The sequence below is a fragment of the Ursus arctos genome, unplaced genomic scaffold, assembly GCF_023065955.2.
Source record: "Ursus arctos isolate Adak ecotype North America unplaced genomic scaffold, UrsArc2.0 scaffold_7, whole genome shotgun sequence".
Lineage (NCBI taxonomy): Eukaryota > Metazoa > Chordata > Mammalia > Carnivora > Ursidae > Ursus > Ursus arctos.
In genome coordinates, this window is record NW_026623089.1 from 24898302 (window position 1) to 25420750 (window position 522449).

General features: G+C 43.5%; 10 protein-coding genes, 1 long non-coding RNA gene and 1 pseudogene across 40 annotated transcripts in view; 4 read left to right on the plus strand and 8 right to left on the minus strand.

Annotated features, from left to right (window-relative positions):
* Positions 1-2023, minus strand: part of INA (internexin neuronal intermediate filament protein alpha) — a 10768-nt gene extending 8745 nt beyond the window's left edge. The window contains exon 1 of the mRNA XM_026494028.3: positions 958-2023. Coding sequence (XP_026349813.1) covers positions 958-2022 — 1065 coding nt within the window. The 5' untranslated portion in view covers position 2023. The remainder of the gene's footprint in view (positions 1-957) is intronic.
* Positions 2024-51727: 49704 nt separating this feature from the next.
* NT5C2 (5'-nucleotidase, cytosolic II) lies at positions 51728-138087 on the plus strand. Of its 14 annotated transcripts, none has more exons than XM_026494022.4 (19): positions 51751-51820; positions 66140-66264; positions 94844-94917; positions 120891-121008; positions 121774-121869; positions 122201-122224; positions 126024-126115; positions 126253-126310; positions 127355-127448; positions 128293-128346; positions 130522-130605; positions 131617-131658; positions 132722-132829; positions 133105-133171; positions 133998-134168; positions 135481-135532; positions 135641-135701; positions 135830-136006; positions 136662-138087. In XM_026494022.4, exons 2-19 carry the CDS (start codon positions 66164-66166, stop codon positions 136896-136898), a joined length of 1710 nt encoding a protein of 569 aa, XP_026349807.1. In that variant the 5' UTR covers positions 51751-51820; positions 66140-66163; the 3' UTR covers positions 136899-138087. The 14 variants fall into 14 exon arrangements, with proteins under 14 accessions (XP_048074849.1, XP_026349807.1, XP_057164746.1 ...); XM_048218891.2 differs by lacking the exon at positions 51751-51820 and adding an exon at positions 58995-59198; XM_057308764.1 differs by lacking the exons at positions 51751-51820; positions 122201-122224 and adding exons at positions 116551-116609; positions 119540-120724 and having other exon boundaries at positions 66250-66264.
* LOC130543045 (uncharacterized) lies at positions 102097-110571 on the plus strand. The gene is made up of 2 exons (XR_008958066.1): positions 102097-104592; positions 106277-110571. It is a non-coding gene; the product is annotated as an uncharacterized LOC130543045 (long non-coding RNA).
* Positions 138088-142969: 4882 nt separating the features above from the next.
* Positions 142970-290392, minus strand: CNNM2 (cyclin and CBS domain divalent metal cation transport mediator 2). 2 transcript variants are annotated; one of them, XM_026494020.4, is made up of 8 exons: positions 288444-290392; positions 172870-173013; positions 169620-169757; positions 167474-167643; positions 157180-157273; positions 154011-154076; positions 150158-150342; positions 142970-149457 (listed from the first exon to the last, which is right to left on the minus strand). In XM_026494020.4, the coding sequence occupies exons 1-8, from the start codon at positions 290062-290064 to the stop codon at positions 149248-149250; spliced, it is 2628 nt and encodes an 875-aa protein (XP_026349805.1). In that variant the 5' UTR covers positions 290065-290392; the 3' UTR covers positions 142970-149247. The 2 variants fall into 2 exon arrangements, with proteins under 2 accessions (XP_026349805.1, XP_026349806.1); XM_026494021.4 differs by lacking the exon at positions 154011-154076.
* A 1241-nt stretch (positions 290393-291633) lies between these two features.
* AS3MT (arsenite methyltransferase) lies at positions 291634-324752 on the minus strand. Of its 5 annotated transcripts, none has more exons than XM_026494016.4 (12): positions 320410-324752; positions 320163-320251; positions 319742-319869; positions 318661-318811; positions 317893-318029; positions 317151-317220; positions 315908-315989; positions 314271-314402; positions 313799-313941; positions 311823-311957; positions 296095-296164; positions 291634-294278 (listed from the first exon to the last, which is right to left on the minus strand). In XM_026494016.4, the coding sequence occupies exons 1-12, from the start codon at positions 320621-320623 to the stop codon at positions 294214-294216; spliced, it is 1416 nt and encodes a 471-aa protein (XP_026349801.2). In that variant the 5' UTR covers positions 320624-324752; the 3' UTR covers positions 291634-294213. The 5 variants fall into 5 exon arrangements, with proteins under 5 accessions (XP_026349801.2, XP_044238017.1, XP_026349804.2 ...); XM_044382082.3 differs by having other exon boundaries at positions 291634-295377; XM_026494019.4 differs by lacking the exon at positions 296095-296164.
* Positions 324753-326503: 1751 nt separating this feature from the next.
* Positions 326504-337487, minus strand: BORCS7 (BLOC-1 related complex subunit 7). Its single transcript, XM_026494012.4, has 5 exons — positions 337033-337487; positions 329915-329977; positions 329769-329812; positions 328779-328799; positions 326504-327935 (listed from the first exon to the last, which is right to left on the minus strand). Exons 1-5 carry the CDS (start codon positions 337168-337170, stop codon positions 327884-327886), a joined length of 318 nt encoding a protein of 105 aa, XP_026349797.1. The 5' UTR covers positions 337171-337487; the 3' UTR covers positions 326504-327883.
* A 16585-nt stretch (positions 337488-354072) lies between these two features.
* LOC113251880 (steroid 17-alpha-hydroxylase/17,20 lyase) lies at positions 354073-360580 on the plus strand. The gene is made up of 8 exons (XM_026494011.3): positions 354073-355019; positions 356401-356539; positions 356739-356968; positions 357630-357716; positions 358075-358290; positions 358612-358781; positions 359346-359449; positions 359941-360580. Exons 1-8 carry the CDS (start codon positions 354723-354725, stop codon positions 360222-360224), a joined length of 1527 nt encoding a protein of 508 aa, XP_026349796.1. The 5' UTR covers positions 354073-354722; the 3' UTR covers positions 360225-360580.
* Positions 360581-368259: 7679 nt separating this feature from the next.
* On the minus strand, positions 368260-426036 carry WBP1L (WW domain binding protein 1 like). Of its 3 annotated transcripts, XM_026494010.4 has the most exons (5): positions 425830-426030; positions 413615-413669; positions 383935-384037; positions 373252-373413; positions 368260-371959 (listed from the first exon to the last, which is right to left on the minus strand). In XM_026494010.4, exons 2-5 carry the CDS (start codon positions 413627-413629, stop codon positions 371220-371222), a joined length of 1020 nt encoding a protein of 339 aa, XP_026349795.1. In that variant the 5' UTR covers positions 413630-413669; positions 425830-426030; the 3' UTR covers positions 368260-371219. The 3 variants fall into 3 exon arrangements, with proteins under 3 accessions (XP_026349795.1, XP_026349793.1, XP_026349794.1); XM_026494008.4 differs by lacking the exon at positions 413615-413669 and having other exon boundaries at positions 425830-426036; XM_026494009.4 differs by lacking the exons at positions 413615-413669; positions 425830-426030 and adding an exon at positions 405035-413608.
* A 4724-nt stretch (positions 426037-430760) lies between these two features.
* On the minus strand, positions 430761-476939 carry SFXN2 (sideroflexin 2). 10 transcript variants are annotated; one of them, XM_057308766.1, is made up of 14 exons: positions 451883-451977; positions 446725-446798; positions 444046-444086; positions 439659-439843; positions 439314-439484; positions 438926-439024; positions 437913-437988; positions 437526-437611; positions 436150-436210; positions 435715-435781; positions 434897-434946; positions 434512-434561; positions 432843-432890; positions 430761-432026 (listed from the first exon to the last, which is right to left on the minus strand). In XM_057308766.1, exons 3-14 carry the CDS (start codon positions 444073-444075, stop codon positions 431927-431929), a joined length of 1023 nt encoding a protein of 340 aa, XP_057164749.1. In that variant the 5' UTR covers positions 444076-444086; positions 446725-446798; positions 451883-451977; the 3' UTR covers positions 430761-431926. The 10 variants fall into 10 exon arrangements, with proteins under 10 accessions (XP_057164749.1, XP_048074857.1, XP_044238010.1 ...); XM_048218900.2 differs by lacking the exon at positions 451883-451977 and adding an exon at positions 446912-447210; XM_044382075.3 differs by lacking the exon at positions 444046-444086 and having other exon boundaries at positions 439659-439836.
* ARL3 (ADP ribosylation factor like GTPase 3) lies at positions 452127-487252 on the plus strand. The gene is made up of 6 exons (XM_026494001.3): positions 452127-452302; positions 458179-458322; positions 463664-463780; positions 476431-476481; positions 478025-478210; positions 486972-487252. The coding sequence occupies exons 1-6, from the start codon at positions 452300-452302 to the stop codon at positions 487017-487019; spliced, it is 549 nt and encodes a 182-aa protein (XP_026349786.1). The 5' UTR covers positions 452127-452299; the 3' UTR covers positions 487020-487252.
* LOC113251613 (heterogeneous nuclear ribonucleoprotein A1-like) lies at positions 469072-470979 on the minus strand (annotated as a pseudogene).
* A 13774-nt stretch (positions 487253-501026) lies between the features above and the next one.
* Positions 501027-515025, minus strand: TRIM8 (tripartite motif containing 8). Its single transcript, XM_026494000.4, has 6 exons — positions 513665-515025; positions 504427-504522; positions 503843-504076; positions 503013-503044; positions 502763-502878; positions 501027-502411 (listed from the first exon to the last, which is right to left on the minus strand). The coding sequence occupies exons 1-6, from the start codon at positions 514232-514234 to the stop codon at positions 501804-501806; spliced, it is 1656 nt and encodes a 551-aa protein (XP_026349785.1). The 5' UTR covers positions 514235-515025; the 3' UTR covers positions 501027-501803.
* Between the last annotated feature and the right edge of the window lie 7424 nt (positions 515026-522449).

Below are 522449 nucleotides of genomic sequence, written 5' to 3' on the forward strand. Positions count from 1 at the left end.
GCAGATTAAGTGGTTTTTACTAAGTGCTAAGCCATCCATGACAGTGAAAATTGATGCTGTCCATGAGGTGACCTTTGATTGCAGGTAGCCAAGATTGATGTGATAGTGTTGCAGGAGAGAAAAAAAAAAAAAAAAAAAAAACCAAAGCAGTTAATTGCCTAGAGAGTCATAACTAGGACATGAGACGGGAGACACATCATTTCTGAGATGGAAAGAACTCTAGATCAGCACCGAGGACAGCGCCCCGACCATTCTCATTTGCTAAGTGGTGTAAAGCTTTCTTTAGGGAGAAATATCACAAGTAGGTGGACAAGGAAACGCTGCGTGTGTGTGTGTGTGTGTGTGTGTGTGTGTGTGTCGGTGTGTGTGTGTCGGTGTGTGTCGGTGTGTTGGGAGGGGAAGAGGGTAGGGAAGAGCAGTTGTAACTAGCCCAATCATCCAGCTCCTTGGTTCCCAATCTCTACTCTTTTGAAGGCAAAAGTCAAGAAAATGATTGGGCAGAACCCTTCCCAGTTCAGTCCAGAATTCTTTTCTCTAGCGCAGACCATACTCCATAAATACCAATTCCGGGGCCCACAGAAAGCCTTTCAGAGTCAACCAAACAATCCAGACAGCCGAGACAGCACTGCCAACATGAGAGACTGGAACCCAACTGCATTGGGTTCACTCCTACTTTGGGTGGGGGACTGTTCTTCAGGTCACCAGGGTGTTAATGTCCACTTGCGGACACGGAGGCACGAATTAGATTTTTGGATTCTGAAAAACAAGCTTAAGGGTTTTTTCTAAAAGGGCTCGGACAGGGACATGACGGGCAAGGAAAGAGGGTGACCACGACTCTAGAATGAAAAGTGTACACTCCAGGGCTTTTTGTTTGCCAGCGCCTCCAGTTGTGGGAAGGCGCAGGTGGGTGGGGGAGAGGACAGGACGCCCCTCCCTTTGCAGCGTTCCAGCCCTTACCTGGTAGCTAGCCACCTCTGCACTGTGCCGCTCCTCCAGCTCCAGGATCTGCCTCTCCAAGGACTCGTTGGCCCCACGCAGCCCCTCTATCTCGATGGTGCGTGCCTGCAGCTGACGCCGGTACTCATGAATCTCCTCGCGGCTTGCCCGGATGGCCTCGGTGCTGCGCGCTGCCTGCTCGTTCAGGTTGGCAAACTTGGACTTGTACCACTCCTCGGCTGACTGAAGGTTCTTGGCAGCCAGGGACTCATATTGGGCGCGGATCTCCCTCAGCGCCGAACTCAGGTCTGGTTTGGCCACAGCCACGTCCACCTCGGCCGCGGCCTGCGACGATGCCTGCAGCGTGGCCAGCAGCTCGGCCACCTCCTCGTCGTGCACCTGGCGCACGAAGGCCAGCTCGTCCAGCAGCGACTCCACCTTCTTCTCCAGGTCCAGGCGGGCCAGCGTGGCGCCGTCCACGTCGCGCTGCTGCGCTTTCAAGGCGCGCTCGGCACCTTCACGCCCTCGGCTCTCCTCCTCGCAGCGAGCCCGAAGCCGCTGCACCTCCTCGGCTAGCCCGTCGCGCTCCAGCAGGGCCTGCGCGCGCGCCGAGCTCGCCTCCTCCAGCTGCGCGCGCAGGTCGCGCAGCTCGCGCTGGAAGAGCTCGCCGACGCGCGACGGTTCGGCGTGGCGCTGCCGCAGCGCAGCCAGCTCGGCCTCGAGCGCGCGGTTCTGCGTCTCCAGCTGGTGCACCTTCTCGATGAACACCGCGAAGCGGTCGTTGAGGCCCTGCAGCTGCTCCTTCTCGTTGGTGCGGATGATCTTGTACTCGTTGGTGCGCGCCGCCGCCTGACTCAGGTCCAGCCCGTCGGACGCCGGGGGCCGGCGGTAGGCCAGGCCCAGGCCAAGCGACGAGGCCGAGGAGCAGGCGGCCGAGGAGGCCACATTGCAGCGGGACAGCGACTGCGAGCGGAAGCTACCCGCGCCACCGGCGCTGGAGAGGCGTGAGGACAGGCGAGAGCCATCTCCAAACACCTTGCGGTAGGAGGAGGAGGCGCACAGGTAGTGCTCCGAGCCGAAGCTCATGGTGCCGGGACCAGGGCCGGGAGAGCGGCTGCGGCTGAAGATACTGAGCAGAGAAGAGGTGCGCCAGACGGGGCGCGGCTGGGCGGTGTGCACCGGGTTTTAAGGCGCCGGGGCTGGGGCGGCGCGTTGGGGGCGGAGCTCCTGCTCCGGGTCTGGTGGAGAGAGGGAAGGGGGGCATCCAGGAGCGGGGGCGGGGAAGCGCAGTGACAACTGCAGCTGCGCGCGCGGCGGACCTAGGGCGCGGAGACAAAGCGATTTGCGTAGAAGCCGCTCCCTGTCCGCAACGCCCCTCCCCAAGGATTGTCTGGTTGGGAAGTACTTTAGCGGAGGGGTGCCTCAACGCCTGGGGTTTCTCATCAGAGACCACCCGGCTCTGTCGCTTCCCTCGACCCTGTCCTCTTTGCCCCCCTTAAACCCACCCGGAGTCAGGGTTTTCTGGGAGGTGTCCCGAACGCCCGCCCATCCCTCCCCGGGAGCTCCTGAGGGTGAGGCCCTGTTTCTCCCATTAGAGTGGGGACTTTGTATCTTCCCTCAGGCTTTGTCCCTTCCCTCCGCCAGCTAGGGGTTCCCAGGGGATAGAGTGGGTCTACGTCAGAGAGCATCTTATCAGCTGTTCCTCTGCAGCTCTCGGAAGCTCCCAGGGCGGGTGGCTGGGCGGAATGCTCATGACGCCCCCGGGAAAGAGGGGAGATAGATAAAGAACACGGGCCTGAGTTGCAGTTAGTAGAAGGAAGCGCAGGAAAGAGCTGGGATGGCTGCAATCTGCAAAACTAAAATGCCCCTGACGTTTGCGTAAGTAAACGGGTTTCCCATCCGCAGACCACACGGCTTCTTTTGACCCTGTCCTCCTTGCCTTCACCCGTAGTGAGGGTTTTTCTGGGAGGTGGCCCAGGAGCTCCCGATGGGGGTGGGTTCACCACAGTCCCCACCACTCTCCATTGAATAACGCCCACCTTCTTAATTCATTTGCTTTACCTATGTGGCCCTGTAGGTCTTAGAGATTTCAGGGTGTGTAAATCCTCATCTGGTTTAGGAGCACCCCTTCCTGTGAAGATCTCTGAGCAAAAGAGACCTCTGCAAACATTAAACTCCAGGAGTGGGGAAGGGTGCTGGCTACAGCGCAGGCCTCCTACAACACAGGGTAGGGGTGGGGGGTGTTAAAGAACCAGATCTGGAGAGATGAAGGCAGGGAGGAGTCAGTGTAGGATCTGTAGTGTGCACTCACCTTCTAGCTTATAGTATCTCTCAGGATGTGGCTATGGCTTAGGAGAGGGAGTTAGGAAGAACTTTTTAGTAGACTCCAGAATTCCAGACTGAAGTCCTCTTTGATTTGGAATCTTAAGGATGTAGTTCTAGGACAAGTTTTAACTTCACACAGGGAAACAGTAGCTGAGACAGGCCACTAAACGAAGGGAGAGGGGCATCCTATGGGACTTTGGAACATACTTCTTGGCTTTATGCTTGATGTCATGGAAGATGGTCAGGCCATGCCACAGCCTGTTCCCCTGGTTCCTTATCACAGACCAAGACCTGAGCTTAATTCTGCGTTCACTGGGCTCAGAGATACCTGGCGAGGTGAAGGATGGAAGAGTGCTAGCTAACCTACTGAGTGATTACTTTCTGCTAGCCATCATGCCAGAACTTTTGCATAGGTTTACTTCCTTCTGGCCACTCTTCAGGGTGGCCCTTTACCCCCATCTTAGAGATCAGAAACCAGGGCTCGGCTGCAGCGCTCTGCACAAGGTCACTAGCAAGCAAACATACACTGTTTCCTCACTACATAATTCTACTTCTTAGAGCAATGAGGCTCTTGAAATCTCATTAATTTCCATGCAGCCAGCATAAGGCTAATAAGTGGGCTTCCGAAGAGTTTTAGCCAATAACAAAGTAGCAGCCTGGTTTATAATTCAGAGTCAGAGGTGATGGGCTTGAATTGTGGCTTCTGCACTTACCAAGCCTGTAGGAATAACAACACCTACTTCCCAAGGTCGAGAAAGATTGACTTGATGCATGTGAAGGGGCTTTGTAAGCTGTATAGGGATAAGGGGTTCTTGTCATCATTGTCCTCTTTCAAGTAAAGGGACATTGCTTCCCATCTACCATCAACAGGATATGAATTGGGGTTAGTGATGGGATTGGAGGAAACTGTCCACCATTTCCATGTGCAGGCCTTCAGGGTGCCCCTTGGCAAAGAGAATGCAGCCAGCCTTGCCTGGGGTACCTGAGGCCAGCATGAGTGGGGTGAGTAGAAACAGCTGCAGATAACCAGATCTTACTTCTGGGCTCTAGTTCCAGTCTCATTTCAACTGAGAAGAACTCATGAGAAGAACTCAGATTATTCAGGACCAAATAACTAAAAGTCAGCAAAATGTCCTGGTTGGAGTTTTACCTTTCTTTCTCTTTCCATCCTCCAATAGAAGCAGTACTCCAAAGGTAAAACACACACAAAGCAGCAGGGAGGCAAAAGGCCCGGATAATCCAACAAAGGGGTAGTGGCCTGGAAAATCTAGAGTGGGCTGTAGTTTGTAATTTCTAAACAGTGTATCTTAGATTCCAAACTGAGATTCCCCCATGGGATTTGTACCTCCCCTTTCTTGGCATACCACCCCACAGGCCCAGATGTTTGCCTTTAATATTTTTAGCACAAAGCTCTATTACCAAGGAGTGATCTTGGCTGAGCCTCAAACGACAATTTCTTCCAGCTGGCCAGGTTTCTTGAGGGAGTGCCCTGCCTTATGCAAAGGCCGCCTCTTCACCTTCCTGTAATGTCAGATGCAGGCGTTGCAGACACATGGGTTAGTCATCCCCAGGTTCTCGCTCATGCCACATCCTCTGTGGCCCCTCTGTGGCATTTGGCGGTGCTCACTACTCACCTTGGTTTCAAAGATTCAGTTTTTGGCCTTCTGCTCTTCCCTCATAAACTCTTTTTTAGATCTTATGTCTCGCAGAGGCAAGGAGGCTTGTGGTAGAATTCTCTCCCTAAGGGCTCTAGTTTTGCATCATGGCTCTTTCTAGCCATGGGACTTTGAATAAATCACTGCTGAACCTTAGTTTCTTTATCTGTAAAATTTCAGCAAAACTATCCACCTGAGTGGTTTCCACATCGGCTGCTCATTAGAAGTCCCTGCGTACTTAAATTCAGATTCTTGGGCCTTACCCCCAGACCCTCGAATTTAGTTCTGAGAAGCCTTGACCTGCCTCTCATGAGATTTCTGAGAGGTTTAAATGAGATTATATATACAGAATGGGTATACCGTGCCTGCCATGTGCATGCTCAATAAATGGTGGCTGTTAGAACTATCTCTTTATTCATTCAGCAAGTATTTTTGAGTGCAAGGCACTGGACTGGGTGCTAGGTATGGACTCTCTCCATGAGACTGGAATCCTAGCAAGACAGATAGAGATTAAACAGCTAATTATACAGTTCATTATTAATTATAACTGTGACAAGTGCCCTGAAGGAGAGTACAAGTTGCTGTGGAGCGTATAACAAAAGGCCTGACCTATGCCGATGATGCTCGAATCCTTATTTCCAATTTCCAACTTTAATCTCACACCTCCAACTGCCTGTTGGACATCTCCTCATCAATGCTTGCTGGTCTTCAAGTACTTTATATCTAAAAATGAACTTATCTCACCTTTAGCCTCTCCACCCCAGCCCACTTCTTGATGTTGACTTTTCTCTCCTACCCCCGTTCCTCCACTTGTGCAATTCTTTCTTCCTCTGGTATTTCCTCCTCTGCCCCTATTTCAACTGTTGTAATCCTTAAGGCTCAAATGCCACCTCCTCAATGAAGCCTTGTCTGCTATTTCAAATGTAAGGTGATGCCTTTTCAACACTCACATTGACTCATAATTACCTACGATCTTCTACTGTTAAATTATTTGTGTGCTTGTCTAAACTTAACTGAAAGTCCCTTGAGCACAATTCTTCTTCTACATGTGTGAATCTCTCTCAGCATCTATTACAGTATTAAACACATGTAAGGTGAAAAAAATGGTTGAAAACTCTTTTCTGGAGATGCCTGGGTGGCTCAGTTGGTTAAGGCTCTGCCTTTGGCTCATGTCATGATCTCAAGGTCCTGAGGTTGAGCCCTGCATCAGGCTCCCTGCTCAGCGGGGAGTCTGCTTCTTCCCCTTCCTCTCCCTCTGCCCCAACCCTGCTTGTACTCTCTCCCTGCTAAATAAATTAAAAAATCTTTTAAATTATTTTCTGTACAACCACTTGGGATGAGTCTTTGGTGTGACACCAAGGGTGCAACCCATAAAAGAAGTCAATAGATTTGATTTCATCAAAATTAAAAAAATTTTTTTCTGCAAAAGACCTTATTAAGAAAGTAATAATAATAAGATGATGATGATGATGAAAAGACAAACCATAGACTGGGAAAAATGTTTACAAATCATATATCCCACAAAGGATTTGTATCCGTAATATATAAAGAACTCTAAACACAGCAGTAAGAAACATTCCAGTTAGGAAATGGGCAAAAGATTTGAACAGACATTTTACCAAAGGGAATATACAGATGGCAAATAAGTGTATGAAAATGTGTTCAACATCACTGGCCATTAGGGAAATGCAAGTGAAAACCCCAGTGATATCAACTATCTACCTACTAAAGTGGCTGAAACAAAATATTGACAATATGAACTACTTACAGGATTCAGGGCATCTGGATCTCTTATCTGTAGGATTGTAAAATGGTACAGCCACTCTGGAAGACACTTTGGCGGTTTCTTATAAAGTGAAACATATGCTTACCATATGACCCGGCAATCTCACTCCTGAGTATTCAGCCTAGAAAAAAAAAAAGAAAACCGGGGCACCTGGGTGGCTCAGCTGGTTAAGCAGCTGCCTGAGGCTCAGGTCATGTTCTCAGGGTCCTGGGATTGAGCCGCATCCGGCTGGCTCTCTGCTCGGTAGGGAGTCTGCTTCTCCCATTCCCCTCCCCACCCGACTTGTGCTCTCTCTCTTTCTCAAATAAATAAATAAAATCTTTAAAAAAAAAAAGAAGAAGAAGAAAAAGAAAAATGAAAACCTACCAAAAAATCTGTACATGAATATCCATAGCAGCTTTCTTGGTAATAGACAAAAACAGGAAGCAACCCAAATGTCCTTCAACAGGTGAATGGATAAACCAACTATCCAGTGTAATACTACTCAGTAACTATTAAAACAATTAAAATTAAAAAATAAAAAGAATCAACTGCAGATGAATAATTCTCAACAACTTGGATGAATCACAAGGATATTGTGCTGATCTCAAAATGTTACATAATACATGACTCCATTTGTGTAACATTCTCAAAGTGACAAAATTGTAGTGATGGAGAACAGATTAGTGTTTGATGAATTAGGGTTTGAGGGAGGAATTGACTATAAAGGGGTAACAGGAAGGGTTTGGGGTTTTGTGTGTGTGTGTGTGTGTGTGTGTGTGTGTGTGTGTGGTAATGGAGCCATTATGTTACTCAACTCTATACATGTGAAAAATTCATAGAATGAAAGAGAAAGAAACTGAGAAACCTAGTGAAATCCAAATAAGATCCGTAGTTGAATTAATTTGCTGTGTCAGTGTCATTTTCCTGGTTTTGATAATGTACTGGGGTTATATAAGATGTTATCATGAAGAGCAAGCTGGGTGAATGGTACCTGGGAACTTTCTGTACTACTTTTGCAACTTCTTGTGAGTCTTAAACTATTTCAAAGTAAGAAATAGTTCTTTGGGAAAAAAAATATATAAATAGGGAAATGTTCTTTGGCGATACACGCTGAAGTATTTTGGGTTGCAATGTCATGGTTTATATAACTTACTCTCAGATGGTTTAGCAAACACGCGGGCGCGCACACACACACACACACACACACACATAGGAGATAAAGCGAATGTGGCAAAAAGTTAACAGTTAGCCTTGCAACTTTTCTCTAGGTTTGAAATTTTTCAAAATAAAAAGTTAGGAATATTGGTTAATATATAGATGGATAGGTAGATAGATAAAGTAAGCAAAAAAAAAAAAAAATAGGGACACCTGGGTGACTCAGTTGGTTAAGCATCCACCTCTTGATTTTGACTCAGGTCATGATCTCAGGGTTGTGGGATCAAGCCCCACATCTGGTTCTGCAATGGGTGTGGAACCTGCTTAAGATTCTCTTGGGATGCATGGATGGCTCAGTCTGCCTTCAGCTCAGGTCATGATCCCAGGATCCTGGGATTGGTCCCTCATCAGGCTCTTTGCTCAGTGGGAAGCCTGCTTCTCCCTCTGCCTCCTGCTCCCCCTGCTTGTTCTCTCTCTCTCTCTCTGACAAGTAAATACCTAAAATCTTAAAAAGGAAAAAAAAAAAAAAAAGATTTTCTCTCTCCCTCTGCCCTGCCACTCCTCTCAAATAATAAAAAAAAAAAAAAAAAAGAAAGTGTCACCCAAATCTAGGATTGAACCAATGACCTTCAATCTAATGCTTTCCCAATTTCATCTAATTTAAAGTCTTCTCCTCCCTCCTTTTTGCCAAATAGGAAAATCCTGCTTTTTCTAGAGTAACAGAAAAAGGTCAGAATTCACACTTTGTTGGGGGTATTTTAAGTGCTACTCTGAGTTCTTGGTGTTATCCTAGTCATTTAACAAACATTTACTGAACCTTGGCTCTATGCCAGCTGCCAGAATTACAGCAATGAATATAGAAGTGATAAAAAGCGTCACTATTCTCAGATTAAATATTTATAAATATAGAATCATATGCATCTTATATACTGTTCTGCGGCTTTTTAAAATGCCATTCATTGTGACCATTTTCCCACAACAGGTATCTCTGTCTATGTACTTCTTTCTACAATTCAGTGTAGTACGTGAATGTGCCATAATTTGTTTAATCAGTCTTTTGTTGAACTTTTATGTTGTTTTTAGTTTTTCCCTGTTAAAAACACTCTATTTTTTTAAAAAGGAAGAAAAGAAAATATATCACCTGAATGAAATGCAGCTTCCATTTCTACTTTGCCTTAAGCAGTCAACCAACCAACATTTCTTGAACACCTACTGTGTGTCCAGCTGGATGTTTGGTGCTGTTTGTGTCTGTGTAGGAGAAGACATGACACATGGTTGCTACTCTTAAAGAACTTGCTATTAGTTGAAGAGTTAGGCTAACTTAGGTCCTAACTTAAGAACTACCATTAGGCAGTATGTATTCGACTGCAGACCACAGGTGCTAAGACCTCAGAGGGAAACCCATGCCCTCTCTGTGTCCAGTTTTAGACTAGTTATTTATTCAGCAAAGTTTCTTTAGCCTTAATGAAAATATGCTTGCATGAGGATATAATTAAGGCAGGTAAGGAGTATCGTGCTCCAAACTTTCTGGAGAAGGGGGTGTGTTTTTAGCAAAGGTATGTGATATAATGTGACATCAGGCTAAGTCATACTTCCAGTTGTCTTCTGTTCATAAAAATTAGACTATTCCTATCTATATAGAAGATAAACCCTCTCTCGCTGGCTGTCTCCCCTCTCTCGCTGGCTGTCTCTCCCTCTCTCGCTGGCTGTCTCTGTCAAATAAATAAATAAAATCTTAAAAAAAAAAAAAATAACAGAATAGAGAGACCAGAAATGGACCCTCGGCTCTTTGGGCAACTAATATTTGATAAAGCAGGAAAAAACATCCGGTGGGAAAAAGACAGTCTCTTCAATAAATGGTGCTGGGAAAATTGGACAGCTACATGCAAGAGAATGAAACTTGACCACTATCTCACACCATACACAAAAATAAACTCCAAATGGATGAAAGACCTCAATGTGAGACAGGAATCCATCAAAATTCTAGAGGAGAACATAGGCAACAACCTCTACGACATCAGCCAAAGCAACCTTTTTCATGACACATCCCCAAAGGCAAGAGAAACAAAAGATAAAATGAATTTATGGGACTTCATCAAGATTAAAAGTTTCTGCACAGCCAAGGAAACAGTCAAAAAAACTAAGAGGCAGCCCACGGAATGGGAGAATATATTTGCAAATGACACTACAGATAAAGGACTGGTATCCAAGATCTACAAAGAACTTCTCAAACTCAATACACGAGAAACAAATAAACAAATCAAAAAATGGGCAGAAAATATGAACAGACACTTTTCCAATGAAGACATACAAATGGCTAACAGACACATGAAAAAATGTTCAAAATCATTAGCCATCAAGGAAATTCAAATCAAAACCACACTGAGATACCACCTTATGCCAGTTAGAATGGCAAAAATAGACAAGGCAAGAAACAACAATTGTTGGAGAGGATGTGGAGAAAGGGGATCCCTCCTACACTGTTGGTGGGAATGCAAGTTGGTACAGCCACTCTGGAAAACCGTGTGGAGGTCCCTTAAAAAGTTAAAAATTGAGCTACCCTATGATCCAGCCATTGCACTACTGGGTATTTACCCCAAAGATACAGACGTAGTGAAGAGAAGGGCTATATGCACCCCAATGTTCATAGCAGCAATGTCCACAATAGCTAAATCGTGGAAGGAGCCGAGATGCCCTTCAACAGATGACTGGATTAAGAAGTTGTGGTCCATATATACAATGGAATATTACTCAGCTATCAGAAAGAACGAGTTCTCAACATTTGCTGCAACACGGACGGCACTGGAGGAGATAATCCTAAGTGAAATAAGTCAAGCAGAGAAAGACAACTATCATATGATTTCTCTCATCTATGGAACATAAGAACTAGGATGATCGGTAGGGGAAGAAAGGGATAAAGAAAGGGGGGGTAATCAGAAGGGGGAATGAAACATGAGAGACTATGGACTATGAGAAACAAACTGAGGACTTCAGAGGGGAGGGGGGTGGGGGAATGGGATAGACCGGTGATGGGTAGTAAGGAGGGCACGTATTGCATGGTGCACTGGGTGTTATACACAACTAATGAATCATCAAGCCTTACATCGGAAACCGGGGATGTACTGTATGGTGACTAACATAATATAATAAAAAATCATTAAAAAAAATAAATAAAATAAAATGTCCCTCTCTCGCTGGCTGTCTCTGTCAAATAAATAAATAAAATCTTTAAAAAAATAAAATAAAATAAAATGTGGGGCGCCTGGGTAGCGCAGTCGTTAAAGCGTCTGCCTTCGGCTCAGGGCGTGATCCCGGCGTTCCGGGATCGAGTCCCACATCGGGCTTGCTCTGCTGGGAGCCTGCTTCTTCCTCTCCCACTCCACCTGCTTGTGTTCCCTCTCTCGCTGGCTGTCTCTGTCAAATAAATAAATAAAATCTTAAAAAAAATAATAAAATAAAATAAAAAGAAGATAAAAATAAAGAGCTATGAGTCCATTGGTATGGCTCAGTTGATGGTGACACATCAGTCTATGTGGTTGTAGTTTTGCTTATAAATTTGTGTTTATGTGGTTTTGCATTGCATTCTTTGACACACTGGTTTTTTTTTTTCCTTTTCACTTTTACCATATTTTTGCTTAAGGCATTTGGGCTATCTTGGTAACCATTCTTATTTAAAAATAAAATCAAAACAAAGATTTCTGGGTAAAAAAAGTTTTGTGTTTTGGCCTCAGCAGTCTCTCTGTGCTGAAGCCTATCAAAAAGGTTCTGCGTGTTTGTGTAATTCTCTCTCTCTCATCCTTTCCCCTTCCCAGAATTATCTATTCATCCACCTTTTCTAAATCTGAGTTTAGGCTGAACCAGAATTGCCAGGGCCCCAGGAGCATACAAAGAGACTTCCCTGCTCAATTACACTTCAGGACCTTGGACAGCTCTCCAGCCTTCCTGGTGTGGGTGTCCACTTACTACACTTCGCAGAATATCAGAATGGAATCAAATTTGAGAAATCATTTAGTCCACTCTCTGCCTTTTGCTGATGCCCAGAGGAAGGATCCCAGTCAGCAAATATTTCAGGATTATTAACAGCCTGGCTGTGGGAGACACAAATGGCTTGGAGGCCTCTCTTTCCTCCAACATTTCCTATACCTTCATGTCTGCTGATGCCTAAAAAAATTTTCAGTTCAACTCAACAAACTTAAATGGATCAAGCTTTTCCCTCCATGGAAAGAGATATGGTCTAAACACAGGTATACTCTGGGAAGGGAACAAAGGGACTTTAGTTTGAATGAAAAAATAATCCCTCCTAAGGGCTGGTCTCTATAGGGACTAGAGGGAGAGAAAACAGCAGAACATTGGGGACCCAAAAGGGGCTAGAGAGGGAATGACAGAATGAAGTGGAGAAGAGGGACATTCGGTGAAGTCTGGTCTCTGAAGGCAGACGTGGTGAGCTTCACACTGTTCGTAACAGTGTGCTCTGAACACATAAAAGAGAAGGCTCACACTTTCCTAAAATGAGAATACAGAGACCTGCTGTCTTCGCTCCACATATACATAGCAAGAGTCACTAGGCCATTTTCAAAAGATGTTTACGTAATGACTTAATACATTTTTTTCATCATTTTTCCTCACAACAAACTTAGAAAGGGTTTTATTATCTCTGTTTTTCAAATGAATATACTAAGAAGTTGGGTAACTTGCCTAAAGTGACACAGGTAGAAAACGGCAGAGCTGAGTCTTGAACCCAGGTTCTCTGACCCTAAGCTGCTGTTTCTTCCATCATACTGCATCCCCAATGGATTTTTTGGTGTGGTAAAATATGCATAACATTAATTTTACTATTTAAACAATTTTAAAATGTACAATTCAGTGGTGTTAAGTACTTTCATAATGCCGTGTAATCATTGCCACTAGATAGTAGCCACTATTTCTAAAACTTTTTCATCATTCCAAACAGAAACTTTCTAACCATTAAGTAATAACTCCCCAATTCCCCCAGACCCCAGCCCTTGGTAACTGCTGTTCTACATTCTGTCTCTTTGATTTTGATTATTCCACATACCTCATGTCAGTGGAATGATACCATATTTATTCTTTTGTGTCTGAATTCTTCTATTTGGCTTAATGTTTTCAAGATTCATCCACGTTGTAGCATGTATTAGAACTTCATTTCTTTTTATGGCCTAATGGAGGCTTGTGGTTGCAAAGGACAGAGTCACTCAGGCCACCGTAAGTAATAAGGGGTGATTGTAAGCAATCTTAGAGAATTAAGGAAGACAGAAATCTCAGCAACAGGGCTAGAAGTTCAGGAATAGCCATATAACTGGGCTTATTGAGGACTTAAAAGGAGTCTGGAATCTAATCAGCACAACTCTAGGGACCCAAAAATCTCATTGCCCCCTTAATGGCAGGAATTTGCTAATTTTCTGATACTTGGCCATTTTGTCAACTCAGTGATATTCTGCTTCCACAGCTTCTGTATGACCTGGCACTACCAACCACCTACTTCTCACTCTTTGAGAAGCAACACTTAGGTTTTTGTTGACTCCAGATTTCTACTATCTCAAGGACATGCTATCTTTTCTCTGTGCCCTTCATTTCCTGTGCCTTCTGTCAGCTGACCATATCTTCAAAAATCTCTCTTTTCTGCTTGGCCTGGTTAATCTCCAGTCATCTCATATCATACCACCTCATAAGCCACGTGCCCATCTAGAAATTAGCTGCCCTTGAGTCGAGCATCTTCCCCTACTCTGATCAGGTGTGGCCAGGATGTGGGGGGTCCCATGCTATTGAGTACGTCTTTTAATTGTAAAGGTCTTCTTCTCTTGGGAGGAGGTTGGGAGCATGGCAGGCAGATGCCCAGGGAGTCATTGACTTCATCCTTCTAGATCAGCTCTTCTGTGCTCTGCTATGAGGCTGTCCTTTGTACTATAACCCTATGACCTGCCTCTACTTCTGTAACTTCACAAGTCATGGAGCACAGGTGTATATTCTGAGTTGATGTGTACTATGCAGATATTTCTGCACATATTTTTAAAATTATGCAAATAATTGCCATATGGTGATATGGAGTTTGGAGTTGCTTGAAATATCTGCAGCTTATTTCAAGCTGCCTACTTACAGTTTCTGAATGAGGTTGTTTCTCTCAAGACTGAAAATCTGTTTTCAGTTCTCTTGCCAAGTCTACAGTAACAAGAAGATAGAACACAGGTGTGAGCAAATGCACGAAGTGGGTTCCACTTACCATAAACTGTCATAAAAAGGACTGGATTATGGGGATAGGCCGACTCTGTCACAGTCACCAAACAGCACATAAGTATCTCATGCCCACTTTCTTCCCACTACATTTCCCAACCTCACTTGTAGTTAGGCTGGGGCATATGTCTAATTCTGGCCGAAGGGTTGTGAGAGGAAGTGATACATGTTCTCCATACTTTCTCCTCCTGGAAGGTATGAGTTGAGTTGGCAGAACCCGCAAGAGCAGACTGGATCCCTGAATCATTGTTTGGAATGGTGCTGTTCTGGGGAGCCTCCTGGCTCACAGAGGACTTTTTGCAAGTAGGAAATAAATTTTTATGGGTTAGGCTCCGGAGACTCGGGATTGACTGTTACTGCAGCATAGCCTAGAGTCAGCTTGACTAGTAGTCGCTAACTAACCGCGTGAGCTTGGGCAAGTAACAGTGTCCTCAGTTCTCATCTCCCTCTTCTGAAACATAAGAGTTGGCCCATATACTCTCAAAGGTCACCTTCTAAGATTCTCTGATTCCTAATTGACCATGTCCTGCTGCAAGGTTTTCTGTCCACTTCTTTCCATTCCTACTGCCATTGACGTATATTATTTCTCACTTGATCATTCTAAAAGCCGCCTAATTGCCCCCATGTATCCAGGCTCGTGCATGTCATCCCTTCTACTTCCTCAGTGTAGATTACGTCACCTTCTTCCTCAAAAGCCTTCACTAGTTACCCACTGCCTGCTGAACAAAGACTATGTGATGACTGATATTTGAAGTCCTTGATAGGAACGCCTGGGTGGCTCAGCCACTTAAGCATCTGCCTTCAGCTCAGGTCATGATCTCAGGGTCCTGGGATCGAGCCTCGAGTTGGGCTCCCTGCTCAGCAGGGAGCCTCTTTCTCTCTCTGCCTGCCGCTCCCCCCACTTGTGCTCACTCTCTCTCTTTCTCTCTCTGTCTCTCTGACAAATAAATAAATAACATCTTGAAGTCCTTGATAATCGATGGTTGGTTATTTGTGCAGAGCTCTCTTTTGTCACCTGCACTGTGGGTTCCTTGAGGCCCAGTGCCATTTATGTCTGATTCAGTTTATAGCCTCCCTCATGCTAGTTCCTATTGAAGTAGAAAGTCAGATATCTCCAAACTAGGAATGAGGCCCTAATAAAATGATAGAAACCATGAAATGAATTTCATTGATGATGTTTGCCAGTAGTATGCCTATGTTCTGCCTAGTGGTAACATGCAGAACATGTGTATGTTAAAATACAGAATATGTGTGTTAAAATCCACATCCAAAGATGATTGAAGACTACCTGAAAGGGATTGTGCAGTAAGGGAGGTAAGGGAGTTACAAAGATGCAAGGCAAGCTCCCTGCCCTCCAGGGAATGAGAGGTGGGGACATGTGTGCTGGAAGCAGACTGCTTCGAACAGCAAAGGAGTCCTCAAAGTGGCTTCCTAGAGATAGCAGCAGAAGGAAACCGGTTATTTGGGTTGGCCCTAAAAACAGCCCTTCTTCAAAGAAGTGCCATGACTCAGACCCCACTGGTTTCACCCCTGTAGTACCATGGGGGATGTCTGCTTGACCTACAACACTGGCAGAGGAGAAGAAAGGTGGACTCAGAATGGAGGAGAAAAGAGGAAGAGAAGGAAAGTGAAGAAGAAAATAAGAGTAAGGAAAGTTCACTACCAAAGAATCTAACGTCTACATCCTACTTCTTAGTTCAAACAGCATTTTCGTGAGAATCCTGTGAGGTGGCTATTGATACTTTCATTCTGCTGGTGAGAAAAAAGCATGAGAGGTCAAGAGATTTGCTCAAGGGCACAAATCGAAGTTTCTAACTCAGAATTTTGTACTGTGTTCTCATTTGTCTCTCCAACAAGAGAAAGTACTACAGTTCCTGTACCATGAAGTAAATTATGATGTTTACTGTATGTGAACAAAATTATAATATGTAAATATGGTAATGATAGATTATGACCCAAAGAACAAAATAAATATCTATGAGCCCATACTTATTTTTTATTTAAATTCAGTTAAGTAACATACAACGTATTATTAGTTTCACAGGTAGAGTTCAGTGATCAATCAGTGTTACATAATACCCAATTATGAGCCCATACTTAAATAATTAAAAGATCGGATAAATAAATGGGAAAGAAGGGACAAATCTCCCTTATAGAAGGATTTCAATTAATACATGTAAAAGAGATGAGAGAAACAGAAAATCACTATTAGAACAGTAATTTACACTATTACCACAGTAATAATTGCTGCAAGTAAGATCTACTGATGAAGCTAATATTAGTGGACAAAACTTGAAGGAGAAACAGGATATTTGCATAGCTTCAAAATATAGTCCCCCAGATATCTATTATCTTTTTTAAAACATATGTCCAAAAATGCTTTGATATTCTTTTCTCCATAATGTAGACCTTAATTCCCCTCCCCTTATATGTGGGCTAGGTTTAGTGATATGCTTCTAACGAATATAGTTGGAGTCAGCAAAGAGCCAAATAGCAACTGCATTAGTCTCTGTGAGCCATATAGTCTCTTTTGCAACAGTTCACCTCTGCCATTGTAACATGAAAGCAGCCACAGAAAATATGTAAACAAATGAGTGGCTGTGTACCAATAAAACTTTATTTACAAAAACAGTCAGTGGGCTGGCTTTGGCCTTCCAGCCATAGTTTGCTGACCTCTGAAATAGCATATGGAAAGGAAAAAATAGTAACTTTGCAGTGGGGAAACCTTGCAGACACTACCTTAACCAAGTAATCAGGTTAACATTACCAATAATAAGTCATATTGAAGTGATGTCAACAAAACAGTAGAGTGAGGAACTCCAAAAGTTCATCCCTTCATAATAGCAACAAAAAATGTGGCAAAAACTGTCAGAATCAACTTTTTCGAACACTAATAGACCTATAGTAAGTAATGAGGTTAAATCAATAATCAAAAAACTCTCAGCAAAAACAACAAAATCCCAGGACTAGAAGCTTTCACTGGTAAATTCTATCAGATATTTAGAGAAAAATCAGCAGTAAACCTTCTCCAATTCTCACAAAAAAATACAAGAGGAGAGAACACTTAGAAAAAGATTTTATTTATTTATTTGACAGAGAGAAAGAGCACAAGTAGGGGGAGGGGCAGAGGGAGAGGGAGAAGCAGGCTCCCCACTGAGCAAAGAGCCCAATGTGGGACTTGATCCCAGGACCCCAGGATCATGGCCTGAGCCAAAGGCAGACACTCAACCAACTGAACCACCCAGGCACCCCAAGAGAGCACTTCTTAACTTATATGAGGCCAGTATTGTCCTGATACCAAAGCCAGACAAAGATAACACATAAAAAGGAAACTACAGGCCCAATATCCCTTATAAATACAGATGCAAAAATCCTTAATGAAATACTAGCAAATTGATTCAGGCAAGTACATTAAGAGGATTACACCTCATGACTAAGTGAGATTTACCCCAACAATGCAATGGTGGCTCAGCATATGAAAATCAATGCAACACACCATATTAATAGAACAAAGGATGAAAATACACATGGTTTCATTTCAATCAATGCAGAAAAATTGTTCAATAAAATCCGACACCCTTTCATGATAAAAACACCCAACAAACTAGAAACAGAAAGGAGCTTTCTCAGGGTGCCTGCGTGGCTCAGTTGGTTAAGCATGTGACTCTTGATCTCAGCTCAGGTCTTGATTTCAGGGTCATGAGTTTAAGCCCTGTGTTGGGCTCCACGCTGGGTGTGAAGCCCACTTAAAAAAAAGTTTTTTTTTTTAAATAAAAGAAATGAACTTTCTCAACCTGATAAAAAGCATGTACAAAAACCCCATAGTTAACATCCTAATGGTGAAACATGGAAAGCTTTCTTCCTAAGATCAGGAACAAGGCAAAGAGATCCACTCTTTCCGTATCTATCTAACATTGTACTGGAAGTTCTAGCCAAAGAATTAGGCAACAAAAAGAAGTTAAAAAGCCTTCAGATTCGAAAGAAAGAAGTAAAACTATTTCTATTCACAGATGACATGGTTTTATAGAGAGAAAAATCCTAAAAAATCCACAAAAATCTATTCATGTCAAACAAATTCAGCAAGGTTGCAGGATACAACATCAGTGTACTCAAATCAACTGTACTTCTATAAACGAGCAATGAACAATCTGAAAATTAAAATTTGAAAATTCCACTTATGGGGTGCCTGGCTGGCTCAGTCGGTAGAGCATGCAACTCTTGATCTCGGGGTGGTGAGTTCAAGCCCCACACTGGGCATGGAGCCTACATAAAATAAAAATTTAAAAAATAAGTAAAATAGGGGCGCCTGGGTGGCTCAGTCGGTAAGCGTCTGCTTTCGGCTCAGGGCGTGATCCTGGTGTTCTGCGATTGAGCCCCATGTCAGGCTCCTGCACTGCGAGCCTGCTTCTTCCTCTCCCACTCCCCCTGCTTGTGTTCCCTCTCTTGCTTTCTGTCTCTATCTCTGTCGAATAAATAAATAAAATCTTTTAAAAAAATAAGTAAAATAAATTCCATTATAACAGCATTAAAAAGAATAAATACTTAGCAATAAATTTAACAAAATAAATTCAAGACTTATACACTGAAAACTATAAAACACCATAGAAAGAAATTAAAGCTCTAAATAAATGGAAATATGTCCCATGTGAATTCATGTATCAGAAGACTTAATATTATTATGATGGCAGTACTCCCCAAATTGGTCTATAGATTTAGTACAGTACTTACCAAAATCTCAGTGGCTTTTTTTGCAGCTGAACATGGACAAACTAATTCTAAAATTCATATGGAATTGAAGGGACCCTGAGAACAGCCAAACCAATCCTGAAAAAGAAGAACAAAGTTGGAAGACTCACAGCTCTTGATTTCAAAACTTAAGTACAAAATTATGCTAATCAAAACAGTGTTGTGCTGGCATAGGCATAGACCTATACATCAATGGGATAGAATTAAGGGTTCAGAAATAATCCTGTACATTTTAGGTGACTTGATTTTTGACGAGGGTGCCGAGAGCATTCAATGGGGAAAGAGTAGTCTTTTCAACAGATGATTCTGGGATAAGTGGGTAGATGCGTGCAAAAGAATGAAGTTGCCTCTGTATTGATTTGCCAGGGTTGCCATAATACTGTAAACTGGTTGACTTACATGACAGAAGTTAATTTTCTCACCGTTCTGGAGGCCAAACGTCTAAGATCAAGGTGTTGGCAGAGTTGATTTCTTCTGAAGCCTCTGTCCTTTGCTTGTAGGTGGTCATCTTCTCCCTCTGTTTTCACATGGTCTTTCTTCTGTGCATGTCTGTGTCCTGATCTCCTCTTCTTACAAGGAGACCGGCATGGGATGGTGAAGTAGGTGGCAGGCCGGCTTCGGAGTCCAGCTCAGGGCAGCACCAAGATCCAGAGCAGCAAGTTCCCGCAGGGAGGGGCAGGATTTTCAGGCTGTGCGTTGCGGGTTTTCATCAGCTGCACCTGTGGCAGTGAGCGAGGCAGCAGCTCCCCCAAACAGGTTCTCTGGTGAATGGAAATGTGGTTTCAGTTCTCTGTCCTTATAATAATACTGGCCCTTTGGTTTGAGTAAAACTGGGGATGTTGGACAACTTCCCAAACAGGTTCTCTGTTGAATGGAAATGTGGTTTCAGTTCTCTGTCCTTATAATAATACTGGCCCTTTGGTTTGAGTAAAACTGGGGATGTTGGACAACTTCAGGGGGGACACAGATAGATATTGGGCTTCCTACTAATCTGGCACGTAAGGTGATAACCTATTTTCTTTTGAAAAGTAAAAGAGATGTGACCATAGTTGTCCCCTAGGCTAGTAGATTTACGGTTGTTTCTGGTCATGCTGGTCATATAAATCAAAGCTGGGCTTCTGAGAAACAGTTGCTTCATAGCTTGTCATTCATTACAGGTATCCCCTACTTTTCCAAAGTTCGCATTATTACCACTGTGCTTTTATGAAAGACCTACATTAATCCCTGTTTTTCCTAACCAAGAGAAATCCAAAGAAGATTTTAGCTTTTAGGAAAAAAAAAAAAGGCGAGAAGCGAAAATAATGTTCAGGGTTTGTTTTGCAGGGAGCGCTCAGAGAGGCAGTGCACATTCTAGCAGTAGGAGTAGCACAGCCGAGCACCTTCCTGGGGGTCCCCACTCAGCATCTCAGCATCTCAGCATCAAGCTGTCTGTGAGCATCTGTGCTTTATCACAATTCATTTTGTGGGTCATTGGCAAGACGTGTCCTAAGGTATCAGAAAAGCCTAACAGAGGTTATTTTTGGGGTCTGAGAACTCTAAAAAAATTTTCCATATAAATTAATGATAATTGCTTCTTCACTTTATACTATTTTAAAAGGTTTCTGTGTCTTAGTATTCTGTAAAACGGGACCACACCCCCCTCCTGCTCATCACGGATACCTGATTTTCTCATCACTTGAGACAATTTGCTTCTCAGCCTTTCCGTTCTTGTGGCTGCTTCTCAGTCCCCTCTGGTGGAAAAATGCTAGTGTTCTGTAATGGATATTTACTGACCCATCATTGCTCAAGTAAATTCATTCTTTTTAAAGATTTTATTTGTTTGGTTTGTTTGTTTATTTGACACAGTGAGAGAGAGAGCGCGTGTGCAAGCACAAGCAGGGGGAATGGCAGGCAGAGGGAGAGGGAGAAGTAGCCTCCCCTGCAAAGCAGGGAGCCCAGTGTGGGGCTGGAGCCTGACGTGGGGCTGGATCCCAGGACTCTGGGATCATGACCAGAGCCTAAGGCAGATGCTTAACTTACTGAGCCACCCAGGCACCCCAAATAAATTCATTTTTAAGAAATTAACTAGATTGATTATCCATGCTCTAGGAGCTTGTGATTAATGACTGACTTGGCACTTTAAAATGTTTCCTGGACTTGCAGGCAGTGTCAGGACGTAATTCGGTGGCTTTTTTTTTTTTTTTCCTGTTTCCTCATTTAGACGGATATATTCTCTCTCATAAAAATAGATTCAAAGTAATAGGTAGCTTGTAGCAACTCCTTCAGAGATTTTCTCAGAATTAAGGCTCTTGTTAAAAAAAAAAGAATTAAGGCTCTAGTGATAATTAGAGTAATAACTCTTAAAGCTTCTATTCTGCCATGTGAAAAGAACAAAGGTTTATATTTTCCTCCCAATATTTTGTTATAATTCTGTGTTCTGCTTCTTAAAAATTTAACTCTTATCTCGTATTTTTCATGTTAATATAGTCTTCAAATATTTTTCAAATTATTCACAATTTTACTTATTTTATTTGATTTTTTTAGTAATATCTACATTCAACATGGGGCTCAAACTCATGAGCCTGAGATCAAGAGTCACGTGCCTTCCTGACAGCCAGCCAGGCACCTCATCAAAATTTTTTACTTTTTTTTTTTTTTAAGATGTATTTATTTATTTGAGAGAGAGAGAGCTCGTGCACACACACAGTGGGGAGGGGCAGAGGCAGAGGGAGAGTCTGAAGCAGACTCCATGCTGAGCACAGAGACTGAGATGGGGCTCTGTCTCCTGACCCTGAGATCAGGACCTGAGCCTAAACCAAGAGTTAGGCGCATCAATGTTCTATCTAACATATATTCATATTCAAATTTCCCAGTTGTCTCTTGGCTGCTTTTGTTTTTGTTTTTGGATCATACACTGCATTTGATTGTATCTCAGTTCTGTCCTCTACACATTGAAATATGTAATTTGCAGTTAAGTTGCATCACAATTATCATGAAGATTAAAAGTATGTTTGTAAAAGTACCCAGTGCCATTCCCAGCCCGTATATCTGAGCGTGTACCTAGGCTTTCAGAAATGTGTAGCTTTTAAGAAACCTGGTTTACCTCTTCAGTTCATGCTCTGAAGACCATGGGAAACATTAAGAAAACCAGGAAATGATATCAAGGAACCAAAGTTTGGGGAGAACTACACACCGGCATATAATCAAGTACGGGCTGTGAGCTCTGTAGAGGTTTAAAAATAGGATTGGAGGAGGGGCGCCTGGGTGGCTCAGTTCCTTAAGCCCAGATTCTTGATTTTGGCTTGGGTCATGATCTTGGGGTTGTGAGATCCCAGCCCTGTGTGGGGCTCAATGCTGGGTGTGGAGCCTGCTTAAGATTCTCTCTCTGGCCCTCCTCTCTCTTTCTCTCTCTTCCTGCCTCCCCTCTTAAAAAACAAAACAAATCAAAAAAGGATTGGGGAAGAGGGCTCCAGGGAGGCCTCCTGGAGGAGGGTCTGAAGGAGATTTGGGGTTTGGATGAGTCACTGGTGGGGAAGTGTCACAACATGAGCAAAAGCCGTAAGAGAAACTTAGGAGTATGGAAAGGAGACCAGCCCTACTGGAATGGAGAATGGAACCTGGGGAATGTCTGGGGATAATGTGTGTGTTTAGGAGAGAGGGAAAAGCCCCTTGGGCATGGAACCTTGGATTTCCCTTGGGTTCCCAGTCAGCCCCTGATCTTACCCAAGCAGCCCCAAGAGTACCTGGGAGGCCAGAGACGCTGCACCTTTCTTGGGTACCACCAGGGGGCAGTATGACCCAACAACTGGGAACTTCTTGGTTCTTCAGAACTTTTTCTGAGTTCCTTTTTGAGCCGGTTGCTGAGCTAGGAGCTTAAAAGTACCATCTATCCACCAATCTAAAGACCATGTGTTTGTGGAGCACTTTGCACGGAGGTTGCAACATAGTTTTCCCTCAGTGATCTCTTCTGGTTCTAACCACAGCACTGTGTGGTCTCCATGCCTTAGGCTCATCTGCAAGGAGGAACTGGTGTTCAGAGATTTACGTGATATTCAAGTTCAGATAGACAGCGAGGGAACCTGAATTTGAACCCAGGGTTGTAATCTTCCTGTGATTAAGGAGATGGGAGCATGAAAATATTTAGCATAAGAGCTATGTGAGTAGTTATTAAAGACCGATGGCAGGATTTAAGTTTGAGAAGATGAAAAAGTTCTGGAGATGGTTGGTGGTGATGGTTGCAAAACAATGTCAATATGCTTAATGCCACTGAGCTGTACACTCAAAAGTGATTAAAATGGTAAATTTTGTGTATATGTTACACAGTTTAAAAATAGCAACTGCTGGTGTGCCTGGGTGGCTCGGTCGGTGAAGGGTCTGACCCTTGGTTTCAGCTCAGGTCATGATCTCAGGGTTGTGAGATCAAGCCCCACATGGGGCTCCAGACTTAGTGTGGAGTCCGCTTGATATTTTCTGTCTTTCTTCCCCTTCCTCTGCCCCCCCCCACTCTTGCTTACACTCTCTCTCTAAAACAAATAAATAAAATCTTTAAAAATGGCCACTACTAACAACAACAAAAAAAAAAACAAAAAACAAACAACAAAAGAACCAAGACAATGTCAAATTATCTAAACCAAGAGAAACCAGGGGTTAATAAAGGAATAGATAAGAAGAAAAAAAAAATGAAAATGGCAACTACTATATAACATTCCTTCATAACAATAGTGTTATTAGTATCTGTTTTTAAAGCATTTATGAATTTTCTAATTATTTAATTGAATTTTCACAACCACCAGTTGCGGTAGGTACGATTATTATTCCCATTTAACAAGTCATTTCGGGGCGCCTGGGTGGCTCAGTCGATTAAGCGTCTGCCTTCAGATGAGGTCATGATCCCAAGGTCCTGGGATGGAGCCCCACATCGAGCTCCCTGCTCCATGGGGAGCCTGTTTCTCCCTCTCCCTCTGCCTGCCAGTCCCCTGGCTTGTGTTCTCTCTCTCTCTCTGTCAAATAAATAAATAAAGTCTTTTAAAAAAAATAAGAAAAACCCAACACGTCATTTCGTCCTTTGGTCTGTCCTTACTCCCCACTCCCCTGCCCTAACAACTCCAGTATAGGCTGTGATCTGTACCTGACTGGCCCCTGGTTGACTAGCACTATGACGTGCGATGGCTTGGGAGGACCTGGGTCTTTGGAGCTGACTGATCTGGAGCTGACAGGGACTCTGCAGCTTTACCCAGCTGAATGTTCTTGGGCAAGTTACTTAATCTCCCTGAGCCTCAATTTTTTCATTTGTGAAATAAAGATAATAGTACCTACATCATAGGGTTGCTGTGATGAGCGCATTAAGTGCTCAGAGAGTAATAAATTAAACAGATGGTTCTTGAGAGCACCTGAAGCAGCTCCTGGACCTCCTGGGGTGTTGGAGCGTCCCCCAGCCTAGATCCGGCGGAGTCAAGAAGCCGAGGGTATTCAGCCTGGTCAGCTCAGCCCGGGGAATGATAGGACCCGCTGAAGTTCTTTCAGTCCAACGCCATCATTTTGCGGAAGTTGAAACTCAAGAAAGGGAGTAGTTTTGTGTCAGGTCACCCCTTGGCGCCAGTCAACTGGGAAGTTACCCTGAGAAGCCGTGTGGTATGGTGAGAGCCTCCCCAGGAGCCAGGTCTGAGTGGTGAAGGGCGCTTTGAGTCAGCTAGCCAGGGGCCCCTCCCAGGGAAACAGGTTGTCTGCCATCACGCCCCTTCCAGCCTCAGATCTGTCCCAAGAGCTGCTCACCTTTGCCCTTTTGCTGCAGAGTGGCCAAGAGGATTATGAAACTAGGCAATCAGCAGCTTATCCGGCCTTCTAGAGCGAAGAATAAGAGGAAGGAGGCACGGGGAGGGGTCCTGGGCACCTAGCTTGAGAAGTACCTTTGGTTAATAGTTACTTTTTCTCCCTGCTCGGCCTGGAAACCACAGGGAAGCCAAGCAGCAGCTCGTGAAGCAAGATCTCAGGGGCTCTGAGAAACTCTTTCCTGTGAGAGATGACTCAGCCCAAGTCTCAGAGCCCCAGGGAGCGTCCCCCAGCCTGGATCCGGCAGAGGCCCGTGTGCGGTGGCTAACTACTCTCTGCTCAAGGGGGAGTTTTGTCCCCTAGGAGTCTGAGGATGTCCTGGCAGCCCCCTGCTAATGAGTGGGCAGTAGTATCAGGGTCCTGGTTGCGGTTTGATCTCTGAATAATGCACATTCCCGTGTGAAGAAACCCCTCATGTCTTGCCTGGATGTAGCGACCCTCCTCCTCTCCAGGTCCATGTCAGCACTGCCTCCAGGTTGGGCTTTCTAAAACAGATGGCCCCCCGGGCACTCCCAAAGGGTGACTCGCTGCCTATAAAATTGAGTTCCAAGCTCCTTAGTGCAATGTGGTCCTGACCAAAATTTCTGCCTCATCCCAAACCCTTCTCCTTCGTCCCACCATGCACTCTGTACTCTAGCCCAGGATTTCTTGGTGCGATCTATGGACCACGTTCTTCAGAATCATTGAGAATACTTGTTTTAAAATTCACATTCCTAGGACCACCAAATCAGTTGCTCTTGGGGCCTGGGAAGCTGCATTTTAATTATATTGAGGCTGATTCTTGTGTAGCCTACCCTTTAAGAAGTACTGCTCTGCCAAACCAGAGTAGCTTCCTGACTCTGTAGGCTCAGTGCCCTTTCTCACGCTGTTCCTCTTCCTAAATGCCCTTCCTATACTTCCTGGCCTGGGACCCTCTGCTCCTTCTTTAAGGTTCATCTCATATACCAGCTCTTCTGTGCTGCTTCCCCCAAATCTAGGTTCCTTTCTTTGTGTTTACGTAATCCCCCTGCACTTTTCCCTACCTCAGCTCTAGAATTTTCATCTTGGGTCGGGTTGGCGCCTGTACTTGTTTGTAAGCTCCGTGAAGATCACCGGTGACTCATTTTTGCATCCCTGGGGCTTAGCAAGAGTACCTGGCAGAAAGAAGGTGTTGAATGCATTAATGAATGAATGAATAAACAAATCCGTGGGTGGCGACCAGGCCTTAGACTAACTCAGAAAGGTAGGTTTAACCCATTTTGTAGCTGCAGATCCGGGATTGGTCATGCACATTCCTACCTCCAGTTGCAGTCTGTTACTTGGCCTAAATGTTTGGTCTACCCTTGATGAAGCTATTGATTTACATTTTGGCAAGAGGTAGTTAGATGAGCCATAACTTAGGTCTTGGAATTATTTTTTAAAATCCTCACATGTGATTCCATGTCAGGCTGAGGAATTGCTTTCTCTTGATCTCTTTGAGAATGGAACTCACCAGGCTTTTTTTTGTTTGTTTCCCATCTCAGATCTGTTCCTGAGGATAATCCATCTTTAATTCTTGACCTTTTAACTCCAGTGACACAACTGCCACCTCAGCCAGGCACACCCTGGACATTGTCATGACCCCTGCAGCTCAGAAATGCTCACATAGCAGTCTCTGGCCAGAATCCCTTGCCTTCAGTTTACTCCCTTGCCCCACTCCCAGTTCACCTGCTCTCTGACTGACATCATGGTTCCCTGGAACTCTGCTCTCAGCCCCAGCCCATGAGTGGCCTCCCTGCTTCTTTGCCTTTGACAAAGTGGTGCCCCTCCTCCTCCCGTCAGAGAGAGGACACCCTCAGCACCCTTGGCACGGTCAGCATCCCCTGCCTTTCCTCCGCCCTCAGTCTCTCCTCTGGCTCTTTCTTACACGCACAAACACGGTCAGGCTTCTTTCACCTTTATGGCTGCCTTCCTCTAGCTACTAGCCTGTTCAGGTTCGGGACCGATCCAAAGGGAGGGGGTTTCCTCACTCCACCAAGCAATTCTTGGACACCAGCTGGGTATCCTACATTGCAACTCAATTCTGATAGTTTCTACACAGAGACAGCATCAGATGCCAGGTTAAGGGCTCAGCCTCACAAGACTGACCCCCCCACTCCCCAGCTTCAGATGCGACTCCCCAGTCCGGGTGGCTACCCGGGCTTCTGACCAGCTGGCTATAGACCAGAGGTTCCCACAATCCCCTCCTTCCTCGGGTTTGATTAATTTGTTAAAGCGGCACACAGAACTCAGAGAAACGGTTTACTTGCTGGATTACCAGTTTATTATAAAAGGATATAACTTAGGAACAGCCAGATGGAAGAGAGGCGTAGGGCAAAGCATGGAGAAAGGGAGTGAGGAGCTTCTGTGCCCTCTTTGAGGGTGTCCCCATGTTCCGCTTGGGGAGGGACTCCCCAAGTCTCCACATGTTTGCTAACCTGGAAGCTCTCTGAACCCCGTCCTTTTGGGTTTTTATGAAGGTTTAGGTATGTAGGCACAATTGACTCAGTCACTGGAGGTGGGTGATTGATTCAACCTGCAGTCCCCTTCTCCACCCCAGGTCAGTGTGACTGAAAGTTCCACCCTGATAATCGTAAGATTGGTTCCCCTGGCAACCAGCCTCCAGTTGCGTGCGGTCCGAAAGTCACCTCATTAACATAACAAATGACACTTAGGAAATTCCAAGGGTTTTAAGACTTCTGCGCCAAAAGGGGACAAAGACCAAGTACATATTTCTTATGTATCGCAGTATCACACCAGTCCTTCAAGTTGTCTTCACAGCATAGCTTGTCAAAAGTGTAGGCCCCATTTGCTACCCACTCACTCCCAAGCCCATTTTTGTCCCCACCACCCCAGTGGTTCTTCCCAAGGCCACAGCAACCACCTAATTGCAAAACCCAAGGAGGGGTTTCAACTGCTGTTTTGCTTGCTCTGTATGCCATTTGACCCTATGAGCCACGATGTTCTTCTTCAATCTCTATTCTTCCTTGGTTTGCAAAGCATTCTACTTACTATTTCCTTTATGGTGTCCTCGTCCTCTTCTCAACTGTCAATAGTCCATACTTCTTCTTGTTTAGCCCCTAATTTATCTTGCGGGCTTTTGGGGGTCTTTTTAATTGAAGTATAGTGGACACACAGTGTTACATTATTTTCAGGTGTAATTATCTTTCTTTATTTGCTCCCTCTGATATACCTCATATCATCTAAAGCTTACCACTCGTTATGCAAGACATCCGACATCTTTGAGCCTTTAGTAAAATAAGAGTTGCCATGAAAAATACAACTCATACACATAAAGGGCCCAGCAAGGTGCCTAACATGGAGTAGAGGCTCTCTAAATGGTAGTACTTTGTATTATTGATAATAACCAAATAACATCTTTATCTCTACCCCCCCATAGGTTTATATCTGTCTTTATTATTGTTCTGTAAACTTTTTATTATGGTAATTTTGAACAGCCCCTAAAGTGGAATTGCATAATTAATTTCCATGTATCCATGACCCAGCCCCAACAAACATCAACCCATGGCCAACCCTGTCCCATTTGCCCCCATCCTCTATGATGAGGTTGTGGGATATTGGTGAGGTTCAGTGGGGTGAAGTCCGGAGCCAACACCAAGAATGAATTCTTGAGACGTCTTTGGTGCAAAATGGTGGTTTATTATAGCACGGGGACGGGACCCGTGGGCAGAAAGAGCTGCTGCCCCAGGGTTGTGAGAGGTGGCTGTTATATACCATGGGGTTGGGGGAGGTAAGGAAAAAGGGAGGTTGAGAAAATACTTTCATATGTTAAAGATTCACAAGATACGGAGGCCTTGCCATTGTCAAGTTAAGGTTGTTTACCCCTCTAGTAAGGCGTTAACGTGAAGATAGTTGGGAACTGGAGGCTGCAGATTTTAAGGACATTTAATCGTATCTACATTCCCTTCCGGAAGCTACGTTATTGGTAGAAATGCTTCCTTCTTGTAAACTGCTAAGACATTTGCAAACTGAGGGAGACTTAAGGCTTGCAGGACTGTGGTATCTGATGAGGGAACAGAGGCAAGCTGAGGACAAAGCAGAAACTGACACCCCGCAACCCCCCCCCCCCCACCATGGGATGTATGTGACATTCCTCAGGCACTCCTGGCTGCCCTCAAGGACAAAGAAATAGTTAACCTATAGATACAACAATCCTGCAAGACTTAAGTCTCCCCCAGTTTACAGATGTCTTAACAGTTTACAAGAATGAAGCATTTCTATCAATAACCTAGCTTCCGGAAGGGAATGTAGATACAATTAAATGTCCTTGTAATCTGCAGGCTCCAGGAAGTTCCCAAACATCTTCATGTTAATGCCTTACTAGAGGGGTAAACAATCTTAACTTGACAATGGCAAGGCCTCCGTATCTTGTGAGTCTTCTTTAACATATGAAAGTATTTCCTCAACCTCCCTTTACCCTTACCTCCCCCAACCCCATGGAATATAACAGCCACCTCTCACAACCCCGGTGCCGCAGCTCTTTCTGCCCACGGGTCCTGTCCCCGTGCTTTAATAAACCACCAGTTTTGCACCAAAGACGTCTCAAGAATTCTTTCTTGGTCGTTAGCTCCGGACTCCGCCCCACTGAACCTCGGGTATATTCCCCGACCTCATCAGTATCTATAGGTTAACTATTTCTTTGTCCTTTAGGGCGGCCAGGAGTGCCTGAGGAATGTCACCTACATCCCATGGGGGGGGGGTTGTGGGGTGTCAGTTTCTGCTTTGTCCTCAGCCAGCCTTCTGTTCCCTCATCATCCTCATTGAGTCTTTCACCCCCTAATCTATTGCCAATGATTTTTTTTCAATAATATTTTTTTATTGTGGTAAAATGCACATAAAAGTTACCACTTTAACCTGTATAGTTCAGTGGCATCAAGTATATTCACATTGTTGTACAATCATCCATCTCTAGAACGTTTTCATCTTCCCAAACGGAACCTCCATACCCATTAAACAGTAACTTTCCATTCCTCCTCCCCCAGCTCCTGGCAGCCACCGCTCTACTCTCTGTGTCTATGAGCCTGAGTGCTCTAGGTACATCATAGAAGTGGAGTCATACAGTGTTTGTCTTTTTGTGACTGGTTTATTCTGCTTAGCATAATAAGGTGCACGGTTCATCCATATTGTAGCATGTGGCAGAATTTCCTTCCTTTTTAAGGCTGAATAATATTCCCCTATATATATATATATATATATATATATATATATATATATATATATATATATATACCACATTTTGTTTATTCATCTGTCATCTTGGGTTACTTTTACCTTTTGACTATGATGAGTAATGTAGCTATGAACCTGGGTGTGTAGCTATGTCTTCAAGACTCTGCTTTCAATTCTTTTGGAGACATACCCAGAAGTGGAATTGCTGGATCATATAATTCTATTTTTAATGTTTTGAGGAACTGCCATTTTCCACAGCATCTGCAACATTTTACGTTCCTCCTAGCAATACACGACGGTTCCAGATTTTCTAGTCCTTTCCAACACTAGTTTTCTGGGGGTTTTTTGTTTTATTTTGTTCTGTTTTTATTTTAATTACAGCCATCCTACTGGCAGTGAGGTGATATTTCATTGTGCTTTTGATTTGCATTTCCCTACATTTCCCTAATGAGTAATCAAACATTTCCTCATGTACTTACCAGCCATTTTTTTTTTATCTTCTTTGGAGGAATATCCAAGTCCTTTGCCCATTTTTGAATCAGGTTGTTTTTTTGTTGTCAAGTTATAGGCATTCTTTATATATTCTGGATAGTAATGCCTTATCAGATATAGGACTTGCAAATAATTTCTTCCATTTCATGGGTTGTCCTTTTACTCTGTTAATAGTGTACCTTGATACACAACTTTTTTAAAATTGTTTTTTATTTTAATTCCAGTTATATTAATTTCAGGTGTACAACGTTGTGATTTAACAATTCTATTTATTCATTTTGAGAGAGAGAGAGCTTGTGAGCAGAGGGAGGAGCAGAGGGAGAGGGAGAGAATCTCAAGCAGACTCCATGCTGAGTGTGGAGCCCCACATTGGGCTTGATCTCACGACCCTGACATCATGACCTGAGCAGAAACCGAGAATCAGATGCTTAGGGGCGCCTGGGTGGCACAGCGGTTGGGCGTCTGCCTTCGGCTCAGGGCATGATCCCGGCGTTATGGGATCGAGCCCCACATCAGGCTCTTCTGCTGGGAGCCTGCTTCTTCCTCTCCCACTCCCCCTGCTTGTGTTCCCTCTCTCGCTGGCTGTCTCTGTCGAATAAATAAATAAAATCTTTAAAAAAAAAAAAAAAAAGAATCAGATGCTTAACCCACTGAGCCACCAGGTGCCTTGATTCAACAATTCTATACATTACTCAGTGCTCATCGTGATATATATACTCTTGATCTCCATCACCTATTTCACCTATCCCCCCACCCAGCTCCTCTCTGGTAACCATCTGTTTGTTATCTATAGTTAAGGGTCTGTTTCTTGATTTGTCTTTCTGTTTTTTGTTTTGTTTTGTTTTAAATATTTATTTATTTATTTATTTATTTTAGAGAGAGGTGGGAGGAGGAGCAAAGGTAGAGAGAGAATCCTGAAGCAGACTTCCTGCTGAGTGGGGAGCCCGCCGTATGGCTCAATCCTAGGACCGAAATCAAGAGTCAGCCGCTTAACCAACTGAGTCACCCAGGTGTCCCTCTCTGTCTTTTTCTTTTCCTTTGCTCATTTGTTTTGTTTCTTAAATTCCATTTATATGAGTGAAATCATATGGTATTTGTCTTTCTCTGATGACTTATTTTGCTTAGCATAATACTCTGTAGCTCTGTCCATGTCATTGCAAATGGCAAGATTTCATTCTTTATTATGGTTGAATAATATTCCATGTGTATATCTTCTTTATCCAGTCATCAATCAGTGACACTTGGGCTGCTTCCCTAATTTGGCTATTGTAAATAATGCTACAAACATGAGGGTGCATGTATCCCTTTGAATTAGTGTTTTTGTATTCTTTGGGTAAATACCCAGTAGTGCAATTGCTGGATTGTAGGGTAGTTCTATTTTTAACTCTTTCAGGAAGCTCCATACTGTTTTCTACACTGACTACACCAGTTTGTATTGCCACCAAGAGTGCACAAGGGATCCTTTTCCTCCACATCCTCACCAACACCTGTTGCTTCTTGCATTTTTTATTTTAGTCATTCTGACACATGTGAGATGATATCTCATAGTTTTGAATAGCATTTCCCTGGTAATGAGTGATGTCGAGAATCTTTTCATGTGTCGATTGGCCATCTGTTTATCTTCTTTGGAGAAATGTCTGCTCATGTCTTTTGCCCATTTTTAAATTGGATTATTTGTTTTTTGGGTCTTGAGTTGTATCAGTTATTTCTATATTTTGGATACTAACCCTTTATTGGATGTCATTTGCAAATATCTTCTCCTATTCAGTGGGTTGCCTTTTAGTTTTGTTGATTATTTCCTTTACTGTGCAGAAACTTTTTATTTTGGTGTAGTTCCAAAATTTCTTTTTGCTTTCATTTCCCTTGCTTCAGAAGACCTATCTAGAAAAATGTTGCTACAGCCAATGTCAGAAACATTATTGCCTGTTTTCTCTTCTAGGATTTTTTATCGTTGCAGGTACCATATTTAGGTCTTTTTTTCTTTTTTCTTTTTAAGTAAGCTCTGAAGTAAGTTCAGGGCTCGAACTCACAGCCCTGAGATCAAAAGTCGCATGTCCTACCGACTGAGTTAGCCAGGCACCCTACACATTTAGGTCTTTAATCCACTTTGAATTTATTTTTATGTATGGTGTAAGAAAGTAGTCCAGTTCCATTCTTTTGAATGTTGTTGTCCAGTTTTCCCAACACTATTTGTTGAAGACTGTTTTTTTTTCCCATTGCATATTCTTTCCTCCTTTGTCAAAGATTAATTGACCATATAATTGTGGGTTTATTTCTAGGTTTTCTATTCTGTTCCATTGATCTATGTGTCTATTTTTGTGCCAGTACCATACTGTTTTGATTAGTATAGCTTTGTAATATAGCTTGAAGTCAGGAATTGTGGTACCTTCAGTTTTCTTTTGCTTTTTCCAAGATTGCTTTGACTGTTTGGGGTCTTTTGTGGTTCCATACAAATTTTAGGATTGTTCTAGTTCTGTGAAAAATGCTGTTGATATTTGATAGGGATTGCACTAAATCTGTAGATTGCATTAAATCTGTAGTATGGACTTTTTTTTTTTTTAAGATTTTATTTATTTATTTAACAGAGATAGCCAGCGAGAGAGGGAACACAAGCAGGGGGAGTGGGAGAGGAAGAAGCAGGCTCATAGCGGAGGAGCCTGATGTGGGGCTCGATCCCAGAACGCTGGGATCCTGCCCCGAGCCGAAGGCAGGCGCTTAACCGCTGTGCCACCCAGGCGCCCCTGTAGTATGGAGATTTTAACAATATTTGTTCTTCCAATCCATGAGCAGGGAATATCTTTCCATTTCTTTGTGTCATCTTCAATTTCTTTCATCAGTGTTTTATAGTTTTCAGAGTACAGGTTTTCATCTCTTTGCTTAAGTTTATTCCTAGGTATTTTATTATTTTGGGTGCAATTATAAATGGGATTGTTTTCTTAATTTCTCTTCCTGTTGCTTCATTATTAGTGTATAGAAATGCAACAGGGGGCGCCTGGGTGGCTCAGTCGTTAAGCGTATGCCTTCGGTTTAGGGCGTGATCCGGGTGTTCTGGGATCGAGCCCCACATCAGGCTCCTCCGCTGGGAGCCTGCTTCTTCCTCTCCCACTACCCCTGCTTGTGTTCCCTCTCTCGCTGGCTGTCTCTCTCTCTGTCAAATAAATGAATAAAATCTTAAAAAAAAAAGAAAGAAAGAAAGGAAGGAAGGAAGGAAGGAAGGAAGAAATGCAACAGATTTCAGCGTGCCTTTCTGGCTCAGTTGGAGGAGCACCCAGTTCTTGTGAGTCCGAGCCCCATGTTGAAGGTAGAGATTACTTAAAAAAATAAAATCTTAAAAAAAAAATGCAACAGATTTCTATACATTGATTTTGTATCCAAAGACATTACTGAAGGTCATTAATCAGTTCTAATAGTTTTTTGGTGTAGTCCTTCTGGTTTTCTTTTCTTTTTTTTCTTTTAGATTTTATTTATTTATTCATGAGAGACAGAGAGAGAGAGAGGTAGAGGAGGGAGAAGCAGGCTCCCTGCAGAGCAGGGAGCCCAACGCAGGACTCGATCCCAGGACCCTGGGATCATGACTTGAGCTGAAGGCAGACGTTTAATCGACTGAGCCACCCAGGCGCCCGTCCTTCTGATTTTCTATAGATAGTGTTATGTCATTTGCGAATAGTGGGAGTTTTACTTCTTTTTTACCAACTGGGTACCTTTTCTTTCTTTTTGTTGTCTGACTCCTGTGGATAGGACTTCTAGTACAATGTTGAATAAAACTGGTGAGTGTGGACATCCTTGTCTTGTTCCTGACCTTAGGGTAAAGCTTTCAGTTCTTCCACATTCAGGATGATGTTCGCTATGGGTTTTTCATGAAAGGCCTCAATTATGTTGAGGGGTGTTCCCTCTAAACCTACTTTATTGAGCGTTTTTATCATGGATGAATGTTGTACTTTGACAAATGCCTTTTCTCCATCTATTGAAATGATCATATGGTTTTTATCCCTTCTCTTATTGATGCGATGTATCATGTTGATTGATTTGTGAATATTGAGTCACCCTTGCATTCTGAGAATAAATCCCTCTTGATCGTGGTGAATGATTTTTTAAATGTATTGCTGAATTCTGTTTGATAGTATTTTGTGGAGGGTTTTTGCATCTCTGTTCGTCAGAGATATTGGGCTGTAGTTCTCTTTTTTTGTTGTGTCTTTATCTGATTTTGGTATCAGGGTAGTGTTGACCTCATAGAATGAATTTGGAAGTTTTCCTTCCTCTTCTATTTTTTGGAATAGTTTGAGAAGCATGGGTATTAACTCTTCTTCAAATGTTTGGTAGAATTCACCTGTGAAGCCTACTGGTCTCGGACTTTTGTTTGTTGGCAGCTTTTTAAGTACTGATTTAATTTCATTGCTGGTAATTAGTTTGTTCAAATTTTCTATTTCTCCCTGCTTTGGTTTTGGAAGTTTATATGTTTCTAGGAATTTATCCATTTCTTCCAGGTTGTCCAATTTGCTGGCATATAATTTTCCATAATATTCTCTTACAATTGTTTGTAATTCTGTGATGTTGGCTGTTATTTCTCATTCGTTTGTGATTTTGTTTGGGTTCTCTCTCTCTCTCTTTTTGATGAGTCTGGTTAGAGGTTTATCAATTTTGTTGAGCTTTTCAAAGAATCAGCTCCTGGTTTCATTGATCTGTTCTATTGGTGTTTTTAGTTTCTATATCATTAATTTCTGCTCTAATCTTTATTATTTCCTTCCTTCTCCTGGTTTGGGGTTTTGTTTGTTTGTTTGTTTTTACTCTAGCTCCTTTAGGTGTAAGGTTAGGTTGTTTATTTGAGATTTTTCTTGCTTCCTGAGTTAGGCCTGTATTGCTCAAAACTTCTCTCTTAGAACCATTTTTGCTGCATCCCAAAGATTTTGGATCATTTTTATTTGTTTCCATGCAATTTTTTATTTTTTTCTTTGATTTCTTGGTTGACTCAGTCATTGTTTAATAGCATATTATTTAACCTCCATATATCTGTGCTCTTTCCAGATTTTTTCTTGTGGCTAGTTTCTAGTTTCATAGCATTGTGGTCAGAAAAGATCCATGCTATGACTCTGATGTTTTTGAATTTGTTGAGATCTATTTTGTGGCCTAATATGTGATCTATTCTGGAGAATATTCCATGTATACTTGAAAAGAATGTGTATTCTGCTGTTCTAGGAAGGAATGTTCTGAATATATCTGTTAAATCCTTCTGTTCAGTGTGTCATTCAAAGGCACTGCTCCCTTGTTGATTTTCTGTCTGGATGATCTGTCCATTGATGAAGGCGGGGTGTTAAAGTGCCTTACTATTATTGTATTACTACCAATTAGTTCTTTTATTTTTGTTATTAGCTGTTTTATGTATTTAGGTCCTCCCATGTCAGGTACGTAAATATTTACAATTGTTATATCTTCCTCTTTGATTGTCCCCTGTATTATTATTATTATTATTATATTTTAAAAGATTTTATTTATTTGTCAGAGAGAGAGAGACAGAGAGAGCACAAGCAGGGGGAGAGGCAGGCAGGGAGAAGCAGTTTTCCCTGCTGAGCAAGGAGCCTAATGTGGGACTCGATCCCAGGACCCTGGGATCTTGACCTGAGCCAAAGGCAGACACTTAACTGACTGAGACACCCAGGTGTCCCTATTATTATTTTTTTAAAGATTTAATAAATTTTTTTAGAGAGAGAGTGCTTGAGTGTGAGTGTGGGGAGGGTCAGAGGGAGAGGGAGAGAATCCCAAGCAGACTCCCTGCCAAACACAGAGTCCAAAGTGGGGCTTGATCTCATGATCTGAGTTCACAACCTGAGCCAAAATCAAGAGTTGGACACTTAACTGACTGAGCCACCCAGGCTCCCCTGTCCACTTTATTATTATATAGTGTCCTTCTTTTTCTCTTGTTATAGTCTTTGTTTTAAAGTCTCTTTTGTCTTATGTAAGTATTGTTACCCTGGCTTTCTTTTGACGTCTGTTTGTATGATGAATGTTTCTCCATCCCCAATCTGCAGGTGTCTTTAGGTCTGAAACGAGTCTCTTGTAGGCAGCATAGAGATGGTCTTGTTTTTTTATCCACTCTGTCACCCCATGTCTTTTGACTGGAGCAGTAAGTCCATTTACATTCAAAATAATTATTGAGAGCTGTGTGTTTATTGCCATTTTGTTACTTGTTTTGTGGCTGTTTTGTAGTTTTTCTCTGATCCTTTTTTCTCTTGCTCCCTTTCAGGGTTTGCTGGCTTTCTTTAGTGATATACCTGGATTCGTTTTTCTTTATTCTTTGCATATCTATTATTGGTTTTTGATTTGTGGTTACCAGTGGGTTTGTATATAATATCTTATATCTCGTATATATCTTCTGCATATAGCAGTCTATGCTATACGGTTTGAACCTATTCTTTACTTCTCCCCATGTTTTAGGTATATGGTGTCAAATTTTACATTCTTTTATTTTGTGAATCCCTTGACTAATTTTTACAGATATACTTATTTTTACTGCTTTTGTGTTTCTACTTTGTCTGTGTATATGTGTGTTTCCTGTTTTCATACTCTCACTTACGGTCTTTTTTTTTCCTCTCAAAGGGTCCCCTTTAATATTTCTTGTAGGGCTGGTTCAGTGGACATGAACTCTTTTAGTTTTTGTTTGTCTGAGAAACTCTTTATCTCTTCTTCTATTCTAAATGATAGCTTTGCTGGATAGAGTATTCTTCACTGCAGAGTTTTCCCTTTCAGCACTTTGAATATATCATGCCACTTTCTTCTGGACTGCAAAATTTCTGCTAAAAAAATCTGCTGATAGCCTTATGGGATTGCCCCTTGTGTGTAACTGCCTTCTTTTCTCTTGCTGCTTTTAAGCTTTTTAAAAAATTTTAATTTTAATTATATTACTTTTTAAGATTTTATTTATTTATTCATGAGAGACAGAGAGAGAGAGAGGCAGAGGCAGAGGGAGAAGCAGACTCCCTGATGTGGGACTCGTTCCCAGGACCCTTTGCGATCATGACCTGAGCCAAAGGCAGATGCTTAACCTACCAAGCCACTCAGGTGCCCTAAATTCTTTTTTAAAAGTAATCTCTACACCCGGAGTGCCTTGGTGGCTCAGTTGGTTGAGTATCTGACTCTTGATTTTGGCTCAGGTCATCATCTCAGGGTCCTGGGATTGAGTCCTGCATCAGGCTTCATGCTCAGTGGGGAGTCTGCTTAGGGATTCTCTCTCTCCCTTCCCCTTTGTCCCTCCCCCATCTGCACTCTTTTTCCCTCTCTCCCCCCCATCTCTTTCCAAAATAAATAAATAAATCTTAAAAAACAAAGTAATCTCTACACCCAACATGGGGCTTGAACTCATGACCCTGAGATCAAGAATTGGATTCTCCACCAACTAAGCATCCAGGTACACCTCTTTTTTTGTTTTTTTTTTTGTTTTTTTTTTTAAGTAATATCTATATCCATCATGGGGCTTGAACTCATGACCCCGAGTTCAAAAGTCACATGCAGCATCAACTGGGCCAGCCAGGTGCCCCTCTCTTGTTGCTTTTAACATTTTTTCTTTATCATTACTTTTTGCCATTTTAATTACTTTGTGTCTTGGTGTGGACCTCCTTGGGCTGATTTTGTTGGCAGATCCCTGTGCCTCCTAGATTTGGATATCTGTTTTCTTCCTCAGAGTAGGAAGTTTTCAGCTATTATTTCTTCACATAAATTTTCTGTTCCCATTTCTCTCTTCTTCTTCTTCTGGGATCTCTGTTATTATATTTGATGGAATCACTGAATCCCACAAGTCTCTTCTCATTTTGCATAATTATTTTCCTCTCTTTTTTCCAGCTTGATTACTTTCTATAACTCTGTCTTCCAGGTCATGAATTCATTCTGCTGCCTCCTCTAGCCTGCTATTTATTCCATCAAGTGTATTTTTAATTTCAATTATTGTGTTCTTCATCTCTGATTAGTCCTTTTTTATCTCTGTGTTAAGGGTTTCACTGATGTCCTCCTCTTCAGTCCAATGAATATTTTTATGATCATTATTTTAAATTTTCTATCAGGCATATTATCTCTGTTTTGCTTAGGTATCTTGCTGTGACTTTTGTTCTGTGCTTTCATTTGGGACATATTCCTTTGTCTCCTCATTTTGCCTAACTCTCTGTGTCCGTTTCTCTGTGTTAGGATAGTCAGTCGCTTTCTTGCTCTTGAAGGCATTGGGTGGGGTGCATACTTTTAACAAGGTGGCATTGGTTTTCTTCTACAGAGGACATGTAGCAGCTGCTGTGGACACTGGTCCAGCCGGGGCTGCTCTGCAAAGCACACACTGGTAGGGGTGTACAGTTTTAACAAGGTACGTGTCTCCTCCACAGGAGGTTGGGAGATGCAGTGTTGGCAATGTTTGCATCATTCTTCTGGGGGAGGCACGCACAGTGCCGGGACTGAGGTAGGCCCAGCTGGAGGAGGAGGGGTATGGTGTAAGCAAGTTAGGAAGTCAATGCCATGTGCTATACTGGTTCCGGCAGGTGGCCATGAGATGATGCTGGGGCCAGGGGGAGGAGGAGGGAAATGGCACCTGCTAGCTTTTTTGTTCTTGGAGAAGTCCCTCAGGGAACTCTGAGATTAGTAACTAACTCTCCCTCCCATATGCTCCAGGCATTTTTTAAACTTGTTTCTAAACTATATCTCTAGACTGTTGTGCTATCTTTTTAAGGACAGGGATTCAGCTTCTAAAGTTCAGGCTTTAACATCTCCAGTCCTGAGGTTGTGGGCTCAGGGAGACACATTCTTGCACATAAACCTGGGTAGGTGCAGCCCAGGAAGACCAGGTCTGGAGTTCAACACGGAGTCTGCACGCACTTGCTCTGCAGTCTGTGCCAAGATCCCCCACTTTGTACGGTAGGGAGGAGGACGATATCCTGCTTCACAGAAGGGTGAGGAGATACAAATCTATTTCAAGAAGTGATTTTTTTTTAAAGGATTTTATTTATTTATTTGATAGAGAGAGCTTGAGTGGGGGTAGGGTGGGAGAGAAGCAGAGGGAAAGAGAGACTCTTTTTTTTTTTTTTTTTTTTTTTAAGATTTTACTTGTTTATTTGAGAGAAAGAGAGCACAAGCAGGGGTAGGGGCAGAGGGAGAGGGAGAAGCAGGCTCCCTGCTGAGTAGGACCGTGGGACCATGACCCAAGCTGAAGGCGGATGCCTAACCGACTGAGGCATCCAGGAGCCCCGAAGAAAGGTTTTTTTAAAATCAAGTTCACTTTTTTCCTAGAATTTCATTTTGTTTAATTAAAAAATTTTATTTTATTTTTTCCCGAAAACTTCTAATATTAGAAATGAGACATGTTTGGGGCTCCTGGATGGCTCAGTTGGTTAAGCATCTGCCTTTGGCTCGGGTCATGATCTCAGGGTCCTGGGATTGAGCCCAACATCAGGCTCCCTGCTCAGTGGGGATCCTGCTTCTCCCTCTCCCTCTGACGCTCCCCCTGCTTGTGCTTGCTCTCTCTATCTCTGTATCAAAAAAGTAAGTAAAATCTTTTTAAAAAAATGAAACATGTTCGTTAAAAAAGGTTTGTAAAATTTGGAAGGGGTAATAAGGAAAATAAAAGTTACCTATAGTATCATAAAGTGTTAAATTTTGTATGGCAAAAAATTGAACTATGTTACTTCTTTATTTTTTTTTTATTAAAGATTTTATTTATTTATTTGACAGAGATAGAGACAGCCAGCGAGAGAGGGAACACAAGCAGGCGGAGTGGGAGAGGAAGAAGCAGGGTCCCAGCGGAGGAGCCTGATGTGGGGCTCGATCCCAGAACGCTGGGATCATGCCCTGAGCCGAAGGCAGACGCTCAACGACTGTGCCACCCAGGCGCCCCTACTTCTTTATTTTTTAAGATTTTATTTATTTATTTGAGAGAGAGCGAGTGAGAGAGAGAGAGCATGAGCTGGGGGAAGAGAGGCAGAGGGAGAAGCAAACTCTCTGCTGAGTAGGGAACCTGATGAGGGTCTCAATCCCAGGATGCTGAGATCATGACCTGAGCTAAAGGCAGATGCTTAATGACTGAGCCACCCAGGCACCCCTGAACTATATTGCCTCTTGAGAGATTAAGTAATCTTTTATTCTTCCTCTATTTTCATGTTTCTGGCTGAACACAATGGGGTATTACTGAATGACTATAAAAATAATAGTAATAGTTTTGCCTTTTTTTTTTTTTTTTAAGTAAGCTCCACAACCAGCATGGAGCCCAGTTCGGGGCTTGAACTCAAGACTGAGTTGAGATCAAGACCTGAGCTGAGATCAAGAGTTGGACACTTATTTTTTTTTTTTAAGATTTTATTTATTTATTTGACAGAGATAGAGACAGCCAGCGAGAGGGGGAACACAAGCAGGGGAGTGGGAGAGGAAGAAGCAGGCTCCCAGCAGAAGAGCCTGACGTGGGACTCGATCCCAGAACTCCAGGACTCGATCCCAGAACTCCGGAATCACACCCTGAGCCGAAGGCAGACGCTTAACGACTGAGCCACCCAGGCGCCCCAAGAGTTGGACGCTTAAAACCAACTGAGCCACCCAGGCAACCCCCCTCCCCCACCCCAAATAATAATGAAAATTTCAGGCTTTAAGTCCTACTGGTTGTGAGAACTCACAAAATTCAGCACCTCTGATTTTCAAAGCCAAATGCTGTGGGCATTCATCTTCCCCATGCAGACTTCTGGGTACTGTAGTCTGTTTCTTAGTCTTCTCAGTGCCCAGTGACTCCCTCTTCCGGCAGCCAGGCCTCCTGGGTTTAGCTCCCCACTGTGTCTCTGCCCTTCCTATCCTCTTCAGTGTGGCCTCATTGCTACATTTATTTTTTTTTAAGTTTATTTATCTATTTTTTTTTTTTAGTAATCTCTACACCCAGTGTGAGGCTCGAACTCAACCCCAAGATCAAGAGTCCTATGCTCTACTGACTGAGTCAGCCAGGCACCCGTTGTCTCTACATGAGTGGTAGAATTTGTTCTGCCAGTCTTCGGGTTGTTTTCTGGGTTATTTGCCCTTATGTGAGTGTTATCTGGTCGTATCCATGGGATGGGGTGCGTTTGGGGACCTCCTACTTGCCATCTTCCCACAGAAGTTTTTAGTTTTGATAATAGGCCGCTTTTTTTCTTTTGTTGCCTGGGCTTTTGATGTCTTATCCTCAGTAATCTTTTAAACAAATTTATACCCTTTCCTTGTCTAGTTTATAATCGTTTGATGGTTCCCTTTTTCAGACTTAATGATCTGGTCTCTGTTCATCTTCAATCTCACCGCTTACTAACATCGCTACCCAAACGGACTTACGGGTCGTTCTGAATTCCTACAGAGCTCTGAGCACCGTGCTCTCTCACAGGTCATGTCTTCGCACTTGTTAGTCCCACTTCGTCTTCTTTCTTTTCACTAAACTACTTTTCATTCACCTTTTACGACTTCTGCAAGCAACTCCTCTTCTGAGACTTCTTTGACTTTTCCCAGAGTTAGGTGACTTCCTTGGCCTCCCGTTGTTTACTGTCACTGTCATGCTTAGCAAACTGTTTTAAGTGTTGGCTCACCTGTTCCCTGTCCCCCCAGATAGACCACAAGCTCCTTAAAGGCAGAGGTCCTGTCTTGTCATCCGCTCTCAGATTTGGTTGAACAGCTGAACAGGGATCTCCGCCACTTCAGTTGCTTTGACCTTGAGCAAACTCAACCTCTGGGCTTCAGTTTTCTCCGAAGACTATTGTGATGACTAACTGAGATTATGCTTGTCAAGTGGAGGTTGCTTGCCAGTACATGCTCCACAAAAATTAGCTGTTATTACCATCAACTTATTGGATTGATAGTTCAAAGTCTAATCTGTTGGACTTTGGACAAAATTCTTAAATGCCCAGGGCACTTTTTTTTTTTTTTCTGTAAAATGAGCTGTTCGACCTGGATCATCAATAGCAGTGGTTTGCAAACTAGGCTGCACATTTCAGTGATCTGGGGAGATTTAGAACTACTGATGTCTAGGTCCCTCCCTGAAAGTTTCTGATTCAATTGGTGTGAGGTACGGCCTGGCATGGGTATTTTTAAAAATCTCCCCCGGTGATTCTAATGTTCAGCCAGAATAGAGAACCACCCATCTAAAGTTTCTTCCAGATATAACACACTAGAAAGTCCAGCTGCCAGGATTCCTTGGAGGCGGGGAATGGAATGTCTCCCGGCATTCTCCTGCTATTACCCTTTGTTGGTTTAGCAGGAAGCATTCTTGGACAGGCTCGCTAAGCTGGAACTCCAAGAGTATTTGTGGACTCCTGAGTGTTTAATACTTAGGAGCTCGCTCCCTCTTGGGGAGAGCTGCGAGACCAGGGCTCTGAGAAAGAGAACAAATCAGCTCTTCCCTATCACACTGCTCTAACCCAAGGCCTAGGAGTCTCCCCTGGAGTGTTGTGCTGTGGAGTCCTCGTCAGACCAAAGGAGAGGGTGGGGGGGAGAATCCTTGGTATACACTTAGTAGGGAATCTCGAGGAGCTGGCCAGAAGGGGGTGGGGGCTGAGAGTTGACAAATACCCTTTCCTTTACAATGCTTTAACACCACATTCGTAGCCATTACTTATTTGATTCACAAAACAACCTTGAGGAATGCAGAGCAGGTGTTACTGCCTCCATTTTGTAGAAGAGTGAATTAGGTCTGTGAATGGTTGAGGGCCTCACCAAAATTACACAGTAAATTTGCAGCAGAGTCAGCATAACAGCCTCTGTACCCTGACTCTCCTTCCAGGAATCTCTCATTATGTCTGGGGAGAAAAACTGCACACTCAGCATGAGATGGTAGAAAATAGACATTGGTCTCTTTCTGTGGTTCCTGGTACGAACTCCTGAAACCCTTGTCACTCCCTGGGTGATAGGCATGTCTTTTGTTCTAATGAGGTAACTCTCCTCAGAGTCATAGATGGCTCCTGGATGAGGGCTGGTCACTACAAAGAACGTGCGGTGATTAGAAGCTCAAAATTTTCAGCCCCTCCCTTCATTCTCTTAAGAAGGGCAAGGGGCTGGAAATGGAGTTAATGATCAATCATGCCTGTGCAATGAAGTCTCCATAAAAATGTGTGGGGTGGGGCGCCTGGGTGGCTCAGTTGGTTAAGTGTCTCTCTTCGGCTCAGGTCATGATCCTGGAGTCTTGGGATCAAGCCCCACATTGGGCTCCCTGCTTGGTGGGGTGTCTACCTCTCCCCTGCCCTTCACCCCACTCATGCTCTCTCTCTCTCTCAAATAAATAAGTAAAATCTTAAAAAAAAAAATGTGTGGGGTTCAGAGAGCTTCCAGGTTGGTGAACACATCCACATCCTGGGAGGGTGCCCCTCTAACTCCATGGGGACAAAACTCCTGTGCTTGGGACCCTCCCAGACCTCAGCCTCTGTATCTCTTCGTCAGGCTGTTCACTTTGATCATAGCCTTTAATGAGCCGGTAAATGCAAGCAGGTGTTTCCCTGAGTTCTGTGAGTGGCTGTTAACAAATGATCAAATCCAAGGGGGAGGAGGTCATGGGAACCTCTGATTTGCAGCCGAGTCAGAAGTTGTGGATAACCTGGGGACTTGTTACTTGTGACTGGATCTGAAGTGGGGGGCAGTCTTGTGGGACTGAGCCCTTACCCTGGGGGATCTGACACTGTCTCCAGGCAGACACTCCGTTGTCCCAGAGAATTGCTTGGTGTGGGAAAACTCTCACGCATCTGGTTTCAGAAGTGTTGTGAGTGTGGGAGTGCTATGAGAGTAAAGGAGACACAGGAGGATGGGGAGGTTTTTTCTAAAACACCCGGGTAGCTCAGAGTCCTTCTTGACTCCTTGAAATTAGGGCCAAGGTTCTAAATGGCCTCATTAAGTGCTACAGGGAACAACTAAAGTAACTCTTTCCAAGACCTGGGAGCATGGCAGTACTTTCTGGGATTATTAGCAAATGCCTTCAGTTTTGTAAAGTGTGGGGTGTTCAGTACTGGCTTTGAGGTGTGGACATTCAGAGAGGTGGAGAGGTGTTTAATTATAATGTCCAGTGTGTCCAGGATCACTCAGAAGGGCCAGGTAGAGCAGTGTTAGCCAAATGCTGGGTCTTAGACAGGGGTCGGCTCTTGGCTGCTGGCTCAAGATGAAACGGAAAAAAGCAGAAAAGGGTATCAATTTTTTACTAAGCTCAATTTAGTTTAAGGCCCTGCCTTTTATTCTCAAATTATGTTTTTTCTACTTTTTTGGTGTTAAAATTGCTTTTCAAGAAATAGTAATGACAGTAGATGGCAGTTTATTTTATTATTTTATTATTTTTAATTTCTTGAAGATTTTATTTTTTTGAGAAAGAGAGCATGAGTGAGCGCACAAGTGGGGGGAGGGGCAGAGGAGATGGACAAGCAGACCCCCACCAAGCAGGGAGCCCAATGCGGGGCGATCCCCAGACCCCCAGGATCATGACCTGAGCCAAAGGCAGACCCCAACCAGCTGAGCCACGCAGGTGTCCCATTGGCAGTTTATTTTAATGTCTTGAATGGCACTGTCCAAAGATGGCTACCCTACATGAATCCTCAGAAGTGCTTTTGAAATATTACTGAGTGAAGGAATCCTGAATCTGGTAACCACTCACCGTTTCAGAGGGCCATGTGACCCCAATTCCTCAGAGGTGTGGGAGGCCACAGAGAAAGCCTCACCTTGACAGCAGTGTAGAAGACTTAAAATGCCTGGATTTGGGCATTGCCACCCATAAATTCATACAGAAAGAAACGTACTATTGCCACTTTGGTTTTATTTAACAAATGTATTTATGTAGTGCTCACTGGATGCTCAGCCCTACCTCAAATGCTGTACAAATGTGATCTCATTTGATCCTCGTCAAGCCTATGAGGTAGACACTATTATTATCCTCACCTCCATTTTAAAGATGGGGAAACTAAGACATGAGGGCATTGAGAAACCTGCCCAGGTCACAGCTAGTTAGCTGCGGAGCCAGAAGTTGAAGCCAGAGAGTCTGACTCTGGAATCCATTTTCTTAATCCCTACAGCATGCTGCCTGGTTAGAAGCAATTTAAGACTTTTATGGCATGTAATGATCTATTTTCAGCCTCTGATTCCATAGACAGAAGCTGCCTGTGGACTAAGCTGCCTGATCTGTACTGAGCTGCTGTCAATGATCTCTTTTGAGACCTTTCCACAACACCACTGGGAGAATCAGAGTGGGCAGATGGCCCTTTGGCAGAGCCTGGCAAGACAACAGCGGCAAAATCAATGAACTTTGGTTAAGATCAGCAAGCCCTTGTAGCTTGGAACCTGAGTCCATGCAAAGGCCTTCTGAGAGGTGCTCCAGAGCCTACACTGATAGTTTTCAAACACACTTAAAAAAAAAAAAAGATTTATTTATTTATTTGTGAGAGAGAGAAAGAGAGAGAGAGAGAGAGCACACACACACCAGCTCAGGGAGGGGTAGAGGGATAGGGAGAGAAGCAGACTCCTTGCTGAGCTGATGCGGGGCTCAATCTCATGACACCAAGACCATGACCTGAGCCAAAATGAAGAGTCAGACGCTTAACCAACTGAGCCACCCAAGCACCCCTCAAACACATTTTTTAAAAGCAACCAAGCCCTTTTTTCAAACATAGACATGTGGGCAGTTACACACACACACATCCCTATATGGAATCTCTTTTTAAAAAAAATTATTTATTTATTTATTTATTTATTCATTTATTTATTTTATTTATTTATTAGAGAGAGAGAGAGAGCACAAACAGGGGGAGTGGCAGGCAGAGGGAGAGGGAAAGGGAGAAGCAAGCTCCCCGCTGAGCTGGACCAGGACCCTGGGATCATGACCTGAGCCGAAGGCAGATGCCTGACCAACTGAGCCACGCAGGCACCCCATTTATTTATTTATTTATTTATTTATTTATTTATTTATTTATATTTTTTGGAATCTCTTTTTAAAACAGATAAAAGTGGAGTTGCATTGAAGCAGAAGTGGGGATCCAGCTGACCTTATTCTTATCCTTCATGCAGTGTTGAGTCACTATCAGGTAGTGACTCATTTCTGGCCTTTGTACCTCCTGGTCCCTCTTTCAGGAATCCTCCAACCATCCAAGCCAAGCCCCTCTCTTTAGCTTAGGTCCTACTCATCCTTCAGGGCTCAGCTGAGATGTTATTTCCTTAGGGAAATGTTCCCTGAGCCTCTCCCTGCCCCAAAACCTAGCCCCTATTTTGTTTTCCCTCATAGCATCTTTTACTTTTCCTGCATTGCACTTCCCTAAAATTGTAGGAAAATAATTGTTTGTTTATTTAAAGCTTATCTTCCCAAGCAGTTGGCAACCTCCAAGAGAGCAAAACCCATGTCTCTATTGATGAGTGTTAGGCACAAGGTAGGAACTCACTGCATATTTTTGAAGAAATGTCGGTGCTCTGGAGTCTTACATGGATATCCTGTCCCTGAAGTTGGACTGGACATTTCTAGCTAGACTAAACATTTTCTGATTGTCTCCTTGCATAGTGGCTGTGCTGGCACGAATCATGGTAAGTGCTGACCCTATGCTATTAGAGAAAGAAGGATGAAAAACAGGAGACATCTGAGAAGGCTGTTTGGATCTAAGACTGAACACTTCCTGGGAGAAAAATTTTGGGCAGCAGGAGGCTGTTTCTAGGCCCCAGGCCAGGGTGTTGAGCAATGTTTGCATTTCTCTGAGAGCTTCTGCCAAGGAGCAGAAAACTGATGAGTGACCTGTGAACGCTGCTTATATTCTGGGTGACTCACAGTTTATGGTATTCTGGGGGGAAATCGTGTTAATCAAAGGGGTAGGACAGCCATGTGGGTACTGGGCAGGATGTTTGGTGAGAGGCCTTCCAAAGCCACAGTAAGATGGCCTCTCTTGCTGAGCACTCACTGCCCAGGCCTTTCAGCCAATGCCAAGTTAGAGACCCTAAGCAAGCCACTTAAGGCTCTTCATTGCTTCCTCAGACTCCCCGGTCTTCTGTTAGAAGGTTCTTTCATAGTTGGTATGGCTTGTCTTTCTCCAGAAAGTCATAAAACCAAATGTCCTGCCCTTTTCCTTTCTTTTGCAATTAAAACATTAATTCCTGGTTACAAAAACAATACATGAATACATTTATCTTCAGAAACAATAAAACTAGGGACATCTGGGTGGCTCAGTTGGTTAAGCATCCGACTCTTTGATTTCGGCTCAGGTCATGATCTCAGGAGGGTTGTGAGATCAAGCTGAGGAGCCCCGGTACTGGGCGTGGAGCCTGCTTAAGGTTCTCTCCCTCCCTCTTCCTCTGCCTCCCCACCCCACCCCCATGCGCATGCTCTCTCTTTCTCTTAAAAAAAAAGAACAAAAAAATCCAGTAAAACTAAGCTAAACTCCCTTTCACCCCCAATTTTGGCCCTTTACCCCATCTTCAGAGACAGGTGTTTTGTTTTTTTTTTTTCCCCCGGATAACTTCTGATAGCCTTATATCTGTTTTAAAAATCTTTTACAAACTTAATGTATGATTGTCTTAGTTTGGGTAGCTATACCCATATACCAGAGACTTGGTAGCCTATAAGAAATTTCTCACAGTTCCAGAGCTGGGAAGTCCAAGGGAAAGGCACCAGCAGATTTGGTTCAGAGACAGCTATCTTCTTGCTGTGTCCTTACAGGGCGGAAGGGGTAGGAAGCTTTCTGGGGTCTCTTTTATAAGGGCACTCATTCCATTTATGAGGGCTCTGCCCTCATGACCTAATTACCTTTCAAAGGCCCTACCTACACATACCATAATGTTGGGCATTAGGTTTCAGCATATGATTTAGAATTTATCTATAGCAGTGTTGATAAGAAATAATAGTATTTATGTCTGCGTTTTAACATTTTATTTTGAAAATAATTTTAGATTTACAGAAGAGTTGCAAAGTGTTTTAACATTTTATTTTTAAGTAAAAGATAGTACCAAAGATAGTAACAGAAAGTTCAGTATACCTTCACTCAGCCTCTCCTAATGTTAATGGGTTCTGTAACTCTGGTTCAATGAATGATCAAAACTAAGAAATGAACACGGGTACAAGGTACTGTTAATTAAGCTATAAACTTTGTTAGAATTTTACCAGTTTTTCCACTAATGTGCTTTTACTGTTCCAGGATCCCATCCAGGATCCTCCGTTGCATTTAGTTGTCCTGTCTCTTTAATCTCCTGCACTGTGTAACAGTTCTCGGTCTTTCCTTGGCTTTCATGACCTTAACACTTTTTTTTTTAAAGGATTCCAGTTCTGTTTTGTTTTTATTTAATAGTCTGTTTATTTATTTATTTTTAAGCAGTCTCTACACCCAACATGGAACTCAAACTCATGACCCCAAGATCAAGAGTCACATGTTCTTCCAACTGAGCCAGCTAGGCACCCCGACTGTAACACTTTTGAAGAGTCCAAGTCAGGTATTTTTTAGAATAGCCCTTAATTTGGGTTTGTCTGATGATTTTTCATGCTTAGACCGAAGTTAAGCATTTTGAGGAACATTTTTTTAAAGTATCAATTATATATATAACTTACATATTATATATCATACTGCAACTTGCTTTTTACATTCAACTATATTATCTATTTATTTTTTTTTAGAGAGAGAGAGAGGGAGCAAGTGAGGGGGAAGGGGCAGAGAGAGTGGGGGAGAGAGAGAATCTTAAGCTCCGTGCTGGGCATGGAGTCTAAGGCAGGGCTCAAGCTTAGGACCCTGAGATCATGACCTGAGCTGAAATCAAGAGTCAGACACCTAACCGACTGAGCCACCCAAGTGCCCCTCAACTATATGATTTTGAGATAGATCTATATTAACACATAGATCACGGTCACTTCCTTTAAATTCTCTACAAAATTGCATTATGAGTAATGTGCATTTTATTTAGCCATTCCCCTGTTGGTGGGCACTTAGGCTGATTCCAAAGTTTCTTTATTAACAATATCACTGGGGCGCCTGGGTGTCTTAGTCATTAAGCATCTGCCTTCGGCTCAGGGCGTGATCCTGGAGTTCTGGGATCGAGCCCCACGTCAGGCTCTTCCGCTGGGAGCCTGCTTCTTTCTCTCCCACTCCTCCTGCTTGTGTTCCCTCTCTCACTGGCTGTCTCTCTCTCTGTCAAATGAATAAATAAAATCTTAAAAAAAAAATTTAAAAGGAAAAAAAATATAGTAATTCTCCTTATACACACCTCCATATGTACATGGAGTATGGTAGATAACTAGAAGTGGCATTGCTGAGACACAGATTTAATAGATGTTCTCCTACTGCCCTCTAAAGTGGCTGTGCCAATTTATATTCTTTTGATATTATGAAGATTGAAAATTGTTTCCAATCTCAGTTTTAATTTCCATTTCCCTGGTTACTACTGAGATTGCATTTTGTGTGTGCTTATTAACAATTTATATTTCCTTTCTGTGAATTGCCGATTTATATTATTTGCCCATTTTTCTAGTAGATTTTTTTCTTATTGATTTGTTAAGAGTCCTTTGTATGTTCCAGATACAAATCTTTATTTTATGTATTACAAATGTTTTCTCTTAGTCTGTTATATCTTAAGTTTATATCCCAATTTTTTAAAAAGGTTTTATTTATTCATTTGAGACAGAGAGAGAGAGGGCACAAATAAGGAGGAGGGTCAGAGGGAGAAGGAAAAGCAGACTCCCCGCTGGGCAGGGAGCCGACATGGGGCTCGATTCATGGGGCTCGATTCCACAACTCTGTGATCATGACCTGAGCCGAAGGCAGATGCCCAAGCCACTGAGCCACCCAGGTGCCCCTTATTCCCCAATTTTAAAAGTTATTACATGTCCCTGATTTTTAAAGTTATTTTTACTCATTTTTTTGGAAACAAAGTCCTTGATTATACAAGTAGTATAAATGATGTAGAAAATCTGGGAAATTTATGGGAAAATATAAAGAAGAAAAGAAACTACCCTGAATCTTATTACTGAGAAAAAAACCACTACTAACATATTAAATTACATAGTTCCTTTTAGTCTTTCATGTATGCATGTATTTTTTTTGCTCAGTTGAGATTTTGCTCAGTTGAGATATAATATATATCTATCTATATATCTATATATCTATATATCTATATATCTATATAAAATGTTATTTGTTCAGTGGCATGGTCTTTAGACACAAACCATGAACTTTTTCCAAAAGCACTTGGTTGAAACGTGGAGTTAGACGAACTTCCAACTCCTATTCTTTTTCCTCACATATCCTGAAAGAGCTAGTAGGTGAGAGGCCCAAGGCCTGTCCTCAGATGACCTGAACTGAAGTTGGCTCAAAAATCGCAAGAGAGGTAGAAATGCTCCAGCAGAGCACTTATTTAAAAGTCTTGGAGGTTTTGTTGATGGCAAGCTCAATGAGTCAATAGTGTGGATGCCATGAACTTTATTGCCTGAATGGAACTCCTACAAAGGAGGAAGTTAGGGTACTGCTTTGCTCTGATGGTACTGCAAACATTTAGTTCTGTTTTGGGTGATATACTCTAACGGAGCCATATTCAAACCTACTAGGTGCATGAGGAGAACGAGGACAAAGATCTTCCCTTCCCCAGTAATGGAAGATATTGGTCTCCAATAACACAAGACCTGGGGCAGAAATCTTCAAATATCTATAAGTAGAAGGACAAAGAGAAATTAGACCTGTTTGTTCTCTGAGGCTCCCAAGGATAGGACTTGGGCCAGAGAGTGGATGTTTCAGAAACACTTTCTAACCGGTGTCAAAGCTGCTGAGAGCAAGGAATGCCTTGCTCTGGAAATAGTGGGCTTTCTGTCACTGGGGAATCTTTGGGTTTGTTGAGGTCGATGTAACTAACATTTATTGAGTGCTGTGTGCCAGGACTGTGCTGAGGACCTTCCCTCTATTATTTCATCTTGTGACACCCAATGAGGTGTAGCTACTATTGTTATCTGTTCCTGTATTATAGATGAGGGAACTTGGTACAGTAAGGTCAGGTAACTTGCCCAAGGTCTCATGATTTTTAGTGGTGGAACTGGAATTCCAACCTGTTCTGACAAACTCCAAAGCTGGTGCTTTTAACCATCAATGGGATTCAAGCGTGGTATGGGGGTCTGGAAGGGCTCAGGGGTCCGTTCGACCAGAAGATTCGGTGACTGGGAAAAAGGATGCCCCGTCCCCTTAAGGAAAAGCGTCCGTGTGTACACCAAGGCAAGGTGGTCCGGGGCCTTGGTGAGGGACCGGGCACAAGGCCAAGGGATGGAGACCTAAAAGACATGTAAGGGTTGTCAACGTGCCTTATCCCACAGCTCGTCAACAACTGCTGTTCTGTTTTTGGTGGATCTCGAAAACCCGCGCTAGGGCCGGAGGCGCACGCCCGAAGGCAGGGCTGCTAGGGAGCGTCGCGGCGGCCCGGTTCTGCGGCGGAGCTGGGGAAAGAACAGCACGCCGGTCCCTGGCCGGGCGCGAGCTGGGGGCGGTGCCGGGGCGGCGGGGGCGGGGAAGGAGCTCGCCGAAGCGGCTGCGGCAGTTGCGCGCTGGCATTGCTGCCGTGCGGCGGGCTGGTGAGTGCGGCGGGAGTCGCGGAACCGCGGGGAGGGAGCGGCCGAGCGAGAGAACGGGAAGGGAAGGCAAGGGAGGGAGGGTGCGCGGGAGAGCGCGCGACTTAGGACCGGGGGCCGCCTCCTGCCCCTGCCCCACCCGGGCCTCTGCGCCCCTCGGGCCCCTCTCCTCCATCCCAGCGCTCGCCTGCGCGCCTGCAGATTCGGCAGCCGCCTCCCGGCTCGGCGCCCTCCGCATCCCCAGCGGGCCCCCGCCTCAGAGCGGCCCCCACCTCCGCGCCGCGGCGACGCCCCCAGCCCCACGTCACGCTCGCGCCATTGTTTCCCTGCCGTCGGCTCGCCGGGACCCGCCTTACCCTCGGAGCGCGGCCCTTCGTCTCCTCAGAGCCAGCCTCGCCGTGTCCTGCCCCCCCTGCTTCTCTCACGCGGGTGGCAGCCCCCATCCCGCCTCAGGCGGGCCCCTCTTCACTCAGTCCTGCTTATTTTTTCCGGCCGACGCCGGCTTCCGTCGGCACCAGAGGCCAGCCTTTCCGCCCCTCTTCATGGGCCTCATCCCCTGCGCGTTCCGGGTGGCCCCCAAGGAACTAGCGGACCGTCGTGGTAGGAGGCGAGGTTGACAGCGTTTTCGCCAGAGCCGCAGGAAATTGCCAGTTTTTGTTAGCCCACATGCCAGTTTTGTCGTTTGCAACACTTCCTGGAAAGCTCACATCGAATCGCAAGCCGCCACAAAAACCATTATTTCCAAACGGCTCCCAAGTCAGGCGTCAGCTGTCTGGTGGCGGCCCACTCCCCCTTTTTTTTTTTTTTTTTTAAGATTTTATTTATTTATGTGACACAGAGACAGCCAGCGAGAGAGGGAACACAGCAGGGGAGTGGGAGAGGAAGAAGCAGGCTCCCAGCGGAGGAGCCCGATGTGGGGCTCGATCCCCCAACGCTGGGATCACGCCCTGAGCCGAAGGCACACACTTAACGACTTCGCCCCCACCCAGGCGCCCCCCACTCCCTTTTTTTTTTTTTCCTGGGGACCCCTGAAGCTGGTGAAAGCCGAGGGGGAGATGCAGAGCTGAGGCCCGAACCATTAGTTGTAAGCATAACGTTTGGATATTTTGACGTCAGTAGGCCTCAGCTTTTAAAAGCAGTGGGTAGAACGTGGTGTCATTTGTTGTTTTCCCATGCCGTGGTCTTTAGGGCCGTTACGTTTGAGGGATGTATTGTAAAGTACTGTGCTCTGCAGTGACTAGTCACCTTTATAGGGTTGTGTGGGTGCGTCTGTGCGTGTCCGATGCAGACAGGTTCTTGATTGAACTGTATTTGTTTTGTAATGCCTGCACACTGTTCATCTTTCCTCTTAAGACAGCGGATGCAAATTCTAACTGTAACCTGAAAGGAAGAATGTTGAAACAGTACCGTTTACCATGGAAACTTAATGTGATTGAGGTCTTTTTAGGTATTTACCACGACACCTTTTTTTTTCTTCATTTAATTTTATTTAAGTAGGCTTCACGCCCAACGTGGGGCTCCAACTCACAACTCGGAGATCAAGAGTCGCATGCTGTACACTGAGCCAGCTAGGAGCCCCTACTGGGACAGTTTTCAACAATGGTTAGAATTTATCCAGATGAAGACATCCAGGCCTGTAGAAGTTAAGTTCAATAAGACATAGCTAGTTAGTAATTAAAATCAGAGGTCTACGTGAAGGGCTGATGCTAGCACACACAGACTTTATTTCTGAAATGCATTTCTTTTGCAATATAAGCCACTATAGTTTCAGCTCTTATAGGTTGTTGCTGCATTTACTCTTATTAACCTAGAATTTAGATTTTAGAATTTAGTAAACAGTCCGTAAAATGAGAGGGCTGGAGGAGATGTTCTGTAAGGTTTCTTTCAGGTTTTTTGGTTTGGTTTGGTTTGGTTTTTGGTTTTTGGGGAAGATTTTATTTATTTGTCAGAGAGCACGTGAGCAGGGGGAGGGGCAGGCAGAGAGAGAGAGAGAAACAGGCTCCCCACTGAGCAAGCCCGAAGTGGGACTCGATTCCAGGACTCAATTCCAGGACACTGGGATCATGACCTGAGCCAGAGGCATACATTTAAGGGCCTGAGCCACCCAGCTGCCCCGGCCCCGGTTTCTTTCAGTTCTAATATTTGATTCCGTTGTATGAAAATTTACAATTAGCTACACGTTTCCAAAAGTTTATAATTGTAGGAAGATTTACAGAGAGAGAGATTTACTTATAGTATCTGCAAGCCTTACTACTGACATCAGGTGTATCTTCCTAAAGAAAGCCAAGTTACGGTGGAATGTTAAGAGGAGGGATGTTCATTCATCTGTCTCTAGGCTGTTCTTGCTGTTTTATGGGAGAAAGAAAGCACTTAAGATGTGTGGTTTTATTCTTAAATACGTCTTTTCATTGCTTAGCTTTCTTAACAAAAAACTTAATTCAATGAAATAGCAGAAGAACAAAAAACAAACCCCAACTTTATCATACTATTTATGACTATGTTCTTTTCCAATTCCTATTTAAACATAGTTTTTATGTAGTTTCAGTTGGTATGTACATATTTTTAATTTTCATTTACCCACATTTCTGGGATGTCCATGTATCTGAAGAATTCATCTACTTTTTGTTTGTAGAGGCTCTGTAACATGCTTTTAGACCAGATAGTCAGCAATGCCTGGCATACAGACTCTCAGTAAATTTTTGTTGAAGAAATGTAGCATTTTGAGCCACTTAGACGACATCTATGAACACAAAATGTTAAATATCACAGGGCATATGTTCAGTGACATTTGAGCAGTAAAGGCAGTCAATACTTTGAGCCATGAGATAGCATCACATATGTTTGAGGGTGTGGTTTTTGGAGTCTGGGTTTGAGACCTGGCTTGCAGCTTACCATCCATGCAACCTTGGAGAACATGGAGGGCCTCACTTAGTTTCTCTAACCACGAAAAAGGGGAAAATAGAACAAATTTCACAGGGTCTTGTGGATTAAATGGGATAATTCCATTGAAGCAGTACTGGCATACCTTAAATTCTCTATAAATGTTAACTCTTGCGTTTTTTGTTCAAAGTGGGGGACGTTACTGCATGTTGGTGGAATCAGAAAAACAAGATGGTGACATGAGAGTAAGAAGATGCAAAAGTGGATATAATGAGGGTTTAATGAATAGGTTCTCACTAAAAGTATGTGGTAGAGTAATAGTATGAGATAAAGCTAGAGACAGAATTTCTGGTAAGCTGTTTACAAGATAGGCTATGTGGATTTCTTGAAGATAGAGCACAATTAATGAAGTAAGATAAGCTTTTTTTTTTTTAAGGTTTTGTTTATTTATTTGAGAGAGCGAGAGAAAGCACGAGTGAGAGTTGGGGAGCGGGAAAAGCAGGCTCCCTGCTGAGCTGAGAGCCTGACATGGGGCTCTGTCCCAGGACCCCAGGATCATGACCTGAGTTGAAGGCAGATGCTTAACCCACTGAGCCACCAAGGTGCCCCAGGATAACCTTTTTTAATGACTGATTGGTGTTTGTTTTGTTTTTTAGGTTCAGATGTAAGAAAGTTCTTTGCTTTAAAGATTCGTTTATTCTAGAGAGAGAAAATGTATGAGTGGTTGAATGGGGGGAGGGGCAGAGGGCGAGGGCTTGAGAGAGACTCCTGAGCAGACTCCCTGCTGAGTGGGTAGCCCAGTGCAGGGCTCAATCTCATGACCCTGAGATCATGACCTGAAACCAAGAGTCAGATGCTCAATGGACTGAGCCATCCACATGCCCTTCAAAGTTCTTTGCTTTAAGGAAGTTGATTGCAAATTATTATGGATCACTAAATTTCTTATCATTTGACACAGTAAATCTTATATGACTTTTTATTATTTGAAATTTGATTGTGTTCTATGATTGGTTACCAGAGTTTCACAGTGCTGTTCATTTTTTTCTTTTTAAGGTTTTATTTATTTATTTGACACAGAGAGCATGCCCACGCATAAGCAGGGGGGAGGGGCAGAGGGAGACGTGGACTTCCCTGTGAAGGGGGACCCCGATGTGGGACTTGATCCCAGGACCCTGGGATCATGACCTGAGCAGAAAGCAGATGTTTAACTGACTGAGCTACTCAGGTGTCTTTTGTTCTTTCTTAAATGGAAAACAGCTTTAGCAACAAGCCAATAAAAATCAATAAAAATAGCAAAATTGCCAGCAGAGCAGCAAAACTGCCCTCTTTTTAGGTGGATTACAGAATGAGAAGGATTGGGGCACCTGGGTGGCTCAGTCATTAAGCATCTGCCTTCGTCTCCGGTCATGATTCTGGCATCCTGGGATCGAGCCCCGCATCAAGCCCTGCATCGGGCTCCCTCTGCTCCCACTCCCCCAGCTTGTGTTCCCTCTCTCTCTCTCTCTGTCAAATAAACAAAATATTAAAAAAAAAAAACACCAGAATCAGAAGGGTTAGGATTAAAGGATTAAATTGACTTGGAGAGTGTTGAACTATTTGTTCCTACCTTTTGTGTGTATCTTTTTTTTTTTTTTTTTTAAAGATTTTATTGATTTATTTGAGAGAGTGAGCATAAGCTGGGGAAGTGGCAGGCAGAGGCTGGCTTCCGGTTGAGCGTGGAGCCTGATCCAGGGCTTGATCCCAGGACCCTGGGATTATGACCTGAGTCAAAGGCAGATGCTTAACCAACTGAGCCACCCAGCCTCCCCACTTTTTTTTTTTTTTTTTTTTATGTAGGCTCCAAGCCCATCCTGGACCCCAGTGCGGGGCTTGCACTCACAACCCTGAGATCAAGACCTGAGCTGAGATCAAGTCGGATGCTTAACCAACTAAGCTACCCAGGTGTCCCCAGTACATACAGCTTTTTTTTTTTAAGATTTTATTTATTTATTTGACAGAGAGAGACAGCCAGTGAGAGAGGGAACACAGGGGGAGTGGGAGAGGAAGAAGCAGGCTCCCAGTAGAGGAGCCTGATGTGGGGCTCGATCCCAGCCTAAGCCGAAGGCAGACGCTTAACAACTGAGCCACCCAGGCACCCCAGTACATACACTCTTATTTAATACATTATACATATGATTTTGCAACATTTTTTTTGTTGTTAAACATTTTTTAAAAAATTTATTAATTTGTTAGAGAACAAGCAAGCAATAGAGAGCATGGAGGGGGAGGGACAGAGGGAGATGCAGACTCCCTGCTGAGCAGGGAGCCTAATGCAGGGCTTAATCTCAGGACTCTGAGATCCTGACCTGAGCCAAAGGCAGATGCTTAATTGACTGAGCCACCCAGGCACCCCTACATCATTTTTTAAAGATTTATTTATTTGAGAGAAAGTGGGAGAGTGGGGGGAGGGGCAGAGGGAGAGAGAATCCTCAAGCACACTCCTGGATGAGTGCAAAGCCCAACTCAGGGCTCAATTCCAGGATCCTGAGATCATGACCTGAGCTGAAATCAAGAGTCAGGTGTTTGAGACACCTAGGCACCCCAACATTGTTTATAGTATGTGTCTATGTTGATTGATAAGTCTTTAGTTCATTTCCATTGCTCTATAGTGTTGTATTATATGAATAAACCAGTCTGTGGATTTTTAGGTGTTTCTGATTTTTTTTTTTTTTTGCTATTGAAGCATAAACATTCTTGGATTGTCATGTTGTTTACATGTGTGAGAGAATTCTTAGCTAAAGAAAATTTTAGATTGTAGAGTATGAAGATCTTCCAACTTTATTAGATAATGCCAAATTATTTTCCAAAATACTAAATAATCAACAGCAGGTTGTGAGAGTTCCCATTTTGCAATATCCTCACAAACACTGTCTAGACTTTAAAATTTTTAAACGAAACCAAATTTCATTTTAATTTGCTTTTCCCTGATCATAAGTGAGGTTGAGCTTCTTTACATCTGTTTATTATAAGATTTCCTTTTCTGTAAGTTGTATTTATAGACTTCTATTGGCTTGTTTGGTTTTCCATCATTAGTCCATAGCTCTCTTTATTTACTAATCCTCTCAGTTATGGTGTAGCAAATATCTTCTCAGTGTTTAGTCTCTCATTGTGCAGAACTTTTACATTTTTATTTCAACTATTGGCAAAATTTCAATACAAAAAAAGTGCAATCATAGTTCAGTGAATTTACCTTTCATCTGGATTCACCAGTTAACATTGCTACATTTATCTTTCATTTATATGTTTTTTTCCTGAATCATTTAAAAGTAAGTTGCAAGTGGAATACTGTGCAGCCATCAAAAAGGAAATCTTGCCATTTGCAACAACGTGGATGGAACTAGAAGGTATTATGCTAAGCAGAATAAGTAATCAGAGAAAGACAGTTATCATGTGATCTCACTCACATGTGGAATTTGAGAAACAAGGCAGAGGATCACGGGGTGGGGGGGGTGAGGAATGAAACAAGAAGAAACCAAAGAGGGAGACAAACTATAAGAGACTCCTAATCTCAGGAAACAAACTGAGGGTTGCTGGAGTGGAGGGGTGTGGGAGAGATGGGGTAACTGGGTGATAGACATTGGGGAGGGCATGTGTTGTGAGCACTGTGTATTGTGTAAGACTGATGAATCACAGACCTGTACCCCTGAAACAAATACTACATTATGTGTTAACAGTAAAAAAAAAAAAAAAGTTCTAAAAAAGATGCGTATATCTAATCAGTATAACAGTTTTAAACCTTTCACCTAAAAAAAAAAAAAAGTAAATTGCAGACATCATGACACTTCATTCCTCAAAAGATCTTGAATATCCTAAAAACAAAGATGTCCTACAAAACTACATGTTTAACATGGACGTAACATTGTTATCTAATATCTGGTACATATTAAAAGTTTCACAGTTGCCCCCAGTAATGACCTTTTTTTTTTTTTTTTTTTTTTTTTAAGTAGCCTGGGTGTGGAGCTCAGTGCAGGGCTTGAACTTGCCAACCTGAGATCAAGACTCAGATGCTTAACCAACTGAGCCACCCAGGCACTGCCACTCTCCCCAAGAAAGAACTTTATAGTTTTTCTCCAATCTAATCCTTGGTCCTGGATCTAGTCAAAGATCATAAATTGCATTTAGTTGCCATGTCCCTGTAATTACTTTTAATCCACAGTACGTCCAGCTTTTTGTTTGTTTTCATAATATATATTTGAAGAGCCCAGGCCAGTTGTTTTGTGGAACAAAACTATAATAAAGTCCTATGAATGTAGTCTCTTTCAGATTATCTTCTTGTACTGTCCTCACCCTTCTTGTAATGACATGAGATGATAAAATGTCTATGTGATGAAGTGAAGTGAATGACATAGGCATGGTGACGTAACCTTGAGCTACTATCCACCTTCTGACTATACCCTTCTGACTATACTCTTCTGACTATGCAGCAGAAGGAAGATCATCTGCTTCTGGAAGTTGACCATGGGTAACTGAAGCCATGCAAAGGGAAACCACGGATTGGGGGGGGGGCTACTGTTCTACATGGTGCAGAGGCTGCAAATGTTAAACAATGTAAGCTCTAGCATTATAAGTAATTTATTAAGCACTGTGTATCAGCCATTGTTCTTAGCACCTTGCACTTAACTAATGTATTGAATCTTTGTTCCAACTCTGACCATTTTGGAGTGAAAGAAACTGAAGCAAGTGTGTAATTTGCTCAGTCATAGAGATAATTAGTTGGAGGCAGGTTTTGAACCCAGGAAGTGTGACTCTAGAATCTACGCTCTTCATCACAAGTATAATTCTATGACCTTAGTCAAATTATTGAACTTCAGTATGCTGTTTTCTTCTTTGTATGACAACTCACATGGTTGTGAGAAGTCAGATAAAATATGTATAGTGCTTAAAATAATAAATGAAAAAGGTGAACACTTAGTAAATGTTAGCTGTTAAATTAGTGTTATTAGGGCATTGAACTTACACATATGTCTGAATTTTTACCGAATAAGTAGACTAATCCATAAATGTGAATTTATAAACCAAAAAGTGGAAATACTGTGGTGAATATTTCTGACTTTCTGATTTTTATTATTATTTTTTATTTTGTGAGAGGAAAGATAATAGGTAAAGCAAAGTTGAATAGTACACCAGGAACTCATCAGTAAAATAATTAGTTCATTTTGAAATCAGACAGATTTTTTTTTACCTCCTTTTTTAAAGAATATGCAAGAATCATTACTGAAGGTGCAAAGTATTTTATATTGGCTGAATGTAAAAACTGTTAGGCTTCGTTACCTTTATGCTTTTGAAAGACCGTAGTTAATTATAGTAATATACCGAAGAAATAGATGGCATACTACATATCCTCAAGCCCATTCATTTAAAATGTTTTCTTTACATGCTTGTTCTTTGTGTCAATGACCACGTTATTGTTGAAGGTCTTGTATTACTTAAAACATTCAGTTAGAAGCAACCTTCATATGCTGATATAGAGCAGATATATAGCATTCTGTGTGATAGGGCTGAGGTAACAGAATTCTAGGAGTAGCAGCAGTAGAATGTTGAGGAGAACTAACAAAATTCAGGTCTTTTTTGTATGTTTAGGAACTTTAGGGACATATGAAATAAAATTGTATTTTCCAATTAGTTTCAGACTAGAGATTAGAGCATGTTATTGCTTGAAGAAAAACAAATTGTCAAGGCAACAGGTACTGCATTTCTCACTTGACAAGATCTCTTCTCAGTTTTGTTATTTTCCATCAGAGAACAAGGAACCTTTTGTTCCAAGGCCTGATGTCGAAATGTTAGCAAAATATTACGTTAATCAAGCCAAGAATCTTGTGTTTCTGAACCAAAAGTAAGATTTCACAAAGACTCATTTAGAGCATTAAAAGGAACTTGTGCAATATTCTTGAATTTTCAGGCTTACAAGAATTAGCTTCTAAAAAGCAAAGACCTCCAAGTGTAGAGGTTTAGGAGTTCCGTTTGTTTCTGCCTGTCTGTACCAAGTCTGCTGTTAAAGGAGCTGGGGTTACAGCAGCAAACAAAACAAGTCTCGCCCTTATGGAGCTTACATTTTAGAGAAAGGGTCTGACTCTAACTGTCAAAATATATCATGTCTGGAAGAGTTAATGTGCAAAAAAAAGAAAAACAGGGATGCCTGGGTGGCTCAGTTGGTTAAAGCGTCTGCCTTCGGCTCAGGTCATGATCCCAGGGTCCTGGGATTGAGTCCTGTGTCAGGCTCCTTTCTCAGCAGGGAGCCTGTTTCTCCCTCTGCCTGCCAATCCCCCTGCTTGTGTGCGCTCTCCCTCTCTGTCAAATAAATAAAATCTTAAAAAAAAAAAAAAAAAGCAGGTTAAGAGGATAGCAAATAGTATGCATGAGTTTATTAGTTGGAATTTGTTAGCTGTATCACTTGGTGTGCAAAGTATGAATGCTGGCCTTTTACAGGAATGTATAGTGCAACTGAGGGCAAATGATAGAACTGAATGAAACTAATGGAATAAAAAATGACCAAAAAACTGTCATGAACTATTCAAAAGGCAAGAGGGTAATGAAACATTTAACACTGTTTACATAACAGTTTTAAAGAGTCTCCCTCTTGGGGAAAAATTGACTACTACATCTTAAAATGCTTTATGTGATTATTTTCTTCTATGTATTACTTTTATGATTAGAAGGAACAAAAGCTACAAAGATACTTTCAGAGCTATAGTTTGTTACAAAGCGCTGTCCTTTGAATTGGAGATGACACTGTTGTCGGGAAGGAGGAATTTTCTCTGCCCTTCAAAGTCCTAGCTGGACTAAGAATCAAATTGACATGAGACAGATTAGCAGGAGAAAATCAAATTTAATAGCATACATAGGAGGAATCTGCAGAGATATGGAAATTCCAGAGACAGGCAACATGATTCTTGTGTGAGCTGAGGAAAAGGGGTAAGGGCCTGAGGATACAAAGGGCAGAAAGACCATTAGCAGGAAGATGAGAGGAAATGGTTGGAAAACAAAGATTGCCTTATGTATATAAGTGTCTTAGGTAGGGGAATCTCTGTTAATAGCTCTCTTCTTGGTACAAGCAGGCAGTTGAGGGGGAGGTAAAGAGCTTTTCCTGAATCTGCTGGGTTTTGACTGCTTTTAACTCAAAACAGTGTTCATACCAAAGTGGCCCATCTTGGGGCAGCCAGCCCTTGGCCCCTTGTATTATTAACAATAGATACTATGATTTAGATTTTCAGCAGTATTGTTACAGGAATTAATCTAAACCTGGATCTGACTTCCCTTGTTTTCTAGGGAATGTATTTGTAAGTTTGTTTGTGGTTATGTTACAAAGGGGACCCTAAGCCACACATACTGTTAAAAGTAACTGACCACTATATTTTCTTGGTTTTACTTGCTCATTGGTCAAGGAATAGGGTTATCAAGGGCTATGTGTAAAATGTTCCCACTTATCAAACAGATACCTCTTCCTTACTGTCTGCATCAGCTGGTAAAGGTGACTGTACATATGTGCATTTTCCTTTTGGGAGAAATGGTCCACAGCTCTAACTGGTAAGGCTTATTGTATAGTCCATACTGTCAGTATTCTTTTGGTTCAACATACCTGATAGTTCATATATAACCTGTGTTAATTATATGGATTGTACATTTAAAGCTGCTACCGAGTTGTTAGAACGCAAGAGTGAAAACAAGGTCATATGAATTATTTTGTAAGTTTCCTTTGTATCATAACAAAGGAAATTTTTTTTAAAGATTATTTGAGAGCGAGCTAGAGAGTGCTCTTAAGCGGGAGGAGGGGCAGTGGGAGAGGGAGAAGCAGACTCCCGCTGAGCAGGGAGCCCCATGTGGGGCTCCATCCCAGGACCTTGGGATTATGACCAGAGCCAAAGGCAGACACTTAACCGACTGAGCTACCCAGGTACCCCACAAAGGAAATTTTATTTATTTTATTAAAAAAAAATTTTTTAGGATTTTTTTTTTTTTTTTTTGAGAGATTGGGAGATAGAGAGCGAGATTCCAATGAGAAGCAGACTCCTTACGGAGCAGGTCCCTGGGATCATGAGCCGAAGGCAAACACTTAACCCGACTGAACCACCCAGGCACCTGGAAATGTTTTTAAAAAGTCAACTATAATAAAGTAATTTTATTACTTTACACACATGTGCACACACATACACAAACATAATGTGTCTACTTAGTTCAGTACCAGACCCTACAAATGGAAGATGTAGCTTTAACTCTTCTTTTTCTGTAAACTAGTTTAATATGTGTAATATGCAACGAAGGTTGTATTTATGAGGATTAAAATAAATTTCACACTGGTGAGAAGATTTGAAGAAACCAGTCAAAATTATCCTTTTCATTCAAGTTTCAGGGCAGTGTTCTTAGAATGGTTGATTATAAAACTTAACGATGTCAAGTTTTCTATTTCAAACAATAAATTCCGGTGAAGTTTAGTAAAACACTGAGAGTTCATATTTACATACTATTATCATTACCCCATTATCTATATTGACATACTCTGTTGAAAAATGAGTATTTGATTCAATATACAGTATAAAACACTTTGCCAGATAGACTTGTGCTACATAATGTGTTTAAGTGCTATTCCCTTTTTTGTTGTTAAAGATTGTATTTATTTGAGAGAGAGTGCACGCGGCGCGGGAGCTCGCCCCGGGGCAGGGGTGGGGCGGGGGACAAAGGAGGGGGAGAAGCATACTCCCGGCTGAGCAGGGAGCCCAAAGCCGGGCTTGATCCCAGGACTCTGGGATCATGACCTGAGCTGAAGGCACATGATTAACTGACTGAGCCACCCAGGTGCCCCTTAAGCGCTGCTCCTTTCCAAGTGAATTACTGATGTGACCTGAAACGTTTAAAATGGTTTTGCTAACCAGGTTTATCCTGCAGTTTCAGTTATTCTTTGCTTCCTGTTTTTAGCAGTTGCCTGGAGCTGTTGGGGCAGCTCGTTTCCCTTTTTGAGGTGGGGGGAGGGTGACATTAGTGGTGAAAGGAACCGAGTATGTTTTGCCTATGAAATATTTTTTAAGTGTGAAATTACAGTTTTTCAAATGCTTGAACGCTCATTTCACTTGTAACTTTTCAGGCTGTATATTTTCTGTTGAAACAAAGAATTTTCTAACTGTACCATATTGTTTGAAAGGAGTTAAAATTGAGTGTTTATTCAGTATTAGTCATTGCTGTACCTTACTGAAAGAAACTCCTCTTAAGCTTGACACTTAAACAGATGACAAATGAAATATTTACCTACTTAATAGAAATCTGTCTCTTCTTTTGGCCAGATGATAAAGCATCTTCAATTTTTTTTTTTTTTAAGATTTTATTTATCTATTCATAAGAGACAGAGAGAGAGGCAGAGGGAGAAGCTCCCCAAGGAGCAGGGAGCCCGATGTGGGACTCGATCCCAGGATCCTGTGATCACGACCCAAGCCAAAGCGAGATGCTCAAGCAACTGAGCCACCCAGGCGCCCATCTTCATCTTTACTTTTAATATTACTATGAAAAATAGTTAAACATTAGATTAATCCTGTGGATAGAGTTCAAAAGTCTGTCATACAGGGTTAAAATGTGTTAGATAAGATCATAGTAAAATTGTCATACGAGGAATTGTTTGAAGATGATGATTTAAGAAAATCTTACCCCTTACCTTCACATAACTATATAGACTTCATGGCACATTTTATCCCATGTTAGTGGTAATCATTTATGTTTACATTTTAGTTTGATTTTTTTTTTTTTAAAGATTTTATTTGTTAGAGAGGGTGCATGTACAAGCAGGGGGAGGAGCAGACGGAGAGGGAGAAGCAGACTCCCTTTTGAGCAGGTAAGCCCAACATGGGGCTCCATCCCAGGACCCTGAGATCATGACCTGAGCTGAAGGTAGAGGCTTAACAGACTGAGCCACCCAGACGCCCCTAAAGTTTTATGGTGTCTTTGCTGAGAGTGTGCAACTTGAATTTTCAAAATAAAATATATTTTGTTTAGTCCATGAATGACCCAAGAAAGTGCTTTGAATTTTTCCTACAAATAATTTGTAAGAAGTAATAAAAAGTAATAAAAAAGTTAAAATACATGGGGGAAATCTTTCTTAGGGTAATTACTACCTCTAATTTTTAAGGAAAGAAAAAGTCTGACTTTCAAAAAAGTTTCACTGAGGTATAAATACATACGATAAACTACACAAATTTAGAGTGTACAATAAGTTTTGACATGTACACACTTGTGAAACAATCACCATAATTAAGATAATGAACATATCCCTCCCAAAAGTTTCCTGGGTCCCTCTTTGCCTTACTGCTTCCCCCTCCGCAACCACCGATCTTATTTCTGTCACTATAGGTTAGTTTGCACTAATAGAATTTTATGTAAACAGGATTATATAGTATGCAATCTTGTATGCTTTCACTCAGCATAATTTTGAGATTTATTCGTGTTATGAGTAGTTCATTCCTTTTTATTGCAAAGAAGTATTCCATTGTATGGACGTACTACAGTTTATCCATTCACCTGTTCATAGACATTTGGGTTGTTTTTAGTTTATGGCTGTCACAAACAAAGCTGCTACGAATATTTGTGTATGTCTTTACGTGAATATATGCTCCCATTTCTCTTGGATAATTACTTAGGAGTAGAATGGTTGGGATATAAAGTTAGATATATGTTTAACTTTTAAAGAAATAGTAAACTTTTCCAAAGTGCTTGTACCATTTTTATAGTCTTCCCAATGGTGTATTAGAGGTCTCATTGCTCTATTTCCTCACCAAGTTTGTCATGGTCAGTCTTCTTAAAATTAAACATTCTAACAGGCATGTAGTGGAATCTTTTTTTTTTTTTTAAGATTTTATTTATATATTTGACAGAGCACAAGTAGGGGAGCAGCAGGCAGAGGGAGAAGCAGACTCCCTGTTGAGCAGGGAGCCCGAAGTGGGGCTCCAGATACCAGGACCATGGGATCATGACCTGAACCAAAGGCAGACACTTAACAACTGAGTCACCCAGGCACCCCCATGTAGTAGAATCTTATTGTGGTGGTAATTTGCATTTCCGGATGATAAATGATGTTGAGCATCATTTCATGTACTTATTTGCCCTCTGTGTATCTTTATTGATGAAACATTAGATCTTTTGTGCGCGCACGCGTGTGTGTTTGTGTTTGAGAGAATGTGCAAGTGTGAGGGAGTGGGTACTGAGGTAGGAGAGAGAGAATCTGAAGCAGGCTCCTCGCTCAGCACAGAGCCTGATGCCGGGCTCGATTTCATAACCCTGAAATCATGACCTGAGCTGAAATCAAGAGTCAGACGCTTAACCAACTGAGCCACCCTGGCGCCCCTAGAGTTTCTAATTAAAAAAAAAAATCATAACAGTAAATAGATACCAATATTAAGCCACTAAATTACTGATTTTCTTTTCTAGAATTCATCATACAATTGAAATAAAATGACAACCTCCTGGAGTGATCGGTTACAGAATGCAGCGGATATGCCTGCTAACATGGATAAACATGCCCTGAAAAAGTATCGGCGAGAAGCCTATCATCGGTAAGTATTTTGTCTATTTAATCCTCAAAACATCTCTATAAAGTGGGCACATATTATCTTTATTTTACAGATGATGAAATTAATTGACATTTGCCACAAACTGATTATAGTTTTGTTTTTAATTTACCATACTGCCGCCACTGCATTTTATTTATTTATTTATTTATTTATTTTTAAAGATTTTATTTATTTATTCGGCAAAGATAGAGACAGCCAGCGAGAGAGGGAACACAAGCAGGGGGAGTGGGAGAGGAAGAAGCAGGCTCATAGCGGAAGAGCCTGATGTGGGACTCGATCCCGGAACGTGAAGGCAGACGCTTAACCGCTGTGCCACCCAGGCGCCCCCGCCACTGCATTTTAAAAGGAAATTTCTTGTTTCTTACATCTACGAATAAAAGTCCTTAACTGAAGAAAGTCTTAGATGCTAGAAAATTGTACCTTAGTTAATAAGAATTAAATTTTTTTTTAAGAATGAACTCTAAATTGACATTTGCCACAAACTGATTATAGTTTTGTTTTTAAGATTTTATTTATTTATTTGACAGAGAAAGAGCACAAGCAGGGGGAGCTGCAGAGGGAGAGGGAGAAACAGAGTCCCTACTGAGCAGGGAGCCTGACTTGGGGGCTTGGTACCAGGACCCTGGGATCGTGACCTGAGCCGAAGGCAGACACTTAACTGACTGAGTGACCCAGGCACCCCCCGATTATAGGTTTTAAATTGATTTTTTAAATTGTGTCTACTGGCTACTTTATTATATTGAATGTGGGTAACTCTAGGTATTAGCAATATTGTCTTGTATTAAGATTTTAACATTTTCTCTGAATCATTTTTCCTTAAAAGTTGAAAATGTAGGGCAGCTGGGTGGCTCAGTCAGTTAAGCACCCAACTCTTGGTTTTGGCTCAAGTCATGATCTCATGGATGGTGAGATCAAGCCCCATGTTGGGCTCCATGCTCAGCAGGGAGTCTGCTTAAAGATTCTCTCCTTCTGCCCCTCCCCCTACTCACACTCACTCTCAAATAAATAAATCTTTAAAAAGTTTAAAATATAAATATTTTAAATTTATCACTTTTTTAAAAGATTTTATTTTATTTTATTTATTTTTTTTTAAAGATTTTATTTATTTATTCGACAGAGATAGAGACAGCCAGCGAGAGAGGGAACACAAGCAGGGGGAGTGGGAGAGGAAGAAGCAGGCTCCTAGTGGAGGAGCCTGATGTGGGGCTCGATCCCATAACGCCGGGATCACGCCCTGAGCTGAAGGCAGACGCTTAACCGCTGCGCCACCCAGGCGCCCCAAGATTTTATTTTTTTGAGAGAGTGAGCACAAGAGGAGGGAGTATCACAGGGAGAAGCAGACTCCCTGCTGAGCAGGGAGCCAGATGCGGGACTCGATTCTGGGACTCCCTGATCATGATCTGAGCCAAAGGCAGTCTCTTAACCAGCTGAGCCACCCAGGTGCCCCTATTTGTCACTTCTTAAAAATTTATTTATTTATTTATTTATTTATTTATTTATTTATTTAAGAGAGAGAGAAAACACAAGCAGGCAGAGGGGCAGAGGGAGAGAGAGAAGCAGACTCCCCGCCGAGCGGGGAGCCTGATGCAGGACTTGATCCCAGGACCCTGGGATCACGACCTGAACCAAAGGCATGTGCCCAACTGACTGAGCCATGAGGTGCCCTTATTTGTCACTTTTTTTTTTTTTTTAAAGATTTTATTTATTTATTTGACAGAGAGAGAGACAGCCAGCAAGAGAGGGAACACAAGCATGGGGAGTGGGAGAGGAAGAAGCAGGCTCCCAGCAGAGCAGGGAGCCTGATGTGGGGCTCGATCCCAGAACCCGGTGATCACACCCTGGGCTGAAGGCAGACGCTTAACGACTGAGCCACCCAGCCGCCCCTATTTGTCACTCTTTAAAAAAGGTTTATTTGTTCATTTTTTAGAGAGAAGAGAGTGTGAGCTGTGGGGGAGGGGCAGAGAAAGAGGGGGAAGCAGACTCCCTGATGAGCATCTTAAGGCAGGTGCTTAACCGACTGAGCCACTCAGGTGCCCCTTATTTGTCACTTTTAATAGATTGAATTAAATGGCTGTTTCTGCCTAATGTTTAGTAGCTAAGATATGTGGAAGTAGGTACTGCATTTAGAAATCACTTGTTTTTAGACAGAAATTAGAGGTTTACACTTTCCATAAATTAATAGGATGGGAAGTCCTGGGCCCTATTAGAACTATCTCTACCTGCCATGATGGGAAAGCAAGGCGTATGTAGAAATGCTGGTGTACTGGTAGTGCTAAAAAGTTGCATGGAAACTCCAGGAATCTACAGCAACTCATAATTACTCATTTGTTTCTAAGCTAGAGGAAAGAGGAAATATTGGGTGATTTATACTTATCCAATTGTTTGCTTGTCCTTACGCTACATACATTTGGCTATGATGTAACGTATTTATCAGTGGAAACAAGGGCTAGAATTATGCAATGAGGAGAGGTCATCTAGTACACATCAAGTGTCCTAATTGTATTTAATATGTCATAGCCTGAGTGCTTCTGACTCATTTAGAATGATATTTCCTGGAAGATTTTAGACTGGCTCTGCACCCTACATTTTTCATATGGTAGAGTGCAGTCTGAAATAATAGAAATAGTAGGAAAAACACCTTCAAGGATTTAAATTTTTAGATCATTTAAAACTTTTTTTTCCTTTTTTCTTGTTGTGGTAAAGTATACATAACATAAATTTGCCACCATTTAAGTGTATATTGAGTGGTATTAAGTATATTCACACTGTTGTGCAGCCATCACCAGTATCCATCCCCATAACTTCATTTTGTACAATTGATACTGTATCTATTAAACAGTAAGTCCCCGTTCTCCCCTCCCCCAGCCCCTGGCAACCAACCACCATGATACTGTTTGTCTTTATAATTTTGAGTACTCTAAGTACTTCATATAAGTGGAATCATACAGTATTTGTCTTTTTGTGACAGACTTATATCAGCATAATGTTCTCAAGGTTCATCCATGTTGTAGCATATTGCAGAATTTCCTTTTAAGGTAAAATTTGGGTTCTTGAATTATTGCAGGTATTTGCTTTTGTTAATTAAAAAATTTTAATAGAAACCATTTAAAAGGAATTTTTTTTTTTTTTAAAGATTTTATTTATTTATTTGACAGAGACAGAGACAGCCAGAGAGAGAGGGAACACAAGCAGGGGGAGTGGGAGAGGAAGAAGCAGGCTCATAGCAGAGGAGCCTGATGTGGGGCTCGATCCCAGAACGCTGGGATCACGCCCTGAGCCGAAGGCAGACGCTTAACCGCTGTGCCACCCAGGCGCCCCAGAAACCATTTAAAAGGAATTTATCTTGGTTTTATAGTTAAGTCAATTTGTAGAATATTCTGTTTCTGGGTTTTTTTTATTACAGACATTTATTGGAGTTGGTAATTTATCATTGGTTAAATTAGGCAGACTGATGATCATTTATCATAAACTACATTGTATGTGATGCTTTAGAATTCCCTTTTTAGAAGAAGCTAAATATTTTTAGTTAAGTAAATAAATATCTAACTTCCGGCTTTTTTCTTGCTAATATTAGTCTTTTAAAAATGATGGTCATGAGTCATTATTAAGAAACTGGTCTTCAGAAGGTATGACTGTTGATCTTCTTCCATTTCCTTATTATGGTTGTTGAGTCTTCTAGGCTGAGGATAATCATCAGGCCAAACCCTTCATTTGAATAGTTTTGCTTTATGGTCAGAAGATAGGCTGAGCTGCTCATATGTTGCAGTGGCTTCAAGGAGGCACGTTAGACAATTATCTCTTAAATAGTTTTTTGTTTAACACTTAGACTCTGACAGTGATCAAAATAGATCAGAATTTGTATCTACCATATCCAACAATGGAACAATTAGATTTTTCATCGGCTCTCCACATTTGTGCCCAGGATGCTGAAGTCAGGTATTTGTTATTTTCCTTTAAAATTTTGATTATAGTATAGAAGAATTTCTGTAAGTGAATTGGTTCTTTCTTTATGAATGCAGCTTATTAATCCAGCAGTGGTTTTTATCATGTTGAACTGAAATTTGGTAAGTAATTGGGCTTGTGAATTTTTGGTTAAGCAGTCTTTTGCCTTATTTTAAAAGACATTGCAATCACTTTGTCTTTAAAGTTCTTTATATGTTTACCCCCCCAAAATTTTTAATTGAAATCTACACTTCCAAAGCCATACCGGTGGTTATATAAACTTGCTGAATAATAGTTTCTTCTCTAATCAAAGCTTTAAATTATACTATATGTTTACAAAATAAAAAGGAATTTGTGTCATGTATAAAATTATTTTGTAGTACCTGTTGCTTGGCACACTGATAGAATTAGAAGTGGTTATGATTTTTTTTTTTAAACTTCAAATAAAAAACAGGTATTAGGTTTTATACAGAGAGAGACTGCCAGGTTGATAAATTTTAATTTCTTTCTCACTTAACCACTTAATGGATATCACATGAATGTCATTCGGCTTTTCAGTTGTGTCATTAATTAAGCTGAATTAACCTGTCATTTTAGTTTGGGTTCTAATATTCAAATGGATAAGTTAAGATTTCAGTAGCCATCTTATGAATTCAAAATCGCATGGAAAATATAGGTCCTTGGGAATGTCAAGGAGCTGTGTTGCTTAAATAATGTACAGATGGCATATATCTTGTCAGGATAAGAAGAGTGAGGTAGAGTTATCAGAACTGTGTTAAACTTTTTTTGCTATTATATCATTCTAATGTTTTGATTAATATTTCACATTCCTAAGGAATGACAAATGAAGATTCAGGGGCTGGTAAGGGTCTTTTTTAGCCTATTTATTTTGCCTAGAACATTGGATCTATAGAATACTATTCAACAATAAAAAGGATTGAACTATCGATACACGCAACTTTGCTATATCAAGAAAATTATGCTTAGTTAAGTAAAGCCAATCTCAAAAGGTTACCTAATATATGATTCCATCTCTATAACATTCTTGAAATGAGAAAATTCTGGAGATTGAGAGCAGAGTAATGGTGGCAAGAATTTAAGGATTGGGGTGGGTGGAGGGTGGTGGGCATAGCTATAAAACAATGGCACAAGGAATCCTTGTGATTCGAACTGTTTTGTGTCTTAACTCTGGTGATGATTACACAACGGCTACACACACATGAGTGCATGTAAAACTGGTGAATCTGAATAAAGTTGCTGAACTGTATTAATGTCATTTCCCTGGTTGTGATATTATACTATATTTATGCAGGATATTTTCATTGGGGGAAACTAGGTGAACGGTAAGGGGGGATCTTTCTGTATTATTTCTTACTACAGCATATGAATCTGTAATTATTTCAGTATAAAAAGTTTAAAAATTCAGTGACATGCCTTTTTTTTTTTTTTTTTTTTTTTTACATCATAGGTATTCCTTGTGTCTTCTAGGTATAAGTACTTTTCATAATGCCTGATGATACTACTTTATTGAATATAAATTCTCTGAACTTTATTGTTCAGAAGAAGATACTGGATCCTAAAACATTCTCAGTTTGTTTCTCTGCCACCATTCCCTGTATGCTTCTTCCGAAAGCCTGCCTTAAAGTAAAATAGAAAAGGGGTGGTGGTGACAAGGGAGAGAGAGAGGAGATCGCAGATCTTTGATTTAATGAAATCCTATAATAAGAAACTCAGTTTGAGGAAATGTTACTCATATTTAAATAGCATATTTCACCTTCAAAGACTCTTGTGTATAGCTTCTTTTATTCAAAGTAATGTCTGAGAGATAGAGTAATCCATATTTTTGTGTATATCAGTAATTTCTTTTTTATTACTATGTGTCATTCCATGGTATCAGCATACCACAATTTAGTCATCTATTTTCTGTTTATGAACCTTTGGGCTTTTTTTTCAGTTTTTAGCTATTAAGTATAAGGCTGCTACAGACTGAGAAAATATTTGTAAGTCACCCGTCTGATAAAAGATTTGTATATAGAATGTATAAAGAAGTTTAAAATTCAGCCCAAGGAAGAAATGGGCAAAAGACAGATTCTTCACTACAGAGAGTATATGGATGGCATAAAAACACATGGGTAACATCAGTAGCCATTAGAGAAATGCATTACAACTCCAGCGTATATGCCTATTACAGTGGTTAAAATAAAACAATACTTGATATTATCAAGGATATAGAGCAACTAGAACTCTCATACATTGCTCGTAGAAGGACAAAATGGTATAGCCATTCTGCAAAACAGGTTGGTAGTTTATTATGAAGTCAGAGACACTTAGCATATGACCCAGAAATCTTACTCCTCGATGTTTGCCCTAGAGAAATGAAAACTTAAGTTCACACAAAAAACTACATGAATAATGTTTATAGTATCTCTATTTATAATTGCCTCAAACTAGAAACAACCCAAATATCCTTCAATGGGTGAATATATAATTAAAATGCAGTATATCTACAGTGAAATGTAACTCAGGAAAAAGGAACAGACTATTGATGACACATCAACTTGGATGACTCTCAAGGACATAATGCTGAGTCTAAGAAGCCAGTGTTGGGACACCTGGGCGGCTCAGTCGGTTAAGCATCTGCCTTTGGCCCAGGTCATGATCCCAGGGTCCTGGGATCAACTCCCATACTGGGCTCCTTGCTCAGTGCGGAGCCTGTTTCTCCCTCTCCCTCTGCCCCTCCCTCTGCTTGTGCACTCTGTCTCTAACAAATAAATAAATTCTTAAAAAAAAAAGAAAAAAAAGGGGCGCCTGGGTGGCACAGCGGTTGAGCGTCTGCCTTCGGCTCAGGGCGTGGTCCCGGCGTTATGGGATCGAGCCCCACATCAGGCTCCTCTGCTATGAGCCTGCTTCTTCCTCTCCCACTCCCCCTGCTTGTGTTCCCTCTCTCGCTGGCTGTCTCTATCTCTGTCAAATAAATAAATAAAATCTTTAAAAAAAAAGAAAAAAAGAAGCCAGTCTCAAAAGGTTGCGTACTGTAGGAGTATATGACATTCTCAAAGACAAAACTGTATAGTGATGGAGAACTGATCAGTGGGTTCTAGCAGTTGCCAGTGGAGGGGAAGTGTGTTTTTTGGGGTGATGGAACTGTTTTGATTTCAGATTGTGGTGCTTCTTACATGAATCTGTAAATGTATTAGACTTCATAGACACATGTACCCCAAAAGTTCAATTTTATTGTATTTTAATTTTGGGTAAATAAGAATAATGCTGCTGTATACATTCTTGAACATGTCTTTGGTGGGTATATGCACTCTTTGCTCTTGGTTTCCACCAAGAATGGAATTGCTAGGCCATGGGGTAAGCATATGTTTAGTTTTAGTAGATACTGAAAAATAATTTTCCCAAGTGGTTGCTCTGATTTACAGTTCTACCTGTAATGCATGAGAGCAGTGTCACCAATGCTGTAATATTACTGTTTTGGATTGTATGTTTAATTTATAAGTTACTCCGGTGGATATGTAATGCATCTTATTTTGATTTTAATGTGTATTTTTCTGTTGAATATTCTGGCACTATTTATTGAAAAGACTTTTCTTTCCACATTAAATGATCTTGATATCGTTGTCACAATCAGTTGCTCATAGTTGTGTATGTTTATTTCTGGACTCCCAGTTGTATTCCATTGATCTATTTGTCTATCCTCAGGTCAGTACTACACAGTCTTTATTGTTGTGTCTTTTTGTTAAGTTTTGAAATGATGATGTGAGTCCTTCAGTTTTGTTCTTCCTTTTCAAGATTGTTTTGGCTATTCTGTGGCCCACCTGTGTACATAAGAATTTTAAGATTACCTTGTTAATTTCTATAAAAAAGCCAGCTGGGATTTTGATAGGGATTATATTGAATCTGTATATCAATTTGAGGAGTATTTCCATCTTAACAATATTAAGTCTTCTGATTGATGAATATGGGATATGTTTCCATTTATTTAGATCTTCTTTAATCACTTTCTACAGTATTTTGTTGTTTTCAGTGCATAAGTCTTATATTTCTTTTATTACATTTATTCCTAAATATTCTATGGTTTCAGATGCTATAGTAAATGGAACTGTTTTCGTAATTTCATTTTTTGATTATTCTTTGCTACTTTATGGAAATATGATTGGTTTCTGTATATGGATTTTGTGTTCTTCATCTTGGTTTATTGCCTCTAATAGGTTTGTGGATTCTTTAGTGATTCTATACATAAGATCATGTCATCTGCAAATAAGGATAGTTTTACTTCTTTACCAGTTTGAAGGCCTTTTTTCTTGCCTAATTTTCGCTAGAATGTCCAGTACAGTGCTGAATAGAACTAGTGAGAGTAGACATCCTTTTTTCTTTTCTTTTCTTTTCTTTTCTTTTCTTTTCTTTTCTTTTCTTTTCTTTCTTTCTTTCTTTCTTTCTTTCTTCTTTTTTAATATTTTGCATATTTTATTTTTTTAAATTTAAGTTCAATTAATTAACATATAATGTATTATTTGTTTCAGGGGTACGGGTCTGTGATTCATCAGTCTTATATAATACCCAGTGCTCATTATAACACATACCCTCCCCAGTGTCCCTCACCCAGTTACCCTATCCCCCCATCCTCCGTCCCCTCCAGCAACCCTCAGTTTGTTTCCTAAGGATTAGGAGTCTCTTATGGTTTGTCTCCCTCTCTGGTTTTGTCTTGTTTCATTTTTTCCTCTCTTCGCCTATGATCCTTGCTTGTTTCTTAAATTCCACATATGAGGGAGATAATATGATAATTGTCTTTCTCTGGTTGACTTATTTCGCTTAGCTAATACCCTCTAGTTCCATCCAGGTCATTGCAAATGGCAAGATTTCTTTTTTTTTTTTTTAAGATTTTATTTATTCATTCAACAGAGAGAGAGACAGCCAGTGAGAGAGGGAACACAAGCAGGGGGAGTGGGAGAGGAAGAAGCAGGCTCCCAGAGGAGGAGCCTGATGCAGAGCTCGATCCCAGAACGTCGGGATCACGCCCTGAGCTGAAGGCAGAAGCTTAACGACTGAGCCACCCAGGCGCCCCAAGATTTCATTTTTCTGATGGCTGCATAATAATATTCCATTGTATAAATGAACCACATCTGCTTTATCCATTCATCTGTCTGTGGACATCTAGGCTCTTTCTATAGTTTGGCTATTTTGGACATTGCTGCTATAAACACTGGGGTGAAGGGCTTCAGATCACTACATTTGTATCTTTGGGGTAAATACCCAGTAGAGTAATTGCTGGGTCATAGACATCCTTTTCTTTTGCCTCACCTTAGGAAGAAATCTTAGTCTTTCATCATTAGGTTGCAGGTTTTCATAGCTGTCCTTTATCAGGTTGTGGAAGTTCCTTTTTATTGTTAGTTTGAGATTTCTTTCTATTCCTAGTTTGTTCAATGTCTTTATCATGAAAAGGTGTTGGATTTTGTCAAATGCCTTTTTGTGTCTATCGAAATGATCATGTAGTTTTACACTTTGTTGGATTTGGTTTGCTAGTATTTTGTAAAGGATTTTTTGTATCTGCATAAGGGATATTGTTCTGTATTTTTCTTTTCTTGTAATGTTCTATCTGGCTTTGGTATCAACATGTAATACTGTCTTGGGGTTCCTGGGTGACTCAGTCGGTTGAGCATTTGACTCTTGGTCTCAGCTCAGGTCTTGATCTCGGGGTCATGGAGCCTACTTTAAGAAAAAAAAGACTTGTAATACTGGCTTCATAGAATGATCTGGAAAGTGCTCCCTCTTCCATTTTTGGGAAGAGTTTGATAAGGATTGGTGTTAATTCTTTAAACATTTGATAGAGTTCACCAGTGAAGTTGTCAGTTTTCATATTTGTTGGAAGATTTTTTTTTGTGTGAAGATTTTATTTATTCATTTGACAGAGATAGAGACAGCCAGCAAGAGAGGGAACACAGCAAGGGGAGTGGGAGATGAAGAAGCAGGCTTCCAGCGGGGGAACCTGATGTGGGGCTCGATCCCAGAACGCCGGGATCATGCCCTGAGCCAAAGGCAGATACTTAACAACTGAGCCACCCAGGCGCCCCAGAACATTTTTTTTATTACCGACTAAATCTCTTTGCTTATTATTGGTCTATTCAGATTTTCTATTTCTTCTCAAGTCAGTGTTGGTAGTCTGTGTGTTTCTAGGTAATTGTCCATTTCATTTCTGTTTCCTATGTTGGCATACAATTGTTTATAGTATTCCATTATATTTGTTGTTATTTCTTTAAGGTTAGTAGTAATGTCTCTGCTTTCATTTCCAATTTTAGTAATTTGAGTCTTTTTTTTCTTCATTGTAATAGCTAATTGTTGTTATGTTCTTGAACCAACCTTTGTTTCACTAATTTTTTCGCCAGTGTTTTTCAGTTTTTTGTTGTTGTTGTTGATCTCTGCTCTGATCTTTATTGTTCCTTCTGCTTGTTTTGAATTTAATTTGCTCTTTTCTAATTTCTTAAGGCTTAAGATTAGGTCATTGCTTTGAGATGTTTCTTCCTCTTTTTCTCCTTTTTTAAAAAGATTTATTTATTTGTTTTAGAGAGCATGTGTGAGCAGGGGAATGGGCAGAGGGAGAGAGAGAATCCTCAAGCAGACTCCCCTTTGAGTGCAGAGCCTGATGTAGGACTCAGTCCCAGGGCCCTGAGATCATGACCTGAGCTGAAATCAAGAGCTGGCTGCTTAACTGACTGAGTCACCCAGGTGCCCCTCTTTTTTAATAAATGCATTTTAAAGCTATAAATTTACCTATCAGTACAGCTTTTGCTATATCCCCTAAATTTTGATTTTTTTTTGTTGTTGTTGTTTTGAGTGATCTCTAAGTATTTTCTATTTCCTCTGGTGATTTCTTTTTGACCCATTGGCTGTTTAGAAATGGGTTGTTGAGTTTCCACCTATTTGTGAATGTCCTAGAAGCTTTTTGCTGTTGATTTGTACCTAATTCCATTATAGTTGGAGAACATATTTTGTATGATTCAGTCCTCTCAAATTTATTGAAGTTTGGTTTATGGGCTAACATATGGCCTATCTTGTATAATCTATATGTACTTGACAAGAAAGTATGTTTTGCTTATTTTGTGTGGAGTTTCAAGTATCATAGAGATGTCTTTTTTTTTTTTTTTTTTTTTAGATTTTATTTACTTATTTCCAGGGAGGGAGAGAGAGGGAGAGCGGGCACAGGCACGGGGAGCCACAGGCAGAGGGAGAAGCAGTCTCCCCACTGAACAGGGAGCCCAATGTGGGACTCAATCCCAGGACCCTGGAATCATGACCTGAGCCAAAGGCAAACACTTAACTGATTGAGCCACCCAGGTCCCCATAGAGATGTCTTTACCTTTATTTGTCAGTGATTTTCACTGAGTACACAGTCTTACACATATTTTTGAAATCATGAGTTCACACTATTGCTTCTAATTCCAGTTTATCCCAAGAAGGTTCTTTCTTGTTTACTTTCATTCCATGAAATTATCTGTTCTGTAGCAAGAACTCTGGCTCTTCACATCAACATATTTACTCATTTGTTCAATCTAATAATACATCTACAGTAGTTCCACAATTCCTTTGCTCATACCATAACAAACTTCTAAATAGTTCAGGATTTGTTTGTAGTACTTCTCCTTTCTTACTTACCCTGCCAGTGACTAATGGTATCTAACCAAATGCTGGGGATTTTGTCTTTTTTGTTGTTGTTACTTGGGTTAGTTATTTCTTGCTGTTTTGCTATACATTGTGGTTAGGGTAGTTGTATGCAGTGTAATTAGGTTCATTTGTTGGTTTGCTTTTTAGTTGTGTGGTTTTTTTTTTTTCCATTCTTGCTGATTTAATTGTATTATCTTTTAATATAATATTACGTAATACATCCTGTTTCATCACATTATATATGTTATTAAATATACTAGTAGTGAGCTTTCAAAGTTAAAATTATGCAAAAGGCATATCAAAAGTGTCACTCTCATGCATATTCCTTCTCAAGTTGGAGACTAATAAACTTTGGATTTATTTATCTTGCTTGGGACTCATTTGAGTTCTTGATTCTATGCTTGTCTTTAATTGGTTTTCTAACTTCTCAGTCATTATCTTTTCATATATTGTCCCTACTCTGTTGTCCTTATCATCTCTTTCTGAACTCTAATAAACATATGTTAGATGTGAGCACTATGTCTCCTCTTCTCTCATTCTTTCTCTTGTATTTTCCATCCTTTTTCTCTCCATGTTACATTCTGGAAGGTATTTCAGACCTACCTTTTAGTTCACTAACTCTCTTTTTAGTTGGGTCTGACCTGAATCTATCACATTTTAAATTTGGTTTTTATAATTTTTTTGTTTCAGAGTTTCATTTTGAAATCTTTTATCAAATATGCTGTGTTACTTTTTATAGTCTTCAGTTATATAGTAAACATTTAAATTTTAAAGAACTTTAGTTTAAGAGTCAAAAGATCTGAAGTACATCCTGGCTCTATTTCCAACCCCCTCCTTTCAAGGCTTTTTAAAAGAGAATTTTAATTGTTAATACATCTGTTCAGAAGTTAAACCATTTCAGTTCAGTATGATAATCCCAAATTTTAATCTCTCAATTACTTTTTAACAGTGTTTAAAAATATTTAGGTGACATCCGAGTAAATTCTTACTGTATGAGATTCGGGAGTACAGAAATACAGACTGAAATGTGGAAGTTCCCCTTCACTTACTCTTTCACCCTCACTCCTCTCTCATAGGTGAATACCATTAGTAGTTTGGAGACCGTCTTTGTACTCCCTTCGCAATACTTTATTTATTTAGATTTTATTTATTTGAGAGAGAGCAAGAGCATGCGCCCTGTAAGACTGATTCTTTCCACTTTCATTTTGAGCAGTTCCCTTCCTCAACTCTGTATTTCATTAACTCTGAACTGAGTCTGCGTCATACATCATAATGTCTACTATGCTGCTTTTCATTTATAGTTACTCTTCTGTTGAAATGTTCTCCACCTACTTTTTTCCTTTTAGCCTGATTAACACCTGCTAATCCTTTAGCATGGTGGTTAAGAGCCTGGGCCTTAGTTTAGCATTTTGCATTATTCCATTTAATTTCTTTTTCTTCTTCTTCTTCTTCTTCCTTTCTTTTTTTAAATTTATTTGTCTGAGAGACAGCGGGAGAGAGAGAGCACGGGGAGGGAGAGGGAGAAGCAGACTTCCTGCTGAGCAGGGAGATAGATGGTCGTGATTCTCCATCCGGGGACCCTGGGATCATGACCTGAGCTGAAGGCAGACATTTAACTGACTGAGCCACCCAGGTGCCCTACACAATGTCAGTTTAAAAAAAACAACTTGGTCATTTTGTCCTTCAGTAAGACTCAGCCGAGAGAATATAGGTGCATCTCTGCTGTGCATATCTCTAATACTATAATTACATGCTACTTTTGAGCTTTGTAAGTGGGTCTCCTCCATTAGACTTTGAACTCCTTAAAATCAAGGACTGCCATGTTCATCTTTGTATTATAGGTATCAGGCAAGAGATTCAGTGAATATATCTTGACTATATGAATGGAGTTTGAAAGATCTAATCATCTCAGACAGTGCATTATCATTTGCATGGGAAGCTTGTGTAAATGTGTATATCCGTTGTTCAAGTGAGAATTGTTGTTTTCCTTTCTCTTTGTAAGTAGTAAAGCCTTAAACTAGTCATTACATTTATTTCCACCACATTGAGCCACATACTGAAAATCCCAGGAAGCCATGGGAAATTGGCAGTTTTAACGATTATGTTATTTTTCCATATTATTTGTATTCTTGTAGTTATGGAATTTTGGTTGAGGAGAGTCTTCATGAACAATTTGAGAATGGGATTTTTTAAAAAAAAGTATTTCCCAAGAGATATTTTGGTGAGATAATGCTTGACAAGCAACCCAGTTGCTTACCTGTACCCCCATACCTGAAGTTATAATATGTTCTTTGAGTGCTCAAAAATGACAGACAACAACCCCAACAGATGTTACCTGTCTTCTATAAATAAAAAATCTGAGGTTTAGGGTAAGTAACTTATTGAAGTTTCCAGAGCCAGAAAGTGGGGAAGCTAGAATTTAAACCTAGTTGCTCCAGTGCTCATTCTCCTTCCATTATACCATACTGCTTTTCTAAATAAACTGAAAATAATTCTGGCTTGAAATTCATAGTATTTAATAGTGCTTTATTTAAAAAAAATTTTTATTCAAATATATTTAACATACAGTATTATTTTAGTTTCAGATATACTGCTTTTAGTTATTGGTGACAACACATTTTAATAACTAATAGAAACCTTAGTAAGATATTTAGGTAATAAGGAGATAATTTTTTTTAAATTTAAGGTTTTAATTCATGTAGTATTTGTTTAAGGTATGTATATTTTTAATTTGAATCACTAGTAGGAGGATTTACTTGTCATTTCATTGTTCTTAGACTTTAGCATGCTTGTTCGTTTCTCTGCTTGTTGCAGAATCCCTGTACAGTATATTGGTCGGGAGGTAGGAATGTTGCAGATGGTTTTTTTTTTTTCCCCAAACTTCCAACTTGCTCTGAGATTTGAAGTTAACCTTTAGAATGTTCTGGCTTTATCGCGCATATGCCAGAGATCTGTAAAGTTTCAGGCAATTGAGTAAAATATTTGTGAACACAGATGTTTTCCTTAAAAGCAGTTAATGATCAGAAAAAAAGACCTCAGTGTGGAAATACTTCATGTTCCTCCTGTAATATGATCAGTATATAAATACTGCCTTCTGTAGTTCACATTGTTCATTTTCTAAGGGAGGAAATAACTAAATTGAGAATTAAAACATAGTATTATTTATCCTGTTGATTTTTTTTTTTTCCTCTTCCAGAGTAAACTAAAAATGATTTGGACTGACTAGGGCCGCTCCATTCTGTGAAACTCACATTGTTTGCGTACTATTGGCAGGCCTCATTAGGGGGTAAATTTGCTTTTTCTGTGTGTTTGCCAGTAACGATTCCTGTCTCTTAGGGGAACTTGCCATTTGGATAGTCGCCTTTCTAAACTGGCCAGTCTTAAACATTTCAGACCATTAGTTATTTTTTCTACCCTCCAGTTTTTTTCTGTTATTCTTAGGTTTTCAAGTATTTAAAGCTGAGGTTGTTGGTCACTGAGATATTGCTTGGTTAGGGTTCGGCATTGTGCCCGAATTTGTTGGGCCTCTCAGGGCCTGAGTTCTCTGTGCTTTAACAAATGAGCTACAGTTCTCAAGAGATCAGTGAAGCTTGTTTGTTGATCCTGTATTCTCATCCAGAGGAAGTAGATCGTTGAGAATGTCTAAGGAAGGGTAAGTGAATTTGTTATTCTTTTTCCTTCATTTTTCTCAGCGAAGAGATGTTCTGATCATCTGTGAACTGGAAGAATAAGCAGTGTTACCAGTTCGACAGGAAAGGTAGAGGGAGAGATTAAAAGAAATTTAGCCGAAAGCTTACATTGTTAATGTTTTACACGTAATCTACGGTAAAGTTACTATTGCTGTTTTCAAAGACGGCATTGAGGATGGATACTCTTCGTAGGAATTTAGTGAGCTTTAAGCACCCTGTTTATTCTGTGGTAAACTCATTTTGTTTTTCTGTAGAAAGTGTTTTTGAAGATTGGAAACAAACAGTGGTGTCTTACTGAAGAATTTTACATAGAAATGAGTGAAATTAAAAACTCAAAGGCATTTTCAAATAATTTATATCTTTGGAGAGTGGTGTGAAAGATTGAGTGAAAAGCAGCTTGTAATTTTGTTTCTTTCTGGGAAGTGTAAGCAAAAAGTAATTTTGAGTAGAATCCTCTATTCTTTCTACTTTGCAATATAAAATAGTTTTGTGTTAAGGTTTTTATTGTTTCTATATTATCGTCTCTCTCTTTTTTAAATTATTGTCTCTTATGCCTGAGTCTGAATTGTTACGGAAATTCTTTTTGTTACCACTATAATAGGTGACATATAAGTTAATGATTACATACTGTTTCATTCCTAACCTGCAAACATAACTAGACCCGGTTAATTTCAGAGAGGCATTCCCTTTGATTAAGTAGGACATAGACCTCAAAAAAGTTTTTCAAAAATCAGTAAAATTTTAATTTTGATTTTCTGGAAGCTCTTAATTCTTTTTCTAGCTCTTCGTTTATTAGAAATTTTGAAGTAGTTTCAGAGCCCCATTTTTATAATTTATTTTAATCTAATGTATTGATTGTGAGCAAAACAAAATTGGCCCATTTTCCTGCTATTTTAAACCGCATTATTGAATAAAGAGAGCAACCATGGACATAATAATTCTGTATTATTTTTAGACCTCTCATGATATCACTAGAATTTTGAGCTTTCTTTAAATGTAAAAATTATGAAAGGACTGCCTCTTTAGGGCTTGTATGTTTTCTTTCCTTCTAGCACTGGCTATAAACCTGTAGTTGTTAAATAATTTTTATGATAAAGATTATCACACATGCTGGTAGTATTTGTCAGTCTTGTACACGTGGCTGTGTTTATTATTATTAAAGATTTTATTTATTTATTTGACAGAGATCGAGAGAGCACGAGCAGGGGGAGTGGCAGAGGGAGAGAGAGAAGCAGGTGCTGAGTAGGGAGCCCGATGCGTGGCTCGATCCCAGGACCCTGGGATCATGACCTGAGCTGAAGGCAGCCGCTTAACCGGCTGAGCCACTCAGGCGCCCCCACATGATTGTTTATAAAGCTGGTTTGTAGATTTAAGAACTGTTATTTCTAGATGCAGTCAAAATTCTTAGAAAGTAATCAGTACTAATTTTTCCCCTATGGTAAAGTATGTGTTAGAATTGGTTAGTTAGAAAGAGATCTATATAAACCAAAGGATACCATAAGGGCTAAGATACTCTTTTAGCTTTATTTCTAGGAGCCACTGGGGCAATTCCCATGCTGTTTGAATAGATAAATGAGCAAGTTCATTTTTTTTTAAGATTTGCTTTTATAATTGCCCATGTATTTATTTATTTTTTGAAAGTAAGTTCTACCCTCATTGTGGGGCTTGAACTCAACAACCCTGAGATCAAGAGTTCCACACTCCACTGACTAAGCCAGACAGGCACCCTTGAGCAAGTTCATTTGAGATGCATGGATCATATAAATGAAATCAGTTAGATTTTATTCTCCTTTGCTATCTTTAGAAATAAGTGGATAAATTTTGTACTTTGTATGTAAAGAGTTCTAATAGTCACAATTTTTGTATGTGTGATATTTGGACACGTGGTACAGTTTTTCATTTGATGTCTATGAAATATTTTCCTAATAGTAATAGGAAAAAGATTCTTATTACAGTTAAATCACCAGAAATTATACTTGAGTCTTATGTAAATGTATGGTACTGGAGACAGTATGGTATTAGTGTAAGGATAGACGTCTACAGATCATGAAACCTAATAGCGAATTCATAGACCCACGCATATATAGTCAATTGATTTTCAGCAGTGAGGCCAAGGTAATTCAATGGCTGGAACAGTTGAACGTTCATATAGAAAAAAAATTGAACCTCAACCTTTACCTCAAACCGTATGTAAAAAAATAACACGAAATGGATCCTAGACCTAAATACAAGGGTAAAAAGTAAAGTGTAGATGAAAATCTTTGTGACCTTGAATTAGCTAAAAATTTCTTAGGTAAAATACATAACATGAAAGTCAAAATTGTTCACTCGTGTTTCATCAAAACAACAATAACAACAAAAGCAAAACAACTCTGCTATTTGAAAGGCACCATTAAGAAAATGAAAAGGCAATCTACAGACTGAAAAAGATATTCTCAATACATATATATCTGATAAGGGGCTTACATCCAAAATGTATGAAGAATTTTCACAGCATAATAACAAGATAAACAAACCCATTTAAAAATGGGCGAAAAGGGACACCTGGGTGGCTCAGTCAGGTAAGTGTCTGCCTTTAGCTCAGGGATCCCAGGGTCCTGGGATTGGTCCCGCATGGGGCTCCTTGCTCAGTGGGGAGGCTGCTTCTCCCTCTGCCTGCTGATCCCTCTGCTTGTGCTTTCTCTCTCTCTCTCTCTCTCTCACACACACAAATAAATAAATAAAATCTTTAAAAAAAAAAAAGGGCAAAAGATTTGAATGGATATTTCACACAGAAAAAGATAACGGCCAATAAGCACTTGAAAAGATGCTCTACATCAGTCATTAGGGAAATATGGATTAAAACCACAATAAGATACCATTGCAGACCCACTAGAATGACTAAAATTAAAAACACAGACAATATGGGGCATCTGGGTGGCTCAGTGGGTTAAGCACCTGCCTTCCCCTCAGGTCATGATCTCAGGGTACTGGTATTGAGCCCCACATTGGGCTTCCTGCTCAGCAGGGAGCCTGCTTCTCTCCCTCCTCCTGGCTTGTACTCCCTCTGGCTATCTGTCTTCTTGCTCTCAGATTAAATAAATAAATAAAATCTTTTAAAAGAAGATATTAATTAAAAAAAGAAAAAACCCAGACAGTATGGAGCACCTTGTACTCAAATGTATTGCTGATGAGAATGCAAAGGGAAAAGAGTTGGGTAGTGCTGCTTCTTTTTTTTTTTTTTAAGATTTTATTTATTTGAGAGAGAGAGTTGGGGGGGGAGGAGCAGAGGGATAGAGAGAATCTTAAGCAGGTTCCACGCCCAGTGTGGAGCCCCAGACAGGGCCCAATCTCAGGACACTGAGATCCTGACCTGAGCTGAAATCAAGAGTCTGAGGCTTAACCAACTGTGCCACCCAGGTTTCCATGTTATTGTTTATCCTTATTCAAGGGAATGTACTTAGGGAAATACAGATGCTTTAGGATATGAGTTTTATCGTTTGCTTTTATTTTAAATTCTAGATTTTTTTTTTTTTTTTTAAGATTTCTTTATTTTAGGGGCGCCTGAGTGGCTCAGTTGGTTAAGCATCTGCCTTCAGCTCTGGTTGTGATTCCAGGGTTCTTGGATCCAAGCCCCACGTTGGGCTCCCTGCTCAGTGGGGAGCCTGCTTCTTCCTCTGCCTCTGCTGCTCCTCCTGCTTGTGCACTCACTCTCTCTGTCAAATAAATAAAATCTTTAAAAAAAGGATTTCTTTATTTTAAATATATATAGAGAGAGCGCACACAAGCGGGTGGGGAGTGGCAGAGGGAGAAGGAAAGAGAGGCACAGAAGCTGACTCCCTGCTGAGTGCAGAGCCTGTCTATCTTGGGGCTGGATCCCAGGATCCCAGGGATCATGACCTGAGCTGAAACCAAGAGATAGAGGCTTAACCAACTGAGCCATCCAGGCTTCCCTAAATTTTAGATTTCGACCTCTCTTTTTTCCATTATAGGCACAGTCAGTACAATTGTTAAGTTGGCCTAAAATGATAACATTGGATAATCATATTTTCTTCTCATTTTTATCCCACAAAATTCAACTTTTGTATTTTGCTGCAGTTTGTAAATTATCCTCTATACACTGGTACATTGGTCTTTACTTTAAAAACTTGAGGAGAAGGGGTGCCTGGGTGGCTCAGTTGGTTAAGCCTCCAACTCTTGGTTTTGGCTCAGGTCATGGCTCAAGATCCTGAGATCTAGCCACGCATTGCATAGGGCTTGGTGCTTAGCAGGGAGTCTGCTTCTTGCCCCATCCCGTCCCCCCCACCTCGAATAAATAAATACAATCTTTCAAAGAAATTGTGGAGAAAAAATGAAAAAGAACTTAGAGGAAAATAGGAAAAAAGGGATTGGAAAAACCTGTATTTAATTAGACTAAGGTTCTGGAACAGTAAATTTATATTCAGAGTACTGATATTGTCTTCAGTTTCTCCCTTAATTTGTGTATTCTTCATTTGCTAGTCTTTTCTTTTATTCCTTGCCATCCTGCTCTCATTACTGTGGTTCCTTCATTTGGGAAAGAAGGTGAAAGGAATTTTAATGTTTCTTCCTTAAAGTATGCTTTGAAAGCTTGAGTGGAAAGATAGTGTGATCAATACTCTTAGTATTTTATACACATTTTTTAACATTTAAACATCTCTGAAATTGGGTTGCATTCAGGAGTATATCACCTAGAATTAAGTCAGGTTCTTCCAGATAATTGTATTTTAGTCACCTAGTGGCAATATTAACCATCCTAGTAGTGTAAATTCAGACCACAAACCTACTACATGACTCTTCAGATTCTCAAGGGGAGGTTTTTCCCCGTGCCCTGGACTATGTCAGGGCTGAGATGTACACATTTTGTGTGTTTCTTCTATGTTGCAGATTTATTTCTTCTTTTTCTTCATGTTATGGGTAGCCCTGTGATGTCCTAGCTTTATGAGGCCCTACATTTTCTTGGGCATTCCCCCCCCCCCCATTTTTAGTGGCATATAATATGGGTGAGTTTTACACTTGATGGCATCTTAAATTTTAATCCTCTTTTATTTTGTTCTGTGTATGCCACCATAGTCACTTCTTTTCACCAAAACGTTTTTATATTGAATATTTGAGTGAGAAAAGTGAATATTATAATTAATTCATGTTTTACTTTAGAAATGATATGTTTGTTCAGACTTATTTATTTATTAAAAAGATTTTATTTGAGAGAGAGAAATCACGAGCGGGGGGAGGGTCAGGGGGAGAGGGAAAAGCAAATTCCCCACTGAGCATGGAGCCTGACACCAAGCTCCATGCAGAGTAGGATCCCAGGACCCCAAGATATGACCTGAGTCGGAAGGCTGACGTTTAACGGACTGAGCCACCCAGGCGCCCCTGTTGTTCAGGCTTTTAAAGCACAGGCTGCTGTTCTCTTGGCACAATGTGATAAAATGTATCCCTCCTGAGGGTGTTCCTCAGAGAAAATATTCAGACATATTAGTAAATTATTGGCTGAAGTTTATGAAAACAAAAACTAATGCTACTTAAATCTTTTTTTTCTTTTATAAAATCTAATCCAGAGTGTTTTGTTGTGTCTGTATATCTATGGTATTTGAATTTCAATTTTTAGGAATCCATTGCATAAATTAGAAAGTTCTTACCTATATATTTTTACATTGCCAAGCATACTTTTTCCTGAAGGATAGGGACATAAAGGTAGAATGAGGTCTTGCAATTATGTTTCTTTTTTTAAATAACAACTTTATAGAAATATAGTTCACATACCATCCAATTCACTCTTTTAAAGTGTACAATTCAGTCGTTTTAATATATTCACAGGGTCATGCAACGAATATCACTGTCTAATTTTAGAGCATTTTTACGACCCCCAAAAGAAACCCAGTAATCAGTTAAAAATTGTATCTGCTCTTTACAAGGCTCTATGCTAGGTTTTGGGAAGGCAGTAAATCCTGGTCTCAAAGTTTATAACCCAGTAAAGAATAAGAGAACTACCTGTATATTTTATGTATGTGACAAAATATACCACAAGCCAGAATGAAGGATTTTGAATATTCAGACCTCTCACATGGATCACAGCTCTATAATCTCTTTCATTAAGTAGTAAAGTAATCTGAGACCCAGAGGCGTCACTGCCAGTAGTTCTGTGGCACAGCCAGAATAGTTTCTTGAAGAAATCACTTGAGATTGCTGTGTCTTGAAAAATTAGAGATGACTGAGGAGGACATTTCAGGTAGAGGGAACAGCATAAACAAAGCCTCAGGACACCTTTAGGAAATAGCGAGTAGTTCATTTTGATTATTAGAGCAAAAGGTGCGTGATGTGGAGCAATATGAGGTAAAACGGATTTTGGAGAGATGGTGAAAAGCTTTGAACTCCTTGAAGATACAAAAACTTGTATAGTTTGGGCAGGTAGTGAGGAATGTCTAAAGGTTATTAAGTAGGAGAGTGACATAGTTGGAGCTGGGGACAGTGCTTCTCAAACTATCAGAGATGCGGAATCCATTTTGTTGTTGTTGTTTTCATCCCAGTCTTTTCAAATTGATGCATTTATAAAATATAGTAAAAATGAATTACTAGGAAAATGAAGAGACATGTAAGTTTATTTATTTTTTTAAGTTTAAGTAATCTCTACACCCAACATGGGGCTCAAACTCATGACCCCGAGATCAAGAGTTGCACGCTCCTTGGACTGAGCCATCCAGGCACCCCTGCGTTTTTTATTATTACATTCAACAAATGTAAAATTTCACAATTGCTGTAAAGGTTTCTAAATACTTGCAATTTCTGTATGTATCATGTCATGGATTAGTAATGACTATTCACAGAGGAGCATTGGTCTGTAGACCACACACCACACTTTGAGTAGCAATACTTCGAAACAATCAATTTGGCTGTTAGTGTTCAGGCAGAACAATTGGAAGGTGATTGCCAAAGAGTTAATGAGTTAGCAAGGACCTGGACAAGTTGTTAGCAGTATGAAATGAATGGAAGATTTGGTTTCCGTAGAAATTTGGAAATGTATTTATTTTTATTTATTTTTTAAAGATTTTATTATTTGAGAGTGTGAAAGAAAGCATGAGCAGGGAGAGGGGCAAAGGGAGAAGCAGGCTCCCTGCTAAGGGAGGATCCCAGGACCCTTGGATCATGCATGACTTGAGCTGAAGGCAGCCACTTAACCAACTGAGCCACCCAGGCGCCCCCAACATTTGGAAATTTAAATGAAGGCAGATGAGATGATGTGGATTTGAGGGAGAGGAAACAATATTAACTAGATTTTAGGGTCAAGTGGTAAAATGAGAGTGCCAAAAGCAGAAATAGAAACTAGTTTGGGGAGAAAGATGCTAAATTAGAAAAGAAATCCACATTATAGCATATTTTTATTAAGTAAGCACACATATACACTCACAAAGAGACATTGATTGGTTCGTAATCTAAATTTTACTTTTGATCTCAGAAAAAACACTTGTAACTTTTCTTTGATTGCAACAAGCTTTGAGTATATTATTACACAAACCCATAACCAAAACATGCCCGGGAAGATTTTATACTTGTATCTTTCGTCTCACTTGTTGTTGCAGTAACCGTTGTTGGGCCCTTGGCCAGGAAATTGTGACTCTAGGCAGGGGGAGGAGCTAGGGATAAAGTTCACCATCGCCAAAGAGACTCTATTCCAAAAGGATTTTTGTGGAGCAACAGTGATATCCAATGACAAGTTAAATTAGACACAGAGGTGTTTTCTCCAACAGTCTCAGAAGATACATGCTGTTGAGCGGCTTGGTTCAGACTAAAACAGTCTTTTTGAAGTTAGGTTAAAGTTACACAGAAATAAATTATACTAGGGACTCGAAGAAGACTTCTGTTATGTGACTTCAAGAACTCATTGATTCAGATAGTTTCACACATTGCAGAACGGCATCCAGTGACAGATGAGGTAATGCTGCGTTGAATTGTGAGTTAAATCGCAAAACCACTAAGAGTGTGCTGTTTACAAAATTCCAAATTTAGTAAGTTACATGTTCATGTTCCTTAAGGATGATGATATTAGATCCCTATTCTTAAAGCACATAGTCTTATTTCTTATGGTTAATATCTGTATTTACTTGGATAGAATTTCTTTAAATTTCGTGCCTTACTGTGGTGGGATATGATAGTAAAAGCTGTTACATTTATTTCTGTCTAAATCTGTGCCTGGTTTTATAGTGCCAGGTTTTATACGTGTTGTTTCCTAAAGATTGTTTCACTTGTTAATGCTCAAATCTGTATCTTGCAAATGCCTTAATATGTAGGAATTTCTTGCTGATCATTGCATTTTAAGGTTGGATGCTTACGTCAGTCATGCTTTATGGAAACTTTGTGCTTTATTTAAAGTAAGCTTTGGAAAGTTAATTTCACAAATGTATTCACATTCTTGAGGTGAAGCTCTACAGTGGAGTGTGTTCCACTGGTTAATAATTTAGAAAAGTGACACAAGTAAATTGGCATTGGCAAAGAGAGTCAAGGCCCTGGAACCAATAGAAATTTTTGAATTCTCCAAGCAGATATGATCTTTTGTTTTAAATGTATGGTGGGACAGTGAGCCAGTCTTTCAACTGATACAGTGCCTAATACTCTCTTTTGTTCTAACAGTAAAGAATAGTGATTAGTTTGAGGCCAAGGGATTGTTTCTCTTGAAGACTGTATCCTAGAGACATGATATTTCTGGCCCCGGGCTGCCTGTCTTCTGAAGTCAGTGCATACTTTCAGCATTTGGATGTTTATTATCTTTGTAAATCTTAGAGTACGTATTATTGCAGTTCTCTATGATCCAGCTATTCCCTTTTATCATTACAGCTTTACTTAATACACTTTAGGTATTCCCACACAAATTAGATTTAATTCCCTAGTGCCCTTTCCTCCCATTTTTATAGCATAAATTAGGAAAAGGAGATGAAAACACATGTGAGATTTTTCTTTTTATTTCATAATAGGAATGAGAAGGGGAGACAGGAAAGATTGTTTCTTTCTTAAATTCAGGAGTTGCTTCTGTGAATGAGATTACTTATTTTGAATGAAAATGAAAAGATAAAGGATATTTAGTGGAAGGCCTTCATAAGACAACATCTTATTTCCTAAAGTCAGGTATCTAAAAAGTCTTTCCTCACTCAGTCTACTCCCTGAAACAAAGTGGTACCGGCTTTGTAGTAGGCTTTCAGCAAATGTGCTGATGGAATAAGGTGACAAGTTAATTAAAGGGGAAAGAGTGTGATTTGATGGATATTTAGCAGTGATAATTTTGGCAAAAACAATAGATTTTCATATTCCCAACATATGCGATTCCAAGAGTTTGTATGGATAGTGTACCTAGGGTGCATTATAATCTTCATATCCTTAATGTGATAAAGGAGTACAGGCTTAATCTTTCTTCTGACCAATAAAGAAACTGGTAAGCTATCTTGCTGGGTCTGTTGACAGTTTCTTTCTACCTTTAGCACTGATCGATATTAGCAAAGTGTGTTTTTTAACCTTGTGATTTGAGCTGTACCTGAAACCAGCTCACATCACTCTATCAGAAACAAACCTGTTTCTTTTATCACATGGTCCCAACATATACCCCTCCTGGATGGTATCACAAGAATCTTCCCGGTCTTTCCTGCCTGAATTCCCATAGAATATTTTAGGCATGTCAGCTGTTTGGGCTCTGATCAAGGATTTGATCCTGTTGGCCTCTAGCCTGAATTGAGAGTGTGTTTGAAAAACCTAATCTTCAGTGGCAACATTTGTTTTCCAGAGTTAGAACCATTGCTTTATGTCTTACCCTTCTTGTGCCTTCAGAAGGATTTATGTAACTGAGAAAAGGTGATAATAAGTAAATGCTTTTTATCAGTAAAAGCACGGTGAAATTTGATAAAGTGGTACAAGGATCATGGTGATATATTTGGATTTGCGGGTGTTTAAAAAAAAGATTTGGGTGGGTGTCATTTACTTGTAGCTCCTTGTATCTTTCAGCTATCCATTAAGCTTCTATCCCCCCTCCCATCCATTAGAGAGGGCCTATATTAGGGAAACTTAAAATAGGAGACCACAGCACCCATCAGGTCTAATTAAGGAATAGGAAGCCCCAGGAAAAAGAAAAGAAAAACACCTATCTGCAGAGGAAGCCAAAAATGCAAAGGACCATTGCTACAGTATTTTGGGATATGAAGAATTATAAATAGGCCTTTTAGGTACTTGTTGTATAAAACAAAGTCCACTATTGGGGCACGTGGGTGGCTCAGTCATTAAGCGTCTGCCTTTGGCTCAGGTGGTGATCCCAGGATCGAGCCCCACATCAGGCTCCCTGCTCAGCGGGAAGCCTGCTTCTCCCTCTCCCGCTCCACCTGCTTGTATTCCCTCTCTCGCTGTCTTTCTCTCTGTCAAATAAATACAATCTTGGGAAAAAAAGCAAAAACATAGTCCACTATTGGTCAGTGGCGAAGCTAATATACAAGACTCAGTGTTATCTAGATTCTAAACATTGACTTTCATATGTAACTCATCAGTACTTAGTAGATAAACTGGTTAAAGCAGAATATAATAAATACATAATCCCATTAGAAAAATAAAGTGTTAATCTACAGTATTACAGAGATAAGGAGCTAAATACCAATACTGGCATTAATTCTCAGGATTTAGTTCTCAGGAACTAAGGGTTTTATAGAGTTAATCTAGTGTGCATAAGACACTAAGATAAGTAATGATTTTCATATTTTTCAGAAGATTAATAGTTCTTAATTCAAGGGCCTATTGATTTTAAGTCCTTGATTAAAATATTTCTAAGCAAATACTTGGTTTTTTTGGTCTGCATTTTAAAATTGGTACATACATTCTGATGAGAGGAAAAGCTTTCTGCTAAAATTTGAAATACTAATATATGAGTTGGTGAAGAGTCATTACCTAGATTAGTGGTTCCCAAACTCTTCAGTATTGCATCAGTTAAAATGTAGAACATTCATCCCTTCGTGTACTGATGTCCTTATTTATATATAGTAGAAAACATATACAAATTAGACATATTGAAATGATGAAATAAGTGTCCGTAGAAGATCTGATATCTTGTTTTTGTACTCAGTGGTGTCTTCTGCATCCCCTGGTACAGTCACTCCTCTTTGGAGATTATTGACCTGCATCATGAATAGGAGCCCAGTCCAGGCATCTTTATTTTTTAACAAGGTTTCTAGGTGATTTGTAGCATTGTCATTTCTCACAGTTACTTCTAAAATGAAGGCAAAGAAAAGGTTTGGTAATAAGAGAATAAACTATTCAGTAATTTTGGCTATCAAGCTGGGGATGAGATGGAAAGGGAGGGTGTGTGTGTGTGTGTGTGTGTGTGTGTGTGTGTGTTTTAAGAGAGGGGTGGGGGGTTAGAGGGAGAAGGAGGAGGGAGAGAGAGAATCCCAAGCATGCTCCATGCCCAGCACGGACCCTGACATGGGACTTGATCTCATGACCCTGAGATCATGACCTGAGACGAAATCAAGAGTCGGACAGTTAACTGACTGAGACACCTAGGTGCCCCAAAGGGATACTTTTGTTTTCAGAGATGAGTAAAACTTACCCCCAAACAGCATCATGGTGATGATTTACCATTTTATTATATGTTTAGTTTTCCCTGTGTCTTCAAAAGTGATCTTTCTAAAATTTGAATCTGATTATTTCATTTATTCAAAATCTGGTAATTTGTCCTTGCTTGCACGATCAAGTCCAAACTCTAATGTGACATACAAAGTCTTCATGATTTTGACTCCTGCTAAACCTTTTTAGCTTCATTTTTAGCTAGCTTTTATTGCCCCTTCTCCCTACTCCTGCTCTTCTGGAAAACCTCCTTTTGCAAAAACAAACAGAAAAGCAAAACCAAAGAAAACTCCTCAGCTCCGGCCATACTAAATGTTTTATAGTCACTATAAACCTTGTCCATGCTTGGTTATTCTGCCTGGATTGCTTTCGTTGCTTTGTTCATTTGGAAAACTTCTACTGATTGCTTAAGATTAAGCTCAGACATCTCTTCTGGTCTCTAAAGAAGTGGTATTCTTGCCTCTGTCTTATTTTATAACATTTATTGAATTGCTAAAATTATTATGTATAACTGTCTCTCCTGCTAGGCTGAATTCCTCAAGGATAGAGATCATAAATTAAAATAGAAGTCCAGGGGCAGGTACTCTTGTTCATTTACTGCTGTATCATGTACCTTGTTTGGGATATAGTAAGCACTCAGTGTTTGAATGAATCTATTTATGTTTATGTCCTTATTTATTTATTTATTTATTTTTTAAAGATTTTATTTATTTACTCAACAGAGATAGAGACAGCCAGCGAGAGAGGGAACACAAGCAGGGGGAGTGGGAGAGGAAGAAGCAGGCTCACAGCGGAGGAGCCTGATGTGGGGCTCGATCCCATAACGCCGGGATCACGCCCTGAGCCGAAGGCAGACGCTTAATCGCTGTGCCACCCAGGCGCCCCTATGTTTATGTCTTTAGTATCTGGCATGTGGTAGATTTTAAATGAACCTCTGTTTATTAAATAATTTATAAATGAATGACTAAATGTATTATAAAATCTCAAAAATAAGCTTATCTTGGGGTCAAACTTAGAAAAGGAGAGCTGATTCTCTGAAGTCTTTAGCACATGGCATTGTTAATACCAAGAACAGTAAGAAAATACACATATTTTCATATAATATCTGATTTCATTTATGGTATAAGAAGGACTTTGAATAATTTTTGTTATGAATCTTTTTTTTTTAAGTTTTTTAAAGATTTTATTTATTTATTTATTTGTCAGAGAGAGAGAGCGCACAAGCAGGGGAAACAGCAGGGGGACAGCATGCAGAGCAGGCAGAGGGAGAAGCAGACTCCCGGCTGAGCAAGGAGCCTGATGCAGGACTTGCTGCCGCTTAATGACTGAGCCACCCACGCATCCCTTTTTTTAAGATTTTATTTATTTGAGAAAGTGGGGGGGGGCACAAGCAAGGGGAGGAGCAAAGGGAGAGGGAGAAGCAGACTCCCTGCTGAGCAGGGAGCCAGAGCCCTGATGCGGGAGTGGGGTTCAATCCCAGGATCCTGAGATCATCACCTGAGCCGAAGGCAGATGCTTAACCAACTGAGCCACCCAGGTGCCCCTGTTATGAATCTTAATATTGGTATTTAAATGAAAAAATCTAGAAAGATAACCAAATAATTACATTAAACTTAGGAATTTTGGGGGGTGTTTGCTTCAGTGTTAATTGAGAGAACATTTTTTGCTTCTTTTTTTAGGGTGTTTGTGAACCGAAGTTTAGCCATGGAAAAAATAAAGTGTTTTGGTTTTGATATGGATTATACACTTGCTGGTGAGTAGCACTTTTCAATTGCTTAAAAACTGTTTTAGATAAAACACAGTGGGTCTGCAGGAGGCAATTTGCTAAACACTTGTTGGTTTAATCATATATTTAGCTACTAGAAGCTCTTATTATCAAAGCTCCTTCCATTGATATTTATGAATATTGAAATTACCAAATATCCTTGAGATTTACATAATATAGATATGTAGAACAAGTGCTAAATTATTTTAGAGTTCCTGGTAAGAAATAGTATGGTGAAATTATACATTAATGTGTATATCAGGGCACTTTTGGCTTTTACTCTGTAAACTATTCTTCAACATGGAATTTTGTATCTCTCGTTCTATGCAAGGAAAACTTATATCAGTTAAAAATTTTAATGTTATTCTTAAGACAAATGGAAAATGTGTTTATTTCCATTAAAATGATTGCAAATACACTATGTAAGGACTTTTTAAAAATTAGAGCTATTGCTTTGTTCATTATCAGATAGACTTTAAACACAGCACTGTGCTGTTTTTCCCTTCCTGTCTCTGAGATATATTTGAAATAATCAGTGGATTAGTTAACAGTTGCAAGATATTTTCAGAACTTACGAAGTTTTTATTAAAAATTCATTTGATTTTGATGTGAAAATGTCATTTAGCTTAAGTAGTGGAGATGAAGGACTGAGTCGAGTGCCTGGTATATATGTATGTGCATGCATGTGTGTATTGCTATGACACTTGAAAAAGAATCTTTCAGAAATTTTCTATAAAAAATACAGTCTTTACACAAAAATCTTAAAATGTATAAATTCACATCTTCAGAAACCTCTTGTAACAGTATTAGAAAACTAAGTTCCATCTCAAATTAGATCTCAATTTGATGTTCAATTTAGGCTAGTATAATAATATGCATTATAACATATAAGTGTATTATAAATGTATGTAATATGTATTGCAATATAATAATGCAAAAATGAACACATACAGTTTATAGGTAGTTGCCACATAGATGTGGCTATGCTTTGTACCAAACAAGTTACATATTAAAAATATACACTGACTTGGTTTGAATTTCCCTTTCTTCCCTCCATACTCTTTGTTGTTTATTTCATTTTCTATTGCCTTAAAGTTGTTTTTGCTGCATATTTATTCTTATATATTTTTCTAATTGGACACAGACACTTTTAGGACCACTTCTTGGAAAGCAGGTTGGAAGTACTGTACTTTCTCAGGGTAGATCTTTCCAAATTCTGAGGGTAGAATTAGTAAATTCTCCTTCCTAGAATTTTACCTCTCCAGGGAAAGGAATGGTGAGTTAATTCAGCTGAAAGAGATACTATCTAAAACAGAAATAGAAGTTAGTAGGAAAAAAAGTGACAGACGTTTCCCCCCTTGGTTATTAAGACAATATCATTGTATTGAAATAGTCGTTAGTATTTATTGAAAACCTGTAGTGTTCAGGCACATTTTGTTACTGAGCATTGAGATAACTACATGTTCCCACAGAATAATGAAAAAATGAATTCTCTTGTTTAATGAAAGTCACTGAAAAAAGCCTAAACTTTAGAGATACCTTATGATTTCTTCCTTTTGCTTTTTTGTTTTTTTAATCCCACTTCATGTTTTAATGCTTACTCTTAGTGAAGGCACTAATATACTTCACTTATATATAAAATAATTATTAACATTTATTAAGTGCTTACTATGTGCTAAGTAAGCCCTGTTCTAATAATAGATTATTTTATATAATACATGGATTATCTCATTCACGTCACTTATTTAATATTTACAGAAACTCTATGAGGCAGATACTGTTGTCTTCATTTTACAAATGATGCTAGGACATTAAGGACTCTGTCCAAGGGTGTTTAGCTATGATAGAGCTGAACTGAGATTCAAACCTTAGTATACATTTATACATGTGTGTGAGTATACACACACACACATATATATGTATTATGATAAGTTTATCATTTTGAACAATGACAATTTATAGTGAGGTATAATTTTAAAGTACTAATAAGTTCCCTCCCTTAAACAAACAAGCCAGGACTTAAGCACTCAAAAAAGCAATGCCCTTTAAAGGAGTCTCCTTTGAGATACTGTACATTATTTCAACAACTCAGTGTTGGATGAAAACATTGTTAGTCTTCTTATGATACTACCTTCATTTCATAAAGCACGTAGGAAAACAAGTTTATTGGCTTATACTTTCTCCTGTTTTCCAGAATAGTATTCATTAAATTTGTCTGAGAGTAACTTTTGTTATATAAAAAACTAACAAACCACACCCGTGAAGTGCTAAGGACTTTCATCAGAAAAATGTGTCATAAAGTATAGAGACAATATTAAAAGAAGTGGTTTTTGAAAGCTCTGAGTATTTGGAATAAACATCCCTGGAATAAGTGTAATAGCTTCACAGGATAAGTTCTTGGAAAGGGTCTGTATTTGTTCTGAAGCCTTGTCTGAGACACTGTCTCCTCTGCAGTCCTGACACCTTGGTACCTCATTTCCTAAGAGCAATTTATATATCATTTGCGACTTTTGTTTGCTTGCCTGTCTCCCCATTGGCCTGTGAGTTCTTCAAGGGCAAGGGCTTTCTTTTTCGCTTTTTTATCCTATGTGTTGCCTAAAGCCTGGCATATAGTAGGTGCTCAGTAAGTATATTGAACGAACAGTTTGGGTACATAAGTTTTAATAAATCAGTTTAAGAATCGCTATATTTTATTAAAATAAAAACTTAAATAAATTAAAAGCTGTGTTTTTTTTAATAATAATTTTTTATGATGTTATGTCACTATACAGTACATCCTTAGTTTTTGATGTAGTGTTCCATGATTCATTATTTGCGTATAACACCCAGTGCTCCATGCAATACGTGCCCTCCTTAATACCCATCACTGGCCTATCCCAGTCCCCTACCCCCCTCCCGTCTGAAGCCCTCAGTTTGTTTCCCAGAGCCCATAATCTCTCGTGATTCATTCCCCCTTCTGTTTACCCCCCCCCCCTTCATTCTTCCCTTCCTTCTCCTACTGATCTTCCTGCCGAAATGCCCTCAGCAACAATCCTGGAAAAAATAAAATAAAAATAAAATAAAATAAAATCTGTAAGAAAAATAAAGACTTTAATGTGAGACCTGAAACCATAAAAATCTTAGAAGAGAGCAGAGGCAGTAGTTTCTCTGACATCGGCTGTAGCAACTTTTTTCTAGATAGGTCCCCTGAGGCAAGGGAAACAAAAGCAAATAAACTATGGAAACTACATTAAAATAAAAAGATTACGCACAGCGAAGAAAGAAGTCAACAAAACTAAAAGACAACCTACTGAATGGGGGCAGATAGTTGCAAATGACATCTGAGAAAGGGTTAATATCCAAAATACATAAAGAACTTCTAAAACTCAATAATCTATTTAAAAATGGGGAGAAGAACAGCCCTTTCTCCAAAGAAGACAAACAGATGGCCAACAGACACATGAAAAGATGCTCAGCATCACTCACCATCAGGGAAATGGAAATCAAAACTACAGTGAGGTATCACCTCACATATGTCAGAATGGCTAAAATCAAAAACACAGACACAACAGGTATTGGCGAGGATGTGGAGAAAAAGGATCTTTTGTGCACTGTTGGTGGCAATGCACACTTGTGCAGCCAGTATACAAAACAATATGGAGCTTCCTCAAAAAATTAAAAATAAAACTACCCTATGATCCAGGAATTGCACTACTGGGTATTTACCCAAAGAATACAAAAACACTAATTCAAAGGGATACATAGGCAGCTGTGTTTATAGCAGCACTATTTATGATGGCCAAATCAGGGAAGCAGCCCAAGTGTCTGTTGATTGATGACTGGTTAAAGAAGATGTGGTATATATATATATACACACTCAATACACATACATACACACAATGGGATATTATTCAGTCGTAAAAAAGAATGAAATCTTGCCATTTGTAACAAAAGGATGGAGCTTGAGAGTATAATGTTAAGTGAAATAAGTCAGAAAAAGAAAAATGCCATATGATTTCACTTATATGTGGAATTTAAAAAAGAAAACAAGCAAAGGGGGGAAAAGAGAGAAAGAGAGAGAAACCAAGAAATAGACCCTTAACTACAGAGAACAAACTACTGGTTACCAGAGGGGAGGTAGGTGAAGGAATGTAAAATAGGAGGTGGGGATTAAGGACTATACTTGTTGTGATGAGCATCAGGTGATTAAAAACTTAAAAATTAGGGGCGCCTGGGTGGCACAGCAGTTAAGCGTCTGCCTTCGGCTCAGGGCGTGATCCCGGCGTTATGGGATCGAGCGCCACATCAGGCTCCTCCGCTATGAGCCTGCTTCTTCCTCTCCCAGTCCCCCTGTTTGTGTTCCCTCTCTCGCGGGCTGTCTCTATCTCTGTCGAATAAAATAAATAAAATCTTTAAAAAAAAAACTTAAAAATTAATAAAAAACTGTAAAAAAAAAAAAAAAGAATCACTATATTTGAGTTTACCCAGTATAAAATATGCACTATTCAAGTGAAATACTTTTAAATATGAACTTATTTTTTAAATTTTAATCAACTTTATTGAGGAATAAGTTACATACAATAAAACATGCATTTTAAGTATATAAATTTAGTTCAACAAAATGTATACACATGGGTAACTACCACCACAATTAAGATAAAGAATATTTCCATCACTCCAAAAAGGTCCCTCATTGCCTCTTTGAAGTCAGTTCTCCCTCTTACCCTGCCCTTTGCCTCAGGGCTTTTTGTCACTATAGATTAATTTTGCCCTTCTCAGAATTTCATATAATCATGCAGTATGTACTCTTGTGTCTGGCCTCTTTTGCTCAGCTTAATGTTTTTGTGATTCATTGATACTGTGTCTGTCAGTAAATAGTTCATTTTTTTTTTACCCCTTACATCTTTAAACTATAAAAAGTTTGAAATAATTTTAGACCTATGGAAGAGCTGCAGAAATAATAGTTGGTCTCTGTTCTCTTCTAATGGTGACTTCTTACTGACTGTAGTTGACCACAGTACAGTTATAAGAAATAAGAAATTAACATTAGTATAGTACTACTAACTGAACTACAGATGTTACTCAGTTTTTACAGATTTTCCCGCTAAGATTCTTTATTCCAATCTAGGATCCCACATTACATTTAGTTGTCATATTTCCTTAGTGTCTTCTGTGGCAGTCCTGTCTTTCATTGCTTTGACACTTTTGAAGAGTACTGGTTAGATATTTTTGTAGAATCTTCCACAATTTGGGTTTGTCTGATGTTTTTTCACATGATTGAAGTATTATGCATATTTGTGAAGAACACTACAGAGATGGTGTACCCTTCTCAGAGTATAATATCGGGTGCATAACGTTGGTAAGTCTTATTACTAGTGATGTTAACCAGTCAGCATTATACAATTATCATGTTTTTCTTTATACTTTTTTGGAGAGAGGAGTCAAGTAGTAGTCCATTGTGTGGGTACAGGTTTTCCCCCCACTATCTGAAAGTAGAGAGTTCCTATGAAATTGTTGGTAAGCTGAAATGTCATAAAGCAAAGAAATAGTTACCATTAATTTATATGGAAAAAATTTTGAGGATTTCTAGCCCTCCCCCCCAACATAACCTATCTTAGGCTTTTCTGATACCTTAAAACACATCTTGCTAATGGATACACAAAGTAAGTTGAGGTAAAGCACAGACGTAATTCAAAGCTATGGTGGCTTGATGCTGAGATGTTGAGTGTAAGTCCCAGGGAAGGAGTGTGGCAGAGCCACTCTTGCTGCTTGTGGTGCGTACCGCCTTTGTAAGCGCTGCTTGCAAAACAAGTGCTGAACGCCATTTTTGCTTTTCACCTTTTTTCATAAAAGCGAAAACCCTCTTCAGATTTATTTCAGTTAGCAAAAACAAGTACAAATGTAGGTCTTTCATCAAAGTTAAGTGGCATAACTTTTTGAACTTTCAAAAAGCAGGGGATGCGTCTATATCACAATTTGTTTATCCATTTATCTGTTGATGGACGTTTGAGTTGTTTCCCTTTGGGGCTATTATGAATAACACTGCTATGAACATTGGTTCTACACATACTACAAGTCATTTTGTGGATGTATATTTTTATTTCTCTTGGGTAAATACCTAGGAATATAATTGCCAGATTATATGTTTACCTTATAGGAAATAGACAAATGGTTTTTAAAAGTAGTGATACCATTTTAAAGTCCCACCCAGCAAACATAAAATTCTATTTGATCCAATCCTCACCTATGCTTGATATTATCAATCCTTTGAATTTTAGCCATTTTAATAAATGTGTTGTGTTATTGTGATTTTATTTGTATTTCCCTCTTAACTAGCAATGTTGAATATCTTCATGTGGTTATTGGCTATTTATATTTCTTTTGTGAAGTGCCTATTCAAATGTCCGTGTTTATTGGGATGTCTTTTTATTGTTGAGTTATAGAAGTTTTTTATGTATTCTGAGTAGTGGTCCTTTGTCAGATACATGTCCTGTGAATATATTGATCAATATGTGTTGGTCTGAATGTTGACATTCTATTTCATTGATCGAAGTGAATATCACATTGTCGTCTTGATTGATTATGTAGTTTTTTTTGTTAGTCTTTAAGCTACGTAGTGTAAGTCCTTTATTCTGTTTTGTAATTGTTTTAATATTCTGTGTCCTTTACATTTCTATATAAATTTTAAAATCAACTTATCAAATTTTCAAAAATGCCTGCTGGGATTTTGATTAGGATTGCTTTGATTTCTAGGTCAGTTTGTAGAGAATTGACGTCTTAACTACATTGAGTCTTCCAGTCTGGGAACATGATACGTTGGGCCATTTACCTAATCTTCTTTAGAATTTCTTAGCAGTGTTTTGTCATTTTTGGTGTAAAGGTCTTACATATATTTTGTTACATTTATCTGTTACATATTTCCTATTTTTTTTATGTACTTGTAAATGCTATTTGATATTTTATTTTCTATTTTATTGCTAACATTTAGAAATAACAGCTGATTTTTGTATATTCTTGAATCCTGTGACTTTCTAAATTCAAGTATTCATTCTAGTAGCTCTTTTATAGACTTATTAGAATTTTGTATGTACATAATCAGATCATCTGCAAGTCCCTTTTTTCTTTCAATCTCTATATCCTTTTTTTTTCAATCTGTATATCTTTATATTTTGTTAGAAAAAGCTTTTTTTTTTTTTTTTTTTTTTTTTTTTGCCTTATTGCAGTAAAACCTTAGTACTTTGTTGAATAGAGGTGTTGAGAATGGACCTCTGCTGTGTTCTTGATCTTAGGGAGAGAATGTTCAGTTTTCACTATTGAGTATGATGTTGTAGGGTTTTTATAAATGCTTTTTATCAGATTGGAAGGTTCCCTTTTATTTTTAGTTTTCTGGGAGTTTTCTTTTTAACATGAGTGCTAAATTTCATTGAATGTTTTCCTGCCTCTATTGAGATGATCCATATGGTTTTTCTTTTTTAGCTTATTAAAAGGATGAGTTACATTGATTGATTTCTGAATGTTAAACCAACTTTGCAGTCCTGAAGTAAATCTCACTTGGTTATATAGTATTCGTTTTATATATTGGCAAATTTGATTTGCCGGTATTTTGTTGAGGGTTTTTGCATTATGTTCATCAGGTTTGTCGTTGTCGTACGTCTGTTGAATTTTGATTTTAGGGTAATGCTGACCTCATATAATGAGTTGGAAACTGTTCCCCTTTCCTATTTTCTGAAAGTTTGGGTAGAATTGGTATTATTTTTTCCTAAGTATTTGATAGAATTAACTAGTGAGGCTATGTGGGTCAGGAATTATTTTTGTAGAAAGGTTTTAAGCTATGCATTCAACTGTTAAATATAGGGCTAGTCAGAGTTTGTTTCTTCTTGTTTTGATAATTTGTGTCCATTTCACTGAGTTTTAAATTTATTGGCATAATTTTCATAATACTTTTATTATTCTTTTGATGTCTGTAAGATCTGTAGTACGTTCTCTTTTTCATTCCTGAAATTGGTAATTGGTGTCTTTTTTTCCCTTCATCAGTCTAGCAAGAGGTTTATCAGTTTTCTTGATTTTTTTCCCCCTGCTAAGAGGCAGCTTTTGGTTTCAGTGAATGTATGAGAATAAGGGGGATTTAAATTTAAAGGTGATTTTAAAGTAATTATATATAAGCATGAAGTTACAACCTGCTTTTATGATAATTGCTGACTATAATTTCTTCTAAAATTAATATAATAAAGAGCTATTCAAATACTCCGGGCACCATTATCTTTATTTGCTTTATATTTTTTAATACAGGCAGTGGCAGTAACTACTTTTATTTCTAATTATAATTTTTAAGTTTGTTTTCCTTCTGTGTTCTAACTCTTAGCATCAGTAACATTATGTTGTTGATCTACTTTCTTGCTTCAGGTGTTTATGGAAAATGCCAAATTTCTGTGCAGAATGAAATGTGGCACCATGTACTTTCTTTCATTTTTTTCCTCCCTGTATATATTGACTTCAGAATTTAGAGGATACAGTGAAGACTTGGTTTCTTAATTTCTTTCAGAATTAGCTTGTTATATGTTAGGTGTTAATAAGTAGCAGCTATTTAAATAGCTGTCTTCTTTGTATATTACTATTTTCAATGTAGAGAAGATACTTAATAAGCATTTGATTTTTTTATTGAGGGAAGGAATAACCCAATACATGTTAATTTTATCTGAAATGAAATTATTAGTTGTGCTGTAAAACTGCGTATCTACCATAATCTGTGAATTGGCTATTCTGGCAAACAGTATTTTGAATGATATGGAGTTAACCACTTACAGCATAGATGGATTACTAGTTTTCATAGAATGTAGTGAAATTGATAGTGAAGCTAGGATTGATGCTTCTGAAGTATCTGGATAGGACATCACATCTCAAGTGGTAGTCATGTTTTGGAGTGGTTGAGAGAATGTGGTTATTGGCTTAGGGCCTACCTTATCACACTGTAAATTTTGCCAAAATTTGTTCTGAGAAAACAGCTGCCTAGGTGAAGTTGGTTTGGTGTTTTTTTTTTAATCCCTTGTTTTCAAATGTGGGAAATGTATATGACTTTTTCATGGAGAGTGTGGAGGATGGGATTTAATTCTGTCTTTGGTTTTCTAGAAAATGGCTGTAGCAGAACTACTTTGGTGAGACGGGTGTCATGGCTTTGTTTGGTTTTGATTATTAACCCTTTTTTATAGTTCGTTTTGATAAGAACATTCGTTTCAAATCTTCGTGTCAGATGTTGGGTTTGATAGACTTAGTGGTAAATAATTAAGATTTTGATTTGTCACTAATAAGGAAGAGGATAATTAAGGCAAAAATACATACATGGACTCTAAGAATATTAAGCTGTATTTATAGCAGTTCTAAACTTGTAATTTCCCAAAACTAAACGACATAGATCTTTGGTAGAATGAAGTTAAGTTGAGGGATTGTTGGGGTTTTTTGTTTGTTTGCTTGTTAAAAGAGAAATTACTGGCATGACTTGTATTACTTTTATAAAGAATTTTATGATTTTGTGTACAGTTTGGTACATTCATTCCTCTGAATGAAGTGTGTCACAGTGTTCAGTAACATCCATTCTGATGGGAACCTCATTATCTTCATCTCATCTGAATGCCAGCCTCATTTTTTCAGAGAAGATCCTCTTTATCATCAGCTATTCCTATAATTAAAGTAAGCTATGTATTTTTTATGTTTTTATTAGTTTATTTGCAGGATTTCTATGTAAGATTGACGGTTTTATATAAAATTTTTAAAATTCCAAAATAAAGAACTTTCCTGTTGGCATAAACTAATTTTTCCTGATTGTCTTGGACCTAAATAAATTTTAATCCTCAAATCTGCCTGTAAGATGTGTATCAGTTTTGGTATTTAGCCCCTTTCTCTGTAATACTGTAGATTAACATTTTATTTCTCTAATGGGAGTATGTACATTAATTATGCTTTAACTAGTTTGTCTGCCAAGTATAGATGAGTTATATACATGAAAGTCAATGTTTAGATTCTAGGTAATACTGAGCCACTGATGAGCAGTGGACTGTTTTATATAAAAAATGCACATGGAAAAACATGCACATGATATGTTATCAGAAAGTGGCCCTTTGCATTTTTGTCTTCCTCTGCAGATATGTGTTTCTCTTTTCCCTTCTCCTGAGGCTTCTTTTTCCTTAATTAGTCCTGTTGGGTGCTCTGGTTTTCTATTTTATTAAGTTGCCCTAATGTAGGTGCTTTCTAAACAACAAATTTGAGTTTGTGGGTCTTTATTTGAGAGCACTATTTAGCCTTTTTTTGCTTACATGGGACAGACAGATGGATCAGAATAAGTGCATTTCCCAGGACAACTCAAGCCAAAAAAATCTTGAAAGTCCACCTAAGATTAGGTCTTTGGACTTGTGAAAGAGCAAGAAGGTTGTTTTTAACCCAGCTACTTCCTCTCCGCGGAGTGAAGGGAATAATCTGTACTGTTTATTAATTTTTTCTCTTTGGTTTTGTTTGTATAGAGGACTGCTAAAAATGTTATGTTGCTGAATTTATTGTTACAGTGGACAGTAGAGTGAAAATGGAAAACAAAGGGAGGATTAATATTTTTTAGGTTGTTTAGTGCTCGTTCATTTTTTAAGTGTCAAATAGGCGTAAAAAGACCCGTGGTTTCCATTACTCTTCATATTCTGTTACTTAGTTTTATTATATCCAGAAATTTATTGCTGAGGTTTCAAATGAGAAATTCTTTTCTGATCCAGTGAGTGGCATAAAGTACTTAAATCACCTCATGATTGTAGTTCACGATCTGTCTACTAATCTGTAAAATGTGGTTTCTTTAACAAGCGAATGTTAGCCAATATCTATTAAGTCAGAGTAATCTGAATGTAAAATGTGATTTAAGAGGAAAAAAGCCAGAACAACCTATTTCTGTTTTGAAGGTTAAGTCCCATACACTCTGAGTTTAGGCCCAGTCTTATTTTTATCTGTACCTTAAAGGCTGTGAGGTTGTAGAAAAAGCAGAACCCTTTGAGAGTGATTGACCTTGGTTTGGATCCCAGCTCTACCTTGTACTAGCACTTAGCTACCAGCATGTTACTTAACCTCTCTGAGTCTCAGTTTCTTCATTTAATAACAAAGGGCGGGGGGGGGGGTGGAGATGTGTATGTCAGAAGGGTGGGATGGGCAATAAACTATTGGTATAAGGCTTAAATGAAATAATGTATATAGAATGATGAATGCCATGAAAGTAGTTCTCTTCCTCTAACTGGTGATACCAAGTATTGATGTACTGGACTAGAGTTGTAAGGGAAAATCTAAGGAACAAGGAAAAAAAAAATAACAATTTTAAACTCATTTAGGTTCTTATATATTTTAGAAAAACTGGAATGCTGGACAGATGGCAGTGGAATTTTTCATCACTCTTTTGTTTTTGAATTTTCTTTTTAAGTGTTGCAGATGATCATGAACTTAATAGAAAGGTGACCTTCTTTTCTGAATAGATTTCTAATGTCAAGGTATTTGGCATCAGATTATGTTTCCATAGAAATTACTGTTTTTAGTGAAGGGTTATTTCTTAGCAGGATCATGGTAAAGAATGGGTTTCTGAGAAAGTGTCCTTATTTAAATTTAAAATTTTTTCTTTATGATAAAGATATCACTGATAGGCTTCTAATAAGTGCAAGGAGAACTATTTTTTGAGGGGCGCCTGGGTGGCACAGCGGTTAATCGTCTGCCTTCGGCTCAGGGCGTGATCCCGGCGTTACGGGATCGAGTCCCACATCAGGCTCTTCCGCTATGAGCCTGCTTCTTCCTCTCCCACTCCCCCTGCTTGTGTTCCCTCTCTCGCTGGCTGTCTCTCTCTGTCGAATAAATAAATAAAATCTTTAAAAAAAAAAAAAAAAAGAACTATTTTTTGAAACAACAAAGAAGTAGTTGATCTTTGAAGTTGCATGAAAGACCTAAACATGAAGTAAGTTCCATGGAATTAGCATCAAAATTATATATGTATAATTGTTAAATTTTCAGAAGTCTTTACCCCAAGGGAGAGTGGGGTGAAGAGAGGGTTTGTTAATATTTACTTAATGCCCTTCACAGATACAGAGTGACTCTTGGTTTAGGATTATGAAAATGTATTATTTCTAAATTGGTTCATTTGTTGTTTTTGTTTTATTTTGTTTTGTAAGTAAGCTCCACACCAATGTGGGGCTCGAACTCACAATCCTGAGATCATATGCTCTATGGACTGAGCCAGCCAGGTGCCCCTATAAATTGGTTCGTATAAATCACCTTGACTTTTCTTTTTCCAATCAAGAAGTCTGCCTTTTTCTTTCTTTTTATTGCCCCTCTTAAGCTTAAAGATCCAGAAAGAGACACATTCGAATTTTTTTCTGGCTCTAACACCTTTAAGGTTCTGAGCCATTTTGGTAAGTGCAACAGTAAGTTCCTTTTTTCCGTTACCATTTAATACTAGTGGGTGTCATGGTCAGTGTCCAGTCCTTCCCATTTTTCTGAGAAATTGTCGGGAGGAAAAGAACATTTATTAAGCATGTACTATATGTACTAGAAAATATATTTTATGTACAGTGTACCTTTTAATCCTCACAACAGCTCACTGAGGTGGAAATTACTACCTCCATTTTACAAATAGTTCACCAAGTCAAGAGGTAAAAAAACATAGCTGGAACGTAAACCCAGATCAGTTCCATTTCTTATGCTGTTCCTAGCTGTTACAGGATCAGAAATTATTTATTAACCTCTCAATGAGAAATCAGGGAAAAAGCTCATAAACAAGCAGAATCATCCTTTGTTGTTGTTTTTTCCAAAAATTGAAATCCTCTCTATGGCAAATGCATCTTTGTCTTGCATTTGAATATAATCCTTATCCTTAGAATATAGAAAGTTTGACCAGTTTTTCTTTTGTTTAATTTTTAGGTGTAATAGTAAGGGAATGAAGCTTCAAGAGTACTGTGTAAATACTCTATTGCAGATGTTGTTAGAATTCTAAAATTGTACTTTTTTACTTTTTTTTTAATCTTGGGAGAAATTGAAAATATATATTAGACTCCCCTTTTGAATTTTTCTGCCCTCCTCTCCTTTCCAGGCCATATCACTAGCCACCAGGGATGAAATCCAATTATCTCAAACCTAAGCATTTTGTATTAATAAGCCTAAAGTGGAGAGAGAAGATAGAATAAAGCTATTAAAATAGTACCAGGGAAGAAATTAAGAGAAACTAGTTCTTCCTAAATCAGAGGATTATGCTGCTACTATCAGGAGTATCTTGGGACCTTTGGTTTGTCATCTTATCCTGTCATGCCTAGTAGATGCACTGGATGATGTTGTTTTATTGTTTTTGGAATGGAGTCAACTCGACATTTAAATGAACGCTTTTTTGCATGGTGTATTGACTTGCACTAAAGTCCCGGGCACTCAGATCATGTTGCTGTCAGCTATTGTATATGCTCACAAAACTTATTGACATTAACAGCATTTAAAGGAGAAAACACAATCTAAAGGAAGAAGTATTATGTATTCTTGTTATGCTGTCACCAAAGACCTCTCAAACCAGGTAGAGCACCTTTTCACCTCCCTTTTTTAAAATTGTGGTAAATATACATAAAATTTACTATTTTATCTATTTAAATATGTAATTAGTGGCATTAAATACATCTACAATGTTGTACAACCCTCACCACTGTCCATTTCCACAACTTTTTCATCATCCCAAATAGAAACTACCCATTCAGCAGTAACTGCCCAATCACCCCTTTACCTCAGCCTCTATGACTTCTAATTACTTTTTTCTGCGAATTTACCTATTCTAGATATTTCATATGAGTGAAATCATAATATTTGTCCTTTTGGGTCTGGCTTCTATCTCTTAGTAGAATGTTTTCAAGTTTTGTCTATGTTGTAGCATATATCAGAATTTCATTCCTTATTATGGCTGAATAATATTCCATTATATGTAATATCACATTTTGTATATTCATCATCCACCAGTGGATATTTGGGTTGCTTCCACCTTTTGGCTATTTTGAATAATGCTACTGGGAACATTGGTATACCAGTATCTTTTTGAGTCTTTGCTTTTTTCTTCTGGGTATATAACCTGGAGTGGAACTGATGAATCATATAGTAATTATATGTTTAACTTTTTGAGAAAGTCCCAAACTGTTTTCCATAGTGGCTGCACCATTTTACATTTCCACTAGCAGTGAGTACATGAAGGTTCCAATTTGTCTACATCCTTGACAACACTTGTTATTTTCAGGTTTTTGTTGTTCTGATAATAGTCATTTTAATGGGTGTGAGGTTGTATCTCATTGTGGTTTTGATTTCCATTTCCCTAATGGCTGGTGATGTTGAGTACCTTTCATATGCTTAGTAGCCATTTGTATGGTATATCTCATTTGGAGAAATATCTATCTTAGTCCTTTGTCCGTTTCTTAATTGGATTGTTCAGTTTGTTGAGTTATAGGAACTCTTTAAATATTTTGGATATTAATCTTTTATCAAGTATATAATTTGCAGGTATTGTTTATCATTCTGTGGGTTGCCTCTTCGTTCTTGATAGTGTCTTTTGATGCAGAAAAGTGTTTACTTTTTATGAAGTCCAGTCCATCTATTTTTTCTTTTGTTGCCTGTGATTTTGCTGTTGCAAGAAATCAACATAACAGAGATTTTCCTCTATGTTTTCTTCTAAGAGTTTTATAATTTTAGACCTTATGTTTAGGTCTTTGATCCATTTTGAGTTAATTTTTGTATGTGGGGTAAGGTAGGGATTCAACTTCATTCTCTTGCATGTGGATATCTCTCAACACCATTGACAAGACTGTCCTTCTCTCCCTGAATGGTCTTGGCATCCTTGTAAAAAATCATTTGACTGTATATGCACCAGGTGGCGCTTTTTAAAAATAAAATATATGACAATGTAAGCATTTGTGTTGTGCTTCAGCATTTCTTCTGAAAGAAAGATCAGGCTCCTTGTAATAGTAATGAATTAAATTAATATGGACCACTAGCTGAGTGGAACTTAACTGTGGCTGGTGTGTAAACTGGATATATCTGTTGAAGTTCTTAGTGTGACAACAATGTCTATTAAAGTTTCCTGAAAAGTGTTTGGTATAAACTAAGGAAGGTAACCTATGTCAGAAAAGCCAAAGAAATTCTCATTGTCCCAAATCATGAATACTCAGGGCATCCTTCTTACAACTTGAAAAACGTAGAACTTGTACATTACTTTACTCCACATTCTCCCAAGCAGATTGTCTCTATACAAGAGATTTTTGTGTTAGGGAAGGAGCACCTTTAAGTCATTGAAAGTTATTAACCTATTTATATCTTCTGACTTATTCGTGAGGGATTTATTACTTTGTGAATGAATCAAATGTATATAGTAGAAGATTAAAAGAATATAAAAATAGTTGTCATTTGATAAGTAAAATGTGTTCATTATCCCTCTTAGTGATCTATTTTTTTTCTAAAAGGACTTTTAAACTGGGTTTTCGTTTGTTTTTCTGAAACAATAGGAAAAAGGAATAAACTGAGTGTTTGAACAGAGAAACTAGGGTGTTTGATAAAAAGAAGAAAAACCTCCCAAAGCAAATGATCCCTTTCCAAAAAGAAAAAACTGGGATTGTGGTTGATAAAATTATTAATAAAAATAAATTAGAAAACACCCACAAACAAAATAAAAGTCTCATCAGTATGTATTGTGCAAGGCATATGCCTCAGGGAGTGGTTAGTTTGAATGGGAGAAGGCTCGTTTGGATGAGTAAGTTCCATTATGTTTGTCCTCAACTCAGAAAAAAGAGTTGTGAAGATGCAAACTGATAATTTAGTACTAGAGAACAATCAGTGATTAGTATCAAGTATGCATTCAAAATAAGCTGAATTCTATAGAGCCTATGGTTGAATGGGTTTGCATAACTGGAGGGTTCTTTATTTATAGTATTGACTGTAAAGCAAATAAAATATACTTTATGTAAATCTCCAAAAGGGATTTGAGGTGACTTGCAAAATTAAACACATATAACATGGGTCAGAAGACTACTTTTTTTTTTTTTTTTTTTAAAGATTGTATTTATTTATTCAACAGAGATAGAGACAGCCAGCGAGAGAGGGAACACAAGCAGGGGGAGTGGGAGAGGAAGAAGCAGGCTCATAGCGGAGGAGCCTGATGTGGGGCTCGATCCCATAACGCCGGGATCACGCCCTGAGCCGAAGGCAGACGCTTAACCGCTGTGCCACCCAGGCGCCCCAGAAGACTACTTTTTATAAAAGAAAGCCTGTAATAAAATATGCTTCCAAATAGATATCCTTTGTATAGTCACCTTATTAGGGAAAACTTACTCCAGTATCACTGTCATCTATCTTTCTTTTCTTTCTCTTCTTTCTCTTTCTTCTCTTTCTTTTCTAGATTTTATTTTTAAGTAATCTTTACACCCAGCGTGGGGCTTGAACTCACAACCCTGAGATACAGAGTTCTCACACTCTACCGACTGAGCTAGCCAGGCACCCTTTTGCTGTCATTTCTTGAACATTTTAGGAATTCTTTTTGGAATTGTTTTCATAGCCAGTTTTAAAGACAAGAAAACCTGCTTCATCACTTCATTAAATAGTCACCTGTTTTTTAATCCACTTTGATTTGCCCTTTTATTCACTCGTTGCTCTGAAGAACTTTTCCCCCCTTTATTTTGGAATGACTTTTTTTTTTTTTTTTAAAGTAGGCTCCATGCACAGTGTGGGATTAAAACTCAAAACCCTAAGATCAAGAATTGCATGCTCTACTGACTGAGCCAGCCAGGTGCCCCACTTTTCCTCCCTTTAAATTAAATTCATCCTCTGTTGACAAAAAATGTGCTGCTAGGGAGGATATCTAGAACAATGTGCTATAGACTCTGAAAGTAATTTTGAAAGAATTTTGAACTTGTTCTGAGTAATGGTTGCATTATTGGAATAAATATATATTGACTTGGGGAGTGATTATTTTGAATGGGAGAAGGCTCATTTGGCTGAGTAAGTTCTATTATGTTTGTTTTTAAAAGACATTATTTGGGGAGGGGATGGGGAAAATAAAAGGCATTATTTTATGTCACATCTCATAATGTAGTTTATTTTCATTTCACAGTTTTTTTTTTTTTCCTGTTTTGGTGTAGGTGTCTTTTAGAGAGAGAGAACTTAGAACTTATTTTGGAATAAATCTGATCTTTAGGTAAAAATATTTGCCTTCTTTATTAGTATGTTTTCTTTAACTGAACTAAGCTATTTTTTTATAATTTATTTATTTATTTATTTTTTAAAAAGATTTTATTTATTTATTTGACAGAGAGAGACAGCCAGCGAGAGAGGGAACACAAGCAGGGGGAGTGGGAGAGGAAGAAGCAGGCTCCCAGCGGAGAAGCTTGATGTGGGGCTCGATCCTAGAACGCTGGGATCACACCCTGAGCGGAAGGCAGACGCTTAACGACTGAGCCACCCAGGCGCCCCTAAGCTATTTTTTTTAAAGCTATTGTTGATGGCATCTCCAGTTTAAAATTTTTCTCCCATGTTTACACTTCTGTTTTCTTTGGCCCAACATATGATACACCTAATGTGTTAACTTTGACTTCCTAAGAGTATAAATTTATGAGAATACTAATCAGTACTCTCATACCAAAAGAGCAGTGCTTTTGGTAGAACAGGTGCTTTTGGTAGAACAGGTTTTCTCATCAAGACTGTAAGATTGGGATATGTGGGTGGCTCAGTCGGTTAAGCACTTGCCTTCAGCTCAGATCATGATCCTGGGGTCCTGGGATCGAGCCTCACATCCGGCTCCCTGCTCAGTGGGGAGCCTGCTTCTCCCTCTCCCCACCCCCCTCCTTGTGCTCTCTCTCTCTCTCTCTCTCTCTCTCTCTCTCAAATAAATAAAAATTAAAAAAAAAAAAAAGGCTGTAAAATTGACAGCCTTAGTATAGCTAAAAGATTTCTGAACAATCCTTAGTTTGGAAGGCTCTTATTATAACTTATTGCTGACAAAAGACTGTTCTAGTATGGCACTGGTCTGTAAGTGAGAAGGATATTTAAGCAGTAATTAGAAGAGTTTGGGTGCAAACTAGTTAATAATTTTGTATGTGCATGTATATGATAACTTGTGTATAATTGTGGTATTTCAATATTCTATGAAAGATCAGTTTGAAAACTTTTGATCTGATAAAAGTTATTAAATTGGAAGAGAAAAGATTAGGGAAGATAAGTGAAACCAGAACCCAAAATACTGGGGCACCTGGGTGGCTCAGTCGGTTAAGTGTCTGCCTTCTGCTCAGATCATGGGGATCGAGCCCTGCATCAGGCTCCTTGCTCAGCGGGGAGCCTGCTTCTCCCTCTCCCTCTGCCTCCCGCTCCCTCCCCCCCCAGCGTGTGCTCTCTCTCTCAAATAAATAAATAAAATCTTAAAAAAAAAGTCCAAAATACTGATACTTGTTAAAGCTTGGGTGGTAGTTTTAAAGTACCTTCTCTAATATTCTCTGTATTTTTGTGTATGATTAAAAAATATTCTTAATAAAGTTAAGTTAAAAAACTAGATAGAGAAGGTTCCTGACTGGCTCAGTTGGTAGAGTCTGCAACTCTCTCTCTCTCTCTCTCAAATAATAAATAAATCTTTAATTTTTTTTTTAATTTAAAAAGAGTCTTAACATAATAGTTATTTTGATCCATCATCTCTTTTTTTGCATATACATTCTCTGAATGTTTGCTTTATCCTGGGGTTAATGGTCACTGAGAAAAGGACAAAATGATAATGAAGTCAAGCTGTGTAATGAAGATTTAAGGTTCGTGGTTAAAAGCCTGCTGGGTCAGGGAACTCTAATAGTGGAGGTTACCTAGGCGGATCATGAGGTGATTCTGATTCTTTCAATCTTTGGGAACATTGGTTTGGTTTGACAGTCATACGAAGGAATCAAACTCAGGTAATTATTGTTGTTCTGTCATAATTGTTAGGCACTGTGATCGGGGACCACATTAAGTGACTGCATAAAGATTCCTTTATTTCCTAAGGTTTTTTATCCACCCTCTCAATTTTTCTTTGAGATAAATAGAATAACAGGATTATCTAGGATACTCTGTGGTTATTGAAGAGTGAATTTACTTCCATCTGGATTTACAATTCAGTAAGTACCTAAATTCTATTTACTTCAAGACTCTGAGGAGGATAGTCAAAACATTTCGATTAGGTGGGAAAGCTTGTGTGGAAGTATATGACCTAAAGTCTACACTAGACTTTGCACACTGGTGGCCCATGGACCCAGTTCAGACCACAGACTATAGTTGGCTCAAATAGAGATTGTTGGTTTTTAAAATTGAGTCCGTAGTTAAAAAGTGAGAGCTAGAAGTAGAAAATTCAGGCTGGCTGTTATCACACAATTGGCGACATTTGGCTCTAGTTCCCATAGGATAGCTGAGTATGAGTAGCTGAGTAGCTAAGTAGCTATTTCCCCCTTTAGGCAAGATATGCACCAATGCTTATTAGCCCATTTTGCACAATAATTGAACACTGATAGAGATGTTTGGAACATATTACCTGAATCTGAGTCTCAGAAAGTCTGTCTGGTGAACTTTAAAGTACCTTGAGATATTGGCTATAAAAATGAACTATCTGTTTAAAGTTGAATAAATCATGTTTAGTTTTTAAGAAGACTTCCTGAGCTGGGTTAATTGGCCCTTTTTCTGTCCGTCTATACCTCCCTAGTCACATTATGGAATTGATCTTCTAAAATTTGTTATAACTATCTAATCGTATATCCCTGTAATACCGTTTGAGCTCCTTCAAGCCACTGACCATGGGTTGTTTTTTGTTCTTAGCATCTAGTACCTGGTACACAGAAGGGATCCAAATGTTTGTGATAGTACTGTAACTTCAGTACAGGCGTTTCTGTTTTGTTTTCGTAAAAGCATTTGAGTGTGATGATCTGTTCTTATTTTGGTGAAAAGAATTACATAATAGCTGTTTCAATTTTAAAATTATAAGCAGCTCCTTTGGTTAGGGAGGATTTTTAAAGTTATTGTCTCAATTTTTCAGTTTTTCTGTTTTAAATTGAAAGCCATACTTTCTGGATGGAAACTACACTTACTATGGTGAGCACTGCATAATGTATCTGTTGTGCACCTGACACTAATACAACATTGTATGTTTTTTCATTTTATTTTAAAATAGTAATTTTTAAAACAAATCTCTTTCTTACCATTTAATTTTGCTTTTGCAGTGAATTGAAATTGGCAGTTTTCCAAATTCCACTTGTTTATTTACATTCTTAACCATTTGGGAGTTGATTTTATTTTATATTACTAAAAGTGTTGCATGGCATCTAGCTTTTGTATTTTAAGTAAATTAAAATTAAGATCATTTTTAGAAATTTTCAGTTATCTTTTTAGGATCATTTGTGATCTCTTGGATTAGAAATAGAAGTTTTTACTATGTCTGTGTTATTGTGTTACGGTTTTCAAATAGTTTTAAAAAGTGGGAAAAATCCTCTGTTGTTTATATGAGAATTGGAAAGGTTTTATTTAAAATCTCTGTAATGAAAATGTGAATCAATTTGCCTTTTCTAGTTACAGTCTCAGAGAACCAACATTGCATAACCTAAATAGAGAATGTTGATGGTAATCACATTCACGGCGTAAAAGCAAGTAACTATTCTTGGGTGGTTGGGTTGGATATTTGTTTTTCCTAGTGATTGGTGGTGGTGGTTTTTCCTAGTTGTAATGTTTTAGGACTTTTAGACATTATATTTGGTCATTTTTGCTCTTTTATTTAGTACCATCTTTCTTTCACAAGAAAGCTGGAGGAGTCAAACCATATGTTTTAAAAACCCAAACGTCTCTAGGGAAAGTGACTCCCTATAAAGTTAAACATAAAGCGTATCTTAAAAGTGTCAATACCTTATATGTATCTTCAAGTCGGTGATTTTACTAGACTAGGTAGTTTCTCTAACTTTATGAAAGTAGAATAATAAGACCCTGCTTACTGAGGGCAAATACCACTGATAGAATCACAATAAAATTTTCCTTCTATTCCATATTTAGACATCTGATTAGATTTTTAGCAGCGTGATGTTGGTTCTTGTCTGTACCAAGATGACAAATTTAGGTGTTGGAAGGGTAGAAGAGTAGGTAGTTAGGTACAAGTAGACGTACTTTAAATGGGTGCTTAACAGCAAGATGAGACTACTCTGGTTTATTCTTGTATCCTTTTTTAGCCTGTTTCACTTACCGTAGTTCAATTTTAAATTTTGTTTACCAGCTGCATTCAGTTTTTGTCATATAAACCTGAAATGTGCTAGAGAAAATAAACTAAAACAAAATAAATTTCTTTTTCTGCTTATCTTTTAACTTAATATTTCAGGATCAGACTTGGCTTTATTCCAGGCTCAGGGATAAATAAAATTTAAATAACGCACAATACTTAGGCTTATCTTCAACACCCTTGTTTTGTTACGGCCATTTAGATGAACTTTAGTGATGGGCAGAGGCTTCTAATTAGGAGGGCAGTAACTCCTGTAAATACCAGTATCCAAATGGGGTCTCTCTGTTCCAGCCCATCGCAACAGTTTTAAAACCAGTTTTTGTTTTTGTTTTTGTTTTGTTTTGTTGCTTTGTTTTGTTTTTTAACAGGAGAGCCAGTGTAACTCCTTCAAGACTGGAGTGGCACTCTGCATCTGCGTCTGCCTCATGTGAGTTCTCATTTTGGCAGCAGCACTCTGCTAGGCTGGAACCTCTGTAGAGGTTTGCCCTTCCTTTTTCTAAAGTCTGTAAACTACTATACACATTGTGTCTTGGTGGCAAAGGTAACAAGTGCATGAGAATTTTAGACTTCCCGCAGAAAGATTTTGGCTCATTTCAAAGAGATGGTCTCCTCTAACATAGGTTCTATCTTGTATGAACAACATTTCTCAAAACAGAGCCCATAACTTTCATCCCCACAACACATAGTTGATGCTTTTTGGAGAACTGTTTTTTCCTTACAGATTATGGAGTAAAGAATATCTTTAAATGTTCTCAGTAGCTTCAGCTTTCAAAGCTTTGGTTGTTCCCTTTATAGTCTAGTTACATAACCTGAGAACACCGTGTGCTGCTCTGGTGGCTGAAGCACTCCTCTTTTCTGGACTCTGGCCCTTGAAATAACTTCTTCCTTTGTCTTTGAACATTGGGTAAATTAGGTTAGGCTTGAGGACTTTCTTGAGGAAGAAATAAGCAGTGAATGTGTGAGATTATGTTTACTCTGAATTATTGGCTGTTTTGGAAAGTCAGTTGTAAGAATTGAGCTTGAAGTTATGCATCATTTACTCGCCAGTTTTGTAAGAGAAATTGAAATTAGAGCCTTTGCAGCTGTGGAGAGGCATAGAGCTCTATGGTCTGAGGTGATGTATGTGGTTCCCCGCAAGTATTAAGGCTGACTTTGAAGGGCCTGGTAATTAAAAAAAGGAATTTTGCTTTTATTCATTTATTTTTCAAGGAATGGTGATACTTTGTAGGCTTTGGGACAGTCATTTTTGCTACCAGGTCAGAACAAAATGTGATTATTCAGTTCATTCCCAAGGGATACTTAGAACAAACTTGTGATCTGTTCCTGGTTGTACTGTATAGTGCTCTAGCGGATGATTTAATGACCTGGGAATTCGTGTTACTGAAATGATTATCCGGGAAGCTTATGAGAAAATGTCAATAGCTTGTAGGTCTTACTGATTAATATAGAGCTTAGTGAAATAGTGTTGTCAAAGTGGAACTTGAACTCTCTCTGCTAAATCCATTCCCACCTGTGACTAGAGCAGTTTATTTTGGACTAGGTGAAAGAAATTGGAGGGAGGGTAGTGTGTTTCAACACCTAGGCTTAAGTTTTGATGGCCTATGTAATCTAGAAATTCATTTTTAACAGTGGTAGTATATCCCTCCACAAAGAGCTTTGGATGAGACTCAGGGAGACCTAAATTCTGGTTTAAGTTTACATTTGTACTTGCTATGTAACTTCAGGTCAGCAAATGGGGAAAATTCATTGTATTTTTAGGAGGTACCCTAAACTCATTGGTAAAAGGAAATTTAAGGTATTTATTTCTATAGGTGCAACTACTAGAAAGTCACCTCAGTCGAACACTTGGAATAAAGATAAATGTGGCAAGTGTGTAGTGTTTTATTTTCTGCTGTTTTAGGGTTTGTGCTGGCAAATTGGGGATTTGAGTTCTCCTCCCCCCATATTTTTTTTCTTCACTAAAAAATCTGAAAAAATAGATTTGGGTTTCAATCCAGAGTGTCTCCTACAACACGGGCTTTAATCACCATTACTCCATCACTATAATTATCTGATCTCTAACTGGGGAAAATGGCTCATTTAGGGGTCAGCTTGGGTGGGGGTGATTAAGGTTTGTTTGGGTTTTTTTGACTCCCGTTCTTAAGGTGTATCCAGCAAATTATTCTTCTGAAAAAATTAGTAATTGAAAAGATTTTATATGGGCCAAATCCTGTAAGCATGTATGTCAGTGGATTATCCAAATTGCTTAACTAGACTGGAATTTTGTTTCATTAAATATTGTTTGAAATAAGTGGGGCTTTGTTAGGATTGAGAAAGTTTTTTTATGGAAATTTTGTTAAAAGAGATTTACTCTCAGCTGGAATGGAAGCACAGTATTGGGTGAGAGACATTATTTTATATTCTCAGAATAATTCAGATTGACATCAGTCAATACTACTTTCCTGGTTTTAGTATAATACACCAGCTCTTATTCTTTTAGTGTGTAATGAGTATACAAGCACTTTAATACACCAGCTCTTATTCTTTTAGTGTGTAATGAATATACAAGCACCTTAATACACCAGCTCTTATTCTTTTAGTGTGTAATGAGTATACAAGCACTTCCTTTGTCCCAGTGTACATCGTTTAGATTTAAGACACTCATGGATTCCAAAAGGGTTTTTGGGGGTTTTTTTGGTGCGAGAGGATGATGATGGAGATGGAATTAACAGAGAAAATACATGGCCAGTTTTGGGAATATTAGTGTTAGCATTAGCATTAAATTATTTTTACCCCTGAGATGACAAAAGAAATGACAGCTGCTTTTGTCATTAGTCTGAGATGAGACTCAAGGGCCTCCTTCTCCTAAAGGGCCTTAAAAATGTTAGGCTTTTAAGATATAACAGATGTTTATTAAAAGATTTTGAAAGCTCACCCTGCTTTTTTAACATCTCAACCTAATTTAAAAATAACGGATATATACATTAATATGTTACAAGTTGTAAAAGTACAGAAGGTAAAAGTGTACCTCCATCCCCATTTCTTAGCTACTCAGTTCCCTTCTGTGGAAGTGACCAGTATTACTGGTTTCTTTTATGTAGTTCCAGAAATATTCCAAAAGATTGCTTTTGGCTAGGAAAAGTTGAATAGTACTCATTAAGATAATAGCACTGATTTAGGTCGGCAGACTAATTGCAGTGAAAAATCAGTTTGAGCCATAGGCTATATATTAATTGTGGATTGAAGAACAGTAGTAATATAATAATAATAATAACTGCATTATTGGGAGATAAAAATGGATGGATTTTTTTTTTTGCCTCATTTGGCATTTAGCAAGATTGAAGGTCTTTTTATTTTTTATTTTTCTTTTTAATACAGCTTACCCACTCCTAGAGACTGATGGGAAGATGCTTACCTAAATATTGCATTTGGAGGAAGCCTATTTAAAGGAGCAACATTTTCTTTATGCTGAACTGCAGTGATGATTCGAAAAAGTTTTTTCATCGTAGAAGATTTTGGAGATATAGAATAGTAGAGAGAAAGCCCCATATTCAAAAATCCATTTTATTTCACCTGTAACAAACTCAGTAGGCTTCTTTGGCAGAGAAGGATATATATATATATTTTATACATACACTTGCATATACCCATCCTTCCATAATCACATCTCATAAAATGAGTCCTAATTCTTTTTTTAATGTGTATTTCCAATTTTTATTGAGAAATAATTGACATATATCACTGTATAAGTTTAAGGCATACAAAAAAAATAAGGCATACAGCATGTGATGGTTTGATTTACATATAGTGGGAAATGATTACCATAATAGCTTCAGCTAACATCCGTTTTTTGATAAAAAGAAAGGAAAAAAATTTTTTCTCCTTGTGATGAGAACTCTTAGGATTTACTCTCTTAACAACATTCCTGTATATCATACAGTGAGTGGTGTTAGCTAAAGTCCTCATGTGGTCCATTACATCCCTAGTACTTGCTTATCTTATAACTGAAAGTTTGTGCCTTTTGATCACCTTCCTCCAGTTCTCCTTCCCTCTACCCCCAGTGATAATTCTTTAATATCTAATTCCCAGTGCACATCCAGATTTTCCTAATTGTCCCAGACTTGTCTTTTTATGGTTCATATTGCAGCAATAACTTAAAATGCAATTTTGATGGCTTTATATTATTGTTAGTGCTGATAAGAAAACAAGTTAATCCTGATAAATAGAATTATATGCTGATTGGAGAAGGAGTATAAAGCAACTACCAAGCCAAATAGGGATTGTAAAAATAGACTGTTTTTTTTAAAGCTCATTTTAAAGAATTCCTACACCAATTGTACACATCAGTGAAGCCTTCAACATATATAGACCTCTCAACCTGGTTAATATCACAGCCGTGCATATTAGTTCCTTTTTCTGCCTTTTAGATTGTGGGTGTGAAAGAACAGATAAAGGGAAAAATGTTTAGTTTCCTAAGAAATGAAAGAATTTTTCTGAAATGTCTGATAATTCATCTTGTTGCTCTTGCTTCTACGAAATATGACCTGTTTCCACAGACTAACAGTTGAGTTCTGTGATTATTCGGGGCAGTACAAAACATGGAGTTTGAGGAAAGAGAAGAAAATGGCATATTTAGGAAGAGGGAGGAGCTGGGAAAGAGTAGAAATTCACTCATTTGCCCTTTATTTTCATTGACTATTATTATAATGAGAACCTCTTCTTTGTACAGTGTACAAGTCCCCAGAGTATGAGTCCCTTGGCTTTGAACTTACTGTGGAGAGATTAGTTTCTATTGGCTACCCTCAGGAACTGCTCAGCTTTGCTTATGATTCTACATTTCCTACCAGGTAATTTTTCAAGATTTTTTTTGGATTAAAACCCTTCCCTCTATTCCCCAAGTTAATAATTCCAAATGCATCTCTGACCGTGCCCACCCTCAAAGGAACCAAAAAAGATTTTTTGGTTGATGTTGGTTCTAAAATTACCATGGACTTTTCGTGTACACTGTATCTTTTGTGTTCTTGAATTGAGCTTAGTTTATTGTTACTGAAGATCTATTTATGGGAAAGAAGAAAGATGAATAAAACCGATGGGCAGTAATCACTCCGACCTTTTGCTCTTGGAGAGCAGTTACGTGCTTTACTAGTACATTCACTTGGTCATCAGGAGCCTTCTTGGCAGTTTGCGTTTTTGGATTTGATAGGGAAGATTTAAGATTAAGAAAGATGGTGTTTGAGATGCCATCATATATGTCCCATATGTAGCATTTATTAGAGGGAAATATAAACCAGCTCATTTGTCCAAGGAAATTAAAAGATTCTTTTAGAATGGAACCACTGTATTAGGAGGAATTATAGTTCATACCTTGTTTAAGCTCTTATTCCTTACAGAAAACAGTTGTGATTATTTGGACAGAGTAAATAGTTTTTAGTTGCTCTGTGTTTAGTTTTTAAGATTTTATTCACTCACTTCAGCCTCCAGGATTATATTGTTGGGAACATGCTTGAGTTGTCATAAAACTTGAATAAGATGGCATTGGTTTATAAAGATTAATAATACTACATTGCCTCTATTATTTTTATATTACTGATGATGTCTTCGTTTTCACATAGGGGACTTGTTTTTGATACACTATATGGAAATCTTTTGAAAGTTGATGCCTATGGAAACCTTTTGGTCTGTGCACATGGATTTAACTTCATAAGAGGGTGAGTTCATAGAACCTTTAGCCTCTTTCTAGTGTTTTTTATAGTGAAACAATATGAAGATCACCTTGTCTCCCCAGATGTAATATACTTTCCTGTTCCTTCATCATTAAAGAGCAATTCTGTGCATAAGGATACTTAACAGTTATTTATCAGGCAGTTAGGACCCAAACTGACTTATAAATATAGTCAGCAGTTGCATTTTGTGTAAATTAAGTGGTTTCTAATGATATAGCATCCAACAAAGCTAATCTTGAAACTTGCCCAAAAAGAACTGTAGTAGCTTTGACTTATTTGAAATTCTAAGATTTTTATTTTCTCCTTTTTAATACAGTTCTCAGGTAGCTGCTCAGAAGAGGTATGTATATAAAAGTGCTTTGAAAAATTTAAAACTACAACAGTGTAAATGACTAAGATTTTTAAAAGCTAATATATTGTTTTTAATCTAATGAATAGCTTCAGATATTTGGTCATGTGATTAAATTTTTAAAAACATGGGTTAAAAATGAATAAGGGTGATAATATTTAAAACAAAGAAGAGTAAGCTTTAGTAATCAGAATATTACCACTATTCTCACTAATTTGGACTTTCCACCCAAGTAAACAGCAGACAAAATTTAGTGTCTACTGTTTTGGCGAAACATCCCAATTTTTTCTTTAAAAATCGCAATATCACAATTTGACACTTTCTGTCATTGTGGCTGTACAATTGTACATTTTCTCCACTATTATACTACCTAATTTACTACTGACATTGTATTAGGGACAAAGCAACTCTTAAAACCAAAATAGATTATGTGTCAGTCTCTCATAACTCTTCTGTATGTTATTCTCAAAGGCGAAGTAGTAAAAACCACATGGTCTGCATTGAAATTTTTAAAGAGACAATGTCTTTTTGGTAAATACTTTTGTGATAAGCACAAACTAACTGTACCAGAGTGTCCTTTAAATCTGAGGTCATAGCAGTGCCCTATTTGGAAGTGAAGCATCTGATATAAGACTTTCCAGCTTGAAGATTTCCAAGTATACTTAGTGAGAAGAGTGTGAAGTAAACACCCCACCTTGACACGTCTGGGCAGGCCAGTGATTATATCCACCTTTCACTGTTCGTCTCATGAGGGGTTTGTTCAGGATTCATGAGTATCAGGAGACAGGATTTAGAATGTAAAGCAATTGCAAATAATGCTAGCAACCTAAGCTATTTTGTATGTGGATATTGTACCATAATTCAAAATCCCAATGAAAATAAACCAAGGTTCTATTTATTAATGTCTGAAAAGGGGTTTTTGTGTTATGGGGGAGGGGTAGTTCGAGAAGAAAGGGAAGGGAAGTTGTTCTATAAATTAGTACTGCAATTAGATTTACTAACTCAAGATCCACAGACCTTCTTTCTTTCCTCAAATAAACCAATAAAGTTTCCAAATAGCTCCTTTGGAAGTACATTTAGTAGTGTTTCAAAAATAAGTCATTTATGGGTAATGCAGAATCATTCAAACAACACACGCTGTACAGTCTTCAGAGTCAAAGGAAAAGCCTGTGGAAAAGGAGAGGTTGAGGATGGAGGGAGAGGGAAGGTGAACTGTTGAAGCATACTGATGAACAAGGCTGGAAGGGAGGTTAGAGCTGCATCAGGCATAACCTTACATGCCTTGCCAGCGAGTTGGGGCCTCTTTTTTGGACAATGGCCAAAGGCCTTTAAGGTTTTAGAGTAGGATAATATTGAGATCAAATCTTTATTCTGTGAGTCACAGAAAGTTAACAGTATTCTGTACTGTCACTGTTTTCCTCCCAACTTCCAAGTCTAGCATTCCTTCCTTCTTAATTTTTATTTTAAATATATGGTAGCCTGATTTGACACTTAAACAAAATATAATTGCTAATTATATTTATAAGTCAGTTTGGGTTCTAATTGCCTAATAAATAACTGTTAACTGCCCTTATGTAAAGGAATTACTCTTTAACAATGGAGGGAATAGGAAAGTATATCTAAGGAGAAAGTGTCACCTTTAAACCTGACGGAGGAAAGCATATCGTTACTATTCCTGTCCACCTTAATTTTCATTACAGAATATCTTAGAAGGCTAGAAAATGCATATTCTACAAAGTGATTCCTTATTGGGAACTTCTATTTCAGAAGGGTAACTAAGACAGGGAGCTATTGTGATTTTATATTCCTAACTAGAGTTTATGCCATTGGTAGTTAACAGACCCAAGTAGAAATTTACCCAGATTACTCTGATATGAACTTTAAATTTGATGTCCTTTATTTAGATTAGTTATCTCTATATATTCATTGTGAGAACTGTACATTTTTAAAATAAATATTCTATTTTTACACACACTGTACAACCAGTGTGGGGCTTGAACCCACAACCCCCGATCGAGTCCCACGTGCCACTGGCTGAACCAGCCAGGCGCCCTGGGAATTGTGCCTTTTTATATTTTAGTTTTTCTCCTTTTGGGTTTCTCTGTACTATTTTTGTTCTGCCCCATTCCTCTTCTTGGAGTGTTTCATTTCACTCTCCATGGTCCTTGGGTGTATCTAACAACTTTTATCTGTTTTGCTGGTTTTCCTTTTAACCCTGAATGTTCTTCATGGGTTTATTCAGTCGTTTTTCCTCTGCACTGCAAGGGGCCTCACTACTGTGACAGTCTTCATGACTTCATCTGTTACCTGAGTGTAGATGACCCCAGTTCTCTCTGAAGTCTGAATCTCTGTGTTAAGTCTTGACCTTTATTACTAATTGCCTATAAAAATCTGTTTACTTTGAGCTTAATGTATCCAAAATAGAATTCCTCTTACATCTACTTCTTACCCCGTTTTCATATTTCTGTCAAGGGTATCACCACCCTCAGAGACACCTTCGTGTGAGCAGCAGCGTCTTTTGACTCTCATGTCCCTCATCTGCCACAGCCAGCCGGTTGCCTGGTCTTGTTCATTTTACCTTGGCGGTCTCTCATGATTAATGCTTCCCTTTAATATCCTATGCCACCACTCTAAGACCCTACCTGCTCTCCTCTGGATGACTGCAGTAACCACTTACCTGATAACTTTTGCTGCATAATAAATTACTTCAAAACTTAGTGGGTTGAAACAGTGACCATTTTATTTAGCTCAAAATTCTGAGAGTCATCTGGGCAGTTCTGGGGTTGCTCTGCTGGTCTGGCACGGCCTCACTCACATGTCTGGCATTTGGCAGCCTGTGGCTGGGGTGCCTCATTTCTGTGTGTAGCCTTTTATCTCCCAGCAGGTTATGTCACTCCTTCACTCCTAGTCTCAGAGGTGCAAGTGCAGCAAGAGTCGGCAAGGCCCAGTGTGCAAGTGTTTTCCAAGCCTCTGCTTGGATCCCTAGCCGCTGCTGTTCGAGCCTGTGTTTGAGGATGGAGAACTAGACCAAGCCTCTCAATCAGAGGAACTGCAGAGTCACGCATTACAATGCATAGGAAGAATTTGTAGCCATTTTGCAACATAATCACATTACTTTCTCCTTTTTATCCTAAAATTGTTACTAGTTGAATATTTTTATAATTTAGCTCTGATGGTTTTATCCCTTTGCTTAAAAACTGTCAGTGGTAAAAACCAACCAAACAGAAACAAAAAACAAACCCCAAAGTCTACCAGTCGCACTCTGTTGCCCCTGAATGAAGAATAACAATAGCATGATCTGCCTCAGTTCATCTTTCTAGCTTTATTTTTCTCGCTCCCCTCGCTCTTCTCCAGTTGGACTCGTTTTTGAATTGGTCTATTGAGCCTTTAAGGACCAACCTCTATGCCACCTTTTTCATGAATCCTTCCTAGATTTCCCTCTCCTCACATTCACTCTTTTCCTACCCCTTTAGTTGAAGTGGTCCCCTCTTCCTCCATTTTTCATATAGCTGTCTGCACCTTTCCTGTGCCAGTTGTGATATATATATATATTTTTTAACCTGGTGATAACGGTGTATGTGACTCACCTCCCTTACCAGACTAAGAACTTTTTAAGGGCTAGAACCCGAGCTTGTTTATCTTCGTAGCTACTCATGTGTAATATTTAGAACCCTTCCTTGTACGTAGCGTACCAACATATTTGAATGAATTTTTGAATGATGAATATTTCTCATAGCTATTACAATGTTCATTTCTTGAATGTCAGTTAATTTAAAATTTTTTCTTTCAGACCAGAAACTAGAGAGCAGTATCCAAATAAATTTATCCAACGAGATGACACTGAAAGATTTTACATTCTGAACACACTGTTCAACCTACCAGGTAGACTCATTCTGTGCTTATTTATTACGGATGCTTTCCCTTCTTTCCATGATCATTTGTCTTTGCTCAGGGGAGATCATGAAATAAGTTTGAATTATCTCACTTAAGCTTATGAATATCTATTCTTCATTTTTCAGAGACCTACCTGTTGGCCTGCCTTGTAGATTTTTTTACTAATTGTCCTAGATATACCAGGTATGTATATGGTATAATTTTCTTTTTCCGATTGATTTTTTTAAAATTAATGTACAGGGTTTTAGAGAACTGGCCATTGTAGGTCTTTTCTGCTTTTCTGAAGTGAATTTAGTGCTAGTGAGAGATGCCACATTGCCAGCCCGAGAGATGGGACAGCACCGGCAGCTCCATGCAGGCTCTCACCTCCCACACGGCCCCTCTCCTTGCCAGTGTGCTGCAGCCATGTTTGGAAGGGACCACTTCTGATTGGCTTCTCCTGGGAATGAAGACGGCCAGCAGAGGTGCTAATTGTGACAACTGAGTGGGAGGTTTGTGTGATGATTATCTGTCCAAGCAGAATTACACGGAAACCCCCAACTCATTTCACAGCAGCTGCCCAGGAGCCATTCAGGGGTGGTAATTTAGCCTTATTCCCAGGCCCAGTGAGGTTTGACTGAGGAGTAAATATGGTTTATCCTCCCTGAGGTAAAATTGTGTTTAAGTCTTGAACAAGTTATCCTCTCCTTTTTTAGGGGGAATTGTATAACCACTGCTGAAAGTTCAGCCATGTGTGTCAAGAGTTTGCTAACTTCTTATCCTCTCTAGGCCTTATCCACTTCAAGGCACTAAATCTGGTGGAGCACCAAGTCACTAAGCTAAATAGAAAATAGGCCATACCTTTGTACCTAGAGACGACGTCAGAAAAGTCAGGATGGAGAGACCCTAAATTACCAATTTTAAGTTTTAAATGTTTCTTTGATGGGAACCTGTTTTTTAAAAGTGATGAATGAAAGAACATGATACTTTTGGACTGAGTTTTAGCTTCCACTTCAGTATATTATTCTATCACTTTATATTTGTCCACAATTATTGTATTCCATTGAACACTGTAGTCCTCTCCGGTGGTCAAAATGGATTTTCATTAGGGAGTAATTATTTTCCTAATTAGCCACAGCCTGTATCCATGTGATAATGGAACCTTTGGGTCCCCGGGGCAATGTTTGATATTCATCTTATTTACCCTCTTTTTGGATTCCCTGTCATGTTCTTTTCATCTTTGTGTAGCTGTGAAACAGGATTTAAAGATGGGGACCTCTTCATGTCTTACCGAAGTATGTTCCAGGATGTAAGAGATGCTGTCGACTGGGTTCATTACAAGGTACTTAGGAGCTCCTGCTTCACCTGTTCACTCTATGGCATGTGTTTTATGGTCTGACATTAACTTTCCAAGTGCAAATAGAGCAGAATTTTTCCTCCATTTAAAAAAAAAAAAAGGATTTGCCCCCTAGTGACAGTTCTCTCTGGAATACTTTTGTTCTTGTCTTTGGCTGTCCTAGTTTCAGAAGTAATGCTGGTCTTTCCTTAATGATAGTGCTTGGCTTCTAGCTTTTATTTCAGTTTACATTTTCCAAACTTAGAAGAGATTTTAGTGTTAAAATTATACTTAACCCTACTCTTTGAGGATGATTATGGGATGTTTTTTCCCAATACCTCCTGCTTGACTAATAACATTAATTAATATTACATTTACTATAAATTATACTGAATAAAATAGGAAATTCCTTTTGATTTCTAGTTTAAAATAAAAATGGTTTTATATTTTAAATACATTTTGGAGGTAGAGTTGCAAAAAATCATATCTGTTGCTTTAGCGTGGCCCTCTCTAGTTTATCTACTTTTCCATTTTGGTAAATACTTAAGAAATGCATTTGTTTTGTTTGTTGGGTTTTTGTTTTAAAGATTTTATTTATTTATTGGACAGAGACACAGCGAGAGAGGAAACACCAGCAGGGGGAGTGGGAGAGGGAGAAGCAGGCTTGCCGCTGAGCAGGGAGCCCAGTGCGGTGCTCGATCCCAGGACCCTGGGATCATGACCTCAGCCGAAGGCAGACACTTAATGACTGAGCCACCCAGGCGCCCCTAAGAAATGTATTTGGTTGATAGTAGACCTAATTTTTCTTATAACCTGTTAAAAACTGATTTTCTTTTTTTTCTTCCTCTAGGGCTCCCTTAAGGAAAAGACAGTTGAAAATCTTGAGAAGTATGTAGTCAAAGATGTAAGTAATAAAGGGGAAAATAGATTTGCAAATCATGGAAATGAATAACAAGCCAATTTATAATGAAATGGACAAGAGAAGATACTTCTTTGTCTTGATACAATATATGTCAAGTATAATCACCAGGAATTTGCAGCCAGAGCATAGGTCTTAGTACAGTTTTTCCTTTTTGTTCATAGGCAAGAAGACCCAGTATTTCATTTGTCCTTTTAGCTCTAATAATAATAGCAGCTAGAGTAGTTACTGTGTGCACATCACTGTATTAAGTGATTATATGCCATTTAATCTTCAATAGAACCCTGAGGGTAGGTTTTGTTACCTCTGCTTTATAGATAAAGAAACGAGGAACAGAGGTTACATGACTTGCCCAAGTTCATACAGTTAGTAAGAGGTAAGGCCATAGGTCACACCTGAATGTGATCCAGATCATAACCAGAGCACTAGATAATCTCAAAAATGTACATATATGTTACCATTATTTAAATTAAATCAACAGGGAATAATGAATGCTATAAAATACCTTGAAAGATTTTTAAAATATGTAGTTAATAGAATTGTACCAATGTTAATTTCTTAGTTTTGATCTTTTTACTATGGTTGTGTAAGATCTGAATATTAAGAGAAGCTAGATGAAGAATATACTGAATACACTGTAAGTCTGGAATTACTTTATTTTTAAAGCTTTTATTTATTTGTTTGTTTGTTTATTTATTTAGATGAGAGTGTGTGCCCACAGGCTGGGGGGGAGGGGCAGAGGGGTTGGGGGAGAGAGTCTCGAGGAGACTCTGTGCTGAGCATAGAGCCCTATGTGGGGCTCAATCCCACAACCCTGAGATCACAACCTGATGTCTGGAATTTATTTTATTTTATTTTATTTTATTTTATTTTATTTTATTTTATTTTATTTTATTTTATAGTTGTTAAAATATTTGTCAGCGAGAAGGCGCATAGGCAGGGGGCGTGGCAAGCAAGGGGAGAAGCAGGCTCCCCGCTGAGCAAGGAGCCCGATGCAGGACTTGATCCCAGGACTCTGGGATCATGACCTGAGCCAAAGGCAGATGCTTAATGGACTGAGCTACCTAGGAGTCCCTGGAATTATTTTAAAATAAAAAGGAAACATACATAGCTCCAAGATGAGATACGACTTCCTTTTCTCACAGAGTAACAGAATATAGTATTTTTTCGAAGTACTTTGGTACAGATTTCTTATTGTTTTTAGTCTTTGTACCTCCTGTTTCCACCCCCACTTCCACTCTTGTTGTTACGAGAGAATACTGAGGGGTTCAGGAGGTCCAGGAGAATTTGAGTGAAGAACAACCTGTTTACTGTGAGAGAAGGAAAAGCTGCTTTTCCTTCTGGTGACGTCAGGAGTTAGAATTTCCTCATGTATCTGGAGATGGGTCTGGGCATTTCTAGGTTGCATCCTGCATGGTGTTTTATAAAACAAAAGTATATTTGGTGAAGCCATATCTTATACTCTCCATGTAGAGTATTTTGCTGGTGATGTTTAAAATCGTCTCCTCCTGGGGCCCCTGGGTGGCTCAGTTAAGTGCTGACTCTTGAGTTCGGCTCAGGTCATGATCTGGGGTCGTGGGATGGAGCTCGGATGAGCCTGCTTGTCCCTCTCCCTCTGCTCCTGCTTGTGCATGCGTTCTCTACCATAAATAAAATATTTAAAATCAGCTTTTCCTGACCTTTTACGTACCTCATACAGTCTGAGATTACAAAGTAATTTAAACTCTTTCCTGAGGCAGACATGAGGAAGGTAGAGATGTTTTTATTTCTAAAAAATTTTTTAAGGTTTTTGGAGTTTTGTTTGTTTTGGTAATCTCTACACCCAACGTGGGACTCAGACTCACAACCCTGAGATCAAGAGTCTTGTGCTCCACTGTCAACGAGGTATCCCGAGGTGTTTTTAATAAGCATATTGAATAAGCATATCATCTATATGTATAATTTTATAAATAAACCTATCCATTATATATACCATGTATATTATATATATTAATACTTAATTCATGCATAGTGATAATGTGGTCTTTTAAATGTAAAATTCTGAAACTAACCAGCCCTTAGAGGACATCCCCTATTCTTATTCCAGTGGACAAAAGTCCAAGTGTAAATGAGTATATATTTGTGTTTTAGTGTTACATTCATCGTCATATTGCATTGCAGGGAAAACTGCCTTTGCTTTTGAGCCGAATGAAGGAAGTAGGGAAAGTGTTTCTTGCCACCAACAGTGACTATAAATATACAGATGTAAGTGCTTAATATTCATATTTGTCTATACAGAGGAATTATTTTGGCCTAAAGAACTGCGAAGATAATGAAGACTGTATTTTGTTAAGTGAGGGTAGTTTTTTGCCATTTCAGAAATTTGGAGAGCAGAGTGAAAAAAATATCTATGGCATAAGGGCTACATCAGAGTGGTTCTTAGATTTTTCTCAATATTTCATTTGACTATTTTCCCTGATTACAGTTGGCTACTTGAAGGTTTTAATTTGGAGGTTAAAACATTTGTGCTGATTAAAATGGCTTCTATATCTCTTTAGTGCATCATTTATATAAACTTGAGAAGTCACACATTTATTGCACAAGTATAAATGCCCTCCCTGCTGTTGGGAGCCAGACAGCAGTAGATGGTTTGACTCTTAGCCATCAAAATGTACTACCTTATAACTTAGAAATTTTTTTGCCATGATTAAAGTATATAGAAAGCCGATTTAACTCCTTGGCCTCATCTTACTTTTGCTAAGACAGTTACAAGTTTATAGTACTAGCAAGCAGCTCAGCGCTCCCCAATTCTCTTTATGTAAAATCTTGATTTAGAAATGTGATCTGGAGTAAGCAGTCTTACAAGCCAACAAATCTAACGGTTCGTGGGCTTGGTTAATCTAGGAACAGTAGTTGGGAGGCCAAGGTTTATTATTCCCATGTGAATCATTAGTTTTCTAGATGCCCTTACCTCAGACACCATTCCAAATGTATGCTCCAGTCCTCTAGGAGAATTTGGGTAAGGGTATATGGATGAAGGGTGCAAATATGTCCCAGAAGAAGCCTATGTCCTACTGAGAATGTCAGCTTTTATTTGATGAAGCATTAATTTCTGGCTTTAGCAGTCATGATTTCATAAACTTAGAGGAAACAAGAATGTGATGAAACCTATATTGAAAAAGATGTGTCTTATGAAAAACCTGGGTTTGATTTTTTTTTAGGTCTTTTGCAAAAATAGTATATGAACCTTACGTTGGATTTTTTTTTTTTTTCCAGAAAATTATGACTTACCTGTTTGATTTCCCACATGGCCCCAAGGTACCACATGTAACTTAATAGACCATTGCTTTTCGTAATAATGAGTGCATTTAGTCATCCTGGAATATTGAGATAAGGGAATTGTCAGAATTCATCTAGAAATCTTCATTAACATTGGAAGTAATGCAGGAGCTAGTATAGTTTAACATTGCTAGAGTTTTGAAAACTAACTAGACAGAAATAAAAGGTATTTGTGTTTAGTGTGATGGGATCTGGTAAGTTTGTGTGACGAAGATAGGAATTTTCTGGTTGAGGAAGATCTGTGATTAAAAGAAACAGAAAATATATATATTCTTGACAACTTCTGGAATCTGCTTAGTTATTGCTGAGTGCTGTGCCAAGAGAACTGTTAGCTTTGCTATTTAGCAGAGAAGTCTTCATTCCTGCAGTAAGACTACACTTAGATTTAGGGAATACTCATTGCAACTTAGTCACATACTTGTGAGATTTTAGTAGTGGGTTTGAGTAAATATCCATAAGTCTGTTTTGAGATCGCCCAGAAGCACAGCAGGCATTGCTCTCCAGCTTGACTTTACAAGTTGAATACCATGGTTTCAGGATGGAAATAGTGGGCATAACTTCTAGGTTAGCGCTGTGACAAGCCTGCTGTGTGAGCCAAAGGCTGATGTGAACCTAGAGCCATTATTCTGAGAACATAACCAATGAAATTTGCTAGTAATAGTTCCATGTTAGTGTGTATACTTCAGTTCTAATGCTGATCTGCCTCTTTTCTTAATCTGTCTCTTGAGTATTGATTTGCATCTCTCCTTGGCTCCTTTTTGCCTCTGTTAGCCCATTTCAGAGTGTGAGCACACTTTCCTTCATATGTTAAGTTGCTGTGAAATAATTAGACAAAATGATTTAAAATGTGTAAATTTATGTTTTTACCTTGTCTGCTTCCAAAAGAATGTGACTTATAAGACGACACAATGTTTTTAACAAAATAGTGGGATCTTTTGGGTATACTTAATATGTCTACATTCCTTGCATCTGAGTGAGATTAAGCATTAGTGCCTCAAGGTTAGGAGTGATGTTTTGGCTTTTGCTTTCTCATCTTCATCAGCCTGGGAGTTCGCATCGACCATGGCAGTCCTACTTTGACCTGATCTTGGTGGATGCGCGGAAGCCCCTCTTCTTTGGAGAAGGCACAGTGCTGCGTCAGGTGGATACTGTAAGTCGAGAGGATGATCTGTCTGGTAGCTCGTGTTCTTATTTCTCCTTTCCCCACTCTTACTCCTCCCAAGGAAACAGGTATTTTTAACTTACTGGCCATAGCTTTTTTTAAAAAAATTTAATCTAAGTTTTAAACATCTTGAGATAGCCACATAAATCCAAAAGAATATAATTCAAAAGTGCCGTTCATTTAGCTGCCTGTCCAAATCGCATTTTGGTTGGCAATTGCGATTGAACAGTAAATATTACAAAGTCCATCTTCTTTCCTCACAGAAGACTGGCAAGCTGAAAATTGGTACCTACACAGGCCCCTTACAGCATGGCATTGTCTACTCAGGAGGTAAGTCACAGATTTCACCTTGCTTTGGTGTCCTCCTGGCATAGTGCCACTTATACTCTTTATTATTCTGAAGATACTGTCTACTGGAGGTGAACGCTTCCGTCACCTACTAATGCAATAGGAGTCGGGGAGAATGGGTTTGAGAAGTTGTTAGTATGACCTATTGAGTTTTGTGGGTTTCTTTTTTTTTAAGATTTGAGAGAGAAAGCGTGTACACATAGGGCAGGGGCAGAGGGAGAAGCAGATGCCCCGCTGAGCAGGATGCCTGATGGGGGCTCCATCCCAGGACCCTGAGATCATGACCTGAGCCAAAGGCAGACATTTAACCCACTGTACCACTCAAGGCGCCCTGACTTAATGAATCTTTGATTTTCCTAAAAGGATCAGTTTTTCCTCATCCTTTTACCTATTTGAGGCGGTTCTCAAAGGGATCCTCAGGGAGCCTTTATGGACACAGATATGCAGATTATGTTGCAGTGAGAAACAACTGAACAAAGCCACATTGTCAGATCTGTGATGAGAAATGGTGGTGGTACTTTTGGAGGGTTAGATTCACTAATGCTGAGACGTGGTTTTGTTGCTCTTGGATTTGGCCATCAAGAGCTCTGGTTAGCACAGCGGAGCTGAAGGCCTTGCCTTAGAGGCAATAAAAGGAATGATGAAAGGAAAACAGTGGTGGGTCTTTAAGAAAGGTGAGCCCTTTACCTAGTCTGTTCCTTGTGTAAGAATAAAATTAGTACAGTATTTAATGGTGATGGTACCTAGAATGATGGTTTTTTAACAGGGAGACATTTTTGTTTTCCCATTGTTCATTTCACCATTTCAGGTTCATCAGATACAGTCTGTGACCTGTTGGGAGCCAAGGGCAAGGACATTTTGTATATCGGAGATCACATTTTTGGAGACATTTTAAAATCAAAGAAACGGCAAGGGTGGCGAACTTTCTTGGTGATTCCTGAACTTGCACAGGAGCTGCATGTCTGGACCGATAAGAGTGGTAAGGAGCCATTACAATCTTTATATGCTAAGGGCCAGCTAGGAATCAGTCTTCTTTAATGAGCTCATTACTTTGTATGTGCGGAGAAAGGGGCAGAGGTAGTCCCAAGGTATTTGGATACTTCCCTCTAGCCAGGTATGGTATAGAACTCCAGAATTTCAGGAAATAGGGGAGGTTATCTTGTTCGGCCTTCTTGAATTCCTTCCCAGTTAAGCCCAGAATGTTGCTATCTTGAGTTCTATTATTGTAGGAACTAAACTGTGAATTCCACTTTCCTCTGTTGTCCCATATTTTCCAACCACACATACTAGTTCCAGTCTCTCTGCCACGAGCCTGTATCTGTAGTTTGGTGGCATTGATGGCTCAGAGTAGTAATACGTCTTTTTTTTTTTCCTGCTTTTCAGAAAATGAGACCAAATGGTATTCTCTGAACTGTATGCTGAATTGAGCTGTAGTTCTAGTTAGGTAAAGATGTTTGACATGTAAGTTCTCCAGCTAGTCCTTGCTAGCATCAGGCACAGCACGGGGAAAGGTACTGCCTCGGGTACTTACTCCAGCCCTACTACTTAATGCCCTTAGAAGTTACTAGGACACCCTGTGCTTTAGTTTCCTCAGATGTGAAAATGAGGCTAATACCTACTTCACTGAGACTTAACTGAGGTGTAATGTGTGTTTATAGAGGATGCAAGTAACAGCCTTTCTCAGCCACTGTTCTTCATCTGAACCACCAAACAGAGAAATTGATTTGCATGATTTTTCAGTTCTCCCAAAAATGATAAAATTTGTTGTATGTAATAGATCCATTAGGGCTTTATTCTCTTTGGGGAACCAGGTTGAGAAGGACTGGAACACCTCAAAAGCATGCAACAGACACTGCCTGTTGCTTGTCCTTAGTGGGATTTTCTGACTAGCTTTTCATCCCCATTTGCAACTTTCTACCTAGGAAATTCTGTAGACTAGTTGATTCGGCTCTAGTTCCTGGACTTGTGACTCCAGACACCTCACCTACTCTTCATTCTCTGATCTGAAGATGATCTGAAAACAACTGTTAACAGTTGTTTGCTGACCCACCGGAGATGGCACATGAATTAGCACTTTGTAAGCTCAGAGTCCGCATCCATTTGGAAAGGAGAGTTGTAGCCAGCGGTGTTGAAATAGGAGGAAAGGCATAAAGAAGAAATCAAGGCTTTCCTCTGCTGCCAGATCCCGAAGAGGGCAGGAGAGGAAGTCATCTTGAACACGCACCTGTACCCTTACTTGTCAGTCCTGTCTGCAGCCTTTAAAACATTTTTCTTTTCTTTCCAAACTTCAGCACTTTTTGAAGAGCTTCAGAGCTTGGATATTTTCTTGGCTGAACTCTACAAGTAAGTTTCTGCATTTCTTCCCTAAAAGCCCTCTACCGCTTTGGGAATCACCTAGGTGTAGGGATATCTTTTCTAGAGATTTTCAGTGGTGTTTTCTTTCGTCTCCAGGCATCTTGACAGCAGCAGCAACGAGCGCCCAGACATTAGTTCCATCCAGAGGCGTATTAAGGTATCCAAATGGGATTTGGGAGAAAACTTGGAAGATCAAGTTTTGTTTTTTATATTTCTTCTATTATACAGGGCTTGGCACATAGCCAGCACTCAGTAAATATTTGAATTCAATCTTTTCTGTTTTAGAAAGTAACTCATGACATGGACATGTGCTATGGGATGATGGGAAGCCTGTTTCGCAGTGGCTCCCGGCAGACCCTCTTTGCCAGTCAGGTGATGCGATATGCTGATCTCTATGCAGCATCTTTCATCAACCTGCTGTATTATCCGTTCAGCTACCTCTTCAGAGCTGCCCACGTCTTGGTGAGTTAATACAGTCTTAGGCTAGTATTTACAATTAAGATACACTTTTAAGGCTGAGATCTGCAACCAGGTTTGTGGGGTGGCACAGGAGTTTGGGGGTTTTGTTTTTTTAATGTTTTCAGATTTTATTTGTCAGAGCATAAGCAGAGGGAGAAGCAGGACTCTGGGATCAAGACCTGAGCCGAAGGCAGATGCTTAACCCAGCTGAGCCCGGGTCCTTTCTTTGTACTGTGCAAGAGCTCATGAGCAGGTTACATGGTTGCACAAAGGGATCTCTGAGAAAGTAGCATCCAGATCGAATGTTGTAGGGTGGTATAACTTTACTCAGAAGTGTATTAAAAGTTTGAGTAGTGAAGACTTTCCTCTTTTGTTAGCATTTATATAAAAACTGTTTTTCTCTTATTTAGTGCTGATCTATATAGTTCAGGACTTTTTTTTCCTGTGAATCTTTCTCCCCCATCTTTCTAGTTTCCAGCTGTAATGATCTGGACAGTTTTAAGGGTTGAAGAAGAGAGGAAAAATACAGTTCTAGAAGATGTTTTAGTATCTAAATTGGCTGGGCCTCTGCACAGCCAGCTAACAAGCAGGAGAAGGGGTTAGGATTTAGGAAACTATTTGACTCCACCTGCTTTCTGAACCTCTGACCTTGTTCTAGATGCCTCATGAATCCACGGTGGAGCATACACACGTAGATATCAACGAGATGGAATCCCCTCTTGCCACCCGGAATCGCACATCGGTTGACTTCAAAGATACCGACTACAAGCGACACCAGCTGACCCGGTCGATTAGTGAAATTAAACCCCCCAACCTCTTCCCACTGGCCCCCCAGGAAATTACACACTGCCATGATGAAGATGATGATGAAGAGGAGGAAGAGGAAGAAGAATAAGGAGGAAAACCAAAACTGAGCACCCATTACACAAGCCTGGCAGGACTCACAGGAGCAAAGAATGGGTTCTAGTGGTGGGTGGGGGAACCCCGTCAAAGGTATATCTGGAAAGTTTCTGAAGACTTTAAAATATTCTAATCATAGAGAGATACTTTTTAGTTTTGTTTGCACTCTTTGCAGATGGTTCAAATTGTAATGGAGTCTGTACTAAAGAAAAGTAAGGGTGAAGCCGGGCTGACCTGCATGCAGATGGCACCATCGTGGCTGTGACACTGTTTCCTTGTCTTGTTTCATCCTCAGTATGTACTGGAGACACCCGAGGTGGTGAAGAGTCTCAGAGTGGAGTAAGGGTGCTGGGAAGAGGTCCAAAAATGATGTTATGTTACAAATTGTGCTCTTACTCCAAAATCCATCCTGAAATTTTCAGTGCATTACACAGTATTGTATATCAGTGGAGAAATATATTGTTTCCATTATCAAATGTAGTCTTCTGTTAAGGTCAAGATTCCTTTTATAAGCTTTGAAGTGTCCTCCGTGCCTCTGGGCAGACTGGGGGCTTCAGCGGCCTTGCACAAGTATCGGGTTTGCTGTAGGGCTGGAAGGCACTGCAGTGAGTGATTCTGTTTTGAGGTACAAGTTTTCAGCTCTTCTTACATTTTTTTTGATAGCAGAAATGCTTGTTATCAGAAAGTCTTTTTCTCATCTGGGATCAACCTATAGAATTTAGCTGCAAGAGGAAGAAAGCGCAAGCCCCATGAAAAGAAAAGGAGGAACCACCTCCTTCCATTAGAGCATAACTGAGTGAATTCTGTAGTGTGGGCCAGTGTGGCTCGTGCTACCCAGAGTTGCAGTCTTCTCTTTCCACTAGGGTGGACAGCTGGAGTTCAGAGCCAAGCTGTAGAAGATGGGAAGAGGGCTCTGTAAGTCAGAACCGTACTGGAGCAGAGGGCACGATCAGTGTGAGTGAATTCCGAATCCCAAGAGCAGTCACTTGTTTTGAACAGGACTGGACCGTCACTGTGTACTTTCGGGTCTCGGACGGCCTCCCAGGCACAGTCCGAGTGGCCGCGGCAGTTCCTGCAGTAGTGTAGACCTGTACTTTACCCTTCGTCTACTCCTTCCGTTCTCACTGGTGAACACAGAGGGTAGATTAGCGGCTCTAGAATTCAATAAAGTATAATATTTCTAATCCTGACTTGGACCCCTTCCTGTAGCATAACTGTAATAACGGTTGGTCTTCAGGTGGGTGTAGGTTTGGCTAGTGACATCAGTTTGACGTTCTTGTAAAGGAAATGCAGTCTGGCATGACTAATAGTTACAGTACCTAAAGGGCCTCACAACTTTCACGGGAAGTTTGTTGGTACAGGACTATGAGGTAAGGCTTTTTAAAAATGATTTTATAGGAAGGGAACACAGTTCAGTAACATAGCTAAGACCATGTTACCTCATCACTTTCAGTATATATGGGCTTTACATTAAGTTAAACATTCTAACTGGTATCCCTTAGGAATATATTGCTACTTTAATCAGGTTACTGGGGCACCTGGGTGGCTTAGTCAGCCGAGTGGCTGCCTCTTGATTTCGGCTCAGATCACGGTATTGAGCGCCACGCTCAGCAGAGAGTCCTCTTGAGTCTTTCCCTCTGCCCCTCCCTCCCACTTGCATGTGCTCCCTCAAATCCTAAAAATCAGGTTACAAATGCTATTGAAACTAGCACTTAATAAATACTGTCCCCATTTTAAATTTTAGTATGTTTGTCACCCCAGCTATGATTCTCATTCAAGATGGAGATGATGCCCAGTTTGACACAGTCTTAAATTTGCTCACAGCCAAATAATTTTGAAGGGACTTATTACAACTACAGAGCCTAACTTCTAATAGTACATTTATGTATTTTTCCCTTTTAGAGCAAGGACCATCATGAGCACTTTGCTTTCAATTTACCACACTTTTTGTATTGTTAGCCACATAAGATCTTATCTTTGTAAGCATTTCTTTTTAGCCAAATGTCTGACAGTGGATCCTAAGATCGAGCAGTAAAAAGCACACAGTTGGAAGAAGAATTCCACTGCTGGTCAGAGCTTTCTTCGGGACCACCAAAATCTATTTTAAAGAAAGAGCTAGGATTCAATCCGTAAGCATCTGAGACCCAGAACAGAGTGTTGCTTCTCTGCATATTATTGCTGTTAGAAGAGTGTGCTAGGGAATTAGGCGGTCCAGGGGCAGGCACTCAGGGCAGATGGAGTCGGGCTTGCTAAAACATGAAAGTGAGTTTCTCTGTTGCCCACAGTTAAGGAAGCTGAACTTAATGTTTTTGTTTCAAACTGAGGCATGTTAGACTATGAGAACACAGATTTCCCAAAATCTCTTCCCTGGGTATTTGAAAAGCACCAGACACCCCTTCTGGGGTGTTAGACTGAACTCCCAATCTTAGGGACCCTGCCACACCCAGTAGCTGGTCACAGTTGCAGCACACCTGTGACCATTTGTAAGGGGGGTTCCCTTTTTAAGAGGACTTGCCCCATTCATTCATTTCTACAAAGATGGTCAGCAGATTTCGAAAAATTAAAGCCAGGAAAGTTTAGTAATTCTGTTAGACTTTGATTTTCTCCTACCATAAGCATAGCTGTGCTGAGACCTAAAGTAAGAAAGCAAGAACTTTGAGCTACCCTTTCTAAGGTGCTTTTAGAAGTGGGTCTTAATAGAACCAGAATAACTTGGAGCTACAAATCCTTTAGTCATGTTACTGGTTCTAAGCAGCTACTTTAAAAAGCCACTTGCAGTGACATGTCAGACTTAAAAGTACTTTGTTCATGTTTAGATATTTCTAAATCAGATTTATTTATTCAAGAAATATTTTGTCAACAACTTTAAAGCCCGGCAGTTTTTCCAAGGCTGCCAGAGCATTTAAAAATACTCTTATTCACCACAAATAGCCTGAGGCAAGTAAGTGCAGCTCTAAGTCTGCATTAAGGGTGGGAGCCTTGTACATAGTCCGTGTTATGGAAACTATTTAACCTTTCTTTGATGGTGGGAAAAACGGTAACTATGGTGCAGCTATCGCCATATAGTCAATGGCCCATTTCCTCACTTGGTTTAGAAGTTTCTATCTCGATACTCAATACATGAGGTTTCTCATGACATTTTTATCTTGGTGACTACAGCATAGGGCTCTTCTCTAAGTTTTCTCTCAAATGGAACAATTTCAAATGATACACAACTTTGGGAGGCCCTTAGAATGAAATCTCTACCACGGAGCTACCCGAGCAGCCTTACAAACAGAAGAAAAATGACACACTACCCCCAAACAGCAGGGAGAACATGCTCAGCAGCGAGGAAGCAGAGCCGGGTGACTTCCAGTAAAACCCACATCGTCCCAGCCTCCACCTCCACTAACGCGGTTCAGCATTTTCACTGTTCTCTCACTGTTGAGCATATAGAAAGAGAAAGCAAGTTCTTTAAAAAAAAAAAAAAAAAAGCATTTGTTCACAGAATGAACACATCTGTGTTACCTGGCAATCTCACCCGTTTCTCCCTGTCATCAGACACGGCTTCATCCCAAAGCCACAGCAATCTGACTTGTTCCAACAAAGATATGCAATTTCAAAAATAAAGTATATGCAGTATTTTGAAGTTCCTCGGAAGACCTCTAGCACAAAAAAGTACTGCCAGTGAAACATTTTATCTCAAGCTTGCTGACTCTGTTACTGTACGTCTAAGTACTTTCTATTTTCTAACTTAAACCAGTTTTTGGTCTGGTTTATGTTTCTTCCTACAAAGTAAGATCCCTTTGCTTCATTTTATTACTAGAGAAAAGGTGGCTTAGACATTGTATCAGGAATCATATTAAGCACAAATAGGTCCCTGAATGGTCTGCTCTCCCATGAAGCTCTTCCCAAAGCCATGTCTGGCCGGGCTATAGACGAGGCCTGAAGAGTCCGGGCCAAGACAAACCTCACCACAGGCACTGGAGCCCAAGCGGCTGAGTGCACGTTCTTCCCACGAAAACAGCGATAGTCCTTCTGAGTCTCACAAGTTCCTGAGATACTTGGAAGTATTTGCCAAGGAAACCTTTCCAACACTAAAAACAAATTTTATTAAATATCCAGTCTTTTTTTGAGGGCGGGTTCTCACCAGAGGTAATCTTTGACTTGTGGGTATTTTGAAGCAAGTAATTTCATTTTTGGACTCACTGCCCTCAAGTCAATGGTGTAGCAGAATCGTAGTAAGGAAGCCGGCTCACTCTCAACATTCCCGCTCTGTGCTGGCCTCCTGTTTGCGCACTTCACGATCCTGAATCTCCTAGCAGGAAAAGCACTTTGACAAAGAACTCCCACAACTTCCCCTTGTATCCTTTGGCCTTGGAGTCCTCCACCAGGGGAGATGGCTTGCCAGCAGAAGGTCAGAGAAAGGGCCCCATAAAGGTTTAATTCCTTTGTTTGTGGATGTGACAGTATGAGCACAGATGTCAGGATCTTGAAGGGAAAATGATGAAACAGCCTTACCAAAAAACAAACAAACAAACAAAAAAAAACCTGGGAGTTTACTAGCCATCTAATCTAATTCAGTGTTTTGGCTCTACTGAAGAACTGCTGCCATTAAACTACATTATTTTCAAAAAGCATAAAAAGTTTTCAGAATTCAACTCCAGGTTATGAAAAAGGTCATTCATTCAATTCATACCAGTCATTTTCTCTACAAGACCCTCTGGTCGGTCACTCTCTCTGCCCTCAGAAGTGCTGAATTGACAAGAAGTGCTGGGGAGCACAATTTGTTGTATGAAATATAGGAACCCCAGAGCTTTTTTCATGATAAAACTTCGTGACGAATGGACACATGGATACAGAGGGAAAACTTAGGGAAATCTCATCTTAAACAGCAGGAAAAATCACCTCTACTTTTCTTAGGGAATTGCCTGATTTGAACCCAGGACTCATCTAGACAAAGTAGTAAAGCAGGAAAAAGAAATAGCCATCTGGGACTTGATGTGGACAGAGAATTCCTTCCCTGGCCCTACTTGCTTTCTTCTCTGCTTCTAAGGAAAGCCAACAGGCTCCCAAGAAGGTAACACTTCACTGGAATACAGATCTGCCCCATTCTACTTTCAAAAATTGGGGGTAACCATTGGGAGGGGGGTGTGGTGATTAGGACAGGCGCATCTTAAAGCCAGGCCTGCCAGCAGTTCTTCACTGAACTGTCCCCATCCACAGGGCAGGTGTAAGTAAAACACACTGCAGACATCACGGTCAAACCACACAGTGGGGAAAATAAGGGACCAGTCACCAAGAGCATGATCCTCTGTGGAATGTAAGAGAGAGTGGAAGGGAAAAAGGATTCCAGAAAGACGTGATCTAGGGATACATCACAAAGGGGCTGGGAAGCTGCACCAGAAGATTTGCAGGGTCTGGTAGCACGTGAGTGACGCAGGTAAGAAGGAACCAGGAGTTCACCTGAAGAGCAGTGGTGATGTAGAGGATGCGGGCCCCAACCCGGGGTTATCAGGGAAGGCGCGTGCCCACTGCATCCTCAGAGCATCTGAACGCGACTCACCACGCCCAGGCCCGACGTTCTGAACTTGAGAGTGAACCATCTGTGCTGGCTACCACACCTCTCTCCTCGGCTTCGCAGAGCAGAGGACCTACAGAGCCCTTCTCCTCTTCAAGAGCCAGCGGAGAGGCTTGAAGGAGGCCTCTGGTCTTGCCTAGGAAAAAACAGCCTGGACGTTTGCCCAGCTGACCTGTGTGCTGTTAGTGACTGAGTGGCAAATGTGGGGCCGTTTGACTGGATGCCCTCCCGGTCCTTGACTACAGTGCTCTGACGGACTAGAATCCTTGCAAAGGAGAACACCCCTGGAACTGGTGGTGCCCGACTCCAGGGCGGGGGCAGAGGCCGAGGCACGGTGCTGGCATCCCTCTCTTGTAACCTAACACTTTGTGCTGTGTGTCCAAAGAAACGCCCTGCCGTGTTGCCATGCCAACACCCAACCCCAGCTTTCTCACCAGCACAGCCATGCTACCGGGCAGGGGACTGAGGTGGGTGTATAGATGGAAGGGGGAAGGGAACACACATCCGCTGGAAGGGTGAACAGAAAATCATCATTTATCTAAATAGAATAATAGAAATGAACAAAAACCTTTTAAAACAGTCACAAAATTTACAAATAAATTGGTACAAAATAAATAGGAGAGACTGTAAATCTACAACATCATTTGAATTATAAAATGCATTCATTATGACAATCAGCTCACGGAACCTACACACGTCATTTGTGCTGCTTGAGGGTTACGTACACAGCTCTGAACACTGTGCTCGGAAAACTTCTCTGCTGGAAAGCATGAAATGTACACTATGACACAGTAAAGGCTGAGGGGGATGAAAGTCAGACACAAAGCAGGGGCTTGAGGGCCAAGGCAATGCTGGCATTGGGCTTCAAAACCACGAAAAGGCCTGAGAAGCCCAGATGGGGACGCAGCTCCCATGGTCCAGAGGGATGGATTCTGCAATCCAAGGGGGGAATTTAGAGGCCATCACTGTTGTGGGGCCAGTCTGCCAACCTGGCTTGGGAGGGTGGGAGTGAGGAAGGCGGCTCTGGTCTCACAGCCCTGCTGTACCATTACAGAGAAGAGACCCCGTCACCAGGAAACAACCCCTAAGTATTTCCCGGAGGTACTTGAGAGCCCTGCCGTAACATAGGAGACCTGCCTCCATCCGCATCCCAAACACGAGTCCCATCAGGCATAGTGGTAGCCCAGCAAAAGGGCCGGGGATGCTCGGGTTGACGTAAGAGCAGCAACCTCTTTATGACAAACAGAAAGAAACCACTGCCTTCTCACCCACTTCGAGGGACAAGACAGCCCTAGGCTCCATGGATGAGGGGCTCTAGAAAATATCTCAGTCACAATGTACTAACAGTAGAGGCATATGTACATAATAAATAATAATATAAAATAAAGCATATACATTTGTAGATTTAAAAGACTCCAGAAATAAGAGAAGTCAATGGACTGACACACTCCACCTTCACAGCAGACTTCAGACACGGGGAATGACGAATCAGAAGCTAGGCTGGGACTCTCTGGGGAATGAAAGTCCTGAGGCCTTATTCCTTCCCACTCCCTTCTGCTCCGGGAGCCTAAGAGCAGCTGTGGAAACCAAGCGGCCTGGGCCTCCAACAAGAAGGGAAGGCACCCAAGCCCCACCAGGTCTCTGTAATAGTTCTCCCCCAGGTGAACCTGAAGAAGAATCTGGCCCCAAAAGAATCACTTCCCAAGTGAATCCGTGTTGGTCAGATGTGGGCAAATGCCAGAAGATACCCTGCCAGGCGAGGCAAGCCATTCTTCCAGTTCATGTTTACACTCAACATAAGCAGGTATCCAAACTCAAAGACATGGACTAACTCAAGCCTTTCTTACAGTACGTGTTGGAGCTGTGTACATAAAAACCTTGGTATACAAATTCCTAGAACTTTACTCTCTTGCTACTAGAACCTCTGTTTCTATGTTGCTTCAAGTACAGCCTGGTATTTCCCATCAAAAGATATCTACAACACTTCTGGTGAAAGGAGGTCAGTGGCCGCAGCATACACAGACCGAAAGCTTACGTGTGCTGAGCCAACTGCAAAGGTCTAAGAAGCCAGCCCAAGACGGCGGGACGAAAGCTGCTCCAAGCTCTGCAGTTGCTGTGAACTGCCATCACCTCCTTCTGTCCCTTGGGCTGACCAGGGACTCTGGAACCTTCAGACAGGGCAGAAGGAAAACCAGCAAGTAAGCATTCACTGCAGGAAGAATGCCTGCAAGCGTTAGAGGGAAAAGGCCCACTGCCACAGCCTGAGGGACAGGGACATCAGCAAGCGTGGCAAGGGTGCACCACTGACCCTCAACTGGAGGCAAATGAACCTCATCTTAAGAGTCCTCTGAACTCATCTCTCTTGTCAGCCCACTTGAATACAAAAGAACTATGAAAAGATCAAGATCTGTAAATGGCCCTGAGATATAAAAATCCACTGAGTAGGTTGCTCATTGATAAATTTACCTTGGAGAGTTTCTGTATCACCCCAAACCACTTTCATACTTAATTTTCTAAATCCCTAACAACTCTGGATTAATCTACAACTCACGCAGAGGTCCTTCCTTGCTGGACAGAAGCACCACTAGCCCTGAGCCTACAGTGGAACCAAACCCAACCCAGAAACTGTCCTCAGAAACCACACTGGCACCCCAGAAGCCTCCGCACCCTGAACTGCCAGCTCAGTCAACCCCCTGCAAGAAAAACCTATCTCTGGGGTCCAAACCGACACGGGAGTTGTTCCTGTCGCTTAGGCCACCTGAGAACTTGGGTCATGCGGTGTGGGCCAAGCCAACCCTCCCTGGCAGCTGCTGCTTTGTTAAGCACCCTTCTTGTCCAGCCCAGGTGAGTCTTTTGCTGGGGACCACCCCGACAAATCCTGGAGGAATCTTGGGATCCTGGCCCAGGACAGGTGAAGAGGGCCACAGATCGTCGGCTGGTTTTCAGAAGATGAGACGGTTGCGGTTTGCTCTTATTTCTGACCAGCCAGGACAAAGGCTCGATCGGCCAGGGCCTCCTTCGGTCTGCTCCTCAACCTGAGAGAATCTGAGGGCAGAAGTTCACGGTCCCTGCTTAGCCCAAATTCCTATTACTTCCATTCCCAGCGCAAACGCAGTTCTACTTGTATCTACCGCTGTTTTCCTAGACTTGGCAAAGCTGGTCCTTTAGTCAGATGGTACTGGGGACAGCACAGGTAAATCTATTCACAGTTAATGTTCCATATTCATGTGGAGTTTGCAGTCAACCTCTGCACAGAAGTTCCTTAAAATAACATCAGAAAATGGCAAGGTGCCCTACTTCCTCCCACGTGGGGAAGCCAGTCATGTCAGCATGAGCACCGAGGAAAGAACAGAGTTAAGTGGTGTGCCCTCTGAAATGCAAATCATGCAAGAACCAAGACTTAAACTAGTTGACTAGCACCCCAATATCCATGTACATACAAATCTTAACATTCTGTTTTCCTAAAAGTTTAAATATATGATTTTGGACTTGCCTGATGAATACAGAACAGAGAGAAATAAAGGGAAAGAACCTGAATGGTAGTAGGAAAAAAAAAAACAACAACCCAAAAAACCCTCTCATTTATAAAGACAAAGCAGACTGTCCTGCGAACATCTCGATACTGGGGATCCAGCTTCAGGTGGAACCTTTCGGATGCTACCGTGGCCAGAAGCAGGAGGAGGCTCTGTCTGGCTCCGCAGAGCCAGGGCTCGAAGCAGGGGCCACGGAAGCCACTGTAGACAGGCGCTGGGTCTGACCAGGGCTCCAGGAGCATTCAAGACAGCAGCACCTGCGTCTGCTTCACAGCCCCCTCCCCTCTACACTTACAAAGCCAGCAGCCCCAGGACAGGATGGTCCAGCCGTAGTGTAATTCTAAGAATTGGCCACTGCACATGGCGATCTCAAATATTTGATGGTCTTTCTCTGCCGGACTCCCCTTTATATAGACATAGAATTGCATGGAACTCCTAAGCCAAAACCATTGTGCTGCCCAGTGAAGCCATGAGCCAGCGTTTCTCCTTCAACAGCCTGATGGTAGTTTCCAGAGGGAAAGCAGGGCCTGGGAGGAGAATCTGATCACTCAAGGCAGCGAGTGTGATCTGAAGGGTCTTGAGGTTTCCCCGAAGCAGATGTAACTATAGCCAGGAATTATTTTCTACTCCCTGTTGTTATAAGATAGGAGTAATCCAAGCTGATGAGTGGTGTGGAGAAAATAAATACAAACTTGGGAGGCTAAAATTTCATCCTCTAGGAGTAGGAGCCCCCACCGCAAAGCCACCCCCGCCAGCACCTCACAGCGGACGTCTCCCAAGGCCGCCGCACTGCGTGGGTATGATCGTGCTGGGAAGTTCTCGGTTTCACTCTGAGGTCAAGGAGCCAGCAGCTGGAACCCCCGCCTCTCCAGAGCTTTAGGGTCATAAAGGAGCGGTGGGGCTCTGAAAAAGACCCAACACATTAACTCTGATTCCAGAAGCTCCTTCCAGGAGCAAGGCACCCTGAGACAGGCCGCGTGTGGAAAAGCAGATCAGAGGGGAGAGGCTGAGGGGGCAGAGACCCCGCAAGTCAGGAACCACGGCGTGGCAGGCCAGGCTCCACCAAACCACCAGGAAGGCCAGCGCTGTCTGGGCCCGGAGTAGGGGTGTGGTTGCTGGGGGTCACTCCCCTTGCAAGACCCAGGGTTCACTTCCTTAGGGGGAACGCTGGTTTCTGCGCACCCTGGGGACAGTCCCCGTTCCCACGCCACACGGGTGGGCGTGTTAGAATCGGCTAGATGCGTGTTAGAGACTGAGACCTTTGAACTTGGACGGATCTGTTTATAAAAGGGGATACTCGGAGTGCGGGTCCCACCAACGTTAAGCTACAGAGCACACGTTATCTATCCCGTGCACACGGCAGGTTGGGTGCGAGCAGTAGGCACCCCTCAGAGGGCGCCCCCGTGACCCTCCCTAAGGGGCATGGCACGGGTTGAGGAAGACCGTCCAGGACAGACATCCCGGAGGAAATACTGTGGTAAACGGGCCTATGACACCGGAGCCACCCACCCGCTTTCCGGGAGGCAGGCCGTGTGCTGCTGGCCGCTCCCCAGCCACAGCTCCCCTCCACCCCGAGCCCAACCTGGGGGACACAGTCCTACCTTGAGGAGGGAGAAGGAAACCGCTGCTTGGCCCGGGGCTTCCCTTCGTTCAGTGAGACCCAGTGGAGAAAAGGCTATCTTCTTGGCTAGCAACCGGGCCAGCACGGCGGGGCAAGCCTCCCCGCGAGCTCGGTCACTATGGACTCAGCTCAGTAATTCAGTGTACGAACGGACGTTGCCAACAAAATGCACATATCCCTCGGGCTAACACTTAAAACAGATGAGACGGTTAAGGATTCGGTCACTCAAGAAGTACCTCCGGACATTTTCACTACACGTGATGAATTTGGTTATTAAAATAAGGCGGAGACACACACGAAATGGCCACAACACACATTTGGTTTCTGAATCCCTGTTTGGGGCCAAACCGACCCTGGGCTGGACAGGCAGCCTCTCCGGCACCGGCCGCGTTGGAGGCGGGAGGCACAGAGGTCCTTGGACGAGGAACACAGCCACTGCTGGGCCCCAGGAGCCCAGGGACAGAGGGGAAGAGGGACACTGGGCTCCCTGGGAGGAGGGGCAGGGGCCGGCAGTCCCCAGAGTTCCCTCCTTTAAACACCTGGGTGTGGAAACGCCTTCTAGGCACGGAGCACAGAGCACAGCTGGCCGCCCGACTCCTTTTCGGACAATTGTGTCCATCCCGGTGGGGGGGGAGGAGCTTGAAGGCCACACCGCGCCGTTACTCAAAGGCCCTGTGGAAGATTCCATTTGGCATCTGTGTAGCAGCATCCTGGGTCAACACGAGCAAGGACGGGGAGGTGGGCGCGGCACTCTGAGGCGGGGGCGCTGGGCTGGGGAGGAGGCCTGGCTGGGCCGCAGAATCCGGGCTGGAGGACCCGCGGGATGAAGTCACCTTGCCTCTGGCCAATGATAAACCATGGGCTTCAAATTCATTAACATTCATTTTGGTGATAAAAATTCCTTAGAGTAGGAGGAAAAATCACATTCCAAGCAAATGTTAAACCTTTCTGAGGGAAAGGGACACGGTTAAACATTAACTTAAAACAACACTGAGCTCACAGAGGCGACGGCGGGGCCCCAGGCTCCGCCCCACAGTGGGACAGACTTGGCAGGTCTGCAGCCACAGTTTTCTTCATTCATCCTTCAAGTTCCACAGCGACACCCACTGGGCCCAGAGGAGGCGTGCCCCTCCCGAGGAGGGCCCAGGAGGGCCGAGAAGGGCCGAGAAGGGCCACGAAGGGCGGGAGGAGCGAGTCCATTCGATTCGGGTCACATCATGGAGTCACGGCAGAGTTCAGACAGAACAACGTAAAACTCTGCAAAAGACACTGTTTAAAAACATGATCTCTTGGGGGGAGAGGGAGGAACCGCAACAATTTTCAACTTCATGCAAATTGAGGAAGGAGGAGAGTGAATAAAGATAAAAGGTACAACTGAAAAAATAAACATGATTCTATCTGGGTGGAAGTTCATCTCCGAAATCTCGAATGCCATGCCCTAGCCGTTGGTGTCACACCTCCAGCTCCCGCTCCTGCCCTCGCCGTCCTCCGCCGCGGCTTCCGGGAAGGGGACAAAGTCTTTGGTCTCAGGAGGTTGCAGGATGCAGCATGGCACACAAGCTCACACTAATGGGATTCACGGCCAGCCGGCCTGGGGCCCTGGGACTGGGGGTGAGGGTCGGCGGGCGCCCTAGATGGCCCCCTCGCTGTGCAGGCTGTGATTGGCCTTGTTGTGCGTCACACAGTTCTGTTCGTTGAGCAGGTTGGCGGTCTCGTCTGGCAACCCGTCGTGCAGCTCCGTAAGAGTCAATTCAATTTTAGTGTTTTCACTGTCTGAAGACTGAGGGGTTTTGTCCATCCGGGATGCCATCAAGGCATTTTGGTATTGCTGTCTTGAGATCTGGGGCCACAAGACGGTACAGGAGACAAACCAAGAGAACGCTTATTTTTAGGTGTTCTTGTCTCGACAGCACATTACATGTTAGACTCCCCCGCGAGACCCGCATAGTTTTTCTAAGAAAGGATCATCCTTGAAGATAAACTGAGCCACTATCCAAGTTCAAGTGGACTCTGGCGAACAAGTCAGTTTTTACTGATATAAGCCATTTCCAACTTTTCGTCTCAAAATTTCACAGAGACTGGAAAATGGAGATAGGCTTCCATCAGCTGAAGCTGGCTCATTCTTCGGTTCAGAAGACGTCCTTATTCCAGACTAAGAAAGGAACCCTCGCTCGGGACAGAAGAGTAGCAGAGGGTTCTTCCCACCCCATCTCAGGAAGTCTGCAGGGTCTCCGATCTCAGCCCTTCCGGGACCACCCGGACTCACTAGAGTCACAAGCTCATCAGGACTTGCTGGAAAAGGTTTATTCTCTCTCCAGCTCTCCCTCCTTGACAAAGCCGCATCTGACCGGCGGCGGGTCTGACGGAGCCCGGGAGAGGGCTGTCTCCCCGAGCCTGAGTCTCGGCTGGGCACAGGAGCTGGAGGCGGGACACCCAAACGACAAGGGGGAAGCCCAGGGGCAGGGCTGGGGCACCGACAACGTGCTGTGGGGGGTCACCTCCAGTGGCCAGGCCCGGCCAGGCCACGGCTCTTGGCTTACCTTCACAAACTGAAGGTCAGAAAGGGCTCGCACCGAGTAGTCAGGGATGTAGACTTGAAGGAACGAAGAGTTGAGCTGATTACTGCTGCTCCCCAGGGTCGGCGTTACGGCGTCAATCCGGTCACTTCGGCTCAGAGAGTCTGAGTGGTTCAAGCCACAGGGGCGAGGGGGTGACTTGTTTTCACCTAGAAAAGGGGAAAGCAAACCCCAGAACCTTTTATGTGAGGTAGATAGAACCAACAAGTCAGCTCTTAATTATGCAAATAATAAAAAGTAGTCATCAACAGACCAGTTCAATCAACTTATGCCAGATGCCTGAGCGTCGTACAGCTCACCGCCTAGAAGGCCGCCCGTCAGCAAGGGGTCCGGTCCGTTCCCCTGCTCGGCCCCGTGTGTGTGCGTGCGTGCATACACCACACACACACACACACACTCCTTCCTGAGGCTCTGACCGCACCTGTACACATCCCCAGGTGCCGTGACGTGCGCAGGCCGTGGGGAGAGAAGCTCCCGCATAGAAAACGGGGCGTGGGAGGGCAGCATTTTGTTATGTTGCCAGAAGCAAAAGCAAAGTACTCTTGAGAATGTCTGTCAACTAATAAGTGTTTTAAAGGGATCAAAAGAGTTCTGTCTGCTCATACCATACCATGCCCCCTAACTGAACCTATTATCTTTGTCTCTGACCCCAATCACATCCCCATCGGGCAGCCCAAGGGTGTCTCAGCATTTCAGGAACACTAGAAGACACCAAACTCTTAAAAGCCTTAAGGGACCGTAGGTCTTGCAGGAGTCTTCGAGGAGATGGACAGTATTTGTTCGTTAAAACAAAGTGAAAGGAAATTCAGTGAGTCTAGGTTGTCACTCTCAAAGGCAAGGTGACCACAGCTCCTAACATACATTTTGTTGAAAATAATACCCACCCCCACCCTCATCAAGGCTGCCTCCATTTTTGCTTTTCCAATCAAATCTACCGTCACAGGACTAGAGGGGACCGATTCGGACGGAGATCAGGCTGGTCTGTCTTTGCAGTATGCCCCTGACAGACACCCCCACAGAGGAGCTGGCCCTCGCTGGTCATCCCGTCAACTCTCCCCCATCTGCCATCACGCCCATCAAAATCCACCCCCTCAGACCGACAGGGCAGTCTCTCCCTCCACTCCACAGAGCTCCACTGAGGGACCGCCACTCCTCTGCTACTTGAAAGAACCCTGAAAAGTCTGAAGATAGTTGTGTTCTCCTTCGGCCTCTTTTTGTCCACCTAAATACTTCTGACGTCCTTCACGTCACGTTTCACCACCTCTCACCCCGTCCTGACCACCGTCTGAGATTCCTTCCACTCAGCTCTTAAACTATGATCACCAGAACCAAACATGGTAAGTACGCAGTGAACCTCAAATGGCGAGTTCCCTTTCTCCTAAAACTGTCACAGCACAACTTCCCCTACAATTTTGTCAGATTTTCTGTTGTTCAAAATTAAACGCAGAGTAGCATTTCCTCTGGTTGCTTCCACTTATCTTCTAAGAGAACAAGGCAAATGAGTAATTTATCACGTTTCCTCTTCAGCAGGAGGGAACTCTGAGCAGATGACCCCACTCCGCTAAGCCTCAGATTCCTCATCTCTATGTAACAGGTGGGTGGTAGTTCCCGCCTCATAAGGTCCGACGAGGACTCCAAAGGAGGCAGTGTATAAAGTGCTTAGCACAGCATCCGATGCCCACTAACTAGCCCACGGGTAAGCCCGGTTACCACTGTTCCACTCCCCGCTTGCCTCGCCCCAGACCCCGCCGCTAGGCGCCGAGCTCAGTCCGAGCCTCTCTGCGCTCGTGAGAGCATCACTCGGGCTGACGGATCCCACTGTATCCCTGGGCTTTAACCCCAAATCACATCACCATTTCTACAGTGTTTACTTTTGTGTGTCAAAATCGGAAGGTTAAAAACCCGAAACGTTCGAAGGGCACCCTGCTTACTGATCAGACTGTGAATTGGCAGGCAGACGTCAGAGGCCTTAACTCTGGGTCTCCTGTTCTTTCCACCTGAAGACGATGATAGGGCAATCTCTCTGGTTTCCCCCGAGGTATCTAGACTCCCACTCCATTTCCTCTCAACCCACTGCCCTCAGTTTTGTGAGATGAGCCCCTGCCTTTGCCAGGAACCCACTGCCCGACGTCCCGGCCGCAGTCTGGGGAAGCAGACCCCGTTTTCCGGGACCCTTTCTGCAGCAGCAAGTGTGACAGGGACCCAGCACGACCAGCCTTTCATCAACATGCAGTGAGACAGACGAGTATTCACACCAAGGAGAATAAAGACTTTAAGTGGCCAGGTCCCAGTTCAGGTCATGTTTTGTGGCCAAATTTATGTGCCAAATTTTTATAATTATGATAACAAAAACACCTTTCCATTTTAATTCCTCTTATGCCTTCTCAGCACTGTTTTTTTCTGCTTTTTAGTCATCTCACCTAGGAATTCTCTCTTTTTAGGAGTGAGCCAGAAAGATACTCTAAAGAAACATTCCCAGCCTCCTCTAACAGAACCACAAAGCACCTTCTGGAATAGGCTGGAAATCACTGGTTTAGTTCAACCTCCACTTATTCGGTACCCTACTATTGTAATGCCAGCATCCTGAAGGCCTGCACCCACAAAATGGCATTTTGGTTTTTTAAATTATTACAGGACCAGACAGAGTGGACACGGCTAAGAAATCTCTAAGTTGCGTGGGAAAAGTAAAATACAAGTAATGACATTTCAGGAGCTTCACCCAAAAGTCACTCTTGTTCAGCATCTGTGATATTTTAAACACATAGCCAATGCCGGCGAACAAAACAGGGAGAAAAAACATGAACGTATACACATATACACAAATACACAAGTACATGTTTCTGGGCTTACGTATGTATGTTGTGTATCAGGTATCTTCTACCAGCTGGTTTGATTCAAACAGTCCTACAAATAAGATCTTATCCCCACACACCCCAAGCCTTTTCAGAGCAAAGCCGTGAGGCAACACAAGTATTGCCTCTCTGACTAAATGTCAGCATCTGCGAGTTTTGCTGAATCTGGATTAGGAAACGCCAATTTCATCAGATTTTAAAATATAAGCTGTGTGGAACAAAATAAATACAGAAAAATTGTACCACCAAAAGCTCAGCAATTTTAATTAAAGGAAGATTAAACCTTTGCCTTTCTTTTTAGCTGCTGGACGGATCAGGCAGGCACGACCAAGCTCTCCTGCAGGGCAGCACCCGGCAGCCGGTGACGAACGAGCACAGAGCCCGCTCGCAAGACAGAGGGAGACAGAAGCGCGGCCCCGACGCAGGCGGGGACGCGCGGGCCCGTTCACACGGATCCCGGGACAAGGACCAAAGGAACGGAACCAGGAGCGCCGGGGCCTCGGCGGACGGGGTGCTCGTTCACAGTCCTGGAGGCTCTGGACTGAATGTGTTTCTGGAGAAGCACCCCCAGGTTTTGAGGCCCTGGGGCCTCTGCAAGCTCCACACGCCATGACGTTGCTGAGGTCAAAGAACCAGGAGCAGCCCCCCGGTGCCGCCCTGAAAACCCAAGGTCAGCGGCGTGGCGGGGGCCGGGACGAGCCGGGTCGGCACCGTGCTCGCTTTCTGTGGGTCGGCCGTGCGCACGCCCGCAGCCCGCCTGCCAGGCCCCCGGTCCGCCCGACCGCGCAGGGCTTCTCCGTCCCCGGGCAGCTCGCTGCGGTGTCTGCAGGCGCGGAGCTGGAGACCTCGGGGCGAGACGGCAAACGGCCTTGACCACACACAGGGGACAGATCTGGCCGGCCAGGCTTTTGTGGGGTCAAGGGAGGCAACCGGAAGAATTACGGAAAGGAAACATGCAGAGTTACCTGGAGAACCTGCGGCTAGCAACTCTGTTCTGCTGACAACAAAGGTACGAGACAGGGACAGAGGAACTGAAAAATGGAGAAAAACAGGGTGAGACCGCGTCAGAGGGCGAGACAGGAGATCTCTGCACTCAGGGGACAGGAGCGGATGCCTCTTCTACTAATAGGAGCATTCGATCTCAGAAACGCAAAAGCCCGCACGACACTATGGAAACTGAGAAGGAACACACACTGCTTTCCAGGAAGAGGAACACAGGGAGCCTGAAATCAGAAGAAATCCTATTCAAATGCTTCTCTACTAGCCTAAAAATCTCTTAAGCCATTAATACTCTATTGGGGCTTAGAGCTCAAAACGTGCTCTCCTTAAGGATTTAAATCACAATGAGCCACACAAAAGGGGGGCTCAATTTATCAACCGACCCAAGAGCATGACCCAAGCCGTCCGCGCCAGCAGAGCCTACAGCGTCCCTACCTGGGGCAAGCAGTTAGGTATTCGATTCACGGACGTCCTTACTCTCGTTATTTTGACCTGATATTCTGTTGGAATACTTTGAAAGTTCAAAGTATTCGAGGAAAGTAAATAAAAAATGCTCCGCACAGGTCTTCCGGAAATGGCGGACCAAAGTCATCCTCATCCCTGCTACTCAGAGAGTCAGGTCTGTCTGACTGAAAAGTCCAATCAACACTGCCCTCGCCGGCACGAGTGCTATTTCCTAGGCAGGGTTTTTTTTTGTTTCTGCTTTTTAAAAAAATTTTTTTTTAAAGATTTTATTTATTTATCTGACAGAGAGAGACAGACAGCCAGCGAGAGAGGGGACACAGGCAGGGGGAGTGGGAGAGAAAGAAGCAGGCTCCAAGCAGAGGGGCCTGATGTGGGGCCCGATCCCAGGACTCCTGGATCATACCCTGAGCCAAAGGCAGACGCTTAATGACTGAGCCACCCAGGCGCCCCATTTTTTTTTTTTTAAAGATTTATTCGAGATAGAGAGTGAGAGAGAGAGAGCATGAGCAGGGGCGGGGGGCAGAGGGAGAGGGAGAAGCAGACTCCCCGCTGAGCAGGGAGCTGGACGCAGGGCTCGATCCTAGGATTCTGGGATCATGACCTGAGCTGAGGGCAGATGCTTAACCGACTGAGCCACCCAGGCGCCCCTCTGTTTTTGTTTTTAAATTGCAGTATAATTGACACACAATTGGGCAGGTCTTGAAACTGATTATTGTAGGATTTTCCTAGGCAATCAACATTAATAAATGGAAATATTATCTTGAGATTAGGGCACTAATTGTATCTCTCAACGAATATACAAAATCCCTAATCCTACTTGTCAAGTAAAATACTGGGCTTTGTAGTAAGATGCTATTAATGAGATCCCCTTCCTTCCTGGCATTTCCCAAGGAGGCCAGGCTGCAGCCCCATAGGCTTCCTGTATGGGAGACCTGCTCCTCAACTCCTTTTTGAATGGGATTTGCCTTTACATGAACCCACAGTTCACTATAAATTGGGCTAATGTTTAGGTTTCAAGAACCAGTGATCGGTAAGATTGTCTCCCTACTCTTGCAACTTTCTTTTCAAAGCCATCTGACTCTGCTAACCTGGGGCTAATCTGGCTGCCATACAGTGGTCACGAGCTCAAAACCCAGCTCTTCCACCGACATCTCCTCTGTGCTCTCAAGTTTACAAAGCATTCGCACGGATAAACATTATCATATTCTATTCTTCTCACAGTCACACGAGGTCACCTTGTTATGTCCTTTTAGAAAGGAGAAAGCCAAGGACCTTTCTCAAAGGCAGCCACCCATGTGCAGTGAGACTGCAGCTGTGGCCCAGGGCCTCCCAGATTAGTTCGGGACCACCCTGCCTCCTCACGAGCAGTGAGAACAGATCACCTTCAAGTTTACCACACTCGCAGTTAAGTGGCCCATGTTCACACTGGTATGCATCAGCAGCTCACAATGAGGAGGCTGGCGAATGTGGCTGAAAACCCCACAGGAGGGTAGTGAGAAGATGCGTCTGGGGCAGGGGAGGCTGAGGAGAGAATCCTTAACGTTTCCTTGGCTTCCTAACTGTAGTAACATCTTTGGGTGCCCGGGACACTGTGTGGGGCGGCAGATGAAGACTAAGCTCACAAAAAGATGCGTCTGGGGGTATCCCCTCCCCTTTGGAGACTGGTTTCCAGAAGCGCCCAGGTTGTTTTAGGATGGTCTATTTTTAAGTTTGGGGTTTGTAAGTTTCCTAGCGCAGCATGTCATTTGGCATTGTGGCCACAAGGTGGCACTCCAGCACCTCTGTTTACCTGTCGGCACCGGTCCAGCCGGGGGAACTGCAAAGCAAGCAAGAGCCAGAGCTACCCGCGCTCCACGTTCCTACTAGGTACCACCTGCTGGCGTCTGGTGCCCAGAACAATTAGTCGACACCCTAGGGCACACCCCTCCTTAGCTGGCAGACTCACCTGACCAGCTGTCTAGACAAGAGTTGGCTAGAGGCAATAAATACCCATTAACAGCCTCGTTCATCCTCAGGAAAACGCAAATTTAAAAACCTCCAGAACAGCGAACACTTGAAAGACTCAACAACATCTAGCGGTGGGTGGAGAGCAACTGGAACCCGCGTCAGTCCAGGCAGCAGCGCGCACCGCGCTGGGTGCCCCGGCCGGGAGCCCCCGGTGCCACTCGCACGCAGACGCCTGGCACAAACGCGCACACACGCGCCGGAAGACGTGCATGAGGGTCGGCGCAGCCACACAGCGCTGGCCCCCGACAGGACACTACCCCATGTCCAACGGCAACGAACACAGTACACTGTTGTGTATTCACACAATGCACCACTGCACGGCAATGAGAAAAAATAAGGTGTAAGCAACACACAGCAACGGCGACAGATGTGACAAGGACGACTCTGGGTGGGAGGGGCCAGACTCGAGAGAACACATCCCACATCAGTCCTTTTGCACCAAGTTCAAAAACAGGCAAAACTAGTCTACGCTTAGAAGTCAAGTCAAGGCAGCGGTCTGGGGACAGTGACTTCGAGGGTGTGGTGGCAGTGGGGTCCGGATGCAATAAAAAGTTCCAGACGTACATAAACAGGGTTAGCTGGCAGGTACAGAAAGGTGACCGTGGAAGGGCGTTCTGTCCTAAAACCCAGCCCTGCCCCAAGGGGCCGAGGAGGGGCGCTCACCTGGCGAGGCTGTGAGAGCCATCACACCGTAGTAGGAGAAAGCACTGGCTTCGAATTTCATACCTTCCTTCCCAGCTTCTACTTCCACTTTCCCCTGTGAGAAGAAAAGGGGAGCGTTTTCAGTCCAGTTACACCAATCTCTCAGCAAGCTCTGTGCAAGATCTGTCCTCCCTCAGATTTCTGTCTGAATTCCTTTCCCAACCATCCCAGGAGAAAGCCTCACATACTCCTTCCCACTTAGCAGAGAGGGTTAATTCATCTTGAACATGGAAACTGGATGTGGCTGGAGATGCAGAGATGACCATGTGAGGTTTAACTTCTGTGAGCCTGCTTAGTGTTTTTTTCCTAGCATCCCAGGTTCATGCATGGATTCTTCAGGAACCCTCCAGTAATAAAAAGATGGTGCTCTCGCCCCATCAGGGGGACAAACACTGGGGAAGACCTGGTCTTGCAGGAACCCGAGTTGGAACAGCATCAGGATGAAGGGTGAACACCATTAGTGGCCATGGACTAAATGGGCTCCAGGGACAGAACTCACTCTGGTCCTGCTAACACAGCATCCTGTGTCTGCAGGCTGGGCCCCTTGTCGCCCAGACCCCCCACGGGCACTGCAACACCCCCAAACTTCCTCCTCACAGTCTTGCAGAAGCAGCTTAGCAAGTCTCCTTACAGCAGGACAAAACCTCTCCCTTAAGTCTCCCCCCGCCTTCTCTTCCTCTAACTTGTCCACAGCTTCACGCATCCGTTCCCCTGGGACGGCCTGCGGATGCCTCATTCATCCTGCTAGCCTGAGGGCCCACCGTGATCCCCGCATGGAAGGCGCCTAACACGCATTTTCCAGGAGACTGGAATAGCCTACTCAGACACCAAATGGCTCTTGTTCAGAGGTGGCCGCCTCTCCAGTGACGGGTTCCTTTACGGTACATCCCTTATGATTCGAGAATAAAAATGACGGTACCACTTATTGAAGGGGAACTGTGCTAACAAGTCAGTACTTTATCAATTCACTCAAATGCTCATAACTCCATGAGGCAGACAGAATTACCCCCACCGTCTTACAAATCAGGAGGGGGCTCAGAAGGGTTAAGTAAGGGCAGAACAAGCGCTTGACCAACGTGCTCGCTACACTGCCCGCTAACGCCCACAATTATTTTGAACACTCCCTATCGTTACACACTAAATTCCCAGTTAGGGAGACTTTCCTCAAATCGCTTCTTTAGAAAACGATCTACTGTCTCTTTTAGGTTTTCCTTCACTCAAAATACCAGTTTGATCACTCCCCAACCAACTCTCTTGCTGTAAGAAAGGAGCTGACAACGCTATCCATAATGTAAAATCACCCTGCCGACAATCGGGGGCCGGGAACCCAGACCGCACAGCACACGGGGCCCTGGACAGACCGTGGGGTCCTGTGCAGAGACCGTCCTTGCCACTCGAGAGTTTCAACACATGAGACAGACGGGAGCAGTGCAAGACAGATGGCACAAGGCGGTCAACAAAAACTCTCCATGAGGAAAAAGATGGTAAGAATCCAAGGGATTTGGAGAAAAAAATAACTTCCTGTTCTACATATTTCGTACAGGAAGGAAAATCTAAGGAGTAGGATTTGAGCCAAGAGAAGGGAGGGCCGGTCAGAGGTGGGAGACAGCAGACGGCCAGGCTCACTGGGTTTGTGCAGGAAGGTGGGGCAGATGGGGCTGCAAGAACAGTCTGGAAAGCCAGGGAGGCCGTGGAGCTCCTGGGGTGATGGACTAGTAAGGCTGGTGCCTGCACACGGGCTCAGCTCCAGGAGTCCAGGCTCCCACGAGGCTGGGAACCACAGGGCTGGAAGAAGGTGGCTAGGGAGAAGCTATGGGTAAGGGATCCACACAGTTCGGTGAGAGCAGAAGGAAGAAGGAAATGTAAAGGAGAGAGGGGGAGTCACTTATCTTAGCAGAAGTTTGCTCTAAGTGACCGGAAGATGGGCACCATGAGCGCGGATATAAACAGTGGGAAGGGGGGGACAAGACACCGTCCCTTCCAGAAGAGTCCATCGAGAAGGGGTCCACCAAGAAAGGCTGAAGCGGAAGAATGAGTGAAGGTTAAAAGGAAGATCAGGATGGAGATCCAGGACAGGGGAGAGAAGGGAGGCAGGGGAAAGGAGTATAGAGGGAGAAGAGGGGGTCACTAAGGGAGCAAAAGTTGGAAGCTGGCAGGAAAGATCAGATGTGAGGCAGTGACTGGCCGCAGAGGCAGGGTCCCTTAAGAGAGGAGGGAAAGAAGAGGACGGGTAGGGATATAATAGACACTGTGAACAATAAAACTAAGCACGAGATGGTACAGATCTCGGCAGTTACTTATCCATTTCTTCCTTCACTAACCCTTGACCTTGTATCGGGGGTTCACATATACGTCTGTGGCTCTGTTCACATAAAATGCCTGTAGTCATTAGCTCAACAGCGGCTGCAGGACCATCTTGTAACCCGAATTTCTATGCAGAAAATCAAGAGGAGGGGCGCCTGGGTGGCACAGCGGTTAAATGTCTGCCTTCGGCTCAGGGCGTGATCCCAGCGTTATGGGATCGAGCCCCACATCAGGCTCCTCCGCTGTGAGCCTGCTTCTTCCTCTCCCACTCCCCCTGCTTGTGTTCCCTCTCTCGCTGGCTGTCTTTATCTCTGTCAAATGAATAAATAAAATCTTAAAAAAAAAAAAAAGAAAGAAAATCAAGAGGAAGCATCAAACCAACAGAGCCTCATCACGACTTCCATCTTTCTGGGTGTTCAGGGGACCGGCATCATTTGTTTTCCAAGCCACGAGGCCTTGAGGCCTTTTGTATCCTGCGTCCCTGCGGATGGCGGCCATTCACAATTCTTTGTAATTGTCCTCAGAACCAGCGGGGTAACAGCCACTCCCCCAAAAGACTGTAAATAACAATACAGGGTCTGCCTCTGGCAAAGGAGCTTTTCCCGGGGCAGTACACACACCACAGAACCCCTGCCAAGCCAACTCAAAGGCAGAGACTCCCAGCTCTTGCTGGGTACTGGGAACACCTGGGGATTTAAACAACAAAACACCTGATGTCTGGCTCCCACTCCCAGGCACTCTGATTTAACTCCTAGGGGTGCGACCTGGGCAGCAGGATGTTCATAAAGCTCTGCAGCTGATTCTGGCACGCGTGTTTGGGAATCATGGCTATGAGGCTGTTTGTGAACAACGGCCCCAGCTCTGAGCCTCTGCGTACCCCGGCCTCTCAGGAAACTCCCCCGTAGCCATGGTGGCTGTGAGTCCGCGAACTGAACAAGGACAGCCGCACAAAGACTCAAAGCTCTGGATCCTAGCCATCTCAGCTCATCTCTCCTCTGTCCTTCGGGACACGCTCGGTCATCTTCCACGGCCCACCGAGCAGACACTGACCAGGCCACGAGGGGGTCCACGGGGTCCCCGGTTCCTCATGTGCAGATTCCCAGAACTGGTAAAACATCCCTCCAGGCTCAGACACGGCACTGCCGAATTTTCACTTCATATAGATATTTTAAAAAAACACAGCCATCTATTCTAAGCACCATTTCGCATCAGACCAGACATCTTCACCCTCAAAATACAGAAAATATATAATTTCAGAACAGACAGGTCTTTAAACTGAATATATGTAATTTTATGAAGATCTCACTGCAGCTGTCTTTATTCCTCTTTGTCTCAAACTGGTGAAAACTTTGTCAGGCATCAACACGAAGGAACCACCGCGCCAGGCCCATTTTCCTTCATTTATAAAACTGCAAAGGATTAAAAGATCCCATGGTTCTTTTGATTCTAACTTCAGAGGAGTCTACCATCCTACGTTTTGAAAATGGCCCATCCCTGTACTTCTTGCTACTCAAGTAAAGCGTTTCTGGCCGGCAGGTTTTAGAAACATCCGGGAAACATTTTATTCCTGTACGTGTGCCAATGGCTCCTCAAAGTGACCATTTCCAAAGAAACCTACCAGTCTACAAATCGAAGCCGCCCCCATGAGCAAATGGCCTGCATGGCCTCGCGACCAATCAGGTGTCCTTAGGCAAGGACTATTTCCCCTTAAGGAGCTACATACCAGTGTGACGTCTGAAACACCCACAGCTTTACTCTACACTCTAACGTATCACAACACACACAGATCAGCACAGGACATGACGGGCTCCCCAAGGGAGAGCTAGGGCTCCGTGTTCAAGCTGACAGAAGAGAAGGCAGGCCTCCCTGTCTTAGGCAAAGCTGGTTTCCCAAGTAACATTACTGTCACGAGCGCCCTCACCTTTCTTGGAGGAAGGTTATTTGGGAACTCTCTTCAAAGCTCCTAAGCATCCAGAAAGCACCAAAGGCACTCTGGTGCTGTACCTGGCCACAAGGTGGGAGCCTGCGCTAGCCTCGTTGGCGCCAAGATCAAGTGGTCAGCGGATGCAGCGGACCCAGGGAGACCAAAGACTCCCTCGGGCCCCAGATGCTGAGCCCGGACGCAATCTCCTGCTCCCCTTGGAGTTCCTGTTTTGTCTTGGTTTTGGTTTTAATATCACCATCACAAAGTAGTCCATGGGCTTGACACCTGAAAGGAAGTAACTGAATCCCAGGGGCACGAACATCAGGTTAAGTTCACCAGCACTGCCCCGTATGAGGGGAAGCATGACCCAAAGAGGGTCTGTTCTGTGGCTCAAATGTTCCCTAGCAACTGTTTTCCAATCTGAGTCCAGAGATGCAGGCGTGGGACAGCAAGTTCCCTTCGTGAATGTTTAAATTAAAAAACCCAAACTTTTGATGGTCAAAATTAATGTACACATATTTTGGACCATCTGGTTGACCATCTCCTAACCAAATGCCACCACCGGAGGTCAGCGCCAGTGCCTGAGGGCTCACGACTGCATCGTGAAGAAGTTGCTCCTACTACCTGAACCATCAGGGCTAAGCCCTGCTGCTCCATCAACTGGGAGCTTGTTAGGAATAAGCTGCATTTCAGACTCCACCCCAGCCCCACGGCATCCGCAAGTGATTCCTCCACGCGTGTGCAAGTGTGAGGAGCACTGAACGGGAGAGAAAGGGACAGAGGAGGACCAAAAATTAAAAATCCAGTCACACCCAGTGGAGGTCAAATAACAGCACAACATCCTGCACAAATATTCAGAGGAACTCAAACTGAACCAAGGGCTGAAAGGTCAGTCATAGCTGGGCGCGCGGAGACCCAAGTGTGTGCACCAGAGCCCCTGGCCTTACAGGGACCAGTGTCACTTTCCCAGCAGCCAAACAACATCACTGACACGTTTAAAATGTTAATTACTAGTCTGCTTTGGATTATACAAATTCCAACTCAAAGAGCGCAAGAGGAGCTTATGCCTAGTTTTTATTTACACGTATCTAAGTATAATTTGTTAAATATAGGGTCAACACTGGGTAGCCAAGTAATTTTTTTTTCTTTAAAATGGGTGCTATCTGTACTTGAGTCGGTATTAAAGATCTATTATTCACTGGGACACACGGACCCTAAAACTCAAAAATCCTCAAGAAAGGTTTGGTACTGAAGGCTTAAGTCCTCTTCCAATAACACGTAAAATGGTTTTAAGTAATGTCAAGGGATGTGTAAGCTCCAAGATGCTACCAGCCAGCTCCAAAGGGGAACAGATTCACTGTACAGAGAAAACCCCTTCTGAATCCCTGTCAGAGGCCCTGAAGAGCAGGTAGAACAGCTGAACAACAACGAAAATCCGAGGCATGAAATCAAGCAGAAAAATTAACACCAGGAAAAAAAAAGTGTTCCTTTTACTGATTCTGTAATTGGCAAAGAGCTATTTGTTTTCCTAGTATTCTTTATACTTCATATTTTCTCAAAAAAATCAATTTGTTTATGTGATGTAGAGCAATTTATATATACATAAAATTGCAAAAAAAAATATATGTATTTTTGCTTAGACATTTTAACTCCCCAAAGGACCAACAAATCCTTCACTGTAAAATACCAACTCTGTGAATTCGAAAAACGGTTTATAATTCTAATTATTGTGCACACACTTGACATTTTTCTATGTGCTTTCCACTTCTTCACTATATGATGGTCTCACCATATGGAAATGTAAGTGGTTGAGACATATGAACCACTGCTACTTTCTAATTAACAAATTTGCTATAAATATATTTGCATAGATAGCTTTAGCAAATAATTTCTTTAGATTCATGTGTATGAGGGATTGAATGTATGTATTCCCAAAAGGAGGCTGTCCGTTTAAGGACATGATTGGTTTTGCAGCACTGTTTCTTTTTTGTTCACTATTCATAATGGATTTTTACAAAGGTTTTTTTTTTTTTTTTCTAAAATTAAAAAAATGGAGGCTTAATTTTGTCAGTTTCCTTTCTGATATCTATTGATAGGAGCATGAGGATTTTTTTTCTTTACCTAATTAACATGGTGTATTTGGTTTTGCTGTTCTTAAACTAGTCCTGCATTCCTAAATAAACCTAATTTAGTCACAGTGAGTAACTCTTCCGGGGACACTGCTGGTCTTTAACTGCTACCTTTTTAGTTAGGAGAACTGACGCTCATACTATCCTGACCCATTTGTATTATACAGAAAATGAGCACCTCCAAGTTTCAATTTTTTTCCAAGTGATTTCTTTGAATCTAGCTGTTTTAAAGGATAAGAGAGAACTTCTTGTTTTGTTTCTCTTTTATCACGTTTATTACGTCAACAGAATACTGATTTTGTTAGTCTTTTAAAAGAACCAAATCTTGGGGCACCTGGGTGGCACAGCAGTTAAGCATCTGCCTTCGGCTCAGGGCGTGATCCCGGCGTTATGGGATCGAGCCCCACATCAGGCTCCTCCGCTATGAGCCTGCTTCTTCCTCTCCCACTCCCCTGCTGTGTTCCCTCTCTCGCTGGCTCTTTCTCTCTCTGTCGAATAAATAAATAAAATCTTTAAAAAAAATAAAAAATAAAAAAAATAAAAGAACCAAATCTTGATTTTATTTATGGGCTTTAAGGCTTTCTTATTAAATAATAAAGATAGTCATGAAAAAGTTAATTTGTTCTTTTCAATTTGTTGCTTTGCTCTTTTTCTAGATAATTTCAGATTTTTTCCCTTATTTAAGTACTCAGAATAAAATTTCTTTGACATATTGCATATAAGGTATTATTTAATAATGTCTTTAATGATGTTCTCTGTATTTTAGGATATTCTATATATTTTCCAATTCAGTTGCTACTTAGGGTTTATCAGTTTGATGTTAATTTTCAACATTTCTTTAAATAGGTGATACGTGCACGTGGTAAGAAATTCAAATTCAAAGGGAGAAATAAGAAGTCTCCCTTCCACCCTATTCCCAGTCCTCCAAGTCTCCCTCCTTAGAGGCAACCACCTGTGACCAGACTCTTTGAGTAACCTTCCGGAGAGATTCATATATATACAGATGCACACAAAACACACGGGAATACATTATAACGCCCTGTTCTGAGCCTTACGTAAGCCTTTATAAGAGAACTGGTCACCATTTAAAAACAGCTTAGGATACTTCAATTATGTATTTTTAGGTCCAATTTTATTTCATTATGATCTATACAGGTGGTTCTAGTAATTTCTACCTTTCTGGGTTTAGAACTTCTATATGACATGGCAAATCATCAACTTTATGAAAGTCACATAAAACTTTTTAAAAAGTGTATTTCCCTGGCTTTACATTTAATTTTCTCCAAATTCCAGTTAATTGTATTAGTCAAGTTAAAACATTTTTTTCTTGGTATGCTTACTCTTTTATGATGGTGGAAATTAACCTTCCACCAAAATTATATTCCTATCCATTTCCACGGAAACACACATTCATGAGTACTCGGTACTACAATTTATATTGAGTCCAGCAAGGTCCCAATTATCGAAAGGATAATTAAGGAGGTTCTTTTTATTTGAAAACAACTCAATAAAAGGCATGAATGTATGTGTTCTGTTATTTAAGACATGCAGAGCCAATCAACTTTTCTTTCCGTGTTTATTGTGTTTTTATCACTCTCCTTATTGATTCTCCAATACATTTTAGTTTAAAAACCTACCTTTTTCAGAAAAAACTCTAGGTGGTGGCCTTTTTATACTTACGGAGTGGGAGGTATGTGCCCAGTAACTTACAGAAGAATTCTTTTAATTAATCTTAAATGGTTTGTTTTGAATAAATTAGACTTTATTTCATTTAGAGTTTAAACTCAGAGCGATGGGTTTCTATTTATAATTACATTCCAAACATCAATTACTTAATGGGAGAGTTTTTTCTCGCGTCTGCAGAAGAGGGCAGCTCACTGGCTCTGGGGGCAGGAATGGAAGGCAGATACCGCAGCTTGCTTCTGCTTTAAAGCTCTAGCACGTGCAGTGGAACATGCCCCAAAACCTGGCACCAATTTCCAAAGCTGGGCCAGTGACATTTCCGGCTGGAATATAGTTTGTAAAAGGTGACAGCTGTGCTAGATTGACAGGGATCATGGTATTTCATTTTCTTACACTCCGGTACCTCAGGTAATTGGCTGGCCTGCAAGAACCTAATCTTCACTGAACTCCGTAGTTTAAACCCCTCCATAAATCCTCTTAATCCAGCACATACACTATTTACAAAAACCCTCATGACATCATCAGTTCCATAATTCAAAAAAAAGTCACATTTGTATCAATACTTAACATGACACAGGTATTCAAATACAGGTAAGCATAAACACAAATGCCTTATCAAAAATATCTTAAAGATTTACTTGTAAATGAACAGGGAGTATGAAGTCCCTCTTCCATAAAATCTATTTTTAGATCTTTCGGCCAGGAAATAGCTTTGTTATACACCAAAACAGCATTCCTGAATCACAGCTTCATACAGGCTAACTACATAAAAATCGACAACTGAAAGACGCACAGTTTCTAAATATTACTCCTGAAATTCACTATGTCAATCCTCGAAGTCCTCCTAAACAAAGTGTAATCCAAACTTTAGTGTAACTCAAAGTTTCTCTAGGTTTAAGGAATAGTCACAGCTAGCTTTTAGGAGAAATATAAGCGTTTTACTCCCTCACTGCAGTACGTAAGTTCCCTACAGCCCCCCTCAGAGGTTCAAGTGTGTGTATCTCCAGAGAAAAAGAAAAACACAGTTCAGGGTTGAATGAGACTAAGGTTAATAGAAGAATCAGGGTCTTGAGCTAGAAAACCTGCAAAGAGATGTTTCTACGAAAGAATGTATGAAAGTGGCATGTGACTTGTTAACACACAGATTTTTCTACAGTTTCTTACTTCTGCCTCCAGACATCACAATAGGACCCAAAGAGGGTCATGAACACAACACTTTGCAGAGTTTCTCTCATCCAGACATCCGATAAGGGTTGCTTTCAAATAAAAAAAACCTCCCTAATTATCCTTCAGATAATTGAGACCTTGCTGGACTCATATAAATTGCAGGACCTACCGAGTATTCACAACACTATACTTTTCATTATACTCCCATTCACACCTGGGAAATCACCAAAAAGTAGGAAAACACTTAAGGGGCTAGGATTCCTGTACTGAGTATACGCAGATTTCCTATAAAAGTAATTCTTCCGTAAAGAGGTATAAGCAGTCAATAAAACCAGCACTTTATTCATTGTACTGTTCATCTTAGTTTCCATGTCAAGGACGGTGTTCCAGCAAACGAAACTGTGATATAATAAGGGCCTCCTATCCACTCCAGCACCAAAGCCCCTGGAGGGTCCAGAATGGATGGACCTTCTCACCTCATATAGTGGATTATGTTATCAGTGAGAAGGAACAAGGTTTCCATTGGCACGAGAAGCTGTAATGATTACATTAAATAAAAACAATAAATGGATTAATATGATGTCTTCAAGGGAAGAGATAGTAAGTTACCTCTAGGAAGTTGTAGATGACCAAGTCCTAACGAAGAGTGGAAAAAAAGACGATGAAGATGATAAAAAAAGAGGACCCCAGGAACTCACGACACTTAAATTTCAAAGGCCCAACCAAGACTTGGATATGTACCAGTAATTCTCCAAACTCTTCAAAAAGTATGAACAACTGAATTCACAGTCCTTTAAATGAATGCCTCCTTGCCTCAGCAATCCGTAAGTACCCTCAGTATTGGAAACCGAAGTAACTAATGACATTGCTTTGTACTGAAATTATTTTTACAGAAAGGAAAACAGGGGGATGAGATCCTCCCGTGTATCAGGCAACCCCAGAAGTTGTGTGTGAACCTTGACACCCGTTCACCTACAGAAAAGTCTCCTCAGAACTGGAAGGACGGGTACTCAGTGAGATCAAACAACTATTGAATAATTCTTCTGACCTGCAAAATGAGAACGAAGTAGTCTACAGGTTTGTTTCGCTGGTAGAGGTAGTATTCTGGGGCTTTCTTGTTCTTCTCATCATACTTCAGTTCCTGGATGACATTGGGGTGCTTTAGCAGCCTTAGAAGGATCTTCTCTGACATCTGGGATGGGCTAAATGCTTCTACTTCTATAGATATAAACACAACTTGATATTACACTTCAAATGGATGGAAAAAAATTATACTAGTGATTAAGGAGTTTAGAATATAAGAATACTTGGAATCAAAGCAATACAATATGGATTAACGACACTTCCGTTTGGTGATCCACTGGGGCAGATTACCTGGGAGAAATTAGAAAATGCCCAAGTCTCGTGTTTGTTTAAATGGTTCCTTTTCAACCTGTCATTGGTTTCAGTTCCTATAAGGTTACCCTAATTTTCTGACACAAATCAAAGTCAACCAGAAGCAGGCTCCTGACTGCCAGGACACCCTTCGACAGGCCACAATAGTCTGACTGTCCCACAACAGCCGAAGGAAGAAGCAAAGGTCAGGAAGCATCTAGGTGTGGGTTAGTACCAGGTGCCCAGACGACGTGCTCCACCTCAGTCTCCCACTCCGCTACCCTGAGAGTCTGGGAACAAAGGAAGGCGGAGATTCAGAAGAGAAGCAAGGCACGTGCACACAGCAACATGCACTCCAACTTGCTAACTAACAAAAAATGTGTATCTGTATGGACAAAGGCGTACATTTTATTTCTGATAACAAAACTCAAAATCACTGGCTTAGGGTTCCTCTACTGAAACTGGACTTCATGGTATCTCAGAGGCAGAGTCGGAGAACATTTCATGTTAAAGTGTGGTTCTGAAATGATGAACAGTACAAGAATCAGAAAAATCAGTTAAAGATACTGTTGATATGTTTAAAAATTGTTTTCATTAGGTGAACCATAAATTCTGTATTAGCTTCTGTGGCTCTTTTGTAATAACAAAATAAGGTAGTACATTGTGGAAGTTTTGGAAAATACAGAAGATGATAAAGAGGAAAAGAAAATTACCTATGAACCCACCGCTCCATCCCTCTGAGCAGCTGGTGAGCACGTGGGCCTGTGTGGCTGTGTGCGCACAAAAACACAGCGACCTTATGGTTTTATGTTGTTTTTTTTTTTTTTCCTCGCCTCACATTCAATTATGAGTATCTTCCCGTGTCCTAAACATTATATTGTGAGCATGTCTAGGTATCTGAAAACATGATCTTAAAGAGTACAGAACATTCCATCGCATGGCTACTGTCAGCCTTCTTTTCGAAATATTGTAAGTACACTGCATGCCGCCAAAGGGCACTGGATGCCCACCTTGGACACAGACGTCTTCTACAGGCCACTGGGCACTTCAGATTTTCTCACGTTTCCCCCTGGCCAACAGAGCTCACCCTTCACCCAGAGAGCCACTTGGGGATGTGAGAAGGGTTAGTCAGTCTCTTAAGTCCATTCAACCTTGACCTTTCTGGAGCAGTCAGTGCCGGCTGGATTGGCGGTTTTAATAATGTGAACGCTTGCCTCCTGGAATGGGCCCAAGTTAATCTGGCTCGAAGAGGCCATCGAGAAATCCATGTCAAAGCGCTTAGAATTTCTGATTTCACTGACATCATCAAAGACAGATTTAATTCTGAAAATCTATTTTTCTTCTTTGCGAATCATAGCACCTGTGTTACCACTGACGTCCAACTGTTCTTCCAAGGCAAGCTGGAGAGAGAATGACTCAACTGTCCGACACACAGCGGGGTGTGTCTGGTCTGCACTGCCAGCCTACGCCACCAGCGGGCTCTCCCCGGGACTTAGCTGGAAGCAGATGACCTGGCCTACTGTTCACATGCAGTGTGGCACTAACATTCATCCTTACCTTTCAGACCAATTTTAAGTTACTGGTCCACCCCTGGTAAATGTCTCAGAGGGTTCATGCCGACACTGAACACAGGAGAGGAGAGAATTTAAAAAGAAAAAAACAAAACAAAACAAAACAAAAAAACAAAAAACAAAACACAAAAGTGGCATTACTTATCACCCCATTTCCCAGTCTCCACCCCCAGCCCACCCCAGTCAGTGGTGGGTGAGCAACACGGTCCAGGGCTCGTAGAGATCTCCAATGCGATAAGCTGCACTTGCCTGTTGCTAGGAAACGGTGCATGGCCAGGAGAAGCTGCGGTGATATTTTAACCTTCATCTCGCTGTCTGTCTGCTTAAAGGCAGAAAAGTCTTGCTTTCTTTCCCGATGGGCCACTTTCTTTTTCGTTCTGTTATCAGCTGACAGAAGAACAAGAAAAGATAAAAGGAAATGCACTCGATTAGACAGATTAGGGCTCTTTTTGAATGAAAATGACAAAATCCCCTGGAAAGGCTAGGCTACCTCTAGATCGCGGGCACTCTGTGCACACACGCCCGATGGAAGACGGGGAGAGAGAATCCTCGTCAAATCAGTGTGGCACATTCGTCACCCAGTTCAAAGTAAGGCAACTAGGAGCGACGATAAACATTCTTCCCGAAGATCCTTAGAGCCCTTGTAAGTGCACTGCTGGGCAGCGGGGACAAAGCCCTCACACAAGCCCTGGAACCCCACAGCAACGGTACGCAGCTGGGAGCGCGCACAGTCTCCTGCTACTCGATGTCACCACACTGCAGAGAAGAACAGTCACCGGGTGACAGACGACCCAGGGAAGTGTGCCCTGCCTTTCAGAGGCTCCTGGCCTCTGCCGAGAAACAGGGAAAACAAACACCTGAACAAAACCTCTTCAGAAACGAACAAACAAAAAGAACGCTTTCACGGAACGTTTTAACAATAATATCTGTTAGCTTTGCTTCTACCCCAGACCCTGAGATCCTCAAGGTCAAGCAAATATGAAGAAGGTCATGGAGAAGAGAGGTCACCATACTTCCTTTGTAAAGGGCTAGGTAGTATTTCAGGCTCCGGGGCCATACAGTGTCTGTCGTACTGCCCCACCCCGCTGTGGAGCAGAAGCCACCGTAGGTAAAAGAAGTCACGTGGCTGTGTGCCGATAAAACTGTATTACGGACGGGAAGTGTGAATTTCATATTATTTTCACTGTCACTAAGAAGTTATTCTTTCGGGGGCGCCTGGGTGGCTCAGTCGTTAAGCGTCCGCCTTCGGCCCAGGGCGTGATCCCAGAGTCCTGGGATCGAGCCCCACGTCAGGCTCCTCCGCTGGGAGCCTGCTTCTTCCTCTCCCACTCCCCCTGCTTGTGTTCCTTCTCTCACTGGCTGCCTCTCTGTCAAATAAATAAATAAAATCTTAAAAAAAAAAAAAGAAGTTATTCTTTCGATGTTTTTCAGTGATTACCAAATGTAAAAAACAAAAATGCGCAGCGGGTGGGCTAGCCACACTGGTGGCAGCCCTCGGGGGCTGCAGTTTGCAAACCCCTGATCTAGAAGCTGTCTAATACAAAACCTTTTTTCTGGCATTTTTCTCAACAAAGAAATGATCGAGAAAAAACTCGGTTAAAGACAAGACCTCACTCCTTTCCCAAGAATCGGCGGTCTGTGCATTATTACCATTTCATGCCTGGGGCCAAACAGACTAAAGACCAGGCTTGTCCTGGGGAGAGGGCAATCCTAACTTGTCATTTTCTTCTGTCTCAAATTCTTTTCAGAATCAGACAGCATAAATCAACACCGAATTTCAAAATAATTTTCTAATGGCAAATGACAGCCCTGACTGCCTGTCAGCCTCGAGAATATACTTAAAGCCATGCGTTCAGCATTCCATCTCGGTAAGGCATGACAGGCAACACTTCCCTGTGAAATCAGTCTAATCCAGGTTTAAAAGATGTTAACTGAAAAGCAAACTTAAGATCTCCTAAATGTCTTAATGATCTTTCTCATGATGAGTACTACCCCTGAAACGAAAAAATATAGAGACACACTTGGTATTAAATAGTCACTGTAAGGAAGGATGAAAAGAATGTCAACACACAAATAATACTATTATGTGACCTCTGACTACTCTCCAAGTGTCAAGGGGACAAAACACATAGGCACTGGTGATTTTAAAGAAAGCACTAATATATACATGAGGATAAAGAAAGATACATTTTCAGAAGGAAGTCCTTACCTAAATATCAAGTTTATCCTTCTAAGGGTACATGGAAGACTCTCATTTTTAAAATGAAGGACATTCCCATCTAGCAGGACTGAATAAAAATCACTCTGTTTTAAGAAAGGCAGGCCTTGTCCCAGGTGCCCCAGGCCATTTGAACAGTTCATTCCCCTTCTAAGTCACATTTTAAAAGCCAAACAGAATAAACAGAACCCAGATACTCTTCTCTGTCCCACCTCTGAGAGCCCCAAACATCTTCAGGCAATAATGCATCTTTCACATCATTAATCTTGTGAAAGGATCTTGTTTTGGGGTGGGGGGAGATTTTATTTGAGAGAGAGAGAGAGAGCAAGCACTAACAGGGGGCATGGAGAGGGAGAAGCAGGCTCCCCGCTGAGCAGGGAGCCAGAAGCGGGGCTTCATCCCAGGACCCCCAGGATCATGACCTGAGCCAAAGGCAGACGCTTAACCGACTGAGCCATCTTGACACCCTGAAAAGGTCCTGCTTTACTAAGAAGTGAGGCTGAAGAAGAAGGTTTAAACTCCACAGTCCAACAATCCAGTTAGGGACTTCAGTGAGAAAGGATTCAGGGTCAACAGTCAGCCCAGGATCAAGTTTACCCCATGCACAAACACCAATGAGTCCTCCCCTTCCTCCGCCCCAAGCCAAGCGACTTCTACCGCCGTCATCCATCTCCCTCTGCCCCCCAAAAGACAGAGGAGCGGGGAAAGGGAAAAACACATTCTTACTGTGTACCTACCCTGTCCCACCACCTATACCTCCCCCCACCACCGCTGCCACAGAGGACCTACACTCACAGACCTCACCTCCGCCCCGGCCCGTGGGTTCTGGAACAAGGACATCTAAGCAGTTGCAAACCATCAGCCTAACAAATCCCCCTCACCAGTACTTGAATTAGGACCGTAAGTAGAAAAAGAAATTTATCTGAACACAACTGCCTACTTGTAGAAAATAAAAATAGTCAAGAACGATTCTTTTTCCACACGCAGAATCAATGTAAAAACCAAGAAGGGAGTTTTCTGTTCAGGGCAAATAATGCCCCGATCCACGATTAGAAGAAGCTGACTTTTCAAAAAAAACAAAAACAAAACACTGCCACTCTACATCACAGGACCTGCCTCTTCTCCCCACCTCCGATGAAGGGTCTGGAACACACGGCTAAGTGGTCCACAGCCTACACACCCAGCGCGTAATTAGAAACAGAGGCAAGTAACCCCTAGAGATGTGAGAGGACTCACGAATGAGATGACAGAATTCTGAAAAATCACACTCCGACTACTCACTGTATAAATCTGTTTCATCTAGAATCTCGGATTTGATGATTTCTTCAATCACGTCTTCTAATGTGACGATTCCCAGAACTTCATAGAATGGGTCCCCTTCGCCCTCATTGTTCACTCGCTGCACAATAGCCAGATGAGATTTACCTTTAAAGCAAAGAAAACAGAGTTTCAGAGGCATTTTCTGAATTTCCTGAACGAAGGCTCGTGTGGGATTATGTTAAGAATGGCGGCGCACGCAGACACCAGATGATCCGAGTCTGCATTTCGGCGTTGAAACAGGGTGCGGAAGTACCACAGGCAAATGGAAAAGCTTCCCGAGCCGCCGAAAACGAGGCGATCGAGCCGGAAGAGCCTCACCACATTACCATTTGCTTCCTCATGGGTTTGGTCTTCCATCTCGTCAGCCCTTCCTTTGTGACCTTATAGCAACTGCTACTCCCCTGAGGAGAACAATTCTCCAAGTGTGGTCTGTGGACCCTTAGGGACGCCCCAGGCCCTCTCAGGAGGGCCGCGGGGTCAGACTACTTCCCGGCGAACACTAAAATGTTCCCGGCCTTTCGCACTGTGCTGGTTGTGAGGCGATCGTGCAGAGGCAGCGGGAGCCGACCGTGTTCTCCGCCACCACACACACACAGGGAAGGGGGAAAGTCCGTTTCTCTTCAGAATGTCCCTGGTGAAGATGTAAAAATTAATTTCATTAATCGTGACCTTGAGTACTTGTCCTTTAATACTCTATGCGGCAAAAGGAGACCCACCCTAAAACACTGCTGTCGCATCCTGAAGTACAATCGTCTTGAGGAAAGGCACTCACACAACGGCTTGAACTGCAGGCTGCACTAGCCGTTTTCCACGGGACATCATTTCTACCTGAGGAACCAGACGGATGGTATTTAGACTTGGAGAGCTGGCAAATAGTTCCTTGAAAATGGACACAATGAGCCTGCAATGTTACGGAAAACAACAGCAGCGTTTGCTAATGATAAAATTTGAGCTTTCACGGGAAAATCGGAATTTTGGCAAACTTGTATCCCACCACGGGCTTGAGAACCTCTCGACAAAGACTTTTCTGATGACGTAACAAGTGTAATTTTTAAAATACTGAATAATGGACGGGTCAACATTTCAAAGATCTACAGAACTCAGTGAACCAGTATTTTCCAAATGACCATGGTGATGATGTTACCAAATCATGCGCAGGTAAACAATCTATTCAGAGGACAAGACATAACAACAGATTCTTTTTTTCCTCTCATACCCTATTTTTATATTCTTTAAAAGAAGTTTTTATTTAAATTCCAGTTAGTTAACATACTGTGTAATATTAGTGTCAGGTGTACAATTTAGTGATTCAACAGCTCCATACAACACCCAGTGCCGTCCTGAATCCCGTCACCTATTTTCCCCCACGCCCCTACCCGCCTCCGCCCTGGTCACCATCGGTTTGTTCTCTCTAGTTAGAGTCTGTTGCTTGGTTATAACAATGGATTTCTTAAACTATTTTGGAATAATTTTAGATCTACAGAAAAGCTGTAAAGACAGTACAGAAGTCCTGAGGAGCCTTTCCTCAGTTGCCCCCAATGTTAACATCGTGCATTACCACAACATATTTGTAAAACTAAGAAACTGACAACTGATACAGCAAATTCCAGACTTCTTTAGGATTTTTCTATTAATGCCCTCTTTCTGCTCCAGTATCCAGTCCCGAGCACCATACTACATTTAAGTGTCACATCTCCTCTGGCATCCGATAGTGTCTCAGTCTTTGCTTGTCTGTTTTTTTTAATGACCTTGACAATCAAGGAGTACTGGTCAGGAATCCTGTAGAATGTCCTTTGATTTGGGTTTGGCTGATGTTTTCTCGTGATTAGACTGGGGTTCTGGGTTTTCTAGTTACATCACATCAGGGCTTACACGACAACCACATGACATTCCCGAGTTTCTCCACTGTCAAGTTACTCATTTTTCTTCTTTCCCTCATTCTATCCTTTGGAAGCAGGTCATGAAGACCAGCCCACACTCAGGGAGGGGTGAGGGGCTGAAATGAAGCTCTCCTTCCCGGACTGGGGGAGTACCTACATATATTATTCAGAATTTTCCTATGAGAAAGATTTCAGACCAGAGGATTTCAAAAGTCCACTGGTCTAGTTCTAGATTCCACATGGCAACTAATCTTTAAAAAACTACCACTTGTGGAGTTTTGGTATCGTATCAAAGGAGGCTATTCCCAATTGCCCGAAAAGGCTGTTAAAATATCCCTCCCCTTTCCAAATACATACCTATGGGAGCTTAGATTTTCTTCATATATTTCAACTAAAACATATATCGCACAGACTGAATGCAGAAGATAGAAGAATCCAACTAGGCAGTAAAGATGCAAAAAGGTAACACGATTTATTTTTGTTTTGGAAAAGTTATTTTTAATAAAAACATTATTTATGTTAACGTAGTGGACCTATTACTGTCCTTCAAAAGTGAATTAAGAGGCCCAGGTGTTTTACAATACTGTATTTTAATTTCAAATACGGTAAATGTCAAAAGATAGAACCAATGTAAATAAAGGTTCAAGGGTCCTCAGTAATTTTTAAGAGCTTAAAGGGATCGGAAGACAGGAGGGCTTAAGAACAGCTGCTACAGGAGATGGCCAGAAGGGCAAGGGGGCAGCAGTTCCCCCAAAGCTGAACAGTCCTAGACTGGAACCCCAGCACGGCTGCTTCCTCGCCATTACTAGCTGTGTGATCACGAGCAAATTACAGAACTTTCCTGAGCCTCAGTCTTGTCTCTTAAAACCAGGTCCGTAATAATTGCTGCCACACACAACTGCTGTGACTACCAGAGATAGTGTCAGGTCCAGCAAGGACAGTGGCTGGGAGCCCCTGAGCAATCAATAAATGGTAGCACTTACTCTCTTTTTAACATTCTTCCTCAGTTCTAAGACACCACTGACTTACTACCAGCTTATTCAGAAACAGGAAAGCCCAGTGTATTAAAAGTACACCATGATTAAAAGATGCATTTCCCTTTCAGAAGAATCTTTTAAGATAATAATGCATCTCTCAAATACCAATATTGGTTTTCCTAATCCAAGGCATGCGAGGCATCTGAGACAGGTCCGTGAGTTAAGCCAAGAAGACATGATTTGGAAATTTCATGATCTGTTAACATGTGTATTACTTTTTTTAACAACAGGATGGGGATCCTTTAAATAAAGTTTACTTAAAACTTCAAATTGGGTGAGTTCACTCAGACACAACCAGCTAGACAAACTAAATATCTCTCTGGGGGCCAGGTCTGAGCGGGTTCCCAGCACTTACTCAGAGTGGCTTTGGTTCCGTAGGCTTGTTGGCCCTTTTCTGCTCTGCCTCAAACCCCTTTACAGGCATCAAGGAAGCCTGGAAGCTTAGATAGTTAGCCAATTAGGCATCCTAACAATTTTCATCCTTAGCGTGCTCATGCTCAAAGAATGAAAATATTTTGAGCAAATGAGAGTAGGAGGGAAACTTATCAGCAATAGATATAAACACGCATCGGGTCACGTCACTGCTCCCCTGGTCCATTCAGGCCAGTCACTTTCTCACATCTGCTTTCCCAAGGACCCAAACATAAGCAGTTAAAAATTCTTGGTGAATGCTGTCTGTCGAAAGTTAAATTCTTTTGCTATTCCCAGCTTGTGATCATTTAAAAGGAATTTTCCAAAGCAAGGTCTAATATTAGACTCAAAATGAAGTTTCCATTCCACTGAGGCGCTATTCTCACCAAAGTAACTACCGCATAATCAGATTGTCTTGGAGCAATTCGTTTAAATGCAGATGGACATACTTGAAATACCAGCTCGATAGCACCAACAGATCTGACTGGAAAGGGCCATACTCCACGAGAAACTATTCATGTGAGTTAGGCTTCTTAGACTGAAAATTACTAAGTTTTCTTCCCAAGCTCACTCGTAGGCTTTCATCCCCCCATTTCCAGTGTTGAAACTCCTGCATCTGCCCCAGAGCCACATTCTTTTAGCTTTGCAATTCCTGGTGAGAAGGCCTGTTTTCTGAACCGTCTTCCAGGTAAGCAAGTACAAAAAAAAAAAAAAAAAAAAAGACACCCCTCCTGTCATCACGCTTTGAGGGGACAGCAGGACAGTGCCTATAGCCCCCACTTTAACCATTTGCCACAGTGAGTGTGGTCTTCAGGATCAGACATGGAGCGATCGAAAGGAAAAGGTAAACTTGTCAACAGAGAAATTCCAAAAAAACTGAGCTCAAATAACATCCTTTTTAACCTGAGTGTGGGAAGAATAAGTCAGGATTAAAAGCAGAAAAACAGCTTTGGGGAAACTAGAAAAGATTATGAACTAATGGATACTTAGCTTCCAAAGAGATGAAAATACAGCAATCAGCAAAACATATAATTACAGGCACTAAATAACGCTAGAACTTTCTAATATCGATAGATTAAATACACTTGATGAACCATGTATGGAACACAAATAGGACCTGGTGAGCTAGAAGAGGTCTTGGGGTATTCCAGTCACTTCGAACTGTCCTGAAATTTAAACCCCTAGCCTCTCTTCCTCCTAGTCTGGTCCTAGAAATGGAGGAAAAATGGGTCACTAAGTCAGGCTTAAGAGAATCTAAGCAGGCCTGTTTTCAGACTATAGGGTTCTATGAGACATCTCTACTCAAATCCAAAATCGTAAGCAAGTTATTTATCCAGCAGTAACCTAGACTGTCCATCTTTCTTTAACTGCTGTGTGCTCGAGGCAGGGCACTTGCACCGATGACTTTGGGAGAGCCGGGCTCCATGAAAAGATGGGCTAAGTCACCGTCTGTACACAGTAAAACTGGCATCAAATTTCTGCCTCTTCCTGCTTCACCACCTCCCAGTCTATCATTTGCATATTCTCTCTGGATCACTAATCCAGCCCAGCGTGGTGGCAGGTTGGCACCCCCGCATCTTTTCACCTTGCCACAATTCTAGGCTCAAATTTTAAAAGACAGGTACCATCCTTCTGCTGGTGGAAATAACCAGACAGGACAGTGATGAGGCTGACAAAGAGTACCTGATGAAAATATGAACTCGTTTGCTCTCCCTACAAATTGGATGGCAGTGAGGGAAAACGGAGCGGCAGACAGACGAGCTAACGTAGCAAAGGAAGAAAGCCAGGAGAGTCTATGAAGCAGAATGGTCAGGAACAAGCTGATACTGCTGTGCTAACACAGAGTGACAGCGAGTAGTCCAACAGACCCGTTCAAGTAAGCACGAGGCAAACAGAGTCCGTGGGGTCCAAAAAGGCCACTCGAACAGCAGGAAGAAAACAAACAGGAAGATTCAATGAGGAGAAAGTCAGGCCAAACACTATACAATCATCATTACTGCTACGTTGCTCAACCCCAGGGGTGCGGCCAGCAGAGAGCACGTGGCCTACTGTTCCCCGAAGCTGCAGTGCTGGAGGCCCTTGCTGACCAAAGGTAGGGCCCAGGAAGCATGGGATAGACCTTCATTTTTAAAGGATGCAACAAACATAAAAGTGCAACAAACATAAAAGTTGTAACAAGTCATTCAGCAGGAATCAAAGTTCCCAAGAATGAATTCTCTGGAACTAGTGACAACAGAAATAAAAACTCTAGAAAGTGGAATTCAGGTCCCACAAGAGCAAAGCCAAACGGGATGGAGGATGTCTGAACGGCCGCACTGCAGTCCTCCCCAAGGACGTCAGTTTTTCGATTAGCAGCCAAGAAGTCAATGAATCCACTTCAAGTGTAACCAGAATGAGCCTTGTTTTACAAAAAATGAACACACGTGATCAAGTGAGAGAAGTCTAGAAGCATAATCTGTAATCCATAAAACACAACGCCGCGTAAGTATCGAGTTGGGGAGAGAGACACTAAGAGGAAGAGACAATAAGAAAGCATGTCCGATTGGGTACCGTGGAAAACAAAAAGCAGGGACAGGATTATTTAGTACAGGATGGGCAGGCAAGGGCCTCACTAATAAGGGGACATCTGAGCAAAGCTGAAGGGTGTTGAGGAGCCAGATGGAACAGGTAAGGGGCCAGGCCGGGTGTGACAGGCGGGAGAAGTAACAGAGGCCCTGAAGAGGGAGAGGCGGGAGGCGAAGCCGGGCGGCTGGCTGGAGCGGAGTGAGCAAAAGGGAAGCAGGTAAAGAGGAGGTGCAGGTCCTACAACCATTAAAAAGGCGGTAGCTTTTGCCCTGAGGCAGGAGGTCACTGGAAGGTTCTGAGCAGAAGAGTGACATGACCTGGACTGTTTTAAAAGGATCTCCCTGGCTGCTGAGGTGAGAAGAGGCTTGGCAGCTGGTAGGAGGAGGATGGCAGTGGGGAAGGGCTGAGGCAGGGAGAAGGGAGAGCCAGAGAAGTTATTTCAGGAATCTAAGTGAGAGGGGAGGGTGGCTTGGAGCAGGTGTTAACAGCGGAGGTGACAAGTACTTAGATTCTGAGTATGTCAGACAGAGGCGGCAGGTTTGGCTAATGGGCTGACTGTAGGGCAGAGGAGAGAAGAGTCAAGGCCAGCTCTAAGGTTTTTCAGCCCGAGCCATCGGAAGGAGGGAGTCGCCATTACTGAAGAGGGCTGTGGAAGGCCCGTGTTTGAAGGTGAAATTAGTCCCGTTGTAGACGGGTTAGGTGAGACATGCCAGCAGGTAGGCAGAGGAGGAGGAGAATGGGGTTTTGGAAGCCAAAAAAAAAAAACAAAAAAACCTATTTCAAGAAGTAGAGAGGACTCAAAAGTATCAAATGCAGCCAAAAAGGTCATGAAAGCCAATTACAATGACAAAAGACGCTCAAGAAAGGAGCATCTAAGGACTGCCACCCATGCCCACCGTCCAGTGTGACTTCTACTCCCACCCTTCCTGCTAACGGGCAGACAGGAACTGCTTCTGCCAGGGGGCCTTCACTAGAAAGGCCTGCGTCACTAGGACAAAACTGGGCTTTCCTCTCCAAAGTAACACCTCCCTCTCCAAGAACCCACTTCTAGAAACAATGCCATTAGATTTCCAGTCACCAGGCTTAAAACTCTGAAACTGCCTTTGCCTCTTCCCTCCCTCATTTCTCTCACCTTTTTCCTCTTCCTCTTTCATGAAGCATGAATACACAGAGTACCTAAGATGCACAGATCAGTAAGTCTTCACAGATACGTATACCTGCAGAACTACCGCCCAGAAGCACTAGCAGGGTCACGGCAGAACAGACCAGGGCCAGTGAATGAGGCAGGAGGGTGGGGAGGGAGCCCGGAGCAGGGAACAGGGAACAGAGGGTGACAGAAGTGCTTCCGTAGGATAAACACACTTCCGGTTCCAAGGCAGCTACAGGCCTGCCTGTGGACTCCCTGGGAGGACCTCCATTCCCCAACCCCTTCTCTTTGCTGACAGCAGACCCCTCCCAAAACAGAGATCACAGTGATCCAGGAACCTGCAAGCTCACGATGATTAAGTGGGACTACAACCTCAGAACAAGGGAAGCGACACTCCTCCTGTCTTCAGCCACATCTGCGTCATTGTGTTCAGGTCTGGGTTTTGTATTTTACCAGCGGCAAACTGAGAACAGAACTACCAAGGCCCTGTAAGATGTATAAACCATGCCATGTGAGGCACAAATGGAGACCAAAGAGTTTTAGCTAGAAGGGACACCTGGGTGGGGGTGGAACTCAACAGAAGCCTTCAAGTCCCTGAACTGGAAAGCCGTCGATGGTGCCCGTGTCCCTCACCCAACAGCTTGTTACCTGCACTCATTCCTCCAACTTCCCCGAGGTTAACTGTCCCCCAATGAGACCTTCACCTTCTGGACGACAGGGGCCTTGGCTTTATGCATCTTTGTATCTCTCTCCTCCCAGCCCCGTCCAAGTCTCGCAGATCCCCTAACACCTGCCTCTTCCCTGCTCCCAAAAACCTAAGACTCACTCATTCACAACACTCATGCCATCCCATTCCACGGTGTTCATTTCCCATCACCTGCTCAGTGAAGGAGAAAACTTGGTGGAGTAGGGCTCAGAGGCCATCAGCCCGTGGCCCCACAGCCCCCTCCTCCCACTTCTGTCTCCATACTCCTCCTACGCGCTCACCAGCCAGCAGATGACCCGATTTCCTCCGGTTGTAACCATGATGGCTTTACTCCAGCTCTCCTCGCAGTCCTGATCCTGGCAGTGCTTGCCATTGCTGCCCCCGCTTGGAACTCCTCTCCAAATGGCACCTTTCCCAGGAAGCCCTTTCTGCTCCCCAAAGGTAGAAACGGTCGTTTCCATTTCTCAACTCCCGCAGCATCCTCTGCATTTCTCATCAGGCACAGTCGCTTGCTGCCCCCTAGTAAGGGGTGTCTTCTCTGCTAGACCGAGCTCCTCACTTCACACCCCTCTCCCACGGCACCTCGCTGATGCCCACCCCACACCACAGGTAGGAAGGAACATCTCTCAGCAAGGGTCAGCCACCACAGTACCCTAAACCCTGCCCTCACTGCCACAACGCACCGCTCTGGGACTGCCCCACCACAGCCCCCGTCACCCCCCAGCCAGAGCGCCTGCATCTCTGTACCCACACTACTCTTAACCCTAATAGGTCCTTTCCCCCATCCATATCCCTCTCAATTCAACAGCTATGAACAAAAGTACCCTGAACTATAAGCCACATTACACAAACACAAAGCCATTTTCTCATAATTTTTGTAAGTAAAACATGGGTAAATTCTTACACATGCCTTGTAGGTCTTCTCTAATGTGGTGAAAGATGTCATGTAACATGAGAACAACGGTTAAACTTGAGAAGCAACATAATTTCATTTAAGGAGCTATATCACCCAGCTATTTCTATACCATTTAAAGCCAAACTGAAAACAACAAATTCGTGTGTGTGTGTGTGTGTGTGTGTGTGTGCGTGTGTGTGTAAGTACTTATTTTACCTTACCATCCCCACCAGAGTGAAATGCATTTTTTCCAATTGAATTTTCCCACCATAAAATACACCAGAAAAATGTGACACAGATCTTAAAATAGTCCTATATAAACAATACATGAGTATATATATAGAAGCACTTGCTGTATATAGAAATCACTGGTTTTAAGTGATGATAACTGTTGCTATTCTGGGAGACAAAAGCCCCCTTTTACCAAAAGTTTTACTACTTCCAAAAATTCCTGTGGCCGACCAGTAAGCAGCTGCCTGAAATCTCTCTGGCGGGACAACTCCTCCACTCCAGACGTGTGGGGTCATCTCAGTCACCAGCTCACTCCCAGTTAGGTCATGTCTGCCAGGGGGGCGGGGGGGGGGCAGCGGAGAAGGGAGTGGTGGTTTACTGGGGTCGAACATGGAATCATGGTTCCCTGGAATATCTAAGTTGGGGGTGGTGAGGGTAGGGTTTTATTTGACACAGATAACATTTCCTAATAGGACCACGTCCTGGACAGACCTCTTGAAGTCATCTATCTCAGATGACAGAGCTTTCGGGGAACGGGCCTACTATTCGTCGGCCACTCAAACTCAGGGTGAGGAGGTGGCCACTCACTGAGGTCCTCAGCCCCTAAAGGATTTTTTTCCTCCCAAAAGCAAAGCAGGGTCCTGGGCACTGTGCAGAGAGCCAGTAGTGTGAGCACACAGGCCGGATTTACCAGGGCCCAGCTCCAATGCTGCGCCTCCCTGTATGTTATCCGTATTTCTACACATAGCAATCACCGTGATCGCATCTGCTTCTTAACATCTGGACAGAGCTTGGTTCCACCTTCCCATTCATAACTGTATCTTATTCTTATGATACTGACTGGTATGGAAGAGTGAACTCCAACCAACCTCTCACGCAGTAAGAACAGAAATAGCCTAGGCTGAGAAAAGCCAATCCATGTGGTTCTCAGATCTTGAGATGTATCAGTGGAGACTTGGAGAAGGCATGGTTGCCTTGAAGGACAACCACATTTACATGTTAGGAAAATTCCTGAAATATGTTAAAGCCACAGACACCTGCCTGGCCAATTACAGGCACACAGATATTTATGGAATAAATTCACAAATTTATCTAAATCCTATGAACATATTTTTTATTTTCCATCTATACAACTCTCTGGGGTAAAAAAAAAAAAATGGTATTTCACTCGTCCTGAAACTACCACTTGCACATTTTTAAAGGTATCCTCTGGACCCACATCTTGTCTGGCATTAGTTTTTAAATTGTAACCACATCTTCTCTCAGTCATCATCATTGTAGAGACTCCATCTGTTTACAATATGCCCAATGATATTTCATCTAAGAACTTAATATAAAAAAGTTTTGTCAAGAATCAAGATTAAGCCCTACACACTCAACTGTCCCCTCCAATTTTCCCATCAGGCATATCCTCTTCCACTCATTATATCTACGTTGAGTATATGCCTTATTCCTGGCAGAGCACCAAATATATTTACGTTGTCTACCTTCTTAAGGAAACTATTTTTAAAAATGATTAGAAAATGATTCTTCCCCTTATAAAAGGATTATTTGCTTTTTAAAACGGATCATTGTCATACTAGGATTTTATTTTGAGATAACTGTACATCCATAGGCAGTTTTAAGAAAAAACAAAGATCCCATGTATTTTTTACCCAATTTCCTCAATGGTAACATCTTGCAAAACCACAGCACAGTATCACAACCAGGACATGGACGCTGCCTCAGTCACGACACAGAACATGTCCACCCCCACAAGATCTCTCGTGTCTCCCCCTCCCCGAAACAGATCGTTTTAATCGTTTCTCTGGTGAAATAAGTACTTCGTTTTCTACTGGCAGTGACACTTAAGCTGCAGCTTTTAAGTTAAAAAGCTCACAAAATGGTCATCAATAGGAAAACGTTTCTCAGTCAACAAAAACTTGTTTTACCCACAACTTTTGAAAACTTAAGGGCAGGGGTGGGCAGGGTCTAATCCTGCCAAGATTAGCTCACTAGGCTTCCCTGATTGAGGCACACAAGTAGTCAGCTCTGGAACCTTTGAGTGCTCAGATAGGAATGTTTTTCACGATTAGTAGAGAAATAGGCCTGGATTAACACACGTCTGCAGAGGCACCTCGACGGTGGTATCATTTTCCAGGCAGCTCCTCTTTGGTTACTCTTGATGCGATGGAATTCTGATGTGCCAACTTGGATAGGGAACGGTCCGCAGTAATTCAATGAAACACTAACCTAGGTGCGGCAATGAAGGGATTTCACAGATACAATTCAAGTCCCTAATGGGTTAACTTTGAGGGTGGCTGGGCCTGACTTGATTAGCTGGAAGGCCTTAAAAGCAGGGTGAAGACTTTCTGAGGGCTAGAAGTTCCACCTGTCAAAAACAGCTGCAAACCATGCCGGGGTGTGATCTTCCCTACCGACTCTGGACAGTCTTAGACAGCCTTCGCAAGGACATATGCCTGTTCCTTCTAACGAATCCCTTAGTGAATATTGTTGAGTGTGTGCCTGTCTGTCTCCTGCTTGTTGGACAGACTCAGGATCCACACCACAAAGGGATGTAGAAAGCAGGTACCAAAACAAAATTAGGATTAGACGAAGTTTCATTTCCCAAACCCCAGACAATGGATGATTGTCCATGAAGACAAACTAATATGGATGCTGAGCCAGAGAGATATGCTCAATGAACTTTCTGGTAGAAATAGCAAGTCAAGTAACCTTTTGGAACAAAAAAACTAACCTAGACTAAATTGCAGTTGTATCTAAAAGAAGCCAAATCACTTCTTTCAACCCATCCAAATGGACCCTCCTCTTAAAGACAGCCATCTGATCCTCCCACCTACGTTAGGGTTCTGGGCTGAAAACAATAGATGGGCTTTCATTCCCATACCCCACCCGCTTGGGTTCTCTTGCTTGCCTTCAGTTTTGCTTCCAGATGCTTTAGCCAGAAACCCAAAGTAAGGCAATTAATATAAGATTCCAGCCATTCTGTGACTTAATGGCCCATCCAAATGATTTGTGAGAAACTCTCGTGAATCAACAGAATAGAAACTGAAGAGTTTTTTCCATTATTCCTCTCTCCCAGAGTATTTAAAGACTTGGGATTTTCCCATCTTTTGGGGAAATATTTTTCTTATAAATAGTGAGGCATGCCGGGCATCTCCACTTCAACTTTTTTGGTGGTAACACTCACTGTACACTCACTGGAATGTTTTCCTAGTAAATAATCAGCAATGGAAAACATGGCTAAGACAAAAGATGGCTTTCAGGCAGAGATGATGGGAACCTTCTCATCTTTCCCAAGAGACAGGTAGTTCTTCTGTAGAACTCTGGTATTTATTTTAGAACTAATGAGTCTATTTCTGACTCGTAGCCTTTGGATGATGAGGACTTATCCTACCAGTAAGGTAAGAGTCCAACAGATTCACAGCAGTCCATCAAACCCAACAGGAGACTACAAAAAGAGAAAAATACTTCCGCTGCTGAGGCCAAATATGTTTTAATTTTATGATTTTCTTTTCTGTTCCTTCCTTGTGTCTTACTTTTTTGGACCAAGCATCATTTAGAACTCTGTTTTGTAGTCCAACCCTCTTGACTGCAACTCAACTAAATTTCCTGGATGATTTCTACAACACAAGTAGACAAGACTGGTAAGGACACCAGGTCACACATTAAAACACGATCATCTTGCGATGTTCATAGTGAACAAAACTTATCTACGTCTTGCAAAGTGCTAAAAAACCACTGCAGATCAATCAAGCCACACCATCCATTTGCTTTCGGAGCAGGCATTTTAAGGAAAGGGCTGAGCAGGCACCCGTTCTTTTTAAACCTGCTTAAAGGGGAAACTAAGGGCTGGTTTTGTTAAAGAGAGACCTATCCCCTTTCTCACTCAAGTCTCCTTTTCACGAAGTCCTTCCTGAGGATCTCAAGCTGGAATGAGGAGGTGGGATTGTTATTACACTGTACAGTTAATAATTACATATTATCTCGTTAATGAACAGGTGAAAGGAGGAGGGAAAGGCTCCAAGATTATCAAAAGTCACTGAGTCCTAAAGTTGAGGGAAAACTAGACCATATAGTTCAATTTCTTATCCAATGTATTAATCCTGCATGGAAATTTTGTGCAAATAATCAACTTGAAAAAAGAAATGAAGCAGGCAAAAGTATTTTGAGATTTTCCTTATTGTCCTGACAAGAAAAGTCCTACCATTTTACTCCTCTGTTTCCTGTCCCTGGAAACCTCAAGCACATCATTGTTATTATAGAGGAGAAAAAAGATGCGATCAGATGACTTTAAAACCAAACATTTACGGGGGCGCCTAGGTGGCCCAGTCGGTTAAGCATCTGATTCTTGGTTTCGGCTCAGGTTGTGATCTCGGGGTCGTGAGATCAAGCTCAGCACTCAGCTCCCCCCTCAGCATGGAGTCTGCTTAAGATTCTCTCTCCCTCTGAATGCAAGTTGGTACAGCCACTCTGGAAAACAGTGTGGAGGTCCCTTAAAAAGTTAAAAATTGAGCTACCCTATGATCCAGCCATTGCACTACTGGGTATTTACCCCAAAGATAACAGACGTAGTGAAGAGAAGGGCCATATGCATCCCAATGTTCATAGCAGCATTGTCCACAATAGCTAAATCGTGGAAGGAGCCGAGATGCCCTTCAACAGATGACTGGATTAAGAAGTTGTGGTCCATATATACAATGGAATATTACTCAGCTATCAGAAAGAACGAGTTCTCAACATTTGCTACAACATGGACGGCACTGGAGGAGATAATGCTAAGTGAAATACGTCAAGCAGAGAAAGACAACTATCATATGATTTCTCTCATCTATGGAACATAAGAACTAGGATGATCGGTAGGGGAAGAAAGGGATAAAGAAAGGGGGGGTAATCAGAAGGGGGAATGAAACATGAGAGACTATGGACTATGAGAAACAAACTGAGGACCTCAGAGGGGAGGGGGGTGGGGGAATGGGATAGACCGGTGATGGGTAGTAAGGAGGGCACGTATTGCATGGTGCACTGGGTGTTATACACAACTAATGAATCATCGAGCCTTACATCGGAAAACGGGGATGTACTGTATGGTGACTAACATAATATAATAAAAAATAATTAAAAAAAAAAAAAAAAGATTCTCTCTCCCTCTGCCCTTCCCCCACCCTCATGCTCACAAGTGCATGCTCGCGCACTCTCTAAATAAATCTTAAAAGAAAAAAAAAAAGCCCAACATCTTCTATTATAAATTCCTTCACAATTTCTCCTTTTCACCATCCCCATTATCTATATCTCCCCCCCATATCTCTGAAAACTGTGTTGGAGATAAAAGAGGTTTTTCTATGAGGAAAGAGTCACCACCTAAATACTCACCAACAGAAGCCTGGTTAAATAAATTCTAGTCCATCCACAGAATGGAATTACTATGCAGCTATTTAAAAAAAAATCAAAGTAGACCTACATAAATTATTATGAAAAGTTATCTAAAATACATTAAGGGAAAAAAACCTGGACTATCAGCCACAGTATAATCCCATTTGCATAAACTACATGTATATGGGAAAATTCTGGTGAGAAGTAGGTAACAGTAGCATGCCTACTGAAACTCATAGTAACGTTACAAGTTTGTGTCCTACAAATAGTAATTCTAACAAGGCTATTTTGTGTAATTCTCATCAAAAAGGAAAAAAGACTTTGAACCACATATGGTATGTTACTGTACGTAATCCTAACAAGAGAGAATGTTGGACTAGGAATGAATGAGAATAGAATCTTCTGTCAACATTGATACCTCTTAAGCATCCCTTCCCAGTCCTGTAGGACCCCGCTGCTTACTCCTTCCACTGCCTGAGCGGCCAGCTCCACACAGATCCAGACTGGCTTTCTGCTCGCGCAATCCACGCAGGCAGACACCATGTTGTCACCCAACTCGTGGCACAGCCCAATGTGCTGCTCGCTTCTGCCACGGGACTTCCCCTGCAGCCCATCTGCAGTTATGCGCATGCAATCCAGAATGGGGAGGAACCAATGCCCGTGGGAGGATACTTACTCCTTTTGTACTGAGCACAGTTCTAGGAGCATTTCATAAGGCTTTTCAAAATGTCCTAGGTAGGAGAGAACACCTGTTGCCTGTAGCCATAGCCAATGCACTATTCCGTCCTTGTACTTCTTTCCCTCCTTCCCATTTCACTTCCTCTGTCCTGAACTCCTGTTCCCTGGGATCCCATTCCAGATAAACCTCTCTGTGTACAAGCCTGTGTATCGGGCCAGAGTTCAGGCTAAGATGTCATCAGCTGTAGTGGGAAGTTTTCCTACCCACCAGTCTCTGGCTTCATTCATTTCACCCTTTTCTATATCCATGAGTCCAGGGCCAGGTGTGTTAGGACACATCTGTATCTTGACACAATGAATGCTGGTCCCACATGTGTGTGTCACAATGGGCAGTATTTTTCCATGTCATTCCCACGCTGGGTTGGCTAGCAGTAACTTACACATCGGGGTGACTGCAAACCCAAACTACGTGGATTTCCAGCTCAACCTCTCCACAGCTGGACTGCAAAAAAAAAGGAAAAGAAAAGAAAGAAAGAAAAAGAAAGAGGAAAGAAAAAAGAGAAAAAAAAAAGAAGAAAAAAAAAATGCCTGGGACCACTCCAACATCACCAGACGGGAGAGTGAGAGAGGGTAACTCAGAGGCAAGAGAACAATTCTGACCAATTGTAGTTATCATATCTGGACTTTGCAAGTTTTACAAAAACACAGGCTCATGTAAACACATTTGCTAGAGCCCTTCCCAGGACCCCGCATGTGAGAAGCACTTAACCCTAAGCTTAATTAGCTTTATGGTCAAGCTGCTTTCCACCATGTAGTCTACAGGTAATGGTAACAAAAGCAGACCTAACCCACACACTGAAAACTCTCAAATCTATAAACCATGACCACCCCCAGTCTAACCTTCTTTCCTCAACTGCAGATAGAGATATAAAAATATTCCAATCGCCTACTTGATCCTCTTCACTCGTCCTCCAGACATCTCAAGTTCAATGCATCCAAAACGGAATCTATCACCTTGTTCACCAATCTGTTCCTGCACTTCCATTCCTCTCGCTGACTAATGGCACCACAGTTTCTAGCAAATGTAAAGCTGTGGGAGTTGTCTCCGATTCTTCCTTTTCCTCTAGTTCCACCCTGCTAGGACAGATTGCTTGCCGAACACTGAGCTGACTTCTACATTTAAGACCGCTTCTAAGTATCTACTGAGTCCCTCCAGTAATCTCCAACCCCGTTACCAGCTCACCTGGGTCACAGGTCCTCACTATGGGTCTTTTGAACCCCAACAACCTTCAAATGTCTTGTACAAAGCAGATCTGAACTCATTATTTTCCTGCTTCGAATCTTCGATGGCTGCCCATCACACTGAAGACAGTTTAGATGCTTCAGAATGGCCTACAGCACCCTTGATGACAGGATTCCCAGGACTCCTCCTCTAGCCTCATCTCCTACACCTTTTCTCATTCCATGTCAGAGCGTGGAGTTTGCCATTCTCCAAACTAGATATGTGGTTTCACGGTTTCCTCTGCCAAGAACACCTTCTCCCCTTGGCGCCTCTCCTATTACGCTTCCTCCAAGACACAATTCAAGTATCCTCTCATCCTGGAAGTCTTCCTAACCTTGCCTATGCCAGCTGGGTTCGGTTGTCGTGTTTCCACAGAGCCTTCACTCGCTCCACCAGCTCATTTATTATCCTGTCTTCTAATTCTCTCTCTTCTACTATACCGTGAGATTCTTGAAGGCAAGAGTTCTCTTTTATATTGAAAGCCTCAGAAGCTAGCTAGCACAGTGTCTGGTATATAATACTTTCGATAAAAGCAAAAGGAAAAAAAAAGCTCAAATTAATCATAAGAAAATGGGAGGGGAGATGAAGAGGAGTAGGAAAAAATGGAATTATCTTCGCAAGCTCTTGTCATAAGATTGTTTTTCTTCCTAGGACACAATGGAGTAAACGAGGCCATTGACTACTGGTTGGTTATAATTTTAGCAACTGTTTCCCAGAACAGTGACCAACTGTTAACTGATCTAAGGCCTTGTACATAAAAGACTCATTTCCTATTTAACTGATTTTACTATTTTAACTCCTATAGGCACCAAGTTCTAGAAAAGTTACAATAGAATTTGTCCCCAAATAAAGCCAGCTTTAAAAACAAGTAGAAATCAAACCCTGTTGAGTTTGAGACTATCTTCCCATCGAGTGAGAAGCTCTTCAAAGAATTTTCATTGTCTTCTTAAACATACAATATGAATGCAGCCTGGAAACCAAGACTCACATTCAAATAGGACTAAGAAACAATATGCATTTAGCTTACCGAATGAATGTTCAAAAGATCTTCAAAAATAGACCAACCTTCTGAGGGATCTGCCCCCTCAGTAAAAATGACAACAAACACGCCTTAAGCTTTCTGGGAGAAGGTACTACAACTGCCTGATAAGAACATCACCACAGGTCCTGACATAACACTGAGAATCTCTAGGTCATCCTTGGTCACTGATCCTCCCTGTAAGTCACAGATTGTAGGGTCCAAATATAGATGATGGGACCTCAGCAAATCCCATCAGTGCTTAAGGGTCTTGAACTAAATTTGGACACATCTGGGTTTGGATCCTTTGGTTCTGGTTTGACTAGTCATCTGTAAAACAGAGATAAATCCTAAGTTCACGATGAAAACTGAATGATAAAAATGTAAAATTTAACACAGTGCCTGGCACATAGTAAGTAAAGAATGAGTAAGGACTGTGTTACTGATCAACTTTCTCCTGGTTCTGGAAGTTAAAAATCATCTCAGATGTACCTGTTTGATACCTTTTAGTATCTATAGAAACAGACTCTCCGGATCACTGGGATTATTCAGCTACGAGTAGCTTTTAAAAACTACAGGTTATAGGCTTCTATCAAAGAGCATAACTTCTATCACCTGAGCATTCAATCCTCTGCAGCTGTGTCTTAAAGTCCTTCAATGTAGCAACGCTACAGATCGTTCACTCTGTTTCTCAAAACCAAAATTTTGCAGCTAGGGGGATCAAATGGGTATGGAGATTGTCCTCCCTCCCCTCTCACCTCTAGAAGTAGTTGCTCCCGCTTACTGGATGAGGCAGTGGGGAGGGCGGCCCATGAAGGAAGCTTGTACAGCCACTGCCTTTGTCATATTTCCTCTGTGAAGAAACAGAAGACTTCAGTTCCTGGGATTGGTTAAACTCTAGATTAGAGAACTAAGGAACTATTTTGTATTTTCCTCAGAATCTCCTCTCCCTTTGTGCATAGCGCCATGGCAGCAAACCCGTCATACATTTTTTGCATCTTTGTCAGGAAACTGGAATGGGAACAAACACAGGTGGCTTGCAATACACAATAAAGTCAAGGAAGCTGGCACAGAGCAGAGACAGACTCAAAGATTGAGGGAATGAGAAGAGGAAACACCGATGAAAGACCAGATTATATGCAATGACCACACCAACCCTGACGTTTGCAAAGATACCGCCAAGATTACTACGTTTAAGATCAGAAGTCACCTGAGGTCCCCTCTGGTGCTGGTCATGGATTCATTCATCCTATGTTTTTACTGAGCACCCACTGCAGGCTAGGCACTGTACTGAGCACTAGGGATTAAAACAAAACACCTACAAATAAGACTAGTCTCAAGGAACTGGAAGTCTAATGGGGAAGACAAGGCAAGTAAAATTACAACATGGTAGACGCTCTCTTAGGTTGACCTCCGCGTAACAACTTGCTGATTAACGGACTCGCTCCATTCTCCCTGTGAAGCACACTGCATGCTTCTGGCTAGTAGGCTACTATCTAGTACTCTACATCCTCTACTCCCATAGATTAACAAGAATGTTTACAAAGAACTGGTTGTTTTTGCTCCCAAACCTATTTACGACATCTGTACCTACTTGATGCTGCAACTATGTAACTTAAAAATTACAGAAACTGAAGACAATAAACCCAGTCGTTGTTTCTATGGCAACTACGATGAATCCTCTGTAAAGAATAAGCAAAAGCAGGTTGCTTAAAAAAAAAAATACTCAAACTAACATAAAATTAAAACATAAAGGGAAAAAATCCTCAAAAACTGAGAGTGAATTATGAGTGGCCAAGAGAATTATGAAATGTGAGGACAAATCTGGAAAGATTCTGCACTGGTACAGCTTCAAAAAAGCTTGTATTGCTTGTCCATTTAAGAAGACAATTCAAGTGTAGAGAAGATTTCGAGAATTAAGAGAAGATAAATTATGGATGGGGTTCATACACCATTACAGGAAACACCAATCAGTGAACCCACACACAAAAGAAAATGCCTTGGATCGGTATCAGAAGAAGAGCAGTCCTATTTTCCAACGCCTGCTGCAATAAACCGATTCAGGCAAAGAACATTAATGGCTGCTTAAACCATTAAGGGAAAGGTTGCTGGAGAACAGAACATTCATGTGGTGCCAAAGCAGGGCTCCCAGGGTTACTGCTAATCCCAAAGAGGAAAACCTATGCTTACAATGGAGACAACAGGCAGTCACCACCTTCATCAAGTGATCAAATTTAACATCATCAATAGTGGAAAACCAGACTTGGCGTGCTACCTGATGTTGATGGGCTCTGAAGCACCTTTCATCTTCTATTAAGCATTCCTGCCAAAAGTATTTAATCAAAAACTCGAACCTAATTTCCAGCATATGGTAAATTCAGGATAGAGAAACTAAATGTTATCACGAGGAAACGATCGCAGAAACCCCCAAATCGAGGACACTACCAAAGAACTAGCCTGGTTTCTTTAAAAAGTCAATGTCATTATTAATTTTGTTTGGGGTTTTATAACCACCAACTTGGTTACACAGGAAAATGTATTTTTTAGAGTTACCAGGGGGTGAAACAACAGGATGTCTTGAATTTGTTTTTAAAATATTCTAGTGAAGAAACAAGATAAATGAGGTAAGTGTGGTAAAATTTTGACAGTCACTGAATTGGTGTTGGGTATACTGTGGGTTATTGCCTATTTTTTCTCCTTCTGCACGTGTCTGAAACTTAGAAAAAACTGAAAACAGTCAATGTCAGGAAAAAACTGTGGGAGAAGAGGGTTATTCTAGCTTAAAAGAGAAAAAGAGAACAACAAAAACCAATACACAAATCTTGATTGAATCCTTGTCAGAAAAAAAAGGAAAAAAAATAGGGGCGCCTGGCTGGCTCAGTCGGTGGAGCCTGGGACTCTTGATCTTGGGGTCATGAGTTCAAGCCCCACATTGGGCATAGGGATAACTTAAAAATACAATCTAAAAAAACAAAACCACTGTAAATAACATTTTTTAGAAATTGACAATTAGAAAAATATGAGTATGGACTGGGGGAGAAACATGATTTTGGAGAACTATAAATTTCTTAATGATGATGGAATTAGGATTATGTAGGAGAAGTACACTCAGCATTTCAGGAAAAAACATTAACTATCAAATCTAGGAGACAGGCACATGAACATTCAATATACTAGTCTTTCAACTTTTTTGCATTTTTGAACATTGTCATGAGCAAAAGTTTTAAACAGTTTGTCAAATGATTGCAAACTTCTAAAAAAAATCGTATTTAAGGTATGTCTTTGTGGTTTTTAAAAATTCCATCCTTCAGTTACCTTTAGCTGGTTCATTAAACAACAAAAGTTAAGAGGGAGGAGGATCCAGTGGTGTGTTGATAAATGTTTAACAACCAGCTCTCTGGAAAAAACAGCCCTGACTTGTAGCATCGGCCAGTTCCTATGGTGTAAATATTCCTACTGTGACTGATGCAAGTTACCAACAGGAGGTCACTGAACACAGCTGGGAAGAGAGAGTACCCTCAGGCTTTCAAGCGGACAGGAGCCAGTTCCAACCCACCACCGGAGCCAGATCCTAACAGAGGGACATTTCAGCTGTCACAGGGGAGGACGAGAAGATGGTCTGCAGAAAAACAAAGAAGGAGTTAAAATCGGCTGACAAGGATGGAGCAGAAAGAGGTTTAAGCACAGGACACAAAGCAGAGAGACAAAGACAATTCCTCAAAGGATTGTTATGAAGATTAAATTACATATAAAATATTCAGCACATTGCTTGGCATACAATAATGACTAACTTACTAAGCACCTCCTGTTCTAGTTTCCTAACCTGATCCATCACCTGAAAGGTCATCTCATCTTTTATGAGGTCACACCATGGTCGCCTCTAGGAAGGGCGAACTGAATGCCTCGCCAGGCAACTTGCCAACAGGGGTGGGAGGGGGAGACTTCACAGTTTTGAGCCTTCTAAGTTTTGAAGAATGTGAATGTATTACCTGTTTCAAAGATAAATGAAATGAAAAGGTCCCAATTTTAGGACACGAGGCTCTTGAAAGTGCTCTGCTCTTCTCTTACCTTAAGCCACTAGCCTGACGTGTATGCCATCAGGCATTCTTCCCTATCACTCCTAACAGAAGAATTTCCAGCCGACTTCCACAAACCCAGTAAGAAGGTTCCAACTCAGCAAGCCTGGCTGACAGGGCAGAGGCACAGTCTCACAAGTCCGTACGTAAGTCACGAGCTTGGTGGCCTCAGTACCCACGACAAAACTCACATGAAGGCCTCACTCAGAATGCCACATCTTACCTGAAATACATTTACTCAACAAATCTTTACTGAGTGCCTTCTATGTATTTGGGTCAAGGAACACAGAGATGAATGGAGTTCTAACTGGGCCTCGGAAGTCTCCTTTACGAAGAACTGACCTTAGTCAACTACCTTTAGGCTGAAATTAGTACTAAAATACGTATCTAATATATGCATATATAAAAATACACAAACACACACATACACATATATACATATAAACAGCGGAAGCAATTCTTAAAGGAACCAACATTTTCTAGTCAATTTGCTGGAAAACACATTCTGTTAAATGAATTCTGTTTTGAAACCATACATTAGAGGTGTCTTCTTCTGGGGAAAAAAGTCCCTAGGAAAAGGATGACATGAACATGAGTCTTGGAGGGTAAGTCCAACTCCCCACAGGACTCCACGTGTCGGTCAGGAGTCAAGTGAAGCAGCAGGTCGAGGGGGAATTTTAAGTCTCCGGAGTAGGACAATCCCCCTGCAGACCTCCTCCATCATCAAGGGCAAATGGGAACTCCAGAACTCTTAGAGCTTCGGCAAGATGCTCGCCCTCTCTGCCCCACACACAATACTCACAGCCTCTCCACTACCGTCTCCCTGGAAACCGGCAGGCCTAATTCCATCAGGTCCTTTATGCTAGTCACCACAAGCAGCCCAGGACTCCAAGATCATCCCTTATTATTATTATTATTTTTAAATCAGCCTTGAATGGCTTCCTCACACAGGTACCTTCAGTAGTACTCTACTGAAGACGCGGGAGAGCCCCCAGAGAGTCTCTAAAGCTCTACTGATTTTCCAATACTCTGTCAATTCCTGTCTTTTAGACTGCCCTGAATTCTCAACTCTGTCCCCAACTCAGGGAGATTGCCAGGCCCTGTTTAGGTTGCCCCTGCTTATACTATGACCTCCAGGTAGTAAGCTAGGACAATCACAGGGCTCACTCACCTTCTCTCAGGGATCATTTTCCTGTATTACACATTGTCCATTGTCTGAAAACAGTTATTTCAATATAGTTTTCTACTTGTTTAAGGAAGGAGGGTAGGGGCGCTTTTGTGGCTCAGTCGGTTAAGCGTCTGCCTTCGGCTCAGGTCATGATCCTGGGGTCCTGGAATCGAGCCCCACGTCGGGCTCCTTGCTTGGCAGGGAGTCTGCTTCTCCCTCTCCCTTCTGCTCATGCTATCTCAACAATTTTTTAAAAATATATTTTTTAAAAGGGGAGTAAATATGGTCCCCATTACTCAATCACAGGCACAAATAGAAGTCTCTCTCTCCTCCTATGTTCTTATTGTCCATCCTAACTATTCACTTTCTTCCATAGCCACTCCCTTGAACTGGTCATTCACTATTACTGCAACCCTGCCATTATCTTAATTCCAAACACCTCTTCTCTAACCACCACCTCCCATCTATTTACATCACTCCTGTTAACACCCCAATTCCAACATTCCTTGGCCTCACCTCTAATCCAACATGCCTACCAACCTCATGCCCACTTCCCCTCCCAATCTAGCTTTAGTTCATTCCACTGTCAATCATTTTAATAAGACCCTAAACTCCCAGACCCCCTCGTTCCCCCTTATTTGCTTAGCTAAACCACAGCCCGTGTTAAATCCCTCTAAGAAATAATACACATTTTGTATTTTTATCTTGTTTATTGTCTTCTATAAGCTCCAGGAAGGCAGAGATTCTCATCTGATTTACTGCTGTATTCCCAAAGCTGGAAAACAGTTCCCAACACTCAGAGAAGACACGCATTAAATAGTTATTGACTCGTTTAAAGTCAAATCCAAAGTATTCAAATGAAAATACTGAAAGTGAAATGTATTATCCTATCTAGAAAACCAAACTGCTTTTTGCTGTGGAAGAGGTCATCGTTAAAAGACAGACCTGGAATGTGTACATACTTCCATCCCCATCTTTTTAACTTCCCTTTAATCATTTCTTTTTTTAAGTGTTATACACAGTTTCGACACGATGGCCAACTAGGATGGGCTTCCAACACAATTTTGGAGATTCCAGACAGGTTAATGAAACATACAAGCTGTGAGAAAAACATGAGGCCACAGAAGGCACCAGATTTCAGCTGGGAGGAGAGGCCCTTGCTAGCCCAGAGCGGGTGCCACGGAGAAGCCTGGGAAGGGGAGCAGCTTCTTCAGGGGTGTTACTTTCTCCAGATGGCCCCCGATGTTCACAGCCCTCCAGCAGCAGCAGAGTGGTGTGCTCAAGGGGGCTGGGCCGGGGAGCAGCTAACTACAGGCACAACAACTGCAAAGCCCTGTGTGTACCTTCCACTCCCCGCCCACCCTCACAGCCAAAGTGAGGGGATGGCTACTGTCAGAGGAAGCTCTCAGAGGCACAAGCACGGGAGTCCAGGGAGCCATCAACAGAGCAGATGGCTAATGCTCCAGGAAAAAAAAAAAAAAAGGAACTCAGACAAATGGATGAACTTATCCCAGGGGCATAACTGCTACTATAGAGAAAAACAACAAAATCAAACCATCTATATCAGCCAAAAATCAAGTTAATGGATCAGTACAGAAAACAGAGTAGCAAAGAGCTTCAAAGAGGGACCATACCCGGAAACATGGAACAAGAACAAGTGGCATTAAAATAAGAACCGAGTACAAGTTAACGGTACGTGAACTCTAAGAATGGAGATAAAGAACCCAACAGCTGGGCTACACAGCAAAAGATCCGGTTAAGAAACTCTCCTAGAAGACAGGAGGGAGGGACAGAAAGATGGAGCATGTGAAGAAACACGAACAGGCAGAGGCGAGCACTGGAAGGGTCACTACAGCTGTGTAACAGGAGGCCTGGCAGCAGGGAGGGAGACAGGAGGAGAGAGAGTATCTAATGAAATAATAACTGAGAAGCCCCAGATTTAGAAAGAGATGTAGGACTTTGGATTGAAAGGATTCAAAAAACAAAAAGAAAATTGGGGGATGGTTTTGCAACTATTTACAGTGTAATGAACTGAATGAAAAAGAAAGAAAATAAGCATTTTTAGAAAAAGTAAATCATTTATAAAGGGTAACCAAGAATCAGACGGACTCCAGAAGGCTCAAAGGCAATGCTGGTTCCAAGAAATTGTTGGTATTTTCAAAGGTATAAGGGGGGTGGGAAATTTCCAAACCTAAAATTTATACTTAAATTACCATTTAGATACAAGGGTAAAATGAAGACATTTCAAGCATACAAGGCCTCAGAAGTTTTATCACACAGAGAGCTTCTTAGAAATATTCTAGAAAGAAGAACTATCAATTTTGGAGTACACCAGAAAAATGGCAAGTAACGGTAAATACGTAGTATATTAAGTTTACTATTGTCTAAAGGAGGGCCAAAACAAAGCAAAAAAGTAAATCCACAGTAGTTCCAGAATTGAGATTATTTAGAAGTCAAAGTACTTTTACTGGGTTGTGGGGACATGGTGGGAAGGGGGTTGTAGAGAGGAAGGGGAGAACATCGAAGATACTTGTCTTTTTTGAAGTATGTCAGGGTCAATACATACATTTAAAAGTTTAAAACAGGAAAAAGATTTTCAATAGGAAAAATACAAGTATGGTGCGTCTGGGTGGCTCAGTCAGTTAACCGTCTGCCTTCAGCTCAGGTCCATGATCTCAGGGTTCCGGGATCGAGCCCCACATCAGGCTCCCTCCTCAGCCGGGAGTCTGCTTCTCCCACTGCCCCTCTCTCCCACTCGTGCTCGCATGCACTCTCTCTTTCAAAAATAAATAAATTCAGGGGCGCCTGGGTGGCACAGCAGTTAAGCATCTGCCTTCGGCTCAGGGCGTGATCCCGGCGTTATGGGATCGAGCCCCACATCAGGCTCCTCCGCTGTGAGCCTGCTTCTTCCTCTCCCACTCCCCCTGCTTGTGTTCCCTCTCTCGCTGGCTGTCTCTATCTCTGTCGAATAAATAAATAAAATCTTTAAAAAATAAATAAATAAATAAATTCTTTAAAAAACAAAAAGAAAAACACACGTATGTATGTTATCAAATTAGGAGTTAAGGACAACTACCAGAAGAATAAAAATAGGGATGCCTGGGTGGCTCAGTCGGTTAAGCATCCAACTTGATTTAGGCTATGTTGTGATCTCAGGGTTGCGGGATGAGCCCCAAGTCAGGCTCTATGTTCAGCAGGGAGTCTGCTTGGGATTCTCTCTCTCCCTCTCTGTTTGCCCCTCCCCATCATGTGCACACTCTCTCTCTCATAATAAATAAATAAATCTTTTTAAAAAAATAGAATGTGTAACTTTTGACAGGGAAGTAAGTAATGGATTTATCCAATAGACAGGAAAAGGGGAAAGCAAAAATCGACAGAAAACTCGAAACACAATGGATTAAAGTCAAAATATAGAAATATTTTATGACTGATATAAATGGGTTGAGCTCACTGACATACTCAGAAAGACTTGTAAACAAGATGTAATATATACTCACTGTAGAGAAAACATGAAGTTATTTGGAAAACAATTAGTCTAATGAAGGAATTAAAAATCACCCATAATCTTACCTTTTAGACATTGTTTTCTACCAAAGTGTATGTATTACATTTTTCAACAAAAATACTTTTGCACAAATATCTCCACATTTACCCAAAATATACAAAAACACTATTTCAAAGGATACATGCATTTTTATGTTTATAGCAACATTTTTTGCAATAGCCAAATTATGGAAGCAAGCCAAACGTCCACTGATAGATGAATGGATGAAGATGTGACACACACACACACACACACACACACACACACACACACAGGAATAATATTGAGCCGTCAAAAAGAATGAAATCTAGCCATATGCAATAACATGGATGGAGCTGGAGAGTGTAATGCTAAGCAAAATAAGTCAATCAGAGTAAGACAAATACCATATGATTTCACTCATATGTGGAATTTAAGAAAACAAAAAAGCAAAGGGAAAAAAAAGACAGACTAAACAAGAAATAGACTCTTAACTCTAGAGAACACACTGATGGTTACCAGAGGGGAGATGGGTGGGGGGATGGGTGAAACAGGTGATGGGGATTAAGGAGTGCACCTGCCATGATGAGCACCAGGTAATACGGAATTGTACACCTGAAACTACACTGTATATTAACTATACTGGAATTAAAAAATTTAAAAATCTCTCCGCATTAACATATAATCTTACAATGATTTTTAGTGGCTAAATAGTGCTATGTTGTATAGCCATAACTGTTACATGTCTATTAGACATAACTGTTCCATAGCTGATAGACATTTCAGTTCTTCCCAATGTTTCATCTTGCATACAACATTTGATACTTCCTCCTAGTAAAACTACCCCTCCCAGACTGCCACCTCTACAGGATTTAGAGGAGGCCCACAGAGGTGACGCTGGGGTCACGCTATCCCACCCATCACGGGGCTCTCCCTATCTTCTCCCTATCTACTGACAACTCCTACTGCCGCATTAAAAGCCTGAAATACTTCCTACCTTTAAAACCAAGAAAACTTCCCAGATCCCCCCTCTTTTCTGCTATCACTCCATTTCTTTACTTCTTTTCATAGCAAAACTCTTGAAAGAACGGTTTCCATCCACGATCTCCACTTCTTCCTCAACGCGCTCCAAATCAGTCTTGTCCAGTGAAACCACTCAGGAAGATCTCCAACGACCTCTCATTTGGTTTAATCCAATGATCAATTCTCAGCCCTCATCTTATTTATGATAACTTCTTTCTTGAAACAATTTCTTCACTTGGCTTCCACCACACCTCCCTGGCTTTTCTCTTAATGCCCACTCCACCTCATTCTCTTTTGCTAATCCCTCTCATTCCAGTGACCTCTTGAAGCCAGAGAACTCTTGATCTTCATTCTTAGATCTCTTCTCTTCTCCTTGGACACTAACTCATCTGAATCAGGATCCCATTTAGTTTTGAAGTTTTAAATATCATCTATCTGCTGATGACCCCTATTTGTGTCCATCCCATCACTGCTCTGCATTCCAGATTTACATATCCAAGTGTCATCCCCCAGGATGTCTACCAAGTGTATCAAGCTTTATATAATTTCCAAGTGTCATCCCCCAGGATGTCTACCAAGTGTATCAAGCTTTATATAATTTCTCAAAATCTGTTCCTCCTTTATTGGGGAAAGGGATGTTATCAACATTCACCCAATTGTTCAAACCAAAAACCTAGGCCTCATTCTTAACTTCTCTCTCACTTCCAATCCTTTGAAAAACACCCAGAATTTGATCCTTTCTTACCACCTCCTCTCATTCTACCCCGTTGGCCCAAGCCACCATCCTCTCACCTGAATTGCTACAATGGCTTACTAACTGGCCTGTCTGCCTTACTCTTGCTTTCTATGATCACTTTCTTGCAGAGTCACCAAAGTAATCCTTCAAAAAGAGACAAAGATTCTGTCACGTCCCTGCTCAAAAAAGTGTTTGAGCAAAACGCCCCCACCATACCTAGAGGAAAAACAAACACTTTTCCACAATCTGCAAGGCCTTACAATCCCTGCTGATCTTTGGGACTTTATCCCCCACCATTCCTGGCCTGGCTTACTTTCTCTAGGCAGATCTTGCTGATCCTCAAATATGCCAAATACATACCTGTTCAAGCAGCTCTGCTCTCCGTGCTTCCACTCGTGGACCATTCTACCCGAGATTTTCAGCTGACCTCTTTCAGGTCTCTGCTCAAATGTCACCTCCTTAGGAGGCTTTCCCTGCCCCATCCTTTCTAAAATAGCTCCTCCCTACCCCAGTCCGTATGCCCTCTTTCTGTGCTGCATGGAGCCCTTACCAGTATATGATACTGCATTTCTTATGTATTTGCTTCATCTGTTCTCCACTTAGCTACAGAACACACCAAGGCAGGGACATGACCTCAGTGACACTACAGCCTCCAGGCCTAGAACATTGTCTAGCACACAGTAGGGGCCTAATCTTGGAGTAGCACTGACTGAACGCCCACACATAATTACACATCTGTCTACTAAGGGCTAATGATCCATCTTATCCTACCCCTCCAAAAATCAAGGTACTCAGACAACAATGTAAAAAAATCACAAAATATTTCAGACCTAGCAGTATGAAGGAAAATAAAACCTCCATCCATGTACCTACCACCCATTTTAAGGAATAAAACATACAGTTGAGTACCATGAAGGCAACTTAATACCAGGTTTATAGAAAAGCTAAAGGACAGAAGTGTTTTACGATTCACCCATTATTTTTCATCTGAAAGTAAAATTACTTCCAAAACAGAAAATAAAAACAGAAACAGAAAATAAAATTTCCAGAACAGAAGCAGAAAATAAAATTATTTGACAACGTACTAAACAAAAAATAAAAATTTCCAAACAGAAAATGAAATTATTTGACAAAGTACTCTATTAAACAAAAAAACCCCACGGTGCCATGAGATTCAAGTTTTTGGATGAAGAAAAATCAAAGGGAAACAGCAAACACTAGTGAAGTGGAAAGAAAGGAGAGACCTCGTGGTGGGGGGGTACACACGGTGACCCCAAGGGCAGCGAGCAAGGGAATGCTGGCAACTGGGCGCTCCTCGCCTGTCTTCCCTACTCAACACGGCTGCGGAAGGATTACAAACAAAGCCTGGCTGCGGTGGCAAGTTCCAAGAAGGGACACATCCAGTGACATCCCAGAGCGTTTAGACAGTCCTCATGAAACCACGGAGTGTGGCCTGGCATCCATCGAAGTTGGTAAGGACGTGTGGGATGTAGAGGCCAGAGCAGCCACAGGCTGGTGGCTCAGAAGCAGGAGATACAAAGAGCTAAATGGGAGACAGATGGAAAGCTCTTCGATTAGACTAATACTTCAAAGACTTAATAAAGTTCAACTGGAAACACCATGACCCAATAAAAATAGATCTTTCGGAGCTTTATTAGCCTAAACCCCTTTCTAGTAAGGGGACTGTGGGGCAGCAACACAACAGAACGTTTCACACACTGTCCATCTCCCCCTCTCCATCGTCTCTACTCCTCCTCTCCCACAACAGCTACCAGCTTCTGGGAGCGCATCAGATTGGGGGGGGGGGGGGAGATCAAGACAGAACTGGAATATCTTGTTTTTGCCAGAAAGTTTACAAAGGAACCAGTGTCAAAGGCCAAACAGCAATCTGACCATTCATTCTGTGAAAACTCACGAGTCTTAAAGGCGCTCCAAAGGGGGCCAATCTGCACCACACGGCACCTGTGGTGAGGAGGGCACGGGCGGCTCAAAGCCAGCCGGGCTTACCTAGCTGGCCTGGGGCTGTTTCTCATTATTTCACCTACCTAGAGAGGCATCCTCCTCGTCCTTCACACAAAGATACGGTTTGTGCTAGAGATGGTCTGTGCTAAAGGATTACCGTGCACATGATTCTCCGATAATATTTATAAAACATGTTCTCCATCAGCCAACCCAAATTATGACATAGGACTACTGGACAAAGTTCCACCCACGCGCATCAGACAGAAGATGCAGCCCAGGTGAGGTCCGCAGAACCCTGCCGTCTGTGGTCAAAAATGGGGTAAGTACAACATACAAAACAAGGTGCAGATTTGAACAGTCCCATTACTATCAAGGGGTTTAGGCTAATAAAACAGACCTGGAATCATTGATCCAGACCTGTATTTCCAACCTAGGACCCTCCAATAGTTTTGAAATGGTAACTATCTATTTTGGTTGGGTAAAGAAATTTGTAATCCTTGAACAAAGAGAGAGTAGTGATATTTTTGTGTAAGTCTATTTATACACATGCAGTAGTAACTTATACCCACTACGCTCCCTGGTGTATGCTCCTGAAATGTTCAAAATTCTGGAGACTGAACAAAATCATACCCCCAAAACTTAGAAGTCTGAAGTACTTGAGGAAACCAGATATATTAAATTTCTAAGTATGGTTTAGAAATGTTAAAGGAACTCTCCTCAAGGTCATAAACGGTATTAATAGGAGAGTTTCCTCTGTTAAATATAAGAGCATTTGAGCATCAATTTAAAAGCCAGCAAATGTTTTTAATATAAACAAAATATAGTAAAAGCCACTAAAAATATTTGTAGGGTATGGGTAAAGGCTTGAAGAAAAATAAGCTTTTGAAGTCATAATTTTAATAAGCTGAAGCCTGACCAAAACATAAGTAACTCACGGGGCTGTCCAGCATAAGGGAACCACAGAGCCTACAAATTCCCGCCCTGCTAGCTCACTTTGGGCAACCTTCCTGAAGTTTTGTGCCTCAAGGTCTTTATTTGTAAAACCAAGTAACAGTACTTGCATCAAAGCCCTTGGGAGGACTGAGTCTCTCTCTCTCTCTCTCTCTCTCTCTCTCTATATATATATATATATATATGGCACTTAAATAGTTATACAGATTTTAAATTGGTCCATAAATGTTAGCCAGGATGCCATCATCATTGACTAGTATCACCCGACAAGACTAAGAATGCCTTGAGGACAAGAACATGTCCCATTTGTCTCTATATTCCTAGCATTTAGCACATTACCAGGTATCCAACAGGTACTCAAATACTGCCTGAATTTAACCAACTAATCTAAAATTCGAGCTCTTAGGTTGTGGGTCACAAGCTGTAACACATAAAGAGAACCAATGATGAATGGCAGGAGCAGAGATAAAAGAGCCAATGAAACAAAACCTCAAAATTTTATCCAGTCAAAAAATACGGTTTCTTGGCATTTTTTAGAACTATAAAACTGTTCTAGGAGTTTCTCTCAAGGTCAAAATTATATTAAGAGAAGTTCAGTTGGGACTGGCTAGTGATCGATGATCCAAATCTAGACCCTAGATCAGAATTAGACATTCAATATAGAACTCGAGATTTCTCCCCAATAAATTCAATCTAACACAATTTACTGCAGAATTAATTACTTTGACTTTTTCCAACCACCAAAATTTGTTTCTGAAGTAAAGTACAATACGGTCTTAACCCATTCAATACAGGCGCCCTTTTATTTTCCACTGCTCTTACATTTTCCAATTTAGTCTCATTTGGGGTAATTACTAGTAGTCTAGATGGAAAAATTTCCTGCCAGGTTGTTCCACTCACAGCCATTTAGAAAGCACTGCTTGCGTCAGACTCTTGTTTTCTGTTTGGATAAGGGGCTGTTACTTCAGACCCCGATTTTTCTTGGTGTCCCATAGTCACACTTCACTGAGTACACGCTGTGCTTGCTTCTACTAACAGCCTTTCAAAGCAAAAGGTTTGGTCTACCCACCAAGTTAACAGATTCACCTTTCCTTAGAGTACTGAATAAGGCCAATGAGGCTGTAATTCCATCCAGAGACATCACATGACTTCAGTAATAGTAACTCACAGTTATGGAGCGCCTGTGCATGCCAGGCACTGTTGATGTATCTTATTTCATTATCCAAGAACCCTATGAAGAACAGATTAACTCCCTTTTATAAATCATAAAACAGAGACTTAAAAAGACTAGCGAACACTCCCTGGCCATCTGTCCTCCCTTCCAAAGACTCTAGCTTACCCAAAACCGTTTCCTCTTACAGAATAGGGGCTTCTGAACTACCATCCTCATTTTCTAAAGTAAGAAAATGAAGACCAAAGATTATATAGCTAAAAAGTAGACAGACCTGAATTCTAGTTCTGATTCCAAAATCCATATTGTTATTTTGCTATGCTATCTGTATAATTTAGTGAGGTCTTTCACACAACTCCCTTCTATTCCAAGCTAGGGATGGAAAAGTCTGCCTGAAAAGACTATTTTGTATTGTATTTCTCTTCTCATGTTTGAAGTAAGAGGGGGAAGGAAAAAGAAGAAAGGCTATGGTAACTCTTCTCTCCAAAAGGGTCCTAAACTCTTAATTTATAACAGATGATACCAGACTGGCAAGAGTCACAGTGAAAGGTTAAATATTAACCCCTTTCTGGAACATTCTCCAATGTTTTCAGAACTTCAGTAAAATGTCTGACTTGTAGATAAATATATTCAACCATTTTTCAACTCAAGATTTTTAAAAAACAGTTGTAGCAAGTTGTCTTTTTCTCTTAAAACCCAATTACAACGAGTGATTCTATAACCTGCATCACATGATCGTCCGCTCAGCTCAGTCCATATTGGTGAACTTGCACTCGCTTGCTTTTAGAGGTTCTTGTTCTAGAATTTTTTCTTCTTTTTTTAAGGTGGGCTCCACGCCCAGCACAGAGCCCAGTGTGGGACTTTAACTCACGACCCTGAGATCAAGCCCCAAGCTGAGATCAAGAACTGAACAATCAACCGACTGAGCCACCCAGGCGTCCCTCTCATCCTGTAATTCTTACTGGTAGGAAATACTGTCAAGACACGGCCTATTATTCAACGTTCGATTTAACTCACTTTGAATAAATTTATACCAGATTATTTCTAAGTAATGATATCTTTAGCAAGATTTTGTTTTGTTTAGCTATTTTTTAAAATGAGCTTAAGAATTTAAAATGGTAACTTCAAGGAGCATTCATGCAGTAGTTAGAAATTACTAAGCTTTCTGAGTTGAATAATTTAACATCAACTACAAAATTTTATTAAAATACTGTTGGATCTGAAACCTGCAACTATACCTTGCAATCCAAATTTACACAAAAAAGTGCCAAAGTATCCTCAAATTTACAGCTTAAAACCGTGTATAAAATTGAGCCCCCATAATGTCCTAATCATATAAATTAACAGCTTCCTAACTCAGGAAAGTGCCGAAATGAAATTTACTGAGCAAGTTTACTTAGATAGTATGTATTAATAACATAAATAAATCTACAAATCTATTAGGACCATTGAAAATAAAAAAGGTTTAGAGTTTAATATACATTGCACCAAACTGCTTTTCAGAAAGAATACAGGAAAAGTCTATTTTTCTACACCCGGAACACTGGACTTTGTCAATCTTCCCATTTCATTTAATGAAATGGATAAAATAGGTCTTGGTACATCTATTGGGTTAGATGTAACCATTTTGGTTTATTAACTACTGTTATTTCTTTTGTTTATGTCCTCTTTTTCTACTGGTGTGCTTATCTTTAAAAATTTGTTTAAAAGCTCTTTATAAATTAAATGTTTTGTTTATCACTTGTTTTTGCAAATAGTTATTCCAATCTGGTTGCCTTTTAATGTAGTCTATGGGTTGTAGCCAAGTCTGTCAATCTTTATAAATTCTGGATTTCATGTTATCTTAGAAAGGCCTTCTCCAATCAAGAATATGAAAAGAGTGTATTTTTCCTACAGCAGATCCATCTGGAATTTGTTCCAGCACAAGGAGTGGCATTGGCTTCTTCTGAATGTCTTATATGCCCCTAAATTCTAAAATTCTGAGACAGGATGATCAAAACATTAGTATGCCCCATTTGTATTTTTATTTTATAATCAAATTTAGTTGTCATTTGTTTTTCCAAACAGGAATACTTCTATTTTAGCCCAAGTCATCCTTGGAACTATTATCCTCTGCCAGCTCAATCATGTTTTTCCTAGATCATTGCACCTAAAACTAAAGCTGAGACTTCAGATTTAACAATGTAGGATTTTAATACACGAGGAGGAGGATGCCACTGCCAGGTTCCACGTTCCCTCCCAACAGTGCCCAGTACTTCATCCAAACTATACTTGAACCACTGTTTTTAGAATATGATTTATAATAAATCTCAGCTCTTATTCCTGATCAGAAATATACACTTTCTTCTTGTCCACATGAATCTCACTTGTCGGGGCTGATCACTCATGTAGACACAAAAAATTCTTAAACATTGTCAGTGATACCTAGGAAATTACAACATAAAAACTCTTAACTATCATTGAAAGAAGTGTTAACTACTTTAACTTCACTGGAGGGCAATTTGACCAAATCTACCAAAATTGCAAATGCAGATATGCCTTGATTCAGCAGTTCTACTTCTAGGAATTTATCCTACGGGTAAACTTATACAAGTGCATAAAGGTGAACAGGGAATTCTTTGTCATTAATAGTAAGAAGTTTGTAAACAACTAAGTATCCATAATAGAAAGGATACATCCATACAGTAAATACTGTGCAACAACAACAAAACAACGGTGAGGATGTTCCTTTACGTACCGATACAAAACTCTAAGACACACTGTGAGGGGAAAAAAGCAAGGCATAGCAATATGCATACAACACGATATCATATGCAATAAAAAGGGGCACAGGGGCGCCTGGGTGGCCCAGCGGTTAAGCGTCTGCCTTCGGCTCAGGGCGTGATCCCGGCATTACGGGATCGAGCCCCACATCAGGCTCTTCCGCTGTGGGCCTGCTTCTTCCTCTCCCACTCCCCCTGCTTGTGTTGCCTCTCTCGCTGGCTGTCTTTCTCTGTCGAATAAATAAATAAAAATCTTTAAAATTAAAAAAAAAAGGGGGGCACAACACACATCTGTGTTTATGGAAGGATATACAAGAATTAATAGCACTGGTTGCCTCCAGCGAGCAAGTACTGGCAGCAGGAGAAAGGAATTTCATTTCGTACATTAAAGTTTTATATGCTGTGAATGTCCTGCTTATGCAAAACAAAAAAAGTGAACCATAACATTTACCAGGTGTTTTTTTGCATGCTCTTTTTAAGTTTATTTTTACTTGACAATCATACTTTGTAGGCTTTTCATTTAACTCTCACGTTTTTTCATAACCTCTTTGGCTTAAAGTAGCTTAATTTACTTGGCTTAATAAAAGCATTCCATGGCCATTGGCAAAGAGGAGATACCTATTGACCCACACCTTTTCTAGTATGTGCAAATATTAACTAGGTGTCCTCCCATGTGCCAACCATTGTACTGGATGTTAAGACATAGAAGATACACAGTCTCTACTCAAAGCTATGTCACTATTATAATTTTAAAAATGATCATAAAAAAACATAAGTTCATTGCTTTAAAAAATGGAAAACAAAATGAAAACCATGCTTAATCCCACTATCAAGAGACAATTATTAACACTGCATGTTTATCTTTCCAAAATTTCTTTCAATTCACATATTTTTTCTTTTTCTTTTTAAGATTTAAGTTATCCCGAGATCAAGAGTTGCATGCTCTTCCAACTCAGCCGGCCAGGTGCCCCCATATATATTTTTTAAAAAACAAAAGTGAAGGGGCACCTGGGTGGCTGAGTTGGTTGTGCATCTGGCTCTTGGCTTTGGCTCAGGTCATGTTCTCAGGGTCATGGGCTAGAGCCGGGCCTCCGAGCTCAGCAGAATCCCTTGAGAGATTCTCTCTCCCTCTTGCTCTGTCCCTCCCCCAACTCCTGGCTCCCGTGCTCTCACGCTCCTGCTCTCTCTCTCTTTCTCAGTAAATAAAAATCTTTAAAAAACAAAAGTGAGGAGGGGCGCCTGGATGGCTCAGCTGGTTTAGCATCGGATTCTTGACCTCAGCTCATGTCTTGATCTCAGGGTCTGAGTTCAAGCCCCACACTGGAGATGGAGCTTACTTAAAAATAAATAAATAGGGGCGCCTCGGTGGCTCAGTCGTTAAGCTTCTGCCTTCAGCTCAGGGCGTGATCCCAGAGTCCTGGGATCAAGCCCCACATCAGGTTCCTCTGAAGGGAGCCTGCTTCTTCCTCTCCCACTCACCCTGCTGTGTTCCCTCTCTCGCTGGCTGCCTCTCTCTCTGTCAAATAAATAAAATCTTTAAAATAAATAAATAAACAAAAATAAGTGAGGCTATTACGTACATTATTTGGCAATATATATTTTCCACTTGAATATGTATGAACATTCCTACTTAAATACAGTATTAAATTTTGTTTTAAATCAAAGAAATATGTATATGATTAAATATCCTCCTTTTCTCTTCCAAAATGTTAACACATTTTTTAATAGTTTCTTTTGTAATTATTTCTATCTCTCTAATGGTTCACCATTATTTTTGAAAATTTTTTAGATTTTAAAATAACCTTTATAGTGAAGTTCAAAGAGATCCTTACATTTCATGTGTCTCTTGTTAAACAAAACAAGCTTGAATCTCTGATGTTTGCCTATGACAACTCCAAAGCCTGACACAGGTGCGCTGAATGGATGACACAACAAATACCTTGAGATGAATGGCCGTGAACAGTGTAAGTTTCCAAAAAGATCAACAGCTCTGGTCATGATTTCTTGACTTCTCCCCTTTAGACACGGTCTACGGACTTTGACTCACCACGGCCCATTTTCATTGCCTCCCACTTCCAGTCCTTCCTTCTCCCAATGTACTTTTTACTGGTATTTGCACATTCTTTATGGGTTACATCTTTGAAACCATAATGTAATTATACCTTCATTTCATTTTCTTTTTCTATTAATTATAGACTGTATCCTTTTGCTTGCCCATTTTAAGACAGGATACCTGCAGTCCTTTCCTATTTAGTTCTCCTCCCCCCCTTTCCCCTCTCAACTGCTATAATCTAAAACCACTCTTTTGTACAGGAGAGTTAATAACATTCTAATGGTGGAACCAATTTCCATTTTATGGATACACCATAATTTACCTGATTAGAACTCTATGGAACGGATAGAGGTTGTTCCCAAGTTTGCACTCTTAAAAGCTACACTGCAATAAACATTTTTATACCCACCTTATAAACTTGTCCCCTTTCTTCTTTAAGATAAATTCTTAGAAGTGGAACTTTCTGGGTGAAAGGTACCTTGTTAAGGCTAACCTATCCTGCAGAAAGATTTACCAGTATGATAATATATGGATTACTTTTAAAGATTTTGAAAATTGATCAGAAAAATAATCATCCATAAACTTCCATACTTCTTTTTCCCAAAATTAAGTTTTATGAAAAGGTCTGGTTCTGAGTGTAATATAGCAAAATTATTCATTTACATATATATGCATCTGAGTAATTCCTCTAGTCAGCAAACAAAAAACCACAGAAATTTAAGTATCTGGGTACATATACATATTCATAAAATGGTGCTACTTATTGACAGTTTATAGGGAAAAACCATTCAACTCTGCTTAACAGGAATCAGATTTCTGATCTAAGATAGAACATAATTATTAATGCCCCAAATCAGTCTCTACAGTAAGCTAAGTGAATCATACACTTCTCCAAATTTCAAAGTTGATTAATTAAAGCACACACATACACACACCCCTAATGAGACCATGTACTTTTTTGTTTGTTTTAGCTTAATACATATATTTTCCCCTAAGGATATTTTCTCTTTAAATATTGTCCCTAAAATCTATTTGCTGAGCAATGCACTTTTCTGGTTCAGTCCTAATTTTTAAAAGTCTACTCAGATGTCATAAATCAACATGAAATTTGTCTTAAGATTTTTCTAAGAACTCTCAAAATGTTTCTGTACTTGAGTATATCAGGTTGTCTAAACTGACCGGCATTTTATAAGTTGTATTATGTGGAAGTTTGAAAAACCAGATTTTCCAAATGCTTATTAGGAATATGCATTTCAGGGGCGCCTGGGTGGCTCAGTCGGCTCAGGGCGTGATCCCAGCGTTCTGGGATTTAGCCCCACATAAGGCTCCTCCACTAGGAGCCTGCTTCTTCCTCTCCCACTCCCCCTGCTTGTGTTCCCTCTCTCGCTGGCTGTCTCTATCTCTGTCGAATAAATAAATAAAATCTTTAAAAAAAAAAAAAAAAAGGAATATGCATTTCAGAGTCCACACTTATAAAAGTACAACATGAGCACCTGAAAAATTCCTTTAAGAATTTCTCATTTACTAGTTCGAATTTCCAGCTAACGTATACACAGTGGTAGCCAGCAAAGCTGACTTCATCCCTGTGACCTATGCCCCCACGCTCTGTTCAGTGTTCTGCTGCGGTCTGGAAACTGTTCATTTTTGAGCAACGTACCCTGTATTTTTATCCTGCCCTGGGCCTCAAAATTATACAACTGGTCCTAGTTGACAGAGAGGCCCATCCCCCCGAATAATATAAGGCTAAGAGAAATAAGGTTTCCCTCTAGAATGAAACATGGAATCTAGTAAAAGCTAACACAAGAAATTGTATGTATGTAACCAAAATATCTGGAATGCACAAAACTAATAAGTGGCATTCAAGAGCAATCTCAGAGAAATAGGGACAATAATGTGATTATTATTTTTGTTTAGAGAAATTACATTATATTCAGATGTGTGAACATAGCTAGAAGGGCAATCCCTTAAAAAGGAAGAAGGAAACACACACACACACACACACACACACACACACACACACACACAGTTATTAGGCATATCTAGCCATTGATTGTTCCCGAGCAAGAATGCCCCCACCACTCCTATCCCTATCATTGAGGATTCACTCCTTTATCAGCACTTAAGTCCTCAAGAATCAAAATCATATAAACACCTATTTCTTTCCATGAGAGAGAGAGCGAGAGAGTGTGAACATGCAAGAGCGGGGAGAGGGGCAGAGGGAGAGAGGGAATCCTAAGCAGGCTCCACACCCAGTGTGGAACCCAATGCAGGACTAGATCTCATTACAGTGAAATTATGACCCAAGCCGAAATCGAGTTGGACGCTTAACTGACTGAGCCATTCAGATGCCCCATATAAATACCTATTTACAATAAAAAGCTAATAGGCCATATGACAATTTCAATAGATCAAAATCTTACGGATATTTTCTCTGATCATAGTGGGGTAAACCTACAAAGCAACAACAAAAAGATAACTAAAAAATCCCAGATACAATTCTGAATTAACTAAAGGAAACCACAAGGAAGAGGTATGAAACAAAAAACCCTACAGAATGCCACTAAAGCTGTGCTTTAATGGAAAATGGATAGCCCTAAAAAAGGTGACTGGGGGAAAAAAATCAATAATTCAAGTATCCATCTCAAGAAATTAGGCAAAGAACAGCAAATTAAACCCAAATAAACAAGAAATAGTTAAGAGCAAAAAAACGAAATAGAGGGGCGCCTGGGTGGCACAGCGGTTAAGCGTCCGCCTTCGGCTCAGGGCATGATCCCGACGTTATGGGATCGAGCCCCACATCAGGCTCCTCTGCTATGAGCCTGCTTCTTCCTCTCCCACTCCCCCTGATTGTGTTCCCTCTCTCGCTGGCTGTCTCTGTCTCTGTCGAATAAATAAATAAAATATTTAAAAATAAAAATGAAATAGAATGTAACATGCAACAGAAAGATTCAATAAAATCAATGTTGGAAAGACAATGTAACTGATAAGCAAGAGGAAACCCAGAAGGGAAAAAAAAAAAAAAAGAGGGGACTGGGGGAGAAACACTACCCATGAATGTTAGGAAAGAAAAGGGGCCACAAATATAGGTCTTACAGATATTAAAAAGATACATAAGAACCTGTTTTGAACAATTTTTCAAGTACACATTTCAGGATATTTTCAAAAGTACATTCATTTGTAAATTTAGATATAACAGATAAATTCCTAGTAAAACATCAAAAGTGATTAAGAAATGGTGCATTCCTGGGGCACCTGGCTGGCTTAGTCAGTAGAGCATGCAACTTGATCTCAGGATCAGGAGTTCAAATCCCATACTAGCACAGAGCTTACTTAATAATAAAAGGATATTGGGGTGCCTGGGGGGCTCAGTTGGTTAAGCGATCCAATTCTTTATTCCAGCTCAGGTCATGATCTTACGGTCATGAGATGGAGCCCCCCCCACCCCCAGTGGCTCCGCCGTCAGCAGGGAATCTGCCTTTCTTTCCTCTGCCCTTCCCACTGCTGGCACTGCTCTTTTGCTCTCTGAAATGAATAAATCTTAAAAAAATAAAAAATAAAAAAAAAAAACTCTCTCCCTCTCCCCACCTCCTAATAAAAAATAAAAATTTAAAAATATTAAAAAAATAGTGTAGTCCCATAGCTAAGAAATACATTAAACCCATAACTAAAACCTTCTTCAAAGAAACTCTAGGCTCAATTGCTTCACTAGTAAATTTCCAAGCATTTAGAGAGCAGGAACTATCTTACATGAACTCTTCCAGAGACAGAAAAAAATATATCCTTCCCATTTTATTAGGTCAGCATAAAATCTGACAAGTTATAACAAGGACTATCATATCCATCTCCCTCATTAAGAAATACCAGCCAACCAATTCAAAGATTTATATAAAAAGGGTAAGGAAAAAAAAAAACCAACGTAATTCATCATAGTAACAGAATAAAGGAGAAAAATCATATATAATCATGATATTAATAGGAAAGATCACATTTTACAATTCAACATCTACCCATGATTTAAAAACAAAACCAGGGAAGCCTGGATGGCTCAGCTGGTTAAGCACCCGACCCTTGCTTTTGGCTCTGGTCATGATCTCAGGGTCGTTAGATCCAGCCCCACGTAAGCCTCCTCACTTCACGGGGGAGTGTGCTTGAGATTCTCTTTCTCCTTCCCTCTCCCTCCATCCCTCCTCCCAAAAAAAAAAAAAAAAAAAAAACTTATTTAGGATGAGAAGGAATCTCAAGCTGATGAAAGATATCTACACAAAGTCGCAAGCATACATCATACATCACGGTGAAAAGTGAAAGCCTTCCCTGTGAAATGGGAAAGACGACAAGGATACCTACTAGGACTTTTATTCCACATTTTCCCGGAGATCCTAAGCAGTACGTTTAGGCAAGAGAAGAAATGACAGAGTGTAAAGTTTGGAAGAGAAAAACGGTCATCATTTGCATAGGACACAATTGTGTTAACAGAAATCTATATACCAAAAATAAGAATTACGAAGTGAATTCACCAATTTGCTTGATTAAAAGTCAATATAAAAAAAATCATACTTCTACATATTAGCCACCTATAATTGTCAAATAGAAAACTAAGAAATAAAACCATTTACAATAGATTTAACCAATAAAATACTTGAGAATAAACCAGAAAAATAAAATCTTTATAGAGCAAATAAAACCTCCACACACTGTTATTGAAAGAAATCCAAGACCCCATCAATAACGGAGGGCTATTCATATGCCATGTTCAGAGAGCTGGCCATCGTAAAGATTATCAGTTCTTCAAGCTCATCTATAGATTCAATACAATCACAATAAAAACTCCAGCAGGTTTTTTGGTGTGGGAAATGGACACTAATTATAAAATTTAGATTAAAATGCAAAGGTCCAAGGAAGGCCAAGACAATCTTGAAGAAATGCAAAGCTTGGGGACTTATATGAGCAGCTACCAAGAGTTACACAGACCTAAAGCAATGATGAGTGTGGCCCTGGCACAAACGGAAGTGCTCATCAATGGCGCAGAACACAAAGTCCAGAAGCAGACTCACGCACACATAAAGCAAGCTCATACACCGTGGGAGAGAAAGTCAACGGACACAACTACTTTGAGCACTGTGCAGCATTATTTACTAAAACTGAACTTATATATACCCTAGGGCCTTGCTACTCAAAGTGTGATCCAGAAACAGTACACCCGGCACACCCTGGACCTTGTTAGCAATGCGGAAATTCAGCCACACCCCAGATCGCCTGAAAAACAATCTACATTTAACAAGCCCCCAGGTGACTGATGTGCACTTGACCGTCTGAGAAGCAATGTTCTGGGACCCAGCAATTTTGCTCAGGGGTATGTACCAATCAGAAATGCATACAGAGGTCTACCAATATGGTCTTACAACGGTCACAGTAAGACTATTAATGATAGCCCCAAACAGAAAACTACCTAAATGCTGAACAAAAGAATCCTACAATCACAAAGCAGGGTAGTATTCTATAACTAAAAAATATAACGCTATATAAAAGCAGCAGCCCAAAAGAACAGATCTTTTATGTTTTACTGTACAAGAAGTAGAAAACCAGGAAGAACCGCCAGTGTTAAAGTCAGGGTAGTGGCTGCTCACCGTTAGAGGACACAGTAACAAGGAGGGAGTGATGCTCTTGTTTCCCGAAGGGCAGTTTCCCCTGGATGGGAAAATCCTCAGGTTGTGCACTTGCATGTTGTATACTTTTCTGGACATTATACTCCAATAAGCAAACACTGGAAGGCTAAATGGATTAACTGTATATGAATATTTCAATAAATCTGTTTTTTAAAGTAAGTACCTAGAATGAAATAAAACAAAATTCTAAAACTAGTTCTCTCTGGGAGAGAAGATTTATACGCTTATTTTCTTTTGTTTACTCTTCTGAGTTTCTCATTTTCTACCAGGGACACTAATATATGACATTATTTGACAAACTTTTGTGGAGGAAGACAGATTAAAGCCTAGTGGTAACCTCCCAAGGATTTCAGAGAAACTTCAAAGGACACTGGCAAACCATTCAACAACTAAATTCTTATCCTAACCTTTTTTTTTTTTTCTAAAAGCTAACTTATGGCACCTACATATTGGGCAAATTAAAACAAAATTTTTCTGTGAATTACCACAATGTTTTCCAGTGTCCAAAGAGTTCCTAAGGAGAACACGAACCCACCTAGCTTAGAGAAAATGCAAACAAACTCTCAGTGCCTCAAGTTGGACTCTAGTGTTTGCGAAAAAAAAACGTAACCGGAAACATATATTACTTTCATGTCCATATTTCTGACCACCTTATTCCTCCCCCCCATTCTAAGCTGTTCAAATCTAATTCACATACATTTTACCCATTTAAAGTATGTAATTCAATGGCTTTTAGTATATTCATAGTCCAAACAACAGCATGCTCTAATTCCAGAACTTCACCACCCCAAAAGGAAACCCTATACCAACCAGCAGTCTCCACATTTCCCAGCCCCTTACCCACCGTTAGGCAAGCACTTACCTGCTTTCTGTCTCTACTGATTTGCCTATTCTGGACATTCAATAATTTTTTGTGGTTTGCAAAATACCAGTTTTACACTTCTTTTGTTAAATGTATTTCTAAGTATTTTATTGTATTATAAGCTAAACGGTTTTCTAAATTTGTCAGATTGTTCACTGCCAATGTAACGGAAATGCAACTGGCTTTAGTGTAATTGTTCTTGTACCCTCCCTGTAATCCTGATGAACTCACTTATTCTAACAGTTTTATAGTGGATTCCTCAGGATCTTCAACATACAAAATCCTACCATCTTGCCAACAAAGTTTTACATCTTCCTCTCCAATCTCAGTGCCTACTCTTATCCCTTTTTAAGAGCTATAGATTATTCATTCAGTTATAATTGCACTGAGGTTTTAAAGACCATCCTAGAGGCAAGCAAGTATTTTTCAAGTTTCTCAAATTTGTTCTCTTTGCGTTAGTATATATACATGAGGGTTACAGGTCATTTACTATGTAACAGAATATACATGTTATTTTTTATAACAAAACAAGAGCCAGAGAATACATTGTAGTAGAATACTTACATGAAGTTACACTTGATAGCCAAAGAAAAGAGTGGAAAGCACTTATCGTTTAAAGTATTGAGTAGCTTGTCAATTATGCATATTGATGTGCTTAGCCAGGCCATTCTAATTGCCTTCACCGCCACACTACATAAAACCCACAGGGGCTTCCTTGATCCAGATGCAGGTAAAACTATCCTCCTAATGTAAGGAGTATGCATTCACTGAGCTCCTACCCCACTGCTGGAGGTCACATATACATTATAAAGAAAGCCACAAGTATGGCTTTGGTATAGATCAGGGACTAACCGAGCTTCTACAAGGCTGGATACAAATGCCTGTGAAAATGTTTGTGTAAGAGCCACTTAGGTGGGTACAATTTAATGTGGAGTCAACTTACAGGTGTAGAGCACAGCGACTACATAGTTCATATGGTATTTTAAACTTGAAAGTTGCTGAGATCTTAAGCAACATAGGGTAAAAAAGAAGTTAACCATGGGAGGTAATGGGTGTGTTAATTACCACTACCTTGGTAATCATTTCATAGTAAATAGGGCTATCACATCACCATGTTGTACACTTCTGGTATTACAAGTATATTTGTCAATTACTCCTCAACAAGTTAAAAAATATATAAAATAGATTTTATAAACTCTAAGATATCTGGAAATAGGGTGGGAGGGATGAGGAGACCTTGAATGCAGACACAGGACTATAAATATGATAGGTGTCCTATCTAGCACAAGCCATGTTAAACATTTTTTATTCTCAAGGAGGTATTTGTCCTAAGCCTTCATGATGTCTAGAGGTAATATTTTCAAACTAGAGGTTATTCTTTCCATGTTTTATTCTTGAGGTTGCTACACATTATGATATACTCAGTCATTCTTAAAGGGGGAGGAAATAATTATAAAGTCATGTTTAGAAATCTAATGTGGCTGCCAAGAAAAAAAAAATGTCCTTCTTAACAGTGTAGCTCTATCTCTGGATGAAATATATATTACATTGAAATATACTGAATATACTATATATATATATACACATATACTATATATATGTGTATATATATATATATATATATATAGTATATTGAAAAATACATTACATTGGTTTAACTCTGTATATATATATACATATATATAGTATATTGAAAAATACATTACATTGGTTTAACTCTGTTTCTAAGTGCAGAGAAACTTCATATAGGACCACACAATGGCACCTTTCATCTTTACTATTTGGGTCTTTCTCCTCAACTGCCTTTTCACAGAAATTCTACTTTACAAATATTTAACAGACTTAAATATTGCTGGCTTATAGCATGTAAAATTTACGTTTTAGATAGATCCTGAATATTAAACCCCAAACCTACATTTCAATCTATATTCCCATTATATTTAAATTATTCATCAGAATTTGAAACAAACTTAATGTACTCAATATCTAGGTTATAAGCAGGTTGTAGCACCAAAAAAAAAAAAAATTTTTTTTAATTCAGAAATTTCCCCACAGGAACAAAGTCATAAGATTTCATAAAAAACTATTTATTAGAGTTGCCAAAATAGGATATTTTTTTTTTGAAGATTTGAGAGAGAGAAAGAGAATGAGCAAGCACGAGCGGGGGTGGGGGGATGGTGGTCCCCGGTAGAGGGAGAAGCAGACTCCTCGCTGAGCAGGGAGCCTGATGCAGGGCTCGATCACAGGACCCTGAGATCATGGACCTGAGCTGAAGGCAGACACTTAACCAACAGAGCCACCCAGGGGTCCCTAAGCTCGGGCGCCCCTAAAATAGTATATTTAAAATACAGTATTGACTCAGCAGTAATATGGAGTCAATAAACTTTTGCAGGCTATCACAGTAACCTAGGAATTATGTTAACAATGCATGGGGGAAAAGCATATACTATACTTCCGGAGTATACCTTCCCCTCTATAACTCTGGCTATGGCTAGAACCTTGGCAAGAAATTAACAAAACTGAAGAATGCCCTTAAGCACATTACAGTAACGTTCATACAAGATGTTCATAAGCCATGGTGTACCCCCCACCCACAGTGCTTTTCATACTTCAGAGTGCCCATATAGTATTTTTTCAAATGGTATTTCAAATTCAAATATAAAAGAATCTCTCTTTTCTATTTGAAGATATAGAAAATATCAATGAATTAGTTGTATACAGATAAATTAAATATGTTCACTATCATGAATACATTCACCCTCCCTACTCTGAAGACATTTGCCTAATAATTCTATGTTTCCAAATGTTCAGTGAGGTTTTCATTCAGGTGATAAGACTTCCATTCATCTTTGTCCTTGAAGAAATATTAGGCATCAAAGAAAGGCAAACCCAGATCAAAAGAACCTGAAATCCATAGCACGATCATCACTGGCATTAAGGAACTTAGAGTTGCCTTGGTAATAACAGGCTACTGGAGGAACATGGTGCAATGTTCCTTAAATGAAAGAGCTATCTGCAGGCCAGGAGCAGATGTTTCCTCACAGGGCTTGTGTTGGCACACTCTGCTCCCTTTGACCTATGAAGGGACTGATTGCTACTACAGCCCTCCCACTCACTTCCCCACAACCTCTTACTAAACACTCAAACTCACTTTCTCACTCTTCCCTATATCTAGCCTTCAAACCCTTTTATTGCTGGTCCTAAATGCACATTTGATCATCTAAATCTGTTTATAGTTTGCTACTGGTTGTTTTCATGAATGGGCTCTAGAACTAGAAAATACTCTTCAGACATAAGGACTCATCTGGAGGTGGCATCCAAATTTAAATGTTTCAATACTGCAACAAGTTATTACTTTTCACATGGTTCCAAGAGAAGTTCAGCACTGGGCTGTTTCTCTCTTTGGTAGTGGACTGATACGGAGTCTAATTCCTTTCCCCTTGGATCTGCACTGACCCTACTAACTCATTAAGAACCAAGAGAATGGAGCAGAAGTGATAGGATTTCTGAAACTAGGTCAAAGAACACTAGCTGATGCTTCAGCTTTGGCCACTCCCTCTCCAAAGGCTCCCTGTCCAGATTTGCCCTCTCGGAATGCAGCCACAATGCTGTGAGATTCCAGTCACACAGAAAGGCCATGTGCAGGTGTTCTGGTCAACAGTCTCAGCTGAGGCCAACCTTCACATCATCCTCACCCAGTCACCAGACATATAAAGCAAAAGTCCCCAGATGACTCTAACCCCCCAGCTGTTTGAGTCATCAGTAGCCTTTCAAGTGCTTTGAGCAGAGGCCCTAGACTTGAGGTTATAAAGCAAGCCACCCCTCTATGCCCCGCTTGAAGTCCACAGGATCTATGGGCATGAAAAGATGGAGGTGTTTAAACCACTAACTTTTGGCGTAGTTTACTACACAGCCATCAATAACCATGACGGAGTTCCCTTAGTTAATTCTGAGTTCCAGAAAAATAAAAATAAACAGAAAGGAGAATACTATCAAAGTAATACTTGAAAAGAACATGGTTCTTCAAACTAAAATGGCCCACCAGTGACCAATACAATGAATTTTAAAAGCTCTATGTCAAGATGTATCAATGCAAGCAATCTTTAAAAACAAACAAACAAACAAACAAACAAAAAATTCTCCTACAATGGATCAAGAATTAAGGTAAGACCAGTCCCCTCATCAGTGGGACTAGATGCTAGCAGACAAGAAAGCAACCCTTAAAAATTCTCAGGGAAAATTCTTTTCATCCTAGAATTCCATGCCTAACTCAAGTAGCCATCACATGTGCAGCCTAAATAAAAGGACCCAGAGAGCATACTTTGTTCACATCCTTCCATACCATGGTCCTTAAGTGTATGTTCCATCAAGATCTGGGAATATGGCAATAAAGGAGAGGACATGGGATTTAGGAAACAATCTAACATAGGAAAGCAATCATGGAAATTCACAGGATGATAGCTATGAAAAAGGCCTAGAGAATAGTCAGTCCAGTTTGGGGAAAAAATGGGCTCTAGGGAGATTTCAAGGAGAGGAGGGAAAACAGAACTCAATAGATTATATAATGGGGAGTCTGAAAGTAATTGAGGATATAATAAAAGGCAAAGACTCAAAGAAGAAATGCAAGCAGAAAAAAAAAGGCTGTACAAGAAAGGACATGTAATTAAGGTGCAGTATTAGGATGAAGTAAATATTTATATAGCCATAATAAATTTTTTTAAGATTTCATTTTTCAATGATCTCTACACCCAACATGGGGCTTGAACTCACAACCCCAAGATCAAGTCGCATGCTCCACCAACTGAGCCAGCCAGGCACCTCCTATTCAACCTTTATTTTTTTTTAATGTTTTTTTATTATATTATGTTAGTCACCATACAGTACATCCCTGGTTTCTGATGTAAAGTTCAATGAGTCATTAGTTGCGTATAACACCCAGTGCACCATGCCATACGTGCCCTCCTTACTACCCACCACCGGTCTACCCCATTCCCCCACCCCCTCTTATTCTACCTTTAGATTCAACCTATACCCTAAAGTATTAATTACATTTACACTACAGAAGGAAACCTCACCAGCTTTGATAATATAAAAGTTCTTTATTTTAATAATAAAAAGTAAAAAGAAAAATGTCACAACTCTGGAGTACGAGAAGGGAGAGGAAATAAAAAGGCACTACTGTTCTAACTATTGAAAACAGAAAAATAAAGAAAAAGAAATGAAACCAAACTTTGGCTCTTTGAAAAGGTCAATAAAATTGATAAGTCTCTAGTAATATGAACAAAGAAAAAGAGACCTAATACAAATTACAATATCAGGAATGAAAAAGGATTTCATTAAAGACCCTTAAAAAGTGACTAAGATATTAAAAGGGTAAAAGAATACTAAACAATTCCACAAATTCAGCAACTTAGATGGACCAATTCTTTAAAAACGCCAAACTATCAAAAGTCATCTAAGATGAAATACATAACCTTAACAGTCCTAGAACTAATAAAATTGAAAAACCTTCTGGGGAGAAAAATCTCCAGGCCCAGATGGTTTCACTAGTGAATTCTACCAAATGTTTAAAAAGGAAATAATAGGGGCGCCTGGGTGGCACAGCGGTTAAGCGTCTGCCTTCGGCTCACGGAGCGATCCCGGTGTTCTGGGTTCGAGCCCCATATCAGGCTCCTTCGCTATGAGCCTGCTTCTTCCTCTCTCACTCCCCCTGCTTGTGTTCCCTCTCTCGCTGGCTGTCTCTATCTCTGTTAAATAAATAAATAAAATCTTAAAAAAATAATAAAAATAAAAAGGAAATAACACCAATTATATACAATCTCTACTGAAAATAAAAGAGGAAGGCACACTTTTCATTTTATGAGACCAGCACTCACCTGATACCATAGCCAGAGAAAAACACTAACTACAGACCAGTATCCCTTATAAAAAATATATGCAAAATTCTTCAAAATATTAGCAAGTCAAATCCAGCAACAGATAATAATATACCATGACCAAATGGAGTTTATTCCAAGAATTCAAGATTTGTTCAATATTTGGGGGGGGGAGTACTCTACCATATTATCAAAAGAAAAACCACGTTCCTGTCGGATGCAGAAAAAGCATCTGACAAAATCCAATATACATCCTTGATCAAAAACACTCAGCAAACTGAATGTAACTGAGAACTTAACGCCATGAAGGGCATCTACAAAAAACTTACAATTCACATAGTCAATGGTGACTGACTGCTTTCCGAGATGCAGAACAAGGTAAGGAGGACACTCTAATTCAACAGCAAACTGGAAGTCCTACTCCATGCAATAAGGCAAGAAACACAAAAAGTATGTAAACCAGAAAGAAACTGTCCCTATTCGTGACAACACGATTGTCTAGGTAGAAAAAAAAAAATAGAACAAAACCAAACAAACTAGAGCAGATCCTTGGTTGCCAGGGGTTGGGAGAGATGTAGGGTATGACTGCAAAGGGACAGCACAAGAAGTTTTTCAGGGTGATGGAGTATTCTGTATCTGGAGCATAGTGGTTAACCCAATCTATACTTTCACAGTACACCAAATACAGTCAATTTTACATATTTTAGAAAACAATTCCATTCCTTCTTCAATGTCCTGAAGAGATCAGTGAATCATGTTCCCAAAACTTCAAATCAATGTAACCCCTACCATTTTTCCCCAACCTTCATCCCCATCAGATGTAACACATTTCTAACAAATTACTAAAGAACATTATGGTGAATGAGTAGTCGCAAGCTAGGCACATCTAATTCTGGTAATATGCAGGTTATGTATCTCATGTATTTGCTTAAAATTTTCTGCATCCAGCAAACATTATTTTAAAGGCATAAGTCAGTTAGCAAGAAAGAAAAACTGCCAGGCAAGCAGAGGAAATGAAATGCCAGGTGCATGTGACCTGCCCCTCTCTTTAGCGGGGAAGACAGGTAAGGAATGGGGTTTTTTTTTTTTTTTTATTTTTATTTTTTTAAGATTTTACTTATTTATTCGACAGAGATAGAGACAGCCAGCGAGAGAGGGAACACAAGCAGGGGGAGTGGGAGAGGAAGAAGCAGGCTCATAGCGGAGGAGCCTGATGTGGGGCTCGATCCCAGAACACCGGGATCACGCCCTGAGCCGAAGGCAGACGCTTAACCGCTGTGCCACCCAGGCGCCCCAGGAATGGGGTTTTAAAAACTGAGCGGGAACAGGCAAAGTACGCCGGATGTGGTGGACTAGCATTCAGTACCCATTCTACCTCCCCTGCAGGGTATCTACTCTGCACTACAGAAACTGGAGAACTAAAGATTACATCTCCCAGCCCCCTCACAGCTGGAGGTTCCCGGTGCTATTTAGGTTCCACTGATCACACACACACCAACATGAATCTGAGAAGTGAAACGGGGGTAAAAACAAGATTCTGCTGCTTCGGCAAATGGACACAGTCAAGGCACTTGATTTTTTCGCAGCATCATTAGCAGAACTTTTAAATGTCTAGTAAACATATGGACTATGAGAAACAAACTGAGGGCCTCGGGGGGGAGGGGGGGAATGGGATAGACCGGTGATGGGTAGTAAGGAGGGCACGTATTGCATGGTGCACTGGGTGTTATACACAACTAATGAATCATCGAGCCTTACATCGGAAACCAGGGATGTACTGTATGGTGACTAACATAATATAATAAAAAATCATTCAAAAAAAATAAAAAAATAAAAAAAATAAATGTCTAGTAAACAGCTTCAGGAGTAACAAGAGACAAGGTATGAACCTTGGTGTGAATCAAAGATGATGAGCATGATTCTGGGGCCGACAGCATTAGCCAAGGCTTCCTGCTCAGGGCGGCTTCCCGGCCATGGCAATGTGTCGGTGTTCTGCGTGCTCTTTACAACCCCAACTGAGAGCAGCACTCTTGTTGGCCCCGTTTTGTGGTGTGGCTTTGGGAATTGTTCCTTAGGACTCAACCCTGCTAGAATATAAGCTCCAGAAGGGTGGGTAACCTCTGTTTTGTTCATTAACGTGTCTCCCAAGATCCCAGAACAGTGCCAGCACACAGATGTTCAATAAATACTTGCTGATTGAATGAATACAACTAGAATCTACTTCTTCAACCCTTCCAACAATTTTGCAGTCATTTAATGCTTTATAATAAACCCTCTCCTCCTTAAACTGCTTACATTCTGTGTCTGCAACTTCACGATTCCCATAAAGAGGGGAGTAGCAGCTGATATTTACATAAAGCCAGAACCTTCAAAGGGATAAACCTTTAGGAAGAGTCAAATGCAAAAATCTGCCCATCATACAACATGAGATGCTAAGGGCATTTGTCTGCCTCTAGGCTCTACATAGGAGGGAGATCTACCCTAAAAATTTTTAGGTATGGGACCTGTACCTCATACAGGTTTGAAATTTAATTTTTTATTACCTGAGTAGTCCTGGAACCTGGAAGTCAAGCAATTAACAAAAGACACATCCTCAACCAAAGCTACACAGGACTGCCATACAGCTCTCCTGCAAACAACAAAAATTCACAAAAACACAGTAACAAGAGATGGAAACAATCTACTTACAAGCAAGAGGCAATGAACGAAAAAAATGTTAGAATTCCAAAATTCAGGCAACAGAATTCTCTACAAAAAAGAAACAAAAGCTGCAGTAGTCCAAACTTTTGACCAATTACAGTGTAAAATCAGATAAACTAGCCCCTGCTGGTGTATAAAAACCTGATCTCTCCTAGGTAATAGCGAAAGTCAACCTTCTTCCTAAGAAAAGACCAGCTTTAGGAAGTCACACAGCAATCCTGAGGAAGTTAGGGAACAGATGTCCAGCCAAAGCAAATCAATAATCCATTCTGGCCAACGGAAATGCGTAAGACACTCCATTCTAGCAAACTTTAAACTGCAGGAGTTTCTCAATGCGTCTAAGAAGGAAATGTAACGATCAGAAATCCACATACTATGGTAGGTGGTAGGTTCAAAGGGAGTATGCATCATCTAGTCAGTGATCACTTCGTGAGTATCAAGTTTGATAAGCTAGTTACAAAAATGATTAAGACAAGGACCATGTCCTAGAAGAACCTACCCCCTACTGAGGAGATACACGCATGGGATGTAGTTTCAGTAAAAAAAGACCTCTTTCATAAAGACTGATTATTATCTATCTTGCACAAACTGATCCACCCAACCGTAAGGGCAGGAACCACCCGTTTTCCACTATCAAACATCCCTCCTGGAGCACATGTATCTGGTGAGGCTGTAATTATGATCCCCATTTTCCACATCAGGAAACTAAAGCTTGGCGAGGTTAACTTGATTTGCTCAGGACGGATCCCACAGCTGGGTAATGACAGCACCGAGGGTCAAACGCAGGACTGACACCAAACCCTTTGCTTTTAACTAGTGGCACCCACGTGGCAGGCCTGAGAAACAGGAACCAGCAGGGAATCACACTCCTGTTCCCAAGTACATACACAGTACACCACCTAACCTCCCAGGCCACCCCTCAGCACCTACTCCCCCGCATTGATTAGCAGTCTAAAAAGAAAGGAAATGGAACTTGTTCCTCATGGAAGGCTGCCCACCACGAAGCCAGGTACCTGAGCAAATCTCTGATGAACAGGTTTATTTTAGAAGCAAGAATGCCAAGGTATGTGATTCTTGCCCTCAGCTAAGTCTAGTTTATACCCAAAGATAACTTGCTCAAATTGTCCCCATACATGTGGCATGTTCTGGGATTGCAACACATACACACATACATGTCAGCTGTGTGGTAGATCTAATAGCCATGTAAATGCACATATACAGAGTAAAAGTTTTACAATTTCTCAAAAAAAGTCCTAGTAGTTCCACTCTGCTTATTAATAATGTAATAGTTCAGACAGCTGAGCTCAATGTACCCTTACCCGATCTAGGAGGAAAAAATGAAAGGTCTATTAAATATGAGTACTGGTATAACCAAGACCTCAAAGGTTACTGGCTCAACTATTAAGAACCCTTTCAAAGCAGCCTCAAGCACTTTCAAGTATCCATTTACATGCAAAAACCAAGATCAGGTAATTGCAAATTCCTTATGGATCATACTAAGTAACACATTGTGGTTTTTAAATGTATATATATGCAAATAGTAATATAACATACCTTGAAAAAATACTTACTTAAGATCTAAAGCTAGTTTAGAATGGCCTTCCTTCTACTCCCTCAAACATTCCAAATTAGTATGGCTTTATAACACATAATGGAATTTCAGAAATAAAGTAATCAAAATCCTAAAGAGTTCAAGCCAAATATAAAAAAGTGGGAGATCAATGGAATGGAGAAAATTTGATGGCACAGTTCAAATCCTGACACCACAGAGCACCATTTAAAAAGTGAGCAAGTAATCCAAAAGAAATATTAAGAAATATCCACTTTAATCAAGGTCTTATTTTCTTCCATTCTTTCCATTCTGTTTGAGTTAGGAAGGATTTCATGAGGGGACAAAGGAAGGAAAAGGAACACACTTTTCTAATTAAGATTTCCTAGGACCACAATGCAAAATATAAAAACTGGGTCTCAATCCTGGAGAGATCTCCTGTTACGCAACTATAATGAAGGTTCGTTCTCCGGTTCTCCATGTAGACTGGGGGACAAGGTGAAAGAAATGAGAAGGTGGATTTTCACAGAAAATCTTCAAGGTTCCACACCCTCAAGTAATATTCAAGGCACTGGCTTATTAAGACAAGAATGCTCCCTTCACACCTCACAAATCAAAAAGGGGAAAGATAGAAAGAATATCAAAAGTACATTAAAGATCCCCCTACTCCAGCACAGAAATCTATATAAAAGATCAGTGAGGAATGTTCTAGATGAGAAAGTGGGCTTGTTCTAGCCTATCTCTTTCACTGGCCTTGTGCCCCATCTGCTTGAAAGCTTAATGGACAGGAGGTATGGGGCTGTTACCATTGTGATTATTAAGGAATTCTGTTCATATAATCACAAGTTACCTTTTAGGAACCAGGAGCTCCAAAGTATCTTTAAGTTTTTCATTTTCTTAGTGTAATCATGACTCTATTGCATTTTAAGAACCCACAGAAAGCAAAATTTTTTTCCTTCCCTAACCCTCAGGTAAGCCTAACTAAAAAGTTTTTACTTGCTGAAGTAGCCTCACAAAAAAGGGAGGGGAGGGGATGAAAAAGAAGGAAGATCACAGCTAAGTTTTTAGAAGAGACAAAAGTCACGCACTGAATGAGCACTTTTCTTCAGGAACTGTTCAGAATGGCTGGAGACTCTGGAAGGTTCCCCTGCTCACCCTGACAGTTTGCCAGGGCTTTAGCAAAGGGAGTCCTCTTACTTATACAGACACAAATGAAGGGAGACTGTTATACTTACTCCTGTTTACTTGATAAAACTCAGTATTCAGAATTAAAACTGGACCAGTCTAGTGTATAAAAAAGCCAGGAGAACAAGAGAAGAGTTGCACTGTACAAAATGAACAGTACCTTTTAATAAAAACCAACATAATTTGACAACTAGGCAGGGTTACTATATGGTTTTTCTTATTCTAACTCCTATACCCAGGACCCCTTATCTGTTTAAATTTTTAGGAGTCAAAATCATCCCATTTGAAAGCACTCATTCACAAGGGACTCCTGGAGCAGTTGAAGAGAATGAACAAGTTCAGTCATAAAAGTCCTAAAACCCTTGCTTCCTGGAGTGAAGTCTCATTGATCAAAACTCCATGATGGGGGCACCCGGGTGGCTCAGTCGTTAAGCGTCTGGCTTCAGCTCAGGTCATGATCCCAGCGTTCTGGGATCGAGCCCCGCATTGGGCTTCCTGCTCAGCGGAAGCCTGCTTCTGCTTCTCCCACTCCCACTCCCCCTGCTTGTGTTCCCTCTCTCACTGCCTCTCTGTCAAATAAATAAAATCTTAAAAACAAACAAACAAACTCCATGATGGCTTTGATGCTAGATTCTAGAGTCTTGTCTCTAATTATGGATGAACACTTGCTTTCCTTAATGCTGTTTTTAGGTAGAGTTAACAACTGCTGGAAACAAAAAGGGTAACTTTGACGTTGGAAGGAAGAGAATCTCAACGCCCTCAAGCTACTTTGGTGAAATTAGCAAATGAGGAGCTGAAGGCACTGGATGCTCTAGGCAGGTGGCAGAGCCTAGATATGCCCTAAAACTGTCTGCCGAGTATGTATCATAGGAGCATTCTTCTGGGGAAAAGGTCCATACTTTTTATAGAATTCTCAGAAGGACATAAGAACTTCTAGAAGAACTGTAGCCCTAGAGGACTCTTTGTGGTCAAATGGACGTGCTTTCATTGTTGTGTTTGATTATTGTCATTTTTATCAGTCCAAAAGCTGTTATTGCCACTGCCTACAGTAAAGGTTTGGGGGCCCTCTGTCCAACACCTTTTCCATTTTCTAGGTCAATTCAGTAATCTGGTGCACACAGTGGGTTCACACTAATAGGTCTCCAGAATTCTCTACTGCCATAGTTCAGATCTTCACACTGGTGCCTCCTAGAGAAGCCAGCGGAATCTACTGGAGGCCCAATGTCACCCACAATTTAAGGGACAAAAATGATAATACCTGTAACACATATTTTATACAGCTGTTGGGAGTGACAATGTTGAACCAAAGAAGCTAATGTTTGCAATATACTGGGGCCATTTTAATGTCAGTTTCAGCAGCGATGTAGTAACACTGCCAACACCTTGTCCCCACAAAATAATAAAGTTAAAAAAACAGCACCTTCCTACAGGAGCCTTCTAATGGAAGTCTAATACAACTCAGGACACCCGTACTAGAAATGCTCCTTATGGAGCACCATCTCATCTCTCAAAGATAGAGCTACAGATCTCATTCCACAATTCCACCCCAACTAATCTATCGCATCCTCCCTCTCAGCTCCCTCCTCCCCCCACAGAGTAAAACACTCATCTCCCTGCTTTATCCACTCTCCTCTACCATTCATTCACCACAAGCTAGATCTGAGATCACTTCCCTAGGCAGGAAGAGAAAAGGAAGACTACTATACCCTAATAAATTTATAGTTTTGCTTTTCACCTGTCACATGTATATGGCAGTGATCTTTGTAAACTCCTACTAAAGCACTATAGAATTATAGTAAGGTAAACAATCACCAGTGAACTCACAAATCCTAATAATGAATGGCCTTCCACTGAGATTGTCCTTATCATGGAAACAAAAATTTTGCACCAAGTAACCAAAGAACCTCAAATCCAGTCATCCCATTACTCACATTTAGGAGTTAGAGAAGGCGCTCCTTATCATTTATCTGGTAAATAAATCCTGCAGCTTATTTTCAAGACTCTTCAACTCTCTCTCTCTCTCTCTCTCTCTCTCTCTCTCTCACACACACACACACACTCACTCATCTTTTTCTAGTGGTTCCTTCAGCTCAGCCTTTCCCCCCCTCAGTCCACACTTGCCTTACTCAGTCCCATCTAGTATGCTCATGCTGAAGTCCTCCCCTATCAGTCCAAGAAAAATCCTCTTTTCTATTCTCTAGCACTTGTTTACACGGAGATGTTTGTATCCCCTTCTTCAAGGGAAGGTCTCTTATCTTTGAATCTCCAGCATCTGGCACAGGCAGGCACTCTGTTCAGTAGTGAAAAAATGTCGTCCACCCACCTCTGAGACACTGATTCATACTTATCACTCTTTTTCAAGACTTTGCTCCCGAGTCGGATTCTCTCTGAAGCCTTCTCTGATGCGCCTCTTCCCTACAATCTCTCTGCTCCTACTCTTACCAGCAGTCTTTCCTTCCTTCAACAGATACTCTGGGAGCTTCTATCACAAACCCGGCACTGCCCCTGGGCCTGGGAATAAAGCCTGAGTGAAACAGATACAAAAAAAAATCCCTGCCCTCATGGAACACATTCTAACTGGGGAGGAGTGGGGTACACTGGACACCTCATTCAATTTGAACTTTATTAAACTTCAAGTCTTTTGATTCTATATTGATTCAAGTGACTGTCTAGAATCCTGTGTTAAATCATCTGCAAAATAGCCACCAATAATTCCGCTCATCCCTGTAGGCAGGGGCTGCTCCTTCTGTCAAAAGGTAGCGTTTATTTCCTTTCTACCTCAACCCGAGTGGACTTGTCTGTGACTTGTTTGATCAGGAGAATTGGTAGAAGTGACTGCTGTGCCAGTTGTGGGCTGAGGCCCTCAGAGGTCACACAGCTCTTACTCCTTTGGAAACCAGACACCATGTAGAGAAGTCCAGGCAAGAAAGGGCCTGAGGATGAGGGACCACATGGCAAGAAAGGACCCCTGGAGGAGAACCATGGCACTCCAGCTGCCAGCTAGCCCCAAGCCCTCGGCCCTTCCAGCCCGTCCAGTCCAGCCACCAGGTGAACACAGCCACATGAGTGAGCCCAATCAAAGCCATGGGGAGCAGAGGTAAGTCATCTCTGGCAAAGTCCTTAACTGCCATAACATAACCAATAACGGTTGTTGTTTTAAGCTTCTAAATTTTGACGTGGTTTGTTAAGTAGCAAGAATGAAGAAACTGCCTTAAGACTAGGCCCTTAACCAAAGTTCAAAATGCTAGCTCCTACATTGTTATGACCCTTCATTAGGTCTATTATGGCTGGGCAAAAAGTAAACATCAAGCAAGTATGTGGATGAATTTTGTAAAAACTAAATAGAGAAGATTCTAGGAAGATGGAAGAGTAGGTAGCAACAAGAATCTACATCGGTGATAACACTTGTGAGACACAACATATAGACCTGCTGAACCACTATCCTGTACACCTGAAATTTAGCACCGTGTCAACTAGACTCAAAAATTAAGTCATTTTTAACATTAAAAAAAAAAAATCAGGGTACCTGGGTGGCTCAGTGAAGCACCCGGCTCTTGATTTCGGCTCAGGTCATGGTCTCAGGGTCCTGAAATTTTGGCTCAGGTCAAGGGGCTCCACACTCAGCACAGAATCAGCCTGAGATTCTTTCCCTCTTCCTCTCCCTCTGCCACCCCACCCCACTCACCCGAGTGCCGTCTCGTCCTTCTCTCTCTCAAATAAATAAAATCTTAAAAAAAAAAAATCTATTTCCCTACCTGGATAACAACTGTACCCACACAATGGAACCTGTCTGATGTTTCTATTTTGGAACTCTAAGTCTGTTGAAAGTTTGCAACTTTTAGACAAAGACTCAGATGGTAAATTGCCATTAGTTTCAGTCAATTTTAACCCTTAGTACAGTAATACCTACCAATCTTCCACCCCTAGACCCTTGGCAGGCAACTTTGAGGGTTCTTGGAAGACAGGGTCCTTCTTGCCCACCCTAGTTGCCATAAGCTGCATGCAGGCTGTTCCAAGTATCAGGAATCTCTGCTCTGACTGCTGAATGCTGCCTCAGAACACAGAGCAGAGACAAGGAGTGAGCAGCCGTGGTAGTTGCACCTCCCCCTCACTGTTGCAAGCCCCTCCCCTTCCGGGTTAAGGGACTGCCAGGGAATTTAAAGGGCCCAAGCCCTTTTCTCCCTACTTTCGATTTTTTGCTTTTTTCCCCTTTTGGGAGCCAGATATTAAAGATAAGACATTAAACAGCAATTGCATATATGGAAAAAAATTAGAAAGTGACTGTGCATGTGTAGGGAAAGGCTCAGAAAAAAACCTCAACAGACCTCAAGTTTATACCTCTGGCTGATCCTCAGCACCGAGACAGCCTACAATTTTGAAAAATAAAACAAAATAATAACCCTGAGAAGAAAATGCTGGGAAAGGAGGAGAATCTGCTTTCCAGAGTTACCACATAAGAGGATTCGAATGTCCAGTGTTCAACAACAACAATCACAAGGCATACTAAAATGAAAGCTTGGCCCAAGCGGCAGGGTTGGGGGGTGGAGATACCAACAGAAACTGTCCCTGAAAAAGACCTACTGGCAGATATACTAAAGACAAAGACAAACAAAAGTCTTAAAAATGCTTAAAGAACTAAAGGACATGGAGAAAGTCTAGAAAATGATGTGTGAGCAAAATGGAAATAAAGAGACAGAAAACCTAAGACCAAAACAAACAAAAAACTCTACAGCAGGAAAGTACAGTAACAGAAATGAAAAATTCATTAGAGGGATTCAAAGGCAGATTTGAGCAGACAAAAGAACCATCGAACTTGAAGACAGGACAATGGAAATTATCAAGTCCAAAGAACAGAAAAAAGATGGAAGAAAAGCAGACAGAACCATAGGGAACTGTGAGACACCACCAAGTGGACCAACATGTGTAGCATGGGAGTCCCCAGGAGAAGAGAGAAATAGAATATCTGAAGGGGGCACCTGGGTGGCTCAATCAGTTGAGCGTCTGGTTCAGCTTGGGTTGTGATTCCCAGGGTCCTGGGATAGAGTCCCCCGTTGGGCTCCCTGCTCAGTAGGGAGTCTGCTTGTCCCTTTGCCTGCCATTCCCCCTGCTTGTGCTCTGTCAAATAAATAAAGTCTTTAAAAAAGAAAAAAATAATGGCTGAAAACCACAAATTTGAGTGACATAAATAGGAATATCCAAGAAACTCAACAAACTCCACATAAGATGAACTCAAAGAGACCCACACCAACACACAGGATAATCAAACTTTCAAAAAAGACAAAGACACACTCCTGAAAGTAGCAAGAGAGAAGCAAATCATCACTTACAAAGGCATCCTCAGTAGGATTACTAACAGATCCTCACCAAACTTTGGTGGTTAGCAAACTGTGGGTTGATAGAGTCAAAGTACTAATATTAAAAAAATAAAATAAAATAAAATAAAAATAAATAAAAACCAAAAAAACTTATCAATCAAGGAATCTATATCCAGCAAAACTGTCCTTCAAAAGAGAGATATGACATTCCCAGATTAACAAAAGCTGAGAGGACTCAGGACCACTAGAACTGCCCTGTAAGAGTCCTGAAAGGTGAAATGAGAGGACATTAGACAATAACTCAAAGCCATATGGAGACCATCTCAATAATGGCAAATACAGGGGAATTACAAGAGCTAGTATTATTTGAACAATAGTTTGCAAATGCACTTTGTTTTCTACCTGAGTTAGGAGACTAATACATTTATTTATTATTATTTTTTTTAAACACTGTTGTTAAAGACTGAATTTAAAACCTTCAATTAGATTGCTAAGGCTGTTGTCACCTCTCTCTTTTTTTTTTTAAAAAAAAGATTTTATTTATTTGACAGAGAGAGAGAGAGAGACAGCCAGCGAGAGAGGGAGCACAAGCAGGGGGAGTGGGAGAGGAAGAAGCAGGCTTCCCGCCGAGCAGGGAGCCCGATGCGATGCGGGGCTTGATACCAGGTCCCTGGGATCACGCCCTGAGCTGAAGGCCGATGCTTGACAACTGAGCCACCCAGGTCCCCAGGAGACTAATACACTTAAAGACAACAATTTTTAGTGTATTACTGAACTTTGGTTTGGAACTCCAAATCTTGGATATTACACGTAATTTCCCTGTTATCTACAAAGAACATAGCTGTTAAATATACAAAGGAAGTGAGAAAGGAATTTCAATGCTTTACCACACACCCTCACACACAAATTTGTGTGTGCATGAGTGTATACACACACACACAAACACACTAAACACAGAAGACAGTAATGCAAGAAGTGAGGGACAAAAAGCCCTAGGGCATACAGAAAACAAACAGCATAATTATAGAAGTCCCTCCTTATCAGTAATTATTTTAAATGTAAATGGATTAAACTCTCCCATCAGCAAGACAGATTAGCAGAATGGATAAAAATACAGGATCCAACTCGATGCCATCTACAAGAGACTCACTTGTGATCCAAAGACACAAACATGTTGAAAATAAGAGGATGTAGGGGCACCTGGCTGGCTCAGTCATTAGAGCATGTGACTCTTGATCTCAGGGTTGTGGGTTCAAGCCCCACACTGGGTATAGAGATTACTTAAAAAATAAGATCTTAAAGAGGGGCACCTGGGTGGCTCAGGTCATGATCCCAGGATCCTGGAATATAGTCCCACGCCTGCCGTGGGACTCCCTGCAAAGCAGGGAGTCTGCTCCTCCCTCTCCCTCCGCCCCTCCTCCCTGCTCGTGCAGTCTCTTTCTCTCTTAAATTTCAAAAAAGGGGGGGGGGATGGAAAAGTTATCTCTTGCTTATAGCAACCAAAAAGTGAAGATATGGCTATACTACTCTCAGACAAAATAGACTTTAAATCAAAAAGGTTACAAGAGACAAAGAAGGATATTATCTATTAATGAAATATTCGATGTAGCAAGAAGATATAAGAACTATAAACTTTTATGTACCAAATGACAGACTCTCAAAATTTATGAAGCAGAGGCACCTTGGTGGCTTAGTCAGTTAAGTGTCCAACTCTTGGTTTCAGCTCTGGTCATGATCTCAGGGTTGTGGGATCCAGCCCTGTGTTGGGCTCCATACTCAGTGAGGAATCGGCTTGAAATTCTTTCTCTCCTTCTCCCTCTGACCCTCCACGTGCTCATGGTCTTGAAAATAAATCTTTAAAAAGATGTATGAAGCAAAAACTGACAAAACTGAGGGGAGAAATAGATAGTTCTACAATAATAGTTGGGCACTTCAATACCTCACGATAGTGAATAGAAATACAGGGCTTAACACAACAAATCAACTAGATGTAACAGACATATCCAAAACACTGTGCCAGTAACAAAATACACATTTTCTCAAGTGCACATGGGACATTTTCCAGGCAAGACCCTATGTTATGCCACAAATTAAGTCCTAGTAGATTTAGAAAGACAAAATACAGAGTATCTTCTCTGACTGTAACAGGACAAAGTTAGACATCAATAACAAAAGGAAAACTGGAAAATTGACAAAACTTAACACATTTTTAAACAATGTATGAAAAGAAGTCTCATGAGAAATTAGAAAATACTTAGAAACAGATGAAAATGAAAACACAACATACCAAATCTTATGAGACACAGTGAAAGCTGTGTTAAGGGGGTAATTTACGGCTAGAAACATTTACATTAAAAACAAAGATCTCAAACAACCTAGCTTTACAACTTAAGGAACTAGAAAAAGAACAGACTAAACCCAAAGCTAGAAGAAGGAAATAAAGATTAGATGATAAATGAAATAAGGGGGGGGGGGGGAGTTGGTGCTCTGAAAAAAACTGACAAACCTTTAGCTAGATGGATTAAGAAAGAAGAAAATCAAATGAAAGTGGAGACATTACTACTGATTCTACAGAAATAAAAAGGATCAAGAAGAGTACTGTGAACATTATATGCCAACAAATGGGATAACCTAGATGAAACAAATTCCTGGAAACCTAAAACCTGCCAAGACTAAATCAGAAAAAAGTAGAAGTAGGTTATCTGAATAGGCTTGTAACCATTAAGGAGATAGAATCAGTAGTTAAAAATCTTCCAAAACAAAAAAGCTCTGGACATGATGGCTTCACTGGTGAATTCTACCAAACATTTAAAGAACAATGAACACCAATCCTCCTCAAACTTTTCCAAAAATTCTGAAGAGGGAATACTTCCAAACTCATTCTACGAGCCAGCATACCTTGATACCCAAAGCCAAACAGATTCTTCTGGGTACACACTCCGTTGGCAATCTCATCTTGCTCACTGACTACCATCAGTAGAAATCTCAGCTTGTTCTCTTTCTCCACCTCTGTCCCCAACTACTGGTCATGTATACATAAATCCCAAATCTCACCATTAACCTACTACCTCATTCACCCTATCCATTCTTCGATGCCCCCGCAAAATCCCTACAAAGGCTTATCCAGCTTCTGTTGAATACCTCTTAGCAATACAACTCTACACATCTGAGGGCAATACAGAACATTTTCCAACAGCTCTACTAAATCTACTTTTATTAAGCTATAATGGACTTCTCCTTAACTTCCATATTGGTTCTGGTTTTGGCTTCTGAGGTCTCAAATGCAGATCATCTCCCATGCTCAAAAGGCATGATGACATGTTCTCCAACTAAAATAAGCCAAGTAAAATAGTTCATGTCCTATAAACCAAGGCAGGCATTGAGTACTCCAAGTAAATTAAGGCAAGCAGAGAACAACATCCAGGATATAAGGCACAGAAGGTAAAAAGATACTACCACAGATACACAAAGTTGTGGGTCTCCAAATTCATGGAAAATACACCAGAGTCTGAACATTGCCAACCATCCATCCGGGAGGCTTCTCCTCAGTTGGAAGGGCATGTTCACTCTGTTTAGAGAGGAAGAAAAGTCCTCCATGCTCCCAGTCCTGTTTTTAGTAATATCCCTTGATGAACTGTTGTTAACGGATTATATGGTAGCTCCAAAAGCTGTTCCATCAGCCTGATGTGGTCATTTAAAATCCAAACCAAACACATACTCTACTGTGGAATAAGCCGTAAGTGCTCACCTGACTACCTGGAGCTTCTAGGGATTCACCCAATTCTCAGTCATGATGTTGGAGGAGTTGATGGCTATAAGGAACAGGACTAACGAGCCAGTAAGAACCCAAAGGAAAAATCTTAATTAGCACAGGTGACAATGTCAGTCAAGAATATACCTACAAAATCCCAAAGAGAACACAAATGAGACCATGGGGGCGCCTGGGAGGCTCAGTTTGTTGAGCGTCTGACCCTTGATTTCAGCTCATGATCTTGGGGTTGTGGTACTGAGCCCCACCACTGGTCCACACTCAGTGGGGAGTCTGCTTCTCTCCCTCTGCCCCTCCCCCTGCTTGTGCATGCAGATGCTCTCTAAAATAAATCTTTAAAACAGAGCAAAACAAAACAAAAAACCCAACAAAACAAAGGAGACTGTGGTCCTCTGGCCTGTTGAGGGCCACTCACTTTGGAAGCAAGGGACCACAGAAACTTCCTGTCCACTGATGATGAGGAACTTGGTAGGTAAAAACGCTTTGAGAGTTTTCCATGACATTTTAGGTAGAATTTTGGCTTTATCAGACAAAACAAAAAGATTTAGAGGAAGAGTCTAACTAAGTTAAACATGAGGGTGAGAAGGGGAAAAATATGTTTCAGATAGAAAGAAAAAAAGAAATCAACTATTCAAATTCTTTTGGGGAAAAAAACAACAACAGACTAAACAATCTGGAGCAATTTAGAATTCAAGGTCTGCCAACATTTCCTACACAAAGCAGGAATTTTGTTCAATTGTTGAAGAAAGAAAAGATCCCCTTTCGTGTTAGAAAATATTAGCAAAATTCAGGGTTTTGTGTTAACAGGGACTATATTCAAAAGAGCATAGTGATTGATAAGTTTATCACACAATTATATTTAAGTTATACTCTGGGCTTAGACCATCAGACATCTCATTGTACAGATTATTTCCTAAGCCTGTTAACACCTAGTTCTTCAAAATCACTAGTAACATCAGAAATTTTTTTCCTGGAAAAACAAACAAACAAACAAAAAAAACTGTACAGAGACTTGGAGCCATTGCTATACCTTAAAAGATTATAATGCCCCTACTTAATGGCTATTGGGAACTATAATAAAAATTACACCCATGTTTCTCTGATTCTTTTTTTTTTTTTTAAGATTTTATTTGAGAGAGTGAGAAACAAAGAGCATGCATGTGCAGGGGCAGGGGGAGAGAGAGAGAGAGAAGCAGACTCCCCACTGAGCAGGACGTGGGGCTCAATCCCAGGACCCTGAGATCATGACCCAAGCTGAAACCAAGAGTCAGACATTTAACTGACTGCACCACCCACGCACCCCTATATAACACTTTCTAAAATCATCTTCCCCTTCAGCTTTCTTAACTTGGTCAATTTAGCCTTGGCTCTTCCCTTAATTGTAACAACACACAAGTTTTTCACCTCTCTCCATTCTCTATCTATAATGTACATTCATTTATTCATTCATTCAACAAGTGTCTACCGAGCAAATAATGCCAGTCAACAGCAGCCTCAAAATTTATCACCTAAGTGTTGTATAAAATGACAAGGATAGATAAAGGTGCTGTCCCTTTAAGGTTTACAATTCCATAATTATGTAATATAGCATGTACATTTACTACTTACCTGGAACATCAAGGAAAGCAAAAAACAAGTTTGTCATTAGTAATATAAGGGGCACCTGGCTGGCTCAGTCAGTGGAACATGTGCCTTTTGATCTCAGGGTAGTAAGTTCAACCCCCACATTGGGTGTAGAGCTTACTTAAGAATATATTTTATACATTTTACACACATACCCACCCCACCTAAACAAGATCGGTTTCAATTCCAGGAGCAAATTTTTAGCTCTATCGCAAGTTCCTGCCCTAACGATTAAAGTCAGTATCTATGTTGATCAAAGACACACAAATATGAATCAGTTTCCAAATTATGAAAAGGCCAAAATGGCTAGATCACAGATTGGTTATTTAAACCTAAGTAAGCTCATGTCCGAGGAACAATTTTTTAAATTTAGTTGAGCTTATTTGTAGAAGGCTTTCTACAACTTTGATTTAATTAATGTTAATTTTCCATACATTCAGAAGTTCAATCTGTAGCGTACGTTTACTGAATGCAATACCAACCACAAAACTGTACTGTAACTCAGTCACTGATGAGCTTAAAAACGTTCTCCAAACACTTGTCTGAAATAACAATGGAAGTACTGTCATGTAATCCAGAACTCAACAACAAACATTCATATATACCAGTAGGAACACCCTTGTTTCCAGCCGCCTACAAGTTCCAGAGTCATAATTAATACACTGATGAAAACAATTACTTATATCTGAAAGCCCTAAAGCCACAAAGAGCTAACTACTAATCAAAGCTTTACAGTCTTGATTACACAGGGGAATGCAGTTAGGCCTAGCAAATAACCCAAAGGGGAGCCAGTTAATCTCCCCTGCAAATTGGTAATGTTTTTCCTCTCTTCTCTGCCAAATCCTTGAAGGAACACACTTCACATACAAAGATTCAATAAGATAGCCCTAAAAATACCTCATATTCCTGGGGTTTAATCATTTTCATTTAACCAACATTCATGGGTATTTAACATTGCAGGCCCGATGCTAACTAACCCTACGATAGACTGGTTGGTCCTGGTCTTCAGTGAAGGTTAAGGTCTAATGGGAGAGACCAATATAAAACAATTACCAGTGTGAAAGAAAATAACAGAGCACTAAGAGAGAGACTCAGGAGAATTTAATCCAAGTAGGCAAGGAACACCTTCTTGAGAAAGGGACAGCTAAACAGACATCTGAAGAATGTTAAAAATCTTAGGGGTTTTTTTTTCCCCTGAACATTTGCACAAATTTTTTTTTGGTCACCAAATTAGTTCAACCATAGTCCCAAAATAGGCTGCTGTAAAATATACAGCTGATGTATTTAAAATATAAGAAAAGCATTTATGCTTGTTTGCCCTATGCCATCACCATGTGAAGAATACACACTGGCTGGATCGCTAGTCCCTAAAAGAGAAACCACATGGAAGAGAGCTAGGTCACCCTAGTCATCCCAACCAAGACCATTCTAGATCAGCCAATACCCAACTCCCAACCAAGGTCAGCAAAGCCCCAGCCAACCACCCAACTACCACATGTGACCAAAAACATTTGCTGTACGCCAATGATGTTTCTCAGTTGTCTTATTATACAACAATATTATGGCAATAGAAAACTGATACACAAGATTTTTTTTTTTAACCACTCCTATGTCTTTTCTCTAGAGACTAGTGAAGGATCTCTTCTCCCAAGTGAATGAGTAAACCAAAAATGACTGATATGGGACCCAGAAGTGAAGGCTTTAACACAGAAAAAAAAAAGACGAAGAAAATTCTTTTGGTTAATTTGTTAAGATTCAGGGCAACAAGCCAGCACCATTCTAGGAAAAAGGCCTCCAAAAATCACTAAAGAACTGATATATAACTTGATGTGTTTCAGAATTTTGGTGAAGAACATGGGGATAATAAGCTAGTGAAGAACATGGGGCGCCTGGGTGGCTCAGTCTGTTAAGCATCCAACTCTTGATTTCGGCTCAGGTGATGATCTCAGGGTTGTGAGATCGAGCCTCACGTGGGGCTCTGTGCTGGGCATGGAGCCTGCTTCAGATTCTCACTTTCCCTCTGCCCCTCCCTCTCACTCTTTCTCTAATTAAAAAAAATTTTTTTTTAGAATAAGCTAGTGAAGAACAGTAAACAAAAAGACCTATGGAAAATTCCAGGGGAAAAAAGTTGTATTATGATCACAGGTCTTTTCTGCCACTATTTGGCACGGAGTGAACAATCTTTACATGTCCATAATACTGTAAACACTCAATATATTAGTTTGATATCGGAAGTTAGGGAACACTTCCAAGAAAGTGACATCTAAAGACATCTGAAATCAGATCCTTAAGTTTTTGATAATTATACTGGGAGGACAATGGAAGGGTGTGTGTGTGTGTGTGTGTGTGTGTGTGTGTGTGTGTGTAGGGAGGTAGTATAGGCGAGGAAGAGCCCATCTCCCAGCATATGAAGTCATTAAAAATAAGATCTGAAACTGAAATAAACCATGGTTTAACACCAAATTTTAGAAATACCACTTAAATAGCATAAGAAAGAGCTAAGAGAGTTGAAAGTAGTTAACTCTGGGGAGCAGAAACTAGGAGGAGACAGGGGGTTGCTATTTTTAATCATAAGCACTGTATCTTTTTAAGCTCTATTACTTTGGATAAAAATTAAGGTTTTATCAATTTTTTTACCTCATTAGCCTTCTTTCTGTTCTCCCCAAATTTCTATTTTCACCGCTTAGGTCTATAACAGCTACTCATTTTATTCACTCATTTGTTCATTCAACTATTTACAGAGCAACTACTAGTATCTACTGTTTTTGATACGGATACAGCAATGAACAAAAACTTAAGTCTCTGGTGCAGCAGGGGAGACAAATTAATAGATCCTACAAATAATATACATTTTAGGTCTATTAAGCACACAGATATGACCAGGAATAAGTGGTAAGAGGAAAAATGCAAAATAAAAAGGACAGAGATAGGAAGAACTACTTTACTTATGTTGGTGACATTTAAGCAGACAATGGAATTCAAGAAGGGAGCAGGCCATGCAGATATACGGCAAAACAACAGAGGTGGAGGGAACATCTCGTACAAAGGCCTAGGATGTAGGTGCGCTTGGCACGTTCAAAGAAAAGTAGGGAGACCAGTTTCATATGAAACTTTCTACGCCACTATAAAAATTTCAGCTAGTATTCTGAGCGAGCTGATAAACTGCCGATGGGTTTCAAACAAGGAGTAATAGGAGCTAACTTATATCTCTAGAAAGTTCATTTGCTGGGGTACAACCACTTTGGAAAACTGTTTGCTGATGTAGATGGAGGCTGAAGCTCTGGCAGGTCCCACTTGTAGGCAGAGAACCAACATAAATGCATACATATATTTGCCAAAAGACATACCAGTACATTCACAGCAGGACTCGTAAGAGCCAAAAGCCAAGAACTATCTGAACGCCCATGACTAGAATGGATAAAAAGAATTGTGGTGTATTAACACAACAAAATAGTATCAGGCAATGCAAAGAAACCATTCACCATTTCATGCAACATCATGGATTCTCAGTTGCATAATGTTGCATGAAGGCCAGACTCAAGTTACGTATTGTAGGAGTCCATTTATACGCAGTACAACATCAGACCCAACTAACCTGTGCTCTTCAAAGACAGAGGTTATCCCCTCGGGGTCAGTGACTGGAAGGGAGCAAGAGTTGCTGGTGATATTCGGTTTCTTGTTCTGGGTGCTGGTTTTACAGGTGCGACCAGTCTGAAAATTCACCACAGATTCCTAACATGCACACTTTTCTGGGTGTTTATCAATGTCAGTCAAGTTCTTTTCTAAAGATCAGTCTGACTGCTGTGTAGAACACGGGTCCTAAGGAGGCAGGAACAGCAGGAGACCAGGTAGGAAGCTAATGTCATTGTCCAGCTTGAGATGAAGGGGTCTTAGGCAGCAGAGGCATAGGTGGTGTGGGCGACCACCCCTGGAAATAACTCTGCAGCTGGACCCAGTAGGCTTCCTTGACAGATAATACAGTTCGGGGGAGAGAAACAAAGGAGGAAGAAAGAACACTGACATTTTTACCTGGACAACTGGAAAAACAGGAGTGCCTTCACTGAAATGGGAAGACTGCAGCAACCACAGATTTGGAGGCCATGGGCAAACCCAGAGGCTAGTTGTAAACACCTGCCCTCTGAGAAGGCTCCCAGTGGAGCTGTGGAACATAGAACTGGATATAGGAATCTGGAATTCAAGAAAGTGGGGGCTACTGAATCAATGTGGGAGGTGTCAGCAAAACCACACAGATGGTTTTAAAACCAAGGACACCTGTAGCCAGGTGATGAAGGTTAACAACGGTGATTAAGTCACGTTGACAGTATGTGCCCTTGTTATCAGGGGAGGAGAATGACATTTTACTCTGGTCTTCCTCCCCAAACCTTTAACTCCTGACACATCACTCTATAAAATCCCTGGCCAGCACTCCTTAAAATTGTCAAGATCATCAAAAACCAAAGAGTGTGAGAAATTATCACAGCCGATAAAAGCCCAGGAAGACAGGCTTACTGTACAGGATGCAGTCTCCTGACTACATGCATTATGTAAAATGCTAATGAAATCTCAATAAAAATAGGGACTTCAGTTAATGATCAAGTGGCAGTACTGGTTCATCAGTGTGGCAAGCGGACCATCCTAACTGAAGAGGTCAATAGGGCACACTGCAGGAGCAGGTGGTGCTGGGACATGGGAACTCTACTTCTTGGCAATTTTTTTGTAAACATAAAACTCTATTGAAAAAGCAAAATGGGCCTGGAGGAGATCACCTACAGGGGGAGTGCAGGCAAAAAGGAGGCCAGGAGGAACCAAAGACCAAGGAATGTTCTGGAGACCATTAGTATCATTCCTCCTGTTCCCCTATTCTCTCACTTATTCCTTCTCATCATCCCACTGCCTTTTAACTGAGTGACCTTCCTTCCACTGTCTCTCCCTCTAGAGCAGCACTGTCGGAGAGGACTGGGTACAGGTGGCTACTGAGCACTTACGAAGCATCTACTGTGACTGAGGAAATAAATTTTTAGTTTTATGGAACTTAAAGATTTGACAGAGAAAGCATGAGCAGGGGGAGGGGTGGTGGGAGAAGCAGGCTCCCCACTGAGCAGGGAGCCTGCTGCAGGGCTCAATCCCAGCACCCTGGGATCACGACCAGAGCCAAAGGCAGAGGCTTAACTGAGCCACCCAGGCGCCCCTGGAACTTTTTTTTTTTTTTTTAAGATTTTATTTATTTATTTTTAGGGAGAGAGAGAAAGAGGACAAGTGAGAGGGGCAGAGGGAGAGGGAGAATCCCAAGCAGACGCCCTGCTGAGTGAGGAACCAGAGGTGGGGCTTGATCTCACAACCCCAAGCTCATGACCTGAGCCAAAAACCAAGAGTCAGCCACCCAACAGATCAAGCCATCCAGGCGCCCCTTTATGGAACTTTTAAATAGCCACGTATGGCTACTGGTTACTGTTAGGACAACAAAACTCTGGAGTTCGGGGTCTCTTATTTGATCCTTTCCCCAGCCCTTTCATAAGCCATGGTATTTCTGACTCCACTCTTGATTATCTTGGCTCCAGAACATCCTTAAACAGTGTCTGAAGGCAGACTTCACTCAGTCATGGTCCCTATCTTTCTACACCTACACGTAGGGACTGTAAAAGGATAGAAGGCTTCCAGTTGAAATGACCGCCCTCACTAATGTGCCTGTAATTCAGGCCTCAAAGGTCAAGGAGTCCTATGAATTTAAAGAAAAGGTTTCTCAAGTGTGATTTTTTTTTTTTTAAACAAGAGGGGGGGGGGAATTCCCTATAAGAACAGCTATTAAAAACTTACAAATACAAAACTATGAAAATATTCAAATTAATGATTGAATTAGTGAGATAAATTATGTCATTCTTCTAAAACTAAACCACTATTCACAATGTGAGTAACTCACAGCACATAGTCCTACCACTTTCTTCTACTCAAGCAATTGTAAAATCTCCATTTGTACAGGGAGTCTTTCCAGCCATTAGGCATGAAGACAGCATTCAGTTAAGTTCCTTCCTCCCTCTTACCATGGTAGTATAAACTGCTACTGTGCTCCAAATTGACTGGTAGGACTTCAATGATAATGTAATCATCCAAGATCCAGAGTACACTTACATCAATTTTCAAAGGTGACTGAAATAAATACAATTAAAAAAAAAAATCACAGGCTCCTCAAGGATCTGGAGATTAAGTCCCCAAGCCATTAAGGAACTCCACCCTGAGAAACAAACTACTCCCAGTTGAAATACAGACATCCATGAAAGAGTAGTAAGAGCTTCTCATAATCCAGCCATCAGAGGCTTTCTATCTTGCAGTCACATGAGAACAGCAAAATTACAAAGTACTTTAGGGGCCCCTGGGTGGCTCAGTCAGTTAAGTGTCCACCTCTTGATTCAGCTCAGGTCGTGATCTCAAGGTGTGAAATGGAGCCCCGCATCGGGCTGTATGCTGGGCTGGGAGCCTGCTTAAGATGGTCTCTCCCTCCCTGTCTACCGCCCCCCCACCCCCCAAAAAAATGTCATTAGAGCGAATCCTATAATGAGCCTCCCTGCACCAATACCCACCTCAACCTTTGCATGGCTGATAATCGGTCAAGTTTCAACAGTCAAGACACGTTGTGTGACGAGGTTACCAGCAACATCTCAGAAGTGCCAAGGCAAGGAAGTAGTGCAATGAAAGAAGTTAAATGGGCTCCTATTTATTCAGCCAACAAACATTTACTAAAGCCTTACCATACGGCTAAGCCTGAGAGTCCCAAGACACAAACATGGTCCTGTCTTCCTAAAGCTTAGTGGGGGGGGGGGGGGGGGCGGGTGTTGAAAACAACTAACCAATTGCAAAGCAGTGTAACTCACTACGTAACAGGCAAGGTCAAGTACCAAGGTAAGCACCAAATCCAGACTTGACGGTGGGGGTAAGGCTGAAACATGACTGACAGGTAGCAGGTTACCAAGGGCGACATTTCTGCATTGCGCTGCGCTCAACTCTACCATCACTAACCCTAAGATTCATCCACTGTGCTTGCTCTTCTTAAATCCATGATCCCTCCAAAGATTTTGCTAATTTGAAAGAAAATTTGTACAAGCATGAATTTTTAGTTTATTCTGCACACAGAATGCTTCGCGATTTTTCTCTTCCTTTCTAAACTCTTCAGTCTGCCCACTGACCTTGTACTTCCCAAATATTTTCATTAATCATGCTCTTCCAAATTTCTCTCCTCTTGAGAATGTCGATGTTTCTTAATTGAGAGGACCTAGTGAGGTTCTCTCAAGAGAGGAGAGAATTTCACTTAAATAAAAGTGGCTCAGAGAGCCACTTGAGGGGTTTAACAGAGGGAGATGCTCTTCTCCCCCATGGTGAGAACATATTTCAAACTGCTGACTTTATTGTAATTACAATCCCCAAAGCTGTGGCTAAATTCCAGAGGGGCCAATGACAATCCACCTAAATTTTCTCATAATTTTAATTGGCCACACTTCCATTACTTTGTAACCCTGAACTACTGCCTAACATTTATTCCAGGATCATACACCAAAGAATTCTACAATTGGAAGGCATGCTGAGGGCTCATTTAGTGCAGTGGTTTGCCAAGTGTTCCAGAGAAGGGCTGCACAGGCCGTGCCAACACAGACACTCCAATTTTAACATACTAAAGAATTCATTAATTTGGTTTTAAGACCTTAGCATAAAGCTCCTCCTGCCTGTTCAGTGCATATGTATTCACAGGTTATTAGAACTGTGTCAATAATAAGAAAAGACTGTAACTGATGGAGTGTTTTTTTAAATTCCAGCCTACACAATCCGCTCAAGGAGATGAGCTCTCCAGTTCATGGTCCCCACTCTACTCCGTTCAATACCAGCGAAGGCTGAAGTGCATCTGTTTGGCTCCTGCCCTCTCAAAGCATTACTGTCAGGTGCAAGATAATAAATGAACTTAGTAACATGTTTGGTCATGATAGTATATTAAAATTTGAGTGCCAAATCGAACTTTGAATGTGTAGTGCCTTTTAAATGGAAAATGAGGCAAAGCGAGTAGTTAAAACTTGATTCAACATAAATCCCTTAAAACATGGCTGCCAACCAACTGATCAACTAATCCCATGCTCCTCCAGCAACAGGAAGTTTACCATCATCCACTGAATCATTAGACAGCCTCCACGGTAAATTATTCTTTAAATTGAGCTAGGTCTTTCTTACTGGGGCTTCCACCTATTGGACTTAGGTCTAGTCCTTGAATCCTAAGGTACAAATCCTCTTCCTTTAGATATATCTGATTGTGGCCTCCCCCATATTTCAAGTTCCATCATCTCCAAACCAAATGTTCTTTCAATTATTCTTCCATATGTGGCTTCTAGTCCTTTTACCATCCTGCATACTACCACTGGACATATTTCAGAAACTGTGTCCTAGAATGGACCTAGACTCTATGTTTGTATCCACACCAGAATAGGATAGGACCCTCATCTCCCCCCAGTTCTAGATAAGGTTTTAAAATATTACACCTGAGATTTGACTTTTTGTTGCCACATCTGACTCAAATTCAGCTATCAGTGTCCCAAAGTGCTCCTCTAACACCTCCTACCCCTCATCATCCTATGCTTCCTTATGCAATTGGTTTTTATCAACCAAAACAGTTACATTTCATCGTATAACCACTGCATGATCTTAGTTTGACAAGATGACTGAAGTCCAACTCGGACACATACACATCCTCTAAACCTTAGACCTATTCAATGGGTGCTTTTCTCTCTCTCCCTCCTCTTGAAGAGAAAGCCTGATCAGGTAATCTAGCTTTAGGCTCACACACTAACTCCCACATCCCTTCCAAGCCAAAAAGAATTATTTCCAACACATCTTCACCTAGAATTCAGCTCTCCTCCAAAAATCACAGTCAGCAGTAGGAAAAGGTACAGCAATATTTTAAGATTCATTATTTGAGAGAGTGAGAGGACATGAGTGGGGAGGAGAGGGGGGAAGGAAGGAGAGAAGCAGACTCCTGCTGAGCACAGAGCCCCAGGCGGGGCTTGATCCCAAGACCCTGAGATCATGACCTGAGCAGAAACCAAGTCAGGTGCTCAACCGACTGAGCCACCCAGGCACCCCTTACCTGGTCTTTCTTAAAACCCCAGAGTTCCTACAAAGTTTCCCTGCTTCTCTTCAATAGTTCCTGGACTTCCTGTAGAATTGGCAGCAATTGCACAAAGGACATGGAGACAGAAGCGCAGCTGTCAAGGATGGCGGGATGTAAACAGGCAGAGATGTGCCAAGACGGTGAGGCACAATTCCAGCTAAAGAGTCAAAAGCAAATACACCGAGAATGGACACATCGTATATACGAAAGATGCTGTTAGCTTAGTGACTAAAGATTGGAATATGTGAATAAAAGAAGGTTAGAGGTACACTAGTATTGCTTTCAAAAGGTCTGGAAGGCCATGCTAAAACGTCTGAACTTTGTTTCAGTTGTCTGCCATCAAGTTATTGCATCAAGTAGTGATTTAATCAGATTCCTAGTTTGAGAGGATTAATCTGACAACAGCGTAGGAGGCTAATTAGAGGAGAAGAAACGCTAGAGAAGGGACCACTCAGGAAATGAAAACCAACACAGATAAAGCTGTACTGACATGCCCGAGAGACCAGGGACAACAGATCGTTACCTCGGTTCCACAGAACCAAAGACATTTCAAGATGCACCGTTACTTTATGTGTAAGAAACAAAAATGCGGCCGAATAAAACTATGACATACTGTCATCCGAGTTCCACAGATGTTGAAATGTGAAAAATGTGCGTTTTATAATGAAATACAGCCAGTAGTTTCTGGTTTTAACACACCTGGCTCACGAGCAAAACATCTGGTTATTTTCAGAGTATTAGATACAGCAGCTTTCCTTCTTATCAAATACATGAAATCTCTTCTTGCTAATTCCCCAGACCTGTCATAGGAATTCAATGAATGCAGGTGAAAGTAACTATCACCACTCCCTTCATTCGCTCAAAAAAAATATTAAAGGGGCACCTGGGTGGCTTAGTCAGTTAAGCATCTGACTCTTAGTCTCAGCTCAGTATTGATCTCAGGGTTGTGAGTTCAAGCCCCACGTTGTACTCCATCCTGGTGTGGAATCTACTTTAAAAAAATTCTTTTTAGGGGCGCCTGGGTGGCTCAGTCATTGAGCGTCTGCCTTCGGCTCAGGGCGTGATCCCAGAGTTCTGGGATCAAGCCCCACGTTGGGCTCTTCCGCTGGGAGCCTGCTTCTTCCTTTCCCACTCCCCCTGCTTGTGTTCCCTCTCTCGCTGGCTGTCTCTCTCTCTCAAATAAATAAATAAATAAAATCTTTAAAAAAAATTCTTTTTAATTAAAAACAAGTCTACTTTACAAACTATGATTTCTAACCAGGATTTCATCAGGAGCTTCCTCTTCTCCTCTGAAAAGGAAACACAGAATTGGACCCTCACATCTGCTCTACCAGCTAGTATCATCTTAGTCGGAAATCATAGCATCAGTACTGAAAAAATATTCCCTAAATTATTCTGATGCACCTCCGGGTAGGAATTACTCACAGAGAGTTACACTTAAAATATTATAGCACAGAACCTTTTTCAACTCCAAACCAAAAAGCTGTAAATGCTTGGCAGATTTGACAAGATGAAAATATGAAACTTCTGTAAGAAAATACTCTACTGTAAAAGAAATGATAAATCGTTAACATCTCTAATATATAGAGACCTCTAATTAGAAGATAACAACCCAAAAGAAAAAATCTAAGCTAAGCAATTCATAAAGTACAAATGGCTAATAAGAAAAATGTTTCCCTAAGTACAAATTGTAACAATCAGCTATTTTTCACTTATCAAGTAGAAATGCTAAAAGATGAATACTAATCAGTGTCGATAGGGTGAACTAAAGCATAGGAGCCTTATTTATACAAGCACGTACCTAAAAACTCACCAATAGTTAAGTTATGGCTGAATCATACAAGGAAAGCTATGCAGCGGCTAAAATAAGGCAAATTTGTGTGTATCTCTGCGGAGAAGGGCCCACCTTACATGGCACCAAAATCTAAAAAAATTTCTTTTGAGTTTTAGAATACATACACTGTAATTTTACTTTTGTAAAAAAACCACAAAAAAACCAACTGGTATAATTCCATCTGTACAGAAAAGGGTCTAAAAGTAAATAGACCTGGGGCGCCTGGGTGGCACAGCGGTTAATCGCCTGCCTTCGGCTCAGGGCGTGATCCCGGCATTACGGGATCGAGCCCCACATCAGGCTCTTCCGCTATGAGCCTGCTTCTTCCTCTCCCACTCCCCCTGCTTGTGTTCCCTCTCTCGCTGGCTGTCTTTCTCTGTCGAATAAATAAAATCTTTTTAAAAAATAAATAAATAAATAAATAAATAAAAGTAAATAGACCAGGTTCTTACCAGTGACGGCCTGAGTAGGATGAGGGTTGGGTGATGGAGAGACTTAACTCTTCCTTTATACACCTCTCCACTGTTTTCGTTTTTACAATGAGCACATTCTTTAAAATTTCTCAGGAAATAATTTAAAAGTATCATTTGCAGATCATCACTTTCCAAACTCAGTACAAACCTGTTAGCATAACACCTTCATCTCTAAAGTTCCATTCCCTTCTGGCCCCCTGGCCCCCTCTGGTACCCTTCCTTACAAGGTCCCAGGAACTAACGGAACCCTTCTCAAGAGAGCCTCCAGCCAGGAGGGAGCGCTTCGGCATCTCAGTCTCCGCCCTTCCCAGGAAGCTGTCCGCAAATGGACTTGGGTTTTCCAATAACAGCAAACTTGGAGAGCCAATGCGTTAATTGAACTAAATGGGCAGGTCAGTAGTAAAACCTTATCTGAGACTAAGCAACACCTGGAACAGGTGAGAGAAAAACTAGAGCAAGAATCGGCAAACATTTTCCATAAAGGACCAGACAGTAACTATCTCAGGCTTTGCTGACCATATGGCATGTCTCACGATGCAACTCTCGCCAGCAGAGCACCAAAGCAGCCACAGATAATAACGTAAATGACTAAGCACGGCCATGTTCCAATCAAAATCTATTTAGGACACTGAAATTTGAATTTCATGTTATTTTCACAAGTCACAAAATAGGATTTTGATTTTCAACTATTTAAAAATGAAAAAAAAAAAAATCTTCAGTCCGCAGCATACAGAAGCAGGTGGCAGGCCACAGGCGATAATTCACGTTAATAATTTTGCAAATCTCAGAGTCGAAAACAAACACAGAAGCTTTCATAAATAATGTCTGGATTCTTAACATACACAAATTTTTTCATGAGCTTTAAAAATATGTATTTAGTGAACCACAGTACAAACGGTCACTGTTTTAAAAGCAGCTTTCTCCCAAACAGCTGATAAAATTTACAGTATTAAAAGGGATCCCTAGTCTTGAGAGAAATGCAAATTAAAACCACCAGTAAGAGAGCACTACACTCCCACCAGAACTATTTTAATGCAAAGCTAGTGGTACCAAGTGCTGAAGATGTGTCAAGACCAGAACCGTCAAAAACTACTGGTGTTTATAAGCTGGTACAGCCACTTTGGAGAAGAGTTTGTCAGGGTCTTAAAAAGTTAACTATAAACAAACAAAAAACAGACTCTTAAATACAGAGACCAAACTGGTGGTTGACAGAAGAGAGGTGGATGGGGGTGGGGGATGAGTGAAATAATTTTTTTTTTGTAAGTTAAATAAATACTACATGACCCAGCAATTTCACTTCCAGGTACCTACCCAAGAGAAATGAAACCATATGCCCACATAAAGACATTTGCGCAAATGTTTATGAAAGTATTATTCACAATAGCCCCAAACCTGGAAGCAATATCAATACACGTCAACTAGAAAACAGATAAACAATGTGGTTTATCCATACAGAATACAATTAATCAAAAAATGGAAGAGGGTCGGCTGACTGGCTTATTTGGTAGAGCAAGCATGGACTCTTGATCTAAGGGTTGTGAGTTCGAGCCCCACACTTGGTGTAGGGATTACTTAATGAAATTTTTAAAACAAAACAAACAAAAAGGAACCAACTACTGATACATACAACAACATGGCCGAGCCTCAACAACATTATGCTAAGGAAGCCAGGCATAAAAGCCTATATATTATATGATATTCTACGCTCAATTCTAATATGTGGTCCCCTGGCCCCCTAACCGATTTTCGGACCGCAGATGGGTGCCCTATGAATCCTGCCATTACCTATCCGGAGAGAGCATTAGATTTCTCAGGTTAAGGGCTCAGTCCCACAAGACTGCCGCCCCATTTCAGACGCCAATCACAAGTCCAGGTTACTATCTGTGCTTCTAACCAAGCGGCTATAAATCAGAGGTTCCTACCGCCCCACCTCCTTGGGTTCGATTAATTTGCTAAAGCGGCTCACAAAACTCAGGAAAGCAGTGTACTCACTAGGTTACCAGCTCATTACCAAAAATACGAAAGGATACGAATCAACAGCCTGATGAAGAGGCACAGAAGGTGAAGTCCGGAAGAAAGGAGCTTCCGTCCCCGGTAGAGTGTGGAGCCCCGCACAGAGCACGTAGACACACGCAGGTTCACCAACCTGAAAGCTCTCCCAGCCCCGTCCTTCGGGCTTCTCATGGAGGCTTCATTACATAGGCACGATTGATTAAATCATTGGCAACCACTAAGTGAACTCAATCTCCAACCCCTCTTCCCTTCCCAGAGGAAGGTCTAGGGGTGGGACTGAAAATTCCAACCCCCCCCAATCACATGGTTGGTCCCCCTGGCAACCAACCCCCACCCTTAAGCGCTTTCTAGAAGTCACCGCATTAACATAAACTCAGGTGTGGTTGAAAGGGGTTTGTTATGAATATCAAGACACCTCAGTTGCTCTCATCACTCAGGAAATTCCAAGGGTTTTAGGAGCTCCATGCCAGAAACAGGGACAAAGACCAAATAGGTATTTCTTATTATACGTCACAGTATCACATTATGTGATTCCACTTACATGAAAAGGCAAATCATAGAGACACAAAGCAGATCAGGGGTTGCCTGGGGCTGCAGGCAAAAGCAGGGACTGACAATCACCAGAAGAGAACTTTGGGGAACAAAGCAAATGTTCTAGAGTTAGAGTAGTGGTGGCACAACTTTATACACTCAGTTTATTTATTTATTTATTTATTTATTTATTTATTTAAGATTTTATTTATTTGTTTGACAGAGACAGCCAGCGAGAGAGGGAACACAAGCAGGGGGAGTGGGAGAGGAAGAAGCAGGCTCCCAGCAGAAGAGCTTAATGTGGGGCTCGATCCCAGAACGCTGGGATCACGCCCTGAGCCGAAGGCAGACGCTTAACACCTGCACCACCCAGGCGCCCCAACATACATTTAGTTTAAAAATCATTGCTCTGTACACTTAGGATGGACAGATTTTATGGTACGTAAACTATACCACCAACTCTTTTAAAGCAGGGGGCAGGGAGAGCCCAGATAGCTCCCTGGACCTATCAGTCTGCTCACAACTCCACCTGCCCGGGTGCTTCCCCGTTCTGAGCCTTCTGCCCAGGCGCTCCTAGAAGGCCTCCTTCCTGGAAACTTCTCCATCCCATCTCACTCCCAGGGAGATCGCTCCTCCCTTTGACTCTCTCCAGCACTTTTTTAGCTCGGTCTTCTTCAGTCCTAACCTCCGAATTATGTGATAAATTCCTTGAGGAAAGAACTCCTCTTTATTACTCCCTCTATACAGCAGGCACTGACTACTGGTGATGCGGAGTTAGAAGATCTGAGGGGTAGGCACGGTCTCAACACAGCCCTCTTCTGATGGGCATGGAGAGCGGCAAAATTCTCAATCTTCAAAACTTTTACTACACCATCTCCCACCCCCTACTCCCACAAACCATGATCTAAGTTCCTTCTCGTTTTTCCGAAAACGTTTCTGGTTTATTCATTCCAGATTTTTCCAATTTAATCGAGCAAATGCAGAAATCACAAACGCCATTTCGACGCTGAGCACAAGCAAACTTTTGACAACCGCGTATGAAATCCCCAGTCGGCAAGACCGTGGATCTTAATGAGACAGAAAGTATGGCTCCATCTACCTCAACCAAAGCCAAATTTCAACCAGCATAAAGTTCCCGAACTGGAGGGAATACCATGTCTACAAGCCTCTCTGGTAAAAGCCGGGTTGAGATGAAGACCCTCAGCTGTGGTAACGGCTACCTTCTAGGATGTGTGAGTTCTGGTCACAGACAACAGGAGACCTCGATGCTTCCACAATTCTAGCAACTCGGAAACTCCTCAGATGCCGGACTTCGGGTTTTTTTTTATTTCTCAAATGAGTGACTTCTGAAAATTATTCGCTCTTATTTTCAAAGAGGTAAAACAATGCAATTTCTTTTTGAAATCACAGTCTGCGTCAGCTGGAATTTACCCTCCCCACAATGATTCACGGAGATAGGGTACAGAAAGGCCAAACACTGATAAGGATAAGAAAAGCTGACTCAAGACTTCAGAAAAACAAGCTTTAAAACACTGAAGCGGACGCTATGGGGGATTGAAAGCCGTCTATCTACTGGTAATTTTTAATGAAGAAATCACTGACATTTTAGAAAGTTCAATTTTGAATGAGACACCAAGTATTAACTATGAAAACTGCCTGAGCTGAGTAACAGCCTTGGGAAGGGGCGTCTGCAGCTAGAAAAAATCAGAGTTGCCACTTGTCTTCTGACTCAGACCTGCAAATAATAAGACATGTGTCTATGTTAAACATCTATGATTTTATTAAGTATAAACCCTCATAGATGTTGACATCTATGGTTTTATTAAATAAATATAAACCATCCCCATGTGAGAGTAAGAGGTTCACCTTTAAGGGGAAAAAAAGAAAAGAAAGAACATTGAGGGCATTTGTAACTTTTTACCCTTAAATGGCAGACCCTCCAAACAAGCCCAGACGGGGCTGAAAGCTCATTTGTCCAGGGCTGCCTCCGTGTCAGGTGCTTTACCTAGAGGAACTCATTTCCTCCTCGCCGGAAGCCTCTGAGGTGTTTTAAAGATGCGCAAACAGAAGACCAGAAAAGGGAAGTAAAGCAAGGCCCAGAGCTAGCAAGCCGGGAGCCCAAGCTCCGGTTTTCCTCCAGTATCACAGCCCCTCCCCGGGCGGGGCGGTCTGTCTAGTTAACTAGTTCTAACGGCCAGTTAATTACTTACAGGCCTTCTGATACCAACACGAGTCCTCCATTAAGAACATCTATCCAGCCCAATTAAGGGCATATCTTTCTAACTTTTAATATTACTTTATTTTATGCAGAAAATACATTTCCTTACACTTGGCAAACTGCAATCTCCTTGAGGACAGGCTCCATAAATACGTGTAGAATACTTTTTAAAAACTTAACAGGAAGCCACTTTGAAGTTCATTACTTGGTATCCATACATTTCCCTCCTGCCTCCATTGACCCTAAAGTAGAATAAAGCCTATAAACAATGGTTCATTCGTTTCATTTCTAAAAGAGAGCTCAGGGGCGCCTGGGTGGCACAGCGGTTAAGCGTCTGCCTTCGGCTCAGGGCGTGATCCCGGCGTTCTGGGATCGAGCCCCACATCAGGCTCCTCCGCTATGAGCCTGCTTCTTCCTCTCCCACTCCCCCTGCTTGTGTTCCCTCTCTCGCTGGCTGTCTCTATCTCTGTCGAATAAATAAATAAAATCTTTAAAAAAAAAAAATTTAAAAGAGAGCTCAAAACACATGAGTCCATGACCAGAAATAATTGCTTCCTTTGAACGTCCACACACTTTGCGTCTGTCTCTTTAAGCACTTGTATGTGTATTAAAATGATTTCTGGGCATGCTTTATCTTCTCTACGAGACTTGAAACAACTTGAATAGGCCCGCGGCACCCAGCACAGCAGATGCTGCATAAATGTTTAAATGAAGAAAATTATTTTTTCTATATGTCTGTCACATAGATTCTCAGAATCGGTGTGGTTAATAAAAGAAAAGATTCCTACAATAATAATGAGATTCTCAGGGAACAATCAGCCTTGAATCAAAGTTGATTTCTGTCATCAGGTTCTAATTAAGAACGGCAGATAAAGCAGATGGAGAGCAGCTTTAATCTTCATGCTAAGTTGATCCTACTCTGGTGAAAACACAGAAAAATTGTTTGGACAAGCCAACTGAACAAACATGAGATTGGATGTCTAGAGGAAAGTCATTCTTAAAGAGTCTTCTTTCCACTAGATGGCTATCTGAATTTTTACCAAGAGAGTTAGTCAAAGGGAAAGGATCACTTAACATTGTGCATTCCACTTAGGCCAAAGAAAGGGGGTGGCGGTAATGGGGGCGGGGGCGGGAATCAAACACAGGGAGGGGTTTTTTCCATTTTAAAAAGGTTTCCCCTTTTGGAACTACTTACTTAGTCCTCTTCCCATTTTACTTACTTATATCACTTACTAAACAATGTAGAAGTTATTTCCATAGAAATGATGGAATTATGCCAAGGTTCTCATCAAAGAAGTTTAGAGTTCACTTAACACTGATTTGCCATTTAATTTCTGGTGTGAACTCTGAGGACTTCATTTTGCCCACCTAAATGTGGAAATTTACCTGCTTGAGATATTTTAGTTTTTTTAGGAATGGCTTAAAGGTAAAGGTAAACATTAATTATAAAATGCTACCAAATAATTTCTCCATTAAAGTATAATGTGTTGTGATCCATACAGTAAAACTCTATCTGAAATGAACCACTTATAAGGCCATTTGTTCAAAATCGTTACTTTATACTAATGTTTATTCACTTCTTTCTGATTACAGAATAAAAAGCCCATTAAGACATTTTGGGAAAATCTATGAAAACATCTATTTTGTTTCTCTTCAGTCTTTAAAAAAAGTTTTTATACACAAATATATTCATTATTTAAAATACTGTAATATATAAGGGTGCCTGGGTGGCTCAGTCAGTTAGGCGTCTGCCTTGGGCTTGGGTGGTTATCTCAGGGTCCTGGGATCAAGCCCCGCTTTGGGCTCCCTGCTCAGTGGGAAGTCTGCTTCTCCCTCTCTCTCTGCCCCCCCCCCGCCCCCGCATTGTGCTGCCTCTCCCTCTCCCTCTTTTTTTTTTTTTTTTTTTAAAGATTTTATTTATTTATGTGACAGAGAGACAGCCAGCGAGAGAGGGAACACAGCAGGGGGAGTGGGAGAGGAAGAAGCAGGCTCCCAGCGGAGGAGCCCGATGTGGGACTCGATCCCGGTACGCCGGGATCACGCCCTGAGCTGAAGGCAGACGCTTTAACGACTGCGCTACCCAGGCGCCCCCCCTCTTGCTCTCAAATAAATAAAATCTTTTTTTAAAAAAACTGTAATATATAATGTACATATTGTGAGAATTTTACCATGTTGCTGATTAGCTTTGAAGCCTCGTTTTTGTTTTGTTTTTTTTTTAAAGATTGTATTTATTTATTTGACAGAAAGTGAGAGAGCACAAGCAGGGGAGCAGCAGAGGGAGAAGGAGGCTCCCCACCAAGCAGGGAGCCTGATGCGGAACTCGATCCCAGGACCCTGGGATCATGACCTGAGCTGAAGGCAGATGCTAAACAGCTGAGCCACCCAGGTGCCCCTGGAAGCATCATTTTAATAGCTATATAATATTTTGCCACTTGGATGTATCTTGTGGGACACTTGAATTTCCAGTACTTTTCTGGTATGAATAATACTTTATGTCTCTGGACATACTTCTGTGTCTGAGTTAGACCATGTCCTCAGGAAAGAGGACTAGAATAATCAGAAGAATCCCAAATAAAAATGCTTATCAGAAAGGGTGTATCAATTCCCACCAGCCAGTGCGAGTGCCCATCTCATACCCAGGTCAACAACTGAATTTTACCATCACAAATCTTTTCCCTAATTAGTAGGCAAAAACTGGTATCTTGCTGTTTTAATTTGCATTTCTTTTATGGCCAAGGTGGAATTTTTCTTCACTTTTTAAAACTTAAGTGGCTCAGGGTGCCTGGCTGAGCACGCAATTCTTAATCTCAGGATTGTAAATTTCAGCCCCATGTTGGATATAGAGATTATTTAAAAATAAAATCTTTAAAACTTAAGTGGCTTATTTCAAGTCAGAAGTCTGTTTTTCATTACTATAATTAGACAGACTTCTTTTAAACCTTGTAAAATTTTCAACTGGCTCTCAAAGACTTTATTCTATACCACAACAGGTTTGGCTATTCTTAGAGAGATTAACACTGCACAGAAAGAGTAATATCTTTAAAACAGAAATCTCATATAATCTAAGTTAACTTAATTTTTAAATTTTACCATTCAATTTTACAATTAAAATGCTAGTTTGTTATACAGCATTAAATCTAGGAGCTAAAAACAATGTAAAATTCCCCATTTTAGGGGCCCTGGATGGCTCAATTGGTTGGGCAGCCAACTCTTGATTTCTGCTCAGGTCATGATCTCCAGGTGCTGGGATCAAGCTCCACATTCAGTTCCACATTTGGCAGGGAGTCTGCTTGAGGATTCTCTCCCTCTCTCTCTGCCCCTCCCCCCCTGCTCGATCTCTCTCTCTCTCTCTCTCTCTCTCTCTCTCTCTCCCTCTCTCAAATAAACAAATACATCTTAAAAAAAAAATCCCCATGGGGGGGGCACCTGGGTGGCTCAGTTGGTTAAGTGTCTCCCTTTGGATAAGGCCATGATCCCAGGGTCCTGGGATCGAGCCCTGCACGGGGCTTCCTGCTTAGCTTCTCCCTCTCCCTCTGTCCCACACCCCCTCTCCACTCGTACTCTCTCTCTTTCTCAAATAGATAAAGTCTTTTTTAAAAATTCCCCATTTTACAGGAAGAAAAATATTTCATTAATGTTTCCTTTGTAAAAATGTAAATATTTTTTATAAGACATGCTCAAAGTGAGTTACTAAATAGCTTCAGTATTACAAAAAAAAGTTAATCATTAAAGTTAATCCTTGAGTATAAGTAAATGTTCTTTCTTTTCATAGTACCAGCTGCTTATATTATGGGAGAGATTTCCTGGCTCATCATGAACATATAAATAATCAGTTAAAACAGCAGAATCAAATTATTCAATGTTACATTACCAGAGCATGGTGTTGCCTGTTTTGGGTTAGTTATATCATTTGATGGAGAAAGGACAGTAAAAAGGTAAGATCTGGTCTGATTTATCTGCTGGGATGTGTCTGTATAGTTATTTAAAATTATGTTGAGTTTAAGACAGAACATTAAATGGGGAGAAAAAGATACAACACTATAATCTCAATTGTGTTAAAAATAAATACATAAATAACGTGCACTGCAGAAAAAAGATATGCCAAAATGCTAACAGTAGTTTCATCTCTGGGTGAAAACACAGATGAAGAAAAATGACATTGCTTCGATAGTTATACGTTGGGTTTTTTATTGCAATAACATTATGCATTAATGCAACAACAACAAAAGACTTCAAAATAGTTTAGTTACTGCCCCTCCAATAACCTTCAGTCACGATCCGCTTACTGCACCTCAGCCACAACAGTGTTCACATTACAACTGGAAAGTGCTACCGAACCTCCCAATATACAAAGCATCCACCAAGTTTCAAATGAAATGCAGGTTTGTGGGTTTTTTGTGTTTTTTTTTTTTTAACTACTTTTACTGAGAGATGATGTGTCAGGCACTGTGTTGAGCTCTTCACTGGGATTAGTTCATTTAACTCTCTCACTACCCTCAGAGATATGACTATTCTCATTGTAAAGATGAGGATGCAGAGGCTTCCAGATAAGCTAAAGTCACTTGCCTAGTGTCAACAGTTATGAAGCGGTGGAACCAGGGTTCAAAGTCAGATGTTGGCATTTCTTCATGAATACTTCCCAAACAGAAGTAACATATCTGGTTTACTTTTCGTCTACAGTAACACTGGTGAACGTACTCAAATGTACTCAAATGAGCTCAAAACTTACAAATCCAGGATAACCATCTCTGCCTCTGAAAGCATACACTGAATTCTGGCTTTCATCTAAAAAGGATTTTTAAAGCATCAATCTGAAATAGCTATCACAAGCCAAAACACAAAGTCCGAGTTGTGAAAAATGAGCACAATTTGTTGGAATTCAGAACACATCAGTTAAGATTCAACAGTCTATATAGGAAAAGGGAGGAGTTTTAAGATGAGGCCATGACAAAAACCATCCAACTTCAAAACAGATTCACTTTGATTTCTTTGCCTTCCATTTAATATTGCTTTCTGAAACTAAGTGTATAGAAGAATTCCAAATTCGGTGTAGGAAGAAAAAATGAAAAGCAGACTTTCTACCTTCTACCTGCATACCTTCAGTACTTACTTGCAAACTTCTGTCCCAGAGAGACTGCTATTTAGTACTGTATCCTGGAGAGAGCCTATCGCCCTATTAGGCCTATAGCCCTAAAAATGATAGTTTTTCTGATTTCTGATTATGGTAGGCTAGAGATTTATTACAGAGAAGCACAAAGTAATGTCAAGGTGAACAGTCTACCAGTCTAACATAGTTCAAAGTGCCGGATTAATTACTATATGGCACCTTAAACCATATCAAAACAGAAAGGGACGCCTGGGTGGCTCAGTCAGTTAAGCCTCTGACTCTTGATTTCCGCTCAGGTCACCATCTCAAGGTCCTGAGATTGAGCCCAGCGACCGGCTCTGCACTGAGCGTGGAATCTGCTTGAGATTTTCTCCCTCCCTTTCTATCCCGCCCCCCACCCCACAAGCACACTCTCTCTTTAAAAATAATAATAATAATAATAATAATAATAATAATAATAAATAAAAAGAAACTAAACAGAGAAACCAGTCAGTGCCTTAAAAAGATGGTTTTCTTCCGTTAGCGCATAATTCCAAGGCAAGTCAAGACCTTAGATCTGTGAGAAATCCTGACCCAAATAAAGGTTATCAAAAGAGCCATCTTTAGTGAGAAGAAAAGCCTATCCTAAAAATGACAGTTTTCAGATTTCCTAAAAACAGTAACTGAGCATAACTGATGATAAATGTTAATGAAAATATAATTTCCTAGTGCCTAAAGTTCATATCACTCATCCTCGCATTCAAAAACTTTCACTTCTACACCAGTTTACCTTTCCAGCCCCAACCCCCGCACTCTCTCTCCCTGGCCTTTCTCACACTCCTCCTTTCAAGAGGAAATGGCCTCTCCCACCCCTACCTCTGCCAGCGGATATCCTACTCATCTTTCAAGGTCCTCCTCAAAAAGCCGAATACTCATTGAAGTCTCTCCCTCCCCCAAATGGTTTTTAACAACATTCTTTTATCTATCTCAAAACACAAGCTCCTCCAATAATAATTGGTAATGTCCTTCTCCTTGGCTAAGACACTGCTGCCAATCCCTGAACCAAACAGGGCACCAAGATGCTCTCATCTTTGTACTGTCCACGGAAGCCTCTCAGCTGTGTGCACTGCACAGTCAGCTCCATACTTTAATGTTTTTTTCTTAAGATTTTTATTTCTTTATTTGAGAGAGAGAGAGCATGCACGTGCATGAGCAGGGCGAGGGGCAGCGGGCAAAGCAGACTCCCCGTGGAGCAGGGAGCCTGACACGGGGCTTGATCCCAGGACCCTGGGATCATGACCTGAGCCGAAGGCAGATGCTTAACCGACTGAGCCACCCAGGCGCCCCTCCATAAATACTTTTCAATGGACGTAATAGGAGACACTAAAGATTGATTTCTATCAGATCCCTCACTGTCTTATAAGTATTTATTCATTGATTTAGGAACTTACTAAACCCAAATTGTTAAAACTAACAATTTTACATATACAATAGCACAGGGGATAAGTGTCCTTCAGCAGTTGGAGATTGAAGTCCTACTCGGCCACTTACAGAGTAATCTTGAGCAATTACTTGGCCTTTCTGAGCTTCAGTTTCCTGACTTGTAAATTAGGGATCCTAAAATCTATTTCATTGGGCTGCTAAAATTAAAGAGCACAGTACCTGGTATACAGTAAACACTGAAGAAACGGAGCTATGGTTACTGTTACATGAAAACTCTCCCTCTGCTAGACAAGTTTGAGGTCACAATCTAAATAAAATCTGAAACCCCCACTTCTCTGTTTTAGACCTTAAGTTCCCATAAGTCTTCTCTGAAAAATCTCAAGTCACTGTCCATAGAGTTCCATAATATAACTGGCAGGACATTGACGTTTTAAAGCTTAATAAACTGACTCAAGAGAATAGTTAGTTAATTCAATACATCCCAAAGTCCTATTTTCTTCTTCACACCCATCAGTAGGAAATAATTCCAAGTTTCCAGGTATATACCAGTTAACCTTACAATGACATCACCAACACACAGAGCTATTCGTGGCCCTGTCAGAACACCCCGTATGTTTTCAGCACAGAACCATCGAGGCTTTCTGTTCCAGTATAGAAGCAGAAGTACTTTTTAGTTACGGCATTGGCAGACGTGAGAGAGGTACACAACCTCCCCCACAGGGCTTCTTCCCTAACACTGAGGTTCCTCCGGAGACAAGCCCAGTGTTCTCCAGAGCCACGCCAATAAACCCCAACGAGCTTATCTGAAACGGTACTTATTTGACATTTTCTAAAAAGAGTATTAAAATTAGTATCTAGGGACGCCTGGGTGGCTCAGTCAGTGAGGCGTCTGCCTTCGGCTCAGGTCGTGGTCCCGGGGTCCTGGGATCGAGTCCCACATCGGGCTCCTTTCTCAGTGAGGAGTCTGCATCCCCCTCTGCCTGCAGCTTCCCCTGCTTGTGCCCTCCCTTCTTTGACAAATAAAAAAAAAAAAAATTAGTATCTAAAAACTGAAGACAAATAATCACAAAATGTACAGCACAACAAAGGTAACTTCAGTCTGACAGGCTATTAAAAGCATGTAGGCACGCTCCAAGCCCACAGAATGATGCGAGCTTAAAAGAAATAATTTCCCATTGTTCCCGGGAGGAACTAATATTACAGAAGGTGAAAAAAGGCACAAGTGTATCTTGCTTAAAGAGACGTGTTCTAATAAAATTTCTGTGAAACAGGGGCGCCTGGGTAGCGCAGTCGTTAAGCGTCTGCCTTCGGCTCAGGGCGTGATCCCGGCGTTATGGGATCGAGCCCCACATCGGGCTCCTCCACTGGGAGCCTACTTCTTCCTCTCCCACTCCCCCTGCTTGTGTTCCCTCTCTGCTGGCTGTCCCTGTCAAATAAATAAATAAAATCTTTAAAAAAAAAAAAAAAATTCTGTGAAACAAACTAAGTGACTTTTATAACTCCTGTATTATAATCACTTTATTGAAAAAAAAGACAAGTATCCCCTTAAAAGTAGTTTTCCCAAATCAGTTGCAAAGGAAAATAATAATTTTCTGATAAAATATTAATACCATACAAAATAATAATATGGTGTTAACTTTGAAGTACATTAAGTATTCATTTTAAAAGCACACAGTAAAAAAATATGGTTAAGACTCTGGTTTTCATATTATTTCCACAAGGTAAGGCTTAAGGCAATTTAGCTTAGTTCTTTAACTGAAACTTGAGCCCTTATAACTTAAAAACTTGTCACTGTTACCTTAACTGCATTTTCCCCTACCAAATTCATCAACTGACTACTTTCTGGACACATCTGCCTGACACCTATAGTCTCTTCTTGTTCAGGAAATATGACCACATAATGAATGAAATAACAGTACTGACCTCAGACTGACTCCTGGCCCAACGTCCTTCCCTTGGGCTCCCACAGAAAATGCATGCGTCTCCACACCGCAATCACACGTTTGACCTCGCTCCCCTTCCACAGGGGGCACATAGTAGGCATCTTTCTACAACTAAAACTAAATTAGCATGGACTCAATAACTAAATATTATCGAGCAGACCGCCTCTACGGATAGGCCTGTTCTCAACCAAATAGTTGGGATGGGTGGGTTCCCTCATCAGAAGGTAGAAGTGATTAAAGTGATTGTCCAGTGAGCCCGACAAAGCACCGCTCACTGTCAGATGGGAGTTTGCAGCCTAAAGTTAGATTTAATTCCCAAGAGCTGAACATTCTAGTTGGTGTGGCGTCAGTCAGAGGATAATTAAGTTCTCCAAACAGAAACTTCTGCTTGGAGTACCAGAAAGAGCGAGCAGTGGCTTTCTGCTCAAACACCTACCCTTCAGGTCCCAGGTATGCTTCTGTTCATTGATCACATGGCCATTGACTCTTTGGGCCTCAGTTTCAGAGATAATCCCCATATTCTGCCTGTCTGTCAGTATCAGTGAAAAGGAGTTTGGTAAAGTCCTGTCTTCCTCAGCATCTCCAGAATCGGTCCACCTGTCTCCATCCCAACCCCACCTCCTCAGGCCCAGAGCACCAGCTCTCACCAGACTTCTGCCAGAGCCCCCAGACGCTGGCCCCTCTGCATCCTTTCTCACTGCTCTCCAACGGATCTTCCACAGAGCAAACAGTGATTTTTTCAAAATGCAGCTCTAATCATGTCATATTCATATATGCTCAATGCTTCGAAGGCAAATTACTCTCTCGGAAGAAATGCTAGAACCCTTAGTATGGCGTCCAATGGCTTGACTGGCACGGTGCCTGCTCACTCCTCAGGCTGCGTTTTGTGCCACGCCCTGCCCGCCAACACATACACATTCTCTGTGTTCTAGCCACACTCATCTTCTTTCAGTTCCTTGAATATACAATGTTACCTCCCACATTATCACATCTCCCTGTAATATTCTCTTTTCCACACCCAAATTTCCCCCACTAACTCCTACTTCTCTGTCAGATCTCAAGTAACTTCCTTCCCTCACCTCCCACCTGCCAATGTTCTCTCAAGGCACCAAGCACTTTTCCTCCCCAGTACATCCAGCGACGGCAAGTTTATCTGCACGACTATTTGAGTCCTGTCTGTCTCCTCCACTAAACGGTAGGTTCCAGGAGGACTGTGACAGTCTTACCAAGAAGAAATACAGAATAGGTTGCAAAATTGAAGAGATCTTTCAAAACTTGATAACAGAAAATTGTAAGAGACCGGCGTTTTTAATTGTGTATTTTCAGTGTTTACCAACATTTCTTCTTTGTAAGTATTTCCAAATATTTTAAAAATCCTAGCCAGTATGTAAAATCATCAGGATGTGAAACACTGGAAAACTAGCACATTTTTCTATAACGTAGAAACCAAGGCATTCTGCATCCAAGCTTTTGCCTGCCTGAATTTAGTCACAGCTTTAGAACACCGTGAAGCATGGCTATCAAAACTGAACCTGTTATAGGTTTATTTTAAAACCCGGGAAACTATAAAGGGATTAGAGTACCTATGAAGCAGTAAGAAAACGATTAAAATGTATGCCAGAGAAGGGATTACAAAACATATGACTGGGGAATTTATGGCAATGAGGTTAGTAACTATAATCTTGTTCAGAGTAAGCCAGTATTTATAAGAAAAAATCAGTTCTGTAATGGTTCACATTTCCGGTCTTAGCAACATTTACTGTAAGCAAAAAATTCTGGCATTTGATTAAGAGTTATTCGAAATATAAGCACAAGTGGATTTTAAAGAAAAAATGGACACTAAATACATTTAAAATGCATGTTTTAAAAGCAGAAACAGCCTTACAGACGCAGAGAACAGTCTAGTGGTTGTCAGAGGGGAGGCGGGTGGGGAATGGTGAAATAGGGAAGGCAATTAAAAGGTACAGATTTCCAGTTATAAAACAAGACAAGGGGATGCCATGTACCGCAGAGGGGATATAGCTAGTAGTAGCTGACAACTTTGTACGGCGACAGACAGCGGCGAGATTTATGGTGATCACTTCCGAATGCATGTAAATGCTGAATCCCTATGTTGTACACCCGAAACCAATATCGTATGGTAGGTCAAATAGATTTCAATTAAAAAAAGAAAAAAAAAGGAAAAGGAAAAAAATGCATGTGTTTAGTTCTTTCCCAGAACACAGTATTATTTTCCCCAAGTTGGTACCTTGTATTAGTATGTTGCAGGGGTTTCTCCTTATTTGAAAAGTAAATAGCTGGAAAATAAAACCACGTTGAGGTCCCCAGCCCTTTCTCTAGGGCATCTGAAGTCCTATCCCCGATGTGAACCAGAGGTATTAAGTCACACTCTCAAGCTACAGAAAACACTGAAAATTCAGAATCGAAGCAGTAATGCCTCACAGGTTTTCAATTATTAATCTACTTCCTCTGAGGCTTAACCTGTCTAACCGAGGACCACTGCCCACGCAGCGGAGAACAGACCTTTAACAACAGGACTTTGGCTGGAACAACAGCTACCACAACTGCTTTTAAAAGTCTTCCATGGTAGAAATTGCCCCAACAAGAGACTTTTCTGGCAATACATATGTTCAATTTAGCATCAATAAATGTGCCCTAAGTATCCCTAAAAGTAAAATGGAAAACACTAAGGACAGCAATCAATATGTACAAAGAACAATCTATGTGTATACTATACATAGGGAAAAAATCCTGAAAGCTCGTCAAAGCAACAGCTCAAATTCTCCCAAACACAATTTTTCTGATTATATGCCTTTCTCAGTATTGTTCCCTCCAGCTGAATTGCTCTGACCCCTACCTCAGCCATTAGCCTCCTGCAACACAGCCCTAAGAACACCTCCATCCTCTCATCGTTAAAGCACTTCATAATGTTCCCTATAGCACCAATTACCTGATTTTTTTTTTGAGAGAGAGAGAGAGAGAGGGCACTTGAGGGGGGGAGGGGCAGAGGGAGAGAGAGAATCCCAAGCAGACTCCCCACTGAGCGTGGAGCCCGATGTGGGGCTCGATCTCACGACCCTGAGATCGTGATCTGAGCCAAAACCAAGAGTTGGAAGCTGGACACTTAACTGAGTGAGCTACCCAGGCGCCCCTGCCCCCTCTGTTTCTAAAGGACCCATGTAACATATGCAGCAGCTTTCCACTCTCTGCACTGCCTTGCGCATTAGATGCCAAATATCTACGGAAGCTGTTAGAACTGCAGGGATATGGAGTCTGAGTCTCAACCATATCTTTACGGTAAAGCAGTGAATGACCACAGAGCTGAAATGGCTTCACTAAGCAAACACTGACTGAGCACTCTAAATGCCAAGCCCAGAGATGAACTACACAAAACTCCTGACCTCAATGAGCTCACAGTCTAGCAGAGGAAAACATAATTGTAAGCAACAATTACCAAAAGAAAAAAGAGATCCACATGGTGATATACGAGGTATGAAGAGGGTCCTATAATAACAAAAGAGCGTACCTAACTCAGCCTAAAGACAGGTAGGTAAAGGCCTCCTCTGCAGAACTCAATTCAGTTCACGTAACAGTCAGACAGAGAAGGTAAATAAGGGGAAAGGCTCCTTAACATCCGTCTTAGCAATGATTTTTTGGAATTGACACCAAGAGCACAGGCAACAAAAGCAGCAATAAACAGGAGGCCTACATCTAACTAAAAGGCTTCTACAAAGCAAACAATCAACAAAATAAAAAGGCAGCCTATGGAATGGGAAAAAAAATTGCAAACCATGTATCTGATGAGGGGTTAATAATCCAGAATATATAAGGAACTCCTACAGCTCAAGAGCAAAACCAAATAACTCAATTTTTAAAATGGGCAAAGGAAGTGAGTAGACATGTTTCCAAAGAAGACACAGAAATGGCCAAGCGGCATATGAAAAGGTGCCTAACATCACGAACCAGGGAAAAGAAAATCAAAACCACAGTAAGCTATCACCTCATGCCTATTGGGATGGCTAGTATCAAAAAGTCAAAAGATAACAAGTGTTGGAGAGGATACCGAGGAAAAGGGAACTCCTGTGCACTGTTGGGAGGAATGCAAACTGGTACAGCCAGCATGGAAAACAGTATGGAAGCTCCTCAAAAAATTAAAAATAGAACTACTGTATGATCCAGCCATCTCACTTCTGCGTATATATCCAAAAGAATAAAATCACGATCTCGAAGAGATACGTGCGCTCTCAAGTTCACAGTAGCCAAGATATGGAAACAACCTAAGTGTCCATCAGTAGGTGAATAGATACAGAAAATGTTACACACACACACACACACACACACACACACACACACCCCAGATTATTACTCAGCCTTTAAAAAGAAGGAAATCCTAGGGGCACCTGGGTGGCACAGCGGTTAAGCGTCTGCCTTCGGCTCAGGGCGTGATCCCAGCGTTATGGGATCGAGCCCCACATCAGGCTCCTCCGCTGGGAGCCTGCTTCTTCCTCTCCCACTCCCCCTGCTTGTGTTCCCTCTCTCGCTGGCTGTCTCTATCTCCGTCAAATAAATAAATAAAATCTTTAAAAAAAAATAAAATAAAATAAAAAAATAAAAAGAAGGAAATCCTGCCATTTGCAACAACATGGACGAACCCAGAGGACATTATGCTAAGTAAAATAAACTGGACAAGAAAGACAAATCTTGCATGATTTTACTTCTATGTGGAATCTAGGGGGAAAAAAGTGGAACTCTTGGTAAGAGAAAAGGGGAGATGTTAATCAAAGGTACAAACTTCCAGTTATAAGATAAATAAGTTCTGGAGACCTAATGCACAGCATGACTATAGTTAATACTGATCTACTGTAGAGTGAAATTTGCTTAGAGGGTTCTCACCACACATACACAGAAGAGTTAACTGTGGGAGGTGATAGATATGTTAATTAATCTGATTGTGGTAATCATTTCACAATGCATATATATATATCTAAACATCACATTACACACCTGAAACAAACGTAGCGTTTGTCAAAAATAAAACTTGTCAATAAATAAAAAATAAAATGCATAAAAAAGAGAAGGGAAAGAGGACTGTTACCAGACAAAGGAACAGCACATAGGAAGACAGAGGTGAGAGAGGACAGAGCTCTACCTTAGTGTGGCGGGAGCCTGAAGGATACTGGAAGGGGAAGGATACTGGCTGGGAGAAGAGGCTGATTTGCCTCTTTGGAATAAATGAATAAAAGAATGCATGCAAAAGAAAAATCAACATACGCTTTCTTTCTACTTGCAAAAAACTTCTACTCTATTTGAGGTAGTACATATTTGTTTTATGTTTTGTATTATTGGTTAAGTATCAATAAGAGGCAGGTAGAAAGGACTGGATTAAGAACCAGAAAATTCAGGTTCTAGTCCTAACTTTGTCACTACACAATTGCTCTCGGGCAAATCACTTAATGTTCACCTAGAAAATAAGATGTTTGAACTAGATTCACTATAATCTCTTCCTACCTCAAACATGTGTGTTCATGATAGAATGGAAGAAGGAACAGACTACTACAGGCAAAGGTGGACGAAGGCGACTTTGCAGAACGATACTCTTCCATACGAATAAGATGCCAAAACCAATGGATGAAAGTCTGTGGGTGTCCAGGATCTGTATACAATCTCAAAATATCACCCCACAAATTACTCATTAACTATTAAAGGAGGAAGGCACTTTACAATGCTATAGTCTTGAAGAAGAAAAAAAAAAAGATTTAACCTTGATTCTTTTTATGAGGGGGGAAAAATCAGACAAATCCCTCTGTGGAACACTCTACAAATCAACTAGCCTGGACTCCAAAAATTTCAATGTCATGAAAGAAAAAAGGAAAGGGAGCTATTCTAGATTGAAGAACACCAAAAAGATAGGACAATTAAATGACTATGGACTGAATATTAAACATGTTTGTACTGATACTAAGTTTCTTGAGTGTGATAATTGTACTGTGATTTAGGAAACTATTTATACTGAAGAGATACATGATGAAGCATTCAGGAGTGAAGCAGCATGATATCTGCAACCTATTTCCAATGACTAACGGTGCAGGAAAAAAGATATATATATACACACACAGATACAAATACATTCATATGTATACATTGAAAAAGAAACACATGTAGCAAAATAGTAACATGGTGAAACCAGGTGAGGGGTATAAGGAACTCACTGTACTGTTATTTAAACTTTTTCTGTGTTGTGCTCACTTCCGCAGCACATATACTAAACTTTTTCTGTGCTGGAATTCTTTTCAAAATAAAAAGTTGCATGGCAAAAGATGAGTGGAAATTACATAAGCAGAGAAAAGCAAGGTGAATCTTCCGCATAGGCAATGTAAGAGACACAGAGGTAGCAATTTAGAGACTGAAAAGAATTAAGAAATGAGATATTAATTGTGGCACATAATTATAAGTGGTATAAGAGTTCAGCGATCAGCAGAGCTTTCAGGAAAAAATGAAATTTTAACTAGGTATTACAGGCAGAGAAGTTTTAGACGGGCAGAACTGTCTTAGGAGAGGAACATGAGTAGAAGTTTTGGCCATGGCATATGTACCTATAAACACTTACATGTGTGCTGATACAGACACATACACGCACATACGTATACATATATTACACGTGCAGTTGTGAGATTAGCCCTTTCTGACAGAAGGTACAAATCTGGACTAGAGCCAAAGTATAGAGACCTCAGTAAACTCTAGAAGGGCCTGGATTCTATACAGTAGATAATGGGGACTCTTGTAGGGTTGGGGCTTTTTTTGTATTTTTACCCTAAATAATAAGAGTAATGCCTGTGTAACTTAGAAAACACAAAAAAGTATAAAATAAATATAAAAATCATCCCATCTTTATTATTAACATTTTGGTGTATTTCCTACCAATTTTTCTGTAGTTTTCAAAACTTAATTGAGACTCTGTTGCTCTTTTCACTTAAAACAACCATTTCCCCATGTTATGATAAAAACTTTATAAATGTTACTCTAGGGGTGCCTGGCTGGCTCAGTAGGAATAGTATGTGATTCCTGATCTTGGGGTTGTGGATTCGAGCCCCACACTGGGTGTAGAGATTACTAAAAAAAAAAAAAAAAAAGAAAGAAAAGAAAACTTTAAAAAAATGTGGGGGCACCTGGGTGGCTCAGCTGGTTGTGTCTGACTCTTGATTTCTGCTCAGGTCATGATCTCAGGATCGTGAGATCGAGCCCTGTGTCAGGCTCCCCGCTCAGCATAGAAGTCTACTTGCGATTCTCTTCCTCTCCCTCTGTCCCTCCCCCTGCTCGCTCTCTTTCTCTAAAATACATACATACATACATAAAATTTTTTTAAATGTTACTCTAAATGGCTGCATCATATGTACATACCTAGATTTGCGTAACCATTCCTCAATACTGGATTTTTAGATTGTTCATGTTTTTTTGCTATTTTTTAAAGGTTTCTTTTTTTAGAGGTGGGGGGGTGAGGGGCAGAGGGAGAGAGAGACAGAATCTCAAGCAGGCTCCACACCCAGTGCAGAGCTGAGGCAGGGCTGGATCTCACAACCTTGAGATCATGACCTGAGCTAAAATCAAGAGTCTGACACTTAACCAACTGAGCCACCCAGGCACCCCTAATTTTTTGCTATTTTAAAAAATACTCTGTTCCTTAAACAAATTAAAAACAGAATAACCACATGATCTTTCAACTGCACTTCTGGGTATATATTCAAAAGAACTAACAGCAGGCATTTGAACGGATGTTTGTACACCTATGGGCACAGTTGCATTATTCACAACGGTAAAAAGGCGGAAGTAACCCAAGTGTCCACTGATAGATGAATGGATGAAAAAAATATAGTATATACATACAATGAAATACGACGCGGCCTTGAAAAGAAGAATATTCTAACACACACTGCAACATCGATGAACCCAAGGACATTCTACTAAGTGAAATAAGCCAGTCACAAATGACAAATACTGTATGATTCCATTCATACAATGTATCTAATGGAGTCAAGTTCAAAGACAAAACAGAATGGTGGTTGCCAGGGCCAGGGAGGAGGGGGCATGGGGAGTCGTTTAATGGGCACAGAGTTGCAGATGAAAAGAATTCTGGAGACTGGTTCGTACAACAATGTGAATATAATTAACACTACTGAACTGCACACACAAAAAATGGTAAATTTTATGTCCTGTGTACCACAATTTTTAAAAATTCATAACAGTTTAAAAAATTAAATATATTTACACAAGTATCTCCGGGTTTTAAGTTTTGCAGATTAGCTCCCTCTGATTAGTTCCTGCAGGCGGGTTCCTGGAAGTGGAGCCACAGGGGCTACACAAAAGGCAGCAGGTTCTTCAGCACACTGCCCAGTGACTTTCCAGAAGATTCCACCGATTAACACTACCATCGATATTATAGAAGAGAACTTGTCTCACACCACACCCTCAATAACACTCATTTCAATCATTCCACAGTATTTACTGAGCACCTACGTGCCAGGCCCTATGCGGAATATGGCAGGAAACGAGACAGACACAAGTTCCTGCCCTCATGGAGCTTAAGGTCTGTGGGAGAAAAAAAAATTTAATGTAATAGTAAGCAAAAGATCCAGTATAGGGCATTGGAAGAAAAAAGAACAAAGGGAAAGCTGATAAGTATTGCAGGGGACACAGTGAAATTGAAATTTTAGATAGGAAGACCACAGCCAGCCAGCCTCACCAACACGGTGAAATGCGAGTAAAGATCCGAAGGACGGGAGGGAGAGAACCATAAAGCTGTCTGGGAAAGGGCATTCCCGGAAGAGGGAACTGCAGTCACAGAGGCCCTAAAGGCTGGAGCATGCCTGGCGCACCTGCAGCCCTCCAGGAACAGCCAGAAGGCCAGAACGGTTGAAGCAGAGTTGGGGGGAAGCAGGAAGTGCAATGAGAAAGGCCCGCATCTCCCAAGGTCTTGATAATTGTACAATATCATTTTTTCAGTTTTCTTTTATTATGGTAAGAGTGCTTAACATGAGATCTACGCTCTTCAATTTTTAAGTGTATAATGCAGTATCGTGAACTACAGGTACAATGTTATTCAGCAGACATCTAGAACTTACTCATCTTGCTTTGATCATTTTTTTTTTTTAATCCTGGCCATTTGGATAGGTAAAAAGACAATGTACTAGTCAGACTGCTACAACAAAATACCATGGACGGATGGTGTAAAACACAGAGGCTGTGAAGCCCAAGATCAAAGGCTAGCTGATTCAGTGCATGGCCAGAGCTCTCTTCCTGGCTTAAAGATGGATGCTTTCTCACAACGTCCTCAAAAGGCAGAGAGAAGGGGATCTCTCCTCCTCTTCTGATAAACCCCACTGAGCCCGTCACGAGGGCCCCACTAATCACCTCATCTAACCCTAATTATCTCCCAAAGGTCCCATCTCCAAATATCATCACATGGGAGGTCAGGGCTTCAATATATAAATGGGGGGGCAACACACAGTTCAGTCTACAGCAGATAATATCTTATTATTTTAATTTTAGGGCATTTTTGATAAACTGAAAGTTATACTTAAGGAAGATCAACTTGGCAGAGGTATACTTGGTGAAATAGACAAAATAAAGAAAGCCGTCTTGGAAGTTTCACAATAATCAAGATGGAGCGACTGATTTGATTTATTCATTCAAAATGCTTTTACAGAACATCTAAAACATAGCAGGCACTCAACGAGACATAAATAAAAGGGACTAAGGGCAGGAGTAGTAGAAGAAGAAATGGAGAGGAAAAAAGTATAATTTTCAAAATATGTCAATTAAATTTGGTAACAAGATACAGAGGGGTAAAAAGCATAAATATGTATTGCAAGTTACTTGATAGCAGGAAATATATCTAATTCATCTTTGCATCCCACACATTTACTACGACACTTAAAAAATGCTTATGGATTAAAGATGAGTCAAAGAAGGTTTTCTTCTTTTTTTTTTTTTTTAGAGAGGGGAGGGGCAGAGGGAGAGAGAATCTCAAGCAGACCTCCTGCCCCCGCTGAGCAGGGAACCTGACTCGGGGCTCGATCCCATGACCCCAGATCACAACCTGAGCCAAAATCAAGAGTCAGACACTCAACCGACTGAGCCACCCAGGTGTCCCTCAAAGCAAGTTTCCTAAAGATGGAAAAAGACCATGGAAGGCGGAGATAAAGGCAAACTCTGGGAGAATGTTCAATTAGAAATGGAAGGAAGTGATCAGGAAGCCAGAATGAAAAAGGAAGAAGTCTGAGAGAGACAGGAGGAGAACCAAGGCGAGGCTGTATCATGCCACCGGAGCCAAGCTGGAAAGAAGAGGGGTCCTCGCCTTAATGCCAAAAACAGCAAGGGAGACAAGGAAGCTGGGAAGGATGACAACCAAGACACGGATCTGGCAATAAAGGAAGTCACTGCTTGTGACAGTTTGAAGCCAGATTGTAGAGGATTAAAGATGAATCCATCAGGGGCAAGGAAAAGGAAGTAACTACTCTGCCTTAAGAAATCTTGCAGTAAAAGGAGAAAAGAAAAGTAACCAGGTAATGATTTCCTAAGACACAAAACTCTGCCAGAAACACCTGCATTAGGCTCTGAATGTGCGGGGAGGCTAAGCAAGCCTTATGGGAGTATTTACGCACATTCGACCTTGTTGGGAGCCTCAGCCACGTGCGCTGAATGAACACAGGAAGATCCTACCTATACTGCACACACAGAGGCAGCAAATCTTCACATTTGCTACTAATTGCTGGTTTGGTAAGTGGCCTTAAGAGGTCACCAAGAAAGTAATACCCATAGTAATAACTGCCGGTTTGCTGGATTTTAGCTAATGTGAGCTAAACCAGCTTAAGTCAATTAAGGTTCTTTTTTCTGTTTATTTAGTCTCACTGTCAAACTACTGGAGGCTCTCCTCAAACATCCAGAGATGTCTGGCTGTCCATTCATACTTAAGAGGCTAGTGCTTAAATGCTGGCTGGAAGTTCCACGTCAAGCGAAGAGCTTCACTGCAGAGGAACCCTACCAAAACGTTTTATAATTGTAAACACCAAGGAACTGAGTAAATAACAGATTTGTCTAATACCCATGGGACTACTTAAGAGCAATACTGCTTGTAAGTAAAGCAAACATCAATTTCTCTTCCTAAAATGCTTCGTTTTCTTGGGCAGCTGGGTAAAAGGAGTATAAGCAAAATCCATCATCATTATTTTGTGTCTTGTAAAAAACAGACTTCAGGGTCACCTGGGTGGCTCAGTCGGTTGAGTGTCCGACTCTTGATTTCTGTGATTTTGGCTCAGGTCATGATCTCAGGGTCATGGGATCGAGCCCCACATCAGGCTCCCCACTCAGTGGAGGAAGGGGGTCTGCTTGAGATTCTCTTTCCCTCTTCCTCTGCCTCTCTCCCTCATGCACTCACCCTCTCTCTTAAATAAATAAATAAATATTTTAAAAATTAAATTAAATTAAATTAGGGGCTCCTGGGTGGCTTAGTAGGTTAGTATCTGCCTTCAGCTCAGGTTATGATCTTAGGGTCCTGGGATTGAGCCTGGAGTGGGGCTCTTTGCTCAGAGGGGAGTCTGCTTCTCTCTCTCCCTCTGATCCTCCCCTCACTCACACACTCTCTCTCTCTAATAAATAAATAAAATCCTAATTAAATTAAATAATTTTTTTAAAGATTTTATTTATTTATTTAACAGAGACAGCCAGCGAGAGAGGGACCACAAGCAGGGGGAGTGGGAGAGGAAGAAGCAGGCTCCTAGCGGAGGAGCCTGATGTGGGGCTCGATCCCAGAACGCTGGGATCACGCCCTGAGCCGAAGGCAGACGCTTACCGACTGCGCCACCCAGGCGCCCCAAATTAAATAAATATTAAATGTAATAAAAACAGACTTTAGGGGATGCCCGGCTGGCTCAGTTGGAAGAGGATGTGCCTCTTGATCTTGGGGTTGTGAGCTCAAGCCCCATGCTGGGTACAGAGATCACTTAAAAATAAATTCTTCAGGGGCGCCTGGGTGGCTCAGTCTTCAGCGTCTGCCTTCGGCTCAGGGTGTGATCCCGGCGTTCTGGGATCGAGTCCCACATCGGGCTCCTCCGCTGGGAGCCTGCTTCTTCCTCTCCCACTCCCCCTGCTTGTGTTCCCTCTCTCGCTGCCTGTCTCTCTCTGTCAAATAAATAAATAAAATCTTAAAAATAAATAAATAAAATAAATTCTTCAATAAATAAATAAATAAAATAATAATAAAATAAAAACAGACTTTAGGAAAGACACCTAAATGACAGCTAACTTATTCTATAAAGTTCCTGTATACATTCAGAAAAAGAAAGAAAATCACATCTTTTATCTGTCTGGGATAAATGATGTATAATAGGTGTTCAATTTTATAGAAGTATAATCAAAACGAAAACAAAACTAAACAAAACCTTGATCCTCATCAAAGTTAAAATGTCTTTTTATTTTAGCAAAATGTGTAAGACTGGAAACCACTGAGCTTCAAGCATGAGTGCTTCCAAAACATTCTTTTTATTTTTTTGTCTCCTTTTAATGATCATCTCTGAATTCGTGGCGATGATTTCTACAGATAAAAGGATGCATCAGTTTTCAGAATCAATCTCCAAATGAGAAGTGTTTTGAGATTATAGCTTTATGCCCAAAGCACAAATCTAGCTATAACTGAACTACTTCACCAATCTCTGATTTAATAAGGGCAACCAAGTAAGTATCAAACAGCTTCATTCCAGGCAGTCCAGACACAAACCTAAACAAACTATATTTTGTCACCTAATAACATGCTTTGAAAACAAATGTGACACAAAGTTAATTTTACCAAGCTGCTGGCATGCACATGTGCACGAGCATACACACACACACACACACACACACACACACACACATCTTCTGAGCTTTAAAATGCTATTCATCTTTCACCCAAAGGCTAAGGATTCTGATGGGGGATAAATGGCACAAATGACAGCATGATTACATTATGACAAATTTTCCGATGCATGAATTTCACCCAAATATACTGAGTATCACTTAATACCTACATCAGTGGTTCAAGTCACAAAATTTACTTTTAATAACATTTTAACGGATTTTATTTCCCCAAAACATTACAAAATACATGCTTAAAACAAAGGGAAGCAACACAGAAAAATGTTCTTCCTCCCTTAAAATCCACCATCATAGTCATTGTTAGTTAACATTTTGGCAAGTGTTCGTCTAGTCTTTGCAGGTAAATGTATGTATACAGGAACAAGGAAACAAAAAGTTTAAGGAAAGAAAGCCTAAGCATATGGCCCACACATGATGATTATAAAAATATTTTACTGAAATGACTTGCTTCCAGCAGAACCTCACCCCCCCCCCACAACCAATCCTATGCCCCTGGAGTTTAATAACCACTGTTGCAAGAAAAATATCTCTGCTCAGAAATCAACTCGCCGAGACCAAATTATTCCTGCCACACACTGAATCAAGGAGTTCCACCAGTGACTAAAGGAAACAAATGCTGAAGGAGATGAGAGACTGTGCTGTCCTGTTATAGGTGTTTTCAATGTTACCTCTTCAAACCTGCTCAAATATTTCCATCTCTCGCATGATTCTCAGGACTGCCTAAGCCCCAGATGCCATTCTGCAGAGGCTCCCAGTTGAGTCAGCACATTGTTTTTATGATTGCAGATGGGCAAATGGAAAACCTGAGGCTTTGCACACTCCCATAAAGATCAGATGATGCCCTCAGTCTGTCTTTGCTAGCATGGGAGAACAGTCTCCCTCTCAGATTACCAGCCCTTCACTCCACCCCCAGCACCTATTTAAAAAAAAAAAGAAAGAAAGAAAAGAACAGAGAGTTTCATTTTGTTTCTTCTGGTTACCTGGTACCCCAAAACCTCAAGGACGATACTGATGATGGCAGGAGGAAATGCAGAGTGACTACATGCCAGGATTTTCCCTAGTCTCTAAAAATGACCCGAAGGAAACCCTTGGTAAAATGGCCTGGAAAAGAAAGGCACTACAAAGCCCCTTAGATATAAAGCGAACAAAAACAGTCTTTCTGTGCTCATCTCCTAGCCCAAATCCCAAATCTGATACAAAGCCACTCTAAATATTAGAAAGATTAACTTTTAAACTCCCAAGCTCCAGCCAACTGTATTTTTGGTCTCTTTGACACATTTCATGCAGTCCTTTTTTTTTTTTTTTAACCTAAACTGAAATAGAAAATTTACTCTTTCTTATCAAACTTCCCAAAGAATGACGTTGTCAGTAACAATAGAAGGTTCTTCACTGTATACATAGGAAAGTGGCAAGCAAAAATGACTAAATTTTTTTATGGAAAATATAAAATTCACTACAACCAAATGAAACAAACGTCAAATAACCCCAAAACACTCACATGTTTTTTAAAAGCACTTTTATATAATTTTTAAAAGACTTACTTATTTTACGGAGAGAGAGAGAGCATGTGCAGGGAAGAGCGGCAAAGGCAGAGGCAAAAAGAGAATCTTAAGCAGACTCCCCACTGAGCATGGAGCCCAATACAGTGCTCCATCTCAGGACCCTAAAATCATGACCTGAGCTGAAACCAAGAGTCAGATGCTTAACTGACTGAGCCACCCAGGCACCCTACTTTTACATTTTAAGAACAATTTGTTAGCTAATAAATGAGTTCAGCAAAGTTGCAGGACACAAGATCAAAAACGAATTATATATATTAGCAATGAATAATCCTGAAATGAAATAAATAAAACAATTTCATTTATAATAGCATCAAAAAAATTAAATTTATTCCTAAGCGTTTTGTTTAAAAAAAAAGATTGCAAATGCACAAAACATTGCTAAAGGAAATTAAAGAAGACCTAAATAAATGTAAAGACATCCCATATTCATGGATGGAAGATTTAATATTGTTGACATTGCAATACTCCCCAAATTGATCTACAGATTCAATGCAATCTCTATCAATATTCCAACTGCCTTTTTGCAGAAATGCACAAGATCATGAAAAATTCATATGGAAATGTAAGGGATCCTGACAATCAAAAAAACTATTATGGAAAAGAAGAACAAAATTGGAGAACTCATACTCCCCAATTTCTAAACTTACTACAAAGCTGCAAGAACCAGAACAGTGTGTCGCCGGCATAAGGAAGGCATACAGATCAGTGAAACAGAATTTATAGAGTCCAGAAATCAATCTTCACATTTATGATCAATTGACTTGTGACAAGGATGCTAAGACAATTCAATGAAGAAAGAACAGTCTTTTCAAGAAATGCTGGAACTACTTGATATCAATGCACATAAAGAGTAAGTTGGATCCCTACCTCACACCATATTCAAAAATTAACTCAAAATTGGTTAAAAGTCTAGATATAAGAGCTAAAACTATGAAAATCTTAGAAGAAAATAGAGGCATAAATCTTTGCGACCTCGGATTAGGCAATGGTTTCTTAGATATGACAATGAAGACAAAAAAAAAAAAACCAAAAGAAAAAAAAGGGATAAATTGCACTTCATCAAAATTAAAAACTTTTCTGATTTAAAGAAAATGAAAAGACAACTCAGAATGAGAGAAAATATTTGCAAATCATATATCTGATAAGCATATGTGATACAGTATCCAGAATACATAAAGAATTCTTTCAAGTCAAGGGCACCTGGGTGGCTTAGTCGGCTAAGCATCTGACTCTTGATTTCTGCCCAAGTCAAGATCTCAGTGTCCTGAGATCAAGCCCCATGTTGGTCTCCATGCTCAGCAGGGAGTCTGCTTGAAATTCTTTCCCTCTGCCCCTCCCCTGGCTCATGCATGTGCACTCTCTCTCCCGTGCTCTCTCTAAAATAAATAAAATCTTAAAAAAAAAAAAGAATTCTTACAATAATAAAAAGACAAATAATCCAACTTAAAAATGGGCAAAAGGGGGCGCCTGGGTGGTGCAGTCCTTAAGCATCTGCCTTCGGCTCAGGGCGTGATCCCAGTTTTCTGGGATCGAGCCCCACATCAGGCTCCTCCACTAGGAGCCTGCTTCTTCCTCTCCCACTCCCCCTGCTTGTGTTCCCTCTCTCACTGGCTGTCTCTCTCTCTCTGTCAAATAAATAAATAAAATATTTTTAAAAAACAAAAATAAAAAATAAAAATGGGCAAAGGATCTGAAGATATGCAAAGGGCCAATAAGCACATGAAGAGATGCCCAACACCATTAGACATCAGGGCAATATAAATCAAAACCACAATGAGATACCATTTCACACCTACCGGATGACTATAATAATAAAAAATATTTGTTTTAAAGTACAGTAAAAAAAGTTGGCAAAAATATGGAGAAATTGGAACCCTAATACATTGTTGGTAGGAATGTAAAATGGTGCAGAGACTGGAAAACAGTTTGGCAGTTTCTCAAACAGCTGAAAATTGAGTTAGCATATGACCCAGCAATCTTACTCCTATGTATATACACAAAAGAATTGAAAATATATGTCTATAAAAACACGTATACCAATATTCATAGCAACATTAATTGTAATTGCCAAAAAGTAGGAGTAGCCTAAATGTTCAACAACTGATAAATGGATAAACAAAATGTGGTATACATATATAGATCCATAAAATGGAATATTATTTGACTATAAAAAGGAATTAAATACTGATACACTCTACAACATGGATGAACCTTGAAAACATTATGCTAAGTGAAAGAAGCCAGACACAAAGGGCCACATTAATGGTTTCCAGGGACTGTGGGGAGTGGGGAATGAAGAGTAGCTGCCAATAGGTACAGGATTTCTTTCTGAAGTAATGAAAATGTTCTGGAAGTAGACAGTAGTAATGGTTGCACAACCTTATGAATACACTGAAAACCACCAAGTTGTATGATATGTGAATTATTATTTCAACTTTAAAATTTTTTAAAGGAACCATTTGTTTCAGCGGTAAAATGTCCCTACGGAGAAATGGAATAATACGATCTCCCTAATACGAGCAAAGGTTAGTTTCCCTAGGATAAGGATTCATAATGTTCTCAGCAGACCTAAATTTTTCCTTAGTATGTTATTGTACAAAGTTAACAAAAAGATTTTTTGCAAAGACTGGCTATGATCACCCTATCCTAACACATCAACTACTTTCCTCATTTCCATGTTCCCCTTCAGTCCATGCACTGAATATTTTTGCATGCCTATAATCCATGCAAAATAATCAGTCTAAATTTTCCCATACTGCCTTATTGCCTTCAACATTATCATTAAATGGTTATAATTAGCGGACGTGTATATTTTTCTTAACTCCCTCCCTTCCATGCCCTGCCTTGAAGTGTTATTTATTTCTGAATTTTCACTATTTATAGATAATGTTGCAATATATATGCAATATGAAAAGCCAATGTAGCTTTTTTCTTCTCTTGAATTATACCACTGAATTAAGATTTCCGGGGTGGGGGGGAGATTATTAACCCAAAGGGTAGGACATTTTAATGACTCCTGGTTGCCTTCCAAAAGTATTACAAATTTACATTGCTATAAGCAACAAAAATTTGCTATATTAGATATTACCATTTTTTATGCTTTTGATACAATCAATGTTAAAAGATATTTTCAAAGCAATGTGAGATCTTCCTTTTAGACTTCCAAAATCCATGAGCACTTACTCTATTTCTCTTAAACTTTGTAGTCTTTTTTAGTCCCTTAGTCAAAGAGATTGAAGATTTTTATTATTATTATTATTATTATTATTATTATTATTACTAAAGTATAGTTGACACACATTACATTCGTTTCAGGTGTACACCATAGTGATTTCACAACTCTATACATTATGCTGTGCTCACCACAGTGTAGCTACCACCTGTCACCATACCACATTACAGTACCATTGACTCTATTCCCTAGGTGGTACCAATCATCCCTGTGACTTATTCATCCCATAACTGGAAGCCTGTACCTCCCACTCCCCTTCACCCATTTTGCTCACCCTCCCAGCCCCTCCCCTCTGGCAACCACCAGTTTGTGCTCTGTATTTATGGGTCTATTCCTGCTTTTTTGTTTTGTTCATTTGCTTTGTTTTTTAGAATCCACATATAAGCGAAATCATATGGCATTTTTCTTTCTCTGACTTATTTCACTCAGCATTATACCCTCTAAATCCACCCATGCTGCTGCAAATGGCAAGATTTCATCCTTTTTTATGGCTGAGTAATATTCCATTGCATATATTTTATATATATATATACACATTAAACACACACACACACACACACACACGCGCGCGCGCGCACACACACCAGATCTTCTTTACCCACTGACCTATCAATCGCCACTTCGGCTGCTTCCATAATCTGCCATTGTAAATAATGCTACAATAAACACAGGGTGCTTATATCTTTTCAAATTTGTGTTTTCATTTTCTTTGGGTAAATACCCACTAGTGGAATTAGTGGATCATATGGCATTTCTATTTTAAATTTTTTGAAGAAGCTTCATACTCCTTTCCACAGTGGCCACCCAATTTACCATCCCACCAACAGTGCACATGGGTTCACTTCTCTGCACATCCTCACCAACTTTTGTTATTTCTTGTCTTTTTGATACCAGCCAGAATGATTTTCTAATTCAGTGTTCTTACTCTAAGAAGGGTAGAACGTGTAATTCTGTTTTCCTTCAAAGTATGTATACATGTGGCTATCTTGTCAAGTTAACAGCAACTGTGAGAAAAGTAACAGAGGCTGGAATTCAATCACCATAAAAGAAAAAACATCCACTTTCAAGCTTCTGCCATCCGTAAACTATGAGCTGACACGGCTCAAGGTGTCTCTTGACTAGCAACACCTAGTCCAGAGAAAGACCAAGAAGATGAGGAGCCTACAGCATAATCATGACGAAAATAATGGTTCACTGAGCACTAAATGCCAGGTACTATTAGAAGCATTTTTACATTCATTACCACGTTAATTCTTACTAAGTACCCTAGGAGTCAGAAAACATCCCATTTTACCATGGAAAAAAACAGACTTAATGAGAGTAAGTTACTTGTCCAAAGTAGATCTAGGAAGGGGACACTGTTCTTAACCTTTGCATTAGCAAGTGGTATCCTCTCCACAGGATGTAAATTCAAATAAATATTCCCGCCTCGGTCTGACAGCAAGGGGGTGGTGAAGTCTGAAGAAATAAGCACTCCCAATCATTACAGCAGTACTTACAGTCAGCGGCAGCACTAAGGTAAAATGAGGGGGAGTAGTCGGCACCCCCATCATCTCCATCAGCCACTAAGCCGACCTCATGCAGATCACGTACCGCGGGTGATTGTTACAGGTTCCCTAGCAACCCCGGCCAGGGTGCTACCCCTACATTCCCCGTGTAAACATTCCGGAGTGGCCAGTGTCTGTGATGTTGAAAGAAAGAATGCTTCTTAGTGTCTCTTTTTCTTTTTTTAAGATTTTATTTTTTGGGGGGTGGAGGGGTGGGGCACCTGGGTAAGTACAGTAGGTTGAGCCTCTGACTTTTGGTTTCAGCTCAGGTCGTGGTCTTGGGGGTGGTGGGATCCAGCCCCGAGTCGGGCTCTGCACTCAGCGTGGAGTCTACTTGGGATTCTCTCTCCCTTGCCTTCTGCCCCTCCCCCTCGCTCTCTTTCTCTCTCTAAAAATAAATAAATCTCAAAAAAAAAAAAAAAAAAGATTAGATAGCCCTTTCTTCCCCCCACAGGTCCTGTCCCCGTGATTTAATAAAACCACCTAAACAACAACAACAACAAAATTTTTTTTTAAAGTAATCTCTACACCTGAGGTGGGCTAGAACTCACAACCCCAAGATCAACAGCCACACACTCTAGCCACACACTGAGCCAGCCAGGCGCACTTAGTGTGTCTCTCTTTTTCAACGTTGGTAGGATTGGGGCTTTCTGATTTGTGTCCTGAGAAAAAGCAGGTGAAAAGAGAATACTAAAAGAAGCTGTATGCAACCCCAGTCGTCCATTTCCATGTATTTAGTTTAATAAACGTTCTTTATATTCCCAGCAAAGCTTACTGGAATTGAAGTTTACTACCAGTTAAATATATGTGTTTAGAAGATAGGGCCCCTTAGAAAGAAATATACTGTTTTATACAGAACCAAAGTTAATATCTAATTGGAGTCCAGAGATTTGTTTTTTAAAGCCTTAGTATTTCAAGAACAAATAAAACTATAAATATTATGTTGGCTCAGTCTATTTTGTGGGTTTTCCTGGTCAATGATATTTTAAATTGTGTTTAGATTTGCTAGTAATTAAAATTAACTGGTCCCTCCCAGAGTTTGGAATGTTTCAAAATTTAAATAATTCTGGGCCCTTTGTGGGGAGAGGCTGGTAGTGTGTAATCCCCACAAAAACCAAGAGAAAAGCAGAACAAGGTCCTTCCCTGTTTCATCCAAACCATACCAAGTCAGAGCCAGTATTCAACTATGGTGTCTCCTGACCTAAAAAGCTATGCTCAAGCTTCCATGGTCCTATTATCACAAACAACCTCCCAAATCAGGCATGATTCTCGGTAAGAATTTAACTTATATTATTTTTTTAAAAAGGGGGGGAACACATAGGACAGACAGATGCATGAATGGGGCACATACTTCAAATGCTTTGATGAATATTTCAATGGAAAATTTACCGACCTGTACTGTGAACAAAAATTTAAAAAGCCAAAGAAGTTTCACCCTAAGTCTCAAATCCAATGTTCATTACTCTCATAGAAGACACAATCAAAGGGAAAACACATCATTCATGGATATCCAAAACAAGTTAACTCAAAAGACACATACTTAACTACTAAGACTTCAGGCAATCTCAGGACCCGTTTCCTAAAAATACCCTCGTAGTCTGACCTCAGTGGAGTAAAAAACTCAATCAAAGCAATAAGCCAAAATAAAATGAGCTCCCATGTTCAGACTTATTTTCTGTGTAACAAAGTGCCCGTCAACAACGGCTTGACTCTGGGATGTCAAAAATACCGACATGAAAATCACAGGGCCAAAACCAATGGCAAACCTGAATATTTGCTTTTCCAATGACAAAGATACCTTTAACTCTGACCAGAATTACCTCCAATTTGGGACCAGGAGGCCTGCTTGATGGAGTGGAAAGAACTCCAGTCTGGAAAAAGGGACTCGGATGTTACTGACTAGGTGGGTTAGTCACTTAACTTTCTCTCCTTCTCAGGGTTTACTTTCCTTATTGACCAACGTTTTCTAAACTCACCTAACTGTAGAGTAACTGTTAACAATATGTGTCCCAAGGCTCCTTCCCTAGATTCTGCTTCAGGACACCTCTGCGTGAAGCCTAGGACCTTATTCTTCGTAAGTGACCCAAGTAGTTCTTATCATCTGGTAAGTTCTGCAAACACTGGAGATGATCCTCAAGCTGCCTGCCTTCCACCCCTGATTCTACACCAGGTGGGTATTTCATAGCGATGATCTAAAAACATACAAAATTACACCAGTGTAACACTGTTACTGTACAAAGTTACTAAACATACTGATCACAGAAGCAAATATATCCACCCATCCATCCCCACCATCATCCATGCCTTTAAACACCAAAAAAAACATCCTTCTAGATTCTAGGCAAGTGGAACACTTTATTTGGTGAGGAAAGAAGTTTTCGACATTAAACTCACAGCACATGGATATGGAAAGACTTGTGTTATAGGAAGAGAGAATTGTACGCCTAATGTTTTAAGTGAAAACTACACGTTGCTCTCTTCCCTCAAGGAACATGATCTGGTGATCCTACCTGTTCCTAGTTAAGGAAAAGCTAGAAAAGAGCCTGGCTAAGTCCCTAGCCACTACAGAACTGCACACGCTGCAAGCTGGAATGCCATTGTTACAAAGCGAAAAGAAAAAAACAAAACAGAACAACGATAACTGGTTACTAATTCTTCAAATTCAACCCCAGTAGAGTCAACTGGGTGGCCAAGAGTCCACGATGTTTTATAACGAAGGTTTTGTCAGGTCCAAGGAGAACCTCTGGTGTCCTTTCTGCATACAAACGTAGCAACCTTCAATTTGGCTTTCCTACCTCTCCACAATTTTGCTTCAAGACAGTTCTTCTAGAAGCCTCAGAGTCTCCTACTGGGGTTTACTTTTATTCTCTTATTTAGATTTGTAAGTAACTACAAAAGTAACAAAAGAAAAAGAGAACGATTGCATGGAGCACAGAGGGGCAGAGCTGTAAAGGGCGTTCATTAGCAATCACTATACAGGGGGCAACAAAAATGCAAATAAAATCGAGATTAAAACACAAAACTGAATTTGAGTCATCCTTGCAACAGGACAGATAAAAAACAAGAGTGAACCATTACCCCGTGTTTTAGCTATTAGAAAACCAGCTGTAAAGTATTTCATTAAATCAGCACACTAGTACATTATAATGTTAGTATAAAACATTTTCAAAATGAAACTTGATGCGTGGCATGGAAATAGAATTCTTTAGATTTAGGATCACCCAGGCCCAAAAACTGATTTGTTCTCATGGCAAAAGTGGGGAAACCAACTGTTAGGTACAACATCACAGAAGCACTGGGTGTAAAGCCATCTATATGTTTAAAGACATTTCTGTGACTGCTGCCCAACAAGCTCTGAAGCAACGTCTTGACAAAAGACCAGACTTCACACTCACTCAAACCAGAAGGGTACGATCAGAATCAAGGGGACCAGCGCCATGGTTAAGCCCAGAGCAGTTAAGAGCCCCGTTTGGCTGTCACGTGGACCGGAGTTAAAACCCCAAATCAACAAATTACTGTATGACCTTGAACAGATCATGTAACCTGAGCCTCAATTCCCTCAGTTGAAAGTGCAGAAAATGCTTTGCTTGGCCATGATGAGATGTAAACAAGGTGATTCGTGCACAGCATTCAGCCCCATGCCTGGCACAATCGGTAATAAGCTAACTGTAAAATGAGTACAGTGACTGTCTTCTAACCTCAAGGAAAGCTGAGTTTCCAAGTAGCCAGGCAAAAAGTTCTAATCCGTGGGAAAAAGACATTCACATATACTTATATAAAGGTAGCTTTTCATTTCTTTTCCCATTGCGAACCTTTCCCCTCGGTAGGAAAGCGTGACTCACGCTGATGATGTTCAGCTCTGTACAGAAAAGACTTCAAGGCAGACACTCTTAGTTGGGAAGGGCGATCTTCAATGAGATCTGGATTAATGATCTAACAAAGGGAGTTATGATTAGGAGAAGGAAGGAAAGAGAGGAAGAAAAAGTCTTCGTACCATCCCACACACCATTCTTCAATAGAGAAAAAACAATAAAGGTTGACTGTTCACAGTACTTCAAATTGAATTAGAAAATAAAGAAAACAATATCTGGTGAAATAGTTTAACTCACAGGGAAGAAAGAACTAACACAGCTGTTAGTAAGGTTAAAGTGGCCAAACTCATCAAAAACAAGATCAAGAAAGGGAAGGTGAAAAATCAATGGTTCTTACAGTTTAAGTAACAAACACCCACTCTATCCTTTTAAGATGATGGCTGAAACTTCCCATTTGCAACCATTTTTGCCTGCTCTTCCATCCATGCCACTAACTTGAGTGTACCTTTAACTTGCACTATCTCCAAAAATAAAGTCCTGTGCATTATTATTTTTCAAAAATTCATGGGAAAATATTAGGGACTCAGTTATCTAAAGGTAATGTGAGAGGTAACGCTGGGGAGAAAAAGTTCCTCCCGAAAATAAACCACAGAAAATACATAGGAACATTGTTCAAGGACAACCAAAGACAAGTTTCAAAATGATGCCAATTTTGAAATTTTGAGGTAGGGGCAAGATTGATGAGCTGTAAGGTGAAGAGCTAAAGTCTCCAAGAAAAAAAGATACGGAAGTGAAGAAAAGGCTTCATTCAGCAGGGAGGACGCACTAGTGTTTCAATCCATCAGGAGATAGGCGAAAATTCTGAATAAAAAAATCATGGATTAAATTATCTGTCTCAATGTTGCAAAACCTAGCAACAGAAAGAAAATATTTCAGAGGCATTTTCAAGCACTGCGAGGTATCTTTCTGTACTAGAGATATTACTGCAAAATGAAAGAAGAGATTGGTCAGATGCTCTAATTAACAGCTTAGCAGTGCAAGGATAATGACACCCCCAAACGAAGCTCCGTCACCCAGAGATAATGGACATTTTCTTTTTACTGTTTAAGAATCCAGAAGAATCTCCTTCCGCTTTTAAATGCAAATTACCAATCTCTGAAGCACATTCTGCTCTATTCCTTTATCTGAAAATTACTGCAATGTGATCCTGTTCCAGAGAGGACACCATTCAGCCAGGAGAATGGAATTAGGGCAACCACACGCTCTATGGGGATGTTCCGATCACCACGTCCGGGGAGCTGTCACCACTTACACACAGCCTTTTTCAGTGGAGACACCACTCTTGAGTGCTCAAAATTCTATTTGACGAAGGAAAACTTAGTTTTGAGAACTACCAAGTCATTAAAGGTTACATACACATACCTGCGCTAGCACCATAGCAATGAAACAGCTCAGCGGCCCCTGGCTTTCAAATGGCAACACTATTAACTGGCAACTTTTTTAAAGACAGAATTCCAGTAATAATAGCATGAGTAGCTATTTGCCTGTTTGTTACATGGTAAAACAAACAAAAAATACCACCATGCAAGAAAGGTGAGCACATCAGACTCTGCCCGTCTCTTCCCTGTTCAAACTCCCCAGAACAGTGAGCTCTGACTTGAAGACACACTTCAACTTAATATACCACGTGATCAAGGTCAAAAAGAACACTTATAAACCAGAAAAACTCAAGAAATAAATAAACCACAATAGAGGGCGTCATCCCATTGTTAAACATCTAAGATTTCTGCCAAAACCACACTTGGTTTGGGAAATTTTATTTGTCAAGTAAATAAAAACAAATAGTGAAGAAAGCTAGACAAGATAGCCTCATAAAAGGTGAACTCACCTCTAGTCTTTCCAAGTCATACATTAATAACTAACTTTGCTTTAAAAAAAAAAAACAACAACAACAACAGTAAACCCTTTTCTAGCTTAGGCAAGTCACATCCGAATGAGTGAATCCTTTTGGTGATATTTGGCTTAACCCATCCCCTGTCCTCAAAGGCAGACCTCAATCTGCCCCACAGGTGGCCTGACAACCAGGAACAGAGCTACTGAAAATGCACTTCCAATCTCTGAAATGTCAGTGAATGTTTAAGGAGGAAAAGGATTGTACTGGGTTTAGAAAAACTATTTAAATGTTTTCCAAACGCCGGAGATGAGTACATCTCAGTCAGATGTCACAGCATGGCACTAGCTGGCCCCTATTTGCACCCACCCACTCAGAACTGGGACAGTGAATGCAGCAGACCCCTCACGACCAGGGGGCTGGCAGTATCACGCACGGAAAATAGAACGCCTGCTTTTTGAAATGCGAAAAAGCCAGTGACGTTAGCCTTGTGTTTAAAAAAAAAAAAAAAAAAAAAAAAAAAAAAACCTAGAAGCGCTTACTAGTTCAATCCATCCCCAAATCCACGCCACCCTTTCAACTTTGCAATTAAGAGAGAGGAGAAATTCCGGTCAACTCGCCTTGGGGGGTTGGTCTGAGGGTAGAGGGCTCAAGTAGGGAGGAGGATGGAGAGAGAAAGAGCAAGCCAATGAAAGATACCAAAATTTCCCACCTTTCTTAAATTCTTCCAGCATAGCGTCCAACTTGGTGTCATTGAAAACAAAGTGCAAGGGGTGGTTATAAAATTTAGTGATCGTTTTCAGGGGAGTACAGTCATCTGGATCCACGAAGGCCAAGTCTTTGACAAAGAGGAGGTCCACGATGTTGGAGCGCTCCCCCTCAAATACTGGAATACGGGTGTAGCCGCTCTCCATGATCTCCGACATGGTGTTGAAGTCCAGAATGGCTTCGCCGGTGATCATGAAGCAGTCCCGGAGCGGAGTCATCACGTCCTCCACTGTCTTGGTGCGGAGCTCCAGCGCCCCTTGGATGATGTTCAGCTCCTCCTTAACGAGGTCGTTGTAAGGGTCGGTGACCCGGAGCATCTCCAGCAGTTTTTCCCGGTTATAGACAGTGCCTATCTCCTGGCCCAGGACGCAGTCCAGCAGCTTGCTAACCGGGTAAGAAGCGGGGAAGGTCATCATCATGAAAAACTTGGTGAGGAAGATGGTGTTGGCCCCTACAGCCAGGCCGTGCCGGGAGCAGATGGCCTGGGGCACGATTTCCCCAAAGATGACGATGCCGATGGTGGAGACCACCACCGCCACGAGGCCTGAGCCGGCGATGTCGTCGAGCAGGATGGTGAGCGTGGTGTTGACCAGCACGTTGCCCAGCAGCAGCGAGCACAGCAGGTAGTTGCCCTGCCTGCGCACGGGCTCGATGCGCTTGGCATAATTCTTCTCCTTCTCCGTGCCGCAGTTCTGCACGATGCGCAGCTCCATCGGGTCCAGGGCCATCAGCCCCAGGTTGAGGCCGCTGAACATGCCCGACAGGCACAGGAGCAGAGAAATGAAGATCACCTGCAGCCAGAAGGGCAGCAGGAACTTCTTCTCCTCGCCCACAATCATCTTGGTGTCCTCGCCGTCGTGATAAATCCAGGTGGTCTCGGCCCACGGGGGCGGAGGGAGCCCGGCCACCCCGGAGCCGCCCTTGCCCCCGACGGCGCCACCCGCGGACCCCGGGCCGCCGGCACCCAGGGCTGGCGTGGAGAGCGATGTGCACAGGTAATAGGACTTGCTCTTCTCCATCTTGCGCAGCGGTTTGATCTCGATCTCAATGATGCCCGATGTACGGCGGTTGAGAATGATGTGGGGCAAGATGATGATATCTGAGGTGCGGATGCCGCAGCGCTGGGGGCCGCTGTCCGGCTCTGGCGGCGCGGGGCCCCCCAGCCCGCGCTCTCCCGGGCTGTGGCGCCGCCGCTCATGCTCCGTGAAGGCGATGCGGGACCACGTCTCGTTGTTGATGTTCTGCCCATACACCCGCAGCTTGACCCGGGTCCGCTCGCTCACCCGCAGCGCCCCCCCTTCCATGAACGACACGTCGTTCGTGTCCTCCAGCCGCAACCCGATGATCACCGTCTCCTCGTTCTCGCCCGCTGCTGCGCAGCCGCCCGCGCCGCAGCAGCAGCTCAGCAGTAGCAGCGGCAGCAGCCGCCCCGCCGCTGCCTGCAGGACCCCCCGGCCGCGGGCGCTGAGGCTGCGGCGCGCCGCCATCTTCCAAGTGGGCAGTGCGGCGGCTGCCTGCCCGCCCGCCATCTTTACTTCGGGTTCACAAGCGCCACAGCCAATCATAGGGTGGCTGCTCCAGCTGCGGCTTCATCCTTCCCACCCGGCGGCGCGAGCGCAGGCACGGGCCCCTGGGCAAGACTGCAGCGGAGCGTCCGCACACACTGTTCGGCAGTCCGGCTCCCTGACTGACACTGACTCGGCCTCGGCTAGCTGAGGAACCTGGAGATTCGCGGGAGGGTTTAGAGGGAGGGAGAAGCGCCAGCCGCTCCTGCGAGAGGCAGGCGGACCAGCCAATCACGCGCGGGTGCCCGCCCTCCCAGCCAGGGGGCTGGAATGGGGGCGTGGTCATGAGCGGAGCGGCTGACCAATAGAAAAGTAGGTGGGTGGGGCGATGAAGGCCACCGTCCCCCTCAGCACGCCAAGTTTCCAACTGAAAGGCGCGTGACTCTTGTGTATGTGCGAGGGGAGGAGGTGTGGCTAGCTGGGGCCCGAGAGCCAGTCACAGATGAGAGCTGTACGAAAGGGGGCGGGGCCTCCAGTCCAGTTACCAATGAAAAGGGGCCGTCTGTGGGTCTGGCGCTCCTGAGGGGCCTCGGTAGTAGATTCCCGCACCTGGGTAGGCAGTGTTGGACTAATGTCCTGGGGCGCTAGGCGGTCCGTTTTCGCTGCACCGCATTGCCAGCTCCCGCGGTGCTCAGTGTTCGTACGGAGAGGGCTGACCCAGGAGTCCAAAAAGCCGACTAGGGAGGTCTTAAGATGCACATTTGCCTGAAAAGCCGGGATACCGGCTGCGCCATCCACCTCTACTTGTCCCCGCCGCTCTACCGGGGATAAGCGGCGGCTCGGTGGCCTCTGCACCTAGCGACCGGCTGCTTCTGGAGCCTCACTTCTCCCTATGGGAGGCGCTCACTCCGCAGCTTGTGGTCACGTGGCGCCACCTGCTGGCTACGTGGGCACCCTGCAATGCTTTTCAGGTCTGCAAACCCCAAAAGCTGTTCCAGAGGTGGGGAGGTTATAGTGAAGCAGTTTCCCCACCTTACAAGTCAGGAATCCTCCCCCCTATACCACAAAGCTATAGTAATCAAAACAATATGGTATTGGCATGAAAAAGGCACGTAGGTCAATGGGATGGAATAGAGAGCCCAGAAATAAACCCACACATACATGCTTAGTTGATTTCAGGACAAAGGAGCCATGAGTATACAATGGGGAAAGGACAGTATCTTCAATGAATGGTGTTGGGAAAACAAGACAGCTACATACAAATGAATGAAACTAAACCACTATCTTACACCATACATAAAAATTAACTCAAAATGGGTTAAAGACGAATGTAAGATCTGAAACCATGGAATTCTGAGAAGAAAAGATGGCAAGGTCTTTGACGTTGGTTTTGTGATTTTTTTTTTAAGTTTTGGATCTGACTCCAAAGGCAAGGTAAACAAAAGCAAAAATAAACAAATGGGACTGCAACAAACTAAAAAGCTTTGGCACAGTGAAGGAAACCAACAAAACAAAAAGGACCTACTCGATGAAAGAAGATATTTGCAGATCACATATCTGATAAGGCTTTAGTATCCAAAACACAAAAAGAACTCACACAACTCAACAACCAAAAAACAAACAACCCAATTAAAAAATGGGCAGATGATTTAATAGACATTTTTTCCAAAGAAGACATACAGATGGCCAACAGGCACGTGAAAAGATGTTTGACATCACTAATCATCAGAGGAATGCAAATCAAAACCACAATGAAATATCACCTCACACCTGTTACAATGGCTATTACCAAAAAGACAGAAATAACAAGTGTTAGGGTGTGGAGGAAAGAACCCTCCGATACTATTAGTGGGAATCAACTTGGGGCAGACACCATGGAAGACAGTATGAAGATTCCTCAAAAAAATCAAAAATAGAATTACCATATGATCCAACTATTCATCTTCTGGGTATTTAGCCAAAGAATACAAAAACATTAATTTGAAAAGATATACACACCCCTATATTCATAAAAGTGTTATTTACAATAGCCAAGATATGGAAATACAATGGAATAGTACTCAGTCATAAAAAAAGAAGGCAATCTTGCCGTTTGCAACAACTTAGATAAATGTTGAGGGTATTATACTAAGTGAAATAAGTCACAGGACAAAGAAAGATACAGTATGATTTCACTTATATGTGGAATTTAAAAAACAAAATGAACAAGCAAAACAAAAACAAACTCATACATACAGAGAACAGACTGATGGTTACCAGAGACAGGAGGGGTCAGGGTTGGGCAAAATGGGTGAAAGCACTCCCTCGTATGGTGCTGATGGTAACTACATTTATGGTGGTGATTACTTTGTGCACCCTATAAATATCAAATTTAACATTGTACATCTGAAACTTACATAATGTTACATGCCAATTTTACCCCAATAATTTTTAAAAAGCGGCACCTGGGTCGATCAGTCGGCTAAGCATCCAACTCTTGATTTTGGCTCAGGTCATAATCTCAGGGCCACGAGATGGAACCCCAAGTTGGGCTCTGTGCTGGGCGTGGAGTCTGCTTGAGATTTTCTCTCTCCCTTTCCCTTATCCCCTCCCCACCCCCACTCACACTCTCTCTCTCTAAATAATAAAATAATTTAAATAAATAAAATAATTTAAAAAGACAATTTCCCTCACATTCTTGCTGGAAGTATATATCTCTGGGCCCCATTCCATGTTTACTGAAGGGGAAGGACCCAGGAATCTGTATCTCCACCAGGAAGCCAGGCAAGTTTGGGAAATGGCAGGGGGAAGACATCCTAAGAGACTAATAAGGCTTCTTCTTCTTGTTGTTGTTTTTTTAAAGATTTTATTTATTCATTCATTCATTCATTCATTCATTCATTTAAGAGAGAGAGCAGGGGGAGGAGCAGAGGGAGAGGGACAAGGAGACTGCACTGAGCACAGAGTCCCATGCTGGGCTCAGTCTCACAACTCTGAGATCGCGACCTGAGCCAAGATCAAGCTTCCGATACTCAACCAACTGAGCCGCCCCAGCACTCAAGGCTTCTTAATCACACTGACCAAACAGGGGTAGGTCCATGGGTTGCTCAGGAGAAAAAAATCCTGAGGGTGCCTGGTTGGCTCAGCTGATAGAGCATGTGACTCTTGATCTTGGGGTTGTGAGTTCAAGCCCCAAGTTGGGCATAGAGATTACCTAATAAAAAATTAAAAAGAAAACTTAAAATTCAGGAGAAAAAAAGTCCTGAAGACTAGCTCCCCAGGGCCCCCAAACCACTGTGTCTGGAGAAGGCACTGTAGTAAAGTAACTGCCAAATTGGTCTTTTTGTTGCAACTTAAACAGCCAAAACATAACTGCTAATTTCTTTCTTCTTTTTCTTTCTTTCTTTCTTTCTTTCTTTCTTTCTTTCTTTCTTTCTTTCTTTCTTTCTTTCTTTTCTTTCTTTCTTTATTCTGCAAGCACATTTTCTTTCCTTTTTGTAAACCAGTCAGACGTTTCGGATTAATTTCTGGTAGGGGTGATAGCAATGGCCTCCTAACAGTTTCTTCCTCTTCCACACCTGCCTCTTTCCCTTCTCAGCCCAGCAGCCAGAGTGGTCTTGTTAAGTCAAATCCTGTTGCTCCTTTGTTTGAAATCCTCATCCCACTTCCCATTTCATCACGGTAAAAGCCACAGTCCCTACAATATCCCACAAGGCTTGGAAGGCTGTGCTGCGCCCCTTGTTTCTCTGACCCCATGGCCTGCTGCTCCAGCCAGTTTCTCCTAGCCCTTGCTCATTCACTTCAGGGAGGTTCCCAGAGGAGGCTGTATACTTGCCATTTGTTTCCTGTCCCTGGGACTCTCTTCCCCCAGATGTCAGCGCAACCCATCAGTCCCCCTCCAAGACTGCCCAAAGGCCTTTTTTTTTTTTTTTTAAGATTTATATATTTATTTGAGAGAGAGAGCACGAGCGGGAGGGGCAGAGGGAGAGAGAGAGAGAGAATCTGAAGCAGACTCCTCACAGATCCGCAGAGCCCGACGTGGGGCTTGTCTTGGGGCTCGATCTCAAGACCCTGAGATCACCACCTGAGCCGAAACCAAGAGTTGGACTCTCCACCTGACTGTGCCACCCAGGCGCCCCGAAAGCCACCTTTTTTTAAACTTACAAACACTCCCTACACTCCATCTCTGCTTTATTGTCCTTAATTTTGTTTATTATCTGTCTCCTTCCACTAGGGCTTGAACTTCGTGAGGACAAGGGTTTTGTCTGTTTTGTTCACCGCTGTATCACCAGGACCTAGAACAACAGATGTTGAAAAGAAAAATTGTAGACTGTTAAAGGAATGAAAGAATTTTTATTCTGATTCTTTTCAACTAATGTCCCTGACTCTATTTTCTAGCCCTTCAGTCGCTGGCAATCCATCCCCTACCCCCAATCCTCTATATTTGAAAAATAAGTTCAGATGAAAAAAACCCAATACACAAACTTGGCATGCATTTATAAAAATAGCGTTATCAAAGTTTAGAAGCAAAAAAAGTTGAGATTTTTAGGGATATCTGACAAAGGTTAAAGATAGATATGGTCCTTCTACGTCAGCTGATTGAAAATGAAACTTTAAACTTCTTAAGAAGTGTGAGTTCAAGTGTGTTTAAGGGAGCCGAGAGGAAACACCATTAAAGGCTCACAAATGCTGAATGTACACTTTCAAAGTAAGTGTGGAGAAGGGGGGTGGGGGAGAGCTGGCCAAACGTGCAGATATTTCCTGTGCTTTGCAGAGAAAGCTAGAACGGTCAAGAAAGTGTGGCGCTCGGCAGTTTAGAAACAAGTTAGAAATTCAAGACTTCATAGCCAACGTGTAAGGAAGGACCCACTGGGACAACTTACAATATAAAATTAACCAAGTTCAGGGGCGCCTGGGTGGCTCTGTCAGTTAAGCATCTGACTCTTGATTTCGGCTCAGGTCATGATCTCAGGGAGATCAAACCTCGACTCGGGCTCACGCGCTGGGCCTGGAGCCTGCTTGGGATTCCCTCTCGCCCTGTCTCCCTGCTCCCCCCCTCCAAAAAAAATAAAAATAAAAAGCAAATCAAGCTCAAATTCACACAGGGATCACTAAGCGATGCTTATCCTGAGAGGTGCCAGGATGGGGGGGGGGGTCATAATCTTCATGTAAACACAAGACACAGAACAATCTAGACACCTAAGCCCAGTAAATTTTCCTCAGAAAGAAGGCTCTTCCTTTGAGTTTGGAGGCTTGTCGGCTCAAAATGTCACCCCTGTTTAGTGAGGGACTGCTGGTGCAGGCTTTTCGTGACTTTTAGGGGCTTCCCAGTCTGTCCATCTGTATGAATAGAGGACAAGGGCAACGCTTGCTTCTAGGGATCTCTTTTTAAATCTGGAGGAAAACAAATACAATAAAACTTTGAATTCTGATAATTCTGATAATATTGAATTCCAATAATATTTCACCTCCAAAAAGGGTGACAAAAGTCCTGAGATGGCTAAGTGGGTCTAATCCTGGGTAGGTTCTGACTTTGACCTTAAACAAGTCATTCAGGTAAAGCCAGAACTTCCCAGCAAACACCTTCCCTACCTAGCCCTCTCTTGCCAGAATCCTTCACTGGCTACAGAAGGGGAAGAGTGACTATTCCATGCTCTCAGCTGCAAAGGATCAGCTCCCATGGGTGTGGATTCCAGGATTTGGGAAATCACTCCATCTAGACCTAAAAGTCGTTTTGAGTTGGATTTTCTTACAGATTGCAATTTAAGCACCAAATAGCTCTCTACGTATTTTGTTCTTCAACACAAAGATCTAATTTGAGAGAGAAGCTTTTTCTTGCCCCCAGAAAATCGCCTGGTTTTAGAAAAGTATTCAAGATTAGTGCTTCAGCAAGGTTTTCATTGCGCCAAAGCACTAGGTCTTCTGAGGAAAAACAGGAACTGGGCAAATACTGGAGTTACCCAGACTTTACCGAGAATGGACTCTATTCCCCTTGAAGCAACATTGTTCACTTGTTTAAATACACAGGAGTCTTTTAGTTCGGATGAGAACTTGTCACAACAGCGGGGCCAAAACCAAAAGGAATCGCGTCAAATCAGCTATGCCATTTACCTTCTCTAGAGGAGAAGCTTTCTTCAGGCTTTATTTCCCTCCTTTTCCAGATATTTTCTGGATATAGCCACTGGCGGAGGAAGAGAAAGAAAAAAGCAGCTTTTTGATGAAGTTGGGAGAAATCTTCCTCCCTTGATATGAGCCCAAGCTCCTTGGCTCATAGCTGGGAATCCTGAGTCTCTAGTCAGGCACTGAGGTGGGTGCAAGGGAAACCCCAACTGCCCTGCCCACCCCCACCAAAGGCTCTGGGTCCCTCCACAATGGGGCCTTAGGAGCCACGCAGCACCCTACACCACCATTGCCCTTTTCCTGGGGAGCCTGGCCCTCCCGACCCTTCTATGGGGCAACCCCAAGAGGTCTCCTGTGCTCTGCACAGTCACCCACTTCCTTCCTCTCCTGCCTGCCCCCTTGACCTGGACTACTCAGAGAAAGGTGTTTCTGGGCTAGAAGTCCACTGTTGGCCCTGCTCCAGGACCCCTGTCCTCCTGACTGCCAGGCCTGCACCTGCAGGATTTTCTAAAATTTCTTTTAGGATGGTCTTTCTCAGTGCAGTTCCATCTTGGTTCCAGCCTCCAGCTCCGTCTTGGACAAACGTGTAAGAAAGGTTCTGAGCTTGATTATCTTTATCATTGTGGCTAAAACACTCAACCCAGGTCATGATTTGGGGGAAACTTTTCATTTCCATAATTTTTAAATGTTGACCCATGTGAATATCATCTGTTCAAAGATCTAAATTTTAAAACCACATTTGGGGAGTGAGGAAGAGGCAGTTGATAAGAAAGACTGACAGGAGGCTGGTAAGTAGGAATGGGAGTTCAGGGGGAAGAACAGATCCTGAATGTCCAATTCTGAGCCCTCCTGTGAGATTCAGACCGGCATGGGTCTGATAATGGAATTTATGATTATGACTCCGGTCATAAAATGCCAATTTTCCCATACCAGCTGAGCTCATTCTCATGGTCTTTTTTCCACATCCTTTGAAGCTGGAGCAAGAAATCTACTCCACAAAGTCAGACCCCCCCCGCCATGTATAGACAAATAATATGCCAGACCGCAGTGGAAAAAAATTCTGCTCTTATTTTTAGTTCCTCTGAGACACCTATTTGTTTTATTTTAAACATCACTAAAGATTTATTTTCCCCATTTATTAATACATCTCAATTCTCTGTTTCCTTTTTAAATTTTAACTAAATTTTTATATTTTACTTCTTACCCCATCTATTTGTTTCTCTTTTACTCATTCATTCACTCACGCACTCAGTATATATTGTATATCTAATAAGTTCCGGACACTGTACTCTGCATTGTGGAGCGATATTACTAAATCAGAGGTTACCTCAAAATCTTACCAGTAAAAAGGCTAAGAAACATTTGCTACATAATGGCATATGCAGGATAGAACACGAAATGTCTTAAAAAGAAGTACAAATAAAGTACGAGAATTGAGACTTCATGGTCTTTGAGTTGGTCCTTGAAAAATAGATAGGTTTTTAGATATGCCCTCGTAAGAGCTAGTCCGAGAAAGGTATCTTCGTGTGCGCAGGCTGCCGTAACAAAATATTACAGACCAGGTGGCTTAAACAGAGAAATGTGTCTTCTCACTGTTCTGGAAACCAGAAGTCCCAGACCAAGGTCACATAGAGTTGGTTTCTCTTCTTGGCTTTCAGATGGCCTCTTTGTCCTCACATGGCCTTTCCTCTGAGTTTGAATGTGGAGAGAGAGAATGAGCTCCCTGGTATCTCTTATAAGAACACGAATCCTATTAGCTCAGGGCCCCATCTTTATGACTTCATTTAACTCTGATTACGTCTTTAGAGGCCCCATCTCCAAACACAGCCACAGATAAGGGTTAGGGCATCAACATATGAACTGGAGGGTGGGGGAGGGTAGGAGACAGGACTGTTGAGTCCCTGACAAAGGGACTGAGAGAGAAGAAAGAGGGAAAAGGCATTCTAACGGAGAGAAAAGTGCGAAGTGAGGCGGCCAAGGGAGCAGCATTTTTGGAACACCACGCTGTCGAACTTGGTTCTAAAGCCCATGAAGAGGAACAGCAAGAATAATGCTGGAAGGTTGATCGGGCCAGTTTGTGGTGGATTGAACGCCAGGTTTAGAGATTTAGATTTCATTCTGTAGGCACTCAGAGCTATAAAAAGTTCTAAGAGGAAGAGCTGTGTTACAGGAAGATTAACTGACAGCCCCAGTAGCGATGCTGGGGCCCTGCCAGTGTAGGAATTTAGGAAACTCCTGCCATCCAAGGAGAAAAAAACCTTCACGGTTTACAAAGCACTTTCTCATCTGTTATCTTGACTGACCTTCGCAATTAGATCTAAAGGATACACCATTTCTCCAGCCACACGTAGGACAAAAAGAAAACAACAGATAAAACTATCTTGTGCCACAGGAGTCCCTAGAAAATGGGACTCCACACCCTCTGTTCTGGAAGTCCACACCTGAATCACAGCTACCGCCGCTGGGGTTCGTGCGGTCGTTATGAATGTTAGAGCAAACATGAGTTTGGCTGGCCATGATTCTTGATCATAGGTGAGACTTTCTGATACATTTTCAAACTTCTAAAAAGATGCTGACATACAATAAACATACATAGAAGCGCATAAAACATCCATGTAAGGTCGCTGACCACAGAACTTATCGTCCCAAACAGAACCTGTTCGAGAGTGAAAAAGGTACTATTAATAATTAGCCTAGTTTTAGGCTTCAACTGGGACAGTCCCAGGCAAAGATCATGTTCACCTTGTAATAAAAGGAACCACCCCCTAGTTGAGAAAGACCCTCTAGATCCCTTCTAGATCGCACCCCTCTCCTCCAGCCCAGATGGAACCACTCTTCTTACTTTTATAGTAATCATTGTCCCTTTTTCATTGCTATATTTTTTAATTTGGGAAATCCCAAAAGGAGAGCCAGGACAGACCCTAGAATACAACAGTATTATCCTAGACCTACTTCTAGTGTCGGTTCCAACACTTTTTAGGCTCTACTCCCATTGTGCAAGTCATTTAAATATCCTCAGCCTCGGTTTTCTCTTGTGTAAATTTAGAAAAATCAGCATTGCGAAAGAGGTAAAAGGAAGTTATTTTCAGTGAAGACACAACTTGGGGCATTTGGCATGGTTTATATCCACAATGAATCTTCCTCATTATCTCGGGAAATCACCCTTTTTCAAGGGCTACCTCAGCTTTATGGGCTCCTCTTCCATTATTTAGAAGCAAAATAAAAATACCTCCCTCACAACATTTCCCTAGTTAGATCCAAACGAAAGAAATAATAAGGTTAATAAGAAAAAGAAAATAAGGACAGTTAATAAAAGATTAACTACTAAGCCCAGAAGCCCCATGAATCCCTCTGCCCTTGCTGTGCAAACCGTTCCTCCCCAGCAACTTGACATTTTGAGGTCTGGCCGTCCAGGGGATGTCCATTTAATATTCACAAAGAAAGTTACGTGACGGAAGCTTGTTAACTCTGGGAACAGAGAATAAACTGTCCAGACCACCTCACCTGACACAATTAGGCTCTGAGTTATATGTCAAATTACCATAAGCAGCCCCGGCCCCCTGGTTCCCTCCTGCGAGGATCCCTGTGGAGCTCCACGTGCCCTTCTTGGCTTCTGCTTGTAATGAATTAAATATATAAGTCAGATTCCTAGATTAAGCCATAGATCTGCCATCGTTTGAACGATCATGGGGAAAAAGCCCTCACCTGTAGCTTTGTTGAAAATGTGCTCATCCTAAAACAGGCCACAAACTCAAAAGCTACAGGGGTCAGTAAAGTGGGCGGGACAGGGATGGCGGCAAGCAGACGAAGGGGGCAGACTCTGGCTGAAGGGGAAGCCTTTACACTCTGGCCATGGCAACCGGGCAGAAATGCAGGGCTTGTGTGGCCAAGGGACGTCAGAAATTCACATTTTATGTAAAATCTTCTGATTTATAAACGCGGGCAATGAATTCAAACCATTTTAAAAGCACTGTGACCTCTCCAGATTCTAGCTCCACGAATCTGTTCCCCAGCCTGGCAGGGAACGTAGGGTATACCAAGTTCAACACCCTTCTTTTACAGACGGGGAAAGTGAACCAAAGTGGACACACAATCCTCCTATGGCCAAGTAACTAGTTTGACAGCAGAGCCAGATCTAGAAAGGACACCTGCTTTCGGTCTCCTGCATCACTTCTCACTCCACAAATGAGAAGAAAGTGAATGGCTTTAGGCCTAGCTAAAAAGTTAGTAGACCCTTGGGGCGCCTGGGTGGCTCGGTTGTTAAGCGTCTGCCTTTGGCTTGGGGCGTGATCCTGGAGTCCTGGGGTCAAGCCCCACATCAGGCTCCTCTGCTGAGAGCCTGCTTATTCCTCTCCCACTCACCCTGCTTGTGTTCCCTCTCTCGCTGGCTGTCTCTATCTCTATCAAATAAATAAATAAAATCTTTAAAAAAATAAAATAAAATAAAGTTAGTAGACCCAACTCTGGCTTTCAGCGCCCCCGGAAGAGGATCCCTACACAGTTCTTTTACTCTTGCGGGCTTCTGGACAACGTATAGGAGGCGGGGTGCTATGATTATGAAGCAGTGGAGTAGCATTAGGGCAGAACATTTTTGTCCCATACTGATTTTTCCCTCACCTGGAGCATACCACGGCCGCAGGGCTCTGCTCCATGAAAAGAGGGGCTGGCATGTTCCCATTGCAAGGGGAACAAGCTAGCCTTTAGGACTAGGAAGGGGATTGGTATGGTCATCAGTCCAAGACAAGCAAGGCTCAAGCAGCAGAAGATTAAGTACAAAACTTACATTCACATAACACTCACATTAACCTCAGTGGGAGCTGTGCTTGCAGAAATTGCAGGGTCAGCAGCTGGGTAGAGACTGGAATGAGGCACTAAAGCTCAAGTCATAGGTTACTACTAGGATTGTATAATTCCAGCCCCGTATTTGCAAAAGAGTTCATTTTTATTATCTAGTGAGATCTCCCTCTACTGACTCTTCCAGCAGGGTCATCGAAAGGACCCTTGTTTAGACCTCCTCTGTGCTGTCTGCACGATTGAAGCAACTTGGCAAATCGCAGAAGTTAGGACAGGTGCCAACAACGTTTAGAAAACAGGCTTAGCTGTTTTGGTCCTGCTGGCCCACGGGGTTCATCATCTTTGATTGATAGTGAGCTGGGCCTAGGACAGTGCCTGGTACACAGTAAGTACTTAATAACAGTTAGTGAATAAATGAAAGACTGGACGGATAGCTTCACATTCCTTGCTGGGCTCATTGAGCGGAACTCCCAATCTAATAAGGCAGAATTAGTCACTCCTCTGCTGCTTCCTAGGAGCCAGCCAAGGGAAGGCCAAGAATCAATAAGACAGGCAGGCTCTGCTCTTGGCACAGAGCCATGCCCTTTTCAGCCATGAGTGGCTAGAGGTGGGGGCGGGGGCGGGATCCTGTTTAAGCCACTGCCGCGCTGCCTCCAGTAGGTGAGCTGAAAACCTCTGCAGGCTTACCTGACTTTTTTTTTAAATAAAGATTTATTTATTTATTTAAGAGAAAGAAAGAGAGTGTGAGCAGGGGGAGGGGCAGAGGGGGAGAGAGAATCCAGAAGCAGATTCCCCAGCTGAGCGCAGAGCCCCACTCAGGGCTCTATCGCAGGACCCTGTGACCATGACCTGAGCCAAAATCAAGAGCCGGCCGCCCAACCGACTGAGCCACCCAGGTGCCCCTTACCTGATTTTTAAATAAATTCTCTCCCTGTGTTAACAAAGGACTGAAAATACTACATTTGGTATTTCTATAGTATAGAAGACACTTCTATACTATAGAAAATACTATATTTGGTATTTTTCAAAAGAGAAAGTCTCCTTAAACACTTTAAGGCCACTATCTTTTTGTTGTTGTTGTTGTTTAATATTAGTTCCACACCCAACATGGGGCTCCAATTCACAACGAACTCACAACTCACAACCCCGAGACTAGGAGCTGCGCGTTCTCCCCACCGAGCCCGCCAGGCACCCCATAAGTCCAGTATCTTCTGAAAAGTGTTTGTAGCTGCAGGATTAGGTACTGTGTGTCTGGCTCTGCTGTTAGTAAGTATAACATGTATGAAATGAAGGGTAACAAGTAACCTCAGTGGCAGGTAAATAGGCAGTTGCCACAATGCTTTAAACCTTTGTGCATATTTGAAAAGGTGGTAATACAACGTTGGGGGGGAAGTTGTCTGCTGTCACGAGAGCCACAGGCAGCTTCCTAAACCACGCTCTGGCAGCAAGCTGGTCTTCAGCCGGGCTTGCCGTCACGTGCTCGTGGCCAGCCACATAGCTCTAACTCGTAACAATTCACCACGTGCCACCCACCCTTTCAAAGAACTTCCTGCAACGAAGAAACAGAGGCAGAGATGTTAAATAATTTTCTCAAGGCCAAAATGCCAAGGGGAAAAGAACCATCAAGTTTGCCATCAGACTTCTGTTCCTCCTCCTCATTCCACGCTTCCTCTCACGCTTGAAGGAGAGGCGTCCTCTTTGAGAAGTGACGTAGGCTCCTACTTGTCTATCTCACTTATTTTGAATATTTAAATAACTGTGTATGGCATTTTTCTGAACAAAACACGTATACTTTATATTATCTAATAAATATTTTGTCTAGATTCTAGATCAAATATAGTTCTTACAAGGTATATTTTTGTTGGAAAATAACATATCAAATGTTATTCTTAGGACAAGCACGGCACGAATTTCCACATTCCAGTTCCAGCTCATCCCTCAATATCTTTTGGGGGGGAACTGAGAATTCAGAATGACCAGTGATTGCCTAAAACCTCCTCCCTCTAAATTTAGAAAAGCCTAATAAACCAAATAACCGGAACGTCCTAGTGGGACGACCTTGGGCTCGTGGGTGGTGACGCATGCTCAATCCCACCTGCACCGTTATAACTAACGCTGTCACGGAAGTAGATTACGACTCGGTAGATAGTGAACTCTAGAACCACAAAGCACTGTTTAGAATCAAGGTCACAGAGATGAATAGAGCTTAAAAGATACCACCCAGTCCGCTCCTTAGTCTGTAGCAGTAAGTCAGGTCCTATGGCTGAACCCACTTAAAAATCTGAGGATTTCTCCATTTTTAACAGCTTTATTAAGAGGGGCCTGGAATATAGAATCCATTCCAATGCTTTACACATATTCTCATACCCCTAATAAAAAATCTCTTGGGTCATGCCACTCCCCCCATGTTTTTTTGTACTGAAGTCAGAGCAACTTAAGATTTTTCTCACTAAAACTCTTCATCGCTTGAAGGCTGTCATTAAAGAACTGATCGGCTCCTGATGACAAGGACCATGGCTTGTATATGACTTACACCTTTCTGTGTCTCCTGACAAAGCCTTCAAGTGCAACTGGACTTCAACTAAATCATGTTCTCATTTCTAATGATGACATTATCCTGAAATATTCCTCAGTCTCATTCTCTAACTACGGAAGCCAGAACTAAATCTAATAGTTTCCTAAAAGTTTAACCAGGCACATTATAAAGGAAAAGAAAACCCACTGTTTTTACATCTCCTACCTCTCTTTTTAAAAATTATCACTCTTTTCCTGAACCAGTTAGGATTTACTACAGATAGTCACTATGCTGTCATTCTTTAGGAGCTAACGAGGTCAAAGCGTTTCATTATCCATGTGCTGTCTTCATTCAATTGCCCAAAAAAAACAAAAAAGTGTTTGATTTCGATGTTACCTTAAGAGCACTCCTACCAAATTTGATTTCGCAATTTTATGGTGTGGTTAGCATGATTTCAGTAGGAGCTTTGTTTTATGAGCAAACACGGTGAAAGTCCCAAGGGTGCTATGCAGGTCAGAAGGAAGATATTTTTCCTGAGACCCTCTGCCAACTGTTACTCCTGAAACCCTGCTTGCTCATTGGCCAAGCCTGAAGACAGCTTCTCAGTTCCACATCTGACCGCTAAGTGGCACCAGAACTTTGACTTAGCAAAGAGAGAGGAAAACCTGCTTACCCAGCCTTTAGGTCATTTGCTATGAACCTTCAATTAATACCGTCTAAAAAATAATTCATTATTTTTATCAATGATCTAGAATATAGTGGCTTTTCACCATTTATTCTTTCTTATGGTCTGTGCTATGGGGAAGAGAAGATTAAAAGACTTATGGAAGTCCTTCGCCTTCTGCCCCTTTCTTCCGGTCAGCTGTGTATTACAGACAGCAGCCTCCGGCAACATCAGAGGAACATCTGGGCTTTGCATTGTCAGACTCTCCTGCAAGCTTGAATGGATCTGTGATTATATCCTGTCAAAAGGCAAACCAAAATGAAAGGACAAGTTAAAGGTGTTTTGATGTACCCCAAGGTTGGCTTACCTAGGAGGTAGATAAAATTTTATAATTCTACGGGATCCTTGGGATTCAGCTATAAAGGTGGCTGTCTCATCCTGAAGCTTCTAATCAAGTTTTTACTATTTCTTTCCTTTTTAAAAGATATTTTATTTATTATTTACCAGAGAGAGAGAGAAAGCACAAGCAGGGGGGAGCAGCAGGCAGAGGGAGAAGCAGGCTCTCCACTGAGCAGGGAGCCCAATACGGGACTTGATCCCAGGACCCTGGGATCATGACCTAAGCAGAAGGCAGACACTTAACTGACTGAGCCACCCAGATGTCCCAAGTTTTTACTACTTTCAAGGTAAACTTCATTTAAAGCTTCTTAAAGGTGGTCCCTAGAGGACCAGGAAAGTTGATTTTGTTTCATTTTGTCTTATGGGAGCCCCATTTGTATGTGCCTTTTACCCTTCTGGAACTGAATACTGAAATGCTGAAACTTTTTTCCTTCCCTTACTCTCATCTCCAGAAACATGTGTGCAAGACAAGGAGGCAAGTCCTAGACACGAGGGCCACCATTAGCAACTGCTGATGTTCAGACGCTGAGACTGCCACCAACAGCCGGCAAGACCTCAGGGCAGGGTGAGTGGAATTTTCAGAAGACAAATGGCAGTCTTTATTTTTCCTCCTTTCACCTCCAAATGAGATACCTCCAACGGCAGCACCAGTGGGGCCAGAGAAAAACCAGGCACAAAGGCAGGAAATCAAGAGCATGAAGAAGCCACCTCAAATAATGATAATGAATTCATGAAACATAAATGTACACTCTTACTATTGATCAGTGGTCACTGCAAAGAGAAGGCAGGACAAGACAGGCACGGACCCTACATTCATGAAGGACAGTCTTATGGACCACTCCCTTTACTGAAATAACTTACTGGGGGCCTGGGCCTCCCTGGCCCTCAGCTTCCACCTTTCTAGAATGAAGATGTCTGCCTGGATCTGGGCTCCCTAATAGGCAAGCTAGCATCCAGCAGGGGATCTCCGAGCCTGGGAGAGGGCTAGCTATGCTCGTTGCCGCTGCCAGGCCCTCTTGTCCACTGTTTATTTCCTCCTCTTGCTACACTGGAATTCCTGGTCGTAAGAGTTAGCCTCTCCTCCTTTTCAGCCAGGAAAATTACTTCCCACTTTTCTTCTTCTCACTGCATGTCCTCTCTACTAATAGGAGACAGTGATATCAATATCACTTCCTAATGCATGCTCCCACCCCTAAAAGATCCCAAGACTTTAAAAGGTGAGACACGTTGATAAACAGTCCTTTCTGGCACCAACATGTTGTGATTCTATGAAAAGTCTAGATGCAGACAGGTAGTACAGCATATTGGGGAAGAATGTCAGCTCTAGAATCCAACAGCGGTTCAAATTCATCACTTTTTAGCTCTGTGACCTTGGATTAGTACATTAATCTCTCTGAGTCTTAGGTTCCTCGTCTGTGTAAGGAGGATAATAAGGGTTATTGTGAGGACAAAGTGACACAGTGCTTTGAACATCTTACCTGTTCGGTAAAGGCTAGGTCCTCTGTATGATTCCTAGTGTTGCTGGTGTTGTTACAACCACTACTACTAACTGCAGCAAGATAGCGCGTACCACAATCCTACATGCATCATTTCAGATGCTGCGGTGTTTTACTAATGTAATTCTTTTCTTCCTTTTTCTTTTCTTTTTCTTTTTTGTAGGCTGCATGCCCAGTGTGGAGCCCAATGTGGGGCGTGAACTCACGATCCTGAGATCAATCCCTGAGCTGAGATCAAGAGTCAGACGCTCAGGGGCGCCTGGGTGGCTCAGTCATTAAGCATCTGCCTTCGCTCAGGTCGTGATCCCAGGGTCCTGGGGATCAGGGGGAGCCTGCTTCTCCCTCTCCCTCTGCCTGCCGCTCCCCCTGCTTGTGCTCACTCTCTCAAATAAATGAATAAAATCTTAAAAAAAAAAAAAAACCACATGCACTTTTAAAAAATTTTTTTTAAAAAAAGAGAGAGAATCGTATGCTCAACTAACTGAGCCACCCAGGAGCCCCTAATGTAATTCTTTTAATAGCAAGATACACTTTCCTTGTCAGGATCAAAAGAGAAGAAGAAAGAGAAGAAGGAAGAGAACGAGGAAGAGGAAAAGAGGAAAGGGAGGAGAGGGAGGAAGAAGAGGAAGGGCAGGAGGAAAGAGAAGAGGAGGAGGAAGAGGACAAACGAAAGAAAAGAAGGGCTCTCAGAAGCAGTGGTCAGGGACGGAGTCACTGCTCAGCAGCAGCGTTCCTCACTGGTGGCAGCTGTGGGGAAGACGGAGCACTGGCAGCCCCCACGTGCCGCCTGCCTGTACTGTGCTCCAGATCTTTATCGGAAAGGTCTTCCATAAAAAAGATAGGAACGTCCTCCTCCAAGCGCACAAGGTTATATTTCTAGGACACGCAGCTGTTTCATTCTTTAAATCTTCCTTCACTGTCAGTGATTGCCATTTCGAAACCTTGGAACTGATATAAAGACATTGGCACATCAGCAGGCTGAAAGAAACAAGGCAGACGAGAGAGGAGGCAGGTGGGATAAGTTCAAGTACGTGGCAAGTTACGAGTGGCATCTGAGGTCAAGAGCCCTCCTGTCCGCCCCGCGTGCACGCGAAGAGGGAGGTCAAGGAGAGCCAGGCTGGAAGAAAGGGGTCTCTGTGGAAGCCAGCCCGCTTAATGACATTTTTTTTATTTTTCACAGCCAGAGTCCACTGGAAATGTTGCGGTTGGAGGAAACACTCCCTTTACTTGTAACTGCCGTCTGCTGCCAGCTTCTCTAACTAGGATTCAGGAAACCAGGTTCCAGGAGAATTAGAATGACGGAAACATTTCAAAATACGCATTGATTCTCACCAGCAAGGTTTTGTTGTCAGTGAACTCCCAAGAGTTTCAAAACACCAATAATACATTTGTGAAAGCTTTCAAGGACGGAAAGGTCCAAAGTCACATTTCTCTACTTTCCAAAAGGCAACTGCTTAGAAAAACAGAAGAGTAACAAATAGCAGAGGACTCAAGAATTTAATAAAGAAAACCTGTAAATCACTCTTCGGCTCTTAGCCTGCGCTTGAACCCCCGCTGGTAAGAGTGGCCAAGCAAGAAGACATTCGGTTTGTTGCTCCAGGATTCCTGCCTCTTGTGTTCAATTAAACTTCCCCAGCTACAAATTTATCATTTTGGAGAGTGATCTCTAAATAAGCTTTACTCTTTTTTTTTAATTTTTTATTATGTTATGTTAGTCACCATACAGTACATCATTAGTTTTTGATGTAGCGTTCCATGATTCATAAATAAGCTTTACTCTTAAAGACTGCTTATAATGTAACAGAAGGAGGAGGAAAAAGGCATAAGAGTGACTTGTGTCTCAAGGTATGCTCAGGGTATCCAAGTTACTACGAAATGCAAGCAGAAGAAAGCAAAAATTCAAGGCAAAAGATTAGAGAATCTCTGGGCCCAGGAGAAAGGGTGTGTGGAAGAATGAGAAATCCTAGAACACAGTTCCAAGTGACCAAGAATCTTAATGAGTACAAATCTATAACTGTAACTACTTCTGTTTCTTGAGTGTGTTATTATGTACCAGGCATCAGGCTAACATTTTCCATATATCATCCCCATTGATCCTCACAACCTGAGGAGAAAAAGTGATTATTACCTTCCTGTTACGCATGGAGAAACAGAGGGTGTAGGGAGTTTAGGTAACGTACCTGAGATCACACATGCCTGGTTAGAGCCAAGATCTGAACCTAGCCTATCTGGCTGCAAGGCCTGTGTATGTAAACCCCAAGCTCTGCCACCATCCCAGCACAGCAATATCGGTATCTTATTTCCCGGGGCTTCCAACATTCAGTGCCCTGAGACACATCACTGGTATGACTTCGGTGAATGCTCTACGTGCTGTCAGCCCAAGGAGACTTGAAATCCACCACTTACCCTGTTCTAAACACAATATTATAAAGTAATGAATGGATCAATAAAATAATTGATACCATGAATAGGGGAAAAGGGTTAAATATATAAGAAAGAAAGGCAAAGAGGAATGCTACTATCTGTTATAACTACCTATCTGCCTTCTTCATAGGGTAGTTGTGGAGACGACATGAGATAAACTGTGATAAAATGCTTTAGAAAATGCTATATCAATATTTCAGATACTAGAATCATTCCAAAAATGAATCTAAAATATTTTAGAAAACGATCATTTTAGAATATAGCAGTATCCTGGCTCAAGTACACATTCAAGAAATTAAGATGTGATCAAAATTAGCTTTTCAAAACAGTGGGGAATTGATATAATAAGTGAACAGGAAAATTTGAACTAGTTAATATTTGGAGAAATAGTCACCCTGTACCTCAACATTTATGCTAAAATAAATTCCAGATGGTTTAAAAATGTTAACATGAAAAGCAAAGCCATGAAAGTACTAGAAGAAACTGCATGACCTTGGATTAAGCAATGGATTTTTAGCCATGACACCCAAAGCACAAGCAACCAAAAAAGAAAAAAAGAAAAAAGAAAAATTCAACTTCACCAAAATCAAAAACTTTGTGCATCAAAGGACACTATTCAGAGAGTGAAAAGACAATACACAGAATGTGAGAAAATTTTGCAAGTCATATATCTGATAAGGGTCTAGTATCCAGAATATATAAAGAACTCTGAGAACTCAAAAATAAAAAGACAAACCAATGAAAAAACGGGCAAAGGAGCCGGGGTGGCTCAGTCAGTTAAGCGTCCGACTCTTGATTTCATCTCAGGTCATGATCTCAGGGTTGTAAGATCCAGCCCCATGTCAGGCTCTGTCCTGGGCATGGAGCCTGCTTAAGGTTCTCTCTCTCTCCCTCTCCCCCTGCCCCTCCACCCTCTGTCTCCCTCTCTTAAAAAAAAAAAAAAATGGGCAAAGGATTTGAATAGACATTTCCTGAAGGAAAACATACAGATGGTCAACAAACATGTGAGAAGATGGTTAACATCACTAGTCATTCGGGAAATGCAAATTCAAACCGCAGTGAGGTACTTCACACCGACTGGGACGACTACAATCGAAACGAAACAGAAGATAACAAAGTATTGGCAAAGATGTAGAGAAACTGGAAACCGATACATTGCTGGTAGGAACTTAAAATGGTGCAGTCACTGTGGAAAACAGTTTGGTGGGTCTTCAAAAAGTTGGATGTAGAATTATGGTATGACCCAACAATCCCACTACTAGGTATAGACCCAAAAGAACTGAAAACAAGCACTCAAACAAGGACATGAAGTACACGTACACACACGTTCACAGCACTACTACTAGGAGTAGCCGAGAGTAGAAAGAACCTAACTATCAACTGATGAGTGGATACACGAAATGTGGTATATCCATGCAATGGAATATTATTCTGGCATAAAAAGGAATGAAGTACTGATACATGGATAAACCTTGAAAACATGATGTTAAGTAAAAGAATCCAGACACAAAAGGCCATATAGTGTATGATTCCATTACATAAAAATGTTCACCATAGCCAAATCCAGAGACAGAAAGCAGATTAGCTATTGCCAGAGGCCAGGGGGGAGGGGAGATAGCAGAATGACTACTTAATAAGTATGGGATTTGGGGGGGGGGGGGTTATGAAAGTTTTATGAAGCCAGACAGTGATGACTGCACAACCTTGTAAATGTACTAAGAGTCACTAAATTGTACACATAAAATGGTTAAACAAGTGAATTTTATGATATACGAATTCTATCTCAAAATGTCTAAAGTACTAAAAGAAAATATAGGTGGGGCCCCTGGCTGGCTCAGTCAGTGGAGCATGCAACTCTTGATCTCGGGGATGTGAGTTCAAGCCCCACACTGGGTGTAGAGACTACTTAAAAATAAAATCTTACAAAATTTTAAAAGAAAATATAAGTAAATTGATAATGTTCACACAGAGAAAGGTCTTTCTAATCATCATGTAAGAGGCAGAAACGATAAAGGAAATGACTACATAAAAATTGAAAATGTCTATTCAGGAAAAATGAGCAAATAAAAAGACAGATGATGTGGTGAGAAAAAATATTTACAACATATAATAGACAATCTTTTATAGAGCAATAAAAAAGGGCAAATACCACTCTAATAGCAGATGGTTACAGGAATTACACAGGAAGTTCACACTGCATGAAATATAACTGGCCAATGAATACGCCAAAATGTTCAATATGTGCAAAATAAAACAACAAATTATTTTCTGCCCATCAGACAAGCAAAGATTTTTTTTTTAAGATTTTATTTATTTATTTGACAGAGAGAGAGACAGCCAGCGAGAGAGGGAACATAAGCAGGGGGAGTGGGAGAGGAGGAAGCAGGCTCCCAGTGGAGCAGGGAGCCCAATGTGGGGCTTGATACCAGGACCCTGGGATCACGCTCTGGGCCGAAGGCAGACACTTAATGACTGAGCCACCCAGGCACCCCGACAAGCAAAGATTTTTAAAAATAATACCCAATATTAGTAAGAGGGCAGGGAAAAGGTATTCTCATACATTGCAGGTAGGCATGTAGACTGGTGCAATCTTTCTGTCGACTATATCAATTAAGACCTAAAAATATTTGAGGGGCGCCTGGGTGGCTCAGTTGGTTAAGTATTTGCCTTTGACTCAGGTCATGATCCCAGGGTCCTGGGATGGAGCCCCGTGTCAGGCTCCCTGCTCAGTGGGGAGTCTCTTTTTCCCTCTGCCTCACCCTACCCCAATCTGAGCTTGTGCTCTCTCTTTCACTCACTCTCTTTCTCTCTCAAATAAATAAATAAAATCTTTTCTAAAAAAATGTAAAAAATAAAAAACCAAATATTTGAATATTTGAATAATTTTTTCCAAGGTAGCTCTTAACTTTCTCTGCATCTGGACTCCTTTAAGAATCTGATGAGGGGCACATGGGTGGTACAGTCAGTTAAGTGTCTGACTCTTGGTTTCAGCTCAGATCGTGATCTCAGGATCATGGGATCGAGCCCCACCTCAGGCTCTGTGCTCAGCGTGGAGTCTGCTTGAGAGTCTCTCTCCCTCTCTCTCTGCCCCTCCCACTCATGCTCTCTCTCTCTCTCTCTCTCTCTCAAATAAATATTTTCTAAAAAAAGAATCTGATGAAAGTAATAGACACTTTCTTGAGAAAATACACATACACACATATAATTTTAAGGGTTCGCAGATGCCCTGAAGTCCATTCATGGGTGCACCAAATTAAGAGTCTCTGACTTACTGTCCAGATTGGAAAAATAAAGTTATGAAATTAATTCAAATCATTTTGTAGATACAAACATGCTAGAAATTATTTATAGCGGCAAATAAAAGAATAATGATCTGTTTCTTGGTTTAACAGTCTGTGGTAAGGTAGGGATTGAAAGTCAAACAAACCTTTGACTCTAAAGCAGAACAGCCACTACGTGCTGGCAGCTTCTCTCCAACTGGTCTGATCAGAAAATTATGGGCGAATCGTGAATTCTTCAAGATAGCTGCCGTTTCTTCATCCACTTCAACAACTTCACCTTCCTGAAGGACAACAGGAAAAAAACACATATTAAGAAATGCCACTTCAATCTCAATAAAAGAAAAACATGCAAAGGTTTTACTAAGGAGTAACATTTCAGGATAAAAGACTGTACCTTCTGATACAATATTCTCTTCTGTTCAGACCCTGCTGCTAGTTTCATGCTCATTTCAAAATGTAATTGACCAGTGTCATAATCAGTTTCCCTTTGTGGTAAAGCCAAACAAAAGAAGGACACTCATTGCTCCAGTATCTCATCTCTCCTCAGAGACGAATGTAGAAAACCACTGTATCTGAGTTTCACCTCACTCATCATTAAAATGAGGTTTTAAATTAACATAATAGTTGTTAATGTGTATTTCTGTGAGTCCCAGGGTGTCTGGGGGGCTGCATAAAGGACTCATGCCTTGGGAACCAGGAGTGAGCACAGGAGATTCTGGGCTACCTAACCCCTGCTCCCTGCAGATGAGCTCTGCATTCACCCCTTCATATACTGGGGTTATTTAAAGCAATGTCTGACACAGACTAAGCATTGGGCTTTGTGGTTCTTTTAAATATTTTTTTAAGATTTTATTTATTCATTTTGAGAGAGAGAGCGGGAGCGAGACAGCACAAGCAGGGGGAATGGCAGGCAGAGGGAGAAGCAGACTCTCCGCTGAGCAGGGAGCCCGGTGTGGGGCTCGATCCCAGAACCCTGAGATTGTGACCTGAGCCGAAGGCAGACGCTTAACCAACTAAGCCACCCAGACACCCCAAGTATTGGTTTTTTAAATAAGATTTTGTTTTAAAAAAGAATTCTGCTATTAAAAATGTTTTTTTTTTTTTTTTTTTTTTGAGAGCTACTCTATCAGAGCAGTGGGTTCAAAGGCCCTTCCCACTTTGATTCTGTGACTCTGAGGAAGCAGGCAGTACATCCAGGGGCAGTGGACGAGTGAAAGAGCATCGACAGCCCCTCTGCACCAACGGGTAGGTAAGAACTCTGAAGATGCTATTTGGGCCAAAAAAAAAATCAGAGGTGGGAACCAGGAAATCCTTCTACCTTTCGAACAAATCATGATTGTATCTTCTATGTACTGAGTTCCCAGCATGTACCAATGTTCTGCTATATTATTGCTAATCTTTATTAAAATTTTATTTTTTCAGTAATCTCTACATCCAACGTGGGGCTCGAACTTACAACCCAGACATGAAGAGTCACGTGCTCTACTGACTGAACCAGCCAGGCGCCCCGATATGATTGCTAATCTTATAGAAATTCCACACAGTAGGTATTATCACCCCCACTCTTGCAATGGAGCAAACTATATCTCAAAGAAGGGCTTATTCACGTTTGCCCAAGTAAGAAGTAATAGAGCCAGAATCTGAACCCAGGTATCTGACGCCAAAGCCTATACGTTTCCATTTTGAGGAAATAAAGACTGTCCTGCAAAGAGTAGTAGAAATATCAATGTGTTACCATTAAACACTAAGAATCCCTTAATTCTATGATACAAGTGAACCACTGAAATACTGTTGCACAATACTTCTATTCTTTTCCATCCTGCTTCTCTGTAATTCCATTCATCTGATGTCTGACGGACGCTTCCCATAAAAGATTTTCTTAGGTGTGATAGGGATATTGTGATGTAGGAGAAGGTTTTATTCTTAGATGTATGCTGAAATATTAAGGGTAAAATGTCATGATGTCTGCAACTTACTTTTAATGGTTCAGCGAAAGCATATATACACACACGCACATGTCCCCACACCGGGAAAGTGGGAAGCAATGCAAGGATAAGAAAAGGTACCTGGAGCGAATGTAAGAATAGAAAGAATATCCAAAATCATGGAAATTTTTATTTACCTTAAATGTGAAATTTGCATCAAATATTAGTTCTTTTTCGTGTCCTATGATTCCTCCATTGTAAGTCACTTGGCATCTTTCGGCTGGTCCTGTCTTAGGGAGTTTGAAGAGGCGAAACGTCGCAGAAACAAAACGACAGTCACCTAAAACAGAGTTTACCCACGGTTCAGCTCCAGCACCCACATGGCTACTGGTTTGCTTAGCAGATGAAGAGCATACATGTTATAAAGGTGATTTTCTTCTTTGCATACCATCAGTTATCTGTCTGGGCAGTTCACTATTTAGTGAATAACTCTGAAGTGCTTTATTAAGTACTAAACTTTGGGAGGTTGCTATGAAACAGAAGACAAGATGGAGGTTTCCAGATGATACAAAGTCTCCTTCAATGAGACCCACTCCGTAGACCCTTGCTAAACACCACATTTGAACCATTCGGGCAGCAGTTTTATCATTCCCCACTGCTCTTTCTTACCGATCACTCTTTCTAATTCTTCGTTTTGAACTGTAATGAGATTGGCAGTGACCAAACGTGGAGTGCAGAAACCAATTTTTTGGGCAAGGATGGCAAGGTCCTTCCAGTACAAAGCACCACCCAGGCACTCACCTAAAAAAAGAAAAATCACAGACCAACCAGACAACTAGGTACTCAAGAAATTACTCTTCTGTAAAATTGATTAGGAATGGTACTCATTGGGGCACCTGGCTGCCTCAGTCAGAAGAGCATGCGGCTCTTGACCTCGGGGGTTGTGACTTTGAGGCCCACATTGGGTGTAGAGATAACTTAAAAAACAAACTTTAAAAAAAAAAAAAAAAAAGGACATGATCCTAGAAATAGAAAACAGATCCTAGAAATAGAAAAAGGACCTGAGTGTCCCCTCAAGATCTAGAAAGTCACAGTAAAACAAAATATGCTACCCAATGGCCTCTGGAAACCATTATTCAAGACAGTCACTAATGTACTGGTTCCATCCAGCTGTAATCATATTTCTGGATGGATTAGGTCACACTCTGAAAAGCACTATGCTATGTGAGAAAAAAAGTATAAAGGATAATTTACAAAATTGCCTATTAGCTCCAGATTATCATAAATGATCTGCTACTAGAACAATAAGTACTACTAATATTCATAAGGCAATTAACAGTTTTTAAATTTATTACATCAACAAATTAGAAACAACCCAAATGACTACCCATAGAGAAATGGTCAAGTAAAGTATAGCACAGCTGCACAATACAGTTGAAGAATATACACATTTAAAACACATTTTTAAACATTTTAGGCTTAGGAAACATTCCAAATAAAATCAGGATACTAAATTCTACATATAGCATGCTCCAAATTTTATTACACACACATACACCCTACAAGGATATATACTAACATGTTAAAGAGGTTATTGCCAGGTTACATGATAAGTACTATTTTTTTGTTGTTTTTCTTTTTGTATTTTCCAACATTTTAACAATATTCATTTATTATTATATGACAAGAAAAAGGTTAACAACTTATTTTAAAGTAAGAACTGTTTTGTTTTGTTTTTTTAATGGGATTCTTTCTCTCTCTCTTTTTTTTTTTTTAGTAATCTCTCTACCTACCATGGGGCTTGAACTCACAACCCTGAGATCAAGAGTCACATGCTCCACTAAGCCAACCAGGTGCCCCTAAAAGTAAGAACCTGATTTCATAATCAGACTGACCACAGGCATACATTCATCTTCTCAACTTCCAGAGACTCCATTTAAATGACAATAAGGGAATAAACAACACGATAACACTAAGCACAGAAGGGGATGAAGGGGCTTCACTCCCCGAAGGGCTGAAGTATTTTTCATATCCACTATCCCATTTAATCTTCATAACAGCCCAATAAGGCAGACTGTATTATTATCTGCATTTACAATTTGTTGAACAATGACTCAAAGAGACTAATTAAACTGTCCAAGGGCATACCACTCTTGAGTGGCAGAGGAGAAAGGGGACAGAAGCTGCCCCACCTAGTCCCACGTGTTACAGAAATAAGCCTCCTCCTGGATATTAGCAGATTGGAGCTCTGTACGTGAACAAGTATCTTGTTCGCTTACCATAAAACAAAACAAAGCAACACTCACCCCATAAAATTCTGTGTGTCCTGATTTCTTCTGGTAATTCAAGGCTAGCATAGACGTCACTGAAATACAGCTCCCCCCCATGCTGAAACAGCAGTATTAGTCCAAACAAGGTTAAAGATGACATGAGTCCCAGATAGCAAAGAAAGGAATGAGGAGATAAAATCGATTTAAAAAACCAACAGAAGTACTGAGGTGACCCTTGGTGAACAAAGCTGTCTTCCTAGTTACAAGCAACAGCTGTGCGCCAAGATTTTTTTTCAGTGCCCTACAGACAATAAAATGGCCTTCCAAGAGTGTTTCTCTCCTAAACAAAGATATGCAGGTGCTGAAAATTTTAGCCAGTCTGAACCAAATGCAGCCCCAGTGGGTTGTATAACTAATAGAAGTAAATTCCTGAATTCTTCTCCCTTAAAAATCATGTAACCTTTGTAATGTTATTTATTTTTGCAACAATAATTATACTTTATTAAATGTCCTTAAAATCTCAGACATATGAGTGATCAGGAATTTTAAGATTCTATTTAGCTGGCTTCAAGGGCTCAGAGTCTAGACTGTACTATAACGTCTCTACCTTTTAGCAGTACAGCTTGATGAAGATCGTAGGCTGGCCCATTAAGATGACATATTAAATAAGACATTATTGAATCATTCTTACATATTCTTATTTGATCTCTATGCCAAGCCCTGTAAACCAAAAATCTCAGAATCTTGTATCTTCTATGACGAAGATACACATCTCAGGACATATTGGGGGGTACGGAGCTCCTGCAAGTCTTCCTTTTAGAAAGTAGTTAATGTAAAAGTTCCATTTTTTTTTAACTACCCAAAGATCTGAAATCCCGATGGAGAGGAAATAAGCAGCCCTGGGAAACACCATACAAGCTAGAAGAGTCTACCCGTAGCAATCTTTCAGAGTCAGTCCAAAAGTCCCAGTGGTACTACAGATGCTATCCCAGCACCATGGGCAGCAGAGGACAGGAGGAGGGCCCGCAATAAGGCAACTATTTTACGGCATCCGATGACAGTCGTGACTCTCAGATTTACTACCTTTTACGACATGAGAGGAAAAAGAATCCATGTTCGGGGCATTCTTGCCACGCCCCTTTTCCCGTACCTTTTTAATGTAGTGTAGTGTAGAATAAATGACAGGAGTTGGAGCTCTCAGCTCAAGGGGGCAAGAACGGGACAGGTCCCATCTGCTCTTACTGACATGTAAAGACCACTTGTCTGCCTCTGCCCTCACCTTTAGCACTCGGTAAGCCTCCTGCAGCACTGCTTGCTTATCAGGCACAAGGTTAATGACACAATTTGATCTAAAAAAGAACAGATGGAACATCAGGCAAATTCACACACTACTCAGAGCGCCTCAAATCCTTCAGTCCCTAAAGATGCCTTCCATTCATTTCCCAAAGCTACACCATTCTTCCTGCCTCCCTCTTTTCCCCACACTCAACTTTTTCCCAAGAAAAAGGAGATGGATGGAGTGTTTAAAATTGCAATAAATTGTTAGCCAATTTGAGTGGGCAGGAAAAAAAAATCAGGCACGCTCCTGATTTGTGTCTGGGCTGATGGTCACCACGCAACGGCATGAAGGCCGGGGCCAGATGCCTCCTACACCACGCCTTTCTTAGGCCACATGTTAAATAGGTGACATTCGTCAAAGGCAGCTTTATACATCTGGGCAGGGTTTGACAATTCAAAGGAAAAGAAGAATCACAGACTCCTACACTTTGCTGTGACAATAATACTGAAGATAACACGTCGGTGTGTGTTGTATGAGCAGACTCAGTGGTCCTGCTGTTGTTCTCTTGGGCTTATCCACTTATGGTTAAGTTTACAATCGGTTCTCTCCTGGGCTAGTGTGTTCTGAAGCCCTTTATTAAGTCAGGCTTAACACCCTAAATGAGAGTCAGTTCAGCAGAGTGGCGACATTTGTGTTCAACAGGAAATGGGCTATATTTACAGAAATAAGGGTATAGACCTACATGACAATATCGTAACTCTCATTCTTGATTCCAGTCTCCTCCAAATTCTCTATGTAGCCATGAAGAAAAGTCACATTGGGTGTCTGGAAGCCATATTTTTCCATGTGATATTCAATATACTTCTTAGCCACTTCTACCTAAAAAAACAAGCACACACACACGGATTTGATCATCATTTTTTAAAAATATGCTACTTTTTTACTAAAAATTTCCTATTATGAATGGAATATTAACAATATATTTTTGGATAAGTGTACAAGGTTCCTCTGGGCATGTAAGATAAATTACAGCCTGGGACAACTCCATGAGGGATAAACTTTCTGCTCCATACATGGATTTTTTTTTTAATTAAGTAGGCTCCACACCCAAAGTGGGGCTTGAACTCATGACCCTGGAGAGCAAGAGTCACATGTTCTATTGCCTGAGCTTGCCAGGTGCCCCTTGATACATGGACTTTGCTTGAGTAAACTCTTCACTCAACAACAAAATCCTTCAAGATGGATGGCAGAAGCAAGGGAAAAATCAGACTCCACTGGGTCATTATGATATTCAGATATCAGGTCAAACCTCTGACTCTGTTCTCCCAGGAGAGCCCCTAATTGTCAAAGTTCTCAGCCTTCAGGGCAGGAAGCACTAGTGACACAAATGAGCTTTGCATTTAGCAAACTTCTTAGATTATCCTTGAAGAGTCACAAAGGAAACAACTTTATCTTTAAAACAAAGTCTTCAAGAATTTTTTCCTCCTTGTCCTCCAAATCACTGCCTCACCTGATCTTCTGTCATGTCTATCCCAGTGACATGTCCTGTCTCACCAACCAGCTGACTCAGTACATAGCAATCTCTGCCACTTCCACTGCCCAGATCCAAAATCCAGCAGTTTTCCAGACACTCAGGGATGACCAGACCGCAGCCATAATACCTGGGAGATAGAAAATACCTCCATGTATACATCTTTTCCCCCGAGAGACTAGAATATGTGGGATCACTAAATCTTACAAATCCTTCCTTCCTACGTCTCTCCTTCCTTTCTGTCCCTCCTTGCTTCCATCATTCACTGGATTTCTATTTAGGTGTTTTGTTTCCCTCACTCAGCTAGAAGCTCTGTCTGCTTTGTTTACCATGTTACCATTGTTGGGCACTGTACCAGGTACTAAGACAAACAAGCCATTTACAATATTTGTTGAATAAATACATTTAGTTGGGCATTATCGCTGAACATCTACTACAGGCCCAGAACTGTGCTAGTTACTGGAGAAGAAATGTAACACAAGATTTCTGTCCCCTGGGGGTATTTAACTGGGGAGATAAACCATGAACACAGAAAACATTCCCATGATTTACTGCACAGAGAGTAAGTGCTTTCGTGGTTTAGGGAAGAGGGTGCTCAAGGATGGAGAAGGCTTCACAAAGTAGGTAGGACATCAGTGAAGTGTTGGAAGGGCAGGTTTTGGAAGGTAGAAAGAAGAGGGAAGGCATTCCAGATAAATAATTGCATGTGAGGCAGGAGGAAGAGAAAGGTCTGGCTAGAGTAATATAGTGCATCAGAGGGAGCTGGGGTGAGTTGGGAAGTGGGGGCCAAACTGGACAGTCTTGAATGTCAGGTCCAAGGTGTATGAATGTATCCTGACTAAAGATGGATGGGGTGGGGAGGGCGGGTCATTGTAAGTTTTTAAACAGAGCTGTAAGATGATCAGTGCTGTGCTTTACCAGTTTTATGACAGACAAGGCAAACTAGATGGATTGGAGTAAATGGGTTAATTCCCTAGTGACCCCATCACTATCTTTTGAAAAAGCTGCTGCCTAGAGTCTTCATGGTAGGGGGATGAGGGAACAGCACAGGGCACTCTACCTCAAGGCTACTTCTTCATGTACATTTGTCAAGGCTTCCCGGATGTGCTTGGGGACCAGTCTGGCTGCAGTGACACAGGCACTGGTCTGGAGGTCTGCTGATTTCTTCAGCACCTGCCCATAGTAGTTCTGACCAGAGGCCAAGGGCAGGGTGGGGGTGGGGAGAGAGAAAAGATGGAACTGGTATCCACAGGGTGAAGTCTCCCACGGTCAACACCCCCTCTATCCAACCCCCCCCCCATCCAGGCCTGGCTAGGCTTTCCCCCTGCAAAGCTCTAAGCCCAGACTCTGCCCTGCACCCCCCTCCCGTCCCCTCCCTGATCCTGGGGGGCAAGGGTACAGGCGGGCTGGGCTTCCAAAGGCCTAGTGCTCCCACTCAGTCGAGGCTCCTCCTTGGCCATTCCAAGCCCTTCTGCGGGCACCTGCACGTCCTTCCGGATCTCAGCGTCGCGGGGGGCGGCCATTGCCAGGAGGAGAAAAAAGGAAGCTGAAAGGCGAAAGCGCTGAGCACCTGCAAGGGGAAAGGGACGCGCTAACGTAGAGGGGTGGTTAACAGGCAGGCTGGGGGCGCTAGTGGTGGCGGCGACTGCTAGGGGGTGGTGACTGCCGGGCCTGCCTCGAGGGCCCGTACTGGGGGCCCGGCAGGGAGGCGAGGGGCGGCGCACTCACGGTCTCCTCGGCCTCTGCACTGCCGGACTGGAGCACTGCGGCGAGCGGCTCTCCGAGGCCGAGCGCTCCCGAGGCCCCGCCCCGGGGCCGGCAGGTCGGCTCTCCTGAGGGGCGGGCTTCCCGAGCCTGCACCAGGTGGTGCCCCGGGCTCCTCCCGCGGCGGGATGCAGGAACCCGCCGCCGCTTGCAGGAGCTTCCAACGCAGTCGGCTCATCTGCCCTCACAGGGCGCTCTGGCCCTGCCGGGCCCAGCCGGGCCCAGCGTCATCTAGGCCGTCCTTGGTCTTTCCAACCAGGAAGGGGCTATTACTATTCCTTAGTATCTTCCTTTATTGCTGCACTGTGGTTTTTATTTTATAAACCCTGTATTGGGACTTAAACGAACACCCATATGATTTTTGCCCCTTTGGGGAATGAAATTACCTTTTCTCGGTGTATTTTTTCAATCCAAGTCTAGTTGACACAATGTTACATAAGTGTCAGGTGTACAACATAGCGATTCCACAATTCCAGATATTACACAATGCTCACCACAAGCATAGTTGCCATCTGCCACCTTATTACGTTGACTTTATTCCCTATACTGTACTTTTCATGCCCATGACTTCATTTTAAGGTACAAACTCTAAGTTTGTACCTTCAACCTCTTCACCAACTTTGCCTGTCTCTGCCCCTACAACCACCAGTTTGTATTATTAGTCTGTTTTTTTAGATTCCACACATAAGTGAATTATATGGTATTTGTCTTTCTCTGCCTGACTTATTTCACTTGGCATAATACCCCGAGTCCATCATGTTGCCCTAAATAGCAAGATCTCATTCTTTCTATGGCTGTGTAATATTCCATTATATAAATATGGAATTGTATATTATTTTGTGTTGTGTATGTGTGTGTATACACACATACATATACACCACCTCTTCTTTACCCATTCATCTATTGATGGACACCTAGGTTGCTTCCATCTTGGCTACTGTAACTAATGTTGCAATAAACATAGGGGTGTGTGTCTCTTTTTCAAATTAGTTTTTGTTTCTGGGGGGTAAATACCCAGCAACTGAATTACTAGATCACATGGTATTTCTGTTTAATTTTCTGAGGAACCGCTATACTGTTTTCCACAGTGGCTGCATCAGTTTGTATTCCCACCAACAGTGGGAGGGTTCCTTTTCTCTACGTCCTCACCAACCTTGTCATTTCTTGTCCTTTTGATTTTAGCCATTCTGACTGGTGTGAGGTGGTATCTCACGATGGTTTTGATTTGCATTTCCCTGATGATGAGTGACCATGAGCATCTTTCCCTGTGTCTGTTGGCCATCTGTATATTTTCTTTGGAGAAATGTCTGTTCAGATCCTCTGCCCATTTTTTACACAGATTATTCTCAATCTATTTTTAAAGTCAGGTTTATTGAGATATAATTTACATTCAGGAAAATTCAACTTTCTCTAGTGTGCAGTTCTGTGAATTCCGACAAATGTATACATGACAATCAAGACTCTCTCATGCTGAAGTTTCTTTGTGCCCCTTTGTAGTAAGTCCCCATGCCCTCGCCCACGAGCTCCTAAACCACCACAGACCTATTCTCCCTCCTTATCCAGAATCCCATGGAATCATACTGTACACATGAAGCAATTCACAGTGTGTTCTGAATTGTATTTAGGAAAGCAACTCCACTAAACTCATTTTTAACCTTTAGCAGTTTCTAGGCAATTCACTTGTTTCCTAAGTACTGTCATTTTATCCTGCAGAAAATTTTTTTCTTCCACCTTTATATTGAAAAACATGGGTTTGAACTGCCCAGCCCACTTCTATGTGGATTTTTTTCAGTAAGTACAGTACTGTAAATATACTTTCTTCCCCTTGCAATCTTAATAACACTGTTTTTTCTCTAGCTTACTTTATTGTAAATACAGTATATAAACAATAAAACATACAAATATCTATTAATTGACTCTTTATGTTATTGATAAAGCTTCCAGTCAATAGTAGGCTATTAGTAGTTAAGTTTTGGGGGAGTCAAAAGTTATGCACAGATTTTCAACTGTGCAGGTGTCAAAACCCCAACCCCCAAGTTGTATAAAGGTTCACTGTATTTGTCTATCTTATTTACTTCTGTGGTTGTAGCAAGCATTTCGATTCATTAGGATAGTAAGGACATATGGATCTCTAAATGGGACATTTACTAAGTTACACTCATTTTTCAATCTCGTCTGCTAATAATAATCTTCTCTGATGTCAATTAATTGTCGTTAAATATTAATAGGAAGGTGTTATATTTTAATATTTTTGATAAATTAAATCCATGAAAACAATCCATGTTGGGATATTTTTATAGCTTAGAAGTTTCCAACTATTAAGTATTTAAAAATGTGTGTTTCTATAGCTATCAGTTTCTTGGCAATTGTATAATGGCAAAAACACTCTTATATATTAGTTTTCAAAATACTGTCTCCATAAAATTAGTTCCTTTAAGAAAGCAGTCACTTTCTCATTCATTGTTAAAATGCTATCCTTATCTTGAAGGCACAGATTAATGTAAGTTAAGGAAAGGGCTTTACTGTTTTTCACTTGTTCACTATACTTGCTTTAATATATTATCTTCAATTTGTGGGTATTCACAAGAATCATGTGATAAACCTAAAATCCACATAACCACACATGCATAAACCAAATAAAGCAAACCGCCATCAACTTTAATTGAGTGATTCCCAGTTTTCCATCAGGTATCTAGGGCAGAGCGCTGATTCTCGGCCAGATTGCTTGTAGCCATCACTCATTCTGATTGGTCAGTGCCCCAGCCACAGGTGTTTTTGTGTTTTAAGATCACCCCTGCTAAATGACAGGCATGCTGTGTAGATCAGTATGCTTTGTAGACCAAATTAGAGCTCTCACATCAAGTCATATTTTAAATATTAGCAAAAGCTAAGTAAACATACACAGAAATTTTCATTATTTTCTTCCCTCGCTTCCAAGGATGGCCTTGTGCATACCTCACATTATCCCACCTTGGAAGCTACTGGTCTGACAATTACGAAATGGCACAGAAAGGCAGATTTTGGTTCAGTACACAGGCCATGTTTAAAGAAGTAGAGCTTTCCAAAATGCCTAGCATCACTAAGTAAAGGATTCCCCCAAATTGGAACCATTCAAGCAGAAGCCAGATGACCAGCTGGATGTTTACTTGCTGGAGATGCAGGGGCAGGAGTAAGACAGACTGGATTCAGTTACTTCCAAGATCCTTTCTTTTGTATTGTGTTAAATACTAGAAATGACAAGTAGCACCCATGTTTCTATTTATAAGGAAAATAACAGATGGTAGAGAGCTAGACTAGTACTCAAAAGACCTACCACCAAACTCAGTAACTTTGGGTAAGTCATGTCATGTCCCTCACTATGTTTTCTCATCTGTAAAACATGGGGCCAGAATTCAGTCACTTTTGAGGCCCCATACAGAGCTAAGATTCTGGGATTCTATGATCCTTTCTTCTTCACCAAATATTCTATGTTGGTTCTTTAGAAAGAACTCTTTAGAAAGAAAATTTTTTTCTTACTTTTTTTTTTTTTTTTTTAGTTTTAATTAGAAAAAGAAGTTAATTTTTTCAAATGCATTTTTGGTATCTATTACAGTGATATATGATTTCATGTTTCTTATTAATGTAACGTGTTTTGCAGCTTTTACACCAACTTTGCAATTCTGTAATTATTTTAGCAATTCTTCAAAAACATTCCTCTATTCAATTTTTCTGAGATTTTTATTAGGATTTTTGTATCTATGTTAATGAATAAGAATCTCCTAAGTTTTCTTATGTTATTTTGCTTTTAGTTTTTAAAAATGATAAATAAATCTTTAAAAAAATTTTTTTTAATTTTAAAAATGGGCACCTGGGTGGCTCAGTTGGCTAAGCATCTGCGTTTGGCTCAGGTCATGATCTCAGGGTCCTGGGATTGAGCCCTTTGTCCTGCTCCCTGCTCAGCAGGGAGTCTGCTTCTCCCCCTGCCCGTTCCCCCAACTGACTTACGTGCATGTACTCTCTCTCTCTAATGAATAAATAAAATCTTTAAAAAAAAAATGAAAGTCATAGGTGCACCTGGCTGGCCCAGTGAGTAGAACATGCGACTCTTAACCCTGGGGTTATAAGTTCAAGCCCCATGTCGGGTGTAGTGATTACTTAAAAATAAAATCTTAAAAATAAATAAATAAAAATAAAGATGAAAGCTATATTTACTTCAGCAAATGAACTGGGTATCTTATCATTGTTTTCTATACTTTGGAAGTATATGGAAGTTCTTTGACAATTTGGAAAATTCTCAGGAAAGCTATCACGAGCAAATGACTTTTTTTTTTTTTTTCCAATTTTTTAAGTAAGCTCTAGGCCCAACATGGGGCTCAAACTCACAATCCCAAGATCAAGAGTCACATGTCCTTCTGACTGAACCAGCCAGGTCCCCCGGACATATTCTCTTTTAAATATCAGTTTTGTAATACTGTATCTTCAAAGGAGCAGGACATTTTGATACTAGTAATCAAATTTTTAGAATCAAGCTGACAGATCATGCTTTTAAAATCTGATTTATTTTATATATCTCCATTTCAATTATAAATTTACTAATTTGTACTTTCAGATTGAGTGATACTTAACCAATTCAATTTTTTTTTAAGATTTTATTTTTAAGTAATCTCCACACCCAGTGTGGGGCTTGAACATACAACCCCAAGATCAAGAGTCACATGCTTCACCAACTGAGCCAGCCAAGTGCCCCAATTCTTTACCAACTTAATCTGTAAGAACCAATTAATGATATCATGTATTTTTTCAAATTTTTATCATTCTTATTCTATTTTGATTTCTTCTCTAAGTTCTTTTTTTTAATAATTTTTTTTATTATATTATGTTAGTCACCATACAGTACATCTCTGGTTTTTGATGTTAGGTTTGATGATTCATTAGTTGCGTATAACACCCAGTGCACCATGCAATACGTGCCCTCCTTACTACCCATCACCGGTCTATCCCATTCCCCCACCCCCCTCCCCTCTGAGGCCCTCAGTTTGTTTCTCAGTTCTAACCACAAATCCCTTAAAAAAGAAAACATTTCCACCCTTTTCCCGACAGAGATTTAAAGTATGATTTTTTTTTTCTTTATAGTACTGCTTAGGTATTATCACATAAGTTTTCTTGCATAGAACTTGAATTTTCACTATTTTGAAAATATTATCCTTCAACATATTCTCTACAACCCAGATGTTATTAAAGAAGTCTTTTTTGTTTCCATATGTTTGATCACCATTTATTTCTACCCAACCCATTGATTTCTACAAGAGATATAGTATCAAATTATGTGTACATTTCTGACTATTCATACATTTCTGGCTACTTTTCTTCCATGGATTTTGGCATTATGTTCTTTAAAATGAGTAAATTTAGTACTACTAGGTTTCATTATTTAATGTAAATTTTATATTTACCATTAAAATTTTGATGGTGAAATTTGTTTTATCAGGTATAATGTAAGCAATCACTGCTACTTTAATATTTGTTCCAGCATGATGAGGAAAACTTAGACCATACCTTTATTTTAATTTTTTGCAAATGTCATGTTAGGTATTTCTTTTCATCTTGTATACTTGGATGATTGAATTTTTGTTTTGTTTTCTAAATTGATGACTCTTTTAAAAAAATTAGTCCTTAGATTTTCTAAGCAGATAATCCTACCATATGATAATAATTTTGTTTCTTTGTTACTAATAGCTACACTTTTTTTTAAGATTTTATTTATTTATTTATTTATTTATTTATTTATTTATTTATTTATTCATCTGAGAGAAAGAGAGCACAAGCAAGGGAAGCAGCAGGCAGAGACAGAGAGGGAGAAGCAGCGTCCCCACTGAGCAGGGAGCCCGACACGGGGCTCTATCCCAGGACCCTGGGATCGTGACCCGTGCCGAAGGCAGACGCTTAACTGACTGAGCCACCCAGGCGCCCCATTAGCTATACTTATTTTTAACTTCTGCATTAGACATGGCCTCCAGCAAAATGCTGAACAGCCACAGTGGTAGTAAGGTCCTCTGATAATGCTTCAAATGTTTTACTCTTTTTTTTTTTTTAAAGATTTTATTTATTTATTCGACAGGATAGAGACAGCCAGCGAGAGAGGGAACACAAGCAGGGGGAGTGGGAGAGGAAGAAGCAGGCTCCCAGCGGAGGAGCCTGATGTGGGGCTCGATCCCATAACGCCAGGATCACGCCCTAAGCCGAAGGCGGAGGCTTAACCGCTGTGCTACCCAGGCGCCCCTTCAAATGTTTTACTCTTAACATGACATTTGCTGTCAATTCGTGACCCTTCTTTTTGAAGGTGAATTGAGCTCATTTACATTTAATGATCATAATAAGAGTTTATAAAATAAATGCATAACTGAATTCCTTCATACCTACTTTTTTCTTTTACCTTAAGTTAATCTGTATAGGTATAATGAGGGATAAATACAATGTTAATATGATCAGTTGACTTGATGATATACAATATGAATTAAGTTGGACTCTTATTTGCTTCTGTTCTTTCACTGAAAACACCATTTCTTATGTCAGCTTTCTCCTAATTCTTTAGTGAAGTAAGAAATGAACTAGAACACGATGGAGTCCCATTTAAAATTCAAACAAAGACATTCAAAGGTAATGCCTTTTAGCAAGACGAACTAAATGACCATGGGCAAACAACTGACAACATCAAGTTTTCACCACGGCACAACCACACACTGCGATCGGTCCCGGTCGTCCGACTGCCTTTGCATCTGGCAATAATGTTCTACAAGCGAATCTGCTGACGACTAGCAAAATGGCAAAGTGAATCCAAGGCCAACTAATCGAGAGTCACAACAAAGGAACTAGGAATGCAGGTCAAGGCAGGAGGTTGCAGCTGGCCAGATAGGATACCATTTGCCTAATTTTCATTTAGGAATTTGCTACAATGAATAAAAAAAAATCTCCTCTGAGTTAATAGGAAAGAACAGATATTATGTATCACTATTCTGTGACCATGAAATTTCCTAAATGTATGATTAAAAGAAAAAAAGTCCTTAAAAAGAGTATTATTCCTGTTTTCACAGTAGAAGCCATACTTCTGAATTTAAAACATTATTCAGCATTTGCTTAAGAACCACATTTAGATGATATAGCTTTTGACATATAAAAGGTCTATGGGAAAAACTAAGACCTCTTTAATTTTGCTTTAACATCAAACTAAACAGAGCAATTAAACACTTCGGTAAGAGCATGGGTTAGTCTGCTTCAAGAAGTACTTCCAAAATCCAACCACCTAGCTTCTCTTCAGGAGAAACTGTACACCATCACAAATCTTTTCTAACTTAACTTTTGGAAAAGAAAATGGAAAATCCAACCCATAGGACAGTAGTTGAGTAAAATACTTCCTTCTCAGTGTCAGGCAAAGAAGTGCTTTTCCCTCTTACAAGCTGCTCTATTTCAACAGATGATTCAACTGGTCCTGTAGATCAGAGGACTGCTCAACACTGGAAATTAGAACAGAGAAAAAGTTTATCCAGGATGAGCAATAACAACCTCTCTTTGTACAATTTGTACTTTCATGCATAAACACTGCTGAAGCTAACAAAATTTGTATTGGTCCACTACAGTTCCAGAAGTTTAAACTATGAAAAAAAGGTTTGTAAAGCCAATTAGTGTAACCAATATTGTAAGGGACAGATTTAATTTATTCAAAAAAACAAGACTGCTTAGTGACTTTAGCACATTTATCTAATGAGTATCGCCAACACGGAAGGTTTTCTATTCCTTACGATTGGCACCTACACCCTATAATTTTTAGAAAGTCTTCATTAGCAGTGAATTAACTTACTGCATGCCTTTGAAATATACAGTTGACCCTTGAACAACACGGAGGTTACAGGCATGACGCCCCACACAATCAAAATCTGTGTATAACTCTGACTCCCCCAATACTTAACTACTGTTGAACTTCTAGAAGCCTTACTGATAACACAGTCAATTAACACATATTTTGTATGTTACATGTGTTATATACTACACTCAGAATAAGCTAGAGGAAAAAGTGTTATTAAGAAAATCATAAGGAAGAGAAAATACATTTGCAATATATACTGTATTTATTTTTTAAAAATCTGTATATAAGTGGAACTGTGTAGTTCAAACTTGTATTGCTCAAGGGTCAACTGCACTGTTTTCTTTATATCCCCCAATGAGCCACCCCAGAGTGTATGTCAATTTAAGGGCATATGTCAGCTAAAGTTTCACACTGATCTTAGGCCCAGAAGTACAATTCCCTGTAGCCTGCTTCAGTTGGTCCCCCCGACTCCCCTACCTTTAGGGTTACTTACTTCTTCTGAATAGCTTCTTGCCTAAATCAGAAAGGGAAAGAGGAAAATAAAGATAAAAAAATCTCAGAAAACTAGTGCAACTTATGGCTAGATATGTGTAGGCAGAACAAATTTCCAGCTTATGTCACATTCTGTATTTCTGTCCATTCTAGCTTAAGACTGTGCTCTTGAAGCTCTGTCCACTCTCTGAGTGCAGAGTTGCTAAGAAGATAGATTCTAAACCTGAAGAGGTAATGACACTCTATCAGACTGAGAGAGGTGGTACCACAAACAATATGCATGGCTCACATTCAGTCCAGGTATGTGGAATCTAATGGTCACACACCTGATATGCACACACCCCAAGAATGAACATTTGGCTGTTTAAATATCAAGAGTTAAATTCTCAATCATACATTTCCGATAGGTACATAAGTAATATCAACTATATAAAATATAAAGCAAAATTAAATACGATGAAAAGCTAATTATAATTTTATCCAAAATTATAACAAAGGAAGGGTTCTCTGTATTTCAGAATCTCCTGGATCATTTCTATGTAGCTAGGGCTGGGTTAAATGGGGGGACTATAGGATACAGGTCACAGTTACACTTGATTCCCTAGTGAAAGCGCAGACCTCCCCAGGAGAGACCTTGGGCACAGGTCGTCAACAAATACTGATTAGGTGTCTACTGGGTGCCGAGCACTGTGCGACTATGGTCCTGGCACGGGCCCTGCCCTCCTGGGGTTTATAATCTCTCCTTCTGAGGAGCCCCCAAATGAACACAGAGAGGCTCACAAAAGGCAGTCCCTGCTCTTGATCTCACCCATACTCCAGCTTCTTCTGCAGTCGCCACCATCTTTTCCAGAAGGAGTGCATTCTCAACTAACCCAACCTTTCCTCCCAACTCCTGCCCTCACAGGAAAGTGTGCTGAAGCACAAAGGCAGGAGGGGGCAGCCTGCGGAATGTGACTTCGCAGCAAGCTGGCGCCGCAGAAGGCATACTCACTGGTATTGCAGGTGTGTTGTTATTATTGCCATTTTCCTTAAACTCTGCATTAAAACAAAACAAAACAAAAAGAGAACATTCCACTTCCTTGTAACCACACAAATTATGTAACTGAAACCCAAATCACAAAAGAAATTGTTTCTTACATCTTCTGAGTGCAAGATGGCATCTTCCTGTAGGACCATGTTTCGAGCTGCCTGACCTAGCAGCTGGAAGACAAAAATAAAGTGGTAATGATCAAAATCTGCAAACTTCCTGTAATCTTCTCTCCGCAGCTGTTATACCACCGCCCTCTCTCCTCCCCTCCCCCCACACAACTACAAATGATCCAGATGTAACAGAGGATAATTTTCTATTTGTTCATGTTGAAAACCCAAATTCAATGTCACCGTGGCGGTGCCGGCATGGGCTCAACATCTGCTCCAAAGGCTACTGTTTGAGAAATCAAGGGCTCCGTAACTGCAGTTAGAAGGCAAGAGGAGATCGACAGAAGTTTCCAGTCTACGGTCACACCCTGCTCCTGGCAGATGTCTAGTCCAACCATATAAGGGGAGTTACTGTACGTCCTACCCACCATCCCTGTTCCCTTGAGTCCGAGAGATTCTGACAAAGAGGGAGCCGATGACCTCAAATTCACCAGGAATACCAGCCCTGCTACAGCCCCCAGATAATCTCCCCTGTGGTAACTGTCGTTTATTTATTTTCATTTTTAAGTTTTAAAATTAATAAACTTTTTATGTGCTTCTAACGTTGAAACAGTAAAATAAGACCTTCCATCCATCTAACGTTGAAACAGTAAAATAAGTCCCTTCCCTTCCCCATTCTCTCTCCCGTGTGCATAAATATTTTTTTAGGGGCACCTGGCTGGCTCAGGCCATAGAGTATGTGACTCTTGATCTCAGGGTCAGAGAGTTCAAGCCCCACATTGGGCGTGAAGCTCACTTAATTAAAAATTAAATTAAAAATTAATTAATTAATCAATCTTTCAATTCAATACTTTTTAAATGTATATAATCTGCCCCCCTTACTTAAAATGTAACCTACTACCTGCACTCTTCCACACGCTGCTCTCTCCACTTGACAAGATAGGCTGAAATAGATCTGCAGTAATTTATACTGAATCTGCGTGTTGCTCTTTTATGGCTGCAGAGCACGTGGCTGTACAGATGTCCCTGTAAGATTATTCAGCCAGTCGTCTGCTGTAGACTGGGGGGCTATTTGCAGTCTTTGCTAGTATAAGCAGTGCTACAAAAAACACCTTATATATGCTAGTGTATCTTTGGGATAGACTCATAGACTCATGACTGTGATTGCTGGATGAGAGGGTCTCACTGGGGTTATACCATTTCGCATTCACAGCCACAGTGTATCAGAGTACCTGTTCCCTCCTTGCGGCCACCTTTAAGTGGCAAACTCCAAAGTCCTATGGGAGATGGGGACTGATAAACTGATGGCAGAAAGAAAAGGTTCTAACAGAATCTTCCTCATTCAGTCAGTCAGTCAACAAATATTTATTACATGCTGACGGTATGCCAGGAAGAGACATAGGCCCTGTCCTCACAGGGCTCACAATCTGATGTTACATAGAGGACACAGGCACTACAATACCTTGTGGTAGCTGCCGATGGGGGAGCACCAGATGACTGGGCAGCCCGGGGAGTCGGGTGTCTGACCCATTACACAGGGGTGGGTGGTCAGGGAGGGCTCCCAAAAAGAACTGACTTCTAAGCAGAGACCTAAAGGTTGGGCATGATCAGATTTACTGTTTTAGAAGCACGGCAAGTGGAATGGACTGGAGCAGGGACTGAAGGCAGAGAGACTGGCTGGGAGAACACTGCCATAGTCTAGGCAAGCAATGAAAGAGGCCTGAGCCACAGGAGTGGCCGTTAAAAAGCAGGGTGGGGGTGGGTGATCATTTCGAAGATAGAGTCAAGGAGACTCGTGATTCCTGGAATGCAGGAGCTGTTGCAATGCTGGGCCAAGGCCCTTTCTTTGATGACAGATGTAGTCATTGGCATTCTGCATCATTTTCTTGCATAAACCAACCACACACATCACATATCATCTAAGATGTCTGGGTTGGGTTTCTTTAAAGTGGAACAACATCTTGGGTATTTCCCCCTAGGCTTTTACTAGTGCTTTGCTCATAAGTAACTCAACAGCAATCCTAGCCCCTCGTCTTGAACAGGTACTGTTACTAAGTTGTTATTTGTTAGCTCCTCATCTTCAACAAGATTTTTCAACTTCCTTTTCATAGCAGTACCAACTCTCTTTTTGTTTTCATTCTAGTTCATCATTTTCCATATTATTGCGTTAAATAATGTAGTTAAAATAGCAAGCATAAACACGGGTTTAAGATAAAAAAACAATGGACCCTAAAAAAAAAAAATCCCACACGCAATGGACCGTTTACTCAGCACACAACTCGACTGGAGGCGTGGAGGAGAGAGGAGGAGGCGTGCACAGGAGGAGCGTGGGGGGGTCACATGCATTCATTACGCTGTGGGCACAAGGCTGGCATCTTCCCCACTTGGTCCTCCAGCCACACTGACCTCCTTGCACACCCTGCACACATTCCCATCTCACGGCCTCGGCGTTTGCCATTTCTTCTTGGAGCACTCTGCCTCCAGACGTCCGTGGGGCCTGCTCCCTCACTTCATTCAAGTGTCTGCTCCAATGTCCCCTCCCTGGAGGGCCGTTCCCTGACCACCCTATTTAAGGAAAACCCTTTCATCACTCTCTGCTCCCAGCTTAGTTTTTCTTCATGATATTTACTACCACCCGATTTTTTGTTTCATTTATTTGTCTCTTCACTAAAATGTAAGCTTCCTTTTTTTTTTTAAGATTTTATTTATTTATTTGACAGAGAGAGACAGCAAGAGAGGGAACACAAGCAAGGGGAGTGTGAGAGGGAGAAGCAGGCTTCCCGCCAAGCAGGGAGCCTGATGCGGGGCTCCATCCCAGGACCCTGGGATCATGACCTGAGCCAAAGGCAGACACTTAATGGCTAAGCCACCCAGGCGCCCTAAAATGGAAGCTTTCTAAGTACAGAGACCTAGTTTTGTGTACCGCCCTCTAATACCCACAATAGTTCATGGCACATAGCAGACAATAAATATTTGTTAAATGAATGCCATGGAAGGAGAGCTTTACACATGGAAACTGTCAGCTAATCAAACAAAACAGCCACATGGAGACTGTTGAGAAGAGAAGCAATGTTCTATGGGCTAAGAAGGATTCAAACTAAAAATCAGGCTCCATGTCCACAATGAGACCAAGAGCTTCCTTTCCCTCCGGACCAACCCCAGGGAGGTACCCTGTGACTCTGGGACAATTTGGGTCACACCAATAACAAATCAAAAAGCTAGAGAAGGGGCGCCTGGGTGGCTCAGTCGTTAAGCGTCTGCCTTCGGCTCAGGGCGTTATCCCGGCATTATGGGATCGAGCCCCACATCGGGCTCCTCCGCTGGGAGCCTACTTCTCCCACTCCCCCTGCTTGTGTTCCCTCTCTTGCTGGCTGTCTCTCTCTCTGTCATATAAACAAATAAAATTAAAAAAAAAAAAAAAAAAGCTAGAGAAGAGGAAGCCTGAGTGGCTCAGGCTCAGTCAGTTAAGTATCTGCCTTTGGCTCAGGGCATGATCCCAGCAGGGAGCCTGCTTCTCCCTCTGCCTGCAGCTCCCCCTGCTCATGAGTGTTCTCTCTCTCTTTTGACAAATAAATAAATAAAATCTTTTTTTAAAAAAAGAAAAGCTTGGGGTACCTGGGTGGCTCAGCTGGTTAAGCGTCTGCCTTCGGCTCAGGTAGTGATCCTGGGGTCGTGGGACCAAACCCCATGTCGGGCTCCCTGCTCAGCTCAGTCAAGGAACCTTCTTCTCCCTCTCTCCCCCTCAAATAAATAATTTTTTTAAAAAAGCTGGAGAAGAAAGTCTAAGGAATAGAAAGAAGCAGTACCTGCCTGGAGAAGACAATTGCCACAAGACCCCAAAAAACCAGAAGCAGAAGTTGTTGTGTGAAAATAGACTGTAAACACTTAGGACATATTTTTCTCTAGGAGATTCAGCTCACTGAGCTCAGGACACTATCAAGACAATGAAAGGGAAACTCATTTAATGGGAGAAAATATGTGCAAATAATATCTGATAAGAGATTAACATTCAGAATATGTGAAGAACTCTTACAACTCAACAACAAAAAGTCTAATTTGGAAATGGACAATGGACCTTCATAGACATTTCACCAAAGATATACAAATGGCCAATAAGAACAAGAACAATGCTCAACATCACTAGTCTTTGGGGAAATGCAAATCAAAACCACTGGGGGAATACTGGTAGTTTATAACTACCAGGATGGTTATGATTAAAAATGGAAAATGACAAGTGTGGTCCATGATGTGAAGTATCTGGGACGCTGGTGCATTGGTGGCAACGTAAAATGGTACACCCACTGTGCTAAACAGTACAGTGGTTCCTCAAAAAGTTAAACACAGAATTACCGTATGAAGATGACCCAGCAATTGCAATTGCAATTCAACAATTACCCAAAATAACTGAAAGCAGGGTCTCAAATAGGTATTTATATACAAATGTCATATTCACAAAGCTAAAAGGTGGAAACAATACAAATCTCCATCACCAAATGAAAGGATAAACAAAATGTGATATATACATATATATATATATATATATATATATATATACACACACACACACACACACACACAATGGAATATTATTCAATCTTAAAAAGGAATAAAGTATAGTACCGCTATATGCTACAGAAAAACAAAGACAAAGAAAGAAAACCAATAAGACACTCCAAATGATCTAAAATCTAGTAAAGGAAATGGCAAAAACACATAAGTAACTACAGAAAAAGTCAATGTGGTATGTGATAAGTATCATCTAAGAGATCCAATAAAAAGACAAAAGTCAGAGAACTAAGAGATGATGTGTCAACCCTTCCAGAAAGCTGGAATGATTTCAGTTTAACTCAATCCACACCATTTACTGAACACCCAATCTCAATCTACTATGCAAGAATCTCATGTGAAAAACACACAGGAGGAACAGAAAGGAGCAAGTGACATTAGGGCAGTCAGTGGTGACACCGTGGCTCTGGGGCCACTAAACCAGCTAGTATCACATGAGAGGTGGTGCTCAAGATTATGAGCCTAGAACCAGTCTGCCTAGGTTTGAATCCTAGTTCTACCCCTTCCTCGCTACATTGTAACCTTGGACAAATTAAATTCCTCTTTGTATCCTCTATGTAAGAAAGGTAGCTCCTCTGTTAGTGAGTGCAAAGATTTAACAAATTAAGCTACATAAAACGCAGCAGTGTCCAGCGCATAGTAGATGCTCATTAAAAGTAAGTTTATTATAATGAATATGGATGTTCAGTACCTACTGGTGGTTAACTATGAACACTATTTTTTAAAATTTATATATTTATACTTTGTTTCTCCTCCAAAAAGACCGAAGGCAATTTATACCACATTATATGCATGTGTGTGCATATACACACATACACATTTTTCTGAAAAATAGAAACAGAATCTAAAAGTCATTAAAAGGAGAAGGAAGTAATTGTGTCTACCACTAAAACTGATGTAAGAACTTTTGCACAACCAAGGCAAAAACTGAAACACTTTCATTTGCGTAATTCTTTTTTTTTTTTTTTTTAAGATTTTATTTACTTATTTGTCAGAGAGAGTGTGCACCCACAGGCAGGAGGAGCAGCCTGAGCAAGGAGTCCGACAGAGGACTCGATCCCAGGACCCCAGGATCATGACCTGAGTGGAAGGCAGACGGTTAACTGACTGAGCCACCCAGGCGTCCCTCATTTACATAATTCTTATTTGGCAAAAGGCAACGTAACAATTCCTCAAAAAGAGAGAAACTTTCCTCTGATACTGAATCCTAAAATCAGTATATCATGTGTGACCTCACACAAAACATACTTGGGATCACCAAATCAGTGACTTCAACAATAGTGTTATGGTAAATGCAAACACCTTCTTCATACGGTTATCTCTTGTAGTCACTATCATGACAAGCTAAAAACATACAATGCAAGGTGATTCTGTAAAGACAATTCTACTGGATCCTAAACTAATATGAACAAAGCTGCCATGAATATTCATATACAAGTCCAAAAGCTTGTGGCCATATTATGCTTGCTACTGCAATTACATAATTTAATGAAACAATATAAAGACTGATTAAATACGAGTTCAAAGAGAGAAAGAATTGCTATTATTATGAAAACTAAGTTGAAAATAAGCAATACTTATTTGTTGAAGATGAGCAACTAAGTCACACTGCTATTAATTATGAGCAAGATAATGATAAAAGTCTACAGAAGAAATTCACAAAGATCTAAAAAGACTTTGTATTCAGATTGTTTCACAGGTGTATTCAAGGTGTTGTTCCACTTTAAAGAAACCAAAACAGGAACTCTTAGGTAATACGTTACGTGTGTCGTCGGCTCATGCAACAAAATGAGAGGCATGCTACTTCTCTTGGATAAAAACCTAGGAGTGGAATGGCTCAGTCATCGGAACCATTTTGTTTGTCCATTCACTTGGAAACGAACATTTAGGTTTTTTCCAGTTTGATGCTATCACGGATAATGGGGCTATACACATGTACAAGTCTTTGTATGGACATATATTTTCATTTCTCGTGGGTGAATATCTAAAAGTACAATAAATACGACTATTTTGGAGACAAGCTGTACATATATAAAACTTTCTGGTGTGAAAAGCCATCATATAACTCCATTCATGGAACCAGCTAGAGAATGAAGGGGAAATGGGGGCAAAGGAGAAAGCTAATCTAAGAAACAGGAAAACCAAGATGTGGCCAGAAAGACAAATCAGAAAAGAACAAATCCATTGACGAGGCACAAAAGTGTGAAAGGAATCTGGGATGTTGAGGGCAAAACAATGCGGAATTTGGGGGCCAGAAAGGGAGGGATCTTCTTTAGAGACAACCCCGTGAAACAAATTCGAACTGGCTAGGACCACTACCTTATCCGCTGTCCTGCGGCAATCTCTAGAGCACAGATTCCCACCATCCCTACAACGCAAATCCCCCCGAGACTACACATCCCAGAATGCAACACGCGCCCTTCGCGAACGAGCTCAACCCTCAGAGAGCAGTTCACAGCCTACAATTCCCAGGAGGTAATGCGATCCCCTTCCCACAGCTATGGAAGACTCGGGGCCCGGGATATCGGGCCATAAGTCCACTCCCAGCTCACCTCGGAGCTCCGGGAGCCTTTCAACACCTGCTTGGTGAGCGCGATCACGTCTGTACCACAGGTGTTCACCTTCTCTGTGAGGAGCCCCTTCACGGACTGACCGAATCGCGCTTGCGAATCTGGCGTCCCAGTCGCCATCACCTCAACCACTGAACGGCTCAGCCTGGGCAACGGCGAGTCGCTGGGGCCAAAAGGCGTCAGGGCGGAAGGAAGCGAGGTGGTGTCTCTTCTACCGTGGGAAAAGGAAGGGACGCATGCGCCCAGCGGAGGTTGACCTTAACTAACTTTAAATTAATTTAAAATATTCAGTTGAGGGGCGCCTGGATAGCTCAGTCGGTTAAGCGGCTGCCTTCAGCTCAGGTCATGATCTCAGCGTCCTGGGATTGAGCCCCACGTGGGGCTCCCTGCTCAGCGGAGAGCTTGCCTCTCTCTCTCCATCTGCCTGCCGCTCTGCCTATTTGCGCGTTCTTTCTCTCAAATGAATAAATAAAATAAAATAAATTCCATTGATATCCTGAGGAAGATGGGGCCCAGGCAGACATCTCTGGAGGGGACGGAGGACAATTTCAGTAAATCCATGGGTTAGAATCAGTAGGCCTGGATTATACTCCTACTTCTCCCATTTAGTTGTGTGACTGCAAATTACTCAAGATTTGCGTCTTGTATTCATCAGTAAGAAGTAACAATGTTCAAGTCTCCAAAGGGTTATGAGAATAAATTAAGACCATTCAGTTCAATTTTAATAAAATTTCATTTAGTAAATATCAAACTGTGCTAGGCTGAGGGTAGAGAAAGAAAAGGTACAGTCCTTGTCTCTGAGGAGTTCCCAGACCATGTGATGAGCCCTGTAAACAGCTAATAAATGGAGGAAATGCTCAACATCATTAGTAGTTTTTTATGGTAAATGATCTCTTTTTTCTATTAAAAGCAAACTGGTCATCACCTTGGAAATGAGTTAATACCTGAAATAAACTGTCAAACCATTTCCCAAAGTTTTTACCATTTTATGTTCCCAATAGCAGTGTGGGAGACTCCAGTAGCTCCACACCCACAAATTTAGGAGAAGATTGCTATGTAGCCATAGTAACAAGTAGCCCCTGTGGTAGACAGACTGGCTACTGACAGGTAGCTCCCATGATCCCCATCTTGTGGTGTTCATGTGCTTGTGTGATCCCCTTCTCTTACATGTGGGCAGGACCCATGTCTTGCTTTTAACCAATAGAAGATGCACAGGTAATGGGAGATACATGATTGTGTGTGCATGATTATGTGATTACAAAGACCATAAGACCCATCTTGCTGAAGTCTCTTTCCCCTTCGCTGGTGGTGAGGAAGCAAGCAGCCATGTTGGAGAACTCCACATGGCAAGGAACTGCTTCTAGTCACTGAGAAATGAGCCTCCAGCTGAAAGCCAGCAATAAATAAATAAATTAATTAAATAAATAAAAACGAAGCACTCAATCTAACAGCCTAAAGGAACTGAATACTATAACAATCTGGAAAGTGGAGAAATAGATCCTTACCCAGTTGAGCCTCCAGATGAGAACCCAGCCCTGGTTCACACCTCGATTGCAGCAGCCTTGTGAGCCCCTAAGTAGATGGCCCAGAAAAACTGTACTTGGATTCCTGACCCACAGGAACTATAAGATAATAAATAAATGTGTGTTGTTTTAAGCCACTGTTTGTGGTAATGTTGTTATACAGAAATAGAAGGCTAATATACCACCAGAACTTGTTTGAAATCTGTTCAATCAGTTAATGACAACTAACCTCAGTTAATCCCTTTTGCAAATCAAGTAATCAGAGTCACTTCTGAAAGTCATCCAGGAAACAAATCATGCCAATAATTACCCCTGAGTGCCAATCAATCAACAATAGTCTCACCCAATAACACTTCTATAGATCAAATCAACCTTCTTACATCCATCAATCCCTGAAGTCTATGCTTCCCCAAAACTCTATTATGATCAGCAGTCTACTCTGCTAAGAGAGACTGCCTGCTCTCCTTTATTATAATAAACAAATTCAGTTTTGTCTTTCTATGTCATATATTGAGCTATAGTCTTATCATTTTGGATAATTCTAGAGGTTCCAGCAAGATCATTTTGAAGACCCTCACTTGGCAGCATTCCAGGGACCCTCAGTTCAACAGGTGCACTTACTCGACATGTATAAGATCACTAGGCCTGGATCTTTGTATTAAGTAATTAGACCTTTGGGTCTGGAGATGCACCATTTGGTTATAAGATCTAGTTCTTTGTATAAGGTTATAAGACCTTTGGTTTGGTGGTATATTGCTTGATAAATATTTTTGCCATTAATATGATAATTCTGCTGCTGCCTTGCTTTTGCTGTTGTTGTTTATCTCTATGTACAAAGCTATGTCACAAGGGATTTTGCTTTTTCCAGGATTATCTTGTTTCTTTTGAATGTATAAGGGAGTATTCTACAGAGAATGGATGGAATCACAGGCACAATAGTCTCCAACCCAACCTAAGCTGACCTTTGAGGGTTAATGGTTGAGGTCTATTAGACTGGAGACTGGCTGATATTATCACATCCCTTTTGCTAACTGAAACCACCCAATCTTTTTCCAATAACTGATTAACTAATTATGAATTATCGTTACTCTCTCTCTCATATTATCATCTACTGGCATAACTTTCTTAATTCAGAAACTCTATAATCTTTACCCAGTGAAGGAGGATCCTAGATTGTGTTTCTATAATTCAAGAAGTGTCCATGGCCAGAAAAGGACATGCTAATACTAAATATTGATCTAATGTCATTTGTTGATTGACGCCTTAGTAAATACAAAAATGACAGCACCAGGTCTGATACAGGTAGTCTAGTAACTCTTGTAAAATCCAATTCCTTACCAGAAGTCAAATTGTCTAAATGGTTAAACTATGGCTCTTTCTAGGGCATATCAAATTACTCAAATAAAAGGGTAGATATGTAACCTAATAGCTGCCATGCCTTTAAAAGAATGAACTTCTTTAAAATGCTATTATAAAAGTTTTTTTTTAACTTCTTCAGAAAGGGCGCCCGGGTGGCTCAGTCGGTTAAGTGTCTGCCTTTGGCTCAGGTCATGATGCCAGGGTCCTGGGATGGTGCCCCACATAGGGCTCCCTGCTCAGCAGGGAGTCTGCTTCTCCCTCTGCCCCTCCCCCTGCTCATACTCTCTCACTCTCTCAAATAAATAAATAAATAAAATCTTTTTAAAGAAATAAACTTCCTCAGAAAACTTTTTTTACTTTTTTAAAAAAGATTCTATTTATTTATTTGACAGAGAGAGCACAAGCAAGGGGAGGGGCAGGCAGAGGGAAAGGGAGAAGCAGGCTCCCTGCTGAGCAGGGATCCCAGGACCCTGGGATCATGACCAGAGCCGAAGGCAGACACTTAACCACCTGAGCCACCTAGGCGCCATCAGAAAACTTTTTTAAAGTTTTTGACAAATGTGAATTACTTGATGCCTTGATATTACCTAAATTAATTGCTGGTCCTAAAGGTGGAAGGTCACAGTATTACACTATAGAAGCAATAATCCTGCAAACATATGTTAAAGATAATCATGTTAAACAGGCTGCTGTGATTAAAAGTTTATATACAAGAACCTCATATAAGACAATAAAAATAATAACAAATTCATGGAGAGGTTAAAGGATTCAAACATAAATACACAAAATCTAGGGGCACCTTAGTGGCTCAGTCAGTTAAGCATCTGACTCGTGATTGCAGTTCAGGTCATAATCTCAGGCTAATGGGATCGAGTTTCATGTCAGGCGCGGTGCTGTGTGTGGAGCCTGCTTAAGATTCTCTCTCTCTCCCTTTCTCTCTGCCCCCTGCCCCTGGCTCACACTCACTTGCTCTTTCCCTATTTTTCTTAAAAGACTCTATTTGAGAGAGAGAGCAAGTCCGAGCTGGGGAGAGAGAGAGAAGGGCAGAGGGAGAGGGAGAAGCACGCTCCCCACCACGCAGGAAGCCCAATGGGGGGCTCAATCCCAGGACCCTGGGATCATGACCTGAGCCGAAGGCAGACTTTTAACCAACTGAGCCACCCAGCCCCCTCTCTCTCTCTTTAAAAAAAAAATTAAAGTAATTTAAATTTTATTTATAATTAAATAAATAAGTACACAAAACCTGCCCACCAAATTCTGAAAAGAACCACGAGGAATGATTGACTTTAAGACCTACAAAGGTAAGGTCTTTCATTCTTTTAAAATTTTATTTATTTATTTATTTGACAGAGAGAGAGACAGCCAGCGAGAGAGGGAACACAAGCAGGGGGAGTGGGAGAGGAAGAAGCAGGCTCCCAGCAGAGGAGCCTGATGTGGGGCTCTATCCCAGAACGCAGGGATCACGCCCTGAGCCGAAGACAGACGCTTAACGACTGAGCCACCCAGGAACCCCAGGTAAGATCTTTCAAAGCCAGCATCATCACCAGACAGCACCAGAAAAAAAACCTCAAATGGACACTAGATTAAATTCTCCATGAAGCGCCTCATTCCAGTAGGCACAAACTGGCCATGATATAGAACACTGATTGAAAACTCTTTCTAGGCTAACAGAGGATATGGCCAGTCCATGCCTCATCTGTAACTAAATAATTCTGCAAAAGTTTGTAAAGGTTTGATTCTAACTCTATGACATTCTGGAAAACTCAAAACTATAGAGGCAATGGGGCGCCTGTGTGGCACAGCGGTTAAGCGTCTGCCTTCGGCTCAGGGCGTGATCCCGGCGTTATGGGATCGAGCCCCACATCAGACTCCTCCGCTATGAGCCTGCTTCTTCCTCTCCCACTCCCCCTGCTTGTGTTCCCTCTCTCGCTGGCTGTCTCTCTCTCTGTCGAATAAAATAAAAATAAAATCTTTTAAAAAAACAAAACAAAACTATAGAGGCAGTAAGAAGATTAGCGGTTGCCAGGGGTCAGGGGAGTGAGATGAACAGGCGGAGCATAGATTTTTAGGGGAGTGAAACTATTCTAATGATATGATAATGATGGATAAATGTCATTATACATTTGTCCAAACCCGTGGAGTATACGCCACCAAGAGTGAGCCCTAATGTAAACTGTGGATTTGCAGTGATAACGATGTGTCAGCATAGGTTCATCAGTTGTAATGAAGGTACCACTTTGGTGGGGAAGTCTATGTGGTGGGGGGCAGGGAGTATATGGGAACTCTCTGTACCTTCCCCTCGACTTTGAACTGTTCTAAAAAAAAATAGAGTTTCAATTTAAAAAATTGTAAACGTGATGAATTGTAAAAAACTGAAAAGTTGTAAAGGACTGAAACCGTGCCTAAAGGCTATTTTGAACATCTCCAAATGGATTTTGTAAATTAACGTCTTCTATATGTACTGGTAAGAGTCAATTTATTTTCTGAATGAGTTGAAGCATTTCCATGTTGAAAAGTCACAAGTACAGTAGCTAATATTCTATTATACTTTGTATCTTGTACCTAATTTCTCCCTCTGTTTTCTACATTCCAACTGATTGATCCAGTGATAAAGTGACACAGTTAACTGAAACAATTATTCATTAATTTAAATTGTGCAAGACTTGGCCTTTACTCAAAAGTCTTTCCGTCTTCGTCACTCCCCAGTCCTCTGGAAAAACACAACATTTTAATAGAACTGAAAAGTTGACATGCAATAGAGACCCTAAATTGAGGTCGCTGGATAACTTTTGAAGCAGGTAGTTCAAAGACCTCAGAAGAAGCTGAAAACCACGTAGAGTAGACAGCTACCGCCCCAAACCCTTGGAACACAGCCCCTCCACGTGCCACTCTCTTCATAGTCTTGTTTTCATACTTTAAAAAAACTAATGTCAGGGTGGTTTTTCTTTTCCTTTTTAAAAAAGGATATATATATTTGACAGAGCGAGAGAGCGAGCACACAAGCAGGGGGAGTAGGAGAGGGAAAAGTAGACTCCCTGCTGAGCAGGGAGCCTGCTGTGGGATTCAATCCCAGGACCCTAGGATCACAAACTGAGCCGAAGGCAGATGCCAACCGACTGAGCCACCCTGGTGCCCCTAATGTCAGGTTCTATATTTATGACTTAGCATGTCTCTGTTACTAGTAATAATAACTTGATTGAGTCTAGGCTTTTCTACAGACAATCATCACACTAACATTACAATTTATTTTCCCCAAGCTATCGCTAGTACAGTCAATTTGAAAAACAATATACCAATAATGGTACCCTTCCTAAAGTCCTAAAGAAGAAGTGCAAGATACAGCAACAAATATTGCTATATTATCACAACACCCAGAGATGCTATACTTCAGCTCCACCAAGGTGGATATGTTTCTTGGGTAGCTTCTGAGTTCTGTTTCATATGTTGCAATTAGATTCGTTAGTGCCACACCAGACAGGAGGTTAAATATTCTGCAGGGCTATTCCAAGGATATGATTCCCCCACACCCTCAATAGACTGTATCTCTTTACAGAGTGCGAAAGAGTAAAGTCATTTCTGTGAAGAGGCTCTTCTTTCTCCCTTACTCAAAATTTCCTCTGTTAATAACATTTTGCCTTCCTGTGGTATATTTGTTACAATTGATGAACCAATGTTGATGCATTATTATTAAACAAAGCTCATACTTTCCATTGGGGTTCGCTTTTTGTGTTGTTTGGGTTTTATAGCTTCTGATAGATGCAAAATATCATGTATCACCATTACAGTATCATACGGAATAGTTTTACTGCCCTAAAAACCCCCTGTACTCCGCCTATTCATCCCTCCTCCCTCCTCCAGTTCCCCTGGCAATTACTGATATTTTTACTGTCTCTCTAGTTTGCTTTTCTGAAATTGTCAATTAGTTGGAATCATACAGTATGTAGCCTTTTCAGACTAGGTTCTCTAAATAAACAGTGTGTATTTAAACTTCCCCATGTCTTTTGTGGTTTGATAGCACATTTCTTTTTATCACTGAATAATGTTCCTTTGTATGGGTGTACTACGGTTTGCTTATCCATTCGCCTATTAATGGATGGTTTCTCCAGTTTTTTGTAATTATGAATGAAGTGGCTATAAACATTTGTGTGTAGGTTTTGTATGGACATAAATTTTCTACTGATTTTCTTAAATACCTAGGAGCACAATTGCTGGGTCATATTTTTTTTATGGCGATAACATAGAAATAATATAAAATTTACCATCTTAACGATTTTTTTAGTGTACCATTCAGTAATGTCAGGTACATTAACAGTGTGCTGATGCAACCACTGCCCCATTTCCCAACCTTTTTCACTGTCCCAGACAGAAACTCTGTACCCATTAAATAATTATTTCCTATTTCCCCCTCCCCTCCAGCCCTTGGTAACCTCTATTCTGATTTATGTCACTATGAATTTACCTATTCTAGGTACCTCTTGCGAGTGGAATCATACAGTATTTGCCCTTCAGTGTCTACCTAATTTCACTTAGCAAATGGTTTTCGAAGTTAATCGATGTCCCAGCATGTTTTAGATCTTCATTCTTTTTTATGGCTGAGTAACAGTCCATTGTGTGTATATAACACATTTTGTTCACCCATTCATGTTGGTGGACACTTGGGTTGATTCCACCTTTTGTCTATTGTGAATAATGCTGCTGTGAACATTGGTGTACAAGTATCTGTTTGAGTCCCTCTTGTCAATTCTTCTGGACACTTCTCTAGGTATAGAAAAGCTGACTCAGACAGTAATTCTATGTTTAACATTTTGAAGAACAGCCATACTTTTCCACAGAAGCTTTGCCATTTTATATCACCTCCAGCAATGCACGAGGTTTCCAATTTCTCCACACTTCCACCAACACTTGTTATTTTCTTTTTTTAAAATATAATAGCCATTCTAATGGGTATAAAGTGATAAGAATGTTTAGTTTTGTAAGCAACTGCCTGTCTTACAAAGTGGTTGTATTTCCACCAGCTATGAATACGAGTTCCTGTTGCTCCACATTGGTCAGCATCTGGTATTGTCAGTTTTTTGGATTTTAGTCATTCTAATATGTGTGTAGTGGGTCTCCCATTGTTGTTTTAATTTGCAATTCCCTAATGACATATGACATCGAGTGTCTTTTCATATGCTTATTTGCCATCTGTATACCATCTATAGTGAGATGTCTGTTCAGATCTGTTGCCCATTTTTTTTTAAAGGTTTTATTTATTCATTCGACAGAGATAGAGACAGCCAGCGAGAGAGGGAACACAAGCAGGGGGAGTGGGAGAGGAAGAAGCAGGCTCCTAGTGGAGGAGCCTGATGTGGGGCTCGATCCCAGAACGCTGGGATCACGCCCTGAGCCGAAGGCAGACGCTTAACCGCTGTGCCACCCAGGCGCCCCATCTGTTGCCCATTTTTAAACTGGGTTGTTTTCTTATTGTTGGGTTTCAAAGTTCTTTGCATATTTTGGATACTAATCTTTTATCAAATATATGTTTTGCAAATATTCTCTCCCAGTCTGTGGCTTGTTTCTTCATTTTCTTAACAGTGACTTTCATGGTGCAGTTTTAAATTTTAAGGGAGTCCAACTTATCATTTTTTTTATTTCATGATTATGCGTATGGTGTGTACCTAAAAAGTCATCACCAAACTGAAGGTCCCTGAATTTTCTCTTATGTTACCTTCTAGGAGTTTTATAGTTTTGTGTTTTACATTTAGGTCTATGATCCATTTTTTGATAATAACTTCTGTGGAAGGGATAAGGTCTATTGTGTAATTCTTTTTTCTTTTTCTTTCTTTCTTTCTTTCTTTCTTTCTTTCTTTCTTTCTTTCTTTCTTTCTTTCTTTCTTTCTTTCTTCTTACTTTCTTCTTTCTCCCTTCTTTCCTTCCTTCCTTCCTTCCTTCCTCCTTCATAAGGATGTTGCTGTTCCAGCATCATTTGTTAAGGAAACTAGCCTTTCTCCATTCAATTGCCTCTGCTACTTTGTCAAAGATCAGTTAACTATTTTTATTTGTGTCTATTTCTGGGCTCTCTATTCTGTTCCATTTATCTCTTTGTCTGTTTTTTCACCAGTAACACACGGTCTTGATTATTATAGCTTTACAGTAAGTCTTGAATCAGGTAGTGTCAGTCCTCCACTTTGTTCTTCTGTATTGTGTTGGCAATTCTGGGTCTTTTGCCTTTCCTTTTTTTTTTTTTTTTTTAAGATTTTAAGTAATCTCTATACCCAACGTGGGGCTCAAACTCACAACACCAAGATCAAGAGTCACACACTCTACCAACTGAGCCAGCCAAGTGTCCCTCTTTTATCTTTCTATATAAACTTGAAAATTAGTTCATTTATATCCACAAAATAACTTGCTGTGATTTTGATTAAGATTGCACTGAATCTACAAATCAAAATAGGAAGAACTGACATCTTACATTCCTATCCATTGAACATGGCATAGCTCTCCATTTATTTATATATTTTTAAATTTGTTTTGTCAGAGTTATAGTTTTTATCAATAAAATATAATATTTTATTGTATGTCCTAACACATTTTATTCCTAAATACTTCATTTTTTTGTTAATGTAAATGGTATTGTGCTTTAAATTTCTAATTCTTCATTGAGGATATATAGGGAAGCAATTGATTTTTGTATATTAAAAACTTGTATCCTGCAACCTTGTTATAATCCCTTATTACTTGCTGGAGGGGTTTTTTGTTGATTCCTTGGGATTTTCTACACAATCATGTCATCTGCTAACAAAGACAGTTTTATTTCTTCCTTCCCAATCTGTATACCTTTTATTTTCTCTGTTTTATTGCATAGCTAGGAGTAGTGAGAGGGGACATCCTTGCCTTTTTCCCAACCTCAGGGGCAAATTATCTAGTTTCTCACATTAAATATTATATTAACAGTAGGGGTTTTGTAGTTGTTCTTTATGAATTTGGGGAAGTTCCTCTCCATTCCTAGTTTGCTGAGAGTTCTTACTGTGAATAGATGTTGGATTTTGTCAGATGTTTTTCTGCATTTATGACTTTTCTTTTTTAGCCTATTGATGTGATAGATTACATTAACTGACTTTCTAATGTTGAACCAGCCTGAATACCTGAGATAAATCCCACTTGGTCTTGATATATAATTCTTTTAATATATTGTTAGATTTAGGTTGCTAATATTTTGCTGAGGATTTTTGCGTGTATGTTCATGAAAGATATTGGTGCGTAGACTTCCTTTTTTGTAGTGCCTTTTTTAAGAGATTTTATTTATTTATTTGAGAGAGAGTGTGTGTGTGCATGAGCAGGGGGAGGGGCAGAGGGAGAGGAAGAAGCACACTCCCCGCTAAGCAGGGAGCATGATGTGGGGCTCAATCCCCGGACCCCGAGATCATGACCCAAGCTGAGGCAGACAATTAACCAACTGAACCACCCAGGTGCCCCTCTTGTAATGTCTTTATCTGGTTTTGGTAATAAGGAAATTCTGGCCACATAGCATGAGTGAGGAAGTGTTCCCTCTTCTTCTATATTTTATAAGAGATTGTTGAGAATTGCTATAATTTTTTTTCCTTATAGAATTTGGTAGAATTCAACGATGAAGCCATCTGGCCTGATGCTTTCTGTTTTAAAGCATTATTAATTATTGATTAAAGTACTTTAATAGATACAGACCTATTCAGACTATCTTGTGTGAGTTTTGGCAGATTATGTTTTCAAGGAATTGGTCCATTTCATCTAAGTTATCAAAATTTGTGGGCATAGAGTTGCTTATACTATTCTTTTACTATTCTTTTAATGTCCATGGGATCAGTAGTGACGGTGCCTCTTTCATTTCTGATGTTAGCTATTTGTGTCTTCTCTCTTAGAAAAAAAAGCCAGGGGGTCGCCTGGGTGGCTCAGTCGTTAAGCGTCTGCCTTAGGCTCAGGGTGTGATCCCAGGTCCTGGGATCGAGCCCCAGGCCCGCATCAGGCTCCCTGCTTTGCTGGGAGCCTGCTTCTTGCTCTCCCACTCCCCCTGCTTGTGTTCCCTCTCTCGCTGGCGGTCTCTCTGTCAAATAAGTAAATAAAAAAATCTTTTAAAAAATTTAAAAAAAAAAGAAAAAAAAGCCAGGTTTGCCAGCCTTGAGGTTTGTCAATTTTATTGATCTATTGAAGAACCAACTTTGGGTTTGGTTAATTTACTCTATTGTTTTCCTGTTTGAAATTTCATTGATTTCTGCTTTAATTTTTATAATTTGTTTTCTTCTATTTGTTTAAGGTTTATGCTGCTTTTCCTTCTCTAGTCCTAAGGTGGAAACTTGTATTATTGATTTAACGTTGTAGTCTATCCTTCCAGAGATATTTTATGCATATAAAGCAAAACAGTACATATATTCTTCTTCCTTTTTTTACACAAATGGAAGCATTCAATACATACTGTTCTTATTTCTGCTTCTTTTACCTAACGATATATTTTGGAACTCTTTCCATAATAAGTACATAAAGCGTTTCCTTTTTTTTTCTGGCTGTATTGTATTCTCATCTCCTATTGATGGGAGGTGTATTACTGGCAATATAAACATGAAATGATTCGTTTTGTATATTGAACTGTGTGACACCTTCAGGATAAATTCCTAGAGTTGGAATTATTGGTTCTAAAAGTATGTATATAGTTTCAGTTTATATTATGAGAAGCAGAATACCATGGCTAAGAGCAAAGAGCTTTAGACTGCTTAATCCCAACTTCTCCGTGGGCAAGTCTTCGTGTCTATTTCCTCATCCGTAAAATGGTGATAGTGATAGTAATAGCACCTTACGGGGTTGTTATAAAAATTAAATGAGACAGAACATGTAATATGTGGCAAATGCTCAATAAAGTTATTATTTTGCCAAATTGTCAGACGGGTTGATTAGAAACAGGAGTAGTGATTCTTTCCCTCTAACAGTAAAGTAGAAATTAAGGGAGATTGAACTTAATGGTCTCAGAGTTCTTTTTTTTAAGATTTTATTTTTTTAAGTAATCTCTATACCCAACATGGGGCTCAAACTTACAACCCTGAGATCAAGAGTTACATGCTCTGCCAACTGAGCCAGCTAAGCACCCCAATGGTCTCAGATTTCTTAAAGAAAAGGTAAGGTTACCTGCTCCGCATGAAAGAGATGGAGTTGAGGATGGGGCTTAAAGTTTAGAGGAGTAACTGAGATGGAAGTAAGGGTGACCATCTTTGGATTTGAGGAAATGAAGGAAGTATGAAGTTGGGATGTTGACTGATCATCCCCCATGGACTCTAAACTCATGCAGGATGATGGCAGGACTGGAGAGGAAGGATGTGAGTCGGGTGCCCATATCTTATATCTTAAATGAAGTGAGCAGCAGGAGGTCAGTAAGTAATGGCAATAAAAAGGTTTGAAACTGCAAAGGAGCGAGAATTTGCTCCACCCAAAGGTGGAGAATGTGGTCTGGAGGCCTTGGGAAGTGAAGAGAACATCAGTTCCACTGCCTAACCTGGACATTAGGTTTCTTTATTCAAGAAAACAGCAGGGGAAGGGCTGTCCTCAGAGAAGGTCCAGTTTACGTGAGGCAGGAGGTGGAGAAAATATTCTATAGCTAAGTAAGGAAAACAAAGACGTGTGTGTGTTTTAGAGACGGACAATACCAGAAGGCTCTGGGGAAAGGTCTTGGAGAGAAGGAAAGACGCAATTGGAGGAGGGTAGAGTAGAAGAATCATAAAGCAGGATGGGGATGAGCGTGAGGATAGAGGGAACCTCAAGCCAATGGCGAACTCACTGTTTTGAGAACTGGTGAAAGCTATGGATTCTCTCTCCAGAAAAATACGTATTTATACATATATGCAGAATTTGCATGCAATTTCAGTGAGGTCCAGATTCCATAGACACCCAATTTTTTAAAGTAAACTTTTTACTGAAGTATAGCATGCACACACGTAATTGGTGTCCAGCTCAAAGTGAATATATACCTGTGTTACCAGCAGCCAGATCAAGAAACAGAACGCTGCCTGAAGCCCCGCCCCAGAAGCCCCACCCTGAGTCCTCTTTCGGCACTTAACCACCCGCCAGGGTAATCATCACCTGACTTCTAGAACCATAGTTTAGTTTTATCCGTTTCTAAAATCTATATAAATAAAAGCATACACTGCATTCTTAGGAGTCTGGTTTCTTCACTCAGTCACGTTTGTCAGTTTCATCCACGTTGGTGCATGTGATTGCAGTTCATTCATTGTCATCTCTGTATACTATTCCACTGTATGTTGCATGACAATTTATCCATTCAACAATCGATAAATACTTGGGTTTCTTTCTAGTTTGGAATTGTTACAAATAGTGCCGCTATGAATGCTTTTGAATGTGCCTTTGGTGAACGTATGTACAAATGCTGTTGTGTAAATACCTAAGAATGGAGTTCTCGGGTCGTAAGTTCAGCTGTAGTAGACAATGGGGCTTATGTTTTAGACAAGGGACAAGGGAAAAAGGGAAACAGGGATTCCAAGAAAGTGGAATTCATATGAACTTTCCGTCTGAATTCCGGCATAAAATGACGCAGGATGTTTTGCATTTGATCATTTATCAACATTGAAACCAAATTAAAATGACAGTCATCAAAGACCTGATGAATAAATCCAAAGGGAGATTCTTTGAAGAGATTAATAAAACCTTTGACAAATCAAGAGAAAATAGAAAATGCAAATTTTAAGAAATATTAATTGCCAAACTTGACTCAAGAAGACTCAGAAGAACTGAGGAGACCAACACCTATGGAAGAAACTGGAAAACTATGTGAAGGAGTCATCTCTCTGAAAAAAGGCACTGGGACCTGACACTTTTCATGTTACCTTGCTTTAGAACATCAAAGAATAGATCACTTCCATGCTATTTAATCTGCTTAAGGACATAGAAAAAGGCTGAAAACTTCTCCAATAACTTTATAAAATAAGTAAAATCGTAATACCAAAACCTGACAATGCATCAGTAGGAAAACCACAACTCAATTTTTCACATGATTAGAGATGAAAAAGAAATAAAACTCTAAGTAATAACAAAGAGAATTCCATTCCATATTAAAAGAAGATGCTCTGGACAAGTTATTACTAATCTAGGAATGGTTGGAAACCAAGAAATCTATTAATATAATGCCTCTGATAAATAAGTCAGTATTCGTCACAAATCTTTAAAATATGCATGCATGGGGCTCCTCTGGCTGGCTCAGTTGGTGGAGGACGTGACTCTTGACCTTAGGGTTATTAAGTTCGAGGCCCACTTTGGGTGTGGAGATTACTTAAAAAAGTAAAATCTTGAAAAAAAATATGCATGCATGGCCCTTGAGCAACAATAGCACTCTTAGGATCCTACCCTAAGAAAATATTAACAGTTATGCACAAAGCTTTCACCACAAGGCTATTACTTAATGTTGTTTATATGAAAAATAAAGACAAAAACAGAAACATCCTAATGTCCAACACCGCGATACAGAATCAGTTAAAAAAGCTATGCTAACCGTATGATATACACACAATGGAATGATAACGCAGCCATCAAAAATAATGTCGTAGAAAAGTCCTTAATAAGAGAAAAATGTCCATGCCCCAAAAATGCAGTATGGCCTCATTTCGGTTAAAAAACATATTTCAGATTTTTAATTTATTTTGAGCTATCCACATTATCTAGATTTTCTGCAATTATCATGTGTAACTCTTACAATATGGTGATGAGGATATGAAGCAACAATTTTTTCTAAAATTTCCATTTCTTGTTCATAATCGGGGTGTAACAGAGAATCACCTCAGCATTCACTTCGGGAATAGAAAGTACCCATTCATATTTCTTTACCGGCTGGTTGACTCCCCTTGGCCCCTGCCTGGATCACAGGACTCAGGCCTCTTCTTGCCCGGCCTGTCAAACTTTACACAAGAGCTCCTCATCCAGCCTACCCCAGCACTGATACCAGACTCACCCCCAAACACACCAGTGTCTCCTGCCACTGAACTTTCAGGGGTTCCTCCACCCTCCACAGCCTTCCATTTGGGGCTCCAGAGCCTGATTTTATGTGCCTGTCCAGCAGGCCTCTTTCATGGCTGCAGGCAGAACTGTCACCATCCCACCCCCTCCAGGCTCAGCATAGTCCACTCGGCAGCACTCCCTTCTAGCAGGGCCCTTTCTCCCCATTCCCCATGCCTCTACCTAGCAGTCCTCATTCTCTTTCAAGGCCTAGCTCAAATCTCCTTTCTTTCATGAAGGCTTCTCTGACCACCCTGGCCCATACCTCCAACCCAAATGGCCCTAAAAGTTTGAACCACAGGGTGCCTGAGTGGCTCAGTCGATTAAGCGTCTGCCATGGTCATGGTCCCAGGGTCCTGGAGTTGAGCCCCACATCAGGCTCCCTGCTCAGCGGGGAGTCTTTTTCTCCCCCTCCTTCCTGCTTGTGCTCTCTCTCTCTCTCTCTCTCTCTCTCTCGCTATCTCTGTCTCTCTCAAATAAATAAAATATTTTTTTAAAAGTCTGAACTACATTTGAACATTTTTTAAAAGATTTTGTTTATTTATTTGAGAGAGAGAAAGAGAACAGAAGCAGGGTGAGCAGCAGAGGGAGAGGGAGAAGCGGGCTCCCAGCTCAGCGTTTGAGGCTCGATCCCAGGACCCTGGGATCATGACCTGAGCCGAAGGCAGAAACTTCACTGACTGAGCCACCCAGGCGCCCCACATTTGAACATTTGGAGTAAGGGGCAACCAGGCAGTCTAGATTACAAGGCCTTGCTGGTTCACCTTCGTGAAGAGGTCCCCTACCTGCTGCCTTCCTGATTCATTCCAGCAAGCCCTACCCCAGTCTGTACTACTCAAAGTACAGACACGGGCAGACCAGCCCCAGAGACTGGCAGAAATTCTATCTTCCACCTTTGTGAGTCTCACTCAGTGGGTCCTAATGCCTGTCTGAGGACCCACCTCTTCTGTGATGACTGACACCTGGGATGTCTGCCTCCTTGGAGCTGTGGCTTCGCCTGGTGATTTCAAATTGTTGATCAATACCGATGGAGACACTGAAGGTTTCCAGCAGAATTTGAGACCTTTGTCTGTCAGGAAGATCCACTAATAAGAGCTCAGAGAAACCAGGAAGGCCGTTTTGTTATAATGATGATAAGCATAAATAAGAGATGAGCACTTACTCCCTGCCAGGCAGCGCCTCCACGCATGATCTCACTGAGTCACGACAACCCCCAGAAGTACATAAATATAATGCAATATTTGCATTCTTATTTCCATGTTACAGAGGAGGAAACTGAAACTTAATTCATGAACATAAACTTAAGTTGATATAAAATGATCATATGACCTAGCAATTCCACTTCCCAGTATACCGCCCAAAGAATTGAAAACTGGGACTCAGACAGACACTTGCACACACATGTTCATAGCAGCATTTTTTTTTTTACAAGAGCCAAAAGGGGAAAACAATGTAAGTGTCCATCAACTGATGAATGAATCAACAAGAGGCAATATATCCGTATAATGGAATATCACTCAGTCATAAAAAGCAACAGAGTTCTGATACAACATGGATGAACCTCGAAAACATTATGCTAGGTGAAAGAAGCCAGACACACAAAACAATATTGCAAGATTCCACTTCTGTGAAATAGGCATATTCATAGAGACAAAGTAGATTAGATGCTGGGGGGGTGGGGAGGGCGGAGATGGGGAGTTATTTCCTAACGGGTAGTTTCTGTTTGGGTATGAGAAAGTTTTGGAAGTAGATAGTGGTGATGGCCATACCACATTGTGAGTATATTTAATGCTACTGAATTGTACACTTAAGACGGTTAAAATGGGGGGGCTCCTGGCTGGCTCAGTCAGTGAGCATGCAACTCTTGATCTTGGGGTTGTGAGTTCAAGCCACATGTTGGGTATAGAGCTTACTTTAAAGATTTTTTTAAATTAAAATGGTTAAAATGGTCAATTTTATGTGACATATATATGTATATATATTATTTTATATTATAAAATATATTACACATTATTATATGTGACTATATTATTTAATATTTATATATAATTATATTTTATCATTTATATTGCATTATATTTATGTATGTTTATAATATTATTTATTATTAATATTATATATATATAATTTTTTAAAGTTATATTGGGCTTCACAGTCCATGCCCAGTGTGGAGCCCAAAGTGGGGCTCAAACTTATGACTCTGAGATCAAGACCTGAGCTGAGATGGAGTCGGAAACGCTTAACTGACTGGGCCACCCAGGCGCCCCCTTGCTGTCACTATCTCATGTGACCTTATACAAGACTGACCTTTGAAGGCATCACATCTTTGGCTGTTAAATAAGACTGGATGAAACATCTTTGACAGTCCCTGCTGGTTGTAACCCTCCTGACAAGATCATCTATTCATGGATTTTGATTTTACAGTGTGGAAAGTCCCAAGCCTTGATTCCTGACCCAGATACCATTTGCTTCTGGCACACTCTGTGGACATTGATGAATGGGGAGCTCCAGGGAGGGAGGACCAGCTGTCTTCCCCTTACCTAGCCCCCCTCAGGGGTTTGTCCTGGAGCTGAGCCAGCCCTTGAGGAGGGCTCCACTCCTTCTTCCTCTCTTGATTCTGAGAGAGGTCCTGGCTGTGCTCCAGGATAAATTTCCACAAGGCAAGAGATAACACAGAGCCAAGGTGAAGATCAGGGCAGCCCTTAAAAAGGACTCCTTGCTCCCTAGAGTTGGCTGCTGTTCTTCCACTCCATAGTTGTCTGTCCTGCTTGCCGGCACCCGGCCACCATGTGGGAGCTCTTGGCTTTCTTGCTGTTCACCCTCGCCTATTTCTTATGGCCCAAGCCAAAGTGCATCAGTGCCAAGTATCCCAAGAGCCTCCCATCCCTGCCCTTGGTAGGCAGCCTGCCATTCCTGCCCAGAGGTGGCCATCAGCACGTGAACTTCTTCAAGCTGCAGGAAAAATACGGCCCCATCTATTCCCTTCGTATGGGTACCAAGACTACAGTGATGGTCGGCCACCACCAGCTGGCCAAGGAGGTGCTTGTCAAGAAGGGCAAGGAATTCTCTGGGCGGCCCCAAGTGGTAAGCAGTACCCACTATCTCTCCTTTCTCACCAGCTCGGGGAGGGGGGGGCGGTTGCAGTTTGTCAGCCAAGACCATGCCTGGAATGACCCTTCCAGCTCCTGTAATTCTTCCTAAAACAGACTAACAGGACCGGGGGTGGGGATTTGACCCCTCGGACCCCACCCAGCCTCTAAACTAGGCAGGAAGAATCAAAGGAAGACTTCATTTTCTGGGCTGTCATCTCTCCTGGAATTGGTTGATGTGCTCTTTGAGTCTTGCTTCCCTAATTAACTGAGGTACTCTACGCAAAGCCCTTAGCCCACGGCCCAGCCGCTGTAAGTACTCCATAAATAGCCTTTAGGAGTGCTACTCTTCATATGGCAAATGGGACTAAAATGACTACTGTCTTCTATGGGAAGGTGTGAGAGCGTAGTACCCTGGCTTTTGGAGGGCAGGGATTGCTGTTTCTCTGGAGCTGTCCCCGGCTGCTCGGGCTCACAGGAAGGCTGACACATGGTGGCATCTCAAGGATGCTGATGATCTATCCTGCCAAGCCTTCTGTAAAGCTCCTGGGGGAGGAGAGAAGCTAGACGTCTGGGAATACTGCCAACACCCCATCCCAGCATCTTGCTACTGAGTACCCCCTTGAACACCCCAGGCAGGACCCCCCAGTCACTTACCTCTGATCAGGCCAAGGTTGATTCATTTTTCCTTGGACACGTCAGCTAGGTCTGCTGGCCAACAGCCTCACTCTCAACCCTCCTGAGCAAAGAGGAAGGAGGAGGCTAGTCAGATGGAGCTTGCAGCCCACAGGATGTAAGAGAGAAGGCTTTGAAGTCATGCTTTGAAGTCGCTCTGGGAAGAGGGGGCTTGGCCAAGTCCAGATTGCATTTTCCAGGTGGGGCCTTATGGTAGGCATGCAGCCTTGCAATGGAAGGGCAGAAAGATGAGCAGCTGCTACACCTGCAGCACCCCCCAGAGGGCCCAGGGAAAGGCAGACATCTGGGCAGTCCTGTCCCTCCAAGCCCACCTGCTCCTGCCCCCAGGACAGGCACCATTCAGAGAGCTTATCCCATCTGCGGCTGCCTTCCCCTGGTCAGAAACTGGTAAGAGAGGCCCAGAGGTCACCCTGTCATTGAACTGAACCCCAGAACCCCTGCATTCTCATCTAGGGTCCCTTTTTTCTCCTTAGTCTGTCTCTCTGATAGAATTGGGAGTAAGGGGGTCTCGGGCCCTGCCCTACCAAGGCCTAACGGTCACGGCAGAGTAGAGCAAGGGTGTCCCACATGGGTGTCAGCATGGTAGGTACCTGCCTTCTCCCTCAGGAAGGGTGCAGGAGGCCCAGGGCAAGGGTGGGTCATTGATGTCTGATTCTTACAGCCTTTCCTGCTCTCCAAAGGTGACTCTGGACATCCTGTCTGACAACCAAAAGGGCATCGCCTTCGCAGACCATGGTGCCAACTGGCAGCTGCATAGGAAGCTGGTACTGGCCACCTTTGCCCTGTTCAAGGATGGTAACCAGAGGCTAGAGAAGATTAGTGAGTGCTGGCCAGTCCCTGGGGCTGCTGGAGGGAGAAGGGGCTGGGCAAAGGGACAATGGAAGGCTCAAGCTGGTGCTTTCTTGGCTGCTGCTGCCATCTAGTGGCCATCTGCTCCATGTCCCTGGCTAAGATGGAACTGGGAAGGAGGGAGGGTGCTGCTTAACTCCCCACTGTCTTGCCCCCTCTCTCCTCCCAGTTTGTCAGGAAAACAGTTTATTGTGTGATTTCCTGGCCACCCAGAATGGACAGTCCATAGATTTGTCCTTGCCTCTCTTCCTGGCGGTGACCAACATAATCTGCTTGATCTGCTTCAACTCCTCTTACAAGAACGGAGATCCTGCTCTGAAGATCATAAAGAATTATAATGAAGGCATCTTGGACTCTTTGGGAACCGATAATATGGCAGACATATTCCCCGGGTTGAAGGTGAGGATGAGGCAGGCCCCACCTTCAGATTCCAGCAATCCCTGTCCCCAGTTCTTCTTACTGCCCAGCTCCAGACCCACTGATTTCCTGACCACCTCAGCCACAGTGAGCTCTGCCTCCTCTCTTTTTAAAACCTTGCCACTTCTCTACAAAAATAGGTTTAGCTTTTAACTATGAATTTTTAATACTCATATTAATGGCTCTCATTTATTTACCAATTGCCATATGCCCACTATTAAGCACTCCACATGCATTAATCATGTTATTCCCCTTAAAGGTTGGTTCTATTATCCCCAGACAGAGGAGAATACAGGCTTAGAGAAGTTAAGGAACTTGCTCCAGGCTTCAGACTCAAGTCTATCTTACTGCTAAGGGCTGGGCACCCAGCAGAGTCGACCCTCCATCGGTGCCTGATGTTTGATTTAATGGAGAAGGGGAGGTGGAGACGCTCTCTTTCCCCTTATTTGGAGTTGTCCTAGTTGTCATTAATAATCCCATTCTGTGTCTCCATCTTAACTTCCATTTTGGCTGAACGTCTGGGTTAGAGTGGAAACTCTCCAGAGACCGAAAGCTAGGATCTGTCTCCATCCAGGTAGGATTCTGGTAGCTGGAGAAACAAAACAGAAGATGGATGGCTTTGACACTTATTTCCACTTTTCAGATTTTCCCCAACAAAACCGTTGAAAAATTGAAGAATTGTGTTAAAATGCGAGATGAACTGCTGAATGAAATCCTTGAAAAACATAAGGTAGGTGATGGAGCAGAGGAGACCGTGAGTTAGGTTGGAGTGTCATGAAAACAGGGCTGGGGTCCATTTTGGACACTGGAGTATTGCCTGGCACACAGTAGGTGTTCAACCAAAAATGACTTAACTAATGAATACGGGTGAGGAAGTAAGGAATTGTGGAGGATCCAAGAAGGGACCCACCCACTCCCAAAATTTAAAGAGAGCCCTCCTACCTCCACAAGCTCATAGGTCCTGCCTAGTCTCAGTCCCTCACTTCCAGATGGAAGAAGCCTTTGCATCTCCAGTCTGGGATGAAGTATGGCAGGGTATTGCACATGGGGCTCTTCCTTAACACTGTCTCCCAACCTCACCCAACCAGGAGAACTTCAGCAGCGACTCTATCACCAGCCTGCTGGACGTACTGATCCAAGCCAGGATGAACTCAGGCAATAACAATGCTGCCTCAGACCGGGATGCAAAACTGCTTTCAGATAAACATATTCTCACCACCATAGGGGACATCTTTGGGGCCGGTGTAGAGACCACCACGTCTGTAGTGAAGTGGACTGTGGCCTTCCTGCTACACAATCCTCAGGTGGGCTTCTCCTTACTCCGGTCTTCCCAGCCACTCTTCACCCCAGCCAGATCCACCTGTGGCCCCAGAAAGAGGGAGAAGTAATGGCCTCTGCCCCTCCATGCAAGGTAGCTGGGCTGCCCCACTCCTAATCCAAGCAGTAGTTGGCTTTGGCCCTAGGGTGGAGCTGCCCCATCTTTTGGAAACAAAGCCTGGACTGCAAAGCCACCACTGGGAAGAGTCTGAGCCAGCTCTTCTGAATGTAACAATAGGATTCTTCTAAGCCCATGCTTCTCCTGGGCTTAAGCACGTTGGTCACATCTACCCTGCTCTGGCCCTCAGTTGCAGAAGAAGATCCAGGAGGAGATTGACCAGAATGTAGGTTTTGGCCGTACACCAAATATGAGTGACCGGAACCAACTCATCTGGTTAGAGGCCACCATCCGAGAGGTGCTTCGCATCAGGCCTGTGGCCCCTACGCTCATCCCCCACAAGGCTATCGTTGATTCCAGGTACACCTGCCCTCCCAACAGCACAGCACTGCTTTCCAGCCCACCTGGTCCCTTCTCTGCCGCACCACCCCTCCACTTGCTGGTCAATTTATACTCAACCATTGACCATCAGTCATCCTACCCGTGACCCTCCTGATCAATATATCTGTCACCACTAACACCTACTGACGAATCCACAGATCTAAGTGACCTCCCTCAGAAACTGTCTGCTGCTCTGGAGACATACAGTCTGAATGGAAGACCAAGTGCTCTATGCTCCTACCCAATCCAATAGCCACAACATACACACACACGCGTGCGCACGCCCCAAATGCACACCCACGTGCCCCAACAGACATGAATGTCCATGCACACAAGTGCTGACACGTAAGAGCTAGCGAGGAAGAGGCCTGGAGAAGGGCTGGATTCACTTCGAGCTGGTAGAAGCTGAGGAAAAGATGAGGGAGTGGGCATGAGGATGTATAGGGCTTTTTCCCCAGGATGGGCGATTGTGGAGGTGTGGGGCTGAGCAGTTTGGGGAGGACAATATCTTAGACTCCCCTTTCCTCTCCCTCTTTGGGGCAGCATTGGCGAGTTTGCCATCGACAAGGGCACAAGTGTTATCATCAATTTGTGGGCACTGCATCATAATGAGAAGGAGTGGCACCGGCCCGACCAGTTCATGCCAGGTGAGTCCCTGTTCTCCTGCTCCCGAGCCACACAGCCAGCCTAGCCTCCGTGCTCCAGCATTCCAGCCTTGTGTTCCCTCTGCTAAGCTTCCTACTAGAAAACTCCTGGCTCCAACTACATGAACCTGTTGACAGCCCCATTCTACCCTAGATTTACCCAAACTCTTCACAGCTGGGTTTCTCACTTTCTCCTGCCAACTGCAAATGTCCTCTAAGAAGCCCTGTAGGTATATGGCTCCCATGAAGTCAGGTCCTCAATATTGCCTCCTTCTCATCCTTCCTGAATATTGCATTTCTTTGGGGTGAATAAGGGCTACCTGAGAGCTGGGCTGTATCTCTCCTCAGGCTAGGGTTCCCCCAGGTGAGGCTGTCCACCTCCTCAGACCAGGGCTCCCCGGGCAGGGCCACACCTCCCCCTCAGTCAGGGCAGAGCCATTCCTCTACTTAGTCCTGCCCTGGCGCTGGCTGACACCCCCCCCCCATGTCCACAGAGCGCTTCTTGGACCCCACGAAGAGTCAGCTCATCTCTCCATCACTAAGTTACCTGCCCTTCGGAGCAGGACCCCGCTCTTGCCTGGGTGAGATCCTGGCCCGCCAGGAGCTCTTCCTCTTCATGGCCTGGTTGCTGCAGAGGTTCGACCTGGAGGTCCCGGATGACGGGCAGATGCCTTCCCTGGAGGGCAACCCCAAGTTAGTCTTTTTGATCGAGCCTTTCAAAGTGAAGATCAAGGTGCGCCAGGCCTGGAGGGAGGCCCAGGCTGAGAGTAGCACCTAGAGGCTGACCTAGCATGCCCTGCCTCCACCCTGTGTGGTCCGGCAGCACAGAATTAGAGGTTTGACTCTGCGGCCCCCTGCCTTTCCCCCCTCCTCCCGGCCCACACTGCCTTCTTTTCCAGCCTGCCGTCCCTGGTAGTGATATGCATAAACCAAACAGTTCTTCTTCCTGGTCTCCGAGCAGTTCACTCATTTGTTCCTTTGTTCACTCATTCTTCACAACAAATATTTATTGAGTACCTGCTATGTGCCAGTCACTATCCCTGGACACTCAAGCTCCCTGATTTCGTGAAGCTTACATTCTAGTGAGGACTGACAAATAAACATTGCAGAGACTCCTAAGTGCTTTGAAGTCAATTTTCCTGGGTGTTGGTGATGTGAGGAGAGAACTGCAGAAGTGGAGGGCATCCACTGTAAGCGAGTGGTTGGGAAGGTGTAAAGACGTGGGGGGAAGCACCCCACGCTGAGGGAGCAGCAGGTGGTAAGTTCTCGAGGTGGGCGATGTTGGTGTGGCAAGAGCGGAGCAAATGAAAGGGGAGAGCAGTTCCTGATGAAGTCAGATTGGAGACTGGGGCCAGGCCCCATGGAGCCTTTGTAAGTAGCAGGAAGGGTGTAGGTGTTTATTCCTAGTATGACAGGAAGTCACTGGGTGGTGGGGCGGGGAGAGGGGGTAAACATGTAAGTGGGAAGGTCTGGTTTGTTTTTGTTTTGTTTTGTTTTTGAGAGGGAGGGAGGGAGGAGGAAAGAAAGAGAGAGAGAGAGGATGCATGTGGAGGAGCAGAGGGAGAGGGAGAGAGAAAATCTTGAGAAGGCTCCACACCCAGCATGGAGCCTGACTTGGGGCTCGATCTCACAACCCTGAGATCACGGCCTGAGTCAAAATCGAGAGTCAAACGTTTAACTGACTGAGCCACCCAGAAGCCCCTGGTTTGTATTTTTAAGACCACACTGGTTGCTGAGTAGAGATTGGTCTGAGAGGGATGAGAGCTGGGGCAGGGAGGACGTGGCTGTGCTGGTCCGGGAGAGTGAGGTCACGGTGGCTTAGCCCCTGGCCATAGCCGTGGAGACAGTGAGAAATGGTGGAATTGTTTATATTTTGAAAGTGGAGTAGAAGATCTTGTTTGATCCAAACAGGCATCGTTGCACATACCTGGAAGGTTTGGCTTTGGGGAAGGGTGTGTGATCCACAAACTCAACCCACCACTACCTGTCCCTCTGTCTTGGTCTCCGAGACCAGCAGGTCTCCTTTCCCTCATCCTGTCCTGGGGTAAATACTGCCAGGACAGCGTTCTGCAGCACCCAGGCTCTGTCCTGCTCCCCACACCACAACTCCAGGAAGTCTGTAAGTGCCTCACTGGAAAATGGCTCCCAGACTTCTTCAAACCTTGAAACCAGCATCCAAACCTTGGCTACTGGCCAGTTTGCAAGCGAAAGATGTCCCGAGACGCCCCGGGGAGAAATTGACCCTTGCCCGTTAGCCTAGACAGAGGCTCCAACGCCAGCTCCCTGGCGCCAGCTGGGCCAGGGTCAGTTCATCAACCCAGTCCTTCTCTTCCGACTGGAGGAGGGCTCTGGAAGGGCCAGCGGGGCGAGGCTGAGACCCTGTCTGGCCATGTTTTCAGAAGAAATCAATGCAGCCCCTGCAAGGAGGGAAGGACCAACTTTTCCATCACAGCACAACTTCTTCCTTCAAAGAGCTTTGTTAATCCAGTGGTAAAAGACTATTCCTTACTGTCCCCCCAACTCAGCCCTGGCCTTTACTGGACAGTAACCCCAGGGTCTTGCTAAAGAGCCCAAGGAAGAGTTTGTGGGCTCCCGTCACACACAGCCTGGTAAAATGCTGACAACACAGTGGGCCGATGGGAAAGGGTTTAACTGGAGGCGGCTCCTTCCCTCTCCCAAGCTGCCCCCATCAGCTGGTTGCTGGTCTACAGCCAAGCCACCCTCAGTTTAAAGCAGAGGGGAGCAGATCAGCTGAGGGGAGTGAAGTAGTCTCCTCTCCAACGATTGAATCAGATCATAGAGTGGCAGGGAAATGAGAGACTAATCCTTCGTTTTGAAGATGACAAAACTGAGGGCCAGCTGAGGCAAGGGCAGGGGAGGTAACTTGCCCTAAGTCACACAGCTCCCAAGCATCAGGGCTGGGACTAGAACCCAAGATTTCAATGATGCAGGAAGAGGAGCCGGACATGCTTTCTCACCCATCCAGTGTCCGTGCAGAAGGGCTCTGGGGCGTCTGGCCCGGGAGAATACAAAACTGAAGGTCCTTTCAGAAAATGACCTCATGAACCCCGGACTCCTGCCCAAACTGCCCTTCCCCTACCTGGAAGGCCTTTTCCCACTGACCTAACTCCTCCCATCCTGAGTCTCAGAATGCAAGCCATGCTCTAGGGCATATCTCACAACCCCCAGACCACTGTGCTTGTCCTCTTCTAGCACTCAGCTTCTGTTCCTTGGTACCGGACTCCACGTGCACCTGAGCAACTGCTTGGGCTCAAAATGGTCCCCCAAAGGCACGGCCCACCCCTATGTCTCCAGAGTTCAAGACTGAATCTTCTCATGTTCCTTATCCTGCACATCAGCACCTGGCAAGTAGGTTAGACACAAGAGAGGACTGAATCCAACACTCTAAATCACTTGGCTATTTGGCTATTGATAAATAGACCATCTCCTTACATGGAAGGAAGCCCAGATCTTTGACAAAGCTGGAAGGTGTTTGCCAAGACCTCACAGTCACATTTTGAGCCTGAGAATGCCCTTACGCAGTGATACGATGGTAAAAGAATGGTAAATATGACCGTAAACTAAACAACCAGTTCTCTGGTGCTGTTGGTAGGGAACAACCAGGATTTGTAGTGTTTGCCAATTGCCCATGATGTAAACAGTCCCCACCACGAGCAGTTTCAGGCCACCAATGTGATGTCAACGAATACAGAGCTGGAAGACATGCTCAGTAGCATTATATGCTATTTGCCAGTGTATTATATAATAAATAGCATTGCTATATAATACTATTACTACTAAAACCATTATTCCCACCGTACATAAATGTAAATAACCTCAAGGGCACAGATAATAGTAATGTAGTAAAATAACTAGGAAATGATTAGTTTTGAGTATTTATTACCCTTGTTTTTATTATAATGTATTCAACTGTGGGTTTATATAGTTTAATTTTTTTAATGGTTATTTAATAAACAGCTCATAAAATTCCTGAACATTTAGGAAAGTATTTATTCATTTATTTAACTTTAAGTAGGCTCCACACCCAACGTGGGGCTTGAACTCACGGCCCGGAGATTCAGAGACACATGCTCTACCAACTGGGCCAGCCAGGCACCCCCAAGTTCCTGTAAATTTAATAATCAGCTCTTGTGAACCAAAACAGCTGGCCCTCCCAGGAGAAATGGGCTGTCCTTGTCCCTCAGAAGGGCGGCTCCCGAGTCCCCATTCTGAGAGGAGGGACCCCTTCCCTGGCGCCCTTGGTGTGGAGTGGGGGTGGATGAGAGTGAGGGACTGTTCTGGCACCTCACTCTTTCTCCAGTCCCACTCCTGGGTTTCAATACCCACCCCTGGAGGACAGGAAGCCAATCACAGGTGAGACAGTCAGGGAGGCCTGGATGAGGAGGATCGAGGTTCTAGTCCCCAGCCCCCCACCCCAGGTTCCGGGCCCTAGATCTTAGGCCCATTGCTAGCTTCTTGAACCCATTTCCTCATTTTACCACTTGTGCTACCCATCATCTGAGGCTCTGGGGAGGGCGAAAAGCAGAAAGGGCCAGGCGAGCAGGGGAGCTACAGAAGATAAGAGGTCAGGCTGTGCAGGCAAGTTGTCCCCCCGTTGTCATTTACAGACCCAGTGGCCATGGGCAACTTACTCGGCCTTCTTAAACCTCAGTTTGCTCAACTGTAATATGGGTGGCTGAGGTGTGGGTAGAAACGGTACCACCAACCTCAGAATGTTGCTGAAGGTCCAATAGGGACATACATAATGCATTGAGTGCCTTGATAAATACCGGCTTTACTGCCATTGTCTACAGCCAGATCCACAAAATAAGTCCTTCCGTTAAGGATGAAGAAGCAGGTGTTGTTCAGATAGGGCCTCCGGGAATCCCCACCCCCACCCCACTCCACCCAGAAGCCCCTGAGGATCCTGCCTGCTGCCCCTCCCTCCTTCCCCAGCTGGGGCATGCTGGCAGCTGGGATGTGGGTGGAGAGGCCAGAGACAAACTTCTCACAGTTCCAACACAGAGGGAGTTTTGTAACATTTTCCAGCGGGATTGGGTTTCTGGAGACTTCTTGGTTAAAAAGACATGCAGTGGAAGGTTACACTGGAGGGGAGTGGGCTTAGAGTGAGGAGAAACTTCAGATCAAACCAGATCCTCTTCTCCCCTCCAAGCCACCCGAAAGTTCTGAGAGTTGTACCATGTTTGCTGGGGGCTCACCCTCCCTGAGGAAGTGAGCATCGATCTGCACCACCTATCCCAGGGGTGAGGCTAGTTCAGCACTGAGGGGCTCTGGCTGGGGTGCCTGGCTCCGTGTGGGGGCCTCTGGAGGCTTCTGACGAGGCAAGGGGAAAGAACCAAGGCGGACAGAGAAGCTCCTGAGGAAACTGTCCAGCTCACCTTTCATTGTGCTACTCGCCCGCCGATTGCCTTGCTCTGGTTCTCTCTCACCTTTGAAAAGAAATCAGTTCTTCACGTGGCTTGTGAGCACCGAGTCTTCAGTGTTCAGGGTTCAGATCCTGGCTCTACCACTTATGAGCTGTGTGATCTTGGACAAGTTAGTCGACTTCTCTGAATGCTTCAACCCCTTTAATAAAGCAGTCCATACCTCAGATGGCTGTTTTGAGGCTAAAATGAAAAAAATGTAGGTAAGATGCTTACACACGACCCAATAATGTGCATGCAATAAATAGAACAATCAAGACAAAATAAAATATTTTTATTACCAGCTTACCACTCCAGATTCTTCTCCTGTCACTTCCCAGAATGCAATTATCTACAGAGATTAAATTGCTTGCCGCTTAAGACGTTTCGGCCTCCCATGCTTTTGTGGGCTTCTCAGCACCTGGCACATAGTGGGAACTCAATAATCTGCAAAACAGATCTACCCAGAACTTACCTAGAATTCCTTTTACACCTTGACCTGGCAAGCTCAGCTTAGAGGTCCCTGCTCCAGAGAGGCTACCCTGCACCCACAGGCCATTCTCTTCCACAGCATCCTGTGCACACAACTTCAGGGTGCAATGCTACTAAAACTCTGTTTTCATGCCTTTCTTCCCCTAGGGACCATTAGCTCTTCTAAAGAGGAGCCTGGTCTAAGGCATATTTGTATTCCCAATGCCTAGTACGTGGCAGGTGCTCGATAAATGCTCTGCTTGAGTAAGGCCAGTCACGTGACCCCAGGCTGGGAACCTACATCCCAAACACCTCCCAGGACCCACTGCCCTTCCCAGCAGGTTCAGGCAGATGCAAGTTTCCAGCAGGTTTGGCCAACAGTCAGGCAAACCCACTTCCCCTTGTTCTGAGTCAAACCCTGCTTCCCCCCACCCGGCTGAAAACAGAGGAAACTGGAGAATAGGGAGTTTCTTGAAATTCTTGTTCATCAAAGCTATCCTGTTTTGTGCTTCAGAGCACTGGTATTGTGTCCACCTGAACTTGGTCACTTGGGGCAATAGAAAATGAGGAACTCAGTGACCCAGGAACCTGGGGTGCAGTGAGGTCTGCTCCACAGACCAGGCATCAAGGGGACACGCACAGCCTGCAGCACACAGCTGGCAAGAATTATACTAGTTTGTTTCTGTGCCATTCAGACCTTAGATTAATGAAGGCAGGAATGACGTACTCCCCAGTCCTTCCCCGTGGTTTTATTTTCAAGATTTTATTTATTTGACAGAGAGAGAGAGAGAGAATGAGCAGGGGAGCAGCAGAGGGAGAGGAAGAAGCAGGCTTTCTGCTGAGCAGGGAGTCCGAGGCAGGCTTGATCCCAGGACCCTGAGAACATGACCCGAGCCGAAGGCAGACAATTAACCGCCTCGCCACCCAGGCGTCCCTCCCCATGGTTTCAGAACAGATGTCTCTAGATGCTAATATGGCTCCCCTGGGCTTACTCAGAAGAGCTCAACAGTTTAGAAGGAACTAGGCAGCAACCACCCCACTAGAGTCACTGAGGGGCCGGAATTGTTCTGGCCCAGGGTCAAAGATGGGGGTGGGGGCCTGGCTGGCTTACATGGACTCTTAGGTAATAGTGCGGACTGCTGGGTAAGGCCAGGGACCAAAGACAATGCTGTCAGCATCCCCTGCTGGGCCATTAGTGAGCAGTCCACCTGGGAGGCAGGAAGGCCCTCTGGGAGGCTCCAAGATGCACATCATTATTGCTTTGCCCACCTGCAGGCCACCCAAGGAGAAGCTGGGCTGGGTGGCAGTGTTCCCCTTCCCTGGGCAGAGGTCAAAGGCTGTTCCTTCCCTTAGAGCAGGGATTTACAGTTGACTCAAAGTTCTAAGAGGACCTTAAGCAGGAGGCAAAAGGACTGTGAGTCTTAGGAAGGAATGACTGGCCCACAATGGCAGAGGTTGGCACACCTGTGGCTCTCCAAAGGCCTAAAAATCAGTTCTCAGGTCCCTGCCTGGTACGCAAGGCCTCAAATGAGTCCCCGCGATTCCTCAGGATTCCCTGAATGTGCACCATTCACTTCATCTCAATCTACCTCCTATTGTTAACTATTTCACGCGGGTGTTTTGTCTTCCTGCCTGTAACTTAACTTCCAGAGAGCAGAGGCCTTGCCTTGTCTTCTCTATTTCTTTCACACTCTCCTCAGGACCCGGCACAGTGTTGGGCACAAAGTGGGAGACTCAGTAATACATGTTTTGTGTATCAAATTCCAGGGCCCATCCACATTTTTTATTAAGATTTTATTTATTTATGTGACAGAGAGACAGCCAGCGCGAGAGGGAACACAGCAGGGGAGAGGGAGAGGAAGAAGCAGGCTCCCAGCCGAGGAGCCCGATGTGGGACTCGATCCCAGAACGCCGGGATCACGCCCTGAGCCAAAGGCAGACGCCTAACGACTGCACTACCCCCATCCACATTTCAATCATTTGTTTTCCTGAAGATTTTTATTATTTGGGGGGCACCTGGGTGGTTCAGCCACTTAAGCATCTGCCTTCACTCAAGTCATGATCCCAGGAGCAAGCCCCGCATCAGGCTCCCTGCTCAGGGGGAGTCTGCTTCTCCCTCTGCCTCTCTACCACACCCACCTCCTGGCTTGTGCTCTCTCTCACTCACTCTCTCAAAAATAAAATCTTAAAAAATATATTTTTTAATTATTTTTAAGTAACCTCTACAACCAACGCGGGGCTGGAACTCACAAATCTGAGATCAAGAGTCCCACGCTCCGCTGAGCCAGCCAGGCGCCCCTGTATCCCCTCACTGAAAGATCTCATGAGGGCACCTGGGTGGCTCCACAGCAACCCACAGTTGGTTAAGCGTCTGCCTTTGGCTCAGGTCATGATCCCAGGGTCCTGGGATCGAGTCCTGCAGCGGACTCGCTGCTCAGCGAGGAGTCTGTTTCTCCCTCTGCCTTCCCCCTGGCTTGTGCTCTCTCTCTCCCTCACTCTCTCTCTCGAATAAAATAAATAAATAAAAATTAAAGATCTCACAGAGAGCTTGCTTTCTTTCAAATGCCATTTTAGCTTCCAGGGGTCTAACAGAACTTGTTTCTGCTTTTTCACGTCTGATTTTTAACCTATTTGTGGGACTTTACAAAATACTCCAAACACCAGAAACTACCCTTGAGAGGGTCTGGGGAAAACTCCTCAGGACAAAGCGTGGTCTCAGCAGGAGCATCACTCATCCCCCCCCTTGGCCCTAGGGTCTCTGCTCAGGCCAGGGGCCTGTCCTCAAGTGCTAGGGGCCTTCTCGCAGCCTGTGTGGAGAAGGGAGAGGTCTTGTGGTTAGGAATCTTGCGGTACGACCCCTGAAGTCTGAGGGAGAAGGGAGAAAAGAACAAGGTGCCGCAAGAAAAAAGAACAGTCGCGTTTTTGGGATCGATTTTATTTGGGCTTCTCACAGTGGTTAGAGCCACTCTGTCTTCAGAACAATCACAGCACAGGAAATGCGTCACCGAGACTGCCCAGAAAAGTCTGACCAGCTGAATCTTATTGCTTAAAATACACATATTCACAATAACTGACAAATGGTGATGTGCCTCACACAGGAATGTGTTAGCATTTGCAAATCTTCTGACTGTAGCACCAAACCCTCGGCCAGACCAACCTCTTTCTTCTCGTTCACCTGAAAAACCAGATTCAGTCAGATCTCCCTGGCCCCCTAATGAGTCCTTCAACTCCCCATTTCCATCTCTCTGCTGGCAGGGGAGCCCCCTGCCAGGGGCCAGACTGTGTGACCGCCGGAATCAAGCCTGGCTCCGGTGGCTGTGTTCGCTTCTCCTCATGCCTGCAGGGCAGGACACTGCAGTGAACCCAACATCCTGCAGTGAACCCAACAGTTAACATGCGGACCCGGGCCCCACTCCAGCCAGGGAAGGAAACTTGAGAGGGCCAGAATTCATCCATTTGATCAGTTAACTGAAGCACGGTTCATTTTGGTAAAACTTCATCTCCTCTGAGACTTCAGTGAGTTGTTTGGGATTTTATTTATTTGTTTTTTTTTAAAAAAGGTGGAAGGAAAGGCATCTGAGGGCTGCTGACGCACTCCCGCCCACTCTTGCCACACACGGGCTTGCTTGCACGCACCGGACCCCAGCAGAGAGATGTAAGCCCTATGGCACTGCGGTGTCGGCCAAACTCTCCTGGCAATTCCGGGCAGGGCCAACGTCTGGGCCACAGCTAGTCCAAGCTTGTCACTGAAGATCCAATCAAGCTTCTGTCTGAAGTTTCACCTTCTCCTTCTGTGCCAAGTGGTTTTGAACACCCTCTGGGGACTGATACCGAGGGCCGGGAGGAGCCGAGGGAGGCAGACAGGTTCAGAGCACGTTTCCATTTACAGGGAACAGAACACAGGCCTCCGAGTGTCCACGGAGCAATGTGCAAATTGCAGTGCTGGGTAGAGGCGAGCCTCCACTCCGAGCACAGTTATCTCTGGCAGACGTGGGGGCGTGGGGGGTGGGGGGCTGCCATCGACAATGCTGCTGGATACACCCGAGTACACAGTCAGACATTTGTTCAGTAAACAGTAAATGTGTAAAATAAATTACCTTGAGAGGGCCATATCCGCTCCAAACGTGTGGTGGACGCGAGCACAATGGCTGCCATTCAAAGTATATTCACAGGAAAACAGGGCTGGGGGCTCACACACGACACACAGACACACACAGGTTATCCAAAAAGTCATTGTACACAGACTTCACTTTGTTCAACACGGATTTTGGTTTTGTGGACTCCAAACGCAGACACTCGTTCACCTCACAGCCTTGGATTTGTCTATTTTTGTACATATATATATATATTTTTTTCCTTTCTTACCGTAACATCAATGCCTAATGTGAATATCATCGTTCAAGAGTGGGGGAAGAACCGAACTCTTCATATGAACAGCACTGGACAGGGAATGTGAGTTTTCGCTGTTTGCTTTCTCCATCAGGTTATTCCTATCAAAGCTCAACTGGTTATCTGACGCCAAACTACAGTAATAAGGATCCTGCGGTCCTTCTGGACCGCTGCCTTCGCCCTCCCACCTGGGCCACTTGGGCTCTTTATGGAGGGTACAAAAATTAGTCACCCCACTCAAAAAGGGGGCTGCAGAGGGGCAGGGGAAGGGCATGAAAGCCACAGATAACCAAGCCATTTTTTCCAAGTGGTCAGTTTAAAAATAAAAACAAAACAACACAACAGAAGAACTCATTCAGAATCAAGAGAAAATACTGTGTAAAAGCCAGGCTATGGGGCTGCCCTTTCTTAGGACCCGCAGCCTCCTTTGTTCCTATGGAACAGTGAAGCACGGAGGCCTGCAGACTGTATGCTGGCTGGAGGATGACCCTGGTCACCTATGGGCACAGCCCGGAGGGCAGGCATGCAGCACGCTGCCCCGGGTGTGCCCCCCTGGCGTAGGCTCTGCTGCACTCCCACCCAAGTTCCAAGATAGACCCCAGCCAAGCCTGCACGCAGCACATCTCCTCCTGGCTCAACGACAGCCAGGCTCTTTGAAGGTCGACTTGGGATAGAGCCACAAACTTCCCTTTTTCAGAACAGAATTCTTGCCTGCCCGCTAATCGAGTTCTTGTTTTCAGCTTGCTTTTTGCTGTTGCTGCTGCTGTTGTTGTTGCTTAAGGAAAAACCAAGAAGAAGGTGATATAATGTTCCATAGTGAACCAGGCTGCAGACAGCCAGAAGCTGCTGGGAAGGGCCCCTCCAGGATGCACAGTGGTACACTGACCTCATCGCCTGGAATCTGACGGAGCAGTAAGCCTCCTACCAACCTTGTAACTGCCTGTCAGCTCTCATGCTCCCCCAGGACTAGCCCAGTTCTGGCTCTGCAAACCTTGGCAGCAAGGGGTGACAATCCCTGGGCCTCCGCGGGCTTCCTTCTTCACCCAGGGCTGAGACCTGCCACCTCTCCCGAATGAGACACAGCAAAGTTCTCTTAAACAAGCATCAGAGTGCAGATATACTCCAACGAGAGTCACCTCAGGGCACAGTCTCAGCCTGCTCCCTGGGGCTTCTGAAACACACATCTCTCTGACCCGAGCAAGCAGTCAGATATGACTTGAAAAGAGAAAAAGGGGACAGGGTTGGGTGTGAGGAATGAGTCACAGAACGAACCAGCTTGTCGGCCCTCCACGACACTGTGCTCCTGTGGGCGGAGAGGCTTCCACTCCCCAAGCTGTACCTGGAGGTGCAGGAAAATGCAGGACCGGGGGAGAGGGGGCGAAGAATGAAGCGGCTATACCACTTTCTCTGAAAGTCATTTAATGCTTCTCTCATGGTGCTCCCCTACCCTGGTTGCTTGGCCACGTTCTCAGGCGCAGGCCTCACCTGCTCTAGCTGGGGGAGCTGCTGCTCTGCGAGTTCGGGGAGTCCTGCTCGTTGATGGTGTTCAGCAGCAGGCACGCAGGGGGCCGTGGCAGGTGGGGGTGCCCAGGCTCTCGGGCCTGCTCCTCGGAGGGCTGGCAGAGGCCTTCCTCCTCGTCACCAGGGGGCCGCACGTGGCAGCTGTCACAGAAGTCCAGGGGCCCATCCAGAGCATCGTCAATGAGCGTGTTGAACTCTTTGAGGTCGTCGTCATGGTGGCCCCGGTTGCACACACACACCTCAATGCCCGAGTCACCTGTGAAGCGGCGATGTCTGCCAGGCGTCTTGTCTTTGCTGTCGGGGAGGGCGCCGCCCTGCTCGGAGCTGTAATCTCTCAGCAGCTCCTCCTTACAGTCGGAATCTTTGTCCAGGAAGGCCCCAGGGTCCAGCTCCCCCAGGCCGGCCACCGAACCACTGGGCTCCATTCCGGGGGCTTTGGTGGCTGCCGTGCTGGCGGGCACGTCGGAGGGCTCAGGGTCAGCAATGCTCGGGGGTCTCGTGCTGCTTCTGCTGGGCCCGGACAAGGGGCTGCTCTGCGCCCCCTGGGGGCCCCTGGTGGGATCGACGCCTGGGGGGCTGCCGCCGGTGGGGCCACACTGTGCAGGCAGCTGCTGCTGCTGGAGCTGGAAGGCACTGTACGGTGGGGGAGGAGTCGGAGGTCGGTTCACCACTTCCTCATAAGGAGGTAGTAAATAGTTTGGCAAAAACCCTAAAACGGGGAGGCAGGGAGGAGAAAATTACAGCACTGGCAATTGTTCTAGGATAGACTGCAAAGGCTGCACTCAACATATGCCTCTTCCCACCCCCAGCACACCCACCCAGGACCCGCTACAGCTCCTGCTGTGGGCAGGGCAGAGGGGTGCGGCAATTTTGCCGAGAAAGGGACAGACCGGGAGTGACCTAATCTAGCTTCTTGAAATCTGAGAGCCCCTGAAACTGCTTCACAGGCAAGACTTCTGCCTGTCTGGAGTTAAGGCAGAGGGTTAGGCAAATGTGGGGGATGGCCAAGAGATCGTTTCTGCCCAGAGCGTATCTGTTTCCACCTGCCCCCGAGTCTCCTGTTTCTTGCTCAGACCGTGTCCTCTGTCTGCGCCCCATAGGCCTCAGGGTCAGAGACCCTAATTTAAGACTTCCTCACCGCGTTGTTCTTGCCCCCCACCCTTCCAGATGTATGGGCTATGAAAAGGGCCTTTTTCTGGGAAATCAGAAATCTGTGTTGTCCGTCACTCTGGTGTGACCAGAGGTGGTCTGGAAAGACAAACCAAACCTCATCCTGACTCAGATTGGCAGCAGGTGGGTTACCAGCGAAGGGTGAGGGGCCTGCTGACCAAGGCTTATTACCAGTGTGCCAAGTAAGTTATCTTTTGAATGTGCTGAATGTCTCAAGGCATAGATGGCCTGGTTACAACAGTAACTGCTAGCATTTATTGAGCACTTACTATATGCCAGGCACTGTGCTGAGCACTTAACCCTTTTAGAGGTGGAATTCTATACCTGTGAGCACTTCATTCAGTAGAACACACTAGAATGGCTGTGGAACCCGCAAGGAAGTCAGATAGGTGAGTGTCCTTCAGTGAGGCACTGAAGTTTCTTGGTTCTCAGGACATCCCAATGTTACCCCCCCGAACACACCTACCCCTTTCATGGCAGCCTTTGCTCAGGGATATCACAGGGCACTAAGCACAATGGCAGGATTTCAGGCCACAGAAATCTAAATCTTGATTCACTCACATCATACACCATCTGACTACCTGCCTTAAGAAAATCATTGGCTAGAGGATCAGAAACCCGGTCAGAACCCAGCCAGTGTGGACTGGGAACAGCGCAGTGGCTTCAGGGTGCTGCACCCACAGCACCTGCTCCTCTGTGCTAAAGGCGAGCACCCCCTTATTCCCATACCTGCGAGACTCTGCACTGTGCTGGGCAAGGGGGACCACAGGGGCCCACAGTCCGGGTCCTGGGCTCCCGAGGGTGGGGCTTGGTGGCTTTGGGTGTACGTACTGAAATAAAATGGCAGCGCTGAGTAATTGTGGGCTTCTCTGTAGGCAATCAGGTTGATTTCATGCTGCCGCTGCTGGGCCTGAAGGCGATGCTTGGCTCGGCGGTGGTGGCACACACAGCAGCAGCTCAGGATGATGATGATGGTCCACACCAGCCAGAACCCTGGGGGCAGCGAGGCAAGGCAGAGATGCACACACGCACAGCGAACACCAGCCGGGGGGCGGGGGGGGGGCTTTCCCCACAGGGAGGTCCCCAGACGGCGCCCACCTGGTCGAAGCCGGCACTGTCAGGCCTCACCTGGTGAATTCACATTTGGAATGTGTGTTCCATTTCTATAAATGTTTGTGCCAGAGTGAAAGACGGGATGGGACAGGGCAGGAGGCACCTCTCCAGCACCACTGGTCCTAGGTTTCCGGTTTGATGGGCATTAACTATGCTCACCTTTTAGGACAGTGTCCTCATCCTCTCTTAAGGGATCTCTGAGAAAATGCTTCCGGCTTTCTTGTTACCCATCTCCTACCCCCACCCCTAGGCCCTGCTCAAGACCTTAAGGCCGGTTCCCAGCCTCACTCCCTGCTGCTACACCAGGCTGCTCACCAAAAGCAAAGGGCCTCTCAAAATCCCAGCAGATTAGCAAATGCAAGGGGTCTCAGAGGGGCCGCCTGATAAACGAATTCTTAGGGTTCTCTTGATACCACCAAAAAGATCCCGGGCTCTTCTCTACTATGTACACTGGTGCAATACAAGAGCCACTGAAGTTACAGGTGGAAAAATTCTAATTGCCTCAGGTCCATCTCTTCCCTAGAGAGTGTAAATGACTTCCTCCGCTTCTGATATAATCTGGTACTATTCCATCTCCTACAGTTGCAAATAACACTCCCATCTCCCTTTGGCCTGTGATTTTATTAGACTCAGCGCCATTAGCAGCCTTCCCTTCTTCTTTCTTGCTCCAGAGAGGGGTCGGTAAGGGAACAGGGCAGAAGGCCTATAGCCTCCCTTCTCCAGGCAGATTATTTCTTCTCATTTCCCACTCTGTTCTTGGATCACACTCAGACAATCTTGACAAGCCCCAATATAAGACACCCTCTCCAATCTTCAATTGTTACCAGAAAATCCTTTAACAGGTTTTTTTCAATCAATGAGCAATTTTGCTTAAAAAAAACACATATATATACATATGGGAGGGAAGAGACTGAAAGGAAAAACACAAAAATAGTGACTTATCTTTAAATAGTGGGATTATGAGAAATTTCAGGTTTTGTCTTCCAATCGTAAAACTGGAAACAAAGTAAATCAAACTTAAAATACCTGTGACTAATTTTAAATTTTTGCTGGCTTTTATTTAAAAAATTAATAGGGTGGGGCACCTAGGTGGCTCAATCAGTGGAACATGCAGCGCTTGTTTTCAAGGTCATGAGTTCAAGCCCCACATTGGGAGTAGAAATTACTTTAAAAAAATTAATAAATTTCTGGATAGGTTTTTTAATTCCTCTGGGAATGTACTCATACAATGAAATGACATGAATCATTAAAAAATATTCACAGAATACCACTTCTGACATACAAAGATGTTTCTAATATTAAATGAAAAAAGCAAATTACAAAACGGTATAAAATATAATCCTAATTTTTCCTCAAAAAAAAAGAAGTACATATAAATATCTAGAGGGATGGTTAGGAAGTTAATCATAAGGTTATTCCTAGATGATGGAACAATTAGTTTTCTCATACTAGATCCCCGTTTTTTGCTTATCTGCATTTCTAATTTTTTTTTTTTAGGATTTTATTTATTTATTTGACACAGAAAGAGAGAGAGAGAGAGCACAAGCATAAGCAGGAGGAGCACGAGAGGGAGAAGCAGGTTCCCCACTGACAGGGAGTCTGATGCAGGCTCAATCCCAGGGCTCTGGGATCATGACCTGAGCCGAAGGCAGATGCTTAACCAACTGAGCCACCCAGGTGCCCCCATTTCTAATTTTTCTAAGATGAACATGTTACCTCTTTGAAATAAAAAGAATATTTTTTTCTCAATTAAAAATTTATCGGAGGAATAATTTTAAGGTGAGTTGTTATTAAATGAGAATAGATGATTGTTCATTTGTTCTCTATTCCTGAATAACTTCAATTTTTTCTATTACCAATGCTACGTGTATTTTTTTTTATTACCTGTTTTGTAATTAAACTTGTGTTTAGAATTTAAATATTTCATGTGTCTCTTGTTAGAATGAATTAAGATTGTTTAAAAAAAAAAATAAGTGCCTGGCTGGCTCAGTCGGTGAAGCATGCGACTCTTGATCTGGGGTTGTGAGTTCAAGCCCCACACTGGGTATAAAACTTACTTAAAAAAAAAAACAAAACAGGGGCGCCTGGGTGGCGCAGTTGTTGAGCGTTCTGCCTTCGGCTCAGGGCGTGATCCTGGCATTACGGGATCGAACCCCACATCAGGCTCCTCTGCTGTGAGCCTGCTTCTTCCTCTCCCACTCCCCCTGCTTGTGTTCCCTCTGTCGCTGGCTGTCTCTAATAAATAAATAAAATCTTAAAAATAAAACAAAACAACCTTCCCCCCATACAGCCTTGTATATGAATAAACCTCTGATTTTTTTTTTTTTCCTATTCGTATCAGGACACAATATTTTCTAAAAGATCGCACTGACATTTAGGGTGCGGCCTCGGGCAATGGCTCTTTCTATCCCCCAGGCGTGTCCCTGCTGAATCTCCCCACAAAGCCCCCTCTACAGAGTGAGATGGGACGGCAGTACAGCCGCCTGGCTCTGGCAGGCTGGCAACACCACTGTAGGGCGCCTAACTGCTTTCAGCCCGTGTCAGTGTGCAGTGGAACCTTCTGCTGAGGCCTGGCAATGAGAGAACAGGCGGAGGACAATGGGCTGAGGATTTCGTTCCTTTATCCCCTCAGCAGACAGAAAAACCCCAAGTACCTGGCTGGCTCAGTCAGTTGAGCCAGTGACCCTACATCTCAGGGTTGTGGGTTTGAGACCCACAGAGGGTGCAGAGGTGACTTAAAGATAAAATCTTGAAAAAAAAAATATCCGACCGGAGAACATACACCTCAGTTGAAGTCAGAAGTCTCCCTTGTGGTCCTTCCCAGACTCACTGCTGGTATTTGCTTAATTTCACTTGCATTTCTCCCCTGCTGCGGCTGCTGGCTGACTGAAGACTAGACAGGTACTGTCACAGGAGGCCTCAGAAGTGGTGCCGAGGCCAGAAAGGAGCTTTGGAAGCGAAGTGGTTCCCTGATGCTGTCCTCCAACAGCCTCGGCGCTGGAGGGAGACAGGCAGCACAGATAAGCACGCCGCGTTCTGTATTTTAGGGTCCCGTCTAAGCGGTTCTGCCTAGCCACTCTTCCATAGCACTGCGTTTCTCTCACTCGCCCAGCATAATCTCGCAATCCTTTGTACTTCTGTGTTGTATTCTAACAGCACATTCTCCCATGAGATAACTGCATCTGACTCGACTAGTTTTTACCTCCCAAGTCGTTTCTTCAGTAGTTTCTTACCTAAAGGTAAATCAACTTTTAACCTTTATGCTGCAGTATAAATGATCTAGGGGCAATATTTCTCATTTTATAACATGATTTTCTTCTCTCTAATGTGTTGTTGTTGTTGTTTGTTTTTCTTTTTGTTTCTAAGTAAATTCCACCCCCAGCGTGGGGCTCAAACTCACAACCCCGCGATCGAGAGTTGTATTACTCTCCCGACTGAGCCAGCCAGGCAGGACTTTATTTTTTTAATACACGCTCTCTAATAAGAAAAATCAGGTACTGGTTTTCATGTTGGCCACATATTTCTGGTTCTCCCCTTCTCAGCATTTGGGTAGGCTTGAACTTCGTGGCCCCCTTATGACTGGAAAAGGCTCTGGGACTGGTTCTAACTAATGAACAAGGGTTGGAAGTGACTTGGGTCACTCAGACGCCAGGACATCTCTTGCTTATGTAAGACCTTCCTTCCCTTAGTCTTCCTTCTGCCACGACAGTCAGCAACATGCCAGACAGCGACTTCAGGATCAATCTGGCCTCAGGATGATGAAGTGGGAACCAAGTTCCCACCTAACCTGCGATGGACATATAGTGTGAGAAGTAAACATGATGTTTTAGGCCACTGGGTTGGACTTTTTTGTTACTAAGCATGACCTATAGCCTATCCTGACTGACGGAGCATCTTTATCGGCTTTTCTGGGGAAAAGGATTGAAGCGTTCAGCAGATTCTTAAGGGAATCCTTGATCCAGAAAAAAGGCTGCGATCCACTGAACTGGAAGTATAATAGAAAAAGAGAGGTTTTTGTTTCTTTTTTTAATTTTAAAGGAAAAATTAGGCAGGGCAGAAGACTGGGGGAAGAAATGAGACAGCTGGAACACACACCCATGGCAAAACTGCCTTAGTCATATCTAAGAGAACACCAGACAACTCATATGTTCATCGAAATTCTACCATCCTACTTCTTTTTTTTTATTATTTTTTTATTATATTATGTTAGACACCATACAGTACATCCCTGGTTTTTGATGTAAAGTTCGATGATTCATTAGTTGCGTATAACACCCAGTGCTCCATGCAATACGTGCCCTCCTTACTACCCATCACCAGCCTATCCCATTCCCCCACCTCCCTCCCCTCCGAAGCCCGCAGTTTGTTTCTCAGAGTCCATAGTCTCTCATGCTTCATTCCCCCTTCTGATTACCCCCCCTTTCTTTATCCCTTTCTTCTCCTACCGATCTTCCTAGTTCTTATGTTCCATAGATGAGAGAAACCATATGATAATTGTCTTTCTCTGCTTGACTTATTTCACTTAGCATTATCTCCTCCAGTGCCGTCCATGTTGCAGCAAATGTTGAGAAATAGTTCTTTTTGATAGCTGAATAATATTCCATTGTATATATGGACCACAACTTCTTAATCCAGTCATCTGTTGAAGGGCATCTCGGCTCCTTCCACGATTTAGCTATTGTGGACAGAGCTGCTATGAACATTGGGGTGCATATGGCCCTTATCTTCACTACGTCTGTATCTTTGGGGTAAATACCCAGTAGTGCAATGGCTGGATCATAGGGTAGCTCAATTTTTAACTTTTTAAGGGACCTCCACACTGTTTTCCAGAGTCCATCCTACTTCTTTTAACGTAGGATTATGGGTAGAAAAACTCTCCCTACTATGTACCAGTTGTATGATGTTGTATTTATCTAAGTCTCAAACTGAGTTCTAATTTCTTCATTTCTTTTTTAAGTTTTTATTTATTTATATTATCTAACCTTTACATCCAATGTGGGGCTCAAACTCACAACCCTGCAATTAAGGGTCACATGCTCTTCCAACGGAGCCAGTCAGGAGCCCCTAATTTCTTCATTTTTTTTTTTTTAAGATTTTATTTATTTATTTATTTGTCAGAGAGAGAAAGGGGGAACACGCAGGGGGAACAGCAGGCAGAGGGAGAAGGAGGCTTCCTGCTGAGCAAGAAGCCTGATGCAGGACTTGATCTTAGGACTCTGGGATCATGACCTGAGCTGAAGGCAAATGCTTAACTGACTGAGCCACCCAGGCGCCCCGTAATTTCTTCATTTCTAATACACTACGACAAAAGATAATTTGTGTGGATCAAAACTGAGGGAAAACTAACTTGGAAGCAGAACGGGTCTAGTGGCAAGATGGAGTGTTAGCACAGGCCCAGAAAAGACCCTTAATGAGTTGGTCCCACTTGATGGAGTTAATGTGGGAAGGCAGAAGGCATTCTTGTCTGGCCCTCACAAAATGGACTCTCTTGGGAGCCATTTTAGTCAAAGTAATGTCCCACCAAGTTTAAAAGGGAGAATATCCAGACTAGTCCCTATGGAATTGTACAAACTTTTGATCTTTTCACTAGATTTCACAAACAAGGAACTAAGTTTAAAAAAGAAAAACCAAATGAAAGAGACACACAAAAGCACGCCCCCCTCCCCAAACACACACCTACCCAGAGATTACATTCCCCAATGACAACTTTGAAAGTTGTGACCTCGTGGTGGGGAGCATTTGTCATGCTAAGCAAAACAAAAAACATGTTTTGAAAAACAATCACAGTCCAATGTAGGAACTGAGTCATGTGCCCTGAGTTCACTATAAACTTGGGAAAACACCACTCCCCAAATGGGCAGGAAATTCCTCATTAGGAAGCCAAAGCACACTGTAAATTAGCTCTCCTTCTACCCCACAGGATGGCGGGTGACCTCCCTGGCCCCCTGTAGCTCTCAGCAGGAGCTCCTACAACAATTGCCACTATGGAAAAGGCCTGAATTTGGGAAAAGAAGACTTCGGAAGACTTACAAGTTCATCTCAAAGACTGGACAAGTTTCATAGAAGCACGACTGCAGTTACAAAGGAGAAGAGGCAGTGACCTGGGTTCAAATCACAGCTCACAAAACCACTGCCTAGCTTTGTGATCTTGGTCATTCTCTTTTTACTTCCCTCATCTGAAAAATGGGGAGAATAATGATTTCTACCATACTAGTCACTGTGAGGACTAAACGAGTTAATACTCAGAACCATGCTTGGCATAGAGTAACTTCTCTAGATTGTGTTACAAGTGTGACCACAGATGGGAAGGGTTTTCTTTCCATTTCTCTTTTAATTCCCCCCAAAAGTCCAAAAGTACTCCATAAAAAAGAAAGGGTGAGGAACAAGTCCAAAGTCTGTTTCTAGGTTCTGTTCTTGGCTACATTCATTGGAAAACCAGCCCGAGTGCTACTGATCAATCTGGACTGTCTTTGTCCAGAAGCCTGGACCTCCAGGAGCAGGGGTCCAATCGCGGCTTAGAAGAAGGCCCCAGCTTTCCACTCTCCGCTCTGCTAAGGGTGGCAAATGCTCTGGGCTTTTGCTACGAGCAGGTCAACAATGGACAGCTTAAGATAAACTAAAAAGAAAAAGCAGGTGAAAAACAAGCTGGGCAGTCTTAAATGAATTTGTTCATAATCTGTTTCATGTCACCTCTGAGGAATTCCACTGCCCAGAAACACTCCCTTCTCCCCAGCTAAGGCCCAAACAAGGGAAAACTAATGCCCGAGTGACGGTCCCTCAAATTATCTCAGGAGCAGAAATTCCCAGCTCCGACCTCTCCCTGGACAATGTAGCGTGGTGAGTGGAAAGAGTCCTGGGATGAGAATCGGGAGATCCAGGTTCAGGATCTTTAGCCTTGAGCATGTTGGTGGCCTCCCTCGATCTTGGTTTTCTCCTTTGGTCTACCTGTTCCTTGAAGGGCATCCTCAGATTGAAATTAAACACACACCAGTTGAGACCCTCCATGACCTGGGCCCATCACCCCTCCAGTCCAGCACATAGAGGTCTGGAGGGGCTTGCTTTGGAGTGAGGCACACTGAACCTACCAGTCAGCAGCATCCAGCTGAACAGTTCCTTCACACCCCCGGTCCTGACACATGGGGGCGATATGCGTACCTCGGTTTGTTCTTGGGGTGAAAGGAGATGTGCGCACAAAGACCTTACTCGGTGTCTCGCATGTAGCGGAGTTCCAAGCACATTAGCACCCTCACCTCCCATGCCTTCCCAGACAAGCCCCACGGCCCCAGGGGGAAGGTCAACAATGACATGCATACTCAGTTTCCATGGGGCGCTGGCCTATGGCACTCCCCCGCCTGAGAAACGATTCTACCCTTCTTCCTGTGTTTAAATCCTATCTACCCTTTAGGGCCCACTTTAAATGCCACCTCTTCCATGCAGCCTGCCTGAACCCTGCCTAGCCAAAGTTCTGGCACGTACATTCCACCCTCTACTTTGTCTCATCAGTAGGGCATCTTGTCTAACCTCCTCTCTCTGCTAGGAGATTCCCTGTTGATGGCAAGGATTAGGTCTCCCTACAGTTACTAACACAGAAGAGGTCACAGCCTCAAGTAGGAGTTTGTCAGAACTGCAAATTCTCAGGTCCACCTCAGACCTACTGAATAAAAAACTAGGAGGAAGGCCCAGAGATCTGTGTTTTAATAAGCCTTCCAGGAAATTCGGAGGCTTGCCAAATTCTGAGAACCACTGGAATAAGGGTTTACAGAATGAATAAATGATTGTATAATAAAGTATAAGTGCCATAAAAATGCATGCGGTAATAGTAATGATGATGACCAGCTCTGACAGCCTCAGCGGTAAAACAGGACCTTTGCTTCCCATCTGACGCAGGCCCAGTAATGACTACTTTTTATGACTAAAGAGACATAGAGAAAGGGAGTCTGTGTAAGTGGGGTGTGTGTGTGTGTGTGTGTGTGTGTGTGTGTGTGTGTGTGTGAGAAACAGTCTTCAGCCCACAGGAAGACTCAGCTCCATAGATGTGAAAGGGCTGGTGGAAATGGCATTTTCTTGCTTTTTTCCCCTGAGGCCTTCTCCGAAGGCAACTGTGGTTAAAGAGGTACTCTGTCTGACAGAAACTCTGCCAAGGATTTCCTGGCTGAAACTTTTTCCTTCCAAAGGAAAGAGACAAAAAGAATAACGCAAAGTCCATTATTTTCACATGTCAGGCAAAGTTTAGAGACAATTAGAGGGAACAGGGTTCAAAGTAAGAACGGAAAGGGCTCATCCCAACACCCATCTTCCCTCCTATCCGTACATCAGGCAGAGGCCAGGACCCTGAAGAAGAGGAAAACCAAAGAATTCTGAGGGGGCCGGAACACTGGCTGGGTATCTCCTCACCAAGAAGCCATTTCCAGGCACCAATGAGGACAGTTTTGCTTTGACAATCTCCATCCCTCCAGAACTTGGAAAGCATGGGCCAACTCACAGAATGGCGAGTCTTTCCCCCCATCCAGACTCTGGTCTCTGGTCTCCTCCTTTCCACCACTGACCATAACTGGAGGGATATTTAGCCACGCAGCAGCTCCTCCTCTGGCCTTCTTTAAGCCCTTGGGGTGAAGTGCCTGGTTCCCTGGCCGCCTCCCTGACATCTGGGTCTCCCTGTCCCCGCCGCCCCACCCCCCACCCCTGCCTCGGCGACGGTGACCCAATTCTGGTGGCTACTGAGCCTGCTCCGCCAAAAGCCCAGGAGGCTCTGTCAATCTGAGACGAGGCCATTCGCAACCCCAGGTCTCTCCGCAACCAATGCCGCCTGGGCCGGGCCCCGGAAAAACAAACTGCAGCTCTGTGGCTTTTTGGCAGCCCAGCTTCAACTTTTGTTTTAACAAGGGGTGGGAGGGAGAATTGGAGCCCTGCGGTTATCTGCATTTTAAAACATTTAAACAGTCTGTTCACCTGCTTGGCACTTTGTGTCCTCTAGTAAGTCCCTCCGCCCCACCCCTTTTTAAAATAGCAACAATCCTGGGTCCTCCTTTGTTGTTGCTTATATTCGCAGAGGACTGGCGCAGACACCCCGAGCCCTGTCCTCTCCTTGCGAAGGGACTGTGCACTTGACTGCCCCTGGGATTCCTCAAAAAGGCAGGCAAGCCAATCCTCAATCCTTGAAAGGGAAGGATAAGGGTGAGGAGAGGTCCTGCTTGGAGGAACCACTCCCACTGGCTACAAGATACATTTACATTTAGAGGGAGAGACTGCCCAGCCAAGAGTCTAATTTCCTTCCTATACCAAACAATAGCCCTTCTAGCTGCCTTCTGACCACATCACCAATGTGAGAGAGTGAGGAGATCAGAAGGAAGGGGAGAAAGAACAAGGGTGATGGTGGCAGGAAAGGCACACTTTGACAAACCAGCCCAGTTTGTTTCCAAATGAAGGGAGTGATGGGGGCTTAGAACTATTTGGGGACACAGGCTACCATTTCTCCTCTCTACAGACAGTTGTGAGAATCAGCATGCTGCTGGTCACCTGGGGACTCTCTGCCCTAAGGACTCTCCAGTCCTCCCATTCTTTGTCCAGCATCCTGTAGTGTCTCATCCGAGCTTTGAGAAGATTGAAGTACAAAGCGAGTTAGTGAACTCCTTGAACCTGGCTGGCTCCCTGAAGATTGTGCTGATGTCATCAACCTTGTGCAAGTCTGAAGGTGCAAGTTCATGGCCTCAACCAAACCAGTGGCGAGATGAGGACTGTTTCCACACAGCAATTTGCTTAGTGTAACAGGGGAGATACACCAGAGAAGCAAGCCTCCAGACATTTCAGCTTGAGAACTGGGAAAGAAACAGAGGCGGCTAAACCTCCAGACTTCCTCACTCCAGCAGTGCCCCGTGAGCAGGGACCTAGGGGAAGGCAATCCCTTTAACAGGGACCAGAAACAGAGGCAGCTCCTCCATGCCCTATGGGGAATTCTGGAAGCCCTTAAGGTTCTTACAAGAAAATGGCATTAGAGCTATCCACAAAGCCTAGCCTGGCATTCGCAGCGGCTAGGCTGCTGTCACCTCTCTCTGCAAAGACGGCAAAGCCTGGGTGTCCGGGCTGGCCCATGAACGGATGGGAGTTGTCACTGCTGAGCACACACTAGAGGGGGCGTCAAGAGAGAAACCCAGGCAGGAGCTTCCCCCGCAGACCTGGTAACCACGGCCTCTTCAGAAGGCTCAGACCAGATTCTCTAGTCTTTAGCCCATGAGCACTCCTCCTCTACAGAGGACTCGCTTCCAGAACCCAGCAAGAGATTCCAGTCACAACACTGCCCCAGGGACAATGAGAAAAGGTGCCCAGCCCACCGCTTCCCAATGAGCAGAGTCAGCAACAGGAGGACTCTGGGGTGCCAGCGACCCCCGGGGGGCAAGGACTTACACCAGAGTTCATAGTAGTAGTTGCAGCACTGAGACTGTCCACAGCAGTGTCCTGTGTCACAAATGTAGCTTTGATTGTTGGTACCCACACAGGTTTCCTTATCCTAAAAAAAAAAAAAAAAAATTAGCGTATGAAATTATAGCTTTTAAATGCCACTTTTTTTCTCATCCCCTTTTCCTGGTTGTCTGCCCATCTTCCACCAAGATGGTCTATACCAATGTTCACTCCATGAAGAAAAAAAATTAGAACCCGCAACAACAGCAGACTGAAGAAAAAACCAAAGGTTTATTAAAGGGGAAGAGGATTTGGCACACAAAGCTGACTAGTAAAGAGCAAAGTTCTCCTCAGACAGGAAATGGATGCCTCACTTTCTTTATGTCCAAGCAGAAACACTTCACGTTCCGGTGTTACAGTCTGCAGGTAAAAAGATGATAGTTCTCGTGTAATTAGCGGGACGTTTTAAATAAAACCGGCTTTTCTGTGAAAGTTCCTGGAACATATTAAGGCAGTACGTATTCTAGGATTAGCATCAAGTCAGTCATTCTGTCCTTCAAAACACACACTGTTCAAGGTTAATTACAGAGTGATTCCAAAGAGGGCCACGATAACTTGCCACTAAAATTCTTCATTCTTAAGAAAAGGGGTGACCTGCCCAGGTGACCTCATCTAATTTCAATTTGCTAGATAATTTTTTGCTTTATCAAATGATCTCTTAATGATCTTGACTGGACAGAAGGATTCTCACTGTGCCTTGTCAGGGACAGTTCCAGAAAAGGCACTGCTGAGTAACCACCCCGCGGTGTGCCAAATTCTATTCACAGCCCTGGTGGATGGGGATGGAGGTGAAGACGTTTTTTGACATTTCACATTTAAGATATGAGATACCCCACCAGCCAACCTGAACTTCAGCCTCCCATGTACTGCACCCCCCACCACATAGGCTGAGACCTTTAACTCGGGCGCTCCACCTGGCTTTCCACGTTTATTCTAAACAAGTAACACATCCATTTACTGGACATGTTGTCTTTGTGCCAAGCACCATGTGGGTACGTGGAATACAAAGACGAATAAGACATTGTCCCCATCCTCAAGAAGCCTGGGGTTAAGAAGGGGGGGAAAAAAGCCAGAAACAAAAACACCCTGCTCAGCAAAGAAACTAGAACCACAGTATTGTATTTGCTGCTGCTCAAGCTGACCCTGCCCACAGCGTACATCCGGGCGGACGCCTGCCAGTGGAAACTTAAGTCACACGGTCAGTTCCTCCTCTCCGGGCCTTGCTTTACACTACACTGTCTACTTGGCCGAGGGTATAAACAAGGCAGTCCAGCAACCGGCTACAGGGTGAAGGCTGGGCAGAGACCGTTCAGGCACCTGACGTCACAGGGAGAGGACAAGGGAGAGGGGACAGCTAAAGACCAGATCCCGGGCTCAGGGCAGGTCTCCGCCACCACAGGCGCAAGTGGTCTCCTGGTCTTCAGAGGCTTACGCCTTGTGTAAACGGGTTTGGGAAGAAGGAAACACGGGAAAGGCATCTGAAAGCTCTGACAGTGAGGTGATTTCACAACACTGCCAACAGAGTTCTTCCCATGTCTGCCTTCCCTCATCCACCGTAAGCACGAAGGAAGACCTAACGGCGGGGGCGGTGGGGACGGGGCGGGGGGGGGAGGGGTTTGCTGTCCAGTCTCAGGTCTCCTCTGAGGCCTGATGCACGTGGAGAAAGCAGACCTAGGCTCGCTTCTTTTGCTAGTACACACCCTCCCTGACTTCAGAGCAAAACGCTGCTTTCATAAGGACATCAAAAAGTTTCTCCCAAGTTTACCAGGTCCTGAAATGCCATTCTTCTGGCACTGGCTCGCAAGAGCACAGTTCAAAGTGTCCACATAGTTTCTAAAAGGGGCTGTGCTGCCTTCACTCCAACACATGAAAGAATCCAGTGACACTTCGCCTCAGGAAAATTCTCCAGATGAGGTCCAGGCTCTGAACACAGGGCAGCCAACTGGTCCTAAGCGAGGCGTGGAACGGAACGCGTTTGAAATCTAAACAAGTGGTATCCTCATGACCTACTGGTGTCAGCTTTTCTCTTGGCTTTTCCATCCCCCGGCACAGGAAGCCTGGTTTAAACAGGACCCCGCTCTTTTTCCCTGCTCTGCCTCCACTTTCCTAGGGAGAGCTGAACTCTAGAAGCATCATTTAATCCAGTTTTCCTCAAATGCTTTCTACCCAGTACATCTCGACCCCTGTTCTTCCCCTGCTCCCTGACAGAGTTCACAGGCTGTCTGGGATGGTCTTGGTGATGGGAACTGTCATTCTCTGCCACAGGAGGAAGGAAAGCGGGTGGGCGGTTAAGGAAGACAAGTGGGCTCATGCACCTTTTAGCAAGGAAGAAACGGAGAAGCAGAAGGGTAAGTGAGACATGAGTCCCAAGATAAGTTCCTCCAGAAATCTGCTGGTAGGAAAGGAAAATCCCAGAGCCTAGGGTTTGGCCCTGGCTCTCCTGGGTTTAGTCTTCACTACAGAGGACCAGGACCTGGGCACAGAGGCCCTAGGAGGAGTTAAGGAAGAGTTAAAGATGCTCTCTTGTGTCTCCTTCAACCCTAAGTCTTTATTAGCCTACCCCCCTCCCACCCTCTCCCACAGCAGCCTTGAGTCAACACAAGGGCTCCTGAAATCTGTCTCCTCTCGTTCAAAGAGACAGCATGCTAACAGCGGTGTACAAATGCTGCCTTGTGCTCTTCCAGCCTTCCCTGTACAAGGAGCGTCATCACGGATTCCCTGGAGGACTCTCAAAGACCTCCAGGTAGCTCGAGATCCTCTGTGAGGAAGATACGATTAAGAGTCAAGCAGATCTGAGTCTACAGCGCAGCTCTTATACTGGCCTTATTAATTAACTATGTGACCTTGGGTAAGTTACTTAACCTCTCTGAGCTCTTCGTATCAATGTTACTCTGAACCATTACTGCTGGGCATGAAAGACCATCTAAATGGCACTCTGCGTTCACGTAGAACTATTTCGGAAGAGTGAAGTTCCCCACAACGTGGGTTGCTCCAGACACACGAAGAACAGAAAAAGCAACCGGAGAAAATGCAATGGATAAAGTTCAAATATGAAAAATTCTCAGCACCTTTTATGATGATGATGATTCTCTGCCTTGCTTCCAAGCATCTTCAAGCACCTTACACATATTATGTTGTTCAGGCCAAGTCCTGAAGAGTGGGCAGTAAATATCCCTCCCGCTCCCTCTCTCCAGAGAGTGAACCAAAGAATGAACTGCGCTCTCCCTATGGGCAGGGGCTCTGTCTCCTCACCTACCTCCCCCATTCCCCATAGGAGCACAGGGCTTGATGTGTAACGGTTTGCTGAACAAACACTGGCTATTCAACCCTGGGTGAATAATAAAGCGAACGTGTACTGAGCACCTGCTGTGTGCCAGGCACTGTTGTAAATGCCTTACACGTATTCCTTAACCTTAACTTGAAAGCAACTTATGAAGTGGGTAGTATCAGGGAATTGAGGCCAAGAGAGGCTGAGTAACTTGCCTACGGTCACACAGCTAGAGAGCGGTTCAGCCTCTTTCATTTGGCCCCAGAGCCTGAGCTTTTACTAGTAAGCTTCAGCTGCCTTGGTTACGGTTATACTTCTTCAGTTGCTTCTTACACTTCAGTTGCTTAAATAAATCCACTGAAGCCCCAAACCAAACAAAATCAACATTCTGTCTTTAAAGGAAAAGATAAGGACCCTGCCCTTGTGGAGCTCTTTGACTTTGGGAAGAAGATCCTTCATCTTCTACTTGGCAGCAAGGAGGGCCAACATGCTCAGGGCTCCTACCTTTTTTGCTTGAAGGGTTGTTTTTTTTTTGTATACTGATTTTCTGAAAAGCAAAATGGTGTTTCATCCCAGTGTGGAATGCAGGACCTTCAATCCTTCATTTATTGAGTACCTGCCCTGCACCAGCAGTGAAACAGATGGGGAACACAACAGGCAAATGGCCAAAACGGTCATGATCTCTGGCCTCGTGGAGCTTGCAGTCTACTGAAAGATGATAAAGTAATCATGCAGACAAAACCACAACTAGAAAGAGAAAAATATATGATTTGGTAAGAGCTTACAAGAGATAAGACCTAGGAGTTAGTCATGAAGGTCCAGACAGCTTCTGTGACAAAGGTAAGCTTGACTGGAGATGGCCAAGATGGTTAGACAATTAGTAACCAGGGAAGAGGGATGGGGAGAACATTCTAGGCACAGGAGATGGTACAAGCAAAGCCCTTTGACTAAAAGGAGATGGTTGAAGAAGTAGGTACGCAAGTTAGGTAAGTGGGGAACCAGACTGCAGGGAGGCGCCGAGATCAGATCTGCATTTTAAAGATAACTCCTTTCCTGCCATTTTTTCATTTGCACAAAACTGCATAGCCAAAAAACTGCTAGAAATGTAGAACTCGTCATAAAGAAACTATGTGAATAACACGTGTTCTCATGCTGAGGTCTCTCATCTCAGGAATGACTGCGGCGACGACCGTCAGCATCCTCGTTTGTTATAGGTATGTGTCTTCAGGCCAGATCTCCCAGGGACTGGCTCCGAGATACAGGGCACACGTGGTCCTTGAACAAAAAGCACAGGCACAAAGAAGAACCAAGCAAGACCAACCCTGAACTGGAAAGAACATTTTTACAACGGAAAAGGTTGAATAGTATACCTTTTGCACATATGCAAAAAATCATCTCATCTCTTTGGTGGCAGCATAAACTGTGGGACTAACAACACTTTCCTCAACAGTTTCCATCTCTTATAGTTGCTGTTCTCAGCTAAGCCACTGTAAAGGTCAATTAATTAGCATAAGAACTTTCCAAGCGCCAGCATAAAGAGAGACACTGGGCAGTAATGGTTCCCCAAGGATGGTTTTAATTTGCCAATTTACGGGGTTGGAAAACCCTGCTAGTAACTGGCAACAGCATCTTCACGTCCTTAGGAAAGCACCAAAGTTTTAAAGTTTAAAAGTAAAAAAACAGGAAAATTGAAATTGTTCACAAGTGTTAAAGCACAGGACACTATCTTGGCTGCCAGATATGAATGAATCTGGAGCACCACTTCTGGCTTTCCCTACAGAGAGAAGGAACAGTTTCTTTCTTTCTTGTTTTTAAGATTTTATTTATTCGAGAGAAAGTGTGTGAGTGAGATAGAGAAAGCGCTCGCGCACAAGTGGGGGAGGGGCACAGGGAGAAGCAGACTCCCCACTGAGCAGGGAGCCCAATGTGGGGCTCAGATCCAAAGACCCTGGGATTATGACCTGAGCCAAAGGCAGACACTTAACCAACTGAGCCACCCAGGACCCCCGAGAGGGAACAGTTTCTAATCGAAATGTCCAGTTTCACAAATCAAAGAACAAATATGTATTGACATCCCTCCCCACATGCCAGACACTGTGCTGGATGCTACAGCCACAGCAAGGAGCAAGGGATCCGGCGGAAGAGATCCCGCTTCCGTGGCAAGAGAGTTAGGTTGGTAACTTTAAAAATCCTTCTGTGCCGGGGTGCCTGGATGGCTCAGTCGGTGAAGAGGCTGCCTTTGGCTCAGGTCAGGATCCCAGAGTCCTGTGATCAAGCCCCACATCAGGCTCCCTGCTCACTCCCTCTCCCTCTGCCTGCCCCTCCCCCTGCCTGTGCTCTCCCATGCATTCTCCCTAGCTCTCTCAAATAAATAAATTATTTAAATAAATAAATAAATAAATAAATAAATCGAAATATAAATTCTTCTTTGCTAAAACTCCTAGAAATAGTGGCTATATAATGATATCCTTTAAATTACATAGTTGAGCTAGCAAGAAAGTAAGGAAGATCCTCAGGGGTCAAAAATGTTGGGGGAACTAGAAAGTACAGTGGTAAATGAGGTCAGGCCTTTTTAGCTGCCCTGGAAAATGAGGCTGTTTATTGTTCTTCGGCCCATCTGAAAACAGGAAATTGAAAACGAGCCCCAATATATAGTGAGGACCCTCAAAAAGACAGAGCAGACTGGGAAAAAATTAGCCTGTTGGCACACAGTGACAAAAAAGAAAGCTCTGAACTGAGAGGAAAAAAGCATCTGCTTTAATAATCTGTAACCATAGGTCTTTCCATAAGCTAATTTGAGATTCGAATTGTACTACTACATGGTCTGAAAATCCCCAAAGCAAAAATTGAACACAAAAAGTGGTTTCAGGCTTGCAATAATCCTGTGACATCTGGCAAAAGAAATACAAAACTCTGAAGAGACCTACCCTCAATCAGGGCATGATTCCCACAAATAAAGCTCTGTTGAAGATGAGCTCACAAAAGAAAATACAAAAACGTATGCAGAAATAAGCCATCACAAACAAGACTTGGGAAATTCAACAAATAGCAGGATAAAACTCTCAGGAAAAAACTTAATGAAACGATCAGGTAAGGTATAATATATAAGCGTGTTTCAAATTATTGAAACAAAAAGAAAGAATGAAAAACATGAGAAACAAATATAGTGAAGAAAACAGACAGTGACCGAGCAGATTGGGGTGGAAAATAAAACGCATAGAAAAATCATTATTGAAATTTAGAAACTCAACAGATTGGTTACACAGAGCTCAAACCAAGCTAAAGAGAGAATTGGTGAACTGGGAGACAGATTTGAGAAAACTACCCAGCAATTAAAAGACCACCAATTAAAGACACCACAGAAATGGAAAATGAGAATAAAAGGTTTGAGAAGAAGAATATAGAGGAGATGTGATATTTAAAGAGAGAACTGAAAAATTCCGAGTTGATTAAAGACATGGAATTCTCAAACAATAATAAACTCATACGGGGGCACACTGTTTGAAACTACAGACCAACGACGACAAAAAGATCCTAAACATGTTCAAGTGGGGAAGACCGAACATTAACATGAAAGTACCACTTAAAATAGTAATAAGCTCCATGAGGATATAAAACAGGATAATAGGACAAAAAGTTTTAGATGGGGCACTCAGGAAAGGCCTCCCTGGGAAAGTGACATTGGAGTTGAGCCCCGAATGATGAGAAGGGGCCAGATTATGGAGACCTGTGGGAACAATGTTCCAGGCAGAGGGAATGTCAGCGCCTGCAAAGACACCGATGCAGGAACGAGCTTGGTATGCTCAAGGGAAAGAAAGAAGCCTCGTGTGGCTGACTACAGTGAATCTCAGGGAGAGCAGTGTGAAAAGCATCACTGAGAATTTGGGAGGAGGCCACGCCTCATATGCCTTGCTTAACAGCTAAAATACCGTAGCTTATAAATTCATTGCTGGCTGTAATGTTGCTGGATATATGAATAATATCAAAATATTTTTGCAACTCTTATGATTACCTTTCAACTTGGGACTCCCCTCCCCCACCCTTTTTTTGTCTCCCTGCTTTGTGACTGCTACTACAGAGTGAAGTAACAAAATCAACTTTCCTTCCGGTCTTGAACCAGGAATGGCTTTCCAGAAAGAAGACCAAATTCTAGGGGCGCCTGGGTGGCACAGCGGTTAAGCGTCTGCCTTTGGCTCAGGGCGTGATCCCGGCGTTATGGGATCGAGCCCCACATCAGGCTCTTCTGCTGTGAGCCTGCTTCTTCCTCTCCCACTCCCCCTGCTTGTGTTCCCTCTCTCGCTGGCTGTCTCTCTCTCTGTCTAATAAATAAATAAAATCTTTAAAAAAAAAAAACAAAAAAACAAATTCTAGCACAAAACATCTACTGAACCAGACTTCTATCTGACTTTGATAATACTCTATAACCAAAGGGCAACAGGGTCTTCATAAACGAGACAGATTGGAAATGACTAAATGAGAAAAGATAGCAAGCAACTTTAACTTAGAATCAGCTATTTTTATTCTATCTTAGATCTTCAAATTCTGAAAATGCAGCACTTTCAGGCCCAGGTCCTTAAAAAAAAAAAAAGATTTGTAGGTGATCATAAAAAACACTCTTTAAAGTTTTGTGGATTTACACCTATATTTTTACAATAAGAAAGTTAATATCAGTTTTTCCCTAATACTAATGGTTTCAAGCCATTTGAAGAGCTGAGGGAAATAAGCAGAGTCGTTCAAGGGCACACATTTTGAATTGGATGTAAGGAGACTACAGAAGAGTTGGGGGTTGAAGGAAAGTGCTCAGGCAGAGGAATGATCCAGTAGGAGTCCTGACTTAATGTTTCCTACAGGTTAGTCTAATCTCCCTTTTTTTTTAAATGATAAAGAGTGTCATTACTACTTTTTTTTTTTAAGATTTTATTTATTCATTTGACAGAGACAGAGACAGTCAGCAAGAGAGGGAACACAAGCAGAGGGAGTGGGAGAGGAAGAAGCAGGCTCCCAGTGGAGGAGCCCGATGTGGGGCTCAATCCCAGAACGCCGGGATCACGCCCAGAACCAAAGGCAGATGCCCAATGACTGAGCCACCCAGGCGCCCCTCATTACTACTTTTATATCCTTCACAATATAAACTATACCCGACAATTACTCCTTTAATCTTTTCTGCCTAAGAGCTCCACTTCATGTTTCTGATAAAGGGCAAGCCATTGCTAAGAAATTAACCAAGACTCTGCTTTGTATGCAATGGGTACTAGGAATGAATTTTTATGCTGTTTGGTTGAGTTCAGTAACTTTCCTAAAGGACAATTAGGCTGGGCAGGTTTCCCTAAACAAGCCAATAAATCTAATCTGATAAGATTCAGCCTCATCCCTCACATTTGATAGTATGTTTTACCCCTAAGGGCTCTAGCCTCCAGTTCCCTGGGCTAGAGAGCACCCATCTCCCACCCTCTAGCTACAAAGTACCTTGAAGGGTAAAGCCAAAGACTGGAGCCAAGAACACTGGAGAAAAGCCTAGAACCAATGTGGGCGGCTGCTGCTTCAAGATGTAGCTACAGTGTATACCGTGGAAGGGGAGTCCCGGGGACCCCTGCTGTAGCAGTGGCAAGGGTCCATTGACCTCCACCTGTGAGGGTCTCATGGAACAATTCTGTCTGGGGACTCCCAAAGACTGGCATGTCCCAAGGGGTAAGGAAGGGCAACAGTGAATCAGAATGACTCATGGCATCTCACGAACACTGAATTTGCCCCAAGGTAGCAATGAACACACTTTGATAATAAATGCAACAAAACATGTTTCCTGAATGTGGTCCGTGGGCCCAAAAATCACCCGGTATATTTAAGAATGTAGGTTAAGAACTTCCGGGGGTTCAGCTCAAACATACTCAGGTTTGAGAACCATCGCCCCAGACTTATAAAAACATACAATACACATAGTTCTTGCCTCTAAAAGTGGAATTGTCTAATATTCTTTTTCTAGAATCCCAAACACATCCCAAAAGTTACCCCCAAGAGTAGCCACTTAGAATCAAGGCCTATACAATCATTCATATGCTTTCTGCCTCACTCCATAAAAAAGTACATGCAATAGATCATAAACATAAACTTTTCTTTAAAAAGTAACGTGTCAGGTACACTTGTATCCACACCAGTACTGCTGCACTGCAAACTGAATCCTCATTAAATAGCCCCCAAACAGAGCAGCCAAAAAAGAAATTAAAATCCATTTCCTGTGTTGCTATTAGGAACCTGAATAACAAACTCAGAAAAAGCCACTTGACCCTGGTAGGAAAATCTCAGAGCACAGATCGGAAGTTGCAACATATTCCATGGTTTTATTAAAGGCTACTTGTCGATGTCCTAGCGCATGCAGGCCTGTGGGGTCTTGCTGCTGCAGCAGCTCAGGACATTGGGTTCATGTGCCATTCTTTCACCCCTTAGAAGGAAAAGCAGTCCTGCTTCGAGGTATCCCCAGCAATCCCTCATCACTGGCCTCTTCTGCCACAGAATAAATGCACTGAGAAGTACGGCATCTTCAGCAAGGGCTGGCACAGAGAGCCAAGGGGCAAGATATCAGCACTCAACAGAGCAGGTAGCATTCAGGCAGAGCAGGAGGGCAATTCAGCCGAATATCATGTGTTCACAGATGGTCCCACGAGGGCAGGTTTTCTCCTTCCCCCTTGTATCACTACATCTCCTGCCTGAAAGCAGGGATTGCCAACTGGCAGCCTTCAGACCACAGTGGGCCCACCAATGAGTTCTATGCCCACATGGAACTTTGCTTTCCAATTTTTTAAATATTTATTTATTTATTAGAGAGTTGGGGGAGGGGGCACAGGGAGAAGGAGAGAGAGAATCCCATGCAGACTCCCTGCTGAGTGCGGAGCCCAACGTGGGGCTCGATACCAGGACCCTGAGATCATGACCTGCGCCAAAATCAAGAGTTGGACGCTTAACCTACTGAGCCACCCAGGCCCCCTGTTTTTCAATTTTTTTAAAAATGGAATTAACGGGGGTGCCTGGGTGGTGCAGTTGGTTAAGCAATTGACTCTTGGTTTCAGGTCAGGTCCTGATCTCAGGATTGTGAGATGGAGCCCCATGTGGGCTCTGCACTCAGTGCAGCACCTGCTTGACTCTCTCTCCCTCTCCCTCTGCGCCCCCCTCCACTTGCGCCCCCCCAAAATAAATAAATAAATCTTTAAAAATAAAAATGGAATTAATGGTCAATTTTTTTAGAACCAGCAAAAACAGGTTTATTCAAGAATAGCAGAGAATTGGGGCACCTGGGTGGCTCAGTCGTTGAGTGTCTGCCTTCAGCTCAGGTCATGATCCCAGCGTTCTGGGATCAAGCCCCACATTGGACTCCCTGCTCAGCGGGAAGCCTGCTTCTCCTTCTCCTATCTCCTACTCCCCCTGCTTGTGTTCCCTCTCTCGCTGCCTCTCTCTCTGTCAAATAAATAAATAAAATCTTAAAAAAAAAAAAAAAGAATAGCAGAGAATTATAATGGAGACAAGCAAGCTATAGCAGAACCATAGGCAAGACCCTAACTGTCAACATTTTCAAATGAAAAGGAATACTACAGAAATCAGATTTCCAGCTTCTGTTGCAAATTCCAGGCCCACATTCCGCTAGCAGCATATTAGGCGGGCTCACAGATGTACATGGGCTCTGGTTCCGCCTCAGCCTCCCCACAATCCCTGCTGTCCATGGAGCCCATCTGCTTCACTCAAGCTGTCACCGCCTGGCCCCTGTGGGCATCGGATTATATCCTCCTGCTCTTGAGTTCAGTAATAGATGTTCATCCCCTCACCTTGAGGTTAAGGCATGCTGCAGAGACCCAAACATCAACAGCAGACATGAATTCTCCACACTGACGCCTGAGCAACAACTCAAACAGGACGTATAAAACAGAGCCCTGGACAAAGAGGAGCACCCCTCTGTGCTGCACGAGAGGAGTATCTCTGGAGAATCAGGAAAACCTCCTGCCACAACACTCAACAGGGTGGAGAAAACCAAGTTCTCCCCAGTGACTCTGTTTATCAAGCATTCGGCTGGGCACTTTTACTTACGTTCTGTTTTCCATACAGGAACCCAGGAAAGCAAGGCCCAGAGTGGCCACACAGCTAGAACAAGTTGTCTGGACCTAAAGCCCAAATTGTAGTGGAAAGTATTTAATGCTTAGGGGTTATCCTAAAGTTCTGTGCTAGATGCTGACAGACACAAAAATGATAGATAAGATACGGACTTTGCCTTTGAGGAACTTTGTAAAAACCAAACTGCTAGGTTAAAAAAAAAAGTTGATGTTTCAGTTCTTGTTGCTGAAAACCTTCCTGAAATATTCAGGTTTTATGGCATGTCTTAAGTATCATCTAATCAACAGGATTCATTCTTGTTTTAATGACTTACAATGTGGCAAAGCCTCAGGGTCGTAGTTTGGAGCAATGATGATATACACACAACACTCACGTAAAAAAGCAATATATATAAAACCCACGTTTACGTAGGACTCCCAAGGTTTTCAAGCTTCTTTAATAGCCAGTCTCTCATTTGAGCCCGCCAGCCAGCCCTGCAAGAGGTCAGAAGTGCTTTGACCCTCATCTTACAGATAAGGGACTGCCCTGTAGCCCAAGGCTAAGGATGACAGACTCGGGGCTGTGGACACCCTGGCCCTCTGACTTCGGGGTCAGTATTCTTTCTATGACTAGGTTCTAGCTCATCAAAGTCTTTGCTAAATCTTGAAAATGGCTCTTGTTCAAATAAAACACTCACTTCTCTGCCTGGAAAGAGGTATGGGTTTCAAAGGTATCTGAAACACGGAAGGTACCAGTAGACTCACCACTGATGTGCTTTAAAAGAGATTCACCAGTTTCATTTGACAGAGAAGAACACATGCAGGATCTCAGAGATCTTCCTTACTTTAAGCAAAATTCTAAATTGAACCCCATTTTTTTCTCAGCAGTCCCATCCCACTGTGGCGGGCTTTTGTTGGGAGCACAAGAAATAATGATGGGACTTGTCTGCTGTCTGTCTAGAGGCCAGTTCTAGAGATTTATTTCCAGTAAAAAGTTTGACACTGTTCAAGGAAACTATTTACTTCTACCTGGGACAAAGTGTCACATTAAAAATGGTCTCCCTGGGCATGTGATGTAATGAGCATTGGGTGTTATATAAGACCGATGAATCACTGAACTCTACCTCTGAAACTAATAATATACTATATGCTCACTGAATTTAAATAAACTTAAAAAAAACATATTTTGTAGACAAACTCCAATATCTATACCACAGAAACTTATTAGCACGGCATTAAGCAAAAATATACTAGAAATGGAATTACATATCAAAGATAATGCCCTTAATATTAAGAGTAGTGTTTTCCATCTGTCTTGCATTGGGATACATATATTTACTGTCAATAGCCAGCCTATAAAGTTAGGAAAATTACTAAGCTTATCACAAATTGATTGAATATTGCTAAATACTGGGGGTGCCTGGGGGGCTCAGTCGGTTAAGCATCTGCCTTTGGCTCAGGTCATAATCCCAGGGTCCCAGAATCAAGCTTTGGGCTCCCTTGCTCAGCAGGGAGTCTGCCTCTCCCTCGCCCTCTGCCCCTCCCCCACCCCATCTTCCATCCCCCACCCCAGGCTCCTGCCCTCTCTGAAAGAAAGAAAGAAAGAAAGAAAGAAAGAAAGAAAGAAAGATCGGTCTCCCTGGTAACAGATACAAGATTAAAAAAAAAAAATCTTCAGAATCCAGAGGCTATGTCTCCAAAGGTCTCTGAATAACTTTAAAGAACTTTCTGAACTCTAAGACCTCAGCCTTAAAGATTAAAGGAGGGGCGCCTGGGTGGCTCAGTGAGTTAAGCATCTGACTTTGGCTCAGGTCATGATCTCAGGGTCCTGGGATCCCGTATCAGGCTCCACACTCAGTGGGGAGTCTGGTTCTCCCTCTCTCTCTGCCCCTCTACCACCACCCCCACCCCCACTCGTGCCCTCTCTCTCTCTCATGCTGTCTCTCAAATAAATCTTAAAAAAAAATAAAGATTAAAGGAGATACCCGATGACTTAGAAAAAGGGGAATTTACTATTTTATCAGAGGTAGAGTACAATAGACCCAAGTCCTAGCAACAGGCACTTGACTTGAAATATGGCCTGTTATTGTAATAACTGTAGCCTAACTGTTCTTTAAACCATATAAAGTTATTTGGGCACTACTAAGATCCCATCCTTCTGAAATCGTTATCCAGATTATTACTATCCAGGGTAAGAGATAAAATACCAGCTCCAGAAGGGCCTGATCTTAGCTACTGGCCATAAAAAATTAACTCCCCATACCTGCCCATTAGGGGCAACCAAGATGTTAAGATTCTAAATCTCTGGGCTGGTAGTTAATACATATTGCTTGGAAAGCAGCAGGGAGAAGTACACCTATTTTCCCTGTATTCAAACATCTCGGTCCTCTTTCCCTGAGGCTTGTGGCTTCTGTGACTGCTCCCTACGCAGACCGGACACACCATGCATCAGTCATGTCTAGCTGTGAGTTTCTCTGCCTTGGCACTACTCACACTTGGAGCCAGATAGTTCTTTGTGTAGGATGTTTAGCACCATCCTTGGCCTCTTACTCACTAGGTGCTCGTAGCAACACCCCACCCCCCAGGTTCTGACAATCAACAACATCCAAACATTGCCAAATGTCCCCAAAGCAGAAGGGGAAAACTGCCTGTAGTTGAGAACCACTGTTCAGCCAAACTGTGCCACGCGACTTACTGCAGAATCGTGCTCTATCTCATCTTGTTGCTTGACTGCCTCATGGGCCCCCCAACCATTCTGTAAATTCCCCAGGAGCAAGACTGATGTCAATCTTACAAGCGCACCTGCCCTAGCAAAGGATCAGATGTGCAAAAATCTTCAGAAAAGCGCTGATCCTGCCGACTGATGGTCAAGGCACCTGAGGGGCTAGTCCTCGCCCGTGCTGCCTGTGCCGCTCAGCTACCATGGAACAGGCAGCGGCATGAAGGGAGCCTCCAAGGCTAAGACCAAGGCTGTGGTGATGTGATTTTGCATGACCGCTGAGAGACCTGCCCATTGGCTCTCTCTGGCCGTGATAGGTTTACCGTCACCCAGCACAATCGGAGCCAGGCCCGTAAATCCAGAACCTCACCCGGAGACGGGGAAGTGATAGCACGTTCTATTTTTGTTGGCAGCCTGCCCTGGCCTATCCTGGGCCTCCCCACCGCCCTCCGGAGCCACACCCAGAGGAGTGGGAGGTCACAGGTATTCACACCACTGCCTGTGCATAACCAGGGATTTCCAAACCCCTGATGAAAACCACAGGATCAGATGGGCAGAATGCGAAACCAAGAATGAGACCATGTGTCACAGTTCAGTGGAAGAACTTGAGAAGGTTGTGTGTTAAGCAAGAGAACCAAACAATAAAAATTTCCTGGCCTCCTTGATGCAATGCCTAAGGAAACCGATGTCTTATGTGCAACAGAGACCCAGCAAGCCCTACGGCACTTTCAGGAAAAGATGTCACTGTGTTATACTCCAGCCATCCTCAAGGCATGTCTCCCTCTCTCCTGAAATGCATACAGCTTTCCCCTACTGCCCTTCCTCCCTGAGGAAAAGAATGGGAGAGGTCAAGCAAGTCACCTCCCAGGACTGAATCACCATTTCCAGCAACTAGCAACCGATACCTCTTACAAGGTCCAGGATTCAAGTCTAGATGACCCCTGCCCAGAGAAGCAATGGCTACAGAGGCTGCAGAGGCACTCAGAAATGGCTAAAGCATGTTGACCTGAGGAGCCCCTTTCGACTCACTGTTGCTACAAGTTAGCAACAGAGTCAAGAAGGGGAGGGAAGGAGAGTTAAGAAACTAGTATCTGGCTGCTAGGGAATTGGGGCAGAAAAAGAAATTTTCTAGCAGTTTTTAAAGTAGCCCTAAATTATCGTTCCCCTGGACTAAAATTTACCTCTTCAAGGAAAAGGGGTGGGAGGGGGTGGATCCGAGTCGTGGGATATCACTGGAGGAAGTGAATGTTTTCTTTGGCTCCATCCTGGATAAAAGTTTCAAAATCAGCAGAGTCTTCTTTTCCACTAAGTTACTGTCCAGTTCACTGGTTTCTCTTTGCTTTGATAACAGGAGTGTGATGAAAAACAAGCCACATTCCTCTACAAAAGCAGCTTCTTGCAACAGAGATGGTTGGGGGTTTTAAAATCCATCTGAGGGGCGCCTGGGTGGCTCAGCTGGTTGAGCATCCAACTCCTGCTTTCGGCTCAAGTCATGATCTCAGGGTCGTGGGATTGAGCCCTGCATCAGGCTCCGCACTGAGTGTGAATCCTACCTGGGATTCTTTCTCCCTCTGCCCCTCCCCCGCCTTGGGCTCTGTCTCTCTCGCTCTAAAATAAATAAATAATAAATAAAACCTTTTTTAAAAAATCCATCTGAAAGGGCCAAAATAAAAATCACCCCCTCCGATCTTTAGGTGACCGTAGGGAACTGAGGTGCTCTACGGAGCTGTCACTTAAACAAGCTTTTTACACATCAGCGGCGACGAGGATTTTTGGCTCCAACCTCTGGTAGCACAAACAACAAGTGTCACCTTGGTGTTTGCTGCATTATATACAGACAGTTCCCTTCCAAGCAGGGTCTTGCTTAATTTGTCCCAAACCTTGTAGAGAGAGGCTAAGCACACACAAGGGTAGGTGGTGTCGACCGGGGCTCGATACTTGTCGCTGGCAGAGTGCGGGTCACGCAGGGGGAAGGTCTGGCAGATCTGGGTGCAGGCACCATACCAGAGCAATAGGCAAGAGGAGGACAACGCGAGCCTCTCGGCCCTGGCCTCCAGTGCCACCACGGCCACACTTCAGCTGTGCGATACCAAAGAGAGATAAACCTCCTGAGTTTTGGTTTCCTCACGACAGACAGGAGCTAAGGCCTCCTCTCTCATGGTGGCTATCATGATGAAATAACAAATGACAAACAGAATTATCACGTGACGTTGGCTAACATTCAGCAGGTTAGGGGTTATATGAGAAGTTGGAAAATTCCCTCTTCCCTTTCCCTAGTGATGGCTCCCATCCTGCACTTTAGGCTGGCTTACACCGTGGCATTTCCAGTGCTGTCCTTGTGAGGCCCTAAGACTTCTTATCAGGCCCAGGGAGTAACTGGGGTTCAACATTCTGGTTGCCCTGTTACATTCAGCATCGGGCCAATCAAGGGCCTGTAATATCAGCTCCTACTGTCTGGACTACAAACCACCCCTTGGGCGAGGAGCGTCTGTCCATGACATATTCCAACACGGGCAGGAGCACCCCAGTTTTGCTGGAGACTACTCATTTCCAGTATCAAGGATCATCTCACTTCGGTGAGGACAATTTGGGGGAGAGTGGGCCCCTCCCACAGAGAAAGGCAACATTCTGGGGCGCAAGATACAAATTACTGTCTTGATGGATCTACATAAAGCCTGGACTCCATGGGCCAGCAGTTGCCATCAACTGGCCCTTCCATACACCTGCGGGGCAACCCCTGAGAGTACTGGACTGTGGACAGGGCCACCTGCAGAAAGTCCCCTCCCCACACCTGTGAACTCACAGCACCCTGTCCCTCTCTAGTGGCACTCACCACCACCTGCCCAACGTTTCAGTTACCCTAAGCACTTACTTCCCCTACCTGACCATAAACCCCTGGAGGGCAGGGATAGAGTTTATATCTCTTTGTATCTACAACATGCTTTGAATGGAATACACACAATACGTTTTAGATATAGCCTGTTAGTCCTAAGAATCCCCCCGCATTACGAAATCAATGCCTTCTGAATCAAACATGAAATAGAATTCATTCAAATCAGCAGACTGAGAATGTTCTGTTGCAATCTTATTCTCTGAAAGTCAGTAATCCAGCTGTTAGGTTTACAGGATGGATTCTTCTTAACCGGAAAACTCATTTTCTTGATCTCACCAGTTAATAAAGGGATAAGATGCTCAACTGTGGTATATCTAAACTCTGGTACATGGTACCATGCCCAAAAAGGTCGGGAAGTGACTCTCTTCTGAAGTTTAGCTCTTCTAAGCATAAAAAGACTGCTCTTTAGTGAACACTAGCTTCCAGTGAGCTGTCTTAACTGTTCCTTGCATGGAAGAACTAATACAGCCTAAAGCTTAACTCTCCTTTACACACACTGAATTCATGCCACTCTCATTATTAGACCGAAGGGCCCTAATGCTTTCCTTCTTCTCTGTGTCATAAAGGATGCCAAATGGTGGGTGAGCCAAAGTCCCTGTTTTGCCTTAGGCATACCTAGCACTAAGACTCATAGATGATAGTTTCCCTTCTCATCTACAGAAGAAAACAAAAACAACACTCCCAACCTGGTCTGTCTGGAATGCTCTTTCCCCAGATCATATGTCTAGTAAACTCCTATTCATCCTTCAAGACTCAGATCAGATATCACCTTCTCAAGAAAGCCTTTCATGCACACCACTCTCCACCCCCCCACCACCCCCCATCACCCCCCACCACTGCCCCTGCACCTGACTGAGATGCTTTCCCACCCTCTGCTGTCCTAGGTCCTGGGCATTCCTGTTACAGGCAATTATCGTGTAACTATTTTCATGCTACTAAACCTAGTGGTGCAGGGGGTGCTCTCAAACTGCCAGAAACTAGCTCGGTCAGAACCACCTGGGGGACTTTATAGAAATGCATGTTCCTGGGCTCTGGCCCCAGACCTACAAAATCTACATTGTCATTAGCCCCACTCCCAGGTGATTTTTATGCATTTTAAGAACCACTGCATTGGAGTCAGAGCTCCTAGGAAGTTAAGGGTTGTGCTTTATTTGTCTTTGCATCCTTTGTGTTAGGTCCGCATTCATTAAGTGTTCAAATCTCCTCGCAGCCGCATAATTCAGTAGATGAGGCATGCATGAGACTGTTTCACAAAGTAAATGCAAATGGGCACAAAGAGACAAGCGGTGTCTTAGCTGGAGCCTGGGCCGCCTAGAAACAACCTACGGAGAATATGCCCCAACTAAAACAATGCTCTTCTCACACAGGCACTGGGCAGAGCAGTCTAGGTAGTGAGAGAAACGCCAGGCTTTAGAATTAAAAGACCAGGGTTTAAAAAGAAACAACAAGAGGCGCCTAGATGGCTCAGCTGGTTGAGCATCTGACTTCTGGTTTCAGCTCAGGTCATGATCTCAGGGTCGTGGGATCGAGCTCCACATTGGGCTCCACGCTCATCTGAGCTCATGCACGAGCTCTCTCTAAAATAAATAAAATCTTAAAAAAAAAAGAAAAAGAAAAAGAGAAGAAAAAACAAAACTTCTATTACTATTACTATTTTCCTAGCTAGCTGAGCAACTCTGGGCAAACGGCTTACCTCCCATAAGCCTCAGCATGCACTTCTGTAGAAACAGAACCGCACTACCACTTAAGACAGAGTTGTTATGTGGATTAAGAGAGAAAAAAATGTATGAAAGTACATACGTATGATGTATGATAAAGACCAATAGCATATATATTTTTGTCATTTTTAAAAAAACAGAATTATCACCAAGTATTCTTTAGAAAGCTAGCTTTCCCATAGCTCCAGTAAAGAATGTAATTACACTGTCAGACACAGAAATGCTAGAAATACAGAAAATTATGTAACCAAAAACAGTCAAAGTTTTTATAGGCAAGGTCTGAATCACAGAAGGGCAGAAAGGGTCTTCAAGAGGTCTTCTAGTCCAACCTTCCACCAGGGATCTGTTCAGAAACAAAAGCTTAAGGGGCGCCTGGGTGGCTCAGATGGTTAAGCATCCAACTCTTGGTTTCAGCTCAGGTCATAATCTCAGGGTCCTGAGATCGAGCCCCGCCTCAGGCTCTGGGCTCAACCTGGAGTCTGCTTAAGATTCTCCCTCTGCCCTTCCACGTACCATCACCCCCCACCCCTGCATGAGTGCACGCTCGCGCTCTCTCTCTCAAATAAATAAATAAAGCTTAAAAGAAAAAAAAAAGAAACAAGAGCTTAAGATCCACCCGCTGTTGATCCTCTGAGATGCTCCCCAGGACCACCAACCCAGCCCTTCACTGGACCAACTGCATCCTCTCAGCTGAGAGGAGGTGACTGGACACGGACCCTCCCCTTCTTGTCTCCTCAATATACAAGATGACTAGCATATTGGTATAATAAGCGACAGCCTCCCAACCCCCGGTCAACTCACACTGGTAGGCCTGTCCCCTCCACCCTTCACCTCTGGTCCTCAGGCTTCTAGTTTCCCATACCCCTGTGGTCTTATGCGGTTTCACATCCCTTAGGGATGAGTACATAGAAATAATGGTTACATTTCTACTAAATGCCTACTCGCAGCCAGCCAAGGTGCTCGTGTTTTAAATACATTCGTTTGTGAAAAACCCTCAATAATTCTTCCAGTAGGTTTTATTATTTTCATTTCAAAGATGAGGTTCAGAGCAGTTAAGCAGCCTGCCCAAGACCCTGGGGGAGCCAGGATGTGGACACAGGCCTTTCTGGCTCCCCCGCCCTGCTCCTTCTACCCTACCGCCTAGTCTCCCCCTCTCTCCCCCTGACATACATGCATGAGATGCTTCAACCAGCCCATTTCCATTGCTGCTCAAAGTCCTCACCAGGGCTCACTCTGCCCATAGGTTAAAAGGACAGCCTTTCTTGGGGGACAGAGGAGATGCTCAAATGCCCCCCACCCCTGGCCTATCAGCTGCACCAAAGGAACACTGCAGATTAACGAGAGAACCCACAGCATGTATGAAGTAAGCTTTTCAGAAACACTGACTTTTAAAGAATTTGGGGCAACCCAAGGGAGATCTGCTCACCCAGCACTTTCCTAACAGTGAGACAAACCCAGCAGTCCCTAGCAGCACCTCGCTAAGGCTTCTGGTTTGATCTCATCTGTGGCTTTTCCTCACCCAGGAACAGGCAGCAGAGGGTGTGTGTCTGTCCCCACCCCCTCTTAGAGCCGCTGGTTACAGTTACACATTCCGATACAGACATGCCTCTCAGACCAAAGGGGGGTGGGGGTGGCCAACTCTCAGAAGCCCTGGAACAAATAGTTGGCAACAGCTGTGTTCTCAGCAGACAGCAGTTGGTCTCTTGCTACTGTTTTCTCATTCCACACTGGGTTACGGGCTATAATTTAGTGCCCCTACTTCAAACAGCAGTTCGCAAAGCAATCAAGACTCTGCCATCAGGGTCTGTTGGCTCCGAAAAATCTGTCAGGAACGCCAAAATGTGGTCAATCCCACCCCCATCCTTCTGAGATCTCCAGGACGTCCCTGAGCCACACAGCCCTGACCACATGCCTACAAGGAGAAAGCCTCTGGGAGCCCTTCCCTCTAGAAGATCCCCCTCCCCCCCACTCAGAACTGTTAAGAAATCTCTGCTAACTAACCAAATCAAAATGGAGAAGGAATACAAGCAGTTTGGATCAAGAATCTACTCTGCCTCTCCTCCTCCCCAGTCTCTCCCCTCAGCTGTTTCCTCTGTAAGGCTCTGGAAACAGCTTTATGGTATCTGATGGAAAATCAGAATGGATGGCCCCAGAGACCTCAGGGATGTAGGGGGTTAAGAACACGGTGGCTCTGGAGGTAAGGAGCAACCAGCACAAAAGGAGAGAAGACTGGAAATTTCTGCATGGGAGCTGGCCTGCTCTAGCTGTGAGACATTCTTCTCAAAGGCTCCCTCCACCCAAAGCTGTAGTACAACAAACAAGCTCCCACCCTTCTTCCCTGCCCAAACCCGATCCACGGATAACCAGTTCAATTACCTGTCTAAGACCCAAAAGGAAAGGCATCCTGCAAGAGCATCGTCCACACTAACGTTTGGAACAAAGGGCTTTTAAAAGTTAAGGTCTTGGAATGAGCATTTCCCCAGGTGGGCCTGCGTGCTCCGCGGTCCCAGTTAACCAGCCTTCCTTAGCAAAGAAGAGAAAGTAAACAGAGTCCTGGGACCAGGCAGGCGCTCTCCCTCCTGCTGTCCTCACTACTCCCCCCGCCTGGCTCCGACCCACCCCCACCTTCTCGTGACATATCTCAGACGCAGCAAAGCCCAAGCTGTCTGCCAAGGGGGAAATGACATCAGTTCAGGCACAGCAGAAAAAACTCCAGACAGCTGCTGTGGAATACGGAGGAGGATGTGCTGCAAACCCATGACGGCCAGCCCTGGACCCACCGAGCAGGGGGGCCTGAGATCAGCTCCCCTCTGCTCTGAGCTGGCTCGGAGGCATAGAAATCAAATCCCTCAGGCTGAAAAGAGCTACATTTCTCTGAATAAGGACGGGGACGCTAGAGCTCCCAAGCTATTGTTTCTCCTCCTTGGGAAAGAAAATCCAGCCCGGTGATTTGTCAGTTTCACAGAAACTTTTCCACCCCCACTCCCACCAGAGTCGGTGCTCCATAAATAAAACAGTTGTATGAAGCCTGGCTGTCCCAACCTTCTCTAGAGATTGAGGCAATTAGCAGGGAGGGCTTGGAGGCACCTTTCCCCCAGCTAAGGTGGGACGTGCTACCTCAGACGCTGACCTCTGGAGACCTCGCTTCTACAGGAGAGTTTATATTTCATAAACAAACTGCGCATGTACAGGTGCCAACATCTTTCCTCACTTGTCTTACAAAGGTACAACAAGTCCCACGGCAGCCTCCAAGTTGCCAGTAAAGCAGATCATCTATATTTAAACCAACTCTTGCTTCTGAAAAGTTCACCACCCCAGGTTTGTCCGCTTTCTTCTCTAAGCTCACTTTATAGAGAAAATGACTAATAGCAAGCTTTGCACAGAAAGCAAAGGCCCTGGGTCTGGCGTCTGGTGTAGGCCAGCTCTCCTATGGCCACCCTTCCCTAAACAGCAGGTCCCAGCCGCTCTCCCCTGCCCTGAATCCTCCATCAACGACAACACTAACAAAGAACAAAAGGGTCATGTTTGGATTTGTACTTGCAGAAATGACACCTTTTGGAGGGCTTTATAAATTCAGAGTTTACTTTCTAATAACTTCTTGGGCGGCAAATTGATTCTATGTTTCCACCACTCAAAGCAAATACAGCTCCTCTTCCTTTTTATTTTCTGCAACAATTTTCTTCCAGTGATATTCATCGAAGGCCTCCATGGGAGTGGCAGGTTACCAGGCACGACCCAGGTAAATCGGAAACGACTCTCGCAAATTAATATCTCTCGCCCCCACCTCGGACAAGAAATTAGCAGCACGTAACATTTACAGCATGGTGAGTTGCCAACAGTACTTTTCAATCATTAGTGAATCCAGCCAGACACACAATGTGCTTGCTGCAGGTCTCCCACTGATGGTCAAGGTCACACTGACTTTCCTGACAAGGAAATGAATGAGCCAAGCCAGCTGAGCCATTTCCTCGAGGCTCATGAAAAGAATGAGCCTGAACCGCAGCCTCACTGCCACGGAGAGAGAGGAGATGGGATGTGTAGAGAGCAGTAGCTTCTGCTGCTGCAGGTGTCTTGGGGCTAGGGGGCCATTCTTCAGCAAATACGTATTAACAAGACGTGGCCACAGAGTCGACCCCATGCCTTGCTACCACTCTCACACACAAGCCAAATCAGCAGACAGAAGGGACAGGAGACAGGCAGGCCCAGGTATCAAGGCAGAGCTTTCAACACCCTCCTTTCATTTCCTCAGTCCCCTAGCAATCGCTGACCACCACAAAACTCATGCAGCATTATGACTTTCATCAGCCAAACTGGAGGAAAGGGCATTCACCGCCCTTCCTGGTCATCTCTGGTCTGAATTTACCTAACAAGACACAGTGGCACCTGCAATTCTCTGGAAAGAGTCCCATGGTGTAAGCGTACTTATTCACTCATTGCACACCTACTGAATGCCCAGTGTGCCAGACCCTGTTCTAGGTGCTGGGGACACTGCCATGAGCCAAAACGCTCAAGGACCCTTGCTATGATGGGCTGTGGAAGCATTCCACATTTCTAAATAACAATCATCGGCAGTGATCTCTGAATAAGTGGAATTGCAGCAAAATTACTAGAAATCCAAAAATAATTTTGTAAAAGTTCAATCTAAATTATCAAAATTGCATCATAGGCGTCCCGATTTTCCCCTAATGAATCATCATCCTTTTATGGATATAACTCAAAGCAGTGTTTCTAATCAGCAGCTGTCTACTTTTATCTTCTTATAAGATTATAAAATCCTGTGTACAAGGCAGCGTTAAACTCGATGCATTATACCTAGCACACACAATATCACATACTCAAACAAAGTGATTGTTGACAATGGCTTCTTTTTCACTCATCTTCTCCTTGACCCTCCCACCTGCCTCTTGCTGACTAACCCTCATTGAGCACCCAGATTTGGAGGAAGTCAGGAGAAAAAGAGAAGGAACTGGCAAACGTGGGCACCCCTAGGAAGGCAAGTTCACTTTTTGCCATGTGACCACAACCCAGTGACAAAGTAGTCCGCTTTGGGATTACAGAGGCAAGATGATCATTAGCAATTTGTACTCGACTGAAAAAAAAAAAAGGGGGTCCTTTTATGTAAGTGACCCTGGCTCATATATGACAGACTAAAGGCAAGGCAAATCCTTCTACAAACAATTTTGGTCATCTGCCTAACAATGCAGAATTTAATTCAACGCTGAACTCAACAACTTAAAAAAAAAAAAAGGAAGTCACACTACACCAGAATTAAGCAGGATCATGTTGTCAAAATGTTGCAGTTTAACAACTGTCTATGGGCTCAGGCAGTGCCTGAGCCACCCTTCCACTGACCCAGCCCCTTCCTCCCCAGTTTAGAAAATCCCCAAAGATAGGAATGCTGAAACCCTTTGGATTCTGAATAATTTATTATTTAACAAGACACGCTATAACAGTGTATGTGTTCATGGCTAACAGAATTCATCCTTTCACTGTAGTTGATGTAAGGATCTTTTGGCAATATCTTTCTAGGCACCCCATACATTTACAATCTTTAAATTCGGGGATGGAGGCGGGGAGAGTTATTTTTTTTTCAGTACTGACAATGAGCCAGACTCTGTGCTAAGAACTCCCTTTAACCCACATTGCACTTAACACCACAACAAACTCATGATGTAGGTATTACCCCTGTTCAATTGCAGAAACTGAAGCATATAGGATACCTTGCCCCAGGTCACACAGCTAGCAGTGGGAGAGCAAGGATATGAATAAAGCCTCTAGCTCCAAAGACTTTTTCCCTGACAGTAATACAGGTGTTGTGATATCAGACCAAAAGTTACCGAGGCAAACACCAGATTGAGGGTTCAGCTGAATGTTGAGCAGACATGCACATCCCTGGTCAGTGCCCCAGAACCCTGTTTTAGAAGTCTGCCACTTACCCTGGCTCTGATTGCTGTATTCCAGAGCACAAAGGACAGGCCCGTAGGCCCCAGGATGCCAATTCTGACCCACTTTGGAGCCCGGGTTCTATGAGATAAATGACTGGGAAAGCCCTAAAGTTCTCATCCGTTCTCAGCACACGAACGGTCTCCACGCAAGGAGCCAGCTGGAACAGAAGATCTTCCATGCCTTGGATCTCAGGTAACTGGTGAATTGTTCCCACACCGTGTCACGGCGAGGTGAGGCTGGAAGGAGACTAGGGCTGAGGGCTGGGGGTTTCTAATTTCATAAGCAGGGAATGTGAAGAAAGGGTTTTGTCAGAATAGGACAACAACTGCCAGGCTTCTGGGATAGAAGACAATCTCCAGACCCAAGGCCGTTTTTACTAACAGGAGCTTTGGAGCAGAGGCTGCTAGGCTGACACAGAACATCTCTAAGATGAGAGATGTTTTATGTTTCTCAGGTTGGGCACAGGCACATTTAAATGCCTTCCAGTTTGGACTCAAAAAACCCTAAACCAAACCAAACAAAAACAACAACAAAAACCTAGAAGTGGGGGCGCCTAGGTGGCGCAGTCATTAAGCGTCTGCCTTCGGCTCAGGGCATGATCCCGACATTCTGGGATCGAGCCCCGCATCAGGCTCCTCCGCTGGGAGCCTGCTTCTTCCTCTCCCACTCCCCCTGCTTGTGTTCCCTCTCTCACTGGCTGTCTCTCTCTCTCTGTCAAATAAATAAATAAAATCTTTAAAAAAAAAACAAAAACAACGAAAAAACCTAGAAGTATAGATGAACTCCAAACTCCAAACCCCAAACCAAAGTGAGTGCCACAAAATCAAACTGAGGCATCCTCATGTATGAATGTGAGGCTGGGCATCAGTAAAAGGATCCTGGAATAATTATTTTGGGGAACGCCATGGGAAGGAGTCCAAAGCCAGAACAAAGATTTGCAGAACTTTGCCAAATAGAAATGCTAAGGACTGTTTGGTGCCAGAAACCAAGAGTATTAGCTTATCTGTGTCCTCGGGTTGGACAAAGGCAGACGTGTAGCAAGCCTGCCGAGACAAGAAAACACACCTTTCCTGGTTTCTGAGTAGGACAAGGAGCTCTACAAGTCACACAGGGCTTGTAGGGGTGCCTGGTAGGGTGTCTGTGGATATAGGGGTGCCTGGCTGGCTCAGTCAGTAGAGCATGCGACTCTTCATCTCAGGGTCTTGAGTCCGAGCCCCACACTGGGTGTAGAGATTACTTAAAAACAAAAACCAAAAATACCTATGACTGCTTTCCTACTATTGAGTCTTCCAGGAAAGATGGCTGGGCAAACAGCCCTTAACTGTAGTATGTAATCACCTGCTAAACATCAAACAATGTATTTCAGAGAGGAAGTACTCTAATGTATGTTGATATCTCAGTCCTTACAGGTGAAAAACGGGAGCTTCAGTGAAGTTAGGTAACTCATTCAAGGGCACACACCTAGTAAGCAGTGGGGCCAGCACTTCAGTTAGGCCGGTGTGACTCTAAGATGGCTCGAACATGCATGGAGATGGTACTCTGATATTGTAATTGTCTCTTTCCCTTCATTTGTGACCCAGAAAGTCACAGTCACATCCAGGCACCCAGGCTGTAGCATGAAGATGAGGAGGATACACTATTAGATGAACCAGTCTTGCCCTAGAGGATTTACTGGTTTAATTGCCCAGTTAGGGAGAAAGACAGCAGGTAGAGAAACAAACACAGGCACTCTATCATAAATGTGGGGGGAGGAGTAGAGACAGTAACTGCAAGAAGAGCTCAAAGAAGGGAGGCGAGTCAGGGACAGAAAGGCCAAAGAAAGCTGTATCAAAGGACAGGTACTAAAGTAACATGGACGCTAGCGGTAGGAAGATGAGCGTGGTAGGCAAAGCCAAGTAGAGCCCAAAGCATGGAGACAAGGGCAGTGGGGCATCTGAGAAAGACACAAGACGGGGCACAGATGAGCTGGAGAGAGAAGGCAGAAGCCCCACAAACTGAGTACTTCTAACGAGCACATTTGTTCTTTCTGGTAACTAGGGGAGCACCATGAATAGCAAGGACAGGAATTTCTAGTTTACTTAGTGTCTTAGGCTCTCTTTTTGCTTGTTTACCTCTTGGAGTTGCTCTTGTTCCACTCTGGGGGGTGGGGAAGGTGGAGGGAAGATACCTATTTCAAAGGTCTTTTAAATAGAGAGAGAGAAATAAAAGTAGCAGAACGTGATGATGAAATCTCAAGAAAATTCCTTTTACGTAGTCAGGTCCTGACCCCAATGTCTTGTCTGAGAAAATGAGAAAACACACACACACACACACACACACACGTAGCAGAAGCTGAAACCAGTTTAAGGACAGCTCCCTGAGGTTCCTAGCTTTCCTGCCCCCTAACAAGAAAATCCTTCTGCGTTGACAATCACTCTGCAAATATTTATTACCTTCCGGGAGGGACATTTACTGCCTGCTCCAGAGAGCCCAGGGGTCTCTGAAACTCAGCGTGGACAGTGGGCTGTCCCTGAGTTAATGGGCCGCCGCTGATCTGCAACTCCAGCTTTATCAAGTACAACTGCAGCCTTGTTTGTTTTTGTACGGAAATGCCAGGTTCATTTTTTCCTGCCCTGAAAGCAGTTCAGCCCCCCACCAAACGAGCAAGTAGCCAAGAATTACATGACAATCAGCAAGCTCGGCTCAGGGCTGTCCCCTGACACTTTTCCGTCTGCTCCCAAGCTGCTCTCTAAACTGAAGATTGGAATAAGAACAAAAGGAGAGACGTGGGTCACACCCAGTACCTGACACCCACTGGGATGTAACCAGGAAAGAGCACTAACTCCATTAGGAAAATGAGTCTTCAAGGTCTCCACTAAATCTGATTTCATCTCTCCCTTCTATTTCAACTTGGAGCAAGACGAGGAGATACGTGATCCACTTCAGGTGGGAACACGGGTACAGTGGCAGCAGGCCCGCAGTAAGGGCTAACAGGAAGGTCATTTTATTAAATGACCTCAACTCTGAGTCCCTGGAAGCAGCTCCAGGCCCTCTGGCTGCAAAGTTGTAAGAGCGATTATTCACACTGTTCAGAGAGAGACCATCTTGGTTGTGCTTTCATAGGAAAATCCACCCACTCTTTATGTGCTCATAAGCTCAGCAAACTGATTTCTTCTCAGGCCTAACTCTTCTAAAGTAGAAGCAACTTAAGGGCAAGATGTCTAACTTTCACTTCTGTGTCCCTCACCTTACCAAGCAATGCCTTGCACAAAGCAGGCCCTCAGAAAAGGATAAAGAGACGTATGACTGTAAAAAGGAAGCTAATACAGCTGAATCCCCAGACAGTAGTGCAGGTGACAATTTCGTGGCCACAGGAACCCAATAAACAGCTAAGAGATCGGGTGAGCACATGGATATTACTGGGAAACCCTCTGTGTGTCCCCATTATCTGTATACCTATAATTTCTCTGCTGAGGAGTTTAAAGCATTTAAGCCATCTCAAAAGTAAAATTCCCTTACTCAAGGTAGAACTTGGGACGTGATCTAACCCCATTAGTTTTTCGATTATGGGGACTGGGATGAAGCTGCTCCTGGTTTTGTCACCGGTCACCAACTAACTGCATTAAGCAACACCTAGAAGTTGCCTGCTTTTCTTTTTTTGCATAAAGGATTGTGAAACTTAGTAAGGTCTAGCTGAAAAAACACAGCTCCTGGCACCATATCTTTCCTCATTTCCTGGATCTTATGTAAATCAAATATTCCCTTCTCCCTCCTTAGGCTATTCGATACTCAATCTACTCCGGCTCTAAGAGTTCATGGTCAAAAGCACCAGAAGGAAACATTAAGACAATTTATCACTCCCATAAGTTATAGGGGGTGGGAAAGCTTCTGGAACACACACATCCACACCCCCAAGTAAAATGATGACGAAGGGTGGTGAAATTGGAGAGGGCATCACAGCAGATGGAATCCTCTGCTCCTTTCGTCATATAACGCCCAACCGCGAGTCACACCTGAACCGCATACTCCCAAGGCCACAGAGAGTGGGGCAACACAGATGACAGCAATAAGTAAACCTTACTTCAAAACCACCTTGACCCAGGGCCCAAATCCTGAAGCACTAGAGCAAAGCAGAAGAGGCAGGCAGAGATATGCGACGATACAGGCCTAACGCTTAGGGAGAGAAAAGCCGAAAGTGCCTTTGAGAAAGCATCCCCCGTCATGGCAAGAAGGGAAGTCAGTGCAAGCCACTGACCCTCCCTGAAAAAAATTAGCAGGTACTTGTATCTTTACACTTATATCCATTGTTTCAAACCTTCCACTTGATTCAAGATGCACATTCTGGGCAAGGTGTGCTCAATATTGCAGAAAAGGTGGAGCTAAGCAGCGAGAGAGACAATAAATCATCATCCTTGCAGAACTCGAGGTTTATTAACTACTTTCACATCCATTTTAGTTGCTCCCTCTATCAGCGGGTGACAGGGCTAGAAGTTTTTACCATCCCCACTTGCCAGACAATATAGTGAATGTCTGAAAATGTGCAGTGGCCTAGGACCAGACTTAGGGTTTCTGACTGAAGGGACAGAGGTCTTCCCATGGAACCCCAGCGGGTGACACAAACTAGACTCTACTGGGGCGCTGGCATTCTTCTGTGCTACCGCCTAGCTTCAGGACCCTACACCAATTGCTTAACTTCTCTGAGTTGGTTGGTTCCTTCTATCAGCATCGCCCAGAGATGACTCTGAGGCAGCCATTTCTGCGATAAGAGGCCCATGTGGTTGAAAAAGGCTGCCGTCTCTCTTGGAGATTCACAATGCATGTGCTTTACAGGGAAGCCTCCGAGGAGTCTCACAGTTAAGAAGCCTGTTCAACCCAAAATCTCCTACATTTCAAACAGCACAGTCCTTCTTTCTTACTGAACATCTGTTCGTGGCATCATTATCTCTATGGTGTTTGTCAGCCTCCAAATTCTAGGTTCCATTTCTCCCTCAGCAGCTTTGCTCATCTGCTGTGAAGCCCCCAGTACTGTACCTTCAGGGCAGGCATAGTCAGCCAGGCACAGGATGGGGACACGCAGCTGACGCCCCTGGAGAGGTGAAAGAGGACAAAATATGCTGACAGGTCTTCTCATTTTCCTGGGTTTCTCTGAACATTTGTGCAATCTCAGATAAGAGTAGGATTTTCCCCCAAAATTCTCCCTACGCTAGAAACTGAGGGCATAAGTCCTAAGTTAATCTTTCACCTTACACACTGGGGAGAGGTTGGAAAAGGATATCCATTGTGACAAGATGACAAAGAAAGTTGGGGGGGGGGGGGTTGCCGTGACTGAAACTCTACCACTAGATGTGGTCAAGTGAAAGAAAGAGAAAGCTGTAGTTGGAAGGGCGCCTCTGACACTCACGGGACTGCGGGGTGTTCTTGGGGGGCAACTTTTTTTAAGTAGTGGCACACTTAGGGAGGGTTACTTAAGAAAGCTGAAGAACTGTCATACGTGAGCTGAATTTTCTAATGGTATTTTTACCTCTGGATCTAACTTAAGTTCTCACATGCAAGATCCTATAACATTAAGCAATTATTGTCCATTTTTAGGGTATGATATGGTATGGTGGTTATGCTGAGGAACAAAATCCTTTTATCTTTTAGAGATTCAAATGGAACTATTCATGGTTGAAATGCAGTCTTCTTCAAAATAACATCACTGGGCATGAATGGAAGTGACAGCGGGTATAGACAAAAGAAGACAGCCATGACAATAAATTGCTGGAGTTGGGCAATGGGGACTTGGGGGCTCATTATGCCATTTTCTTTATTTTTATATATGTTGAAGACTTTCCAGAATAAAGATATTTAAAGGATTCTATTCTAAATAATGTCCAAAGTAATAGTAAGCTTTACAGCGCCCCTGAAGGAACTAAGGAATACCAAAACCTCCAAGTGACAAAAGAAAAAAATAGATAAACTGGACTTCCCCCAAATGAAAAACAATTATGCTTCAAAGGGCACCATCGAGAAAGTGAAAGACAAAACAAAACAAAAACCACCAAAAGGGAAAAATATTTGCTAATCATTTATCTGATAAAGGACCAATAAAGGCTTAACGTGAGACTCCTCAGAGGCTTCCCTGTAAAGCCCACGCATCGTACATCTCCAAGACAGACGGCAACTTTCTTTGACCACATGGGCCTCTTATCACAGAAATGGCTGCGTCAAAGCCATCTCTGGGTGATGCTGATAGAAGGAGCCAGCCAATACAGAGAAGTTAAGCAACTGGTTCCCAGGTCATGAGAACAGATGGTAACACAGGAGAATGCCAGAGCCCCAGTAGACTCTGGTTTAAAGGGGAAAATCCTCTGCGTAGTCACTCACTGGGATTCCATGAGAAGACTTCTGTCCCTTTAGTCAGATAAGGGACTTTAAAATGGGCAAAGAATTGAACAGACATTTCTCCAAAGAAGATACACAAATGGCAGCTAAGAACATATGTTCAACATCACTAGTCACTAAGGAAATACGAACCAAAACTACAATGAGATCCTACTTCACACCCATTAGGATGGTTACAATAAAAAAGACAGACAATAACAGGTGTTAGAGAGGATGTAGAGAAATTGGAACCCTCATAAGTGCCGGTGGAGAACACGACATGGTACAGCCACTTTGGAAAACAGTCTGGCAATTCCTGAAAGAAAGTAGACATAGAGTTACCACATTAACAGCAATTCTACTTCTAGGTATAGCCTACGAAAAGTGAAAACACACGTCCACACAAAAACTTGCCTATCAGCGTTCATAGCATTATTCCTAACAGTCCCAAAGTGGTAACAGCCCAAGTGTCTATGAGTTGACCAATCGATGGATAAAATGTGTTATACCCATACAACAGAATATGAATGGAAAGGAAAAAAGTACCGACACTTCCTGAAAACATCACACTAAGTGAAAGAAGCCAATCACAAAACACCACAAAGTGTTATGATTCTATTTACATGAATTGTACAGAACGGGAAAATCCATAGTAGCAGAAAGCAGATTAGCGGTTGCCAGGGAATGGGGTGCGGGGGGCTCAGGAAGGGAACTACTAATTGATATAGGGTTGCTTTCTGGGGTGATGAAAATGTTCTGAAATAGACAGGGGTGACGGTGGCCCAGTCTTGTGAACATGCTAAAAACCAGTGAACTGTACGCTCTACAAGGGTGAATTTTATGGTGTGTGAATTGTATTTCAATAAAGCTGTTATTATTTTTTTAAAAAGCCTCAGAAACCATCCTCCCCTCAGAACAGGAAGTACAGCACACCTCAGCACAGGACGCTGTGTGCCGAGAGCAGAGAGACCTGCGTGTGGTCTGGCCCCGCGGTCAGAATGGATGTCCAACCGCAACTCCCACGCCCAAGACAAGGCACACTTATTTGCTGGTGGTAACCCCACTCTTCCTCACTCAAGAGGGCACAGTGATGTACAGATCAGGATAATAGTGTATATTCTAACTCTGAGAATAAACAATTTCATACTTTATTATTAGAAAACAATAGCTGGAAAAACATCCCTCATCAGACTGCCAAGGCTGGTGATATGGAAAGTGAGTCACACGCCTCTGGACTAGGAGCTCACTAAAATATACTCTTAAATTCTTCCACTGGAAACAGATCTTGGGTCAGTCAAGGAACAAGGAAGCCTCAAGGCTTCCCCAAAGCTTTAAAAAAAAAAAAAAAAAAGATAATTACACAGGCTAACATTAACCAAGTAATTACTATGTGGCAGGCACTGTTCTAAGTGCTTAGTAAACACTAACTCAATTAATCCTTATAATAAGTCAATTAACCCGCACAATAACCCTATAAGCTAGGTGCTATTATCCCATTTTACAGAAGAGGAAACTGAGTCAATTAACTAGCCTAAGGCTATCTGGAGGCAGGCTGGCTCCAGAGTCTGCACTCTCAGTGATGATACTTCCAAGGACTCCTTCTTCTGGGATGCCCACCACAGAAGGGTGGTTGGTTAGACTTCTGTGCCACACAGCACCTGGCCAACAGTTCCAAGCCACCTGCCTGACTTCTTCCAGGGGCCTACAAACCACCTCCTTCAGCACCCGAGCAGGGGTGCTTCCCTAGCTGCTTCCCTAGCTCCAGGCACACTGCACGTGAATCCTGCTCCCACAGCAAAGGGAGCAACCAGTCCACAGACAGGGAGGAGAATCAGAGACATACACAGGCTTTCAAGAAAGAAAACTGAAATGTTCCCCACGTGCCTGTGTTGAGTCAGAAGGCACATCTTCAAGGATAAGCTGAGGGCAGAGACGAAGAAATGTTGCTCACACAATGTGTGGGGAACTGAGCCCTCGAATACCCTACTGATGGGGATGTCCACTGAAAGAACTGCTTTGGGAGAGCAATTTGGCACCATCTACCCCAAATTTCAAATGTACATACCCTACAACCCCACAATCTCTGATTCCACTTCTAGGAATCTAGCACAATTGCAGAAAGAAATACATAGAACAAGGTTCACTATAAAACAGTGTGAACTGGTAAGAACTTGGATACAACATATGTTCATCTATGGAACAGCACTTAAATAAATCATGGTCTAAAGCAATAACACACAGGTGGGGTTTTCTGGGAGGGTTTTTTGGTTTGGTTTGGTTTGGTTTGTTTTTGCAATTCTATACTCAATTCTGAATGCCATTCTTCTCCTTTTGTTTCCTCTTCTTGAGGCTTTCCTAAACTTGGTCAACTCTCCTTATTATTCTCTTACTGTTTAATAATCTCATTTCCAAGCTTTTTGGGTTTTGATTAATATTATTCTTTTTCTTTTCTTTTCTTTTTTTTTAAGTAGGCTCCATGCCCAGAGTGGAGCCCCATGCGGGGCTTGAATTCACAACCCTGAGATCAAGACCTGAGCCGAGATCGATCAAGAGTCAGATGCTTAACTGACTGAGCCACCCAGGTGCCCCAACATGCAGGCATTCTTTCAAAAATCAAGGTATATATGCGATACGGAAAGAAGTCTATGAAGGATGAAATAATGCATGTTGTAAAGTACTACATATAAATTATCCCATTTTTATTTTTTTAAAAAATAAAACGAAAATAAAGAACTTTCTCCATACCAACAATGTTATGTTTATATATAGGAGTTACATATACATATATATGAACTATTACTATATCTATATTCAGCATAAGCAGAAAACCCACCAAAAACACACACCAAACCACAAACTTTCACTTTTTACTCTAAGCATTTCTGTCTGTATTACGTATCATTGTTACAAGCATGTGTTACTTTTGTGTAACTAAAAACTGACTTGAAAAGGTAAAAGGCACCTTAAAGCTCAAAGAAAAGCAGCAGTCAGGTCTAAGGAAGGAAAAGGGAAAGAAAGCCTAGTGGACCTTGTGCCAAATCAGACCGGTACAGGTTTTCTGCTTTCCCCCAACTCTCTGCAGACAGAGCAAGGGCATTTGCATATTTAAAAACAAAGGACTCAAGTAAAAAGAAAGAAATACACAAGATGAACTTCTCACACTATTCAACTCTATATTCAAATCCCAAAGAGCTACAATGTTCCACCATCTCCGTATCAAAAGCCAAATATTAACCTTCTCTCCCAAATAAACCACAAAGAGGGAAAAATAACTTAGATGTGATCAGTCAACTAAGTTGTGGTTTTTCTGTTGTTTCTGTGTTCGGTTGGATTTTAATATAACTGGAGTGACCACCAGGCGGAATTTTAGATGAGGAAGATAATTTCGGAAATGATGAACAAAAAAATAGCATGTAGGATTTTGAAAAACGTGAATAATTTTCTCCAAGAACGCATGCTTCTGATCTGCAAGAATGTGTAATAACACAGTGTTACAACATAAGATCTGTCTTGCTTGATATTTAAAAATCAAAACAGACATGTTTTTATAGCTTTACTCTAGGATCCACCCTTCCAAGCCACAAATATTCTTGCAACGTCTCAAAATCACTTTTACCTCTTCCAAAACAAGTTTAAATTAAATTCTTTAAAACACCTAAGATCATGAATCAAAAACCTAGCCAAGGCACTCTGAGGGTAATGACGGCACCAGGAACGGACGATCCATCGCTCATCTATTTTCCCACAGAAGAAAGTATGGAAAGAAGAAAGCCAAAAGTAAATAAATCCAAGCTATGGGAATGTAGCTGAGTAAGCGAGAGTATCCCAAAAACCCAAACCACGCAAGACTGGCGATCTCCAAGTCTGAGACCATGACCTACTTTAATTCCCACACTGGGAAAGCCCAGAATTGTATCAACAAGCCACGGAATTCAATAGGATGAGATTTGTTTCCCCTTTCCTTACCTCCTAGGTTGCAATGTTCTGGATTTATTGATATTTCTTTGTTTGTGGTTTCCACATTACATATAGTTTTTTGGCCAGACTTTGCTCCACCTAGTGGAAATACAAAGGATGGTCCAAAAGGGAGGTGCCCAGAAGCAGACCTCAACTTGTCTGTCCTATGCCACCAAGACAGATCACAAAGACCCACTGTCACTGCTCCCTGTTACTCAGTGGCTGTTCTTTTGTCTGTGCAGTTATGATGGGATTGGTGGCCCCAGTGGTGGGTTATAGGGCAAAGAATGAAATCACATCATTGCACCACCTGGATCCTGATGGTTCCAATAGCGTTAGTCCAACAGGAAAGCAAGAGATGCTCTCAGGTGAACGGACGGCCAGGCATTCAAAAGGCATTTGGAACTGTTAATCCGAAGTCATCTGAGGTACCCACAGTATGCTTAAAGAGTTGCCCACTAGGGCCCCAAATCCACAGATGTGCTGCATCCTGGGGGCTTGAAAGGGAAGGCTTCTCCTGAGGTCACACAGCCACCCTGAGGTCTGGGACAGTCAGCCCATGGCGACCCTGAGAACACCTCACAGTTTCTGTAGGCTGAGTGTGTGAAACAAACCAATGTTCATGGGGCCAAAATGAGAGTAGAACCAAGACTTGGAATGGGGAAAGGAAAAAATTCTAAGAACATGACTCTGTTCAGATAGGTAATGGGGCCAAGGAAGACACTGAGAAAAGAAAAGTAACTGGCCATCAGCCTTTCACGGGGGTGAAAACAAACACGTTCTTAAAATGAAACCACAAGGGCGAACCAAAGCAAGAGGAGAGAAAGTTTGAGACTGGGTGAATAAGGGAGGCTCACCTGCTTACTGAACCACAAACTAAAAAAAGTGTCTTTTTTCCCCACAATGTTTGATGTTGACTGACAAAGCCAGGCTGATTGACAACATGTTAACAAATCGGAGAGTAATCAAGATTCATAGGATATTAAAGCTCTCCACTGTCCCACCTAAAATTTGTTGTCAGAGAGGTTACTTCACACACTTCACAATGCTACGTTCTCTCCTCATAGAAGGCTGCCCTCAGACCCCGTGATAATCAGCATGAGCTGGTATGGGAATAGCAGGCACGCTAAACCAGCGTCTGTCCACCTCGGCCCCACTGACATTTTGGACCAGACAATTCTGTGTTGTGGGGGGCTATCCTTTGTTATGGGGGGTTTAGCAGCATCCCTGGCTCCAAGTTGTGGCAACCAAAAATGTTCCCAGACACTGACAAATGTCCTCTGGAAGGGGCAGAATTATCCCCAATTGAGAACCACAACTCTGAACATATAGGTTCACCAAGAACATTTCCTACAGGGACAAAATTAAACTCAGATATAGGACAGGATCAAGGAACTGACTTTTAAACTTCCCAAATCTCAGCTTCTAAACTTAATTTGAGAGCTGATACTAACTTGCCAACAACCAAATGTTCTCTGAGGACCACAAATAGTAACAGCAGGATAATTATTATTATACCTAATAGCCATTAAATATATTCCAAGAGCTTTACACACAGGATGTCTTTTCACCTCAAAGCAAACCCATAAGGTATGTACTATTATTGACCCCATTTTATAGATGAGGACACGAAGGCACAAAGAGGTTAACAACTTGCTCCAGGATAGTAAGTAGAAGTCAGGTTTGGATCTCAGGTGGTCCGCCCCCAGAGCCCACGACCTCACCACTGTGTTGGACTACACCCCACTATTCCTACACTGGAGAGCTCTTAGATCTGCACTATCGAGGAGTTAGTAGCCACATGTAGCTATTTAATTTAAATTAATTAAGATTAAATATCATACCAGTCTTGGAAAACAGTCTGGCAGTTCCAAAGTTACTATATGACCCAGCAATTCTACTGTTTGGTATACACCCAGGATAAATAAAAACTTATGTCTACACAAAAAACATGTACATGCCTGTTCATAGCCACATTATTCAAAGTAGTCCCAAAGTGGAAAGAGCCCAAATGTCCATCATTTGGTGAATGGATAAATTAAATGTGGTACATTCACAGCACTGAATGTTAACTGGCTACAGAAAGGAATGAAATGCTGATACCTGCCATGATGTACTGATACAAAACAGGGACAAATCCCAGAAATATTACGCTAAGTGAAAGAAGCGAGTCACAGAGGGCCACCTCGTGTATGATTCCATTTATAAGGAATGTCCAGAATAGGCAAATCCATAGAGACAGAAAATAGATTAGTGGCTGCCAGGGGCTGTGGGAGGCGGGGATGGAATGGGGAGGGGCTGCTAATGGCTACGGGGCTTCTATCTGGGGTAATGAAAACATCCTAAAATTAGATAGTAGGGGTGCCTGGGTGGCTCAGTGGGTTAGACGTCTGACTCTTGATTTCCACTAGGTCACAATCTCGGGGTCGTGGGATCAAGTCCCTCTCCCTTTGCTCCTTCCTCCAATCCCCCCCCCCAACTTGCTCTCTTTCTCAAAGAAATAAATTCATTAAACCTTAAAAAGACAAAGCAAACAAAAACAAAAATAGATAGTAGATGGTACACAATTCTGTGACTTACTAAAAAGCCATTTTACGTACACTTTAAAAGGGTGAATCTATTGGCATGTTAATTATGTCTCAATACAGCTGTTATAAAAAACTAAATGTCATTAAAAATTCAGTCGCTCATCTACCCTAGTCACATGCCAAGTGTCAGGAGTCACATGTGGCTATGTGGCTACCAAAACAGCGCAGATACAGATCACTTCTACTATCACCGGAAGTTCTACTGGGCTGCACTGCTTGGACGAATGGATAAAAGGCCTCCTACCATCTAAGCACAGTCTACCTTTCAAGCGTCTTCTACTCCTACCCTCCTCTACACACCCACATAGGAAGCTTCCCACAGACTATGTGCCGCCTCCAAACACAGCCTCCATTTTCACTTTTCCAGGCTGGAACAGACTTGTTTCCCTTCCCAACCTTTAAAGCCTCGTCCAAATGCCTGTTCTGTGAAGCTTTTCCTACATCCCACCTTTCCCAGGCCAGAGCAGAATCAATTGCTCCCACTGTCCTTTGTTTGCACACCTGTGCCTCCGGGTTAGAAATCATTGCGTGTGAGATCTGGCTTTCCCACCAGATAACCCGCTCCTTGAGGACAGGGATTCGGTTACTCCTCTGAGGGTCCCCAGTGCCCACCTGCATAGCAGCCTGCGGCAGAGAAGACATTTCAGTAAATGATCGCTAAATTCTACTGGAAGGATTTACGGAAACTCATGGTGTGGCTTTGAGACGATTGTTCGCTTTGGTATATAAAACAGACTAAGAAAATGAGGGAAAGGGAATTAAGAGTCTGGACGTTCCATCTTCCGCTATTCTGTGGGAAGAAATGAAGGTGATCACACCGAAATGCTGTTTTTAAGAAAGAAGAGTGGAATAGAGCTTCTGGACTAAAGACCGGGGCACCGCTGGTGAGTAAGGGGAGGGGGCACAGGGTATATACTATTGAGGAGTGAGGTAAGAAAAAATATCAGGAATTAGGACCCCCATCCAACGCAAAGTTTTAAGCATGGCAGAGGAAAGGTAAGGACTGTGTCTCTAAAGATTAAGCTGGGTGGCTTTATGGAAAAAGACATTTCTACTAAAATTTTATTTTAAATAACATGGTCAGGTTATCCTAGTTGAATCTAAGCAACAATAGAAAGGAAGAAACTCTATGTATCTCATTCATTATTTAACTAGAAGAGACAAATGTCAAGGCCTCACTGGCGACTCCAATATTTTTTTATTCTTTATGGATTTAAGGAATGACATCTGAGTCGCAGTAACCTATAGGAGAGTTAAGTCCAAGTTCCCAATCTCAGAAGTGAACTAGGCTGATAACTTTCCTAGGCCAGGATGGGAAGAAATGACAGTTTCAGGGGAGAGCTGGTAACAGGGAAAGCAGGCTGCCCTGTATTATATAAATATATAACACGATACATTTTGGATATTAGATGCATTTATATAAAAAGACTGTATTTCACAGAGGCATTTCAAGGGGAAAAAACACAGTAAATCACCGACACCATGTCCAATACGGAATGAGTACAGCAGGTCCCCCTCATTTCAGAGTTAGCTGGAAGCCCCTTGTTGAAATAAAGACAGTGAGTACCTGAAGTGCATCCTATGTCAAAATGGTCTCTCAATTTTTTTTTCTTCACTGATTTCTACAAGCCAAAAATCAACAAAAACCCAAACAAAACAAAAAGCAAATTGACTAAACAGCACTGGATTCAGAGTTAATAATTATATACTAACTTGCATGCCAAAGGTTAAAATTCAAAACACAAATCTCACTATCGATATCTAGTACTCCTGGGCAGAAAGAGACAGGCGTATGAGGTGGGAACAGGAGTACTGGGTGAGGGGGATGGTCAGGGAGAAGGAGCCCACTCATTACCGAACTTTTCTCTTCTCTGCATGAACCGTAGCCACATAATAACTGCTGGTTAGTGCTAGCTAGCATCCATCCAAATGGAACAAGGTACAAAAGCCACCCTGTCCCCAAAATAAGTATTGGAAGTGCCAGAGAAATGATAAGAAAGCGGCCTGTGATCGATAAACTGCAATTAGGGCATGACGTTGAAGATCCCCTCCCACATCTCCTCGCCAACTCCCAGGCTTCGGTGACCTGGCGGCAACCTCCACTTTCCATCCTTCCTCTGCCAAAGAACTGGATCTGTTTCCCACCGTCAACTCAGAGGCCCACCACTGCTCTTCCATCGGGTGAAGCATCCACTGGCCCGGGGCACCGATGTCCTAAGGCTCCAACGTTCTTAAGTCAACCCGCTAGCCGCGTAATTTACTGGATATTGAGAACGACCTTTCTTTACTTAAATGTAGAAGGCGAAGCAACAGTTTATCCTATATTTTGTTCTGTCAACACCTATGCTTTTTTTTTTAAGAGTTATTTCTTTATTTTAGAGAGACAGTAAGAATGAGCCTGTGGGGGGAGGGGCAGAGGGAGAGAGAGAATCTCCAGCGGACTTGCCATGGAGTGAGGAGCCGGATGCAAGACTCAATCCCACCACTCCAGCTGAAATCAGGAGCCAGACGCTCAACCGACTGAGCCACCCACGTGCTCCAACATCTATACTTCTTAACTTTACCAGTCCTGAGGGTTCTGACTTTTCCAATAAATAAAATCTATTTCTCCTGCCTGTTTATGATTTTAACTAGGAAAAGAAAGAACCCCAACAAGCCCTAAAATGGAAGAGTCTCAGCCCTACAAAAGGGACTATACTGGGCCAGAAAATGAGCTCTATTCCTTTCACATGTTATTTCAAATATACATAAATAGATTGGGGGGGAGAGAGATAAATAACAAATGGTGGTATAGCCATACAGTGGAATATTAGTCACAAAAAAAGGAACGAAGTACTGGTACATGCTACAATGTGGATGAACCTCAAAAACACTACATTAAGGGAAAGAAGACAGACACAAAATACCACAAATTGTAGGATTCCATTTATATGCAATATCCTGAATAGGTAAATCCATAGAGACAGAAAACAGATTGGTGGCTGCCAGGAGCTGGGGGAAAGGGAAATCAGGGAGGAACTGCTTAATGGGTACGGGGGTTTCTTTCGAAGTAACGAAAATGTTCTGGAACTAGATGTAGTGGTTGCACAACATTGTGAACGTACTAAACACCACTGAATTGTTCACTTTAAAATGGTGAAAGGGTTTTAAATGGTTTCTGTTCTACGAATTTCATCCCATTTAAAAAACGAATTAATTTTTAAAATAAAGGACACTCGGGGGGCAAAACAAGATGCATATGTGAAAAGGCAGCCCATAAACTCCTAAGGAAAAGGTAAGTATTTTTGTAGCACTCTGCTTCTACTCTTGATCACAACGCAAAGTTCAAGTGCTAAGCTGTATAGACTCTGCCATCATGCCGTGTGTGAGTGTGTGTGTGTGTCTATTCCCTTCTGAAAAGACAGGGAAGAGAACAGAAAGTGAAGAAAATAGAATGGTAAAGCCTTGCCAAATGTAAGGGAAGGAGGGGTGATTCCCCCTACTGCACCCCACCCAACTTGGCACCAGGAGTAACGCTCCCATTAGGGTTTCGAAATGCCAGCCGGAGCTGGAATCAGCACAAGCAAGCTTCTCTGCCTGGATAAAAAGCAAGCCACCCAGCAAGAAAAGCTGGGGTGCTCCATTTGCTGCCCATATTGGCATCAGCACCACCCTTTGCTCAAAAGCCCTGAACTGGCCTGGATCAGCATCAGTGGCTGGCTCTCCCAGGCCAGCCAGCCTACCAGCAAGAGCTTGTTATAGCTCAAGTGTGCCCTCCTCCTGAGGGGTCCCGATCTACTTCATCCCACAGGCCTCCCAAGAGTCTGGTCTCCAACCTCTTGCCTCCAACACATTAAAAATGGAGCCAAGATGCCGTCGGAACTTTTCCCTGTCCAGATTGAAATAAATATCTTTCCAGCCCCTCCTCCCTCTCAGGCCAGCTCAATAACCCACGTACCCCTACCCGCACACACGTACACACTGCATCACTGCCTCGGAAACCTGCTTCAGGGGGGGACACGAATGCGCCCCCCATGCCTCAGCTTTGCACCACTATCCAGTCACAGTCATCCCAGCCCACCTGACCTAACTGTCCTCTCAAAGGGCCCCTCACTCGCTGGGCACCGTGCCTCTGCCACTTCCTTGACACCAAAACAGGTGTCCCTCAGCTAAACACCGACGCCCCCTTAGATCCTGTCCACTCCAGGCATGGGAGCCCCTCTCGGGACCCCTCAACTCTTGGCAACAACACTCCTTCAGCCCCTCCAGCCAGGCAGCGCCGCCGTCTTCAGCCCCCTCCAGCCAGGCCTCGACGACCCCCAGGCCCCCAGGCTGGCCCGGACGCCCCCTCCCCCTTACCTGCGGGGGTTCAGCCCTGGCTGACAGGGGGCTGGGCAGCGCCTGGAGGAGCAGGAGCGCCATGCCACCCAGGAGCCTTCTCCTCTCCATCCCCCTCCTGCTCCTGCTCCTCCGCCACGGCGCCGCCACCTCCCTCCTCCTCCTCCCTCTCCTCCTCTTCCCTCTTCCTTCTTCCCTTCTTTTCCTGTTTCACTCTCCCCTCCCGCTTCCGGCTCGGCTCCACCCCGCCCCAGCCCAAACACCCTCCCACACACTGGGCAGGCTCTCCAGTTCCAGCGCTTCGTGGGCCCCTGTCCTTCGTCCATTGACCAAAATAGCTGTCGATCAAATAGAAGTCCCGCCCCCCATGAAGACGGAAGACCGAAGGGATCCAGCCAATGAAAAGTGGGAGGAAGCCGGGCCATCTTGAGTGCTGCATGGCGGTGTAAATGTGTCCCAAGCCAAAGAGAGTGGCGGAAGTAGCTCAGATCGGGGGGCGGAGCCATCTGGTACCAGTATTGAAAAGTCTAATTCGGGTGTAGCCATCTTGAGCGTGGCGGAAGTACTAGATTTCTACACTCTAGCAAAGAAAAGAAGGGGTATGGTGATTCTAAAGAATATTGGAAAAGAAGTTGTGTTTTAGAAGGTAACTGGGCGCTCCTTCAGAAGAAAATAACTACAAAGTAAAAATCTTTGACGTCTTTTGTTCTGAAGCGCAGCCCTGTACCCGGGTCGCTCTCCTTGTCTCAAAGTGTTAGCTCAGGTCAATTTGAATTCTCTGAAATAGTACATTTACCTGAGGCACGGTGCTGTGTCGCCCCAAGTTCCAGCAACATATTTCTATTGACTCTACCTCAGAAACAGCTCTGAAATCCACTCCCATTGTTTCCATCCATATTCTCATCTTCTTGCTAAATACACATGGTCTCCCTGCTGGCCCCAGTTGCCAATTCTTCCCTCTCAATTACTGCCACACTCCACAGCAAGGGTGCTCTACGACATAAAACCAAACATCATTGTTATAAGGCTTTCCCTCTTAAAATACTTCAACTACCTACGCAATATACAGTCCGAACTACTCAATATGGTTCTCTCTTGTGTCCTGATCCCTGCCTACTTCTTTTATCTCCTCTTCTGCCACTACATTTTCCCACACATTCCATTTACACCAAACACTTAAGAGATCTCCAGTGTGCTGTGCTTTAGTACACACTGCACATATAGTTCTGTTTATAAACTCCCAGTTCCCATCCCCTCCTTTGTTTCTTCTTCTGGATTCTCATAACAGGAACACTCCCTGTGTCTGATCTATAACATCTGCCTGGCTGACCCCTCCCACTAAATTTGCAGTTTTTTGTATAGCACACCGTTTTACTCTCTCTCTCCCTCCCTCTCTCTCTTTTTTTAAGAAATCCCTACAACATCCTGTACAAGGCCCAACCATGAGCCCAACAATGTTGGTAAAATAAATAAACAAATGAAGACCCATGCCAGAGAAGCCAGATGCCTGTAGCTGCCAATCTCCTCTCAAAATCCTGCCAATGCATTTTGCAGGTTGGCCTAGTCCAGCCCATAGCTGAGCCCAGAGGGAGTTTGTTCTTGGCTTAAATGGTGGCAAAGTGGGACACTGGTAAGAATGAAGAAATTGGTTCTGCCCTCAGCTTAAGAATGTCCATGGCTCTGGGGCGCCTGGGTGGCTCAGTCATTAAGCGTCTGCCTTCGGCTTAGGGCGTGATCCCAGCATTCTGGGATTAAGCCCCACATCGGGCTTCTCTGCTAGGAGCCTGCTTCTTCCTCTTCCACTCCCCCTGCTTGTGTTCCCTCTCTCTCTGGCTTTCTCTGTCAAATAAATAAATAAAATCTTTAAAAAAAAAAAAAAAAAAAGAATGTCCATAGTTCTGCCTCTTCTTGATCCTGCTTTCCCAAGTGTTATAAAAGGTGACGAGTATTTTTGCCAATCTCAAATGTCTTGGAAATTCATCCATACCACAATCAAGCTCCCTAGGGAAGAAATAAAGATTCGGTATTAGGCAAGGGCCAAATTATTTTCATAGCACAGGGCCTCAGTCCTGGCCTCAAGGTTTTGTAAGTCCCCCTTTATAAAAGCCAGGTATCATCATCATCAGGAAACCCCAATAATTTCAATTCAGCAAACACAGATTTTATCCTAACTTCCCTTCCTTTCTTTACCAGAGAGCTCGAACTGAGCCACTGGATGGGACAAACACTAAACCCTGCCCAGTCTGGATTAGCACTTCCCACACGAAGGCATTTGAGTCACCTAACCAACTCGCCTTCCACATCCCACAGATGCCAACTCAGAGAAAGCAGAGAGGTCTTACAAAATGGAGCTGAGATGCAGTTTGAATGAATGCTTTTTTAAGTGCCTCTAAACTGTAGCCACCACATACTTCAGAATTTTCCAAAAGAGCCATTGTCTATACAGGGAGGAGGAATGCCAGGAAGTTTAAGGAGCTGGGAAGGAAAGGAGAAGATTGTCAATTCTTGAAAGGACACCAGTGTGGAATTGCTTCCAAGCTCTGGCTAACTCTGGTAATGTTTCTCCTATTTGTCCTTGGAAACGGGTAAAGCTGAAGCCAGATCTCCTATCCTAGGAAAGCTAGCTCAAAGACATAAAGTTTTCTGCTCAGAAATCAGCTAAAAGCAAATTGCACATGTTACGGCATGGATAAACTTTGAAAATATTATGCTAAATGAAAGAAGCTAGACACAGAAGGCTACACACTGTGTGATTTCATTTATATGAAAAGTCCAGAATAGGCCACTCTACAGAGGCAGAAAGTAGACTTGGGGCTTGGGGGGAGGATGAAGGGAATGGAGAGAGACTGCCAAAGGGTACAGAGTTTCTTTTGGGAGCAATAAAAATATTCTGGATGGAACATTGGGGTGGCTCAGTTGGTTAAGTGTCTGCCTTCGGCTCAGGTCATGATCCTGGGGTCCTGGGACTGAGTTCCACGTCGGGCTCCCTCCTCAGGAGACAGTCTGCTTCTCCCTCTGCCTGCCACTCCCCCTGCTTGTGCTCTGTCTCTCTCTCTCTCTGATAAATAAATAAATAAATAAATAAATAAATAAATAAATAAAATCTTTAAAAAGTAAAAAAATAAAAAATATTCTGGAACTAGTGATGATGATTACAACTTGGTGAGTATACTAAAAAACACTGAATTGTACACTTCATTTTTAAAAAAGATTTTATTTATTCATTTGACAGAGAGAGCACAAGCAGGGGGAGTGGCAGGCAGAGTGAGAGACAGAAGCAGGCTCCCTAATGAGCAGGGAGCCTGGTCCCAGCACCCTGGGATCACGACTGGAGCCGAAGGCAGACGCTTAACCGACTGAGCCACCCAGGCACTCCTGAATTGTAAGACTTTAAAAAGAAGAATTTATGTTATATGAACTCTATTTTAATTTTGAGAAAAAAAGGGGGGGATTAAATTGCAGCCAGTACCTTGGCCTCAGGGAAGTGGCCCTTTTTCTTTAGAGCAGTGGTCCCTGAAGTGTGCTCCCCAGACCGACAGAAACTGCATCACTGGACAATTACTAGAAATGTACATTCTCAGGCCCCACCCCAGACCTACATAATAAGAAATTCTGGGGATAGGGCCCCACAATCTGTTTTTTTTTTTTTTCATTTTAATTCCGGTGTAGTTAACATAGTGTTATATGTTTCAGATACACAACATAGTGATTCAACAATTCTATACATTACTCAGTGCGCATCATGGTAAGTGTACTCTTAATCCCCTTCACCTTTGTCACCCATCCCCCCACCCCCCTCCCCTCTGGTAACCATCAGTTTGTTTTCTATAGTTAAGAATCTGGTGTGTGTGTGTGTGTGTGTGTGTTTGGTTTGTCTCTTTTTTTGTTGTTCGTTGATTTTGGTTCTTCAATCCCACATATGAGTGACATCGTACGGTATTTCTCTTTCTCTGACTGCATCCCCAACAACAGGGAATGTTGGTTCCTGTTCCTTTTTCTCCACATCCTCACCAACACTTTTTCCTCGTGTTTTTGGTTTTAGCCATTCTAACAGGTGTGAGGTATTATCTCATTGTGGTTTTGATTTGCATTTCCCTGATGATAAATGATGTTGGGCATCTCTTCATGTGTCTGTTGACCATCTGTATGTCTTCTTTGGAGAAACGTCTGTTCGTGTCTTCTGCCCATTTTTTTTAAATTTTATTTTTTGTTAATCTCCACACCCAACGTGGGGCTCGAACTTATGACCCCAAGACAAAGATTCTCATGCTCTACCAACAAAACAGCCAGTACCCCTTTTCTAATCATTTTTAAATTGGATTATTTGCTTTTTTGTGTGTTGAGTTGTAATAAGTTCTTTATGTATTTCAGATACTAACCCTTTATCAGATGTCATTTGCAAATATCTTCTCTCATTGAGTAGCTCGTCTCTTAGCTTTGTCGTTTCTTTGGCTGTGCAGAAGCTTTTTATTTTGATGGAGTACGAATAGTTTATTTTTCCTTTTGTTTCCCTTGCCTCAGGAGACATAGCTCGACCCACAATCTGTGTTTTAACAACCCATCCATGTGACTCTGACACACGTTCTAAAAACCACTGCTCCAGAGTAGGGGAAACTTTTTGTGGAAAAGGCCAGAGAGCAAATATTTTATGTTTTGCATGCCACATACATGGGAGTCTCCGTCACATATTCTTGGTTGTTTGGGTTTCTTTTTTCTTTTTTATCCTTTAAGAATATAAAACATTCTTAGTTCCCAGCCACACAAAACAGGTCCCATGTGGTTTGTCAACTGCCGCTCTGAAACAACAGTGCCCATTCCGGAGCATCCAGCAAAGACAGGTGGATTTTTCCTCTGTAGTAAGAGAAATCAACAGTGGCCTCCAGGCACCAGACAGGTTCCCCTTATCGTTGTGGTAACCTCTTTCATACCAAGACCAAAGTAAGACCAGATCCTGCTTTTCATCCAGGCTTTATTAACTCAGTCTGCAGACAGATCATTGTCCTCTTTCAAGAAATGTATTTGATTCAGTGATATCCTTTGACTAGTCAGTCAATTCTACTAGATAGAGCTCGATACAGACATTGACCCCAGGGAAGCCACAATGGTCTCCTTCCACGCCCACTCCACCCCGAGCTTGAAAAATCACGTAGAGCAGCCAAGATGGGAAGGGCAAATGGCTACACTTCGCTGGGTGTCCTTTAAGGCTCTTTGGTCCTGACTGATTATTTCTCAGAGGTATCCAAATAAAACTCCCCTTTCCTATTCAGTACACACCAGTGTTTAACCCAATGGGCTGAGGAAGGGAGGCAGCTAGGAAAATATACCCATTAAAATGTGTTGTTAATACCTACATACATAATTTTTACCCACAGTTAGTGGATTTATCTTTTAAACACAGAGATGTAAAATCAGACATGATTTTAGCACAGGAGAACAAAGTCAGTGTCATGGGACTTTGAGCACCATGAAACTTTGCTGCCTCATGCAGTGGACTTTTTCATCACTACGAACTCCTGGGTGCTTGATCAACCCAAGTTTAGCAGCACTCCCAAAGACGCTTTCTGACAAGGGGGCACTGGGGAGGAGAATGGGGAAGAATGGAGAAGAGCCCCAAGGTGACAACAGACTTCTTCCCTCTCCCTTCCTGAGTTAGCTAGAATTGCAGGGGCAAAACGTTCCATAGCGTGAGACAAGATGAGGAGGAAGGGAAGAAGAAACAGGGGTAGGAGCTTCCCTTTGTCCCAGGGGCTCTTCCGCAGTTCTGGCTGGGACTAGAATCCCAAAGGTTTCCTAATTTTTCCAAATGGTTTGCTTGTGTATGTCCCCCAGGTTCCAGCAACTTTTCCATCAGGGAGTCTCAGCTCCTGGTCTCCAGGGGATGTTGGCTGGGGGGCGGGGTGGGAGGAGCAGATAGAAGACTTGGTCTTTGCTCCCCTTGTTCACTTGTATCCCCTGGAGTCCAATAACCCAGGTGCCTAAGTGAAAACATGAGGCTCCCCACCCCCCAAATCCACCCTGGCTTCAGGCCCCATTGGGAGAGGAATGAGGGCACAGGTATACAAGGCAGCTAAGGGCTGGTGAATACGGGCATAGACTGGTCCTTGCTGGGATGGGGCATTTAGAGGCCCTTATTGAAGTAGACATAAGGCACAAGTTCTCCATACTTGGCCTTGATGGTGTCTTGGAGTTCTGGTTCCAGATAAGAAACTGACAATTCACTGAGAAGAGAAAAGAAGGGGATTATGAGCCTGCCAACTGGACAAGCAGCAAATTACCATCAGATAAAATCCAACTCAAATGCCACCTCTAAGAAGCCCTTCCTGATTTTTCCATCAGAACGAATGGCCTTTGTACAACATAACATGTTGCTTTTACTTCTACTCAGGCCTGACTTCATTCTCCCTGGTGCTAAACCTCCATCTTCTCTGTAAGGTTATAAGCACAGTGCTTGGAACACAGGAGATGTCTGCAGATGACACTGAATCATGAGTACGCAGGCAGGGGAACCTTGCATCTTCTCAGGGTACATCCAAGCTACATCTAGTCTCCTGGAGCTCGTCCTCTCGCCTCCCCCAGTCTGATGCTTTGTTTCCCTTTTCCATCATGCTTCGCACACCCCTTCCCTGCCAGGGCATACAAGGGAAGTAGAGAGGTCCAAGTCATCCACCCCCCAAGCAAACACAAGCCAGAGTAAGTACCTGTCCCTCTGTCCAATTTCAAGGACCAGATCCAGACAGGGAGGATGGATCAATAACCTAACCAGCAGTGACAGAAAGGCTCTTGTTGCTCCCCCACTTCTCTCCGGGGTAGCCCTTACTCCACTGAGAGGGAGCAACTCATCCTTCTGCCCCTTAGAGATCCATTTTGGTTTACCATTCACCCAGAGCGAAGAGGCCCAGAGTTTAGGTTGACAGGCACTTGTCCTTGGACAAATGCTGTCCTTCCTGCCCCTCCTTGTCTCCTTCAGGACAGCAGGCAGGTCAGGGATAGCAGGGACAGGGCACACGGTAAAGTGAGGAACAAACAACTCTTACCATTTCTGTGGGAAGAGCCCACACGCCACTGGCACCATGAAGATGAGGCTGGAAGAAAGGAGAGATGAAGTGTGAGGGGCCTGCTCGCACCCCGTCCCTGAGCCCCCCAAAGGAAGCAGGGAGATGTCCCTTCAGTACCCTGCCTTCCCCGCTGCCCCATGGCTCCCCTCCCTGCAACTCTCCTCCTGGTCTCTCAGCGCAGGATAATCATTCCGGCATGGCATGAAACTGGCCCCCCTCCCCCTCCCATCCCTCAACCCCCATGCACCCGTCCTTCAAGCAGGTGACGATAACGAAGGCACTGGGAGTGCGAGTAGCAGCCCTAAAGACCACAGGCCCTGAGCAGTAAGGGGTATGAAAGCCAAGGTCTGGTAGACAACAGAACAGGGCAGCTTCTCCAACCTCACTGCAAACACTAGTAACTCAAGGAGCTCGTTAAAAAGCGACGCTGATGCAGGGGGCCTGGGGAAGGCCCTGAGAGTCCTTCTAAGGTCCTCAGATGCTTCGGGGCCAGGGCCCTGTCGTACAGCACTTGGGAATCTGACAGACCAGAGTTCGGATCCCAGCTGGGCTACTCACTGGCTGTGTGATCCTGGGTGAGTGAGCCCTGCAGGGCTGCCGTGAGGCTCAAAGGGGAACCCAGGGGAACACTCACGCAGTGGTGACTCAGTCAGCAGAAGGAAGCGTGGCGTGTGAGGCCGCGGGGGACCCGACCCGAACGCCAGCAATTATGAGCTACAGAGCCCTGGGCAAGTCTCATCTCACTACACCTCCCATTCTTTGTAAAAGGAGAGGATGACAGGACCTAGCCCTCCAGGGCTGAGGGGATTAAGTGAAATGACAGACGTGGAGCACAAGCACAGTGGGGACACACAGGACACACTCCACACGTGTTGGCTGTTACTATTGTTGTCATTAGCCCCGTGGCCTCGCAGAGTGTGACTGATGCTAGGACGTGGCCAGTCACTGACGGGCACCGGAGCACGCTGCTGTGACTTGTGGTGTTTTCCTTTCGTGTGAGGTTGGGACGCTTGACAGCCCCAGGCTGTCCCCTCATTTTTTGACGTCTCAGCATATTCATTTATTTACTTAGATTATTTATATAGAGATATAGTGGACGCATGGCGTCGTGTACAGGTAAGGTGTATAGCGCGCTGATTTGATAGAGTGACGCATGCGATGTGACTACTGGGGCATCAGCTAACACATCTGTCACTGCCACAGAATTATCATTTTCTTTGTTGGTATTATTTTTTTATTCGTTATTTTTAAGTAATCTCTTCACCCAATGTGGGGCTCGAACTCACAACCCTAAGATCAAGGGCCTGCCCTACTGACTGAGCCAGCCAGGTGCCCCTAGAATTATCATTTCTTTTTTTGTGGTGGGACTGTATTGTGGTTTTCGCCTCTTCTCCAGTCTGAAGGCCAGGACGGGAGGGCACCCAAGCACTCCGCTCTCCTTGAAAATGTGTGCATAGCACCTAGTCAGCCTGAGGCCCTCAACAAAGATGGGGTGAGAACTCTCCAGACGGCCCACGGGTGTTCTGAGCTCAGGCACTATGGAAGTCAGGGAAAGGAGTACATGTTCTCCAACATGGGCAATGCCAGAAGACAGGTCTTAGGTGCCCCAGCTACCACAGAACCCGAACCCAGAAAACATGTTACTCACAAGCAGCCAGACAGCAGAACTTGCAATGGGGCGTGCAGGACCTTGACTTTCTGCACGAAATTGAAGGAAAGACCCACATGAGACTTAGAGATCTTAACGCGAACCCCATGCCTGCCCTACCCCTGATCAGCCAGCTAGAAACCCACAGACACAAAACTCCTAGCCGTGAAGGAGAGGAGAAGGGGGCTCCTCTTGCTCTCTGCAGACGAGGCCAAGCAAGCAGCCATGGCATCTAAAGCAGGCGGCCGGCGGGGACTGGCATGGGCCCTACCTGAGTGAGACGAAGGCCAGTAGCTAGAGGGAAGGATGAGGATCAGAAATTCTGAAGTGTAGGTATGCCTGGGGGGCTCCGGGCAAGGAAGATACAAAAGCAGACCCCACTCACCTTCATGAAATGCAGCTTCTCCAGCCTTTCCATGATGACTGGCAACAAAACTGAAAGAGACAAGGGAGGAGAGACTGGGGGAGGGCTGTAAGACTCTTCCCAAGATCCCTCTCCAAAATCAGATCAGGGACCAGGTGATTCCTCCCACCTCCCCTGAAGCTCCAGAAAATACTTTTGGAGGGAAGACTGTGTAGGCATGGCCACCCCCAACCTGTCCCCCAAGTCCTAGCAGAAGGGTGCTTCCCAAACGTTTCCACCTGCACACCTGCAACAGGACATGTACCGCAGGCCCGAAGCGTCCTCCTCAAAATTCAAACCTTTGAAGGCTCATGCAAACAAATTGCATGTCCTACTCTGTAACATACCCCTGCTAGGAGCAAAACCAGGGCAGGGGATTTATCTTCTTTACCACTGTCTTCCTGGCACCCCGCCCTGTGTCCAACACATTGAAGGTACTTAAGGAATATTTGTGGAATGAAAAGAACTTTCTTCCCCAGATCTCTGATTAACTGATGTCCCAAGAACTACAGTGTGGTTCTCTCACAGGTTTCTGCGTTCAGTACTATGGAGAAGTAAGACATACAACATGTGGAACTGATACATTTACACGTTGTAGTATCATTGCCACTGTAGTGTTGGCTACAATCTCCACCACATCACAGAATTATCATTTTTTTTATTGCGGTGGGAAAAGCCAGTTTGAGAAGCATGGCTGTAGAGGCTGCCCCCCACCCCCCACCAAAAGAAAGCTAAATGTGGCTGAGGCCTCCATCATGTGTTCCAGGGTCCCCCAGGATGGGAGGGCTTCTCTATCTTACTCATGCCAGGGGCTGCCATGGTGATCCGAGAAATAACCACTTGGGTGATGCCTACGGCCGCAGCTCTCTGAGGGCAGAAAAGAGTAAGTTGTCAGGAATGACCTTATCCAGTATCCATGGGCTGTACCAGAGGGCAGGGTCAAGGGTCAGGGTCAAGTCTGAGCAGGTAAAGGGGAAGGGATGGATCGACTAGGGGCTGTGTCCTCACCCAACCCTCTTTCACCTAGCTAGACTTTTATGGCTTCAGGACCAGAAATGATGGAGAAAAGACAAGACAAACCTGTTCTGAACAAGAAATGTAGGGAAATCAAGGGGAATGAGAATGGAATCAGGGGGCTCCTATAACAGAACCTGGGCCTGCTCTGACTACTAAGAACAGGACCGGGTATAAGAGAGAATTCCCTCCTCCCACCCCAAAGGGTTGCCTCTGCTCACCCGGGAATGACCGATCTCATTGTGATTCCTGTCCTTCACGCAGATGCCCTGGATGAGTTCCCTAAACAGAGACAGGAGTTGCTAGACTTGGGAAAGGGGTGCTGGGAGCCCACCAGCGATGTGACACACCAGGGGACCAAGGCCAGCACACTCAAGCTCTACGAAGCCAGCTCCTGCACCCTGGCCCTTTGATCCTCCTAGTGCATTCCAGTGAGTGGTATCTCAGAAGTGATCTGGGACGGTGGCTAAGAGAGCTAGGCCTGGGCTCAGACTGCCTAGGTTGAATCCTGAAACGGCAAAGTAAGTTTCTGAACTTGAGCAAGTTCCCTGATCCTTCTAAAGACTCAGTTATCCTCACCTGCAAAATGGGGCTAATCATGGCACCCACTTGATAGGATTGGTGAGGATTAAAGGGGACAGTGCCTGCAAAGTGCTTAGTCCTGCGCCTGACAGAGTGACGGCTCCACAAACACTAGCTGCCCTGACTTATTCTCAGGCCAGTTCCTGACAGCACTCAAGCCCAGAACAGGTAGGTGGCTGGGGCTCCTTCATTTGTCGGGAAGGAGCCCCTGGATGGGGGAGGGAAAGAAGAGAGGAACAATGTGCATGCATGACTATTCTGGTAGTGTGCTCTTTCTGCAAGGGCTGTTGTGACAAGTTCCCATTTGCTAGCCGTCCCAAGAAAACGTGGCTTGTATATACTGGTGACGGTGAGGAAGGCGATGATGATGCCAGCAGTAATAACAGCGAACGCTCAGGCAGCACGTGGTACCTCCCAGGCGCTATGGGGGTGCTTGAGGTAGACGACGTCATTAGGTTTGACAACAGAGGAACATCTATGCTTTCTCTAGCCAAAAGAACAAGAACTGCAAGACACACGGGTTTCTCCTTTTACCTTTCCTGCCGCGAAGCTTAGAGCCGGGCGCCTGGAAAACATCTATCTACTCCTCTGGCTTCTTTCAAAGCTTCTTGGCTCTGTTCTATCTTTGGACACCTCGCTCTGCTACATTTCATTCTGTAAGCCATCCCCCGGGCTTTGCAAGCAGGCAGAGTTCACAACTTAAATACAGTTGCCGTTGAAAGGACACGATCTCATACAAACCCCCACAGGTCCGCCCTACTCCCCGCCATCCCCCACCATTCAAACAATGACTCCCACGACACTCATCACAGATCAAACTTAAGTCACCTGCCACTCCTGCGCCATCACCCTCGGAGCAGCCTATCCTTTGGGACCCTTCAGAGGTGTAGCCCAGCAGCCCTCCCCACACCCACCTCAGTCCCCAATCCCCAAAAGCCACCCACTGCCTTGGCTTCCTACGCTTGCCCCACTAACCTGGTGGTTTGTAGGGAGGAAGAGGGATCCCCATACTCACTGCTGTCGCATCATTGGGATGTTGACACAGTTAGCAGCAGCCACAGCAGCAAAGGGCACCCAGCGGCCCACCAGGGGTGGAGCTCTCTGTTGGGGGAAGGGAACAACAGGGCTCACTGGAAGATGGGGGGGAGGGGGCTTAAGGACTACAAAATAAGAAATCAGATCTCGCTACTGCCACGTATCCAGACACTTGGTCTAGGAATCCAAATTCCCTCAAAGACCCGAGAAGACTAACCTGGAGCTAGTTCTGCTACATTTCCCCCTAGTTGGCTGGGCTCTGGCCATACCCAACTCACCCAAGGGCAACGCCAGGCCTGGGGGAGTTTTCCCTTGGACTTTGCTGCCCCCTAGTGGCCACCAAGCCCACAGCAGCCCCAGACAGTACCTTCGTCAACATGTTCATGCCCACAGCAGTGGCCACCGCAGTGGTTGTGGCTGTGATGTAGGAAAGGGCCATCTGCCTAGTGGAGGAGAGACACGCTTGGGAGTGGGGGGCCCTGCCGGCTGAGGGCAAGACCATGGCTTGACTGAGAAAGTCTGGAAATGAAGCTTCATGCCTGAAACTTTACCTGTCTCATCTTGGGACGTTCCCCTCCTGACCACACACACAACGCTCCCCCCCCCCCCCCCGCCGGCCTCCTTTCAGTACTTTAAACACGTCAAACTCTCTTCTGCTCCAGAACCTTTGCCTGCTGCTGCTCCCTAACCGGGGAATTCTTCCATAGGCTAAATCCTTATCCTCCAGAAATCAGCCGAAATGTGGGCTCCACAGAAAAGACTTCCCCAAAGAGCCCATCCACACAGACGCCCCTCTGCTGTTTGCTATCTTGTCACCTGTTTGTTTCCTTAATGGCAGTAGTACAACCTAAGATTACTGTGCTCGTCTGCTTTACAGACCTTAGATTCCACAAGAACAAGGGCCCTAGAACCATGCCTGGCACTTAATACCTACTCAAGAAATAGCTGAGGGGCGCCTGGGCGGTTCAGTCAGTTACGCTTCTGCCTTCAGCTCAGGTCATGATCTCAGGGTCCTGGGATCGAGCCGCATCAGGGTCTCTGCTCAGCAGGGAGCCTGCTTCTCCCTCTCCCTCTGCCCCCCTACCCCACTTGTGTGCCCCCTCTCTCATTCTTTTTCTCTAAAATAAATTAAATCTTAAAAAAAAATATTTGAGAATGAATGAATGAATGAACTTTGAATTAGTCTAGGAAGATACTCTCCTAGTCAGCCTCAGAAAATACTTGCAAACCCTAAAAAGGGGCACTTGGTCACTAGCCCAGTACAAGCCTCACCCAGAGAAGACAGCCCGAGAACCCTTTAGAAGGGCTGTTCCCCTGGAGGCAAGACGACAGCTACCTGCTCCAGACCCAAGTGGACAGCCTGGGGTTCAAGTCTCCTACCTGACCGACGTGGGGGAAGCTGCATTCCTGTTGGTATAGTTGACTAAGGCATTGAAGGACTGGTTCACCCACTGCCAGAAGATCACTGCCGGCATCGTCCTACCACAAGGGAGGCCCAGAGAGGCAGAGAAGAGTCCAATGGAACGGAGGTCTTGGTATACACCAGTCAAACTAGACTGCCTGTTGTTCCCCAAACTGTCCCCATGCTGTTTCATGCACCAGGGCTTTTGCACAGGCTGGGCCCTCTGTCTGGAATATCTACACACACACACACACACACACACACACACACACACACACCCTTCCATACTATCATCACCGTAGGGCTCCCTGCTTGGCAGATCCAAGCGGCCACACTGCGCGCTGTCTTGCTCCCAGGCTCTTCTACCTGTAGAACTGGAGCATGAAGCCCGTGATAATCATGCCGCCGGGGACCTGGAAGGACATCCGCCCGATGACGTTCATCTTCTCCCCGGTGTCAGGGTGGAAGGCTGAGTCATACAGCTTCTTGGCATACAGCAGCTGCTCCACTTGGGTGCCTGGGGGCACGACACCCATTCTGCCACCCAAGACCAATAGACAGAGTTACCTCCTGGGCCCCTCACCCCAAGTCACCCTGCTCCCTCCTGCCTGAGAGCTCTGCCTATTCCCTCATATTCAATTTCCACCTCCTCCCCAGGGGAATCTACCCGTGTTGCCCCAGCGCCTCCAGTCCCTTCCCCTCACCGCTCACCTGCTCTTCTCCACCATCGCCTTGGCCCAGTCCAGCTCCCGCTCTGGTACCAGGACAGTGCGCGGGTCTGTGATATTGAAGAAGTGTTTCACCCGTCCCCAGAAAGTGCACTGGTCCCAACGGGGGGCATCGATGTTAAAGCCAGATGGATCAGCCTCCATTTCGCTCACACATAAAACTGTGGACTTAAGGAACAGAAGGAAAATGAGGAGTGTCCCCCAAACCAAAATCTGCCCCTGAGGCCCTGAGCGCCTCTCCTAGAATGCCTGCTTTCACCAGCCACTGGCATCATCTGGTCAGGCTTGGGAAGGCCCAGTGAATGGGCACCGGACTGAGCAACCAGACACCGAAATGGGTCTCCTGAGCGCCTGCTGGCAGCCAGCCCTGTGTTTGATCATGCTGTGGGAGACTCTGGAAAAAGGGACAACACAGGGCCTGTCCTTGGGGAGCTGAGTGTAACTGGGGAAGAAGAGCCCACCCATGGAACAGAAGATAATACATACAGCAGCAGTAAGTACAGGAGATGAGAGAAAGCAGAGATGGCGGAGCCCAGTCAGTAGGAATAGGGGGCTTCCCAGAAGAGAGGGAATGTGAGTCGCAGAAGACAGAACAGATTTATCTGAAGGAGGCAGAAGGCATGGATCCCATTCAAGGTAGAAACAATTACAGAGAAGGGTGGAAATGACGGCACGATCACTCTCATTATTACAGTGTGTGTACGTGTTGTGTGTGCGCGGCGTGCGTGTGCACAACGCATGCGGCCCTGTGAGAGATCCCAGGCCATGGCTGTGAGTGAGGCACCACACCTGCCCTCAAGGACTTACAGAAGGGGGGGTAAAAGACGAGTAGACCGACAAGGACAGCAGTGTGAACAATGATGTGGACAGACACTGGGGGCAGTGGAAAAACAGAGAAGAGGCATCCAAAAGTGAGACGATCAGATCTCCCAGTTTTCCTGGGACTGCTGTCCTGGGGTAATTATTAATAGCACCCTCTTCCACTCTCAAAAGTGTCCTGATTTGGATGACAAATCACATGGTCCCCTTATCTAAAATGGATGAGTAATTTTGAACATGCTTTGTGAAAACAAGAAATAATGTTTTGAAGGATGGGTAGAAGTTAGATAGATAAAGGAGAGGTGTCCCGGGTAAAAAAAAAAAAAAAAAAAAAAAGGAAGAGCCAGTGTCGACTGCAAACAGGTGAGTGGGGACCAGATAATGATGATCACAGCTAATGCTGAGCTCTGACTCTAGGCTAGGCATTTTGCTAGGGGCCTGACATGCATTTTCTGAATTCATCTCACAACAATGCTATAAAATAAATACCCTTTAATCTAACCCCATTTTATGGATGAGAAAACCAAGGCACAGATAAGTAACTTTAAACCAAGTCATGCAAGCATTAGCCGGTGACAAAGCCAGGATTTTAATTCCACCTAATTTACTTTGCCTTTTACTTTTTCCTCCAGCTGGGTTCTGGAATCTATATCTTGAAAAACTAAGGCAGGTCTGACATGTAAGGAGCTTGAAAACTGTCACTCCTGTCCTTGTAACAAGAAAAAAAGCTGAACAAATTAAAAAATCAACAACTTTTTTAGACCCAGACCCATCAGTGAACTGAGGTCACAGAGCAAACCACTGCCCCCAACCCCAGAGAGACAGGCAACTACGGAGAATGACAGCTTACTGGGAACAGAAGCCCCCCGCTGGGCAAGTACCATTGGAAAACTTAAACTATAATGGACAAATTGCTGGAGGCTCGGTGTGAACATGCTTGCAAATTAAAAATTCCAAGGGGATTCAACCTTGAATGTGGAGGGACACTTTTGAGTTTACCTTCAAGAGTCCACCAGGCTCTCAGGGTGAAAATCAGAGAAAAATCCCCTACTACTTCTGACAGGGAGATGGGAAAAGCAGTCATTTTGAAGTATACCCAGAGCCCTCTGTTCTTCCCAACAAGGCCTGCCCTCAAAAGAGCCTGTTTCACTAGAGCCTAACCATTTCGGGATTTACTAGACTGACTTGGGAAAATGTAACTCAAGCCTTTTCTAACTCCAGCCCTTTCTAACCTTCCTATCTCATTTATAGGGGGTGAGAAGAGCCTGAGAAACACTTTTGAAGGTCCAGGGGCACAGGCTCACTCAAAGACTGAGAACTAATCACAGGACTACAGAATACGCTCTCTTCCCTCACACTTGACCACTGCAGGTGGTACAATGCTCCTATGTGATAACAGGGAGAACTGAACAACACCAGAAAGAACTGCAAGTTTCAGACCTTACTTAAGAAGTCTCTAGAAACCCAAAGACAACAGGAGAGACGAAAACAAGGACCCCAAAGAAAATGTTAACCTCTGACACCTACAGCTTCAGCAAATAGTAAATACAACCTAACATCTCGCCAGATAAAGGTAAAACTGCACAGATATCTGGCTTTCAACAAAAGATTACGAGGCATACTAAATGGCAAAAACATAGTTTGAAGAGAGAGCAAGTGTCAGAACCAGATGGCAGAGATTTTGGAATTATCAGAACAGAAATTTAAATAACTATGATCGATTTGCTAAGGACTCCAATGGGAAAGTGGACAACATGCAAGAACAGATGGATAATGTAAGCAGAGAGATGGAATCTGTAAAAAAGAATCAAAAGGAAATGCTGGAAATTAAAAAAAAAAATTCTGGGGGCACCTGGGTGGCTGTCAGTTAAGCATCTGACTTTGGCTCGGGTAATGATCTCGGGGTCCTGGGATCAAGCCCCGTGTTGGGCTCTGTGCTTGGCTGACAGTCTGCTTGTGCCTCTCCCTCTGCCCCTCCCCCTGCTCATGCTCATTCTCTCTCTCTCAAATAAAAAATAGATAGTCTTAAAAACAATTTCTGTAACAAAAATGAAGAATGCCTTTGATGGGCTCATCAATAGACGAGACATGGCCTGGGAAAAAATTCTGTGAGCTTGAATATGTGTCAACAGAAGATTCCCATACTGAAAAGTAAAGAAAAAGAATGAAAAAAACCAGAAGAGAAAATCCAAGAATCTTGGGGCAATTACCCATAGGTGTAACATGCACGTAACGGGAATACCAGAAGAAGAAGAGGGAAGGGAACAGAAGAAATATTTAAAGCAATGATGACCAAGAATTTTCCAAAAACTAATGACAGACACCAAACCACAAGTCCAGAAGGCTCAGAGAACACCAAGAAGGATAAGTACCAAAAAACATACACCTAGCTGGGAATGCAAACTGGTACAGTCACTGTGGAAAACAGTATGGAGGTTTCTCAAAAAATTAAAAATAGAATTACCATATGATCCAGTAATTCCACTGCTGGCTATTTACCCAAAGAATATGAAAACACTAATTCAAGAAGATATATGCACCCCTATGTTTACTGCAGCATTATTTACAATAGCCAAACTATGGAAGCAGCCCAAGTGTCCACGGACAGATGACTGGATAAAAAGGATGCCCATATGCGTACAATGAAATCTTGCCATTTGCAACAACCTAGATGGCTCTGGAGAGTGTAATGCTAAGTGAACCAAGTCAGTCGGAGAAAGACAAATACCAAATGAGTCCACTCATACGTGGAATTTAAGAAACAAAACAAATGAACAAAGGAAAAAATATAACAAACAAAAAACCAGACTCGGGGCACCTGGGTGGCTCAGTCCGTTAAGCATCTGCCTTTGGCTCAGGTCATGATCCCAGAGTCCTGAAATTAAGCCCCGTGTCTGGCTCTCTGGTCAGCAGTGAGTCTGCTTCTCCCTCTCCCTCTGTCCCTCCCTCTGCTTGTGTGCACGCACGCACTCTGTCTCTCTCTCAAATAAACAAATAAAATCTTTAAAAAAAAAAGAGAGAGAGAGAGAATAAAGAGAAAAAAAAAACCAGACTCGATTATGGAGAACAAGCTGATGGTTACCAGAGGGGTGGTGGGCAGGGGGATGGGTGAAACAGGTAAAGGGGATTAAGAGTACATTTACCATTATGAGCACTAAGAAATGTACAGAAATGTCCAATCACTATATTTCACACCTGAAACTAATATAACACCATATGCTAACTATACTGGTATTAAAAATTTTTTTAATCTACACCTAGTCATATTATATTATATTTCAAACTGCAGAAAATCAAGACAAAGAAAATCAAGGAAAGGGATGACTGGGTGGCTCAGTCAGTTAAAGCATCTGCCTTGAACTCAGGTCATGATTCCAGAGGCCTGGGAGTCAGTCTCCCTGCTCGGCAGGGGACCTGCTTCTCCTTCTCCCTCTGCCCCTCCCCTCACTTGCTCTCTCTCTCCCTCAAATAAATAAATAAAATCTTTAAAAAAAAAAAAGAAAAAGAAAATCAAGGAAGAAATCTGAGGGAAGGAAAAGAAAACACCTTACCATATAGACGAACAAAGACACGAACTTCATTGGCTTTCTCCCTAGACACCAGGCAAGCAAGCAGAGCAGAGAGTGAAATATTGACAGTACTGAAAGATATAAGCAACACCGACCTAGACTTCTACACCAGCAAAATTATCCCTCCCAGTGAAGGAGAAAGACAGGCTTTCCCAGACAAACACATCACCAAGAGACCTGACTTGCAGGAAGTTAGAAGTTCTTCAGAGAGCAAGAAAGTGATGTAGGTCATAAGCTCAGATCTACATAAAGAAAGAGGGTCAGAAGCCACAAATGAAGGTAAACTAAAACCTTTATTTTTCTTACTCCAATTGTTAACAGTAAAACAGATCACAGTTTGTTCCAAATAACGGCAGCAGCAACATGTGTGATGATCACAGCTATGGACAGGTGACGCGAGTGACAGCAGTGCTCTAACAGATGGGAGGGAGGAGCTGGGAAGGCCAGCCCGGTTACCTGCACTACCGGAGATGTGCTCCAGTGTCATTTGAAAGTGGACTTGGATTAGCTGTAAATATATATTGCAAGCTCTAGGAAACCACCAAAAAATTTCCAGAGGAAGTATAAATGATATGCTAGGAGAGGAGAGAAAATGGAGTCATACAAAAGCTAAGGGTTTTGGGACATCCGGCTGGCTCAGTTGGGGGAGCATGTGACTCTTGCTCTTGGGGTCATGAGTTCAAGACCCACGTTGGGTGTAGAGATTACTTAAAAATAAGATCTTTAAGGGGGCACCTGGGTGGCTCAGTCGCTGAAGCGTCCGACTCTTGGTTTCAGCTCAGGCCATGATCTTGGGGTCGTGGGACTGAGCCCCACGTCAAGCTCCATGCTCAGCACGGAGTCTGCTTGAGATTCTCTCTCTCCCTCTGCTCCCTCTCCTGCCCCTCCCCCGCATGCACACACTCTCTCTCTCAAATAAATAAGTAAATCTTTTAAAAAAATAATAAAAAATTAAATTTTTTTTTAAAAAGCTAAGGGTTTTGAATTTTTGCCTGAGAATTTCAAGAAAAGATTTTAAGCAAAGTGACAAGATAAGATGTGTGGTTTAGAAAGAAAACTCTAGGCAATGACATGAAAATAAACTCGGTGTGGTAGGACCTCAGAGGACGCAGAGAGATCAGCTGGGAGGGAACTTCAGCAATCCAGGCAAGAAGAGGTGGGGCTCATGTGAACCCAGATGCGCAGGAACAGAGAGGAGGGACCAAAAGGACAGAAACTTTAAAAGCAGCAGAATGTCAGGATTTACTAAGTGACTGGTTATAGGAAGAATACTCTGCTAGTCAGGACTCAAGCACAGACGCAGAATCAGTAGGATATATATATATATCCTTTATATATATTTGCATAATACTGATAAATATATAAAAATGGATTTAGTACAAGGAATTAGCAAACTGGCTTCCATAATTGTAGGAGTTGGCTAAGCAAGCCTGAAGCCAGCCGGGCAGGCAGTTAGCTAGGGAGGATACTGGGTAGGGAAGGAGAGCATGGCTGGAGGGGATGCCTAGCCCTATTTTAAAGGGATTCCATCTGATTAAGTCAGGCCACCCAGGATAATCTCCCCTTAGATTAACTCAAAACTAACCAATTAGGACTTTAATTACATCTGCAAAATCCCTTCACCATGCGCCTAAATTCGTGTTTGATGGAGTAACTGGGAGGTGTGTGTACTAGGAACAGCTGCTTCTCCCTCCTGGCGCACTTAACTGGAAGCACACCAGCGTACCAGAGGGGGGATGGGAGGGTTGTTTGGCCTAGCTAAATTGACACATCACAAGTTTCTAGAGTGATACCAGGGTTTTCTGACTTGGGCCATAATGTGCAGAGACAAGAAATATAGAAAAACAGGCTTTAAGGGAGAAAAGCAGGAGTTGGATTTTCCACGTGTTGAGTTTCAAGTACAATGGACCTTTCCTTTTTTTTTTTTTTTAAGATTTTATTTATTTATTTGACAGAGAGAGAGCCAGCCAGAGAGAGAGAGAACACAAGCAGGGGGAGTGGGAGAGGAAGAAGCAGGCTCCCAGCGGAGGAGCCTGATGTGGGGCTTGATCCCAGAACGCCGGGATCACACCCTGAGCCGAAGGCAGACGCCCAACGACTGAGCCACCTAGGCGCCCCTATGGACCTTTCTTAAATGTAATAGGCTGCTGCCTGTCTCAGGTCCTTTGCAACTGCCATTCCCTGTTTTTTTTCTTGAAAAATGTCACCCTGAGGATTTTTCACATATATTATATTACAAGCTCATAGGCACAGCTAGAGCAAGATTTGAAGTCATCTTGAGTTATACAGTCACCAAAATCCAAAAGCAGCCACAAAATTGAGCAAACACAGCCAGTATTTGAGTATGAGGGAAAGGAAACATACTGCTGATGGAAGCCACAGGACTAGTCAAAAAAAAAAAAAAAAAGTTTTATAGGGACATCTGGGTGGCTCAGTGGGTTAAGCGTCTGCCTTCGGCTCAGGCCAGGAGCCCAGGGTTCTGGACTTTGGACTCCTTGCTCTCCAGGGAGCCTGCTTCTCCCTCTGCCTCCCGCTCCCCCTGCTTGTGCTCAGGTGCGCGCTCTCTCTCGCTCTCTGACAAATAAGTAAATAAAATCTTTTTAAAAAGCTTTATATTAGGTAGTGGTAAAATGAAAGGAGAATTCTACCCAAGACTCCCACCTCAGTCGAGCCGAATGGGCCACTGCAGCCGCAAGGGAAGGCCACAGCAAAGCCGCCTCAGAATCAACAGCAGCCTGAAAAGCAGACGTATTAGAACATAATGTCAGGGCCCCGCCGTCTCCCTCAAAAAGTAGCCTTTCGCTCTCCGGGACAATGTAGAGTTGCTTGCAAGGAAGCAGCTACTCACCCTTCAGATCTTGGCTTAAACCTTTCCTCAGGGAGTCCTTTGAAGGACCTTGGCCCCTCTCTCCCCGACCGCTAGACCAGGTGCTCTGCTGCAAGCCCTCTTGGCTCTGTACTGTTTCTTCAGAGCTGTGCCAGTTTGTCCTAACTCTCTGTGGTTTTATTTTAACAAATGCCTACCTTCCCCTCTGGGTCATAAGCTCCTCAGACCCAGGGACTGTGTCCAGTTTGCTCAGAGCTGCTACCCCTGGGCCTAGCACAAGAATTCAAGCATGTGCTGAGTAAGAAGCCCAGTTTGTCGGCAAATGGGTATTCAGGCGTAAGAGGAAGTACAGAGATCTGAGTTAGAAGTAAAACAATGAGAGGCATCGAGGTAGTTTAAGAGAAAGTTTTCCAGTGAGAATACGATGAATAAAGTGCTGAGGACATAGCCTGAAAACCACTACGTGTAGAGGCCAGCCCCCCAAAAAGGAAGCCCAAACAGATGAGAAAGAACCAGGGACGGAGGAGGCATGAGGAGCCAACAAACGCAGTAAAGGGAGAGATGGACAATTTTGATATCTTTTTGTTGAGGTGGGAGAGACTTCAGCAAGTTGACATGCTGGGGGTGGGTCATTTCCTGGGAGGAAGGAGCCAGGAGAGAAGGGAGGCTCCCATGGAGTTTTCATGGCACCCTCACCTGGCCCTGAGGCCGCCACTGAGAGGCAACCTCTGAAGCTAGACAGCTAGTCAGAAGCTAGACAGCGAGTGGCCATTGCTCGACTTCTGCCTCTCTCACTCCGCCACAAGCCCACGGGAGAGCTCTGGGCTTTGTCCTCTGGCGACAGGCTGACCTGGCTTCCTACATGCTGGTTCAAAGACCAAAGCTAGGGGCGCCTGGGTGGCACAGCGGTTAGGCGTCTGCCTTCGGCTCAGGGCGTGATCCTGGCGTTCTGGGATCGAGCCCCACATCGGGCTCCTCTTCTGGGAGCCTGCTTCTTCCTTTCCCACTCCCCCTGCCTGTGTTCCTTATCTGGCTGGCTGTCTCTCTGTCAAATAAATAAATAAAATCTTAAAAAAAAAAAAAAAAAAAAAAAAAAAAACAAAGACCAAAGCTATTTCGTGCCGTCACAACTGAACCCAGGGGTGGGAGAGAAGCAAGAGTTTACTTCCCTTGACTCTAGCTGGGGCTAAAACGAGTTGTTGGCCTGGCTGGCAGATCACAAACCGCCTTGGATTACAGAGCCCCAAGTTGGGGCTCCAGCCACTCTGCTGGAGAGAGCCCACAGAACATGCTATGCTTCCTTTTTTTTTTTTTTAAGATTTTATTTATTTATTTGAGAGAGAGCGCAAGAGCACGTGCACAAGCTGGGGGGAGGGGCAGAGGGAGAAGGAGACTCCCCATTGAGCAGGGAGCACCAAGCAGGGCTCAATCCTAAAAGCCTGGGATGATGACCTGAGCTGAAAGCAGACATTTCACCGACTGAGCCACCCAGGTGCCCCAAACATGCTATGCTTCCTTCTTAACACACACAAACACACACACACACACACACAGCCTGTCCTTGGACATATCTTTCCACCCTGAACTCAGCACCGGAAAGTCCTCTGTCTTTCATAATGGAAGTACTTCTACCGCCAAGGGGTAATCATTTGCTAAACTATGCAAGAAACTCTCCCCTCATTACCGAGGTCAGCATAGGACTTGCCCAGTCTCTATCTGACATAAAACATAAGGCCAGGGGCACCTGGGTGACTCAGTTGGTTAAGCACCTGCCTTCAGCTTGGCTCATGATCCCAGGGTCCTGGGATGGAGCCCCATGTCAGGTCAGGCTCCGTGTTGGCAGGGAGTCTGCTTTTCCCTCTCCCTCTGCCCTGCTCATTCTCTCTCTCTCTTTCTCTCTCTCTTGCACGTGTGCGCACTCTCAAATAAATCAATAAAATCTTTAAAAAAAAAAAAAAAGGCAAAAAAAATCTAAATTCCATTCTATGTCTAAGACATTCCCCCCCAACATGTGCTGCCCCCCAACGGGCACAGGTCCATGACTCCTTCAGGGCAAACTCAAACCCTACTGTGATATATTCTCATAGCATCCTATCCTTGTTTGCAACACACTTGGCTTCGCAATCATCACTTTCTTGTTACGTAGTTATTTGTATAAAGTTGGCCTCCCCCAGCGGATTGTAAGGTTTGTGCTGTAGCTCTCCAGGCCCTCTAAAAATACTTAACTGCCTGCCCGAACTGCATTTCAACTTATTCTTGGGCTCCCTGGGCATCAAAGACGTCATTCTTTCAAGTCAAACTCAAGAACCTGTCTTGGTTACAAAAGTAAGGGTAGGCTTTGGGTCACGAAGCTGCAAATGGTCTACCCCTCCTCCACTGAGTCCTATCTGGTCTCTAGGTTTTCTCTAGAACAGTCATTCTCCCTCTTCCCACGTGAGCCGCACCTAGTATTCCCTAAAGAGGTACCACCGTGTCCAGGGTGGCTTCAGTTCTGAAGGAATATGGTCCCACTACCGGGAACAAGGGGGGAGCTGGAAATCAAACAGGTGACTGGCCAATAATTCCCTTTGCTCCAAGGACTGGAGACTATCACAGCTTGAAGATGTGAGGGATCCAAGATCTCAATGTACAGAAGAGGAAACTGATGCTTGGAAAGATTCACATCGATTGAGCCAGCATGCTGAACATTACCCACAACCCTGCCCTAAGCACAGCTCCAGTCCTGTCCATCCATCCAACAATCTGACAATAGCTAGGGCCTACTCTCCCAAAGTCACAAGGCTCAGGGTCACTTAGATGGGTCCTCCATCCACTACTGGCCCAAAGAAAGAAAGAGAGAGGGAGAGAGAGAGAGAAAGGAAGGGAGGAAGGAAGGAGGAAAAAGATAAGAGAGAAAGAAAGAAAGAAAGAAAGAAAGAGAAAGAAAGAAAGAAAGAAAGAAAGAAAGAAAGAAAGAAAGAAAGAAAAGAAAAGAACCTATTACCTCACCTGAAGTCATCCTTCTTAGAGAGAATTGAGTTTTGGGGCACCTGACTGGCTCAGCTGTAGAGCATGCGACCCTTGATGTTGGGTTCTGAGTGCAAGCCCCACGTTGGGAATACAGTTTACTTAAAAAAAAAAACAAAACAAAACAGAGAGTTGATTTTCTCTGGCAAACGGTATCAGAGTTCAAAGAACAAGGCTTCCAAACTCCCTCTGGGTATCCTCTTGCAAGGGGGGAAAGCACTCAAGATTTCCCTGTTTGTATCCCCAGGTAGGAAGAAAAATAAAACATCATCACTGGTACTTGCATCAGAGGAAGAACAAGGCAGCCATACTCAAAAAGATCAAACACAAAGACCACTTGAGATAGGCAAGGGTTGGTGCCAAGGCTGCCTAGAGAATGCTGGACAACGAGACTAATAATTACACAAGCAGGCCCAGGTACACTCCTATGACTCCAAGGCAACCATGATGTTAGACATCAGGCAACTCAGAAAGAGAAGTCGGCCCTGTCCTTTTCACGAAAGAACCAACAGGCTAGAGACGAGTAGATTGCAGAGGTGCATACTCTGAATTAGCCATTCATCTTGCATCTACTTAATCAAGGTTCTTTTTTTTTAAAGAATTTTTTTTAAAGATTTTTTTTTAAAGATTTTATTTATTTTTTTGAGAGAGAGAGAGCCAGCAAGAGAGGGAACACAAGCAGGGGGAGTGGGAGAGGAAGAAGCAGGCTCCCAGTGGAGAAGCCCGATGTGGGGCCCGATCCCAGAATGCCGGGATCACACCCTGAGCCGAAGGCCGGTGCTTAACAACTGAGCCACCCAGGCCCCCCTACTTAGTCAAGGTTCTGAACTGAATCTTCTCTCCAAGGATCTGAAGCAGGTATGCTGCGAGCATATGTTTAAAAACACACTTTAGTTGAATGCATAAGTAGCTAAAAACCATGCAGGGAAAATCCACCTTTGTTCCAGTGATGTTAAGTAGACTTTAAAGCCTGCTGGTAGGAAGAGGGGCAAAGCCCCAAAACCTAGATGAAGCCGTAATAGCTAAATCCTATGTAGCACTTTCCATGTGCCAGGCAATATTTTATGTACTTGACATATAATAATTCACATATCCTCACAAGAACCCAATCAAGGATGTAAGGGGCACACACATGACTCCAACAGGTTTATCAGCAGTGCCAATACTTAACCAACTCTTAAAAAGTTCTGAGCTTACACCACAAACATAAGCCGTTCTGTTCCTCCTACCTAGACAACACAATAGTGTTAAAATCACTTCCTCCAGAGTCAGAAGTGGGTTCAAGTCCCGACTGTATACCGCTTAGAACAACCAATTTCTAGGGCTGTGAGAATGAAATGAAACCTTGTGTGAAAACCATTCTACTAAGAAGTATGTAATTTCCATTAGGGCATATTTTGTCCCCTGCTGTGTTTCCAGAGTCTAGAACAGGAGCTGGCACAGATGTGAGTTTCCACCCGTTCTCAGCATGGGGTTGAGCCCCTCTCAACCCACCCAGAATCCCTTTCGCTCTCGCTTGCCTATAAGTGCAGGGCCGTTTTTGCCTCCTCCGGGGCTGCAGACAGTGCACCATCCGATCCAATGTTGCTTAGCAAAATCTGGCCATTCCAAAACGCCTTTCACCCCTGCTGTCTGCTCACCTCAGTGCTCAGGGCCAGTCTCCAGGGCTGCCTCTTGCCCTCCAACAGGCAGCCTCCCACCACCGGGACTCCTCCATCCTGGACTCTTAACACACAGATGTGCAGATAGATGCACAGCCCATAACGCCCCCCATCCTCAGCTGGGCCTTAGGGCGCCAGGGGCCATAAGGGAGAGAGGTCCCTGGGCAGCCCCAGGCCACTATTTGCGCCACGTGGCTACAGCAGGTGGAAGCCCAGCCCCCGCAGCCCCCCTGCCTGGGCAGTCAGGACAGAAATCCGAGCTCCCTCCGGGGATGTGGGGTCTAGAGGAAGGTGTGGTGGGCGGCCTCTTCCCGAGACCCCTTACCTGGTCCCGGGAAGAATGCACTGAGACAACTGCCAACAGAAGCACCCCGCTTTGGAAGCCGGGCCTGTACCAACCTGAGGCCTCGGCCCGGGCACCGCCCCTCACCCCGCCCCCGCCCTGCTCCTTTCCGACCAATCACAGGCTGGGCGGCACCCACCGGCCACGTGGGTGAGATTTAACCATTCGCAGGGTCTCCACCAGCCGGCAGCCGCCTCCAGTTGCTCCAGCAGCCCGCCTGCGTAGTGGGCGGGCACTTTGGCGCGCTTGCGCACTTTGGAAAAAGATGAGCTGGACCCCGCCCCGTACGGCTGCTTTGCTCCTCCGCTGTGCGTGCGAGGGACGTCGGGGGCGGTGCCGCAGCAGTTGCCCCTGGTAACGGGGAGGCAGGAGGAGGAGGAGGAGGGACTCGGCGGGAGGATGGTGAGTGTGGGGGCCCGGGCCCCTCCGGAGCTGGCCGGTCACCCCCCTCCCGTCCTCAGGCGCAGGGCGGGGCACTGCACTTGAAGCCAAGGAGGGAATGGGACGGCGCTCAGCCTGATGTCTGGGTTCTAGATTGGTTTCGGGGTGCAGTGGGGGGCCCCGAAGGTGGGCCCTTGGAAGGAGACCCGGCCTGGGGAGGAAGGCGGGGCTTGCATCGGGTCCAAAGCTAGGGGAAGGGGCTGGAAGGTTGCGTGGCTATCCCGGTACAGAGCCGGGGCTCCATCATTACTAGGGACTGAGGCGAGGGCGGATCCGAGTGACTGCGGAAAGCAGCCTCCGCATGCAGGCTTAGATCTTCCTAGGGAATCGGCCTCCCCGCACCGCTGGAAAGTGGGTCCACCGAGGTCCGGCCAGAAGCGGGGAGAAGGGTCAGCGCTACTGTCTTTGAGGTCTCCCCCGCGGTACCAGGGGAGATGGTAGCCTAGCTATCCTCTTGCTCGAGATGTGCGGGCCTCTGGGGGGAGGGGTGTAAATCCCAGCACACAAAGAGGTACCGCTTGTAAGGGGTGCCGGGTGGATTTTACGCCGTCTTGGTGCCTGCGTGGCAAGCTCACTTCTGCAGCAACGAGTTATTTATTTGCTGAGAGTCCTGTAAAGTCTGGTTGTTGCTAATGACCGATTTTCCCTTCAATACTTAATCCATATTGATGGAGGCAAATTTGCTGCCCGGTCCTTAGTATTTCATTTCAAACCTGTTGCAAACTTTTACATATGACCACACCAGAATCAAAGATCTTAATCTCACCTTGGGATCTCCAAACTAAAAAGAACGGGAAATTAAAACTGGACTGGCTGTCAATTGGCTTTTCTGTCAGACTTAAAGCTTTCCCAAATTATGATGTGTGACAGATTTGACCGTTGACACGCTGTTCCTTGTTGATTTCTGTGCAGTTAGTTGGAGGGTATTGAAATGGAATTGAGTAGTTTTAGAGCAAGTCCAAGCAAAATTGACTTTGAAGCGTTTAGAATAGGTTGGTTCGCTTACAAACTGCACAGAGCCAGGCACTCAATCTTAACAGTTACTTCCCCACACCGCGGTCCTTTTTGACGTTTAGAAATGTCGAACCATGTCCATTAATTTATGAAGAAAAGACTAGATGTCTGCAAGGGGAAAAAAATGCCTGCACCTTTGGCCAGATTATCCTATGAGTAAATTTTGATAGGAAAAATAATTGATTTTACATTGTCAGATTGTTAAAGAAGTAGAATTATTTGATCGGAAGTTGCCAATCACATTTCACACTTGCTACATTGCAGTATTATTAACCTCAGGCTAAACAGATTTTTACATGTTTTCTTTTTATTAATCATTCATACATGAGCTGTCCATTTAAAGGCTAAGTTTTTCTCAACAAATGAGTACAAACATAAATATTTACACAGAAAATAACTAGAATTGGAATGAAAAAGGCATGCCAAACCAACAGAGAATGAGATGTCATCATAAATGAGAAACGCATGAGAGTTGGCTAACTTTTCCCAGTTTGTTTATCAATTAAGTGGACTGTGTAATTTCATGATTGTTTAATTTATAACTACAGGCCACAATAAATTAACCACGGCTCATGTTTCCAGGTGCAGTTTGACACTGTAGACAGCAAATTGACAGTGCTTCAGCACTATTGTATACAACTGTTGTGTTCATTGATAAGACAGATTTTGTTTCTCTTTTTCTTTTTTCCTAAAATGAACAATATGAAATTAGGGCAAATCATTCTGGATTCTTTATCTGGTTTCCCAAATACATTTTTTTAATCTCCAAAAGTGTGAGCTATTCTTAGAACTGAAAGTGGAACATAGAATTTAAACCATCAGTGATGTGATTAAGTGTGTCGCATCTGGTATCCCACCCATCCCTGTGATAACTGTACAACTGAAGACTGAGTCCCAGGTTGTTGTTTTTTTTTTTGTTTTTTTTTTTTTTTTGCTTTTTAAACGTTCAGCTATGACTAATGAATTTTATTTCTTATTTTAAAACCCAAATGTTTTCTCTGAACTTTTAGTCAGCTATTTTAGCCCGGCCTTTTGATATCAAGTCTTTGGTGAGATACTAAGATGACAGTAATGTTAGTGCATTAAGTAATCACTACTATTTAACAGATGACTCCTCCACTCAGAAATTATTTATGGAGTACTTTCTACATACATGAACCTAGCGGTAGTCAGCAAGCATGTTCAGCATTTGACGACTGTTCCTAAAATGGTGTTTTCTGGTCAGAAAATGGTCAGTGAAAAGTTAAAAAACAGAAAGACCAACACAACTACAGCTTTGAGTGTCTACTATGCACTACATTTTACATACGTTATCTCACTTATCTTCATAGCATTTTTCTTAAGGTATAAGTATTGTTCCCATTTTTTAGGTGTCCAGGGTTACACATGTAAGAAAGGCGAATTCAAGTCTATGAAATTCTGAAGCCCATACTGTTCTTTATTTTTTTATTTTCTTTTTTTTAGTAATTTCTACCCACAATGTGGGGCTCGAACTCACGATTCAGAGATCAAGAGTTGCATGCTCTACTGACTGAGCCAGCCAGGCGCTTCCGACCCCCAATGTTTTTGTTAGGACTCTGGTGAGGTGGGAACCCACTCTTCCTGAGGAAATACCCATATTTTGTTCCTCAGGAAACATTGTATTTATTTAGTAGAGAGATGAGGAGAAAGAAGAACCTTGGGTGAGGTTCTCCCTGTCAAAGCTATAGGAATTCTTGGAAGTTAATAAGGTCTCCCTGAGCAGCATACATTTTTTGTTAAAGAGGAAAAGGTACATTGAGTCAGTTCCATTTAAGCTAGTTATGGGGAGTGCATGTACTTGACAGTCGGCTTACTAATTTTAATATTTAAATCTTAACTGCTCCTCACAGCCACATACACTTTCCGTCCACCATCACATTCCTCTCGCACCGTCCACCACCCCAGTTTCTCTGAATGACCTAGTTTGTATCATTTTAGGTCAGTGCACCATGCCTCTGCCAGTAGTTGAGTTTAAGCTGATTTTGAGGCAGATAAAATATCTGTAGTCAATAGCACATCTCTTCATAATTTGCCTGTAGAAAGTTTGTTTAGATGTTTTATGACTGAGTCAGACCACTTCTGTCCACCAGGGTGCAGATAACTTAAATGCACACATGCCGATAATAGACTTTATGCAATTAACTGAAGTTCTGATTTCTTAGATTGCCTTTAATGTCAAAGGAGTACAAATCCTACATAGAAATCATGTCTGTTTTGCTCACTGTTGTACCTGGATCACATTGTGGATATTTAATGTGAATCAAGGAAGGAAGGAATAGGCATTTTAACCAAAAATGCACTTTAAAAATTCATTTCCTTGTATTTATACTGCAAAACTCAGCCCCATAATAAAATTAACTTCTAACGGCTGTCTCCCTTCATCTGACATTTAAAATAAAGTATGGACACTTATGTTTAGAAACATGGACTTATTCTGCTTCTTTCCTCCAGCCTCTTAAATCAGCTTACTTTGTACCTTTCAGGCAGAACTCTGATATCTATAAATATCCTCTTCCCTATTTAGCAAACCCTGATAATCCCGTGATCCCCTGTCCTCGGTAGTTGGGTTAAGATGATGCTGTACTGTATTTGCATTTGCCTTCCCTAGACCATGCTTCAGATGCCATTTATCATTTTGATAGAAGAAAATAGTAGCTGGACTTTCCGTTTCACTGTAATTTCACTTAAAGGTGAAGCATATGAACTTATTGTTTCCTGATAAGGAAAATCACTCATTAGAGATGTAGAAGTATCATTTTTTGATACCTTTAGGTTAATAAAGTTTAGATATAGTTAGAATGTTTTTCTCTTCTGTGCTTTGCTTCTCTCCTTTTAAGATGGATAGAAATTACTTTCTCTTCATTGTTCAATTTTAAATATAATGAGTGTGTAAAAAGTCTCAGCCTGCACAAAACAGTATTTTTATTTACAGATTTGTTTTAAAAGACGAGACATGTGAAGAAAAACCTAAAACATTCATTTTGAACCTTGAAAATATTTTATAGAAACATCTTTCATGATTTCTACAGTCAGAGATAATGCATGAGAATTTTACCTGTACTGTTGTTTCATGTACTGATGTGATAAATTCCAGTTATTTTAGAATTTTATTGGAAGAGGTAATGAGGACATCTAATCAAGAACTCAGAATGAGTAGTACAATGTGTTTTCCCTGTTCTAGCCTTTTTATATTACCAGTCCCCCAAGGATCTCAGAATTCTAATTTTAACTGTTCTGAAAGGTGGTATTATAAATGAGTGATTGCAATGTAGCTAATAGAAGCCAGGGAGACTTCTCATAAATATAGTTTAAAAAAAGAATGGTGTCAAAGTATTCAAGGCCAGATAAGATAAAAACAAAAGAAAAATGTCATGCCAAAGGTGGGGGGGAGAAAAGAAGACCTGCCCGTCTTTTTGTTTGTTTGAAATCTATTCAATCACTCTTCCCTAAATCTTTTGGTATAGAATTTGTCTTTCTGTCTTAAACTAAATCTTCCATCTTATTGCTGGAAAAAACTGAGGCACAGAGAGGTTCATGTAATCCTTAGCAAGTCAGTGCAAATACAGAATACTAGAAATGGTAAACAAAGAGTCTCTGAGGCAGAAAGGAATTCTTAATAATTATGCGTATTTGCATATCATCGTCCAAAGACTCAGTTGTTGAGAATTATTTCACAGAATGGTTATTTGATCTTAGTGAACAGGCTGGTTTGAATTATTGCCTGGTGCAATAAGGATAAAAAGAAAATATAACCATTTTATATAATTCTAAGACTCAGCTTGAAGGAATTTCTGCTTGGGCTGGGAGATTAGATTATATGCCCTTTAAACTCTGGAATTCTTTGATTCTTGTTGTAACTCATGCCTCATTGGGACAAGACTGTCAGCTGCAGGACAGAACAAATAACTATCTTATACGATTTTTCTTATGTTCATAGCTAAAAGCGATATGGTTTATTTCTAGCCATTAAAAAAATAATAAAAACAAGAAACAAATATTATATTAAATTACTAGTCAAAAATACCCTGGTTAAATTGTGATCGTTTTTATTCTTCATGACCGACTTTGACAATGTTCTCACCTTTCTGTTGTATCAGATTCTTCATCTGAAAAACATAATTTATGCCATGCACTATCCTATAAGGTCTTGTGAAAATTAGATGGAAATAGTTTTGGGGTTTTTTTAGATGATAGAGTATTTTGAATGCTGAAGTCTTAAGTGTAAACTGAAATAAAGTCTTAAACAATTTTATACAACTTTTTGTTTTGGAGTGTGTGTGTGTGTGTGTGTGTGTAGCACAGTAAATTCTGGCACTTACTTGGGTGGATAATTGTATTTAATTCAACGTCTATTATCTAATGTCTGTCCAGTAAGTGCCAGGCATTGTGAGAGACCGAAACTGTAACCCTTACCTAAAGAAACTTCACTCTAGGAGAAGAACACAAAAACCAATTACCTACAGTCCGATATGATGTGTGCCCTAAGTGTATACGAAGGGCTTTAGGAACATGAATTGAGTAGTAGTTCACACTCCCAGAAGATGTGGGGTGACTGCTAAATTGAATTAATAGGAGGAACAGGAATAAGTCATGCTATTGATTGAGTTGCTGAATTTGCTGAAGTACTTCTGCCAAAACTTAGAAGGAGGAAGCAAATGGAATAAATGACATTGAACTGGAAAATAATACTGTGAGCACTCCACAACCAAGAACTTTTTTCAAGGAGGAGAAGATATTCTGATATCTACTAATATCAAAGTCAGTGCCCCAAAAGTAATCTCTCTTCTTCATGGTTGTTTAAGGGCTTGCTCTCAATTTTGCGCAAATTGAAAAGTGCACCAGACCAGGAGGTGAGAATCCTTCTCCTGGGTTTGGATAATGCTGGCAAGACCACTCTTCTGAAGCAGCTTGCATCTGAAGACATCAGCCACATTACACCTACACAGGTGAGCACTGCCCTGGCCCCAGGTGCTTGTGTGACATATGGAAAGTAATCATAGCAATATGGAAGGCAAGTGGGAAATACAATTTTGTCCACCCTCAAGTTTTGTTACTGAGAAAAGTCTATACAATTTAAAAATAATCTAAGATTTCAAAAACATACCAAGAGATTCCATAGGTACGAGGTATTTAAAGTAGTCAAATTCATAGAAACAGAAAGTAGAATAGTGGTTACCAGGGCCTGGAGACAGAGGGGATTGGAGGGGTTATTGCTTAATGGGCACAGAGAGTCAGTGTTGTAAGATGAAAAAAGTTCTGTGTGTGGCTGGTGTGATGGTTGCACAACATTGTGAATGCACTTAGTACTACTGAACTCTACACTCAAAAATGGTAAATTCTATGTTATGTATATTTTTCCAATTTTTAAATAAATCATTTAAAATAAGCATGTATAGGGGCTCCTGGGTGGCTCAGTCAGTTAAGTGTCTGTCTCCAGCTGAGGTCATGATCCTGGACTCCCAGGATCAAGCCCCGAATCGGGCTTTCTGGTCAGCAGGGAGTCTGCTTCTCCCTCTGCCCTTTACCCCACTTGTGCTCTCTCTCTCTTTCTCCCCCCACTCAAATAAATAAAATATTTTTTAAAAAATAAATAAGCATCTAAAATAAATAAGCATCTAAAATAAATAAGCAATCAACTCCCTTAGCTCTAAGTGATTACTTTGAAAAAACTAGCTTAATCATCTCATAATGAAATTAATATGTATAGAAAATACAGAGAGAGGGGCACCTGGGTGGCTTAGTCTGTTAAGCTTCTGCCTTTGGCTCAGGTCATGATCCCAGGATCCTGGGATCAAGCCCCACACCGGGCTCCCTGCTCAGCAGGGAGCCTGCTTCTCCCTCTCCCTCTGCCTCTCCCCATGCTTGTGTATGCGTGCTCTCTCAAATAAATAAAATCTTTAAAAAAAAAAAAAAGAAAAAGAAAATACAGAGAGAATATAAAAGAAAAAGCCAGAGTACTGTGAGAAAAACTACTGTTAATATTTTCGTGTGTATTTTTCAGACCTAATAAATACAAATATGTATCATTTTTTTAATTAAAAATTACCTCTATTTTTTAATCCAGTCTCTTTCCTAAGGCTAAGCAAGCAAAATACGAAGGATAAGACAACAGTGGTGCTGCCAGTGTGGAAGAAAGACAAATCCTAAGTGGAACAACCCTCCTCCTTTAGACCCCCTTCCCTGTAGGAAATCCTGAGAAAGCTTGACCTTTGACCAGCCCATTGGGTTTCCTAACTAGAGGACAGCCCCGTTGGTCTTAGTCACTTTAAAGTGTTTGAGCATTAGAGGTTTTAGCAAAAGCAGAGTTTTTCAAGCGTTTCCCACCCTGTACTGTGATGTAAGTTTGGTGTCAGGTTTGAATGGCTGTGCTGGTGTGTGTACTTCACAGCTTGTGAGTCTTACTGATCTGCAACTTTCTGCAGAAAAGTCATTTCAGTTGCTACCAAATGAGCAATTTTACAGCTTCTGAACAAATTTAATGTATAGCCTAAGGAGGAGCAAATTACAGTAGTCTAGCCTAGAAGGCCTAAAAACACATATTACTGTGTCAGGATTTCTGCCAGAAAAAGAAAAGTCTAGGGTTTTTTCTTTTTAATTGAGTATTAGCGGTAAGCTGTATCTCTTAAGAGTACCACTAAAATGAGGGCGTCCAGCACTGTGAACATGGAAATGAACTCTTAAGTTATGGACTCAAAGTTCCAATTCTAATATTCAGGCTTTATTTGATATGTTATAGGTGACTTTGTTATTATATAATGTCAAGTTTTCATATTTTTTTAAAAATTTATTTGAGAGACATGAGCCGGGGGAGGGGCAGAGGGCGAGAATCTAAACTGCGCACTGAGCGCAGAGCCCAACAGGAGGCCAGATCAGGAGTCCAACGCTTAACCAACTGAGGCACCCAAGCACCCCTTTTTCTTGTTACTTTTAAGTAGGCTGCACACCCAGCGAGGAACCCAACGTGGGGCTTAAATTCACAGCCCTGAGATCAAGACCTGAGCTGAGATCAAGAGTTGGGCGCTTAACCAACTGAGCCCCCCAGATGCCCCATATTTATTCTTTAAAAACAAGATTTCGGGGTGCCTGGCTGACTCAGTCAGAAGAACATGTGACTCTTGATCTCAGGGTTGTGAGTTTGAGCCCCACTTTGGGTGTAGAGATTACTTAAAAATAAAATCTTTAACAAGATTAAAACAAAAACAAGTTTTCATTGTGTTTTTGTTTTATATTAGAAAAAGTAGGGGTACCAGGGTGGCTCAGTTGGTTGGGCATCTGCCTCCGGCTTGGGTCATGATCCCGGGTCCTGGGATCAAGCCCCATGTTGGGCTGTCTGCTCAGCTAGGGGCTTCTTCTCCCTCTCCCTCTGCCTGCTGCTCCCCTTGCTTGTGCGCACGCACTCTCTCACTCTCTCTCTCTCTCAAATGAATAAAGTCTTTAAAAAAAAAAAGAAAAAGTAATAGGCGCTCATTATAGTAAATTTACAAAATATAAGTAAAATTGCAAAACTAGAAATCACCTACAATGCCCAGACATAACCACTGTTAACATTTAAGAATGTATCTTTTTTTTCTATGCATGTATATGATGGGTATATTTAAAGATTTATTTACTTTTTAAAGATTTTATTTATTTTAGAGAGAGAGCATGAGCAGAGGGGGGGGAGAGGAAGGGGAAAGAATCTCAAGCAGACTCTGCACTGAACACGGAGCCCAGCGGCAGGCTGGACCTCACCACCCTGAGATCACGACCCCAGCCAAAACCAAGAGTCAGATGCCCAACCGACTGAACCACCCACGCGCCCCTTAAAGATACTGTTTTTAATTAATCTCTGTACCCCACATGGGGCTCGAAGTTACAACCCTGGGATCAAGAGTCGCATGCTCTACTGACTGAGTCACCCAGGCACCCCATGATGAGTATGTTTAAAATAAAAAATAAAAATGACAAGGCACCTAGGTGGCTCAGTCAGTTAATCATCTGCCTTCAACTCGCATGATCCCAGGGTCCTGGGATCAAGTCCCACAATTGGCTCCCTGCTCAGCGGGGGGCCTGCTTCTCCCTCTCCTTCTGCCCCTTCCCCCCACTCGTGTTCTCTCTCACTCACTCTGCTCTCTCTCTCAAATAAATAAATAAATAAATAAATAAATAAAATCTTTAAAAAAATATAAATGACTCATAAGAATATACCATATCATTTTCACTGAATAATACATCTTGAACATCTTTCTACATTATATATGTATATACTTAGGTAATACCCATCTCTAAATGTTTGTACCCATTATTATTTCCTTAGAATAATTTCTTAGATTTGTTGGTCGGATGACTTAATAGAATTTTTTTTTCTTTTGATGACTTATAAAATTTTTTTTGATGACTTACAGAATTTTAAGGCAGTTGATACATATGGTCAAATTCCAGGAGTTACTCTCGTTTATCTCCTGCTTCATTCCAGGAAGATTTGACATTACTGGCTTTGACATTTAATATTGTAGTTAATGTAGAATTTTTAAGCACACAGAAGTGGTTTTGTCAATGAGTCAGAATGAAGCTGTCTTTTACAATAAGCTTAAGCCACTTCCCTTCAGAGTTCTTAAACTTCTAATTTATACAGTCATTGGTGTCTTACAGGAGCTATAGTCAGCATCATCCCCAGGTATCCCCTAGAGTCTGTTTATCCTCAGTGGCAATTGGGTGGCAGCGTTCTTACACTGTCACACTGTGCCTTGTCCTTCTGCACGAGGCAAGTAGTATTGGCAGGCTGCCAGACGAGACAAATGTTTATGGAGGCATCCCCAGGCCCACTTCACTCCCGTTATCCTGGATGAAATGTCACTTCTGTGGTAGCAAGCTGTTGATTGGATTTTTCAAGTCCTGATTTCACTATATCGTTCTCAGAAAAAGATTTATTTTTTAATTATTACTCATGAAATGCCTTCTCTCCAAACCCCAGAGGTCTTGTTAATTTGTTTCTCTGCACACCAACTCTCAGCTCATAGTTGCACCTGCCCCTGATTTGCTCACCTTCCTCAAAGTTCCACCTTGAGTCACTGTCCTGAAAATGAATACTTTCTTTTCATCAGAAATGCTTATAAAAGAACAGTTTCCAAAGCCTGCTTGTTTACTTGCATTACTGTCTATAAGTGAGGGCCCCACTTCAGCGTTTGGACATGCTGTTCCAGGTCATCCCTTCCTCACAGGGCTAAGAGTCCAGTTACAAACCAGCTTCTCCCGTAGTGTCGTGACTTCAGCTCCCTCCTTTTCCTGATTAATCCATATGAAGAAATTTCTTTTTTTTTTAATATCATATTTTAGAGGATTTCTTTCTTTCTTTCTTTCTTTCTTTCTTTCTTTCTTTCTTTCTTTCTTTCTTTCTTTCTTTCTTTTTAAGATTTTATTTATTATTTATTTGACAGAGAGAGAGACAGCCAGCAAGAGAGGGAACACAAGCAGGGGGAGTGGGAGAGGAAGAAGCAGGCTCCCAGCGGAAGAGCCTGATGCGGGGCTCGATCCCAGAACGCTGGGATCATGCCCTGAGCTGAAGGCAGATGCTTAACGACTGAGCCACCCAGGCACCCCAATATGAAGAAATTTCTTAAAGAACCCTGTCGTCCAGGCTGTAGCTCTTGCCTTTTTTTTTTTTTTTTTTTTTTTAAAGATTTTACTTATTTACTTGACAGGGAGAGAGAGAGAGCACAAGCAGGGGGAGCGGCAGGCAGAGGGAGAAGCAGGCTCCCTGTGGAGCAGAGAGCCCGACATGGGGCTCAAACCCAGGACCCAGGAATCATGACCTGGGCCAAAGGCAGATGCTCAACCAACTGAACCACCCAGGCACCCCTCTTGCCTCTTTTTAAACTTAGAATTTGTTCTGTTCTATTGAGTCTTCAGATTCAGCTTCTGTTTCTTTGTTAGTTAAATGTAATATTCTGTTAAATGTTACCATCTTGAGGATCCATCAGGAGGTGTAGTCTGTGTTAATTATCAGAACTATTCTCATTCCCAGGTGTCCTTGGCAGTTTGTGTGTGTGTGTATGTGTGTGCACGTGTATACACTTATTAGACAAAGCATCGTGTTAGCCATGACAGTAATATTGACTCCAAACCCAAATGAAGTAAACATGTAAAAACACATTTCTTTCTTCCTTATCATAGCACACTATTTTCAGTATTACCAGTATCACATTTGGCAGAGTACCTCATAATTAATAACATAGCTGTTAAATATAACTTTGTCAGAATTATGATCTCAAAGCTTAATAAAGCTTGGTGTTTTTGCCTCTGTTTCAGGGTTTTAACATCAAAAGTGTACAATCACAAGGTTTTAAACTGAATGTATGGGACATTGGTGGACAGAGAAAAATCAGACCATACTGGAGAAATTATTTTGAAAATACCGATATTCTCGTAAGTAGTCCTTCTGATGCACTAATTCATAGTTTTTTTCTGCAGTGTGTTAGGAATATTAACACTGTAATGTTCTTTCTTGTCAGTAATTCCACTGCTATAACATTAGTCACTATGAATTTAGGGCTAGCAAGAGGCTGCAGATTGTGAGAGAGAAACATCTTTGTATAATTTATATGTGAGTTTTGCTTTTGCTCAGTAACAATGTTGTGCCCACCCTCACCTTGACAAAATAAAGTATTAATTACCATAGTGAACTGAACATCAGAAGGGAAATCAACAAGGAAATCAACAAGAGTATCCCAAAGAGGCAACCAAGATGGTGGTGGAGGTCCTGGAAATAATGTTGCATAAGGAATGGTTGAAGGACAGATGTTCTTCCTAGAAAAGAAACTTGGAACTGTTTTCAGTTGCTTCAAGAGCTATGTTAAGTCAGAGAGTTTTGCCTCATCATGAATAGTTCTAGAGGACTGGGTGAGGAGCAGTTTGGGGAGTATTAGGTGGTAGATTTTAATTCAGAATAAGGAGAAAGTCTCCTATCATTTTAACTGTCCAGAAGTAGAAGCAGCTGCCTTGTGTACCGGGGATTCCCTGGCTCAGGCAGCATTCCTTCAGGAAGGGCTGAGATTTAGCTCCCAGCTCACTGTCACGTTCTGTAGGACTACTGTTTCAGAATTCTCAGAGATTTCAGTATCCTCATACTCCTATCTTCATCCACCGCTCTCCAAACTCAGCCTCTTCACCCTACCTTAGCTACTCTCTATCATGATCATGGCCTAAAACCAGGGGGTCTCTTGAACTTGGATAGGAAAAAAACCCTGCATATTATTTTCATTAAACTCTATGGAAAGTTTGCATTTACTACAGTTCTGCCCATAGACAAGGAACTGCCATAAAGTCAGCCATGTTGGTGACTTCATTACCAATAGAAACCATCTTGCATCTCAAATAACTTCACTCTCTGCTTTTGCTTCCTATATGTCTTTCTACTGGATCATTCTATCGACATGCACACAGCCTGTGGCTTCTCTTGTTTAGAAACAAAAAACTCTTGTCCTGGCTGTGTATCCCATCCAGATACTGTCCTATTCCTCAGTTTCTCTTTAAAACAAAACTCTGTAAAAGAGTTTTGAAGTCTCTGTCCTCACTTCCTCCTCCTGTTTTCTCTTGAACCCTCCATTCAGGCTCACCAGGAATTCCACATTGCTAAGCTTTTCCATCCTCCTCTTACTTGACCTAGCCATACAGTTAATGAAGTCAGTCATGCTGTCATTGAAACATCATCTTCCCCTGTTTTCCAGAATACCATTCTATCTTGAATTTTCCTCATATCTCACTGGCTACTCTTTCTCAGTCTCCACTGCTATTTTCCCAAACCTTGTTTCCCTCCAGATGTTGGAGTGCTCCAGAGTTCAGGCCTGTGCTTGCCTTCTCTAAGTTGTGGCTTAAGTGACCTCATCCCATTTCCAGGCATTAATTACCACCTACATGCTGGTGAATCCCACCCCTTTATCTCTAACCGGAAACTCCCCTGAACCTCAGTTTCATGTGTAGGTAGCTGCCCATTGGACATCTCCACTTCAGTAGCTAGTAAGTCCCTCCATCCTCAACATGTCCAGAACCAAATTCCTATCTTCATCCACCCCTCTCCAAGCCTGCTGCTTCTACAGTCTTCTCAGTAAACGACAATTCCATTCGTCCAAAGACATTGGTGTCACCCTTGGCTTCTTTTCTTCTCACTCCCCACCTCTGACCTATCAGCCAATCCCATCAGTTCTACCTTCAGAATATTTCTAGAATCTGACCACTTCTTTCCGGCCCACTGCTACTGTGCATCGATTATTGCCGTGTCAACCCCACTAGTCTCCTTGCTTCTGCCTTTCCTCCCTAAAATCTCTTCTCAGCGCTATATCTATAGTGATCCTGTTAAAATATAAGGTTCCCGGGCACCTGGGTGGCTCAGTTGGTTGGGCAACTGCTTTCAGCTCAGGTCGTAATCCGGGGGTCCTGGGATCAAGTCCTATATAGGGCTCCCCCTGCTCTGCAGGGAGCCTGCTTCTCCCTCTCCCTCTGGTGCTCCCCCTGCTTGTGCTCTTTCTGTCTGTCAAACAAATAAATAAAATCTTTAAAAAACAAAAACAAAAAAACATAAGCTTCCCATCTCAGAATAAAGCCACAGTTCTTACAGTGGCCTACAAGGCCCCCTGCCTTCTGGCTTGTCTTACCTGTCTTGTCTTCCCCCTGTCTAACTTGGTGCCAGCCACACTGGCCTGCTTGCTGTTTCTGTAACACTGGCATACTGCTTGGTCCTTGGTCATTGCTATTTGCAGTGCTAGGATTCTTTTCCCTTAGATATCCTCATGGCTTATTCCCTCACCTCCTTCAAATCTCTGCTCACATGTCACTTTACCACTGAGACCTTCTCTGATTACTATATTTAAAATTGTGCCTCCTATCCCTACCCTTCTGGCACTATAATTTTTCTTTTTTTTTTTTTTCTTTGATCAGACTTATTGGTACTCATCACCATCAGAAATCTTTTTATTTATTACCCTTCTCCCCCCTGGAATGTAATGTCCACAAAGACAGGGACTTTGTTGTTTTTGTTTTGTTTTGTTTTCCCAACTGTTGTATCCCTAGTGCTTAGAAAAATACAAAATGAAATGGACAAAAATTTGTAAGATATACTTCACTAGAATTTAAAACTTCTGCTCTGAGAAAGACACTGTTAAGAAAATGAAGAGACAAGCCACAGACTGGGGAAAATATTTGCAAAACACACATGGGATAAAGTACTTGTATCTAAAATATACAAAGAGGGGTGCCTGGGAGGCTCAGTTGGTTAAGTATCCAACACTTGATTTTGGCTCAGGTCATGATCTCAGTGTTGTGAGATCAAGCCCCTCGTCGGGCTCCACACTGAACATGGAGCCTGCTTAAGATTCTCTCTCCCTCTCCCTTTGCCCCTCCCCCTCCTAAAATACACACACACACACACACACACACACCCCTCCTAAAACTCAACAATAAGAACACAAACAACCCAGTTAAAACTGGGCAAAAGACTCCTCACCAATGAAGATGCACAGATAAGCATATGAAAGATCATCAACATCTTAGGGAACTAAAAATTAAAACAATGAAATGTCACTACGTACCTACCAGAATGGTTAAAATCCAAAAAACTGGTAATACCAAATGCCTGCAAGGAGGAAGAGCAACAGGAACTCCTATTCATTGCCCGTGGGAATGCAATAGTACAACCACTTCGGAAGACAGTGTGCAGTGTCTTTTTTTTTTTTTAAGATTTTATTTATTTATTCGACAGAGATAGAGACAGCCAGCGAGAGAGGGAACACAAGCAGGGGAGTGGGAGAGGAAGAAGCAGGCTCCTAGCGGAGGAGCCTGATGTGGGGCTCGATCCCAGAACGCTGGGATCACGCCCTGAGCCGAAGGCAGATGCTTAACCGCTGTGCCACCCAGGCGCCCCGACAGTGTGCAGTTTCTAACAAAGCTAAATGTAATCTTACTAAACTGTGTGATGCAGCAATCACTCTAATCTACCCAATTAGATGAAAATTTGTGTCCATACAGAATCCTGCACGTGAATGCTTATAGCAGTTTTATTCATAATTACCAAAAATTGGAAGCAACTGAGTTGTCTTACAGTAGGTGAATGAATAAAGAAACTGTGGTACATCTATATAATAGGGTATTATTTCCTGATAAAAAGAAATGAAAAAAAAATTTTTTAAAGGGGCTATCAAGCCACAAAGTGACATTTCATTGTTTTAAATTTTAGTTCCCTAAGATGTTGATGATCTTTCATATGCTTATCTGTGCATCTTCATTGGTGAGGTGTCTTTTGCCCAGTTTTAACTGGGCTGTTTGTGTTCTTATTGCTGAGTTTTAGGAGGGGTGTGTGTGTGTGTGTGTGTGTGTGTGTGTGTGTGTGTGTATTTTAGGAGGGGGAGGGGCAAAGGGAGAGGAAACTTAAATGCATATTGCTAAGTGAAAGTCTGTCTGAAAAAGGATCCATACTCTCTGTTTTCAACTATATGACATTTTTAAAAAGGCAAACTATAGAAATTAGTAAAAATCTCTACAAGTAAAAGATTAGTGGTTGCCAGAACTCCCAGGGGAGAGTGGAGGGATGGATGAATAGGTGACATTAGGCTGTTTAGAGTGACAAAACTATTTTGTATGAAACTGCAAGGTGCACACATGTTAGTTTGGGTCAGTCAAAAACTGTAGAACTTTAAAATACAGAGAATGAACTTGATGTATCCGTATTGGTTCATGAATTGTGAGAAGTGCACTACACTAATGCAAGAGGTTACCAGGGAGACTGGGGGAGGGGATGGAGGTGGGGTAGGTATACAGAACTCTCTGTGCTATCTATCCAGTTACTCTGTAAATAAAAAACTGCTTAAAAATTAAAGTGAGAGGGGCGCCTAGGTAGCTCAGTCGGTTAAGCATCTGCCTTCGGCTCAGGTCATGATCCCAGGGTCCTGGTATCAAGTCCTGCATCAGTCTCCTTGCTCAGTGGAGAACCTGCTTCTCCCTCTGCCTGCCTCTCCCCCTGCTTGTGCTCTCTCTGACAAATAACTAAATAAAATCTTTTTAAAAATTAAAGTGAATTAGGGGCACCTGGGTGGCTCAGTCGTTAGGCATCTGCCTTTGGCTCAGGGCGTGATCCCGGCATTCTGGGATCGAGCCCCACATCGGGCTCCTCTGCTGGGAGCCTGCTTCTTCCTCTCCCACTCCCCCTGCTTATGTTCCCTCTCTTGCTGGCTGTCTCTCGCTCTGTCAAATAAATAAATAAAATCTTTAAAAAAAATAAAAAATTAAAATTAAAGTGAATTAATTAAACTATACATTGAAATCAAATCATTATGCTATACACCTTAAATTTATACAGTGCTGTATGCCAATTATACCTCAATAAAACGGGTGGTGGGGAGCTATAGATTTTTCTTGTGCTTTTTGAATCAAGAATTAGGGAAAAGCAGGTGGCTGAGAGAACAGTTCAGTCTGTTCACCTGCTGGATTAAGGTACTTGGAAAGAAATACCCAAATAAAAGCAATATATAAGGACATTAATGACCATGAAGATTAATAAGGAGACCTCAATCTTTCTGGTCTACTTTTAAATCACAAGCTCTAACACCTTGAGGGGAGACTGCAAGGTAGTTGTAACATGACCCAGATTCCCCTGAGAGTGCCCCGGAATTATCAGACAACCCAGGAAAAGTCTGAGCTACCTGAAAGGAGCTTTCTCCAGCTACCTTAGGCTGCCAGTTCCAGACAGTGTTTTGGATTCCAAGTTAATCTTTCATTATTTTCCAGTACCGTTTGAGATTAAACAAGTCTGGGGGAGCCGCTGAGTCCCTGGGGTTAGATTCTAAGGCCTTGTGACTCAGCCCAGTCTGCCAGTTTCATAAGCGGCTTGGAGTGGCAGTGGTTAATGGGTTATATTAGTTTGCCCCTATTTAATAGTCTTTCATTGTTGGTTGGAAAGACCTATTACCCTAGCCTCCACACTGCCTAGAAGAGCAGGGTCAAAGCTTGACACATTTAGTTACCTGGTTAACTCTTTTCATTTATCTCGAGTGCGATAAGAAATTCTTACTTACTTTATTTTTTAAAGACACATTCAGCATCATGATCAGACTATTAAATTTAGCAATCAACAGCATGGGTGCAAAAAAAATAAATCTACATTAAAACCCTCTGTTGGAATGCTTTACACTTTCCATGGAACAGAAACTAAAATAACCTGTTAGACAATTAGTCACAAATCCAGTCCTTGAGTTTTTTGCCCATACACGAGTATTGTCTAAAACTTGTCTTCTTTGTAGCAGCTGGGCCCTGCCACCACTGTGCTTGGGTGAGGTCACAAATCCGTTATAACCTGTAGCTACCCTGTCACTTGCCTGGCCCTCCTGTCCTGCTCAGCTTTGTTACCTGGCAATAATGAAAATCCACTGCCACCGCCAGAGCTACTGCTGCTGCTGGAACCCATAGCTACCTTGGTGTCATGGTTTGGCGAAGTATTGGCCTCCACCACCATAGGGGCCAGAGCTCCTGCCTCCAAACTTTCCTCCTTTCATGGGTCTAAAATTTGAAGATTGATTGTTGTCATTGCCAAAACCATTACGCCTTCTGCCACCTCCAGGGTTGCTTCCGTCATTACCGAATCTGTTAGAGCCGTCCCCACTGCCGCCATAGCCACCCACCACTACTGCCACCAAAGCCTACCTTGCCACTGAAGTTCCCTCCATGACCAAAGTTGTCATTCCCACCAAAACCACCTCCATCACCACCACCGAAGTTTCCAGAACCACTTCAGCCTCTTTGGCTGGATGAAGCACTCGCCATCTCTTGCTTAGACGGGGCTTTCCTTACTTCACGGTTGGGGCCATTCACGGTATGGGATTTTTGAATGACAATCTTGTCTACAGAGTCATGGTCATCCAGTATTACAAAAGCAAAGCCTCTCTTGTTGCCACTGACTCGGTCAGTCATGATTTCAATCACTTCAATTTTCCCAAACTGTTCAAAATGTCTTGGTGTTCTTCGTTGTCTTCTTTCATGCCACCAACAAAAATCTTTTTCACACTTAAGTGGGCACCAGGCCTTTGAGAATCTTCTCTTGAGACAGCCCTCTTTGGCTCCACAACTCTTCCATCCTCCTTAGGTGGCCTTGTGTTCATGGCTGCATCCCCCTCCTCCACATTGGCATCCATGACAAACCCAAAGCCTCTGGAGCCCTTGGTGTTTGGATCTCTCATTACCACACCGTCCGTAAGAGTTCCTCATTGCTCAAAATGGCTCCTCAGACTCTCATCAGTTGTTTCAAAGCTCAAACCTCCGGTGTAGAGCCCCCACAGCTGTTCAGGCTCTTTGGGAGACTCTGACTTAGAGCTGATGGCAGTGGGAGGGGAGACTTTAGTGATGCTTACTTTTTGGCGCCCACAGGCAGAAGGGAGTAATCCCAAGAAATTCTTACTTTAGAGCAGGTGTCGACAAACCGATCCAGCCTGCCTCCTATTATTATGTAGCCTGTGAGCTAAGAATGATTTTCACATTTTTAAGTGGGGGGGGGAATCAAAAGAATAAGATTTCATGACACATGAAAATAATATGAAATGTAAAGTTCAGAGTCCGTAAATAAAGTACTGTTGGAACACAGCCATGTCCCCTTGTTTACGGATTTTCTATGGTTGCTTTTGCACTACAATAGCAAAGTCCAACAGTTATGAAAGAGATTGTATAGGCAGCAGAGCCTAAAATATTTACCACCTGACCCCTTACAGAAAAAGATTGACAGACCCCACTTTCGAGCATTAAGTGGTTCTCTAGAGGTTTGAAAGAGTCAGGGTTCTTAATCTCAGGAAACAAACAGGGTTGCTGGAGGGGAGGGGGTGGGGGATGGGGTGGTTGGGTGTTGGACACTGGGGAGTGTATGTGTTGTGGTGAGCGCTGTGTATTGTATAAGACTGATGAATCACAGACCTGTACCCCTGAAATGAATATTACATTTTAAAAAAAAAAGAACGAGATGGAAACACACACACACACACACACACACACACAAAGCGCAACTCCTAAAAGTGCCAGTTATTCTCAGGGAAGAGGATATTGAGAACAGCTGACTTCGGCTTTAATAATTTGGGGGAAATGACTAAGAAATAAAACTTGAGGGGTCATAGAAGGGAGGGGATAGAACGTCCCATTTCTCTTAGACCAGAAGATAACAGCTTTTTGATAGATTAAAAATGCATAGTTTTTCAAGATATGGTCATATTATCAGTTTTGTGTTCAGATGCAACATAATATAAACAAAGTAACGGTGTCATCATTTCCATATCCAAAGTGTAAGATATCAAGCGAGAGATCTCAAACAATCATCTCCCATATTTTTTCCATGATATCATTCACACTTGAGCCTCAGTACTTCTAGAGCACAAATAATTGAAAACCACATTACCCAGAGACCTCCTCTGTCAGTTTCAACTTCCTCTTAGACTTTTGCTGGAGCTACCATACCAAGCCCACTTGTTAGTGTCATCGTTCCTTATCTCTGCCTTCCCCTCTTGTGGAGAAATACTTAGGAGCAGTTAAATGGCCAAAAGGTGGTAGCAGGAGGGAGGAGGACCAGAGCAAGAGGGGAAACAAAGAGCCCTCCATTCACATAGCTGGATGACTAACTCGTCTCTGGATAATCTAGAGTTGGTTTAATATCCATCAAGAAAAATCTCTCTAGGGGCGCCTGGGTGGCTCAGTCATTAAGCGTCTACCTTCGGCTCAGAGCGTGATCCCGGGGTCCTGGGATCGAGCCCTGCATTAGGCTCCTCCGCTGAGAGCTTCTTCCTTTCCCACTCCCCTTGCTTGTGTTCCCTCTCTCGCTGGCTGTCTCTCTCTGTCAAATAAATAAATAAAATCTTTAAAAAAAAAAAAAAGAAAGAAAGAAAAATCTTCTCTAGCTCTTCCTCATACAACCAAGTAAAAATTTAAAAGCATCTGCCAAGGAAGATATGAAATGGCTTTGCTTAGGTAAAGCATCGTTCTGAGTGCCATGGATTATAACTTCATTTTAGAAGAGCTTTATTAAACTTGATTTTTGGAATCCATAATTTTTTTAAATGATTTTTTATTATATTATGTTAGTCACCGTACAGTACATCCCCGGTTTCCGATGTAGAGTTCGATGATTCATTAGTTGCGTATAACACCCAGTGCACCATGCAATACGTGCCCTCCTTATTACCCATCACCGGTCTATCCCATTCCCCCAACCCCTCCCCTCTGAGGCCCTCAGTTTGTTTCTCATAGTCCATAGTCTCTCATGTTTCATTCCCCCTTCTGATTACCCCCCTTTCTTTATCCCTTTCTTCCCCTACCAATCATCCTAGTTCTTATGTTCCATAGATGAGAGAAATCATATGATAGTTGTCTTTCTCTGCTTGACTTATTTCACTTAGCATTATCTCCTCCAGTGCCGTCCATGTTGCAGCAAATGTTGAGATGGAATCCATAATTTTTAAAAATATTTTATTTTTAAGTAATCTCCACTCCATCATGAGACTCGAGCTCACAGCCCTAAGATCAAGAGTCACACACCCCACTGACTGAACCAGCCAGGTGCCCCAGTCCATGTTTTAAGATCAGTCAGAGACACTATAAATATTTAACTTTCCCTGATACTTTGAGAGTATTTTTTTCTTCCTTTTTTTTTAAGATTTTATTTATTTATTTGAGAGGGAGGGAGAGAGAGAGAGCAAGCGAGCAAGAGCACAAGATCAGGGAGAGGGGGAAGAAGACACCCCAGTGAGCAGGGAGCCAGATGGCCGCTAGGTCCTGGGGTCTTAGGATCCCAGGACGCTGGGATCATGACCTGAGCTGAAGGCAGATGCTTAACCGACAGAACCACCCAGGTGTCCTCAGAGTATTTTTTTTTCATTAGTAGTCTATTTTTTGATAAAGTTTCTTAAAATTTTTTTTTACTTGACTAGATTAATAGCTATTAAAAAAAAAAAAAGATAGGTTAACCTTATCCTTAGCTACTGACCAGAAAAAACAGATATTTGAGTGAAAATGTGAAGACACTGGACAGCAGAGGAGAGGCAGGCGACAGGGATGCAGAAAAACAAATTGTGGGATCAGCAGAGACTGGCTTGTGCTAATGACTTTTTCACTTGGCCCTTTTAATAAATGGGGCAGTTGTTTTGTAGACTCTCTCCTGGAATTATTGTGTAGTAATTTTCAAATTTTATAAGTTATGTGAGAAGCATACTAAATGATAGAATTTATGTGTAGTTTAGGAAAATCCTCCTTTGAATCTTTATTTTGTCCTTAAGTAAATTCTACCCCCAACATGGGGCTCAAAATCATGACCCTGAGATCAAGAGTCACATGCTCCCCCAGTGGAGCCAGTCAGTTGCCTCCTTCTTTTGAAACTTTTAGTGAAAATGTTCCCATGAAATTTTCTGTCAGGGGCACCTGGGTGGCTCAGTCATTAGGCCTCTGCCTTCGGGTCATGATCCCAGGGTTCTGGGATCAAAACCTGCGTCAAGGCCCGGATCGCATTGGGCTCCCTGCTCAGCAGGAAACCTGTTTCTCCCTCTCCCACTCCCCCTGCTTGTGTTCCCTGTCTCTTTCTCTCTGTCAAATATATAAATAAAATCTTTAAACAAACAAAAATTTCCTGTCAAAGCAATAAATAGCAAGTAATTTAGCAATTTTAAGTTAAAAATGTCTTCCCATTCACCTTCGGACTCTGGTGTTTGGTGATCTTTCTTGTTTGTGATTTAAACCATCTTTCCATTCCTCCTTTCTCTCCAGTTGTCTGTGTTTCATCATATCAAACATCAATTTCTTAACTGTATCATTGTCTTCTCAACCTGTCTCAGCCTCCTCTTTCCACTCTTACCTTCTTACTCACACCCTTTGCTCCCAAGTAGAGTTTTTCCTACTTTGTAATTACTTTCTTGCCCAGTGACCTGCCCGCTACCTTCAGGCAGCCCCCTGAGCCCAAACCACCCCCCTACCATCACCTGACCCTCCCTCCCTTCCTCCCATCTTCTTGCACTGTTCCCTGAGTGAAGGTCATCCTAATCCACTGTAGACTCCCCACTAATTCCAATCCACTCTATATAGCGAGCTTTACTCTCCCACTGCATTCCTTCTTTCCACATCTATGTTTATACGATGCCTGCTACTTGAAAAATGCCAGCCCCTCCCAGAGAAAAACAGAGCTACCACCATGTTCTTCATGTTGACTTATCAGACAGTCAGTATCAAATCTGGAGTATTTGTGGGCAGAGCCCATTAATCCATGTGTTGACAATGAGTCAGAGTAATATTAACAACAACAACAATAAGGCTGCAAAAAAAAAAAAAGAAAAAGAAAAAATACCGAGACCAAACATGCAAATCTTTCCTCTTCCTGTGATTCTCCATGAAAGAAACATAGGTAGAGACATAGGGTATTCTTCAGAGGAAAGGCTGACACTTGGTTCCAGGTATAATATTTAGCACGAGTAACTCTAAATGAGACAGCATCAAGCAAAGGAATTTTAATTTTTCTTTCAAAAGAGAGCAAATGTTCGGAGTAGCATAGAATTATTTGACATGCATACAGAAATGCCTGTGTGCATTACAGTGTACCAGTTTATGTAACTGAAGGGAGGGAAGGGTGAGACTTGCAGGTGGTTTTTTGTTTTTGTTTGTTTTTAGTAAAGATTTTATTTATTTATTTAGAGAGAGAAAGCACAAGCATGGGGACCTGAAGGCAGAGGGAGAAGCACGTTCCCCACGGAGCAGGGAGCCCAATGTGGGACTCGATCCCAGGACCTTGGGATCATGACCTGAGCCAAAGGCAGATGCTTAACCACTGAACCACCCAGGCGTCCCGTTTTTTGTTGTTTTTAAGTGAATATGCTCTTTTAAAAGAGTGTTTTCATAATACCACTAGTTTAATAACAATTTTAAATTATTTAAAGAAAGTTTGCAAATTTGATAATTTTTAAGATTAGCAACTGGGAAAACATTTAATATGTCATTCAATGAAAGGGGAAAAAAAAGGCCTACAAGGGGCACCTGGTAGGCTCAGTCGGAGGAGCATGCGACTCTTGATCTCAAGGTCATGAGTTAGAGCCCCACATTGGGGGTAGAGATTACTTAAATAAATAATATTTTTTTAAAAGGCCAACAAAATTATATCTATAATTTTCTTTTTTAATTATGAAGAAGAATTAGAAGGGAACTTTCACAAGAAATTAAAATAATTAATGTGTTTGGGTTCTATAACTATAGGCGATTTTTCTCCTTTGGTCTTACTTCATTTCCCTTATTGTTATTATAGGATGTTATTTATGCAATTAATAAAATACAGTGATGGGAAAGAAACCTTGGGATTTATAATTTATGGTGACTCTCGAGATTTCTCTTACTTCTGGAAAAGCCTGTGCCCTTGCTATTTCCAATTCTTGATCTTAACCTCCCAGCAAGCCTGAGAAGGTGGGAATGGAATGGAGATCAGTGGGTCTCCTACCTTGGCACCTGAAGTCAGCGTACAGTTAATACTGCAGAATGTACTTTCAGAGCCATGATGCTCCAGGACTGTGGTACTTGTAAATGCCTCAAAACACCACCCCTTCCTGACAATTTGGAAAGCAGAACAGCAGAGAGCTCAAGAGCACCTGTGGACTTTACTGTCCGGTAGGCCTGAGTTTGAATCCCAGTCTTGTTAGAACTTGGGCATAATACTTAACTTCTTTGGGCTTATGTTTATCTATGTATAAAATGGGAAAATAATGAAATCTATCTCAGAGTCATAGTGAGGATTAATAGGGTAAATCTAAGCAAGAATGTTCAGTGAATACACAATAAATGTACCTATTTTTATCCTTCTTGGCTCTCCTGACATCTACTTCGGAGCTTTGCTGGGCATATTTTCTGGGTATCCCCCTTTAATCAATCAATCAATCAATTAATTAGTTTATTTTGCATCCATAGATGAGGTAAGAGTTTTCAGCTCAGTTTCCTTTAGTTGTGCTAATGAGAAATCTGCCGCCTGGGGATCCTCTGCTCTTTCTGCGTCTTCTACGTCATTTATAAAGTAACCTTCTCCTTTTACTTTACAGATATATGTAATTGACAGTGCAGACAGAAAAAGATTTGAAGAGACGGGTCAGGTAAATAATTCTTCTGTTGAGATATTTTCCAAATAACTGGGTATTCATTAATCTACCTTGTAAATGTATGAGAACAAGGGAGGAATTTTTTGTTTAACCTTTGCAGCTTAAACAACCCAGTCATTCTGGCAAGCAAGCAAAAATACTAGTTGCAAAAAAAATAAAAAATAAAGGTTGCCTGAAAGAAAATTAGTTGAGAGTCCGTTAAGCTATTTTTTGATTACAGCCTTTTAGTGTTAGTCAAATTAAATAAATAAGATATAAGCAAATGGAACTTACCACCATGCCCAAAAGCTCTTCAGGTCTCTTCCCAGGCCACTTAGAAATGAACCCAGAGGAACAATTCACTTGTCATTTCTATGTACATTTTTCAATAGCGGCTTAATTGATCCAGGGGTACCTCTGACAAATTTGAAGGGATGGGAGGAAATATGCAAGCCAAGACTAAGTTGCCCTTGTTTCCAAGCCAAGAGAGAGAGAGACTTTGAACCCAAATATGGCTTCACATGCAAAGTACTTGTCAACATGATTACACGGTGAGATTCGTGTACACAATTTTAAAAAGAGAAGCAGTGGGCATCGACCATTTTACCCTGATGGAGTATACTGATAAGAAGCAAGGAGTAGAATGACCTCTTTAGACAAGTGTGCAGAGTCCTTGGCCTGTGTCCTAAACTACCACAGGTGGCATTCTTCCTAAACTTCCAAGGTAGCATTCCCCATGTTTATGTTCCCTTTTCCTGAAAATTAGTTTGAGAACTCCTTTCCATACCTTGATGATTTCTCATATCATCACTCATGTGAAGCAATGCTAAACATGAGCTTAGAGGTAAAGGGTATTAATAGGATGACCTGCCTCTTGAACCACCCAGTTCCCTGTGACAGCTCAAGGGTCCTAAGTAGCTCAAATGTGAGTTTAATAGGGAAGAGGTGAGTCCTCGTAGGTAAATATACATCCTCTCTTATGCTTATTGCAGACAGAATCAACATACAGTTAAGACCCCAACCAACAACCAAAACATCAGACACATTGCCAGACGAACTAAGGTAGTCATTTCAGGATGTGAGTTTGATGAAGTGCAGTGCACGTGCATGCAGGCTTTGAAGGTAGAGACTGATGAAGCAGCATTATAATCTCCAAAGTCACTGCCATTTTCAGTTTAAAACGTGTGTGTGTGCGCGCGCGCCTTTAAAGTCGTTTGCAGATATCCTTGAGTACGTTTTAAATCTCCATCCACAACTGTGTTCTCCTTTGAACATTGTTTCTCAAAGTATGATCTCTGAATCCATAGCAGAGCCACTTGCAGAGTGTGTTGAAATGCAGATTCCTAGGCCCTACCTCAGACTTTCCACAGTCAGCATCTCTGGGGTAGGCCCAGGAATCTGCCAGGGGATTCTTCCCCAGGCTCAAGTCTGAGAACCATTGCCCTTAGAAGTTGCTAGTTGATCAGCTTAACACTTCTGTTTTTTTCTAGTTAGAAGTACGTGGTTAAATATCACAGATTTCATCCTTCCCTTCCCATCCATTCCCAAAATGATCCAGGAACTAGCTGAATTACTGGAGGAAGAAAAACTAAGTTGTGTGCCAGTGCTCATCTTTGCTAACAAGCAGGATTTGCTCACGGCAGCCCCTGCCTCCGAAATCGCAGAAGGACTAAACCTGCACACCATCCGCGACCGCGTCTGGCAGATCCAGTCCTGCTCAGCTCTCACAGGAGAGGGCGTTCAGGTGAGATTACCAGGAGGCTTGGTTACCTGGCAACATGGCTCCCAACCAGCGTAGTCTGTCTCATTGGTTGAACTGAACTAGATAGAAAAAGATACGAAACAAATAGCCTTTGACTGGCAGATGAACCGCTCCAGGATGTGAAGGGCATGGAGGAGTTTGGTTCTTTTTTACTTAGCAACCAATCTGATAATCATTATTCCAGGAAAGCCACAGATAAACCACCCCACATGAGGGACAAACTACCCCATTGGGTAGGAGGTCAGAACAGAAGACCTTCAAAGATGCTTTCTAACTAGGATTCTTTGATGATTGGGTTGGGGGTTTTGTGTTGTGTCTACTATTACGGATGCTAAATACTTGTGCTCCCAAGGTACCGGCCGACAACAGTCATGCACACCAGTTATCCTAGAAGTGTTTTCATTTTTCTCTTGGCCAACTCCCCTGCCCTCAGGGCTGGCGTCTCTTTCCTGCTGCTTCAGGTTGGTTTCCCACTGGGAGGCTTCTGCTGACAGCCCCATGCTTTATACCAGGGAGCTATAAACCGCAAGAGCAGTCTCCCCCTTCATTTGATATTAATTTAGGGCAGAAAATGGTTGTACCCCAGCTACCTGAGAGCCTGCATCCTCAAAGAGTGAGAAACAGTTTCAGCTCTGATGCTTCCCACCAAGCAGCCTCAGACCAGTCGACAGGGCGACTTCTTTATTCTGGAGCCCCAGCATGCCCACATGCCTCAATTTAAACATCTGGTCTACCTGCCAGGGAAGTGCCACAGTGCTGTGAGAACCAGACAGTACTGCTCTAAGATGCTGTGGGGGGATTAACAACATCTGAAGAAACGGAATCTTCCCCCATTGCCATATGGCGTGTGTCACAACAGCACGGCCAGCTTGCTTTTCTCTCAACTTGGTTCGTTGCGATTTGATTCTTCATTTTTGTCCTGCAGCCTCTTTCCATTTCCCTTCTAATGCTCTTCTTCCCTGTCTCCTAAGACATTTGACATTGATTGGTCTTAAAACTGCCTGACTGCTTTTATCTCAATCAAATAATCACTTCCAAGAATTATCTCAGTCGTTCCATCTGTTTGCTGCTTTGGCTTTTTTTCTTTTTTGTTACACGAACCGCTGGAGCCGGCTTCTCTGCCGGGCCTCTAGATCAGAGGGCAGACCAGTCCATGCTGGCCGAGCGCCTCCTCCTCCAGACTCCTCGATACCTGCGCCCTCGGAAGCTCTCTGTGCACGTGTGTGTGTGCGTGTGTGTGTGTGTGTGTGTGTGTGTGTGTGTGTGGTGGCAGCGGCGGCTCTCAGGTAGCCAGAGAGGCCCTCGGCTGTGTCCCCAGAACAGATGCCAGAGCTCTGTGGGCCTCTGTGAGGTTTCGGCTTAGGAGGGGGCAGGCGTTCAGTATTAGGTATTTCCTTCCGTCCTAGACTCTGGCTATAAAAGTAATATATTCTCATTATGAATCATGTACAAGTATATAAAACTAAAAACTGAAAAGTTCTTTCCTTTCCCCTAATCCCACTTGACAAAGGAACTAATCGCACTAATAGTTCTTTTTTTTTTTCTTCTCAAGCCTCTTCTATAAAATTACAATCACATATGTGATTATATTTCTACCAGGTTTCAAATTAACTGCATTTTTCAGCTTAATTTACAAGCTGGTCCAACGAGTAAACCACAACCCAGCATGTTTTTGATGGGTAAAATCTGATCATTTCATTTAGCTTCTCACTTAAAAAAAAGAAACCCAAGTTTTGCCTAAGGCAGTTCCCTGGATTGTGCATAAAATGGTATTCATGAGGCCTGAGGTTATTTTGGTGTGGAGGCGGCCCAGGAAAGGATAATAGCTTTCTTGTGTTTGTACAAACTACTTCAGGAAGAGGATTCTGCCTCTCCAAACGGTTTAGAACACAAATATAGAAAGTAGAGAACAGGGGTGCCTGGTTGGCTCAGTTGGTAGAGTGTGCGACTCTTGATCTTGGGGTTGTGAGTTTGAGCCCCAAGTTGGGTGTATAACTTAAAAATTAAAAAAAAAAAAAAAAAAGGAAAGTAGAAAACTCCTGAGAAAATGGGAATTGACAGCTCTGTAATCTTCCCTGGGCCGGAGTGTTGAAAGGAAAAAAAAGCAAAGCTGGAATTAACAGTGAGGCTCTTGTTTTCTTCAGCCAGCCTTAGGGATGTCAAAAGGAGGGCTAGAGTTATCTAGAATCAGTATTTAGAGTATTGGCATTCAAGGCAAGGGTGCTTCGTCAGAGGAGCCTGGAGCTTGGGAGGGAGCACTCCTGTCTGCCCAGCCCCCACTCCCCCACTGCCCCACTCGAGTCAGGCAGAGATTAGGAGGGTAGAGAGCTGTGTTGGTGGCTGTGTCAACCACCATAGAAGTGGAGTTCTCTTTAACTCACAGGATCTTTATGCAAAAAAAGAGGCAGTGAGCTATCAGACTGAGGTTGGGGGGGTAGGCAAGGGAGGGCTTTAAAATCAACCAGTTTGAATCAAAGTGAGATGTCATGTGTGGTTTGATTTTGTGCAGAAAGTTCTTCTCAAATCAGGGACCTTCAGCAACCAGGTTCACAGGAAATGATATCAAGAGAGATACAACAAAGAACTGTGAACAAGAAAAATAATGATTTTATATGGAGGAGAAATAGTTTGAAGGTCACTTAATTAGTTTAGTAGATAGTACCATGGTGTATAGAATTGGGTAGTTAAGACTGGGATTTCAAGGTTAATGAGATTAGATTATGGTTAATAGAATGATATAAATTTAGAGAATTTAACCATTATTTGAAATGGGTTATTTAATAAAAATGTTAATTAAGAAGGGAATCTGCTGTCTATTGTCCTTTAATGGTAACCTTTGGGGACTGGAGAAAGGTCGGGGAGTTTTCTGTGGAAACGCTTTTTCATTGTGAGGCACTGATTGACCATGTCCCTCCCTCAGGTAATGCCTCTGACCTCAGCTCCTGCCCACTCAGCCAGTTTCTTGGTTTTCACTTTAAAAAGAGTCACTTACTTGGAATTCTTTTCCTGCATTGCTTAGTTCAAGTGCAGGCCTTTAATGATTCTGATTAATTAAGGCTTTAAGTATTCCTCAAAATGAAAGACGTCACTAGAAAAATGTCCCTAAGATCACTTTCAGGCATGGATACTGTGTAATAATTACTAAAATTCCCTTATTCCTATTTCATCCTCCCACTCTATCCTCCCACTCTTCCACCCACTACCCCCTGAAAACTGGTCGGTAACGGGCGAACCTACCAAAATGACCAGACATTAAATGGGTCAAGTAACATCTGGCACCACAGCTCTAATGACCCTGAAAGAAAACGTACCAAGGTTTTTTAAAAAGACCTGGGATTTCTGTTACTGTTTCAGGTGTTCAAAGACAGTGTCCCTACTTACACTGTGTCTGAGCATATGTGTTTCAGCTAAATGCATTTGTCAGACCTGTCTCCTACCGATCAGTCACCCCCTCAGGTGGGCGGGCCAAGTTGCAGCCTCAGATCCCCCGGATGGTGAGCTAAACCCTCTGGCCTGATAGGGCAGCTACATCCCTTCTCCTCAGCGGAGTAGCTTCAACTTGAACATGATTAGAGATTATGAAAGTTAGTGATTCCTGGGAATGATTTGAGGTTCTTGTTCTGCCTAATATTCTGAAGGCAAATAAATATGTGCGGTCCACATGTGGTTCAACAGCCGCTGCCCTGGGTATGGAAGTGGACTTCTGAGGGCTTCGGGAGCGTTCAGAACAGGTCTTTCTTTGCCTCATTGATGGTGATGAGGAGGCCAGGCCGTCATGTGATTAAAGCAGGTTTTCACGGGAAACCGTCAAGAGCAGAGCATAGGTAAATGGCACTAGAAGCTAAAGGAAAACATCGGTCTTGGAAACTCTGTCCTGCTAGAGGCCATAATCCAGAGGAGTGATCAGAAGAGACTCAGTTATGTCAAGGAGCTGAATGCAGAGAGGAGAAACTAAAATATGTCCGGGATGGGAAACCTGCAGCCCCCGCGGCCAGACTGCCTTACAGACATGGGGGCAGCCGCCCTCCGGGCCCCTGGGGCTAGGCCCTGCCCCCGTGCACAGCATTGAGCTGCAGGACTCTCGTCTTTCCCCTGTGTGTCTAGAAAATGGTGAACAAAGGATCTGGCTTAGAGCCAGAGAAAGGTGGAGGAATCAGTCCCTCTTCCCCTGGAACCCCGAAGCACGGCTCTCCTCTGCTCGTGTAGTTTCAGGTGGTTGAGGATATTCCCTCTCTACAACGCTGTGTGTGTTTAATTAAAATTATAGTGAATTAAAATTTCCTTTCAAAGCAGAGGTCAGCAGTTTCAGCCTGGCCTCTAGCCTCAGTCGTAACAGGCCTGCCCACACCAGTAGCTGTGAGCGCACAGGTTTCCCTGCGGACTGCTCTCCATGCCCTCCGCTTGACGCTCCCCTTCTCTCCCGCCTCTCTCCCACATTCCCGATCTGCCTTCTCTGAACAGTAGTGAGCTGGCTTACAGTCCTCTCACCGACATAGAAAGGACCAGCGGCAACCGCAGCCCCGCCTGACGTGGGAGCTGGCTTCCGAGCACTTTACGCATGGCCACGAAACACTCTCCAGCCAGGTTTCTGGGTTTTGTTACTTTTCTTCCTTGATCTAGGGGACTTTCCCTTAATAAGCCAACAGAATTTCAATATTTTAAAAAACGACATTTACCACTCCTTTCTAAGGCCTGACGTCAGTTATTTTTGACTCCAAGTGTACATGGAACTGCTTATCTACAAGTCAGACCTTAGGGTTATTTTTAAATTTTCAAAGCTCTCTATAGGCCAAGAAAGCAAACTCGGAACATGTGATTCTGCTACCTCTCTGGTGCAGTACCCTTGGTCACCAGAAAAAATATTAATAGTGCGCAGTGTTTTACGTAGGCTCCATCCTGCTGCTCCCTGACCCTTGGGGCCCCGTGACGGGATAGGCTGTGATGCTCAGCAGGGGTCTGAGCGCCTCGTCATCTTAAAGCAATTACCGATACGACCGTGTAGTCCTCATGACGTTAAAAACCAGGCCCACCCAACCGTGGCTGGGTATCAGGGCCTGGGAGAAAGAACAGGTTCAAAGGAGCAGTGCAGTCAGAAGCCACTCTTCCCATAGACAGGGGCATCGTGGGGCGCCTGGGTGGCTCAGTCGGTTAACTGTCTGCCTTCAGCTCAGGTCATGATCCCGGGGTCCTGGGATGGAGACCCGCATCAGGCTCCCTGCTCAGTGGGGAGCCTGCTTCTCCTTCTCTTGCCCGCCCCCACCCCCAGCTTGTGCTTGCTCTCTCTTTCTCTCTCTCTCTCAAATAAATAAATAACATTTTTAAAAAAAGAAAGGGGCATCGCACCTTCAGTCTTGGAGCGTAGGGGTCCAGGACTCCTCCATTTCCACCCAGATGGTTAGGGGCAGCCTTGTATTTTTCCCAGTGTTTATCGTAGGAAATAATATGACATGGTAAAATGTCAAATTGTTTTCCTTTCCATGACGCTAAACAAAGCTCAGTATTTGAGGTTCAAGGACTCTATTTAGTCTCTATTATTGAACTGAAGCTAATCAATTCAAGTTGGGTTTCAGCAAGGTTGGTCAGGAGGAGGTGCGGGGGAGCACCACCCGTGCCCTAAGACTGTCATCCCGTGACGAAGATCCAATGTGCAGAAATTTGGTCAAACCAGTTTTTAACAATAAAGGTTCAACCATTAAGCAAACCTGTGAGTCCATTTCCTTCTCTGGAGGCAGAGCAGTAACCCGCTTCAAGTAGACAATCCCCTTTCCTCAGTCATCTGTTTTTTTAAAACAAGGCCTCGCCAGATTCAGGCAAGGGCAGTGGGGTGCAATGGGGTGCATTAGCGTAGACACGCGGAGCAGAAGGTCCACGTCTCGTTCTGAGTGAGGAGCGGCCACTGCAGGCCGAGGTGGGCAGGTAGTTCCTACGTAAACATGCGGGCTTCCACGGGCAGCCCGGGGGTCTTGAGAGTTACGTGACCCAAACCGGCCCGCGACACCCTCTGAGCGGCAGCAGAGCCGTGCGGGGTGCTTGGCTGGGGTCCCTTCAGTGTCATGGCCCGCGTCAGCGGGAAGCCGTAAGGACGAAGAACCTGCATCTCTCCCTTTCCCAGCTTCGGGGTGATTCCCGCCTTGTCGAAGCTTGGGGCCTTCGCTGCGGAGTGGGGCCGGCTAAGCGGCGCGGGGGCTGGAGCTCTGGCCTGCGCTCCCGGCCGGCGTCTGCCTGCCACGATTCCGTGTCCCCATTCCTCCTCCCGACTGTGGGAATCGTAATAGTCCCTACCTCACAGCGTTGTTACAGGATTCATCTCAAGATAGAAATGTAGTGTCTGCTGTAGGTCAGATACCGTGATTCCACGCTCGGTTCTGTAAACTCCACCTCAGGCCAGTCCGACGCGTACCCTCCTCTCAGGGCTCGTGGACACCACCACTGTCTTTCCCTTCCAGTGGGCGGCTTGGCACAGCTTGGCCCTGCTTCGACCGAGGAGGCTTCCTCCCCGGTAACTATGGCCTCCCCAGCACCGCTTACCTCCGGCTCAGGTTCTCCCCTGCATAATGACAGCAAAGGGACCGTTCCCCAACCTCCAGACACTTCAGACCAGGGCAGCCTCCGAGAGCCAGAGCAGCCCCGGGGCTCTGTCCCTATTAAGCCTCCCCGTGCTTCCCACACTCCAGGTTACAGGTGGCAGCTGTGGAGGCCCAAGGGCCCGCAGGTCGGCTGGTGGGGACCGACCTCTGAGCGCCCTCTGTTGGCAAGACTGTGGCTGGAAGGGCTTTGCCGCCCCCCGCCCGCAGACATCTGGAAGACACCGGCTCGCAGCAGGGCTCCCTGGTTTCAATCCCCTCTGCCTCCATAACAGATACCCAGCAAGAAGCTGCCCCTCACCCTCCACATTCTGCCTTGGGTTCCTGCAGCTGAGTAAATATTTTTCCTATCTCTTAGACTGCATTCATGTTCAGTTACATATAATAAAAGAACCCCCCATAATCCTCCATAAAACAAGAGGAAAAAATTGCTACTCGTATAGTGTGGGAACACAGTTCTTGCTTCTCTGAGAAGATGATGTGATAAAATGTGCAAGTCTCTTTAGAGGAGAAAATATTGAGGTGCACACCTTTGACAGCGTTTGTCGGGGTTCCTGAAGGTGGAGAGTGCTGCGCAAGCGCTGAGCTGTTGAGCTTCGAAGGCATAGAGAAGATGGTTATCTTATTCATCCCTCTTTTATTTGTAAAATCTTTTTTGTCTCCTGGCAGGTGATCTTTTTTTTTTTCCTGGAAACCAATTAGCTACTAAAATTAAACGTGCTTCTCTTTAAATTAATCCTTTTCATAAAACGGTCTTAAAATTGGCCTCAGCTTTTCACAGTAAGTAGCTGACCCAGTTGTAACTGGAGACGCACTTGGAGTCCACCCTTCTCCCACCTCGGCCTCCCCCCACCCTTGCCCCCACTGTTGCCAGGTGCTGTCCACCTCCAGGCTTTGGGCGGTGGCCAGCCACGTCTTGGCAAACGCCCTGAGGTCTGCCTTGGGACAGCCAACGGATTATCTGGTTCTCCTGCCCAAGTGCTCTGATGGCAACTGGCGGAGTTTTAATCACTGTAAATTCAGGTTATGGTCAGATTAGCCAGGAGATAGGATACCTGCTGCTTGTTTTGCAGTGATGTATTGTTTATGGGATTAATGCTCCAAACGGCCAAGGGTGTCAGCTGATATTTATTACTTTAAGCTGTCTCAGCTGTTCAGGTTCAACTGCTAGCTCCATGGTCACAGGAAATGCGGGCTCTGCATGTCATGTATACCCTGCGATGTGCAATGTGACCGGGACCTCAGCAAGTATGTGTCACAGATGCAGAGGAAAGGGATTCGTGCAGCGTCCTCCTTTGATTTTGCTCTGGGCTTCTGAGGGAACTCCGCACAGCCCTGAAGGTCGGAGAGACTCTGGGGAAAGGGAGAGCATTCAGGGATGGCTCCAGAGGGGGTTGAAAAGGAGGTCATCTCTGGCAGGCCTGGCATCTATAAGAAATCACGCTGCCCGCCAGGTGGCTGTAGGCATTGTGTGGTCTTTACCCCTGTCCCTCTCCAGCCTTCTAAGAGAGGACACTTTCAAGGTCACTGTGCCTTTAAGGGAACCTTCTCCCTGGTCCCTCGGCTTGGTAGTGCTTAAAGCTGCAAGAATCAGGCCGGCCCTTTGAAACCTCTGTGTGTAGTGCCACACGAAGGGAAGTAAGCGCGCATTGCCCCAGTGTGTGTCCAGTAACACACACTGCAGCCGGTTTGTTTTTCCAAAAGAATTTAATTTAACCCAAGTGTACACTGTCACACTGTAAACACACTGGGGCACCAGAAGGCTGGCTTATTGAATTTAATGCCCTGGCAAAGGTCAGCTTTCAGAAAAAGCCAAAAATGGCTGGAATCTCTGATAGCTCTTCAATCAGGCCTTGGGTCCAGGCAGATGTGTTTATTTTTTCAGAGGGAGTTCCTGAGGATCCATCTCAAGTTCAGACACTGGGCACTCCCCCTCCCACCTCCCTCCTGTGCTCTCAGAGATCCCCCTTCTCCTCCCCAGGAGGCCACTGTCTCTGGTCACCCAGGTGGGCCCCTGGGGCAAGTAAACTCCCTGGAGCTCAAGGTTGGGGAAGGGAGGACCCGGGACACCCCCCCCCCCCACTCTCCAGGCCTGGGCTTAAGTGTGTGGTGCCTTTCTTACAACTAATATTGCCTTTCTCTGCCCATTTCCCTCAAAGGACGGCATGAACTGGGTCTGCAAAAATGTCAATGCAAAGAAGAAATAAAATCTAGCCGAACGGAGAGACGCAGGAGCTGCGGGAGCTGAATTCTGTCCTGAAAAACACTAATTTGCTGCTTTCTGACCAAATGTTTTTCCATCTGTGTGCAGCTACAGCTGTTTGAAGAGAGGGAACAACACAGTTTAAAAAGAATCCCCATTCCAGCAGTAGATTTAACTGATCTCTGAGGTTCAGTATCATTTTTCAAATAAAGGAATTATATTATTTCCTCTGCATAATTGAAATAGTATTAAATGTCTCAAAGCACATGATTAGAAAATGAGATCTTTTAAATGAGCAAGAGATTACATTGCAGTTTAGACAATTCCAGTGGGCTTTTTTCTTTCAGAAAAAAAAAAGAAAAAAAGAAAGGAAAAGAGGAAGAAGCAGCTTATGCTGCATTCATTTATTTCCTGACCTGTCCCTTACATTCCTCCCTACCCCCCACCCATGGCTCCGAAACCACAGACAGTGTTTGCTGGTGCTGGGCAGTGATTTTCACCATCACCGAGCTAGGGTGGGAAGCGGCTGGTGGGGGGAGGGGAGGGATAGCAGATGATTAAACCATCTTGTCATGCAGGTAGGAGACTGTGTATGTAATCCTCACCCTTTGGGGAGAGAGGGAAAAAAACCTTTCTTGCAAACAAGTCACCACAGAAACATACCTCGTCCCCACCCCCCTAACCCCGCTGGCCAGCCACACAGGGATGCAAATTCTTATGACTTTTGACTGTAATGACATCTGGAATGTAAGGAGAGGTGGGAGGTTTAATTCCAGAAAAATTACAAGGTCCTTAAAAAGCCCTCACATCGAGGGCTCAGACTAGCGCAAACAGGCTTTCTCCAGTTCAGTGAAGCAGTGAGCCTCCGACTCTGAGATTAGCTGGCTTCTCCACGGCCGTCCTATAGAAGGGATTTCTAAAGCTCAAAGAATTCTGTTTAAATGATCACAATAGGCCGCTGCTATCAGATTTTAAAAATAAATGCGGCTTTACCATGAACCTGCTCCACTGAGAAAAGGCTGGCAGATCGATTTTTAGAAGAGATCAATTTTTACAGTGCTGGCAACTCGGTGGTGTGGGATGCTGGCGGGTGGAGAGGGTTTGCTGCTGGGAAGAACATGGGTGTGCGTGATTGCTGGGCCAGGCCCCGGGGAGCCAGAGTCACCCCAGCTGCTGCTGTCCCCTGCCTCGGCTCAGCAAAACGGGCCTCTAAGGGCGGAGAGGAGAGAAGGGCAAAGAGAGCGTGTCTCCCTGAGCCGGAGGAGCTGCCCGCTCCCGCGTCGGCGCAGGCCGCCGCGCAACCCTGGGCTCCTGAACTGAGCTCTCCTCTGGTGCCTGAGCTCCGGGGTTTTCAGAGTGTGCATGAGACTGTTTGGGAGCTAGGGGGTCCCAGGAGGCCAGCCGCCTTCTCATCCTGAGAGGTGGCCCTTCCCAAACCCACCGGGGCATTGGAGCAGACCGAAGCGGCCACTCCAGCCCCGGGCCCTCGGGTCCCAGCTTTTTTTTTTTTTTTTTTGGACGAAGTTGTGCAGCCGAGGCTGCGGCATGGCCAGCTTCAAAGACCGTCTGGGGTGAAAGTCATTCACAACGCCAGACTCGAAAAGGTGCCCTGGGGTTGCTGTGGACAGACCAGTAAGGACTTGCAAAACAAAAGAGGGTGAGGCTTCTTAAACCACTGGGCTGGTCGCTCCCTGCAGCCTCCTGGCCTGGCTTCTCCGTCTCGCCCAGGTGCCTCGCTGGCTTCGAACGGAGGCAAAACAGAACGATAAGGAACCAGAAATCCCTCTTCTGTCAGGCTGGAAATGCGGCTCTAGTGCTGGAAGATGGTTTCTCCCTCCAGAGAGTGCACCAGGGATGTTACCTGAGGGGCAAAACGCCTGCTTTGAGGTCTGCAATTTGGAGCGCTGTGACATGGAACTTTGGCTCGGCCGTGCATGGTCTGTGAAATATTTTTGTTCTTTCACCACCAACTCAGGGAACTGTTTGAAAGAGCCCTTCCAAGGCCTCGGCCAGCCCGCAGAAGCCACTTGCCCTCCTCTGATAACAGCCTCTGCGAACGCTCAGATTGGCCTTTCAGCTCAAGACAGAGCCATTGCGGATGTCGCCAGCTTTCATCTGCCCTCCGGGCCCTGCTGAAGCCTCCAGGGGCTCGTGGGGGAGAGGAGCGAAGCCTGAAAACTGCGGAGTTTGAAAGCTCCCGTTTGTGAAAAACAAAACGCCTCTAAAGCCCTCTCTCCCTCCCAGCCCCACCCCACCGCTGTGGCCGGGACCAGAAGATGGAATTTGAAGCCAGAGCGGGGACACCCGGCCTGGCGTCCCCCCCCCACGGCCCCGCGCCCCAGCGGCACTGGCCCCCTCCCCGGCCGCGACCGCCCCGGCGCGGCTCCCGGCGGCTGGCTCCCGCGCCCCGCGCCGCACACCCTTTCCCCTTCACTCTCCCGTGGTTACTATGGAAACAAGGGTGTCATTGATGTGGGCTGAGCTGGGGAACATGTCGGCGCACAGCTGAAAGTCAGCGATTGTGCCGGCGGGTAGAAATGTGCCCGGGTGGAGGAAGTCCGCTGCTCCCGAAACTGCTGGAAGGACGTGGTCCTGCCCCTCCCTCCCTCCCAACTCCACTTCTCTCTCTCCTGGCTTTTGACAAATTTCTTTATTCCCCTCTGGGCTAAAGCGGTGGCTATTTTTGTGCCACTCGGTGCCCCACCCTCCCTGTCGGCCGCTCCTGATCCGGCCTGGCCTGGAGGGTGACACTGTGTCACCCTCGCCAGGACGCGTCCCTTGATTCCCGTCAGAGTTTGCTTTGATTTCTCTTTCCTTCTCAGGGGCCAGTTCTGACTTCCTTTTATTTTTAGCTCTGCACTCCATGTGGCGGCAGGGTTCAGTCGGATCCATCGAAAGGTTCTTTTTTTATAGTCCCTTTTGAAAATGATAATCAAAGGAAGGGACGTGGTATTTGGTCATGTGGAAAATTCAATGTATAATTTAGACGTCTGTCAAAAATCTGACAAATTAAATGTAGCTGAAACGAAGGCAGCCCAGAATGTGTTGTGCTCTTTGCCAGAGCTGGGAAGGGGCCTCGACTGTGTTTGTCCTTTCAGAGGTTAGCATTCCTCAAGGTGCTCCTTTCAGAAGAACGCCAACACCGCCACCAACGATAAAAACAAGGCTTTATGAAGCCCCTGCTACACAGCGGGCGCCTTACCTCCAGTACCAGGCAGCATGCAACCCACTTTGCAGTTGGGAAGACTGAGGCACTGGCCTGGGTTAAGGAGTTTGCCCAACCTCACAGAACCTTCAGTGCAGGAGGGGGCTGGAGCCTTGGATCTGCATGCTGTAGCAAGCTGTCACCTCTGCAGGACAAAGACAGTCATGGCCCATTTCCCAGCAGTCTTAACCTACACCACCCCTCTCACCCTCCAAGTCCACACCAGCATTGTTGCCCTGGGGTTCCTTGTCCCGGGTGTTGGGTGTTCCCTGTCCTCACTGCAGCACAACCATAGATTTTGTACCATCTTTTGCACGGACGGGAAAAAGGAACAAGACATTGGGAAAGGCCTGGCAAGAACACTTGGAATTACCTGGTACCTAATACTGCGTCTTCCTTTTAGAGAGAGTTCAGAGAGGGAAACAGACTTGCCCAAAGTTACACAGTAGGGGACAGAGCAGGCCTGCATTCGGGGTTCTGCCCCTGGAGCAGAAAAGCATGTATTCCCCTTGGGCAGCCTAGCTACACACCAGAATGGCTGGTCCCAAGGGCCCGCCTTTAAAGGCAAGCTGTTGACAGAAAAGAGGGGCGCTCGAGGCAGGAGGAGGGAGGTCTAGGGTTGCCAGATAAATGACAGGGCTTTCAGCTAAACTTGAATTTCAGATAAACAAAGAATTGTTTTTAATACAAGTATATCCCATGCAATATTAGGGACATACTTCTAATACTCAAAAAAATTCTTTGTTTATCTGAAATTCAAATTCAAAAACTGGCCTTCTCAGTTTTTTGTTTGTGTTGTTTTGCTCAATCTCACCACTCCATCCGGAACACCTTGCTCAATGAAGGGACAGTGAGGTACAATTAAAAAGTCTGTTCCCTGGAGTCAGAGAGGCCCAGGGTTCAATCCTTGCCCATTCTAAATCAACTCTGAGATCTTGGGCAAGTTACTCTCTTGGAGTCCTGCTTCTCCACCTATGAAATGGGATTGAAATGGTAGGGAGATTTAAAAGAGAAATAATGTAAATAAAGTACTTAGACCTAGGGCAACAGCTAGCACAAAGTAGGGACATTCCGGGGGCCTGGGTGGCTCAGTCAGATAAGTGTCCGCCTTCGGCTCAGGTCATGGTCCCAGGGTTTTGGGACTGAGGCCCGCATCGGGCTCCCCACTTGGAGGAAAGCCTGCTTCTCCCTCTGCCTGCCCTTGCCCTGCCTGTGCTCTCTCTCTCTGTCAAATAAATAAATAAAAATCTTAAAAAAAAAAAAAAAAAGTAGGGACACTCTGTGCCTCAGTCTCTTATCTGTAAAATGAGGTAACATCACCCAGTTCTCCAGAGGACTGGAGGCAGCTGTGCGTGTCCCGTGTAGAGTAGGTGCTCAGTCATTGGCAGCTATTATAATAACTGGCAGAAATTCTCGAGTCCAGACCTTCCCAGGCCCCCAAGACCTCTGCCTTCCCTCCTCCCTTCCCATGTGGCTCTGGAACTTTCAAGGCAACAAGCAAGCGGCCAACAGTCTCCTGAAGGTGCTGGCAGCCCCCTCCTCTCCGGGGCTCCCTGGGCCACCCCAGCCACACCTCTTGCAATTAGATTTGTGAGTGGGAACAGGCTCTTGTCAGAGGCTCCTGATTGGCTCCAGGCAAAAACACAGTTTAGCGCTCAGTCAAGCTGCATTTTAGGGCCTCTGTCTCTCTCCCCCCCTCTCCCCTCTTAATTGCAATCTGTTCAGTGATTTCCTTTTCCAACACTGCGGAACACAGGGAAGCTGCAGCACCAGGAGTCGGGCCGGGAGGAGGGGAAGAGAGCTCCTGCTCCCTGCAGTGAATCTACTGGCCCAGCACTGTGACAGCGTGTGTGTGTGTGTGTGTGTGTGTGTGTGTGTGTGCGTGCGCCCAGAACCAGACACACGCATGTGCATGTGGACATATGACCACCGACCAGGCCCCTACAGTCAGACCAGGGAAGTTGTTAGGGGGCACTCACTTGTGCCGGGTACTTCACAGCCATTATCTTATTTAATCCTTGCAACAACATCATTAACAGTAGGGCTCACAGAACTTGAATCACTTGCTCAAGATCACGCCAGAAGAGAGGGCAGAACCAGATTTGCACCCAGGCCTGGGTCGGTGCCCGGCCCCAAGTGCACACCATGACACAGGTATTCCTCGCTTTCCGAAAGGTCACATTTCGCCACTTCGCTGTTACGAAAGACCTACATTAGTACCTGTTTTCAGTAACCGAAAGAAATCTGAAGAGGATTTTCGCTTTTGCAAAAAAAGCCATTACCATACTAGTGTAGGTCTTGCCTAAAAGCAAAGTGGCGTAATGCGAACTTTCGGAAAGCAGGGGCTACTCTGCCTTACACCGTTGCTGCTTGTGAAAGGCTTCATCGGAAAGCTCTACTTTCAGACAGCAGGGGAAGAGGGGCCTGTACCTTTTCACCTTCTGGTTTGTACGCTCAGAAAAGATGCTAAGGAAGCCTGCTGCACAAAGGAACACGGGGAGGTTTCCTTCCCCAGAGTGAATAGCAGTGTCCCAGGGACAAAAAGACTTTGCTAAAGAAATAAAATATTAATGACAGAATTGCAGAGATCAAGCTAAGTCAAGGAGAGGCAGAGTTTATGGGAGAACCTGCTGGAATACCTGAAGCTGGAAGCTACGAGGGCTGGGGGCGGCTTTGCTAAGCAAACAGCTAGCCCTGTTAGTCAATCGCCGCCTAGATCCTTCCAGTAACCCTACAAAATAGGTATTCCTGTCCCTATTTCCTAGTTGGGGAAACCAAGGCCCTCAAAGGTAGGTCACTTGCCTAGCATCACACAGTTAGAAAAGGGCTTGTCTGGGATTCTGACTGACTGGAAAGGCCATTTTTCTCCCAGATGCCCTCTTGACTAGATGCAGGGCTGACCTGCTGGGAGCTGTGGTGGGGTGAGGCTCCAGGAAACAGGGAGGTGGGCGAGAGGCCTACCTTCCTCTTTGTCACCCCCCTCTTTGGGATGCGCGAGCCCCTTCCTGGAGCCCCCGAGGTGGGGGCTGCGCTGGAGGCCACGGGCAGAGGGGGCTGGGGGCCCGGTCCCACCCTGACAACAAGGAAAGACGCTGGCGAGGCTATTGCTCCTTGGGCCCTGGCCTGGCATCACCTGCCTCTCCATTCTCACCTGGGCTCAGCAGCCCCCGCCCAATGCCCTGGCCCAAAATGAAAGAGAGAGAGCATTGTCTCCCTCCTCAGACCACCAGTGGGAGGAAGGAAGGGCAGGCGGCCCACAGAAGCACACGGACACTGCCTGCCCATGTTCTTTCTTTGCCTGGTTAGCAGAATGCGTGTTCCCGAGACTGGACAGGCCCGTCACCTGGGCCACTGCTGACTCATATGGGAGAGGGTGGCCCACGTCAGGGTGCAAGGCTTGGCACTAGCTGAGAGTCCCTCAGCTGGGTGCCCTTGTGTAGGGCACAGGCGGCTCCGCCGTACTCGGTGGCCGGGCCTATTACACCAGCCAGAACCCCTCCTCGGGCCTGGCTTTCAACTCCGGCCCTTGAACCTAGTCCCCAGTCCCAACTGGTCAGCCTGCAGCCCAACAGCCTCCCTTCCTCAGCCTTCCTCATTTCCAAGAGGTGGAATCGTTCAAAATCCTGCTGGCATGCCACCCCTGCACCCCTTGGATTCAGTCTGGGGGCACAGGACAAGCCTGATCCGGGGCTTTCCATATGAATGTGGCTCCTCCAGGGCGTCCAGATGACAGGGCCAGAGCACTTTTCCCGCCTGGACGCCACAGATGGCTTGGGAAGAGAAAGAGATAAGGAGCTTTGGTTCGTAAGCAACAGCCCATCCTGCGGTGGGGGTTGGGGGACACACAACCCAGCCCAACTCTCCCCTCAATTCACCCAGATCCTGGGGGTTCACCCTGACTCCCTGGGCCCCTTTCCCACCCTGGGACCTCCAGATCTACCAGAGCAGCAAGTTGGGAGGAAGAAAGAGGGAGGAAGGGGAATTCGGGGGCTGGGGGAGGTGTCCGCACAGCTGCAGGCAGCCCCCCTACCCCCAGTCTGTGAATGGGCACATCACCCCCTCCTGCCCGCCTGCCACCACTCCTGAAACAGTTGCTCCTGATGAAGGCAAAGCAGGCAGGGCAGCTGTGAGCATTCTCCATATGCAGGGGGTGGGTGTTTAGCCTCCCCTCCCACCCCACCCTGCAGCTGCTGCCACCCCCCATGCCAGGAGGCCGAGTGGGCACGAGCACCCAGGCTGCTCCGGGGCCCTGGGCCTCCTCTCCTTCCAGCCCTCCCTCCCCAGCCCACGCCCACAGCCTTCACTTGACCCATTTTGGAGGCAGAAGTTTGTGTGTGTGTTTGAGAGAGAGAGAGCGAGCGAGCGCGCACATCATTTCCCCAGTTGGTGCTTTTGATTTCCTCTGAAGTATCTTGATTGCGGACGTACAATGGCATCTTGCTGCCAGTGCTCCCTCAGCAGCTTCTGGCTCGGCGCCGCCTCCTCCCCAGGGCCCAGGGTTTTCTGCTGACTCCAGGGTCCATGGCCGGCTGGCGGGGAAGGAGAAGGCCTCATCCGGGCTTCCATTCTTGGCTGAGCGGTGGAACCTGGAGGCCCTTCCTGTCCTTGGGTGGGGGCCAGCCTGCACCCTGCAGCCCTACCTACTCTTTCCCTTGGACCTCCCTCTGCCTCCTGGGTGGCCATCTTGTCCCCTGCCTCCTGGCCCTCACCCCTTTAGTGCTCAGAGCCATTGTTCTAAAACAGTTCCCCTGCTCAGACGTCTTCAGGGGCCTGTGGCTCTGAGACTCAAGGCCAAACTGTTTATCCTGTCATTCAAGAGCCCTCTGATCTGATCCCAAATCTTTTTTTATAGATCTGTTAATCGTGGCCTCACGCAGACCCTGAGCTTCACAAGAGCTATGCTCGATGTCCCCCAACCTAAGCCCCCGCAATTTTATTTCCCCAGCTGTGCTCATAGTCACCTCCTCCCTGGAGTGTCTGCCCCTCTTTTGTGCTTTTCTTACTCATTTTTAGGGCACGATTCAAGTCCCATATGCCCAGGAAGATGGACTGGTACCCTCTAGCCCACAGGGCTCCCCTATGAAGCTCCTAGAGCCCTGAAACCCTCAGCATTTGGCATCCGTCCACCCAACCATTCATTCATTGGTTCATTCATTCAGCAAATTATCTCTTGAGCAGAGGCAAAGCACTTATAATGCTTCATGCCCTGGCCCCCTTCCCTCATGCCTTTTTTACTTCATTACTCACTGCTTTGCCCCTCACTCCTTCCAGCCACGCACACCCCCTTGCCTTTCCTGAAACAAGCATCAAGTGCCTCTGGTCTTTGCGCTTGTTTCCTCTGCCTGAAACACTGTTGTTTCAAATACCCTGAGACCTTGCCTCCTCACTCTCTGAAAAAAATTTTTTAAAGATTTTATTTATTTATTTGACAGAGAGCAAAAGCTGGGGGAGGGGCAGAGGGAGAGGGAGAAGCAAACTCCCCACTGAACAGAGAGCCCCACATGGGGCTCAATCCCAGGACCCTGGGATCATGACCTGAGCCGAAGACAGACGCTTAACTGACGGAGCCACCCAGGCGCCCACATTCTGAAATATCTGCTCAATGTCACCTTCTCAGTAAAACCATCCGCAACCATCTCCCTATATAAAACTCCCATGCCCCCCTACCTTCCCGGCATGCCCTACCCCCTCACCCTGCTTTACCTGCCTTCACAGTACTTATCACCAACTCACATTTATTGATTTATTGTTTGTCATCTGTCCCTTCCCCACCAAGTTATCAGCTCCAAGAGGGCAGAGAGTTTGTCTGTTTTGTTAACTGACGTATCCCCAACACTGGAACAGCACCCAGAATTAGAAGGACCTCAATAATTATTTGTTGAATGAATAAATGAGTGAATGAATGAAACAGGCAATGTCCTAGGCTCTGAAAAATCAAAGACGACTAATATTTCTCATCCTCCAGGGACTCACAGGCTAGTTGGACAGTTAAGCTCTGCAGCATGTAACTTGACATGTAAACCACAATAGTTGGAATACCGCGTGAGAGTCCTAAGTGCACGGGAGTGTGGTTGGCGCACGAGAACAGAAGCATTGTGAGAGCTATCAACGCCCCAAAGTGGACGGTGCCAGCCACAAACCTGGCACTTCACGTGCCTCATTTCATTTCTCCTCACACCTTCCTGGAGAGGGTAGGGAGGGGCACACGGCAGAGGCAGAACTCTGAGTCTAGGTGTACAATCCAGGCAGAGGGCTCAGCAGAGCCACCAGGGCACAGAGCCACCTGGCTGCTGGAGGACTGACTCTAAGCCTATGATCTGATAGGTGGAGCTTGGCTTGTTGCAGCTGCTGGAGATGGCATTTGGTGTGGCTGGAGAGTCCCTGTCTCTTAGGTCCTAGTTGCCCATTTTGCATCCGAACCTCCTCCCTACTCAGTGCCCTGTAGTAGACACAGATGTGGAGAGTGTCTAATGACAACATCCAATTCACAACCAGGCAGCCAAACATCCGTGTGTCACATGACTCACTGCCATTTTTTTCCAGGTGGACCAGAAGTCCACACCATCCTCAACACTCAGGTCTCAGATACCTGCTCCTGCAATTCACTCCTGACCTGCAATTTTGAGATGTTGCCTGTGCCAGCACTAACACCCCGTCCTACAAGCTGTTGAAAACTCTGCCACACACCACCCCATACATCTCCCTCCTCTTGCCTTAATGTAAATAATGAAAAATAATCTATGGCAGTGAGCAGATGGGTTCTTTCTCAAGAAAGACCCAATTATTGAAGATCTAGTGCAAGGGGAAGTCATAAATATCCCAGTTTGCTGCAGTTGAGAGGAATTAACCACACAGCAATTAAAGAAAACTGGTTGCCCATGGAGGAAACATGCAGACTTCCAGTGCAGAGCTCAAGGGTAAGCTTCCTGCCAGGGACAGGGGATTTTAGGGAAGAAGGCCTGGGCTCTTGAAGGCTTCTCTCACTCAGTGGGTGTGATTCCCATATACCATAGAGAATACGGTAGAGATCAAAGCTCTATCCGCCAGATTTCCATTTGTTATCTGTAAGAGCTTTCTTTCCCTGTGGAAGCAGTGTCTTGAGGAATTCAAGCGGAGTGACTACATCTTGCTCTGGAAGGGAAGAGAGTCTTTGGCAAGGGTAGAGTGTTGGAGGAAGAGAGAAGCTGCCAGAAGAAGGTGATATTCTTGAGGCCAGCCCAACTCCTGCTCCAGATCTGTAACCTCTCACCTGATGAGCCCCCAACCCTGGCTGCCTCTGCCCCACTCTCTGGTCTGTCTCATTTCCTTCAGCCTCCATGAGATCTTATCTCTGAATCCCAGGGTCTTGTCCAAAGTATAGGGAAGGGGCAATCTAAGAGTGTTGTCAATTTCCTTCCTTGCCCCTTAACTCAAAGAAACAGGACTCAGAGGGCTCTAGAACCAGCACAAGGCCCCCAGGTTCTAGAGACCACTGTTTCTAAGGCACCTCCACAGAAGAGTTTTCCAAACTCATACAGGGAGACCCTCACTGTAAAAGAGGGGCTCAAATGTGGTGGGGTCTGTCCAGGGACACCCGGGAATCAGTTTTCTACCTCCCTTTACCCGGCAGCCCCAGTAGGGTCAACATCCGACCCCCAGCCCTTTCTTCGTAGGCCTAGATCACTAGGTTGGGGAACGACATATCCCAGACCCTCCATCCACCCACCCTGAATTTACAGGACGCAGAGGCGGGGTAGGGAATCCCCCAGGGGGCCAGGCTCGATCTTGAGAGTATGCCTAGGTTCTCCCCCACCCTCAGATGGGAGAAACTGAAGGCGTCTGAGAAGGTGGCACGGTGACAACGACAGGGCCTTGAGTGGGTGGGTGTGAACAGGAATGGAGGAACCCAGAAGCGAGCTTAGAAGGTGGGGTCTCGCCTCGGGAGAGGGGCCCGGGGCGCTGACTCAGCGGCGACGCCCGCAGGGTGCTCCCGGCTGCCCCACCGCCCGCCCCGCCCGCAGGGCGCCCTTTGAAGCCGGGAGGGGGCTTTGATCTGGGGTCTGCCCCTCTCAGCTGGCCCGGCCAGATGCGCTGGGGGAGGGGCGGAGGAGCCGACCACCCCCGGCCTCGCCTTCCCGCCCCCCCGCACCGTAACCCCCCCCCCCCGGCCCCCGGCCCCCGGCCCCCGGCCTGTTTCCGGCCGTTGCGGGGGCACCCGACCCTCCCCCCCAAGCCTTGCAGCTGTTCCCCAGCTGCGCGGCCCCACCCTAAAGACAGCTGGGAGAGAGGCTGGGGGCGGGGAGCGGGCCGCAGCTGCCGGCCCGGGCTGGGACGGGGAGGGCAGCGACATGAAAGAGCTCGGGCGGCGCGGGTGGCGGGTGGAGGAAACCCCCCGGCGCTCGCCTCCCCGAGGGCTGCGCACATCTGGGCCACAGCAGCCACCGCCCCCCATCGGTGGGGTGGGGGAGAGGCGCTCCTGACACCCAGCCCTTCCCGGAAAGGGGAGGAGTGACCGCCTCTCGGGGAAGGCGGGAGGGCAGCGCCGGGGTGTGAGAGCCGCTATCTCTGAGCCGCTCGCGGTGTGAGGCCCAGGGTGTGGCTGTGGGTGCCCAGAGTGTAGGAGTATGCAGACCAGGGTGGGGTGGGGGGAAGGCCCCCTTCACACCTTCTCCTGCAGGCCTTGTGCTTGGGGCAGTTCCAGCTCTTTCTGGGCCTCCTCTGCCCCTGACCCTTTGGGAGGTGGGTGACAGCTGCTCCTACGAAGCCGAAGCCAGGGACAGCTGGGTGGCTGGGGACAGCTGGATGGGGTGAGCGCCTCCCTGCTTCCCTGGCTGCCCAGGCACCCCCAGGCTGTGCTACTGGCAGCTGGCTGCTTTGCCTGCGGCCTGTGTGCCTGAGTGTGTAATTGTCTGCGGTGGGCTTCCATAGCTGGGACCTGGTGGGGCTCAAACCCACCCCACCCCCACCAGTCTCCCTCCAAATCCCAGTCTGACTGATGTATCTGGAGAGATGACCCCTCCCATCAGCTAAAACAAAACTAGGCCAAGTGGGAAAGAAATTGGGCAGTTTTCTATCTTGGCTCCCGACCCTTGGCACAGAAGATGTCCTAGGGCCCCTGACAACCAGAGAAAGGGAGAGTGAGACAGGAGCAGATGTGAGTGGAGTTAAATGTTTATCTGTCCACCAGCACCTGCCCCCCGGCATCCTTACACCCTGGGCTGCAGGGCCACTGTGCTCCAACCATCTGCCCCCTCACTTTAGCCCCAAACAGGTGCAGGGGAAGAGAAGGGGGCAGGCCAGCTGTTGTCATCCTGTCCTGGCTCCGGCTCCCTGCCGAAGTGGGGAAGGGGAGCAATGAAGCAAGGGTCCACCCACCCGACACTGAGTCATTTTCTATTCCCACAGGATGGGAAGACAGCTTCTACTTAGCAGGACCAAGACTCTGTCTTGGTCTGGCCAGCCCACTGGCCAGGGGAACATGGCCTAACCATGGCCTGACCATGCCCTTCAGCCTGGGTCCTTACTTTAATGAAAGGGGAAGTGACTAGGGCTGGGTGAGGCTGGGATCCCTGGCACAGGACAGCACTTACCCATGGCCCCCTGCCTTGTTCTAGCCTTCCTGGGATAGACGGCATTTGGGCCCTGATTCTACGCAGACAAGGGGAAAGAGGACTAGGCACCAGCAAAGGTTGCCCCTCCTACTAGCACAGTAGAAAGGCACAGGCTGCTTTATGACATAAGATCCACCTGAAGTGTTAGGCAAAAACCAGAGATCCTTTTTAAAGATCACTCCCCCCACCCCCAACAGAGGTGTCTCTAGCCCTTCCTTCTATCCGAGGGTCCCCGTGACAAGCAAGACCCTAGCAATCCTTCATGGCAGCACTTCTTTTAACTGGGGAGTTAAAAATACAGATTCCTGGGCCTTCGACGGCTCCCAAGGAGTCTAAGCAGGCCCCAAGAATCAGCCCTTTTAACAAGCTCCCAAGACACTAGAGAGTTTGAGCAGCTCTGCCAAAGGGGATGGGGTAGAATGTCTTCCTCACCTTGCTACCGTACCTCCATGCCTCTGAGAGCCAAATATTTTCCTGACTGCCCCGTGTGCAGGGCAGGGGCCCGGGCCCAAGTCACCACAGGAAGCATGGAGCTGAGTGACACCCCCAGTGGGGGCCAAGGCCCACTTAGACTAAATTACAAAAAGAGGATCTGCTCCATTTAGGCCCACAGCCCTGCACAGTGCCTGGCACTTAGCATGTGCTCAATAAATATTTGTGGCCTGAAGGAGGTAATTTTGCAAGACTCACAGAAAGGTATTTCTTCCTTTGTCTGTCCTAGCTAAGAACATGCTGGCAGAACCTCAAAGAAATGCCAGGACCTATGAAGCAGGGGGCTGGGCCTGGGAGGCCCTCGCTCAGCAAATATTTGTCAAATGAACCCAAGGCTGAGAGGAGATGTAGTTAGTGCCTGACGAACTAACAATCACAGGCCTGGAACAGTCTAGATGGAGCAAAGAACCAAGGCAAGGAAGGCAATGGCTTCCATCCCTCGGTGCCCTCTCTTGTACCAACATCTGAAGACCCTAGGCCTGGAGAAGTGAGGGGTAAGAGGCGAGGCAGGGAGTGGGACTGCGCCATCATGTTTATTAGAAGGTTGGATTTCGGTGTGTGCTCTAGACAGATTACAGAAGAAATACCTGTGCCTTGAGAACAGGAAGTCCATGATTCATACAAAGTGCTCCCTACAGGAAGTTGCTGTGTCAAAATCCAGGCAAGGACCCAACTCGGGGCAGCCGCTCCTCCCCCACTGACCTCAACAAGGGCTGTGCTAGGGTTTTTTATTTTATTATTTCTTTTATTTCTCTTTATTATTATTAATATTATTATTATTTGCTTTTGCTGTGGTCACTATCATTGGCAAAGTTCCTTTTCCCCTTTCCTGGACATGGGGTTCCTGTCTTTAAGATTCCACTCTGAGGCTGAAGGTGCCAAAAGCTGCTTGAGAAGTGGCCTTTGAACTCCATCTGGGAGGATGTTGAGAAGAGGGAAGCAGGAGAAATCATTCTTGGTTTAAAAAAATTAAAAAAAAAAAAAAAAAGCCCCACAATCTACAGGTCATTTCTTAGTCAGTGATCAAATTGCCCAAAAGAAAAACGAGAGGAGAAGCGGGCCAGTGGGCACACTGGTCCTTCCTCCCAGGGCTGGGTGAGGAGGGTTGGATCCCCCAAGGCTTTAGGGGAAGCTGAGGCTCCTTCCAGCCACAGGGGTGAGAAGGGGAAGGAGTGGAAGAAAAAAGGAGAAACAGAGAGAGAGAGCTCAATGCCTTGAAGTAGACGTTTTCCCAACTCCAGGGCCACCTGCAGCCCAGCCCAGGCCAGCTCTCACTGTCACCCCTGTGTCCAGGAGTTTCATTTAAAAAAAAAAAAGAAAAGAAAAATCAAAAACAAAGCCCCAAACAAAACAAAATCCAAAAGGAAAAGACTTGGGGGGAAATGAAGGAGGAAGGGAGGGAAGACCCGAAGGTAGAAGGGCAGGTCTCTGGATGCATAATTCCCGAGCCACTGGGGGGCGGGGGGGGAAGATTCCCCAGCGCCCCACTGCCTGCGTGGCGTTAGCTCGTCACGTAGTGTTTGGTGGACGGCTGCCCATACACCCTGTAGAAATCCTGGTGGCCAGGCTGCTGGGAGGCGTCGAGCCAGTCTCTGACCGCCAGGCCAGGAAGGGACTGGGGGACGGAGGGTGTGGGCGGGAGCGGGTGTGAGTACTCCTGCGAGGGCACTGTCCAGGGAAAGTGGCCGGAGCGGGGGTAGGGCTGGTGGCCACCGTGGTTGGCCACGGAAGAACAGTAACAGTTGTCCACAGAACAGACGAGAATCTTGCGGCCGCCATACTGGGGGAGCATGGGCTGCTGGGTGGCGGAGCCATTGGGATACTGTGATGGGGGGAACACAGGACTTGAGTGCACTGGTTGGGCGCCGCCCGGCAGGGCCACCAAGTGCTGCGTGGAGCTGCAGGGCCCCAGGGGCTGCCCTGACTGGCCCTCGCCGCTGGCTGTGCCCGCTGCCCCATATTGGCTGCCCACAGGGCCTGACGACGTCTCTAGGAAACTGGCCTCAGGGAAGGCCGTTGAGTGCTTGCGCTTTTCCGCCCCAGAGCTGCTCACGCCACAAGGGTACAGGGGGACGCTCTGCAGGAAGGGCACCGGTGTGCTGAAGGGGCCTGTGGAGAGTTTGGGGCAAAAGTCGCCAGAGCTCCCATCCCAAGCAACCCAGGCCTCCTCTCCCCGCTTTCTATCTATAGGACCAAGCTCATTACATCATGCACTACCCTTGGTCAACAGGGCCTACCATTAGCAGGTAGATACCATGATTATTCCCATTTTACAGCGGAAGAACCTGAAGTTTAGGGAGGTAATATGGCTTTTCCTGAGGTCCAATAGCTAGAAGTGGCAAAGCCAGGATATGAAGAAAAGACTATCTGACTAGGCCATGCCGCCTCTCAGAGAGAAGGCTCTGGCATTCCTCCCTGCCCAAAGGGCACTTTCCTTTCCATTGAGGATACCACCCTCACCTTCTAGCATCTTCCGCAGCTGCTTCTCCTTCTTGGCCACCTCATTCAGGAAGAGCTTGGAGTTCAGGTGGCCGATCTTAGGGGGAGAAAGGCTGCTGCCCGTGCAGGTCTGGGTCCTGGGGGCAGTGGACGGGGCATCTGCTGTGAGGAGGTATCACCGGTGAGCCTGCCCTACCTCCCCCCGGTGGGCCTGGCCCTCCCTGCCCTCCCCGTGATGTATTCCCCTGGCAGCCAGTGGCCATCTGCTTACCTGTCCATTAGGATTTTCACAGACTTGGTGTTCTAGGGGGAGAGAAGAGGGTTAGTCAGTGGGCAAGGCAACAGGGGAGAGCTGCCCCATCCTCCCTCTCCCCAGGCAGGGCTGACCATCTGATTCCAGCCAAAGTGTAGTAAGGGGGGAGGGCGTCTCTCCATTTCTAGAAGACACGGATAGCTAACATTTACTGAGCACTTACTATGTGACAAACACTGTTAAGTGTTTCTATATATTCATCACTTTATCTACACAACACCCTAGGAGGAAGCTGTTAGAGGCACTCGGTCCTTTATCCGAAATCCTTGGGACCAGATGTGTTTTGGAATTTGGAATTTGTTGGATTTTAGAAGGGGAATATGGTCCCTGTACCGTATAGTATCTACCATCCCCAGTAGGACATCATCATTCAATAGACCAATGCTCTTGCAGCAAAATGTTTGAATACTTGTATCAAGCAAGATAAATAAAGACCAAAAACTGCCGACATGAGTTCAGTTTTCCTGTTAAATGAGTTGTCAGAATTTTTTCTACTAGTTTTCGGAGGCTTTTAAAATTTGGTATTGTGGATAAAAGATAGTAGGTAGATCTGTATTATGAACCCCATTTTATGAGTGAGGGACCTCAGGCAGAGGGCATATCTGTGACGCGCTCCCAAGCTCACAAAGCTAGAAAGAGCGGGGTGGGAGGGTTCTGAAGCCATGTAGGCTGGCTCCAAAACCCTGTGAGCATACTGCCGGGGGGGGATTCTCTGGGGAGCCAAGGATGGCCGACTCCGGTTTAGGAATGACCGCAGGTGCCGCCAGCCGGTCCCGGGCCCAGCCCACCTTCATGAAGCTGACGTCTTCCGTCTTGTCGAAGAGCAGCTGCAGGGAGCCCAGCAGCTTCTTGGCCTCCTGCATGCGCTCCCCGAGGTGCAGCGCCTGCGCTGCGTTCTCGCTGCAGAACTTGGCCTGGGCCTTGTCCAGGACCTCCACCGTCTGCCGCAGGTCCTCGTCCAGCAGCTGGTGCAGCTTTTCATACTGCAGCCGCACCTCCTCCTTCAGCTGGCTCACCTTCTCCTGCAGGCAGGGGGGTGAGAGCGGGCGGACCGTGAGCCCTGGGGACCTCGGGCTGCCGCTCCCGCCGGTCTCACATCCTTGGCTGGTAGAGTCTGGGATGCCCCCCGCTCCAGGCTGCCCAAGGCTCCCGAGGGCAAGGTCTGACCTGCTCATTCCCTGCTGGTAGCATGGGGCTCTGGGCCAGCTGCCCCTGGTACCAGTGGGAGCTCATCCACCGTTCACTGAGTACCTGACCAAGGGATTCTGGCACGGAGTTGACCACAGAAGAGATCCTGGCCCAAATAAGGAACCAGCCCGAGGCCCCGCACCCAAGCCTCCCCACCCCATACCATGGGCTTGGGCTTAGCTACCTCCACCAGGCGCTTGTCTGACTCAAGTTTGTACAGCTGGTCCTCAATGTCCTGCTCTCGCTCCTCCAGACGGTCCTGTTGCTTCATCAGCATCTTCTGCAGGGACAGGTGGGGAAGGGGCATCAGAGGGGGCTGCAGCTCTACCCCTTACCAAGGATGGGTGAGCACCACCCTTCCCTCTACAGAACAGACTCATCCTATAGAGTCTTTGACTTGGATGGCCTAAATTTCTACCATCTAACCTTTTCTGGCCCCCACACAATCCCAGGGGCCTGGTGACAGCTGTCTGGCCAGCCTGTTCCCAGGAACAGAAAGCCTGGAATAGCTTCCCACACATACTAGCCCATGAGCTTTCTGAGGGCAGGGTCAGGCAGCCCCTGTTCTAAGTGCTTTTCCTGAACAGACTTATCTAATTATCCCAGTAATGCTATGAGTTAAGTACTATTATTATCCTCATTTCAGAGAAGAGGAAACCAGAGAGCTTAAGCAACTCATCCAAAGTCACACAGCTAGTAAACGTCGGAGCTGGAAACAAACCTAGGTGATCTGGCGGTAGGTCTGTTCTCAGAGGAGGCATGCCGCCTCTCTCTGGGGACCTCCATCTTAGAGATGAGTACCCTAAGATGCAGAAGGACAAACAACCTTCCAGTGTCATACAGGCCCTCTGGCCTGGTCCACAGTTCTCACCCTATACATGCCTTACCTGCATTTGGGGCATCAAGGGCAGCTACCCCTTCCCTTATTCTTGACACTGACAGCTAGGCTGCTGACGTCCTTGCTAGCTCTCTCAGACTCTCGGTTGAACCCAGGTGGAAGGGAGACGCCGGCTCTCCTAAGAACCCAAGGCCAGCTTACTGGAAGGTGCTGGACCGAGCTGCTCTTCTCAGCCCTTGATCTCCTGTCTTCATAAGCCCTCCTCTCCCAGCCCTGCCCATCCTGGCTGTTGCATCCATCCTGTCATCCTCTCTCACCAGACATGCCTCTTCAAACATGGTCTCTTCCTGCTCAAGAACCCTCAATGAGTCCCTCCTTGCAATACTTCGGCCACAAGGGCTTTCTGACAACTTGACTTGCCCAGCCAGGTGGGCTGCTATCCTGCCCGCGGTGCTCCGTGCACATCTGAACTCCCTGCACCCCTCTGACACTCTTCTCTAGCCCACGGGGCCTCCTTCCTCCCTCTCTCCATCCTTCAAGGCCCAGCTTAAGGCCTCAAGACCTAGGAAACTTTCCATGGCCCATGCTCGATGTTTGTGCGGGTCCCTCCCTGTCCTCTCCAGGCAGCGGGCTGCCCCATTGTGCCTTCCCTCTGTCACCAGGCTGCGCAGCACGGCAGCCGCTAGTCACATGTGGCTATTTAAATTGAAGTGAACGGAAATGAATTCAGTCAAACATTAGTTCTTCAGTTGTGCCGGCCTCAGTTTCTGAGTGCTCAATAGCGACATGGAGCCAGTGGCTGATGTACTGGACACTACAGGTATGAGAGAGGACCATCATCACAGAAACACCTAGAGGACAACACTATTCTGCAGTCTGCCTCGCAAAGTGAGGTCTATCTCCCTGCAAACCTTCAAGCCTGCTGAAAATAGGATTTTGCTGCTGTCCTTTTCTACCTCCCTCCCCAGCCAGGCCGCACAGAGGCCCCGGCACCCTATAGATCCATAACAGGCTGACTGAATAAAGCTAAGGTTTTGCCTGAAATACGACGTTTGCAAAGCACGTGGCACAGAACCTAGCTCACAGGAAGGAGCCACACCACAAGGAGTGGTTCTTTTTCTTCCTCTGTGCAGGCCTCAGAGTGACCCTCAAGTTTGACCTATGACCCCCACTCTTCACCCAGACCCAGCTGGTTTCCTAGAGACAAGCTGCCACCAATCCCTTCCTCACTCCTCCAACCCATTTTACATTTGGGGAAACCAAGGCCAGCAAGAGCTTTAGGCAACCTCGTTGTGAGTTGGTGGCTGTCCTGGAAACAAAAACCAGGACCCTGGGGACAAGAGGAGGTGGTGGGATAAAGCTCTCAGATTCTAAGTTGGAGAAGCCTGGGGTACCCCCCGGGGTACCCCCGGGGTACCCCCCCCCACCCCCCGCTCCAAACAACTTGACTGCTGAGCTAGGACAGGACCTCCAAGGACCAGCCCCAAGGAAACCTTGCCCTGCCCCCAGCGCTTTGTCCTTCCAGCAGGTCCCCACACCAGTCCAACATGCACAGGGGGCTGCCGTCAGCCTGAGAGTCAGAGCCTGAGGGGCGGGGGGATAAGAGGCGGTCACGCATCCTCCCTGTCTGTGAAACTGCCCACAGCTATAGGAAGAGGGCAGGCAGCACCTTGCAGCACTGCCCAGAACACACCAAGCCCGCACTGCCACCTGGGCCCGGGCCCCCCTCACGCACACTGTTGCACCCAGCTACACTATACCTGTATCCGGCCCCCTACACGGTGAAGGCCGGGCCTCCTGAAGGCCCCAGACAACTGGGGAAGGCCTGCCATAAAAGTAAGGTCTCCAGGACTCCCCTTCAGGAACATTAGGGCCTGTAACAACTGGCCCTCAAATTGTTGCCTTCTGGCTGCCTTGTACCCACACTCAGAGAACAGGGCACCCCCCTCCAGATGTGTCTCAGATTCCAGACCACTCTTGTCTCTCCAGTGCTCAGGACACCTGCAAGCCCAGGCCCCCACCCACCCGCACATCTGTGCACCATGGTCTCCCTGCCTAGCTACTGCTCATGACCAAACCCATCAGTATCAGATTAGGGACGCACCTGGGGCTGAGTCCCAGATGAGGGGCAGGAAAGAGGCAGCCCCAGGTAGGTTCCCAGACCAATTTCCCCAGAGGCCTGGAATGGGGGCTGTTCCACTCCCACCCTCCAGAGCAGTGGGAAGCCCCTCTCCTGCCCACCTGGAACCCCTTCAAGGAGTTCATGGCTGACTCCTCAGGGAAAAGCCAAAGGAGGCACCTCCTGTCCAGTCCAGCTCTGTCCCTCTTTTTCTAGGCTTTTCTCAGAGCCTTTCCTGGTAGTACTTCTACTCTGGGACCTTGCACGCCCAGAGCCCTCTGGGTTGGGAGCCCCGTCCAGGCCCAGCAAAGGCAATGGCCATACTCTCTAGCAGGTAGCTGAGTTTCACTTCCCCTCTCCCAGCTCAGAGGACATTGAGCTCCTGTCTCTGCTGCAGAGGTAGGTAGGGGAGGGGGCAGAAATGGGAAGGAAACTGGCAAGGTTGCCAGTCATCATGGAGGGCTGGGAAGGGGGCTCAGGGGCCCATGCTGGCCAGCTCAGCCTTGCAGGAACTGCCCTCCCTTGAGGCCAGATGATCTTAATCCTGCCACAGACAAAACCTTGGGGAGGCAGGGGGTTGGGGGGATCACTGTTACCTTAGGCACTGGGAAATCGGGGGAAGGGACAGGAATATCTACTTGCTGCCTCTTCATTAGCCCTCACCTCAATTCCACCAAATGACTGAATCGGGTTACTGAGAACTGGAAGATGGGAGAGAACAAGCAAGACTGACAAGCCCCCCCATCCCGCCGCACTATCCCAACGTCCGGGGAATTGCTGAGAGCCGAGGCCCCATTTCCCATGTGGGAAAAACACGCAGCTGAGAAACAGGACCAGATTTTCCAGCTTGATTCAGAAATGGGCTCTCAATACAGGGGGGAGGGCAGGGGGCACTTTACAAACTGCTCCCAGCCCACAGTGAGTCACCCGGACTGTGGCACACCTCAAGGGCGCAGGTGCAGGAGCAGAGCTGAGTGGGGCCGACTGCAGTGCTGGAGGGACCAGGCCCCTGGCAGGAAGCACAAGAAACGATATGAGGCCCAGCTCCACTCAGCAGTCCCTGGCCCTGATGGGACCCGCTCACTCTTGGCCCTGGACCTTAGGGCTTAGGCCTTTTGTGGTCTGCTCCTGGGCCTGTGAGGGCAAAAGCATCAAAAAGCCTCGGGGGCACTCCATTCCCATCCCATCCCACCTGGCGGGGATAAGGAGCAGGCCCCGGGACACCCTGCCGCCCATGTTCCAGACTCCGCCTCGAGCGGCTGCCTCGGATGGCCCTCCCGACTCAGACAGGGGGCACTTACGGCCCGTTACGTTCCTGCCCCCGGAGAGCCTCACAGCCCTCTGGAGGCTCACTGGCCAGGCCCAGCTGGCATTTTTGACGCCAGACTGGACTGGGCAGACGGGTGAGGCCATAGGGCCTCTGGGCTCGCATGAAAGTTAATAAATAATAATAATAAAACCCTCAAGTCAACCTTGAAGAGAAGCAAGGTCAGGAGGGAACAGGGCCCCAGGGGTTGGGCCAGAGGCAGGCCCGACGTTTTCAAACAGGGCCAGGGCCGATCTAGCAGCCCCTGTGGTGGCTGCGGCGGCAGGGAGAGGTAGGCAGGCAAGAGAGGGCGCCGGGCTGCAGCACACCTGTCTCGGCTCCGGCCCTGGCCCGGAGAGCTCCCATTCCAGCTCCAGCTCGGGCTGCAGCCCCCGCTCAGAGCTACCCCATCGTAACCCCCTCCCCAGCTTCCACACCTGCCCCTCCCACTCTCTCCCCGAAGCCCTCGTCCCAGGAGCATGCCGGCCTCCTCTCTCCCTGGGCCACAGCACTCACCCCTGGCCTCAGAGCAGCTCCTGCCTGCCCTAAACACCCCTCTCCAGGCCTCGGCCCCTGCCTCGGGCTACCATGTGGAACCCCGGGGCAGAGGCAACCAGAGCAGCGGAGAGGCTGTAGGGCAGGAGCCAGGGCGCGGAGAGCAGCGGCAGCCCTGAGACAAGCCCCGGCAGACCCCAGAGAAGGTTTCCCAGCTGCAGAGTGGAATTAGCTTTTGCCATGCAGAGAGCAGCGCTCCGGGGCAGCAGAACAAAGAGGCGAGAGAGAAAGCCCCCCTTTGTCTGGGTTTGAATGCCAGGCCGGCCGGGAAGGAAGGCTTTCCCAGAGCCAGGGATGAGGCCAGCCAGGCCTGCCTGCTCCGACCAGGGCAGGGGCCCAAGCTGGGCCCACCTTCTGCCTATGCCCACCCACACCGCCTCCAACACAGCTTCGCAGGATCCGTCTGGACGTCTGCCTCCAAGACCTGCCGCGGGCAGCAAGCTCCCCGAAGGTGAATTCCACCTTTCCAGCCCCTCCGCAACAGCCCCGCCAGGCGAGAAAGTCACCCGGGACTGAGAGCCTGAGCAGGCAGCCGCAAGCTAGCAAGTCGGCGCTGACGGCGGGCGTCCCACTCAACTCCCAGTCCCCTGCACAGGGCGGGCGGGCCCGCGGTCCCCTCCGCTCACAGACACGCTCGCATGGCCCCCTGACCCCGCAGCCGCACACAGCCAAGTCAGTCACTCGCACGGTGCCTTCACAGAGATACACGTGGGAGATACAGAAAATGAGTCACGTGTTGAGAGACACAACCAGACACGCTGGTTACACACAAGCACACACACCTGCAGACACACGGAGCTGCAGGAGGCAGAGGGCGAGCGTGACGGGCGCCGGCTGTGTCAGCAGGATCCTGGGGTGGAGGTGGGGGCTAGGCCTCTGGCTGAGACTCCTCTCTGCTTGGGGCCCCGGGCCCACCTTCCCCACAGACGCAGGATAATCAGGGAAGGGGCCCCTGACACACACACACACACACACACACACACACACACACACCTTACACCTCACACACACGCCCCAGCTCCCACACCACCTGAGGTCAGGAGTACGGTCGGAGAGAGGGAGCAGCAGAGCTGGTGCTGCCTGAGTCAGCAGGGCCTGGGCCGCCCTCACTCCCACAGCCCACCCAGAGACAGACACCTGCGGCCGAGACATCAGATGCCCTCCAGGATCCCAGGACAAACCCTCCAGCCAAGGGCAGTGTGCGCTGTGTAACCTCACCGCTAGCAGCTACAAACCCCAAGTTGGCCTGAGCAGTGGGAGCGCACCCCCGCCCCAACAGAGAACATCTCCTCTCAACACTAAACCTACAAGAATGCAAGGAAAAGGGTTCTGGCAACATTTCCAGCCTTGATTTGTGGTCCTAGGAATGACACAGGGGCACAACTATGACATGAGTGCAAACACACACACACACACCCTGAACAGCTCCTCATACATATAACTAGGCCTTATCTTGGGTTTTCTTTCCATGTGGAAGATGGTTATGAGGTAGGGATGCTGGATGGTCCCAGCTTACCCCAGTTCCCCATTGCTCAGATGAACCCCTAAATCAGGGAGCTGGTAGAGGGTTTCACCACCTACGGCTGCCAGGCTCAAACCTACCTGGATATCCCAATTTTGGAAATGTAGCCTCTCGTGGCGCCAAAGGAGAATATATTTGGGGTCTAGGTAGGCACGTCCCAAAGAGGGGTCTTTGGGGCCCACCCACTGGACACCCAGGCTTCAGGGCAATGGGGCCTAAACACTGGCTTCCCCAGGACAGAGTGGGGCAACAGAGTTGGCAGGACTGACTCTGGGTCCCCTGCTATCCCCCAGGCTGGAGAGAAGCCCTGCTTGCCTTCCTGCTGGGCCCCTGCTCTAGACTACTGGCCCATGCTCACGTGGATGCTTGTGAATATGTGACTAGAGCCACCAGGGAGAGGTTGATCAGTTTCCTATTTCTAGCCAATAAGGCATGTCAGCAGCTACCAGCCCCCAACCCTCGAGGACAGAAAAGAAAGCACAAGAAGAGGGGCTGTATTTTCAGGCATGTGCCAGGTCTCCGTGTATCTGCTCCTACATCCGGGAGAATTCTGTTGCTCTCAGTCACATCCATGGTATCAGCAGAGGCCCTCAGGCAAGGGAAAAAGAGGCCCAGGGAAAGGCCCCTCCCCCCTGGCTGGAGGAGGGACAAGGGACGCAAGGGGTTCTTCCATTCAGGTTCCCCACAGCTCTTCCCCTCCCCTGAGGGTGAGGCCCCTCTTCCTCCACATTCAATAAGTCCAACTCACAGTGAGTGGTGCTGGCCTATTGAAGGGTTTCCAACTCCAGTGCCCTGGGTCACAAGAGAGAAGCCAGAGGGCTGGGGAGGGGGCTCCAGGAGGGGGATAAGGCTCAGGCTGCCGGGCACAGATACTGAGCGCACAGAACTGCACATCTGGCCCTGAAGCAACCCCACTATTTGTGAGCCTGTCCACACCAGGAGCAAAAATGAACACATGAACACACACACACACACACACACACACACACAGGCACACACATGCATGCATGCAGCTGCTGACAAAGTTTAGTGCTTCCTTCCCACCCAGTTCCTTCCATGAGCTGGGATCAGGGACCTGCTGGTGGGAACCCCAGAATATACTCTGCATGCATGGGCAAACCACCTCCCCACCCAGTCCCCAACTGTACAGACGAGAGACAGGCGCATTTAAGAGCAAAGCAGTCTCAGAGACACTTGCAAACACAGACACACATCTAAAGATACCCTCCTACTACCGAATCAGGCACAATTATGTTTTCTCTCCTCCCAAATGAAAAGCACCCCTAGCACTCAGACACAGTTAAGAGCAAAAGCGTGGGTGCAGGCACACATTCACTCATCACCCTGGCTGCTGCCCCCTCCCCGGTTCCTTTCAGCCACATCTCTTGTCTTTCTCTTCCTGTCACTTTCCGCTGCCAATCCCAGGACAGAGAACTGGACAGCGCTCCTTCCTCCTGCCTCTGCGCTTTCCCTCCTTCCCCGGCCTTTCCATCTTCATTAATAGCAGCGGCTTCCCAATCCTGAGAAAAGTCTGGGCTCTGCCTGCCCTGAGTTGGGGGTGGACACCAGGGGCTCATCTGCTTCCCCTGGGCCTCTGCTTCTCAACTCCCGGGGAGGGGAGAGAATGGCTCCTCTCTCCATCCCCTCCACTTCCCTTAAGAAACCAGAGGTCCTGTCCTGGTACAAAAACCCCGAGCTAGCCCATCCGATTGGAAACTAATTATACAGCAAATTTTATTTATTCCTGCCCTCAGCCTGTGGCGGCCCTCCTGCCTTTTGTTAGTTGTATGTGTATGTTTTTTAATTGCTAAACAGTGACTCATTCTGACTGGTCCCCCCCACAGGAAACAGCCCCCGTCCACAACCGTCCCCTGCTCAGAGCTTCCTCATACCCAAGCTCCCCACTGGCCTCGACTAGCCTCCAGGGGCCCCCACCCATTAAACACTCCCAGTCCAACCAAAGCCCAACCTCACCCCCATGATATCACACCCAGGCTCCAAGCTGGGGCTTCGAGATGGCTCAGTCTCAGGCCAACCCCTTCCTTCTGGTATGACTCAACCCTGAAAGCCAGGGGACCAGGGAGGGACCTAGGAGGAGCCCCCCTCCACTCAAGGGGACGGAAGTATTGCCTCAGTCCAGCTCCAAAGCCAGACCCAGAGGCCTGAGGGGGAAGGCGGTTTTGACATTGGCTGCTGCTGCCGGGTGTATACAATGGGAGGGGATGCGGTTCTGTAATCACCCAGCCGGCAGCCCAGGGGAGCCAGCTGCCTGAAACCAGATTGCAAGGCAGCTCAACCTTAAACCCACAGGATTCTTTTTCCGTCTTCCACTTCCCCTCCCCAAATGTGGGAGGGCTGTGATAGAGGGCTGGGCTGGGAGAAAAGGGCTCAGGGTGATGAAGACACATACTTTAAGGTTTGTTCATGCGGACGCAGGCAACATACATAGGCACACAGAGGGCAGTGATTCTCACACATGAAGAGTGGGCTACTGGGAATAATCAGAATGGCTGAGACACTGTTCAGTGGTGCCGCTGGCTGTCCAGGCCTTGTCCAGATAGATACCAGAGTTCTGTTCCCCCTCCGGAAGCTCCCCTCCACCCCCCCCCCCCAGTGTGTTTCCAATAGGGCTTGAAACGAACATGGCTGCTTTTGTTTACTTCCTCATTGGTATGCCAGCATCATGGATCATGTCAGCCACAGCAGCGGCACCAGGACACTCATTACATAAACAGCAGCTGGAGAAGCAGGACCTGGGTCACTGCCTTGGTGACTTCCCATAGGGCCTACAGAAACAAGGCTGGGGAAGGGAGCTGTGAGCAGAACAGAAAAGCAACACCCAAACTCTACCCCTCACCTCAATTCTATAAATGACTCAAAAGATGGACCTATGAGCACAGGTGCAGGAATGTATCAAGGAGTGAGGGGCCCTTCTTCCCAGGACCTTGCCCCTAAACTTTCAGGGTAGAAGAGTTTGGAAGGGGGTGTCCGGCCTGATGTCACAAGAGTTAGCTAGCCTGCCCGGAGGGTGGTCCCCAGGCGGTAGGGAGTGAGTGTGTGTGCGTGCGCGTAGGGTACTTGCCCGGATCTCATTCCTCCGGATCTCCACGTCGCACACCGAGTGTCCCTGATGCGCACCGCTGTAGTAGCAGCAGTATTGGCACACGGCCACCTGCTCGGCCTCACAGTGGTAGAGGCGGTAGGCGTTGTGCTGGGGGCAGCTCCAAGCCCGCACGTCGTCCGCCTCCACCAGGAGGTGCCCGCGGGCGGTGGAGGGCTGCTGCAGGTGCGTCTGCACGTGGGACTGGCAGCAGGGCGCCTCGCAGCGCAGGCAGACCTTCTGCGCCGGCAGCGGGGGGCCGCGGCGGCAGAACACGCAGTGCAGCGCCGCCGGCGGCTTCTCCACGTGCAAGGCGTTGAACTTCTCCACGATGTTGGTGAGCTTCAGGTTCTTCTCCAGGCCCGGCTTCTGGTTGTAGGCCTGGTTGCACTCCGGGCAGCGTACCAGGCCGCTGTCCTTGGCCCACGCCTCGCCAATGCAGCCCCGGCAGAAGTTGTGTTTGCACGGCAATTGCACCGGCTCCACGAAGACATGCAGGCAGATGGGGCAGATGAGCTCCTCCTCGAAGCAGTTCTTCCAATTCTCCGCCATGGCGGCCGCGGGCAGGGGGCCCGGGCAGGCCTCCCCAAGTGCCCAACTCTGGGGGTCCGTCCCGTGCAGCTGCAGGCCCACCGAGCCCCGAGCTCCGGCCTCAGGCAGCCCCGACAGTCGCTCAGTCACCAGCGCCTTCCGCGCGCCTGCCCCCCACAGGAGGGAGCCTCGGTCCTCCCGCCGCGCGCGCCACCGGCTGCGTCTCCTCCTCCTCCCGAGCGCCTAGCGGGAGGCGGCGGACTGCGCCAGGGCCGCGGCCGGGACACCAGCCCTGGAGGGGAGCGCCGGGGTCCAAATTCCATATAAGAGGCCGCCCCCCCCGGTCCGCGCGGCTAGGCCAGCGGCGGCCCGCGGCCTGCGCCCGGCTTCGCGTCTGACATTGGGGCGCGCCCCGCAGCGGACAGAGCCCGGGAGCCGCACACTTCCTGCAGCGACGACGGCGGCGGCGGCGGCGATGAGGCTCCCACCCGGCGCGCCCGCGCAGCACCTCACTCCCCTCGTCCGGGGTCCGAGAAGCCGGGGAAGCGGTAGCGGCCGCGCCGAGATCGGCTAGATCGGGAGCGGGCGAGCTAGGCGAGCTGGCGGTCCCCGGGCCGCGGCGCAGGCGCCCCCCGGCTGGCCGGCAGGGTGCGGGTGCGGACTGCGGGGCGCAGGCGGGCCGACTCCGGGGCGCTGCGTGCGCGCAGGGGCAGTCATTCAGATGAAATTCCAGTCCCCGGCCAGAGACACCAGCCCGCCTCTGCCTTCCTCCTCCCTTCACAAATAGAAACGGAAGGGGGAGGGAGAGAAGTGGAAAAAAAAAAAAAAAAAAAGCCAACCAGAAAGGGAGGGAGAAGCCCCGGCGGTGCTCCGGCCTGACCCCCTCTTCGCGACTTCTGCGCTTCCCCGAGGCCCGGCGCCCGGCGCCCCCGCCGCAGAGAGACCCCGCTCTCGGTCTCCGCGCTGGGCGGGCGCCTCGGCTCTGCCGAGGAAAACAAGGATTGATCAAACTAGAAAGGAATTTTTCTCAACTGCTAATGAACAGGAGGCTCGGCTCCCGGCCCTCCCCTCCCCCCCGCCCCGGCCCTCCCCCTTCGCCACCCCGGCCCCCCTCCCCCCCACTTTCTTTTCTTCTCGGCCTCTGCTCCGGCCTGGAAGGCTCGGGGCTGCGGTCGGAGCCAGCCTGCGGCGGCAGGGCCGGGCCGAGCCAGCCGGGCCGAGCCAGCCGGGCCAGGCTGCCTCCTTCAGAGCCCAGCCATCTTGGGCTCCTGGCGGCGGCCGCGGTGGCCAGGGGTCCAGGCGCGCTCGCTCGAGGGTCCTGCAGCGGGCTTTCTCCCTCTCTCTCTCTCTCTCTGTCTCTCGGTGGGATTTTTTTTTTTTTTAAGGGGAGGGCTGGCGGCCTCCCTCAAATTAGGAGAGAGAGAGAGGAGAAAAATGCCAAGTCCCGATTTCTCTCCACCTCTGCTCCACCCACCCCGGTCCTTTCCAAAAAATAAAAAAAGATTAGAATTGGAAGAAGTCGGCAGAAAGGCGAGCGCCGGCGGCCCCCGGCTGCTGCCCAGGCGACGCGTCCGGGGCGGGCCCACGCCAGTCGCTCTGTCTGTGGGTCCGTTTGTCCGCCTGAAGCTTCACAACTGAGGGGAGGGCACTTCGGGCAGGGTCTCCGCAGCGGCAGTCGCCTCAGAGCTTTATCCTCAGATCAAAAAAAAAAAAAAAGGAAAAAAAGGAAAAAAAAAAAACCCAACACTCTCATCAGGGCCACCTTCAGCCATCTTGCGCGTATTATTATTATTTCAGGAATAATCTGTTTAATAAAAATAGCGGCGTCTCTAGCCCCCTCCCCCGCATTCCGGGCTCCCCGCCCCCTTTTAATAATAATCTCGATAATAAAAATGATCTGCGCGCCGGGCAGTTCTTTTCCTGCCTCTGTTCGCTAGGGCTCCTGCTCTCCCCCCGGGAAGGGGGCGCAGTGTGTGGGGGGGCGCCGCTGGGGCTGGGGCGGGGGTGAGTCCCTGCTGCCCGTCAGTCGGCGCCCTCCGCCTCAGGAGGAAGGGAAGGGCGCCCTCGCCGCTACCTCGCTGTTGGAAGGAGGGCGGGCGGGGGAGGGGCCCCGGCTCTTGGGACCCGCTGGAAGGGCGCACAGGGGTCCCCAATCTTCCCGCCAAGGCCTGGCCTCGGAGTCTGCAGCCGGGGGCAAGGGGATACAATGGGCTCCGAGCAGAGTGCGGCCGGCAGGGTGGGGATGCGGGCGGGCAGGGGGCTGCGGTGAGCTGGACTCTCGAGCTAGGGCGGAGACAGGCGGAGGGTGCTGTCCCTACATCAAGGCCGGTCCCGCTACACGGGAAGGGGGCGGGGAGACCGGGAGGGGACGGGAGGAGAAAGCGGCAGCGCAACGGCGGCGCCTTTAATCAGCACCCGCTGGTTCTGCCCACCCGGCCCCGGAGACCAAGACGGACAGGGAGGGGCGGGGGCATAAGGGCGGGGCGTATTGTCCGGAAGTGCTATTACAGCTGCTGAGGCTCCCGGCTCCTCCCCTTTTCCCTGTCTGGAGTTGGGGCTGTTCCGGAGGCTGCTCCCGCTATTGGTCCCCAAGATGAGGCTCCGCCTCTTCAAGGCGGGGCAGACCCGAGAGCCTCACGTGACTTGCACTTACTTTGGTACCTTAAACACTAGGGTGGGAGGAGAGTTCTGCGCTTCTTAAAAGGGCGATGACGCCGCTGCGTAGTGGGACCACATCTTCCTGGGCCTTTTCACCCGTGGCTCTTTTTACCTGGGAGGAAAGGGAGGGTTTATCAGTCTGCTCCTTCTGTCTGATGGAAGTGAGCAGGTAACTGCAAAGGTTCGCTGTGGGGCAATTTCCCGATGTCCTTAATACTTTCCCCCAAATATCTGACGCTTAAGACTACCAAGCAAAATAGGCATTGTTTATTTATTAATAAGGGAATGAAGGCTTAAAGCAGTGAAGTAGTCCGCTGGAGGTCGATGGGTCAGTCAGCAAATATTTAACAAAAGCCTGGAAGTGCCAGGCATTTTTCTAGGCCCTGGGGATTCCCTGGAGAACATACACTTAATAATGATGATATTATTATTGTTATTAGTATTGTTAAATATACAGGATAATTTCTGTGATAGAGAGTAAGGGGCTCCCACAGGGCTCCTCAGAAAAGTGACATCTGAGTCAACACCTGAATATTCAGGAGTCATCAAGCCATTAACAACCCTGGGAAAAAGTGCTTCAGTCAGAAGGAGAAACAAATGGAAAAGCAATAGATTAGGCATGCTCCAGGGCAGAAAGGAGGCCGTGGGAGGGAAAAGACAGGGGCCAGAATACAGAGGGCCTTGCAGGTCATGGTAAGGAGTTTAGACTTGAAGCTGGTTATGAGAAGCCCTCAGATTTGGGATATATTCTGGAAGTAGTGCCAACAGGACTAGATATGGATTAGATATGGGGTGGAGAGGAATCAAAACATTAACAGGAATGGGATAGGAATGGGATCAAGATGTGCTTATCACTGTATATAGTACATCCTTCTGAACTTTCAAATGTTATCGGGGATATATAATTTTTTATCCCTCCAAAATGTTTTTAAATGATTCTTAGGATTTGGGCCTCAGCAAGAGTCTGCATGGTGGTGCCTCTTACCAAGAAGGAGAGAATTGAAGAGAATTAGATTGGGTGGGGAGATTTTTCAGTAGTTCTAAGTTTAATTTGAGTTGGCTCGGATATCCCAGTGGAAATGTTGCAAAGACAATCATATATACAGACTTGGGGGAGGTTTGTACTGAGATTATAGATTTTGGAGTCATCAGCAATTACATTCTCAATGGTAGAACTGAGATTCAAATCCAATTCAGAGTAACCAATGGGTCCCTGATCCTTCCATAAAACCAGAGGGCCCCTCTACTGTAGGACGTCCATCTCCTTATTCCCGATTGGAGGGCCAATGTGGGCCCTTCAAGGACAGAGCCCCTGTGTCTTCAGCACTTTGCATCCCCTCACATGGGAGATGTTATGTTGAATGAATGAATGAATGGATGGATGGATGGATGCTTGCTTGTCTGAATGAACAAACAAGGAGAAAATGGTTCCAAGCCCTAATCCTTAATTGCATGCTCTAAAGATGGTAGAGAGCAACAACAAGGTCTAGCTTGCAGCTATTGGAGGGTCCTTCTCTGGCTTCCTCACCAATGCCCTCCAGGATAATCTAAAGGATTCCTTACATTCCTCACCTTTCTAGACCACTACCCTTAACTTGTAAGATATCATACTCTTCTGGTTTTCTTATCTTTCTAACCACAGACTTCTCCAATTTCCATCTCATAAATGTTGACGGTCCTCAGAGCCCTGTGCTCCATCCTATTCTCTTACTAATCTACACCTGCTCCCTGGAGCCTCTCACTCCTAAAGCTTTATTACTGTCTGTATACGGATGGCTCCCCACTCAGTATCTCCAGTCCAGACGTTCACCCTCCTGGTTGCAGATCAGTGTAGCCAACCATGCTGTCCGCTTGAATGTCTCACAGGCACCTTGAATTCAATTGTATTGAATTTAGTATTGAAAACTAAACTCATCATCCTCTTCACACTCCAGCCTGTTTTCCTCCACTGTGTCCCCCATCTCAGTCAGTGCACCTATCACCCAGTTAGTTACCAAGCCAAGGATAGGGAAGCAACCTTAACATCTCCCTGTCTTCCACCGCCAATCAAGTGTTATAGATGCTTCTCTCTCTTTTTCTTTTTACATTTAAGATTTATTTATTTATTTATTTTGAGAGAGCGAGAGAACATGCATGCAAGTGCAAGCCGGGAGAGGGGCAGAGGGAAAGACTCCTCCAGCAGACTCCCCGCTGATCACTGAGATTCGATTGGATCTCACAACCCCAAGATCATGACCTGAACCGAAAATAAGAGTTGGACACTCAACCAACTGAGCCACCCAGGCACCCCTATAGATCCTTCTCTTAAATATCTCTTAAATCATCCACTTGTACACTGGCTGCTCACTTGACCTCTTCACTGGGTGGTACGATGAGTATCTCAAAGTCAGCATGTCCAAAACTATACAAATTTCTGCACACACCCCTGCCCCTGTTCCATTGAAGTCTTTCACTCCTCAGTGAACATCCCATAGCCAACCCCTCAGCAAATCTTGACTACTTCACATCTCCATTACTTTACCATAATCTCTAGCCTGGATTATTTCAGTAGATCCTAACCAGTTTCTCTGCTTCTGCCCTTACCTCCCAGAGTCAATTCTCAACACAGTAGCTAGAGAAATCTTTCTAAAATATGTCAGATTGTGGGGCGCCTGGGTGGCTCAGTTGGGTAAGCTCTGACTCTTGATTTTGGCTCAGGTCATGATCTCAGGGTCATGGGGTCAAGGACTGCGTGGGTCTCCCTGCTTAGCAAGGAATCTGCCTGAGATTCTCTCCCTCTGCCCCTCCCCCTGCTCGCTCTTTCTCTCTAAAATAAATAAATCTTAAAAAAAAAAAATATATATATATATATATATATATATGTCAGATTGTGTCACTCTTCTGCTCAAAATCTCCTAATGGCTTCCCACTTCGACCAGAATAAAAGCCAAAGTTTTATAATTGCCTGCAAGGTCCTACACAAGCTGCCCTCTGTATATGTAATCTCCTGTTATTCCCCTTCTTTCATTCTGCTCCAACACACTGGCTTCCTCTTTTGTTCCTCAAGTACACCCAGAGTGTCTCCCCTACCCCCAGGCTCTTTGCAGTGTTCTTCATTTTGCCTAGACCATTCTTCCTCCAGATGTCCCTATGACACACTTCTTTCTGTCACTGAGATCCTTTGCTCAAATGCCACATATGCAGCAAGGCCTTCCCTGACCTCTGTAGTTAAAAACACACCCCACTCCAGCCCTATCTCTTCTCCTCTGCTTTATGTTGTCTCTGTAGTACGTATATTCATGTACTATGTATTCTATTCTATACAAATATTATCTCCCATCACTAAAATATAAGATCTGTGAAAGGAGGAATTTTCTTTAATAATGCATCTCTGGTGCCTAGAACGGGACCTATCACATAGTAGGTGTTCAGTAAATATTTGTTGAATCAATGAATGAGTTCCGTTCTCTCCATCCCTACTGCTTCTACCTTAATCCAGCCCTGCCCGGTCCTTGCCTCCAATCTTGCTCTCTTTCAGAATGTTCTCCATCCAATAGGCAGGGGAATGGTCCTCAAATGAAAGCTCAACGCCTAAAACCTTAGGCAATTTGAGCTCTACAAATCCCAAAAAGAGTTTTGGGGCTCGTTCTCTCTGCCTGGAAGGCTTTTGAAAATAAAGCCCCTCTTTTTTTGCCCTTCATCCTTAAGTATCCTTCAGTTTTGACTTAGATGTCACTTCTTTCAGGAAGCCTTTTTAAATTTTCCCAGACTGGGTTGGGTACATTTTCTATGTCTGTACCCTAGCATAGCCCTTTAATAAAGGGTTAATGCTAATTGAGCAGTTACTATGTGCCAGGAATCTCGTGTGTATTTTCTCATATAATCCTTGCACAAACGCTGTGAAGTGAGAATGCATTTGCAGATGAAGAAACCTGTCTAAAGTCACACGGACGAGCGGTGGAGTTAGGATAGGACAGCAAGCGGCTGACTGCCTTTCTCCTTTGTGACTCTTCCTTGCAACTGTTTCCTTGTCTGTTTTCCCCATTGCACTACACACTCCTTAAGGCCAGGCCTGTGTCCAGTCTCCCAGCATATAGCAGAGGGCCTGGCAAGGGTTTGTTGAAAGAAGGAGTGAATGAACACAGACCGTGGACACCCACCAGCAGGCATCTTGCCCCTTCCCCCATCCTGTCCTTAGCTCTCTCCCGAAGAGTTCCGGGCACTAAGGAGGAGAGGGCACTGCGTCAGTCCCATGGTGCCCCCACAGAAGGGGCCTGGAGAGGGTTGCCCCTCCCAGACCACATCCTGACCTGCACCCCCTGCATTCTTGGGACAAATGTCTCCACTCTCCTGCCTGGCACAGCACTCCCTCACCCCCAGCCTGGCCTCCCCACCTCCTCCGGCTGCAGCCCTGCCGCTGCCTCAGCACCTGGCAGCCTGGGCTGACTCACTTCCAGCTGCATTCTCCTTCTGGTTAGGCCAGTTTGGTAAATCTCTTAGGCTTCCTAGCCCCATGGCTCTGGAGCCTGTGGGTCCCCCTCACCTAGGGCCCCTGACATCCTCCCACCCCACATGGGGCAGAGCAGACGCCTGGAGGAATGTACAGGCCTTTTAGAGATGACATTACATATCACATGGCAGATTTCTCCCCTCCCTAAATCAAGGGTGGGGTCTCTGCTATCTGCCCAGGAGCCTCTTTCCAGAAATAATCTCAGCCTAGTCCTGTCTCCTGGAACCACCTAAACATAGGATCTTGCTGTTCCCGCCCTCTCTAGGGCAGGAACTTCACTCTGACCCTGGGTCCTTCTAGGCTGGTCAGATGAGGAGGATTAGATAATCAGCCCTCCCCTCCACCCCACCTCCCAATCTCCGAGGAGAAAAGAAAAGGGGAAGGGGTGTGGCCTGGGCCACCCTGTGATTGTCAGTCTGGCTCCAGGCCCTCCCAGCTCCCTTGCTCTGACTGCCAGAGTGACTGAGGGCCCCAGACGGGACCTGCCCCACGGCTCCAAGAGCCAGCCACGGTTCAGTAGGAGGTCACGGGGAAAGGAGTACTGACCTCTGCCTGGGGAAAGTCCCCCAGATACAGATGGTTCTCAGAGGGGACAGAGTCCCTTCACAAGAGCTGATGCCCCCCGCCCCCTCCCTTCTTGTGATCCCCTCAGGACTTCTGCCACTAGCCCCATCAGAACACCCTGGGTGCTACAGCTCCTTCCCGCAGACTAGGAGAAAAGGCCCTGCTATTCTCCAAGACAGACAACCAGCCCTAGAAGGAAGGGAAAGAATGTGGGAAGGTTTAGAGCAGCCCTGCAGGTTCTGGGAACCCTGTCTGGGTGCAGACCCCCTCCTGCCTGCCTTTAAGGTCCCAGGCTGTTGCCTTCTCCCCACAGGGACTGCGCTCTGTTGTGCCATGCCAGGCCCTGGAAAGACGGCAGCTGAGCAATCCAGGGAGGGAGGATCCAGCACCTCCTCACCGAGACCAGGCCCAGAGGGGCTCACGGGAAGGGAGGGCTGGCTTCTGCATCACCCAGTGCGTGTGATGGCTCTGAGGCTGCCTGTCCATCCCAGGAGGTTGAATTTAGATGGCGAGGGGAGTGGCCAT

Bases quoted from the DNA above. Each gene is read 5' to 3' on its own strand.
- NT5C2 (XM_026494022.4), top strand. From the start codon at position 66,164: ATGACAACCTCCTGGAGTGATCGGTTACAGAATGCAGCGGATATGCCT. The intron at 122,225-126,023 runs GTATGTATATAA...TTTTTCTTTCAG, and splicing joins CAGGTAGCTGCTCAGAAGAG to ACCAGAAACTAGAGAGCAGT. The intron at 127,449-128,292 runs GTACTTAGGAGC...TTCTTCCTCTAG, and splicing joins TCGACTGGGTTCATTACAAG to GGCTCCCTTAAGGAAAAGAC.
- CNNM2 (XM_026494020.4), bottom strand. From the start codon at position 290,064: ATGATTGGCTGTGGCGCTTGTGAACCCGAAGTAAAGATGGCGGGCGGG. The intron at 157,274-167,473 runs GTCAGAAGAATT...TTCTTCTCACAG, and splicing joins ACTTCGTTCTCATTTTGCAG to GGGAAAGTGGAAGTAGAAGC. The intron at 150,343-154,010 runs GTAACTCTGCAT...CCCCTTTTCTAG, and splicing joins GCTAGCCGCAGGTTCTCCAG to GTGAAAACAAGTCACCCCCT.
- AS3MT (XM_026494016.4), bottom strand. From the start codon at position 320,623: ATGAGCCGACTGCGTTGGAAGCTCCTGCAAGCGGCGGCGGGTTCCTGC. The intron at 320,252-320,409 runs GTGAGTGCGCCG...TTCCCCTTGCAG, and splicing joins GTGCAGAGGCCGAGGAGACC to GTGCTCAGCGCTTTCGCCTT. The intron at 318,030-318,660 runs GTGAGGCAGTGA...TTGTTTTTTTAG, and splicing joins TAGACATGACAGAAGATCAG to GTAGAAGTGGCTAAGAAGTA.
- BORCS7 (XM_026494012.4), bottom strand. From the start codon at position 337,170: ATGGCGACTGGGACGCCAGATTCGCAAGCGCGATTCGGTCAGTCCGTG. The intron at 329,813-329,914 runs GTAAGAAACAAT...GTTTTAATGCAG, and splicing joins CCATCTTGCACTCAGAAGAT to AGTTTAAGGAAAATGGCAAT. The intron at 327,936-328,778 runs GTAAGTAACCCT...TCTAATTTCCAG, and splicing joins CAAGAAGCTATTCAGAAGAA to TGTTGAGCAGTCCTCTGATC.
- LOC113251880 (XM_026494011.3), top strand. From the start codon at position 354,723: ATGTGGGAGCTCTTGGCTTTCTTGCTGTTCACCCTCGCCTATTTCTTA. The intron at 355,020-356,400 runs GTAAGCAGTACC...TGCTCTCCAAAG, and splicing joins TCTCTGGGCGGCCCCAAGTG to GTGACTCTGGACATCCTGTC. The intron at 356,540-356,738 runs GTGAGTGCTGGC...CTCTCCTCCCAG, and splicing joins CCAGAGGCTAGAGAAGATTA to TTTGTCAGGAAAACAGTTTA.
- WBP1L (XM_026494008.4), bottom strand. From the start codon at position 425,919: ATGGAGAGGAGAAGGCTCCTGGGTGGCATGGCGCTCCTGCTCCTCCAG. The intron at 384,038-425,829 runs GTAAGGGGGAGG...TTTTTTTTTTAG, and splicing joins CCAGGGCTGAACCCCCGCAG to GATAAGGAAACCTGTGTGGG. The intron at 373,414-383,934 runs GTAAGTCCTTGC...CGCTGCCCCCAG, and splicing joins CTACTACTATGAACTCTGGT to GGTTCTGGCTGGTGTGGACC.
- SFXN2 (XM_057308766.1), bottom strand. From the start codon at position 444,075: ATGAAGTTCGTGTCTTTGTTCGTCTATATG. The intron at 434,562-434,896 runs GTGAGTGGGGTC...AATTTCGTGCAG, and splicing joins AGAAGCTGCATTTCATGAAG to AAAGTCAAGGTCCTGCACGC. The intron at 432,891-434,511 runs GTGAGTAACATG...CCTTTCTTCCAG, and splicing joins GTTCTGCTGTCTGGCTGCTT to CCTCATCTTCATGGTGCCAG.
- ARL3 (XM_026494001.3), top strand. The intron at 476,482-478,024 runs GTAAATAATTCT...AAAATGATCCAG, and splicing joins GATTTGAAGAGACGGGTCAG to GAACTAGCTGAATTACTGGA. The intron at 478,211-486,971 runs GTGAGATTACCA...TTTCCCTCAAAG, and splicing joins TCACAGGAGAGGGCGTTCAG to GACGGCATGAACTGGGTCTG.
- TRIM8 (XM_026494000.4), bottom strand. From the start codon at position 514,234: ATGGCGGAGAATTGGAAGAACTGCTTCGAGGAGGAGCTCATCTGCCCC. The intron at 504,523-513,664 runs GCAAGTACCCTA...CTGTCCCTGCAG, and splicing joins TCCGGAGGAATGAGATCCGG to AAGATGCTGATGAAGCAACA. The intron at 504,077-504,426 runs GTAGCTAAGCCC...CCCTGCCTGCAG, and splicing joins CAGACAAGCGCCTGGTGGAG to GAGAAGGTGAGCCAGCTGAA.